The 576716-nt window shown below is 41.2% G+C and overlaps 18 protein-coding genes, 1 long non-coding RNA gene and 1 pseudogene across 59 annotated transcripts; 13 read left to right on the forward strand and 7 right to left on the reverse strand.

Moving 5' to 3' along the window:
- The first annotated feature begins 5976 nt into the window (after nucleotides 1-5976).
- On the forward strand, nucleotides 5977-53514 carry LOC119905391 (rap1 GTPase-activating protein 1-like). 19 transcript variants are annotated; one of them, XM_038722372.1, is made up of 26 exons: nucleotides 5979-6123; nucleotides 15256-15291; nucleotides 26883-26976; nucleotides 33989-34024; nucleotides 35133-35180; nucleotides 35647-35685; nucleotides 35833-36024; nucleotides 38039-38142; nucleotides 38626-38704; nucleotides 38793-38846; nucleotides 39134-39217; nucleotides 40922-41022; nucleotides 41182-41311; nucleotides 42383-42538; nucleotides 42616-42687; nucleotides 42788-42874; nucleotides 43039-43179; nucleotides 44699-44824; nucleotides 46115-46192; nucleotides 47250-47359; nucleotides 47565-47684; nucleotides 47864-47981; nucleotides 48105-48216; nucleotides 51227-51306; nucleotides 51469-51516; nucleotides 51795-53514. In XM_038722372.1, exons 1-25 carry the CDS (start codon nucleotides 6080-6082, stop codon nucleotides 51475-51477), a joined length of 2250 nt encoding a protein of 749 aa, XP_038578300.1. In that variant the 5' UTR covers nucleotides 5979-6079; the 3' UTR covers nucleotides 51478-51516; nucleotides 51795-53514. The 19 variants fall into 19 exon arrangements, with proteins under 19 accessions (XP_038578316.1, XP_038578314.1, XP_038578300.1 ...); XM_038722371.1 differs by having other exon boundaries at nucleotides 5980-6123; nucleotides 47562-47684; XM_038722370.1 differs by having other exon boundaries at nucleotides 5980-6123; nucleotides 47846-47981.
- Nucleotides 28028-31888, reverse strand: LOC119905392. Its single transcript, XR_005444813.1, has 2 exons — nucleotides 31765-31888; nucleotides 28028-30981 (listed from the first exon to the last, which is right to left on the reverse strand). It is a non-coding gene; the product is annotated as an uncharacterized LOC119905392 (long non-coding RNA).
- A 1978-nt stretch (nucleotides 53515-55492) lies between the features above and the next one.
- On the forward strand, nucleotides 55493-57364 carry aurkaip1 (aurora kinase A interacting protein 1). Of its 2 annotated transcripts, none has more exons than XM_038723745.1 (4): nucleotides 55493-55591; nucleotides 56073-56178; nucleotides 56284-56747; nucleotides 57044-57364. In XM_038723745.1, exons 2-4 carry the CDS (start codon nucleotides 56127-56129, stop codon nucleotides 57158-57160), a joined length of 633 nt encoding a protein of 210 aa, XP_038579673.1. In that variant the 5' UTR covers nucleotides 55493-55591; nucleotides 56073-56126; the 3' UTR covers nucleotides 57161-57364. The 2 variants fall into 2 exon arrangements, with proteins under 2 accessions (XP_038579673.1, XP_038579674.1); XM_038723746.1 differs by lacking the exon at nucleotides 55493-55591 and adding an exon at nucleotides 55723-55978.
- A 1761-nt stretch (nucleotides 57365-59125) lies between these two features.
- On the forward strand, nucleotides 59126-68759 carry LOC119905950 (matrix remodeling-associated protein 8-like). Its single transcript, XM_038723383.1, has 10 exons — nucleotides 59126-59277; nucleotides 63334-63360; nucleotides 63482-63787; nucleotides 63883-63984; nucleotides 64087-64548; nucleotides 66992-67150; nucleotides 67316-67346; nucleotides 67434-67513; nucleotides 67596-67649; nucleotides 67771-68759. Exons 1-10 carry the CDS (start codon nucleotides 59196-59198, stop codon nucleotides 67794-67796), a joined length of 1329 nt encoding a protein of 442 aa, XP_038579311.1. The 5' UTR covers nucleotides 59126-59195; the 3' UTR covers nucleotides 67797-68759.
- Nucleotides 68760-69377: 618 nt separating this feature from the next.
- On the forward strand, nucleotides 69378-93106 carry dvl1a (dishevelled segment polarity protein 1a). 2 transcript variants are annotated; one of them, XM_038722019.1, is made up of 15 exons: nucleotides 69378-69811; nucleotides 74605-74674; nucleotides 76804-76925; nucleotides 80942-81060; nucleotides 84710-84848; nucleotides 85457-85550; nucleotides 85849-85918; nucleotides 86022-86161; nucleotides 86589-86665; nucleotides 87343-87410; nucleotides 87522-87653; nucleotides 87746-87880; nucleotides 88389-88556; nucleotides 88659-88874; nucleotides 91024-93106. In XM_038722019.1, exons 1-15 carry the CDS (start codon nucleotides 69642-69644, stop codon nucleotides 91539-91541), a joined length of 2238 nt encoding a protein of 745 aa, XP_038577947.1. In that variant the 5' UTR covers nucleotides 69378-69641; the 3' UTR covers nucleotides 91542-93106. The 2 variants fall into 2 exon arrangements, with proteins under 2 accessions (XP_038577947.1, XP_038577948.1); XM_038722020.1 differs by having other exon boundaries at nucleotides 87522-87599.
- A 2604-nt stretch (nucleotides 93107-95710) lies between these two features.
- On the forward strand, nucleotides 95711-100161 carry LOC119905232 (tumor necrosis factor receptor superfamily member 9-like). Its single transcript, XM_038722021.1, has 8 exons — nucleotides 95711-95840; nucleotides 95994-96143; nucleotides 96903-97022; nucleotides 97137-97274; nucleotides 97374-97446; nucleotides 97556-97659; nucleotides 97756-97929; nucleotides 98017-100161. The coding sequence occupies exons 1-8, from the start codon at nucleotides 95834-95836 to the stop codon at nucleotides 98130-98132; spliced, it is 882 nt and encodes a 293-aa protein (XP_038577949.1). The 5' UTR covers nucleotides 95711-95833; the 3' UTR covers nucleotides 98133-100161.
- Nucleotides 100162-102107: 1946 nt separating this feature from the next.
- Nucleotides 102108-118843, reverse strand: ccdc187 (coiled-coil domain containing 187). Of its 3 annotated transcripts, none has more exons than XM_038722023.1 (13): nucleotides 118565-118843; nucleotides 117964-118053; nucleotides 112369-112431; nucleotides 111694-111832; nucleotides 111273-111363; nucleotides 106426-106501; nucleotides 104170-105816; nucleotides 103612-103733; nucleotides 103406-103477; nucleotides 103184-103318; nucleotides 102892-102986; nucleotides 102660-102754; nucleotides 102108-102574 (listed from the first exon to the last, which is right to left on the reverse strand). In XM_038722023.1, the coding sequence occupies exons 2-13, from the start codon at nucleotides 118010-118012 to the stop codon at nucleotides 102426-102428; spliced, it is 2733 nt and encodes a 910-aa protein (XP_038577951.1). In that variant the 5' UTR covers nucleotides 118013-118053; nucleotides 118565-118843; the 3' UTR covers nucleotides 102108-102425. The 3 variants fall into 3 exon arrangements, with proteins under 3 accessions (XP_038577951.1, XP_038577950.1, XP_038577953.1); XM_038722022.1 differs by having other exon boundaries at nucleotides 118482-118842; XM_038722025.1 differs by lacking the exon at nucleotides 104170-105816 and having other exon boundaries at nucleotides 118482-118836.
- A 2306-nt stretch (nucleotides 118844-121149) lies between these two features.
- On the forward strand, nucleotides 121150-124318 carry LOC119906072 (urotensin-2-like). The gene is made up of 4 exons (XM_038723584.1): nucleotides 121150-122702; nucleotides 123112-123237; nucleotides 123667-123710; nucleotides 123811-124318. The coding sequence occupies exons 1-4, from the start codon at nucleotides 122597-122599 to the stop codon at nucleotides 123922-123924; spliced, it is 390 nt and encodes a 129-aa protein (XP_038579512.1). The 5' UTR covers nucleotides 121150-122596; the 3' UTR covers nucleotides 123925-124318.
- A 139-nt stretch (nucleotides 124319-124457) lies between these two features.
- On the reverse strand, nucleotides 124458-408205 carry camta1a (calmodulin binding transcription activator 1a). Of its 9 annotated transcripts, none has more exons than XM_038722933.1 (24): nucleotides 408109-408205; nucleotides 404161-404262; nucleotides 394383-394486; nucleotides 278112-278179; nucleotides 242222-242357; nucleotides 185226-185297; nucleotides 163203-163356; nucleotides 158749-158889; nucleotides 155820-158137; nucleotides 153701-153827; nucleotides 152942-153076; nucleotides 138423-138616; nucleotides 137982-138178; nucleotides 137790-137868; nucleotides 137274-137622; nucleotides 136622-137097; nucleotides 135409-135587; nucleotides 134420-134663; nucleotides 133460-133531; nucleotides 133294-133314; nucleotides 132969-133168; nucleotides 132179-132253; nucleotides 131750-131780; nucleotides 124458-129689 (listed from the first exon to the last, which is right to left on the reverse strand). In XM_038722933.1, exons 1-24 carry the CDS (start codon nucleotides 408131-408133, stop codon nucleotides 129657-129659), a joined length of 5532 nt encoding a protein of 1843 aa, XP_038578861.1. In that variant the 5' UTR covers nucleotides 408134-408205; the 3' UTR covers nucleotides 124458-129656. The 9 variants fall into 9 exon arrangements, with proteins under 9 accessions (XP_038578861.1, XP_038578869.1, XP_038578867.1 ...); XM_038722941.1 differs by having other exon boundaries at nucleotides 131727-131780; XM_038722939.1 differs by lacking the exon at nucleotides 158749-158889.
- A 1628-nt stretch (nucleotides 408206-409833) lies between these two features.
- dnajc11a (DnaJ (Hsp40) homolog, subfamily C, member 11a) lies at nucleotides 409834-417835 on the forward strand. The gene is made up of 16 exons (XM_038722943.1): nucleotides 409834-409983; nucleotides 411060-411189; nucleotides 411328-411401; nucleotides 412892-412993; nucleotides 413121-413249; nucleotides 413413-413535; nucleotides 413685-413758; nucleotides 413841-414030; nucleotides 414142-414227; nucleotides 414416-414532; nucleotides 415059-415214; nucleotides 415343-415412; nucleotides 415613-415670; nucleotides 416547-416689; nucleotides 416939-417068; nucleotides 417403-417835. The coding sequence occupies exons 1-16, from the start codon at nucleotides 409912-409914 to the stop codon at nucleotides 417426-417428; spliced, it is 1680 nt and encodes a 559-aa protein (XP_038578871.1). The 5' UTR covers nucleotides 409834-409911; the 3' UTR covers nucleotides 417429-417835.
- Nucleotides 417836-421418: 3583 nt separating this feature from the next.
- LOC119905236 (F-box only protein 6-like) lies at nucleotides 421419-437646 on the forward strand. Its single transcript, XM_038722027.1, has 7 exons — nucleotides 421419-421595; nucleotides 423488-423737; nucleotides 423864-423978; nucleotides 424079-424174; nucleotides 424674-424809; nucleotides 424907-425053; nucleotides 437235-437646. The coding sequence occupies exons 1-6, from the start codon at nucleotides 421512-421514 to the stop codon at nucleotides 425051-425053; spliced, it is 828 nt and encodes a 275-aa protein (XP_038577955.1). The 5' UTR covers nucleotides 421419-421511; the 3' UTR covers nucleotides 437235-437646.
- Nucleotides 432556-437646, forward strand: LOC119905237 (F-box only protein 6-like). The gene is made up of 6 exons (XM_038722029.1): nucleotides 432556-432812; nucleotides 434279-434528; nucleotides 434655-434769; nucleotides 434871-434966; nucleotides 436855-436990; nucleotides 437088-437646. Exons 1-6 carry the CDS (start codon nucleotides 432753-432755, stop codon nucleotides 437232-437234), a joined length of 804 nt encoding a protein of 267 aa, XP_038577957.1. The 5' UTR covers nucleotides 432556-432752; the 3' UTR covers nucleotides 437235-437646.
- A 927-nt stretch (nucleotides 437647-438573) lies between these two features.
- Nucleotides 438574-444092, forward strand: LOC119905235 (F-box only protein 6-like). Its single transcript, XM_038722026.1, has 6 exons — nucleotides 438574-439258; nucleotides 441750-441999; nucleotides 442124-442238; nucleotides 442325-442420; nucleotides 442897-443032; nucleotides 443112-444092. The coding sequence occupies exons 1-6, from the start codon at nucleotides 439160-439162 to the stop codon at nucleotides 443259-443261; spliced, it is 846 nt and encodes a 281-aa protein (XP_038577954.1). The 5' UTR covers nucleotides 438574-439159; the 3' UTR covers nucleotides 443262-444092.
- Nucleotides 444093-444209: 117 nt separating this feature from the next.
- On the reverse strand, nucleotides 444210-449975 carry LOC119905238 (cell division control protein 42 homolog). Of its 3 annotated transcripts, none has more exons than XM_038722031.1 (6): nucleotides 449816-449967; nucleotides 449180-449320; nucleotides 449001-449073; nucleotides 448785-448894; nucleotides 446479-446676; nucleotides 444210-445641 (listed from the first exon to the last, which is right to left on the reverse strand). In XM_038722031.1, the coding sequence occupies exons 2-6, from the start codon at nucleotides 449282-449284 to the stop codon at nucleotides 445552-445554; spliced, it is 576 nt and encodes a 191-aa protein (XP_038577959.1). In that variant the 5' UTR covers nucleotides 449285-449320; nucleotides 449816-449967; the 3' UTR covers nucleotides 444210-445551. The 3 variants fall into 3 exon arrangements, with proteins under 3 accessions (XP_038577959.1, XP_038577960.1, XP_038577958.1); XM_038722032.1 differs by lacking the exon at nucleotides 444210-445641 and adding an exon at nucleotides 445750-446301 and having other exon boundaries at nucleotides 449831-449975; XM_038722030.1 differs by lacking the exon at nucleotides 444210-445641 and adding an exon at nucleotides 445750-446301.
- Nucleotides 449976-455440: 5465 nt separating this feature from the next.
- LOC119905242 (acidic mammalian chitinase-like) lies at nucleotides 455441-458378 on the forward strand. Its single transcript, XM_038722045.1, has 9 exons — nucleotides 455441-455637; nucleotides 455776-455832; nucleotides 455922-456087; nucleotides 456363-456487; nucleotides 456657-456780; nucleotides 456955-457140; nucleotides 457327-457446; nucleotides 457673-457814; nucleotides 457909-458378. Exons 1-9 carry the CDS (start codon nucleotides 455504-455506, stop codon nucleotides 458187-458189), a joined length of 1335 nt encoding a protein of 444 aa, XP_038577973.1. The 5' UTR covers nucleotides 455441-455503; the 3' UTR covers nucleotides 458190-458378.
- A 41-nt stretch (nucleotides 458379-458419) lies between these two features.
- Nucleotides 458420-476651, reverse strand: LOC119905240 (major facilitator superfamily domain-containing protein 4B-like). 4 transcript variants are annotated; one of them, XM_038722036.1, is made up of 12 exons: nucleotides 476572-476651; nucleotides 475824-475927; nucleotides 461612-461658; nucleotides 461298-461496; nucleotides 460571-460813; nucleotides 460276-460435; nucleotides 460020-460135; nucleotides 459709-459882; nucleotides 459442-459589; nucleotides 459281-459351; nucleotides 459014-459134; nucleotides 458420-458908 (listed from the first exon to the last, which is right to left on the reverse strand). In XM_038722036.1, the coding sequence occupies exons 2-12, from the start codon at nucleotides 475824-475826 to the stop codon at nucleotides 458823-458825; spliced, it is 1368 nt and encodes a 455-aa protein (XP_038577964.1). In that variant the 5' UTR covers nucleotides 475827-475927; nucleotides 476572-476651; the 3' UTR covers nucleotides 458420-458822. The 4 variants fall into 4 exon arrangements, with proteins under 4 accessions (XP_038577964.1, XP_038577965.1, XP_038577963.1 ...); XM_038722037.1 differs by lacking the exon at nucleotides 461612-461658; XM_038722035.1 differs by lacking the exon at nucleotides 476572-476651 and having other exon boundaries at nucleotides 461612-461661; nucleotides 475824-475887.
- On the forward strand, nucleotides 475805-481322 carry lemd1 (LEM domain containing 1). 6 transcript variants are annotated; one of them, XM_038722042.1, is made up of 10 exons: nucleotides 475805-475940; nucleotides 478159-478264; nucleotides 478405-478548; nucleotides 478634-478686; nucleotides 478979-479041; nucleotides 479154-479309; nucleotides 479527-479613; nucleotides 479752-479844; nucleotides 480366-480433; nucleotides 480624-481322. In XM_038722042.1, the coding sequence occupies exons 2-10, from the start codon at nucleotides 478183-478185 to the stop codon at nucleotides 480904-480906; spliced, it is 1029 nt and encodes a 342-aa protein (XP_038577970.1). In that variant the 5' UTR covers nucleotides 475805-475940; nucleotides 478159-478182; the 3' UTR covers nucleotides 480907-481322. The 6 variants fall into 6 exon arrangements, with proteins under 6 accessions (XP_038577970.1, XP_038577967.1, XP_038577968.1 ...); XM_038722039.1 differs by lacking the exon at nucleotides 475805-475940 and adding an exon at nucleotides 476750-476976; XM_038722040.1 differs by lacking the exons at nucleotides 475805-475940; nucleotides 479154-479309 and adding an exon at nucleotides 476750-476976.
- Nucleotides 481323-481773: 451 nt separating this feature from the next.
- LOC119905239 (N-fatty-acyl-amino acid synthase/hydrolase PM20D1.2-like) lies at nucleotides 481774-488272 on the forward strand. The gene is made up of 13 exons (XM_038722033.1): nucleotides 481774-482042; nucleotides 482144-482230; nucleotides 483117-483352; nucleotides 483466-483552; nucleotides 483630-483763; nucleotides 483964-484083; nucleotides 484236-484311; nucleotides 484859-484920; nucleotides 485002-485080; nucleotides 485167-485238; nucleotides 485328-485493; nucleotides 485588-485687; nucleotides 486483-488272. The coding sequence occupies exons 1-13, from the start codon at nucleotides 481829-481831 to the stop codon at nucleotides 486610-486612; spliced, it is 1563 nt and encodes a 520-aa protein (XP_038577961.1). The 5' UTR covers nucleotides 481774-481828; the 3' UTR covers nucleotides 486613-488272.
- A 26992-nt stretch (nucleotides 488273-515264) lies between these two features.
- Nucleotides 515265-524715, reverse strand: LOC119905095 (mucin-2-like; the record flags this gene model as incomplete). The annotated part of the gene is given in 3 exon segments (XM_038721821.1): nucleotides 515265-517559; nucleotides 517561-519052; nucleotides 524390-524715. Coding segments are annotated over 3 exon segments (3534 nt in total), but the record flags the coding sequence as incomplete, so codon positions are not given.
- An 81-nt stretch (nucleotides 524716-524796) lies between these two features.
- Nucleotides 524797-536393, reverse strand: LOC119905786 (annotated as a pseudogene).
- Between the last annotated feature and the right edge of the window lie 40323 nt (nucleotides 536394-576716).

Here is a 576716-nt window from a genome sequence, read left to right on the forward strand (position 1 = left end):
TCCTTTTTAATAATTAATTATTTTAAGGAAGTAAAATAGAATAAACATTTAATGATGTGAACATCAGCTTTTCCTTACTTTTCTTGTTATTGTAGGAGTTGATCAGCAACTGCTTAAGTTGTTAAGCAAATTATAAAACAGTTGAATTTATCCTGGAATAAATGATGTTCCTCTTGACAGTATAATATGGTTTACATCAAGTGCCCAAGAGAGGGCACTGTTACTCTGCATTTCCATGACCATCACTGACAATTCAGTAATAAATGCACACACGAAGAATTTTACACTTCAAGACACTCACACCATAAAAATACTTACTTTCTTATTGACCTTTCCAGTGCAGATGTTTCTGCAATCCACTAACAGTTAATAGTGGATTGGTCAAAGGTGCAATATTGGTTAGTGGAAATATAAGCTTTCAAATGTACTTTTCCCAATGTGAGTTGAAAGCAAAGGGATTTAGGTTTTTTGGCATTTCTCCACCAGCTAAGGGACTTAAAGTTGAGTCCGTCTCTGCTGTGGCGGGTTGTCTATTGATCACCTGGTATGAAGACAAAGTTCCTTCTCAGTTGCAGAGAACTATTCATCACGAGCTGCCTGGAACACAGCGGAGAGATAGCATGGCACTGAGGATCCATTATAACTCAAATAGATCTTTCAGAGCAAAGATCAATGAAAACATGCCCCGTAGCTGTTTCCCCATATCCTGCATCGGATCATAATTGTCTGAACAAGATGCATTGCTATGATTCATTGATTGTGAGGCCAATACTTGAAAGAAGTCCCTATTAAGTCCCTGTTATTATTAAGTGATTGGTAACCCCTTAGATAAAGATGATGCCATATGTAATTCAATATAGGCATTAGATGAAAACAAAAACATGCATAATCACTCTCTTGCCATCGACTGATTATAGCCTCTCTCTATAGTCTCTCACCAGTGGAATATAAGGAATGGGAACAATATAGGGAACTAATTATTGCATTCAAACCTCAACAGAGTGGAACGTAAAGTGGATAGGTCTCATTCATTTCAAGCACATTTCAACAACACCTCTTTTCTTCTGCCTGGTCCGCCATAATATCCTGGCCCTCTAATGAGAGGCCATGAAAGGCCACAGTGTTTGCTTGAGGATGTTTGTAGCGGGACATGTGACCTCATTGGGACGAGGATGGTTCAGTGGGCTCGCTCCCCTCCTCCCAGTCAGTCAACCCGTACTGTAACTTTTTTTCAGCTGTGTTATTTTCAGACATCTGCTGGAGGAGTCTACTCTTTAAATGTGTATCCAAAACTGATGTAGATGAACAAAGAAGAAGTGAGAAGGAGGGCTGATTTAAAGAGCAAAAATGATTACAGATGCCTTCAATTCCTTAGAAGTGACAATGAAGTGACGTTAAGTGAAAAAGTAGATCCTACTCTGTTCCATGTGACTTGATGAGGAAATTTGAACCATCCAAAACTAACAAATAGCTACAGTTTTAAATTATTACATCTGCCATGGCTTCAGCCATGCACTCTTACACTCAGTCAGCTACTGAAATTTCAAATGTGTAATGGAAATGAAATGCTCACACAGAGATAAGGCTCAGCTTATTTCCTCATGCTTCAAAGCACAATTACCCTTTGAATATTCACTCCCTTCAAATATTTGTATACCCCTTCCCCTGCAAACTCACCCTCTTCAAATATCAGAGTGTATGTGTACCTCTTGTTCAGTCAAATATCGGAAAAATATTTAGAATATATACATTGGCCATAGGGCGTGTGTTCATGACGACACAGTAAAAATATTGTGGAATGATTAACCTCGTTCTTAAAGGGGCTGTTCACTAGCTCAGCATCTACCTTTTTCGAGTAGAGGTCCTCTCCAAATAAAAATGTTGACTGCCTGGCCTTCTCACCCCGAATATTGATAATTATAAGAACCTAGGTAAAAATAATTGCAAATTTGAAAGTATGCCTTTGAAAGTTTGGGTGTTCACTTTGATAGTGGTAGGAGCCTGGAGGAACATAGAACAAAATGAGTTCAGTCAGAAACACTTACGTCAAGGAATTGACCATAAATAGCAAATGGTTATACAGTTATATTTGGTGGAAAATGTTCTGCTGTTTGAGGGAGCTCTCAGTGCTAGGAGAGCTAATCCCCAAAACAAAATTAGTGCTCCCCGCTTAATAAGTATGAGCAAGGAACTGTGATCCACCATCCCGAATCCAAGCAACAAGCATCTGCAATTTCCCTTAAATGCTAGCAAAGCCCTTTTCATCTGAAATGATGCTCACACAACATCCTGGCTAACTTCAGATGAGCATGCTGATTCAAGGGAGATATTCTTAACTAAATGTACCTAATCTATGTGAAGCAACAGCATGCTGTGATTTCCCCTGATTGCCAGTAAGTCCTTCTCATCTGTGATGTAGCTCAATAATATTGTGTACTCTTAGATGAACATGTGGCAAGATCCTAATAATATCGTGATAAAAGGGGAACATTATGCAGATCAGCCAATACTAGAGTGACTTCAGCTCTGCCTGAACTAACATTATGCTTCCTTTTATTCATGTTTTTATAATCTAATTTAAATATTCAAACAAATCAGAGCAACTCTAATTTAGTAACTAAGATTATTGTAATGTCATGTTTATCTGCCACAGTTTTTAATCATACAGAGCTCTGCTGCTAGGCTACTCACCAAAACAAAAGCATTTTTTCAATTTTACCCCAATCCTGGCTTTGTTGCCCTGGCTGTCACGCTCTGTTAGATTACAGAAAAAAGCCTCTGACAATTTTAACAAATCACCAACTGTCATCAGAGATCAAATGAAGAGATTGCAGAAATTACAGATTCACAGAAATTTCTGCCAAAACTGTTCTAATGTTGGCAGAAAACTTTGTGTTCATGTGGGACTCCTATAGTCATAGTTAAAAGGTAATTTAGAAAACAAATGTTTAGGGCCTTTAAAGTGATATTAATTACAAATATTATTTGGGGACAAATAATACCCTGTTCTCAGATCCCCTCAAGTCGACTACTTTGGATCTTATGTTTTCCAGATTCCAGGTTATAAACGAAGGATTATCACTGTTTTGATGTACTGGTTCACTAAAGTGAGCCAATGACCAGTACTTGGAAAGCACTTTGTGCACCTTCCTTAAAAGGTGCTAAATAAATAAAATTACATTATTATTATGTGCCGTGCTTTTTAACCAGATAAGGGCTAGGAGAGTATGTCATGAGAATATATTAGAGTAAGCATAGAGCACAAATATTACTTTTTTTTATTGTTTTCTATTGGAGTAATGGTTTTGTTGAGCCAGCAGAGCTGTACATTGCCTTGAACCTCATGTTGCTTTGTAGTAGAGTTGATTAATTAATGTCTGTCCAGCCTCAAACACAATAAACCCCTACCCTACATTTTATTTATCTTTAAAAAAACTGAAATGATAAATTACAATGCACCTCCTTAACAAAGGCCTTTGCACAAGCTGTCTATTTAATCAGCGTCTGCTCCTCAGTAGACCAGCACAATGCTCATTTATTCCACTGGAGCAAATTTCCTGCCCCATGAAAGCCAAGCTCAGGACGAAGGAATGATCCTCTGCTCCGTCCACTCCTAATCGTATACCACACAACAACACTGCCTCCACAGCTGCCCTACTGCAGCTGCCCTTTCCACACTGGAAATCTTGGAGTTCTTGGGACAATAACTAGTCCTACCCATTCACAGATTCAAATGTGAGGAGACATCCCACATCTGTTTACACCTGTAGCAATAATAAAATTTTAGGATTATGAATTTAATTATGGTGCTGTTTATTCTGATTGATATTGTTGTTCAGCCATACATACAACAGTTTGTTGTTTTGTGTTTTGTTGTCTGAGTTGGTGTTTTGTTAGTGTTGAGGTATCAGTATTTTCTGTGAGTTTGACGACATAGTTATCTGGGAGGGATCTCCATTACTTTTGTCCTCTTGAGAGTTTTCCTGCCCATCCACTTCCTTTAAGACAAAAGTGGAGCCAGAGCTGCTCAAAGGACTGGGCTTTGTCCCTGAGGTGATGTGATTAAAGGCCCCTGTCTGGGCTGTACCCATTCAAATGCCTCACACACGCCAAAGCTGCTTTAGTTAATTGAATTGTCAGGAAAGCAGACAGGACTGAAGGTAGAACCAAGAGTGATGCGCTGAATCAATAGAGTGTGTGGCACTTAAATGAAGCTGGGCATTGGCTGTCACAAGGCTGGATATCTGGCTGTGTGTTGGGATCAAGACTGGGGTTTCTGACTGTTTCAGCTGATTAAAAATAACTGAGAGTATGGTTTGGTTAAAGATTTGTTTTCATGTTGGATAAGATGTAAACAGTTTTGTTGTTTAAAACATGTTCACAATCATTAAAAATTTTAAATTTCACATAGCTGAAGTAAAATTCTTTATCAGCCCCCTTGTTAATGTGATTTTTTACAAGATTTTATGACCTTTTTGGCAGCGCTGTGGGGCTATACTGAGGCAAACCGTCATGGTGATCCACCCTATAGTTTCGGAGATTTTTCAGTCTGGACCCAAATAGTGGAATGACTGACAGACATACATTGAAATCCCTTGGCCAATGGCTTAAAAGTGAATTGTCAAGAATGTCAATCAAATCAATGATTGCTATAATCAATGAAGCCAAAGATCTGTCTGGTCAGATAAGTTATCTCATGGCCAAGAGACAAAGTGAGGTCCATTACCGAAAGTCAGCCAAGGACTGTGATGCTGTGGTGAAATGTTTTAAGAAAATTGCACTGTCAAAGGAAAATGGTGATGTAATTGTGAAGAGATGATGTAATTGTCTATCAGCATGATTGTGCATGTTTGTTAGGCACGTTGATTAATTAAGTGCTCGTCTGCTCAGTTTGCTATGAGTGCTTTTCAGTTAATGTGATGAAGACATCATTGGTCCTGGGGGGAGATTAAGGTCCTGGACTGGCGAGATTTGATTTATTGATAATTTAGGATGAAATTAACTTTTGTCAACTAAAAACGTTGCTTTTCCTGTCTTACACAGCTGAATCTGTCCTGCTAACACTGACCATGAAAACAGTTTTCATCCAACATGGTGCAAATGATCTGGTGAATGTCTATCACATAGCTGGCTGGTGTTGTAGACAGCAATCCTTCTTTATTCAATAATCCATGGCATTCATGCATTGTTGTCACTGCTGCCAATTTATCAGACTCAACAGCCTACTGAAGGAGATCCTCTATGTCCAGACATATACTCAGTTTAATCAATGTGGCTAATATTAATGCAGGATAACTCTGTGTTACATTTACCCTCCTTTTCTGTGCATACAAGAGGTTTGGTTTTGATTGGTTTACAAAGAAAGAATTAGGAGGGAGATGAATGAGCAGATTAGAAACTTATTTAGAGGTAATTTACCTACAGCAGGAGTGGAGCAGTTCACCCAGGGCAAGGCCCTGTGATTAAGACATTTGTGAAGAATGATGAACTCTTTGTCTGATGTCTGCAGCTTGATTGACCAGCTGTCTTCCAGTGACAAAGAGAGTGAGATCTACTGTTGCAAAACTTGTTCTCAGCAAACTTTTGCAATGCCAAGAACTCTGTGTTTTGCCTGTTGCTATTTTCTTTTAGAAATGATCAAGTAACCAATCATTTACTTTGTGATATATCAGTACTTTGTGGTTTCAGATATTACAGTACATTTTTAATTTAAAAAACACCTGCCAATGTGTTCCCTGTGATCATGATGCATGACAGAGAGGATGAAGTCTGAATGTGAGAAAGGCTGCCACCACACTCCTAGTTCCCTGGGAGACTGACATGGTCAGCAGCCCTCACTCCAGCACCCTCCCCCTTTCTCCCTCATCCTCTTGCCATTTCTTCCCCCTGTTTGTGAAGGAGGCGTGCAAGCAAAGGAAGAGGCAGGGCACGTTAGCTGAGGCTGTGGGAGTGGAACTCAGACGGCAGGCAAAGCATACAAACACACACACCCACACACATGCTCAGTCAGCGTAAGTGACACAAGTGCTAGCTCCATTCAGCATTGAGTTGACTGACTCACTGCTATCCATTAGCCGGCATGCCGCAGAGAAAGAGGAGTTTCACTTTTGGAGCCTATGGAGGGTAAGAATGAATATCCTAATAATTTGTAGCAACAACTAAACCTTTTCATAACACACAGTTCTCATTTGTGTGATGATGAGAATGTGTTTTGGTGTTTCTGTCTCCCTGTTTGATGACTGTGCAGATTCTGTGTCTGTGTTTGTGCCTGCATGTTTGTGCTATTTCCACTGCAATGCCATCATACTTATGAGAAGGTCCTTGTTGTTGTTTTTCTGGCTTTCTGTTATAAATTGGACCTGATAATACAGCTGTTGCTGCTTGATAATGAATCATTAAATGTGACCTTCTGTACAGTAATGGTGAGGTATCAGCTGTGAGGCATAAACAAGATAAGGTGACAAAATAAGCAGAGAGAAAGTATGTATGGTTCAGGTTACAGGAAAGTACTGTTGAGGCTCTGACAGAGCTGAAGATAAGATGAATGTGAATTGTATTAGACACCGTGTATTATACCTGTATGTTTTTGGAAATAGAAAAAAATGTGCTACACAGTTCAGTGTGGTATCTCCCATGTTGTCAGTAGGCACTTGTGTCCCTGGTGTTGTTATGTGTCCCACTTTACAGGATACTGAGCAGTAGACACACAGTATCCTAGCAAAGAGTTTTTATAATGGTAAAAAGGTGAACCGGTGCCCCCAATGCAACAGCTTGCTGCCCTCACTCAAGGATAAGTTTTGTGGATATCTATATTTTTGTGTGTGCATGTGTTAAAGGAAATGTACAATTAGCAACAAAAACATGGCCTGGGAATTTGTCCTTGGTCAGCCCACTCTCCTGACAGCATTTGTTGGAGGCTGTGGGTCTTTAGAGACCTTTATTCTTGCATTCTTGAGAATTTTATGCAAATACAGTACATCATGAAATGAGCCATTAAAATACATTTTCAAAATTAGAAACACATATCTATCTCTCCACAAGTAAAGTAATCACTTCAGCTGAGCCCTTGACTACAATCAATAAATTATATTGTATATACAAGCCTAGTGGCTGGCCGGATCATGCATCTGTGATTTGAATGTTAATAGATCATGATGCAATAAGATTCTGACCAATTTGCCCAACTGTTTCATTATGTTCTGATGTTAAGTATGTGATTGATTGTACCATATACTAGTTGCATAATACTTCTATGGGGGAATATTTGTGAGTGAAATAACACTTGAAGGCATCCAAAGTCACAATATATTTATATTTCCTCGTACATATATATTGATATCCTAATTTTATATACATCTGGCTTGATATCTTTACTTTTATTTACCTGTTAAGTACTTATGCTGCACAGTATTTATGACTATTAGGAGCCAATGTGACGTTTTTTCTTTCTGTATTGTGTATAGTTTTGATAAAGTCTCTAACTTAAGTTTCAGACTGACATGGCTAATCATATTACAATGGTCCGCCCCATCACCGTCTGGGCCAGTAACCACACACTGCAGGCCAGTCGATCAAGGCGCATACCAATCGATTTTCTCTATGTCTCTTTTTTTATACATTGTGGTTAATCAGCCCAATTGTCCAGGGGCCCACCGGGAAAACTCCAGACACTTCTGACGGCCAATCTGCCCTTGGCTGTGTGGCAATTTTGGCAAAGTGGCCACAGTTGATACAGTCTGAAGAATAGCTCTTTTTTTAAGTCTTCACTGACACTTGCCTTCTATTACTACTGAATTTTTTTTCCATGTTTTTTTCTTGTAAATTTACAACTTTAATCTCAGAGAATGTCCAAGTTTAGTTTGTGTAAATTCATTACTTTAATCAGAGTTTTTTCTTGGAATATTGCCCCCCTCCCTAGGCTCCCTAATTTATGTTTTTTTAAATCTACAATGACCCTAATATGCCGTTGTAGAAAAGACTAGTTGTTTTGAAAAATGTATGTCTGGTTAACCGTCCTACCTCTGTTAAAGAGCAGCACACATCTGCTTCCCTGAGCTTTTCTACATAACCTAAATGGAACTGTCTCACATGAAGTGGATGAGAATGGGGCTAGATAATTAAAACCCACCCAAAGGTCACAAAACTTAAATAATGAAAGAATATTTACTTGGGTTTCAATTCAGTTTTGTTTCAGGTAAATTCCTTGATGAAATTGTAACATATTTAATAGTTATTTATGGTATTTCCATAGTTGTATAGCTCAAATTGTAACACATGTGCCACCATGTTAGGATTGATCATCCATTGTTGTTTGAACCCGCTGCGGTAAGGACTCATTGCCCTGGTACATGGTGCGTGTGCTTTACTGGCTGCGCTAACCAACTCCCCACAGCTCAGCTTTTCTAATATAAAAAAAATACTTGCATTTCAGTTTTCTGTTTAGCAGCAGCCTTGAATGCCATTGCACTTGAGATTTTGATAGGTCAGTCTGATTTCTCACATCAGCATGTGATCTGTAATACCCTCTGCCCCTCTGTTCTCTGCAGATCGGCCTGTCTGTGACACAGCATGCTTTGTAATGTATTAATAAAGCTGCCACTTAATTTGAGTTTTTATGTGTTAGGTTTTTCTTTCACTTGTTGGTAGGTTAATAGCCATTTCCTTTTGTTATTACAGGCAGACTACGTTTTACTGGAGACTGTAATTTGGCAGCAGAAATGTCAAGTGTGAGCACAATGTGGCAACACTGAGCTTTCATATCCCTTTCTGGACATGTCTCTACGTGTACTTTTAAACTTATAATGTTTACTGGTCTTACATGCCTATTGTATGCACCATTGTCCATAGTGTGCTCAGTGGCTTAACCTTCAGGCAACAAGGACAATGATGCTGTATGTTGTAGTGTCCCATATAAAGATTGGAAGAATACATGTCAGTCCTGTTCAAAAACCAAATGGAAAAACTTGTTTGTTTTGAAATGTGAGCATGCATGAATTGCTGTTAGAATTCTCTGGTCAGCTGATTTAAAAGGTCATGTCTTTCAGTAAACAAGACTACATGCTCTTTGGGGAAAAGGTGTTTCCCAGTGTTAAATAGAGTACTTGGTTCATAGTAACACTTTGTGAATATATTCAAGATCAGCATTTACATTGACCTCACCAGTTAACCAAGTTTCAAAGTGTTTGTGTAGTTTGTGGCTTTCACAAAAAGGCACACAAGGCTGTAATATCATTTTCAAGAATTTAAGGTTTTATTTTGATGTAACCCCTTGTTAGTTTTTACACCTAATCCTGTTTGGGGGAAAAAGTCTTCTATCTCTGTTTTATTTTTGATTATCTAGTGTCTAAGGCTTACTGCATTGAATATTGTACCATGGACAACAGGAAGACAACACAGAGAGGGTCTTTTTGTTTGACTAATACAAATGTTTGCATGACAAAAGATGATTAGACCGCAAGGCAGGGCTGCTTGAGAACAGGAGGCCATTCAAGTACCTTTCCAAGGGCAGTGGCAAAACAAACAGGAAATGTAGAGCTCTTCATTGCCTACTCAGTCAGTCCACCTTGCATATTTACTTTGCCATTCACATTTACATTCATATTCACAAAGGCAAGCCATTCGCGGAGCAGAATGGGCAGGAAGAGACTTGGTGAGCGGCAGTTAATTATCTAAGGCTCATGGGGCTACCAATCGTTAACTTTTTTTCTTGCTGTGATAAGAATAAAAACAAGGGGTTTTATTATAATCTTGTACTTTGTCCCTCCGTGCCACCAATACATCCATACATTAATCTGCAATCATGTCAGACAGTATTACTGCAACTTTATGCCTCTTGACACAGCAATTCTGATTACAAAATAACACCAACAATAGAGTAAAAACTATTTGATTGTGGGAAAAATCTGCACATTGATAATATGAACCCTACAATGATAGATTATCACCAGATAGCAGTAATGGACATAAATACCATCAATCACCTGCTCTTCTTTATCTAACCAGTTCACCTGTGGTGGCATCTTTTGAAACAATTTGCCTACAATCCCTCTGTCTTCACATGTTGATATACCTAGATATAATCAGAGAAGCATTTCACCGGGAGTCATTACCCTACTTATGTCAACATTTCCTGTAGCTGCAATAAAAGCCCTCCAGTGGTTTTCTGATGAAAAGCTTTTCACGTGAATCAGCTGAACAGTTTGCTTTAACTGTTAATTAACATGTTAATGGGCTCCATTACAGCTGCAATGGCACAGCAGTGGAGAACAGATTATAAAACACAAATGTACTTGGAGAAAAGTAACAACAGGTAGAGTGAAACTCAAAAAACTCTCCCATGATGGGAGCCATGAAACTACTGAAACCTGAAGTAATATTTATTTTGATGGCAGCGACCAACATTATTATCTTAATATAGTCATTCTAATATTGTCATTACAACAACACTAGGGTTCCTGGTGTCTATATGTGAACATAAGTAAATAACATTAAATTGATGCTAAACTGATTACACTAAACTACATGAGTATGAGTTACGCATAGTTACAAAATAAACACTAATCATAAGACTGACAACAAAAAACATGTCATGTGTTCTCTTGTTGGGTAGATATGATTGAAACTGCAGTGCCTACAAGCAGTCAGCATAGCTGTTGTACCAGTGTGTGTGTGTGCGTGGGTGTGTTTTCATGTTCACTGTATCCTACTGTACTGTAGCTAAATGAGGACATTCAACCACTATACACTTATTTCTCTGTCAATGGGCCCATTCAGTCCATGCTGGGTCAAGATACAGTATACAGTCTAGATCTGATCACATTCAGGTCTTATTACCACCCCAAGTGTTATATATAAAGATATTGTTCAGCATTGCTCAAGGCCTTGTGTGTCTCTCTCTGTATCTATTTTTGACAGTGTCCAGTTCCTAACCAGAAGCATAGGCTAGGGAATAGCTAACTGCAGAGTGAGGTAGTATAATCCATGTTTACTGTATGTAGGTGTTATTGTGAGAAAGACCTAATTCAGAATAAACTGAATAGGCTCACATGCTGTATTCATTCAGGCGTCTGCCATTGTTGAACAAATGTCGGTCTGTTGGTCGGCCCACCACTTTGATCCAGACTGAAATATCTAAACAACTATTTGATGGTTTGAAATTTTGCATGAAAATGTATGGTCCTCAGAGGATGAATCGTATGACTGTAGTAATTCCCTATTGTAATCCCACCACATTTTATTGTAGCTGTTGGGAAGAGGAATACTTTCTGCGCAACATGTGTACATGTTATTATCATGTTCTCAACATTAGTTTCACTGAATCAGTTAATTCAAATTGCTCTTGTGTTATAATATGCAGAATAATGGCAATGACGTTACACTTCAGTATTATACCTTTCTTAATTAATATTAATGTTAGATGGTTATGTTCCAGCATATTTACATTCTTTTAGTGTTTTCTTCTACTGGTTAGAAATAATTCAGGACAAAAATTTAACCTAGCCTAGTGAATAGTGAAAGGCTGTATTTATCATTTAGGTATTGTCCTAGACCTTTTAAGATAATTTGGTTATAATGTGTTAGTCAGTATCTGTCAGTATTATCCTAACTTAAGAGTTCTTCTTATATTTCTGATACAGAATTAGCAGTGCAAGAACATGTTACTGCAGCAGATTGGTAGCTAAAGAGTAAACTTGTTTGCTTTAAGCTGGGTTTCCTCTGGGCTGACACCTCCAGCCCTGTCTGGTGACCTACTTGCCATGAGCAGGGTTGCTGACTTGATATACACCACAGGCCTCAGCTAATTTCTGAAGTGAAGAAAATGTACAAAAGTTTAGCAGGGATGAAATGTGGAAATCATGAGCTACGCTTAAGGTCAGATTAAAGTTGAATTAACTAACTGTCACGGCTGCTGACATGGGGATGGCTAAGGCTAGGGCTTCCAGGACCTGCCTTGAGCCTTCTTATCCCTCGCTGATGATTGTTTTCATGGGAACCAGCTCGTGGTTGATACCAAGATGAGAGCATAGAAAAAGCATGAAAAACAATTTGCCAGTATTTGGCTACCACCTCCGGAGCTGTAATTCCTATCTGGGCCATGTTGCATTCCTAAATACGCTTGTTCATCTAGTCTTTTTTAAAGAAAAACTAGGCTACACACTGTTTTCACTGTGAGATGTGAATGTGAAAATATGACTCATTGCCCACAAAAGCATTAGCACAGGCACATTTGTTATAGCCTACTTTAGTTCCCCCCTGACCATTGTTCTCACAGAGAGGGACAGAATATTCTTTGTTTTGCTGGTGAGGTTGCGAGTTTTTCGCGTCTCGCTGTTTTCAGCTGTGCTGCTTCTTTATCTGTATGCTGTCCTGCTCAGCCTAGCTTGCTTTGCTTTAGTAATGGAACGTCTCTCAGAAACATTTCTCAGGGATGAATTAAATTTCTTTTCCTTGGGAAAAGTGGTAATAGAATGATTGTTGGGTATATGGGATTTATTTATTCTTTTGAATGACTTTAAAAAATCAAGAGTAATTAAAATTATTATATAATTAATAATTTCTGTACTTCTACAACTTATGACAAGCAGCATTTCCTGTAGCTTCTACAGTATATAATTTCTTTTGTCCCCCTGTCTGAAAACAACCATATTTTATGTCATCTGACCCTTCTGTAGCTTGTGGCAAGATGTCAGAATACAATATTTGTAATTGTATGTAGGCACATGTTTTAGCAGAGCATGTTCATTTCATAATCTTAGCAAATCTTTGACAAATGTATCCCATATCCAACCCAGTGTGTTGATAGGATGTCTCAGCTCTTTGGTATCATGTTCTGTTTTGTAGCTAAGGGTACATTTTATTGCACATTTCCTGTAATGGTTTTGGTATTTCAGTTTGGAGCCGTTAATCAATAATCTCACCACACCCTGGTTGATTTCATTTAATGGGAATTCCATGAAACCTGAGAATGGGGGAGCAGCACGGGAAGAGGTTTAGAAAATGTTATTCTTAGTGATGCAGTACATATCAAAACAGCTTTATCCTCCTCACACTCAGCTTCGCAAGAGCAGAGCTGACAGCAAATAAGTATTTTGGTTCTCTCCCAGGGACCAGTATACATTCCACTGAAGGTGGAGCTCTGAATTATCTGCACACACATGTCTGTCAGGCTCAGTGAAATCAATGCTGGTGGTAGATTTGAGATAGAACAACACCATGAAATCCATCTTAGTGACAATATATGTCACATCGAGACCTGGGGTTGAAAATGATGAGCGATCTTCTGCACTGAGGGGAATCAGGCGACAACCTACTGTAACAACACAAGCCTGTTGATTTGTGACTCCACAGTACAGTGAGCAAAACAAACCCCCAGGGCCTGTTTCCTCTCACTAACACAGCTTTCTGAGAAGAAGGAAGTTTGAAGCTTTCATTTTATCTTTTGAGAATTCCTCACAACAAAAGAAGAAGTGTAAATGTTTTTGCTTTTGGTCCGAGTGTAACCTCTTTGGGGAAATTTTCGTAATCAGTGAAACTAAGAGACCTTTCTATTATGTGAATGAAAACTGAAACTCTTTCTGTAGCCTGATTTTTAGCTATGCTAGTATACTGACTATAGGAATAGCAGTATACATACATATACATATACATATATACATATATACATACATACATACATGTATGTACAGTATCTCAAAAAAGTGAGCACACCCCTCACATTTTCCCCCTTAAAAATAGCACATCACACAGCCACTAATGTTTAAACCACTGGCAACAAAAGTGAGGGGACAGCAAATGTCAGACATGGTTCCCAGGTGATGAATCCTAATGACTTGCCTCCAGTGCCACCATGAAGTTTCGAAAGAAAACAACTGTTGGATGGATTGTCAAAACATTTTGACAATGTTAACACTAAACTAAGATGGTGAACACCGTAAACATTATACCTGTTAAACATCAACATGTTATTATTTAAGTACAGCTTTGCAGGGCACATTACACATTAGACTGTGTAGACTCTTAGTTTTGTTTTTACCCTTATTTCTGATACAGTAAGAGTCACTTATTTTTCCAGAATTGGTAGTTTGATCCTTTAGGTGGTGCTGTGTCATGCAAACTAATTATGTCCGGGGAAAGATGAGTAAGAGGTCTGAGCTCTGGTGGCTCTACTGGGAGACGCAGGGTGGACAGCAAGGGGAAATAAAATCAACCTTACAGCTTCGGCATTATTTGTATTATGTGTTGCTTTTGTCCTGTCTGGTGGTGTATCATCCCAAGAATTTCTCAGTGGTCATTATACAGCACCGGTGGTAGCTGCAAGAGTCCTGAGAGACATACTAAACATTCCCTTTTCTCTGTGTCACCACCAACAGCTATCGAAAGGCATTGCAGCCATGTGTCAGAGACAATTATCACTATCAAATATCCATTTTGTTGTTGCCAGTGAAGTTAAGAGCATCCCAAGAGAAGTTTAGATGTATTGGTGTTATTTTCCGATTAGTAGCAGAGAAGAAGTATGTGGTCCTGTTTGTGTGTCAGGTTGTTAAATACCCTGCCTTAATGACTTCAATATCGGGTTAAATGACATTGTGGTTGATGAGCAGAGGGAATGCCTAGTTTGTCATGAATTTCACCTGCCAGACATGAGGTTGATATTTCTCCTACACACACAGTGCCATCTATTGGCAGAAACGCTGTTCTGCATTCTCAGCTGAGGCCCAATGCTGCATGATATGGTTATTGTTTCCAGTGACTACTGCTCCAATCTGTTTATCCAGAGTGACTTAAGGACAGAGGTTTATTCTTGACTGACAGTGAGTAATGAGCCTCATAGTGCAGATTAAAACTAGGACAAGATTCATTTTGTCTCAGGAAACACCAGGCTAGTAATCATCCTTTCATCCTTGGAAATGCTACTTCAACAGATGGCAGGAGTTATTTCAGGGTAACCCACTGCATAACTGACATCTCTCAGTTCAGTAGACATTCTGTAAGTAGAAAGGATGGTCCATTATCCCTCTGTACTTTCCACACTTAAATAAGTCCATGAAAAACTTAGATGCATGCAGAGTAGACGAGAGTGTGCAAACTATACTAGAGTAGGATGTGACATTTTAAAGTAGAACTATTGTGTCTTTTTTTGTAGGTTAGTTGTTTTTGACACAGATTAGCACCAAACAAAGACAACCGGGATGTAGGGAAAATATCTAATTAGTATTCTTTAAAATAGCTGTGCTTTTATGTTTGTTTGTTTTTCAGAGTGGACAAGACCTTCTCCAAGGCCAGAAGCATATGGTGAGTTGTTCTTATGTTTTTATTTTTGTCACTAAATCTGATAAACTATGACAGTGGAAATGTCTTATCCGATATAAATTATATTTCATTTTGATAAACAAAAAACTGCGGATTACAATTTTTAAAGCTTGTAGCTCCCTGGAGAGGTGTTCAATGTCACTGACTTGTAAGTTTTTTATGTGGGAATTAGTGCACCGAGTAGACTGTAAGTGAGATGAATGAGCCAGTGAAAGGGAGAGCAGATGGGCAGCAGTGGGGAAACAGATACCTAGTCTGTCCTGCCATGTCTGCAGTGCTGGCAAGATTGGAGAGCTGCTGTGATTAGCACATGGAGGCAGGTAGGCAGGCAGGCAGGCAGGGAGCTGAGCATGCACACCTCTTGCCACTGTAGATAGACCCCTCCATTTCAAAATGCTTTAAGTGTGGTGACACGACTATCTAGCCCTCACCCCCCTCTGTCTGACTGCAGCAGGTTAAACAGTGCCTGGGAGCAGTATGTTCGCTCCTTCCCTCTGGAATACAGATACAGGAGGATTTCTTACCGGCTAGGCCTGCATTACTCAGCAGTGGCTAGGTTTGTTTGGACAGACTGCAGTCTGGCCATCAGGATACCACCATCAGAATGTAACAGAATGACTGCAGCTCACAGTGAAAAAGAAGAGGAGCAAGATGAAGAGGAGAACCTAAAAGGATACAAACCAGCACAGGAGATGACATAATTGTGGGTGTGAATAGGAGGAAGAAAGGGAAAGGAAGTGAGTGGATGGGATGACATGACAGGAAGTGTGATGGCAGCAAAACAAAACACATTTCAAGTTCAGCAGAGTCACAGCCATGTTCCTTTCTCACTCATGCGCTTCTTCAAAGCAAGGAGGAATTCAACAAACTGCTTAATGGTTCTGGAGGATCATTCTCACTGTGTTAATAGAACTTGACTTATCATAATCGTCAGGGTTTATACCCAGCAGGACAGCTCAATTTAATACAACGAAAACTGTGGCGCTAGGATGAAGCATCAGATATTTAACAGCTGCATTTACAAAGGATTCTTCACTTCAGGACAAAAGTTAGATTAAAAAGAAAACTAATAACAAACAAAAAAAACTCTACAAGCTGGGACAAGTCAACATCTTCCTTCTTGTACTGTATGTTGGACAGGATGTGACTAGAGATTATTATTAACAGTGAGCTAAATCTTCCTACGACAAAACTGTAACAGCACAAGCCAGCAAAATGCCGTGCTCACCTTTCCGAATTGGAAAGCCAAGAAAATTCCACATGAATCCACGATCAAATGTTACATAATAATTCATAATAATTTAATTCAATTTACCTTCCTGATGCATGCCTACCTCCAAAACTGCCCTATACCAACAATCAGGAAATGACTCAAGAAACCAACTTATGTATTTCTTACAAAAGGCAGGAATTTACTACGAATTATTTCAATCAATCAATCAATCAATTGAAGTTTATTTGTATAGCACCGTTTGTAGAGGTTAGTCTCTACTTATAACTGACAAGCTGATACTAAGACAGTACAAATCTAAACAGGAAATTGCACATGAGAAATAAACACTATGAAAATGTAATAATAAAACCAGTAATAAAATAAAATAAAATAAAAGGTAGATGGATAGATGGATAGATAGATAGATAGATAGATAGATAGATAGATAGATAGATAGATAGATAGATAGATAGATAGATAGATAGAACCAATAAGAGGGAATAGAACATTTTTAAGCATGAATACAGTGAAATAAATGATATAAATAAATAAAATAATGAAGTATTCTAATCAAAAGCAAGGCTAAAGAGCTAGGTTTTAAGTTTGCGTCTGCTCCCAGATCTGCAGGCAGACTGTTGGCTCTGAGAAGAGAAATTAAAAGCTACCTCACCAAAACTTTTTGTCTTGCACTTTGAAATGCCTGACAGACCCGCGCCAAAGGACGTAAGAGGCCATCCTGGTTCATAGATTGGATACATGTCAGACAAGAAGGCTGGTGACTCTCTGAGCCTCTTAGAACCTATAACCAAAATGTTATTAACCTCACACTGCACACTGTGGCACCTAATCTGTTACATGTATTTATTTGTATGTCAGGAATTGTTCACTTTTGATCCCTCGACTCTTGTAGTAGATTAAATGTTAAATGACCATCTTTAATTTGGTCATTGTGGGTCATACACAATAAACAGATGATCCTCAAGAGCCATCTCTGTGCTCTCTTGGGGAGGCTTGTAATTGGTTCTAATCCTGTTTTGCTAAACTCCCCTGATGGGAAGAAATGGGAGAGGAGGGTTAGTGTGGATAATGGCTGTACTGGAGTGTTATATAAGAGCTTCTCTTTTTCTGTCTCTCCTACACACATGCGTACATACATTCTCTTCTCTGTGTCCCTGGAGCATGATGGATTACTATGGCAAGTTGTCCATTGTATTACTTCCTGCCTGTTCTTTAATCCAACTGACTAATCCATGCTTCAAATCTCCTGACCTTCATGCAGGACAGGTTTGCACTTTTGAACCACCCTTGGGTGCTACTTCTGCTAACAAGGAAGAATCCAGGCTCATTTTCTCTAACACATAACATTAATTTTGTTCCTTCCAAAATATACATCTTGCAGCAAAGACTTAAAGTCCCCCTCCATTCAAAAGTGTATTTTGCTCATTGTTTTTTCTCTTGGGTGTTTGTGCTTCACTGTGCAGAATCCTGTTTGTGCAGAGATTGATGGCAGAAGGCTGTGTTCACTTCCATGTCCTGAATGAGGAAAGTTTATATGTACTCACTTTAAATCTGAATTTAACACTTGCATGTACAAGATGATTTTGTAACATCGCACCTAGTTTGGAAACCAGTCATGGTCCAACATGCAACCTGCAGGAGTGTGATATGGAAACCACTGAGAAGGGTAAGGGAAGTAAGAGACATCTTGTGCCTTTGAAATAAAAAATATAAGCATATTGATAGATTTTGGATATTGCAATGATTTTTTTAACCAGGTAGTTGAACTTTTTTGTGGGAAAACAATATCACAGATGGATTATTATTCAAAGCAGAGTATTTTCATATGTTTTAGACATGTCCGGGGGCATCTAACTTGAGCAGAGCAGTACAGCAGTGTTTGATGATTGTGTTGGTTTTAGCTGCCCTGACCTCTTTCCCCAGCTGGGATAGGGTCCAGCCCCCTGCGACCCTGTACACGACCTTGTAGGATGAGCTGTAGGATGAGCGGTTGACGATGGATGGATTGATGGATGGACCTCTATCCCCTAGTGGTAAAAAGTTGAGAACATGAATTGTGCAGGTGCAGTCGTGCAGTCTGCAAGTCCTATCATTAATAATTAAAATAACTGATCCTGAAATTGGATAAACTGGCAACTTCAGAATCTCAAGAGACTTTTCCTCAAAGTGTTTTCTGTTCCTTTATTTTTTTTTTTACACGTATCAAATATCGATTGTTTTGCTCAGTAGGTAATGCAAGCCTAGCCGGTAACACAGATTATTTTAATACTGCTGAGTAACCTTGCTATTTATTCCAAATTGTGTGATGCAATTTGTCATTCTATTTTTATGATGCTTTGTAAATTCTGGGCCTATCATCCTTTGTGTCCCATTTTTGCAGACAAACAGTTAAGAGGTGTCACTGTAAACACTCCTCTGTTTGTGTTCACTGATTTCCCGGGAGATGTCATTCTACATCATCCTCTGTGTGTCTGCTCTGCACATGCGCTCACCGCTGCACTGTGAAGCCGAGTCGTGTGTCAGTTTGCTTGTGCACGCTCATCTGTGTATGTCAAGCTGAGTTGTCTGGAAGAGCGGACATAGTGGGAGAGCAAACTGTCAAGCCCAATCAGACTAGACTTTCTCTCTGTGAGTCTCCTGCTGTCGGACCAAATATAGCAACAAAGTGACAATCTCGCCCCGGGTTCTACCCCTCTCAATAATCGAAATCCTAACATGTCATCCACCATCCAGCACCAGCACAAGATGTCTTAAAAAACATAAAGCTCAGATGACAGCAGGCTGTTGAAGGTTGAGACGAGACCGGGAAACTTTGACAGGACATTTCCCTTTGACTTTATTTGATTTTTGACGCTTTTCACAGCAGCAAAGTTGTTGTGTCAGCTCTAAGTTCACTTCTTTGCCTTCAGACAGTCTCCTGCAGCTGTAAAACAGGGCCACAGGTATTGAAGAGGCAGCCATAGTTTATTCCTTGTGTTTGTGGTTGGGTATATCCCTGAGTATACATTTGGGGATGGGCATATCCCTTGTAGAACCTATTTATTGACACCTGTCATGCCATCAAGGACGGTGTGCTAAGCCACTGGGATGAAGAGGACTTTCTTTTCCCCGCTTTCCTCCTGGAAATTCTTGTAAGAAAAAAACGTGTTGCACATCTGCATGTCAAGAGCTTATATTGTTGTTGTTCTTGTCTTGATTTATAGGAGGGATATACACTTCATTGATCAAACAGTATGAATACATTAGTAGCTCTAATATCAAACACAAAAGAGCATTAAATGATTCTGCGGTGACCCTCTGTTTTTGAAAAGGCTGCATGAGTACAATTTCCCCAGGGGGCAAGTGCAAGTCCAAGGAAATCAGGACAGTGACATTATTAAAGATAAGCAAAATGGAAATTGAGAACTATTGGTAGAGTGATCATGCTTTATTCAAAAACACCTGCTGTACCTGGCCTTTTATTGCACACTAAATATGGCCAGCTGTCAGAGAAGGTGTGGGTCCAAGTGAACCCATCAGGGACTCTCTTCACACATCAGATCCTACATATTTTATTATTTATAATTCTTTGCATGTAGCATTTGTTTGTACAGCCATTTTGTATTTTTCTGTTCGTGCCATGCAAAAGAATGTGCTCATACGTTCAAGTAAACCAGTTAGTGTGTTCTAGTACATCGATAAGAACTACTGAATAGGATTTCCATATCTGACTGTTGTAGAAAATGACTTTTAGAGGTTCATTTCCCTGGAGAACAAAGTGCTTTCTCAGACTTATCTGCTTTTTGAACTTTGTCCAATATTTGCTTTTGTCTGATTGTGGCAGCGGCAACTTTAATAGCTATAGGACAAAGGGGCCGGGAATGTTTTGCATTTTCCAAAACGGATTCGGGAAAGTCATGGAGTAGGTTTTTGTTTCTTCCTTCTCACACACAGAATAAGACACCTAAATAAAGCTGACACCGAAGACCAATTAAATTGTTATGTTACATTTATAAAATTTTATTTTACATATTACATACAATATATTTATGTAAATGAACTGCCAACAAAATTATTTTTTAACAACTGTTAAAATCTCATAAAAAAAATAATAGAGATTTTGAGTGGAAATCAGATCTTTTTATCTGGAAAGACTGCCTTTGAGGCTCAAAGTGCAGTCGCATAGACACAAGACAAGTAGCTGATAAAGCACTGCTCAGAGAAATGGTTTCACACCAGAGACAATCATCCTCCCTTTTGTTTGAGTGCTTCAGGAGGTTGGGAAGGACAGCCCTGAAAACAGGGCAATTCCAAGGTCAATTTATGTGGTAATTAATAGCACATGTGCTCCTCGTATATATGGCCATTGGAGGACTGATGGTAGGCAATGGAGTAGGTGTTGCTACTTTGGACTTGAAAAAAATCTAAGAGGGAGGTCTATTCCTAATATCTAAGCTCTTTCGGTATCATCACTGGAATATATGATGACACAGTGGTAACAACACCACTGAATGTGTTGATGTCTGACCTCTGAAATTTTAACACACATTATAAACAGCTTACTGGTTAAATAACTTTTGTCAACAGTGCTAACACATGAATTGAGGTGGTTCAGTAGGTAATGCTGACAAGGAGATGAGATAATAGGCTGATATTACTCAGAGACCGTGAGGAATATACATTTAGATTTTTTTCCAATACAGAATTTAACCTTTGTTAAGCCACAATAGCATTGTGGCTCTAGGGATGGCAGTGTTCATTGGGTGGTCCAGTCTAACATGTCTACTAGATGGATTACTATATTTTTTTCAAATGGATGTATCCTTCTGACTTTGGTGATCCTTTTACATTCATGTTCCCCTCAGGATGAATAAATAACCTTGGTCATCCCATAACTTCCCACCTAGCACCACCATCAGGTCAAAATTTTATTTGTAAAATATTTTGATTTATGGTCAAATTCCTGCAAAACTAATGACATTTCTATAAGCTAGTTGTGCTTTGTGTTTAGTGCCAATAACAAAACGTTAGCATGCTAACAAGCAAAACTGAGATGCCGAAAACAATATAGCATCCTTAACATTAGCCATTGCAGCATTGTCACTGTGAGCATGTTAGCGTGCTGACAGTATCAGCCATAGCATCAGCAAGTACATCCTCATGGAGCTGCTAGCATGGCTATAAAGTCTTAATCAAATAAATTTTCCTAAACAATCAACTCTCTGAGGTATAGTTAAGACTGCAGTGGTCCCACTGTACACACACTGGTAATTTAATTTTAATTATGTTAAAAGAATCAAGAGATAAAGACTCTGGGCTGGTGTAACTAGCATGGATATTATTTACTGTTTACTTTGTGCCTCTGCAGTCACTACCCAACCAAACTGGGCTGGTGAAACAGGAGAGTATCTACTGCGAGAAAAAGAGGTCATAGTCATAAACATGCTTACCTTTCATATTTGCTTTAAGCCCCTCCTAATGTAGCCCAATTAATCAGTTCAAAACAAGATATTTTAAAAAATGCTGCATGATTATCAAACCAGTCCCAATCACAGTCGCAGTGGGGTTCAGGTGTACTGCAGAGAAATCATGGAGGGGATGTAAAGTTTCTTCAAAAGTTAGGAAGGAGTTGGCTCTCCTACTTTGCCTTGCAAACAAACTAGGGCTTGATTAACAGCCAATTTGTTTAAGAGTGACTAGAGGCGGGTTTTAAAAAATCAGCACAGAGAACCTTCAGACTTTCTACATCCAACTTTTGTCTATAGTCACAGATTACAACACTGGCCTTTTTCACTCAAAATATTTCTATTAATTTAACAGGTAGGCAATGATTTACCATGGAGCATCTTCATGATAAAAATGTAAATGGCACAGCTCATGAATTCAGTTCTGTTTTTCAGCAGACTCTTGCAGCTCAGTGCTGTTTGCAGCCCCCACCGCACCAACCCCCATCCCTCCCCAACCTCGTCCATTTATCTGCCCTGAGGTCAAGAAAGTATAGCTCATCCTTTGGGACACTGAGTGATTATGCATAAATAAACGTTCATTCGTATTTCAGAACAGCAGCCATCTTGCCTGCTGGAGACCTCTGACATGTTGCTGGTGTATAATAAAGTGTCTGTGATTGGAGTCCTAAACCTTTAACTACCATTGGAGGTCATTGGCTGGTCACACACAGCCTCCCATACACATTACATTCCTGCTTACTAGGCTTATTTTGTTCAGTTTGAATCAGAAGGAACTTTTATTTTTGTTTGTATAAATTAATGAAACTTGATGAACAATGCGGAGACAGTTGCTGACTCTTGATTTCACTCGCCCTAATCTTTTGAGAATTATAGGATCCAACTAGCTTTAGCCATTATTATGAGATTGTGTCTTGTATCATTATCTACCTCATCTTGGTTGAGAAATAGCAGCTAAAAAGCTGGAAGGCGAGAGATGCTGAGAGAGGGTGGGAGGCGGGGACTTATTAGGACAGCAGCAAATCTCAGAGGATAAGGGTTGGGGGCAGGATAGGGAGTGACCATAGGCCATTTCACCAGGCTAATGGGATGGGAATCCCTGGCAGCGGGCAACTTTTGGATTCTGCTGAGGATTTTGGTGCAGTGAGGATACGAAAAAATTAAACTATCTTCCTCCACAGGAGATAAAAATAATGCTCCACATCACTTAGGATTTTCTTCTTATTCTGTTATTATTTATTATATTGTCAGCATACAAGAGAGTCCTCAATGAGTCCTCAGTGAGGTCCCAGACTCTCATTCTAAATGCATGTGACTTTGATTTGATGGGAACCAGCTGCAATGATCCATGTTAAAACACTACTCTACGAAATCTGCCTCTTATCCGATAATGTGGTTTTTTTTATTATCTATAAGCACTATTGACAAAAGCCCTTACAGACATCAATTTAATTTTTTGACCCCACTCTGAACTCTTCCAAAAAGATTGAACCGCATTTGTGACATCTGCAGCTTTTGTGCGAGGGTTTAAAAGAGAGATTGAGAGAGATTATTCCCCCACTACAGCAGGATGCCTCAACAAATCTAGGCAATGTTAAAGTTTTGTTCAATGATTTAATACAGGGGGTTTTTGTCAGAAAGCTTTGGACAGAGAGAGGATTATTTATTTTGTTTATCACAATACACAGCTCTTAATAGTGCACAGTATGAGGACTGTGCTGTAATCCCTTGTTATCTCTTCATGTCTGACACATACAGCACACACACACAAATACATGCACAAACTTTAGTCCTAGGTAGGCCTATATACTTATTCATTGAGAAGCTGTCTAAGGAAAGGACAGTTGAGTCGACACTTGTTGTTATTTAGCAGGGATTTAGCAGGAAAAAGCACTATTGGTGACATTAGTCACTGGTCTGCTGGGAAATGATGGTAGCTTAGTGGAGGAAACACACATTTTCACTGGATTGAATGAGACCCATTACAGTAATTAAAAAGCTTTCCACACATGCTTTCTCATCCTGCACAATTAGCATTTAGGAGGCTGCAATGCCTGCTCACCTTTGGGAATTTAATGTTGGATATAATCACCTTGTTCAAGTCATATCATAATGAAAATGATTGTGCATGTGGGTGTGTTTTTTCACGTGTGGCTGATGTGGTTGCCACAGCAACAGCCCTAGCTGGCTTGTGAGGCAGTTTGGGGATTGAAGGCAACCCCCATTTCTCTAATAAACCCTGCTTTCCTTTCACTTTCTGAGCGGCAGACTTCAGTCGTCCCCTAGAAGGATGGTGGGGGTAGGGTCTCCTGTTTTGAAGGGGATTAGGGTGGTGGTGTTGGTGGTTGGGGCTGGTGTTTGTGGTATAGAATGCAGGGATTTGGACATGTACCACATCATGGTTTGTGTGAGCTTGAGAGTAGACAAAGAGGTTGGAGATGGAGGAAGTGACAACTAAAGAGCACACGTGTGTGTGAGACACTGAGTGGGAGGAGAGAGAGAGTGAGGGAGGAGAATCAGCGGCAGAGAGGACGCTCTCTGGGAGTGTGCGACAGTCTAAAGAGCTGAGAGTGAGGCCAGCAGGTGAACGGCTGATGGATAGCAGCAAGTGAGCCGACTGAAGCTGGTGAGAGAGAAGAGTAAACGGAGACAGAGAGCAGAAAACTGTGAAAGGTGGGGAGGTGGGGAGGGGGGAGTGAGATGCTTAACTAGAAGAGAAGCGTAGACAGTGAGTCATCTGGCTGAGTGCTGGGTCACTGTCCGGACTTCCCAGGGAGCGTCCAGTGTTCAGTTGCCTTTGTGTGAGTAAGTTTGCTGCTCCGCTCTATGCAGGACATCAGGTTGCCTGGCACGCTGTGACTTCTTCACACAGCTGATTTCTGTGGTGCATTGCTAACCAGCTGGTGTGTGTTATGTAATTTGTTGTGGTGTTGGGATGAAGCTGTAGCTTAGTGCTGCAAACTGAATTGCAGGAGGGCTTACGTAGTAACCGCACAGAGCAGGCAGGTGTGTGTGTGTGTGTGTGTGTGAACAGCAACATGTAATGTGTGATGCACAACATGCCTGTGATGAAGGGAGAGTTTGTAATGATCTGTCACTCTCACTCTGATGTGTGTTTTGATGCTGCCAGAGTGAGATATAGATGATATATAAAGTATTACCTCAATTATTTTTGATATAATACAATGTCTATTTACAAAGCAACTGTTAGAAATGAAAGCTTTTTCTTTCACATGAATGTATGTGTGTGTGCCCTGCATCCATCTAATGTGCATTAGTTATAATTAAGAGTTCAGAGCAGCTGATGCTCTATCGTATCCTGTTCTCCCATGGGAGAGCTGCTGCTGGGGCTCCCGCCTCGGCTCTTTCATGTTTATTGAGCCTGCTGAGAAAAGGGCCATATTCACACAATTGTTCACATTTTATTTGGGTGATGCAGGAACTTTCTTGATTGAAGATTCACTTCGTTGTGTAATAGCAGACAGAGCTGTATGTTAATGATTCACACTCTCTTTTCTTCACCTATATTTGATTCTGAGTACACTCAGAACATGAAAACAGATTTCCATCTCGGTCTCTGTCCCTCTTAAGCAGCTGTTTGTCTTATCTACATCCTCAGTGATAGACCAACACAGCTCCATATATTCACTTGTGAAAGTAAAATGGTATGAACGACACACTGATGTATTTACTGTGTACTCAGTGTACAGCTACACTATCTACTTGAAAAATATTTTGTTTTCGAGTTCAAGAGTTGTCCATTTTGTCTCATTGAGTTATTGAATGCGCTGATTAATATTTCTCTGCATGTGGAGCTTGGTAACTTTTGGCTGCTAGAGAACACAGCACCTTGTAGATACAAAGATACATGATACGTATTTATTTGTGGCTGCCACAACTTTCTTTGATCACCACAGCCAACAAGAAACATTTTCCGCTTTCACTGCTTCATTATCATTCAGATCCACTTTTTTTTTTTTTATTCAGATCCACTTTCATATTCATCGACCACTTTGTGTGTTTGAAATTGATCGAATTAATCAAACCAATTGAAAGCCTGCACAAACTGGCCAGTTGTCAGTGTCAATAAGGCACCATATTCAGCAGGGGTATTGATCAGTGATCCTGTGGGGATAAAGCCGTCCTGGTAGAGATATGGAGCAAAGGATGCGTGACAGTCGAGCTCGGTATTAGCAATGTGCTGCTCTCCTGGGCTGGAGAAGAAAGATGCTCTGTTTGAGTAAATGTGAAACTATGGGTATTTTGTCCCTAGATCCCTGAATTGTTTGTGAATAGCAGCTTATGCACTAAAAGAAAGGAAGAATGTGCAAATTATGATTTGTTTTTTTTTCCTTAATGATGGTCACAGTGAAGAAATCATTTATTGACTTATTTACTGTTAACTGTCAGACATAACTTCTATATGAAAGACAACTGACAACTGGCCAGTTTGTTCAGTCTTAAAATGAATGAGCATGAAAAAAGCACCTAAGCACCAGGTTTAACCTTGTATCACTAGGGCACTGCATATTAGAAAAAATAGCTACAGTTCCTGAACTGATTCATAGAGATCTTAATTGCAGTTTATATTCTCTGCTTTTTACAGTGTTGTAAATTAGAGGTCCTTGTTTGTGTGTCTGGACATTTTCTGTAAACCATGTCATTTCACCACTATGTGGTAATGTGCTTTATTTTCTAGAAACATAAATAAAATAGAATGGAGTGGTAACCTAGAAGATTTTTTAAACTCTAAGACCCCTAGTCTATACAAATGCACTCTGTTGCTAAATTAGACCAGCAACATTTCTTGAGGCATTACCTTTTATTGTCCTCTTGCTTGATCTCAAACTGAGTGACCTTTTCTGACTGAATGTTCTCTTGAATCTGTCTGATTGCAGGAAACAAGATGGGAGCGACCCCCGAATTTCTGCAACACTAGAGCCCCAGCTGTTCCAGCCTACACTTCCATACACCACCTCACAATTCCACAAGGTAGGAGGAGAACCCCCTCGGTTGAGTTTGCATTTTGACCCCCTGACCCTGATGTTTCTTTCTACGATATTGTGTCTCTACGCATCTTGTTTCTGCACCTGTTTCTGTCTGGACCCACTTGGCTCGGTGTTCTGTGTGTATTTAATCTGTCACGACTGTATCAGACCCAGACTTTCTGCTTGCAGTGTTACTTTGATTTTTATTCTTGTCCTCTTTTGTTTAACTTATGTAATTAGAGTGCACAGAGCTCCGTGTCTGGGATGATTATGTGCGCCTGATTCAATTAATACAAATTTATTTTTAGCAGGAAATTGTCAGTTTGATGCTGACAATTTCTCAATCCAAGCCTAACAAGTCTTATTCTATCAAAGTGAACAAAATACAGCCTGTCTGAGCAATAGTTATTTTTTTATCAAAAGACAAACTTCTTCGCCCCCACCAAAGTCAGTAATGTTTAATCAGTCTTTATGTGGGCTTCAATTGTTATCCAGTTGTTTTAATGCAATCGTATGATGATGATGAGCCAATTTTACTTCAGTAGCAGTTCAGTGTCAGTTAAAAATAATCAACACATTTTGGAGGCTTTTTAAAAGGGTAAGCTAAAATGTGCTGATTTGTGCACTTCCAAAGTGTTTTTATTAGCTTGTGATACATTTTCTGCCATATACTCTGTAAGTTCAATCTAAGAGTGAATTCAATTTGTCTCCAGCTCAGTTTTCAGGGTTTTTCCCCCCATTTCATTTCATGTATTATTCTTCCTTTCTGAGGAAATCATATGTATAAATGCCATATTTAATACCATAACAGTTCTTTAATAATGTAGATATTGTACATACCCACATTCCTTTATATTTTTCTTTATATTTTATATTTATACATTCTTTATTTTACCTACTTTCTGTCATTATTTCTATTCCTTATGCTTTGATAAGTGTGCAACTGTGACAAAAATTTCCCCTTGGGGATATATAAAGTATTTCTGATTCTGATTTCTGATAATGGGAAATTGATGTGGCTGTACATTCAAAATAAAAATGAAGGAAGAATATGATTAAGGAGAAAGCCTTTCAACGAATTTATTTAGACTGTCACAGTACCTATCAAATCCATCTTGCAGTTGGAATCTTCATGTCTACCTTTCACGTCTTATCATTATAATGAGCAACTGATGTGAAAAATCTATTTTGGGATATTTCGGGTACTTAAAAACTGAAAAAAGCTGAGGTTGGTGAAGATAAAAAGTGGATACTATCTCACTCATGTCAGATTGGTTTTATAAGATCTCACACTTTGGATGGGGCTTACACTTCCTGCAGTCTGACTTGATCTGAGTAGAGCAGAGGGAGTGGGAAGAGAAAAGGATTAAAGGAGAATTTGGAGATTGGGTAGTCACTCCTGATCCCTGCAGCACACACTGTCTGTAGGTGCCTGACTTACAAGTTACAATTAGTCAGACATGAGGAGAGGACTTGTGAAACATCTACAGAATACTGGCTGTCTTTGGCTTCTATGTCATGCAAATGCACATGTAAAGGCACAGATGAAGGTATTCCAGATTTGGTTCATAGTATTTTCCCCATTTTCTTTACATCCTGTAGGAGAAACAACAGAAAAGTGCATTACATATGGGTTTGTAATTGGACAGAACAAAACGCTACTACTCCCTAAAGGGAAATTAATAAAAATGTAAGTTATATTTAATATTTGATCTCTGTAACTCCATTTTAACCCCTTTGATTTGAAATTCAGGAAAAGGAACGTATCTTATAAGGATATTGAGGGACAGCATGGTAATGTGATGCACTGTAGTATGACAGGGGCTTAGTGGGGCAAGACTCAGAGGAGTGTATCACTTTAATCAGAGCCCTGCGAAAACCAGGTCAATCTGCAATTAACACCACCAGGTCTTATGGTCACTGCCTAATTCAAACCACACTACGATGCTGTCATAGTAACATTGTTGCACATTTCTAAGAGAGGAAACACAAAATCTATTTTCAGAGTTTGCTATAGAATACCGTTCCACACACAAATTAAAAACAAAGTATGTATCTCAAGACATTTCTGAGATGCTAATAATGTGCATAACCAAACAACACACAGATTGTTATTTTACTATTTTGGAGTTGGGGTTCCTAACACAAACATGTTTTTTTTGCATTGTTTTTAAATACAACCTGTTTTGTGATAGTAGTAAGATCCTAAACAACCTTAAATTAGCTGGAACCAAAAGGCAGAACTCAGACCTAGACATATTGTCCATCAAAGAAAAAGACAAAAATATATTCTATTCATACTATTCTTCAGTCTTGTGCTGCTGGTCAGAGTTTTAATGAGCTCTGGGAAGACGCTTAGAGTTGCACCTGAGACGTCTGGAGGAGCGAGGAGGTCTTGCACATTTAATTTGCCTCTTGTCATAATGACAATCCTATTAGCTCTTATAATGAAAGGTCTCAGCTCTGACACCTGCACTGTGTGTTAGCCTGACTCCCTGTGGATCCCACACCTCCTCCACTCTGGTCATTTCTGCCACATGTTTTTCTGCTGCAATGAAGGTTGCTGTTTGTCTCCACTTTGTTTCCACTGCAGTTTGTGTGTGTATCTAGATTCCTTTTCAGACTTTAGTCTCCTTTACTCTATCCATCTCAGTATTTTCCATCAGTGTTTATTACTGATCATCTCCTAATTTTTCAATGTCATTTGGACTGTCCATATACAAGGGATGATGTACAAGGTACATTTATTTGCCTATTACAAAAAGATTGTAAAATGAGATGCAGTTTGTAGTTCCCTTAGCTACAAAGTAAACGTTATATACATAAATTATAAAAATGATATACAGAAATAAAATATTTTTCATGGTTCAGTGCTCAGGATGAATTTAAGTCTAAAGCCTCGGGGAAGAAGCTGCTCTGTAGTCTGGTGGTGCGACAGCAGATATTTCTGGATCTCTTGCCAGATGGCGGCAGGGTGAACAGGCTGTGACTGGGGTTGGTAGCCTACTATCTTTTAGTATCCTTTGGGCTCTGTGCAGGCACCTCGCTTCACTCATATCACTGATGTTCGGAGCTGGGTACCAAAGATCTTCTGAGTGATTTTAATTATCCGCTGAAGATCCCTCCTTTCCTGGGCTGTGCACATCCCATGTCAATTGGTGAAGTTTCCAGTCAGGAAGCCTTCTATTGGTTCTCTGTAAAAGGTGACAAGAATTTGGCATGGACATTTTGCCTTCTTAAGTTTCCTTAAGAAATACAGCCATTTTTTAGCTTTCTTCACGAGCATGGAGTTGTGAGATGACCATGTCAGATTCTCTGTGATTCCCAGGAACCTAAAACTGTTCACCTGCTCCAACTCAGCTCCACTGATGTAAACAGGAGTGTGTCTTTATCTCCTTTTTCCAAAAATCATTGATCAGCTCCTTGGTTTTGCTGCTGTTGAGCAGTAGGTTGTTCTCTGCGCCACTTAGCAAGATTATCAATTTCCTTCCGAAGCCTCATTGTTGTTTGAAATCCGATGATGTTGGTGTTATACGCAAACTTCACAGTTGTCAACATGTTGGGGGTTGCAGTTGTTGGTGTACAGCGTGAACAGGAGGGGGCTGAGCACACAGCCCAGAGGGCCTCCGGTATTGAGGTGTGGCTGCCAAACTGAACTGTCTGGGGTCTGTTTGTGAAGAAGTGCAATATCCAGTTGCAGAGTGTTATACTCAAACCCAGAGTGCTGAGGCAGTTTCATGGGGGAGATTGTGTTGAATGCTGAACTGAAATCCAGAAACAGCATTCTGATGTAGGTGTTGTGTATGAGGCCTGAGTAGAGGGCAGTGGAGATGGCATATTTAGGGTCCAGGCTGGCTGGATGTTGTCCTTTATGTGCTTAAGAACCAATTTCTCAAAGCACTTCATCAGAATGCAGTGCCACAGGGAGATAGTCATTCAAACTAGACACTGCAGTCTTTTTAGGTACGGTGACAATGGTGGCTGTCTTGAAGCAGGTGGGAACATTCTCCTGTGAAGGTGATATGTAAGAAATGTCAGTAATAACACCAGCTAACTGATTGGAACAGGTTTTGGCTTTCAGTCTCACTCTGGCGGTGCCCTGTGCTTCCTTGTCACCTGACTTAAAAGCAGCTTTTTTGGCTCTGGATAAGACCCCTCACCTCTCCATTCATCCAGGCTTTCTGATTAGGTAGTGATTTTAATGTCTTAGTGATCACCACATCATCAACACATTTGTTGATGTATGATGTCACTGATGATGTATGTTCCTCAAGGTTAATGTGGCTGTCTTGGGTGGCGGCCTCTCTGAACATATGTTAGTCTGTGCACTCAAAGCAGATTTTACTGTTGGTTTGACCCTTTGAATCAGCTGAGTGTAAGTGGGCAGTAGAAGTAGAGAAATTTTGTCTGATTGACCAAAATGGGGATGAGGGAGGGCTTTGTAGCTGCCAGGAATATTTGTGTAGACAAGGTCCAGAGTATTGCTTCCCCTGGTGGGGATGTGGACATGCTGGTGGAATTTAGGTTCAGGAACAGTTCTAAGATCTGTTTGATTAAAATCACCTGCTATAATAAAAACAACAACAGGTTGTTTTGTCATGTGATGTTCAGTTTTTAAAATATGTGCATCTGGAGGAATGTAAACAACGACGACAAAAACACTAGTGAATCATCAGGGCAGATAACATGGCTGACATCTTAACAGTAAAAATTCCACATCAGGTAAACACTGTCTATTCACTTTGACTGCGTTTGAGCACCAAGTTTCATTAATGTAAACACAGAGTCTTACCGGAGTCTTGAATTTTATCAGCGCAGAACACGCTCCCCCCTCAAGAGTAAATATAGTTCCTCTGTGAACAGGAGATTGATAAAGGACGTCTATGAGAGTAGAAGAGTTGGACTCCACCTCCAGCTACCTGTCAGCCTAAGTCAAGATAGCCTTAGTGATAAAAACAGAGGTGGATGATATGTGGTTTGGATTTCGTCCTGCATTGCTACACAGAGAGATTGACAAAGAAGGATCAGCAGAGGACAAGACACCTCTAGCTGCAGTCAGAGGATTACTACTCTAAACTTCAAGCACTATCAGCTGCCTTTGCATGCAACCTGAGACATACACTTGCTGATAATCTTGTACGTTTAGAGGACGCACTGGGAGAAGCCAGCGGATCCTGTCTTCAACTTTGTATGAGCTAACACTTTGTCAGTCATGTTTGCAGTTAGCAGGGATGCAGCTTTACCTCGGTTATGGGACACAGTCAACTCTCTGTCATTTGACAAATGCACAGCAATCTGAGACTGAGTTTAATCCAAACCTGTTGAAGTCAGCCAAGACGAGGAACGTCATTTGAAGCTGCAGATCACTGCTTTAAGGAAAGTTAAAAATGGCTAAAAATCAAGACAACCACTTCAATGCTCCAAAGGTGACAAAGGCACACTGGAAAAAGCCCCGCAATGTAAGTAGCTTTACTTTAGAAACATGCTGGATGGAAAACATCACTGGATGGAAAACTAGAGAGGGAATTTGGCAGCATTTTCAGCAGAGGCTTGGAGAACTTCTTCTCCAAATTGAGATTAAAGTTGCAAATTCAAAACCTGACAGTTTATCTTGCTTGTTTGTTGAATTGATGAGCTGAAGAAAAATGTCTATTTGAAGGAGAACATTTCTAGTTCTAATATTAGGTGCTCTGTTAGTATAAAAAAACAGGTGACAAGATTTGGTCAGACTTATTCGTGCTTTTTTGGTGCTATATGTCATGGCATATGGCTTTATGGCTAATGCAGTTGTTGTTTGAATCCAAGGATAAGATGTAGCTCAACACTAAAGGTCCTCTTTTTCTAACCTCTGGTTAATGTTATTGAAGCTGGCGTTATTTACTTTCAGGGTTTGTGGCGGACTATTGTTTGCACATGGTGGAGGACTTTACTCATACTCACACTAAACAACGAGATTTGCTGTGTACACAAACTGTTTAAAGCGGAACCTTTCAGCCTTCATTTGACCACTCCAGACCGATGTTTCTATGGACTACTTTCAGCCTTTTTGCAGTAGTTAGAGTTGTCATGCTTAACTGATGCATGCAAGTTTTGAATATGAAAATTTAAAGGACACTACCCCAAAAGCTGTGGCTGGGGATCTAAAAAATTAGGTTTAACCTGGAAAAGTCATGCATGACTTTGTAATAATGTGACAAACCACATGGGAGAGATGAGAGGTCACATGCTGCAATCAGGTAAAATGTTGATTAAAATAATAGCACTTTGTAATGGGTTTCGTGAATGACAATGTTCAATATTTGACAGAAATGTAAGTAATAAACTATAACGTTCTGTGTGGAGCCATGGAGATCCTGGACTCTCTTTAACGGCTCAAAAAACACAGCTGTTTTATAACCTTGATATGTCTTGAATTTCTCGCTCCCAGCTGTAAAACCTGCTTAAATACAGTGGATTTTCATATGCTGTACAGTATATCTGATTAGTGTTGACAGTACTTTTTATGCAGCACTAACCTTCCAAAATCCCAAAAAAGTCCATTTAGATTGTGTCACCACATAGGATAACATATTGTACATTTCTATGTGTGTAATGACTTTTAAGCAAACAAAAGGAATATTTATTCATGCAACAACCCATATAGCAAATAATACACAAAATATTTCCTATTTCCTTGGTTTAATAACATTTCATTATTTTGTCATTTTTATGAAATGTGAAAGCTCAGTTTGTGCAAAGGGAAGAGTTCCCACTTCAGAACTTTTCTACACATTAGGTTTTAATAAGAAGGAGGGAAATGTAAATTTTGCACTTGTTATTATCGTTACACATACAGCAATAAGCAAGTATGATCAAAAAAACTGAGCTTTTTTTCCTCACTGGATGGAGTGTGACAAGACTCCACATAAACTGCTGAACATGGCTGAACTGTAACTGTCAGACTGCTGTAAAAATAAATTAACCTCAGCACCCAACAAATGAACTCAAAACATTTTCTCTCACTCTCCTCTCTCCAGACCACAGATTTATTTGAAATTATTGAAAGGATGCAGGTAAGATGATGAATGGATCTTTGTATTTTGGCTCGGCTTTATAAGCTGCACTTACCAAGAAACTAACCAGTCAGTGTGACTCTTCCTAATTCTGCAGCACTCTGGCCCTCTCCTCGACTACAACACTTCTGTAAATTCTATTCTTGAGAAGGAAATTGATTCTGGTGGTTACAGAGGAGAGTTGCCAGAGCAATATATGTGTGTCTCAGCGTCTCTTCTTAACATTCTTGTTGTAACACTGGCTGACAGCACTGTAAGCTTATTATCTCACCTCTGTCTCCTGGTTTCTGAAAGCTTTGGAAGGATTGTTATTTTAAACATATGATTCCATACATATATAGTACATATGTTTATGATGGGGCGTATCCAAACTCTTGATGACTGGTCTTTTATATTAAATTAATTACAATAGCTTTCAGTGACTTCAACATTTTACACGTCTGGCAGTGTGTGTTGGCTTCGATGCATTTTCAAAATATAAATATTTTTCTTTAGCAGGGTGTGTGATTCAGGACAGTGTCTTTTCCCCAACATATCGATATGATGTATCGTGTTCCTTGATGCCAGGCGCTATCACCTAGCCGTAATTTAGTATCACTGCGTCTCTTTCTCTGCATCGTTGACTTTGATTTTTTTCACACATACACACCTCAAGTCCAATGGGTGTTTCATCTTTTTAATCCCTGGGGTCTTATTACCACACATGTGTGCTGAAAGACTTTTCAGTCACTCCCAAATGCCTGCTCTTTAGCATCCTCTAACTGTCTTTCAGTGTCCTCTCTCTGTGTATGTAATTCATCTCTTTCTGTATCTTTCCATCTGTCCGTCTGTGACTTTGCTTTGTTGCCTGCTGCATATCTCTTGGGAAAATTGTGTTGTTATGTAATGATGTTGAAATTTTTCTCCCTGTTTGTTTTGTTGTTGTCATTTAGAACATGAATCTATCACTTCTTTATGTAGATTTATTTGTACATCCAATTACCTACAGGGGTTTGAATTTAATTATTTGGTTTTTTTTAATGCAAACCCAGCTGCTGTGTTGATGACTTTGTGTGACCCTTCTCTCTCTCGCTCTCTGGTTTTCTTATCTCACCCTGTCCTCGTGTAGGGCAACAGGATGGATGAGCAGAGATGCACCTTTCCTCCCCCACTGAAGGTACAACTCTCCATGTAGAGACAGTATTATTCACATGATGCGGTCATTGTCTCACAACTTCTTCACCATATCTTGCTCTGCCAGACAAGCTGATTACTTCAGCTCACGGACAGTAGCACAGTATTATGCATATTGCAATGCTCTCAAGGCTTGCCATCATTTTTATACTGACAGAGCTAGCGAGGATTCAAAATCAAATATTCTCTGATGCTATGTTCTGCAGATGGAACAGGAAATGCTGATAATGTAATACAGTGTTTTAAACCATCAGTGTGCCAAATAATGGCAATAATTACTGCTATAAACTTACTGATCAAGCATGCATTGATTCCTTTGTAGCTGCCAAACTGATTTTCATTGCATTACAGTTATGCAATAACACTGTAACAATGTCATTTGGGATTATAGAGTGTGTTTCTTTGTATTCTTTGATGAAGAAACAAAGCTTTTTTCTCTATTTTTTCAGACTGAGGAGGACTATATTCCATACCCAAGTGTCCATGAGGTAGAATGATAATGTGCTGCAGTAGTACTTTTCACAATCAGTGCTTGTGTATCACTGAGAAATCAATTAAATTAAATTCTTCTGAAAGTACTTTCACAGCTACACCGTTCCATTCTTCAACCCTTGTTATTTTGAATTTCTGGACAGGTTTTGGGTAGAAAAAGCCCCTTTCCTCTCATCCTCCTGCCCCAGTTTGGGGGTTATTGGATTGAAGGGACTAACTATGAGCTGAGTGACACAGTGGACACAAAACAGCTGCAGCCTCTGTCCCCGAACACCCGCACCAAGCTGGAATGTAACACAACAGCTACAATCTACCGGAAACACTTCCTGGGCAAGGTTAGCCACTTTGTCATACTTGATCTTTTTACTGTCATCTTGAAAAAGCAAACAATAAACTGAAAAAACAATATTTGAGACAATGTAAGCAAGCTCTAAGATGACATTTTATGAAAACACAATAAAAAAAAAAAACACAGGCATAGGGACATAAAATATAAAATTAACAGACAAACAAGGTGTGATGCCAAATATCCAATACACATTTATTTCTTAACACATACTAATCTATTTAACAAGTTCAGGCACATGTTTGTTTTTCATAGTTGATCAGTTTCCGCCATATTTTTAGGCACTTGTAATTCCCCCTTAACTGAAATGTTATTTGCTACATGGATTGAATTTTCCCAGTTACTTCTTTCCACTCGTGGATGCATGGGCATGATTTCTGAAACCATAATGTATTTATAAGTTTCAAAGCAGAAATAAAAATCATATAAAACATGATTATCAGTTAGGGCTGTCGGGGTGAAGTAATTTCCACCACGGCAATATGTTAAGACTCAGCGGTATTATCGCATCTTTCATCAATGAAGTAATTTGGTGCCATATAGCATAGTAAGAGTGTCTGACACCTCACTGCACAGCGAGCCGCTAACAGCAGCTTTATGGTCGGAGCAAGCTAGCTGCTGGGTGCAAGTCAACAACATTGCCAAGCAAAATCCTTTTTGTATTTTTACCGTGTCTTTTTCACACGTAGCTATATCATTCCCTTAAGGGCATGTATATCAAGTCAATTTATATACGCAGCAACGCGCACACACGCGCGCGCCACGGTAGGAGCGGAATGGCTGTCCGCAACTAACCACTGCGCTGTGGTAACATTATAACCAAATTTCAACATAAAGCAACATGAAAAACAGCTGCAGGCATCCGACACACAACGCTCGTTAGTAAGTGAGCTTCAAATGAGGCTTACCGTTCAGTCACTCAGGATTACAACGTTAGTCCAACATTGCCGAGCCTGCTAACGCCAAGTTAACTAACCTTTAAAATAAACAGTAAAACAACACAATACATGGCAACACTTACAGCTTCAGAGTTTGAAGTCGGGTCACATACAGCCCATGGCGATCCATCCTTGAACCCTTACAGAGCTCGTTACGGTTGTGGAACTTTTGAAGCACTCACCCTGAAGTCCACAGTATGAACATTGCGGTTGTTGCGGTGCTTGGCATCCTCAGCGGTAGGCTTGACCAATAGGCGGTATTTCAATTTTGCGATTATCGCGACAGCCCTATAATATCACTCTTACACTGAATTTTTTTTGCCATTCTTTGAAAGTAATATAAATTCTACGTCCAAAACAAGCAGCTTTCTAACATATTTTTTTTCAATTTCTGTGATTGTGTGTTGTATGTGTTGTTCTACAAATCACCCTACTTGTTGATTAGTTAACCCTATTCCTATAACTCCTTCCTGTCTTAGCTAAGCTTGTATATCTTCATCTTGTCCTTGCTTTTAATTAGAATTTTTACATTCCTGTAGGTTGTTCATAATTTTTTCCCATGTAAAATCTTTATGGTTGAGGTCATGCAATTAAAAATAATGACAGGGACCTGATCATGTTTATTTAGAAATAAAGTCAGCTCTACCCTTTTTTTCATAAAGTGTGTTCTGAAAGTGGTGTTACTGAAGTCCCATGAAGGCCCTTATTATAACAGCTTCCTTCCTCCTAAAGTGAGCCTTATTACTCTCAGAATATTTCATCACTTTCACCTCTTGCTCATTGTAGTAATGAAATGAATAAGCAATAAGCGAAACCTAGGAGTAAAACACTAAAAGTGACCAGTCTCTCTGTTTGGCACCTCATACACTGTTGCTAATGAAGATGCATTAGGCTTTGCCACCTGTTCTTACACACGCATAATATGATAAAATTTGATCTCTCTGTTGAAAAAGAGCAACAGAATAAGAAAATGTACTCCGATTGGAAAGATATGGGTAATGACTGGAGCGCATGCACATGTTTATGACAGATACTAATGGCCGTATCCTTGCACTGTGCCCTCAGGAACACTTTAATTACTATTCAGTGGACAGTGCCCTTGGACATCTGGTGTTCTCTCTAAAGTACGACGTGATTGGTGACCAGGAACATCTCCGTCTAATGCTCAGGTAATGCTTATTATGTATACATGACGCAATAAATGAAATATCACTTCATTAACAGAGAAAAACGAATCTTTAAATATGTGTTCTGCATGTCAGTGTGGAGCAGGGGTAAATTAATGTGTAGGCTTAAACAAAATGTCACCACAGTCATGATCAACAGGAAATTAATGCAGAATAATGCACTTTTTTCTGTTCCTAAAATGCCCAGTACTGACCGGATAAATCCTCCCAACATTGGTGTTATTGTAAGAGTCATAAAGCTGGAGAGAGTGTCAACAGCACTGTCAATTCTACAGCAGAGTAACAGATGGACTATTTAGGCCAGTGAGTGGGTGGGGAGGGAGGAAGAGAAGGCAAAGAGAGGCGAGGGTGGGGAAGTTTGATGATGATCCAAACCGGATCATCTCTTTCCCTTCTGATAGGTCCTGAGAAATGTTGTATCACATTATATGGCTTGAAACGCTGATTGTTTTATGTCTTCAACAGGAACAAACTGAAAACCTATCATGATGTCATCCCCATTTCCTGTTTGACAGAGTTTCCCAATGTGGTCCAAATGGCCAAGGTAAGGTGTTTTTTATTATGCAGAGATTGATCTGTTGTGACAGTGTAACCGAAGTCTAAAAAAAATGTCTCTCTTGTGTTAATCCAAGCTTGTCTGTGAAGAGGTCAACGTGGACCGTTTTTTCCCCGCCCTTTATCCAAAAGTAAGATCTGGTTTGCCTTGCACAAACATCTGATGGTTTGAAGGATGGGGTTACAATTTCTGTTTATCAAAGTCTTTCTTAAAACAAAAGTCAGGTGCCCATAGGGAATACTAACCAAGGAAACAAAAACAGAGAATTTCATACACTTCTTTTTGCACCAAATGAATATCGGGCACAGCAAGCAAAACTTGGTTCATGTGGGCACCAGATTTCTGTTTTCAGATAGACTTGAAAAACTGTAAACCTTTCCTTTAGCGTTCCTTGTCATATCTATTTTTTTTTCACAGGCTTCAAGACTTATTGTCACCTTCGATGAACATGTGCTAAGCAACAATTTCAAGTTTGGGGTAATATATCAAAAGTTTGGACAGGTGAGCTATAAACCCGGGATGTAAATTACAAGGATAAAGGCTTTTTATTTTTTGTCAGAGATAGCTCTGTAGAAGTGCATGCATCCTTCATATTCATTGTATTCAGTAACATGAACAATGACAGTGTGCTATACATTGTCATTTCGGATTACCTCAAGGAAGCTGATTATCCGCCCCAGTTTTAATTATGTCTTTCAGTCCAGCCTGGCACTGTGACTGTCTCCAACAATCTCTCAATCACAGCCCTCTTGTTTACTATATGGGGGAGCAGAAGAGCTATTTAATCCTTTGCTAAGAGCACCTTCGAATGGAGACCTCAGTGTGTAGAAACCTGCACTGGTGATCTCTTAAAGCCTGCAGAAGTTTCAATGCATTGTTAAATACATTTTAAATGAGCCAAGGATCAACTCAAGAAGGCAGTGAGAGCACCTCTGCTCATCCTTCAGGACGGGTGCTAAGTAGAGAAAAGCATGATGGTTAAGTAGCATATTGTAAAAGGGATACAAAACAGAAATACCCACTAAGCAACAGAAGCTTCTTGTCGGGTGTTTTTTCTATGTGTTTGTGTTGAGGTGGGCTTTTGTGTTCACATCACTGCACCACTTGCTGACAATAGATAATCAACAGTCCATCACAGCTGATCATTATAGCACAAGCCCATATCTAAACCTTCTATTATACCTATTGTTGTAATTGATTGATGCCACCTCTGTCAAACAAACTGATATGCTTCACATTTACAAGATGTCTATGAAGATTCTCAGTCATCCAGGTCATAGTTATCCAACGAGGGTTAAAATGAAGGGCAACTGGACTTGGTTGAAGCTACTGGAAGACGTTTCAGGGACTTCTTCAGTTCTGACTGACTGGCAGGGAAACTCAGCTATTTAACCTCAGTGGGGTCGTTGGCCCGGGTCATCGATACCGCTGGTTCGTTAGTGTTCCTTGGTGTTGTGACGACAGTCGTTACAGTCGTTGAGACTGCCTGTGGCCAAGACTGAACGACCATCGTTGGTATCTTCACCTGAGGCCAATAGGTTACGTTTGTTGAGTTTCCTGGGAAGTGATGAAAGGACAGCATTGTAAGTGGGGGATAAGTGGTGGCGTAGACCCCCTCCCCTGTTCAATGACGGCTTCTCGACCCTGGTGTAGATGCTTCCTTGACACCTCTTTCAAACCATCCATCTTCTCTGTCTAAAATGTGCACCTGGTGGTCCTCAAACGAGTGTCCTCTGTCCTTCAGATGTAAGTAGACAGCAGAGTCTTGACCTGAGGAGTTGGCCCTTCTGTGTTGAGCCATGCGTTTGTGTAGTGGTTGTTTAGTCTCCTCAATATACAGGTCTGTGCATTCCTCACTGCATTGGACCGCATACACTAGATTGCTTTTCTTGTGTTTGGGTGTACGGTCTTTGGATAAGGGGCGAAACGTCTTCCAGTAGCTTCAACCAAGTCCAGTTGCCCTTCATTTTAACCCTCGTTGGTTCACATTTACACTTTTATCCAAAATTTGAGGAACAACATACAAGCACTTCACTTTCCTGCATGCAGTTATTGACCTTAATGACCTGTTGCAGTAAAAACACACCATACATAAAATACTCAGCAGCCATTGCTGGCACTCTTGTATTCAAATATTGCCTCTGGTGATCACTTTTGATTTTGCTTTGCAAGCCTTGATTTTTCTGAGTCTTTTTTCCCCCACAGACTTCAGAGGAAGAGCTGTTTTGCAACACTAAAGAGAGCCCTGCCTTTGTAGAATTCCTGGAGTTTCTAGGTGAAAAAGTTGAGCTACACAACTTTAAAGGGTGAGGATCTAAGTGTGGTTTGAAGGCAGTAAATATGCTCTACCATACATTTCATAACATGATGCTAACTGCAATTAACATTATGGTTATGAATGATGGTTATGCTACTGCAGTGATGGTGGAGAATATCTTGTTAGACATGGTTCTGTGTGCTTGCAGTTTCCGTGGAGGGTTAGACGTGACTCACGGGCAGACTGGCACTGAATCTGTCTACTGCAACTACCGCAACAAAGAGGTCATGTTCCATGTGTCCACAAAGCTTCCTTACACGGAGGGAGACACCCAGCAGGTACTGTAATGCAATACCAGACTAACACACATGATTCAGGCAGTCAGACAAATTCCCTCTGGATATTGTAGTACCATATTTTGCATGTACCTCATTGTTGTGCTAAACAACCGCAGCACATATTTGCAAAAAATAAAAAGAGAAAACATTAAACATGAATCACTTTAAATTTATGCTTTAGTGTTTGCATATGTGAGCAGCGGTACACAGCAGTCCGCAGGGATTTAAAGCTGAGATACTGCACTGCACTGCTCACAAGACTAAGTCCTCCTCCATCTTCAGCTCACATATTTACACAAGCACTGATTAATTAGGACAGGCTCACACAACATTTGTTATTGTGGTTTGTACAATTACGTACGAGGCAATAAGTTCAGTCTCCACCAGTTCCTTTGAGCCAATCAGTGATTTCTCAGGCTATCATCGTGGGAAACAGCAACTCCCTGTGGTGTTTCACAAATTCACATGCTTTCAGTTTTAGTTAGTTATAGTTGACAGGGAGAAGGAAGAATGAAGAGTGAGCACTTCTTTGTAATTATTTATAATTTCTGTACAAATAAGGGCTAAATTGCACTATATGAAAAACATCTGTCAATTCATCTTCTTTTGTAAGGGATGATTTTCTGTATTTACAAAACCTGGGCCCTTTTTTCACAAATTTTGGGGTCGAACTGACTAGTAGAAACAAAATGTTTTGGAATCTGTGCAGTAGATGGCTTCAAAATTAACCTTTAAACACAAATATAGTATACTTACTACATTTTCATGAAGTACCCATCAGTAGTTTCACATAATGTATTGGCTGTCTTCAGTTGACAATATGCCTCATATGCTCATTGATTAAAAAAGAATTAAATACTCTTTTAGTTAGCCTGGGTTTTTCAACAATTAGTAGGAACCAAAACAAAATGATCTTTAACTTAATGTTTTTCAAATTCAATTTCATACATCCTGAAACATCATAAATGTGTTTTTCTAAAACCTACAGTACTAACATGGGGTGGTGATGGCACAATGGATTAGACACATGCCTTTTAATTTGTCATAAGTTATGTGGCTGTTGTGTTGCAGTTGCAGAGAAAAAGGCACATAGGGAACGACATTGTGGCCATCGTATTCCAAGAGGAAAACACTCCGTTTGTACCGGACATGATCGCCTCCAATTTTCTCCACGCCTACGTTGTGGTCCAAGTGGTCAACCCCTGCTCTGACAATGTTCTCTACAGGGTAACTTATATCCCTCGCTATGGGCTGACTTTGCTTCCTCTCATAAACGCTTGATTAAACGTCATCTTTATTCTTAGGTGTCAGTGACAGCACGAGACGATGTACCTTTCTTTGGCCCGGCCCTACCAAACCCTGCTGTCTTTAAAAAAGTAAGAGAAAATTGTAGACCTGAACAACAAGATCTTCTAGTCAGTCCCAATCTTTTAGTTTCCAACATGAGGCCTTGTCTCTTTGCTCCTCTCTTTTCAGGGCCCTGAATTCCATGAATTCCTTTTTACTAAGCTCATCAATGCAGAGTATGCCTGCTACAAAGCTGAGAAATTTGCCAAATTAGAGGTGAGCTGTTGAACATGTCTGTCATTTTGCATCTCTGGGGAGAGTCATACAAAATAAACTTTGCTTTCCTTTGTTTAATTTCCCTCTTTATGTGTTTGTGTTTGTGTGTGTGTGTGTGTGTGTGTGTGTGTGTGTGTGTGTGTGTGTGTGATTGCGTGTGTAAGGAACGAACACGGTCAGCCTTGTTAGAGACCCTTTATGAGGAGCTTCATGTGAACAGCCAGGCCATGATGGGTGTTGGAGGAGAGGACGACAAACTGGAAAACGGGAGTGGAGGAGGAGGCGGCTTCTTTGAGTCCTTCAAGGTAACTGGAGAGGCAGCAGCAGAGGTGGGGGCTTCAAGCTGACAGCTTCCATTGTGCAACTCTCTGCTTCAAAACCAAAAGAAAAAACAAGTGAAAGAAAGGGATTTGAGAAGATAAAACATGTTTGCGTTAACAAAGTCATATTTTTTATTTTATGCTGTCACTGAGATAGGAGCATTGTTGTGATATTTTAGGAAATACAGATATTTGCTTTCTTGCTGAGGGTTAGTTTTATGCTGTCACTGAGATAGGAGCATTGTTGTGATATTTTAGGAAATACAGATATTTGCTTTCTTGCTGAGGGTTAGAAGAGAAGATAGATACAACTCTTATTTGTGTCTGCTCAATATGAAACTGCCATCAGTTAGCTTAGCTTAGCATAAAGACTGGGAACAGGAAGAACCAGCTTGTCTGGCTTAGAGCATTTGGACAGAAGAACCCACATTAGTCCCCCTAAAACCACAAATTGTTGTTTTTACACTTTGGCTATTGTATGGATTAAACAAACGAGATGTAATGTGTTCATCAGCACGCTTTAGATGTGCCGGTAGCTGTATTTTATAACTTTCAGACAGCCAGACTAGTTCTTGCCCATTGTTTCCCATCTTTATGCTAAGCTAAGACAACCTGGCTGTAGCTTCTTATAGGGGACACATTTGAGAGTAATTTTGAGCTCCTCATCTAACTCTCGGCAAGAAAGCGAACAAGAGCATTTCACAAAATGTCTAACTATAGTGTCATTATAGACAGAGAATATAAAGACCATTGTTACTGCACAGGAACAGGCAGCTTTGTACCAGCTGTCAGATGTTTCTTCTGTGGATGTAAAAAAGGGTGTCTTCTCTCTGCCAGTTTTTCATGGTTATTCTTTTCTATATGACAAGATGTGAGCTGTAAGGGCTTTATCAATCTCCCTTAATATCAATTAATCTGACTGAAGAGAAGCTCTGCTGCTCAGTCCTGCTGGAACACACCGCTCTTGGCTTCCCAACTGTTCTTCCTCATGCTTCCTAGCTGTTTTGCGCTGCTGTGCTCTCTGCATGCTCCACTGTTCAGTCACTGGTCACTTATTTATATGATTCTGTCATCTTTGTATGTCATTAATATCAAAGGGAATGGATAGGTTTCTTTCACCATCAGATGACTGCCTCTTCACTCTGTTCCATTCCTGCGAAGAGGTGTATTGGGCTTTATATTTCTCCTGGCTGTGTTTAAACTCAGTGTGGTCCGACATCTGTGAGCCACTTGGCCCTTCTACTTCCCCTCTCTTCTCTCACCACCTATATACCCATAATGACTCATCTGAACCCCCCTTTGGGCACTAAAGCTTAGCAGTGTGCTCTGTCGCTTTCTTGTCTGTCAGGATTAGCATCATGCCAGTGCTCTCTGCCTGTAGTGGTCAGTGTTCAGGGACAGCCCCGAGGCTCCTCCCGGCCTATAACACCATACAGCGATGCTGAGGGGTCACAGGGGTCAGCGCCATCTGAATGTATCTCCTCCTCCTCGTCTCTCTCTGTAGCGGGTGATCCGCAGCAGGAGCCAGTCTATGGATGCCATGGGTCTTGCTTTCAAGAAGCCGCAAACAGTCTCAACTAGTGGCAGCTTTAACTACGACCCCGCAGAGAGCCCCAAATTCCCAGGGATAGTAAGTACAGTCCCACTCCTCCTGGTCTTGATCGAGGCAAGTCTCGCTGTCTCTGCCTCCCCCAGCAGTTCTACTAGAGTTCATGCCCCCTCCTCTCTCACTTGCCTGCTGCACTAACTTCTCACAGAGAAGGGCTGCACACTTGTTTGAGTGGAGCATTTAAGCCTGGATCTTAAACTTGGCTCTCACATTTTAATGGTTGCACATTGTCTGCCACCACAAGGTGAAGTGACTGGACACTCATAGACCTGAATGCTTCTAGGATACAAGATGAATTTCTCCCCTGGGTTAAAGCTGCCTCTGATATTTACTGTTTTTTTTTACCTGTGTTCTTTTTATTTAAATCCCTGTGCACATGCAGTGTTCATAGGTGCTCGCTTAAATTCTAAAGAATATGGGTTGAGACCTGTGTGTGTGTGTGTGTGTGTGTGTGTGGATGGGTGTGTGTGCATGCCAGCTAAAGCTTGTGGACTTTTCTTCACACAATATGTTGTTTGTGATTATGAATAAATGATCGTTTTTGTTATCAGGTGAAAACCTTGTATTTCCAACTGGCAACATATTTGTATTTTTGAGTTTATATAATTGGTTCTAAAAAACACTGCAAAAAATTTTTTTTTCAACTCATAGAAGATCTGTTTATTCTTGAGTTAAAAGTAAAACATGTAACTCAAATGATAGTTACAAGGTCTTCACTTAACAGTAACTATGTATATGGTTGTTTGTCTGATATATATTACTGGATATTTTGGGATTGTGGGTATGCTATTTTTTTTTTTTTGAAATTCTCTCTTGTATGAAAGTAAATATCATTTTAAAATGTTTTTTTTAATTTAAAATCACCTTCAAAAATAATTATTTTATTTTTATTAATCAACATGCTATGTTTTTGACTATAACTCAAGTTTTTGCCCAAAATGTCTTGATGTGAAGCCTAATGCGTAATATTCTGTATGTCCTCATCTGCTGTTTTTATCTCCTCTTCATCCTCTTTCTCACAGGCATATGGCTCACATAACTGGCCCATCACTTCTCTCTCCCATCCAGCTGCCTGTGTTGCGCACATGGCGCTGAAATGTCCCTTTTTGTATTCTACAGTTAACACGTGCTTTGTATTTTGTTTTAACAACATGACTTACTGCATGGATTATCATATATATTTGTATATATCTCACGTTTTCTCCCCCCCCACACCCTTTACCCTCCTCTCTTCCTTTTGTTGTCTGTCCTCATCACATCTCTCTCTCTCTCTCTCTCTCTCTCTGTATCTCCTCTTCCTGTGTGGTTCAGTCATTGCTTGTCCCAGGCAAAAGTCCCAGTAAATATGGACGTCGAGGCAGTGCCATAGGGATAGGAACAGTAGAAGAGGTTCATGTCTAATTCTAACTACTCTCTAACTACTTGCTTCTCCTCTTTACTCTATTTTTTGTCTGCATGGCTTCATTACATCATGGCCAAGACTTTTCTCTGTACATTTCAGCACTCAAAAAAGTATGTGTTGTGTGTTACAGACAGGATGTATTGTATAAAGAGAATGATCTCAATCTGTGATAAAACAAAAGCACATATTCAGATTCTTACTGAGTAATTAATTCCAATCGTTTGGATTTTACATAGTCTACCATCTAGAAATCATTCACATAATAAGAGATAAGCAGCTCTGTGATATGAGTGTGAAACATAGACAGTAAAAGTCATTTTTGAAGGGACCACCTTTGGCTCTCTGCTGGCTAATATTGCAGATTTTATTATTCTTTTCGTACTGTTCTATCTGCTCTACTGTAATATACCTTGGGCTTCTGTAGTCCTCAATGACTATTCCTTATTTTAATTTCACCACGCTTAAATCTCTATTTGTTTAAAAATTATGAATATTAATGATTTAATGACCCCTTTACAGAAACATTATAAAAAAGAAATCCTCCTCTTGCTCTTTGAAGCCATGTTGAATAAAAGGCTTTTTCAACTTCTTATTTTGAAAGCTTTAAAAGGGAGGTTGAATGAACAAAGCAGTCGCTGAGAAAGCATATTTAGTGCTACGCCTCGGAGCCTTTAAATCCATCTTTCATCTCCCGTCTTAGTGCGCTCTGCTCTGGCTGAAAGACTAGCACCGGGGCTTGACATTAAGCTGCTAAGTGCATATTTTAACTTAAAAAAAAAAAATCATAGTAACAACTGGAAGGGAGCAATGTTACTGTTCAGCCTGATTATTCAGGCTTGTGTTTTTTGAAAAGTATTTCTCCAAATGAATACTTACAGTATATACAAATATGAATGGTTAAGTCAAAATAACCACTAACTCCCCCCAGCAATAAGTAAGTAGATTGATAAGCGCTCAAGATTGACTTAATAGTACCCAAAGATTTTTAAGGTATTAGAAGTATTTTGACTCTTACACTGACTATCTTACCTTTCTTCCTGGCAGTCATTGATAATCCCAGGGAAAAGCCCAACCAGGAAAAAGTCTGGTCCTTTCAGCTCCAGGCGAAGCAGTGCCATTGGTATTGAAAACATTCAAGAAGTCCAGGAGAGAAGGTGAGAATTATTATTATTGTGTCTACCCATACACAATTTTGTGTTTTCTACCTCTGCTATCTTATGTATCTAAAGCCTTATAATTGCTAAGGTTCATAATTTACTACATTTTGCTTGTTATCCATGCATGCATATTTATTGATTTTGTCTATGTTGCACTCTGTTTGCTTTCTTGATATTTTGTACCACATGTCTCTTGTAGCAGTAGAGAGAACTCCCCAAATACCCAGAAGACCCCTGACAGCGGTCACGTCTCTCAAGACCCCAAATCTGACAACTCATCTAATCAGAGCTCTCCTGAGGTGCTCACAACCACCAAGAACAGGTGTGTATAATAGGCAGGTTAGAGCCATATCACATGGATATAGTGATCATACATGTGTTTGTGTAACCACTGGGCAATCCTCAGCTGTTGAATGACTGTGTCCTATACATAAGATAAAATCAGGCTTTGCTGTGCTGGAGACTGGTTAACCCAGGGTGTAGTTCTTGTCTCGGTGGCAGGGCCCCATCCATCCCTGAGGGTCATGACCTCTCCCGCTCCTCCTCCAACGCTAGCAGCTTTGCCAGTGTGGTGGAGGAGAATGAGACAGAGGCCACAGAGGACTATGACACAGGCATGGTGAGTGCTATACTCAGTATGTGTGCCTTTAAATAAACAAGACGCTTATAAGTTACTCGTTTGTGTTTAAGTCTAAAATATATACATATGTTTTGTTATGTCTCTCCTCTGTACACTCTGCAGGAGAGTCTGTCGTCTGCCGGGACGCCACACAAGCGAGACTCCCTCACCTACAGCGCCTGGCTGGAGGACAGCATCAGCAGCACCAGTACCACCAGTCGCGGTAGCTCCCCAGGTGAGAGAGGTGGGGTGCTTTGATAAGCAGGTGGAGCATACTGAGAACTTATTTAACACTTAGAAAATATAAGTTAACCACAGATGCCTACTTTAAGTAACTACAGTGTATTTACCGGAGTGTGTTTGTTTGCTCATTTGTATGTTTGTTGATTTATTAATTTACTCAGCTTTTTCAGAAAACACTTCATAATAAGAGTAGAAAACACATGATTTACAGATTCATTACTAATGCATGCAATGAATAAATGCAGGATGTGTTTATATTCCTTATGGAAGCCCTGAGAGGGAAAATTCAAATTCAAAATTCAAATTCAATTTTCTAAGTTTGATTGAAATAGTTTTCTCTCTTGTGTTTATGACTGAAGAACTGGTGAAAATACTGTTTTGCCCAATATTATATAGCTGCAGTACCGGAGTTTCAGGCAGTATTATACTGAAACGGCTCTTCTATCTGTAACAGAAGCCCTAAGGTCAGCTAAAGCTGCAGCCCAATCCTCGGTTCTTATCCTACTTGACCTATCAGCTGCCTTTGACACAGTCAACCACAGGATCCTGCTATCCGCTCTCTCAGCAATGGGCATCTCGAATAAAGCACTCCTGTGGTTCGAATCCTACCTCTCTGGGCGTTCCTACAATGTTTTGTGGCAAGGTCAGTTATCCTCCTCACGCTGCTTCTCCACAGGGGTGCCCCAAGGCTCAGTGCTAGGGCCCCTTCTCTTCTCAATTTACACCACCTCACTTGGACCGATCATTCGCTAGCACGGCTTCTCTTACCACCAGACGATACGCAACTCTACTTATCCTTCCCGCCAGGCGATCCCACCGTCTCGGCGCGGATCACGGACTGTCTATCGGACATATCTGCATTAAGGAAGGCTTGCCACCTTCAACTAAACCTCTCTAAGACTGAACTCTTGGTCATTCCAGCCAAGCAATCTATCCACCATAACATCAAACTACAAATTGACTCGGCAACCATCACTCCAACCAAGGTGGTGAGAAACTTGGGTGTCATGACTGATGACCAGCTGTCCTTTTCAGACCATGCAGCTACTGTCTCTCGGTCGTGCTGCTTTGCTCTATACAACATAAGGAAAATCAGGCCCTACCTCAAGCAGTATGCCACCCATCTTCTGGTACAGGCCATGGTTATCTCTCGCCTCGACTAGGTCTTCCAGCTTGTGTGGTGAAACCCTTACAAATGGTTCAGAACGCAGCAGCGCGTCTGGTTTTTGATCAGCCCAAAAGGACTCATGTCACTCCATTACTCAGTGACTTCCACTGGTTCCCCGTGGCCTCCAGAATCAAATTCAAGTCACTAATGCTTGCATACAGAGTGACTACTGGGTCTGCACCCATCTACCTAAGCTCCATAATACAAACTTACGTTCCTTCTCGGCCGCTACGCTCCTACAACGAACGCCGCCTGGCTCTGCCATCCCTTCACACAAAGTAATCCCAGTCCTGGCTATTCTCATCTGTGACACCATGATGGTGGAACGAGCTACCACACGCCATCAGAATGGGGGCGTCCCTCTCTAACTTCAAGAAGTTCTTGAAAACTCATCTCTTCCGAGAACACATCCTCTTATAACACCTCTAACTCCTAACCTCTAACATGCACTTCCTGTGCTCTTCTTCTTCTATCTACATCCCTACAATTATCTTGTATTGACTGGACTTTTTTGTTTTGATTACACTTTTTGTTAACTCTTACTTCCTTCCCTAGGTATCTACACCATTGATGTGAAATGTAATATGAGCTCTTACTAGTATTTATTGCTGCTCTTACTAGTATGTATTGTCAGTTTTAGATCTGTATTTGATGCTCTGTTGATGCTTGTATGTTGTTGCTCAAATGTAAGTCGCTTTGGATAAAAGCGTCTGCCAAATGAGTAAATGTAAATGTAAATGTAAAATTATGTAGCTGCAGTAAGGGAGGCTGCAGTTTCAGGACCCCTGCAATCCTGGGACAGCAGTTCTTGGACCGTACTTCTTTTACGACAGCACCATCTAGTGGATTGATGGTGGTAATGCACAGCAACATGAAGGAAGTTAACCCTGTCTGCTAGGGATAACCAGTGGACAGGCATATAATCAATAACTTAGGTTTAGGCACACACCCTGTGATGGTTAGGGTAAGGGTAATTAGTTTCGGGGGTTGTCAAGAGTAACATAGCTAGCTAGCTAGCCATCAAGCCAGCCACCCTTCTAGCTGGCAGTATCAAAGAAAACAAAGGTCCTTCAAATGCAGTTCCGGTCCTAGGATTGGGGTCCTGAAACTGCAGCCTCCGGTAATGCAGCTACATACTACTCAGGTAAGTGCTGTAATACTCATTTAGGCCACAAGTGCCTGAAGTGCACCACTACGCCATGTTATAAACAAGACTAAAAGCATTCATGTTTTCTTGAGTTTTAAATTCTCTGTGCACTCTAAACCTCAAGTTACATAAATTGTGTGTTAGCAAGTTATGTAACAATACTGCCATGTCTTTCTTTTGGCTAGAAATTTCAGGCTCTTGTGGCCGAAATTAGTATTACAACAGCAAATACTTCCTGTGATCCTGATAAAAAATAAATAAATTAAGGAGCTTACAAAGATTATCCTACAAAACATTTTAAATCAGAAATGGATGACAAGACTTTTTTTCCACACTTGCCTCCTAGGGCTTCCATAATTCCTCTTTCTCACCATTAAGAAATTATTAAGTGGATCATCAATAAATGTATGTCATCTCACATGTCCATAGCAGTCATCATGGAATGAACAGGATATTAGTAAGGCTTGCAGTCGGACAGATGAAAGAAGGACATTTTTCTGGCACACTGTAGAAAAATACAGTGATAGAATTTAACAAAATATTTTAGCAGTATTCCTGAATCACACAATCCATGGTTCCAAAAAGTTAAATATTCATTTTTCACTGTCTTATTATTTATGGATAACCTTGATTCATTTGAAAGTCAATCTGTGATGGACATCATTTCACTGGTTTAATATCCTTCAGGGCCTGGCAAACCTGAACGAGGGAAAGGGACAGACATCCGTATCAAACTGGAACGACCACACGATCATCAGTCCTCATCGGTGAGTCAACCCTGTCCTAGACTTAATCTTACTTATTAATTATCAGCTATCTTTAAATCTCCTTTTTTGCTCTTCACAGTTTGTTCTTTGTTTTTCGACTGTTGCTGATGTTTGGTTCTGCTCTGTTTGTTTTTATATTGCTGTTTGTGCATCTCTGTGTAGAACTGTTAGCTCCACCCACCTGGTTGTATCCTGGATCTCCATCTTCAGGTTAGACACATGGTCTCCCAGTCCACAGATTTAAACTATGGACCAGATATACTACATCAATAGCAAACCATATTGTGCTTATGCTTGTGTCCTGTATATGTGTTATACAGAATATTCAGGTGTTGTGTGTGTAATGCTTGTGAAGATTACTGAGGAATAAACAAACCCAAGACATAAATGGTTTTTCAAAGAGTCATTTTTAGCTATTAATTTATTTAATTACATAAATCTTAATTTGTTCTTAGAGTTTTGACCACACATCTCTTTTATTCCCAAAGCATTCCCATAAGTCACAATCCCTCGGGGAGATGAGACAAGTGCAGACGTTCGCCATGACCAATGATCAGAAGGAGGAAGATGAGAAAGAAGAGAGAAAGCAAGTGGGGCCTGTCCGGTCTGCTGCTCAGTGAGGGCCGGAGTGCAGTATATCCAGAAAGCTGAAGGACTCTGGAGAGGATGACGCACAGAGAGGGGCCAGCTTTTGCACAGTGTTGTTTCCTTCCAATATTTTCTTTACCTGTTCACACATCTGTTGCCTAGTTGTATGTTTTTTACCACACCTTTTGTTTCAGAAGAACACATTTTATCTACAAATGTAATGGTTTTACTTGTAAAAGATATAACTTTGGTTTAGTTTGTCTTGTTAAAGCCCAGTCTGCTGGCTATTCAGGGTAAAGACAGTGCCATTGTGCTCTTTGTAGAGATTGTGAGAAGGACTTTTGCTGCAACATAGAGAATATAATTGCCTGGATGGTTTAACCAAATCAACACAAGTTTTGGCTCAATATAGATCTCCAATGTATACGTAATACCAAATAGTCAGCATCAAAGATGGATATTTTCTAACAAAACATCTAATGTGATGTAGAATTGTTCTCTTGTATGCTGTATAATGTGATTATTTTCTGGGTAAAATCCAAATTGAAGGACTGTAAATCTATAGCAAAACAATTGTATTCCTTCTTGTACCACCCAAATTTCCACACGATTACATTTCAAACTTAACACCACAGGTCACAGTGAAGACAGTAATGTATATTAACATGAAATGGCCTTAAAAAATAAATGTAGAATTTCTTTGTCCCTTAGTTTTATTTTACCTCACCTTTAACTCACATGTTCTGCAGCCAATAATGGGATTGTAGTATCAGATTACTTGTAAAACTAATTTATTCAGAATCATTTTTAAGCACTCTTAAAAAAATGGTTGTACATTGCAGTTGTACTGCATCACTGTCTGTATAGTCTGCTAATGTATGGATATATCCATCGATGGCTGATTTAACTGCTGTGTCTGTCTTGTCTGTTGGTGAGGAGACCAGTCTCTACAGTATTTTCTGAGTTGTTTTTTTCTCTTTAATATATGTTTTTATTTATTGATTTTGTTGCCGTTAAAGTGACATTTATGGCATATGGTGACTACATTCAGCGTTCTGTCATATGCTTATATTGTATGTGTTGCTTTGGAGTAAATTAATCTTGTCATCTGTAAAGCTCTATTTCAAGGGTCAGATCTCTTTCCGTGCAGTAATTTGCAATGAATTATAATAAAACAGTGAATATTTATTTGCTTTTAATGTGTAAAAAATAACTCCAAATACAACTACTGATTTTGTAAATAGATATTTAGTTGGAGTTTATAATGTATAGGTCATTGATTTAAAATGGGATTAAAGGACACTTTGAAATTACTGCCAAGTTAACAATTTATTGTTTTTATTTTTTTCCCTATTATTTTGAGAGGGTTTTCTAAAAGAAATTTATTTAAAAGCCATTCAGACTGTTCTGTAAAAGGGAAATCTCAGTACATACTGATCATTTCAGTTGCCTTATCATCACAAACTGATGGTGTTAAGTATAAATAGCGAAGAAAATAGTTAATAGCCAGCAGGATTTACAATGAAATGAATGTTATGTTGTTGTTGTTTTTATTGTAAATAATTGCCCTGGGAACTTTACAGTCTATTGTACACTCATAAACTTATTCTCTGACTTTAACTTGTTTTTGTCAGTATTCTGTGTTTTCTTGGAGACAAATACACTAGCTTACAAACTGTAAATGTTCCGCTTCCCATCGTCTTGATGAAAACTAAGAGAGAAAGCCCCATGAATAAATGATTTGATGTGGCTACTCACAAGTGTGTAAAACTAGAGTGATCTAAAAGTGAAAGCTTCCCTGGTTATACAACAGTGCCACATGGAAGAAAGAAACATATTCCATTTTATTGTCTAAAGGAAATAAAACTTAATTATGACTGAAATGGACTTTCCAAAAGTTTCTGCTCACAAAACAACAATGGGACGATTGTAACAGGTTTGTAGCACTTCATAAATAGGTAACAGACATGTCACAAAAACATTGTATAAAGGGAAACAACCCACACAACATAGAAAATCAAAGTAAATAATTTATTTTCTACTCTGCATATGGGCAAAAACATTAAAAAAAGGGTCAGTCTAGCAAGTGACAGTCAGTTTTTATACATAAACAACATCAGAAGCTTCCTGCTCTGTGGGCCATGCTAGGCTTTTGTTATCCCACCAGCAAAGACATAGTCAAAAAACACGCACATATCATACATGTTACATAGTAACACACAGTAGTAAATTACAAGATATGATAAAGGCCTATCACTCTCCATATTTCTTTGCTATTTACAGCTGCAGTGATTTATGCTACACAGCATCAGTGTAAAGTCTTGTCATAGCTGTCATTTCCAAATTATATGTTGTTCTATTTTACATGTAACACACCTCCACACCCTCTTTCACTCATCTACTGTTTATACACGTCATGGGAGCCCATTATGAGGAACACCACTTGCCACAAGTATAATTTTCTGTCTCAGGGAGCCTATTTCCTCTAGGCTGCATGCATCAATGTCTATTTTCAAATGTTTTATATAAGATAAATACTACATGGATCAAACATGGAGTTGCATTCCCAATTTGTTCTCTCAAGGGTTTTCTTGCAATTATTCACCCCACATTTGTAATTCATCACTGAGCGGTAAATAAATGGCTGGTCTATTTCATGGAAACAGTTAACGGTTCATTTGCACTTAACATCAGTGGTGGACAGTAATTAAGTGCAAATTTGAGGTATTTGTACTTGTCATGCTACTTTCTACTTCTACTCCACTACATCTCAGAGGGAGATACTGTACTTTTTACTTCACTACATTAATCTGATCACTTTACAAATTAAGATATTTAACACAAAACACATGAAGACCTACTAAAATATGTTTTGTTATATGTAACGTTTTATACAGCTGATTTACATTGAAATTAACTGGAAACAACTTTGATCGTTAGAAATTTTTCATGTAAAAACATTTCAGATTAATCCCTAAGAAAAATAACGAAAAATAATCATTAGTTGCACCCAGTACAAAATAGTTAAAAGTGAGCTTCCCCCAACAATTACAACAGTAAAATGCTGCTTTTACATTAAGGAGTGAGTGATAATAATAATATCATATATCTTAGTATGACAGTCACAGGACATTTTTTTCTGCAATGAGTACTTTTACTTTTAATACTTTAATCCTAATTATGCTTGCATACTTTTACTTAAGTAACATTTTAAATGCAGGTATGTATTTTACAGTGTGGTATTACTTTTAATTAAATAAAGGATCTGAATACTCTGATCCACCACTGTCTACCATTGCTACGATTGTCAGTGCCCTCCTATGGACTCATTTAAGCATTCAATTTATCTACTGTATGTTAAATATAGGTCCACACAGTTTTATAAATTCTCAAAAAACATATGTAAAGGAAAATAGTATACAGGATAGTATAATAAATTAAAATATCAAGCTAAAAACATTTATTTATTTGTATGTTCTTCTTCTTATTATTGTTATTATTATTGTTGTTGTTGTCATCGTCGTCGTTTTTGTTGATTTTAAAAGCTAAATTGATTCTCAAACGCCTTCTCAGCAGCTCTGGCGGAACCAATGTCTCCTTTGAGAAACAGGAAACGCCTGGGATTTGTGTTGCACGGACCGGAAGTGGTCTTCCGAAGTCACATTGAAGACGAATATCCCGGTCACAGACATATTGGGTAACGTAACAATATTCGTAAAATAAATGAATTAATTATAGTCGAGTTGTCAGATAGGTGATGGCAGAAATATTATTAACTGTATTTTTGTGTGTGTGACTTTCACGTCCAAGGCGGAGCTACGTTGCTAGCTAGCATTAGCATCAACCCAAAACACTCCTGCATGCCTGGGCACCGGTTATTGAAACGTGGCTGTAACTAAGTTATTTTTCATTATCGTAGTTCTGTAGTAACAGATGTGCGCGCCAACCTTCTAGAAGTAACGCTGCAAGTTGCTTGCTTTGTCCGACCAACAACCCAAAACCCAAATACAGTCAGCTTGACATCAAGCAGAGAGAAACTTGAACCAGAGAAGGCTTGACATTTTTCTTTGATAAACTTAACCATGTAATTTTCTGTTCTATTAATCAACTAATTGTTTAATCGCTAGCTTGTTAGTTTTTTAGTGGACTAACACACAGTGTTTTGCTAATGCCCACAGGACAAGTGATCAGTCAACTCGTTCCTGATGACTTTATTTGGATGATCTTTAACAATGCTTACTTCAAAGGTCATCCCTCGTCTCAGTGTATTACGTAGAGCATCTTGTAAGTATGAACAAATATCTATGTATGTAATCTCATCTTAAGTTATTATGTCTGTGTAAGTAATGTTACTCAAGGTGATATAATTTCGTTTTCCTTAATGGCTAGGTGCACTTCAAGCCCATGGAGAAATTTTTAATGGACGTGTACATCCAGTTCTTCCTGCATACTGCTCTTTACTAAAACAGAAACTGAGAAACTATTCAACAGCGGCAGACAACACTTCTCCTCCTCGATGGGTCCAACTTGAGCCAGAGCTGGACGAGGCTCTCGTGCCGCGTAAACTGTCAGTAAGTCCTCTGGAGAGCTGGCTCTCTCTGCGCTACTCCCTTCCTCCCCTGCTGGAGTCCGCTCAGCCGCATGAGGACGCAGGGCTGCTGGAAGAGAAGGTGCTGCCACCCATCTCTGTCCCTGTTTTGGAGGATGGAGAGGGTTCAGCAGCACCCCTTAATTGTAAGAATGTTCTGGAGATCCGACGGCGGAAGATGAACAGGCATAAATACAAGAAGCTGCAGAAACGGACAAAATTTTTGAGGAGGAGGGTGCTGGAGGGCAGGGGGAAAAAGAAGCAGGTGAGAGCTTCCTCTCTTTGGAGATAAAAAAAGGAACAATCCTGTCATACTGATGATTTGTTTTTAGCCAATTTAGTATAAGTATGATTTGAGATAATTTGATTAGGAAATGAAAACTAATGGTGGCATTTAACTTTGTTAGTCAACATAGTTTACCATGATATATATATATTTTACCGGCAGCAAAGTCTTGACTAAACTTGGAAAAAAAGATGTCAAGTCTTGTGTGCCTGTTCCAAAACTAGCCGAATGGGAATTTACTTTACACATCGACTGTGTATCTTTGTCCTGTGCAGAAACGATTTGAGGAGGATCTGAAGAGGATTTGGACACGAGCTGGACTGAAGAAGGCTCCAGAGGGATGGAATGCACCTAAGATTTTCATTAAACAGCATGGAAACAAAAGGGACTGAGAGACACTGACAGTTATTTGAGTTTGCGTCAAACTCATCCCTTACACCGGACGACTCTGCACACCACACTTCACACACTGCAGTCAGCCTACTTTCTGTGCTTTGCAGCGTTATTGAAGAATGTTTCGGTGGTAAGGACATGTATACGGTTATTTTTAACAAAGTGTACATAATCTAATAAAGATATTTCTCTGTCAAGCCCAAGGCATGTTGTGCTGTTATTTTCTGTAGGAGAATTACACTGTGTAACACAAATTTTTGTTCCTGGGTAGTACATGTTGTTGCTTATGTCTCAAAAGTATAGAAAATGGCTATTATTCCCCACAAACTTCACTCAGTGATATTTAGAAATGTGTGTCTTTTTGTTCACACAAATCAGAAGAAAATCACATATGAATCCAAATTAACATCATTTATACACTGTAAAGCCAGTGTATAAATGACACCTTAGGGAAGAAGTCTTGAAGGTACATGAAGGCTGCCGACTCCTTATCCAGAGTTCTGACAAAGTATCTTATAAGGCCCAATTTGATAAGCAGCGGTGGCATCAGCACCTTCTGAGGGTCCACCAGCCTTAAAGCTGTGCTGCTCCATAATGGTAACAAACAAGTATCCGTCTCTTCCCCTGGTTCACTCAGTGCTCCTCGAAGAGGATTTCAAAAGCATCAAGACCTTGCTGGATGCCTTGAAGACTGATGAGTACAGCTGAGAGGTCAGGAAACTTCATAAAGGTGGCATACCTGATGGTTCTCCTAAGCAGTGTAAGTGTCCCTGCTATCTTTGCTTGTGGGACTGGAGGGTCACCAAGGCGCACTACCACAGGCGGGACTGGCCACAGTGGGCCAAGTTCTTTGGTGAGGAACGTCAAATGGGAGCCACTGGCTGGTGGGCCCTCGGAAGGTGCTGATGCCGCTGCTGCACATCAAATTGGGCCTTATGAAACAATTTCTAAGAGCTGTAGCTAAGGAGTCTTCATGTACCTTCAAGACTTTTTCCCTAATCAGTCTGAAGCAAAGATCAAAGCCAGTGTATAAATATATGTTAATTTGGATTCATATGTTGTTTACTTCTGACTTAATGTGAACGAAAAGAGACAAATACGCCTGTTTTCTCATTGGAAATAGGTACATTTCTAAATATCAATGTGCTGGTCACAAAAGCAGTGGGGAATAATAGCCGTTTTCTATACTTTTGAGGCATAAGTAATTAGGAAATTACACTTACTACCCTGGAACAGTAAAAAAATGTTTCTTGCTGTGACAGGAAAGCTTACATTTTTCCTGTTCTTACTGTAGATGGCAGAATTGTGCAAAGTCCGACAAAAGATGTGTTCAACCTTAAATTACCAGTGTGAGTTTATGTTATCTAGTAGTGTTTATAGCACAACTTAAACAGAAATAAAGAGCACAGAAATCTGAGTCGACTTTGTGACTATTTTAAACTAAAATTAGCTTGTACAACAAATGACTTTATAAGATCAAAAAGGGGGAAATGAGGAAGGACTTGGGTTACAGTTTTTTCAACTATCTAAATGACTGACATCTTCACATGTTGAAGAGTTTGATGTATATAAAGTATTTGCTTCTCGGGTTGAGGGACTGAAAACATGAACGTATTTAACCTTCTGTATTTATGAGCGTAGCAAATGTAAACATATGTAGGCCTATACCATAATCGCAAACTGTCTTTTGTTTAGTAGGTGTTTATTTGTGTATTGTAAGCTGTCAATTTCGTATGGATAGAAAGTTACAATCTTGTGTTTTGTGTGTTGCCGGTGGCCATGGCTGTGCTGCTGTTAATATTTGGAGGAGTGTGCCTTTAGTGTATTTTCATATTTGTCTAGTATGTTGTAGTTTTCAGCAGAACCTTTTAACTTGTATTATACTACACATGTTTTCGTGAAGACTGCAGCAGTGTTGGATTTCATCGGCTGGCAGAGGCGGAGCGTGTGTAGGCTCCAGCCTGCAGGAATACAACAGAATACAGCTGAGCTGCTGCTCGGTGAACTTGAAGCCTCCTTTTGTTTTATCAGTTGATGCGCACTCCACATCTGTCAGACTTTCCCCTCCGCTGCCAGCACTGCGAACAGATGCACCTCGATATGACTCTCCTTCAGAGTAAGTTATGCAGTTGTCTTGCTTTAAAAAGAGAAAAATAACGTGAGGAAAACTTTCTTTGTGCCATAATTGGATCCAGGTTAGAATTACCCGTCTGGAACAAAAGCTGAAAGCTACTCAGGTCTGCTCTGCTGCACTTTAAATATCTCCTTTCAAAAGGATGTTTTCACAATGTCTTTGCAATGTAAGCTGTCATATTGACGCAACAATAGCCTGCATAATTAATTCATATTTTGTAAGTCGTGGTAGCTGCGTTGTAATTTTTAAAATTATCAGTTTGTATAGATTATTATTTATGTAGGCCTTATTTATTTATTCATTGTTCACCTAACAATCCGCATAATGTATTTTTTTTATTGTCCCATATATTTTATTTTTATATCTATCTATCTATCTATCTATCTGTAATGTCATTTTAAACTAAATTTCTTGTGTAAATAATGTTATTCAAAATCACAGAGCTGTTTTTGTTTCTCTCAACTAGGCAAAACACCGACTTTATTTTGAAATAATCTCAGTTTTGAAAATAAAATGGAACGAGCATGGAGCATCATGGGCATGAAAGTGAAATAGAGCATTGCATATACAGTAACGCAGACCAGCCTCGGCCTGTTGATACAGTGTGGGATTTTTTTTATGGCTTCAGCCCAATGTGTTTCTGGTTAACTGCGGTCTGAGTAGAGGAGTCAGCACAATCCAGAAGCCAGTCATTATATGTATCAGTAACGAGTGTTTCACCATGAGTGGGCTGCTTTTGAGTCATAGAGGAGGGGGATTACCAGTCCAACCATCCCTGTGATGCCTTCTATATTAATTAACAGCCACAAACAACAGGGCATGGAAAGAATTGCTGGTTTGAAAATAAGCTTATAAACATGTAGCTACTCATTCAAGGCAAAAACAAGGTCACAATAAGTCCATATGTTTGTGTTCTGTGCAGCCCCAGTAGACAATCTACTGTGTTTTTATAGAAAAAGATGCCCATATACTGAGATGCTGCTCTCAATATATTATTACTAAGTTGCCTTTTACAGCTATGATATTTTAGCATAATCAGATAAAATATGAATTATATAGATTACCGAGGGTGGATGTAGTACTATAATCATTTACTTAAATAAAAGTAGCAGTTCTACAGTGTAGAAATACTCTACTTACTTAAATAGAAGTAAAAAAGTATTAGCGCCAAAATATAACGAGTAAGCACCAAAAGTAAAAGTACTCATTATGCAGAATGGCCATCTCAGATTCATTTACATTATATTATTTGATTATAATTTGTGATGCATTCATTCTTTCAAGATTTTAATGTGAGCTGGTAAAGGTGGAACAAATTTTAAATTACTTTCCATACTGAAGAGTAACCTAACCTATAATTATACATTATACATTATCAGTAGATTTATATTTTGTATTAATAATTTAAATCTGCGAAGTAACTAAAATCATTAAATAAATGTAGTGAATTAAAAACTCACTACAAAAAAGCATTTGCCTCCAAAATGTAGTGGATTAGAGGTTGAAATGAGCACAAATACTCAGGTAAAGTACCTCAAAATTGGATAATAAACAGCACTTGAGTCAATGTCATTAATTACATTAGATCCACTGGCCATCACCTGATTCTGCATAAGTGTGATCCCAATTAAGCTCCACCATAAACATCAAATACAAAGCAATACACATGAAAACAGTACTCACAAGGAAATGGTGTAGTTTATAATTAAGATGGCCAACACAATGGAAAGTACTTGTAATTGCACAAATTTGCATATAATGTATGCAATTGAACATGACTAATTATACTATAAAATCTCTTCATGTAAACCTGAGTGCATCCACAGCAGAGTCAGTCCAGGCACCTGAAGGTATCTTTGTATGTTTCTCTGAGTCTGCAGCTGGACAGATGTGTTTGATTTGTTCTCAACCTATGACAGGGCTGTGAGTAAACTTCACACAACCACAACATCCATGAATCACAGAAATTATGCTGACTGAACACATGCTTTGTGTTTGAGTTCATAATATTCAACATATAAAACCTTTTTTGTTTTACCTTAGGGACGACACTGTGTTAAGTGATTCTCCATTTGATTCCTGGGGTTACAAATGACAATAGTGATTTTGCAGCTCATTTGGTAAATACCTGTTATTACGGTTGGGGACTCAATAGCACATTGTTAAGTCTTTAGTGTTAAACCAGCCTTGTGAGTCATTAGCCTGTGTGTGTGTGTGTGTGTGTGTGTGTGTGTGTGTGTGTGTGTGTGTGTGTGTGTGTGTGTGTGTGTGTGTGTGTCTGGAGGAGAGATGAGAGAAAATTACAGGGGCTGGGGCACACTTTGTTTTACCTTCTGCAGGAAAGTTTATACCCTTCAATAGAAAAACCCACCGAAGTTTTCCAGCATGAGGTCGCCTCTCTGTTGCCAGTGTGTGTGCTGAAATCATTTGGCTCAGCTTGAAGAATTATTTTATACTGGTGTATACTTATGAAATCCCTGCATGCTCTGCTGGGTTTAAATCACTGCGTAATTGCACAGTAGCAGCGCTATAGTGAAGTATTGATTGGATGGGGTGAAATGATCACTTACTTCAAGTGTGTGTTGAAGTGAATCAACCATGTGCTGCCATGATGAGCAAAAGTCCTGCGTTGCACACTTAATTAAAAGTAGTATTAGCAAAATATAGTACTTATAATACAGAAAAATGTTACCTGTGAGTATTATAAATCTGTAAAATAACTATCACTGTCAAATAAATGGAGTGAAGTAAAAAGTAAAATATTCCTCTCTGAATTGTAGTGGAGTAGTGGCATATGATGGGAATACTCAAGTATAGTACAAGTACCTCACATTTGTACTTAGGTACAGTACTTGAGTAAATGTACTTCATTCCACATTATATACATTTAGAATGTATATAATGTTTTAGAGCAGTAGTCATTTAAAATACTATTATAACTTGGTATGAGGGCTCACTGCAGAAGGTTCCGTAAATTTACTTTACCTTGACTATCCAAGGAAGGTTAAATTTAGACATCATAGTACCGTAGCCTGTGCCGAGTTTTAAATCCTTTGGGATTGGGAAATCCTAGTCTTCTAGGGCCTCTATACTCTGAAACAACCTGCCCGAAGAAGTCAGATTTCCTGAGTCATTTATATCTCTTAAAACATCTTTTAAAACATACTTTTATCTCAGAGCTTATCCTGATTTTACTTGAATTGTCTTTTTGTTTCGTTTATCTTACATCACTTGAATTGGCTTTCCTCATTAAATCTAATGATCCATTGATTTTCCTTTGCTGCCATGTGTGAAGCATTTTGTTTTGAAAGTGCTAATTAAATATACCATTGTCAAATCTGTAATATTTGTGCTCTGAAAAGAATCCACTCTTTATTCATATGTTTTTTTATGTACTGAATGTATCCACAGTACATAAAACAATAACTCCACGCTGAAGGGTCTGACCCTCAGGCACAAATAGTTCACAGTACCCCTTAAAAATACACAGGTGTTTGGCTTTGACACCAGGCAGTGTGACTGAAGTGAGCTGAATAGCAGCCCGGTTCTTCATCCCCTTAGGATCACGGCCTTGCAACAGGCCAGCAGCAGCCAAAATGAATAGAAGCTCTGTATGCTTTGGCTGCATGTGTCTTTGCCGGCCCTTCAGTAAACAGACGACAAAATAGCACTGTGGGAAAAATGCATCAGAAACAGTAAATGTGCTGTAGGATAATTCTCTCTACAGTGAGAGAACACAAATAGCTAAATATATTCCCAGACAATATTGTTGAGATCTGGTATATTTTTCCTGCGGTTGTATTCCTGTATAGAAGTTTTCTGTTGTAAAATCTCCCAGGTCCTTGTTTTTTCTGTTTTCGCTGTTATTTTAAACAGTCCTCTCTCTGAACTCACATCTGCTCCAATGCTGGAATTTTTCATTGTTGGGTCAGCCCAGGTCAAACCTAAACTCTGGCGCCACTGTAATAAAGCAGCGAGTACAAATGAAGAGCGTCAGTAGGATACAGCTCTAACCACTCTTGTTTTTGTCTGTTTCAGTTCTTGCTGTGCTCTTTCTGCCAGGTGGTAAGACATTGTTCCTCATTGCCCTACCTTTATGAATGTGTAGTAGCTCAGGTTGGATGCTTCTCTTTCTGTCATTAATGTACCGATCGTCTGAGCCCATGTGTTTATTTCTTTGTGTCAGCATGGGGTCAGAGCAGTAGCAGGCTTGGCGTTGTGCTGGAGGCCAAGAACATTACCCTCCCTGCAGGGTCTATGGCTGTTCTGCCCTGCCACAGCCCCCGCATGGTGTGGACCCAGGACAGACTGAAGGACCGTCAGAGGGTGGTGCACTGGGACTTGGTCCGCAGCAGCCCAGAGTATTCTATGGAGCGAGTTCTGGACATGTCCCCTGGAGCCCACCAGAGGGTCTACAATGGCTTAAACAAGGGACGCATTTCCATTTCAGACTCTGCTTTCAATGATGGCAACTTCTCCCTTATCATCAACAGTGAGACTTCCCCATATTTTCCACTAGCACCATGAACATTGCAAATCTTCCATGTATGATTTCATGATACGGTGTTTGGATGCTTATTTTTTCAGATGTGGTCACAACTGACAAAGGAGTTTACACTTGTAATCTGCACCACCACTACTGCCAGATTCACCAGTCCATTCAAATCCAGCTCAATGTCACCAAGTCAGGTCAGGCCTCCCAATCAATCAATACACCCGTGTGTTATTCCATGAGTCATGAAGCATGAAACAGATTAAACAATTATATATTTTACACTCATATGTTTCCAGCTCGGAAAGAGAAGCGTTACTGGGATGGAGAGAAGACTGTGTTCGTGGTCTTGTTGGGCAGCTCAGTGGCATTGCCCTGTGTTAACCGACGCCCCCTGTGGAGAGAGGGCCTCCAGGAAGACCAGCAGCAGGTGGCTCACTGGGACTTTCAGCCCCCTGGAGTGCGTCCTGATAGGGCTGACCGCTTGGTGGACCTCTATGCATCTGGAGAGCGCCGGGATTATGGACCGCTCTTTTCCCAGAGCAAGATGAGTGTGGAAGAGGATGCTTTTACTTTAGGGGACTTCTCACTGTCCATTTCTGACTTGAAGCCTGTTGACAAAGGCTTGTACTCCTGCCACTTGCATCACCACTACTGTGGTCTGCACGAGAGACGCATCTTCAGGCTCTCTGTGGGACCGCCACTTCCCCCCGCCCCCACTACAGCCCCCAGAATTTTCAAGAATGATGTGCCAGAGCCAAGTAAGCCACTCAGAATTAAAAACATCAAGAGAAATTTCACTAGAACTTTGTTTTTCAAGATGCTAGTAATGGTAAATGTTTTTCCCCGTAGGGTTTCTCGGCTTGAGTTGTGCACAGAGTCCCAGTCCCTGGGTTTTTTGTTATATTTATAGGCATAGTTGGTCATTTGAATCAGATCCTGTTATTGCCAATTCTCTCCTCAGACCTCTCTGTTTTTGTGTTTGAGCTGAAGGAGGGATGAGGTAGAAGGAATGTAGGAGCTTGTTGAGTAAGAAAGAAAGAAATCTCCCAGTTAGTTGTTAGGGTTTTCGGAGTGAACTATTTGCAGCTCTGCCTTGAGAAGCTGTCTAGTGTAAATAGCTTTAAACTGGCTACAACGGAAGTGGCCTCATTTTCATTTACTGCTTTTTCGTTTACAGCTGGAGACATTTTAACTGCGCCGAGCAGAGGAGTAAACAGCCAGTAATTCTGGGAGTGGAGGATCATATCTTTTTTTCCCTCCATTTGACCCCGTTTTCCAAAAGTCCCAACCACTTGTCTAGACTGGTTTCACTGAGTTGTGTTTTTTCTTCTTTTATCCCAGTCTGCTCTGTTTCTCTGCTGATGTGTATCAGCCCCTGGTGGAGGCTTGTTTACCAGAACTTAATAGAAGTCTGATACATCTGTTCAACATCTGGACCAGCTGTGACATGAAAGAGCAAAGTAAGGGGAGGAGATGATGGTATGTGTTAGACTATAGATCCTCCTCTCCTTGAAAGAAATGACAGTCCATTTATTGGCTCCATAAGTATGTTGTGAGGAAATGCACACGTGGCTTACCTCATTTGAGTAAACCTCGTCTTGGAATTCACTTCTTCTTTTTGCACCACTGGTCTTGTCTGTTAGATTAAAACCAAGTTCTTTGCACTACTGCAGGCGCCAGTAATCATGTGAAATTACAAATGTCACAAGAGCTTTTCACTTTAGTGCTGTAATTATTTATGGCAAGAAGGATTAGAAAATGATTTGTTTGTAATCATGAAGGAGGCGTTTTGTGAGGTGACAGCAGTTCAAAATGAAGATGCTGTCCTTTCGTTCATTGACTTGCAAATGATGCATATCCCACAGGAACAAAAACACAGGGTAGTGTATGTGAAATAGCCAGTAACACATACACACTTGTCAGATCTGTCAAGAAAATGGATATGAGCCACTGCTGGGACATGACTGCAACTCTCGTTGTGGCAGTTGAGCTCTAGAGACAATGACCTTGGACATGTCTTGGCAGTTTCATGCATATTAGGCACATTAAATAATGACAGGTGATAATTGCCAACCAAGCTTCCACTTAGGGAGGTGGGTAAAGTCAGAATAAGCTTTTTTTTCATGATTGGCTGATTTTAAAAGCATGATCAGAGATGGTACATTGCCTGTTTTTCTCATTAGTCCCTCAGCGGTGCATAGTTTTACTAGTGTCCAACTTAGCTGATTTAATGAGAGACCATAGAGTAATTCTTTAATTAAGAGAAAAATTCCAGAGAAAACGATTTGATGTCTTTCATGATCCATTTTTTCTGTGATCTGGCTTCTGTGGCCAAGTTACATTTGAATTTAGGGGGAAATTGATAGAATATAATTTAAAAGATTCCCTTCAGCAGCTCTGTAAACATGTATCGAAGGGTTATTCTGCAAAAGTATCTGTGGTACAATATACTGTACTTTATCATACTGTTTGTTTGTTATATTCTTGCATCTCCATGCCAAGTATGTATTTTCTGTGCTTGTCGTTTTTTAATAATTATTGTCAGATATCTACAAAGCGTACACAAACAGTCTGGGTTGCTGTGAGGCTGGGAGCTGCCTGCAGTGTTGTCAGATATGCATGTAGACCGTAGAGTTCACTGATGAACTCTGCTGAAGGCATCACAGATGTATTTTCCATGCATGCAGAAACTACACTTCTGTTTGTGAGAAGACGTGAAAAGGCCTGAATGGGAAACTATTACAGACATGCCGACACACCACATAACAGAATTTGTCTCTGTTCTCTCCTCTCACTTCTCCTCCTCTTTTCTGGCCAGCCTGTGTTTTTCTGAAGAGAAAAAAAGTAACAGCTGCATGACATCAGGTCTGGAAGTCATTACCACCAAACAGCATTTTGACATTTAACTCCTTCTCTCCCTCCCTCATCCTGCATCTGGCTTTTGGAAGCCTCAAGGGGAATAAAAAATGTTTAGTTATGTAGACATGCATTTCAATTTGATCCTTGTTTATTGCCATTAAGTTAATTCAATGTTACAATCCAATATATCACAGTTAGAAAATGAAAATAAATCCTCTACAATACTTCCCATTGAAAATACATATGGATTATTTATTATTTCTCCTATATTCTTTGCCTATGTATGAGAGAGTTGAGTAGTTTATTATAGGAGACATTAAATTTTCTATGTTTTGCCTTTAGGGACTGAAGAGGTGGAGAGTCCACGTGTGGTGAATGTCATTGTCCCTGAGCATCGAGGTTATTTTGTGCAGCATTTGGGCTATTTCCTGACAACTTTCCTTCTTCTGGCGTTCATCGTTGTCGCTGTCATTGGGCTGACTCGACGGCGTAAAAAGAGAGGTATTGTGCGTGTGTGTGCATTTAACACATAAACTTACCCCTTGTTTTTTGCCTGTATCTGACAACAAGCTCATATTTTTTTATTTTAAAAAGCCTATTCATAGAGAGCACACTGTAGGGGTCACATTTTATAGATACAGTTATGTGTTAAAATCTTTTTTTCAGGGCTGGAGTATGAGCTGCAAAGATCTGACCGGTAAGCCATTCCTATACAAAAAAATAACATATATTTTTCTTTTGAATTGAATTAAATTGTAAGCAGAAAATACTTATTTCTGTGCAGTGGAAATGTGATCAGTGGAGGAGAAATGTCATTAGACTGCACAGAGCTGAATGCCTGTAACCAAGAACCTCTGAATTCAGGTATAGTAAACAAACATTGCCTACCTTAACAAAAAAAATAGATTTTCTTTCTCATAACCTGTATGTCTGGTACAACCCACAGCCTACAAAAACAACCTACTGAAAGAGAGAGATATGGCCAAAGACTGCAATATTGGTGAGTAGAGCGTGCAGAGTTGTATTTCTGTAAATAAGCATCCATCAGTGACATATTAAAAAAGATAAGAAACATTACAAATTAAATTAATAAAATGTCCCTCTCCCCTCTCCTCATTCAGACTTTGATGGGAAGCTGTGGAAGTGAGTGTGATATTTCTGAGAAGCTGCTGGCGGGTCCAGGGCAAACACCGAAAGAGTAAAGGACCGTGGAGAGAAGGGGGAAAAAAGAGAAAACCCAGGAGAGGACAGGAGGAATGCTCCCTCTGCTGTAACTCTAGCACATTAAGATTTTTCACTAAAAGCCACCATCATTTTTTACATGTTATGTTTTTATATAACTTGCATCAGCTGTTATAACAATATTGTTAAACATTTATTTGATCCTTATTCTTTGCATTTATTAGTTGGTTTATGTTATATAAAAATGTTGTAATATTTTTTACCCTTCATAAATGTTTTTTTTCTTTTTACAAAACTGCATGCCGTTTTTTAAAGTATGTTTTATGTGTACTTTACATACTCACAGAGCTGCAAGCTAAATGTACTGTGTGTAGACAGTTTCAGACAGTGTTTGGAAACAATGCCACCCATTTCTAGCTTTTGAAAATAATTGATTTTAAACAGATTGTGGTACTTGGTACTAAAATGTCGAGATTTTTCTGGATTAGATTCATTATAGAAATACAGACTGTCAGACTTAAATTCTGTTAAATTCATACTATGCATTAGACTCTTGGAATACTGTTCATTGATAACTTCAGGTGAAAAAAAATAAATTTGTGTGGACTAAAGGCTCAGTGTACCGAAACTCAGGAAAACAAATTATTTCAACCATTAATTTGGTTTTTAATGGGCCGTGCCGTTCTTGTTTGCATCAAGCATGTACAGTGTACCTTGGTTTGTAAAACACTGAATTGTCATTACTAAATCTGCTGTGTGGCTATTGCTTGATGAGGTTAACTGGAAGAAAAGTGTCTACTATCTCAGTAATGCAGTAAGAAGTGTAATTCTAACCCCCTTTTCCTCTTTGCCACTTGCTCACTTGCACACACCCTAATGTTGGTCTCTTCTAAGAAAATATTTCTCTTATTAAAGATTGACAACAGTGGCCACAGCCTCATCAATCACTCTTTGTTCTAGTTTTTGATGTTTGGATGAATAGGGAGCTATGATGTCAATTTATGACATTAACTGATACACTTACTAATCAGCATCAGCAGCCTCTGAAGTCTTGAGGAGTTTGAGGTAAGTAATTGTAATAGTGTTAAAAGCCCATTTGCCTATCCAATCAATAGTGCAGCTTCTTTTTTTTCTTTTTTTTTTTACCACAACTACTCAGGAATCTTCAGTTATCCAAAAATAGATCGGCATATATTTCAGGGTTTTTTTTTCATCAGAATAATAATTTTTGTCTTTGAATATATTTAATTGCATTGGATTGAAAGAATAGTGAGTTAAATTCCTACCACTTGACAGAAATATTCCAAGGTAATATCAGAGTTAGTAGTAATAATAAAATAACAGTATCCAGACTTCATAAAGCCAGTCCACTTCCTCTTTGTTCCATGCCATGCATGTACAGTACAGTATGAGTGTGTTGTATAAGCGAGGCATATAGGTCTGCGCACAGCCCAGACACGCCACTAGATGACAGCACTGTCTAACCAATTAGCTTGTGAAAAATAGCAATATTCCCAACTCCATATCGCAAGGATGTGGACTGTCCCTTCCTGTTTTAGTGCCGAGAGAGCCACCGTACCGACTCACACTAGAGCAGGAATACAGGCGCTTATAACGCGATTATGTCTGGATTTTCGCTGTGTTTGTCAAACACACGGAGCTGTATTTTCCATCGCGGGGTATACTGGTTTGTGTATTAGGGAATGCTGTTATGTTATTCTACGGGTAGCTGGTAACATAGCAGGCCTGTTTATTGCGCTGCCAACCCTTGTTCCTTTCCTGTGTCAATGATTGTCCTCCCCTCACTCTCATGGCGGAGACTAAAATAATATATCACATAGACGAGGAGGAGACTCCTTATCTGGTCAAACTGTCCGTTTCTCCAGAGAAAGTCACCTTAGCGGATTTTAAAAATGTCCTCAACAATCGGCCGGTCAATAGCTACAAATTCTTCTTCAAATCCATGGACCAGGATTTTGGGTAAGTGGCCACCGTCTGTGAATATTATTAGCCTGTTCGTCTGTCTCACTTGCTTATTATTGCGGTGTGTGTATATAACAAGCTTATTACAGGCCGTGATATGCGATGCTGCCTGCATGTGTACAAACTATAGTGCCATGTCTGTTTCCATGCTCCTGGCACCTGCTCATTATTACAGGCTACCCTGTGCGCAGTGGAGGAGACACATGAGTGTTTGAAGTGATACCAGATCCGTCCAGAGCCCTAATGACGCAGCCCTGCATCTATTCCACAGAGCCAGACCCGTGCTCCCCTTGTTAATGTCAATATATTAACCCATATTCGTGTCCCTATGTTAACCATGTGGAATATAAATGTGAGACGAATGTTGACAAAGCGTCCCCATGTTCAAGTACTCCGGTTTCATATTGTCTTGTTTTTGTTTTGATTCCCCAGTCCCTGGTTAGAGTAGCATGTGATTTTCAGTCAAGCCATGACTGAAAAATTTCATCCACTTAGCCCAGGAAGTTGTCTTTCTTTTCAGACACACAAAAACACACACACAATGGACTGCAGGTGAATCCCAAGGGAATATGGAAACCACAAACCAGGGGTTGTGACTATTAGATATGCAATCATGTAACCACCTTTTTGCATTTAATTGTCCCAGAGGAGGAGATCTGTCAAACTGCTCATATCATTTATCAGATATTGTATATTGTGTTATTACCGTAATGCTGTGCAGACTGATTATAAATTGTTTGTTTTCCGGAGAATTAGTTTGTTTTCCGGAGGAATACATGGTAGGTTAAATAATGAACAATGAAGGGGCAATACTTTGCGATTTCATCGCATTCCACAGTCCACTGGGTTTTTGGTCAGGTATTTATGCATAATAATTTACAGTATTCTCATTTACTGTCTTTAGGAGAGAGTTAATGAAATAAACAATTACACCTACTGTCATATTTTAACCCCTGATTGTTTTGTAGCATTGTCTTTGAAACAAAATATGATTTAAAGAATAAACTACACGTCATGTGAAAGGCGTTTTTTAGTAAAAAAATGTGGACTAATTTAGTAGAATTTGTTTTCACTGTAACTCATTTATTATTTTTCATGTTGTATTTTACCTCTGAAAGTCACAGGAACTACCTCCTCTTTCCACTGGATCCTGGAGTTATGGAATAATAGAAATACTTCCTCCCTCTTTGTCTTTTTCTCCTGTTACTCTATTTGTAGTCCTATCCTGATTTTCATGAGTTACACCAGGTCTATAAAGCTTTTCAGCTCTCTCGGTCAGCGAGATCTATTTGTATCAGGCGTCTGCTGAGGGTAGCATATTTGTGTCATTGCCTGTTTCTCATTCCATTCAGTACAGTCACACACGGGCCCACACACATTAATATCTAGAACGGTAATCGCATGACATGATTGTAGGAAATGCAGAGGCAGGCAGTGTCTAAACAGCCTAACGTTACACATTTCTACTGCAGCCTGACCTTGTGAGGGAAACCGGCTCTTCCTGGTGGCAGGCTAGGCTTGGTGCGCCGCTTTGTCCCCAGCCCCGGCTTCCTGCCTCTGTTGCAGTGCAGGCCGTCCTGCTCACTGGGCCTCAGGTGATCGACAAGCAGATTATGGAAACAAACAAAGCATGTTTGCCTTCTCCACATGGAGACGTGGCTCTGTGTTGCTGAACACACTACCACAGTAGGCCGACCTGCTCCTACATGTGCATCAACAAAGCATGTTAAATTATGTTGTGAATTGAAAATTGTCAAATGACTATGTTTTCACATAGAGCTGTTAGACACGGATTATAGAGGCGTCTCCATCAGCATTCCTGCCTTTGAGTTAAGGTTGAATATTCAGGCTCTGTGAGTGCCGTATGGTACTGGCACAGTATGGAAGCAAACCCAGTCAAAGGCACAGAGGATAGCAACGCTTTGCAGTAGCCATGCTGGCTGTACTGCATACACACAGACAGTATGGCTGCTGAAGAATTAGCTGGGGAGGAATAAGACTGCTGAGCAGAGAGGGAAAACATCAAATCCCTTGCAGTTATAGACAGTGTTTGAAATGTAAATGAGCAGTCAGTGCGAGGTCCTCTGTACTGGACCCCCTGCTGTGTAGGAAAAACCAGCCATTTTCTGATGGGATTGCTAAACTACATTTGTGCTGGCAATATCAGCTCTTTAAGCAACGGCCACAAGAATTTGATAAACGGTTTGCCCCCAAAACGCCTCAGCTTACTGCAGTGAACATGTAATTTCAATTCCCTTTGGAATCACGTGGAATACATGTAAACGTGGGCTGTCGCATTTCCGTTCACACAACAGAGCACAACAAATGAAACGATGGAACGTTTCTTTGTGCACATTTCAAACCTCAGTTGGGTTTTTTTCTTTGTAATATTCATTCATTCATCAATATTCATAAGACAGGAAACTAATTGAGGCTGGGTTGTTTTGAAGCAACCCACTTGGCTTTTTCAGAGACTTCAAGGTGATGATATGGCATTTTGTCATTGCCACTGGTGGTGAGTGGGTTTGAGACCTCACTATAATGCAAGTCACAGAGGCACTCTGGAGCTGAGGACGCAGCCAAGCTGAAGGTCTGAAAGAAAATGTCTTGTTTGTGCCTTACAAAATAGGGAGGGGGGGCTGGTAGAGGAATCTTTCTTCTCCTGAGGAAGTGATGCTAAGCCCCCATAGGACAAATATCTGCAGCTTTTTGCACAGACGCACCCCTTCCCTCACCTCACTTGTTTTTTACCGTTTGAGGATTTTGAAGGTTGCGCTGCATTTGTGTCTCGAAACATTAACAGCAATGCCCTGACTGTGATCGTGACTGTCCAATATTTGTCAGATAGTGACGATATGAATAGAACTAAGACTACTGTCTGATCTTTGTCATCATGATGCTGTGAAAATCACGTGGCTACAGCACTAAATGTGTCATCAACAGTATACATGCCGTTATTAACAGCTTTCTTGATGGTGAAAGTTCAGTTTAGCTGGTAACCGAGTCAGACACATATTGAAATATATTCTATTCACAATCTTATTTGACAGATATTTTGCTTCCCTGTTTATAGTATCATTAGCATCAGCCCACCAAAGTCCTTGGACTGCTGGCCAGTGTTGGCTGGCTTCTCTCACCCCTGGTTTCTGGTTTAGGCTGTAACTACCCGGCCCTCTTCTGTTCCTCAGGGTATAAACAGCTACACAAATATCCTGACAGTGGAATATTCAGTGATCACTAGGGTAAATCTTGTGTCATTATCCTGTAAAATCTGTTAAGATCTTTTTAAGCTGCCTGCTCTAAGAAGTCAGCTCTGTGACAGCAGCCCACACCGGACACATGATTCTCTAAACAGGGCTTACGTACATACATTCGTATATGTGCACCTGATATCAAATGGAAGCTGACAAGAATGTAGGTCATGAGTATTTCACCACATGTCAAAGAAGGTCATCTGAGATGAGTGGAATTGTTTCTTGGTTCTTTTGGTTTCAGTTCTTGTAACAGACAGAGATATGTTTAAGGGATTTATTTTGGCATGGCAGTTCTTTCAGAAACTGTTAAACTACTGTGACATTGGTGAACTGTGTTTGCGGAAGTGAAACAGGCAACCTTATTCCTGTCAAACATTATAAAGAAGCACTGCTGATATTTTATTTTTGTGGGCCACTCCCACATCCTCGCAAGTCACCTTACAGCTGGTCATGTAGCTTGAGAGAGAGGATGCAAACACTTCCTACCTAACACGCTGCTGGCAGAGTCAGCCCTCCCCTCCCTCCCTTTTTCCTCCCTGAGGTGGAACAGGCCACAGCAGCAGACTCTGCGGTCGTCAGTTCCAGCCACAAGGCTACGTTATCTTCGTCCACCACTCCCAGCAATACAGCTCTCACAGCAGCAGCGTGCACAAAAACATAACTAGCTTGGCTAATCATTTCAGTTGCAGTGAAGTTCTGGCAAACAAGAAGTGAAGGGATAAAAGCTGTGAAGACACTGTCAGAGACACCCCTGCATAAAATCTTCTTAGGCTTTCCTGCTGCTCTCGAGTCGTGCCTCTCCCTTTTCATGTACCATGGTCAAAGCCAAGAAGCTAATGTGAGATCTCCACAGAGTCTCAGAAATGTTTCGTTGTACCAATTCTGGAAAAAATCCTTTGCAAAAAAAACAAACAATGTGCGCACAGACATACAGGGCGTTATACCGGAAGCTGGAAAATATATCAGGGTGCTTTAGCCCATTGTGTGTGTGTCAGTGTTTATGTAAGGTGTTTGAGGACTCATCTTCTATACCCCTGTGCTAGCTCTGTGACACGAGCCTAGCAGGTGTGGTGACTGGTTGCTGCTGAACTGTGTCCCAGCAGGTCAAAGGGTAACTGGGAGGTATTTTTGTAGGGAATGTACAGCCAAAGAAGAACACACTGAGGGAGGAGCACACACAGTCTGTCTGTGTGTCTTGTGCTTACTAGTGTTACTGGACAGAAAGTCACGATGTCCATTAATTGCTGATTTGAGACAGGCTGAGATTGTCATTGCTGGTGTTTATTGAGCTTACCTTTGCTAGCAAGGGTGCAAAGATGTTTGAAAGCCATTTGAAAAATGTGACTTACAAAGCATGAATGTCTCTCTGTATGTGTCAACTGGGCAGAGAAACGAAGTGTCTGCAGGCTGCACCTATAGACTGGATAAAAAAATAACACAACCATAGACTGTATAAAAAAATGTCTGCAACCTATTGTGTTATTGAGCTGACTCTCTGTCCTCTCCTTCTTCCGTATCTGTCTGCCTGTTCCCCAGGGTTGTCAAAGAGGAGATTTCCGATGACAACGCCAAGCTGCCCTGCTTCAACGGGAGAGTAGTGTCCTGGGTAAGTGAGATGAATGCTGGCCCTCTCTCCTGGCTGTGCAGCCTCAGCTCTAACCAAAGATATGTGGAGCACTCATGGATCATGTAAATGTAGCCATGTAACGCCTCCACAGAGATTTTCAAACACTCTTCACCTTGATCTCACTATTCAGCTGTATTGTATAGGTGTGAGTGGTTCCGTCATATATTAAACTTAGCTGCTGTTACAAAATAAAATCAAGAGTTACTACCAAAACAGGAAATATCATAACATCTCATGCAACCTATCAATATGTAAGTAATGGAAGATAAACAGTGGACAGGGACAATAAAGCATTTTATATCAATATGTCATGTTAGAAGAGGATCTGCATGTTAATAATTTATATTGATTTTTATAAATATTTATGGACTCTGGAACAATCCAGCATATAAATATTATACTTTATTGATATCTGAGGGGAAATTCATTGTTTTGCTTGCCTCCCTCCACAGGGAGGTCAGAAGTCACAGTCAGTGACACAGTGGCGGCTGTAGAGCTGTTAAGGACTGTCTTGCTCAATATCACTTAAGCAGTGTCGATACTAACAACAGTGCTTGAAGCTGGTACTTGTGTTTAAATGTGGTCTCACTATACGACACTGCTACTCAACAAGCACTTAGTCCAAATATATGCATCTTCATGATTCAGTCACATTTGATTTACCAGAATTATTCCCGACACTACTCCAGTGGTTTCCAATTGTCTTTAAACCAGGGCACCACCTCAAATTTGCATTACATTTTGCAAAGTATATAACATTGTTTCATAACTTTATGTCAGCCACCTGTAATGTAATTAGCAGAAGAATACTGTTAGGTGATTCTAGGTGTATTTTGGCTGCTTCAAATAATATTAACTTCTTGATCAAAAAACCATGCAACCATTCATCATTTCTTTGACCACCATTTGCGTGACAAATCTTTACAGTGCTTGCTCTGGCAGTCATTATTTCTGACTGCTTGAAAGTTATGTCAAGTGTGAACTATTATTATACATTGTATAAGCTAGCACAGCTTTTGAAATGGTGATTTCTATCTCTTAATTCAGTATGTTTTAAAACAAAACTTGAACTTGAAATTTGATTTAAGACACACAATTAAAAAATGGAAATGAACAAATCTTGGGGTACTAGTTGATCTGCCTTAAGGCACCACTTAAATACATTACCAGCTATGATGGTTGTTAAGCTACGGATATGTTGTTAAGGCAAATGTAACTTAGGTCAGTTCTTACTGTAAACTGACTATAGAAACCAGAGAAATGTTTTTTTGTGTCTAATCCCACTGAGCTCCACACATTGTGGTATACAGAATTTAAATTTGGGAAAAAGAAAGTCCTGGTATTGGATCAGGAATCAGTATCGGGAGAGAAGGGTTAGATTATACCCCAAAAGTATGTGGTATTTTTTCTTAATAAGACTGTAGTACACAAAAAGTAAGTAGTTCAGTTTTCCATAAAACTGGAGAACCCAGGACCAGAGCGAAACCTGTGTTTTTCAGACAGAAAGCCAGTCAGCACACAGACACAGAAGGTGGTGGTAAATGCAGAAATACTTCAAGTCTCTGAAATGAAGCAAAAAAAGTAGCCCACGGGGTTTAGTTAATATACTAGCGACCCCTTGAATCCCAAAGCTCGCATTAGAATAATCACAGTCCATACAGTTGTTAGTCTTTCCACGGCTGCCTGCTTTAACTTTCATTATTCTGTCTCAGATAAAAGGGGATCTATGGGTCATTGTACAGCATCCTTTGTAGTGACACTGAACTGAGTAAAAGCACTGTGGTCTTTTAAGTTTCTGTGTTGCTTGCTGTGTTTCTCAAATTGTTATGCGTAACCACCAGTCATCTCTAGGCCTCTTTGTAGCATCTCATTTCATAGCCTTTCCTTGTGTGTACTCACAAGATGTGCCTGTCTCTGGTGCCAACATCAGTGTGTGTGTTCATATTTGAATGTCGCAGAGCCAGTTGAGGTTGCTTTTGATCTTCTCTCTCCTTGCTATGGGCCCTATATCATTCAACAAATTATTTATTATTGTTTGTGTTTCTCACAGAGCTGAATATGTCTTGTCTTTGACAAATCTTTTCTTTTATCCAACTTCTTTCTCTCAGTTGGTCCTGGCAGAGAGTGCCCATTCTGATGGAGGATCCCAGTGCACAGAGAGCCATCCAGAGCTGCCCCCTCCTCTAGAGAGAACAGGAGGCATCGGAGATTCACGGCCCCCCTCCTTCCAGTAAGTAGGCTGATTACTGCCTGTCATATATGCACAGTTACACACATACAGGCATTTTATGTAGATGTGTTCAAGCACACAATCCTTTGCACTGAGTGACCTTTTTATTTCATAGCGTGCCATATTGTACTGTGCAAAAGTTTTAGGCAGGTGTGGAAAAATGCTATAAAGTAAGCATGCTTTCAAAAATAGACATATTGATAGATTATATATACCAATGAAGAAAATGCAAAGTGAGTGAACAGGAGAAAAATCAAATCAGTATTTGGTGTGAACACCCTTTGCCTTCAAAACAGCATCAATTCTTCTAGGTACACTTGCTCAAAGTCAGGGATTTTGTAGGAATATTGTCAGTAGTATGATTAAACAAAGGAATGGAAATTAAACCTTAAGTGAGTCTTCTGGAATAAAGAGTTCAATTCTGATGTCTTTTAAGAGTTTTTTTGCAAAGGGTCAGACACATACAGAGTGCAAACAACAGTCTGCAGAATGTAAGACAAAGAGCCAGTGAAGAAACAGGTGACTTTATATTACGCAGCTGTCTTAGGGAGGAAGGGAGCAGGGACCAGCTGCTCTCAGATGAAGGCCTATCAAGGACAGTCCAAGGTAAACAGTAAACACAGTAAAATATCAAATTTCCGTCACAACAAATATACCAGGTGCTAATGATCATAAATTCAATATGCATGTTGGAACACAATCATTAACTGAAACATAAGTTTACTGACAAAAGTCATACCCATGGCAAGACAAAGCACAGCAAGACATAAGGTGTTTATACTGCATTAGCAAGGTCTCTCCCAGAAAACAATTTCATGGCAGACAGGGGTTTCCAGATAAGCTCTTTTCATAAAGCACAAAGAAACATTGAGGACAATAGATGCAGTGATCGGAAGATTCATGGAAGACTTGTAGCCAAAAGCCATACCTCCGACATTGAAACAAGGCCAAGCGACTCAAGCAGCACATACTCTAGAGTGATGAGTCAATTTTTTTAATATTTGGCTATAGCAGGTTGTTTGCCGATGGGCTGGAGAGTGGTACAAAAATGAGTGTCTGCAGGCAACAGTGAAGCATAGTGGAGGTCCCTTGCAAATTTGGGGCTGCAAACAGAGTTGGAGATTTGGTCACAATTTATGGTCTTTATGGCAGACAGATCATACCATACCATCAGGGAGGCATCTGATTGGCCCCAAATTTATTCTGCAGCATGACAACGACCTCAAAAATAGTCATTAAGAACTATGTACCGCATGAAGAAGAACAAGGAGTCCTGGAAGTGGTGGTATGGCCCCCCACAGAGCCCTGATCTCAACATCATCTAGTCTGTCTGGGATTACATGAAGAGAGAGAAGTGACTGAGTCTGCCTAAATCCACAGAAAAACTGTAGGTAGTTCTCCAAGATGTTTGGGCCAACCTACCTGCTGAGTTTTTTCAAAAATAATGTGCAAGTGTACCGAGAAGAAGTGACGCTGTTTTGAAAGCAAAGGGCGTTCACACCAAATATTGATTTGATTTAGATTTTTCTTCTGTTGTGTTTTGTTAACTGATGAATATAATCTATTAACATGTCTATTTTTGCAAGCTTTCTTACTTTACAGCATTTTTTCCACACCTGCCTAAAACCTTTGCACAGTACTATATGTGAATGTAGAAAGCTCAGAGAGATTTAGGTGGTCTATATGCCTGTGTGTGAATATGGCGTAAAGTATGTGCTAAAGCTAAAGCAAGTGTGGGAACATGCATGGGTGTGAGCATTTTTCCCACTTGTATGTATGTTCTCCCTCCCGCCCACTCAACCATATAGTAAGGCGTTAGTCCACTCATCTATGTAAACATGATGCATACTGTGCCAATGCTGCTGATTCTTGAAATAGCCTTCACAGCATAAACATCTTCAGGCAAATACTAGCACTCTGTGAGGCCCATTGTATTTAGTCACTCAGAGCATTCATCCATACTTAATAAAAGCATATGTGGACCAAGAACACATCAGTGCCTATTTCTGAAAGCTCAGAAATTTAGATTTTCTCGACAGCCTGGCGACTGCTACCTGAGGCCAGACTTTGACTTCAAACTCAGATTAGAGAATATCACTGCATGGGCCATGGAGAAGTCCTAAGTTAAATATAGCTACAAGGGTTGGGTGTGAGGGCTGTTGCCATTACAGCGCTAGAGCAATATGGCTGAGGCTCTATATTGAGAACATGCAATCTGTCATGTCTCGGTGTATCTCTTTATCCAGTGTTTGACATCTCAGCTCGCTTTTGCCCTCTATGGGCTGCTCCCTGCTGTTTGGCTGTCAGCTGTCCTGATGATTTTATTGTTCCCAGCCAGCTTTCACCAGGACTCCACCTTGTGGAGGAAAGCGACAGTGTGCCCGCCCCCTTACCAACGTCATTTTCCCCACCCCCTCCTCACTCTCTCTTTCTCTTTCCGTCTTTGAGTCAGACAAGCAGGCCTTTCTCTCAGGGAAACAGCATGGTGAATTCTCTGTTGTGAACCTCCTCTCTTTCTGAAATGAATCCAGTCTTACACCCTTTACCTCTGTCTGTAAATAGTTAGAATATTATTACCACTTCATTTTCTCTTTGTGCTTTATTCATGCATTTCATGTGTTTGTCGGCATGAATGGGTCTATTTGATGAGCACACAGAATAGGTGTTGTGGGCTGAGAATGGACACAACTGATGTGCCTCTGCCTGGTAATCCGGATTAAAGGACATTAAAAGCACCCATCTACATTTCCCAAGAGGGAGGGGGTGGTGATTGGCAGCAGAGGGCAGGGTGGATTGAAAGGGGGTGGCATTTGTTCACAGCTGCAGCTGAGTGCCTTGGATAATCTCCCCCCTAGATCAGCAGACCTGCCGCCTTGCTGGTCAGCAACCATCACCAGCCTGACAGACAGTCACAGCCACATCAATCATCACACTGCTTTCCAATCACTACCAATAGAAATGCATCCAAGCTACACATCTTCAGTGATATTTGCATGCATGCACTGCACTGGTGAAGCCTGGCCCAGGTGCACCCATTAGTACGCCGTAGCAGAAGCGTGTAAGCATGCCTCATTGAGTACTTTATCCCGCTGAGTGAACACAGCAGACACAGCATCCTGTCTGCTCTTGTGTTTTTAATTTGCATTGATCATCCACACTCTGCCATTGAGGTGTGTGAGAACATTGTTTTTAAACCATGGCAGGATGATGTTTGTGTTTCTTTGTTCTGTTTATACACTATGAATATGACACTGTTTGTATATGAGCACTGCCATGAGTGTGCATGAATGCATGAATGCACCTGCACGCAAGTGCAATTATTTATGCAGGTGTAAGGTACATGTTGCACACATGCCTAAGAGTGTATGACAGACTGAGGGGTTGAGTAGAGTTCTCACCAGCTTCAGGTTTCCTGTAAAGGTCCCTTAACCCTGGTGCCTGAGGCCACAGCATCTCCAACCCTCTGACAGAATAACAACCTGCCCTCCAGCAGCCCCAGAACCCCCAGACTCCTACTAGACCCCAAGTACACATGCCTGCTTAATGCTCAGCCCACACCTGATCTACCTCTCCTCGCTTTTTTATTCAATCTGTCATTCTCCCCTCTCTGTCTCTCTCCCAATCATGCTCCAGGCACCATCTGGGCTTTCAATAGGTCTCATTAATGCCAGTATTGTCCAGAATGGCTCCCTCTCAGGGTATCTGGTCATTAATGACACTTAGTGAAAAACACATCACATACCGCAGAACAATGAAACTGCTATTTTGGCCAGAGGGATTGAATTTGAAACAGAGTCATAATATGTGTTGCATATTCCCTTAAGGCTGAATGGCAGGGAAACAAGATATTATAACAGACGGAAGTATGTTGTAGCTGGGGATTATGTTCAGGAGTGTTGGTCACAGGCTGACTAGATAATTCATTTGAAAGACCTTTCTGTGAGAGGGACCAAGGGAGTGTGTGTTTTGTACATCATTATGAATCTGACTGAAGTTTTCCGATGTGTGTATTGCAGTGCCAATGCGGTGAGCAGTCGAGATGGCCTGGACACCGAGACGGGTACAGAGTCTCTCCTGAGCCACCGCAGAGAGCGAGAGAGAGAGCGGGCACGGAGGAGAGCGAGAGAAACTGAGCGTGAGTATTATCAGCCAGGAACAGATGGATCCTAAAAACGCAATTATCTTGTCATTTCGAAGTTATTACCTTTCACTGCCTCTCACTCAGCACTCACCCTTCTTACTCTGCATAAGTCACTCACAAAAAAAGTGGACAGACAGCAGACATGTATGGGGAAAAAAGGCCCTCAGGGATCACATGGTGTTTGTTGAACTTTAGCTATGCGAGACTAAGAAACACTTGGAGATCCAAATTCTCAGAAGAGTGAAGAAAGTAAGTGAAGTGAAGTTTCTGGAATTCACTGTCTTGCCCAATAATTGTCCTTCCTCTGTTTTCTGTGTGTGATCAGGTTTATGGTCAGAGGTTTTCCGCATAGTCACACTCCAATCTTATACGATGATTATAGCCTATAATCATGTCTACTGACTATAATATAATATATTATAGTCAGTAGACACTGGTGTTTTGTGAAATATCAGAGGAAAGTCTTTTGCAGCTATTGTTGAGAAATAAATGCAGCCATCTGCAGTCTACCTGGAAAAGAAATTGTTAGGATCCATTTTAAAAGCCCCTGACAACCGTTATCAAGTGCGAACACACCTCCTTTTATCGTTATGGCATTTGATGTCAGCAATGTCTATTAAAATCACTTTGGTATTAGAAGGGCGGCTTTCTTCCTGCTCCTTCAAAAGAGCCGCTCTCCTTTACAGGCTCAATGTTCTTAATATGAGAGCATGCCAGGCAACATCACATGTCTGCGCTTTCCTCAACAGAGAACAGGGTATACTGGTGCTGCAGGAAAACGTGTGTTCTGTTATCGACATACCTGCTATATTTTGTGGTATCCGCTTCATTCTATTCCTGCCCTTGCCACACAGACATTTTTGCAGAATTAGCATTTTAATGGCAGGAAGTGAAAAACCAGCAGCTTCTGGTGCTCACTGTCTGCTTGTGTTTTTACCCCTAGCAAATCCAGTTTTCTCTCTCTCTCAGTCTCTTCACAGCAAGCCTGGCTTTTTTGCATCCTGCGCTCCAGGCTTATTATGCAATTAGTATCACAGAATACAGCATCAGATTGAGGATGTAGGAAGAGCTGTAACTGTCTTGCATACTGGAAACAGATTTAACTGTATCCTAGCAGAATAACTGCATAATCACATCTGTTGATTTCAATGCTCTTGTGCGTCTTGCGACGGTGATTTTGACATGTTGTTGGCGCTCACCATGTCAGCTAACTGCCAACTGCACATCTGTTTGTGGGTGATGCAGCAATACCTCCAGTCTAATGAACTTTGCATCTGTTTTCCAGCCTCCTTCGTGTTTTCTGACCTCAACACAAATCAGACACGATCATACAGACGGCAGAAAGTAGAGAATTACTATTCCTCTCCCTCTGTCCAACACACACACACATGCAGTGTGTTTTTCTCTGTTTCCTTGTCTGGCATTCCCTCGCCTGCTAGTTTGTTAGCTCTAATTAAGTGAAACCGTCAGGGGAATTGGGTAGGTCGCTCTTGGTTTACCGGCAGCAATAAATCCAGCAAACAAGACCCCATATAATGTAATTCAATTTGGCTGTGTTGGCTCAGTGGTTGTTGTCACAGTCATATGGCCTGTATGTCAAGACACATGAGGGAGGAGCCAGCAGCCCCACCTGTTTCACAGCCTGCAGCATCAGCAGCAGAAGGAATTCCCCCGTCACCTTATACACACGCTTCAAGTGATTTTGTCTCAGCATGAATGCTAGATGTTTTACAGTGATCGGTTAAAGTGCTCAGCCCTAGTAAACATATCCCTCCTTTTTTTCTGCCTGTGCTGTAGCATTTGAGAATGACTGGATGAATAATGCAACATTTCAGGAGATTCTGATATTCAGATGTTACATTGTAGCACAGATCATTTAATACCCCCAAAAAATAAAATAAAAACATAGCCAATTCATTAAGCATGATGCTGTTCTATGCTGTTGGGATTTCAAGGCTGAGGTCAAATACGACATGGCTAATCCAAAGAGCTTGTATTTGTATTACCACAAAGCACAAACAGCTGTGCAAAACTGTCCTCCGTGATGAAAAGGATCTTAAAATCATGTTTAGTGACGCGATGCGGCTAAAAACATTTGGGCTTTTAACAACCTGATGGTGTTTTCACCTGAGGCAGCAATGGGAGAGAACAGCACATCATCTCAAATCTCATATTATCTCTGTTTTGGAGAATGCCATCATCTGATTTGTCAGAGAAAGATTAGCAGTCATTCTATAGTTGCGTGCTACAGGAGGGAGGGTGGGAGGGAGGGAGCAATACTTTCTCCTGACTCTCAGCTCAGTTTATCTGTGCGTCGGATGAAGGCACACTGTCAGCTGTGGTGAGAGGGATTTGCTGTGTTATGTCCGTTGATGATATTTGACATCTAAATATGTTATATGATGCGTGTGATTTAATTTTCTGCTTAGTTTAATGTAGGTATTTTTCTGATTTGTCCAATGTGATTAGGGAAAGTTAAAATGGGAGGGTATGTGTTTAGCAGTGAGGAGAGAGATTTATTGTACTTGTTGTGAGCTTTTATAGGGTGATGCAGGATTATGTAATGTTAACCCACTAGTAGAGAAATTATCAATTTAAAATGTTACGCATTCACTTTATCTGATTAATTATTTATTTATTTGTGGATCATTTAAATATTTTATTAGTTTACAATGTATGTATTACTAGTTTTAAAATGTCACAATTTTTGAAAAGGTTGTGATCACATATCTAGTCGAAAAGTGACTCACATACGTCTTGTTTTCTTACTGGACACTCTGAGTATCTTTATTCTTATTCCCTATTTTTGTCACTGCCTCTATTGTAGATAAGCTGTGAAGCCTGTCAGCAGCCAGCCGGTGGGCAGAGACCGTCTGGGGCTCAGGCAGGGTTTTAATGCGCGGCTAGCACAGACGGAGCAGAGCACAAAGACACAGATTTCAGTCTGGCTTGGTGGACCTGCACACTTGTTTTTTTGTTTTCCCTGGTGTGGCAGTCCTCTGAGCGTGGGAGGAAATATGTTTGAGTAATAACCGACAGTAGGTGTCCCTCTGCTGATTGAGTGTTTATGTGCAGTAGCTCATCTTTCACAAAAGCACCCTCTGGGTGGAGCTAGTGATGGGAACTACCACATTGCTGGAATGTTTTGCTTGCTCTCAGCGAATGCACTGGCTGCCACGCCCTCTTCGCCTTAGGAGACCTTTCCAGCCAATCCGCTGTCACCCTGAGACAGCACCACCTCACTGGCAATGTACGTATGGAGATGGGCAGGGTAGTCATACACTGCTGGGAACTTTGAGAGTCAATTTATGTAGAGGTTTGTAAAGTAAGGCACTGTAGTTGGAATACATCTCAGGTTGGTGTATTAATTTTTCATTTTTATAAAATGATTTGTTTTTTGTCATTGTATTTGTCCTCCCATTTACTCTCCTGTACTTTACTTTGTGGTCTGACTGAAATCCAAGTTCTGCTTTTCAGTTCATGTTTCCAATAATACTAAAATCTTCCAGAGATATCTGAGAGTGAAGTTCCTCTGTTGTTTCCGTCACTGTCGGATAACTATGATCTTTTTCCAGTTCCGCCATTCTTACTAACACTGATTTGACCCCACTGACTCAGTGCTGTTCTGCTCTTTCTCTCTCAGTTCCTCGCATCAACGGTCACTCAAAATCAGAGCGCACTGCAAGGGACTCAGCCATGGGTTATGACAGCGCCTCAGTAATGAGCAGCGAGCTGGAGTCCAGCTCATTTGTTGACAGTGAGGAAGATGAGGATGCTAGCAGGTACATTTACATTACATTTACTCATTTGGGTAACATAATAGCTCACTTCAAAATGTATTCTGCAGTAGCTTTTGTTTGTTTCTGAAACTTTTTCAAAGAAATTAGTTCATAAAAACCTTTAAAAAGAGTAGTAAATGCCATTTCTGTTAAGTTCATAATGTTTGTTTTTCAGTGAGGCTTTCCGAGGTGTGTGAGAGGTTTTCACATTGTTTGTGGCTAACTAATAATTCTTTTTATTATGAATTAATCATAATGAATTGATTCATCGCAAAATGTCAGAAATTAGTGACAAAGTCACAATTTCCTAGAGACCAAGATATCCATCTTGCTTGTCGCTGGTCCAACAGTCCAAAACCCAAAGATTTTCAATTTAAGATATGAAACACGTAAAAAGCCAAAAAAACTCACATTTGTAAAGCTTGAATTAGCAGATGTTTTTTGGTTGATAAATGACTTAAATGATTAAGCGACTTTAAAGTCCTCATTGTAGATGTACTAATATAAACACATGAAACACTACTCAGTTTTTTCTCTCTTATCCTAATCTCTTTGTTTCCTCTTTCTTCCTTTCCATATTATTAATTTCCCTCTCTCCTTCTGTCTTTCAGACTCAGTAGCTCCACAGAACAGAGTTCTTCTTCACAGCTAATGCGCAGACACAAACGCCGCAGACGGAGGCACAAAGTGGCCAAAATAGACCGGGTGAGCACCTCTAAGACACATCCCTACACCAGCTGAAACTCACATTGAGTATAAGAAACAGATGGGAGGACTGATTGATGCAGACTTTATGAAGAGGTCAAAACTCCAGCAACACTTGTAGTATAAAGAACTATTTCTGTCTAAATAGTTGTTCTGTAGTATAGTCTTTCAGTCTTTTTCCCTACTCCATAAACTTTGGAAATATGTGAAGATGTGCAGGAAATCTCTACTCTGATATATACTTTATGCCACTATTTCTGATGTGCTTTACTTATTTATCTTCTTCCTGCCTTTCCAGTCTTCATCCTTCAGCAGTATCACAGACTCCACTATGAGCCTGAACATCATCACTGTCACACTCAACATGGGTAAACTTCTATAACTAGTGACTTATTTTTATTTATTATTTTTAGTTTTTATTTTCAGATATAATACTGCGCTCATACTCATTCCCTGCTTTCTCCCTGACAGAGAAGTACAACTTTTTGGGTATCAGTATTGTTGGTCAGAGTAATGACCGGGGAGACGGCGGCATCTACATCGGCTCTATCATGAAAGGAGGAGCTGTGGCTGCTGACGGAAGAATAGAACCTGGAGATATGCTCCTCCAGGTGAACAAGAAGATACTGCCTTTTTGATCTTAAGAACCTCAATGTTGTATTTACTTCTGTTACTAGGCACTTTTATAAAAGTTTTAATACTGCCTCAACTTTTCCGTCCTGTTATCGCCTCTCTTGATCTCTGTGCAGCAGAGCTGTACGCCTAATATAAAACACACAATGGGTGATTATAATTTGTTGTTGCCCCAACATTTATAATATAGGTCTAATTTTGACAGTGTTTGTAGAAAGCTGCTTAGGATTTGCAGGCAACTGAAGGCCTGAGAGCACTGCAGAGGTTAATGTGCATTGTACATAAACACATTTGGGCCTGCTGCAGAGGTTCAAAATAATATTTTTGTCATGAAAAGACATTGTATATTGTGTGTTGTAATTTGATATAATGAGTTAATTTGATATTTTGTTGTCTGTCAACCAGGTTAATGACGTGAACTTTGAGAACATGAGCAATGACGATGCTGTGAGGATCCTCAGAGAGATTGTTTCCAAAACTGGGTAAGAACATATAGCTTGCTCAGACCAGCTACTGAGTATTGTGATTATTTAACTCTCTGCTGCAGAAGATTATCACATTGAGAGCCTAACCTGCTGTATGTAAGTTGTAATCTTCTGCTTAAGACTAATCATAGATCAGGGTATTCAAAGGATTTAAAGAATTAAAGCAAAGCCTATTGAGAAAAATCATGACTGTAAAAAAACAAGTATATCCCCACAGTTTATCCATTGTTGCCAAAAACAGCATGTTTGTTGCTAGATTTGGTGACTTTTCTCCTTTCAGACTCCTTTCAGACTTGTGGCTTTCTGAGCTGGAATCAGCATCTTTCCTACATTGCTTTCCTGCTTGTTATACGAGTTTAGAGAAAGCTTTTACAGTACATAGAATACATAGAATACTGTACACAACAACACTACAGTATGAATATACAGACTCTTCTTGTGGACTCATTTAGTTACTTGTGGTAACTTGGTTAAGTAGTTTCCACTGAAATGCAAGCAACAGTGGAACAGGTCAGTCAGCAATTTCTGACAGCTGTGTAAAACGTGGTCAGTAATGTGTAGTAGACAATAGTGAGTTCACTACTGTCTGTTATATTATTTCACTCAACCATACTTTGCTCTCCCATCTTTCCAAGATCTCTATTCAACTGAGTTTCTATTTGCTTCTTCTCCAGTCCTATTAGTCTTACTGTTGCCAAATGTTGGGACCCGTCTCCACGAAGCTATTTCACCATCCCTCGTGGTAAGACAGCCATTAGTGCTATATTGCAATCACATGGATACATATCCAATTTTCCTCAGCAAATACATATTTTACCAAGTCAAAGTTGCCTTATTTGTGTCTTTTGTTCAGCTGAGCCAGTGAGACCCATTGACCCTGCAGCCTGGATTTCACACACCACAGCCCTCACAGGACCTTACCCACACTATGGTAAAAACAACCAACCACCTCCTCCATCACACACTATGAAACATCCATTCTGTGGTAATTATGATAACCTTACAATATTTGAACAATTGAAAAGTTTTTTTCTTTTGCTTGTCAAGATTTTCTCATAAACTCCTCTCCCATCCCAGAGTTTGATGACTTGCCTCTATCTGCAAGTAAAACAGACATGGCAACCCTCGTCAAGGTGATGCAGTTGCCTGATTCTGGCCTAGAGATTCGAGACAGGATGTGGTTGAAGATCACCATCGCTAATGCCGTCATTGGTGAGAAAGGCTGAGCTGTGTGGGCTTGCACAAAACTCTGTTTTTACTTTACTGTATGTAATGCATGTATATTGGAGAAATACACAGATCTGTGTTGCATGTATATACTGCTCAGAACCTTGGGGCTGTCTATGAGGAATAATGCCTCTTTAACTCTTTAAAATAAACACACAAAGAAACCAATATGTTTATTTGCCTAGAATTACAAATGTGAAATTTGAAACAGGAATTCTGAAAATGATTAAGTCTTTAATCACATACTAGCTTTTCTCAATTTCATGAAGTACTTTCAGTTTATTGTTCCAACTTTATTCAAAGTTCTTGCAACCTTGCCTGCATGTAGCCGCTGTGGCCACTATGGTTGTTGTGCATATTGACAGCATTTTTAGCATCTGTTCAACACATTAGAGCAGGAGCCTACATGTCTGTGTGTGTGTGTGCGTGTGTGCGTGTGCGTGTGTGCGTGCGTGTGTGCGTGCGTGTGTGCGTGTGTGTGTTGCTGTGTCAGGTGCTGACGTGGTGGACTGGCTTTACTCCAGAGTAGAGGGATTCAAGGACCGGCGGGATGCGAGGAAGTACGCAAGCAGTCTGCTGAAACATGGCTACCTGAGACACACCGTCAACAAGATCACCTTCTCCGAGCAGTGCTACTATACCTTCGGGGACCTCTGCCAAAGTCAGCGTGTCAATAATACAACTCCATGTGTATGACTTAAGTTATGAATGGAAGGATTGTACTAAATATTTCCCTCTCCGGTTCTGTTTTTTCTCCAATAAGACATGGCATCACTCAATTTAAATGAGGGATCCAGCGGTGGAGGTTCTGAGCAGGACACCCTGGCACCACTCCCACCCACCAGCAACCCCTGGCCCCTGGGCGGGCAGCCATTCCCCTATCCTCCCTTTCCCTCAGCACCACCCAGCTTCCCACCAGGATACTCAGACCCATGCCACAGTTTCCACAGTGGGAGTGCAGGCAGCCAGCACAGCGAGGGTGAGCAATGAGAAGGAGGGGCAAGATGGGCCTTTGAGAGTTCCATAAGCCTTTCATTAATTAATGTGATCATTTGACTCAACATGCAACATGACATTATCCGTAATCTAAGCATCACTGACATATGATGTCAGTATTAACAAGTGTGTGACTCATGCTAATGTTAGCTTTACTGGCTCACTGGGCAGGAAGTTGACATTGGAGTGATTTTTTTATTAATTCAATATGTGTATTCTAAAACACATCCTGTATTGTCAAGGTCAATCATGAGCATCTTGAGTCATGCAGCGGACAGCTCTGCAGTACTGGGTGTGTACACCAAACAATATCTGTTCAACCATGTGATTCCAAATCACCAGCTTGAAATGATGAACGCCGAGTCCATCCCTCTCCATCAGTTCTCAGATGATCTTTTGTTTTTCATTTTGAATCAGAGCGTGATAGTGCTTTTTGTTGGTTCTGCATGGTTTTTGATATCTGCATTGGGGGAGAGTGGAGAACCAGGGGGTACTGGGTGGCTATGATGTGTGGTTATAGTATACATTTTAAACCAGGCAGTTAAGACAGATAATGATAAGTTACATGTTACCATCTATCAGGTTAATTTTCATTGTTTTGAGTGATTCATTCAGACATCGTCATATCTTGCTTTCAGTTGGTTGTCACTCTTTCATTTGGTTTATCTGCAACCTTTGAAACGTGGAAGGACAGAGATGACAAAGATAAGAATAGTCATGGTGATGTATTTTATATGAATCTATCAATTTGTAGCATTGTGTTTTTTGGCACTTGCAAACGAGTGTCCGTGGGTAATTGTGTGTCTGCCTGCTTGTTTGAATGAGTGCATGTGTGCATTTGTGCATCTTTGGGGCGGTTTCTCTATAACTTGAAGATTTTTTTTGTTGGATGACAAGAAAAAAAACACCACAGCCACGGTTGTAATAGTAGTTAGGAAGACAATGGGCCAGATGTACAGTAGTAGGGTACATTAGGTAGTGCGGGAAGGGCTGGGAGGTGTGTGTAATTCTGTTGTTCCCTCTGTTTCTGCTGGGCAACGGTAGACTGAAGGAGGAGGTAGTCCCAGGACACTGGGGGAACCGGTAAGCCTGCTAACCCCCTCTCCTCCTCTCTGCTCTCTTTGCTCTCCCTTTCTCACCATCATCCTCTTATTCTATCCCTCCTCTCTTTCTCAACATTCTCCACCTATCATACTGTGGCTTTAAGGTTTGGGTTTTTTTTTCCTCCACCCGTCCCATGCGTCCTTCTTCGTTCGTATGTATCCTGTGTGTGACTCTCCTGACAGTCTATTCTCCCTCTTTGCACCTCTGGGCATGCATTTGTACTGTGCTGGGAGGTGCATGATGCAGGATCATCATTCCTAGGCTTGTGCTATCATTCTCACTGATAGGAGGCGATCATGCACCACTTTACCCAGTACTGTTGGGCTCATTGCGGAAGGGGAGGGGTGGAATGTTTGATTTTGCAACAGTGTGGTACACCTCTATCAGTATGACGCCACCAGTGTGCAGCATTGAGACCTGACACTGATCTACTTTTAAAACAAAATTGACATTGTGAATATAACAACTTTCTTAAACAAATATGTTGTGTTATTCTGTATTATCTGCTTAAGCTGTATTAAGTGCTGTGTAGTAGTGTCTTTCTGATGCAGGTGTATCATATTTACATGTACAATCTGTGAATGTTTCAGTGTTTGTATAAATATCAGATGAATCCTTGGTATTGGTTGCTGCAGGTGGAACTTGGTGGGGAAACCTTTGAGATAGTCATGTTTGTCCTTGACTGTTGATTCTTGCCAGATTGCATTAGAAAATATCTTGTCACACCTTAAACAAAGTACACTGATGTATTTAATGATACATAATTATGTACTGCACAAGGTGATCTTTCACTTAGTAACATGTCATGTGATGTACAGTGTCTGTTGAAGTTCATGAAGGCTTAGTAAGCTTTAAGCTTTTTATTTTATTTTGTTTAATGTGTGACCCTCTGCCTCAATGTTAATCATTATAAGCTGGTCTAAATCCGCTGCTGCTGATGAGCTGGAGCTGCTGACTGTGCATTTATTGTTAAGTGTACTTGTACTGTAGAAGGCCAAACTAAAATGTCTGTTTTCTTTCCTTAACAGGAAGCCGAAGCAGTGGATCCAACCCCAGCGCAGGCAATGGTAGACGCTCCTCCCCGCAGGAGAAGGGTCAACGGTCAACATGCAGCGAATCAGAGCCCCGCGTCCGTGGAGGGAGGCGCGGTGATCGGTCTGCCAGCCAAATGAGTCATCACAGCCACGCTGTCTCCAGTCACAGTCACGCCCGATCAGGTCTCAGTCAGAGTCAGACACACAGAAGTCACTCTCTCTCACAGAACAGCCACCCATCCTTCACCTACAGCCACGCCCCCTTCACACAGCCAGGGCCAGGCTCATGTGCCCACAGTGAGCGAAGCCATGCCTCCTCCTATGGCCCCCCAGGCTTGCCTCCCCCTTACTGTCTGGCCCGTCTGGCCCCCAAGACCTCTGTCAGCAGCACACCCCCTGGAGCCCCTCCTGGGAGAGAGTTAGCAGCCGTTCCTCCGGAGCTCACCGCCAGTCGCCAGTCCTTCCAGCATGCTATGGGCAATCCCTGTGAGTTCTTTGTTGACATCATGTGACAGGACAGTGCCTTTAAAACTCATGGAGCACAAAACAATTCTCCCCGCACCCACTCTTTTGTCTTTCCTCTCAATCTTTTGCCTCTGACCATCTCTTAAGTTCAGAATGTAGACACTGGCCCTGCTATCTGTCTGTACCTCTGATGTCTAAGTAAAGAAATACAGGCAGGATGAGCACAACAGGAAGGAGTCCTCTCACACATGGGTCCTCTGTGGCTGAAAGCCCTCTTTTGTATTGACGTGACGTGTACAGTTTGTGAAACGTGAGTGGTATTCGGTGTGGTGATTCTTTAAAGCTGCCGCGCAGACATTTTTGGGAGTGTGTGTTCTTCTGCCTAGGATATTTTCTGTTCTGCAAGACCTTTAAGCTGGCTGGGCCTGGATCTCAATCCCCCAGACCCAGACCGACAAATACCGGCCATATTTAGGAACATTTCTCTGGGCCTAGAACGTGGAATTGATCTTCTGATTCATATCTGTGCAAACAGATAAACGCATGTTAAGCCAAACCTCTGGCCCCATTTCTTTTATACTGTGGCTTTGCCACCGGCTTATTCAAGCTCTTACCTGCCAACTACTAAAATGCTAACCTTGATCAGTTCATGACCAGTGGATTTCTTCAACTTCATAAGATAATAAGTGAGGCCCTGTAGCCAGCCATTAGTTTAACTAGGCTGCATATTGCATGACTGTCTCAACTGCTTTAAAGAAAAGAAATTTTATGAATACATTTTGTTTAAAGTATTACCATTATTGGAGGGAGGGGTTACCTCTTGCCAATGTTCTAAAGGAAGAATCCGTACACTGGATGATTTTTGTGATGTTATTTATGTGATCATGTTGCATTGAAGGTGTCATACTTTGTCTACTATGGCTGACTGACAGACAATCAGACATCACTCTTTGTGAATCAGTGGCCAGTTCCCACTGTCCTAACTTTGTCGAATGTATCATTATTCCTGTCAGTGCTTAAACCCTGACATTCCTAACACTTTAAACTTACCTTAAACCCATTTAAGTAAGCAAATCAACTTACAAACAGGATTGCAAACAGTGGACTACCACCACAGCTGTGAAAGCAAACTCAAAGGGTTGACATGAGATAAACCAGTTTGCTGAAAGCATCATGGTTGTCTCCTTAGTAGCAAGTGTGAACTTCGATAAAAGTCAGCGTGATAAAAGCCAAAGCCTCACATTGAGTGGTGGATATTTTGTAATAATGTAGACGCTGTCTATGATGTAGATCTCTTTTAGAGGTCATCGTCTGACACTTCTCATTTTACAACTTCAAAGTGACTTCAAGGGGATTCCTGGCCTTCAGATACTGATCTCCTTGCAAAACAATGGCAAACCCCGTTGGATCTACCTAAAATATAGTTACAGGAGGGAAATAACACACAGACAGTAGTTTTATGAGCACTTTTCCATTTTTGTCTCTCCCTCCCTTTAGTATGAAACACTGTTTGCAATCAAAGGCTTTTCTTTAATTTTGTTTCTTTACAAAAGAAGAATAAATTGTACATAGAAATTTATTATATATGAATAAAATATATATGTTAAAAATGTTTTCTGCTTTTCCATGATAATCACCTGTAACATTTTACCTTAATAGTCTCACCCTGAATATATATTTTTCTCTTTTTTAGCAGGACCACTAGATGGAGACATTCAGTGTGTAATTTACACGTTATTAACCCACTTATTAAATTGTAAGTTTGATATGTAAAATGCATTTTGGAAATGACTGCATGCAATAATTACCCATTTGAATTGAACTGACACAATCACATAGGTGGTCGTTTCTCAAGAGGCCTACATGAAGACCACTGGTTGGTGAGTATACCTAAAGCATAAACTATAGTTGTTATGTCACCACAAAAGCAAATGTGTCAGCCACACAGTGTGCTTTGACGCTCAGCTCACACCCCTGAGTGGAACAACTGCTGTCGTGTACTTTCCCAGTGGGCTGACTCTTAAAAGGCTAAAATGCATGCTAAACCCATAGAGACCCCCTCTCTCTCTCTTGACCCATCAGCCACAGACACTATTGTTTGAAGTTGATGCCACAAATGTGGGAGCCAAATGAGAGGATGTCAGAAGACGTTTGTCAGGAAGGAAGTGATGTCAGACCCTTGAATGAATATGCCCTCGCATGCAGAGGCAGATTAAAAAAGTACCCTACTAAAGAAGCAGTCCCCAGAAGAGAACAGTGATCTGTCATATTCACAACACACAGCAGAGCTGACACAGTTGCAGTCTGACTAATTGCGTCTTGTGTCAGCCTACATGCAAATACACACACTCACGTATTTACCAGCACATCATGAATATCATTACGACACTACTTACCGAGCGAAAGAAACACGAAAGTACTTCCCGAGTCAGTATGTTAATTTAGCCATAGGGGTTTACTGTGCTTCATAGCTGAATTTAGGGGGGAGGTTTAAAGGTAAGTGTGGGAGGTATTTCTTGGCCAAGTATGTGGAGGCTGATGAGGTCTCAGGTAACGCGCGTATTTTTTTCTTAAAGTAGGCGAACCCTGATACAAAATGTCAAAAGGCGAAAGCCTGCCAAATGCCAGCCAAGTAGCCTTACAGTCATGCGAACGATGACGCAGCAGGCAGTCTTGTGGTGACGACTAGGTGCTCTTCATATTTGCGTGTGAATTAAAGCTGAGTCATAGTATAATGATATCACTTAGTAATGTATGGGTATGACCTGTCATCTCATCATTAGTTATCAAAATGTCCCCTTTTCCAAAACTCAAAGGACTTCCAGTAAGGAAACAGAAGTTCCGTTTTAAAACGGATGGACAACAAAGGCCACTTCATAAGTAAATAACCTTCTGAAAGCCACCGTTTCAGTCACAACACAATATGTTGCACTTTCTACTTTCAGTTAAAAGGGAATTTAAAGTGTTGCTCACAGACACATGCTACTAACAGCAGGTGATTAGAGCACAGAGGGTGGGAATTTTTCCCTGCCCTTTAATCGTGACCCTGTACATAGGCTAACTAACGGTACCTGGCATGACTCACAGTCAATAAGTCAGTCTAATATTCGGCATTTTCGTGGATTTTACCATCAATTGCTCCGTGTCGAACCATATTAGTTCCAGTTTTAGGATATGTTGTAGAGCTAATTTCGGCATAAGTTTATTCATATCTTACATCTGTTTTTACAACTTGGTTTTATGGCTTATATCGCCTTTTGTGTAATATATGTAGCCTAGGCTGTATCCCGTGAGGCAGTAATAGTAGAGTACAAGCAGGAAAGTCCCCACTCAGTCGTGATGCAGTTCAAAGCTAACCATTTTAAATAACATTACACTACGATGTCTTTTGCACATCAGATAGGCTGGAAAGGCACTGCTGCCATAGTAACGTCTCGTCAGGTACAAAATCAGCTCTTCTGAAAACGTCTCAGACAGTTGACCACTGTAAAAGAGCCAATCGGCATCTCTCCAATTCCACTCACGAAATGGGGATTGTCTCTTCTTAATGTGAGAAACATGAACAACTTGAAATTGTGTTCAAAGCTAACACAAAGTCCATTTGCTCTTGGTTGGTAACTGTTGGCTACTCAGATTGTTGCGTTGCCAAAAGTAGTTTAGCATAATGCTAAATAAAAGATTTGCATTAGTAAAATGTATTATTTAGCCTAATTATTGATTTTAAAATGTACTCAAAAAGTACATGGAAAAGATACATTAATAGGCTACTTGTAATGACATTGACCCATTTATGTTTGCTCTGAAAGTTGTGGCTGGAATTGTGGTTTTGCAGATACAATAGTGAGTTTAGTAGAATTAAATCTTGCATCAGGCGCTGCTTAATGAAAGCAGTACTGGGGTAGAGAACAGAATATTGCAGCCAGATCTGTTGATAAAGCTTTTCCTTTTCTTTACCAGCTACATGATCTTTTATTTCTCTTGATATTGATAGTTCGAGTCTTGCTGTGTATTGATTTCCACCGAAAGAAATACGTTGAAATTAAATAACCCATATTATAGTTATTGTTTTTAGGGGTTCAAATTTTACATACTAGGAGGATAATCTGTCAGTATTTGTCATTCATTCAGTCCTTTACACAATCTTTCATATGATTGGCTTCAAGACTTTAGGATACGCCCTCCTGAAAAAAAAAACCCATGAGCATGAATAACACACTCAGCTGACGGGGTGAGTTATGTGTGTGAGAACGCTCTGGCACAGCACATAGATTTCTTCATATGCCATAATTAATTTTTCAACCTCATGACATTACTTTCGAGTGACTTTAGGTAGAGAAGAATGCAAAGTATGTTAATGTATTTTCACTAAAGCTATAGATTTAGAAATTCTATAAAGTTAAGTGCCTTTTTAGAATATAATAGGTACCTGGGATATTTCTTGGATTGGATTACCTCACGTCTTTGCTGAAGCGTCTGTTTCATCTGTGTCTTACCACAAGGCTGGAGAGCTGACAACAGTATGGCTGTGATCCTGTGGTTGATGGGTTTCTCACTACTGATGCAGGGATGTTTGTGCAGTCCTGAGCAGACGGGCTGCATGAAATGGACACAAAAAGAAGGGAATGTTTGCTGTGATCTCTGTCATCCCGGTAAGTAATAAAGGCGACATTGACCATTACAACTCAATGATTTCAAATCGATGAAATGTGCTGTTAGTTCAGAAGAGTATTTTTTGACAAAGGCTCTACAGGTCAATATAATGTCTGTCTCATCCCTATCCTGAGGTTGCTACTATTAAATGGGCAAACAGTTTTGAAATGAAAACACTATATACCTATATATTCATGAAGGGAATGAGAAATGCCCACTCTGCTCACTTTCACCATAAACTCAGTTGTTATACAACGACATATATCATATAGATATAATATACAAGAACTTAACATAACACGATCCTTTCTCAGACCTCAAGAGTTAGTTATCCTGGGAAGTCTCTAATAAAAGCAAAAAGGATACTGAGTTGTGTGTGCTGTTATCTGCTGAAATTAAAAGGAAAGAAATATTATATTCCAGCCTTTGAGCAGTTCCTCCATAGTGGTTGCATGTAACCAAATTTAGTTTCAGTGGTTTTTCAGCTAATACCACAACAAAGAGCAAAGGCTTGGATGGTACAACTGATAAATGAAAAAATTTGGAGCTGTGATACATACTTGTATATGTCATTACAATTGCAAAACAGTATAGTTTTGCTGTGCTGCATTTCAACTTTTAAACCTTGAAGGGGGAAAGTGATATTACCACGTATCTGAAGCCCTGTTACATTATTGAAATACATAATCTCACTGAAACTGACTAATGTTACTGAGTTTGCAATATAGCTATTCGTATCTGTGTGTGTCTGTTTGTAGGAAACCGCCTGGTCCAAGATTGTGGTCGAAACCCAAAAGATCTTTGTACTCCATGTGAGCCCAATACATTTACAGTGAAGCCTAAAGACTACAGGTGTTACAGGTGTACACAGTGTGTAGGTATGTTAAAAGATCCTACGGTCACAAAACTACAGAACTTTTTTCCCGAGTGTTGTTCTATAAGTTGACAGTTTGTAAAATTACAAGATCTTACAACTCTCTTTGTATGTGTAGGTGCTCTTGTCCTTGTGGAAGAGTGCACAGCCACAAAAGACACAAAGTGTGGCTGTAAAGAAGGACTCGTCTGTGGCAATGGCCAATGTTCCTTCTGTGTTAAGGAGTGTGGCAAAGGTCACGAACCTGCAGAGAATCGTAAGTTAAACAAAAAAAAAGCACACGACTTTGGCAAATACACACTAGATTTACTTGTAAACGTTGAGTGGCAAGTCAAATCAATGCTTGTCTGCACAGGTTTTTGCAGACCATGTCCAGATGGAACCTTCAATGACCAAATTCACCAGAAGTGTAAACCCCGGAGTACCAAGTGAGACATACCCTGCTCAAAAAAACATCATTTGCCAATACAGCCATGTTTTATTGTTGTACTGACTGACAGATTTGATGAAACTGTTTAATCCCCCCCCCCCCCAAAGGTGTCCTAACCCAGATCAAAAGATTGAGGCCTTTGGAGATGCATTCACGGACATTAAGTGTACTAATGTTTCAGTTTCCACAGTGAAAAATCCAAAGCAACCAGGTAGGACGTGATTCTACTCCTCTAATGTACCGGTACTTGTGTTTAAATTCTTATTTGTTTAAAGCTGGGCAATCATTTTTTGCTGTTTTGTATCAGATTACACAGAACAGCCATGGCCATTTGTCTTATCTGTGGTCACCAGCGTAGTCCTGATGGGCTTTAGCATCATCATCATCATCATCGTGGTCGTGAAAGTCCTACGGAAAAGAAAAGAAAAGGGGCCAAAAAAGCCACAAATCCCCAAAACCCCCATAATAAGAACCCCTACAGGTAATTACCCTTGTACTTTATACAGGCTATCTATCCAGCCAATCACAAATACAGTGAAACAGGATTTGTCCTCTTTTTCTTCTTCAGATGACCCTGCAACATTAATAGCAATTGAGTGCAGTTTCCACGAGGCGCAGCAAGAGCAGGGCAGCAGCTCAGAGTCGCTTGCCTCAAAGGACTCCTCAGAACAGCTCATTGCATGAATGGAAGCGGACTGGGCTAGACTGTCACAATGAAATATCTGCAAAGGTTTTGTTAAATTCAGTGAAAGGAAACAGGATATTCCTGAATAAGATGTGGTCCTTCTTTGTGACTCTGAGCCAAAAGTTTGGAGAATGCCTTTTCTCTTTGGATTATCTAAATGAAGGAAATGTAACAGTGTTCACCCAGCTGTCTTTTAAACACCCTCTTTTTCACTTATCAGACTAACCAAAGCTATTGCGAAATTCCTGAAGGGTCAACCTAGAAGTAACATTTGCTTTACAATTACACCAGGATACAATTGTATGAATCTTTTGATGAATCAGCAAATATTCTCACAGGGGGTGAAGGGGAATTCTGAGAGAAAAAACAAATTGGATTTACAAAGTCTATTCATCATGTAAATCATGACAGTGATGCTGTGTTTTTTCCCCTTCCAGTTAAGCTTGAAAGTCAGTAGTCCTAAAATAGCTGTGGGATGTTTCAAATTAAAGATGGATTGAATGGTAGAACATACATTAAATTCATAGCCTTTAGAAACCTATTTTTCTTTTAAACTACTTTCAAACAAACTAGATGGACTTGAGTCAGTGGACTGTGTAAGATAATACTGTTTAAATGAGTGTGAATGACTACTTAAATATTTGCATGTCTGTGCTGTATGAATGTACAGTGAAGATGGGTGTTCCGGTGTAAAAACGCCTAAGGCTGAGCCCACATATGCCTCCCGAAATAGATTATTCGTTTTACTCAGGCTCCAATGCCAAACCTAGTTACTCACTGTTTACTGCTAAATATGTACATTTATGACCATGTTTATGTTCAGGCAGCCAAACTAGAACAGTGCTGTCTCGGTCATGATTATTATATGGTGATGCGTGATTTATAATAATGTTACTTTTTGTCTGTTTTATTATGTTTATAATATAAACTCGTCTATGTGGTCTACTTTGTTTGATAAATTGTTAAGATAATAGTGCACAGAACACAATAGCTTTGTGTACTATTCTAAACAAAGCTATCAAGTTGAAAACAGCTTCTTTACCAGGAACTAAACGGACTTTCCTACTGTAGATTTTTTGGTGTCAGAAAGTCCAGTGAAGGGGATTCCCCTGTTTGTCAATAGGTAATCCTACAACACCCCTTAAGTAAAGCACCAGGGAGTCTACAGTACAGTACAGTAAATTACTGCAGTACTGTACCTTGGCCTTTTGTTATGAGGCAAAGATTTGGTTAGAACACTTCCTGAGCAAGCCAGTGCATGTCTCTTGAGCAAGAGCACAGTTGGTATCCCTAGATGGAATCTCAGAAAATGTGATTAGTCAGTCAGATCAGCCAGTGACAAGTGAGATTCCTATCAAGTGTGTAACTGTAGTATATCCTCGGGTCAAATGTGACACACACACAGCAAATACATGAGTTACAGAAGATATCAACATGAGGTGTGAGGGTTATGTGGAAACCACCACAGTCAGTCCTGTAATCATTACTTTTGCTTATCTTTATACACCATGAAGTGGGCAGTGAAATCAGACCAAGTGGAACATTTTTCAGAAACATGTCTTTTCTCAACTGTAGCGGGCGTACCTTTTTTCTGAAGTGGAACATTTGAGAAATGTGCTGTGTGGGCTTAGGGTGAAAATGTTAGCCCACACTATAGTAACGTATCAGTGCGTCATAACTCGAGTAAAGTGATGTCTGCTAGACCACAAAGTTCAGAGGTGAAGATCTACCACAGTACCATGACGTTTTCATTTCACTGTAGCACTTTACTTCAGCTGTCAACTGTTGATTAACATTATGCACTTTGTACTTTTATAACTTTTTAAACAATAAAAACTGGAATTTATTTTTATTTGTTTCACTTTCAGACAGAACAATTGCAATAATAGTGGTCCACCTAAGCAGTGGCACATTTCATTTGTAAAAAAAAAAAAACAAACCAAAAAAACAACAAAAAGTGTTTTAAACATGGTCGTAATATGAACATAAAAACAAACAGAAACTGAGACCAATAAATGTTTATGTGTGCAAACAAATGTGTTGTTTTCTGTAAAATTAATGTTAACTGTTATCAGAATTGTCTTCTGACTGATAAAAACTTACCCATCAATATATACAAAAACATGAGTTGGATATTTAACAAATATTTGAAGATTAAAAAGGTCCACTTACTCAGAAAGTCTTCACTCTGTGAATGGAGCCGATTCAGGTGCCATAATTTGGCACCTGGGCCCCGTTTCAGAAAGCGGGATTAGTGAAAATTCTGAGTATGTTAAACCTGAGATGAGGGAAACTCTGGGTTTTCCGTTTCAGAGAGCGAGATCAGTAACTCCGGCAACTCATGCTGTGAACCTCCTCGGGAGGACGTCAGGTTCATAGGATAAGTTGGAAAACCGTCAGTGTGTCTGACGCCTCGCCTCCCCTCCTGCGGAGCCTGAGGCGGCTGTCTGACACACCGTTTCATTTCCTCATTCATTCTGTCAACATCAAAGCACATATCTGAACACATTTACATCTTATAAAGTCATCTAAAACTTTAAAATCCCGGTAAGATAGGCTATTAGTTTTTTACCCAACCATGATCTTGAATATGACCGCTTTTATTATCAATCTGTCATCGACGTATGGACAGATTTCCGCACATCGTGGATTTATCCTCAGCCCAGAATAAAATCTATGTCTTTAGGTATATCGCAGCGTTATACCTCTGTGGACAGTTGCACTGAAAACACTTAGGCTACCTAACCACTGTTTACTATGTAGGCTAACCTATAAAACTGATCAGTGAACAGTAGGCCTAATCTTACATATTGTAGTCGCACTGATTGGAACGAAAATACGAAATGCGCAAGATTTTATTAATGTAAAATAGATGTCTAAAACTTTGACCTATAGACACATTTTCCACTGCAAAAAATAATTAATAGGCTAATCTGCTGGGTGTGACTGTAACTTTACAATTACAGGTTCACGAATAAACTGTTTCTTATATTTTATCTATAGCAGACCTATTTTCATAATCAGGTAGCCGATTGCCACCGGCATTTAGTCCCGTCGGGTTACAGCTTAATAAATATGGCCTTCCTATTTAATGGGCTGTAGCACTTTATCATTTATTAAGGAAATTCCAGTCTGGTAAATGATGAATAAGCAACGCTGTGTAATAGATTAATATTAACGCATTGATCCTTCCTCCACTCCTGCATTTTAGAGCCTATCTTGGCCCGCATTCAAATTTCTAGCTCCACCCGATTAAAATGGGGGCTCTGCCTTTATTTACCCGTTGCCATGGTGAATCGTTGTATCGGAGCTCCATTGATTATGGCTTTTTTTCATCCCCACGCACGCACTTCAGTCAGGCTCAACATACTCAGAGTTGATTGAACTTATTCTGATCTGCTGTTCTGGAACCGAAAATTCAGAGTTTCCCCACCTCAGGCTCAAGCAACCCAGAGCTCAGGGATCAGCTCAGAGTTTGTTAATCCTGCTTTCTGAAACAGGGTTCAGGTGTGGAAATTCAGTCACATGATAAGGAGTGTTTGTGTATGAGACAAATTGCAAACTGTCTCAGTTTAAGAATTGTCTGTAGCATAGTTAAGTGGATCTTTGAGTTTACAGTACTTTGTTACACATAGTGTCTCTAAATAATATACTTACATCTGGATATTATGAAACAACTTAACATACTTTAAATGGTAGTTGTAGTATGGATTTTCAACAAATAGAATTTCCACTTAATAAGGGTTAAAGAAGTTCATTTGATTGTCTTTGTGCTATTGTAAACATGACTGGTGTCCTGCTGAAACAAAGTTGGCAACCACTCCAAAAGTGGATGTAACTTGTCCGATAACCACGTCACTCAGGTTCAAGGGTTTTCATTGTTACTTCTTGTTTTGTCACATGACATTTTGGGTGTTCCCGGTATAGTGCTTAACTATATAAAACTAATAAAAGTTAAATTGAAAAAATAATTGAAAAAAATGTATATGGTTTAAATTAAACACTAATTAACACTGAATAATTCAAACAATAATTCAATAAACCTTTTAAAATTATAAAAGGCAAGAGTCCAAGGTGTTGGTGTTGTCATTATCCACTTAATCGAGAAATATTTTAAAATGTCACTTCTCTTAATTCTTTCTCTTTGTTCCAAAGTGCTTGTAGGAGTGGCTGGTAGAGAGAACTTAATTGTTGTAATTTTCAACCTTAAAGTACTAAGTAAGGAAAACTCTGTAGCTGAACTGAAAGTGTTATAAAATATAAATGGACTCCAAAAGCACAGTGTGTTAAAATTATTGTTGCTTGCAATTTTCCTTCTTCTCTTTGGGTTTTGTGCGTCCTGATCTTTCCGTTGGCCGTTTTGTGGGTGGAATGAAAGTAGGCTCCTCGAGGAAGTCACGTAAGCCAGAATGCGGCATGGGAAGTGACTGACAGGTTGGTTCTATATTGGAGAAAAAAAGAATTTGGAGTGTGCAGCCATTGTTTAACAGTTTCATTAGCAGTGCCTTTTATCCTGTTTACAGTACCTGTTTGTCCCACACGGAAGCTCCCTGTGTCTTGCCTCCTGGCTTGGAAGGTCGGGTCAAGCTCTTCCGCAATGTTTCTGATCTGCTGGACTTGTCTGTAAACGCAGCAGCAGTAAGTCGGCATATAAAGTAGATGAAAGACATGCCAGCTGGTGGACACTGATGAGCAGTTCTCATGGTAACAATAAAAGACATTTATCAGTTTCATGTATATTCACGCAGAGACAATTACGGTAAAGTGGAGTCGGGGCTGGGTGACTGATTGCCTGGGGAGCAGTCCTCAGTGGGGGAAGGAAGGCCCTCTGAGTCAAGTCTCTCTCGTTGGACCTAGGCAGTAGACAAAGGACAAACTCATTTCATCATCTATCATATTTAAAAAATAGTATTGGAGTTTTCATCAGCTAAGATAGATTATAGCAAGGCAAGTGGAGTGTTGAAGTGAATATTTTAAAAGACATGTATGACAATGACATGTACTGTACTTGGATGCCAAAACAGTTTTTCAATATCTACAACACATTTACCTGTCTGTCTCTTGCAGCTCGTCTGTCATGATGACTGATCATCGCTCTGTGCTCGCGCCACGATGCTGGCCCTTCTAACTCGCGTGATCGACGCTTTGACTTCATTTCCTGCTTCTGCATAAAACGTGCAATTTCCTAGTGCAAAACCACAATAATTAGATCATTCAACAGGAAAAAAATTAAGGTACATGGTACTGACGACATGTTGATTTATAATCGTACCTCATCCTGCGCCACTTGTGCTACTCTGAAGTCTCTCTCTGAATAAGCCCTACATGGAGAGTGCTGGGAGCTCTGCAAACACAAGAAGGTAAAATTAAAACAAACAGAAAAACAATAATCAAAAGAGATACTGATCTACCGTCTTTCTCGTTGACAGTATAGATTACAAGACACATTGTGATTTAGCAAACTCCTGGGTCCCTTACCCTCCTCAACAGTTTCTCCTCTTCCTCCTGCAGCTTGTGAGCCAGTTCTTCATCCTGTAGGACCTGCTGCAGCTCCACCATGTCCAGGCTTGGCTCTCCCGGCTCTGGTTCCAATGACACTCCTAAGGGTTTGAGTTTCAAGTGTCAATTGAAATTTTATGGCAAGGAGATTACGGGTGTTAAAAATAAAAGTACAAGACAAAAAGGCCAACATTTCAATCCCACATAGAGAGAAGCGGGTGCAGCATGTAAGGCATGTTGCTCAGTTTTGAAAGGGATTCCACAGAACTTGTTTCCTCACTACATCAAAACGGAAAGAATGATGAAGATGAAAGCACACACTGAAGATTATTTAAGGACAACTGGAATTACAGATATTAACAGGAAAATGTGCCACTTCAGTAAGAGACCCCAAGTCACCACTAAAAGCCCAATTTGTCCAGATAAGACGATGATTGAGGGAAGATGAGAGGAGCAGATGTACAGAGACATGGAGGGAGCACAGCTTTGGAAGCTTCCCCTCTGCAGGTTGGAGTTGGCTGCAGTTCTGGGTGTTACCTGCTGCCATGTGCCTTGACCTATCTCTGGAAGAAGTCCCGCTGCTGCTGAGGCTTTGGCTACGCCGTGGGGCTCTTCGGTGGAGCGTCTCTCCTCTCCTCTCCATCTCCGGCTCCTCCTCTGAGCTTAACCTTTCTTCTATGGTCTTGTGCCAATGCCTTTGTTTGCTTGTTGTCCTCTTGAACCTGCAATCATCTGCATTCCTCTCCCTCTCGTCATCGTTAGAGCATCTGTGCCCACTCCACCTTCTACTGCCTCGCCTTTCACAGTTAGCAAGATATGAGCCTCTACTGCTAATCTCATAAACCTCTCCATCATCCACATTAATACGGTGCCTGTCTCGGTCTTCTCTGTGATCTCTCCCACTGTTCTCTCTGTATGAATATCTCCTCCCCTCCCCGATATCTCCATGGAAACTCTTCCTGGTGGAGGCAGCTCTCTGGAAAACTCTCTGATGTGGTTGGGAGTCGCCGTAGGAGACCTCGCTCCCGTGAAGCACCTGGCTGTCTCTGCTTTGAAGCTGTATTTGCAGTGGCGCCCCATTGCTGCCAAACCTCACAGGCACACCCCTCTCTATGAGAACCTGGCCTAGCATCTCCCAGACTCCGCTTCTATCAGCCTGCTGCTTGTTAGAGCTCCTGGTGTTCTCCTGAAAACGAACATGTTTGTCAGGGTTGTCCTTATAGCTCCAAGTTCTCACTAGGTCTCTGTTGCTCTGCCTGCTGCTTTCATGAAGCCTGACAGATTCACTTCGACTATGTCGCCTTTCTCTTACTCCGACTAACCTAGAGTCTCTATCCTGATCACTGCTCCTGTGCAAACCCTCACACCCTTCTCCACTGTTGCTATCCTGATCCCAAATCCTAGGCCTCCTCTTCTCTAGGTCACCATTTTCATAATAGTCCTCATCCTGTTTTCCCCTTTCCTCCTCAAAGAGACTTCTGTAGTTTCTGACACGTTTGTCCGGGTTGCCCTTATAGCTCCAAGTTCTCACTAGGTCTCTGTTGTTCTGCCTGCTCCTGTCATGTAGCCTGACAGATTCACTGCGACTACGTTGTATTTCTCTTACCTCGACTAACCTAGAATATCTATCCTGATATCTGCTCTTGTGCAAACCCTTATACTCCTCTTGGTTGCTTTCCAGATCCGAATACCTAGGCCTCCTCTTATCTAGGTCAACATTTTCATAATAGTCCTCATCCTGCTGTCCTCTCTCCTCCTCCCAGTTTCTGAGCTTATCTGTGCGGCTGCTGCCAGAGGAAAGACTCCTGTAGTTTCTCTCTTGCGGCTGATGTAAAGATGCCCCCCGCTGAGGAGGTGCCGTGTTGAATCTTTCATTGAGTAATAAGACAGAGAGCTGTTCAGAGAAAACTGTGTCTGAGTCCTCAGAATCCTCACTCAAAGGCTCTCTCAATTCACTCTTGATTTCCCTAAAGTGTGTGTGTCCTTGATTTGACCATGAAGTTGTGTTTCTCTGAGCTGCAACCCCCCTGGGGGAGTTAGCATTAAGCTCAGTTAAGTCTGAATGGTTGAGAGAGGTAGAACATTGCCACCTGGTGGTGGTAGATGAGTACTGCTCCTCTCCTTGGTGAAGGCTGCTGAGTGTGTGGTGGTGTGGGGATGGCAGTGCTGGATCACTGGCGCTGCCTTTAGTAATACCAAACATGCAAACACAAAAGCAGGGAGGATGGGTGAGGCTGTCAGCGTGTACTATTAGACAAGTGCAGTTAATGGTGAGGTAACAATGCATTACAAATAGCATGTAATTTTAGTATTTGTTACATAACTTTTTAAAAATGTTTTAGACACAACTGAGGCATTCCAATATGTTTATAGACTGGAATACAGATATACAGTCATGCGTAAAAGACAATATAAAAAGATATGTTATATGCATGCTTGTCAAACCATAATGAATGTGTTGTGTGTACAACAACACATTATGGAGATAATATCATGCGATAGCTATGTAGAGTATTTTTGTTCATGTTGCTGTAATATATGTAGAGAATCACTTAAATATAACAATGATAAGCAGTAGAGCAATGTTTGGTTAGAGAAAAGCTTAGCAAGGCCTGGGTTTGTCCTACTTTAAGTGCAACTAATCATTCTGCAAATGGCAAACTCCTACTCCGCCAATCCATTCACCATTTTCTTTAAAGTGGTTTGGCAGTCTTTTAGGATAGCTGACTAATGTTGTCTAATAAACATACAGCCAACAAAACATAAAACTACATGACAAAACTTAGAGTGTACCTTCACAATGGCCTTCCTGCCCTCTGCTCCTCCTGATTCTCTGCTCCTCCTCTTCCTGCAGTCGTTTAGCTATTTCCTGTGGAGACACACACGTACTGATACTTGCTTGTAAAACCATAATGAGTAACTCAGTATGAATTTGGGCTAAATAAAGATTACGGAGAAATGATAATCTTTCATTTGGTTCCCTTATTTCAAAGCCAACCATTGAACTTATGTAGTTCACAGCAAAGCTTATAATGAAATAATCGGAATAAATCAAAAACAAGCTGGTTACCTTGCTGTGCAACCATGAGTTGGCATGACCGCAAGAATGTTGACATCAAGTCTACTGTGCTGTTTTCACACAGCAGATGGCAGCACAACTTGTATAATAAATGGTTGATAACTGCTTTACTCCCACTCATCACACAAAATCTTTGGAAAATATTCACACACACACACACACACACACACACACACACACACTACACATTTATTTTCTTTTGCCTGTCTGTGTAGTTTTATATGAAAGGATGATTTGTTTTAATGTAGCCTATGTGATAGTACAGTCATCTGTGACTTTTATTGCTATCTTTGTCTTCCTGGAAAGAGAATCAAAATGTATGTAGGTTTTGCTTTTATGTTATCTTTGTACAAATAAAAGTCTACTATAAATACTGCTTTGTCTGTTTACCCTCATACCACTTTTTGCCTTAAATCTACTCAGCTCCCTTCGATTTTCAAGTAAACAACACAAATGTAACATGGATCAAACTCTCAGATGTTTGAAGAGGAGAAGCTAATCCATCTACATCCGGCATGTCTACAGAGGAGGCTACAGTAAATACAGAGCCTTGTTGGGTGCCACTGTGAGGTGACCTGACATCTTAATAGTGGCTATTTAGCACAAAGCCAGTTCAAGATGGCCAAACTATTTCAGGCAGGGCTGTGGCAGACTCAATGGAAACTAGGAGACCACATGAGAGACAAGCAAACTTTTCATCTCCTTCAGCCTGAACTATTCAACAGAAGCAGGTCAACAGGACTGTTTCACATGAAGTACCACCTTGTCACTGGGGAATACATGCTCTTACCAGAGCTGGTACACTTGTCTGCTACTGTGAAGGACAACCCGACCAGTCTGTCTCTAAAAATATTTCTTACAAATCTTCAAATTCTACCGGTCAATTATATTAAATATGAAAACATGTCTCTGTAGGCTGGATTTGCAACATTAATCATAAATAAAAGCTAATGCAGCTTCTCCTGCTTCGCAATCAGAGTGTGTGTGTCAGCTACTTTGCCAGCATCAGCAGACAATTAGCAGCTTGCCATGGCAGGTTAGGTGTGGAGTGCCACAGGGATCTGGCATTTAAAACAGCTCAGCCTGGGGCCTTCTGTTCCTTAATTAAAGGCACAATCTACAGGGAGGCAAATATTTAATCAACACCTCTGATCAGCCAGTCATTAAGGAAGGTAGAGAAACAGGGGGTGTTAATAGTTAATAATTTCATCCAAACACCAACACTCATAAAAATAAATGATTACATCCACACAGAAATAGATAGATTCTCATACCATGTGCTTCATAACCTAGAATGATTTTTACCCCGTAGGTAAATGAGGCCTTACCATTCAACTGAAGTGTAAACACATTATGTTGGTTCCAACAGAGTTCAAACTAAACTCCTTTAATAATGATGAATGGACCTACAACCAATCTGACCTCACATCCTCCAAACAAGGAGCTTTTATAAGCCTCCTCTAAAGGGGAAACTGCAGGGTAAAGGAAAATATTATGCTGAAGAAGCCTTGTGACACAGACTACTCCACTGGACCAGCTGGGGAGTTTTGGGGGAGATTTGCCCCCCCTCCCTATTCTTACACAGCTCAACTCTTAATTTCTGTTGGTGGGCAGTCAAATTATTTTTTGTAAAGCAACCGATGTTAAGAAATGCACATGCATGCTGTAAAAATGCACAGACAAAGAAATTCTTTGGAAGTTTTGGAGTGGTTGGGCTTTAGTGTGAAAATTGGAACAACAAGGGAGAGGTGATTGATGGGAACCATCTGGTTGCATCATGTTTGGGTTGCAAGATTTTTTATATTCAACATTTTGGAGAGATCTAGTGCTACCTCACAAATGGGGAGTATAATAAATTGACAACATTAACATCCTAACAACTACAACAGCATTATCTAGATATTAATGTAATTTGTATTATGTCTTCAACTTAAACAAGAGTCTACAGCCATGCTAGTGGCTCTGTGAGTCTGTACCAAGGCACAGTGGTACATGCTCACAGTGTTAACATGCTGATGTTTAGCAGGTATAATATTTACTATGTTCATAACCTTACTGTATTCACGATCTTAGTTAAACATGTCAGGCCGATAACATTTGCTAATTAGCACTAAAAACAAAATACAGCTGTGGTGTCTGAAAATGATTTTGCTCATACATTGGACAAATTAGACTTTTGACCTGATGGAAAGTGATCACCAAAGTATTACAATTGTCAACCTCATGGTGGCGCTAGAGGAAAAGTCAGTGGCATTGCAATGCCAAGTGCCGCACTGCTAGTGTGGCTAAAATGTCACACTATGATAGATTTTAGTAAAATGTAACTTCATTTATTTAGACATGAGAAATGTGAACACCACCACTGCGCTTTGTGGATTTTGTCATGACGTAAAATGTGGAGACAAAAACAATGTAGGTTATGGAATTTTTCACTTGACACTTAACTAAGAAAACCCTTTAAAAACAGAATTCCAGTGACAACCCTGTTTGGAAACCCAGTAACAATGTTAAACCATTTGTGGACAATGGAAAGAATTAACCACATGAAGGCTCAGCCACTCCCTTGATTAAACACTGCACTTAGATAATGTGTGCACATCCAGTGAGACTTAATTTGCACATGTGTGTCCATTCTGTATGGACCAGGGAAACTGCATGAGCCATCATCCAGATGGGTAGCTGACAGCTTGTGTCTCTGTTCAACAGCTGACTTTGCTCATGCAGCCCTGTTACGGCACAGTGGATCCAGAGGCCCAGAGCAGCACTTTGCTGCAACTGCCATTCATTATGGACTCAGTCCTAAGAGAGGGCGAAGTGAACCATACGATATTCCCTGACCTGCTGGTAACACGCAGATAATTAAATGATACAAGTATGTCCCGAGTGCCATACAACAATGAGTCGCTGTGCTGAACTTTAAGAATAATGCTGGTGCTATTTTAAGTTTGTGCCAACTGCCAAGTTTGCCTCTCTAGATTATGCCTAGTTTAATCTGCCCACAGTACTGTAGTCGGAGATACAAATACCACACAGCTACTTTCTGCTTTGTGAACCACCAAAAATATCCTACAGGCTTCAGCATTTACTGAGTAAGATCATCCACTACAGCATTATATTAACGTAGTAGTTTGTGTCTCAAACTAGATAGTGGTTTGATACATTTTTGATTTAAAAGATACCACTAGAATTAATTCTGACATGAATTCAAGCTGACCACTTTGTAAAGAAGGAAACTACCAATCATCCAGACAACTTTGAGGATAACAGGGCATGAGCGTTTGATACTCAGTAGATACATCTGTGTATCACTTTAAATCTTACTTTGGTTTCGTCCAACTTTATGTTTTATCACTGCATTGTGCAAAGTTGAACTTGTCCATAAAGTACGGTTTCCCACTCTGCTCTGGTTGCTGGCAGTAACTTGACACCCACAATGAAGGATTTGTTCCTCTTTCAGGAGTAAATCCCTTATATTATTTCGCTTTACAAACTTTGCCGTTTGTGTCTTCTTATTTGCTGGGACAATATTGGCTTAAAACACCATAGAGGTTTCGATTTAAAAATGACAAAATGGGTAACTGGAAAAGGAACGCTGATTTTCAACCTTGTTTCCATATATCCAACATCCAAAGGGCATATTTGTTTTCAATCATATAATATAATGGATTTACTGCTTTAAAACATGCAAGTCAGGTGAAGACATGCTTTTCTGTCTCATGTGTTAACTTTTGAGATGGTCAGGCAAGTTTACCTGTCCAGGAGTTTCTCTGCGTTTAACTCGATGCATGCTGGCATAGATCCCCTCAATTAGCAGGAATTTAGTTGAATATTGATTGAATAATGTTATGAATGTTAAATGTGGCTAATGCAACTGGAAGATAGTAAGCGAAGCTATTATGGTGTATGTGTACAAAAAAAGCTAAAGTTGGATTGTTGTGCACTGTAAAAGAAGAAAATGGGTTTGTTCTATGCATTCACAGGTTGATTTGTAAGTTGAGTAATAAAAAATACCTTGTGGACAAAGAGAAGCGAGTAAAAACAATTTTATATAAAATAAAAACATCTGCATGCATCAATCAGGCTTGATTTTTGTCTAGCATGTTTATGTAAGCCTACTGTCAGCATGCCAGGTCTATCCATTTAAAGAGCTAAAGTAAATAATAGGAGCCTGCTGACTGAGAAATAATGGTTCTATGCAGACACTGATGGATGCAGATTTCCAAATTGCAAAGATGGTGAGGTGGTTAATTGACGAGCAAGTGCAGATTCATGTGACGTCAGAACCAGACCTTTAGACTCTTTATAGGGGGTTATACTTGACTGAGCATTTAAAGTTGGAAACTTCTAAGTGGTGCATGTATTCACTGTGGTACAGGCTATGAATACTAACTTCTGTCAATGCAACTGATGTAAAAGTATAGTTGTAGACCACATATCCACCAGCACAGAGTGAATGTCCACATAAGTGAAAGTGAATTCTTCTTTAAAATATTGCATGACCTTCGATGCATTAATTTGAGACATGTAAATAAGATGCAGACATAAAACGGTTTGTGCTCACCTCATCATCCTGCTCCCTCTTCTGGGCCTCCTCAGCACAACGTTGGAGCTCCTCCTGAATTATACGAGCATACTCAAAGTCTTCCTCCTCTCTACGGAACAGTCAGGGAAGAAAAGGACTTCTTACACTTGTGACTCACTGATGCAACTACCAGCACATCATGAGACAGATGTAAAGAAGAATATAAATCTGTATAGTAAATCAGAATCAGAATCCACTTTATTGCCAGGAATTTGACTCAGGATTGTACATTGCTCACGATGTGCTTACTTGTACAAAAATACCATAACACAATAATAAAATCAGACACAAACTACAGTATAGACAACTCTGCATACAGTAGAGTTAGGGTACAGGCAGTGATTTCGAAGTAGTGCAGCAGCACTGTATCAGTGTGTTTTGGGGAGCAGGGGTCACCTACAGTTGTCTGGAAGCCTGTCTGAGGAGGGCGCTCTGCTGGGCCCGCTGCTCCTCTTCCTCATCCTGAAGCATTTTGGCTACACGGATGTCATTCTGCACTAGCTGGTTCTTCTCAATGTTGGTGGTATAGTATTGCTCAACTATGAGGGCAAGGCAGAGAAAATGGAAGAGGGTGAGACAGTATTCAACGTGTTGCAATGAAGGACCATGTGTGATCTAGGTTATAGTAAATATAAATACAAATAATTACTATATTTCTTTTGGTCTGAAACTGTTCATTTTTGAATATTCATGAGTGTTGTGTTTTTGAAACATGGTTTGTGGCATGCCACACTTTTAAGGAATTCTAAAAACAGACACCAAATTACATGTCACTTTGTTTACTGTGCAAAATTGCAAAGACATACCACGATGACTGACAAAAGCTGACCAAAAAGTAGTTCAACGGCTTTGCAGCATTTTTCTTAATATTTTTTTTTTTTATTATTCTGTAATTGCAGCTCCTAAGTATAATCCTTAATTAATCCTAAATTACTTAACAGGCTAACTAAAGATGAAAGCACAATAACACAAACAGAGGTGATTACGACAAAATGGAGAGCAGCCCACATAATGTAAATTACTACAGATGTTTGTAGTGTGCAGCTGTCACATGGTAGCTTCACAGTGTACTTACTCTCCTGCTCCTGCAGGTTGTGTGCCAACGCTCCATCCTCAAGCACAGCAAAACACTGGCACACTGAAACAACAGAGGACAGCAACACTTCATTATCATACAAAAAGCGTTCAAAAAGGAAAGGAGGGGGATGTAAGTGTTAAATGAAATGAGTAGTTCTCTAAGCTTGATTATTGCTAAAACAACTGAAAAATAACAACCATCTTGAATGGTCTTGTATGGCTCATCCACAACAAGAGGTGAGGCTTTGGGTGGCCTGAAAAGAGACAATATTGGGGAGCCTTTGGTTCAGCACTCTGCGCTGTCTAAAGGGAAACAATAGGATATGAGTGCCCTGTGTTGTGATGGCTGTTGATTCAACACAGACAAAGGCAAAGGAGTGTCCCTCAAACTTTAGAAAAACAACAATCATCCACCACTCTGGCATGAATTGTTAAAGGGCTCTCATAAAATCCCCATCATAACAGGGCACCAGTGCAAGTGGCCACAATTTGTACTGTCCTCCCAAAGTTACTGGATTTAATTGCAGCAGAGCAACAGGTCCACCTAATTCTAACAAAAGCAACTATGTGACATACTCTAGTGCGAGTGTGTCAGTGTGTGTGCAAGTACATTTATTTTACAATTTATAAACACATTCTCACACACACACACACACACACACACACACACACCCCCCCGTATGAAACATATTATCTTTACGATTGTTACTGAAAGGAGCTTATGACGTAGATACGTTTTTTTCCCCTGTTACTAATATGCTCAATATGACTACCAAATGAAGATGCAAAGTTTAGGAACTAACAACTGCAACCATTTGTACCAGAAAGCCTGTGCAGAAGGTACAAATTTATGTAGAGTGAAGTCTGTGGTACTCTGTTGTAAATCCAAAGGCTTTGTTTAAGAGCTCTCTGTACACCAACTCTGTCTGGTTCTCCATATCATGACACTGCAGGGAACTGTGTCTTTCTTATCCCGTTATTCCATAGTCTGGCCACCTGCGGCTGGATATGGTCATAAAACATCTCAGTTTCATGTCATTAAAGCTCTCTAGCCTTGTCTGTTTTTGTCAAAAAGTTGACATAGATAAGGACTTCACTATAGACACAAGAACTTTAGGTGCAATTATGCAAAGAAAGTGTTACTAAACATGTGAGGCCAAACAAAGGGATAGTCAACAAGAGTGCTCTATTTCTGGATATATTTTTTAACTCCAGTCATAAGGTGGTCAATACTCACAGCTTTGCATTACTTTTTGATTTGTACATTAGTATTTATAGCTTCAGCATTTGTGGACTGTTACTTTCACCTATAAACACTCACACAAGTATTTACAGTAGTCCTTATCTGTAGTCTGTCAAACAAAACTCAAAAGTTACTCATGAGAAAATAAACACGGACAGACAGCAACACTGTGGCCCTGCTGTTTCCTTCATCTTTGCAGACACACAGTTCACTGTGACCGGACAAAACGGCTTTGCTATCTCACTGATTTTCATCCTATAACGGTGCTTTCAAATGCCAGGAGGCGGACAGACGACTGTGTTTAAGAAGAGATTTAGCTCAGTGCAGAGGGGAAAGCCTCCAGTCTGAGCCAGAGGCAAGGCTAATTAAAAAAAAACACCTGTCCTACTACTAATCTTTACATCCATACACTTAATGTTTATGATTCAATTTATGAGCAGAGGTGACAGACACATAAATGCCATATGTTGTTTAGAACAACTGGTTTAAGCTCTTGACCCAGCTATAGAAAACCTGAATACATTTTATACTGCTGTAACACAATAAGCCATTTTAAATACCTAGAACATAAATGTAAAACATGGGATATTTCTGTATTATCAGGAACACTGTGCTAAGATAACATGGTAATATAGTTGTAACATACTAACTTTATTTGTCAGCAAGTTGTTGAAGGTACATAGAAACTGTGAATCCCAATTAGGACTTTTGAGGTGCAAATATGATCCAGTATGTGGAATACTTTGCATGTTACCCAGGCTGTCACCAAGCATGGTACTAGAGATGTCAAAGCTATGACATTTATTCTTAGTTCCTTTGCTTATGGCTTCACTTGTGCTTTTTTGATCCCTTTGTCAGAAGAAGTACAAATCTAAAGCAAAGAAATATAAGAAGAGCAAAGACCCTGGGAGTGTACTTACTAGCTGAAGATTTGATGGATGACATGAATGAATGGAAGGCCTCAAGATTCATTTTGAAGTGTGACATATCGAGCCTACAGTCTACAGTACAGCTGTGACCATCTGTGTGGCTAACTGAAAACACACAAAACATCAAGTACTCGACCAATCCCAGTGTACAAAATGTTTTTTGTTCCCCACCAGCCAAAAGGCTAATGAATGTTCACATTTTACCAGCCACTCAACAGACTGCAAGCACATATATCAGCCACTTGCATATTTTACCAACATTTGTCAGGTGCCTGGTGCTAATTTTGTGCCATGTCCCTGACTATACGAAGGCTTTTCTGTGCTTGCTGTCTTGTTAAGTTTGTATTCTCAAAGACAACTTGGTATGGGTTTCTTACTCCAAACACATTCCTTGATCCAAATCTTGTCACTGTTTTCACATTCATATTCTTCTAAAAATAGTCTTCTTCACTTTCATTATTGCTGCACCATACCTTTGCTACCCAGAGCCTGCTCTAACAATGCAATGGCAAATTTCAACATTTAGAGAATTGCTTCTGAGCTGATATAACAAGTCAGATGGGAGATACCTCCTTATTTTCCAGTTCTGTAAATAGGGAAGTGAGAAAATCAGGCATTTAAAAACTTTACTGTGGTCAAATTTAGTCAAAGTCCCAAAAATTTTAAAAACATTAGTCTCTGGGTATGTTTCAGTCTACAGGGGCTCAGCAGTCAAAATTCAGCAAAATCACTCAGACAGCACTAAGCCATCAAAAGGGTCCGTTTACACCATAAATGACCATGTAAGTCTACACTGAGAGTTAACCCATACCAAGACAGACATGCATTACCACTTACACCTGTCGTGGAGCTTAAGAGACTATCCGCTAAATGGATCTCCAACCTGCCCTTATGTGTCCAGTCTGTCAGTGAGGAGGGATTAAGTGGGTTTTAATCCGGCACAACAAACTGACAGTTCAAAACACGAGTTTACTCTTAAGTCCAACTCGGAAAGCAGAACGAAAGAAAGGAGGGAAATATGGAGGAAAACAGCAGTCTTGTCTGTCAGCATGCAAGTGTGTGTGTATTTTGTGTGGGTGTGTCTGCATTGCGGGTTAACTTGTTTTTCTAAACTCCTTTAAACTATGGTTACATTACACTTTTAGGGGAGGGACAAGGAGGTTGTGTTATTATGACTGCTAAACAGGTTTTGAGGGACAGGGTGTGAGGCACACGTTCAGTGCAAGTCCAGGCTGAGTGTGTTTTCAAAATGGTCCTACTGTAAGCTTCTTAATAAGGGCACTGAAAAGACCCTGTTAGGCTCTGTCTGTTTCCAAAGAGGATAGTAAATCAAAGATCCAGGAGACAACAGAAATTGGCATTTGCACACCAGAGGCTATTATTGACAAGCAACAAGAACAAAGTAGCGATGAGTCTGCAGGATAAGGGGATATTATAAAGCAGGAAACCACGACCTGCGTGACCTCAAAACAAAGTGAATTCATTCCTATTGTAATGCTTCTCATCTTACAAATCCTTACAAATATCTTTCCTTACTGGTGTGGTTAAAAAAAAAGAAAAATACCATGTATAACAATTCTTTCCTTTTTGCTGATATAACTAAATCTCATAGGTCAATGTGTGCACTTTATCTTTTAGTAGAGCAGCTGAAAAAACTCCCACCAAAATTAGTCACCTAAAACAAAATGATGCAGATGATCTCAGGCATACAGCGCGAGTGAGCAGCCGATCAAACACCGACAGAGATATTTATATTTTATCTTCACAGCCACTTGGATAGCAGCACTACCCAAGTGCCTGCCAAACAAAGAAACTGGCGAAAGGAGAAAATGACAAGGGTTCTATTTTCAGCCAAAATCCCCCACCAACCGCCCACACGCTGTCTCCCTCTCTCTCCTACTCACTGGTCGGTTCTGTTGCTGCTTTTTGCACAAAATTTCAAAAACTGTCTTGTCCATCCCACAGCTTTCTGTGCTGTGTTATAAACTAGATGGACTGGGCACGCAAGCCCATGAACTCGACCAAGTTGTCCTAGAGAACAAAGAGAGGTGAAGGGTAGTTGGCGAGAGTGAAATTAGGAACAAGGGGGGAGGTGGGGGAATTCCTCTGGGAGCTGCATTCCCCCTGCACATCAGGCCATATCAGGAGCAGCCAGCGGAGGGACAAAACAGGAACTGATAAGGGGGGCAGTGAAAACAAAGAAAGTTGACTTGGCTGAGACTCTCGGATGGGGAGGAAAGTAGAGGATAAGGACACGGGGAACTACGTCTCTTAGGGAAACTGAATCATAAACACCCATGACGGGGCATTAGGTAAACGACCCCCAGCGCACAGAGAAAGACAGCACAGTTTAACAAATGTGTCTGGTGAAAGTTGTCGACAAGCGGAAAAAATTACACGACCAGACATCTGATTAACATGCTGCTATTGTCTCAATGAGCAGTTTATCACTGCTATTACTGGCTTTGTTTGTGCACTGGCCCCTGCCCGATAAAGCATGAAAATGCAGAGCTGCACAGTGTGCCCTTTGTCTGTGGAAACAAGAGTGGAGTGCTGAATTATCTCCCTTGATAAAAGACATGCAGACCTATTTCTATCCTATTCATTAGTGTGGACATGGCAAAGACTGAGTCAACGGTCTACACCCAGGCCACAGCATGTTCCTTACCTGCGAATGTTTTTATACTTACATGACAGCAGATGGAACTAATTTCATCCATAGGAGCTGCTTTAATACAACACTGACAAAATCTGTAGCTGTGCATGTGAATTTTTCCATAATAAAACAAAAAGCAGTTTTAGTAGTTAAACTTCCCTATAATTCTTACTCTAACTTGTTGTTTCTCAGTATCTGAATTTAAATTATCATGTTTCCCCATCAGTTTTGGGCCATATAGTCTGCATAAGTAATTATTAGTATTACAAGTCAGAATGTTTTCATTACAAAAACAACCTTCACTTTAGGTTACAGTACAAGTCTCTTCCCTTCAGAAATCACATATCACAAACAGCACTTCTTATCTGAGAGTACTGATGTCACAGAAATCAAGCATAGATACACACAAGGTCAGAAGAAAAGCTGCGGTTTGGTACCACAGCCAGTTGGTGCCAACGCAAAAAAGAGACAATGGGAGTTTTTCCATGTGTCTCATTCTCTCTTCCGCATGCTGCAAACAGGTAGGCACGTCTGTTCTTTGTATTTGTTGGTCTCAAGTTTCCATGAATCAAATACTTAAAACCCTATGGCGCCATGTCTGCAGTTCAGTAGCTGGCCCTGACCTCTGACCTCCCCATGGAGGGGATAAACAAAACATTTCTCCAGCACAGACCATGAACCATAGTACAGTCTGCGCACACTTTCCTACATGCTTACGTTTTCTATAAATGCAGTAGTTGCGTTAGTGTGGGAGCGTGTGCTTACCTTCTTGGACACGTGGAAGGTTGGACTGGTCAATTTCCAGCTCTGCCATCACTGTCTCAGTTATGTCACTGCCTCATGGTTGAGAAGACCCTGACACCAGAAAGGACATTTTGGAAGTTATTACCTGGCTAAATTAAATGGGGACCTAAAGGCAAAGTAACGTTACAAGCCAGAAGGAATGAAATCTCCCAAGCTAACGTTAACGTTACACGAAGAGACACTGGGTGGACATTACAGTTAGTTAAATAGACTACTGATTTATCACAGTGATATTCATGCAAATCAGTCAACTAATTATCAACACACTCTGAAGACTTTTGAAATCAATGACAGCAGCCAAGCTAACAGGAGCAGTGCTGTTGTTAACTTAACATCAACTACAGCCTTTTATGTAAAACAGTAACTTGCTGTTTTACTGCGGTAACGTTAGGCCACTTGTTTGTCGGGCAAAGTTAACTAGCCACCAGACAAATATTCAGTCAGCCAGTTTACCACAGAGTCACTGTTTTATAACCTACCTGTTCCCAGCAGGCTGCCCACGCAAACTCCAGCGTTGTGTGTGTAACTTACACCAAGCAGCCTATTCAACAAGTTAACGTACCAAACATGACAGCGGAGTGTCAACTTTAGAGACGTCCGCAACGTCGCACTTTCCCTCTCCCTCCCTCTGTCTCTTTTTTTCCTCCTGTGTCTCTACAAATTACCCAGAATGTCAAGAACGTGCTTGACGGTTTCTAACGCCTCAACTTTTGGCGTGAATTTTAAAGCTAAACCGACGGTTGTTATTCTTCAATGAAACAAAGCCCGGTCGACTTGTGATGGGAAGCCAGGGCGGACAAACTTAGCCTACAGTCTGTCGCTCCGGCTGCTTCTTCACAGCTCCTGTTCGGCAGCAGTGGGGGCGGTGAACGGCTGCTGCCTTCACGTGCTCTGTCGAACTCAGACTTAGTCTCTGCCAAAGTTTAATCACGATGTCGGCCAATTTCACATGACCGTGTTATTCGGCATATGAAGAGGCGAAGGCGCTTTCTTTAACTGTTTTGGAATGTATTACAAACAGAGACAACCACAGATCCTGGAAAAAGGAAGAAGAAAATGTTAACCAGTGCAAAGAGAGGCGCACGGTAGCATACTTTTACGCTCCTAGACAACAACGCAACACAACAGTAAGCTTTTAGCTCCAACTGATGAAGCTCATCCCACATAACTATGCACCTAACATTACAACACTTTTATTATACAGGCCTTCGCACCCGCTTGTGTTTGCTCACTGAGTTGCAATATTTCTAACAGCTAGTGAATGCAACACTTAACCTGCCGAAGGTTCCAATCACTCAAAAGTTTCTGGCTAAAATTGTGGAAAAGTGTTATAGTATGCATTTTGTTATTTAAATCGCAGTAATTTAATAAAAAAATTGAAAAGAGCGAAACAAATCATTTGGGAGAAACATGCTTGATACTGCAAAGTGACCGTTTTTGCAACTCTTAAAGAAAGCACAATTTGATGATGTGGTTCATGCTCCCATGTCAAAAAAAATTCTATATATAAGTCGATATAAGTTTCATATCTGAGCAGGATAATATGCTGCTTTTATGATGATGATGATAAATTATTTTGAAGACTAGGACGTTTTGTGTCAGATACATTTTGCATGCTGTCAATCTGACATTCTTTGACTGATGAGTGAGGAGCAAAAAAGACTGTAGGAAGTCACAGTTCCTTTAAAGATACGTTTCCCTTTAAGCTAATTTACTGAAAATGTGTAAACGGGGTACAGTGCATTGGTTATTGTGGTTTTTCTAGACGTAATGTTGCCCTCTGCTGGCTTTACTTATATGTCAGTCAGATATCAATGAGGTCAAATCAACAAGTCACAAAAAATTTGCCAGGTCACATAGTTAAAAATAATAGTTAATGATGATTGATTGATGATGAATCATTGTTTGTCCTGCTTGGACTATAACAGTTGTTTGGTGTGATATGTGGCTTTTGGATCCATGACTGTCAATAGATTTAGACAATAAATCAGGTATTTTCAGCCAGTCAAAATTATTGGTTGATAAATAAGACACTGTGCCACCTGCCCCGACCTTTCTGTGTGGAGTTTGCATGTTCTCTCCGTGTCTGCGTGTGTTTTCTCCAGGTGCTCCGGTTTCCCCCACCATCAAAAACATGTTAGGTAGGTTCTCCAGTCAGTGCCGTTTCACCTGGCATGGCATCTCAATCTGGAGTTGGTCTCCGGGCGCTGTACAGTGGCTGCCCACTGCTCCCTTCAAGGGATGGGTTAAACGCAGAGGATGAATTTCGCAACATGTATGTGTATGTGACAATAAAGTATGTTCTCTTCTTCTTCTTCTTCTTCTTCTGCTATGGGACTATTTTAATGGTGAAGCAAATTATAATGTATCAGCACAGTGTGTTTCTCCGTGCTTTCAGCTGCACTGCTCCCGGGCTTGGGAACTCCCTGCTCCCACACATTCGACACTCCATAACATCATTCAAATCCCATCTCAAAACTCACCTGTTCAAACTGGCCTTCACACTACAACAATCATTTTACTGTTTCCCTTATATCCTTACAGTGTTGCTGTTTTATCCCCCCACCTACATGTATCTGCCCACTGTGTCTCTTGTTTTGTTTTGTCTAAGCTGGTGTTTCGCCATATTTCACTGTTTTTATCTGCATGATTCTGGTTCTTTTTATACCTTGTTATGCAAACCTTGGGTGTCTTGATGGGTACCCACAAATAAAATGTATTGCTATTATTGTTGCTATTATTATTATTATTATTATTTATAATTAAATTAGCATAACCATAACACTGCTGTAAACATTTCAGAGGAAGATATGTCCATATTTACTGCAGTAAATTTATCTGACAACTGTAGTTGCTTACACTGAGTTTTCTTCTTTTTTTTTCTGGCAAAACAAATGATACACTCATAGAATACCTTGCATTGCTGTGTGCTAAACCACCCAGCAGGTGAGATCTACTCAGACCAAGCACCACTTTGGCCAGAAATATACAACAATAAAATTCTGCTTAAATGTTAATGGAGCAGTTCTCTGAACTCTAAAAGGGACCATTTTGCCACATTTTGCACTACTTACTTCAGTGTAGCTATTTTACTATCTTATACTAAGAAAGTAAATGTATTCATATATTTATGACTTCAGGGAAATTATTCAGTTATCATGTCCCAGGGTACTTTTTGATAAATACATGTTTTTTGTCAAGAAAACCATGTATATGTGATGAATGGTTAAGATGTTTCTATATGTAACACGTTAATTTTTTTTTATCTGTTGCAGCTGTTCCTAAACATGTTCTTTCAATTCATTTACTGTTAATATCACTCTCCTCTGTTTGCTCTGATCCACTCTATATCATATGAAGCTTGTCATCGAAACGTAGTATGTGCCTATGTTTGTTACAAAACACCAGTACCTGGTAGAAATAGATTCCTCATAATTTATAAAAAGGACCCCATATATAGCAGGACAAACTTTAAGTTTTGGGGAGACAACATTTATTTTGGAGTCTGGAATAAGCTGTAATTGGCACCGAGACCTTGACTAATACAGAATATAAATCTTAATAGCTTTCTATGATATACAGCAACACTTAATGGAGTGTCTGGCCTTCTGGCCATAAAATTAAATGTCACTGTCACTTCGTAAACCCTCATTATCATACAAGAGACTGAACACTGACGTCACGCTTCTAATAAATATACAAATAACATAAAGAGGTGCAAAATGTGACTTTGTAAACAGCTGTCTCCACCTGTCCCCCAGTCTCTGAGCTGATAGGAAAGTCTCTCTGACTCTGTCCACCTATGCTGGACATACTAATAAACAAGGGCTTTATTGCCTGACTAAAAGGACAGCACAAATATAGCATCTTACCAGAACAATGCCTCTAAATAATGTGCATGAATCAATGTGATTCAGTGACCCATGGAAAATTCTCTGCTGTCTTAAATTGACTTAAAATGTCAAACGGCTTATAGGCTATACGGCCTTAAACATTTTAGCATTTCCACTGAACCACTATCCCAGTAATTATGCAGTTTTATTAAGCATTTTCGCTGCTTTGTATGCAGCTATAATTGTGGAGTTTGTCTATGGGCTCTGAGGATTCAAATGGCCCAAGAGTTGAATTAACTGGTAGCATTAAACATTAGTTATATGGCTGCCCAGTTTCTCCACCTGCTCCCCTATTGGATGTTGTTGAGAGTGACATCTGAAACACCTGCTTCGGTCCCATTTACACAGTCAGTAAAACAGTCATTCAAGCTGAAGAGCTGGTAAAACATGACGGTGCCCTTGAAGCAAGGGCTACGGCACTTGTCTTTTTATTGAACCTATAATTCACCTGTGACTGCCTGTTGATTTATCACAGTTAGAAGGGATGGGGATATTGCTGATGGCTGTTGTGACCAACAAAAGTGTGTGTGTGTGTGTGTGTGTGTGTGTGTGTCTACTGTGTGGCATGTGGGAGGGGGGAAAGGCTACAGCTGGAAGTATATAACCCAATTGGGACCAACACAGCATGTACAAGTCGCCTTTCAACCTCAGGAGCTCCGTGCAAATCAGAGCCACTTGACCAACAACAGCCTCCTATAGTGATGAAGTGTAACCATCTCTTCTCCTGGGCCTTTCTGCTCGTGGCCTCTGGCCCACTACTGGCCCACCCCATCACAGAATCTGCTGAGATGCCCTATCCAGGACCTGGTGAGTGGAAAGTAAAATGTCAGTTATAGCTGTTTTTCAAGTGGATTCATTAATTCAGTACTTTGATTAGCATTTTTAGTAATAAAACTTAATTTGTGAAGCAGGGCCTTAAAGTAATTGCTCTAGAGCCACAGTGTTGAACAATGATTCACTGAAGTTCACACATCATAGCCCATGTTAATGCAGGAGTTCTCTGCATTGGAGAATATATTCAGTTTTCTGTTCAAATAATTAGAAATACTAAGTCATGACAAAAGTAAATCTCGCGTGTGTTTACTATTTAGCATAAACTCCTCAAATAATCCAAATAAATGTCATGTCTAGATGATGTAAATGTACATCATGTGAATGTATATTTACATATCATCTGGGTGTTACCAACTTTGTGTGGCTGTTCAATTATCCTTAGTATCAGTGGAAGACAGAGGAGTCGGCACTCTGGATGATCTGTCTCTCTCTGAGCAAATCTTCCCCCTTCAGGATGGTGCTGGACTCAGATATTCCACTCTGATATCTGGGGAGAGCAACAGAGATGGTAAGAAACACACATAGAGACAGAAACACACACACACACACCTTCAGTCATCAGTACACACTTGTATGAGCTCGTCATATAATATAGTACTTAACACTTACGCAGACACTTACTTTATCCAGGGAAAATCGCCCAGTTTCTATTTTGCAGCAGCACTGCACTGTGCTGCAAAGTTGAATTGATACACACAAAAATACTAGTTAACTATATTTTTCTGTGGAAGCACCACTGGAGAAGCAGACTGTTGGAGGTATTAATCAAGAGCGTGTAGTTTGTAGTTGTTGACAGACACCCATTCATTCATCCCACTCTTTACTTCTTTAAACTTTAGTCACCACTGCCCAAAATGCTTGACATGCACAGAAACATGGATAATGCAACAAGCTGATATCAGATATCATAATATTCTCATGTTTTATTTCCTCTCAGGGGTCAGAACAACAGGCTTGCTTCCTAGGGGGATGAAAAGAGAGGTAGGTTTTCTACAAATGTTATCCCTAAAACAACGAAGTGAGAGAAGTAAGCTACACACTGTCAGTAAAATGTTTATCACTACTTTATCCTGTCTTTCAGGTTCTATTGGAGAAACAAAGTCTCCTAAATCCTTTGAGCCGTGTGCTGGGCTTCCGGAAGCAGTTTAGGAAGAGAGCAGGGAATTCCGAGTGTTTCTGGAAGTACTGTGTCTAAAACTGTCATCGGGCATTGATGCTACACAAGAAGACAGGGCTTGCACTAAAACAAAAATCCCTTCCTTGCACTCACATAAGTACATGCAGACAAAATAAGAAACATCATGCATGCATATACTGTATGTGCGCATATGCATGCCTCGTGCATGTACTCCCACATACACACTCACATATGTAAGTCAGTATTTGTTCACAAAGAACATTGCCATAGGTATGATTGAGACTTGTTGTTTGGGGACCTTAAAATGATTTATTTCGATTACTTTTTTGTTGTGTGAAACTATATTTGTGTACACACATTAGTGAAAAGTCCATAGTTGTCTGATGTATGACCAAATGTCTTTTAAATGTGAAAGTCAAAGGTTCTACAGCACTGTATGTTTAATAGAAATTAAACACTATATTATAAATACTGTCTCTGCTAATTGTCCATCCTTGAGAAAAGGTGTTTGTAGGAAACATAGTAGCAGCAGAAACCATTATCCCTTTCTTAAAAGTGAAAGAGGAAACAAAAAGACGGAGCAAAGTGTGTTCTCGAGTTTTCTTCATTTTTTCCTTTTTTTATTATTTTACAGCAGAAAGAATATAAAGCATTCAGAAAACATCTTCCATATTTTAAGGGCAATTCAAAACGTTTTGCATGGCTTCAGCAGCTGAAATCTCTTTTTTTTTAAAACATATCCATCGAGTCAGTGACGCTTGTACATGCACAATTACAAAAATAAAACTTACAAACAAGAGAAGGGAAGGAAAAGGAGGAAAGCAAAACACATTAGGAGAACCAAGGGGAGATGAAACTTTTAAAGGCAGGGATTGGGAGCGGAGAAAAATTGGGTCACATAACAGGGAAAGACAGAGAGAAAGACAGTTATAGAGGAGAGGAAAATAGATCTAACACTAGTTCACATGCAAAGTGTCGAGGACCCATAACTTTCTATCAAAGCAGGGCCTTTTTTTTCTTCTCGGTTTGGAATTGATGAAAACGTGCAGTTCGGTAAAGGGTGCCATATAATTGCTGTCCATAAACTACTGAATGCTTGTCTTGCAATACTGGCATTTGCATAAGAGTAAGTCGACTACATGTGTCCAATCATTTTAAACTTCACTAGGTCTATAGGTCTCCACAAAATAGTTCTTTATTGCTCTGTGTCCACAAGTGGAATATGTTGTAAAACTGTTTATGTTCTGTTGTCCTGATGTGCCTACCTTTCTCCAGTTTGGGTGCTTGGGGAAAAAGAAGAGGAGGAAAGGCAGATTCCCAGGTCAATTCACAGAACTTCTTGAAATTGATAATACTGTATACTAATGAAGAGTGCCTATCAGCTAACCTGTCATCCCATTCATAAATGGCAGTAAAAACAAGATTTGAAGGTGAACTTTTCACATAACTACACTTGTATTCTTAAATACCCTCTACACTTCTCTGTCACTTAGATAAATTAAAGGCCTACAGAATTGGCCAGAATTATACTATGATTTGACAGGCTTCTATGACAGAAAGTCAAATCATTTATCTTAATGAGCTATATATAACAGGATTATATTCCAGGGCTCCACTGGTGTCTGTAATGTTCAACATTACTGAGAGAAAATGGATCATATTTCATATTCATTCATTTTAAAGACCTCAATGTCGCAGCAGTGAACCCGTCTGTCCCAGATTCTTTACCAGAAAGCACTACTGAAAGGTTTTACTATTTCAATTTCAGCTTCTTCTGCTGTGAATCACGTGTCCTGCTCTGTTTCCTCCTCCCCATTTTGGCACCCTGAGTAAAATACAGAAGGGAGGTGAACCAGTCCCTCAGCCTAGAGAAGAGCAATGCTGCCTTCACCACTCAGTGTACAAATGAAACTGACACCTTGACATGTCTGCATGTTTGCTGTGCTGTATCTTGTGCATATGTTTGTGTGTACCGTGTTTCACTTCGTTAATACTTGCTATACATACTGTCACAATGGTCTTCGACCTTGGCCATTTGTCATATTTGAAGTTAGGAGCACACTGATCAAATCTAAATTAATAAAAATAAAAAATAAAGAAAAAGTCTAAAAGGTTAGAGCTTGGTCTAAAAAACAATCCTGTCTTCATGCTGTGCCATGAAAACCTCAGTAGCTACTGAGTATTGATCATTGGCTCATTCGTAGGTTTCCCGTCTGCCCTCCAGTCACATGCCCTCTGTCTTTCTGAGTTCTGTGACACGTCAAACCAACGTTCATCGTTTTACAGAACAGTAAGTCTTTTAACAAGTCTATCTGGCTACCGATTCTAGGAAAATAAGCATGCTTTAGGTGCAGTTCTGTCACCCAGTTAACTATTTTACCCATGCAAGCATAATAAATCCTTCTCCTTTTTTCCATGACATTGCATTGGCAATGCATTCTAACCACAGACCAGAGGATGAAAGCAAGGCAACAAACCCCAGTAGTGGCATTTCTAATTGTGATTTTAACAAGCTGTACCAGTAGAAAACGGAAAAGAAGACAGAAAAAGAAAACAAAGCTCAGCATGTTGACAAGCTGGAGTGCTGTACTGATACTGGTGTGAACAGGGAATATCATACTGTGGCTTTAGTGAGCGTAAGGTGATGGTGATCATGCGTGTTCATGTAGATGATACACCACTGTCTGTGGGTGGACCTTGTTTGGGACCTCTCACATTTTCTCAACCTCAGGTACATTGTTTGCATTCTGACACTGGATTGGTGTGATCAGGATATGAATAGGCACTTTCTACATAAACACTCGGGAAATAAAATTTACATTATCAGTTGTGTGGAAAACAACAAACAACCAGTCAGTCAAGGAAATAAATCTGAGAAATACCTATTTAGCTTAATAATTATTGGACAAACATGACAATTCAATAAACAAAACTCAAGCTTTTCAGTGGCACTTGGCTGAATAATCAAATATCATTACTTGGATACAGAATACACTTTCTGGTAGTTTGGTAGGAATATATTATAGGAATTAGGCAGCAACCACTAGGTACCTCTAAGCCAGCAACTCATGTATTCTCTCTCAGATTGCTCCTACAGCTCAATCAAAACTGCTATATATGTATATATTATCCAATGTACAAGACACATCTTATGCCTCATAATTATAAATGGCACCAGTGCACTGTTTTACACATTAGTTACTACAGTCATTTTGGCTCATTGACCCTGCATCGAGGCAAGTGACAACTTTTAGTGCTGTCCTTCTGGGTAGAATCATTTTAGCACCTTTGACTGTTGGAACAGTTCATGTTACAAATGTTTCCAGCTGCTTGACAAAGAAATCCAGTCATGTACAGTATGATACACGTTTTTCAGCAAGACATCTTTTTCTTTGTTCTTTTTGACATGGAATACAATGTCTATCGAAACCCTGGCAGCCTTGATCAAGGACTTATTTTTTTATTAAGACATACTGTATTAGGATAGTCCTGTCACCAGATTTCTACATGGATCCGCCAAGAATTGATAAATCAATGCTTGCAGCAATATACTGCACATTTACAGCAAACAGGTGAATTAATTTTTTCTCAGTGACAGACAGTAATTACATAGTTTTATAGGGACACCATGGGCAAGGCTGCCAATCTTTATGATCAGATAATATACCTCAGTAACATATCGCATTCCTTTGACATATGACAACAAAAATAAAACTCAAATGTTGCTATGGCATATTCAGTGATGGTCAAATGCTTCAGTTATCTGTGGGAATGGTGGAGACATGAGAGACTTAAATACTTTCTGCTTAAATATGACTCCCTGTGCCAACTGTGTACCTTATTGTTCTAGTGATCCTCAGCCAGTTTTGATCTTATGGTCTTTAGTGCTAGTGTGTATTTCACTGTATGATTATCTGTTCTGCAAAAATTAACTTAATTCTCTTCTTAAGCTATATAGCATTCACATACCTTGGCACCATTGGCAAAAAATTCTTGGTAGCCCAAAACAAACAAACAAACAAACAAATAAAAAAGAAAATGTAAACATAACCATACTTTTTTAAAGATAATTTTGCAGACTTCTCCTAACTCTAAATACATTTTTTTTAACTTTTGTATACTGCAATAGAATCATGCTTTAGCAAATTGTTCTTCTCAAGAACAATCAAAATAAAATAAAATACTCTAATAGTGAAATAGTTTTAATTTTACAGAGCATAGCCACTACTGCTTTTGTTGTTTTTTTCCCTTTTGACTCTGTTCATACTTTTCATGCACATAGCTCATTTTTATCCCAGGTATTTACACTATTTACAAACAATACAACCATACTTCTTAGGCATTCAAACAAAACTATACAAATATTCTGTTTTTGTCTCATACCTGTTTTTGACCCATTTTTAATGAATAAAATAATATATTTCTAAAATACAATCCCCTTTGGGTAAATGTTTTTTCCTACGTACTTTCAGCCTTCTTTATATACAGAAATCGCTCAATTGTCAAAAATATGGATTTGTCAAACCCCTATTTTGGGACAAGCTTAGGGACCCCTCAAAGAATCTCTAAGACGTCAAGGCAATGTATGTGATCTTCCCCTCAAAAGCCTTCACAGGCCTTGAAGTTCGTTTAAAAATAACAGTAATAACCTGCATGACCATAACAACACAAAATAGGCAAGTTCTTCTCACTTGTTAGGTTTCAGAGGCGCAATCAACTAAATGAAGCAAAATGAAACTAAATAAAAAAGAAACAGGACAATACAGGGATAGCTTCATTACTGAGATGGTTGAACTTACGGGGGAGAACCTGCATATGTGGACCACTAAAGTGGAAACAAAAAGAAAATCCAAGGATAGGCTGAAAGACTAGATCATAAGCACACAAGCAAAGACTTTTCTTGCCAAGAAGTCATGCATTTTTTTCTTGGTAGGATTCAACAACATAGAGTCTGAAGATACAGATCACCAATACATTGGACATGATGGAACAAATAGATTGGACAATATGGAAGAAATTCAAGTAATAAAGTGACAATATACGATAAAACAGTGTTTTTTAAGAAATGGCAAAACAGAAAGATTTAATCCCCCATCTGCTTCTGCATGAGTAAACCCCCGACTACATTCATTTGTAGCTCCACCCATGTGGGCAGACTGGTGGGAGAATTTATGAACTAAATTGAATATTGAATCCTCTACAGAAGTGAATAGAAGGGGGCGTGTGGGTTACTAACATATTTGGTTAAAAAATAATCCTTCAAATGAATTGATTGGTCACTTAAAAAAATATGAAATACAATTAGAGCCCAGAGTGTTTCCGCATGGTCTCCCTATCCTCTGAGATCTCCTGCAGCAGCCTTAATTTACGTATCTTCAGGTCCTCGCGCGTGACAGGACTCCTCAAACATCTCCTGCGTTCACTTCCTTCAACATCCAAAACCTCATCACATCCAAAAAAGACAAAGCAATCCATGAAAAAGTGCAAAAAAATGCCATGAAGCAAATGTTCTGTAACCCCCATCCCGACCCTTTTAGTTTATAATCCCATAGAAGGTGCCACTCTCTGACCGAAATCAAGTCAGTGGAAAGAATAGATATGTGAAAAAATGCCGGTGTACATGTAATAATAGTCGAACCAGTTACACTGCTGTAGTAGTAATAATTGCAGTGCTTGCGCATTTATGTTTTTTTTCCATTTCTCTTGTAAAATGTCTTGGGTACAAACAAAAAAGAAAAGAGGAGTCAGGAGAGTGATGTCACATCGCAAGGGGGCTCTTCTGAGGGGTCTCATGTTCCCTGGCCCTTTTCAATTCTTTCGCCCTGGAACACAGAAAGAGACAGACACCCATGAATACAACATCCATGACATGTGTTTCTAGTAACAAGCTTATCAAGACACACACAGGCCCGAAAAGTACAAGTATGCCCACATCATCAGGAAGTATGGCTGGTCTGTGAAAGAAAACGTTGGTCAGGATTGAATTGAACAAAAGCGGATAATTAACAAACACAATTACAGAATTCTTACCATATTAATCTGTTACATTTGGGATAAAATGCACTTTAATGATTGCGTTCAAAAACAATATGGTGATAATATTTTAATTACAATTATTCTAAATTCATATTACTAATTTCAAAAGTGACATTTGGCACCATGAAGCACTTTTTTCACATGCATTTTCAAAATGCAGCATGTGATACTGGTGCCTCACAGCATGAGGTGACTACTCCTTTGATTATTACAAATAAAAATTTGAATGTAAGGTCTTTCTACATGTTTAAAACTATTTAGTCAATGATTAAAAGCATAAATTATTGCACTAAATGTTTATGGTCACGGTAGAGGTCACTTCCACATATAAAAGATTAAAAGAGCTAAGAAGTCATTCCAGACCAACTGGTCAAGGCTTAGAAGGAAGTGTGAGAGGGGAAGAAAAGGTGACTGATAATTTCAACTGCCATCGTCTGGCAGTTCAATATCACCAGAAGCTGGTGTGGGTTCATAGAAGAGACATGGGTCTCAAGTGTATGAGCAAAACGTGGTCAGCCTGCAGAGTACACAGCACTCTTTACCTGGAAAATGGATTTTAACACATCAACCACCAACATGTAATGGATTTAGCCCTGCTCTTATTCTTAGCAGAAGTTCACTACTGCAACATTTATGAATTGAAGAGAGGCGGACTACATAGATGCGTGGTTAGATAAGTGTGTGTGTACGTATTTTATCCTCTCACACTGAGCTGCAGTACTCCCTGGAGGTATGAATCCATTATAGCGCTGTGTTTTAGTTCCAATGGGTGGAGGAACCTATTGTTTGTTTCTTCGCTGTGACCTATATTCTATCACAGCTTCCTAACCTATATCACACAATAGCAGACAGGCCTACCATAAGAGGTGGTTACAACAACAATCACACCTGCTCTAAAAGCATGGTACCCTATTTTACAGAATACAGCAGATTTGGAAAAGAGTAAAAACATGTAATAGGAATGTCAACAGCGAGGACTTTAATGATGTGACAATAATCAAATGCTCAAACGTATCTCTCTCTCTCTCTCTCTCTCTCTCTCTCTCTATCTCTCTCTCTCTCTCTCTCTCTCTATCTATGGTTTTCCCCATTCAGGTGTATTTTATTTATTTGTTTTGTTTTGATGAACCAGTGGGCATAATACATTCAACAATTTGACACAGTTTTAGTAAATGGTCTCCCTCTCATTCTGTCATGTGGCTAGAAACAGAACACACAGCCAGTCAGACGGACAGAAAACTACTTGAGAAACAGCAGGCCCATAGCATGCCTAAAGGTAGAAGAGCAAGGCCCATAGTTGTCACCACTTGACATGCATAAGAATAAAACATGTTCGAAAAAAGCCTCCCGTTTTTCTCAAACTGGCTATCTGCATAACCACACACTATTGAAATAAAAAAAAAACAATCATGAACAAAAAGTAATTTTCAAGGAGAGAAAGACAGAGGTAAAGAGAGTCAGAGAAGTGCCTGTTAAGTGTTGCAGTGATACTGTCATTCGTAAGCAGTTTGTTAGTTTGAGATAGGTTCAGCTCTAAATCTGAGCTTCTCAGTCCACCTGTGGCTCCAGTCAGCAGCCTTCATGCAAGCAGGCATCAAGCAACAGTGATGGAGAAGGAGGTAGGGTGGGGTGGAGGGGGTGGGAGAGAAAGAGCAAAAGAGAAAATGAGAGTGAGGGAAGGAGGGAGAGAGTGCGAAGGCCAAGACCTCAGTAGGAGATAATTGTATTATTAAAGAGTGAGAGTGACAGACAGAGAGGGACATAAGAGGGAAAAAGAGGCATACAGAATAAACAGAGAGAGTGAGATATAGAGAGGCACGAACTGAGTTGCTGAGGCTGCACTCACCCGCTTGAACAGTCTATGGTCCATCAAGGGGCTTGGCATAAACAGCAAAACAATACCAGCTATTAGCACACAGTAGGCACTGTGAAGGAGGGGGCGAGAACAGGTGGGGGCCATATACAGTGAGGGGGAGGGGTGGAGCTTAGGTGTTGGAGACATTTCTAATCACCTAATTTGTCCAACAAAAATAAATCAAACACATAACACTGAGTAAAAAGAATAGTTAAGAGATGGACAAGATTATGAAACTAGAGGTAGTTTCTACTATGTCTTACTCATTAGCTCAATGGGATTGGATTTGATCAGGCCATGAACCAACCCTTGCAGTAAATCTGAATGTGGAGTTATATAGCCTATGTAAAGTTGTGTGTGTATGTAGCATGTATAAATGAATATATTAGTATGTGTGTGAGTCAGTGTGTCAGGGTCTACCTGTGGCGGCAGCGACGTAGGAACCTCATGATCTTCCTGGCAGCCTGATCCTGTCTCTTTGTGAGCAGACTACCTCTATAAAACACCAGAAAGAGAATAGTGTCTTACTGTTTTGTACAGTTGAAAACCGGCATACATTTCTGTTTAAATTAATTTGATTTGATTGATCTTTATTTTTTCAGTGAAAACCTAACTTGACAATTCATCAGTTTTAAAAATCCCCATGTAAATGTGTTTGTCTGGCATCAGTTATCCTTTAGCAGGATTAGTATTGTGTCCAGTTTTCTGTTTATTTGGTTGCTTGAATTTTGGACTGTTGTAACAAGCTTTGGTCTACAGTATATGAAAAGTGCTCTGAGATAACCTTATGATTTGGCGCTATATAAATAAAATGGAATTGAACTGAATTGGGGAATTGGACATCCTTTCCACTGTCTTAGAGGCTGTCTTGGCCAAACTCTGTAGACACTGGTTGACAGTGGAATGTTGTAAGCTTATTAAGCTCACCTGAGCCTTTGGGCTATATTAATTAAATGCAGGCTGTATCACTTTGTTTTGGTTTGCACCTTCAACACCACCAAAGCACATCAACCATACATTCATGCACTGTTTCCATTGCTGACATTGCTGATCTACAAACGCTATTGTTAATTTGAGTTCACCTTAGTTTTAATAAATTACTCTTGTTTGTTTAGCCTTTGTATGGACTCCCTTGTTGTCATATTCCTTTAGCCAATTTGTGACAGTATATTCCAGTATTTTGCCTACAGTATGTGGCTTTATTGTCTACCTCAGTTTGTGCTGCACCAGGGCAGCAGCAGCCCCGCGGTGATGGGGCTTCAGCTTGCCAAACTCCTTGTAGCTGCGATAGTATTGCTGAATGAGCACGGCTGCCCTCCTGCTCTGCTGGAACTTCTTCTGTTCGTGGTAGCTGCGGAATTTACTCTGGATAAGGATGGCGGCCTGCGTCATCTTCTTATAAAGTGCATACTGCCAATGCGAAGAAAAAACAACATGTCATGCTTTGCTGTGCTATACTGCAATAGTGATACAGGTTCACACTGTAGTAGAAGAATGCAACCTGAATTTAGCTGCTGGTAGTAAAAAATTTTTACCTTCAAGGCTATCCATGTAAGCTTGTAAACAGAAAAAGGGAAAGCTTGTGAATAATGAACTAACATGCTCTAATGCTCTCAGTTGAGTTAAAATATATAAATCTGCAACCTAAAAGACTCTCATATACACTAGTTACATTAAAACACATGTTTTGATTGTCCCTACCTGTTTATATTTCTTGTAACAACGTTGAATAACAGCAGCAGCTACTTCTTGTTGCTCTCGGAGCGGCCGCCCCTGTTGGAGAGTAGAGTGGGACAGGTCAGAGGTCACTGTAGAACCTGCATAATGCCACAAAGGATATTGGTGGCTCTGTCAAGTCTCCCTGAGGTCTCCTGGTGGCCGGCATGTGAATGCCACCGTGGCATGAGTCCAGCCCTGGTGAACTGGCCCCCATTTGAGCACAGGGGAGGATGAGGTAAACTGTTGAGCGACCAAAGGTCCACCTCAGTAGCTGGTAGACAGGCATAACAGGCGACTACAGCTGTAAATGACAGCGAACAGTTTGTCATATGAAAACACATTAAAAGTAGCTGTGGGGTTGGTAGCGAGGTGCGGAATGAGATCGGGCAGGGGAAAGGACTGGTGTGTGGAGAGCTCATTAAAACAGGCAGTAGCAGGCTCCATACACCCAACTAAGAGAGAGAAATACAGACAAAGAGAAAGGAGGAGAACATAAACTTAATTGTGTCTAACTGGAGCAGGGATAAAGGGGAAAGTGCAGTTGTTTCTCTAAGCAAGGCCATGCTCTGCTCAAGGCACCTTCCCATGCTGAAACCACAGGGACATATTTGGATGTATCTCTGTTTATGTTGTCATGTGTATATATGAGTAGAAGAACAGAGAATGAGACAGACAGAGATAGAAAAATGTGAATAATATATATTAAGCATGATTAGAAACAGTATATCCCCAGACGAAAGATAATAATAATAACCGTATCACAACCCTGAACTTTACTGCAAAAATCAGAGCTCCAGAGCTTGGAACCAAATAAAAGAGAACCCTTCAGCATCTCTCCAAAAGCCCAAAACAAAACCTAATAATACCAGTCCTAACAGTACAGCCCTGTCACTGCGGTCTGCAGTACACACAGCATATGGCACCTGAGCACCAGGCCTGTACCTTGTACTTGCGGAAGGCAGTTTGGACTAGGCGGGCAGCCTCATACAGCTCTCTCTGCTCTGGATCTGACAGAGTCAGCTGGGCCAGGTCTCGCTCCACCTTGCTGTTGGAGGCATTGATGAATTCACTCCAGTCAGCTGGGGATGTGAGTGTAGACCTCTCCAGGGGCCCCTCTCTCAATGGAGACCCCCCAGGACTTAGGCTGGGGTTGGACGATGGGGTCAGGGGTTCATTATATAGAGATCTAAGAAAAGAAGAAGATGACAGAAATTTTCACTTAATTTCAGCAGACCTCCTTTTTGTTTCTTCCCATGCATCAGGTAGTGAATATGCAAAACACTTATCTATATAACACTTATATATATGATCAATTTGTACAGTAAACCCCTCGCATTTTTGTAAATATTTGATTATATCTTTTCATTTGACAGCATGAACACTGTAGACTCACTACTTTACATTGCAGCAAAGTGTCATTTCGTCAGTGTTGTCATATGAAAAGATATAATCAAATATTTACACAAATGTGAAGGGTGTACTCACTTTTGTGAGATACTGTACATCTAACTTATACATACTGTTATATATACACTCTTATTACAGTAGTGGTGGAAGTTAAGGAAACTAAATTTAAATATTTACCTTTTGTGCCAATTTTCCATGCCACATAAATCAATTTAACAACTGATCATAGAAAGTGTTAATATATGACTGCCTGCAAACGTAGTGGAAAACTGTAGCAGGTATAAATTACACTTAACATAACACGGTCACAAAAAGTAAGCAATACTGACTAAAAATGCAGTTTCACTCTGACTTTAAATCTGCAATGTACAGTATGTGCTGCGTGTATAAATGTCTTCATAGTGTTCATTTTACTCCAACAAAGTAGTCTATGCAGTGGGGAGGACACACATACTGTACACACACCCACACACTGGCTATGCAATATGCATACCTGCTACTGCCTGCCCCACAGTGCTCCTTACCGCAGGTGTATGATGCTCGGCAGCTGTTCCACATCTCCAAGGTAGTTGGCCAGCCAGTTCATGGTGTTGCTGACCCCTGACGTGTCTAAGGGCATGGAGTCTGCGGCGGTGAAGTTCTCTCTTTTGATTCTCTCTGGCGTTGCTTCAATGATGTGCTCTGCCAGAGTCATCATATTTACCTGTTTTGTTGGGACAAAGAAACCGTCTTTTCAATGTTTATCACTATGTACTTGAGTGACCTATTTTAGTGACTGTATATGGTCTACATGTACAGGTTTAATTATTTGGCCCTTTGAAAATGTTGACTTTAATGCCAATGGAGAGGGTAATAATGATGAGAGTGATACAGTAGGAAGCTAAAATTCCTAATCCAGCTCTTCATCTGCTGAAGGAGTAGTAAGACTGAGATGGATTGCTGGAAGAATCCCTTGGCTATGAAAGTGGATCAATAGAGAGAGTTTATTATTCGGTGATGGTCATCGACAGAGTGCCAGGTTGGCCTGTTGTGTACCGCCTACCCAATGTAGAAGGTGGACACAAAGGAGGTGGCATGGTGCTGTAACATCCAATTTAAATCTCGTTTTGCCACAGCAAGATAGAGGATTTAAATTGGACAAAAAAAAGCTTGGCATGCATGCCACTTTCCAGAGAGGTGCCACTAAAATATCCATACTACATATTACTGGGCGGCTGTGGCTCAGGGGAAAGAGCGGGCTGTTAATCAAAAGATCGGTGGTTCAATCCCTGGTTCCTCCAGGCTTCATGTTGAAGTGTCCTTGTGCAAGATACTGAACCCCCGAATTGCCCCTGGTGGCTGTTCCACCAGTGTATGAATGTGTGTGAATGCTGGTTTCTGTTTGAGCACTTAGGCTCAGTGTGTGAATGGTGAATGCGATCTGATACTATACAATACATGTAATGAAAGAAGTATAATACAATGTGCTTCATATATAAGGCTTCTAATTTTGATTGTACCAATTTTCACATAAAAATATATTTTAAAAAGGAGTAAATCAGTTACAACATATTTCCCTCCTGATTTTTTCTTATGTGCGGCAAGAAGACACATACTTTGTTATGCCATCTCCATGATGCAGGCATTTAAATCAACAGCAAAACATTTTTAAACCTTTCATCTGTAGCTGTACTAGTACCAAATTCTACACATTTAACTGCCTAATCAATAAGTAATCAGTTGTTTTGTTATTCTCACCTGCAGGTCATCCATCTGTGTAAGACAGTCCTGGTTCTCCAGATCTTCCCGATAAGATAATAGTTCTGCATCAGCCATTTCTCTGTCTGCCATCACCAGCATGCCTAGCTGTTCCCGCTGACGTAACCGGTTGACCAGTTTCTCCTTCCCCAGGCTGCTGCTTCCACTGACCCCCAGCGTCTTCCTCCCCAAGCCGCTGCTGGCGAAACTCTCTCTGGACGTCCATCTGGTTGTCCCTGTGCTGCCTCCTGTAGACAGGCCCTTGTCTGAGCTCAGGCCCTCTGAGGACAAGCTCTTGGGGCTAGAGGACAGCTTGTGGAGCTGTTGTTGCTCCAGGCTCAGAGGAACAGACATAGCCTTGTCAGGCCGAGTTTGAAACTGTTCTGGGTTGGGTTTATGTTTTTTAGCTAATGGGAGGTCTCTTTGGCCCTCGCTGCTGTAGTAGTTAGAGGGCTCTGACCTTGGCCTTCTCAAGTCTGCAAAAAAACACAACATATAACAATAAGCTGCATAATAAACAAGACTTTGTTTGTCACAGGCTAACAGAAAATTAGGCCTCTTCCAGTCAGTGACTTATGAGAGGCCATCGGCTTAACCAGTTTTTCTCTAAGTGTACAGTAAGAGACAGAGGCAAAAAGATAACTGTACTGGCCTGGATTGAGGCCTGTGGTGCTGGATGTGGTTGTAGTGGTGGCAGGACCCCCTTTCTTGCCACTGGGTGCTACTACACTGTTGTTTGCCCAGCTGACCATCCAGCTGTCTGTGGTGGAGGTGTCGGGGGCTGGGGAGAAAGACATGCGAGTTGTGGGTGGTAGAGGGGCTGGTGACTGCTGCTCTTCCCTTTGTAGCTGCTCGAGACATTCAGCCAATTTGGTATGGCCACGAGATCGGGCAATTGAGAGGGGTAAGCGGCCCAGAGAATCTGGGATAGCTAGGGCACGTCTGTCCCATTTATACAGGACGACTGCTGCCTCCAGGTGACCCAGTGCACATGCCCACATCTGGATGGAAAACAGACAGAAAAACAGGAAAAAGAAGCAAAGAGAAACAGAGTTAGTGGGTTTCATCACACCAAACCGACTAACCGACAAACTTATCTCACCACACTAGGATTTCCTTCATTATTGCTCACACTGTTCAAAACTTAACTTAACTTCAGCTCTCTTACCAGAGGTGTGCAGGAGAAGTGATCTACATTGAGAGGGTCCACTTCCAACTCCAAATCAATACTATCAGCATGCTTGGTGCTGGATGGAAGAGAGAAAACAATTAGCTTCTCACCACTATGTAGTGTGGTGCATGCCAATTACAAGCCAAAGCACCCTTATACAGTAAAGTATGTAGAGTAATTTTTGCTCACCGCCACTTGATGAGTGTCTGGATGAGGGTGGCATAGCCTTGTCCTGCAGCCAGGTGAAGGAGTGTCATGCCTCTGAAGGTTTTGGAGTGGATTAAATGTTTGGACTTGGCCCAGCAAGCTCTGCTCATCATCTTCTCACAGACCACCACGACACGGCTCTCAAAGGAGCTACTGGCCTGCATCTGGCCAGATACACACTCACATAAACAAAAGAGGAAATCATATTTAGTCATTGTATACACCCCTTTAACAAAACAACAGAAAAATCAATAACTTTTGTTATAGGAAAGACACCCTCAAATAAAATGTATTATTGTAGTTAGTTATTCAGTACTTTTGACAGTCTATAAAGACAAAACACACATGTGCTCGCTGTGCAATGTCACATGTACAATGATTGTCTTTATGCCCAATATATGACTAGCATGGTATGGTTTTTACCTGTGACTGGCTGTTGTTACCTCCACCTCCTCCCCCTCCTCCTCCCCCTCCTCCTCCTCCTCCTCCTCCCCCCCCTGTTCCTCCCCCAGCTCCACCACTCCCTGCACTGCTCGGCTGCTGGTGGCTGGCCATCTCTGCCATCCTCCTCTCCATCTGCTCCAAGCGCTCCAGGATAGACATTCTGAACTGGTTATCTGGGCAAACAGTGGGACACAGAAGAGCACGTCAGCACACAAGTAGCATCCAGTGTGCAAAAAAAATCTTTGCTGTTACCAGCACAAACAACCCTGTGTCCTGACAAGACAAATGATCACACAGTGTGCACCAGCTGCACCAAATATGTTGCTCTGAGCAGCATTAAGACTGTCGCAGTGACTTGGGGCTGAACATCATGAGGCATACAATCAACCATTCAAGAACAAAAGTCTTTTTCTGAGATACTTTAAAGCTGACTTTCAGTTTACCAGACTTTCACAATACCATCAATCATTAACTTCATCAAAACAATCGCCTTTACTAAAATAACCTTTAAAGCTTATCAATCATCTGCTAAAGTCTGCGATAACTAAACACCTGCCGCCATCTCTCATGCACCACTCAAACACACACCCAGCAGACTAATACAGGTTGAATGATTGGCCAGTGAGTGGGGGCATGTTAAATGTGTCCACCCTTTCACAAAGGACTTCAGACATGCTCTGGGCAGAGCGCACAGCTGAAGGCCCTCTTCAGTTGATTAAGTACACCCTATTATGGCCAAAGAATCCCAGCCCACCCCTCTTCCATGAGCCTGTATTGTAGGAGGACTAAGAAGCTGACAGTGCAGAATCAAACAAACTTGCACCTGTACTGAGTAGCCTGAAAACGCAGGCTTTCCATACATCAAGGTGGATAGAGGTATATAAGATTGTGTTTACATGCTGCTTAGGAGGCAGCACTGCTTTGTACCCTGTGTCAGTCAGTGTAGTTCTATTTCATTCTTCTCGTATATACGCAGGACGAGTCAATACACCAAAAAAGTGTAAATGTAGGGCACACACCCTAGTATAAAACCCGATCGTCATCACACAATGTGTTCCTTTAATCTTCTCACATTTGAAAAAGCTAATAGCAGTTCAATTTGTCACATTGCATTTGGCCTCGTAACCTGAGGGTTGGTGCTTCATTTTCACATTCACCAGAGGCTGCGGTAGGCTGATTGACAGTGGGAATCTTGCTGTTACGGTTTGTGCTGAAAAAGTTACAGCTAGACAGGTAAGTAGGCTAACGTAACTCTCGGATATCCAATGTTAGTGTTAAAAGTTGTGTTAAAAGTCTTTGATGAGTTACATTATTCGTTGCCTTGTTAGCACTCTGCTCTCAGAGGGATACAATATCATTAATTAGGTGTAAATGACTGGGGTAGTCACTTGTTAAGTGCTGAAATGCACTGCTACTGCTGATGTTAGTAAGATTGTTTATGGCAGGCTCTGATGCAGAAGGGGTTAGCCAGCGAACAGCGGTACCAGATTTCCGTAGGGGTGGACAACACTATTGTTGTTGAGTATGAAAATAGTTTGTTAAAGAGTGGCAGTATAGCACTGGCTGTATACTAAATGTGGGTGCCACCTAGCTATCAGTGTATTTTTGTAGGGACTGATTCACTTCATGACATGTTGAGCTCATATGTCTGTAACTCCTGCATGGCGCCACTCCAAGGTTAGGTGAAAGAAAGGCAAGACAAGGAGAGAGACAAGGCCTATGATGTTTTTCTCAGGATTCTGCTGGTGGACGATTATGTGGATCAGAAGCTGGCCGGTCCACAATGAAGCAAGTAACTCAGATGGCTTTAGCACGCCTGGGGCTGGAAAAAGCGCCTGTGGCGGCAGCGCCTTCAAGTGAGGTTCTGGTCAAATCCCAAATCATTCTCCCATCACAGCAGTGATTTCAGAAACTTGGCTGCCATGCAGGAGGCAGGTGACAATGGTTTAGACCGTACGACCCCTGTCATACCTACCATTGGCCCTCAGACCCCATGCACACTGCCCCCATCCACAGTGTCGACTGACTGATGATCTCCTTGCCAGGAGTTATAACATAGCAGAACGCATGGGCCGTATTGGTAATAGCTTTTCTAACCTCATCCTGGCTCTGTCTCAGACCGTGCAGGAATTTGGTGCTCCTCTGCCCAGACTCACAGTGATGCATCCCTTCAGATCCCGCAAATCCCTGGCCCTAAGCCAGGAACTATCAGCCCTCCTAGAAAAAGATTTGGCTCAGTGTGTTCTATTCAGTGTATTTTTTTAATTCTGAAGAAGAATGGCAGGTTACGCCCAATCCTAGACCAGAGGGAAGGTTTTATTCCCCCAGTGGTGCAGAGCACTGGGTAAGCACTGCTTAGTAACATCATTCTATGTTTCCTGCAGTCGCTGCATGGCGGCAGATGTGCATCATGAGAGTGGACAACAAAAATGTGTGGTCACACTATCTGGTTAGTCAGTTCTTGAAGGGCGCACAGAGGCTTACACCATCAGGAGTCACTGTAGTACTTGAAATCAGTGTTGAGGTGCTTGGGTGGTTTTGAACCAGTTGAGGCATTTCTGCTTGCTAACACATCAGCAAAATTAGTTGGGGAACCCCACGCTCTATCAGAGAGCCAGAAGTGCATGCGTTGGTACATTACATTTATTCATTTAGCTGACGCTTTTATCCAAAGCGACTTACAATTGCACCCTTAGCAATTAGGGGTTAAGCGTCTTGATCAGGGACACATTGGGACACCTAAATGGTTCAGGGGTTACACTCCTACCAAGTCCATACTTCCTGCTGAAGAGGGGGCCTCCCTTGCATGAAAACCAAGCTATCGAGTTGGCTGCATTCAGTCCACCAGGCTCATCTAAAGGGCCAGCGGGGCTGTCACAACAGGGTTCGGGCACTAAAGTCATATGTGGAGGCCAATGCCAATGTATGCAAGTCTGATAAACATTTTGTTTGCTATGGGGGTTGTAGGAAGGGTAAAGCTCTATCAAAACAGAGACTTTCCAATTTGATTATGGGTGTGATTCTGCATGTTTATAGCTAAAGCACTGCCGTCTGCCGGTCAGGAGGAATGAAATAAAACATTTCCGAATGTAACTGCGGTTCTAATAATTCTGGATGACCACCAGAATTGTCTGTCACTCGGAATCTGTGTGAGCTGAGAGTCAAGAGTGTGGGAATATGAGCCGAGCAGGTCCAGAGCAAAATTCGGAATAGTTTACTGGGCCGGGAGTATAGGGAGAGTAGACTGGATGAGCGTTATTTTCAGTAGTGGACCTAAAACAATACGTTATGCAAAATTTGTTTTTAACTTTGATTATAGCCTACCAAATGTTCAATATACAATAGGCCTGATTTAATTTAAACATGTTCATTATGTTGTTGTTTGTTTGTTGTAGCCTACAGTTTACTGATTAACTTTAAAATGTAGGCTATTTGACTGTTTTGATCTGCAGTGGAATTAAGCAATTGTTAAATGAATAAACCCGCCACACTGCGGTGGTCATCACTCAATTTAAAGTGCTCCCACACAGCTGAGGGCTTCGACATTTAGTTTTCCCTTTATGAACTGGAGCGTTATGTTCACTGCTGTGAGCGGGGATCAGGCGTGCAAAAAACCCCTGAATATTTGAATCTCAGAACTGGAAATCGAATACCTACTCAACGCATGATTATTTGAATATTCGGGTCCAGTCCTTGTTATAACGGTAGGGTTTTATACTAGGGCATGTGCTGCACCTTATTGCATGGTTACAGGTGACTTTGTTGGTATAATGACTCGACCTACACATATATGAGATGGAGATATCCGGTGCTCAAGCACCAGAAATCATAGAACCACAGTTACACTTGTAACTTTTACGTTACAAGTGTAACAAGTGCATACTTTTAAGAGCTGTCTCTGCTCAGGTTTTCAGCCTTGCAACAAAAAAAGCTATTTTCTCTGTCTGACATATAGAACACATTGTATAATTCAATACCTGAGAGGGGAGAGCAAGTGACTTCTAAGACTTTTACATGTATTTAATTAGTGAAAAAATACAAGGTGTAACTGAAAAATAAAGCAGACCGTAACATTGATCACTACACAAAATGTATTTTAGTAACTAATATTAAAATGTCCACACAAATATAAACACTGCAATTTAAACCTGTTGCAATATGTTTGTAAGATTGTTAAACACAAATCTCACTGAGACATTTAGGAAACCCCCCACAAACATTCACCTACACACAAACAAACAACAAACACTTGTGAGTGTGAATATCCTTGCACACATGCACACACACACACACACACACACAAAGTATGCTGTGTACAGACAGAGGAATGGGATGGGCACAGAGAGCCCACTGCAGCAGGGAGTATAGAAGACTGCATTAGCATTCCCCATTTAGCCACTATGAGGCCGTTTCTGTGGCAACCTGCTGCCGAGCAGTAACTAGGCGACAGGAAGATGGCTGTGTGTATGGTCTGCCTGCGTGCTATTGGCTTATTGATGAAGGGGAGGAGAAGGACTCAGTTCTCCAGCAAAAAAATGGAGATAGAGGGGCAAACAATGAAAAGAAGTCAATAAATCTTTTTTGCTGTGCTTTTGTGTACTTGGCCTACTCTCTTTTATCAGTGTTGACGCCGTAGGTAAGGACCTAATGACTCTAAGTGGGGAGTCTTCACAGCACGACCTGGTGACATTTGCGCTTTATGCTATCTTGGCAGTCATGGCTCAGGGCTCCGTGGAGAGCTAATGTCACAGTCAGACCTCCTATAAGCCCCTGAAAAAGAGGTCAGGTAACTGCTATCATTGGACAGAAAAACATAATGTCACTGGCTTGTAAATTACTGCTCTCAGTGACAATATGCTGCACTGTGAATAATGGACTTAGAGCACAACACTGAGGTCTCTGCCGCCAATCCATGTGTGCTGTAGACTGTCTACGTGGGCCTGGTGTCAGATCAGCAGATCACTCTCTTATCATGCAAGAAAGATGCTTGGAGTGTTTGCAGTGCTTCTTCCTATGTGAGATCCAACTTCACCTATCCACATGGTGACTTGTAGAAACAGTTGAGAGCCTGTTCCAGACTGAGTGCTTATGTCAGGAGGGCAGTCAGAGGTATGGGATAGGTCACAGCACTACAACCTGCCTTGGAAAAAGGCTTTGCTCTCCCTCTCCCTTTGGCTGACAGGGGGGGAGAGATGTTGACAGAGAGATGGAGTGAGAGAGAGAAGGGATAGTTAGCAGGAGGCTGACATGTCTTTGTTCAGACCCAGTGCTGCAGTGTGCTGCAGTGCAGATGATGTCATCTCCACCTGCTGCCTGCTGCTCCAAATGCGATGCACGTCCACTGCAGAGGGAGGATGGGGGTAGAGACGAGTGGGAGGAGACAGGGAGGAGACATGGAAGGTGAGCAGCCAAACAGAACTGGAACAACATGGTTACGTCGTTAACGCCCTCCCACTCTCCGGTTTACTCCCTTGTGACGGTGTGTGGCAGCAGACGTGGTCACTCTCACACATTTAGGGCAGACTGTGACATGCTATTTTAAAAAGCAGTTGGGTGCAAAAATGAGGCAGAGCTCCAAGCATTATATTTAGAACACCTGAAATGAAGGAAAGTTGATTAGCCAACCGAAGTGTCCATTACACCTGTCATGACACAAATATGCCTATCGCTCGTGGAGATTTATTACCCATCTTCCCCTTGCTTCTAGTGATGTATTCTGCTGCAAGACTTGGACCCTTGCGAACTTTCCCCATCCAAATTGAATATGAAAACCACAAAAGGAGAGGAAGCTCTCATTAATTTTATGCTTCAATTCATCAATTCTCTCACATGTCTATTTACCTGAACTGATCTCTGTTGTGGGTTATACTGTGGCGTGTTAAGTGTTATCTAGTAAGAGTTATTTTAATGAGAACAGCTAACAGAGTTAAGAGTGAATATTTCTTTCTGTATAATCTGTTACATAACAAGTGGAGTGTGCTTTTTGCAATTACAGTCAATATGTGGCTAAATGATGACCTGACTTGTCTCCACTTAGAAGTGAGAGGAAAACCTCTCACCTTTGGGACGAGATCCTGGATAGGATGGGGAAATACAACATTTTTCTTTTAATAAGAGTGACAGTTGCCTTGGCTAAGGAGGGAACACTACACATCAAGAATGTGAAAAAAAACACCCACATAATACTCTTATTAACTTTTATGACTGGTAACCCATGTGAGTAATTTTGTCGCTTGCCTTGGACTGACACTCCTTAGAATAAATTACTAGTGTTATCAGCATGGCACCCAACAGACACCGGCCCATGACCTGTCCTGTCATTAAGAAGCTGGGCTCCATGGGGAAAGTCACATGTCTAGTGTCGGAAGTCACTTCTGCGTAAGATCCACAGCAGAAGTATTGTAACATCCTTTCTGCATTATAAAACTAGTGCCTGTTCTCCGCAGAGTTAGTGGTGTTCCTCACCCTGTGATGACAATTGTGTGTCACTGTGGCTCTTCTGTTGCTTCTCATCAGCTTCTCTCAAAGGACACTCGTGTCCTCTTAGAGAAGCAGAGAGCACAGGACCTGTAAGATGTGCATTACGTTTTAAACCACACGTCACGGCCCTGTTCATTGTGATGTGTCTCATCTCTGGGAGATTTCAGCAGCTCCTCATGAGACAGGTTGATATACAGATGGATAAGGTAAGGAAGGACAGGGCTGTTTTATTGACACTCAGTGGAGCAGTGGGAGTGAGAACAGGCTGAAGGGAGGAAGAAGACAGCAGGAGAGATTACAGGTAAAGAAAGGACAAGGGTGAAGTGAGATGAGAAGACAGTAGTTGAGTAATTTATATAGTGAACTGCCTGATAGAGTGTGGAAGGACATCTTTAATTCTTACTTCTGAACCTCTGGTTGTGTTCATGCCAATCAAATATAGTGCTGGACCTCATTATCTCTCTGCAGCCAGTCAGCTTCTCACATGTAATCTTGTAGATAGATCGGAGGGCAGCCTCCCTTTGGGTCTCTGTGTGAGCTGACTGACAGGGGCTGGTATTTGTGACCATGCAGGGGAAGGAGCCAGGCCATCTGGTAGCAGCCCTCACAGCTGGAACATATGGCTGCCTGTTGATCAAAGGCCGACTTTACTTTGACATAGTGTAATGGCCGGTTGTGGTTTTGTTCTGTCTGTTGTAATTTTTTCTTCCTTTATATTCTTGTTTGCAGAGTGATAACATAAAATTTTGTTGTTTAAAGAATAATAGTGTATGTGACAGAGACATCTTTTGTATATACAATCTGTCATTGTGGGATCAAATCTATTTGAGGATGCCATCTATCCATCCATCTGCTATATGGCCTACCCTGCTCAGGGTCGTAGGGGGTGGGGCGAGAGGTATCCACACAAGGCTAACACTCATAAACAGACAAATGCATTCACATTCACACTTTAACTCTTTGGACTTTGGACTGTTGGAAACTGGATCACCTCGAGGAAACCCCTCAGGCACAGGGTGAACATGTAGACTCCACACAGAAACAAAAGCAAATAAAATGACTGCTACAGATTCATACATGATTTGCCATTTTAATGCTCTATATCATGTTTGCTTTGTATACCCTGTCCCTCAATCCAAAATCATTCAGTCAGAAGGCAAATGCTTATAGCTTACTGGTTTTGCATACAACAACTTGCAACCTGTAAACAGCAGCAGAAATCCTTTCCACACAAGGAAATCAGCTTTGTTAAGCCAGCCAGATGCATGTATCACTGGAATGCTTCTCTTCAACAGAACTCATCAACGTGTGGAAAATACAATATTCAGAGGCATTATGTCCAGTCAGACAATTCTGTCTCACCACTGTTTCCACAGATAATTTATTCTCAACCATATACAGCAGTTTAATAACTGCAAACAAAGGTCACAATGCTTGACTGATACTCTTCTGTTCTGCCACAAAGGTGAAGCAGCTCTTAACCTACTGGCATTTGTCCAGCTATATAGGTCAATATGAGTACAGTCTAAATGCTGAATAGATACATTGTGTCATACTGAAGGTAAAATGCCAAGAGTGCACACCATGGGGATTTACTGTCATCTGCTATCACACTAATAGAGTAGTACAGTATTGGCTTTTTGTCTTAGAGAGTAGGGTAGTTTTTTTTTAATAGATGTTCAGTTGATACAGAAACACGTACATATCATTAGCTTCCTATTTGCATTAACAACTACATGCTACTTGACACATCAGCGGCAGGCAGGAGTGCGGATGAGAGATGAGTGGAGAAATAATTTCAAAGATGAATCAATCTGATATAAAACAAGGCGGCCCAAAGGAATAGGACGTCTCCAAAGCTTTCCATTAATAGTAAGACAACACAGTCAGGCTAAATGCATTCACAGGATTCTCAGCTTGTTCAGTCCCTTTTCTCTAAATCTTTTTCAACATTCTACTTAAAATCATATTTCCGTCTTTTGTCACCTACTGGAATCCGACCTACGGCATATTGTATTGTAGCAACAATTGTAATTTACAAGTGAGGACAGACAGGAGAGTGAGCAGAGAGAGAGACCTGAGACTTAAAGCCATTTGATCTTGAATCTGATATAATGTATGTTTGATTTGAGACTATTTTACAGCCTCTTTTTAAATTTGGTCTTATAACATCTCAGAGGGATAAAACTGCATAGCATGAACAGGAACTGAACTTGAATTTGCAGACTGGTCAACAAACAAAAAACAAAACTTACAACACAGCATAACAGAGGCACTTTCCCTGGATCATAGCTATTAATATACGATACAACTAGCTATGAATACAGAAAAATACATTAACAGCAGACTGGAGAACAGATGTGGACAGTATCATGCATATTCTATATCATAGCATAGACAGATTTTGACTATCCACTATATACTGGACTTAAATGGATTGTAAAGTGATGAAATATAAGGTAACTAGCAAACTGTAAGATAAAAAAAATCAAAGCAATAGTATAAGAGAAGTCCACAACTGTGAGGCCATTGTGAGAAATGACTGTTTCTCTTTAAATGTGCCTGTCTCTTTAAAACATCTTGTCTGGGGTGATCCATCACCTTTAGGTGTAAGCATTCCACGTCACTGCTGCTGTTACTAGTACTACTACTATTGCTCCTGTTATTACTACTACTGGTACAACTACAACAGCTTCCACTTTTTTGTTGATATTATTAGTAATAAATCTGCTACCATAATATAGCTAATGGTATTACTGACAGCATTTCCTAACTAGATAAACAAACAGACAGACAGATAGTGAAAGAGAGAGATAGACAGAAGACACAATCTGCTTATGTTCATGTCCCACATGAGGTACTTAATGCATACAATTGACATGATGATCATATATACACATATACATTCATGCTTGTGGATGTCTTCAAACATATGCTTACATATACATATCTAAATGCAGATATATATATATATATATATATATATATATATACACACACACACACACACATCTATAAAGTTATTTTATTTAAGGCTGATATGGAAAAGTGGATAAAACTCCTGCTAAAGTGATATAATCAATATTGATATTGCTACTCCTGCTTCTGCAACACGCAAACTACTACAAGTACTGCTATACTGCTAACACTACTGCCACTCATACAACTAATAAGTTGTTTTGTGTTTCTACTGCTATCAACTATACTATATAAGTAAACCCCTTTGCATTAAAGTGACCACAAAATAGAGTTACTTTGTATTACTATGACTACCTATGCATTAGACCTATGTAAAACAGCTCTGTGGTGATAAATCCAACTTTTTAAAAACATATTCTCCAAGACTTTGGTCTGTTGTATTGTATATCTCAGTTATTTTAAGAGGCTAAAATATGGGCTATGCATCTTGTTCTATACCTTGAATATAAGACAACTCAAAACGCAATGAGCAACAGGTAGATAAATTTACATCTGCAATTCTCTCACTTTGAATAGTCTGGAAAGCTCTCAACCAACTCAAACTTTGAAGACTAAACGGGATTAACGAGCAGTCGCTGTTCACAGATTTGTGGTGCTGAAACGCTCAGGGGCAGCACTTAAGATAGACTACTGTAGCAACGTGTGCTTTTTATTTCGCCCCATTTTAATTGTTCAATTAGTCCATGCTGTTACTGATGTGAGCCCTGGATGCAATCTGAATGATAAAACATGTACATTTCACCGACGACACGCTGGCCCCGATAACCTGAGCAGCAACAACTCTCTAATGCGCTAGATAGCAAGTAGGCTACTTTCAACAACACGTGAAACAGCACTTGCAGCTGGCAACCTAAGCCTGAAACACAGCGACCATAGAGTTCAAGCAGACTAAAACTGCAAAGAAAGAGTCATAAATACTTGAAATGTGAACGCCAGGTTTCGACGAAAATACTAGGCGCACGAGAGCTTTAAGTTAACTTCCTTTGCAAAATACCAGAAAAACTAATTGTCTCTAAAGGCGTCTTGAGGAGTCCTAAATATGCCCAAGCACTAGTCGTGAGTCAGGAGTTGGCTACTATCAACGTCAACTCTCCAGTGCTCTGCAATGAGGCAGAGTCACATGAAACACTTAAAGAAAGCATGTGGCCAAAACAGACAATTTCTTGAAAACAAACAAACAAACAAAAAACTCCGCTACAGCATAGGCACATGTCAACTACTTAACATGCGGGATGTTCGAAGAAACGTGTAATTTCAACTTCCCCTGGCATACAGGAGAAACACACAGAATATGAAAACAGCCAAAAGACAACGCAAACACAGCACAGCACTACAGCCATAGGTTGAACTTAACACTTCTAACCTTCTATTTTATTTTCCATTGGTCCACCTCAAAGCCAAAAATACTGTCTCTTTTGTCTTTTAGGAAACGCAGGTGTCATTCACTGGCATCCTGACCCCAAGAAGTCCAACCAAAGCTGCCTTTCACTCAAATTGCAGTTTTGCCCCAAGAAGTCTTGCGGTCGGGATACCGCATGGTATTAAACGGAGAAACAATTAAAATAGATATCCTTGGTGTAGACTGAATCTCAATCTCAACAGAGCACTCGTCAACAATAGAACAAAGTGAGGGAAGAGAGCGACGTGAGGAGAGCAAGGGAGAGAGAGAGAGAGAGAGAGAGAGGAAGACCGCTCACTTCTCCTCTTCCTCTAATATCCCCCTCCTCTTCACTTGTTTCACCTCACACACATACACACGTTCCTTGTGTTTCTAGTAGTCGCTGCTATTCCAGCCTGCAGTAAAATGACAAATACCGCTGCTAGGAGACGTTGTGCGCACGTGCCGCCGGTAAACAGACGCCCTAATTCCCGTTTGCCGCCTTCTCTTCGAGCCGTGGTCCTGGTCCTAAAAGCTCGCCTCTCATCGTATGGTTATTATAACTGGTTATTTTGCCTATTATAATAACAAGTAGCCTACTGTTAATCAAATAGATCTACTCTGCTCGACGCGTGTGGCTGTTAATTTGGTTCACTGTGCGCCTGCACGGATTCTCCCACACTGGAGAAAGTCGTACAACCGTTCAAAAGACGACTAGATTCGCCATCTAAACTAAATCTTGCTCTGTTTGTGGTAGTTTATCATGTTTACCCAAACACGCCCACTCCTCCGCTCCTGCATTGTGTGTACACGGTCTGCAGTTTGTCACGCCGCGGTGTAGTTAGCTCAGTCAGTCAATAAGCTCCCTTGAACACTAATAGTCAGTATGCCGCTATGCGGGGCTGTAATTTGGCAGTTCCCAGCAAACCTCTCCCGGCTCGGATTGTGAGATCTGAGCTCAGGGACTTATTTGTGCGGACGATGAGTGTTCTGCAGCTCCGACAGCTTTTCTGTCCTGCCCATGGCTCCATACCTGCAGTGCTGCAGAGAAAAGCGCCCCTTCCCCCACTCTGCATTATGACAAATCAAGGCAGGCAGGCAGCTGTGCCATTAGCACATCATAGCACAGGGAGCTTTCCATGGGAGAACAAACTCACAAACATGTATAGCACACCGCTGCGAACACAAAATGTTGCACGTATGGCACGTAGCCTAATGTCAGCAGCCTGTAGTTAATGTGACTGGCTGTAGGGGTTAAATAGCGTGAGTCTGTACAGTCTCATTTGATAACAGTGTATCGAAAGAGGGAAACTAAATGTCTCGCTATCATTCTTCCGTTAGACGTGCAGCGCTTCTTGCTTCTCCTGTTGTGCTCCTTGACTGTGGTCATTATCGATGTGATGACTACACGTGCCCAAGTGATTACACCCTGCCCTACTTCTGAACCAGTTAGACGGTCTAAATATCACGGAGGAAATTGAGTTCCTCTGTCATTACAAAGGGTAAACAAAGGCAAACACATCCAAGCATTTACTTGAAAAATATTCTGTATTCACCTACACATGGAGTTTATAGTGCGCTCTGCAGAAGAGTCGCTGTCCACAGTTCGGTGGTCCTGAAGCTGCTGGTCACACACGCTTTTGCTATAAGCAAGTGGACCCCGGAGGAGCACTCATTTATTGTAGTAACAATCGATCATGTGTGTGATTGGCACACTTCAATATTTCAATAGAAACAATCCTTCCCTTTTCTGTTTGGCTAACGCTCTCCTCTCTCACTGTCACAAACAGGTCCACACAGGAAACCACCTGGTGCCACATCACCTTGGAATAATGTTAATAATTGTAGGGACAAATGATTTTTCAGTAGCTGGGTAGCCGGATGGAACAATGATGAATTAAGCTGAAGTCTCGCCAAACTTCACAAGTGAAAATCCCAATGCAGCGATCTTTGTGGATCACTACGTGTCATTGTCATTCAATAAGAGACCATAGATTGCCACAAAACAAAAATACTTGGAGATGGCAGGCAAGGGGTTAATATAAGTAAGGTAATAGGATGGGCTGTGTTTTCCCTGAGACAGTCAGCTCCTCCTTAACTGGTTCTCTGAATGGGCCAGTGAGGCAGTAGGGTATGAATGGCGGAGGGATCCACTGGTACGGGAGCGGCCAATTCTCGATTACTCACTCCCACTCCCTCAAGGGCCGTCTGCAATGCAGCTGTCCTGTGAGCCTGTGCTTTGCCATGCCCTACTTTATCCTGTCAATGCTCAAGCACTGCAGCAATGCTTCCCCAGCAGCGCGTGCACACACACACATATATACACAAACACACAATGACTTACATACTGATTACATTCTGGTGAACATGCCTACAGTAGGTCTTCTGACTCAGACTTCATTTGAATTTAAACGGAATGGAAATTTGCCAACCCTGCAGCATCAATTGTTATGTGTAGAAGACCTCTACAATGCTGATCTGCAACAGTTTTTTACTGTAATGGGGTCACATAAAAACATAATTTTCAAATACTCATCACAACCAATGTCCAAATTTGTCATTGCATTTGCACTTCGGTATGCACAATAGCTTTCCTACTGGCTGATTTTAACAAAGACAAGATGAAAAAATGAAAGCATTCTCTCACTAGACTGACCTTAAAGTAAAGCTTCAAATATGACATGTGGTATTTTATTTGCACATCTCAGAACAACAGACTACAAAGTGAAAATGAAAATGTCTCACTCAACATATCTGAAATCAGTTTCTCTTGGGTAATACCAAAAAATCAATAATCTTAATAATAATATGTTTCTGATATTAATATACGGAGAAATATAGCAATAGTATGCATAGCCACATTTGTTAAAGTCAAATAACAACAACAAAAACAATAATAATAATAATAATAATAATAATAATAAATCTAACTGACATTCATTCAATGCAATGAATGCATTACATCAGGTACAACTCTTCATATGTGTGTAACAAACAATTAATTCAATTCAATTTTTAATGCAATTTGTGATGATTCATTAAAAGTTGAAAAATAAAATATATTGAATTATTAGGAGCCTTATTACCAACAAAAGGTACTTTCCAACAACTCTGATAACACGGTTCTGAAGATTCGTACTTACAAATTTACACATTCTCTGCACATACTGTTGTGGATTTTTCTGTGACATTTATCATGTTTGGTCAAGGACCAAAGCGCCGGCATGTTTTATGGCTAGAAGCACAATTTTAAAGTCAACTCATTATCTTCTTGGTGTCATTATAACTGTATACTCCTGTCATTCTGATATATGATACGTAACAACAGCAACAAACACACTATGTGGGTAAAAATTATTAATTTCACAATGTATCTTTTGGCAGTATTTAACAATATCCTGCTGACTTGTTGAGTTGTGACAAATTAGTTTAAAGCAAAGCTACAGAGAGGATTTGTAATGCATGATGGTCCAGCAGATCATTTATCAAAATGAACAAAATTAATAAGGGCCACAGGATTTTGAACAGCCAAAATGAATGCTTAGGAATTACATAAAGAAGTAATGAGTAAAGAAAACAGAGAGGAAAAAAATGTGTGGACTGATAAATAGTCAGGGCAAGGTACCGAGGCTAACAAAAAAAAAACTGAGGACAGACGTACCATCCAGCGAGAGCCAGTCGTGCTGAGATGATGGCAATGAAGGAAGAGCGCGGGCCTTGTACTCAAACACCACCGAGTTGGAGATGATCTGGTTGCTGACAGCCACCTGTAGCGTCACCAGCCCTGTGTCATGAGCTGGAGAGAGAGAGAGGAGAATGAGAATTCAGTACATATAATGCATTCACAAAGTCACTATTATAATTTATTTGTGTAAATACATTTTTGAATGATAGACATACAGTAGCTTTTAATACAGGACAGTGGGCAACAGGTAAACTGGTTTAGATTAGCATTGTTTTCAACCATTGTTACAAAGTTGACTAGGATTTTCAGTATTTTAATATCTAAATGTTGAGATAATTTGAACAAGCAATCGTTTGCCTTATAAATGTTATGTATAAAAATCTACTATTAATACACAAAAAACTTGCTGACCAACGTGCAGGCTATTGCTTCAAACTAATAAATGAAAGCTAATAATATTTGTGATAGATAATGTATGTTTTTACTGATAAATACAAAACTAAGCATGACAACCTTCCTTACCCCTATCTCAAAAAACAACAAAGAAAACAGAGAAAAAATGTCAAATGTATTTTTGATGGCAGAAATTGGCCCATTTCTAAAAGAAAAAAAAGTCAGAAGTTAAGTTGAATATGCTGGTAGCTCCTCTGATGGTTTATGAATAATGTGATAGTGAAACCTCCTCATAAATGTCCCTTCTCTTCTTTGATGTGTGTGAGCACTCTCCTGTTTTACCTGGGCAGTAGCAGCGCAGCACCCCTGGTTGGATGAGAGAAGCTGGGACTGAGATCTGATCAAACAAGCAGTTGTAGTTTGAGCTGACCTCTTGCCAAGGCCCAGTGATCAGCACCTTAACTCCCCCCTGAAAAACAGGACATATGGCTAAAACAAACTCATAACACACCTGCAAAGACAGGTTAAAGTACATTACTTGTTGTACCCTGCCACCTAGAGTGCAAAGACAAGAATGGCACCAAGATTACATTATTTGTTGTACCCTGCCACCTACAGTGCAAAGATAAGAAAGACACCAAGGAAAAGAAAACAACTCCCTTATACTGATCTCTGCTGCCATCATGTGGATAACATACAGACAACATGCAGTGCGTTGACTTCGTGCAGCGCTGCCAGCGCTGACTTATGTGATGCATGCTGGACTTAAAATAAGGCATGCTGGTTATAAATTGTGTCCGACCAACGTCAGCATTTCACATGACATTAAAACCTCGCGGGAGCAAGGCGGCTGCAGGCGCCGAGTCCGGCGGCCGCAGTTGCTTTTCCACGGTTGCACCAAGTTGGAACCACACTTTTGCCTGGTCTCGCGGCATTTTTCTTTAAAAATGCCGCGAGATCAGTCATTGATCTCAGCTCACTGTAAGCTCACGCTGGTAGAATGTGTCCGACTTGACGGCCGTTTTTATTCCCCGCCCCTGCAGTCACCTGCAGCTCACGTTAGACTATCAAGTCGGTGAAAGTCAGCCGCCGTCATCTCGAACGCACCTACTATCACTACACCCGCTTTCCTACAATACAACCAACACTGACATTAAAATGTTGTGCTACCCTCCAGAGGTTGGAGGAGTGTATTACTGCCGACAGCATAATTGTAATGCCAACAAAAACTGCATTACACAGAGTGGTGAAAAGTGGGGATTTGATGCACAATATATTAAGGTCTACATAATTATGGTAAAATATTTCAGTGAAATTATTTTAGATATCAAACTTGCAACCATTGTTCTTCATGCATAACGTCTCTCATATGTTTTATGTTACATTTATATTTCAAGCATTCAGCTGATGCTAAATTATCCAGATTTATCCAAAGACACACCAGCATGCCATTATGCTTAATGGCTTAAGGGCACTTCCTCCAGTAGCTCCCTCTGACTGGTGGTATATTTTTCAAATTCAAAACTCTGGCTACTAAAAGATTTGCTGACCTGCTGAGTCCTCAACATTAATGCTGTGCTCATCTGGTAATAATATACATATTATATAATCACACCACTCTGTCTTGGCTGTACTGTCACCACAACAATGGAAAGAGTCTCTCATCACAGTCATGAATACAAAAGCATTTCCATTGGTAACCTGAAAATGTATCTCTAGTTAATCTTTCACATGCATGCCCCTTTCCATTTTCTTTACTTTCCTTCTTTATTTTTTATTAAAGACGAAAGCTTCCAATTATGGCAGTTTTTATAGCAGAAGAACAGTTTATGTCTGGCTGTCAGAGATCTAGCAGTACATTACCTAAACAACCCTGTCAAAATGGTGAGGGTACCTGAACTGTCCATTAAACACAAACAATCTTGACAATCTAATGAATCTAATGGATATTCAAGGACAGTTCAGTTCAGTCGTTAATCACCTTTATTTGGAATCATTCACCTTTGTTTTATTAACATTTACTCATTTTAGCTGACGTTTTTATCCAAAGCTATATATGTCAGAGGTTGCAAACCTCTGGACCAACTAGGGGTAAAGTGTTTCGCTCAGGGAGACATTTGTGGATGTGTCGCAGTGGGAATCGATCCGCCCACCAAAGTCTTACACACTGCACCATGGCCACCCTTTATGTATACATTATTTACTAATAACTGATTATTATTTTATATTTATTATTATTATTATTAAAAATAAGTACTTTAGGTAAGTGGGCCACAGTGAACCTATTTAAAACCTTGTGGACTGCTCTAGTTCGAAATGCAGATTTGACTTGAAATGTGTCGCGTGAAGTTGTTACGACCCAATGCCTCAGCAATTAAGCTGGTACATAAAATATTACAACCAAAAAGAATGATGGCTAAAAAAAATATTTGTGAAAAAATAAAAAAGCCCTGTCACTCACCTCAGGATAGGACCACTCAGGGGAGTAGTCAGTAACCATGAAGAGCCGCCCTGTGGCCTGAAGCATCCCCAGAGCCCCCTGGGCTACAGCTGCAGAAACCACCTCCGCTACATTCATGTATGACAATGAGCCTGCCTCTCCTGTGTTTCCCCCTGCTCCAGCCCCTCCACTCAGAGACTGGGGACTGCAGCAGGGTTGAAGGCAGAGCTCTGAGGGGTTGTAGCCAGAGCCCCTGGCCCCTCCATCTTCCTGGCCTTGCTGGGGGGGGGCACCAGCTGTATTCTGACTATCAGAGTTGTGGGATGTGACTAGCTGGTGAGCATATAGGGCCCCTCCAGCTGACATGGTGGTTCCACTTCCATCCACTGAGATGAAGTCATTAATGAGATCAGAAAACTGGTTCCCAAAAGAGATGTCAAAGTGATCCAGACTGATCTCCATGCCAGTCCCTCCTGCTCCTCCATTACTGGCCGCTCCACCTAGGCCTTGGTGGGTTCCGACAGCATTGTAGAGTCCCTGGACCATGTTTGTGCCTTGGAGGAGAGGCTGTAGCTGTTGCTGCGGCTGGGAGCGGTTGCTTCCATCAACATTGTTATTTCCATTATGAATTGGTACCCCTTCTCCTGCACCTCCGGTCCCTCCTCCACCACCATCTGAGGCCTGTTGCAGGTAGTGCTCTGCGCCACCTCCCTCTCCATTTCCTGCCCCACAGGCCTGAATGTGCTCTACTGGCTTGATTAAATTCTCAGCTCCATTCTCAGTGGCTCCAGCCTGAGCTGAACTCACACTGCCTGTTTGCTCTAGGCCCACAACCTCCTCGTGCTCAGTGCCCAGCCCCGGATAGGTCCCCTGGTACTGTAGCAGCTGGAGAGAGCCTGCCTGGCCAGACCCCTCTGTGGGTGAGCCTCCATTACAGTTGGCCCTATGCTGGGTCTGGTGAGCCTGGTGGTGGTGGTGGAGATGGCCGTTGCTGCCAGGGGAGTCCGTCTTCACCACCTGCAGGCCCATGTAACCTCCAGAGTCATGGGAGTTGTGCTCCATCAAATGTGTTTTATGGCCCATGCTGGGCCTCCCCTGCTGAGCATGGCCTGTCTGAGAGGCATCTTGGAGGAAGAAGCTGGGTGAACGATTCTGATGTTGCATGTGAGGACTGGACATGGCCTGACCATAGCTCACTGTGGCAGCACTGGAGGTAAAGTCCTGCTTGGCATCAATGGCACTGAAATCCATCTGCTCCAGGGTGGTGCTGGGACTCAGACCCCCACCAGAAGGAAGCAGGGAGCCTGCAGGGGTCAGAGTAAGGCTGCCCTGGCCTGAACCAGCACCAGATGACACAGACACCCCGCTGCCACAGTTTACTACTGCCCCCACCTGATAGCCACTCTCCTTGGCCAGCTGCTGCTCAAAGGATGTATCTTCTGTCTTGATATTCTTTACCAAAGCTGAGCTGAAGGTGTAGCCATTGTCCGACATGGTGGGGGAGCGCTGCAGATTGCCGTTGGTGCTACTGCTGCCACCAGAGGAACATGAGTTTGAGGAAGAGTTGCCTTCTGTCTTCATTGCACTACCTCCATAGGTCTGGCCCTGTTTGGGATTGTTCAGGAAGCAGTCGGGGTCAAAGTTCATGTTGGTCTCTGGCATCTTGATGGTTCCAGAGTCCAGACTGCTAGAGAGCACTAGTTCTTCAGACACCCCAGCTGTAGACAGCATGGACAGACTGTCTCCTCCTGCAGTAGTCCCAGGATCCCCGACTCCGGCACTGGGGAAGGCAAATTTGTGACGATCAGAGGTCACAGACAGCACCAAGCCCTGTGAGGTCGCATCTGTACCCATCAGGTGACTGTTGGAACCCCCAGTAGGAGACATGCTGTAGACAGGGTCTCCAGTGACCTCAGACATAAAGACACTCTGGGACAGGCCAGACATGACAGAGGCCACGTGGCTCATCCCTGTCACCACAGGGCTGTCAGCCATGTCTGGATCGCTATTGAGGCCGCTGCTGATGGAGACGGGGGAGTTCTGTGTGGTGTCAGGGACCTCAACCTGGTTGGTGGACGACACCTCTGTGCTGTTCTGGTGCAGGAGGACAGGCTTGTGGACTTTGCCATTGCGTTTCTCCCTGGCACTGCCCCCTCCACCACCTCCCCCAGAGCTTTTCCCTCCGCCATGGGCACTGTGCTCTGTTTTCCCCTCTGACACATCGTTGTTTTGTACCTCAGAGTGAGAACTGCTGTAGCCCCCTGAGCGGGGGTCCACCTTGGGGGAGATGATGCGGTGTTTGGCGCTGTTGCATTTGTGGTGCACACTGCTCCCTGCACCTATATAAGAACAAACAAAGCAAAGAGGTTGGGGATTTGGATGGGTAAGGGGGTTGCAGAAAGAGGAAGAAGTAAAGACATATACATACTATTGATTTCTGTATACATTAGGACAGGGACAAGGATGGATGATTTCTTTGTTTTCGTATATTTATTTAGTTTGTGAAAGACGATGTTCTCCTTGGGATGATAAAACTTGCCTCTTTTTTTGTATATAGTGAGGGAATGGAAGTTTTGCATGGATTGTTACATTAAGTCATCCGAAATAAAAATGCATCTGAGGTTATCCAGAGTAATTTGCTTTAGAACTTTGTGCTCTACATTCTTTTTTTCTGAGTGACAGCCTATAGTGAAATTACACAGCTAAAATATATGATTGAACAGCTGGGCTATTTCAGATATGGCCCTGACACAGTTATCAGTAAACAAAAATTATAAGCCAATAACCCTGAAACTCAATTTCGCCATCAATCACCTACCAATAAAAGACCTCAACCACCGTCTCTGATCTACCACATAACAAACAGTATCTTTATGGCCTTTTTGTTTTTCTTGCTGAATTTTACAGTTCTCTCTTGAGAACAAACTCCACCCCACCCACTAGCCCTTACCCAGGGTGCCCGTGCACAGGCAGTTGTGAGTCCGGGGAGGTGGCTTAGTTTGGTGGCTGTCCAGAATCTGTTGCACTAGCTGCTCCACTGAGAAGCCAGAGCTGCTGTTCCCATTGCTGCAAGTCCACTTGATGCCATGAACTGCCGGGAGAGAGGAGGAGACAGAGATGTCAGCCAGCCCAACAGACCACCAGCCATGCCAACCCCCCGCCCCACCCTCTGCCCTCCCTGTCTATCTGCAAGTACACATCCCGCTGCTCACTGGCCACCTCTCTAAAAGTCACCAAAGCACGATAGAGAAATTACTATTTCTGTTTCTTTCTGAAGTGAAACAAACAACCCATTGACTGCCCTATGGTAAAATGGTATAATAGCTGAATTAGCGTTACCTTTAGTTCTGATCATGGTTAAGTACCATGCTCTCCATCATGCCTTCCCCATCTCTGTTTCCTTAGTCCAGAATTGAACAGTTATTTTTTTTCTAGTCTCCCTTCACTGTAATGTCAAGCCTTCTATACTGCACTTCTCATTCTCTATTGTGCCTCATTCCCTCCCATGTGTCAATGTCTGTTGCTACTCTGTGGCCTCCACTGTATGAGTGCTGATGAAGGTGACAGCAAGTCCGATACTTCCACCTTACACCCTTAGCTTCACCTATGACTTTGTTCTGCCAGGGAAAGCCTCTAGGGAGGAACATCACCTAGCTGCTGCTGCTGCTGCTGGATCTGCCTTTGCACCAAGGGAAAAAGAGAGGCTTTCTCCTGTAAAGCTCCACTCCCTGCCTCAGTCACACCTCGCTAGCAACTCCTAATACTTTTCATCGCTCCATTTGCCAACCAGCCACCACTTTTGATGAGACAGATAGTGGTTTTAGTGGCTGTAAGGTGGTAGGAGACACCACTGAGTGCTGCAGTGCTCAGGCTCTCAACCGGGAAAAAAGGTAATATTTCAGAAGTGAAGCATATTTAGACTGTCAAACAAAATCAAGCCTGCTTTAATTCAAGTTCCCTACACTTAAGTATATCCTTTGGTTAGATATGCAAGAGAGAGAGATACTGTATATAAAGAGAGAGTAAGGTTTAGAGCATGTATGAAAAACAGTGAGAATTTGCTCAGTATGTCTGTTTGCATATGAGATATAAGGAGATGGAAATAGAGTAAGAGGGAGAGGGTAATGCAGATTAAAGACAGAGCTAGTTAAAGCGAAGTAAAAAAAATCTGAGAAACATGATTGGGTGACTGTGATAAGAATCTAACTTGAAAGCTTTAAGATCCTTTGGCAGATTACAGGCTGGTCACCAGCAGATGTCAGTAGAACTGCTGTGATCACGCTAGATCATACACTCCACAGACAATTCACTGTGGCAGGTTATTGAAACGTAAACAGGATTCATTTTGATCTATTATGAAGTCAGATTTATTCTGCCATTAATCCTGAGTGACTTGAGCAGAAAAAAAGAGTGGACACCAAAGGTGACAGGAAAGTTTCATCTAATGTCATTATAATTACTGCACAAATAATTGTGTCTGTCTGGAGAGCCCATTAGACAGTGTGGCTTGACTCGCCATTCACCTCCTGACAGTGTGTAATGCAAACAGTACAAATGAGCTGATGCTAATATTACTGACAGGGAGATAATAGGGCCATAGGCATACTAAAAATGCTGTCATGAATCCCCTACTGTGACAAAGCCAGCAGGGGTCTGCAGGACAGGACAGCATCCGTTCGGCTGATCTGACTCAAAGAGGGCGACAGAGCAAGAGTGAGAGCCTAATACAACAGCTTACATCCACCATGTAGTGCCATCCCTATTTGTCCAAACAATCTTGTCTCCCCTCTGCCCTGATCCCTCATGCCAGAATTGCCACAGCCCTATTCATCTAGACGGGCATCACCCCCGGAGGCTCTGGGTTGTTGACGTACAGTTACCACCGTGTCTGCCTGTCTGCTCTTCTCTCTGAGGGTTATGTTCCAAAGCAGACATGACAGGAGCAGTGCCACTAGGTTTAATCCCAGTGGCAGCGACAGCAGAGGCACCAAACAGCAACCCAGTCGCATCATCCTGATGACTGCATCCTGTCATGAGTAGCATCACACAGCCCTAATGACGAACACAGTTGATCTGTAGGACACACGCACATCCCATCTGGTAGCCTCTGCACCATTGGGCACTATATGGGACAGTGGATTACAATAGTTTACATGATGGCCAGCTCTGTCTGTCTTGCCCCGGTCTGTTCTTCTCTGCCCCTGTCTGTCTAGCCTGGAGACAGGCCTTCTGTCTGTCTGAGTGTCTGTTAAAGCAGCTCATGCGCTGTCTGTCAGCAGGCCAGGGGCAAAGCTAGAAAGAGTGCTGCGTGTTTATAGCATTAGGCCAAAAGAGTGGATCAAGCTGGCTGCCTTGTCTATGGAACTCTACCGTGACTGAGTAGTGATGCTGCCACTCTCTCAACCGCCCCCCGCCCTTATCCCCTTTCATCTTCTCCTTCTCATCAAAAACCGCAGGGTTATAAGGAGGAAGAGGTCAGACAAGGCCATGTTTCACAGGGCTTATATTTGAACTGCTGTGTGTGAGCATCCATGCATGTGAAAGTTTTTGTGACTGAGAGCACAACTGTGTGTGTGTGTGTTTTTGTCGTGGGGAGACAGAATAAGCTCAACTGATCCATGAAATCCACACTTTTACTTTGTTGTTTTTTTGTATCATTAGAGGTGTCAAATGGTTTGCGCTGAAATATCGTGAAGAGAATAACAAAAGGGAAGAGCAAGACGGAAGAGGGCAATTATATTGCAAAAGTTGACAATGTTCTGGAAAAATAACTATTTGATTTTAAACTAAGGGGTTAGTGTGCTGACAAAAATCAGCTTGTGAAATAGGAACCATCATCATTATACAAGAATAATTTCCTAACATATAGACACACATACCATATATGACCCAGAGTCATACATACTGTACACTCCTGCAATCACCCTGCTATACATAGTGCTGCCTGCATATTATAACATTCCTTTTCAATGCTAAATAACATACTTTATCTACTACTAGATGCAAGTTGCATTTTTGAAAAAATAGGTCGGTCTGGGAAAAATGTACTGTATGTTAAGTGCTAATGTATAATTAAAGATTAAATAATGGATAATCCAGCACGACTTCATTGCATGTCTTTGCTCCCTACACTGAGATAGGGGTTTGCTGTCTCACAGGACCACTAGATGGCAATGTTGCTTCATCACTGAGCTTGTGTTGAGATGCTGGCTGGTCCAGGAGAAAGAGAGAGGGATAGATATGAGAAGAAAGATAGAAAGCAAAGAAAGCAAGCAGGAGAGGGATATTTGCTCTTTATGAAGCCCCCTCATGTAGCCTGGCAGCTAGAAGGCATTTCACACTCACCCTCTTTGGCCCAGCAACTCCCAAAGTTAATGACTTTACGCATTACTGCAAATGGTGCTTGGTTTTTACATTAAGCCACAGACATAATGAATACAGTAGACCGTTGTTGTTCAGTGGCTGTCCTGAGGTAAAGCTTTATGTTAAAATATGTCCTAAAACTGACAGCAAGCAGAGCAGTGAGGAGGATAACAATAGAGCCAAGACCTCAGTGATGTTGGTCCAGACTGTCTTGTCAGTATGCAGCCAGCATGCGTGTGTGCTTGTAAAGCTGCTGACACATTCCTCTTTACCTGGCCACATCACCAATAATTGGCCATCGGAATATCAGTCACAGCCGTGCTGGCCCCTGCCAGACACACCCTAATCACAGTCTGGTTGTTAAAGGTATCTTAACAGCTCCCTGAAAGATTTTCAATGCCCCACAAGGTCCCCATTTAGCTATAATCATCATCAGACAAACCCTGACTTTTTCCAAAACATTGCCTCAATCTTGGGCAGATCTAAAAACACACAGTGCATCTCACAGAGCATTAGTAAAGCTGATAACAACAGCGATCAGTCCATTGAGGGAGGAGAGAGACAGAGACGGCCGGCGAAGAGGTGGAGGTGGGGATTTCTGGTGAGTCAGACATTCTTGCTCCCACGCACTTACATGAATCAATAACCAGCTTGCTGCCCTCCCCTGACTTGACTTCCTTCTTGGGCTAGAGAGGAGGAGCACTCTCAGCCTGGCCAGAGTGGTGCCAGAGGTCTAGAGGAGCTGAACTTTGACCCATATCTAGCAGACGGCTCCAGCTAGGAACACTGGCTGAAGATGCTCTCTGACTGAGGTGCTGAGGGCACTTAGTGTACCAGCTATCAGCAAATAGGACTAGACACCACATCCTCGGACAAAAACAACCCCCACAATGTTTAGTCCATGTAAGCAGACATGTAAAGACTATTAAGGCCTTTTTAGAGGAGACAACTGTTTATATTAAAGGCTATGAATACAAGTTGAGACTGGGGTGACAAGAATTGATGAATGCATAGTCTCAATGGGATAATTCAAATACTCACACATGGGCTTGAGCTGGCCAATCAGCTCCTCCTTGGTCCACTTGGCCCACTCCTTCTTGTCTGTATTGATGGAGCACAGGATCGGACCACATGGTTTCCCACAATCCTCAATGGCTGGAACATTCAAATAGTGGACAAGCACAATATCGGGGTTCTGTGGGGAACACAGAGGGAGGGGGAGGTTAGATGAAATGACATTATGGATAGTCTGTCTAAGAGCATGGTTTGTTGAGGGTACAACAGCAATGAGTGGTAGTGACACATAGATACAGTGGCTCAGCTGGGAGGAAAGGTAAGGTAACCCTTACACACACACACACACACACACACACACACACACACACACACACACACACACACACACACACACACACACACACACAACATGGCCCAAGAACAAGAGTAAATGCACAACCCAAAAGACAGCCAGGGAGCAGAACAGATCTGGGATCAGAAATCTGCAATAATCTCACTCATTATCTGTATATCTGCATCTCCAAACGTGTGTGTGTGTGTGTGTGTGTGTGTGCTCATTTATGTGTATATTTGTATGTGCATATGTGTGGTAATTACAATGTGTATTCATGTAACACACTTATGGCATTTTGTCAAGTCCTCCCACATGGTGAGTTGATGCCCTCAATTAACTCTGCCTGTATTTACCAAGTCAAAACTCAACAATTTGCCGCCTGCAAATTGTTACTGGGTTACCTCTGCAAATTCCCTAAATTGACAGCTTATGAATAATAGGTAGCGTTTAAAGGAATGTTGTGCTGGTGTGAGTAACATCAATTTGCTTCTGTAATCATGAAAAGCTTTGATTACTGAGCATGGCAAAGACTCACACAAGGAATGTTCCCCTTTCAGTGCTTATCGCTTCCAATTTATTATAAACATCTGACTGCCACTAAGCCCACACAAACTTAACACACAAATATAGTAAGATATCCCAACACTGACACTTACAAATACATACAAATACAAATAGAAGCTGCACTGATTATAAGTGACCCACAGACATATTAAGCCAGTATACAGTATACAGAAGAATAATTGTCATCAGATGTATGAATAAACAAAGGTAAAAACATGCACAAAATCACACTACATGACTGCATGCACTTGCAGCTAAACAAGATGCAAGAATTGACAAACCAAATCCCTTGATAGAGAAAAATGCTGTGACAACATGTGTGTGACTGCAGTTTGAAGCTTCATCAGTACTAAGTGGCAAATAAATCAAGCGCTGCTACTGTAGGTCTGTGCTCCCTCTCAGCGTGTGCCATTAATCTACGACTACATCCCCCCTCTCCCTCTCTCCTTCTCAGACAGGGGTGTGGTTGGGGGCACACAGATCCAAAGAAACAATTGCTTATTTGAAAAAACATCCCAAACGAACCAACAGCTACCACCATCTCAATGTGTCTGGGCAACCACTGCTCCAGTGGTGGAACAGCAACAAGTTGTATGTAAAGTAGTTTTAGGAGGACAGATGACCGCGCTCTACCACTTCCACCAGGAGCTGGAGCTGGACATTGCAGTGTGTTATCTCACAGCTTTCCTTGTCCCCTGTCATTGGTATGGACACTAGACGATGACTGCTGCCCTGTTTGGATGGAGATGGCACAGGGCGGTGTGTAATGCCCCCAGATGGCATCACCAGCTGTGTCAATAGCTAAGAGATGCCCTCAATCTTTTCTTGGAATGAGAGCGCCAAATGTAGACAGCTTCATTCAGTTATGAGCGTACATAAATGTATGTGGATGTATGAGTGCAGGTGGGAGTGAATATGCATAGACACACAGCTCAAACATTAGTTTGCACCCACACCCACACACACACACACACACACACACACACACACACACACAAACAGACTGAGCAAGGACAAATTCATTAGCATACTGACACACAACAGACACATGTACTCCTAAGACACACAAGAGTTAGCTGTGCACAATCATACACATGGATACGCACAATCTCCTCCTTCCAACACCCACACACCCAGCTGTTTCCTACCTTTTCACACATAGCTACACAAATACGCACGCACACACATACACACTAACCACAAAGGAAGAGACCATGTGGCAGCCTTACAGCTCATCCAAACACAAGTAATATGTGTCGCTGTGCTTTACTATTAGGATTCTGCAATCTGTCTGTCTGGATCTTTCACACTCTTTTTCCCTCAAATCATGTTTTGCTTCTTTCTCTCTTTTTACTTTACAACAAATTTTACAGTTCTCTCCCAACTTAGGCCCACCTCCTCTCTAAGAGGAAAACAACACAATGAAAATGTAAAGCGTCACATAAATCTATCAGGATGGTAATTTAATTTAATTTCCTGCTGGCTGCTTTCTTTTTCCACAGTGTAATATCAGGAGTTGGTTCTCCAGTAGTAGGGGGGAAAAGGATGAGGGGGAACTTTTTTTCTTGGATACTATTTTCCAGAGAAAATGAGATCTCATTAACTTAGTGATTAATTGTGTAATGTAGTCTTTTGGTTGTTTTTTCACTTGTTTCCCAGGCGGGTCTCAGGGCAACATTCCAGCCTCACTTCCGCAGTGGAAGGGAAGACTGGGATACAGTTGCAGGAACCTGTGGTGTGCATGAAGGTGAGGATGTGAAGCTGTTTGTATCTCTATGTATATGTTTGTTTACTATGTGTGTATGTGTGCTTGAGCCCATAAATACATATGTGTCAACATGTTGGCAATACCTGTAAGCATGTGTTTCAACCATTTTCATGTTAAGGCCTCTTAAAGCATGAACATATCATGTAAAATGTAGCATGTCTCCAGCCAGCATTTTGATGTTGCTGTGTTGTCTTAATGGTTACTGTGCCTCCCTAGAACAGATGGATAGATGTTGAGCTAATTACTAGCAGAGTCTTGGGGAGTCAGCCATGGGGGCGGAAGGCCTGCTGAGTGGGTGGTGGAGCGCCTTCCTGCCCCTCCTTCCACCACTCTTTCTCTCACACAAATATACATAAACACATCAGAAAACAAAGAAATGCATTCACACAAAGAAAAGAAAACACCGCCATGCACACCCACACATTCACACAGTGCACAAAACACACATGAAAAAGTTGGTGTGCCAACACTTACACACACATTAGCACACACATGCATATGTGATATGCAGGACATCGCCATCGCAACCAGAGGATAAAGGTGCTGTTGTAGCCAGGCAACAGGTTTCTTTTGCACCCACGCACTTAGAGGCAGCTAGTGCTCCTACGATCTCTTAGTGACTGCCTACCTTGTCCTGAAGTCATACACCCTGTTCTACTCCAAAAGACAAGGAGGGAGAGAAGGAAAGAGAGTTTCGCTAATGGAGCTGAAGACACACACGAAGTTAGATGTCAGTGGAGACAGATACAATGACCTTCTACTTTATGCTGAATGTGTGGTAGTGAAAGTAAATGTTGAGCTGCAGCTGAGATTTAACGAACTGAGGCTCGAGTACAGAGCACATCTTTTGGCGGAATCTGGTATGAGTGGTCAAGTATTGTGTCCACTGTCTTGTTGAGTCTCTGTGATCCTGCCACAAATCAGCCACTCTCTTGGAACACCTCCATGTAGCCGCTACTCCAGCAGCCCACCATAGCTCATTAAGAGACAGAGTTCCAGATAGAGACACGTGGAAAGACAGAGAGACAAAGACAGAAAGAAGAATGAGAGTAACAGCTCTTATATTGTCAAGCTGGCAGCTCTGCTCCATGGCTGTACTCTACCATAGCAGGCCTTGCTTTCACAACCCGTGCACAGGAGCGATAAGAACACCATTAACATGAAAGGATCTTAATTGAGAGGGGATGCTTCATGCAACGTGGATGAGCCTGGGAGAGCAGGGGGAAACCACTCTGAAAAAATAACCCACACTGAGGAATGGGGGGCTTCAAAGCCTGTCATACTGAAGGAAAGAGAAGAGCAGACAGGGGCTCAGGTATGGGAAAAGCCCCCCTTTTCCACTTTTACTCTGAGGAAGTAATGGGGAAAATAAGCAAAGGAGGAAAGGAATAAGACAGTTCTTCAAGGGAAAATTGAACTAGCAGGCTACAGGGATATCCATTTCAATACAAAATATCATGAAAGTAGGAGCAGTCAATTGTTTTGTCACAAACATTCAGCATCAAGGCATAAATACAAAGAGGAGGTGCATGTGTTGGTGTATTTGTGTATGTGGATGTATCTGTGCCTTTATGTATTTGCGTCTGCCTACATTAAATTATAAATAGCGTGTGAATGAGTGTCTAGAGGCAGATTTCTGTATGTTGGTTGGCATACGCACATCAGTATGCATGCAGGATAAGCGCAATGAGCTGTGAGTGCATCTGCTATTTTGACTGCATATTCATGCTGTCTGTGCTTGCAATGCATATTAGAAGTTGTGGTGTGCATCTTTGCATATGTCTGTGCAGTTTTGTGTGCATATGGAACACCTGTGTACTATATTGTATGCATGTGTCTGATGATGTTGTGTGCTGTGGTCATGCGGTGGCTGTGGTGAATGTATATGGGGGGTTATTAAGGCCTTGCTCTCTCAGCTGTGCGTGGGCAGTTGCCCTGGCAGTGGCATAGTGATGGATGGCATGGGGTGCCAGTCATTAGGCAGCCTCCTGGCCTCTGGCACTGAGGTTGCACTCTTAAACACCGACCTCCCCCGCCTGTCCCCAAACACCACTGCTCATTTCACTGCCTCTGTGGTGCTGCAAGTTCACCTCCACAAGGCACAAGACTTCTTCCTTTTGTTTGGAACCTTTATCGCTCACTGCCAACGGGTGTGTTTTGGAATGTGGGGGTGGCTGGCTTGTGCCTTGCCTCGTGCAGACACACAGAAGCACAGACACACAAATGCACAACATGAACACACACAGATACAAACACACACACACACACACACACACACACACACACACACACACACACACACACGAGGTAAACAAAACCCCACGTCAAACCCTCCCAAAAAGGCAGCAAACAGCCTCAAGCTCCTGTCTAGGTAGCAGAGCAATCCCCTATCTGAACCTGCTTCCCCCTCTCTCTCCAGATCCTCTATGACAAACTCTTTGTTTAAATGTTCCCAGTTTAGAATACAGACACCCTAATTGGGGTGTCTGGAGTCAATGCTCAACTTAACTGCTACAGTTCACCCTCTACTGCACCCGGCTCTCCACCAACTACAACCCTGCCTGAGTGCCAAGCTAAAATGATGCCCAGGGTGGGTACCAATCCAGGGGTAAGAGCCAGTTTACAGAGGGTTTCTTAATGTGAATTGCCTCGATTGCCTCCGTCCAAGGTCTGTGAGAGGGATGGGGAGCAAGAGGCACAGCAGGAGATCCTGATTTAGGGAAGATTTATACTCCACCTCTTTACCTCCACTACCTAGTGTACTGGCTGGGAGATATGAAAGGCATAACTTGGAACTTTTGAGGAACAGGAAGAGGCCAGCATGTTTGAGCGTGTTCCAAAGGAAGCCAGGGGCTGAGGCCTGTGATGTTTAATTCAGTAGCACATAATCACTCCGATGGAGTTGAGAGCGGGGCTTTAAATAACTCAGCTTAGAGGGGCAGAACTACTTCACTCTGGGTGGGGGAATGCAAGTCTGTGTGTATGTGTGTCTGCATATGTGCACGTGTTTATGCACTTGTGTGTGTAATTGTGCAGATATATGAGTGCATTTCGCATTTCTACATGTCTGTGAGTGAGTGTGCAAGAGAGTGCTCCTCTATTTTTGTGTGTGGCTCCTCCCTGCTTTGAAATATTTTATTTGTGCAGTGCAGCACAGTAAAAGGTGGAGCGTGTTTGTTGCTGTGCCAAGCATCTGCATGCATTACAATAAAAGTGCAAAAGGCCAGTATTCAGAGCCTGAATATGGAGGAGCATTCTGGATGCCAAGCAGGCAGGCAGTAAGTCAGGCGGTAAGCCGGGCAGTGAGGCATTGAAGCCCCTTTAGCTACCACAACTCAACTCACAGTTTACAGCCTACTTATTCTTCCTAAGGCCCTTGCAGAGCACACTACCCTCTCCATTAGTTGTGGTGGTCCCAAGTGAGAGGCCATGCTGCCCAGGGGCAAGCTGAAAAAAGGCCATCAGGAGCCCATCCGGCTGCCATAATGGCCTTGGCTGAGTCCCTGGCACTGATCCTAATATTCAGTGGCCATCCAGGTGACACTGAGTCACACTGGAATAAAAAGCGGGACAAGAAGTTATTGAGCTCTCTCAGACACAGGGAGGATTTAACCATGTGCTCTCTCTTCATGGTTCTTTTCTTTTGTTTCTGCCTCAAAATAACCTCTCAACCTCTGGCTTTCTCTGAGTCTTTTCCACTTGCTTGCTCTCTCATTTTCATCTCTTCCTCCTAGGGCATAGTGCAATTCATTTGGAGGAGGAAAACACAGCTAATGCCATCTCTCTCTACTCCCTCTCATCTGCTCTCGATCCCTTTCATATCAGCGCTGAGTCTGATTTGTTTGTGTGCGTCGTCTTTCTCCCCGTGCCAGTCGACAAGGCGTGCTATTTATGTGCCTCTGCCCGTGTCTGTGAGCGAATCAGGACTTCACAGGAGCAGCCAGGGGAGAGAGATGTGCTGGTGCATTTCTAAACAGGGAGTAACAGGGAGGACTGATGTGTGTCCAGCAGCAAGACAGTCCAACCTGGCCACTATCAGCTTCTGCAATGGCCCACTGAACAACAATAGATAACACCGGTTGTCAACTACAACTGTTGAGGTTGTAACAGAAAACAGACCCAGTCAAGCACAAACTAGTAGATCATAAATGCACATATATGTAGATATATGCTCACACTACACATGCATCAGGAGACTTACACACAATGACAACAGCAATGGCCACAGGACTGCTGAGCCTGTGTGCTCTGTCAAGCATGGTGAGGGGCTCATTATTATTACTGAGCTGGATACTGGAGCAGCCCCAGAGCTCAGCTTGGCAAGACCTCTCTCTGGAGACATACACACTGGCCTCTACACATACATACACACACACATGCACTTACACACAAACACACACACACACACACACACCATACAAATGGGTAATCAAACGTCTGCCCCTGGGGGGAAAAAAATGCTCAAATGGTTTCCTAGCAACCAATGGTGTGTATTGGGTCCACATGAAAAATGAAAAATAAAGACCGTGTGTGGCTGTGTGTGAGACAGAATAAAAAGGCGAGGTTGAGATTAACAGTGCATATTAAAGAGAGACAGAGGGGTTTATGGGGTGAAGTACGGAGTGGTCAGAGATAAGAAGTTGTGAATGGGATATGAAAAGGTAATGAAGAGAGAGAAAGAGAATGTGCACCATCGGAAGCCTGCCAATCTGATTGACAAACACAAGCATTTCCCCAGCCTCTCTACAGGGGCAGTGTTGACTGCGAGTTGATCCATAGAGCAGGTCCACAGACAGTTAAGGTCATAGGAATGTGTTATCAAATCAGAGCTCAGAGAGAGATCATCATGGGAATAAATCAGTCTCTTACACACTGTTACAAATATGTAACAGCACTGCAGGGGAGGGGATTATGCAACAACCAAAGCATAGGCTTTAGAAAACGGCCTAAAACGCAGTGCTGCGTATCACACCAGGTTCAAATGCAAAACACAGGGGGTTGTGCTATACCAAAGGCACACAATCAGGTGAGAGTAGTGGTTTGTAAAATTGCTGCAGAGCACTGTACAAAGAGGCGTAGCTGAATCTCTGGGGCTCTAAAGAGTTTTTTGATCATTGCTGAACATTGTAACTTAAACACAGCAAGTCCCCGTTAAAAATGATCCAACAAAAAGACAGAGTTTATTTGTTGTATTTGTTTATCTGTGTGCAAGTGCATGAAAGGAGCAAAGCAGCATGTAATAGTGTGTGTGTGGGTTTCCATAAGATACTAGTTTGTGTGCATGTTTGGTACATCTGTCTGTAAAATTGTGTGTGTTGTGTGTGTGTGTGTGTGTGTGTGTGTGTGTGTGTGTGTGTGAGGTAGTGAGAAGCTTACTATCTCCATCCAGCAGCTGCCACAAAAAGGCTTCCCAAAACAAGCGCAGGGCCATGACAGAGACAGAGCGACCGCAGCCTTCTGGTGGTGTAATAGGAAATTAATTGAGACCATCAATATGGTATTAATCATTAAAGCACAGGTGCTGAGGTGGCACTTTGCTGACTGCTCTACTGTCGGCAGTACTCAAATACACACACAGTAAAAGTTTGACCTGCAGTTTTATAAAAATGTAGGTGCGGACAAAAAGACAGAACTAAAGACAAAGGAAAATGAGAAAAAGTAAAGTCTGTATCCTTTATTTAAACATAGTGGGGCAGATTTTATACATAGCAATACAAGGTCATTCTTGCTTTGCCTCGAAAATGTCTTTGCTCCGATAGCCACTAAATAGCAAGACATAAATTGAATAGGAGTAGGTATTCTGAAAGACGCTCAAGTCAGAAAATGTCAGGTAAATTTGGGGAAATATTCATCAACTCCCTTGGAAGCCATGTTTCTTATAACACCTAATCCTTCGTGAGGCAAAGCACAGTGAGGACTGGAGTGCCGGTGTTAATCAGCCAGAGGAGAGCCAAATTGCAGCAACTACATTAAGCCGTTAAGCACACCACGTCTCCAAATTGTTGAAGGTGTCTCACTGAGATGAATGTTTCTTCTTATGAATAATACATCACACACATACACACAGACCAAACCAGACACATACTTTATATATGTGTGCATAGACACACACACAAACAAACACATGCAACACTGTGTGTCTCTTGCTGAGACAGTGCGACAGCTGTGCAGGACGGGGGTTTGTAGTGTGCGGCAGGGTTCGACAGGGTGATGTTCCCAGCGCTTCCTTCGAACTCACTCAAGTCCAGCATCAACAAGCCTCCACAGGCACTTTACACCAAACCCTCACCACCCCCCATGTCTGTCAGTGTCAAGGTTGAGCCTATGAAATCTTTATGATTCCGGAGCTGTAGATAAGATGGAGATTGATCTGGATTGAAAGGCAAATAAGACTGCCAAAGCCCAGAGTCAGCTGAAAAGCAGGAAGAAGGCGCAGAGGGGGGAGTAAGAGGAGAAAATGCATTAACACAGGTCCGGCCCTGAGAGAACACAGAGAAATGAGTACTTCCTCTACACACACTAAATACTGGGGAGAGAATATGGACACATGACCAGCTGATTGATGCTGTGTGTGTGTGTGTGTGTGTGTGTGTGTGTGTGTGTGTGTGTTTTAGCCATTTACCTGATTACTGCCTTACCTGAGACTTGCAGGTCTTGACTACTGACACTATCTTTGTTCTGTCATGTGTTTGAAGGGCTGGCCACACCTAATGATGCTATCAAAAGCAGCAGGTACATTCAGGTTTGCTGGCCAAGATTTCAAATTTATAGGTTTGACTACAAGCATTTTTTGATAGGTCTGTGTCAGGAGACAAGGGAAGGTAATATGTATGAAGTTTTAATGTGAAATCATGTTAAAGAAAATGCCCTATGGACACAGGTAACTACTAGCCACGAGGATTGCTCACACAATCAAAATAGTACTTCATGGGACAGTAGGAGGCCCTGGCTCTCTAACACCCTGGCAATAACATATCAGCTATGATTTACAATGTCTAACAGTGGAACAAAAGGGGAAATGATGCCATCAAATAGTGCGTTTTTCAAAGGCCAGAGGAATGTGTGTGCATGCATTAATATGTGCATTTGTGGGTGTGCATATGGGACGGATGGAAGGATAAGATCCTTTGATGTATCTCCCAACGGCCCTGGCCAGCTTGCAGGAGAGGAACAGAGCAGAGGCCACCAGAGAGTTGGGGCCCAAGCCCTAGGGCCTGTTCTTTCCCTCCCCCTCTCAGCCTGCCTTTCCCTCCCTCCTCTGATCAATATTGGGTCCTAATCACTGAGGACAGTATGGTAGTCCTCTCTTTCTCTCATCTCCTCTCTCACTTTATCTTCTCTGGGTTTTACAACCTTTGCCTCTACAACCCTATTGCCAGCTTGCATAAATTACATGCACTTGTTTGTTCTCTGTGTGTGTATGTGTCCATATGTGTCCACACCTTTGCACGTGTGAGCCACACACATTCTGCCGGTGTTGCTATGCATATTTGTTAAATGGAGTCAGTCTCTGTAAATACGTGAACAGGCTTATATGAGGCTGTTAAAATGTGTGCATGTGTCTGTGTACAACAAGATAAGACAATATCCTTGAAAAAGCAACACCAACATAAACCCCAGTGAATTATGAGCAGCATGCATAAACTTGAATAATAACACATCCCCTCATTTTGGTGGCTTTATCCCAGTTATCTAATTGCCTGTGTCTTTTTTTCTTTCTTTAATAAACTAATGACTGTGGCTGAGTTGAGGCCTGGAATCATATAGGCACCAATAAGTAGCACTGCTTTAAACCCCAAACTGCATCAGAACAGCTGAATAATTTGTAGGAGAAATAATTACGGGGCAGAAGAGCAGGCATCAATCCTGGAACACCGACAGTGCCCTCGCTGGAAACCACCTCACCCATAAGCCAAGGCTCCATTAGGTATTGTCTGGGGCCCACAGGCTAATTTGTTTGCATCAATAATACATTCAAAGGATTTATCTAACTTGCAAATGAGTGTTCATTTACTGGTCCAAGAGGCAGGGAGGAGAGCAGGCAGCAGGAGAGAAGGTGTGAAAGGCTGAAACAGCTGGTTGGGCTATCTGGAACAAAGTTAACCCTTTGCTGACCAGTTAGTTTGTGGTATTCAGAAATGCCCAGTTCTGACAGGCTTGGATAACAGCCAGTCTTTATGTAGGGCAGAGACAGGCCAAGGTGCTGGTGACCAACCCTTGGAAAGACATCAAAAATAAAGCTGTGAGCCCCCTAACAGCCACAACTTCTTACCTGCTACACCAAATATTCTCTGATCATACGCCAGATGACTAAATGACAAAGAGGAGTGTATGCGTGTACACTGGTGGGATGTCCTTGAGGGACACTGGGATCCCCAATGCTCTTTGATCTCTGTGCTATGCTGTTACCCACAGGTGATACTAGGACCGGGGGTGGGGGGTGGGGGTGGGGTGGGGTGGGGGTTATCAAGAATGAGCTAGTGAAAGAGAGAGATACAGAGGAGATGAGAGAGAGAGAAACATGGGAGACGAGTAAGGAAGTGGGCCATGAACATATGCTGCCTCTCCGTGCCAAGCCTCACTGGCTCAGGCAACCCACGCATACGCTGCACTGCTGCTGCTGCTGCCACTCCAGCCCTCTCCAACACCAACACCATGGCACTACTTAGTCAAACAAAGCTGGAGAGATGAATCTGGAAAGAGACGGGGTCTCCCTAGTCTCAGCACTGCCAGGGTAGGGCTGCTTTGCTTGGATAACACTGTCTGATTATACACACACACACACACGCGCGCGCACACACACATACACACATACACACACACACACACACACACACACACAGAGTAGTGTTTCGCTACCCACCCCCTAAATATGTGACACCATACAACACTGTATAATGAAATTTTCAAAATGTCTTTATGAGCGAATCACCTTCACTTTGAATTATTATTGGTAGAAGCTACAATTAATTAATTTGTTCATGCCCGGCTATACAGTGGGATATAACAATCAATTTTTTATCAGTTAGTTTTAATAAAATTAAGGACACAGTGAAATAACTTTTCAATCTTTGTAGGGATATCAGTTGTCGACAAAACCAGATGAAGCAAACATTTTAAAAGCTGGCACACTTAAACTATATATAATGATGCATAGGATTGCCATCAACTCACACACAGGACGCACATTTAATTGCTCAGTCAACTCACTGAGACATTACAAATGATATACTTTGTCAGAAGTCCCTTAGCCCCGTTGGGCATGAAAAAAGAAAAGGGGACTGAAGAATCTGAATGAGAAGAATATAGTTGATACTGATTGCATCACATTTTTGCTGTTAAAGACTTAACACAAAGTCTAATGGTTTAGAGAAGTTTTGTGAATGCATGTGAGAGGGAGTGTGTGTGTGTGTGTGTGTGTGTGTGTGTGTGTGTGTGTGTGTGTGTGTGTGTGTGTGTGTGTGTGAGAGACAGAGAATGTGTATGCGTCAGACAGGGACTCGAAAACTGTAGTTCTGTAGTTACTGTGATGTTTGATATACTTCACACCTAAAAGTATTGTTAACACTGACAGTCAAGAATGTTCAATACAGTTTTCATTGTTTAAACATTTTATAAGCCCCAGAATTAAAATTCACAAGGTCACACATCAATTTTCTTCATACAATAATTTATAAGTTGTATTATTTATGTATAAAATATTTTGTGTAATGAGGCGCTTATATTAACTGCTGCAGTGGGCTAAGGGGTTCCACAAAAATGTTTCAAATAATGACTGACCATGTATTAGATTTTGCCATGTTGTCAGAGAAAAGGAGGGCGGGAGGAAGGGCAGGGAGTGGGATGTGAACGGCTTTAGAACAGTGCTGAGCATGGCTTCCCACTGGGATTAAAACCAAGGGCAAAAAAAGGGGGGGGGGAATGCAGGCAAACATCAACAGCACAGATCCAGATTGCTTGCTAACACAACATTGTGCACACATGCATCCACACACACTCAGAAATCCACACAAGCCCCACATGTAATAGATCCATACAAGGATGCAGACATACAAACACCCTCAGACACCCAGATATATAATAACAAATGCTTGTATAACACAGAAATCAAATTTAGAGTTCATCTTGCAATCTGAGCCTCGCAAACTCAATTCCACTCTGATGTCTAGCCGCCTCACGTTCCACGCCTTTTCCATGTGAACGAATGGGGTCAGTATCGTCACATAAACATCATCCTCTCGGCTCTCTCCCCCCTCTCCCCTTTCTCAGTGAATGGATGCTGAGCACTGGTGCATATCTACGCAGGGATGGCAAGGGCACCGAGGAGAGAAAATCAATACTATATCTCACCACTAAGCACAATCCCAACCAAAAGCAGCTGGAGTTTGCAGGTTGCTCCATAAACTGGACGGCTTCATCTGGCTGGCCGCTGTGTCGGTGGATTGCTACAGTAATGCACTACAGCACAATGGCCTAGGCCAGAGCCTGCCAGACACAGTGGTACACACACACAAAAACACACATACACAGAGACAAACAGCACACTCCCAGGGGCTGGGGAATAGCAACAGCAATGAGAAAAACTCTCATGAGGCAGGAACAGGGTTGACAAACACACTCTCTCCTCCATTTCAAGCAAGGAAAAGCACCTCTGGACAATTTAGCCCACCCTTACCGTGGCCTCACACACTTGCATGTACACACACACCCACACACATATGTACATTTACACGCACACACGTAGGCATACACAGACAGGGCCCTTAAAATACCTGTTCTAAAAATAGCAGAAGGGAAGCGGGAAACAGGATTGAGGCTATTATTATTGCGCACACGTCCTGCCTGGTCCCACCAAGGAAAGGGAAGAGACTAATGATTTTCCTGGTGCAAGCAATTAAAAAACTATTTGTCACCTGCCAGGCTGCATATGACGTTAGGGGCCTTGGCAGAGGACCACAGAGTAACTCCACATATACACACTGTACACACACAAAGTGGGTTGCAACATAGCAAGCAGTCCAGAGGCAGAAATGGTGCATGAGACATAGGTGAAGCTGGAGGGTTACAGAAAAAAAATGGAAGTCATGGGAAAATGAGGTTAGAACGGAGGAAATGGTTCTTTGGACAGAGGAACAGAGTTGGGTAAACGGCTGATTTATCCGGACAGGTTAATACCAGGCCAGACAGCGCCTCAGACAGCACACTGCCATCAGGAAGTCATGTAATATTTAGAATCCAGCCAATGAAAGTCACTCTCCTGCTGCTGGGCTTCTGGCTAAAATAGAAATGTATATTTCCCCCTCTGCCCCACCCTCCCTCAACCCCTAACAGCACAAGAAGAGAGAGACTCCAACTCTCTGCCATCCTTTTCCCTGAGTCTGTTTCTCTTCCCCTCTCTCTTAGGCTGCCTCCCCCAGAGAACAGTTTGAAACATGCAGGTTTATACACACGTTCATTTTAACTCAATTGTTGTAATCCCTGCTGGATTTGTCTGAATGGTTTAAGGAATTTTAGCATACCAAGAAAGTTCATTGAAAATAAATGTTTCATTATAATTAAATAACTCCCTATTCCTGCTTTGCTACAGTTTCTGTATTAGAAGGTAAACATTGTAAACACTACAGGGAGATGAGGAACAGCCTGTCACATTTCAAATCTGTTGGGATACGAGAGAGTGGAGTCTGTTGCAGAACGCATGAGAGATAGGATGAGCCACACAGCGGGCACTCAGGCTGTCTAAAACCTGCCAATACTTGTAAGGAAGCTTGCTCTGATGCTACCTATATAAACTGGGATGGAGCAGTAAATAATATAAAGACAAGCGTTATGCCTCCTTTGCACAATGCAGCCCTATCCAGATCCAGCTTCAAGCATACACTCAGCGGCAGTAAATTACGAGGCAGCTCGTTAACGTCAGGTGATTTGCACTGCTCGTTTGCTCCTGCTCATCTCTACCGAATGATATCATCTTCTACCTCTAATCTTCTAACTCTAATCCCCCATTCTCAAAGCACCTCCACCGCTTCCCAACTCTTGTTTCCTTCCCTCCTTCCATTCCTCTTCTCCTACCCTTCCATATTTTCCTTTCTCTCGCCTCCTCCTCCCCCCTCCTCCTCCTCTCAACCTCTGTGTCTTCTTAGGTTTGCGTGGGTGAGTTTTGAGATGGGGGAGCAGATAGGAGCAGAGCCATCCCACTGAACGCTGTGTGCGCATGTGTGTTCAATATGACATCTATCCAGATCAAAAAAGACTAAAAGAAGTCTGGTTTGACTCTGAAGGCTTTTTGTGCCCTTGTAGTTACTTTTCCACTGCCCCCTACTGAGAGAGAATGAGAGCAAGCCAAAAGAAGGAGAGAGATTTTCTCTCAAAACTTGCAGAGGGGAGAAAGATCAGCAATCCTGGGGAGACACAGTGGCACAGAGAAATAAAGACAGATAGAACCATGGGATGAGGAAAAGAAAACAAGGGGAAATAAGGGAAGACACAGATGAAAACAATGTTCATAACAGAGATTGTTATTGACAATTAGGGAAACAAATGGCATTGTTTTTATACAAGATATAATACCTTTGGGGCTCTCAGAAATTCACTATTCACTTCAACCAGTAAATTGATTCAACCACATTTGCCCAGTACTTTATCTTTATCTTATATGTTTTCCACAAACAGTCCTTAGTCTCTTTATTCCTAACCCACAGAGAAATCAGCATGTCTCAGACCAGATGCAGCTAACACCCTCAGATGGACAGATTTTCACAATGAAAATTGCCAGTTATAGAAATTACAATCAGAGCTGTTGGCTTGTATGTTGATGAGTGGTAGCAGGTTAAAGGAGAATTGAGATCGATATCTGCCTGAAAGCAAAGTGAATGACTCTGGCCCTATATTAATAGGGCTTTCATACAGACTCCCCTTAGTTCGTCTCCTCTGTCTTTAACACACACTTTCCCTGTCTTCCCCTTTACCTCTATCCTTTCTATCCCTGTCTCATCATTCCCTCTATGACACGTCCAAGTGATCGTGTCGGGATGTCAGCCTTCATCCACGGCTAATTGGGGCTCAGAGGAGTAATCAGGGCAGGACAAATCGGACAGTTCTGGTCATTAGCTGTGACCAGTGTTCTCTGGGAAGCTGGGAGATGTGTACACACTTCTGCCATCAACCTGAGCCTGCATAGTGACACAGGCAGATCTGTAGCGTGACATGAGTGGGAATACAGAGACTGGCACAGCACAGAACACACTTAGTGTGGAGCCACTGATCTCTTCTGCTTTCAAAGACACATGGGCAGGAACACAAATAAGCCTTGTTGGTGACACTATGCACAGGGGCTCTCTTATTGTCTTAAATGGGAGAGGGAGCAAAAAGGCTGCCGAAGAGACAGCTCATGAAGTACAACACAGAGGGTAAATGGTTTGTTGCAATAGTCTTGAACAAGCTTACATGCTCACATTATCAGCAAAGGACTCAGACATGTGTTTCCTGCTCTGGCTAGTCATCCAGCTCTATTTGCTCCTTTGAGCTGGTCAGTGGAAAGACAGCAGGAAAAGTGGAATAACATGTAAAATATTGGTGTCAATAACAATCTTGGAAGTCACAAAATGTAAACATGTCGATGGCTGTTCCTTCTGAAAACGGGGTGCATAACTCTGGAGCAAGATGAATGTCAATTCGCCTTGCAGGCAGAGCCTTAACCTTTCAAGATAACTGAATTATTTAAGCACCACATACCTGTTGTGGGCCTCTGTTTCTCTGTCTGGGCTCAGGATGGTTAGGAGGCTGTATGAGTCTATGGCCACGCATGCCTCTTTGGCCGCAGAGTGAAAATGGCAAGACAAATGCGGTGGGGGATTTGTGATAATTGGCCGTGCTGGTGGGCTAGGCGACGGGCCTAGAGAAAAGGTCGCAGGCACTGAGGAACAGATCAGTCTGCCAGGAGGAGAGGAGGCTCTGTGTGCCTCTGGGGTTTAGCTCAACTTCTGTCTTTCTCTGTGTGGGGAGAGTGTGCTCCAGCAGGGGCCATTAATTAAGCACCAGAGCAACCTTCAATTTGTTTAGAGGTCAGAAGCCCCAGTGTCACTGTTTTGGGCAGAGACCAACTTAGAACAAACTCTATATTTTCTCTCTGAGTGGAAACAGAGGGTAGCAGAAGTGTTCAGAAGACTAGAAGAAAAGTGTTTTGCATGTTGAATGTTTATAAGTAGAGAGGATAGAGAATTAATGTCAGACGCACTGTGTCTATGTGACTGCACAAGGAGGAGGAGACGTGAAGGAGATGAGGGGAGCCACGGGGACATGGCTCACACCCCGACATGCTTGTGAAGCAGCTGTTCTCCTCATGGCAGAGAGAGTGGGGGCCTGCCAGCAGCAGCATGCTGCTGAGAGAACCATGGTCTCCCACCATAGTGCAGAAACAGAGCAGCAAAGCCTGCACACACACTGAAAGATATACAGACACACTCACATTGCATATATTGTACTGTCACCGTCTCCTGCCAGTCCAGTGTTGAGGTTTTGAGTTGAACAGTCAGGTGGTGGAGTCAAATTCATATGCTATAAATTTGATCTCATACTCTGTAGAGGTGCATTTCCATTTGATACAAACAACAGTCTGCATAGCTAAAGGCAATTATATTTCTACTGCCTCCATTTGCCCTGAGGTTGTAGACAGCCAGTCAAAAACTCCCCAGGTTTTCCTGCTTCTCTACCCTCTCAGTGAAATCAACAGAACGGTGCCTAGACTCATCCATGATTTATCTCAGTGAAATATTCATTATGTAGCCTTGCATAGTCTGGACGTATCTGATGTGAATCTGGACCTGACAGCTCTGCTCTGTCATCACACATCACCTGAACCACTCTGAATCCGGCACCTGTCTCCCAGTGCTCAACACAGAGGTAACTAAACTGATCTGAATGAATAGAGGACTATGGTAGTTATAAAGAATCCATCTGTCTGTTTTTAGCCTGCAGGCATGTCCGCTCTGGGTCTGTAGCTACTGTATCCTACTTGCACACCAGCCTATAACGGATCACCGCAGCAAAGGAGCTACTCAACTTTTCCCATTGAATTAGCTAGAGAAAGAGAGAGAGAGAGAGAGGCCTCTGCCTTGACTGGAGATGTGGTGGATTGAGGCATGATGAGTACATGTGTTGAACCCTGCACACAAACTGCTAACAGTATTGGCCAGGTGTATTGATCTTTGCTGGGTGATTTCTGATAAATCAACACAGCCACAAATAAGTGCTCAGATATGGTAAACAGTTAGAAAGGTTAGAACGGAGTCCATAGGTTTCAGCACCATGGACAGCATCACATAGCCTACACTGCTCAAGGTTCTCTTTAATCACTTTGATAACTGTGATAACAGGCAGAGTTATCGCTCTGCCTGTCCAATTAAGTAACCTTTGAATTATTCCATAAATTAATATTGCTGAAATACTGTCTAATAGTGCTGGAATGATCACAGGGACAACAGTGACAACTCATTTTCCTACATAACACTTATTCAAGTGGTTCCAGAGAGTCATTATACTCTGAAGGACTAATGTAATAAGAAAAATGTAACTGCAGTGAATGGTGATATTAATAATGTATTCATGTGAGACAGAGACTAGAGCACAGTGGCCTAAGCTGAGGAAGGTAAGAGGGAGAAAGTGATAGCTGTGAAGAAACAAGGTCGTCAGCATTCCCTCCTGCCTTACTAGTCATTTCATTATCTCATCCCACTCTCCTCCTCTTTAAAGTAGGAAAAGCGAGAGAGGCTATTGACCCCGTTCTGTGTTCGTGGCAGGCAGCGGGACAAATGAAGTTTCCCCTCAAACCCCCTCCGTATTAATATCATAATTATCCCCACCTCTGTGCCCCCGCTGGCCAGCGCAAACTCCACCGTCTGATTTGATGGAGAGGTGCAAGCAGGGAATTACATTCGATTAGCACTAAACAAGAGAATGGGACACGGAGCGATAGAATCAATCAGTGCCACCAGGACAGGCGAGATCCTCTGTGTCAATGAGTGTGTGTCTGACTGCATGTGTGTGTCATGACCGCTTGTGGCTAGAAAGATTGCATAGTCCTAAACTCATTGAGCAGTGCCTTTAAGTATCCAATTGTGCACACTGCAGCTGTAACTGACAGCATTTAAATAGTGGATACATACTGTTATGATGTTTATGATGACTTGGGGAGTTGGTGGTTTTGGTTGGCAGCCTTTAAAATATACCATAGTAGGTACACAGAGCCCCATTTGTTTTTACCAAATCCACTAAAATGGGGACCCTTTTTGAGTGACAAACCACACAGTCCGCTGTGGGCAGCTCTCTGTCTCAGCAGCAATTTGGATTCATTGTTTGCAACCCCAGATAACTGCGGTGGTACTTTTCTTCAGTCTCAGCCATTTGAGGGGATGGGCCAGACATTTTAAAGTGGTCTAATGCCATAGAGAGGTGGAGGTAGTGTGGCGGGGATGAGCAGATCGAGAGTGAGAGGTGAAAAGAACAAAAGAAAATGAATGGGGTGAGAGAGGACCCCCCTCACAGGTCTTCATTCCTGTCCCCTGTCTCATTACCCAGGCTTTGACTCAATAAAGAGTGGATAAAGAGTGGATAAAGAGGCACACACCCACTACCTAAAACACCTTTCACCACCCTCACTTGGTCTGTCTTTCTCTCTTCTCGCTTTCTGGCACTGCCACACACATATCAAAAAATGCACACATATACACACTATCCCCTTTCACCCTATTCTGCTGTATGTTTTTTTGCTTCAAATCTTTAAATATATCTTTCTATCTAGCTCTTCCTTCAATTTTCTTTTTAGCCTAACTTTTTAAAAGTTGTGTCCATCTCACTTGCTCTCTCATTCACAGTCTGTCTCTACCCTCTCTGTCCTCTGTGTTCCCTCCCTGTCGGTGCTGTGTAATAGGAGTTATTTTCATCCCTGTCTCCGTGACTGTGGCCGCTGGATGGCTGAATATTTACATTTTTCACTCACTGGTGACCTTTCCCTGTTGCCGCTCTGGGAGTTCCAGTCTCCTTGCAGCTCTGCTGTTGACAGACTACTGCCTGCAAATCTCATATGGACACAGAAAATTGTACACAGGGAGTCAGGGACAGAGGGTTCAGAGACTGGAGAAAGGTGGAAAAGAGAGAGAGAGAATGAGAGAAAGACTGTAACCAGGGCTGACTGTCAGTTGTCTGACTAAAATGGCTAGAAGAGACAGAGCTGCTGTATGTCTATCTGCATCTGTAGAGATATGGACTGAAGTGGTATAATCTTTTACCTCTGGTGTCATCTTGACTGTGGTTTCCTGTCAGCACAGATGGTCTGCAATAAACTGCCTGAAAAGAGATGTAAATCTGGAGCTCTAGGAATGCTCAGTGCCAAAGAAAATACTTGTAAATAAATGTTTTTTGTTGGTGGCAGAAGGTACTTTTTGTTTTTTGAATGAGTGGATATGTGGATGTCATATCAAGGAGATCTGCTGAGCAGTGTAAGAGAAAGAGATTGTCCGCTTGTTCTTAGCTGATGCTCAGTGGTAACAAAAAAGTTGAGTCAGTGAACTCCTGGAAGTTTGATAAGTGTTGATGTGCATGTATCCAGAAACTGGCAGAGAGAGAGGGTGAAAATGAAGGCTGGAGATTTCAAAAGTGAGTGACTCCTTGTGACCCCAGCTCTCTGTGTTACTTGCTCTCTATGCATGTGTACACATGTTTCTGAATGTCTGCATGTGTGCTTGTATTATTGTGTATGTGTCAAGCCTAGCTTTGGCCTAACTCTCCTTGGAGCTGTGGTTTCATGTGCCAGTTATGCTCCTTTAAATCTGAGTCTTGACTTAAATGACTTTTAACTCTGCAGTAATGCATTTACTGTACTGTAGATTTGTCCACCATCATTTACACTGAACAGTGTGGACAATAGGAATGATTACAGCAGCCAGTAATTTTTTCAACGTATATATGAAATGTCAGTATTGTATTAAGATACACCCGAAAAAATGTGAACCTATCTTTTAAAGGAGCTCCCAATACCAACACAAAATGACAGAAAGATATCCCTGACAGCTTTGCAATTGGAAGCAGATTAAAGATAATATGCAGCATCACCAAAAAGTACAAGAGTTTCCTCTGATCATTGCCTGAACAAGTCTGAACATATACCACTGTCTACTGTATTTACAGAATCAGGGTGATATATTCCACTTACCATTATTTCATTGTTTTTCTTGCTTGAATTACTTAGACTTTTTAATAATATACTGTACCTCTAATCATTTGGAAAAATGTATTTAAGTGAAAATAACCTGAGTGGCTTTGCTGACTGAATTCAGAATAGACGGGAAGAGACATGCTTTTTGTCTTGTGGTGTTGTTATTACTGCCTGTGACACACACAGAGCCAGTAGACAGAGCGAGAGCAATAAATTGTTGTTGTTTGAAAGCTTTTGTTTGCTGTGGGAACACTCTAATTATTTTGATTAGTATTTAAGCATTGTTGAGGACAGTTTTTCCCTTTTGTCTATTCCCAACTGGTATGCTCTCCTCTTTTGCTAACAGACACTGTTAAGGGGATTGGTTAGACTACAGATGAATGTGTCTTGTGGGTCTATTCAGTACAGCAGGGATGCTGTGACTTGACAATACTTGTCTTCAGAAAATACAACTTAAGACAAATTTAAGTAGCAGCATAGTATTTATCCCAAAGATACTTTTTCTCCACATGTTTTATACTAGAATATATGTAAGAAATAGAACTGCAGTCAAATAGATACATAGATAGACAGTAAGATAAAAATAGCAACAGCTCCACACACCCCTATTCTATGTGTGTATGCTTTATGCTCCCTTAAAATTGGGTGTGTGAATGGTTGTACGTATCAGGCACCTTCCAGCAATAATGGCTGCCATGCTAAACGAGAATGATGAGATGTATTGGGGAGGTGATCAAAGGACCACTATTTACAACCACTCTCAACCTGCGGACTTGACGACCCACTGTAAGCACACTATACTGTACAGGGAATGTCTTCCATCATGCTTTTACTGCCCATCACTGCAGCTGTTAGACAGGGGAGATGGCAAAGCTTTTAGCAGACTGAGATACCGTCCTCGTGCTGGACGGCGTGTATGGGCAATGCCATCAGAAAAGAGAATGACTGGGAAAGATAAGGGAAATGGAGGCTGTGGAGGGAAAAGAGAAGAGAGAGAGGGAGGCGGCAGGGCGATAGGTTGATGGCTGCCTGCCGGCTGTCAAAGGAAAATGCTTCGGTTAAATGGAAACTGATATCATGCAACTCATTCAAGTTCTTGTGGATAGGCTGGGAGAGTGTGAGAATGAAACTAAAGTGTGGTGAACTGTAGAGGACAAGAAGAGGCGATCTTACCTGGAGCAGCCAGTAGCACCTACGGTGGAAGGTGGGGATGATGGAGGAGTGTACGTAGCAGCCATACAAACACTGGAGACAGTAGAGAAACAGAGAAAGAGGACAGAAAGAAAAAAGGACATTACACTACAGTAATAAAGCACAGGATAGGCTGACCTTTCTGCTGACCATGACAGCTGAGACCTTTGAACCCCTGACCTCTCCCCTCCTTACAGTAACTCCCACGTGGACCCGCTAGCAGATGTTCAAGCTATTGTTCATAGAAACAAAGCTGGAAGGAGAAAGTGGATGGGGTAAACCGGGGACAACTTAGCACTGTCACCATGTGACTCCTTCCTTCCTTACCTCCCCATCTTCTACTCTTATCCTGTCCTGCTTGGAGAGCCCCTGACAGAATGATTCAGGTGCTCCTTACTCCACCCCCCCTCCATCACCCCACAGGGCACCCCAGCACATAACTAAAGCACAGTGTTATTAATATCCTTATCGTAAACAGATAATACTGTGCCTGGGGGCTCGTTACCGTGGAGAGAGCTAGGCAGGCCGATAACGCCTCCTGGTATCTGGCAGAGGGGCCAGGAGACATTTTTCACCAAACAGGAACAGAGGCTAACGCAGCGAAGTGCCATGCAACGAAGAACAGGAGCAAGGCAACACTTATCCTCCTCCCGTCCTCGCTCCTCCTCTATCCTTCTCTGGGAGACTCACGGCCCCGGCTCCCAGGTGACCCAGAGGGATGGCTAGCCTGCTTTTGCTTGTTTACAGGAACAACAAGAGTCTTCAGCACTCTCTCCCCAAACCCTCACCAGCTAGGAAATATGCTGCAATACAACATTTTATTAAAGGTGAGGGTAGGGTGGAATGCTCTTCAGACAGGAAGCTCGGCTCTTCTAGGAATAAAGTAAAACAAGGAGGTCGGGAGGTATGCGCTTCACTCCAACCCACTTTGTTATTACTATCAAGTAAATCTGGAGAAGCTGGGGCGATGCATACACTGTCTGTCAGAGTGCACACAGCTTTATTATTCAGCTGTCATGTGTTCAATAAGTTAGTGGTTAGGGGTACATTGCTTGGAGGACCATGTGATAAATAGGTACCTCTTGAAGTGTTTCATGTTCTCGTCTTATTTAACTAAAACCCAGTTAAAAAGAGCAGGGTCTGCAGAGGAAGTCAGTCTGTATAAACACTCATTTGCCAACATCAAACCGTCTGATTAATTATACCAGAGTACCACTGCACAGCTACACAGACTGGGCACATGGTGAGAGAAACATTACATAGCTAAAAACAAACACATCACACAGATGCACAAACACGTGTGTGTGGCTGTGTGTGTCTAACAAATTCACACATACAGACATCCGATGACCACTTCACAAACAGCAAAAGTCACATCAGCCTCGGGTGTTTCTCCAGGTGTTCCATTGTTCCAGTCACATCTATTGTGAACTGATTTCAATAATACCAAACTCTGTGTGTGAGTTTGAGATACTGAAGGCATGCAGACTTCCTCCTGTTCTTATTTTTTTTGCTGCACTCTCATCCATTACAGCTGTCTGAAATAGGATGTATTCCTCCTCCTACTCCCATAGCTCTGCAATCCATTACTCCACGCTGGCAACAGACAGACACTTCCTCCCACTCCCACAGTGCATTGAACATCACATTACTACAGTCAACCACAACTGCTAGCAGCTCACACATTTCTCCTTTGCAGTTTGTAAGTATTTATGTCATAAACTGTAAAAAAGAGCACTTTTCAGGGATTAGGCATTTGTGATGCAATACAGCACATTGGTCTATGAGACATTAAACTGTTTGTGCATTTCACTACAGTCAGGTGTTGCAATACTTTTCTGAAAGGTGCTTACAGAGATGCTACCATTCTGTCTATTCAATATTTGACTTTACATTTCAACACCAACACCAGTACAACCGAAATTCTGCATTCATTTTCACTGCACACAGAAAAAAAATGCTGCTTCTGTGCTAAATAAACTTGCTGTCTTGTTAATTCTGATTACGGAGAGTTTATTGACATATCATGGTTAATACTGCTCTTGCCTAAAGCACTTGGCCCACTGAGAGGGGGCTGTTGTGCGGCTGTGTGCAGTTGGATGAGGCTATGACTTGCTCCTCAGGATTGACAGGTGGGCCAGTGCAACAGGCCTCTGTGACTAGGGTGACTGGGGAGTGAATAAATTAGCCCCCAGGCTGCTTTCCTCTCCCTCTGTTTACTCCATTTCTCAACCACACAAAGCAGCGTGCCAGACAAACAAGCGGCTTATAGCATAACACAACTGTTGCACCTGTCAGTGCCGATATACAGTAGGCATCAAACACATATGCACACACACGTAAGCTTATGCTTCCTCAACCTCCCACCACCACACACACACACACACACACACACAAACGCACAAACACACACACACACACACACAAACACACACACACACACACACAGAATAAGACAATGAGTTCTTAAGCACAAAACTACACCCACTCATAAACACAGAAATATTCACAGAAGCACAGACACATACCGTTACACACTGACACATACTCTAACGCACTGACACACACTCATACACAAGCAGAATAGACCAAAATATAAAGGCCAGCCAAGATACTTTTGAGAGCACGAGCATGCCCACATACACAAAGCTCATCATACTTGAGTGCGTATCAGTAATTCAAGACGTATATCAGTTACTGGTGTTTCTGCTGCTCTCTGCATGCTGAGCGTCTGGGTGACAAAGTGACAGCAGCAGAACCATTATTTGCTGTCTTTGGGCTGTGACAGATGACAGCACATCACAGGGCAAGCAATTAAACCATAATTATATACACACACACACACACACACACACACACACACACACACAGATCCTCTCATAAAAAGTGCACTTTCCCAGTGTGTAATTTTAAAGAGCTTTTGTGCACTGACACAAAAACAGTGAAACAAATACATAGGTGTGCATATGAGGACACACACATTCACACACGTGAATGCATTAATGGTTTACTGTTGTGTTAGGGTAGCAAATGAGACAATAGAACAGTGATACAAAATAGTTTATAGACGTGTTCACAAGCAGCATGCCCATAATATATTCAAGCGCTGTCACCGCAGACAGCAGGAAAAAAAGAGTTACAGCGACATGTGTCCTCCAAAGTCAGACACTGATGCAGCAAATTCATTTGGTGTTGTCACTCAAGCAAGCGGCCAAGGCAATGAAACTCCTTGCCTTGGCCCAGTGAGAGGTTATTATTACCTGGCCTGAACACGCCCCCATCTTGGGGTGTTAAAGCGGTCCTGAGTGGAGCAGGATTGCAGCTCACACAGGGCAAGCAGGCCAGACAGCCCATTGATAAACAGTTCGGCCTAAATAAAGCCTTCAGATATAAAGGCAGGGCCGCAACCGGTTACCTGTACGGCCTCTAGAGGCCACTGCTGCCCCTGGCCTGCCTGTTGCCCTGGCGACACCTCACTTACATTCATCCATCATGGCTGACAGGTGTCAGGCACAGCTAGAGATGGGTAAGTACAATGCAAAGTCTGTGGAGGCAAAACTGGCAAGCAGACATGCAGATATAGTGAGACTGTGAGAGAGTGCAAACTCTCTCATTAGCACATAATGATGTGTGAAGACAGTCCTAATCAGAGTGTGGCACCTTATTTATGTTGGAAAATTTGCCGTTTTCCTGCCATGACACAACTGTCTTTCAGTCAGAGGCTGACACACACTTCCTGTCTTCCTGTTGGATTGTCAGTCCAACTGGGATGACCACACTAACATACATTGCCTTTATCCAGCACCGACTTTTCATCCATGATCCAGCCAACTCATGGAAGGATAGTTTTCCCATTAACTCATGTATGACTCCCATGTCTTCTCATGTTTCCTTAGCCAACATTTGTTCACACATAGCATCACCCTGGATATGAATAATCTACAGTCTGATCCTAAAATACATTTTTCAACTCTCACTGTATTGAATGACTTGCTTCACACTATTATACAGCTGTTGACATGGACATCCACCTGGTAAAGTCACTTCTGGCTCACCGCTTCATTAGAGGGAATGTATCATTTTGTGTGTGTGTACTTCTGTGTGTGTGCATGTTTGCATATGTCTGTTCACATGGATGCCTGGGGCAGGTGATTCAGCCTGGGGCACAGCAGCATAAATAGAGCTCACACAGCGGCCAATCAAGCAGTACTATCAAACCCCATCCGTGGAGGGAACGCAAAATCCATACTCAGTAGAGATTCATGAACCATGCAAGATTCAAGCTACCCTGGCCATTGACAGCATTCATGATGACTATTGATCAACTAGCAATTTCTGGCTCTATACAGACGTGATTAGATGACTTACGGCTGAAAAGTGCCACTTCCAGTTTGGAGGATGAGCTCATTTTCGACTGATACCTAATGCTCTTCATTTCACCTGCTGTCTTTACAGTCGGCCACTCTACTCTGCTCTCTCCCAATCGTTCAGTGGGAATCAAATTATTTGTAGTGTCTGGTAGGGTGGCACTATGCCCAGAAGGCCCATAATGCACAGTATCTCTCTTGCATTTTGGATTCAGATAGAAACGCACAGTTCCTGTATGTTACTGGCACAATGACTGTGGTTTTTATCCCATGCTATTGCTTTCTCTATTAAGATTCTTCTCCTTCTTCATACCCCCTTAAATAAGCCGCTACTTGTAAAATTGTAACAGTATAATTCTTCAATGCATCTGAAGAGTTAAGCAACGGTTGATGAGACATTATACATAATAAATCAAAAGAGGCTTAGATTTATCTCCCCGGTTTTCTCCATTGGACCAGCTGCACCCTCTAAATCAGTCAAAACTGAACGGGCTACAAAATGAATTGGCAGGCTGCACCCAAGCTGAAGAAAAAAAATGAAAAACAAACCAAAATTCCTCAACAAAGCAAAACAAATGATGCTCTGGAAAAATGCATGTGTTATGGAAATGACCAGCCCTAAAAATAGCATACTCATTGTAAAATAAACACAAACAGTTGATAAACAGGCCCTGAAGAGGAGAATTAATTAGCCACGCTGGACGAGTAAACATAGCTATACATCAAATTCAGGAGGAAAACAATAACAGGGCTGAGGCATTTTGAGACAAACCAATGACCACCTGCTATACCAAAAGCCCTGACTCTCTCTGGCCTTATTGCTGAAGTGAAGGAAGACAGGAACAAATTCAAGACAAAAGAAAGGAGAGACATTTTATGGAAGAGAATTGTGGTGATGAAGCAAGTGGGGTATAGGAGTTACATATTGGGTAGGACAGAGAAGAAAAATAGGGACAGAAAGATAGACGAGGGGATGTGGGGTTTACAGCCGTGCTTTTGCACGTGCCAGAGAAAGCTCATGCACTTGCCCATGCACGTCTGTCTCCCTGACTGAAGACACAGTGTCTGTTGATGCTAATGCTAGCCAGCTGGGCTCACGGCCAAAGGCATTAAGTGGAATCGAATTCCACCAAACTAGCTTTAATCAGCAGGTTTTTAAGGTTAGAATTACTCTCCCTCTCCTCCAGCCCGCTGGCCAAGGTTAAAGCAGACACAGGCAGGGGCTGGGCTCAGCTAATGGGATGGATGGGTGGCATGGGGCCTACGGCATGCCACCATACACTTACACACAAAAGTGCAAACAAACGTAGGCCTAAACACAGCTACACGCTGCCAAGTCACACTTGCAAATCACAATAACGCACAAACACCTACAGACATAGAAATACAGCATAGTGACTGGATGTGCACAAGACAAAGACAAGCACACAAATATACTTAATGCACCTAACCATACAGACATACAGTGACACAAGCTGCATAACAATTCTCAGCAGACTAATGCATCCATACTTGCGTTTGTATCACATTAATTAATTACGTTCATTGATTCCTTGACATCACAAGCTATAAATGCCTGGCCTAGGTAACTATACACCAGTTTTACTACCATTACTGTAGCTACATATATTCTGAATGTAGCACTGCATTAAAGCCTATTCACTTAAAGTAAGCCTAACAAGAATGTTGAAAACCTTAACACAAAAGAGAGAGGTGAAACAGTTGGACGAGTGAATATATCAGGCTGTTTTTTATGCTTCACAAAGAGCCAGTAGAGGCCTTGCCTTGACCTCAGCCTACAACAGCAGTCAACACATTGATGCCTGTCCACAAAGGAAAGCTCAGTAAACCTGCGAGCACTTTTGACAGCTTCTCAAAAGTCAAACTGTGTTTCTGTAGGACCCACACTATAAGCAAAAGCCTAAACAGCAGTGGTAACAAACATTCTCTTTCCACTTTCCCTCACTCAGGCTTAAATGAGCTCAAGTTGTTTTTGAAATACTAACATGCTGTCTTTGAACTAGCTGCATCTTGCTAAAGCAAAATAGCTTTAGTTAAAAGTATAGGTGAGGAGAGCAACAAATTATTCTAATGTGAGGGATGACAGGTTACAAATGGATGTTAAGTATATGTGTAAAAGGCAAAACGGCAAATGGAAACAAGTCATTATCTCAAGACACTGCTTCCTTATCACCCACCCTTAACTTGACCTCTAGATTGCCTGTCTAGAATAGACATGTAAAAAATGTCTTGCAGCAAAAACAGTAATGGGCATCTGTTTGCATTACGAGCCTGGGGCTATCACCCACGACAGGCACTTCATTCCATTAAAAGATGGAGTAACGGATACACCAATCAGCTTATAGTGCCACAGTTTAAAGACACAAGGTCAGAGGTCAGGTTTTAGCTGTCATTTTTGGTGGGTGGGAAACAGCTGAGTCTAAGAAGACTTTCCCGTACCGCTTAGTCAAACCCAAATGCATGTGCTGGAGAACGGCCAAAGGGATATAAAAAGGAACATGGATATGAATTCACTTGGATAGAAAACAAGGATGGAGAGTTACAGGTACAGATGTAGCTGCAGTATGGTACTAGGAGGGCAGTAAAAGAATTCTTCAAGGAAAAAATACATATTCTGGCTTTAGTTTTTTTCCCTCTGTCACTGTCCTCAAAAGCTGGACTCCTATTCGAACCTCGTGAAATGTCCCGTATTTAAAATCGAATAATGAATTTAATAAAGGCAGAGAGACTCCTGCTGCTTAATAAACATAGTTGGCATTGTTTGAGTCTGTATGACCGCCCATTAACCTTCCCTTGTGTTAGCTGAGGTAAGGATAAAAGTGCCACTGTGTGGAGAAGGGGAGCACGTCCTCTGCATTAATGAGAGCTACCACACAACCCACTGGATCCCCCTAAAACACACACACACACACATGCACGGCAGAGACCTGCTGAAGATGACATCACAGGCTCAGCCTCCCTGCTGTGGGTTATGCCAGTCAGACATGCTGCCTAATTGTAAGAGAGAGCTCAGATTTGTAATGCTCCACACTTCTGTTAGGGCTGATTAGCAGAGGCTCACGGCTTCTCCCCCCGCCATGATCTATAGGCACTCCAAATTTCCAATATCTCCAGTGTGAGCAAGGAAGAGCTAAGAGAGACTGTAAATCATGACATGTCCTACTGAGCGGAGGAAAGAAAAAAGGCTGGATGGATGGAAAGGGAGAGAGAGAGTGAGCGACAGAGAGATATTCAGCTTGTAGGGAAGCATGAAGGGTGAGAGGAATGGAAAAAATTATTGGGGAAACGAGGTGACGGGAGAGGGAGTAGTGCACATATAGAGGAGAGAGGAGCACACATCAGGGAGACATGAGAGTTAGGAAGGAACGAAGAGAGTAGAGGAGAGGAGAGGAGATATGATTACCAAGGAAACAACAAGAAAAAAATTCCCGCCGGGGAGAAAGAGACAGAGAGTGTGGAGCAGACAAAGAGGAGAAAGAGCATGGGGGGAAGAAAGGGAGTGGGAGGACAGAGAGACACAGAGAGAGAGACAGAGAGAGGAGAGGATAGAATGAATGCTAACAGGGAGCCCAAACCCAGTACTGAGGCTTTATCCTTCACAGGCGGAGGAGCAACAATCGCAAACACATTTTCTCTCGCCCTGGCCCTAAGAGAGATAAAAAAGCAATTTGTATTCTATTCCTATTCAGCGTCGCTTGGCCTGTTTCTCTGCCTGCATATTTGTAAACACAGCTTTGTCAGAGCAGCTTAATCTTCCCAACACAAACACAGACTACAGGAAGGAGGGGCGAGAAAGGGTGAGGAGGGGTGAGGGAAGAACGGTTATGAGGGGAGAGGAGGGTAAAGGACGAGTGAGAAGGAGAGAAGAGGGGTGAGGAAGGGTCAGAGGGTGTGGAAGGGAGGGGAGGTTTGTGGTGCAACAGAGGGCCAAACAAGAAGCAGTGCAGGGCAGCAAGGTTCAGAACTCGTTTCCGTCTCTGCTGCCACAGGATGCCCCCATGTCAAACTCTGAACGTCCCACTGTGTGACGTACAAACACACACACACACACACACACACCAGCATTGGCTGACCCATTCCCCCCATCATCGTCTCTACCCACAGGCCTAAAGTCCAACAGGCTGGATTACTGACAGAAGCAAAAGAGCAAAGGCTCCTCATCATATGGCCAGGATGTGACAGATGGAAGAGGCGGGCCCTTCTGCTTCCTTAACTGTCACCATGCCTCTCTTTAGTGCTTGTCCTGCACATTTAGCCTGTCATGGAGCTTACAGGTATGCACTTACAGGTCTCTGGGGAACCAAAGTCCACGTTGCTGCACAGGCCAAATCACACAGTCAATGCGGAAGGACAAACACATCTCTGCGAGTGACTATACATTAAAGTAGAGTGACTGAAATAAGGAGAGGGAGAGGGAGGGGACTTGGAAGTGGCGATCGTCTGGGTGCACATTCGCTCACAGAGGCGTGAAATTAGCCAGAGCGACACCTGCCAATACGCACTGCATAAAAGCAGACTAGGTTCACCCCACTCTTTGGCCTACCATATCGCTCTGTATCTTTCTCTCATTCTCCCTCATTTTATTTCTCCATACTCTGAGATCTCTTTATTATGGCCCAGAGTGCCCAATTAAAGACTGATAGCTGCCCCGTCCACTCCCAAGACTGCTAGGAGGAAGATGGTGCTCCACTTCAGAGCATGGCAACAGCCTTCATCAGCTTCTGTGCACTTTGCTTCTATCCCCACTGTCCTCATCCCTCCTCAGCACCCAGCACACCCAATTTGGACAGCCAGGCTCAGCGGCAGGATTAGTACAATTGAGAACAATGACAGTAATGACATCAATCATGGAGGTACTATGGAAACAGCAGCAAGCTCACCCAGACTGTTTACTTTGCCTCCTATCTCATTCCCCCGTACAGAGCTGCAACTTCAACCAACTGAATTAAAAAATAATAATAATAAGCCTGGCTATAGAGCCATTTCTCTGCAAACACACATACCCTTGAGTCTGGGCCTATCAGGGCTTATAAAAGGTCAACAGCATCACACTGAAAACAAAAGCGTGTTCTGGAGCTGTCAGCTACATAGATAAACAGACTGACTTTGTGAGGCACATACAGTATTGACAAAATGTTGCTGGAGCGCCAAGCTAACTTTATTCCTTGCTCGGTGCTGCCATAGGTTTCAACAAGTGGTGACCCACGACAACATGGCCTTTGTGCAATATTAATGTCAGTATTCCACTGTAGATGAGCATATAGCCAAAAAACTTTGACTTTACCAATGCCCACACTTCTGACTGTATGTGTGTGGGGAGACAGAGAGCCCTGCAGACAGACACAGAGCCAAACGCACAAAAGACAGATTTGGAGAGACGGGGATTGCCACAAACAGACAGAGAGACAAGCAAAGAAAGACAGGGAGAGCGGCAGGCACACAGCAGGCAGATGGAGGAGCCTAAGAGCCCCTGGGCAGCCCTGTGATGAAGACAGTGGGGAACGCAACTGAAGGAGTCCATGTTATGTTCAGATTGTGGTGAGGAGAAGGAAGGGGGGAGGGGGAGGTGGCTGGTTATGAGGGTGGGGTAGGCAGACAAGAGAGAGGGAGTAAGAGAGAAAGAGATGGGGGGGGGGGGCTCAGCCAGTGAGCCAAAAAGAGGGAAAGGAAAGCAAATGAAAAGTGACACTTTAATTCAGAGGGCTTCTTCTGCCTGAGTTATTATGAGATGTTTGTAAGCTGGCTTGTTCATGCATCTCCCTGGCCTCGTGCCTGGCTCGCTCTCACTGAGGAGACCTGTGGCGCTAACCTGTCTTTATCTGAGCTGCACAGCAGGGGACAGCACTCTGCCACCATCCTCTGCTTTGATCCTCCCACTTCCACCATGGCTGCCTCACTGCCTCCCCGCCCCCCCCTCCCATATTCCCTCTTCCACCATCGCTCATATGCAAAATGTCTCTCTGTGTCCTGTTGCTGCTTTGATATGGCCAAAGTCCTTCATACTCCCTCCACTCTTAATTAATTGCGATTACTCTAATCTGGAAGACGAAGGTTAGCTTTGGCTTCACAGAAACACTTCTGCACTCAGCAGTGCACTAGTGCTATATATGAAGATAACCACTGAGGACAGACAAACAGAGAAAATACATTAAATAGAGTGAATGTAAGTGTATGAGAAAGAGATATGCACAGAAATATGAAGAGAAATGAAGGGCAAACAAACAAACATAAAGAGAAAGACAAATGGGACTAGAATTGAAATGATTTGACATTCTGGCTGGGCAAAGCTTGGTGTTTGAAGATGGGAGCCTGACCAGGGTATGTGATTTCCACTGTAGGAGAAGGAAGGCCATGAGGGCTGTTTTGGGTTGGGGCAGCAGTCAGGGAGCAGACAGATAAAGGAGACAGACAGATAAAGGAGGCAGACAAATAGAGGAAGGGAATTATAGGGGCACACAGATACATGGGCTAAAACGTACCTCGAGTACCAGACAGGTACAATCTGGACAGACAAGGATGGAGGAGGGGGGCCTGAGTGTAGCAAATTCAATCAGGCAGAGAGATGTGGACACATACATACAAATGCAAGTATAGCCAGACAGACAAGAACATGGATAGATGCACTGTATGAATACACAAAGGCGGTGTGATGAGAAATGTAACAGTAAAGCAGAAAGGGAAAAGGACCCAGAGCAAAGTCAAAGTGAGAATGAGAGAGAAAGAGAGAGGGACAGCGATGGACACAGGGATGTGGTGGGGGTGTAGTAGGAGTTGGAGTGCTGACAGGTCTCCAGAGGTTGTAATATATAGCATCGTTTCAATCTCTCAACAGCAACTACAGCCCTCCTTTTTCATATCCTTCTACAATCTGAGGACAGAGAGATACTTCTGTCCTTCGGAGCCAAATCGGCATTCAAGATGATATAAAGTGCTCATTTTTTGACATTATATCCCCAAATCTGGATGGTTATTTGTGGCTGGATGAGCTCTCCGTCCTCATTCTCTCTTGAAATCTCAAGGTTACTAATGGTAAAGGATGGATATAAAATGCCAACGTCAAACGCGTTTCTATGTTTGTCTTGTAAAGTCCCCTCTCCCAGCGAGGTTCGAGACCAATGGTTGATTTATCTGCTGCGTGCGCCATTAATCCTGCGCCCATGCATGTCTCTGCTGAATAATTGATCTCTGTGCTACTGTAACTAAATCCGTCAAAACAATGACACCCCATCTCTTTCTCTATCCCTTTATCTCTCTCCCCACCACCACCGTGACTTACCTTTGTAATAGTCAAGTTGTTCTAAACAAATAAATCTAGTACAGTGTTTTCCGTTTTCTGCCAAGCAGAATTGGGGAAGAGAAGGGTTAGGGTTAGTTGGAGCAGTGTTTTATCACCACAGTTAGGTGTGTGACACTGGTGTTCTACCACCAGAGGGAGTTTCCCCCTGACTGTGTATGTAAGGATCCTGTGAGGAGGCCCGGCCACTTGCCCAAATACACAAAACAAAATATAAAGATGTAGTTGACAGGGTAATCTGCCAACACCTCCACTCTAGAGTCCTGGCAGCCAAGTGAGTGGGGGCTGAGAGCAGCAGTGACCTCCTAAGGTGATCAGCTCTCAGCTCTCTGTCTAGACCTCAACAAACAGCTGCTCGGTCTGGAGCAGAAGGGGAACAATGACCCTTAATTTATGTCCACACTCCCTCCTTGTGCCTGTCTCTTTGACTTGTTTTTGCATACTGCATTTAAAGTAATAAGTACAGTATCTCCTTGAATGCCACAGAGCTATAAATCAGAGCAAAATGGACCTGTCATCTTAGTAAACAATGCATGGGACCAGTTATCATTAAAAACAAAAGAGTTCTAGAGGAGGCCTAGCCATGCATACGGATGAGGATGGGACCAATCTACCAATCTCCTTGGCTCGCCCTACACTTCTGGCGTACACTGGAAGTACAGATACACATATGCACATGCACAAACACACACCTGAGCAGACAGAAGGAGGGCATACAAAACTGCTTAATTTTCTCATTTTAAGGTGTCTAATGTTATCTTTGTCACTCATATACAGCAATTACAGAGGCTATTTCGGATGATGTTTTTGCACAAAACTGAATGTAGAGGTGTGTTTACTGATGTCCGTATGTCAAAAAGGTTATTAAAAGAAATTGCAAAAGAGCTGTTGTAACATACAATCTACACCACAGAATACATTCTCTTTTGAAAGGCAAAAAAGCATTGTGTCTTTGACTGTTCTCAGCAAAATACAGTGTGCAAGCATGCTGAGGAATTGGATCTTGAAGACACTGAAAGATGTTGATTTCCTCAGACCTCAACGCACGGGTAACAGCTTCACAAATAACAGTTTGATTATGATATTTACGCTGTATAATGACTTCTTATGACAAATAGCGTACGATCACGGAGTCATTCAATCATAACATGTTGGTCGAAGTGACATTAGTAAGATTTAGGTCAGCGCTTGGAAAATGAGCTCCAGATTCGATTGCAGAGACGACATTGTTCAATGTCACGACAGTACCATGAAAATTTAGCATCATTTGTTATGTTGTGCCATCAATGTTTATGACAGCCAATCCATCGTCAAGTAAGCTGTATGTCAACCTTTATGTCAGCTTTATGACACATGGATTGCATGAAATGTCAGGGAATGTCATCTCTATGTACCCAGGCGTGCCAGAGTACATGTGATGGATACAACACTCTGGAAAAAAATCAGTCTTTAACACATGTTTGCAGAGCAGAGTTCAAATACCCTTCATGTTAATCAGACGCCAGTGTTTCTGTGCCCCTGTGTAACGAGGTGGCAGGCGGATGGCTCCAGGCAGCGATTTGCATGCAAAGCTGCATATCCTCCTTCCATAGCAGGGGCCCCTCAGGTGTAACCGAGTGGAGGTTCCTGGTGGCACTCTGCCCTCTCCCTGCCTAAATGAGATTGGGCTGGTGTCCCCCTCATCTCTGTGTGCACACCTCCCCTTGCTTTTCCAAACGGAGCACCGACACAGACACTGGAGAGATATAGAGGTCAGCAAGACAGAGACTGAAAAAGAGAGGTAGAGAGATAGAGAGTCTGGTCTTTAGTCAAGAGACGTGGACTAACATTTACACAGCTGCTGATTTCATGACCATGATGAATACTATAGCCAGAGTTTTAGATGATTTCTCTTCTGATGATGACAGTAATGGAGTCAGTCTCCTCCTAGAGCTAGAAGTTACTCTAAAGATGCAACAGTTTGAGAGCAATTGCTACAACCCATTAGCTAAAACAAGGTGTATCCCTAAGTGATACTTGATGAGAATAAAGATGGCCATACATCTGTGTATACAGTACCTACACACAGGCCTCCAGCACTAGTTGTGCTGTGCAGTAATAGGCTTCGGTGAGGCCTGTAAAGTGCTGCAACTGCATTTTTAGAGTGGGTAGAATTGCAGTGCTACAGAGTTCGTAAAGGGGAATCTGGGAGAAGATGGGGGGGGGGGGGGCTGTGCAAACTAGATCCTCTGTCTCAAGTCTTCTTTAAGTCTAATGCAGGTTGTTATCTGTCAGGGAGAGCTGAGAGATGCTCTCTTATCAAGACGCACACACTATAGGCACACACAGACTTAATTAAAGTCCCTTTTCCATCTGATGAACATGGTTGAGCTATGTTGTCTGTCTCTGCCTTGTGATAAATTCATTCTGCCTGCCAGATATTAGCCAGTTGAGCTGTGCATGTAGGAACTCTGTCTGCAGCTGCCACCCTTCAGATACACTTGGTGACAGAGGGATCCAGCACGTCCTCTGTGGGCCACATGAGGACCGATATGTTCTAATGGCTCCTCCCATCACCAACCCCCCTCTTCCTCAAGAAGCCCCAATGCTCTTGCCCTGTCTCATTATGTGGGCGAGATGTTTGGGGTCTCTCTGTGCCATCCTGTCTCACTGTCAGCAAGCATAATGCCTCTCAGTGGGTGCGCCAGCTACTGCAGTACACAGCTTCTGTGTGTGTGTGTCTGTCAGTGTGTGGATGATCTTCTCATCCACAGAATTTCTTTCCTCTCCTGCTGGATTCTTTTTACATACTGTAGCTCAAAAACAAGGGAGGGAAGGGGATGGCTATTGCAGTCCAGAGGGTGTCCACACTAACGCATGTCTCAAATGTTATTCAATTTTTAACTGACCAGTGTAAATACAATACCTAGACTTGTCTGTGTGTCTTTTCAATTTGTTTAAATGTAATTTAGGCAGGAGATTTACACAACCAGATGACAGTGGGGCACTGGGGAGCACTAGTGAGAGTTGCATTCCAGCCTGCAGATTAATAAAAGCCTGCGTCAAGATCTGCAGGATAACAAACAGCGAGAAGCAGACGGCACAAAACAAAAGCAAAACAATCAACTTCTTGAAAAGGCTTAAATGACATTTAATATATTTACTGGCAAACATAAACATAAATTGACACCGGGAGGCTGAGGCGAGTGAATACAATATATGTGATTGCTATTACTGGCATAAGCAATGACAGTGTGCACTAGATTGGTATGGTATATTGGATTTCATGTTCTTTGAAATGGAGTCTGAAATGTGAGATTTGTCTTTTGTCTCCGAATAGCTCCCCCCCCCCACCTATTCTCTCTCATTTGGAGACTGGCACATTCAGTTAACTAATGTGCAGTATATGGCAATGCTACACTATTACCCCATTCGCTCAACTGCCTGTCGAAAGGATGGAACATCAGATGCGATTTGGAGATGCTTTCCTTTTGTTTCCGTTTCACATCAGAAACATACCTGCTGGGAAGATTTTCTCTCTATAAATTTCCCCTATCTGCAGCTGAAATGCTATTCATCTCATTACGGTTGATTGGGATCCTCATTACCTTAGAAAGTGCGCACAGACACATGCATGTGTGTTTTCATGCATGTAAATAAAGACAAGAGATAATGAGCATAGAGAAAGGGAGCAAGTGAGAGAGATAGAGAGGGAGAGCGGAAAAGAGAATCAGGGAGGGAGGAGAGTGTTAATGAGTGTGAGATGTGCTGAGGTCGCTGTGTTTGTTCTGTAATAGTGTGTTGCCGCAGAGCGCTGCCACCTCAGGTGGGTGATTAGCAGTAATTATATAATTACACAAAATGTGATAATAAACAGCACAGAGGGAATCAGCTCCATCATCTACTTTGCTACACCTCATATATACACATATACTCATTTTCTCATGTACAAACAAGTAAATAGAAAAATAAAGTTCTCGCTTTTAACAAATACACACACTCGTTATTCATGCACAATCCTGCACCAACACAAAGAGACGGACAAACACGTTCACACCAAGATAATTCAAACCTGATACAAAAAGTAATGGAACACTCGCACTTGTCCTCCACTCGCACCTGTGAGTAAAAACCGATTTGCTCCCTGACACACAGTAACGGCCAATAAAACAAGTGCTGACTCGCTCCTAAAAGCAGCCGAGGGGAGCAGGGGGACAAATGAACACAAACTGGGAGTAAAAAGCTGCTCCCTGGAGGATTTTGCCTTTTCTGTAGTCCTCATGTTCCTTCCTGCTTGAGTGAGAAACACTATCTAAAAGAGCCCACAATTGTCCTTCTCATCTCTGGGCCCGCTGCAAAAAAAAAACAGGGGTGATTGTCTGATGCATCCCTCAGTGCTACTGGAGAGCAGCTTAAGTGGCTTATTCATTCATAGGTCCACTACAAGTAAGAGCAAAATGTGTATATGTGTGTGCATGAATGCAAGTGTGAATTTAAGTGTCTGTGTGCAGGTCAGTGTGACCTTCAGCAGGAATATGTGGGTTTACATGTGGCCAATGGCCAAAAAGTTACAGAAACAGGAGACTTACGAGCATGATGAGCCACGAGCTCTCCAGACAATTTAGGGCTGGAATGAAACTCCCAGTGAGAGTTTGAGTGGAGAACCAAAGACAAAAATGGGGGAAGAATGAAGAGGATGGAGGAAGGAGAGGGCAAGAAAAATAGAGGATAGGGAGTGAGAGAACAGCATGGGGTGAAAGCAGGGGATAATTACTGCTAATAAAGCCTAATGGAATTCAGGCCTCACGTCAGGTGCAAGATGATCTGATTACTGCTGGGCGGCTGGGGGAAATTGGGAACTGATCCGTTAATCCTGCCATCCCCTTTTGTCTCTCATTCGGTGTGGGAATGTGTGTATCTGTATGTGTGTGTTCACAATACCGGAGAAGTATGCAAAGTTAGTCTAACTCAGTCTTGTAAAACTGACGCATGCAGCAAGCAGAGTAATTTCACATTCATAGTTTCAGTGTGTATATTTCAATATAGAACTACAGAACTCTATAGTGTAGATTTCATATTCGATTTTGTCTTATTATTAGTGTGTGTGTGTGTGTGTGTGTGTGCTGTGCACTTATCAGGAGTGAGAGACACAGGGTGTGTTCTTTGACAGTCACTTGCTGTGACCCGTGGTGTCCCTGATTCAGAGCACAGCCCATTATCCTCCCTGTTATGGTTTGCGTATGTAGTGCATGTGCATGTACTGTACATCTGTGTGTGTTTATGTGCATGATGTTTGAACTTTTCAACTGCCTCTCCCTCCCCAGGCCTCCTGCTGATGATTGCTGACCTTGGCTGAATATCACAGTCTGGCGACACAGAGGTCAATGGAAAATGCTGCCTTTCCCCAGTACAGCGTGGTACAGTGTGTATGTTGTGATTCCATTAGTGTCTGAGTAAAGGGAGAGAATGAGAAAGATAAAAACAGATAGAAAAAAAGCATTTCTTCAGTGGGAGTGATACTATATGCAGTGTGATATAATTGTGCCATATATATAGCACCCCTGCAGGGGTAAGGTGTGTCTGTGTGACAGGACAGGAGCCTGGGTTGGCGTCTCTGAAAGTTGATGAGTTGGGAGATATGAGTGTTTTCAGAGCGCATACACACAAGTGCATGCAGATCAGTATGTGTATACGTATGCGGATGTGAGGACGAGCATCTTGTTTGGTGAGTGCACACACTCGAATCAATCTCTTCCTCATCTGCAGGAGACCATCTCCAGTCTCCCTCGACTTCTGTGATGTTTCCTGCTCTCATCTGGCTTCAGCCTAGCTGCTGCAGAGAAACAGTTTCAGCGTAGTGAGCTGAGAAAGGAGCAGGCGTCATTAGCGTGGTTGGAGATGCCTTTCTCAGCCATCCTCTATCTCTCTATAGCACCTGCTCCGTCTCTAGATGAGATCAGGAAGGTGGGGCAGTGGAGGGCAGAGGAAGGGTGCAGCACAGGCGCGCTCAAAGCAGGAAGAGAGGCAGATGAGGGTGTAGAAGGGAGATGGGAAAGAGGAGGGCTGTGCACAGAAGATATCAGCCCATGCCTTAAACCAGACTAGAGGCACTCGTTATCATGGTTTGATTTCTTGCTATGCCGCTCCGCATACTCAGCTCATTGTAATGGCTGTTGGGTGTGAACATGGACGTGGCAGCGGCAAGTCAAAGGGATTAGCCATTTAAAGACGAAAAGATGTTTATTTTCAAGTGCTATGTTTTTAGCATATTTATCAACATCCAAGGCAACATGGAAATAATATCAATCTAATCCTTGAGGAAAAATACACATCTCAAATTTAAAAAAGATGCCCTCACTGAAGTCAAGTTGAAAGAAACATTAACATGATGCATGTAAAGTCATGGCCTTCCCAATGTGAAATGCCACGATCAGTAAATCACATTTTAAACACTGACAATAATAGAAGACATGCTACAAGGCCTTTTCCTTAACTAAATATGGTCACCTTTCACCATTTACAGAACTGAGAGCATTTTTCACCACCAGAAAGACGAAAGGCCTTTATGAATCCTTATGTTTAACATAATAGCATATTGACCTTGTGTTGAAGGAGAAAAAAATGCACTTCACACCAAAGAGCATACATGAGAATAGTCTTGTCACTGTTGTTTTCTTTATTTTAGTCTGCACACAAGAATATGATGCCCTTTCGCATGACCTATATCATTGAAAGCAGGATGATAATACAATTTGGCAGTAGCACACTAAAGCTTACTTAAATCTCTTTTAAATTGCAACACCCTCACATTTCAGAAAGGTTTTTCCACCTTACCAGTAACACCTAATGCCCCTAAACAACTGGTCAGAGTCTGTTTGCCCGTGCCATGCAAGGCCTTTACAGGTCCACATAGTGTGTAAAAAGAATTTTATTGCGGGCCAATCTGAGGGCTTGTTGTGTTTTTACAGAGTATCATCTCTGCTTGTTGTGTGAGGGTAGGGGTAACATATTGGATGTTTATTAGACCTGGAGTCAATGCCCAGGGTTGAGCACTGCTATAAAACTGTTCTCTATAGCTAGTCAGTAGAGGCAGTCAACTGGGCTGCTACCCTGCTCAGGCCAGATGCCACTGGGCTGCTAGAAGCACTTCTGTCCCCTAATCCCAATCACCATCAGATCAGCCTGGAAAGGTCTTAAAGTCATGCACACAGAGATGTCTGCTTTGTTTACTGTAAAATGTAACCTCTTCCAGTACATAGTGGCAGCTCAATGAATGCTTATAGCCCATAATATATAAACATATGTGCATTAGTCAGCACATAGAAGAATAATGACTATTTTCCAAATCCAAATTCAGCAGTACCATACTGCAACAATCCCCATAGACAGAGCTGTGTAGGGCTGACTTCTGGGATCCTCTTTCCTATTTATTCTGGGCTTCCTCAATTTTTAAAGAGGAAGCAACGTTCTGGCCAGAGGCACTTTAGAGACCTCTGCAGCAACATCAGAAATGGACCTAGCTGAAACACCCAAAAAAGCAATTGTGCATGCACGTCACGTCAAGAACTGGGCATTGAGGTGAATTTCTAGGTGCTTAAGATCTAACGGACACAGCCAGTCCACCTTCTCATCGATTTAGCACCTCTGCTACTCTGGGGGGGGGGGCATGGCCACAGCTGGGTCTGCGTGTCCTAAAGCGCCACCATGGCACACATGGCAGCAGGATCATGACAGACAAAATTTAAGTCTGCATTTGGGCAGCGTCTCAGGCACTTTCAGGGAATAGTGGCAGTGTTATGGAGCCGGGGGGAACAAGCCCCATCTTTATTGCTCTTTAATCAGAGCAGTGCAGGCTGGGTAAAGATCAATGATCTCTGAGTGTTAGCATTGACTGGGGCCTACAGCTCCCAATCAAGGGCCCCTCTCCCACCTAATGTTACATTTAATGAGCCAATTAGTCCACAATGGCGTGGCCGGCATCTTAAACTGTTGTTTACTCTGCATTCATTATTAATATCTCATAGTTAGGTATGAATAAAATTAAAAGGAGCAGAGAGACCATTAGCTCCCCATGGTGGATGCTTATTAAGATAGGATGCTTTGTTATCTGAGCAAGGGGTTGGGTGGTAATTGTTTGTGGTGGGCAGGATATGCTGGTTCAGTAGCAAGAGTGGTTTGATTTATACAACCTTGGAGATGTTGATGCATGCATGTATGAGAGATGAAGTGGTGTGGTTTGCTCTAATGCCTGTGAGAGGAGAACAACAGCCTGCATCCAGTGGCGTCAGATGCTGCTTTAGCTCCCTCGTAAACACTCTCTGCTCTCTTCCTCCACTCCTAACCCTCTTCTCTCCCGTCTTCCCTCCCTCCTTGCCTCTCACTTTAACGGACACCTCTGGTAGGGGGTATGAAAATGTGTTTTATCTCCCCTTTCTGTCATTCGCTCTATCCTGTTTATTGTTTTGTTTCTTTGTGTTGTTCTGTTTTTCTTGCCAATTCTACTTTTCAATTTCATGCAGAATGGGAGATAAAAAGCTACTAAGTGGTCAGAATAGGTCTATTTTCAGAAAAACTGCCGTAACATAGGGGGAAACCATTAATCATTGAGTAAAACTGAAAGTGAGTCAGGATGAAACACTATCATTGTTGGCACTCTTGTTCTGCACCCTTGTTCTGGCATGGCCGGATGTGGATACATGGGGACCAGTACCATTGCCTGCGTGGTGCGGGGTGGGCGTGGGGGTGTTGAATGTTTGTCTGTTCATCATGACGAAGATAGAGTGAGAGTGTGTATATGGAGGCTGGAGCAGAAAAAAATAAATCAAAAAATCAATAAAACATTAAAATCGCTTCAGTCAACAGAGCAAGACCCAGCTGCATCCAGCAGCTCTTTCGCCCAGAAAGATTCTCTGCTGCCTCTGTTGATGGGACTGACTCCAAATATTCAGCAGGCAAAGCTGGGTACACACCTCAGAGGAAAGCCTGCAGAAGAGACAATATTCAATATGAACAGAATGATACATGTTACAGACCTTTTTTGGATATGATATAGAGGATACTGGCCTGAGGCATGGTACTTATGACCAATCAGAGCAATTCTTTTTAAGAATTCATGAAATTAAATGATCACTGAACCAATTGCCTCTTATTGTCCCCAAGGCAATTGGCTTGACAGATACTGGCTGAAAGAAATAGTCATTAAATTATAACAGAAATCTGCTAAAGGCAATAGTACAAAGACTAACAAATGACAACATTTGTTAAAGTTACATTCCCTCATTCTTCTATTCATCTATGGACTCCAGTCAGGAAGCAACAGGGTAAGCCTTTTCGGTTCCACTGCTCCCCGCCACTGAAGCAGTGCATAATAACTCATAGCCAACATCGTGCTGGAACGCGGCAGAAATTGCTTTCAAGCTCCCACTTAAAATAGTCCCGGTGACAAGCCTGCTGCTTTAAATAAGCGCCTCAGCCTGTCTGGAGAGGCTCCTTAATCCCAGTGGTGAGAGACACTCCAACAGGAAGACACTGGGGTGAAAAAACACTCCTGCACCAGAGAGACTGGAACAATTTACAGCAGGTGACTGTGGGAAGCAGGATTCACCAGCAGGGCAAGATAGAGGGAGCGACAGAGAGCGCGTGGGGGGTGCGCAGAAGTGGAAAGGGAATATACATGGAATGGAAATGAGACAGCTTACCTACAAATATCTCAGTGCCCGCACCTACACCCCCTAAAATACATCCTTTAGGGGCACTCCAGCATACATTTTTTGTTTTGAGCAGCTCTATTATTAAAATTGTAAAAGGCTGAAAATACCAGCACAGAGAAATAAAACTATACATGTCCAGGGGGCAGCGACAACATCCAAATATCTACAGTCAGTGCTTTCTACCACTGCTCAGTTTCTGTTTCTGGACACTTCTTGTGTTCTCTGGCCTCTGTGTCTCTGTGATGCTGTGGTGTGAGCCACGCTCAGTCCCAGCTAGGTGATGTAATCTTGGGCTAGAGAGGGAGACAAGGGGGCTATGACGTCACCCACGACCTCACTAACATTTCTCCCACCACACACACAAAAGCTCTCCTCTGAGAACAGTCTGTCCAGTACACAGAGAGAACATTTTGGCTTGTCCTCCCTCACTCACAATTTTTTTTCTTTACCTCCCTCATTGCCTCTCTTGTCCCACCCTCTCATTCTTTTCCACTCTGAGCCTTTGTCCCCTTTCTCCCCCACTTTTCTCCCTCTCTCTCTGCCACCCTATCACTTCCATTCTCCTTCCTTCCCCTCCTCACGCTCCCACCCTCACTCCCTCTATACCTGAGGCTCTTGTTCTTTTATAGCAAATTGAACCTTTCACTCTGAAAGAAATAATTACTCTCTGGAGAGAAAAGGGACTGCCGTGGAATGCTGATATGACACACAATGTCACCTTGCCACTCAGGAGCTGCCTGCACACCCAGCTCAGAAAGAGAGAGGGGGGAGGATGGGGAGAGAGCGGGTCAGGGAGCGGGAAGGGTAAGGAGGGTTATAGAATAGAAGTAGCAGAAAAGTAACAGTAAAGAGAAAGAGAAAACACGTGGGTGAGGGAAAGGGAAACTATGCCTGCATTGGTAAAAGAAAACAGGAGATGGAGGGAGTGAAACCACCAAGAGGACAGGGAAAGTACAGTGAGTAATAAGCCACAAGAAATGAGCAAAGGAATGACAGAAAAAGAATAATAGGTATGAAAATGTGTGAGAGGACACCGACTGGTAGGACTGACACCGGTATATGGAACTGTGAAGAAAAAGTGAGAGAAGAGGACAAGAGAGGATACATGATAAGAAGGAGATAAGTAAGGTTACAGGGCGACGTGGGAGAGAGAGCAAGGTAGTGTCTTGGGGTCAGAATGAGAGAACAAGAATGAGAGATAAAGACAGGGACAGACAGGGTGTGACAGCAAGAGCCCTTACTGGGGTCAAACCAGGGATGGATCCATCTTCATCCACTGGCATTTGTGAGCTGGGGGAGCAGGAGCAGCGAGAGCCGTGAGCCGGATCACTGCCATTTCCACTTATTACCCATCATGCCTTTCAGCAGAGCAGCCATGCAGTCATGCCTTGGCCCCTGGGAAGCTAAACGGCCCTCTGTGGGCTGAAAGGCAGAGGGGACAGAGTCAGAGGATGGGAGGAAAGAATAGGGGAAACCATAAGGGTTTTGGACCCTGTAATACTGCCAGAGGCTCTCAGACTCATCTCAGGGATGGATCCAGACTTATTGTGGCTAAGTCCAAGCTGGATCAAGCCTACTGCCAGAAGTTTCTGCCAGTGTTAATTTCGTCAGCAAGAACTAAAAAACCCACAGTGTGTCCACAATGGAAATACAATAACCAAATAAAATGTCCCTTTTTAAACAATAACTATGACAAATTGAAGTGCAATTGTTTTCAATACATTTTAACTAAACAATACTATGAAAAATGGATGAATGAATAGCCATCAAACAAAACCAGCACATTATCTAATTTCTTCACTGATGACAATAACAAGTGTAATCACAGTGACTGTACACCACAAAGACAGTGACTTAAGTCACCTTAGAAAGTGTGAGAGTGAACTAAAACAATTAAACTGTGGCTGGGCATCTAAACAATGAGCTATAAATCTATGCAAAGAGGGGAGCTGCCGATTCAAATGATAATTCTCGGTAGGTTCATCTCTACTTTTCACATTGTCACATTGTCTTCACATTAGCATTACATGTAATCACAATGGTTTGACTTGTCATGTACCCTCATGTACCCACCCCCTAGAAAATCATTCAATCATACCTAAAAATGTTTGGGTGATTTTCTTCAATGTAGCGGTGTGAATTAAATACCGTAGAGATTTTACATAACAGCACGATTTTACAAAAATTATTTTATGTGGCATTACGGCAATTTTACACATAAAGAATAGGTAAAGCCTCCAAAAACATGTGTACAGTAAATGTCTGTGTTTATGTGGATTTAAAGTCTGAGAAAATAACCCTGATGATGTCATCAGTTTATAGGCTTAAGACTTAAAAGTTTAACTATAACTATATGGAAGTGCAAAAGTAAACCACTAAAATACCCCTTTAATTAATTACATTTCAACTGGGTATATGACACCTGGGTATATAAAATATTAATTGACTTTAGTTTTTCATCAACTAAACCTAGACTAAACCTTGCAAAATGAAATGGCTTAAATGTCACTCAAACTAAAATTGTCTTGTATAATGACTTTAACTTAACAAAGTCAGATGCCAATATAAGCCGTGGTTCCTGAAGTGATTTCATATGGTAGAACTCCCCATCAAGCCAGAGCAACATCAGATAGTGAGACTGTATATGACTATAAAGTTAAAAGTACATGTTAACATGGTTGATGCTGAATAGGGAAATAAACCTGCTAGGTTTGTTACTGGATAAATGGGAACACCAATCTTGGCTGACACCAAGCTGTACATAATACAAAAATATTTTATACTGCTATTGTGGTTACTGTATAATTGAACCAGACGTTCGGGTTTACTGAGTCGGAATACAATTAATCCCTTGTATCTTTATCTTGACACATGACCACTGGAAATTTACAAAATACAAAGAAGAAGGAAAGAACAAACCATATGTAAATGCATACTGTATACACCTACATGCACCTCTGATAACAGTCAACCTCCACCACCTCTTCCACTGTGGCTGGTGAAATGAGGGCTATTTTTAATATCTGCTCTGGTGCTTTCTGAATAATGGGCAAATATTACTCAAGGTCACAACTCATTTGTCAGGCTGTGAGTTGAAGGAATGGCCCAGTGCACTAAGGCTAACATTCAGCTTTTATTCCGCTGATAAAACCCACAGCAGCTTTACGAGTACAAGCAGTTAAAAATGGAAGAATAACAGGCATTGGTAAGACAGAGGTTTGTGGCAGAGAGTGGTGGACAGCACAGCATGCAAGAGAATAATTCGCAGGGAAGGAAGGAAGGAACAGGAACAGGGCTTAGGCTAGGACCAAATTGGAGAAAATCCATCAGCTTATTGCCTCGTGATGTTATAACGGAATGCCAAAGGTGGCAGGAAGGAGTGGCTCTGAGGATAAATCATGTTGCCTCTGCCTCCATGACAACTTTAGTCACAGTGACGTCTACAAAGTGGCTGTGGTGATCAAACAGGAGCTGTGATGACTTCATCCAAATGTCACACACACAGTACTACAAATATCCCGTGTCTCCCTGGGCAAGCATTATTTGATCCTGGGAGACAGGCTCCTGACAGGCCATAACATGACAACTAGTCTCATATCTAAGACAGTGAATGACAAGACACAGTTCGCCAAGTCTATCTATAATACATAGAATAATAAAACAGATATAGAGGACACCACTACCATGTCATGCCTTACAGCTATATTATTAATCATAGGGGTTTGCAGTTTACTGTCATACAACTGTAAACTATTTCTTTGCTCTGTGAGCCTCACACTGTGTCAACCACTGTGTGCTTCCCGCCCCGCAACCCCTAGTCTTAGGTTATTAAATCCTACAGCCCCCAGCATGCATTTCCAGCTAAGATGCTTCCAACCCTGGCCAAAGACTTTTATCTTCCTCCCCAGCACAGGCATGGCACCTCCGTGATGCTTTCAATTTTCTGCTCTGTGCTTCTGTGTTTTATGGGCCTGTGCAAAGGTTCCAGACTGACTGGCTAGGCTGACCTGGACTCCCAGCCTCTTGGTGTGTGCGCCGTGGTTGGGGTGACATCAAGGCCACTGGCCAACCATAGACAGGGCTACGTGGCATCATCAGCCAACCACAGAACACCCAGACACCCCATCTGGAAATACACAGGAAGACATCATGTTCTCACATGCTGACAACACACGCAGTGCTCTCACATACAGAGAGTAATCATAACACACAGCACCAGGCTGGGATGTCAGTTGCTTTAGTCCAGAATACTACAGTTCTTTATGAGGCCCATCCTTTGCTCTGAACAAAAAGGAGATATTCATTGGCACAGTCTAGGAGTCAGTCTTTGCTTTTGTAATTACCTGTACACACAGATGAGTGGAATAAGTAAACTATAGCTATTGCACATTCAAAGCATCTAGGCACAGGGAGGAGCTTGCATTAATTAAGTTTCATCTTAGCATTAGCTCTAAATGGCTATTTATTGCATCAGTGTCTTATCAATGGTGTATGCGAGAGTGGTTAGTGCTTTCTGTGTGGCCACTGAAGAGACCTCATTCAATAACAGCCAGGTCTGACAATCAAAACTACAGTGTATTTCATAGTAAAACTATGGACAACAGCTTCAGCCTATATAGCCTAACCCACATAAGATTTATTATCTCATCTGAGCACATGAAGTCTCTTTGCAAAAAAAACTATGTTAGTAAATGTTGTTGGTTGGATTGAAAATATGGACTGTGGATGGGATGACCAAATAAATAACAGGTGCTTCCTCCTGTGAGCATCCATCATCCAATGAGCACACAATTTCCCACGACCCTCCCTCTCCCATGACTGCAGTCTCAGTTGTTTTTGCTGTCTCTTGGCACACCATGGATCCAAATCGAATCATTACTTGGATTGAAACTTGGCTTTTTTCAGGTGTAAATACAAGGTTGATGGGAAGGTAACTCAATAAGGAGGATTTAAAGCCACCGTTAGATGATGGCCTGATGACCCAGCTCCATTCTGAAGAGCAGCTGTCCTCCAGGACCTCTAGGTGTCTCTCTCCCTGGTGTATGATTTGGTTCAGCTCCTCTTCATGCATTTGTACCTGTTCAGAGCAGGCTGAAGGGGCAGGGTTCAGGACCCTGTCAAATCCCCCTTCACACCCTCGGCTTCTTACTCAATTAAATCTAAATTCCATGTAGGGTATGAGGCAAGGATGGAAGAACCTAGCTCCCCTGAAAAGGCTTGAATAGAGAGCAGAGGTTTTTCCTGTGCAGGGAATATGGTATGATGCATTACATCTCAACCCAGCACCCATAGCCCACCGCTTAGCTGATCTTTGAAAGATATTGCTTATAAAAGAGATGACTCCAGGCGACGGCCAAGTTCTGTAGTTTTATTACACCTTGGGGCTACAGCAGCCTGTCTTTGGAGAGATAAGGTTGTACCCTTTTCATTTTGTATCCTCCGGCCGATATTTTAAGCTGGCTTGTTAAGGGCAGGCGAGCTGAGTGCTGGAACAGAGTTTGATGCATGGCTTTACAACAGGAGCCGGGCCCATAACGCTCAAAGGCCGATCATTACTGACCTTAATAGCCCAGTCTGCATCTGGGCTTGATTGATCGTGCCTAGCAGGTTGTGAAATGCGCCATCTGGAAGGAAGGAAGGTGAGATGGGCAAGCGGAGACGAGGGAGAAGGCAGGCAACACCAGCCGAGCACGGAAGAAGGGAGGAGAAGAAGAGAGCGGGAGGAGATGGGGGAGAAAAAACACAAACCTAGACGATCTTGTACTGAAATTGATGGCCATAGTGGGATGCTGTAGAAACTTAACTGCACTAAGAGGCCCACCAAGCACCATAAACACTGTCCCTGACATAAACAACAACACTTAGCCAGACTAGGTGTATACAATATTCATCTGAGGAGCTGCTGCTTGGTAACTCTCGTTTACTTGCTCTGTGCGCTTGGATAAAATCAGCACTGCTTAGGTGAGGCAGCGGGATGGTATAGTAAGTATGATATGAGTTATGTAAATAAATGTGATTTTGAATGTGTGTATGTCCATAAGGGCTGTGTAAGGAACAAAGGATGGTTTGGTCCGCAGAGTGTCCTACCACAGTGCTTTATCTCCTATAGTCTGCATAATGTATGATCCTCAACCACTACATTGGTTCCAGGGATTATCATAAGGCACTCAATATTCTGCACAACGGAAGCCAAAATATTGTTGGGTAACCACTTTGCATAAACCCACCCTATAAAACAAAAAAAAAGTTTTTGAATATCACTAGATTAACAGTAATATCATATCACTTAGAGGCACCTTTTATTCCAGTTTTAAATCTACAGAAGCCTGTCATCTAGGAAATAGCACATGATGTCTGTACTCCATACAAAGTTCATGCATAGTAACTGTATCACTCAAGCCGTTCATGCCCAATGCAATTTCCCTGCTGCAAGTATTCAAGTTGGCAGAACACCACTGAGCAGCCCTTTCGTGTCAGCTGAAGCTCCCGAGAGACCATCAAGCTTGTGTTCTCCATTACCATACTCTCCTCTCAGTCAGTCAGTAATGGTAGCTACAGTAGGGTGAACTAATGTGTATCTGGTACAGAAAAAGGATTCTGACAGACTCCTTTTTGCACTTCATTAGACCAATTATTTGGCTTGCTGAGTCATTTGACCCAGTCAAATCAAGTGAGTTATGATAAATGCAGAGAGGGTTATACTGCACTGTGAGTTTTGATATCAAAATGTTCATATATCTGCATTCTGCAAAGACACCAGCACAATGCATAGCATGCAACACACCATAACTTGGGTGTAAGAAAGTGTTTAACAGCAAATTTACGTATGCGGTAATCAGCACCATAGAATGTCTTTTGGGCCAACTTTATGTAGGGGAAGATGAAACATCTGGTATCAGGTAGGTTAGGAAAAAGAACAAGGGAGTGAGAAAAGGAGAGGGTAAGATAGCATGCAGTATGTGTGTGTGTGTGTGTGTGTTTTATGCTTACAATCGCTGCACACCTTTGCATTGTGTGTGTGTGTGTTGCCTGTGCGCAATCTTGTACGCGCATGCGAAAGAGATCAAGACACACAGACAGCCTGGACAGTGGGTTCGTGCATTTTGAGAGAGAGAGAGTGTGTGTGTGTGTGTGTGTGTGTGTGTGTGCGAAAGGGAAAAGGGATGACAGAGGGCCAGGTGGAACGGAGACTTCTGTCGCTGACTCAACACCTTTCTCATTTTATTACCAAATCATCCATGACAAACAGCTCTGGCGTTTGGCAAAGGTGAGGCAGGCAGGATAAAAACTGCGATGAGAGCAGAGGAGGTCACCTCAATGCTGCAAACATTGCATTGGTAATGTAACATGTCTGTGTCACTTCAAATGTCACCTTTACAGATGTAGTCATCCATGTGTCATTTTTAGATACACTGGGGTGACAGTGATGGCCCTCACTTCCTATAGACTCCCACCACTACAACACAAAAGGCTGGCGACGGAGAAATGTAATCACCTGAGTGACTAGCAAAAGAAAATGCTTAGTGACAACACAATCAATACAGCCTATAAAATATGAAGAAATCGTTCTTTGAGAACATTCAAAAGCAAGTCAACCATAATAGTAAAAAAAATATTTTGAACTACGCTAAAATGGAAGTGCTGTGTGTAAGATCTGTTTTACTGAACAATGATAACATATTAGTTACTGTTTATAAAACACAGCAACCAAAAAAAAAAAATTGCGGAAATCATATCTGGGCTTTTTACCTCATCCTCTAGTTTTGCTACATCTATATGCTTGTGAATCCCTGCTCTTGAAACAGCAGCACGATTGTTTCTGACCCTTATTTGGGGCCGGTGTTACACTGAGCAGATGTTGTTTCGGACAACTCGGTGCTGGGGAATACGGTTAGAGGGTACGCCTGCCATTGTTGGATGTCAATGAGAAATGCCAAAGCCTTTTGTGGATACGTGAGAGAGAGCAGATTAGCCTGATCGACGGCTATAAGTTGCTAAGGATGGAGCTTGGAGCGTGGTAAGCCAGGGCGTTGGAGTGGAATGGAGTTCATTCATGAGTTACGAGTCTGTTTCAATGATGTAGTAAAAGATGAATAAATCCTCCCAACAGCCTGCGGAAAAAAAACAACAACCTCAGGCTTGTGACGGAGACTCATACAAGACAACAGGCAGAAGACAGAGACTCTGGCGGCTGACAAACATACAGTATGCCAAAAAATCAAACCACAAATCAACACTAGATACAGTAAACAGCAGAAAACACACATCAAACTGCCATGCCACTACAAACTACTTTTTTTTTTACACAGACTTTTATATTTTACCCACAGTCAAGACAGCGCTGGAAACAGGCAGAGTAGCCCTGAGGACTGTCACACTCTCCTTTGTCAAGTTTATTTTTCAAGGAGATATTCCCTTCTTAAGAGGCTGAGGGAGCCCATGTAAAGTCCTGGACAGACAAGGAGCACGCTGATATAAATACCAACACAGCTAAGAGCTCTTCTCTGCCTCACAAGGACCCAGACCTGCAAGGACAAATGACCGTCCCTGATGCTGTCCCCGAGTCCCTGTGCTAAAAGAGGCCGGTTTAAGGTTAAGAGGACCTCAGCCCACCAACCACCAACAAGTTGCATTTACAAAGTCAAACTTCTCCTCTCATGAGAAACCTAAGCAGGGATGTGTTTTTAGCTTGAGATAACCTACTTTACATACATCTTTATCATGCAGGCAGAAAATATGACAAGAAATAAAATGGCTTTGATAGAGGGTTTTGGGTGCACATTAGAATGGAGTAGCCATAAATCTAATTAGTTTTCAGGTGTCAGTAAAGAATGTTCCTTGACTTCCTGTTTATTATCAGACTGACTAGTGTAGAAGCTCCCCATGGAGACCAAGTGTTAGGGATTAACATGTCATCACAGAAGGGGGAACACAGACATTTTGACAGTTACACTTGTGAGCCGAGGCTTTATCTAACACCTGCCTCGCACCTCCTGTCCAGAGGCGCACCTGTTCTGACACAGTGTGAGGCTCAGATCCATTCCTGGAGCAGTGTTTACACCTGTCCTAGCCTCCCAGCAACACACTCCGACAGGGAAGAATGAGAAGATCAGGAAAACTGGGAAAAGAGGAAGATGCAAAAACAAGAAATTGATGGAAATTTCCTGTGGAGATGCTGGGGTGGAGTAATGGCAACGCCTGAGCACGCTCAGCAGCGCTGTGGTGTCGAGGTAACATTGATGCATGGTGTGACCTTACTTGTAATGCCAGCCTTAATCTACGCAAGTGGAATAAATGAAGTGGGGCCGCTGCGGACGTGTCACCCAGACTTATAAAGACAAATCCACCACTGCTGTGAGCTGTGTACATGTATTCATAAAAGTCAGAGAGACGTCTCGACAGAGTGGAGTGCCCTGCATTGCCGGCTGGCTGGCGACGAACACATCCTTGCTCATGGTTGTCATGGCTGCTTGGAGCTGTCCATCATTAGGTGTGTAACACACAGAGAGGGTATGTGAGAAAAATAGATGGCAAGAAAAAAAAGTCAGCTGAAGAAAACTGAAAAAAAAAAGCTAAAGATTTTGCTTTAGCTTCTTTTTAAAAACTCTGAATTGTGTTTTTGTCAGACACAGAATGGGAAATTGTTAAAAAGATAAAAAGAGTCAAACAATCTATGCAATTTGGCCTTTTTGTTATGAGGTCATGGATCGCCCTCTGCGTATAAATCTGCTTCTGGCCTTTACCTAAAAATGATCAGGTAGGTATCTTTAGAGGAGTACTTAAGCTTGTGTGAGTATTTGAAAATGATTTGCGAGGACAGTACTTGAACCTCACACTGATCTGAGACTAACTGCTTTATTGCAAAGCCCAGTGTGCTGACACTAACACAACTTGTCATGACCACTCATTACAGTTTAACGATGGATGTCCTGACAAACAACGTTTTCTGCCGTATAGCCGACTGGCTGTCAAGTTAGTGGCAGTCAATTCATACTTGGCTGGCTTTATCGGCACGTACTTCAAGTAAAGGGCCGTCATTGATCACCGTGCGTTTAGTCAGTTTGTTTCAGAGCAGTGGGAGCTCGCCGGATTGACAACAGTCCTACCCTTGATAGATGCTGGGCTGACAGTGGACATATGGATGTTGAGCACTGACACACGCAAGGGGCATTGGGATAGGGGTGTGTCTAACATGCCAACAATCTTATGTCCACTATGAGGTCTGCTCCCCCTCCCACTCTCCCCCTGCCTCCTGTCCGGTCCTCTGACATAGCCGTGATTAATACCCTTGGCCAAGATGATGATAATAATGATCATAATTAATCAAGGGTTCTTCCTGCACCTCCAGGAGCCCACAGTGACCTGGAAAAGACACCCGGACCTCTTTTCCCCCTTCCTCTCTCTCTCTTTCTCCCTCTCCTCCTCCCTTCTTCCTCGTCTCACTGACAGGCCTGAACCTCGGCCCGGCAGAAAGGGCCATGCATTATCCTGCCATCACCACTTCTATTTATATCACACCGTCTATCACTATCACTTACTCTGCTCCACCCGCTTTTCCTCCGCCTGCCTCTCCAAAGTGGAGTTTTCTTAAAGCTGCCCCATATTTCCTGGTGGAATAACGCTGCCTATGCAAATGGCTAGGAGTCAAAGAAGCAGCCTTGGTGACAGTGAGAAACTAACATCATCATTTTTTAGACGTACACAGAAACAACGTCCAAAACAAAAGCTACCACCTCTTGCTGCCTGGGGCCTGGTAGGAGTCTCCCTCTCTCTCCTCTCTGTAGTGTATTCCTGAAAGTTTGACATGCTATGTTTATGTGTGCATGTCTGTGTGTGAGAGAGAGCATTTCCGTGAGAAGAGTGTGTGTCTCTTCTAGAGATCTAGAATATATGCAGCAGCAGAATGATATTTTAAATTCCTTGGCGGCTGCCAGGTAACAGTAGCCTGGAGCAATGGAAATTTTTTTTTGTCTCACCTTCTCTTTATTTCCCCCGGTGAGGAGGATACAAAGCTCTTTTGCTCGGCTGAGTCGTACGTGCCAAGCATGTGTTCAAAACACCCCACTCCTCCCCAAGCTACTCAAATGCACATTGCATACAGCATTTCATTTTTTTTTAATTCTACTGTCTCTTAATACACTCTGTCCAACAGTACTAAGAACATAAAGGCAGGTGCTAACAGTGCTTATATGTCACACAACGTATTAACCCCACACTTAAAAGTACAAGGTAGTGTCACCCAGTGTAATTCTGATTTAAAAACTATAAACTCCACAATGGTATTTTACTACCATATTTGTATTTATCTTCTTCCCTATAAGTTTTTCTATATCTGGATTTTTGTCACTTTGTGCTCTGACACATTGCTTATCTCTGTATTGAGGGCTTTGCTGGATCTCAGTGAAATCGCGGCACTTACCAAATCCCCCTGTATCTCTGTGCCAGGCCCAGCCGCCCACAGTGGATCCTGCTATAGAAACAACTGCACATGACATCATCAGAGCTCGACCCACACACAGCAGGAACAAAGGAAGACCTACATTTACCCCTATACCAACCAGGTGGCCTACATTCCCCAACTGCATAAGATCTTTTCTTGTTCTTCACTCACATGGTGTTTCTCATGCATTTCAAAATGTCTCACCAGACACTTATGCCAAATTGAGTTCTTAAAACAAACAGATGAATACATGGTACATTGCCTGTTATTATCATCATCATCACTGACGCTCAGCCCAACCACTAAACACATATGTACTAAAAATGCACAATAGATCTGACTGCATCTGAGCCAGAAGTGCACTCTGCCGGTTTACAGCGGTGTTCCTCTCTGTATAAGTGCCATAATGCTTTATGGTCTGATTCCGATTCTATGTTGTCACCATGAAATTAAACTGTTACATCTCACCAATGTTAAAACACAAACCACATTTGTTCCATAGGCCTACAGTTTAAATGCCTTCAGATAGCTCGGTACCAGTGTCCACCCTCCATGATAGCAGCAAACTGTGGCAGAAACAGAGCTTTTTAAAAAAAAAAGTATTAGTAATGATTGTGAAAAGCAAAGAAATCACATTAACTAAAGATGTACAATACACACCCATGCTAATGACAAGTTTGACAATGACCGATAAGATCAGATCGTATGCATACTCAAGGTCATAAAAGTCATATTAACTGATGGCCATTGAATTGTCAAGGTTGCAGAAAATGAAAGCACAGAGGTACTTTCTGTTCTTTGATAATAGTGTGGCGTGATGTGCTCAGTCTGACCAGCACTGCTTTCAATCTGTTGTGGTCAGAGTTTGAGGGGTCAGCCCTCCCACATCTCCAACCTACCCAGCAGAGACCTTGAGCAGACTGCAAAGCAACAAATGATGTTGGGACTGATGTATGGACACAAGAAAATAAGTAGAAAAGGATGATGGGAGGGAGAAAACGGGAGAGGGAAATCTCTGGAGTCAGGGGAACAGGTAAGGCAGCCGTTGCTGGCAGCAGAGCAGTCATCTTCAGTCACTGGGGCCAAAGTGAAGAGCCTAGAGGCAAAACTGCTCTGCCAAGTCTGTGTCTAAAAAGAAATAAAGGCTTTTTATCACAAAAAAACACAGTATGTCTCCAATGAACACAAAGATGCTGTTGATAACCTTGCACTGGTGCTGAACATCATCTCTCCCCAGGAAGCTGAAAGCAGGGAGGAAATATTGACAGAAATATTTTCAGATTATATTCTCATGACTAAATCAATACACAGATGGGCCATCTCTTCAGAGTGGAGTTAGAATGGAGTCATCGTGAAGGTCAAGCAGTTAGCCTATTAAAGAGGGAGCTAGGCGCACGATTTGGCAGCACATCTCTACCTCCTCCTGCATGGCACGGAGGTAGCAACTTTCAGGAGTTGATTAGCAGTAGAGACGGCTCCCACGACACAGGAGACCCCCGCCTCATAAAATCCCAAGCTCGATAGCAGAACAAGGGAGCCTGGGAGAGGGGAACTGGAGGGAATTCAAGGCAGAAGAACTGCCTGCCTGCCTCATCTTTTACAGGACAAATTAAAACCACAGCGGAACAAGTCATAAAACAGGAAATAATGAATTCAATTATACTTTTTAGTGTTTAGGGGCTGCTGGTGAGATGTGCTGAGTGGGCAACGCGAGACGCGTGCACAGCAACGGGCACAGACTGATGACTATGTTGGTGGCGCTGAGCTTTGCTGAGGGCTGCGTGTATGCTGACTGCATGTCTGCATGCCCCGAGGAGCAGTTTAGACCTCAACAGGGCCTTCATTAGCAAATGAATGACTCTTAATTGGCCTGGCAAATACACAGGATGCTTGTTGATTATAGGGAGGTTTTTTTTTCTTCATCCAGTACTCGTACGAAACAGATGCACAAATACACGAAGTCTATACACAGCAAGATACAGCTAAACTAGCAGAGAGGCATGCTTTAACGCAGGCAATACTGACAATAACTGTCATGTCATCAGAATGACAGACAATTCAAGGCTTTGCAGTGCCAGGTTCAAAAGCAGGGCTTCAGCTGTCAACAAAGGATTCTGACAAAAAATCCTAGGACATATTCTCTTTCTTCAGCCTATCTATACTTCTCTCTATATCCCTCTACCTACCACCACCTATTTTTTGCTCTTTTTCAATCCGCTCTAGCTTGTCCCCTGGCATTACTAACACCTCAGCAGGAGGGAGAATCACAGACAAGAGTCCTGGTGTCCTAGATTCAGCAACACTGGCAGGAGCACGGCACATACTGGCCTGTCGTACGAGCTGCCATATAGGACTGAAAAATCAGCCACACGAGGCAGCCTAGTTCAAACACAATACAGAAGAGCTCACAGGGCCCCCTGTCACTGTTCACATACACACACACGCTTATGGCTGATGATAAAGAGAATGCAATGTGTTACGGTTAGGATTGTTCCTGTGGTATTCCCTGTGGTTAGGTTTGTTATATCAGTAATGCCATCAGCACACTCTTTTAATCTGTGTGTAACAGTGTGCTTGAGTGTTTCTGTAATTTAACAGATAGTACAAAGATATAAAATGAAAACAGAGTATAAGGATAAACATGTTGATGTATGAATTCATATTTGTGGACCTATGAGTAAATAGGAAGGAAAAATGGAGAGGCACAAATGGTATATCGGGAAAGTCAGTGTCGCCTCTATGCGCCAGCCCTTGGTGCCACTCACCCACTGCCAGCCTGCCAATTAAGGCCCTGATTAAAACCGACAAAGTGTCTCCAAATGAAGAAAGAGCTGTTGGAGGTCTTAACTGCTGAAGCCTGTCAATTACACTGCCAGAGGAAAGCGGTGAGGGAAGAGCAAGAGGGTATAGCAATGACACGCAAAGCAGGGGGCATAGATGAAAATAAGATCTCTCATTCAACGACTATGACTGTATGACTCCTCCAGAAAAAATGGATAATGTGTGAGAAGGAATTTATCAGAGAGCTGACTTTTAGGTTGTTATTTTGTTTATTCAACCCCAACCCTTCATTTCGTCTGTTCTTTTGTTTGAGATTTTATTTGCAAAATTGTGTGTGTGTGTGTGTGTGTGTGTGTGTGTGGTTTGGCGAGGGGGGGGGGGGGTACATTTGCATACAAATGGTCATATTTGTAGGGGAAAAATGTGTCATGTGGTAGACTTGTAAGAGATATCTTGGACCCATGCCACAGTGTCCTTTTTTGTTACCTCTTGTTGTATGTTGCCACTGTAAGTCATAGAAGCCCCACAGTGATGGGCTCAACAGCAAAGCCCTCAATCCCAGATAAACCACCCACTGTGTACATCAGCTGCTAAAATATGATGGTATTCGTGAGGTCATAAATCTTGTTTTAGTGAGATGGGAAGAAAGAAGAAGCCCTAGTCTCCCCTGCATCGTTACAGCAGCATCCCTGCGGCCCATTCCACCTCCATTTAAGCTAAATGTCAACTTTTCAGCTCTCTTTTTTTTTGCTTCCTGCAGTTGCCATTTGTTTTAACACAGGGGGAGGAAAGTAAGAAAATAAGTCAACAGGAAGAAAACTACAAAGGGTTTGTTGTCAGCAGCTTTCAGGGCTGAGTGGATCCCCGAATGTTCTATAGTTTACGAAGAAGAAAGAATCCAGTGAAGGGTAAATTTGGAGATAAAATGGATTCCCGATCTGTCTGAAACTCTAACCAAGGAGCCAATGATATGAGTAATGAGGGTTGCTATTTATTATAACAATGTCCTGTACCTGAACTGAAAGAATAATTTCACATCCAACTAGAATTCTAATACCCTAATACTTCATAAATGTTATTATTATTTAGACATTAATCATCATTAAGAACCCTAATGATATTCTTTCAGTTTAATTAAATTGGAATGGGGTTTTTTTGTACTCTGTGGTGCCAAGTGAACGTACTGTAAGACGCTCCGGAAAGCCGCTCAATCATCTCCAGCCAGATGGCTGTGAATTAAGAAATAACTGCTGTGCAAATTCACGTGGGTTGGATGGAAACGGGAAAGCACCTATGCTATGTTATTGCCACTGTTAGACTTCCCATACATGGCATAACACAATGCAGAAAAGATTGATATGCTACAACATTTCTATGTCCTTTAGACCGATATGTTAGCTTTGAGGGCTATGTTCGAAGTGAAACAGGGTCCAAAATCCACCATTACAAAGAGATATCAAAGCATATAATTAATTAATTCATGCTTTCTGCTGTTGTTGTTGTTTGATATAGTCAACTTGTAAAGGGTGGTCTGCTGTTCTGCCATGGGAGGGAAAGATTGTGGCGGCGTTAGGTGAAAAACAAGTAACAGATGAGAAAGCGCCTGCATGCCTCATAAAACAGAGATCGCCATAGCACAACCATTTCCTCTCAGCACATGGAACAACACAGCTAGAGGACAGACAACAGGCTGAGGCGGAGGAGCCAACGCACTGGCCATCTGATAACATTAAGCCCACTGAATCCCACCACTCACCATCTCTCTCTTCTTTCGTGCTCTCTCCTACAATCTATCTTGTGGTCTGTCTTTCTCTCTCCTTCTAGCATGAGAGAAAACTTGAAATTTTGAGAAAATGACATTAGGGCCAAAAAATGAAAAACCCAGACTGAAAGAAAGACAAAGAAAGAAAGAAGGTAAAAGAGGGAAGATAAGAGCTAGAAAAGAGGCCCTATTTTTGAGAATAAGGGGTATGCATTAAACACTGTGTGAGGCAAACCTCACCTTTTACTACTCTATTGGCTTATTCAGAGGGGAGGCAGCCACTGTTAATATTTCATGGGCCAACAACAGTATAAGGCGGTGTAAGCTCACAGGAGATTCCAATGCCCCCCTCGCTTTCTTGCCTTCCTCTGGCTGTCAGACTTCAAATGTGATCTGTCGAATAAGTATTGTGTGTTTGTCAAAGGATGATGTGTTGTACATGTATCAGCACATGCGCATGTGAACCTACTCTTCTGTGGATGTATCTTTCGCTCTTTGCCTGACAATGCAGAGTAAATGCAGTGAAGAGCAATGCTGAGTGGTCAATGCACTCATTCAGTGGATTAGTGATGGTATCCTTGAACTGAGGAGGTGTAGTTCTACAGAGAACGCTTATTTATCCCAGCAGTGTGACCTATCTGTCCACCACTAAACCAAATAACATCATACAGCTGCCTTAAAGTCCATCATGTTAGGGTACCACATTTTCATCTATATAAAACATTTTTCTATTATCAAGTTAGACAACAAATAGGCAGACATCACTATTAACTGGAGATCATAACATCTGAAAAGCCTTGATGCCACTGGCCCGAGTTGGTCATTTTGCCCAAGACTCCTTTGTCCACTGCGCCAAAATGAGACAACAGCCTCTTTTCTATAAAGCCAATCATGAGCCTTTAATAGGCAATTGTAAGATGCTGTGTCAGACATCCACAAATGGGTGCCATCCTTCATTGGCACCTCTCAAGCGAGCAAGAAAAAAAAAGCAGGGCAGAACCGCTAAGAGCACAAAAGACACACAATGAATCCAGTGCTCTGGTCTTGGCTGTAAGAGGCACTTTGCTGACTGCGTCCCATGAGTGCCAGAGCAGGAGGACAGTCCTTTGTGTTGCAGAAGTCTTGGGCCACTGAATTCCCTGTTTCAGCGATTCTTTAGCAGGGACAGATCCCGAGAGGTGCTGCCTCTCCCTGGGCTCCCCCACTGTGACTGACGTCTACCTTCTGTTCGCATGTAAAGGGGCAAATATAGGCCACTATCTGACCCATTTAATTGGCTCACTCCACTACTTGAACACAACTGTCCTTAAAAGCCTAAAGTGATGATAGGAGAGGTCACCTATAACCACTTGGAAAAAGGGAACACGAGTATGAGCACAAGACGGTCCAAGAAAGAGTTGCACAAAATAAGTGTTTTTTAGGACCAGAGCAACATCACAAAAGCTTTTTTAAAAATGTATGATTTCCATAAGCTTACAATGGCACTGATTTATTTTATTTTTCAAACATCTTGTGTTAATGGGCCAGTCTCCTGAGCAGTACCTTAATCTCTACTCAGCTTTACACTTGTTCATCATACTGTTCTTCGTATGCGAGTGCGACAAAATTTTCAGAACGAGAATGGCATACGTTGCGACTAGTTTACAGGCTAGGCTCAGGCAGAACGTGGTGATGGAGAAAGTTACTGTACAGACCTGTCCCTCTGAAACCGTTACAGCCCGTCTGGATGGAAATGTTTTCATAAGCCTATCCAATTCATCAAGGGACTGTTTTATGGGGTCATAAAACAAGGTGTGATAAATACAGTGCCTCTGGTCAAAGAGTTGTTAAGTTCTGATACTCGTGGTGCGGCCAGGGACCAGCCTAAGTCAGAGCATAACACTCAAAATACAGGTGGGAATTAAAGGAGGCACCCTAATATTTGAATCTTCCACACAGTCACAGAGGACAACATCAACAAACTGTTTAGGGTGACAGGAACAATAGGAGAGAGAAACAGCTGATTGAGATGGTATCTTAGTAAACAAATACTCTCAAAGACACACTTGCAGACTTTTATGGTGTACAGAAAAGAAGCTTGTTTTAGATAAAACAAAGTAAAAGCATTGCTCATACTGTGGTTCTAAACTCACTTTTATAGTGCAGTGGAAGGGGTCAGATGGAGAGGCAGAAGAAGGGGGGGGGAGTTAGAGAGACACTGAGCAGCAAATGAATGCAGGAGCCGTGGAACACCTTGACAGGCAGATATCTTGCTATGCACGAGATCTACCTCAGGGGACGTCTGGCTAATTTCCTGTGAAAACAGCAGACTACAGAGGCAAGAGGCAGCGGGTGGAGGTATAAAACAGAACAGCAAGGAGGTAAACTATTTTCAGTTCCTAGAAAATTCTCGTCAGAGTTTGTTCTGCTGGCAGTACTGACACGTGACAGGTGGACGGGGGAGAGAGGTGGGGGATGGAGGGGTAGGAAAGACTGTGGTGGGGTTGTGTCTGGGCTGAAACAGCTGTTATGGAGACCCTCCCTGTCTGTGGAAGAGCGGTGATGGTACATGATTATTCAGCATGGCTCCTCATCTGCATCTAGTTTGGGCTGGCGTGGCCCCATCATACTCTGTCTGCAGGCCCCAGATCCTAGCGACAAACATTCTCAACATAAAATACATGAACACTTACTTCCGCTCTGTCTCTCTCTCACTTTTACACTCACACACACACACAAACAGAGCCTCAGTTTCCATACCAAATGGCACAAGCGAGAGGTACGGATAGAATGGCAAATTCTAAATTCTGTTCCATATTCTCTATAAGGGAAATATAGCTCACAGTTCTCATGACACATTTGATATACAGCCATTGCAAATTAGCCATGAGGCTGCAAGTGTGGAATGAATTGATATTCCAATCATCTGCATGATATAACTGCACACAGAACAACGGCAAAGTCATCTGCGTCGCCTTGATTAGTGAAGTACACAAGCACAAGAACACAATTGTCTGTCTACACCAGAAGCATACTTGTTTCCTAGCAAAGGCCTGTGTCTAATAGAGGCAGCCTCCAATAAATTTGTACAAATATTCCAACAGAATCGGGAAGGCCGCTTCATCAGTGGGATGTGTTGATAAACAATGGCGGTCTCTATTTGCAGACGCTGCTGTCAAGGACGTGTATGTCAGCCCCACCGTTCAGAGAGAGGAGAGAGAACAGAGAGAGAGACTGGAAGAAAGAAAAGGAAAAAAGAAAGAAAGAAAGGGAAAGGAAAAAAAGGAAGAACAAAAAAAAAGAGGTGAAAGAGTGAAAACTGGGGTTGTTCTCAGAAAGGTCAGCCTGATTGTCTCTGCCCAAATATGCTGGCCTTTTCAAAATTAACTTGGCAAAGGCGATATTTTCCACAAAGCCAGCATCATGAATCAAAGAAGTGTCTATAGTTCATCCCTGAAAGCATAGCAACTTCCCTCCCTGTGTGCTCCACTCTTTCCACTGACAATCCACTCTCCCGCATAGAGCTGACACCTTCAGTAATTATGTAATTAACACCATGGCAAGCCTAATTTCAGACATAGTACATTATAATTGCATTCAGTCGTTCATTAGTTAGGCCAAACATTTGATACACTGTGCGCAGGTGCGGCAGGGGGCCAAAGGCTACTTGTTGTTTGAAACGGAATTGCAGTGTCAATGACTTGATTGGTTTCTGCTTGATATCGCTGACAGGACAGGTTTTTGTAATTTCCCAATAATTACCCTAACTCTCCAATACAATAAAAAAAGTCACTGGTCTCTGCTAAGATAAACCACTTGAAGTGCCTTGCTTCGGCTCCCTGCCTCATGGTCTGCTTGTCTGGTGTGAATAATGTCCAACAGGCTTGTGTTATAATAAATTAAATATTACAAAGGGATGAAAAAAATACAGAAAAAAAGTCACAAAAGAACAGGACATTTTGTCTTCCTCATTCGTGTGTAATAATGTATTAAATAATAGTAAAACGGTAATTACCTGCATGATAAAGGCATGTTAGGAACACCAGCAACACGTGCTGTTCAACATGATGTATTATATTAGTCAAAGCAACAGTACGTCTTTGCGAGTTGTTTTTAACAGCTTTTTTAAACAACAGTGGGAGCCAGTTATCTACATGAACGATCATAAAGTAGTGGCTTCTGACTGTACAAAATACAGTGGTAGGTTTAGACTTTTAATGGGGTAAGACTGGCAACAGGGGAAATAAAAATTCTACCAGCATTATCCTTTAACTTATGACTGAATTGAAGCAATTCACACTGGGTGCAACATAATTAAAAGGAATCTGGTCCTGGTCTGGTATCGTGTAATGAAACACTTTTCTTGTGATTAGTGGATGGATAGGATCACACTATTACGATGTTACAGTCTGGCTGGGCAGACAGACAATTTGGTCCCAGTAACACCAGATCTGTCCCAGTCCCTGTGATGATTTCTTCAATTAAGCCTTCCTGGCAGAGGAGGCCAAATGCTTAACTAGGCAGAATTGGAGCTGCCACTAGCTAGAGGTAGCAATGGGCTCCACTTCAACAGCTCATTCATCAGCCCCAGCGCTACCACTAAGCCACCTGTTCTGACACCACGCAGGGATGGAGTCATTTGCATTCTGCTCCGACCGTCCTCTTTCCCTCTCCTCACTTTCTCCCCTCCTTCTCTTTCTCTGCCTATACAACTTTAAAGTTCCTCAGTGGCAGCCCTGGCAGATAATTGAATACCAGGGTTTGATTTAGTTTGAAATCAATTTGGGAAGGGGCTTTTCATTCATTATGCTCCTTGGCTTTGGTACTACGTCTAAAATCCCTCAAACTTTGGCAGGGTCTCGAACATCGTCAATTCAAAGTGAAATTAAGCTGCCTTGAGTTGGATTGACAGGCAAGCAGAACATGACGGGGACAGAGAAGGTCTGTTGTCTAGGGAATGGGTGGACTCCTCTCCTCTCATCCCCTGTCCTCTCCTCTCCTTTCCTCAGGAGTCTCTCTACTCTGTGCTCTCTGTCACCACCAGGTGCTGCTGTGAAATAAGGAGAGAGGCGTCGACAGGAGCCAGCCATGCACATAGCTTGACATTTTAGCCAGCTCCCAGCAGACACATTTGGCAAGTGTGTGGGTGGATGTGTGTATGCCCTTATGTGTTACAGTTTGCTTCCGTGAGCATGCATGCATGTGAGTGTTTGCATGCTTGTATTTTTTGTTTAGATATATGAGTCCATGTTTGTATATATTTGATTGTGTTCATCTAAATGTTCCCTTTGCCTAAGACTTATCCTCTCTCTGACGGTTTTATCACCTTCTTTGTGGCAGCGCCCACTTGACACTAAAGCTGACACATTGACCATAGTCAGTTTCAAACAAATGTATACAATATTACACTACTCAATGGAGCATTATACTTTGCTGTATTTGAAAACAACTTGGTGCTATTGTGAAGAAATATGGAAGTGCCTGAGCGTAGCACATTCACCAAGCACTTTGCTGGGTGTAAAAGGACTCTTTAACAAAGAGTGTAGGGTTGAATACCAGCTTTCAATAAAGAAAAGGGATAACACTGTCGAGTGAACAACTGCAAGAGCGACTTAACAGAGAGGGATGCACAAATGGACACTTGGCATCACAGCCACTGTTGGGGACATCAGCGACAGAGATCACTGCAGGTTTTCTCCACTTTAAAAGCAATTTCTTCCTTTGGAGCCAACCCCCCCCCAATCCTCAAACTCCCTTATCTTCTTGTGTGCTCCACTCAATTGTCATCCGACTGACTTGAGGCTGTGTTAAATTGTTAAAGCCCCCGGATATGGTAATCTGTGGGCCGCTCTGACCTTGGGAGAGTGTGTTTGCAGGGTGTCAGACCCCTTAATTCATCAGAGACAGGCCATTAGCTAGCTATCCAGCCACACAAACATACAATGGAACAGGAAGGAAAGTTCTCAGGGAAACAGCAGCAGCCCTCGTTCCTGAGATATCATTAGTTACTGCCTTTCAAAACTGCTGAATTGGGACACTTACCTGACTTGCCCCATTTTTTGCACCACAAGAGCCAAGATGTTGATGAATGGTTGTAAGAAACTGTCACTACCAGAAAATGGAGAGAATAGGGTTAAGGACATATCCTAGCCAATCTCTTCAACATTAGGGACCACTGCAGGAACACAGATGATAACAAATCGAACTTTTACTATGGTAAATGAATACACGCACTAAATTAAAACCACAGAACGTGCAATATCTAAGCAAAATTACATTTTCTGTCTCTCTTTCGAAGGATTAGTGAATGAAGGACAGGATATGTAAACTGAGCATTTTCAAACAATTTCAAAGATGGTGAAAGGCTGCCACGTGAGGTCATTGGTTGTGAACAGCCTCATATATCTAGATGCCAAGTGAGATGGAATAGTAATTACTCCCGTGCATCTGTGTTCAGACACAGCCTCTATGTTGTAAGCGGCAATGATTGACAGCCTCAATAAGAGACTCGAGTCGCGCCCCCTGCCCTCCGCCTACACACTCCTGTGATGACTGGTCAAACCCATCGTCTGGTGACCCCCAGGCGGGGCATGGGTGACACCCCCCTCTGATAATCCTGCCCATCACATCCATCATGCCACCCTGCTCACCCCATGAGAGGGCACAACCGAGGGAATCTAATCAGGCAGTCTAATTGAGGAGCAGGGCTAGCCAATACCCGAGCTGGGAGGCTGGCTCTGCCTGGGCAGGCTCAGGGGACGTCAATAACACTCAGTGGGTGTCGATTCATCAGACCTCCTTAATGTCATTAGCTCTGAGAGGCTCGCTTCACCCCTATCTCCTTTCTCGCTCCCCCTTCCATCTATCCATCTCATTCTCTCATGCCTCAAACTTTCTCTCACTCACTTTCTGTTGCCTCTTCTCTTTCCCGTGTCTCTAAATCTATCCATCTCCCACTCTCATTACCCTCTCCCTCAGTAATCTTTCCACAGGCAATAATATGTTAACCTTGCATAACAAGTTCAGGACTTGCCTAGAGAACGTTATATCTGTGTGTCTGTGTTTGGGAAATTAGCATGTGTACACTCTTTTCAGCCCTCCTCCTACCTTATTTCGCAATCTCCAGCCCTCCCCTTCCGCCCCAATATGTTCTTCCTCTTGCTCTCCAACAACATGTGGCGCATATTCCAGCTGTTTATTAAACAATGCCAGAGCTTCCTAGGAGCAGGTGATGCAGTCAATTACTCCACAATTACCTGGGTAATTATGCAAAGGAGGAGAGAGAAGAGCAGTAGCGGAGGGATGAAGAGGACCTTGGCAGAGGTGGATCGGCTGCGTTGGCAATGGTTGGGGCCCAGAATGGCAAGCGATTGAGACTTTGAATTGACAGTGCCAGAAAGAGTGCACCTATAAAGGACGATGTGCCCTGTCACCTGCCAAAAACATACACTCACACACATAAACAACCACAAACACAGCTTCCAACACTCAGCTTCTGCCCCACTACACTGATATCCTGCTGCCTGTGTGTATGTGGCTTTTCTAAGTGCTCAAGCCTGCTGTTTTTGTTTTGGACAATAACTATACAGTGTTTCTGTGTTTTTCACTAGGCAGTTTGTCTCTACTCCTGTGACAATTAGGTGTCTTATATCTGAGAGGCAAAAAAGAAAGGAGGGGAGAAGATAGGAGAACATTGTAGAGAGTGGTAAGGACAGAAGGGAAGAAACCAATAGAAAATAGGGAGAAAAGGTGGAATAAGTGCGGACAAGGAAATCTGTGGGGAGTTGCACGTAGTCAGTCTTCACACTAATACTGATTAAATAAATGGAGCAGCTTGTTTCCTTGCAGCTTTCAACAACATTTGAGTGAATATTAAAAACAGACATATTTCGTAACATGCACGTTTCTTTTTTCTCACTCACTACCACTAACAACCAGTGCTGCTCTGCAATCACCCATGTGGACTGTTTTACGCATTGACAACGGAGCTCATGTCAAGCGGGTCTGACAAGCATGTCTTGGGGTAAATTGAACCACACAGTGGCTATTCTGAAACAAAAAAGTGTCAGATGGAAGAAGAGGGCTTGGGGTATTGCCTGCCAGGGGAGCTTTATGCACTTGGATTGAAAATATTTTCACTGGCAGGGTGAATAGTAAATTGCTTAGTGTCAGCTCATCACTTAAGGAGGATTGTTGGTGGGTATAATACTTCCCAGCACATGGCTTCTCCAAATAGTCTGAAGCCCGCCAACCCCTCTTAACTCTCTCCAAGCATCCTGACGTGTTGCTGTGGCCGGAGTCCTGTCTATGGACACTAAGCTTCAGTTATGACTCTCCAAACTCGTCACTTTGGCTCATATTCATCTCTGTGTTGCAGATTAATTTATAAATCCCCCATCAAGAGGGAGGTTGACTGACCAGCCAAAGTAAACATGACCACATTTTACTGAGGCACAGCTGAAGGGAAAGTATGGAGTAACTGGTTTTACAGCAGATGAGATGGTGAGCATTCTGTGATCCTGAGAAAAAGCACAAGACTTTTTTCTGAGAAATTGTTTTTAAAAAGCAAACACATTTGTCCTTGGCAAAGTTATGTTCTTTTTATTGTCCATTTGTCCGTCTGTGTCTAGCAAAGGGGCAGAATTAGGTGGTCACATGACCATTCTGTGTTAGTGAAGATGGGCATGAGGGAATTACCTCACAGCTCCGTATCTCAAATCTGTGGGATTAAGCTCCATTAAACATGGAGCGCCACTGAGCTTTATCTCGGGATTTCACTCTGAGACAGAGCAGAGCACACGAGGAGGAGGGAGTCGTGAGGGAGAAATAGCGATGAAACGTCCTTCACCTTTATCGACCAAATTATATAAAATAGGAGGGATGAGAAAAATTGCCTGCCTGTTCCACAGTACAATGGTGGTGGCCATCTTACACTTGTGTAGCATGCAACCAACCCCGGCCACTAACTTGGTAGCTGCTCCTGGCACACACACACATATTCTATAGAAACAAGCCTTTCCTCTAGGCACACTGGTCACATAATGAGAAATGACCACTGCTGAGCCTTTGCACTCCCCCTGCACTACACAAAAACACACCCTTTTCACACATACACACAAGCAACTAATTTTGCACATGCAAACAAATCAAACAAGCTCTGTGGCTTCAAGAGTAAAACGAGATGAATTAATCGTTTAGTGCTCTCTGTTCAGCTGATAAAACTGCACACTCAAAACTTGAATATAATATTTTGAAATGCACTTTAAGAGTGTCTCATTAGATTAAGTGTAGTTCAACGCTTTGCTAAAGTGAAATGAGCGCCAGAGGATCCTTACATTTCTCTGCAAATGACAACCACAAATAGCCTGCACATGAATGCATTTGAATAATCAATAAGTAGTACTTACACATTAGCACATTCTCTGTATACACCTATGTTTCAATTTTCAACAAGAAAATTAACCAACACTTCGCTCAATACATTAACTGTATAGCCTAAGAAAGTAAGCATGCTGGGAGTCAGGGTGGTCCAGTGATGAACACCTCCTGTGTCCTCCCTTCATCCTCTTTTTCTCTTTCTCACTCTTCTCCCTCCTCTGGGCTATTATTGATCTGATCTCCTCCTCTCTCAACTGGAGCCATGATTCATGTTGTTCCGACTGGCCCTCACTCACCACACACAGACACAGCTCAGTCATGCCCTCCCCTATCTATCTGTCCATCTGTCTCTGCCTGCTCTCCCTCTCTCTGCCCTCAGGCAAGTCAACCTGCTGTCCACACAGGGCCACCATGGCCCGGTTTTCTCCTGTGTGTGGTTATTATTATTATCATCATTATTGTTATTATTATTATTATTGTTGTTGTTGTTGTTGTTGTTGTTATTGTTGTTGTTGGTCCATTGTGTGAAAATCTTGTTTTGCTTTCTGTAAAGAAAGTTTTATAATTTGAATCAATATTCAAAGTTGAATGTCTTGATGTTCTTGTTTTCTATCAGCTTTACATGTAATGCATGATGGAAATTACTGAAGAACTATATACAGGAACACAACAAGCTGAATGCATAATTGCAGTTTTAAATCATATTTCAGTGTTTGCATGAAGCTCTACATGGCTGCCTTGGATAATACTGATTAGGTTAAAAGGCATTTCTTGTCCTACTAGGGAATGAAATTGTTTATGTGTGCGCTATTTTTACAATATATTATATTTCCTTGTTTATTCAGGCTTCATCTCTCAAAGTCTTCCAGTTCATTTTCTGAAGATAAAAAAAGCCAGAGACAAAAAGAGAGAGGAGAGAGAGATGTGTATAGGCCTTGCAGCAGCAGGAGCACATAAAAGCCCAGCTTCAGCCAAGGCCCCTGCTCCAATGTGTAGAAATTAATTGAGTGAAAAAAATCTGCTGTTTAAGGTTGAAGTGGGTTATGGGAGGCAGTGTAACAATTGTTTTCTGTTTGCCAGGGGCTATATATCGTTCATTCCGGCTTTCTCTCTCCTCTCCGCTCAACACTCGCCTCTCCCTCCCTCACCATCCATCCACCTTCTAAGCCTCTCTTGCAGGGACCTCTCCTTTTCATCATTCTTTTATTTTCCACAGTGTAGAGTCTTTTTGATTCATTTTTATCTCTCCCATTTTCATCTATCACATAGGAGATTTTTTTTTGGTATTGTTAAACGTAATTTTCTAGCAACAACAGGCTACATTTATTAAATGAGGTTTCTGCTGCTTATGTGTGCTCTCTATGTGGAAACTCACATACATATACAATAACAAGATTCTTTTCCCTTGAGATTCTGTGAGTGAAACTAAACAAATGGGGGGGTATGCATGAGTGTTAGTGCATCTGTCTACATGCATGCATCATTATTTAGTGACAGTGACATTAACAGGGGACCAGTGTCGACACACAATGCAGAACAAGCTTAGCACCCCCTTGGGCTTAAACAAATGACTCCTTCTCTCTCCACATTTAAATGTGCAAAATGAATCCACAAAGGTCTGTTCCGCCTATCCTTTCTGCACTATCAACAAAAAGTACAAAAATCAGAAAAAACTCGAACAGAAACTTTGAAAATCAACAGAAACTGAAGAAAAAACGAGGGACACAGATGCATGAGATGCACAGGACACAGAAGCGAACATCTATTCAGATTACTGTGAAAAAGAACAAGGTTAACACTGACGTATCAGCCAGGAAAGGGATGAGAGAGATGTAGAGTGCAATACAAGAAGAGATGATGGGAAGAAGAGAAATAGAAGGCAGGAAGACAAAAAGTTATGACTAACAAAACATACAAGACAATACCCTTAATGAGGGGCTTTTATCTGCATTAGTATTTCCTCTGTTGCCCAAAGGAGAAGGGTTAAACGTGTTTCCTGTGTTAAACTCCTCTTTAGCACCCTTTCATGTAAAATATCAAACCTTTCAATATCACTCTGAGGAAAGCACAGTTGCTCACCCTGTGTAATTCTATACAAACACTTAACCATTCTCTTTGAACTTTGCAGCTCCACTCATTATACATCCTTTGAAGAGTGAATGTTGGACCATTGCTACATTTTGATTTTGCTATTTATTAAATGTTACACAGCAGCAAATTACATCTAAACCTCTGTGTTGCTGGTTAATAATACATAGACCATGTGCAGTAGCCAGCAGAATAAATAACCAAGCAAAAAGAAAGATAAAGGTAGCCAATGAATGAGACACTTGAGTATAACAAATTCATCTCACTGCAAACGTCAATACACAAATATTTTTGCAGATGAGGCAGAAAAGCTCCTGTGGAGGTAATGTCACTGAATGATTCCTCCTCAAAGCACTTGCCCTTCCGTGTATAGTAGTATCCTAAATACCAGTGCTGCGCTCCCTATCTGAAGGATATTAAAAGGACCAAGTGTTCCAGAACCAGCAGGGGAAAGAAGAAATGGTTCTGCCAAGGCCTTACAGCATATGAAGACAACTTCTGCTCTTGACATAGGGTTCTGCCTTCACTACAGGAATGGCCTCATGTTAACGGAGACCATTGGAGTAAACTGCATTTTCAAAGGAGAAAAGCACATGGGGGTGAGAAAGAGAGAGAGAGGAATTGGAATAAGACAAAGACAGATGGGGAGAAAGGGAAATTCACAGATTCAAGTACAAGGCATATCCTGAAGAGATATCCAAGGCTTTTCAAGCAATCTATATAAAGCATTTTACAGGTTTTCAAGAATAGAAAACCACCCTTTGATTCTACTCAATACTCAAGACCTCGGCTGACCCCTTGGTCCTGGTCTGTAGACAGAAATGCCCCAGAAATGTGTGGATCAGCCAAAAGCTGGTTGTAGATCATTAAACTGAGATTTTGCAAAGAACGTACCCCCTGAAATAAAAGTGTAAGACTTATGCTGAAACCGCTTGCTTTCCTTTGAACTCCTACCTTTAAATTCAAGCGAATCAACTGAATCCAGCAGTGGTTTGGGGTCTAGACCAGAGTGGGCCTTTCAGTACATAAAACTGCACACTGTATCACTTGGTGGTGGTGTTTTCTGAGCAGAATGAATCTCTAAAGAGTATTCTGGCCTGGATCTGAGAAAGGGTAGCAGGCAGAAGCCTTGGAGAAAGTTGCTCATTAACATAAAACCCAGGCCCTGTGCTGCCCAGGGATCAGTGTTTTGCTCACGAGACTAAACAAAAGGAGAATTCATACACTAAGAGCATACCACAGAGTCATGCAAAGCCTGCTCACTGCCTACAGTGCCCTGTTTTCCTCACCCTTTCTACAAACCTCTTGCCCCTACTTTGCATTTATGGTGGTTCTGCTCCACTAGTCCCATGGTTTTTATTATATCAAAAGCTGGCAAACTCACTTGATTTGGTGCACCAACAGTATTAATAAGTATAATGAGTGACATGCGAAGCACTGTGAGTGTCCCCAAATAACAAAAACAGTCATATGGCTTCAAGTCATCTCTACTCCCTCATTTTACTGTGCTCAATTATTCTTCTTAATTGGTTTTTACAACAGGAGCAATAAAGAAGGTGTGTGTAGCTGCTGGACAGTTTTCCCTCCTTTTTTTTACTAGAGCCCAGAAGGAAAGTGAGGAGCTGCAGTGGGGAGCCTAAAAAAAGCCAGCCTTTAAATGGAAGTCAAAGTCCTCAAGTTTTGCAACAAATTAAAGTATTTCTGAGGTTGTTTACTTGGGGACATTTCCTCCTTCCCCTTCACAATAAAGAAGGGACCCCTGTGGAGAAGCCTCAGCATGACAATACTGCAACATGTGGTAAATGAAATTACAGAAGCTGTCGATAATGTGCAGCTTTTTGACAGGCCAGTTATACTTTCCCTCCCTACAGCAACATTTCCAAATTCAGCCCCTGAAATCCAGCCGCTGGATTGAAATGGTGATAGCGGGGTCAGCATGAATGGCAGACTGAGGGCTTAACCGCTGCTGAGTGATTAGGCAATTGTAAGAAGTAGGTGATGAAAACTAATTACTGTGGACCACGGGTAAAGTGGACGCTCCCAATGCTGGGGGTACGGTGTTCATCTGGGAAGGCTTTGATTCAGTCTCTAATAACAACATTACAACCCCCATTAAGCAATTATGCTTGGGAGATGATCACTACTTTAATCTACTGTGCTAGATAAAAATAAAAACAGCTAATATGGATATATGGCTCCATCACCTACTGCCGGTTCATGGCAATATGTAAAGCTAAATGCTGCAATTTCTAATAAAGGCCTTAGTAATACTTTTATTTGTGTCCACTGTGATTTATTCATTATTATACCATTAAGCTTTTTCTATACTCTCTTCCCAAGTTTATTTTTACCATTCATTTGCATGAAGAACTGAGAAAACCCGTAGTAACTAAACCAAATACTTCCTGTGCCTATGCAGCCAATCACTGACAATTACTCTGGTGTCTGTGAGTGAAGGTTAGGAGTTATAACCATGGTAACTGTTCTTTAAAATATCACACACAGATTGGCCTTAACTCCTCCACAATCAGGTAATTCAAAAAGGAAGAGCAAGCTGTGAGCTCCAAGGCAAGGAAAAAATTGTGAATAACAAAGCAGGCACCAGGAGAAGAGAGTAGACAATAGAAACAGTAATCGATTTACTGTCTTTACAGAGGAGATAGCTGACTGTTGTCTAAAAGACAGCCTATAAGTTTGAATAAAAATGGAAAATACAAACTTTTTTTGCTTTGGGCATTGCCTGTATCAGTAATCTGATCTTAATTTCACAGTTGAATTGGAGCAGGGGCAGGAGGGGAAGCATGCACAGTGTCACCTTCTCTCAGAAACAGGGGTTTGTGTAGTGCCCTCTCACATCTGGCCTCACAATCTGGTGATATCAGCCAGTGAATCTGTAAATCAGTACTACCGCTGCTACTGAAAGCACATACAAACACCCAGAGCAACTCTATTTCACAGATCTGCAGCTAGTTTGATTATAACTTACCAATGCAACCCACCCAGGGGAAAAGTTTTGTTTTTCATACCATGTTTTAACAAGCAGGCCAAAGGGTACAGAGCTGGTCCTCAAGAGTCATTTACATTCAGGTTTAAATGTGTATTATTGTGGATGGACAAAAAACTTAATGTTTGATTTGCTGCAAAAAGAAGAACTAGACTACTAATAAAAAGAGGAGTTAAATGTTGAAGGTCATGTGATATTGAAAGCCAATGCAGTGTAGCATCCAGCATGCATTCAATAGCATCCACTCCATTACAACATTAGCAACTAATGTTTTGACATTTGTCTTCATTATTATCAATGAACAGAGGCGATTGAGCCACCAGCATGCTCCATTACCTTCCTTCATTGCACAGTTGCACAGTTGAAATCACACATTAGGGTGGATCCAACATGAAATGACAAGTTACGGGAGCTAAGGACGCACCAGCTGATTATTTAGGTGGTGGAGGGTTAGAGGGTTGGGTGGAAGGATGGTGGGGTGAAGCAGACGCATGAATGGGAGTTAGGGAATTGGCAGAGAACTGTATTGGCATTAAAGCCTGAGGAGCATAGGGGCGCAGAGCAGCACAGCACACCTTAAGAAGAGAAGCTCATTTCAATCGGTATAATTAGCCTGTGGTAATGAAATAAGTCAGAGGCACTGCCACCTTCACTTAAGAGAAAATCGATCTGCGTTTGAGGGAGTTTATTAAAGCTTAGGAATAATGGGAAGAAAAGATAGAAGGGGTGGAGGAGATGGGGGCTTGAGCCGGCGTTAACAGCTAAACAGATAAGAAGAGGTGGTGGCATTGGGGTAGATATTTGACAAGAAGCAGAACGGAGATCAGTTGGAGTTTGTCAATGCAGATGTGTTTGAGGTCTTTGCTATTTCACAGCGAGAAGGCAGGGGATGCTAGAGCTATGCACACTATATGACCTACAGCCTGAATTAGGATGACATCACTCTGTGGGAGAATAAAGCCAATCAAAACCTAGTGTAACTGAGGATCCTGACTGATAGACAGCCACTGGACATCCTCAGAGTGGTTGCGAGGATCCCCATGGAAGTTTGGCCATGGCTAGGAGCTGGTGAACAACTTGAGCAGGGTGTGGTGAGATAATCACTGATGGACATCTCTCCTCAGGTGCCCCAAATGCATGCTGGTTGCTGGGGGTGCTGCTTGCTCATTTATCCAGCCGTCTGGCCAGCTCACCTGGAGTGATGGGGGAGACGTCAGGAAGGCAGGCTGCTATTTCACGGCCTGTTAAGCGCTAATGCCGCAACATGCCCTGCGCTCCAATTTTAGGGAACAGGGAGCATTACCGCCCAACTCAAGGTTCTGTCCGTCTGGACTGTGGACTTGGAGGGTGGTGGGGGGAGGAGAAAAAGTGCAGTAAGGAGAAAGAGAGGTGGGAGTAGAGCAAGACAATGAAAAATCTAGTTGAAGAATTAAAAGACTAAGAGATGAAAGACACAGCGAAAGAGGGTGGAAAACAGAAAGACAACACAAAGAGAGTAAAAGGTAGAGCCAGAGAGAGGGAGGGAAAAAGAGAGAAGAGCCTTGGTTTACACGGGCTGCTGAGCCAGCACTGCGGAGCAGACAGGACAGCAGCAGCACACACTGACATCTACTCCTGCCACGCTAGGCTGCCTCTCGCAGGCCCCAGAAGGCCTCTCACTCCCGGACTCACAGCCTCTCCCTCGCTGAAGCCACTGAACATCACTAGCCTGAACCACCCCACAACACTTGTCCTCTCTGTGCACTAAACCTGGCCCATGTAATAACCACAGAACCTCTATTAAGCACTGGATGGGGAATCAGAGCAGCTACAGCACAGCATGAGTGACGTAAAGACTCTCCTGTAAAACCAGAGGGGTTATGCTCAAGTTATGTCAACTCTTTGTGTTCTGCCTTGTGAAAGCATGATATGAATTATGTATTTAAATGGATCTCTCTTTTCTCCTTCTAAATTGTGTAGTAAGCAGAAACAGATAGCTCTTTATCTTCTCCGAGGTCTCATGCTTTCACCATACAGAAGGCAAAGGTCAAGACATGTGTATGTGCTTATGGTAAACATGTCTGTGTATGATGGGCCATCATAAGCTAGTTACAGCAGTGATTGATCGCTTCTATCTGTCAGTCTTGTGAGGTGTGGTGTTTAAGGATACAACTCAGGTCTGAAGGATATAAGGATGTAAGTTGTGAATGTGGACACAAAAACACACAACACAGTCTCAGCAGCGTAACTCAGCACAGACAATGCGCACACTCACTGTATTTTTATGTACAGTACGTGAAATTGCATTTATGGTCCAATTTCTATGAGCTCCCATGTGGTTTTGCAGCCCTGAGTCAGTTTCTCCCTGTGTTCTCTCTCTCTCTCTCTCTCTCTCTCTCTCTCTCTCTCCAGACTAAGCTCACCTTCGCACCTTACTATGGCTCTGCTGCTCACACAGCAATTAGCTCTGGTAAATTAGACTGGTTTCAACATATAGGAGCTCACAAGGCAAAATTACAGGATGGAGAGGTTACACTTTGTTTCAAGTTAGTGCCGACAGCTCACAGAGCAGCCATCAGTCGTATGTGTGTGACTCATGATGATTTCTTTTTAGTACACCCTTTATCTTATGTTGTTGCACACTGTACACTACACACTTCAGGTTTAGTGATTCAATAAGTGCATCTCAGCCTCTGACTGCTTATTGCTACTGATGGACATAAAATACTATAATAGTCACCAGAGCATTACTCAATGTTTATGTCAAGAGTCGACTGCAATGTAAAGAAAAGCTCCTTCTTCATACAACCAAGGGTTATATAATAAAGAACTCTGCCCTCTGTCTGCTTCCTGCATGTGTTGCTTTTGTTCACTCTGACTAAAATTCGAACTACAACGCCACCCTGGTGTTGCAATGCATGATGTGATCATTTTACACCCGTACCACACATTTGATGTCCCTAGCACACGTCGGACACGCAGTGGCAAGTCATCAGGACTACACAGCATATACAACAGACAATGTAGCATATAAAGTGAATCTGGAATGCTTCCCTGAATTCAAGTGTCTTTGGTGTTTTATTTCATGTGATTCCTCACCTCAACATCCAACCTGTTCAGCTATGGCTTGCCAGGAAATGTTTTTTTTAATAGTATTTTTATAAAGCTGGGACTGTTGGTCACAGAGGTCTGGGTATTTTTATACTGTAACAATGTGTTTCTCATCGTCTATTGTGACAGGTACAAGACCCCAGAAGAACACGCACTATCACTGGACAAGAGAAGCACCGAAGATACAGTAGCTGTGATGTGCCAGTTGAGAGAGTGGCTCTAAAGAAAAACGGCTGCTTTTCTGGAGCACTGACCAGCATTGATGCTGGAAAATAGGACAGTGGCTTACAGTACAGTATTCTTTTGGGGCACAGTGCTTCCGCGTGAGCGGAAGTGGACCTCAGTGACAGACAGCAGAAGTAAGGTAAATGAGGGGTAAATGTCTAGTAAATGTCCTGCTTCAGACGTACAGTATGTTTATTCATATTATTTATGCATACTTTAGGACTGGCTTGGCATAACAGCTGGCTCTTGTAATAACTGTATAATCCATGTTTACCAGAGTAGAGCCAGCTGATACTAACATATCATATATCATACCCAAATGTCCCAGGCTTCTTCTTGAAGGGACACTCTGAGGACAGAACTAAGAGATGAGTCATGGCATCTTCCTTTATTACTTGAAGCAGGACATCCACAAATGTGCAGTGGTGATGGAACCTGTGTGGAGCTGAGCTGGTCAAAGGGTCACCGATATAGCAGTGACCCGTCAATAAAGATAAACTCAAACACAAGTGAAATTGGAAAGTATGACCCTATCCTCCTACAAAAACATAATTTGTACTCCTATCAACTGAGTTTAGAACTGCATCTTTTGTACTTCTGTGTTGTTGGTAACATACAACGCAGGCGATCGCCACTTGGATCCAAAAGACTCTGTGCATTTGCCAGTGAAAAAAAATTTGAGTGAGAAATGTTACTCCTGCCCTTTCTGTAACAAACCAGATCACTTCCCAAACTCTGTCTTTACAGGATTATGTGTATTCTGTTGGGAATTGACACAATCAGAGTTTACACACTAAAGATTACTATACATCATCTCTATTCACATGTTATATGATATAACCATATCAATTCAAGTTGGCTGACTTAACTGTAAAGCCAGGACTGTCAAAAATTGGAAAAATATTTAACAGTCCAAAAGGATGGATGTGTGTAGTCCCAACAGGTTATCAGACCATTGCAGAACCAGAGATGACACTGAGCTGGCTAGGCAGAGGAAGAGGCCATTTTCTTGGAGTGACAAATATCTGAAGGAGTACAAACAGAGAGCAGAGCCCCTGTTGGGAGAATGCCTGAGCTTTGTCTTTGTCACACTGTGTAACACAGACTCAAAGCACCACTCCCTGATGTGTGTGGTTATGTGTACATGTGCGTGAATTGTGTGCATGTGCGCACACATGTATGGGAGACCAAAATCTCCCAGCTTCTCAACTCTACCTCTACTCTATCTCAACTCCTGTGCTAGTGGCATCTGTGCTTGCAGCTAAATGGATGAAAGAGACCAGAACCCAAACTTCGGCACTACTGAAGGCAAAGGAAGTGAAGGACTCTGGGGCTGGGACTGGCCTGGTTGCATATATGGGACTGCTGATAAATCAGCCAGGGTGCCAACACTGCATTGCCACCTCAGGTCAAGGAAGATTGAGCCTGGGTGAGCCAAGGACAGATACAACTGGGCCTTTTATGGCAGCAGCTTGTATGGGGAGTGACTTGGAGAGAGGTGAGGGAACGCTAGCTCCACAGTACTGCTTTGAGCCAGCAAGATTAATGTAGGCTCTCTGGAGCAAAGGCAACATCCAGAGCCTTAATAAGGTACAAACAATCGGTTCCACTCCACTGGCTTCCCAGGGAAAACTATTGTTGTGCCGTATTGTTTCTTGATAAGGCTCCTTGGAGACACGGTCCGACTGCAGCATGTGACTGTCTCCATTACAGCCAGGGGAGAGCTCACTGTAGACCTGTGTTTGTCTGTGTCACGGTGAAGGTTGGCTCTCGCCCGCCCCATACCCACCCCCAACCCGCCTCTTTCCACATCCACTCCCTCTAAATCTAAACTGAGTTACAAGATGTAAGCACACTCACCTCAACTCCCTGTACTTTCAACTTCATGTGATCCTCCCGTGTGGTCTTTCCGTCTTTCCTCTTCTTCCAGCAGTACCCATCCTTTCTGTACTTCACCTTCTTCCTATTGTACAATATCATCGACCCATTCTGCGGCCTGGATCCGTGGAGATAGGACAGAGAGAGGGAGAGCAAAAGAGAGAAAGATGAGATGAGAAGAATTTTTAGGCAATGCTACAGCACAGCTCGGGGACTCATTTTAGAGATGTACAAAGAGGCCCGACACGAGTCTGAGCTAGGCAGAAAATGCACCAGTGACTTAGATGACAAGACTTCTTTATGGTGTTTTTCAGCATTGGTATGCACAGTTTGACAATGAACAAAGCACCCTTCAGCATACATTTCTCCCAATGAGAAGTGTGTGCGTTGCAAGCCGCTAAAGTGACACTCCTCACGGAGTAAATTACATGAAGGCCAGTGTGTAAGGCAAGCAGCATGGGGGTGGGGGGTGGCTTCCTTCCTTATCTCTCATTCATCCAACTTAAATGAGTTGTGGTGTTGGAAGTCCCTAGGGGGAAGGGAAGATCCTCCCTTACACTCCATTCATAATTCATTCTCCCTCCACCAGACCACAGCCTGTAGGCTCATAATGATATAATGTAACTATTTGATGATAATCTGCCTTTCCACTTCGATTTGTAATAGAGGCATTTGGAGCTCAGTGTTAAACATTAACAGAAAGTGTAGCGTAAAACATTTATGACTTACTCAACAATTAGTGAGCAGTTGAACATAGTTTTGTGTGTGTGTATATTTGTGTGGATTGTGGAGTGGCTATGTATCATCAGTATGAATCCATACATATGCCACACTGCACATCAGTTTCCTACGCACTTTTGCACTCCTCCAAAACACACCTACACACACACACACACACACACACACACACACACACACACACACACACACACACACACACACACACACTACTCACAGCTGCTATGATTTGGAGCTCTCCCAAATGAGAACAGGTTTGCCTCAGTGTTTGGTGGCTCACAGTGAATGAGTGGGAAAGCCGCCTGCCCAAGCTGCTGAGGAGGCAGTGCAACTGTTGAGGGGAGCTTAACATCCAGTCAGCTGGTGAGCCTTGTTAGACTTGTGCTCACTGCTCACATGCAGACACACACACAGACACACACACATACACGCATACAACTAGAAACACAAATAACATGAAAAAGTCTCATCAAAGCAAAGAAAAAAAGCTGAGTTGATTTGTGTCTTCTGTAACCATATTCAAAATATGAAAACCCAACAGTTATTTTGCATTGTTTTGTTGTTTATTGTCAAAAAAAAAACAATTCACAAGGTTTATTTATAACGCTGCATGCATCATTTTGCATGGCTGCCTTTGGGGGCCAGGGCGTGTGTTTATCTTGGTATCACTCATCAATCATTTTCCCGGCCGGATCTCAGGGGCTAGTGGAGAGGGAGGAGAAGGGGGAGGTGGGGTCCCTGTAGTCCCCCCTCTGTGGCCCCTGACAGCACCTTCTAATGAGAGACGCCACTCACACACTGACATGCTCACTCCTTGCTGATCTCCCTTCTTCCCTTTCCTCCTCCTTTCCTCTCTCCACAGCCCTCTCTTCTTGCCGTCAGTCAACTCAAGCTGTGCACCAGGGAACGTCTTTGTCTCCTCCCTTGCTCCATCTCCTCTTCTGCTTTCTCTCTCCCTCTTGTTTCATCTGTCTCAGGATCCCTCACCTCCACTCTCTCATACCGCCCTCTCTTCTGCTGTCTTCTCTTTACTCACTGCCCTCCCTTGTTTAGTACTCAGCATACTTTGCAGAAAACAACTATTAAACAGACATTTTTATTGGTCAGTTTGAAAAGAGGAACTGCTCAATGGCTGTATAGGATATACAAGAAGTATAAATTGTGTTCTAGTTTACAGCATCTGTAATGTCACTCATCATGGAGGCGTGATCATAAATGGCCCTCATGAACTAAGAACTTTTGCAGATTGATGCAATCTCAACATGTACTTCGACAGATTTGCATCCCAAATGTCCTTTGAAGGACACTTATTTGACATGCCTACATCAGCACTTGGTATCAATCAAACACCAGAGAGGCCCTCTCTAACAGTGTGATCCTATTATTTGTTTCGATATCATTCTGGGTATTGTCCTTCAAAAGATACAAGGAGTGTGTGCTTCTTAAAATGTAGTTCCGCTTGAGACAAAAAGATGGGCGCGGATGAGATAAGGCAGAAAATCAAATGACACAGGGCTATCTGATCTCCTCCAGAGCACTGGAAATTGGGGTGAGGCTTCGGTGTCAGAGGCTCCACGCCGTATTTATCGGCTCTGCGCAAAAACGTATTCGCTCAGCTATTTTTGAGGGACTGTTAGGTAGATGCTATTTTCAATTCAAGGCACTTTGGACCCAGAGGAGTGAGCCTAGCTACCCACTCTGGAGTAGGTCTGAGGCAGAGGCCAGTCTAAAATGCATGCTTTGGCATCATAATGTGTTTCCTCTCCCTCCTGCTGTCGTTCCTCCTCTCTCTTTCAGTCATCTCCTACCTCTGTATGCTTAGGCACTTCAATTAATCTTATCAGAATTATACATATTTATACACGAGGGGAAAAAGGTAACTGCTCTGTTATCAAAGAAGCATGACAGGAGGACCTCTGTCTTAGATACCTAAATGTGGTAGATTAATATGGAAATACAGGCCTCTGACAAAGTGCATACTAGGTCCGCAGCCACCTCTCTCTTCTTTGGAATTTGCAGCGATAATAAGCTTTACCCTCTGGGTGGTGTTAGGCCTTGTCCAGTCCTTTAGGAATCATTCATTTACCCAGGTAATGGCATTCGCTCAATCAGATTTGTTCATTTGAAAAAGTCAGGGGATGGTGGGGGGTTTATGAGGTTGGTGACGTGTTCAGCATGGATAACAAAGCCAAAGCAGAGGAGCTCTGGCCCACCGGCAGGCTAAACACCGCTCACAGGCTCAGTTTTACTGTCTAAAGGCCTATAGGCGCAAACAGAGAAAGGAGGAAGAAGATAAAATGGACAGGCATAGAATGGCAAATCTGAGTGTGTGTGAGAGATTCTCCTGTTCCAACAGGGATCAGTGGGGAGTTTTCACAGCTGTGGTGAATCATTCTAAAATTCTAAAATGTGAAAGCGCAGTGAAGGAACTTTTAAATGTTCTGTTGGAATAAACATTGTATTTATGCAGAACACAAACAGGCTTATTGCGTAAGTGAATACACACTTTTTGGTAGATATTTGCTATTCATAGAATAGCAAAACAAAAGATCACAGTATGTCCTCAATTTATTACATTTAGTACATGAAAGAAGGTTTACTGTATTATCTGACTCAAAACTACTAAACTGTAGTGTACAGGCACACAGCATTTTAATTATTGGCATTTCAGCTTAAAATAGTAATAATTCTGTGCTGTTGGATGTATTCTTGTCAAAAGGGTTACAGAGAATGAAATATTTTGGTCTTGGTGACTCGGTGTAGCAGTAATAGCTGGACTCTAGCTTCCCTCCCGCCCTCCTTCCTCTGCCCTATTCCCCATGAAGCCCTGGATTTGATTAATACCATATATGATATTTTTCTCCCCAGCAAGCGATGACTGGCTATGCAGCTGGGAGTAGAGTAGAGTAGGGGAGTGGAGAGGAGAGAGGAGAGAGGAGAGAGGAGAGAGGAGAGGAGAAGAGGAGAGCTGGGCCTGAGAGGCTTTGAAGATCGGAGGGTGAGCTGGTTGGGGCCTGAAGTGGCTCAGGAGGGAGGCAACACCTGCTGTTCTCAATTACCCATCAGAGCCTTCAGCCATCACAGCCTTTACCCCACTGTGTCAACAACCACACTCACACCTACTACTCAACCAAACACATCTCACACACACCTACATTTGGTGTCACACACACACCATCCCTATTAAGTATAAATATGAGGTCCAAATATGCCCCTGAGCACTCACACACATGCATCACACACGTATATATACACAGGTTCTCTGGTAACCCTGTTGCTCCATCAATGGATAACATTAACAGCATGAAAAGTGACAGAACATCAATAACACACTGATACTGGTCATTACCGGCTACGTCAATCACATGTGTTAAAACACGCACACATCTGGACCTGTCGACACTGAGCAGAGGTTTTTTCACGTGTAATGTAATTATACTTCAATCAAAGGCGCTTTATAAGATGGCACATCATCTCTGAGCTGGATGTGTGAGTAGAAAGGTGCTGGCGCCGCATTGGGAGCTCCTATCTGGACGCATCACGTGCAATTGATGACTCGCAGATAAGCCGCTCCCTTCAGCCCTGCCAAAGAATGCATCAGGAAGTGGGGCGTTTGCTAAAACTACTTTAAATGTAAATCTGCCACAGCCTCTGGATTGAGATTCATTGTCTGCACTGCTCTGAAGCCCTCCAACTCCCCCGCTAGTGTTCGTATGTCGAGACGCCGCAGGTTGCGTACCTCTTTGACTGCCAATGAGGCTTCAGCACCTGGTCACTGTGATGCCCACAGTTCGTACCGCTCTAGTCCTTGGCCTTAGCCCTCAAACATGAATGCTTAATCTTATTTGATAATTAAGGGAGTAAGGGGCATTTTGGTGGATCAGTCAGCTAGTACAAGTTATTCCACATCTTTGAAATCATATGACATCATCCCTTTTATTTTTACCCGCAACATGTTAATCTTTTACTCTCTACTCTGGAATGTCTGGTAAATGGTCATGGTCATCTTTTAAAAGCATTAAAGATAATGAAGAGAGAAGACGATCACAGTAACAGAGTCATAAAGTTAGGTTTGATGTTGCCTTTCTCCAAGGCTGTACATATGGAGGACAATGTTTGTTTACCCAATGTGTTCAACTAAATACAAACAGTAATCATGAGAGGGTGGCTGGGCCCCTGGAGTTGTAATTCAGAATAGGGCGACAGATCGTGTGCCTCCCCTCTTTCTCTTCATCTATACTGGCGGAGACTGCCACAGAACTCAGGCCCCGGCCCACTGCCCTCCAGCACAAAACAGATGTTCCTCCCGCACTTATCTCAATGAAAAAATCACAGACAATTTACAAAGAATATAAATTACGGTTGTAGCTACACATCAATGTCTCTGTCCCTATAAGACCTTGTAAAGAGGATGAGGGTGAATTGGTGCGGGAGGGTGGGTGGATTGTTGGGAGACAACATAAGGCGGATGGAAGCAGTAGGGGAGGAGGGTGGTGTTGCTCTTATCTGGTCCACAGCAGCCCGGCAGAATGAGAGGGAGGCTGGTGACTGGCGGTGATGCTGCGCTGATAGCACTAAGCCGGTTTCATGCACATTTCAGGGAGGCTGCCATCACTACTCAGACTTAAAGCTCTCAGCTCCTGCCAGTGGATGAGGTTGGGATGTTATTTACAAATAGCCATGTCATACACTGGTTACACTGCTCCATTCTCTGCGTCAACACACACGCACATAGCAGTAAGGGCTAATGTGCAGCTTTGATGTACAGCTTAGGTGACAAAGAATTTGAATTTCAGTGCTTGTAAGGTTTTGGCTGTGAAGACATTTCTTATTCGCTTGAAATGCACACTGTTGCTATATGTGTGTGTGTGAGTGCATATAATATGTTTAACTGGGTTGAAATGTTGATGACTTTCAACTGCTTGCTCAAAAGGCTTCCACATCATATTTGTGGAGAATGTTATTTTCAGCCTTTAGTCAGTATGCATATGCTTACTTGGAAATAGTGACTACAGAGACGATGATTCACACCTCACATCCTCTCCGCTAATCTTCACAAATCATCCGTGGTGTGTCTCTGAACATTGTAAATAAAGGTGCTATCAGAATGAAGCTTCTCTATAGCCCGGCTCCTGCTGACAACTACATGCTGTGTGCATCGTGCATGTGTAGACTTAAGTCCTGTAGCGCTGCCTTATTATGACAATTTGTTAAGAGGATGCTTTTGCACTTTCAATAATGCATGGGCAGCAGGGAATTGTATACAGCCTTTTTATTTCATGGAGTACAGTTGCTGTTTTAGCAGGTTATGTTCTCCCATGGTAAGAAAATTCTAATGCAATTAAATTTAAGTTGAAGTAGACTGCAGCAAGAAAAGGTCAGGTTTTCATTATTACAACAGCCTTGCTTTCTATTAAAACGAGATGCATGAGAATTCAGCCACCAAGTTAATGATGTGGTCATGTAAGAGCCCAGGAGATCAGAAAAGTGAAAGACAGAGGAATCGAAACCTAGATTATAAAGCTGAACGATAAATGTTTAAACCTTGAAACCATGGGCCTATCTGTAGTAGCAAAGGTTTATATGAATGTGAAAATTATTATTATTATTCATCTTTACAAAACACATTGTACTGTAAAGTAAATATTTCACACTAAAAAGTGAGGCACCATCCTATATGATATGAGGATGATAAGAGGACCTTGAAGTCCACCTAAGGTGAGGGCAGTTGTCTGTCTCTCCAGAGAGAGCAGGACAAAGACAGGAAGCGACAAGGACATGCTCTCCTCCCATCATGCCTCATGCCAGACCGAGCTTATGGATCACCTGGACATGGCCCGCCTTGTCTCTCCTCCAGAGCAGTCACCACAGTGCCACTGACCTTCCCCTATTGATCCCCGAGTGACGGAGCACAGCTAAGGCCAGCTATTGAACCACTTATGATTAATTCACAAATCCTGCCTTGTCCACAAAAAGGCAAAAGAACAAAGCACAAGCAGTAGGAACAAGTGAAAAGAGAGATGGATAAAGAGCCAGTGAGGTCAGAAAAACTCCACTTTTTAAAGTGAGATCGAGCTACAGAGTTAGAAGTGCTGCTTTATAAGCCGACCAAGCTATAAAGCACATCTTAGAAGTCTTTTCTGTCACAAAAAACATCAGTGCAGTGAAGGAGGGGTGTGGGGTCAGAATGAAAAGAGGAGGTGATAAAAAAGGGAGTGAGACGAGGGAGAGAGACAGACAGGAAAATCGTGAGAAGGACAAGAAGAAGCTATTCTTCCTCTCACTTCTCCTGTTCCTTGGTCCTATTTTAGTCACGAGGATATACCAGTCAGGGCGAGAGTTTGAAATTGAGCTGTAACGCTATCTGTGTGCTGGAGCGAATCAGAAAGTCTATCCCACCTTTCACCTGGGAATCACAGCTCTCTCTGTGCCCTGTCTGGTCACCATACCAACCACAGCCAGGCATCATGGGATTAATTGGAGCCCAGGGCTCAGCGGCAGCTCAGGCACAGATAGAGAGTGAGGGGGGAGGAGGACGGACATCAGCCATAGTCAAGCGATGGTGGCCATGCAGATCAAATCGAATTTCAGGCATTGCTTGCATTGCAGAGCTGATATGGTCTTGAGGTAGCACTAAACATCTTGGAGTCCAAGGCACCTCCGCAGTAATGCTTGGATTGGATTCCAGGATGAAGTTCACAGTGTAGCGTTCGTTTTCTTCTCTGATCCCTGTGTGCGGTTTGGGGATTTTACAAAAACCCTGACACACTGTGATTCGCCTCCGTAAACACAACCTGTGCCAGAATGTTGAGTATACAGAACGTCAACAGAGGGGAGCCTACCGTGTAGTGTATGGTCTTGATATGAGCAAAAAGGGGAAATGACATGTTCAGATGAGTATATACAGCTACTGCTGATAAATGAGCACTGTCCACATAAAAAACAACATAAAAATCATTAGAAGCTATTTGCCTGAAAAAAAGTGTCATAAAAGCATGAAAGGCTGAGTAGTGGTGAACTGTATGTCAATGAGAATGTTATGGCAGTATGATGGCATTTGTTTTCCGCAACAGCTAAATCAAGTGATAAGACATACTGGTTACTCCTGTTGAGTTGTTGACAATTAAAAGTAATGGTTAGAGGGAATATATTCATAAATGCAGCGGATGCTCTACAATCAGCTAATTTATTGATCATCAAATTGAGTATAAACTAGCCTTTACACTGCTGCAACAGAGCAGTGTGCAGGACAATTTGTATGCTCCAACTTTCATACAAAAAAAACAGATTAGAGCTGCTCAGCTAGTCGACAGACCAGACTGTGGTTTTATTGGGAAAATTTTAGCTGTGAATGTGTGGTGCAGGGTATTCATAGAAAAGAGCATTCCTGCTCAGAGAATCTACTGTACCCCAGTTAAATAAAGTGAAGAAAAATTTTTCAAAGCCTGGAAACATAATGGTGAGCCCTGTTAACAGCAGACATTGCTGTTTCTGACAGTTAATAAGTTGACCACTGACCCTTAAGCAGTACTGTAAGCAGATCTATTGCAGTTACTTTGGCGATGGACAGAGGTCCATCCAGGCATGGCCTAATACACAGACAATCCTCATGGAACAGACATGCAAGTTGAGGGAATCTTAAATAGTTTGATCATATCTGTAAGTCAAAACAAACTGAACATAAAAACAAAATGTAAATTACTTAAAAACTGTGAGGTTTAAAAGATCGTAGCATATCTGAACTGTTGGTCTTTTCTTAATGAACCCTGGCATCGCTACTGCTATTGTTATACTGTAGACTGTTTGCAGAGTATTTCTGGGGCTCATCATGCATGCTGTGACACCAGCTACTTTCACAAATTTTATTATTCCTGACATGTTTTGTTGATGTTATTCTGAGTGTGAATAATCTGTTTCCAATGGCAGAATGGAGGCAAATAGGAGGGGACAAAAATAAATCTATGAGGAGATTGACTGAAAGAAGAGATGAGACTGAGAAGGTGTAGGTAGTATATGTTATGGGTGAGAGTGTTAGTCAAGTGGTCCCACAGGCCCCAATGCTCTCTTGCACTCAATTTCTCTGGGTATGTTTGTATATGATGACCCTTGACCTTGGCCCCTGGCACATGTCTGAGATCACTCCGCTCCGTCTCTGATGCATCGACCTTACACACATACAAACACACATGGCAAGACTGAGCGAAGCAGAGAATAAGTCAACCAGTTTCTCCTGGTTATACACACCAACAAGATGATAGACTGTGTGTGCCCCGCTATGTTTATCTACCCCCGTCCAGCTACAGACTCGCACAGCCATCTACATGCGCATATACACACACATTTTCCAAGTTCAGTGGCCCATTGAGCTCCCACACACTAAATCACATCAACACCCTCTCCTCCATAAATGATCTACACACACGCTCTCTTTCCTTTCTTCCCTTCCTCCTTTTGTTTCTTAAAAAAACATACTCATACACACAGCACATACACACACACACACATAAATATACAGACAGAAGACACACTCAAGCAGGGCTGGCATGATAGTAGGCATAGCAGTAAATCCCACACAGCTTGGGGTGGACTAAACACAGATGCAATGAGCATCTAGCCATGCCTTCCAGAGACGGAAGAGGTGTAACCCTCCTTATTCCAAAACCATAAAATGTTTATCCTCAGTCTGGCAGAGTGCATGACTTTTACACACTTCCTGCAGCAGCATTTCCAAACTATAGCAGCACACAGGCCTGCCACACCGGCCTAGCTGATTGACTATTTCCCCGGTATTTGACACACCAGTGAGTCTACTCATCAGTCACCTCGGCAAGTAGGCTGGGGGTGGGGGGGTAGAGCCAAGGCAACAGCCACAGCATGGCAAAGACTTTGCTTCTGGCTCTGTGCCGTCTATAGGGCCTGGCAAAAGGAGACAAAATCAAATCTTTCATTTATCAAAGTGGTACGTACAATGGTATATGCATCTTTGAAACTTATCAGTTGCTTATATTCCTTTCTAATATCTTATTCTGCAGGGTTTCTTTGATCAAACAATGTGTAAGGGGAAAGGGAGCTGAGGGAGATCCACTACTGTCACCTTGAGAGCATGTTGAATGTGTAAATACAAACATGCGACACATCAGTATTTCTAAGTCTCTGAGTCTGGTCCATATTCTCCCTTTGTTAGTATGTGACAGGCAGGGTCCAAAATTACTTATTGGCTCATCTTCATCTTTAAGGTAAACTGAGAAAAGTCCTACCAAAAATATTTTTACTGTCCATAATTGGCCACCACTGCATCACACATTATTTGACTAAAATTAATTACTTTAAGTTTTAAGTATGCAAACTCATCTTTAGCACCACTTTAAAGAGATAATTAGGAACTGATAACATTGGATTTACAACTTTTATTCTGAACTTTAATTACTATTAATTTTGAATTATTATTAACTTTAATTAATTACATTGTTGTATTTTAACTCATACTGTTCCTGCACCTCATCATCAGACATTTCTCTGTTCTCAAAACCCTGAACACTACGATCTACGATCACTATGAAGTGTGTGACGCGGGAGGTAATGAGACACTGACCACTGACAGACTGACCACTGCGCAGTGCAACAGCATTGAGTTCGTAGTCAGAGCTAACCAGCCATGAGCAGCTGCTGTCAGACTCTGTGTCCTTGCTGGAAACAAAAGAGAGGCCGCTGCTTTGATTTGATTTGCTGATGCCACAGTATGTAGGGTGAGAGTCACATTAGTCTCAACCAATAAAAACAAACTGCAATGTAAACCTGGGCAAACCCTAGGCACGGATTACAAACTATTTACTAGCCACCTGGCTGGTGACCCCAATTTATTTTACCACCAAAGCTCAAATGTACCCGTATTTGGCGCTTGGCAGGTGTCAATTTTGGACCCTGGCGACAGGCTTGGATTTAGCCAGAGCTAATCTCAGCTGGAACCTGTGATGAACAATACAGACAGTAAAGGGAAATATCTATGTATATTACTGAATTTTTTTCCTGCGTGAATTTATATTATATATTTCTCAGGAAACTGGGTCAGCCCTGATAAAACCACAGGGTTGACAGTGGGTTTAATATATTTAGAGGACCTCCTCATCCGCGCCCACACACACACACGCACACACACAAACATGCTCTGCTGCTCCTGCTGGAGCCCCACTGTCCTGCTCGGCAAAATTCTTGGAGGACAATGAGACACTAGCTCTGGCCAGCGTTGGCACTGTGATGAACTACTTCTGGAAGCAATCATGTGAATTTACATCAACCCTTGACATTTAGCCTTACACTCCACACACTATCAGTGTGGGGTGTCTTGTCTGTGTTGGGTTTTTGAGTGTGCCTGTATGCATGTGTGTCTGCACATGAAATTAAAAATATCTTTCCTTGATATTTAGCCTTGCTGTTCACATGGCACTCTGTAGGAAGATGCAATGTGAGAATGCCAGTCTTAAATTCTGCAACATATTATTTTTTTGTGTGTGTGTATCTATCTATGTGTGTCTACTTTTGTGCAACTATGTCAGAATTCGAATACACAATTATTAAGGGGGGAGGCCTGCCACTCATGTGTCTCCAGAGGGTGAGGAGACCAGACACCATATAGGAGGGAAGCAGAAGGGGAAAAGCAGACTGAGGGAGAAGAGAGAAGCACAACTAATGAAGGAGAGGAAGGGAGTGGTGAAAGTGTCAAGGCACCCATTGTATTGCTGGGCAGCAGCAGTAAAGACAAGCTAGTGGCCTCTGCAACTTTAAGATTGCCATTAAACTCTCGCCTTACTCGTGTTTATAGTTGGCTTTGTGTGTCAGAGGAAAGGGAGATCGTAAAGCGGGGCTTTGTCTGTCTGCCATTGATTTATTTCCTTCGTTAGGGTGATGACACTGCCTGCTTATGATGTCCTCGCACAGACTGTAATTACAGAGCACTTCTGTCTTTATTGATGTCACTTTGTTAGTTTAATTATGCTATATTGGGTTTTAGAGTCGTGGCAAGAGCAAAGCTATGATGTAGGGCAAAAATCATCAATGGAACATCCTCTTTTGAAGATGTCGGGGGCAGAGAGTTGGGAGATAATTATTTCATAGACAGACATATAAAATAGACCCTGTGCATCTCAACATCTACAAAGGCAAAGAGAAGGTAATCTGAAATTTAATGACTATTCCGTCTGTGTTATGACCAAAGTCAGAGGGAGGAGGCTGTGAATGTGATGAGGGCCTTAATGGAAATGAAACACCTGGGTTCAACCTTGAGAGCGACTGTTTACGCACCCAGTCCCCAGGTGCTGGAGTTGACTGAGAGTCGCGCAGTATGAGAACCACTGGTGTGTGTGTGTGTGTGTGTGTGTGTGTGTGTGTGTCTGTGTGTGAGCACAAGTGTGTGTGCATACGGTGTATATATGATGGGATGGGACCCAGGGGGAAGCAGTGCCATGTGAAGGTGACTCTTAAGGGGAAGAGGAGGGAGAGGCCACCTGCTTTCTGGCGGTGGCGAAATGAGGGTGACAGCCATCCACCTGTCTGAGAACACTCATTCCAGACCCCATCTGCCCACCCCCTTCGGGATATCTCCTCCCCAGGGGACCCTGTGACCCTCACTGTCTTCCACTTGACCAGGCCTCCTGTACCACTGTCCCTACGGCCAGCTAAAACTGCAACGGCTCACCTCCGACCAGAGGCCATTCTGGGGCACTATTATAAAGTACAATACAGTGGGGGCTCTGCAGCAGACGTTGGTGGTTTTACTCTGGTTTTCCTTTTCTAGTTTTAAAGTGATACAGGCCCCTAGCCCTTATATGCCAGACTGTGCTACAAGTCTCACGACTTGCCTAAGTCATCACAGGTAGCCAACAGGGAAGACCTTTATTTGCTCCCTTTTTCTTTCCCTCCAATGTTCTCCAAACTGAAAACTCATCATGGTGTTCTGTAGCACAGATAATCGCTGGCCAACAACAGAGCAATTTGGCAACTCAAACAATGGTCACATATAGTGCACTGTGTATTTGTCACTTCACTCTTTCTCTCTCTCTCCCTCCCTCCCTCTGTGCATGCAGCTGCCTGTGTTTCTTGCCATTGTAGAATGGGATACACACAGAATAACATTCTCTCACCAACCAATCCACCCTGTGGATATAGCTCTTTATTCAGGGCTGTCTGTCTGACTGCAGTCAGAACCATCCCCGTTACCCATGGCTTCAGACCTGTAGCCTGAACCTAGGACTATGTTTGCACTTTGACTATGGGCTTCAACCACATAACTGAGTGCGGTCTGTGTGGAAAAGACCCACCAGACCTCTGACGTCTTCTGATCTCTAACAGTCCTCCAGGGCTGACAGGCCTACTGTACTAGGAAATGTTGCTCTGCCACAGAAGAGTGGCAAAATAAACTGACTGAGACAGAGACAGAAAGTATGATGGAAAAATGGGTGGAAAGAACAAAAACATTTGCTCTTTCCATTCATTTGATTTGAGAGGTGGAGGGAAAGGGGCAGCAGAGAGGCAGAATACATTTAAATTAATCAATTAAATTAAAAATAAATAAAGAGAAACATCAGTTCTTTACTCTTGCAGAAAGTGTCTCACAAGAAAAATCCCTATTTGCCAGAAAATAGCGTGCCCATAGAAAGCCAAATTTAATTTAGCTGGCAAAGGTTTGTAATTAAGGCAAGTTGGGGCTCAGCATAGCATCTAGGAGGTGGATATTTCGCCTCTCAGGTTATCAGAGCTCTGTGCATGTTCTGCATGACTGCCTGTTGATTCACAGTGTATTGGTGTTACCCTGGCTGCCTCCCTGGAAAAAGACACAATGATATCTCAACCTATTCATGGCAGACATCACGAGGAGAACCTGAATAACCGTTGCTGCTGCTGCTCCTCCAGCTCGGTGGGGGTGGGGTCCTTTCTTGCAAAGCTTTTTTTCAATTGTTAACAGTTGAGAAAGACATGAGAGGGCCTCCAGAGATATAGCCAAGATGCTAAGATGAGCCAGAGAAAGCGCAGGTGCCATAATGGTAAGATATCAAAAAGGAGACATTGAATAATTGGATAACAAGGGCAAATAAATGATTAAAAAGACAGAGGACAAGATGAGGTAATATGCAAGAGCGAAAAGTGTATTGCTTATACTTTTTAAGTTAGTATTGCTTAAGTAAAGATTGCAGTGGTTCTAAAACTGGGGGGCGTGGATGACTAGGGGAAAAACATGGAGTGAAACTCAGTTGAATGAACTTGACTTATGTAGGGAAATTTACAGCAAGAAGGTCGTGGGTTCAAACCCCGGTTGCCCCGTCCTTTCTGTGTGGAGTTTGCATGTTCTCCCCTTGTCCGCGTAGGTTCTCTCTGGGTGCTCCGGCTTCCTCCCACCATCCAAAGACATGCAGGCTAGGTCAATTGGTGTGAATGTGAGTGTGAGTGGTTGTCTGCCTATGTGTGGCCCTGCAATGGACTGGCGACCTGTCCAGGGTATACCCTGCCTTTCGCCCAATGTCAGCTGGGATAGGCTCCAGCCCCCCCGCGACCCTGTACATGGGATAAGCGGTTGACGATGGATGGATGGATGATTTCAACTGGGTTCCTTTTTTATTTGTTGCTCCCCCAATATTGTTTTTCACTGATAACTTTAACACTAAGTGTAGTGGAGGGGGGTGGGGGCATGAACTTTTTTCAGCTTTTGAAAGGGGGCCATGACAGAAAAATTTTGAGAACCACTGCATTATTGGATATGGCAGGCAGTTGAGTGTATGAGGAATGTAGAGTGGTAAGGTGCTTGAGAGGGTGTAGGAAGCAGCAGAGAGCAGGAGAAATAGACAACCGGACTTAACCAACCACCATTCTAGGCTGTACTTTGATGCCTTAAGAGTAAACGCATCAGTGGTGCTGCTTCTGGCCATTAGCATGCTTCTGGCCATTAGACATGCCAAGGGGCAGACCTCATTATTGACTGATAAACACACTTAGATTTTCGCAGATGCACCAGCATGTACACACTACAGTGGATGCGTACAAGACCAGATCTGTGTGTTCCAGCAACTCAAAACCCAATTGGTCCAAGACACATTTATGGGGATTCCTACGACTACCATTGTTATCTGGCATCCTCTACTCTGTGAGACACCAGTATGGGAAATGAAATAGTCTTTGCCATCCTAGCAGTTATTACATGGCCTAAATACTCCTTTATGTCAAAGATGATTGTTGCTTTAGACAGGAATGAGAGCTCTGACCAATTCTAGCTTCATTAGGAAAACTGGAGCAGCAGAGCACTGAGGAATCTGCAACAGATGCCCATATTGTGTTGAGTTTTTGTTGCAGCTCAATCCATCTATTACCATGCAGCTGCAGATCTACACTCATGATTAAAAAAGATAAACAAACTACTCATAAATCTTTGCTTATCACAAAAAGCTAAACTGTCTCCCACAACAACAGCATTAGTGTGCGCTTTGGCCAAAGGCAACAGACAGTAAGATATAATAGATAGTAATAGGGTTTACTGTAGGAAGGCAGGCAGCGCAGGAAGGGAAAAGCAAACTGATTGACAGAACAAGGGAGCAAATAAAGAGCAGTGGGAGATGGAGAAAAATGGTTAGGAGAGAAAAATGGAGTTTGAAAAAGAGAAAAGGAAGGTAAGGGGTGTTGAGAGAGTGAAAAGAGGAGGGTGACGGAGGAGTGGGAAGGTTGGTCTCATTACTATTAGACCTTCTCTGTCCCTGCGGGCTCAGGTGACCCTAGCTCTCTAGCCCTCTGCCTTGCATACCACTAATCATTTGGTTTTAATCACCGGGATATTCTCCCCCTTTGCCCCTCCTCCACCTCTCCTCCTCTCTCTTCATGCCCTACTGTGCGCCCTAGCCTTCGCCAAGGTCCAGCTAATTTTATTCTAATTGGCCATAGCCTGGGCTGGGACCGATCTGCCTCATTGTCCTCATCCATCCATCCATCCTGTCTCTCAACTCCCCATCCTCTCTGTTCTTCCTCTATCTCTCTCCCCCCTCTCTCTCTCTCTCTGCCGTCACAACTTCACACCTGTGCTTGTTTCTTCATCTCCTCACTGCCTCCTCTCTCCGCCTCATCTCTCTTTCACCTCTAATTTTTCTTTTTACCCATATGCTGCTGTGGCGGCTCCCTGCCTCTGTCGGTCTTTCACTGACATCACAGTGCTTTCCAATTTCTGTTCTTCCTCTCCTGTTGACCTTACATTCTACCAGACAAAACAAATAGCCTTGATGTTGTCTGGCAACAAAAGCTTTGTGTGACTGCCTTGATCTGCACACAATGGCATGAAAGAGAAATGCGAAGCTGTTGAATTAGGAAAACCTGATGGCTGAAGCCTGACGTTCTCCCCCTTTTTAAGTAGGAGTGAGAGGCACAGACTGTGTCAACTGACAATGAAAAAAATGAGTGTGCTGTATGAAGAACAAAGGGTGATAAGATGCCCGCAGGCCAAAAAGCATACACAATCAGAATGAAATAGACAGTCCAGGGAACTAGTTGTGTTCCTTATAGGCTTGGGTGAGCACAATAGCAAAACAATAAATGACAGAAAAGAAAACATGACCTGAAATTTTATGTATGCTATTTTGCTTAATGTGATAATGTCTGTTGTATGTGAATGTAAGTATGACTGTATGAGACAGCAGAGGGGGCACACAAATTTGGTGCATTAATGACCGGGAGTTGAGTTTAGTCATGTTCATTTAGCTCGTAAATTGCCTTAAAGTTAAATCATTTGAAGACATGAATTCAAAATATTCTAAAAGGGAAGTCTTCCTATTAAGTATCCACACATACAGTATTTATAGCTGCTAGCTAATTGGCCTGTTGACAAAGCTCAGAACATTGAAGCCAACCCTCACAATACTGGTCATTATGGCTAACTTTACCTGTCGCTGCAAGCAAAAAAGGAGCGTGGAAGATGGAAATCCTGCATTACAATCACACGCTACAAATCCTCTACTTTTCTTTTCTCCTCCGGATCAACAGCTCCAATAAATTTTCATTACACCTGTGTGAAGCGCTTCAAATAGAGCCACAGAAGCAGAAACTAATTACTTTCTAATTTATTGACTAATGGCCACAGCCCTGGGAGACAGCTGCAATTGTTCTAACAGTCCTGCTGCTCCGACTGCACTCAGGTCCACTTTAGATTCATAACCAAAATAATTTATCATTACAAGCACATTAAATTGAACTGTATAGACCATAACAGTGGTAATTTATATCATTTTGTTGTTAGGGATGCTTTTCCCTCCCCTGTCTTGAAAGCATGCAATCTCTGCGACGGGATTCGTCTCCAGCCAGTCGTTGTATGTGGCAGGTTCACTTTGTTCTTCAAAGAACTCTTTGTTTTGTGCCTCATTCACCATTTGTTGGAGCTTAAAGTAGAAAAGAGACAGAAAAGAATGTGTGGCCATAAAAAGGTCTGGGAGGAAGATTCTGTGTTACACATAACATGGGCATAATCGAAACATCAACATGAAAAGCAGAAAAGCTGACTGTACTGACTAGAAGTAAACATTCTGATTTAGGTTCCAGCATGCCTTCATCAGTCAGGCAATGCTGATATACTAATTTTCAGCATTTGCCTTTATCTCATAATACATCTCTTTCTTGATGGGAACAATGCCTTCCAGGAAGTCAACGTCCCTATCAACAAGACACAAATGGTCACCCATTGATTTGAACAGCATGATAAAAACATTAGCCATGTGTCAAGGCTTTCTTAATCACCACCAAGGACCCCATTTGTGCATCGATGGGATATTCTGAAGCAAAGTATGAGATGGCATTTTTCACTGGTGCCATTAAGATGGAAGGCCCATATGATCATGCAAATCCATTATGTAAACAGTGATTAGCGTTGACCTTGCCCCGTATGAGGTGGTCTGACACACAGCCAGATAAACACCCCATGTCTACAGAGCCAATATGTTGCCATTATATAGAACAGAATAGAATATGTGTAATAAACACTAGAGCACAAATAATATCATTCTCGTTTCAGAGAATTTGGCAGTACGTCCAGCAGGCCTCACAACAGCAGACCACGTGTAACCACACCAGCCCAGGACCTCCACATCCAGCATCTTCAACTCCAAGATCGTCTGAGACCAGCCGCCGGGACAGCTGCTGCAACAATCGGTTTGCATTACCAATGAATTTCTGCACAAATTGTCAGGAACCGTCTCATCTGCATGCTCGTCGTCCTCATCGAGGTCTCGGCCTGACTGCAGTTCATCGTCATAACTGACTTCAGTGGGCACATGCGCACATTTGATGGCGTCTGGCACTTTGGAGAGGTGTTCTCTTCACAGATGAATCCCGGTTTTCACTGTACAGGGTAGATGGCAGACAGCGTGTATTGCGTTGTGTAGGTGAGCGGTTTGCTGATGTCCACGTTGTAGATCGAGTGGCCCATAGTGGCGGTGGGGTTATGGTATGGGCAGGCGTGTGTTATAGACAATGAACGCTGGTTTCCGGTCCCCCCCGGACCCATCCCATACAGTGAAATTGTGCATTTTCAAGTGGCCTTTTATTGTGGCCAGCCTAAGGCACACCTGTGAAAATACCCTTGCTGTCTGATCAGCATCTTGATATGCCACACCTGTGAGGTGGATGGATTATCTTGGCAAAGGAGAAGTGCTCGCAGATCTTGACAGATTTGTGAACAATATTTGAGAGAAAAGGCCTTTTGTGTACATAAAGTCTTAGATCTTTGAGTTCAGCTCATGATGAATGGGGGCATCAACAAAAGTGTTGCGTTTATAATTGTGTTCAGTGTACATTCACGATGTGCTTACTTATACAGTAACACAATAATAAAATCAGACACAGGGTACAGTATAGAGAACACACATATACACACTATAAACAAAAACAAAAACAAAAACAATATAGATAGATACATTATTAGATAATATAGACAATATCATTATTATTATCAATATTATTGTTATGTACATGTCAGAGATGGATGAGATATACAGGTACACATACACATACATGCATACATGTACACATATGTACATGTATGCATGTAAGTTAAATAGGCTACAGCTTTGTAGCGCGCAGAATCTGTTGCCATGGTTACTATCCATAGAGGGGCTGCTGTTTACTTGTGGAGTGCTTGTCTCCCTGTCTGTTCACCTAAGGAGCGCAGAGCAACACCGCCGAGCTAATTTTTTATTCGATTAGTTGACTAGCCACTATTTTGTCACCCCCTAACCCTAATTAAACCATTTACCTAATTAAATATCTTTTGAGTGATGTCCAAAACACAGCCTAACTAGCTAACGTTACTATTAAGTGAACAAGGTTTACTATTCAGAATGTACACTAGTATCAACGCCAGGGGGAAAAATAGGGAAGAAGACAAGACAGTAGGCTACTCCAATAATTTACTGACTTACTATTGCACTTAACATGTTTGGTAACAAAACTTAAAGAGCATTCTCTTAGCCAGCATCATCACACAATCACAATCTGATTTATTGCCAAGTAGGTTTTAACTTTAAAACCTTTAACTTTTTAACAAAGATTTTTGCTTTGGAGTTATATAAAATAAAAGCAAATTTAAAGCAAGTACTATAACCACAACTGTACACTAACATTGTAATGTCTATTTGGAATAATGAAGCAACAGTCCCCTTTCATACTACTTCTGTAGTTTATTTTTAATTTAGTGTTTCTAAGTTTCACAAGCCAAGAATATTCTCCATATCTCAAGCCAGATATTTCTTGATTTACTTTAAAATGTTAAACCTTTACTCAGATTGTCACAACCGAATAACAGCGGTATGAATATTACCCTCTGTTGCTCTGTTGTTGCTGGTGCAGTAGTCTATGTAACTGGGCCCAGAAGGCTCTGTGGGCGTGACTGGCCGGCCGGCACCGCTAACCTCATGGACGCTTTCTCAATCCCGAAAACGTTCAAGCACATTTTCGATTTGCTATCAACTTTCGTAAAACTGCCAATATTCAAGTTCTACACAGTTGATTTCATGCCTTAAAACCTCTAAAAAGTGTATTTAGTGATGAAATAGCGTACAAAACCTGTATAAACAAAAGGCTGTTACAGCTGTCTTCTCACGTCGATTAATTTTTATAATCGACGTCATCGATTACATCGACTAATCGTTGCAGCCCTACTTTGCATCTTTGCATCTGTTTGCTTGTCTTGCTTTTGTTTATCTACTTCTCCCACACATTGCAGTCTGTCTGCTAAAGCCTCCCTCCACTGCTTGTTTGGGTGGGTGATTTGCAGGCTGATCAACATCCCACCCCTCCTGTGTCCCATGGTTTGACTGTACAGAGCCAGTGAGCAACTGACTTTCAAAATAACAAAAATAATAATAATAATTAAAACTGCATTAACATGCGAAAATAATTGTCGGCATTAATTAATGCATTGTGTGTTGCCAACATGGGCGTTGCAGGGTGCCCTCTCGTGGGAAAACTATACAATGACAACAGGATCAATCTTTAGTCTCTTTGTTTCTTTTGTAATTGTCATTTATCGGCTATTACAAACACCGATACCGATTGATCTGAAAATAGCTTATATCGGCTGACAATATTGGCACGCCAATTTATCAGTTGGGCTCTACTAAATACTGCATCCCATACACATTTCTCTTTAAAGTCATTGTGGTGAAGTCTTATCGAGTCATCACAACACACCCAGACAACACAATTTCTAGCTTTTTCATGCTGTATTTTTTTGTTTTTGTAGTGAAAGAAAAAATATCCTCAAGGTTTAGGAGTTTAGCCAGATTTCAGCAAAAAGACCATTGGATCTATGGGAGGAATTCCAACCTCCCACGGCAACATCAACCGAGCCAACCATGTTGATAGTACCAACATTGTATTGTATTGTGTTACTAGAAGCTTAGTTGACAGTGGTGCGGCCCTGAGGGAGAGTCTGAACAGTAGCAGTCTGTCTCTGTGGGAGGCAACCTCCATTCACACCTCCCTGTGCATGGACATGCCAACTGCTCAAATTTACACTTCTACCAGTTTTTCAATCTTTAAAAAACACACACAGCAAAATTGCTGTTGAATTATAAAATTCAACTGTTGTTTGCCATCTCTAACAACAATGCCGTAGGTGACCTATTGCCTGCAGTTTCACCTGCAGTTTCTTAACTTTGTTACAACCTGATAGTTGACCTGGAAAGTTTATGAAATAGCTTTTAACATGACATGGCCTGGCAGTAATTCATAATTCACATCTTCTGTATAAAGAGCAACACATAGAGACAGCTCATACAAGCTTAAGTCTCCATAGCAACAATATTAGTGAATCACCAATGAAACTAATAAATGCAAGATTTAAACTTCGTACCTCAAAGGGACGTGGAGCCAGCTACTTATTTCTATTTTCATTTTATCACAAATCACACTAACAAACATACACACACATAAATTGAAAAACCCATACTGGCACACAAATGCCACTCTCCACCCTTCCTTTCTCATACTCTCTCTCTCTCTGTGTCCTTCTCTTCAGACATTCAAGCTTTCACAGGCTGATCAATAGAATCCAGCAGGCTACAAATACAGAAAAGAGTGTGTGTGTGTGTGTGTGTGTGTGTGTGTGTGTTGGGGGAGTGTGTGTGGGGGTCCCAAGGGAGAGACAATAAGGACATTGAGAATAAAACAGAGACACACAAATAGAGACATGCACAAACACACACACAACCCGTCCTATATTCCCTAGCCAAGCAGTAACGTCAGCCTCCTGTTTAAGACACAGCCCACCTAATGGAGCATAGCCAAGGCACGATACATGTGTTTGTGCGTGTAAGTACGTGTATGTGTGAAATAATGTTTTACCCGCAACAGCAGAGGCATGCGAAGGACACACCACTACAGTGGAACACACACAAAGTCAAGCACAATAGCCATTAAATCAAAAGCAATCTCTCTGCTCCTGGCAATTCATACTCAGAGTGCTCTCACATATGCATGTACCTGTGCACACACACACACAAACTGACAAATACCACTATCCAATACACTGCATTACTATTAGGTTACTTTAAAAGTGTGGAAAGAAATGTGGGCGAAAATGAATGACATTCCAACAGTACATCCTTTCCAAACCTGAACAAAATGTGTCAGCAGTGGGAGTATAAAATCTCTGAATGAGAGTTTTTTGGCATTGGAGATATGGAGAGAAATCAATTTCAGGGCCAAGTATGGTGCCAAGGACATCCAGAAGGGCATAGCTCTGTTGATCTGTTCATATCAATTTGCTCCCTACTGCAGACGCAGAATGCCACAGTGTGCAGCGCTGCATCTTTAAGGAATATCGCTCCGATAACGGGGCCATAAAACACATCATTTTACAGTCAAACCATCTATGTCTCAAATGCACTTGGAGCGGAAGCCATTTTCAAGCAACATAAAGTTTAACATGGCGCTACATATGCCGAGCCGCTAGCTTCCACGCTACATGGGACTGGGCCATTTAATTAGGGAACATGGGATTGTGTTGTGGGGTACTGCAATGAGCCCCACCCTCCCCATCTTGACCTGATCCCTCCTGAACCTGCGGTCATATCTGGAAGTGTAGAGTGTGAATACTGAATCAGTATCAAACATGTATCAAATATGCACCCTGACAATAGTTGAAAGGTTTGTAACAACTATCATCAAACACTGTGATAAGTCATACTATTGTTGCACAAAGCCCTCGCATGGCTGTGATTATACAGATAGTTTGTATTAGCTTTCCAATTTCTATTTCTAAATAGTACAAAATATTATGATTTATAACATTTTACCCTCCATGATTATGTGACAATGTTAAATATCATGAATATTTTAAATATAGATATTCTCATGGCCCATAATGATATTGTTATTATGACAGTGTATTGCTGCTGGATGCAAAATATATTAATATTGAGGTATTTGTGATCATCCAACTGTCATGTCTATGTAGAATACAGCATTTCATCCATCATAAATAGACCTTTTCTACATGAATACATATTGAAAATAAACCCATTCAAAGGCTAGAGCAATTTCACAGAAAAGCATAGCAAAATAGTAGAGATTTAGATGAGCTGCTTTGATAGTCATTAGTCGACTGAGACTGACTTTGCCCCAACTGAGATAACTTTTTGAACGATAATGTCTCCCTTGAAAAGTCATAAAGAAAATCTCTTTTAAAGTTTCCCCTGATTTCTAATGGAGTCTCCCTCCACTGAGCATTTCAACCACCTGAGTGAGAGGCAACCGATCACTAATGCATCCTAAATCAGACAGTATAGATTACAGCTTGTCAAGAGCAAAAGTTTGATTTTGGCCTTGACCATCTGAAAGCAGGCTCCCAATATAAATTTAATGGACCAATGGTGATGGAGGGCTGAGAATTGTGAGGGACCTTACCATGTTCTATTTCCAATTACCGTGCACAACTGGGATCATTGTGCTCTGTGGACCCTTACTAAGTGTCTGATGATCTAGGCACAGCTTAAAAAGAAAACGTGTCAGGTGTTTAGACTAGTGCAAACACTGCTTCATAATAAAGCCACAGATGCAGAGTCACTTGTTACCGCAAAAGCAAGCACTGTGATATAATCTTGCCTTTGTTTAGGTGCTCCATAGGAGAGTGTGGGCCACAACAAAGTTCCCTAATGGCAATCCAGATAAACAGGTAACTTGTGGGGTTGTGGGTGAGAGGGGATTGGCCAGATGGAGACACAAAGGCAAAAGTTCAATTAAAAATGTTGAGTGAATCAATTTGTTTGCCTTAATTACTTTGTTAATTTGTTAAAGCATTTACTTAGAAAAATCCTGTCACATTTTCTGCTGTGATAATGGAGCTACAGGGAGGGAGGGGCTGTTGGATGGGTTGAGTGCCTTTTAAATGGCTCACCCTCTGGTTCTAAACACAACGCTCAGTATGCCTGCTCGCCCGTCCCCGAGTCTCTCTTGCGGGGTGTGTAGGTAATGAGGCCCTCCTGTAGTGCTACGCTCCACTCCTCTGTTGGTGCAGAAAAGCGCACCCCCGCCACGTCCTGACATTCTGACAGATAGGAGCCGCAGAAAGCATATGGCCGACGTGGCAATGCCTCCGACGCCCTCCAAACTGTCGTAGGGCTCAGGCATAATGAGCAGTAGAGAGATGAGCCCGAGTCCTACATATAAGAGACATTAGTCATCACATTTCCCTCATCTGCCACAGATCAGCTAGAAAAACGAAGAAAAAATCTCTTACCGTGTATAAGAGTCAAGAGATCCCATGAATTTGTGACTTTACAGAAGAAAGCCATGTAGTTTAGCAAGGCAGAGCCAGACAGGAAGTCTCTGTGAGAGTGCATATCTAGAATGAGTGCCACAAATTGTTTTTTACGGAACAATGTGAGTCCTTGCAGATACATAGAATAATTAAAATTTGCTGCTTGACTGATTTAGTGGTTTGTTGCATTTTACATGTGTCACCACATGGAGTCAAGTGGCAGACATTCAAGGTAGAAACAGAGGGGGATGTCACTGTTTGAGGCAGGAGTGAGTGATGGTGTGCTGGGCCAGGAAGTGGCCGCTCTCCCTGTCAACTGTCAATGCCGTTAGTGTCCAGAATAAGAAGTCTACAGGAACTAGACGTGATTTTAGATAAGGTGCCCATTCAGCCATACTCTCGACATGGCCTCCCTCTTGCCCAGGCACCTCTGCCGGTCTCCTTCCCCCTCTCTGTCTGGCCTGTTATCCCTGACCGTCTAGACGTCTCCTAGCACGCAATCCGTCACCCCAGCTAACCCGAGCTGTTCTTAGCTCTTCTGCTTTCTCTCTGCTCAACACTACGTCACAACACTGGCTGGCTGGAGGGCTGTGAAGGGCTAGTGAAAAGGACGGAACAATGCCAGGCAGTTCTCTCGCTCACTCTCACTCAAGTCATTCACTAGAAGGTTTAGAAAATGCTACTCAGCATTGCATTTCAATCCTCTTGTGAGAAATGATCCCAATCCAAGACTTAGCTAAAACTTATCAGACAGTCTCAAGGGTCGACTGTAAGTGTGAACAATTGTAATGAGGCAGCCTGCACCAATCATTCAATGATGTAGACACATCTCTGAAAAACAAAAATAACAATTGAAAGTACTTCAGCCACTTATTGTATGCGGGGAGGCAAATGAATGAGAACAATGAGCAAGCCAAGAAGCAATTACAGAGCGGATGGCTACGGATACAGACAGATCTGCTGGTGGCAGTGAAACCACCTGAGTGCCTGAGCGTTGAAGCTCAGGCTGTCAGTTAAAAACATTTGTGCATGTGAGAGAAGCTACAGTGTCTAAATTTCCTGAAACCCTTCATTCAGTCTCTTTACTTTATGTGTGGACACCATGCATTCATACTAGCCCTAATGCAAATCCCTTATAACCATGACCTGCAGCAGTACAAGGCAGGGGTTGCAATGCATCAACGTCACTTCACTATGCACAAAGCAAAAGCCTCACATCCACATCTGATCTCTATTAAATTACATGGATTAAATCAGAGATCCTTAATTAGGCCCCTATAAAAGCGTCATGTGGCTTTTGAAACCTCTGAGCATGCCATGATTGGATAAAAATATGAAAACATACTAAATGAAATTGGTTTACCGCTGAGTGTGCGCCCCATGACTCTTGCATGGAGCAGCAAAGCAGGGGGAAATAAAGTGAGGAGAAATAAGTGAGAGAGAAGAGAGACACAGATGCAGAGAAAGAGCGAGGGGGGAGTCTCAGGGCGAGTCACACCTCTTTGCCTCAGAAAAGCTCTTAAATTCCACGTGTGACCTAAGGGAGAGAGCTCTAAAGAATCAGCCTAAGATGCCATGATACAGAATTTGTCTGTTGTGGAGCAGTGAGCTAATACAGTCTGCCACAAGCCATACTAAGGAGTGCTACAGGCATGACACAAGACTCTCGGAGGCAAGCCAGTCATTCCATGCTTATATATGTGCATACAGAACACAAACCTACACATACACACTCCAGCTCACACATCTGGGACTTACTTACTCTCTATAAAAACTGGAGAGTGTTGCCTCCCTGCTCCTCTGGACCCTCGCATCTCCTGGTGTCAGGATGGCCAAAAGCTTTTAAGTGCTTTAAACTCATAATAACCCTAATGCTTAGTGCCCCCTGTGAGCTCTGTCTGTAAGAAAATGAAATGCAATTGAAATAGATGCAAAGATGGGATATGTTCAGACATTTTGGGGGATGCTGGAGATTTGGTGCCTGTGAAGGCATTAGGAAGGGAACAGAGAGTAAACAGGCTCCCAGGGCATGTTAGGCAGTGGCAGGAAAAGTTAAGAGAGTACCAACGCACAAAACTGTGAACACACACAGGAATACAGCACACATTGGTCTCTTTATGTTGCCCTCTTCTTCTCTTGTACATTAGCTTGTTATGTTGTTTGTGATGTTGCTATTTTTGAAAACACGGGGATTGAAAAAAAAAATCACATATCTACAATGCATTGCAGGGAATAGTACGCACACAAACAAAAAACAGCCCCGAACCACCTTCCCACTCGCCACTAATCCTCTCATGCCCTAATTGTGGGTGCAGTCACCCCAGATTCACTTCTTTGGGGGAGAGAGAGAGAGAGAAAGAGAGCTAAGGCTCTGGTTGAGAACAGACCACCATGTCTTCCCCTAAAAATTATTCCCTCTGCCAGAAGACACCAGAACAGTAGGTGGTACTCTCTCTCTATTACATTTCACTTTTATCTCACTTCCTCTCCATCCCTCTCCATCTTCCTGTCATTTCTAGCTCTCTTTTCTCTCTCTCTCATCTTTCTACTGTAAACCGCCTAAGGTGATTATGGATTGTGATGGTGGTGGGTGGGGAAGGCAAATCCCTGTTTTTGTTTCCTTAAAATAGGTTTAATATATTATTACACAACACAGTTGCGAACCTCTGTGTGATTATTGCGGTGATTCGGGGTCCAAAAAACCTCGACCAGCACTGAGGTAAATATTGTGGTCTCCATTTAAGACAGAGAAAGTGGGCAGGTAGCTTGGTACCTACTGCAGGGCTATGCTCATTGACAGGTTTGCGTATCAGCAGGACATGCAAGAAATCTCACATACTCACTGGAGACACATTAAAACAGGCTGTTAAAACTATTTGGCATTTGATTTCCTTTAATCAAAGAGGCTATCAGTCACCTGAGCAGAACCCCACACCACAGGCCTTAGAAGATGATTCTAGAAAGGAGCCATCGACTGGCGGCTGGCCATGGTTTGTCTGAACAGTGTTGCAACTGTTGGGAAGGCTGTAATGGAGCAAAGCCATGCCAACCTTTACAGCAGCCCTCTATTTTCCTGTCTGGTTTTCTGCCCCTCTCTCTCTCTCCCTGCATTTCTGTCTGTCTCATATCCTCTCTCTTTCAGGCACAAAACCAAGGCGCACATTAGGTGCTGGTGCTGCACATTTTGATGCTTGGCTGTCACTGTATCATTGTCTGGTGACATAAAGCGCAGTAAAGCACTGAGCAGTGATGAAGTGGAGAGGTTTTAAACCTGCGCTCACTGGCACATTTCTTGCCTTTCAACCAATGTCATCTGGAGAGTGTCATCATCCCACTGTGAAAGTAGCCCGCCCCCCTCTCCCCACCCAAAACACTAAAGAGAAAGAAAGTAAGGAAGCGAGAGAGAGAGAGAGAAAGAGAGAGAGCATTCTCCTTGGCAGTACTTGCTCCATTATTCCACTGGAGGCTTGATTAGACAGAGAGGGTAATTTACGAGCCACTTCATTGCCAATCCAACGGGCATATCACCTGTAAATAATTGAAACCCTTCATGTCCATTCCGACATAATCATATCGCTATCATGTTAATGTATCCAGCAGTGCTTTCCTTTGGGTCAGGTACAGGACTACTTTAAATCTTGGTTGTCTCCATAATTCTTCCAAGCACCACCCTCTAGCAAACAGAAAAAAAATAAAGATGAAGGACTGCTTCGAGAAATTGAAAAATTGAAAATACAGTAAACAAATACATGCTCTTCTCAGCAAGGCGGCGAAGGGTTGCAGGCAGAGGGCACACATTTTGCACTGGCTTGTTAATTATCTTTGCTTATGATGTGGATAAGGGATATTTATCATCTTCTTATTTATTTATCTCTTCCAGAGTTCTATCAGTCAAGTAGTGAAAGAAGGCTGCAAGATCTGGATGGTAGTAGCTATTACAATGAGTTAAGGGAGACAAGGAGGACAACAGAAATCAAACCCGTTGCTTTTAATTGTAGGGAATTGTACCATCATGGAAATTGTGTCTGTCAAACACTCTTAATTATTCCGGTGTTTAAAAAAACTTAATACTGAATTGATAGATTTTTCTTACTTAATTTTATTATTAAGTCATTAATATTAATTATCCAATCCGAAATGGTTCTCACCTTCCCGTCTGCGCACTCCTCTCAAATGCGACAAAAAAAAAGATTTGAATAATTTATCAATTGACTTATATTTGAATTGATTAATCCACTGATGCAAAATTAATACATGGCTATCCTCTACATTCCACTCACTCCGTCCTCTCCCATCTTTAATGAAGCAGTTAAAGTAGTAAGGGTCATGCCTGGGGTAAAGTACTGACTGAAGAAGTGGGCAGGTGTGTGGAGCGCTGGAGTATCTAATACAAATCTACAGTGATGAAGATGTCTCATCAGAATTGACAGGCAAACTATTTTCCACACTAAGACAGGTAAGAAAGTATTTCATGCTCATTGAGCCAGTGGTCTTTAGCTCCCTAAAGCTTTCTGTGTGGCTAGGTAACAACAATATCAATCAATAGGCAAGAAAGACATAAAGGGAAAGATGAAAACAAACTGCAAGTCAACCAGATGGGTGATGGACAAAGGACAAGAAAATAAGGGGGCTACAAACCTGCATGATCTCTGTATTAGTGTGTGATCCACAAAGCAGGCCTTAGTGTACAAATCAGACAGCAAACCAGGAGGCTACTCTTTCTTGATTGCTAAATGATGAGGAGGTACAAGAAGTCATTCCTGCTATTTACCGTTTTTACACACTGAATGGTGCCACGTAGCATCCGCTGTACTTCCTGTACTGTGAAGCTCAGCTGGGGCGAAGAAATGGGACAGAATGTGTGCCAGTGTGCGTGTGAGTGTGTGTGTGTGTATGTGTGTGTGTGCACCCATGTCGTGCCTGTTCTTTGCTGGTGATTCACCCAGCTCTCTGGCAGCCATCCAGGACCTATTTTCTCCTTCTCTTTACATAACAGCAAACGGTATCACCGAAGCCTCCTGTCCTGTCCTTTCTCTTCCTTTGCCACTTCCTGTTCTTCCTTCCCCCATGCTCCACCTTGCTGTACGTGCGGGAGCTTTTAAGACGTAACTTTGCATCGCTCCCTGTTGTTACTGTACCACCGATGGGATCATGAAGTGACCAGTCCGGAAAAGATGTTCTCGGACCACACCCAAAGCACAGAGTGGTAAACCAGATTCCAGGGTGTGGCATAGGGAGATGCGTGGGAAGAGAGTATGTTGAGAGTCTGACTGAAATGCCCCCTAGAGATTACTAAAGGTCCAGGATCCGGGATTCGCTACACCATATGCCTACAGGACAGCACCCAACTGGGCACCAGGGCGTGACGGGCTGAAAATAGGGACTTGCAGTCACAGTCCACACGGTACTGGCCAACACACGGCCACACTGCACAACAGAGCTGAGTGATGAGGTGGAAAAGGATGGTACAAGAGGGGGTGGAGAGCAGAGGGGGGTTGAAAATAGAAAATCAAGGAGGTGAAGGGAGAGGAGCTGAGGAGAGTTTAGTTTGTAGGGAGAGATGAGGGTGAGGAATGAGGCAGCGTATTTGTGTGTTGAGAGTGTCCATGTGTGTGTAGGAGAGATGTGTAGGCAGGGTTTAGTGTCTGGACTGTTCAGTGACTCAGGTGTGAATAACACGTTGAGTCTACTTTGTGTATGTGTGTGTGTAAGAGAGAGAGCCAGGTGACATAGAGCATAGTGAAGTGCTGGGTCGGTGTAATGTTGGTCTCGGTGGCTGAGGGTGTGTTCTGCTGTGTCTATGGCCCGCTTCATGACAGCCAACCTGCACGCTGCTCACCGGAGCAGAAGCGCTAATTGAATTAAGTCTTTATTATCAGGCTGCAGAGGCAGCACTTCTCCCCATCTCGGCCCGCTTGGCTGACACTTTCTCCTTGAACACCTGCTTGACATCAACTTCCTCCTCTATTTATTTATCCTCACTCTCCTGTGGCCAGCCACTGGCTGCACTACTTCCTCCCCTCCACCTCCTCCTCCATATTGGCATACCAAGCAAGACTATGCCTGCTTGGTGTTCATGCTGCTTCATCTATCTGTGCTGAACAACACTCCTTAGCTTGGATAAACTTAGCATCAAGTATCTTTTCTTCAGTGCTTTTTTAAAAAAAAGATACACTGCCACACAGATAAAAACATTCCCTACACTTCAATGTCTATTACCATACAAAAACGGACACATAATAAAAAGGATTAATTCCCGGAACTGATCCTGCCCTTTCTGGCCTTCAGCAGCAGTCCTGGTGAGTGTAGAGGGAATAAAGGCGATAAAGCTAGATGATGTTCTATGTTCTATTGAATAGTCTCCGGTGGGCAAGCTGGCCAGGGTAATATACAGCAGCTGGGATGAGAACTAACATATATCTAGTCCCCTGTCCATTTCCACTAGCCTCAGGCTCAGGCTGCTTCCCTGGGCTCGGCTTGGGCATTACTTTAGAGGACAGACAAACAAGAGGCACTATTAAGTTGGCTAGGAGTCTGAAGCTCAGGCACTCGGCCCAGCACCAGCTGTAATCTATTGACCGTTTGCATTCCCCCCCCCCCTCATGCCCCAAAACCACTGGACTTTTCTCTATCTGTCAGTTGAATCCATTGCTCACCTCCCTCAATGTCTATCTGCTGTTTACCCACTCAATTTTTCTCTTTTTTCTCTCTCTCACCCTATGTTAGCTCAATCCCCCTCTATTCCATCTTTCTCCTGCTATTGCGTCTCTTTGCGTAAATCCTCTCCCCCCTCTCTCCCTCTCCTACTCACCCCATCTATCACTATTCCTCCCATCTCCATCTCGTCTGTTCGCTTCTCTTATCGACATGTTTCCATTTTCTAAACTGCTCTCGCTCCATCATATTCACTCTTCCTTCGATGGCCATTTTTCATTTTCTCTCTTTCATTCACTCTTACCTCATGCTCTCTGGGTTCACCTCACTCCTGTCCTCTCTACTTTCCCTGGTGGGCTTTATTTCACCCAGCCCGCAAAGCCCCAGGTGGGCATAGCTGTCCTTGTCAGGGCTGTTGACTGGGTGGAAGCACCGTGGGACAGTGTCCTCCAGGCGCCGACAGAATGGGGCAGCCAGGAGTGAAGTGTCACTATGCAGCAAACCAAACTTTTACTCATGATAAGTTGGGATAAAAACAACAGAAAAGAAGAAGGACAAGCAGAGGAAAGAGATGAAAGAGATCACACTAGTTCACCTCACCAAACAGTCTCTTCGCATTTACTTGACATGTTGGCTTTTTTCATCACTCTGGCTTGATTCAGTACCATATGTCCTACTGTTTTTGTTTCAATGTGATCTTATCTAATACCTCTTTATCATATATGCCTTTGTGTCTGTATGTGTCCCTCTTTCTTTGTGCTTTCCCCTCGCTCTCTCTCTCTCTCTCTCTCCTGCTGCTCCTGTCCTTTCTCACTCTCCTCTGAAACTCTGCCAGCCAACGAGTGCCACAAAGCATTAGGACCAAACACTATCCGACGCCCTTCTCAGGCACATCCTACACATCAGCCCCCACCCCCACATATATACACACACACACACACATACAGAAAGCCCAGCACTTCCTCACACCATGTGCCAGACTAGGTGACAGAAGCAGAGTTTACACATAGGCCTAGGGAGGTCTTATTCACAGTGGCAGACTCACCCAGATCCTACCTCTCTTATAAAAAAGACACACACATAGTAGGCTATACACCAGCATTCTATTTTTAATTCAAAACACATCCACACAGTTTCACTGGCAATTACGCACACACATGCCATCTCAACACATTCATAAATGCCTGCATATGTTCATCCACAATGCGTTTTTCCAATGCGTAGTCACGCTCTCTCAAGTCCGCACAAATACTGTGTGCATACGCAAGAGTACATTTACGTATGTATGAACATGCATAAACACAATCCCTTCTATCTATTTCTCTCTCACTCACACACGGTCTTACACACACACACACACACATACACAGATCTGCACACATTCACTGGCTCCAGACACAATAGCAAACACCATACACAATAGCAAACAAACAGTCATTAGTAGATTTCAGGCTGCCTCTCAGTTCTGCTCTACTCTGTTGTTGGTGTGCCCGCGCCTCTGGGGTGGCGCTGCTGCTGTAGGTTTTAATAAAAGCATTGTCTTTGGAAGCTGTCTAAAGGGACTTGGTTTCATTTTGGAGTGCTGCTGCTGCTGTTGCTGTGGATGTGGGAGGAGAGAGGGCTATTGCGCTGGGACGTGGGGGCGGCTAGGTTCAGTGTCATTGTGGGGCCCTCCCAGGACTGGCGCTTATTGTTTGATAGTTTCAATATACAATGTGTGTGTGTGTTCTGCGGTCATGTAAGCACATGTGTAAATCTGTGTGTTCCAAACTTGCATGAACTGAAACAAATGGCTGACATAGCCCGCCACCTCAACATTCCTACAGCTAGATATGTTTGTATTTATGCAAATTACACAAATAAACACACACATACAGATCTCTACAGATCTGGATGACAGGCATAGAAGCACTCTCTCTGTTGTGTTTTGAGATGGGTTGATGTTAGCCAGTCCTATAAAACAAACACTGGAGAAGAGAAACACTAATGTGCAACTGCTCCACTCATGAAACCATGTGCCATTTAGGGGATGCTCAGGATAACGAGCTATCTCTATACGACACACAGGTGTCCATTAGCTCTTTGGGCTGACCAATCTGTGACACCCTCTAGTCAATAGTTTCTCCATCTGTCAGCATACAAACACCTCTGAAAAAGCCCCTCAAGGAGACATTTGTGTCATTTTTGATGTACAATGAATGCCTGCTCTCAACAGGAGCACAATGTAACGCCCATGATGAGGTCAAATCAAATGTTATTGTCTAGATTTGGAACCACAGTGTTTCTAAGCCTTCTCTCTGTTTTCACTCTGCTCCCACAGGCACCTTCACACCCCATCAGCTGAAGCAACATGGACACATCCTTAAAAAGGCAAAAGGAAAGAATGAGTACGGCTATCTGTGAGGATGTAGGAGAGGAAAATCCTAATTGTCCCTTTAAGTGTGTTCCCTCCTGTGGAGTGAAGGTAACTGGGTAACGGCCATCTTAAATCACAGCCTGGCCGCGGCCTTCATTAAAGCCATAATGCCAGGCTCTCCCTTTAATGGAAATGGAAGCCAGCGAGGCTGTGGGTGTAAATTAAAGTGTAAGGCCCAAGCAGGGAAAGATTTCCCCAGCTCTGACAGGTGCAGCCTGAATTAGCTGTAGTGCTGTTCAAGCAGTCAGTGGGAGAACACTGGTATTGATTTTAAGCACTGTTGCACTTCCTATCTGAAAGGGAATGTGCATTACTAGAGCTAGCCACATCAATCACTCAGCATTCCACCACTTTCCCCTGGCACGCTTCAGATTTTGAAATGATAAACAAACAGAAACAGACCCAAACAAAAGACAGCAGTGACTGTACCGTTACTGTATGAGCCTGGCTGATGTGCACGAGCATTAGCTTAGTAAAATACATCAGTGAGTGCATGTAATTCATCCACTTCATCTCATCTTCCTGGTGTTGACAGGATGCCATCTCTATTCGGGGCATGTCCTGTATCGCGTGTCACCTTGGTCAAACAGCTAGCGTCAGCTCCTTGAGCTCTGGCTGTGGCCCACTCTCATGTTTACGACCTGCATGTGTCAGAGTTGTTACACGCATGCGGTGCAGGCATGCAGCACGGTGCCTCTCCGTGTATGACCCTGCTGCTTATCTCTGCCTCCCATCATGCCCTGCTGACCCTGTCTACAGGCGTTGGCAGGGGGAGAATTAGCCTACTTAGCCTATTTCCCACAGGGGTCAACCCACACACAGACATGCAGACAGCACACACACTTACCCACAAGCACCTGAAAAGGCGTGATGACAAATGATAAGGCAGCACTTAACCACATGTGTCCCAAGTTTGACCTTTCACCCATGACCTTGACAAGACAGATTTTCATATAGAGGCCAGCCGTCAATCAGCTTCCATCAATCACACATATATGCCGCACCCTTTCATTACACCCAACCTTTTCTGGCCCTGACATCCATCACTATGCTTTACCCTTTCACTGACATCTGGGAAAACACAAACTCTCTCCCTGCCTCTCTTGTCCAGAAACAGAGGTATAGTAAACACACATCTTGTCCTGCGGTGATGGCTCCTCTAACACATGGAATGTCTTGTCAGGTGATCCGCAGGTGTACACTAGGGGCTGCTCCCTGGTGACATGTTTGCTGAGATATCAGCACCTGCACTGAGACATGACATGGGGTTGAAATCCCTGAGCACACTGGCAGCTGAGACCACTGCATAACAGACAGTCAGTGGTGACAGACTGTGGCCATGAGCATCTTGAGGACCATTTTGGCCACTGGATCAAAAGTCTTTCACATCTCACACAAGTGTCATTTTTAGGCTGTCTTGTGCAGGAGGATGCCAGCGCTCTGACATTTGTAATGCTCTGGCACCCTTCACACTCTCTTTTTTTAATTTTATCCCTTATATATATAATATATATATATAAATATTTGTTTCTTAATGTCATTTACCATACGACAACAAGATAGCAGCACCTGCATGTTCTGGAGAGAGTAATAAAGGTGAGTCTAATCTCAACTATTCAGGCCACATCTCATGATCGAAATACACCTGACAGTGGGTTTCATTTTTGGTGAGTTGGAAAGTAGAGACTTGGGGAGGAGGGGGGCATTCTTGATTAAAAAAAAACAGGTGAGCTCAGTGCTCTTTTGGCCCATGCTCCGTAATTACACCAGAGAATGTATTCTAATTGGCAGTGTCTTTATGCAGAACTATTATCAATGTCCCTCCGAGGCAGTGGAAGAGAGGAGGGGTGTGGAGAGGGACGTGAGGAATGGGTTCTATGTCAGCGAGCCCAGGGTCCATTTACACATGGATGAGGATTGCTAATAATGCCAGCATAGTCCAGCTCGCAGAAAAGGAGAGAGAAAGGTTTTAACATATTGAGCTGATTCCAAATGCATGAAAATGTAAACTTTAGTGAAGGGGACATCGTGTTAACAGGCTGTATTTGCTGTAGCAGTGAAATGATTGTATGGTCTGAATCCCGGAGCTGAAGAGATTAGCCAAAGCTACTCAAACAAAAAGCTGTCCACTACTGTCAAATGTAGAGGAAAGCTATTACAAAGTCACCTGTATTATTAATTATTACACTACATTTATTATATAATTACCTCACAGCTGCCACAACACACACATTAGTTTGCTGACATTCAATTTCTTGTTCTTGGTAAAGTTAGCTGAAAAGCTGAGGAGAACTTGTTCTTCATTTGCAAAGTGGCCCTATATATATATGCATACATAAACAAAAATAAATTAACAGCAAAGCTGGCACCACTATCCTATTTCAAATATTACAGTAGCTCTTAGCATTTTGTTACACATGTGGGTGTAATGTCTGACCCAGACAAACACCCCCAGCTTCAACTGTGTTATTACTGGAATGGTGAATGTGCAGACAGATAGGAACACATTAACATACCATTCAAAGCAGATGCTGCACCACTGCATGTTATTTTAATTGGCTTGCTAAAAGGCAATTATTAGTCAATATTAATATTCTATCATTTATCAGAAATCTGTTTTTCTGAACAGCCATCAGCAGCCTGTAATATTAAACATCCTATATTGAACTTGAAGGAGGTTGCAAGCTGTTCATAAGGGAAATGATCTTGAAGGGAAAAAATATGTAAGACTAAAACTTTTGGCTCCCTGAATGAAATACTTTCAGGGCTATGAGTGTTAATTTTCTTACCTTGTTTTAGGGGACGTCGTTAGCCATTCTTCATGCTTTTCAAATGTTATCAAGTAAGCTGCGATCTCCTGTGAAAAAGAGAAAAGAGGAGAGGGGAAGGGAGTGAGGCTTAGATATGTCATCTTTAATCACTGTTCTCTTGTGTTTGTAATACATCGGTGAGACTGCTTCATTGATATTCAGACAGTCTAACCAGCAGCACAAACATAGGAAAGACGGAAACAGGGGCAGTGCCAGGAAGCTCAGGCAGGTAAACGGAGACTGGTGAAAGTAAAGTGAAAGACAGAAGTGGAATGCAGCTGAGGTCAGATCATCTTCTGAGACCATCTTTGTTACGAAAGCTTTGATCAAGTTCTCCTCTGAGGACATCAAGGTGCTCCCAGAAAGATTGACATCTCTGTGTTTGAGAGTGAGCAGCTTTTAACATTTTTGGTCCGATCCTCCCCAAAATCCCTTTGATCTGCCCTTGACACTCTTCTATGGATCAATCCACTCTTTAACCTTTGAATAATAATTACACGCCAGTCTCACAATATTGACATGCTTGTGGACTGCTACTTCAGAAAAGGTTGTTGATCTTTTGGAGTCAGTTGTGTACAAAGAGACGCTATAGACACTTAAGAGGGAAAAAAGAAAAGCCCAAACTGCCATGGGTATAAATAGAGATACTTCAAACACTTTCATGTTTCCCATGCTTGCCCTGCCTACTGCATCAGTCTGAGTGTAAGGGGCAACACGCTAGACCATACCCGGCCATTTTCTCACCAAACTAATGGGCAGAAATGAAAGCACTTTGGATGCTGGTAGACAACCTAATGATTACCAGCGACAGCCAGCAATTCACTCTTCAGCAAGAACATTTGTCAGCTTCTCAGACTGTTAGAGGGAGCTAGACACAAGGACAGACCAGCTGCCATCTTCTACAAAATGTTTTTTTTTTGTTTGTTTCTAAGGATGTGCATCTCTCTTCATGTTGGAGTGTCAACAAATCTTTAAGAGTGAATATGTTGTTCAGATATTGTCTTGTTTGGTCTGTGAGGTTTGAGTTTGAAAATAAGCCTCCTCTGGGGCTTTATGTTGATACTTCACCTGTCCACATAGGGCAATAATGTCTCCAAAAACACCAGCTTTCCGTGCAGCAGAAAACAGAAAAATATGAGGCATGTGTGGAAACAGAGTGATCACAAAAACAGAGCCAGTTGTTTTTTTCTCCTTAAGACTCTTTCCTTCTTTTCTCCTTGCATCTAAAGTATGCCCCACTGTAAGGTGGCCGCCATTGGCTCATCAAGGCTGTTTCACAAGTGTGACACACAGCGCCTTGGCTATAGGCAATAGGGACGCTGCAGGGCACTGTAGTGTGAGGGGTTTCCAGGCTGGCAGGGGTCCCAACAGAGAGGGGCGGTAGCATGACTGGCACCCTTGCCTCCAGGTGCAGGCTGGGAGATAATACTGCGTTGATTAACTTCCTGTTCTCCTGCCATAATGACCGGAGGCAGTGAAGCCATGACAAGATGGCGTCTTGAATTAAGAAAAAGATAGCAGGGGGATGAGGTTGTCAAGAGGAGCTCAGGGCTGCTCCTCTCATTTATAACTTCTGCTATACAATAGAATAAAGTTACTTTTCTGCATACATCTTCAAGTAAATTAGACTAACCAGCCGTGATTAGATTAATCCATGCTATTCCGGGTTCATTTTGGGAGGGATAAACGGCAGCAGGAAGCTCCTTTAGTGACCTCTGTGCCTGTTAGCACATAGCCCCTTCCATCACTCTTGTCTTGAAAAGCCAGCCACAGCCCCAGCGTCAGCGGCAGTGGGTGAAATAGGGGGCCACATGGTCTCGTATTAAAAGAAAAACAGAAAAAAACGAAGTGAGCCTCTACCTCTGGCTCTTTGCGCACCCCTCCCTGTCTGAACAGATGCCAGGGATTATTCCAACCCCCCGACCAACCATAAAGGTGCAATAATCTTATGGTGAGGAAACAAACAAAAACAGACGTGCGGCCATTAAACAGCTGCAAAGAGACAAAGTTTGCATGGGCGGCATAATGAGAGGCTAGCGCGCGTTCAGGTTGAGCAAACATGCTTGCGGGTTTGTGCAAGAGGGGTGGAGGGGGAAGCAGACGAGCAGTGAGCTGAACACTGATGGTGCATCAAAGTCAAACCAGCAGCTGTCAATGGGCTCTGGACTCTATCTGCTGACCTCAGTGCCTCTGGCCTGGTCTCTGTCAGTGGGGAATATTCAGAGGAGGCTCTCTTTACACACAGCTACTACCTTACTCTACCTGTTAGGTCAGAATCCAGCTCGTGTAAGGCTGTTTGTACATCCTTGCTTTATGCTTCATCATTTTATCATCAGGTGGGGCTGAAGTTGAAGGGGCTGTATTCAGCACAGCTTACATTGAGGAAAAGTCCCTTCCAAGCCTGATCTAAATAAATAACAACTGGCAGTGAACCAGAGAGTGAGTATGAGCAATACCTCCTCTAATTGACACAGTGGTTACAAAAAGGGGGCCCTTCATTTTATAGGGGAAAGAACAACCCGGAGCTGTTTGTTGTAACCCAGCCATCTCATTTGTTTCTTTTGTCTCTGTAAAAGCTGCAACGCACTGTTAGCAAAGGGGGCCGCCCCAGAACATGACGGAGCAGTCTAGCAGTTTCACGGCTGATGGAGATGGAGAGCCGAGAGTGTTTGTGTGTGTTTCTGTCTACCGTGTTACAATCAGAGGGTCTGATTACTGGTTACCTGTCTGGGCCTGGCACGCTATTAACATGCTCTTCAGGAGGTGTCACTTCTGCACTCATCAGTGTTTCTCCCCTCTAGATTTCTCTTCTCATAGCCTCCACATACTTTCTCCAATCTCTCACTCACTCACATTTTTTCCCCCTTTCCCATAACCGCTGAGGTGAAAAGGAAAGCCACCATAAGAAAATTTTCATTTTGAGATGACTGGCTTTTACTGTCTTGCCTTTCAAATGATATTTTCACTCTAGAGGTACAACATTTTCTCCAAAGAGAATCAGCTTTTGAAATGTCTACCTATTTGAAATTGGAGATGACACTAACATATTCATCCCATTTCTCTTCTTTGCACCAAGGAAGGGCGATGTGGGAGCAAGAGCAGTAAACTCTTAGAAAATAAACACTATATGACCACATTTTGATGGTCTCAAGATTAGTTGTAATGACAATTTGAGGAGCAACTGTAAACCTCATCAGATGGATTTCATTAGAATTTTACCCTTTCTTATTGCACAAAAGTCAGTCAAAGATGATGCTTCCATGGTAGATTCACTGTCCTGGGATGCCCTGAGGTTAGATTGTTTTGCGGTTCGGTCTGATCCACTCTCTTACTAGCAACTTTGATTTATGGGAGAAAAGACACGCGTTGAAAGGACCAACACTCCAGCATTTGGATGACAGACCTGATCACTTGAAACAACTGTCGCTGTTCCATTAGAAGGAGAGATAGGAGTCTTTTGGCATTATCTCAGGACGCATCAGACACCTGTCTCTAAACACTATCCATAATGTCTCTCCTCTCCTTCTACATCCACAGTGCATTTGAGCTGAGAGAAAATGAGAGGTGGAAACTGCACAGAGCTGGGAGGACAAAACTCTGAGGCATTCTCTTCTGTGCCACCCCTAGATTAAAATACCAACACTTACTCATTGTCTGTAAATTTAATCTTTGTTTTTAAAACCCACAATTTACTAGAGACATTTTGTAAAAACATAGAGTAATGACTCATTCTTTGTGAGCTCAGCCATTTAAAACCAGTCTTCATCACCCCAAAAAAGGATGCAACAATTACAGTATATGTTTGTCCATTACAGTATTATTCCAGTTATGCTGGTGCTCTAGTGACACTAATGAAAAGGCACTTAATGAATAGCTGTATTAACTAACTTTAGCAACATTATTGATTGCAGTAAAAGCTTGAGCTGATGAAATGAATATGTGAGGGCCGGAAGATGCTAAGGAAAAGATGGAGTAAGCTCTGGTTAGAGGGAAGAGTACAGCGCCTACAGCCTGCCTCGTGGTGAAGTCTGGGGAATGCATCCTCAAAGCTTTGACCTTGCCCTGCACTTGAAAGCAGGAAGTGGATGAGAGGGGGCCAAGTGAGGGATACGGTGAGAGGAGCCCTCCCTGATGACCTGGGTTTTGCTGTGGAGTGCCAGGTCATCTGATATTTCCTCCAGGGCAGCCCAGGAAACCAACCTGCCCAGGGCTGGGCACAAATGGAAGAATGGGGAGGGGTGGGGGGGTGGGGTTGCTGAAGCTCACAGCTATCACGAGATTACACAAGAAAAAATTCAATGCAATTAGACACAGAAGAGATTGACTGGCACTAAAGAAAGGGATGGAGAAGGGGGTGAGAGAGTAACTGAAAAGAGAGAGGATAATCAAAAAGGAGAGAGGAGGAAGAAGTTTAAACTTTTTTCCCCCTGACAATGATAAATGCATTTAAAACAGGAGAAGCGTGAAGGTATGGTGATTAAAAAAGAGCGCTTCGGTTCGATTCTGCAAGCAAAAGCGCCTTTGCTGAATCATTTTGGGTTTTTTGTTTATACTTCATGAATTCTTAATGCACAAGCAATAATGTATCACACACTGTATCTATGTAATCTCATATGGCCATATTACTCTTTTAAGCTGGGGAAAGTAGTGAGGTAGAGTGAATCTATTTTAGCAAGTTGTAACCTCCAGCTAGCCTTTAAGATTGTTTGAGCATGGCTCATAAAAGGATGCAGTGGATCTGCTATCAAGACAAATGGTCAGGACAGACGGAAAAGAGAAGGGCGAGACAGAAACATAGGAGAGTGAGAGAGCTGAGAAAGTGAAAGTACCCAACAATAGGGTATGGAGCTGTTGACAGCTGCACTTGACATCTGTTGAAGAGGAGCAAGGCTGTTCTATGACTCCCAGTGTTAAAAAGATGCCCTCTCCAACATACTGCTCATTAGGACATGCATGGGGCATCTCAGGGATACCCACAAGAAAAGGGAGGGATGGAAGTCACTCTGTATCCACTCTGTTGCCACAGAGTTGTTCTGCTGTACCTTAACCACAAACCATCCTGTGTTTTGGCAACTGATGATCCACATCGATTTAAAAACAGAAAGTGCATCATCATGGCTGAACAACATAGTTGCTCAGCACACATGTACACCTTCACCACAAGGCCTTACCATATGTTTAAAACAAACCTCAGGCAATTTTGTTCTGTTTCTCCATCTAGCTCACTATGTAACTCCTCAGCTCCTGCAGTTTGGCTCTCTCTTGCCATACAGGAGGTGAGACACGCCATCCACTGCCCTACATTATACATAGTTCTGGGATCAATTTGGCATTGATCCTGGATAGCTTAGATGTTTTCCAGTAGTTGGTCAATGCCTCTCTTCACATTTCTGCTTGGCATGCTGGTCATAAGACTGCTCTGAAAAAGGAGGCATTCTCCTGGGGAGCCTCCTCACGCTCCTCAGTGCTGCACGCCTCCCTGCTCCCACAATCAATGTTACCCACAGCAGCTGCTCCGCCAGCACTCTCCTTTTTGTTTACAATATCACTTCTATACACTATGTACTTACACACGAGCATAAGACTTTGCAGTAAGAAAGAACAGTGGCAGGGGAGCTGTCTGGCTCTGGGGTGGGGTGTGGGGTTGGCTACAATGGGCTATGCTCCTAACAGCCTAACTTTAATTTATTAATGCAACAAAAAATGAAAAATGATTGTTGTGCATACAACAGAGCTCTTGTGCAAGCTCACACACACACACATACGACACCTTGGTTTCTATATAGGTGTACCAAATCAAAGGTAAAACCCGAATAAATGAGAAGAAACATGACATATTCAAATGTGTCCATACAAGCCAGAAGGGTTCACTGAATGGTTTAATGAATATTAAAATTATTTTAACCATATGTTGCGGCCTTCATAGTCACCAGGTCTCAATCCAACTGGAGATTTTAGAGGGCGCTCTCCACCCCAATCTCTGAAACACCATATTTTTTGGAGAATGCAGTTTCAGCCCTTCAGTGGAGTTTCACAGACTTGTAGAATCTATGCCAAGGTGCTTTGGCTCAACATCGTAGTAAGAAACTTCCTGTCTGCTTTTTGTTTAGTTTGTCACCCATCTATGTATTGTAAAGATAGAAGAAGAGTTCAGCAACCAATCAAGCAACCAGCTTCAACGATTCTCAAAGTTTATCAGCTTTAAGAAACCGTCAATTGCAAAAACAACTAAATACAGAACCAGGTTCATTAATACAAGCTCCAATTAGACAAAGACAGCAGCACTACAGCATAAGAAAAGTTACTTAACTAGGATCGCCTACAGTAGCTTTATCAATTAACTGATTAACCACTAGATAAAAGAAAAGTCATGTTTTTTGAGGGGTAGTGGGTGAGTTTGACAAGAGACAGATTATTATTAAATATTCCTAAATGCAACATGATTTCACAAAAGGTATTATTTACAAAATAAACACAATTAAAAAGTAACTAATATCTTAATCACACAAAAGATATTACATTCCCTCTTCCTTCCCAGTTTTGATTCCCACTGCTCTGCTGGCCCCTCTAGGGCCCCACTAATGGATATAATAAAGACTTCAAAGTAACAGATTGATGTCAGAAATTAATTATGGTAAAAAATGTACATTACTTGTGATCTTGTGTTTTTATTTGTGTAAAACCAAATCTAGGTACATTATATTTTCTAGTGTACTCACTGCTCCATGACACAATGTGTGAGGGTGCAGAATACTCTGTCTCTCTTTCCACCTCCTCTGCCTCAGAATGAGAAGCTGCAGCCATATGCTGAAGGGAAAACAGGACAGAGAGAGAGACCAGGGAGAGGGAGCTGGCATGGGGCAGGATTGTTTTGGCTTTGGTGCCATAGCTGCTGTCTCGGATGTTCGTTGAGGGGATGTAATTATTTGGCCTTGAAGGACTACAATGGTCAGCCACCAACTCCCACACTGTAACAACACACCTGTGCATGCACGTCTTGTATTTCTATGGATATGTATAGTGGTATACATGTGTATATGAACAAAACAGGAGCAACAGCAGAGAAGCAGCAGCAAAAGATGAGAGAAGCGAGGAGACTAGCATACAACTGAGCACAAGAAAAACCTGGAGGAGTCACCAGAAGGGTTTATGTGGGAATGAATCTATAGCATGTGGTGTGTTAGGGACACACTGGATGAAAATTGGACATAAAGTTGACTGAGATGAAATACATCCATCTTTGTCAGGCATAATTAGGCAGCACTGTGACCCTGTGGTTGTTGCTATGGATGTGTGTGTGTCTGCTGATGTAATGTCCATATGGGACCTCCTACTGCTGTACCCTTGAGAGATGTGTCTTGTGTAATGATTCTATCACACCTCTCTGTTCTTCTATCTCTCCCTCCCTCTCTTCCCCTCAGGCTCTAACTTCTGGCAAGACTTTACGACGTGTTAGAAGATATAGAGCATTACATTAGTAAACAGGGCAAAATAATGTGTATGTGTGTACTGCAGGGCACGGCGGGAAGCGTCCAGGTTCACTTCCTGGCGCCCCGTGGCTGTCTGACCTCTGACGTCCACGCTGCACGTCCTCTTCATCATCTATGCAGCAGGATGTCTGTTCCCCCCTGCTGACAGCCCAACCAAGGAGAACGGAGAGTGGCGGAGCCTCCATGATGCTGACCTTACCCGAGCTCCACTACCAAGACTCCAGGCTGTTACCCCACTCTGCTGCTGAACTTTTTCTCCCCTCAAACCCAACTTCTGTCCATTAAAACAGGGGAAAAAAGTGGTAGGAGCAGTCAAACTTACTAGAGGAGGTGGTTTTCTCTGTGTGTATTCTTTACTGTATGTCTTCTATTTGACAGATGCTCTTGTTTTGGAAGACAGCAGATATTGAAAGTGCCGTGTCAGATTGTACAGCCAGCAGCCGGCAGGTCTGTTTGACTCCTAATGTAATTTTACAATTTGATATAGAGTGCAGACATAAATGCTACATTTGTTGCTTTCTTATGCTTTGTGTGAGAAAGATATTGCAGTGAAAATCCACTGAGAGGGCATTAAATGTCATCTAAATATAATTGAGGCGTGATTTGTCTCTGTGGAGACATCGTAAGAATCTAAGCGCCATATCCTCAAATATCACCCAAATTTTCCCAAAAGTCAAGGAGCGATGGTATCGTGCATAAATGAAGTGACAGTGGAATCTAGAAGGTCACCACTCACTTCATATCAATCAACTGATGTCAGCTTTCATTTTAAGGCTCCTGCAGGACATCCAAAGAGGGGAGGGGAGAGAGGGGATACTCCTCCATATTCCTCGAAAGGCACAAATGAGCAGAGTTCTGTCTCATGTGAGCCTGAAAGCCTATTTATTTCAGGCTCCAGAATCAATTAATGCTTGCATTATCCTCTGAATTCCACTATTCAGTGCAGCTAAATGACTGGGGCACCCTTGCATGAAACCAATTTCTAACTTTCAATCCGAGACACACCCCAGAACCACCTACAGGTCTTCCTTCAAAATTGCAGCTATCTTTGACCATGGAGTCATGCACATGTGCCTATGAGCATGTGGTGAAAAATATATGTGTGTGCGTTTGCATAAGTAGCATGCTGTGCTGAGAATATGTGGGGTTATGTAAAGTGTTCAGTTCAACCTGTTCTCAATACGCAGCTATAGTGAAAGAGTTCTTAAATACAGAAATGCAGAATGTTCTGACAGGAGAACAAATTGTGACACACAAACTAAAGCCTGCTCACCATGTTAATGGCAGGAAGAGAGGAGGTGAAAGGAGAGGAAGGAGGAGGCGGTGGAGGAGGAGAGAAAGAGGCAAAGAAACAGACTGAAGAAGAGGCAGATTATGTGTTGAAGGGCAAAATGTTATGTCGTTAATCGACGGTATACTGCATGTTGTGAAGAGAAAGATGAAATATTGAGCCCACATTGTCCATCCACAAAGAGTGGCACACTCCGTTCTAGAGACAGAGAGAAAAGACATGAAGACAAGACAAGTCTGAAAATTCACCAAAGGGATGGTCAGATCTCCAGCTCAGGCCAATTAGCCAGCAGAAACTCTTTTTTCCCAAACCTTCGTCAGCATGAAAGGATCACCCTTTGTCTGTCAGACTCATGCCTTTATCCTCTATTGCTACCTCACCACACACACATACACACCCTTTTAATTCTTACATGAACAAGTTACATTCCTGCAACTCCCTTTTCTGTTCCTGTCATCTCTCTGTACGCCTGTCAGCACACACATGTCCAGACAGAACACACACACGAGCAAATGCAGGCACACAAACAGTAACAGTCAAATCCTCACATGAACTGCTCTCATTTTATCTCCTCTCCTGCCATCTCGCTGACTGATGTGATTGTTAGTTCTGGAGGAGGGCTCTCTTTAATTGTGTGTGAGTGCGTGTGCGTGCATGTAACTATCTGTCCAGAGCATCGCCTGGCCATGGCTGGTACTGTGTGGCCTATCAGACAAGCTGTCAAGTGCGCGCTCTCTCTCTCTCTCTTTCTCTCTCTCTCTCTCTCTGTTCATGTTACAATAACGGGAATGTGGGACTGTGAAGGTCACAGACGCCTGGAGTCAAACCAGCTTGCCGGCATGCATGTTTTGTCTCCCAACAGCAGAGCCCAACACCAGACATCTATGTAACACTAACCATCCACATGAGCTACAGTCAATTAACAACTCAACACCAATAATCATCATGTTCAAGGTCATTTTCACCAAACTGAAGCTACCAAATACTGAAGTGCATCTCTGCAGCTGTATAGGTTTCACTTGCTCACTTCTTTTTTTCCACTGAGCTAACTTTTCCTCAACTTTTCTGCCTCTATCTGCATACTCCCATCTGCCTTGTGTGCATTATCTGTCTCACATCTCTCCCCTCTAAAAGTTTGGCCCGTTGAGAGGGGAGGCGCAGGCTGCTCTTTGTGAAGGCTGCTCTCTGCAGACGGTAGGGAATCGATCAGCCAGACGCTCCAATGGCCTGCTCCTTTGTGAGCCCAGTCTGGCTCTGTGCAGCTCTCCTCTGTTTATCTCTCGCACGTCGCTCGCTGGCTACATGCTCTTAATTAAACATGCCGCACGGCTATTAATTGTCAACCAGATTCAATTTGTTCCCCAGGCATGCTGTGAATGGGCCTCTCCTCCCAGAACAAAGGTGTCCGAACAGCCATGTCAGAGTTGAACAAAAGGCCCAAGGCATCACTTCTATCTCCCACAGCCTGAGCTGCTACAGCTCGCAGGCAGCCATTGAATGAGGTGTTATCCTGGGCAGGTTTCCAGGCAGGCGTTCAAGAGATGTTCAGAGAAAGCCATCTTGCACTTTACCACACCATATTTTTTTCACCAAATGATGTTTGGGCAGAAACACTCCAGCACTCCATCAGAATTCAGCCACTACACCTTTGCAAACTGTCATAAAGCTTTTACCTGCACAAACGCCCATTCGGTAAAATACTCGGCCTCATTTTTAAATCTTGTTAGGCTGTTTTTTTATTTTATATGGAAACTCTTTTGACAAATTGTGGAAACAAATAAATAAATAAATAACCCAATGGCTGCTAAGATGAATCTGGGAGTAAGCAGCTGCCAAGCCATAATATAATTCATGGCCATGCATCAATGTTACTGGAGACTACTCCAGCACCTAGCCAGAACCCACAGAGCCGGGTGCCAATACATCCATCCCCTTGCAATTCCCTCATCCGTCCCACCTCTCAGTCACTCTAGCCATCACCCCAATCAATGCTCACTTCCCAAAAACCTAAAGCTCTGGGCCCCATCTGGTGCCAAGAAGGCCTGGCTGGTGCTATTGTGTCACTGCCTGAACCCCTCTACAATACAACGATAAACCTGCCCCCTCAGTGCCTTCTAAGTCACACACAGAACATATGCCAAGCCAAGAGCTATCCATATACACTAGATAGTAGTGTCTTAAGCACAGGGGTTCCAAAGAACTGACATACAATACAGCATGTAATGTGAATCCAGTTCTAAAGCCTAGAATGTACATACCTATACACTAAGACAAAAAAAAAGTATACAAATATTTACAAGTTAATCATGTCGATAAACAAAAGCAGTATTGTAGTATAGAATATACTATTGTGTAGAATGCCTTGTTCAAACACTGTGTTGTGGAATTTTTAATGAGTTGGGCGAAAGGTGCAGTAGCATATAGACAGAGGAGATCTTTTCCCCAGTGTGCTTCTGTGCCTGCCTTTTCAGCAATCCCAATATTTTGCTGCTGGTGAACTCACTGAGCAGTTGAGGAATTACTTATTTAAAAGATAAGGTTTCCTCTGTTGTCAGCAAAAACCGCTTCTTGTCCATAACGAGAGAAAACCAATGCAGTGTGAAATCAAAGGTCACCCAGAGACAAATAGCACTAACAGGCGAGAGCAGGGGTGACAAACGCTCCCTCTCTGTGCTCACAAAATTAATTAAGAGTGGAGATTCAACATGGCATCTCCAACACAAAGGAGAACAAGCAGCCTTGTTGTTGTTTCAGCAAGACTTTTAAGAGAACAAACAAACTGTTGTAATCAAAGCATGTTTACCTGCGTCTCTCAAATGGCTTTTTCATTGAATGTTTTATATGGCAGCTTTGAGAAGTCATTGATCTCAATCTAGGCCCTGCCTACGTTGAGCTTACGTCAGCCTCACAACTCAGCCTGCCTTCAGCCCAGGATCCTCAGGGTACTGCATAAAACGCCTTACTCGCAGCCTGCTAATCCACGGCATTCACAGGTGTCTCTGTCTGGCCGTGACCACAAGATAAGCCCAAGCCTGGAGGAGACAGCAGCGAGCAATAGACACAAAGTGCACATTCGAGTGTGGCTTTGCATCCAGTGCACAGTCAGTCACCCAGTTGAGGAGATGGGTTGAAAACAGGAGGTCTGAGACCAAACCTGGATAATGACACCTCATCTGGGAACAGCTAGCGAAAAACATCTGCATCCCCTTATCTCTGCAATGACTGAAATGTCGAAACGACACGCCGATCATTTACTGGATTACCCTACAGTAAGCTGCTGCCTGATGTTCTTTCACAGATCAGTGTAGTGGAAATGTTTATACAGAGCAAGCTGGGACGACAAAGTTGTCTCAATGTCTTACATAAGCATGAAAAGCCAGCAAGCAAGTCTCAAGCACAGATCCTAACACACTCACCTAGCATTGATCCCAGTATCCCAGTCAACCAACTGTGGACCAGAGTGTTTAATTACTCCAGAAAGTAATGATGAGAAGTTTTAATGTTGACTGGGAACACTGTACTCATTCAAGTATTCAGTATTAAAGTAGTTGCACGGCACTCTACAAACTCTCTGAATACAGTCAAGGGCCAGGAGGATGAATATAATTTTGTGAAATGTTGAATGCTATCATTTTGGGCTAAATAATTCCCTGAGACAGATGATTCCAGATAGAAACCTTGCGAGAAATAAAAGTTTGGCTAATTAGATTTACTATCAAGGGCAGTTAGTACTTCGTAATATCATACAAATATATTGCATTTATACATTTTTTTTATTTATATTGTAATAACAATGAGGGGTCTATGCCCTTGATGTTAATAAATATAGAATGGGAATCATAGCACTATATCAGAATGTACCAGTCACATGTAAGGTCATGTTCAGATGTAGTTTTTGGCCTTTTAATGGTCATTTATTGCTCATCAAGTGTGTGTGTGTGTGTGTGTGTGTGTGTGTGTGTGTGTGTGTGTGTGTCTGTGAATGCTTGCAGGGGTCTATGTGTGTGTCTTATGTGTTCTCTCCCCCTGCGGGGGGCAGTACCACCCTGGCCTCACTGCCTCCACCCACTCATCCATCCCACGTCTTGTCTAATTAAACATCGTTAACATTCATCCCAAGGTCTTATGCAGATGAGCACAGAGGGAATGTGGTGCACTGCGCAATAAGAAAACAACTTGCGGGGTGGCAGAGAGGTGAGCACAGGGATGAGATGGGGTTGTATCCGAATTGAGACGTGCATGGATATCTCCGATTTGACCTCATTCATCAATTAATTACCACCATTAGTAGGAGGTGATGTGGAACCAAAGCTGAAATCACTGCACCGTGGCGTCCACCAGTTTGTTGATAGTGTGCATGCGGGCACATGTGTATGACAGACAAGCGCCCATTAAGCACTGCACCAGGTACGTTTATTAGTTGTGTCTATGTGTAACTACAGTATGACCAGAAAGGCAGACAGACAAACTGATGGGTATCCAGCCAAGCAATGCCATTGGTGTTTCCTCAACAGAGCTGTGATCACAGTGCAGTCCTGTCATGTGTCACTCTATCACTCACAGTCTCACACACGCTACATCATCACACCATACCATGGTGTGGTCCCGTCTTCAAAGACACTTTTTGTTGGTTTCTAGTTTTCAGGGCACATGAAGTGTAATTTGAAAAGCAGACAATTACCCTTTTGCATATACCAAATGCCCCAAATTAGCAAAAGGGACAATATCAGTCAGGTAACCTGATGTGCATGGAAAACAAGACAACAATAGGTAAACCATTTTCAGTGGACTCTGTTTGAGACATCATCAGAATATCAACAGGTGATAGAGGTTATGAGTGTAAGTGTAGGGCTGAAATGATTCATCGATTAAATCCATTAATTCCATTACTAAAATGCATCGACGCAAATTCTTTGCATCAAGGCTTGGTTTAATCCATATAACTATGTAGCACACTGTTTCGCACGGTCATTTATTACTGTTGCACATCGCGCTTACGCTGTGTGAATGCGACGTGATTATGATGGCAAAGATCTCAACAGGGGTATACAATGTGTGAGCAGGTGTATCTGTCAAAAGCAGAGACAGGCTTTGTGCACTAGCCTGGGCATGAATGGCACCTTACAGTATTTAATCTAGGAGACTAAATCGGGTTTAAGAGGCTGTGGTAGCTGTTATGGTCTGAGGGAGTGCCTGCCAGGGCACTGGGGCCGGTGTGGCGGTAAGGCTGTGAGTTATGCGCGTCGCACATGGTCTCATATTTTTGAGGCCAGGCTGACGGTTGGCCATGCACGGCAGCACAGCACTTCCTAAGATCCTGTTTGTAACTGTCTGTGGAACAAGAGCCCGAGGGAGGAGCCTGCTTAAACTCACTCACCTTCACCGCCGGCCTCAGATCCATCTTTGTGCACGGCATGTGTCCTAAATGCACTTATGCACACATGCACTAACATCTAAGTACATGCACAACAAAACAGAATACTATCACAAACACACGAGTCACACAAGCTGTGGGTCAGCACACCACATGTGGGCCTTTGCAAAAATAAATAGTCCTCCTCAAAGGACCAGTGTCAAATAGGCATGCATGAAAAAGCACACAATTTACTTTGCCCTGCATACATATCTGATCACAACAGGCAAGGTCAGTCCAAATCCTCTCCCTATTGGCGGCCACTTGAATCACCTTCAAGGATCACAACTTTCATATGGTGCTTTGCACGTCTCTTCTCTAAACATGTTATGCTACTTCAGTACCAGTTTGTCTAACTGAGTGATAAGCTCATTGTAGGCTAATCAACAGTGCCGTAGCTAAAACTAGAAGAAGGGGGCGCTGTGTGGACAGTCAAGTATAGGCAGTGAGGTTGAGCAGGCGGGCTCAGGAAACGATGATGAAGTGCAGCATTAGTGCAGTGATTAACTCCTTCTCAGGCTCTTCCTCCTCTTGTTCATTCCCATTTCCTCCCACTGCTGGCCAGGGGGGCAGCCTCTGATTGGTGTGTGTGAGATTTCCTTGACACACCGTCCATCTGTATGTGTGAGGCAGCAAGCCGGCAGACGGTCTTCACCAACATCCTGTAGGGATCCCTCCTCAGTGTCTCTCCATTACAAACCTTTCCTCTCAGGCTCTCCAAACAGTGCTGAAACTTTGATGAGCTCAATTTGGCATGACATGATGTTAACATGCTATGGAGGGTAAGTGTATAAAACAACAACTTGGGTCTATGTGCCATACAAATGCGATGAAATAAATTTTACATGGGATTGGAGGCAATCTTGCCACCTCTGAATCACATCTTAAACGCTCTCTTTTCGCACTGTGGTCTATAATGTACAACCCGTGAAATATTGTGATGCATAGTAGAATGTCAAGCAATATCTGTACAGGCTAGTGTATGCTTGAAAGAAGTCAGTCATTTAAAGACAGTATATTTGCATTATCTTTGAAAACTACAATTGTAACCCCAGTATATAAATATTGTGACAAAAAGAAGTAAGCATCTATAGACCCATCAGCATACTACCTGTTGTTTCTAAAGTAGTTGAAAAGGTAGTTTAGGCTTAGAATACCTTCAAGGGTAGTCGTGTAGTGTAGTCTGTCCCATTTTGTCACAGTGATCTCGATTTACATGTCTCCAGATCTATGGCTTTATTTAAGCATGCATGACAGTTAAAAAAGGAATGTTAAATACATAGATACAAAGTGCTAATATACTTAACTATGAGTTGAGAGGTCTTATGTCAGCCATGACAAAACAGGAGATTACAGAGCCCCCCTCATGGCCTCCACACCCAGAACCTTGCCGTCCGAAAAAGTCCATTGAAAAGAGTTGGATTGGATTTCTTCTGCCTCTGAGTTAAAACGTAATTTTGAGAAACTGTATTTGAAAAATTAGTTTGGAACATCAAAATCTAAATAATACTCACAAGCAATACGAGTTAAATTGAATTCCAATCCATTACTAGGAAGGCAATTTAACATTTAGACATATTAGGAACTTGTTAACAATAGAAGCATCAAAAACATTCATGCATTCTATATTTTTTTATATATTTATTTATATCTTCATTATTGTACATCCTGCTGGTCCCAGGCCAGTAAGTATGTACTTAAACCAGCTGAGATTCTTTTTAAACAAGCTTTAAAGGTTTTTGATAGAAAATCATTAAAACACAACCATCATGTTGTCATAACAATCTTTGAAATTCTTTCAGATGTTCAAATGGCATTTAAGAAAATTTACAATGCATTTTCTCCACCACCTGCGATGGACTGGCGACCAGTCCAGGGTGTACCCCGCCTGATGTCAGCTGGGATTGGCTCCAGCCCCCCGCAACCCTGTACGCAGGATAAGCGGTTGACGATGGATGGATTTTCTCCACCATTGTAGAGCATCTTTCAGCTCCGCCTTGAGTAAATGAGTAGAACCTCCAAATTTACTCTATACTCAGACATAAACGTTCTTAAACTGCCTTTGAACAATCTGCTTTTTCATTTACATTTATTGGAATATGCTTCCAGATGAGCTTAAAACTTGCACAGACTTTCATTCTTTTTCTCATGGTGCAAAAAATAGATCTTGAGATACCAGTCATGTCAAAATTATTTTGACTGTGATTCAGATTGTAATGCATTAAAGTAATTTAGTAGTAATATGGTACTGGATAAATGTGCTGGTATTTATATTTTGATGTGTGCTTGTAGATTTGTCTGTATAATTGTTAGTGTGATAGAGACTATGTAATGGTGTTGCATCTAAATTAATGTTTTTAGTGTCTGATGGTTGTTCTGTGTGTACCTGCCGGGGGACTGCAGATGGAAATTAGCTAATAGCTAAATCTGGCATAAATCATCTCCTCTTATTCTGAGATTAATGTTTTGCATAGTCCTTGTTTAATAAAGACTAATAATAATAACCTCCCTGAAGAAACTCTATGATTCTTCACAGTACAATGTCACCAAGCTGGACTGAAAAATAGTCGCCTACATTTCAAAAATATTTAGCCATCCGTTGTTGCATCGCTCTCCCTCATTTGCTGTCATCTCTCAACAATAGACATCTAATAGAGTAATGGAATAATATCAATATATTATATATAAATCTGTCAAGTTTGTATAGCCTTGTTCAATACTCGGTCGAGGCTTCTAAAAAAAAGGACTAACAAGTATTTTACATTATAAATATTTAAAGGGGCTATATGTAGTTTTTTAATGAAATTAATCACTTTTTTTATTGCGTTTTTGTAAACAGGTTGTATCCTCACGTGAAAAAATGAACCATTTGCCTGTTTTCACGGTTGCCTGGAACAGCCACTTTGCAGCTTCCTATGTAAAGAAATCAGTTCGTTTTGGGAATGAAAACCGACACAGAGTTGGCTTTTCTCCTATTGGACAGGTAAGCATTACTACAGATCATGTGAAATATATTTTGATTTTGTGCTTTACATGGCTCAAGTTAGATAACGTTAGATTGCTGGCCAATGCAGACCAGTTTCTAACATTATCCAGTGTTTTCCATAAATTGATTTATTTGTGGCAGCCTGCCACACTATCAATGCTGATCACCACATTTTGATTTTCAATGTTTTTTACTATTTAAAATGGGTAAAATATAAGTCACTGTTGAACTGCGTGCAGCACATAGATCCTCGCTCGCTCCCTCTCTCACTGGTAGGGGGGGTCCGATTTGATACGCCTCCGAGCTGGGAACGTTGGTAGTAACAGAGATGGAACGATGTCTGTGTAAAAAGCCAGAGCCAACATGAAAGTGTTGTGTCAACTTTACACATACAGGGTTTAAAGTAAGAATATTTTCTGTGCCTGAAATGCATTCGGGGGTTACAACAAAGATGAAGGGCAAGGGGCAAGAGTGTTACTCTGTGTTGAAAACTGATGGGACATAGTGGCTCAGATTAGGGGTGTGACGATACACTTAGCTCACGTGACATGAGGAATTACGATACTGGGTTCGCAAGAACAAGATGAGAAAATGATTTACACCGTGATGAGGAAACATTCAATCTGGCGGTCCTCCTCCTGAAAAAATTGAGCATTACACACTTAATTTCCTGCATTCTGGTAAAACTTTTCTGCCACCACCTATAATCCATGCTTGAAGTGGGAAAAGGGCTAGGCAATATGGCCAGAAATGTTATCACACTAAAAAATTTCATCATTGGATAATTATCACAATAAATGTCAATCGTTGTTTCTTTCAGGATTAATGGCTGATTTTTGCTCCTGAGTTAAAGTTGGAGAAACCTCACAGTTAATTGTGCCACTTAGTGCTAAACAGTGGACACTTCACAAACCTAAGCACAAAACATTCAAAACTATTTCGACAAATATGCATGAGTAACATTAGGTAAAATCTGTTTTCAGTCCCTTTCCTAAACAAAAAAAATAGAAAAATAAGTGCTGATTTGTCTATGATTCAAATGAATTAAATTAAACATTTATTCAATATTTGTTATATTGTTATTGAGGACAATTATATTATAACTATTATTGTTTTATTGCCCAACCCTGCTGGTACTCCCCATTTACATGTTGCCTTGCTTATCGACCGGTATTAGGGCTAATGTTAGTGTATTCATTATAATTTCAGATAATACTATATATCTTACCACTAGTATAATATTAGTTCTAGTTGGAAAGCCGTTTCATTTGTGTGGGTTGTTTCCATTCATTAAATTTGTGTAAGAAAAATGATCTACATGGTGGTCAGTTTCTAATTAGTTAATGCTAAGAACTACTCGTCAACATTTCAACATTTCTAAAGTTTGCTGTAGCGCATCAAACTTTTTTTAGTGTCCCGTCGCCTCCAGGCTGTGATTAGATGGTTCACGAAAAGCTACGCTGATGAGCAACTTTACGCACACGACCGCATGAAAGGCACCCGAGCTTCTTTCTCCTCTGTTTCTACCGAGAGATTAGAGAGCGGGAACAAGTGAGTGTCACATAGTGCCCAGAGAACCTGATATGGAGAGGACACCGGTACCCAAGAAAAGTCCCACTACGCCAAAGAGTAAAATGTAGAAGTAGGTGACCAACTTTAAGCACTGCTAATAATCAAAATTGACGCCACTTACCAGAAATGCTGTAGCCTATGGATGGATTATATTCTGACAAAACTGGCCATATTATGTTGGCAAAGGTACAGACGATCCTACAGTTAGCATGCAATCAAAAAAGCCGGTACACCTTTGACCTTTTGAGTAACACCTTAATTGACCCAATAGAAAATTTTTTGCACTTTTGTGCATACACCAACAGAGATTGTGCTGAGGACTTGCACTTCACACACCTATCACGTAAAAAATAATACGCAAGAATATTTTTCACGTACACCGTTCTCATCTCAGGGCGTCATGTACCGACGATTTGAGAAAGAGTGACAAAGCGTAGGTGACAAAGCTAACTCTACAGTTAGCCGGTAGCTAACTGTAGAGTTAGCTTACAGGTAGGGTTAGCCTCCCTTGTGTTGCTGCAATGTAGGAAACGGGGGCGTTTCATATGGATGCTGAAGGGTACCTTTAGCGTAAAATCCTTGCGCTTTGTCACGCTGTCTGAAAGCATCAGTTATTACGCATTGAGATGAGAATGTGTTGATAATTATATATTTGCCGGAATTCGGGCACAGTGCCGGAGAACTTTAAGCCCTGCACATAGCTTCTTCTGCACAGTCTAAATCAAAACATGATCATGCGGTGGAGAAAGGATTATTGCCGTCTTTTCCCTGCAGAGATGATTCTTGAATCAATCTGTAGTTGAGTGGTTAGTATCATGAATACTGCTACACAACTTTACTGTCAGAAACATTATTGTAACATTGCAGTAGAGTTTTTAGCAATTTGTGTGAGGACGTCTCTTGTTATGTCATTCTCTGCTTTGGCCAATGCTGAGTACTCGCTCACTGCTAGAGGCCACCATAAACTACACATGGCACCTTTAAATCTGAAAATCTAAAACCAAGTTGCTTGTTAAGATGGACTTTGCAGAGGTACATAGAATGGCAGAAGGGGAGAAACCAGTCCAGCTTCTATAACCCTTTCCAAGCAGCGATCAGAGGGCCAGGTGGCTGTGGCAAATGACCTGCACTCAATGGTGCAGTAATAGCTTCACCTCTTCACCAGAGAGGCTATTCTGTGATCACATAGTCCCCACTCATATCAGATCGCATCACCAGCCGCCAAGCAGGGAAGTCCTTTTTTTCTCACAGGTGCACAGAAAAAAAAACATGCCCAGTGGAAACCCAGCAAGCTAAAAACACAGAATGAGTCAGACTCCTGTTATTACCAAGTCTGCAGAAGCTGACTCCTCCAGATGACAATAACTGGGGCTTATCATATTCTGCCGTGTGAAACAATTTCACCCTCATTACCCATAATGCTGTTGTTAGTAAACTTGTTGTTCCTTTGTGCAGACCCAGATGTATCTATTTTTATATTTATTAGAAAAACAAGCTATCACTCACAGTTATTACATTTTGTGGCAGATACAGCACTCTTATGTACCTCAAACAATCTCATAGCTTTCAGCCCTCTCCGCAGGTAATGGGAGTGTCTATGAACACATGACTGGGGCCAAAGCTTCACTCAGACATGGCCTTCTGAGAAGAGGGTGTGTAGTATTGTCTCCTAGACAGACACTACTCAGACATCCTTCTCATATGCAGTTTGAGATTAATGCCCCATGGACTGCACACAATGTGCATTTCTTGTTAAGCATTAAATAACATTCTGATGCAATTTGCTGCCAAAGTAAACTTCTTCTCTGTCATTCCAACATAATACAAAACTTCTTATCATTTCAGGACTGCTGCTGCTGTTTGCTGCAAAGAGAATAAAACCCATGGAAGAGAGGCACTCCCTTACAGAGACTGGCAGTCAACCTTTATAACAGCAGCATTTACAGTGTTTTGAAGGTTTTGTAGACTTTCACCTGTTATAACCATCAGTATTAAGTGTCTTTCAGTAAAGGTGATTCTCACAGTGGGATGTGTATCTCCTCTTGTCTCTATTTATCTCCTGTGCCCTTATAAATTCTCAACAATTACATGCCAAGGCTTCTTTTTTTTTTTCCAAGAGTAGAAATTACAGCTGTCTCCTATCCTCTCTCTCATCCTGGCATCGCTCATCTATTATTCAGATTTTAATTTGGCTATTTGAGGTTTGTTCCCTCGTTTGGCGACAAGTAAGCCTCTGCTAAACAGGCACCTTATCCATTACACTAAATCTAGCACACAGCAGACAGCATTCTGGAATTGACCATTAGAGGGGTTATTGATATAACCACCATTCCCTCTCGTCATTATCCCTCTAATTTATCCGTAATTGTATAGCAGCTTTTTGGAGTTATTCTCACCTTGGATGCAAAGAGAAAGCATCTTCACTTTTTGAAATATATCCAGGTTTGGGTGGTTTACACAAAAACCTATCCATTAAATTATAGAGGGGCAGTATTCAGTCTAGGCAAAGCCAAGTCTCCATTGTGACCATTTTGTTCAAGAGCTTTTGTATTTATGACAAAAGTTTCCAAATTGCTGTCAGCTTTTACTCAGGGTACCATCACACTTCTGGTCATCGTTACAGAGGGATAGGCCTCTCTGACCGATCTTCAGACTCCTATAATCATATGCAATTGTGGTAAAGTGAAAAGAAAGACATGGCTCTTTACTGGGATCTATGGCTCATTGTATCTTATGTGTCACATGAGCCAAGGATCAATAGCACTCAATAGTCTATTAATAGGCAAGTCATGGCTCTGTTCAGACAACAGCATCAGCCTGTCCACTAGACCGGGCCATGAAAAGAAGAGGGTGCAATAGAAACCGATCCTCGCTTTTCTGTTAACAGTGAAAGCCTCTTAATCATCTCAGTTTCCCATTGACTTACCCCTCCGTGCTTCTCTCTCTCTCACCGAATCTTGTAGGGGATAGTTAACCGACCCCCACCTCCCCTCCTTGCCACAGAGAAGATGACTCTGTCAATTGAGGAGTTTGCAAGTGAGGTCAAGGAGGTTTTTGTCAGTAGCACTGCAACATAATTCCCGTCTGGACTGGCACATTTGGGTAATAGCTCAAAATATCTGATGTACAGTTGCACTGAGCACCACATTATCTTAAATCATTAAAATTAAAATGTAGGGAGTTTTTTTTATAACCAAGACCCCTATCCATATTCAACTCTGATGATAATAAGCTGCCCTGAAACAGGAGTGATTACTGACAGGCACGAGAAATACAAGAGCATCTTCATCTAAAGTGTAAGGGATCTGCCAAACAGACCATAGTATGTAGTTATCTGATAGAGACAGTCACCAAAATCAGACTCTAGTCCCTCACTCATGCAGACAATCAAGAGACACCTGAGTAATATAAAACAAATATTGCTATTGATCTGCAGTCTTTAATTTCCTCCCACCTCTAATAATGCTGAAAACCAAATAGAGCTTCGGGACTTCAACTATTTACCATCCTGCACAGATGACAGCATCAATTCTGGTCGAAGAAGATCTATTGATGAATTCCTTTGTGTTTCTTTAAGCCTGTTATTTTGTCAAGTGCCTTTATTAACTGCTCTCAGTTTAATGAAGTGTTTGTTATAACCCATCATTTACTTCACAGAAAATAAATAGAATGTATAGTTTGATGGAAAAAAATATGAGATAGTCACTCAATAGGATGATCTGATATTCTTGTGTCTCCTCTTTTCTCTCTCTGGTTCTTTCACTACCTTGGGCTCAGCTAGTAGGGGATGTAACTAGGAAGGGGAGGTGGTCAGCATCACATGATCTCCCCTCAGTAGCTGAGCACCGCCCCCCTTTTGCGGGACGGGGGCTGTCACATTCGTCTTTGTCATGGCGCGGCGTGCCACCCATTCATCAGGCCTGCCAGCAATGGCATCCCTTTCCTCTGTATGCCCGGAGACTGGGCACGTCTGGGCCTGACTGCATCCCAGATACACACAGAGAGCAACACACAGACACTCTGATGGATTCATTTATTAGGCCTTTCATTACCCAGGGGGCCAATGGTGAATCGCAATGCACTGAATGCCACAGCAATGCACAGCAATGCTGTTGCCCTCTAGGCCTACTGCTATCATGGACAGGCTTCCAGAGGACAGAATAATCTTCCGGACAGTGTCTAATTAGACACTGGTCACCATTTGGATAACCAAATTAAATTAGTAATTTACCATATAAAACATAGAAGGTAATTTGCTCATGTTTCTCTATATCTGCAATGCAACAGACCCTAAATAATATAATTCTACCAACCCTCCTTGCCTCAGCAGGAACATGATTCTGCTCACATTTTATCTGTCTACATGTTAGGCAGGTGAACACTCCTTTTGTTTTACTATGTGGTCCATTCTGCACAATTCCCATGGCTTTATGAACCTTGTTTTAAAAAGTCAATTCAGAATCAGCTCTTTTGTGCGTGACAGCCTGTAGATTCCAAAGCAATTGGAGAGAAACCAACCACAGAGTAGATGTGTGAGGATAGAGTTCAATACTGCCTGCAAAACTTAGTATTATTGATTGCCCAGGATGGTAAATTCAATATAGTCTAAAGAAGTTAGAATTGTGGATCTACAAGGCAAGCAATTCAATAGTGTTCATCCCATGCAATGGTGAGGATCTGGCACTGTCTGATTCAATCCTAGAAGCCGTGGAGAAGGCTAGAAGGGATGGAAGAGCCAACAAATGCAATACGCTGCAGCTTCAGAGAGGATCTTTGGAGTCAACAAATTTAATAGAGCCACTTTATCCCCTCATATGTTCGTGCAACTAGATTTAGAGTGTGGAGGTTTCCCCTCTGAAGCTCGTGGAGCCGGGGAGTTTATCCTAAATAAACTGTCGTCTTTATTGCATCTTTCTCCAAGTCCAAGCCAAGCCCTGGTTTAATTATAACAAATCCACCGCATGTGTTCACCATGTCTGCCAGTAATGAAGGCTGCTAAAAGAAAATTGCTCAAAGCAACTTCTGTCAACAACAATGGCAGAGGGGAGACATCTCTGCCTCCTGTAAAATATTTAGGTTTTACTCTGGGTGTAAACACTAAACTCCTTGTCTCTGATTCCACTCGGAGGGAAAGCAGGCAGATGGGTACAACTGTCACAACGATAAAGAGGTTTTCATCCTATGAGAGAGATGCTCATTTGAGAACCGCAGTTGAAAATCAAACTCATCTAATCCTGTGAGACCATGTACAACTATGGCACAGGAACAATAGAGACAAGACTCTCATCTCACCCCGGACATTTACAATCAAGGCCAAATTAAGTGTGGCATGAATTAGCCACAGATAACATAAACTAGCGCACAGGGGATGGAGGAGGGATATGATTTACACCACTCAAGAGGATACGATACATTTCTTTTCAATTAAGAATTTGAACAACGTCAAAGCCTAGTTTTAATATTGCCCATAATAAAAGAACTCATTTGAATATCTGCTTCATTCTCTCAAGATATTAGGATGAGGAATCACCCGTTAAAAATGAGGAGAAGAAAGGGAACAAGATAAGGATTTCTAATTGCTACCATGTTTGTTTCCTAATATGTGACCCGCAACACTAAAATTAAGTAGTTTGAAAACAAAAAGGAAACTGGAAAGGCATTAAAGTGTGTGCTAGGAGGGGCAGGCGCGTGCTAGGAATGCTCAAATATAAATTTAGCTGTGAGGAACCCTGAATAACACAGGCACTGGTTGTAATCCCAACACTATGCTGCACTGTCAAGCAGCTAATAAAAATAGGCTGGTGGCAGATCAAGTCTGTGATTCAAATACATTCAAAGCCTTTCTTAACTGAACTGCAAAAATCCCATTCTGGCTCATTTTCAGACTATTTCTTCCCTTCTTTTTCACTCTCCCTTCCTGCCTTTTCATTGTTCTCTAGGTCTCTCTCTCCTCTCTCACTCCTGCTCCCTATCTCCCTTCTCACAGTATCATTGCTAAATCTATTTGGAGCTGCCGCTGGGAGCAATTGAGCAGAAATGGGTTTGTGCACATCTTGAAAACTGTGTCTGTCATAAAAACACAAAGGTTCAGCACAAAGAACTGGTTAAATATCCATGTGTCTGGCCACTGGTAGCCGGCAGGAGTCCTCAGCTAGGGCAACTGTTGACTTGGAACAACATCAGAGCAGCACACCCACAGTACTGTAGCTTTAGCAATGTGTGTACTGCAAAAATCAATTCTCTGTCTATCTGGGACTGCTATGTGTGCTACACAGGCTATTACACAACTTGGCCATACTGAAGGCGAGCTAGGATGACCAGCATGTACTAATGTACTGATATCACAATAACAATGCCCCAGAACCAACAGCATTACAACTGTGCCTAGAGAGACATCACAACCTCTCCTTTTGATGAATCAAGTCGTGGGGATGGCACCATGTGACAGCGCTGCTTCCATTTGTTGGAGTGAGATAATATGACTTCAGCTAAAGCCCTCTGAACCTCAAAGAGCACGTTCATCTCCATGACTTTGAATTCATTACCTATCAAAGATAAGTCTCCTTTTCACACGCAGAGCTCTATTTGTCAGTGTCACCACACAAAGGAGAGGGGCAACTTATTCATGCCAAACATGCCTCCAGTTTCAACTTTTGGTCGCCCCTTTGAGCACTGTTTTTTAATTAAAAGAGGTTCCCTTTCTTCTCTTTTTTTATTTTTTTTTTTAGCAGGAATGTCTCTTTGATACCACTTTCCTCAGCTTGAAATAGTCACGATAACATATCTTTCAATTACAGTTTTATTGTGACTATCATCCGGTTGCCATTCAACCCTTCTCTCCTCCTCAAGCCACCACATACCTGCAAAGCGGAAAATTGACACATGGGTCTGCATAGAAACAGCTCAGATTTTCTCCCATCACACACTGGCAGGAGCAGGGGGACCAATGGCTTTTATCTAAAAGCTGAAGGAACACGCACTGCCTGGAGAGAAGCTGTGGGGTGGCGGTGGATAGGGGAGGGAACGTTGATGAGTGGAACAGGGCGCAATGTGAGGGGACGGAGCTGACCCAACTCCCTTCATCCCATACCTCGGCTGCTTCCCTCTTCACATTGACAGGCGGGTAGATTGAGGGCTAAGATTAGCAGCCACTTTCTCACAGAAGGCCAGGGAGATACAGTATTGAGAATGAATGGCCACGTCATGTTGTCAATGTTGTAACCTTGGCAACAGACAGAGTACTATTTTAGTCCCCCCACTGGCCACCAGAATGGTTGGCAGGATGAACTGAATCTTCTCAGGCTTTTGGCCTGTATTGTTCACACACACACACACACACACACACAAGTACATACAAAAAGGTATACCTAAGAGCCTTGTCACACATATTCAATTATCAAGCCTCTCAATCAATACTCTAAACCTATATTTACATCTCAAGCATGTCAGCAGATATGTGCAGACAGAAGTACAATGACAGACAATGGCAATCCAGGTCTAAAGTGGACACAAAGTGAAAGCCATTTGTGAACACCTCATTCATATAGTTGCCGCCCAACATCATGTCTACAAATGCAGCAGGCTCTGTGTTAGTTGCAGAAAAAGAAAGAGTTTGAAAATCACAGCTTTAAGCCATGGTGACAAATGGTAACTTCAGCAACCAAACCACTATAGGCAAAAGACAAACCAAATCCAGTAAACATAAACTTTGCAAAGCTTAGAATATCAAAATCAAAAGTACACATTGGGTGAAGGTTGTCAATCTGTTCTCCATATCACTGTCAAATGATTAAAATGCTCACATCACTTTGGACAGAGATGTTTGCATCAGATTGTTGTGTTGTTTAAGTCCAAAGTCCCAAAACAGTGCCAAATAAATCAGGAAAGCATGCTGGGACACACAAGCCTTTGATGTCATAGCAATTTGGCAATCAGCTTAGGGCTACATTTGCTAAATTACTCTGAATTATTCACTCACCTCCCACTATAACATAGACCTGAGCAACCTAAACATGCCCAGGTTCTGCAGGCTCTCCTCATCAAGGGCAAACTGGCATAATCATTTTGTGTTGTATGAAATAATTCCTAATTTACTTTTTTCCCTGTGATTATTTTGCAAGCAGACTGAAGTCAAAGCGCTGTATTAAAATCTAATCTTCAAACACCAACCTGGCTTCTACTGATCAGCCACGGGCTATTCATCACTGCCATTACCTCACCACACATTTTTATCCTCCTCCTCCTCCACTGCTGCTGGCCAGCTCTCTTCCCTCTCTTTCTCCAACTGACTGACCTCACCTCTCTCCCTCCATCCTGACTCCCTCCTTTGATTTACAGCCTCCCGTTCAGCCTATTCCTCGCACCTTTCCTCAATTCATTCATTATTTCCTTCCACCCAGTCCTTATTTTTTTCATCTCCCTCTGTGAATGCATTCATCCTGCTCTCGTCTTTTTTCCATTAACTCTTCGCCATTATAATTCGGCTTCATGCACATGGGCCTAACAATTGTCTTCTGTGTTGTTACAGCAGCCTTAAGGCTTCTCATTTACAGTCTTTGGGAGGCTGACATGATACCTAGCAGAACAGCATGTTTGGGGTTAAAGGGGTCACATGGTATTGATTCACACTGGATTTATGATTTACACAGAATTATTATAACTGCAGGAAAGTATGTTTACTATTTTCAGTCTGCGTTAAACAGGTCAGCGAGATCACAAAGTTAACACTGCTATAACAGAAACTGTATGCTACATAAATATTAGTAATTTATACACTAATATTAAAATCACTATTGAAGGGAAGCTCTACTATAGTTTACTACTCCTGTTTGAAACATAGCAACAAAAATATATTTGATTTTTCACAATCGGGACCTGGTAAGATAATGCAGCCACTGAAACTGCAGGTAAGTGCTCACAGTGTGTTTTGCCAGTCCAACACTTGAAATCTATGTTTTGGCAGAGCTTAACAGTAGATAATTGCAACATGTCCAACTCTGGGTATTGTTGACAGTACAACAAAACTAAACGCCATATTTCCCAAGTATTACCAAGTAGAAACACGAACATACTGATAAAATACTGGACCTTGTACAGAACCTTGAGGCACAAGTAAACTGTTCTCTCCAGCTAAAATCACAAATCTATTTAAACAGAGTTAGCACTGTGGTTTGGGTTATCGATCTCAGAAAGTGGAATATGATTTTGTTGCAGTGGAAACTTTTCAGAGTTATGTAATCTTCCCCAGATATCATCCATTACAGTCTACCTACAGACCAAATGTTGGCTCCACTGGAAACCGTCACATACTGTTTGCAAAAAAAGGTTTACTGGCTGTTTAGATTACATATACACAACATATGGCTATACGTAGGCAGTTTTGTATCTCTTGTCTAGATGGCTCTATTAGAATACATCTCTCTTCCTACTCTTTCATGCTTTGTTCTCCTAACTTTGCCCGGTCCTTGTGCATACTCCCAGCAGGAGGTCCCACTTTTTGCCTTCCTGAAAAAGTAAAAATAGCACCACTTCAGGGCAGTTTAGCCGCAAGTGTTTTTCCTTTCCTTTTTTTGTCGGCAACTGGAAATGCTTAGAGACAGACTGACTGCTGAAGCTAGAGGATTAGGGAGACGGCTCTTTGATCAAGGCTGGGTGAGCTCTGAGATCTCTTTCACTCTCTCTCTCTTTCCCCCACATTCCTCCATGTTTCCCCTGTCCGTCTCTCTCTCCCTCTCTTTACTTCCCTCTCTCTTTTTCTGTCAATCCTACTCCTCCCTCTTTCATTTTCTTCCTCCCACGTTCCTTGTAAGCTGCCCCGCACTTTAGCCATGCCTGCTGGCACCCCAGGGCTCCCAGACAGGAGGTGGCAGTGTTACACAGTCGAGACAAATGGGTGACCTGAGAATGGCATCACAAGAGAGTAAGCACTGGTGAGAGGGAAGCAGGGGATAAGGCCAGCACATGAACTACACACTTCTGTACAGATGACATGGGGAATAAGTAATCCCTGGCCCCTTCTGGTCTGACTCTGCAGTCGTTTCTCTGTCTCCCCCACCGAAGATAAGTCTAATGGAATTGCAGTATTAGAAGTGCCGCATCGCCACGGCTGGGTAAAACTCACAATACGCCTCTTTCTGTTATGACACAGATTTGTTTGCTGTTTCTGCCTACCGAGGGGCATGTGTTGTAGGCAGCTGCCCTTCTTTACATACACTTTCACAAAGTGTGGGAGGGGTTCTGAGCATAGCAGACGTGGCTGTTGGGACAAGGTGGGTGCAGCAATTCCTTTATCAAACCTGTTTTTGATTTTTCTAGTGGATGAGGTGTGGGGATACTATCCACTGCTACTTAATGGCAGAAAGCTGAGGAGCCATGAGCAGATACACAGACAGCAGCACATCTGTGTGCCGATGAAATATTCAGCAGTAAGACAGCTCTCTGGAGGAGAGCAAGCTACAACTCCTCCACACCTTCTCCACCAACGTTAATGATTTATCAATAACTCTACCCTCCCGCAGACTGCTTGGGATGGTGGGCGCACCTCATTAAAAACACCTGCCCGACATGGGGAGGAACCCGACATCAAAAATAGATCTATCCAAAATATAGGAGTGGGCGGGGAGGGGCCGAAGCAGCAGCTTTACGGCCGGAGATAGAGAGGTTTAGCAGCCCCCACCCCCCAGCAGCTAACCGCCCACTACCCCATCCCAACCACAAACACAGCCTAAAGTGGTGTAGGAGTTGAAGCCACAGTACACAGTATAGCGCACTCCATATAATTCTTAGAGTCTGCTTTGAGTATGCCTACTCAGAAAAGGCCAGAGAAATGGTGAGCCTTGGTAAGGTACAGCGGAGCTCTCACATTCTCACGTCAAATAACTCCTCTGGCAAAGTTGTTTCACCATGAAAAGGGGTTGTTCAAATAAACTGTGTTGGCAGCTGCCTATAGAAACATTTACTTTCGAGGTTTCATTCCCAGAGAATGTGTAATTACTTGCTCAACTGGACCATGGCACAGTGATTACACCAACATCTCAGGTAATGGTCCAAAAATCTCACCCAAAAAAAGTTCCATTACAAAGCTAAGCTGCAAACATATGGTAATATTAGTAACTCCCTCACAATTGACAGGATCATCTCTCTACAGAAGGGGTTGGTTTGGGGGAAAAGGTGTCCGAAGGGGACGGTGGAAACGAGGAGGCAGGTGGTTTACTGTGTGTGGATGTTGAAACTATAAAAGCAGCGGGTCGATTCGTAGGGAGAACAAAGGGAGGGACAGGCACAAAAAGTTCATAACCATACAGGAAGCCTATTAACCTTGGTTGGTACTTTAAATGTCATTATTTTTAGCTGACACAACAAAAAGGCCTGCGAGAGCTGTTCTCGTAGCGATGCGCCATGTAAATCACTTTCGCAAAAAGGAAATTACTTCCCGGGGCCCAATGTTATTAATCTAAATTCTCTGGTTAGTCAAATTGTTGCACATAATAAATATGGAGCAGCTCGTGATGCTTATCTGCTGTGACATCCCATTCTCGCCAAAACATTTTTTTTCCTCATTTTCTCTTTATTCATGTCTCGATGGCGTTCTTGAAAGAGACAGCTCTACTAAACAGCACTAACACTGGAGGAGTAGAACGGGTGGGGGGCTTGTCGAAGAGGAGGGGACATGACTGGGAACATTCTCTCTTTCCCTCTCTCTCTCTCTCTCGTTCATAGCCATCTTCCCATCTCTTGCTTCTATGATGCATGTCTTGGCTGGCTTCTCTCTCTTGCATGTCTTCATCTATTCTCTGTCTCGGACTGTCTAGCTTGATGACACAGACACACGCACACACACACACACAAACATTTGAGCTCCCCTACTCTCTAGCTGGCAGCTGCAGATCTGGTTGCCAATATAGAGCGGACCAGATAACTCACTACGCTGTCATATTAGAATAAGCAGCCTTGACAGAGAGATCATTTGCATGCACCACATCACCAAATACCAAGTCGTCTCCTGTTTTGCACAGAGGCCATACCGTCAGACTGGAGACAGTGAGACACAGGGACACAGAGGGAGGCAAAGAAAAGGGGAAAAAGGTGAGAGAGAGAGAGAGTGAAGAAAAGCAAGACAGGGAGAGAATCACATACAAAAACAAAACAGAAAATTCCTATACACAAACACAGAACACTGCTGTGATTATTAGGCTGGAAAATAAAAATCATCTCTACAAAACAATGTAGCCACCCCTTGTGGTAATCTGCATGGTAAGACTCTTACTGCTCCACGGTGATTCATTGGGACTGGTGGGAATGTGGCTGGGACTGGGGATTCTTTGGGCTGTCTCAATGATGTGTATGTGTGTGCACACACACGTGTGTGTGTGTGTGTGTGTGTATGCATGTCCTGATTATGCAGGTATAATTGTAGGGAGGTGGAGGAAGTGGAGCCTCAAGGTCAGGGTGGTGTGGCTCATCAGCTCTAGCCTCTATCACTTTAATTAACTCCTCCGAGGGGCTTAGGAAAAGGCCCTTGTTAAAAATTCACCACAATGGAGCCGACAACCATTGTACGAGAGGGAAGGGCAACATGCAGGTTGCTAAAAATAACTCTTCTAAGCAAAGCACATGACTACTAAGACGAGCCATTATGTAATTTCATTGGCTGGGAAACTAGACCAAGTCCAGTCCATGTTAACTTTTGTTACTTCTGCCCACATATACTAGCAAAAAACCCTCTAAACTCTAAATTGTGCTTGATTCCTGTAGCTCTATATAAAATAAGTATAGCACTGTGCTATATTCTTCAGATTCTTTTGAGATGCAGGAGTAGACACTAGTGTTGTGTCATTCAATTAACATTTGTTCACAAGACCTAATCGTGTGTATGACTCAGGAGGAACGGGTAGTCTCAGTGAGTAATTTGTTAATTTTCACGCATGCGTGAAGGATATTGGACTCTTACGTTCACTCGTCACACGGCAGCTGCATGGGCTCCATCAGCACAGGAAACAGAATTGGTTAGTTCACGACTCTCAACTGTGGGTCTGTTTGAGTCGTTCATTTGTCACGTGACAGCTCGGCTACAGGGCTGTGGTAAGCAGGCAGCACAGGAAACAGAACTGATTAGTTCACGACTCATAGCAACTGTGGGTCTCTAGGTTTGAGTCGTTCATTTGTCACGTGACAGCTCCTACTGTGGAGCAGGAATGAACTACTCGTTCACCGCTCACATGGGTCCTCCTCAGTCTTTCGTTCATTCGAGTGACTGCCAGTGCCGGAGAATGAGAGGTAGGCTGGCTGTCAGGTAACAGTCACTGGACTGACATTATATAGCTATTTTGTTAATTATGTGACATTTAATAAAGCATACCATTATTACAGCGCAATGATGTTGTGTTAAGTTATAGTTTTAACACAGCTGTACCATAACTTTAGTCCTGCTAGTGTTTACAGCTAAAAGCTGATGAGACTTGTTCTGGGTCCGCTCCACTTCAGAGCCCTGACAGGGTTCTACCGGGAGCCGAATTACCTCCGAGGTAGTCTCCTCTCCAAAACAAACCGACCCGGTCATTAAAACATTAAAACACAGCCACATAGCAACATTAATGTTAGCCCTGTGGTGTGTTACAGCTAACAGCTGATCCAGGTCCGCCAGAGAACGCAACGTAACTTTTACTTTTTATTTATCAACAGAGCTGTGCTGTTGTTTCACAGCTCGTGACTGGTGAACAACCTGCAGTGTTTAAGAGCGATGTGCTCATGTTTGTTTCTCTGTCTGCAGAATCAGGACCTGATGTGGTCCATTCTGCGTCCAGACCTGCCAAACTGCTGCATTTATATAATGTGTTAATATTTCTTTGGTGCTCTCTCTGTGCTGGACTTCTTTAAGAACTTGGAGGCTTGATCCAGATTATTATTAAATTGGTTGAATTTTAATAAGAGTGTGTTTATTCATATAGTGTATCAAGCTTATTACTTCTATATGTGCAAATTTGATATTAATATTTTACTCATAGATAGGGACGTTAGGCTACTGTATGAATGAGCACTTTAGAGATAATGATAGTAATTATATACATAAGCCTTTATATGGCTGGTCTGGTTGTATACTCAGGAAAGATTGCATATAGACAACATATTTCTGTGGTTTTAACATGGTTTGAATTTGGTTGTGGGCCCAAGGGGGTGTATATAATGATAGAGAGTGATCAAGAGGTGAATTTGTGCATTATACTTTGTCAATTAAAGCAAGCTAGGCAGCTTTCCGCGTTTGAGAACGGCGCTGTTTTTTAATCGCCCACTAGAGGGCTGCAGCGCCACAATAACCAGCCTAGTTCAAATGAACAAAATGAACGAAATGACTCAAAAAAAGATTAGTTCATTTTAACGAACGAGATTTGAAGATTCGAGTCTGTCAAAAGAGTCAAACTTGCCATCACTAGTTGACACAGGCTACACCATTGTAAGCCCACCAATGTGTGGAGGACTTTCAGACCTAGTAGTGTGACATGAAGCTGTGTTAAAGGTCCTGAAAGCACATTTTAAAGAAGCTTCTTATTAGAAGTAAAGCCCTTAAATGAAACCACAATGAAACCTGCAATGGTTACATTGATACTGGTTATTACACAAGGCAAGATTTCTGTAATTTAATTTTTTTCTCAGTGGTTTCAGGTGTGGCGGCGCAGTGGTGCAGTGGTTAGCACTGTCACCTCACAGCAAGAAGGTCATGGGTTCGAACCTTGGTCGTTCCAGGCCTTTCTGTGTGGAGTCTGCATGTTCTCCCCGGGTTCTCTCCGAGTGCTTCGGCTTCCTCACACCGTCCAAAGACATGCAGGCTAGGTTGGTTGGTGACCCTAAATTGTCCTTAAGTGTGAGTTTGAGTGTGACTGGTTGTCTGTCTATGTGTGGCCCTGCGATGGACTAGCAAACCTGTCCAGGGTGTACACTGCCTTTCGCCCAGTGTCAGCTGGGATTGGCTTCAGCCCCCCACGACCCTGTACGTAGGATAAGCAGTTGACGATGGATGGATGGATGGATGGTTATCTGTCTATGTGTGGCCCTGTGATGGTCTGTATAAATGTAAATTATTATTATGTAGTTTCGGAAATGGGAAAAGTCAAATATCTCCCTTCATTAATCACAATTGAGTAATATTAGAATCTAATGACAAGTTTGTTCAGCTAATGTTTCCAGGGAAAATCACATGTGTGCACACAAACACAGATAAACAAATATTGTACCAATTTTGGCTGTTACCATCACCATAATCAAAAATAAGGCAATCAAATGGATGGCAGCATAGATGTGAGGATACAACCACTGTTGTTTTATGAGGCCATTATGGGGCAGTTTCCGCAATGAGACGTGTTGCTGAGGGTGGTAAAGGACAGATCTGTATCACGTTGTTTGTGGATCAATTTGGGAACTTTAATTAGCCAGGAGGTCAGACCAGCCATTACAGCAGGCCCAGGTAAAGCTCATCAGTGAGGGGGCTTACAGGTGCCTTCGGCCCTAATCTCTCCACCCATCTCACTGAAATTAAAGCAGCAAATGGGAAATTGATTTCTAGCCCCCTGTCCATGGCAATATCTCCTTTTGTCTTTAGGACATCAGGTAGGCTTGCACTTTCCTAAGCTGTTGTTTAAAATGTTCATTATTGATACAAAGGGCTTGGTTGGCAGAAAGCCAAGGCAACCATGAAGAGGATGAAGAGAAGAAGAGCTCTCTGAGCTGCTTGCTTTTTTGTGGCAACAGGTTCTTCATGCAACGATCCTCAAAACAAGCTGAGTGGAGAGAACGACTTTGACCTACTCTCCTCCTCCACCTACTCTAACTCCAACCTGAGCTGCTGCTGACATGGCACCAACTGCATGATTGAGGAGATTAGACCACTCTGAGAGAGCTGAGCTCAACTCTTCAAATAGAACCTCTCAATATCATCCAGCAGATCAGTTATATCAAATATGTTAGTTCTAAGCTAAAGGAAAAATCCCCACGGGCATGCCAACTTGACGGAACACAAGCTCCTCAACTCCAACACATGGAAAGAACAGAACGACTAAGAAAAAACAGGAGTGAGTCAGCAGAATCTTCAAAGCGACAGGATGGTGAAGTCGTGGCTACTGATATCACATAGAATCAAATGGAGTCTAATTCATTTCCCTCCCTGCATGTCACTTCCCTCAGATCGCAGTTTCTGTTGTGCCGTGTTGATGTTTTCCACTTTATGGCAGGATGCTATTTGTCATTCTAATGAACTTCTCTGTGGGAAAAAAAGATCCCAGGGAACATTTCTCAAGATGTCAGGGAGCAGAGAATGTAAAGTGTGCAACACAGTTAATTCAAGTGGGCCTGCCCTGCAGGCAAGAGGCCTGCCTGTGTATCAGTCCTTAACAGGGACAATTCATGCCAAATTAAAGCAGGGAATAGAAAATTTAGGAACAAGTCCAGAAAACTGTGTTGGAGAGCCTGTTATCTTCATTTGGGAAAATCTGACAGACAGCACTGACAGTACAGGCGGTTGTCATTAACCAGCCTTGGTTTATCTGGGGAACCTACCAAAAAAAGTTATGGCCAAGTATACAATGTGTACCTTTATATATTATGTAGCATGGAGCAGTATCATAGTCCTGCTGCCCCATTATTCAAAAGCCAAAGACACCTAAAGTGCCCATGGCTAATGTTGCTGTGAGAGCGGTAGACTGTGTTCAGCACCATAGAGGGGAAGAAGGAGCTAGCTGGTCTGTTGTGTGCATGTGATAAATCTGCTGGTATGCCAGGGCTCTTTTCTCATTTGTTAGGCAGCCATGTGTGAAAATGTTAATGAAGGCCCATATAATCTAGGAAATTCTCACCATTAGAATTTCCTTCACGTAGCCGGGCTTTCTGCTTACACACTGACTATTGTGTGCATCAATCCTTCCACTGTCGTACTAATAATAGACCTAATTGCCTCAGTCAGCCCACTAGCTTTCTCTGCCCCTCTATGCATCTCAAAAAGGAGTAGAGGACTGTCTTATGACAAGCCCATGGCATAGAACAAGGAGTAAATCAGGCTATATATAACAAGCAGACATAAATACCAGTGGCCCTCTGCGTGGTGTCCATCATCTACCTAGCCTCCATCATCTTATCATGAAATATTAAGCATCCAGATGCCAAAATATTTGCCAGGGCTCAGCCAGGCTGTGCAACACTTTCCCCCCTCTATCTCATCCATTATAAATAGGATGAAATAAAACTAAAACTCGTGACATGATGTTTCCCCCTGACCTCAAAGACCTAACCTATTTGCAGTGGGTGTTTTGTTGGGGCATTTGTAAGAGCTAAACAATATCTTGCTTAACAATATTTGACTATTATTTTACTTCATCCTGTCCTTGTACACATAATGTGAAAATATGTAGATCCATTTTTCCTGCTTGAATTAGCATTCAATGAATCTGAGTGCCTTTTTCCCCCTTCGCTCTAGAGAGAATTGCGTAATTACTCTAAAAGGAGAGGGAGAGGTGAAGGTTTGGCAGTCTTAATCTCTCAGAGTAGAGCCTCTTTAAGGGAGTGGTGACTGCTGGGCCAAAAAAACCTGCAGGGAACAGCTAACGCATCAGAGCATGTTGGTCCTGCACTAAAGCACGGAGGCCAACATAGGCAAAAACAATAAATGCATCCAGTGTTTCCAAAGCCTGGGTCTAAGTGGAAAATCAAGACAATTACTTCTGCAGTCATCTGCAGGAGATTAACGTTTAAAAGATGTCCTGCACTCTAAAAGTCTTGAGGGACAGGTACATATGAAAAGCCACTCTCAAGGCAAAGGATAAGAACAGAAACAGTCCTGAACATTTTACAAAGCTAAAGATAAGCTCCTAGGTCACTTAATTAGTAAGCGGCAATAACTGACAATCAAAGTATTCAAAATAAATCATAGTATAATAAGGGATAAATCTCTTCCAAATCTGCATTAACCAAATAGTCTTCAAGGTTTTTGTTTTTTTCTGTGTAGCATGTGGAGTCTTTGAATAAAAAATAACAAGATCACATGATAATATATGCCACTGTTTATTAAAATTTATATAAACATTTTAGAGTTCTATGAAAAATAAAAAATAAGTCACTGCAAATGCCTAATCTTTTTTGTATTGGTCATTAGTAGATCCAGGGCTTACTCAAAAGCCTCTTATATCCATTGCTTGTTACAGTGGCAAATTGGCTCTAAAATGGTAAACCCATTTAAGAGATAAAGGATCAAAGCTGTCACAAACAAAGTTTTTCTTACAGCATGTGTTTCTTTTTGAAAAGTAGTGGTAGTCATCATCCTGTCATTGACCATCACCCACATGTCCAGGAACTGGACCTTCCCTTTCCACTCTGAATTTCAAGTTGCTGTCAAAATTATTTAAAGGAGGAAAGGAGTAAACATGTAACTCATCAACATTACCCCTGAAGAAAATAGGCTTACTCTAAAATTAGATAATATTAGTAACATATAGATTCATAGGAAAAGTAGAGTTTCATCCCAGGTGGTAATGTAGTGACTAAACCACCATCATTACAGATTTTGGTGTATGCAAGAAATATCAAGGTTTTTTATTATGTTATTCACCATGAAAATGTTCCTAATAGTTTGGACAAATGGTTTCATGACAACACACAAATTAAAATAAATTATTTTTGAACATGATAACCAGGATGAGTCTTAGATTTTTATATTTCTATATTATATATATTTCACTTTTTTAAAGGTTGATGAGAAAGTGGTTCTCATCATAGATTTATTTTGGATAATGTGTATTATCCTACAAATGCAGCTACATAATATCATGAGATTTAAATGTTGCTGCTTACTAATCAAGTGACCTCTGGTATGTAAGGAGAAGCTAATCATTTGGTGTGTAGACTTGAGGAAAATACCTGTGAGATTGAAATGTTGTCTTTTTGCTCATAAAATGTTCTAGTTGCGAGCTTCAGACTGTGTGCAGGACCTTTTCTTATCTTTTGATCCTCAGCCAAACACAGCAATCTCACCCAAATTGGTTGTACTGCGTTGGATGTTGAGAATGTGCGTGTGTACATACACACACACACTAGGCTTCTCCCTCCCTCCCTCTCTCTCTCTCTCTCTCTCTCTCTGCGCTCGTTTTGGATTTTTGGAAAAGACTCCCACTGCAGCCACAGATAGTGGAGCAGGTGTGCTAACCCCAGGGTCCGGAAGCCTTCCAATTAAGACACATAGAACCAAAAAACATTCCTCCACACTGACCTCGCCGGCAAACATGAGTTACATTCACTTGGATGGAAACACACAGACTGCCTGTTTCTCTGAGCCACCCCTCCTGCTGCTCCACCCAGCCTAGTTTTAAATCTATTTATGCGCTGTGTAATAGCCCAACTTCATTTGGGTCCAGCTGTTTAGTGACAAAGATGTAGAGTTTTGTTAGCAAATTCCACTATGCGGAGAGTGTGTACAATGAATGAGTGTCTGTCTCTTTGCATGTCCTGATTTGTACCTCTATGTTTGCACATGTACTTCAAATGTTATTCTCACTATCCCACTCAAAGACTGTGTTTACTGTTTCACTTTACGGCCCCCAGGATAATGCTGCCTTCTTAAAAAAGGAGGTGAAAGTTGAGTACCTGCTGAGCTAAGATACCATTTGCTGCTTTACTGGTGCTGAGCCAAGTTCATGCCTCACTGAACACATCCCATGCAACCAAAATTATTAGCTATCATCGACATAATTCTGATATTTGCCACTGCAAATAATAAGATTTCCAACTATGTAAAAAAAAAGGAGCATAAAAAGACACGAGGAGCTACTTCGAGCTGTGTTGATTGCTAAGGAATGATTTTTGCAGGACACTGCTAAAAGGGAAGTGAACTTTAGTCTGATTTTTGCAGGTTGCCCATTAACACCAACCTTATCAAAGTCATTTGTCTCAGGACTTGTTGAACATCTCCAAAATGCTCTTTTGTCTGTGCTTGAGTGACACTGTTTTCTGAAAGGTTAATTGCTTCTCGTAGTAATAAAAGGCCAGATTCAAGGCTGTGATTGACATAAATAGAGGTGCTCTCCCTCCACACAGAGGTTTTCCACTACGTCCATCCTTGCTGCCAGGTCAGTTTCAGACAATTGTGATTTATTATTAATGACATTCAGTGCACTTCCTGTGACATTCCTTTTATTGGGTCTTGTGCCTTTATGTGGCCCATCTAAGAGAGACGCTTGTCCGCCCATGGCCAGCTTTATGGTCTAAGAGGGAATAAATTGTCCAATGTCACAGCCACAGCCAACAACGACTTATTTGATGCTAAAGATCGAATGATTCATTCTGCAATTGTGCACGAGAATTTACTTTTAAGCAACAACAATACAAACATCAGCACAATAAATCTTTTGCCTCCATGCGGTGATTACTCTTTGCTGCATAGTACTGGTCTTTACACACAGTCACTGACAGAAAGTTGACATAGCCATTTGCTTATGTAGCCTGTTGTGGGGAGAAGAGAAAGCAGACGATACATATTGGGCAGATGAAAGTTTAAAAAACAAGAACAAAAAAGAAGAACAAAAACGGCTCGGGAGAACTTTACCAGTGGCTAAGGCCAAATAGTGATGCCTCATTTGTATTCACTCCTCAGTCTACAAATTCTCCCAAACCCAAAGCTGTTTGGGGTTGGGAGATTTTGAAAGTTTAGGAGAAGGATGCGCATTAGATAGTGCTGCAGAGGTGTGTACAGGATGTGTACAGGGAAGCTGAACCTCCAATGGCTCAGCAGGTTTTTTTGTAGACACCCTTGGAAGCGTGTGCCAGGCCTGAAGGTCAGCCTGCCTCCTCATCAGCCCTTTTGTGGGGGCCGCACAGCGCACAAAGCAGCTGGAGGCTGGAGGCCTGGGGTGTGGGGTGGCCCGTCATTGACCACCACTCCCTGCCTAATTACCTCCCTGCCCTAGCCCTGTGTTCATCCAGCCCTCTCCGGTAAGTAAGGCTGGGCTGCTGAGATGGCTGGGAGCCTAGCCTCATTAGATCCTACAGAGTCACTCTGACTGAAGCAACATGCACACGCTACTAGACACCATCATACACTAATGGGCTAGGAGGAAGGCAGAAACAGAAAATAACACGCATAAGGAAATATATCATATAAGCCCTCATCTAAGTGTTTGCCAAAAAGACATATTTGTCTTTTGAAACCATATTTAGGGTTGGTGCGCAATATGGAAATTAACACTTTCTTTTACCCAAGTGTCATGGTAGTGATTCATCCACACTGCATTTAGGTGGTTAGTTCTCTAATGGGTCCACTAAGCACAGACACACACACACTCATATACACACTAACACTATGCCCCCTCCTGTAACTAGCTTTGATTCTCACCCATGTCAGCAGTGTTTCCCTGTCAGCGTCCCCCCCCCCCCCCGCAACTGTGATGGAAAAAGCTACTTTACTTAAGGGTTTTATTTGTTTGCATGTTTGTTTCTCTCTGTTCGCTTTCATCTTTATCTTTTATGACTGCCCCCTTCTCCCTTCCAAACTCCCCAGAATGAGAGAGAGAAAGAGAGAGGCATGGGGTGGGGGGGAGGGAGGGAGGGGTGTCAGAAAAAGACAGAGGGGGTCTTTTTTTGAAGGAGAATGAGGAGAATTGAAAATGGCCGGTGTTGTGAACGAGGCAAGATGAAGCAAGCCAATCTGCCTGTGAGGGCAGAGGAGCAGGAGAACGAGAGAGAAGGAAGTGGAATACAGAGAGAGGGGGAAATTCTGTTAGCGCCTCTCCGTCTACGAAGGAGGGAAATTAAGAGTAACGGCGTAAAGTACTGTGTGAAGTATGACTTTGATAGAATAATCCTTACCCAGGGAACCATCTCCACCATGCTCAGACTGCCAGACTGTTGGTAAAGGCAGAGGCCACTGGGAGGTGCTGTGACAGAGTGGGCTTTGACAATAAAACTACCTCTCACAAGCAGCACTGGTCATCAAGCAGTGTGCCGCTCCAGCTGTTTTCTCACAGAGATAGAACCGTAACGATACAAGTAGGTCCTATAAAAACTTTCTGCTCACGTTACAAGAATGGATGGCGGTAGAAGTTTCAAACAGGCCTTGTTTTATCACCCTTTTTTCTTGATATTCCTACCTAAGGCTGTTAGGATCTAACTATCCTCGTGCAGATTTGTAATTAAGATTCCCTTTTCTCATCAAGCTTCTTTGTTTTTCCATTCACAGTTCTTCGATGGTCTCTTGTTTGCAAATCCTCCAGACTGCGATTGTCATAATTGCACTGCACGAATGGAATCAAAAGGAGGGAGTCAAGTGAAAAAAGAAGAAGAGGGGGGACTATGCAGCACAAATCTTTTGATGTAAACTAAATGAGGAACTATCTAATCTTCACATTTGCACCTTCATCTTTTTTACCACTGATGAGTGTCATTTATTTATTTGCTGGTTAATTTATTTAGCTGCTATACTCATGGGGCACCCCATGTTATAATAAAGAATGAGATGATTTGTTTTCTCTCTCTCTTTCATCACTGTGCCGCATATGCTGTCCCTGATGGTTTGGTCCATACAGCGACTGTAGAATGGGAGTCAGTATATTAATCAAGATGTTGACAAAGTGAGGCATCCCACATACTGCTAAGTCCCACTGGTCTGCATCACGACCTATCGAAAAATCCACTGTTACTGGGGTCATCCTTTCCTAAGAAAATGCAGAGTGCAGGCTCCTTTCTATCTCCATGACAGCTCAAACTGCTTACAGGGGACAGTCACATGAACTCAGTTCCCAAATCATGTCCTTGACTTTGACCTTCATGCAGCTACTGTACTTACTGCAGTTGCCATGGGCTTTACTTGTCAGGCCTGGCCTACAAAATGAATTGGCAAAACTGACCCTCAACACGCCTTATGGGCTGTTCTGGCCCCCTGCTGAACTGAGATCAGTCCCTAAATGACCACTGTGTGTGTCTCTGGAGAAATCTGAACCCCCTCAGATCTCTGCTGTGCAGTAAAACGCGGTTTCCCAAACCACCAAAAGTGAATCAAACTCCTACTTACTTAGCTATTCTCTTAAACCTTTGCTCTTCTCTTTCCACTGTTTCTTGCTCTCTGTAGTTCACTGCATCCATCTGTTCCTTTATTATACCTTCCTCCTTTGTCTTTTTTGACTGTGACCCTTTTCACTGTTTGCTGCACAACATTTTTCTTTTCCTCACTCTCTCTTTCAACCTGCTTTTCGTTCAAGGCCTTTTCAGATGGCCTTATCCACCCCCCCTCCGACGTTTACAAATGAAATGAATGAAAACCACTGGTACATGACTCTACAGGGAGACGCTCCATTATATCTTGGTTTACTCAAACAGAAGCCTCCCTGTGATTGGCTATAAGCAGGGATGCCAGACTGAGAAGGGTTACCCCAGATAACGGTGAATGCAAGCAAGTGGAATAATGGCAGGCTTAGAGAGAGAGTCTTGCCCAGTGTCTTTTAGCTATTTGAAAATTGATTTATTCTTACCGATCCAACAAACCCCATGTATTCTCAACCAATGGATGAAGGATGAAAGGTATCATTTGTCAGAAACCCACTGGTCCACTCATGAGTACAAAAATTGTTTGTGAACATGGATAAAAGTCCGCCACAGTTATGTGTCATCCAGGTTGCCTTTTCACTTCAACACTGCAGCCACTACACTGAGAAATGGGGTAAACTTTTAGGGGCAAGGAATATGTTTTTTTTTTGTTTTTTTTTTGTCCCCCTCGATATTCTTTAAATTGGATTTCAGCCTGTCCCCCAAATAGACTACTATATTAACCTGTGAAATGTTGTGACAGTATAGCATAATGGAGTGCCTTTACAAAGAATGTGTTCAACCTTTTCAATGTTGTGAAAAAGGAAGAACATCTCTATTTTCTTTCATCCGGTATCCCAGAATGGCTGTTATGTTTTCCTTTCCCCTGAGGAGGAGTTAACAACCTTGAAGCTTTGTAAACATCAACGGTACGTGGAATAAAAAGTAGATTATCAAAGGGATATTTCCTATGAAAGCAAACATCTGCTATGATAAGTTATCGTCATCTTTTATCTCTTGATCAATTCATACAGCAGTTTTTCTTTGTGACTACACCCATTTTCCTTTTTTTTATTGTACTGTTATCTTGATAAACAGTGATGTTTATTACATTCTGGCAATTGTTTTGATGTTATTCATGATTTTCAGCTCTTTAAATGACATGAGAAAGGGAGGAAGCGTTAACAAGCTTGTATTGTTAATATTAGTGGAGAGACCAGGGAAGCCAAATTAACGGAAAATAAAACAAGACGCTTTTGTGGTATAGAAGCCTAAGCAGATGCCAATCAAACAGCCTGAAAGACAGCTCTGAGTCCTGGGAGGGATGTAATGGAGTTCAATGTGAAGGCAAGGACGCTCTCCTCAGTAGACGACAAAACAGTAATACACAGAGCAGTGTGCTAAAATAAAACACAATCAATTCAAACAACACCACCACTGTGCTGGGACCCCCCCATCCAGGGGCTCCCTTTCAAGAATCCTGCACTGAAAGCTCGCCCCCATGCCTCCAATTGCCTCCCTTCTCTCCCCGCTTACATCCAGCCTCACTTCCTCCCATCATAAATCTGGATAAATCCACAAACCACTGTCTGGCATGCTCCATCTGTCTCCCTCACTCATGTACTGCTAGAGAAAACCTCTCTGCATCCCTGCCTGCCAGCAGGCTGTCCTCCAGGCTCACTTAAAAAAGAATGAAAAAATACCCTGACTTTACACGAGGAAGACAAGATGAAGACCCACCTCTACATTATATCACTAGTGTTACTGTGTAAAATAAACTTTACAATAGGATTACGAAAACCCAAATTTATATTTACTCACCCATGACGTGATTTGGTAGATATGGGCAGACATTCAGAACTATACAAAAATATTATTTTTGGTGTGAAGATTTTTTCAAAATGTGTCCTGCTGATGTTCAAATAAAAGCAAACAGAAAACAAAATGATGCAAGCCTTTACAACTCTCATCATTTTGTATTTTTTTTCTGGATTGCTTTGTTATTTTGTTTACTTGAATATGACATTATGTGCATTTAAAAATAGGACAGGCTAATTTATTCAGCAATAGGCAAAATGTCAGTTTCAATATTTTTTATATTTTTTTGAGCCTTAAATTTAATTGAGAATGTGTTGCAGACAGGTAGAGTCACACTACAACAGGCCTTTGATATTCACCAATAGGGAACACAGAAGGAGGGCACCATGCATCCATTGTGGCATACTAAAACACACATACACACACACAAAACCTACTCCAATAGACCACGGCCCAGCAGTACAGACTGGGCTCATTACATCCCACCTGCTCCTTCCCACCACTACCACCAGGGTCCTGACCACACAGTGGGTCGACGTGAGCGGAGGGGGGGCGGCATGTGTTAGCATTCAGCAGAATGAGAAACAACAACACCAGTGAGCTCATATCATCATCCACCTCACAGCTCCCAGGGCCTGACATCTCCTCACCGTGCTATTGTTTCGCCTGGGCGCTGCTCTCTTGCCCTTTTCTCTCCACTACAGCGCTCAGGAAAGGGCTGCACAGTCAGGGGGTGGGGGCTTGTTTAGACAGCAGGGGACCCCACCCGCACTCAGGCACTCAGAGGCAAACATCAAATATGACTGGTCAAGGGAGGCAAAGGGGAGTTTGACAGGAAAATAATCTGATCATTCCAGGTGCCCGGAGTGTTTTATCATCTGTGAATAATACTAGATATATCAGAGTAGAGAAAAAAGACTGTGTTTACCTGTTGATGACAGCAATGGCCCAGGAGGATCCATAGACATGAAAAAAAAGAGGGAAACCATTAGTTTGTTTGCTTTATGTACTACTCTTTGATGAGGTAACATGTGCCATGCATGCATATGAGCAAACACAATGAAGAACCAACATAAATTGAATATTTCAAAAGGGATTAAAAAAGAAACATTTAGACTTAAGCAGGCATATGAAAGCTTTGTTCTTTGAAGCACATCTAGAGTATTAGCTTTTGTTTTCTATTTTTTAGCTACTGCAAGAGGAGATGAGTGAGAGAGCGTTCCCTTGAAAACAGCCAGTTACAACATGTCACTTTTGGCAAAGTTGGATACCTTAGAGAATGGCAGGTCATGGGTTTGTGGACTTCCCCTAAGGCTGTAATTCTACATTCACTGATTAGATGCCTTCATGCTGTTTATGTAAAATATCTCATAATAAAGTAACTTCTGTGTTGACCTTGGTTTTACCTACCCAAGGACACTGTCAAGACCACAGTGAGGCAGGCTGGATCAAGCAACTCAATTTACTGTATGAGACTGCTGGTACATATTGATATATGCATGCACTTCCCACGTCTACACTCTTAGTCACATACAGAGTATAAATCAGAAGGGCAGCACGGCACTTTTCTCGAGCAAAGGAGTGAAAAATTTACTGCAAATAAAATCAAATTTAAATCAAATTTACTTCGCCCACATTCCCAAAACTTTCATTTACTTTTAGACTAAACATTTATGGGTCTACCTGCTAAATGACAGAATATCTCTATAATATCCTTACAGAGACACAAAGACCTGAATCCAATGGCCTGAGGGTGATGATTGGCTTGTGGTCTCTGGCTAATACCGTCCATTCTGGTCTAGTCTGATTACAATAATCACCAGGGAAGCCACTGATGAGCGAGCTGTCCCAAATGACTTTCCTAGTGGAGGGTGAAAAAAAAAGCTCATATACTGTATAAGTTATAGCACCTTCTGATTTATTCATGTCATACTCCTACCAGTACACCACCTATCCCTACCTGAGACCCTCTATAGTTGCTTGCAATCTACTGCTATATTCACATTACAACAGCCAAGACTTTTACATTCTGTGTGAAATGGGCCTGCAGAGGCAATACCACCTGTCATCAACACAAACAGCCTGCTATCAACACAAACAAACTAAAAACTGTGTCACACCATTAATGTAGGCTACTGATGCAAAACCACTTGTCTCACCATGATCATGTTTGTGCTCCGCTGTAATATTGCTTTCTTTGGTTCCTCCTTTTCTTATTTGTATGAGATGGAAACAATTTATTTCTTCTTTACAAATAATACAAAGAGTGATGATGAAACTAGCAAGGGCATTTGGTGTGCTGTCTCTTAGAAGACAGGAGACCCATTGAATTTCATGAATAAATGAATGAATTAAAATTCATCTAATCATACTTCAGGAATCCCACCTCCCCATACAAGCACACCCTTGCTGCAGGACTGCCAAGGAACCTCCGTCATCAGTCCCACTTGCAAACAAACACATATAATCTCTGAGTACACAAAGAGGGGGGGTTCACTATAGCAACAGCACGAATCACCTTTTGCAATATGTCTCTGTGCATGCGTCCTAATTAGGATTCATGGATCCTCAATGAAAACAATTATTTGTCTCTCATTTGGCACTGTGTGAATGACTGTTTGCACACCAATAGGAGGAACATAATATAGACCCGTCATATTTAGACTAAATAGATTTTTGTTTAACTACTTGTACCAAGGCTGTAATATATGTGACCAGTGAAAAACTGCAAAGCACAGTTCAAACATTGTTTCATGTTCACTGTATTGTAGTCTTGCATTAAACATGCAGTCCTTGACACTAAAATTTAACTGTATCTTAGACCCATGAAAACTACACTTCACACATTAGCAGATATATCAACACACATACACATAAGCAGCAAGTACAACAAAATTACTTGCTAGCAAGGAGGTAATAACTGTAGAATAGATTGCGATTTTATGCTGATAATTATCTCTATCATATACTGCTTTACTTTTGGTTTGATTAACTGATAAAATAAAGGTTTATACATACTGTTGTATACTGTACAGTATATATACTGTGTGGTGAGTGAGGCCAAAGCCAAGCAACTGATTACCACGATAACTCTTAATGTTGAAGCAGATGTATGCAAAATATATTTAAAAAATAACATTTAAGCGAGGAGAGCCAAGCTTTACATTTGTACACTTATTCCTTCTTGACAGCGCTACAGGAGCAAGCTGTTTCAAAATTAGTCTGGAGACCACAACATGCTCTAATTGATATGACCTTTAATTGCTCATTCAGTGCAGAGGAAAGAAGAGGAAGACATCAAGCCAGTCCACTGTGGCTCGGGCTAAAGAGGCGCTGTGTAGATTGGCCTACACTCCCAGGCCCCGTGGACATAATTAAACCTGAATAACAAACACTTACACAAGTGCTAGACTCTCCTGAACAGGATTCTGAAAACATCCGGGACACTAGCTCACTGCTCTTTTAGTTGGTCCCTCAATCAGAGTGGATTTGTTCTTGTGTTGAGAATATAATTGGAGCCTGTACAATTATGGCCAACATAAATAAGGCCCCGCTATCCATGGCCAAAATGTGGTTAGTTGTGACTAAGCTGGGTCTGCAGTTCATCTGAACTATTTAGGATAGTTTGCTCTTTTTAACACCACTGCTGTAAAACCCATGGAAGATAACATCTTCATATATAAAATATAATATATAAATCATGGTTATTTGCCACTTTTTGTTCAATATCTTTCTGTTTTAGTAACAGGTACCATAAATACACAAAGAATGAATCTCTTACTAAATATTCCCATATCCAGATGGAATAGAAGAAAAAGTCAAGGTATCACATGAACCCACTCTAGTTGTAGGCGCATCCCAAATTCTCCGCAGGCACAACAGCTGCACAAACTCTAAATAGAACATCTGCATTGTGCTCTTTAACATTTATAAAAAGCCTATCTGCATTTTTCACAACAGGAGTCCACAGGGAGCTGGAAACTGTCCACATATGCTTTGCACAGAGAGCTGAACAACTGGACCTTTCCATGGAATTAAACATCATTAATTAATTTACAATGAAGTCCACAAGCCTTTCTTTTGAGTGAGTGCTCAGCTTCAGGTTAGTTATGGGTTCAAGTTGTCCGCCGGGGCTGTGGCAACAGTGTGTTTGACAACTATGTATTCAGACCAGCAAACTGCTGGTCACCAGATGATCCCCCTGGTGAGGCTCACTGCTGGCCCTTTGAAGACCTCCATCATCTTCTCCTGCTGTCTGCCTACACCCCGGAGAGCTCCCGCTAGAAGAGCTATGAATGCAGGTGCTGGACGTCTAGACGAAGGGCTCATTAGCTTTCCTGCGGCTCACCAACTAGTGATTGCAGAGGCCTAAGCTACCTTGCCTGGAGGGAGGGGACAGGTCCTCATTGAGAGCGTGCTTTATTACAGGGGCTTAGGTGGGGGCTTCAGGATTAACACATAAGTCTTCCACCTTCATGGGTGCGAAGAGGACTTGTTGTGCTCTGTACAGCTGGAGGGAGTGCAGCCTGGGAAGTGAAACAGCTTTTCTCACTTTGCATTGATAGACTGACCAGAGGCTTAACACACACGTCCTGGAGGTCTGGATGGATTTGTGTTACTTACGGCAGTCAACCTAAATCTCTAAAGGGCACAGAGAAGTTTTTTAAATGTTAATTCAAGTTAATTCATTTTAATAACTTTGGCTTCACAGTGTAAGGCTGTGTGTTTATGTGTGTCTAACATTTTCAGACATCACTATGTGATAGACCTCACTGTGGTCTGTAATTGTTTCAGCTCTGTTTTTCACCGCAGGGGAGAGTTGGTCAAAAGAGCGACAGCCTGTGCCCTTTCCTCTCACGGGTCCCTTTTAAGTGGGCAGACCATAAGCCAAGCTGCCCTTCAATGTGATGCCTGCATGAGCTACAGGTGTGTGGCATTGCTCCAGCTGTATGTAATGTTTTATAAATCGGAGTTTGTTGCTGAATTCAGCAATCAGTCCTTTTCTTGAAGCACATTTAACATATTACTGAAGTTTAAATATGCAGCTAACAATTCTAGTAATGTCTACATACATAAGTTATAGAGTATTTCAAAATTCTAGGTTCACACATTTCAAAACAGAGGCTGTTTTTAGTAAAAAAAAATTATTTGAATTGCAAAATTGTGATTCATTTGCATGCCTCCAAATTCAGTACATACAGACGTATTTCTAATCTAACTTTCAGATTGCTTTCAAGCCTAATGTTTATAGTCAACAGAAGCTTGCACCTCTCTATATATTACCACAACCACTTTCCTCAGATGATTAAGCGATAAGAAAGAAAGTCAAAACAATAGTGGAACAAACAACTTTTCTCTGCTGAGCCTTTTGCATAATTATGATGCCTGAGGGCCAACTGATTCACTGAAATCTGTTCTCTGTAGGGGGAGGGAAACCTAAAATAGCAGCCTCTGATTGTCACACAATTGGCTTAGACTGCACTGTGCAGCTGTGCTCTGAGCCTGTCTGTCTGTCATTTAACTGATTGCTGCATGGCTGCCAACCTATCAGGTGCATCATCACTGGAATGTGGGCTGCTAAGCACATCACAAAATTCATCCCCAACTTCTACCAGTAACACAGGGTCAAAAACTGTTTATATATAGAGCACAGTGTGCTGCTGCATTAAATAGCTCTTCAAAATGCATTCCATTTTTGATTACTATAACGCCACAGTGGCAGAGTTCAAAGCTTGGATTGTACAGCTGCAGATATGAACAGAGACAACCCCCACCCTACCCTTCCATTTTAGAAGATAAGGAAAAGCAGAGACGGAGAGAGACATGAGAACAGACAGTGAATTTCAGGACAGTCCTAGTTAATTACTGGGGTACAAGTGTGATAAAACACCCATCCACCTCAGAACTCATAAGAATATGCAGAAGCATAACTCCTGGATGCGACAAACTGATTTAAAGTGCTTACAATTTATATGCAAAGGTTATTGAAGGTTAATGCCCAATATGGTAGAAGTTAGTGAGGGCTGAGCACCCACCTCCGTTTTCATTCACAAGCTTTGTCATCAATACGAGAATTCAGCGTGTATACTGAATGGAACAAAAATTAATTAGCACAAAAAATATGTATTTTATCACCTTTTGAATTGGGACAATTTTTCAACATTGAAAAGATGTATTGATCATCATCTTGAAAATAATTACCCCATCGCAGTTTCAGTAAGTAGATAATGACTACCGCAAAATACAATATATAGAACAAAAGTAATAACCAAAACCAACAGCACTAAATAACCAAACATCTTCACTAAGGTCTGAGACATTGTGCACTTTGTGTCAACTCCATGTCATTTTTTAACAGTGCCAACTGCATGGTAGTATCTACAAATATTAATTAGCCTTGTCTTTGTATCTGATTACTGACATGCCTGAAGTGAGGGCGATAAAAATGCTGTGTAGTTTATCTGCTTCCTTCTCATTGAAAAGAAGGTACAGATAAAACTGGTATCATGAGGTTCATGCATGGTGAATCATGTCCACAGTATTTTTTCTCTCTTCCGAAGTCAATAGGCCTGTAACGTGAGCACAGCACTGGGCTGTCCCTAGACAGGCTGACTGATCCCGCTAATGAAAACAGAGGAAGGGAAGGGAGAGAAAACGAAACAGAGTTCTGTGTGTCTGAACAAACACAGGACCAAATACCTTCAAGGTCACCGTCAGGGGGAAAAAAAGGAAAGGAGGAAAGAGTGATTAAGAAACAGAGGGTGAGGCGATGAAGAGACCGGTGAAGTGATGATGAGACCAGGAATTTGGGCTCAAACAGAAATTAAAAACAGAAAACTTCTCTACTCTGTGTTCTGGGCCATTGCTGCACTATAAAACATTGCGGCCAGCGACATTGAATTACGCTATAATACTACCTAAATAATTTTTTATTTTCACAGTTCACTTATCTTTTTAAGTGCGTAGGATTACATGGGCTTTACAACAATAAAACAATGTAGCAAGAGAGTAAAAAAGGCAGGCACTGTATCCTACTGGGCAAACACAAAAATGGGCTTTGCTTCATTTTTACGACCATTTTAACATCACTTTATCAATAACAAATCAGACATCTTTTGAAAGCTCAGCACTCAAAAGCAACAGAGCAATCCATGGAGCATGCTAAAAGTGTTGAAGTAAAATGGGCTGTGGCTGCACAGCCATGTAACGGCACAAGAAATGGGAAGAGGCCTGTCATAAGGACGTCAAAAGCTGGACTGTTCCAGAAATGCCCAAGTGTGGACATACACTCAGGCGTGACGTTACAGCAAACCTATTATCTACTATTCTGTCACTTTGGCTTTTCCGCTACAAACTTGGGGCCAGATTAAATCTCAGCACCAGACATGTCTGCTTCTCTGACCATCACACAAGCCTTTCTCTCTCACCCTTGCTGAGTGGGTGTGTCCCCTCAGGGAGAATATGGTGCTTTTTACAGCACTTCTCCCAAAACACTTAGCACCAGTTCCAGAGTTGATATTTGTCCACTATTAAAGGTGTCAGTGCTGCCACTAATCAAAAACTGGCCTGCATAAAGAAATGCAACGTTCGCAGAGTATCCAACTGACAAAAAAGATAGCTGTCCAAATGTAAACTTCTCAGGAGGGATCCAGTCATTCAGCTCTCAGGGATTTGTGTAGGGGAGTGTGTGATATGGGTATGAGCTGTTTGTGGTGTACCGCATTCAAGATAACAATTCAGTCTTAGTGAGCTTATCATTAAAATTCCATCAAAGATATGGTGCAGGGAAAGAGACAGAAGAAATGCCCAAGATCTAAGGACAGGAGGCCTTACTTCAGAGAGATAGTGATGCTACCTCAAGCCTTTGCTTTTGATCTCATCGTTTACCTGGATGAGACCTGCTTGAAAAACACACCAAAAAACGGACCTGACAGCTATAGAAAGAAAACTTTGATGTGACGGCTGGGCAGTCTGACTGTCTGTGTCTACCTATGCCTTAGCACCCCCTAACCATATTTAAACAGGCCACTACATGCCACGCAGTGAATCAAAGAAAGGCTGTTAAGATGTGAATCTTTTAGTTTCTCAGACATTGATGCACCAATTAAACATCTATGCTCACAAACGCAGCACATTGGCATAAAGCATATACATTTCCAAACATAAGCAATTATAAAAACAACCCCTTGTAAATCTTCCATTCGTATAGTGTCATTTGAGGCGAGGGTCAGTCAGAGCCGAGATGGCAATCTCAACTAAATCCACGACATTTCAAATACTTGAGCCTTTCCATCTGTCTCAGCTGTCCTTTGTTTCCAGGTATTGTTGTTTTTCACCTCTTTCCTTTTGGGTAGTTCAACATTCCACTCGATCGGGCTTTTGTCAAGTGGGATCTGCCTGTTCAGTATTAAACCCACAGAGGAGAATTAAGGAAAGGATGTTACACAGATCAAACCAGAGGACTCCTGGGCCCCTTACTCTCTTCAATCAATAGGCAGGATAACACCAGGCAGCATCAAGAGGCAAATGAACAAATAAACATAGACATTACAACTGTGGCAGAACACTACTCATATACTGCTAAACAGCTAAGGTTGACTTAGAAATCTTATGGTTGGTTAGTTGGGAATATACCACATAATTATGCTCAGCTGTGTACTGTATGTATGCACGAACAGATCAATGCTTACTCTGTTTGCATGCTTAATATACAGCCATGCCTTATTTAAAATGGACACAACAGTTTGCACTCAACTTGCATCTGCATCGATGCATGGGTGCCGTCAGTTTCAAAGGTAGCCACTTTAGGTAATGCAAGTGTCCCTCTAGACTATGCACAGTCATAACCTGACTCAATAAAGGTCTGTTTCTGGGTTTCTCAGCTGGTGTGGCCAATTAGTGTGAAATTTGGTGACAGAACTGTGGAGGAGCTAGTTCAGCCCTTGTGTAATTATTGATCTAAGTTTACTTGCCTGCTTGGCTACATGTGGGGAGGAGAGGACACAGTACAGGGCTGTTCTCATACAGCGCCTAATTAATAGTGACATAATCTGATACTATAGCTTAAAGTTGTTGAGGATTTCTGATCCCCCCGCTGGTTTGTGGACTTAGAGTGCTGCTCGTTGCACCGTAATTGCAAAGCTTTGGCTTGGTGTCACAATTAGAGTGGAAACCAGCCTTATTATATCCACTGTTATAATCTCTGCCAGACCCTATTTACCACTGCTCTAGTTTTTTTTTTTTTTTTTCTTTTGACACTGTTCCAATCTGTAAAGATACAGACAGTAATTCTTGTGACTGCATGTTTTTGATAGTGGGCTGATTCAGGGCCATGCACTGCCATACGGTCTTGAGTTTTGAAGGACAGGTGTAATAAATGTGGAGAAGGATATCTATTAAAAGAAGATTTGCAACATCAATGTCAGGCATCATATTGCAAGGAGCATGTAACTGTTTAATTGGACTAATAAACATTGTCCAAGTTTATTGAACTACACCGTATTTGCAAATTGTCATAAGGTGATTCTTACAGTAGTTTCTAGGGGGAGCTGTTCCCTTTTTCCACAGACAGACGCCTCTTTCTATCTTCATACATTTAGTTTGTCTGAATGCCAACCCACTTCTTGACTTGATTATTTTGCAGGCCAGAGGAGGACACAGGTGGAACAGCAGAGCAAAGTCATTTGTGCAGCAGCTTGAAGGAACCTCCTCTAGTGTCTTATTAGACCCTATGGGTCAGACAAAGAGACACTGTGGAAAAAGCACACAACGCATGCTGAAATAGCATCTGACTTCAGTTCACGATTCCGCGCCGCATCTCTGAAGAAATGCTAACCAGCATCTTTCCTTTTTCGACCTCTCTCTGGGATTACTTCTAACCAGTCACTCTCTGAAGGCTCCTCTACAGCGCTTCAGCCAGAAAGACACATAATATTTATCAGAAGAACAGAGGAGCTGCACAGAAAAAAGGGAGAGACAATTTAAGTGGTGTCTTTGATAAAGCAGTGTTTTTGAAGCACAGCCCGTTTAGCTTCAACAGGACAAGAGGAAATAAGGATGGGAAAGTGTGTCTCGCGACGGTGCTCCACATCAATACACACCGCAGATACCTGGATGCCTCCCAAACAGAGGAGAGACTCTAAAACCGCACCTCCTCCCTTTAAACTTACGCTCTTTGATCTTCTCTCTCATGAATGTAAAGACTGTTACTGCCTGCACCACAGAGAGTTCAAGCACCCCACAACCTCCACCACACTCACCCACCTCAATATCTACACTATGTGCTTCCTCACTCTTAGAAAACTTTAGAAAGAGGGCAGAGGAACTTTTTCCTCAGTAACAGATAGTCATCTTTACTTATGCTGCAAGATGGAAGGTGGTTGTGCTGTTGTGAGCTGGTAAATTAGTTGGTCAGTGGTTTGATTGCACCATTTACTGGCCAAATGATCAGTTTTCTGCCGTTTATCTGCTTCTATTTCTCTGTATTGATCTAAGTTTTTGTCTTGGTCTATCAAAGGCAGAGGCAACACAGTTTGTTTTTAACTTGATTTCTTTGGCCAAGCCAATTAACAGGGCAGCAGCAGTATCAGTCAAGGGCTAAATGAGACCCAGGGTACCAGTGATATCCAGCAAGAGCCTTCACTGACAGATTCAATCTCCCCTCCTCTCCACTGTTGCTGTATGTATTTTAAATCTCTCCAGCTGACTTTTTTTTTTTTTCATTTTGATGCGTTTATTACACAAGAACTTGGATTTGCGGAATGGTTTGTGAGTTCTGTCATTCATATTTAGCTGAATTTAGGTGCTTGAAAATTTTCTTTTTGTAATATCTACATTTAGAGCATTTGTCATGACTGTGACTTAAAACGTGTTTGATGTCTATTGAACTTTTTTATACATACCGATATTCTATTTCAACTAAATGTCCGTGGTGTTACTTTGTTGGTGTAAACAAAACAGAAGCACAAATGCTGATGTGATGCATAACTATCTGACAAGCTGGCTAATGTATAACTGCTCTGCAATTTGTTTTGAGCTGTTTAATCATTATAGCTTACTGGGTGTTTTCTGGTAAGACTTGAATCATTAAGACAATAAAAGTCTTGAGGTTTTCAGTTGCAGTAAAGTGGATGATACTCTGCTTTCAAGAATTAAAAAAATCAAAGATTCGATGCTTCGATGGGCGGAGCCTGATTCGAGTGTCAATCTCACAGTCCAAGCATCGCAGTGAAACAAGAATCATGCCATTTTGGCTATATGGGGGTGCTCAGCGTCTGATTTTACATAGAACTACCAGTTTTCTCCCAAAAAGTTAATATACAGCCTATTACAATACACCTTTCAACGTTTAATGCTGTAAATAAATATGTAAAAAGAATAAAACTTTCAATAAATGTTTTTGAAGTGCGTGAATAAATCCAAAATTGGAACCCTAACCCTGGGTCGTCAGTGCGCATGTGTAAGCGTAGCGTGTATGTGTGCAGTGGCAGTGGATGAACGCTTGCTGAAGAGACAGAGCCCCAGCTTCACTGGTTTTGTGCCGAGTTGTTCGCACCTCACGGGACTTTCAGATAATTTATCACCGTTGATGAACCACATAAAGAATATTTAATCATTTTTAAATAGCCGGCTACTTGAAATAGACCCGCGGGGAACCGCGACGTGCATGTAGTTGTCGGCAGCAGTAATGCACGTAAAACTCTGCACAAGACCGGTGAATGACAGGCGAGAGAGAGAGAGAGAAAAGGGTCTTCAAAAAGCCTCAGTTCAGCTGGAAATTTACAGTGTAAGTTGAATGAAAAGAGACTGCAGCTCTGCAGCTACCGTGTGTAACACCCCCCCCATTTAATAGAACCAAATTAACTAAATTGGTCAGGTTCGTTGTCTCACCATATCATGATTTTTTTACATGATGAAATTCAAGGCAAACTAGTTAATGTTGACTCTATATATTGATAATGTTGACTCTATATATTGATTGTTATTGTGTTTTCCATCTTTCACTTATTAATATACACTGCTACCGTTTTTGTGAAACGTTGATGGCTTTTCCTTCCCTCAGATTTGCAAGTTGTTTCATAAAAGCTCTTCGCTTGTCTTTCATGGATAGTTTGGTTCTATTAAATGTTCAGCAGCAGAAAAGACAATTCCTGGCAGTGTCGTCTAACCACCAATATAAAATAGACACAGTGGAGTGGTTTCACCGGTCTCAGCCAACTGGAGGTGGGCGACAGTTAGGGCTCTCCCATCCCATGAGAACAGAAACTGTTAACACAGCAATGGCTCCAGCATTGCTGAGTGGCACTAACAGGAGGAGGGGTTGTGTAGTGAGAGGACTCACCTCTCTCTACCCTCCAGTTTCCCTCATCGAGCAAAAAAGCTTTCTCTTGTCTCTTGGTCTGGTGTAATGTGCGTCGGTATCTCTGGAATTCAATTACCGTTCCCTTTTAGCCACGCCTGTAATCTTCCTGTTCCAGTCATATGCTCTGGGTGCCAGCCAGTGTCAGACACTTTTCCCAAAATGATTTCTTTTATGACCAGCCAGCGAGAGCACAAACTGTATGCAGTTATAGAACAGACCTGGATCCATTCAGCCCACCATTTCGCCTCAACCTAATTACATTACATTTGGGGGAATGTCACTATAAACTGTGGGGGTATAACAGTGTAGTCTCTAACGAGTGTTCAATTAAACAGAGAGCACCCACAAGGCAAACTGGGGCCAATAAAGCCAACGAAATGCTTTTCAATTGACCCTTCACTAAGCCACACCTCCCTTAGTTACTGTTGCTAAGTCCGACAAACTGTCAGACCTGTCGGACTTTTATCATGGCACTGCCACTGTCTATTACTGCACTCCCTAGAGAAATACTGTCTGTGTTCAAAACGGGCTAAACTGCTGTCTCAGAAGGTGTCTAACAGAGAGGCATCGAGTGCCGTTCGAAACGGCTGGAACGATCACTTCCTGTCTCCTGAGATGCCTTCAAGCTGCCCCAGTAACGGCCAGTTTTGAAGGCAGCATCAATGATGACTTGATGCTGACTATTACCCATAAAGCAGCACAGCTGCGGCTGCCGGAGCTTTCAAAAACTGGTCAAGATGGCGGACAAACAAGCTAAATTTGTACACAAATATACGTTTTTTAGTTTATTTTTAGTATATTTACGTTTTCAGCCATTGTCTCATTTTTGGAAAAGGCGATCTCAGAAAGAAACAGACAGTTTTGAAGTTGCATTGTGCATTTGAAGGTTTTATTCAGACTGTCAAACTGACGTGAAAAACAGTTACCGATCACAGAGTAAAAGTGAACCACCGTATTACCTGACTATTGAGAAAGAGGACAACGATATTAAGGATCAACACTGTTCCTTTACAGCTGGGTAACCTTGTGTTTCTATTCATTTTTACAATCATTAAAAACAGACCAGTAGGGCTTTAAAACGTAACATTCAGTAGTAAGTTAGCTAACTAAAATTATACACTAGGAAAAATCCACAGCCTTCATTTTTCTGGATTTGTTTTAGGTTTTAGAAAGAGAATAAATCGTACTTCTTTCAACCTCTCTGGGTAGTGACTATAACTATTACAAGTCTCCCAGGAACAGTGTTTGACCATATCTTGGAAAAATACGGCAAAAGAAAACTAGAAAACGACGCCTCTTGCATTAGAGTCAATAGAGCGCAGCCATGAAAGCATCGGACCTCAGTTAGAGCGAGTCCTATACTGCACTGTGATCGGCCAGCTGCGTATTCGGGGCGTGGCTTAGCAAAGGGTCAGTTGACGCAGTCTCTTCTTGAAGTCTAACTGAAGTTTTGACAGTAACTCACAGTAACTACTTTTGAGACTGTCCTCCCCAGTAACTTTGGCAAATACGCTTAATTACCTTTCTACCTAGAATAAGATGAGAAGATTGATACCACTTTCATGTCTGTGTGGTAAATACTATGCTACCACCAGCAGCTAGTTAGCTTAGCACAAAAACTAGAAACAGAGGAGAAACAGCCAGATTAGCACCGTCAAAAATTAACACAAAAGTAACAGGGGACTATTTCTTGGTCATGCACTAACTAGCAGAAAGCTACCCAGCTGCTGGTGGTAGCTTAATATTTATCGCACAGACATGAGAGTGGTATCATGTAACAATCGGCCAAAAAGCGAATGAATGCATTTCTCAATATGTCAGACTATTCCTCTAAAACAACCTATGTTACCGGTAAATTTAAGTTTACCTGACCCACAGCCTTTTGTGGCTGTGCAAAAAATGAAGCAAAGGCGGACATAGAGTGACAATGTTATAATGCCAGGCTGGTTGTGCAAAGCACCCAACTTTGACATCAGAAACCGTTATTTGCATCCCAATCCAACCGTCAGCTTTGTCCATGATCTTTACCTAAGCTTAACCAAGTAGTTTCAGCTGCTAAAACCCAAACAAAAAATGCTCAAATGGGTCTTTTTGGAAGCCAGTGACAAGTGACATATTTTGTCGTTAAGGTCAGAGGAACTCAGGCTAAATTTTTGTTTCATAAAAAGTTTGAAGAACTGAGTGTGAAAAGGAGAGGGAGGGTCTATGGGCACTGTCATCACCTCTGACAAACATGTGGTTGTGTTTAATTATCGTGTGTTTACTCTTCTGCCCTGCACGTCAATCTCATGGACCCCCAAAAATCTGACACACACTGTGGCCCCACGCTATTAACTAGAGTCAACAGAGCAATGATCTGTGCCTGGTGTTCCTGTCTTGTGATAGGTGGATATGCACCCCCACCCCTCCACTCCACCTGCCTCTCCTGTCTGCCGGAGTTAATTTATCTGGGTGATAAGCAGGTGGACGAGGGGAGGAGAGGCCCTCAGACTGAGCTGCACTGTCAGACCTGGCAGACTGAGTGACAATGCTAATAGCCAGGTCCCATTAACCTCACCACACGCTTCACCTTTATCTACCACACAGAAGACTGTTTGTTTGCTTGTTGGATGATAATATTTACCTCGTGATTTGGCGGCCCCAGACATGACAAATATATTTGTGCATTTTGAGAAGGCACTGTGATTCAGGTAAAGAGGGGGGCAACTGGAAGGAGACAGCGCTCTCAGCAGCTCCAGTCTGTGATAAGGGGTAATGTTCTTAGCCTAATCTGTAACTTTAAAAAAAATATTCTTGTTTCCCTTTTCTTACTTTTAAACGAACAATGTCCTTGCCTCCCATTATTCTGCCATGCTCTTGGCTTACCACTATACAATACAGTTCAGCTTCATAAAACACAATGTATCTGCACGTTACATTAGTGCATTTAAGCAGTTTATTCCTATCTTGGGGCCCACGGTCCTGTTATAAAGAGGTTTGGTGTTTGTATACCGATGAGTCCTGTGGTGAGCTCAGTGCTCTGGTGGAAGGCAAAAGACTGAGAGATATTGCTTTAATTGGAGAGTTACTGATCCTGCAAGGCATTTGGGTGCCAGACGTTAGCATCAATGCTTCTTGCTGTATTCTGCTGCGCAATCACAAAAATGATATTGGGGGGACAGCAGGTGATCCATAAAAGCTGTGTTTTAAAGCCTTGTTAATTATTCCTTCAGAAGTCTAATGAACAATGGGGATAAAACCTTGTGCAGGGCAAATCTATTTGTGGGAGAGGAGGAGCCAACTCAAATCAGATGCAGTACTTCAGAGCCTTTACCCCATCTTATCTGTCAACATGAGTCTATCATTATTAAAGCTCACACACACAAGCTTTGTGCTTTGATCATGCCCCCGAATATAGCTAGTACAATATTTAACAGTCGTGTACACTTACAGGGATATGGTGTTTGGAGGCAATGTGTTCTCAAAATGGTGTCTTCCATGCATAATGAAGCAGATGCCGAAGATTATATAGTTTGGCACAAAATTTGAATATGCATAGATTATCCCCAATGTGATTTAGCAGCTGATGTCTGGGTGCGGATATGTACAGTACATCACTTATGAATACTGGGACCTCTGCATTCTTAAATTTCGTTTCAGTGTAGTTTATCATATTTCCCTGTGTGGAACAGACATCGTATTCTGTCTTTGGCTGGAGAGGGCTTAATACACGGCAGGCTTGCCAGCTCTTTCGCTCCGTAAGAGATATGAGAAGAAGGAGATTAGCTCAGCTACTCATCCATGACCTTGATATTACGATGAAGACGGATAAGAGCTTTCTTTCCCCACCTGCCCAAAGCCTGCAAGGATGTTTAAACAGCAGGCCCGGCAGTCATTATCCATTCAAAACAAATGTCTTCTACCAGGGTTCAATTTTTCAGATATAAAAGTAGTCAATTAATGATGTCATCTGCCAGCAGAATAAAACAAATGCTTGCCATGTACCTGAGCCTCCAAAGGTAATTATGGAGAGCTGGGAACTTTAGGATAGTGGCTGTGCAGCAGTACTCTTTTTGAGTCTTTTTGAATGAAACTTCATTTTCACAAAGTTAAACTATCTTTAAAGCACCACATGATAGGAGCGTACTAAAAAATGTTCCACTGTTTACTAAAGGGTTTTTACTATTTACTCTCTCTGTGACAAACAAATTGTTAATTCCATGCTAACAATGTCAAGAGATTACTAGTGCATGCTTTACAGAAAGCACATTATCTGAACCCCCAAAAAAGACCTTAAAGCAACTGATGGAAATAATGAGCAGGGCAGATGTGATCCGTACTTTATCCTCACCTAACAAAGAGATTAAAAATGCAATGTGGAGCTCAAGCATACCGCAATCGCTGACTGTACTAAAAGAGGCTGGTTAAGTTAAGGGACAAACTTTATCTTTTTTTCTTAGACCACATCCAAATTAAGGTGTACATTTACTTACATTTCCTTACATGTTTCTAGAATTTATTCCAATTTACAGTAACAATAAACAATAGTCTGAGTTAGCAGTTTGTGTTCATAATGAGAAATAAAATGACCATTGATAATAAATTACAGTAAAATGATAATCTTGTATTGTTTAGTGTTTTCTCAAGTACATAAAAAAGGCTCTGTGCTGTCATTGAAAGTCTAAATAAATATATTATTGTTTATGTTCTTACCTAACATTATGCAAAACATATGCAATCCCTACTGTACCTACTACTACTACACATTTAGTGGCCTAGTCTGACTGACTAGCTTCATGTAATAATGCTTAAAATAGTGCTACATGTTTCCATCACCATGGCACTACTTGTCATTTAGTACTCATTCATTATTCAGCATAGATTGAATGTCTACAGTTTGCTCATTACTAGTATCACTAAAAGCACCTGCAATTGTCAACTGTGGGCTAGCATGTCATGGAGAAAGTGCTGAGAGGGCATACCTTTCTTTTACCAGAATGCAGTATTAAGTAGCAGTATTTAGAGATGGCATTAGGACATAATGAGTTAAAAAATGTCTCTCTTAGACCGGGCCAAGAAGCTGATGGGATTTTCATGCTAGACTGAATCTCAGATGCATTCGGCAGACAGCAACCGCTCAGGACATATTTGTTTGTTACTGATGTAGTAGTTAACAGCTGTTGCTGTATTCTGAAAAACAGAAAATGCCATGAATTCGGACAGTTGTTTGTTTTTTTTTTAGTTTACCTGGTGCCAAGAAGCATGTTAGATAGACAAAATGTGAAATTCTGGTTTGACACAAGAAAACATTTTAATATTTGCTTGAAAATTAGAAACAAATTACAGAAACCACAGCGCATGACGGTTCATTTAAGGAAACAACTTGTCATCTGAATCTAATCTGTTTCAAAGTCAAACATGTTAAATTTGATTTTTTTTTGTTTATGTGTTCAAATTCCACTACAAACAATTTAGATTCTAATGATTATGGTGGGCATTTTAATTATGTTTGTATAACACACATTAAGAGTTAATTTGAGTTCAAAGGGAGAGGGAATTTCTAGATACAAATAAAATCCCTTCAGACAAGTGTAATAAGTAATTTAAAAGAGAAGACCATGCTGTGTCCCTTACAAGACCTACTTATTTAAGTCCCTGGATTTGGCTAATAAAGCTGAAAATGCCCTTTGACCATTAAGTGAACTGATCTTATTTTCAGAGAAAGACTGATGATTCATACAGTATGCAGTCTCAAATGCACTAGAGGCTAAAAAGGGGGAAAAAGAAAGAAATGTAGAAAGGGAAAAGGGAAAGATAAGAGAAGAAGAAAGAGAGGGCAAAAAAGGAAGCGTTAACAAAGTGGAAACAGTGGAGAAGTATAGATGGAAAGCAGGATGTGATGAAGGTGGTGGTGTGCCAAAGTTATCCACTGATCCATGCCGAAACAGATGCATCTGATCACAGCAAATCTCGGGCTTAGAGCATAAATACATAATAAACAAAAATTAATAGAGGCAAGCGGCATGCATGTGTTTCATCGGTCTGTGAGTTACCACTACAGTGACTGGAGCTGGGCAGAGGCATCCATATGGATGCTGCTTACAGAACAGACTTGTTAACATATCTCCTTCACTGCTCCTAGCAAAGCGTTACAGAGATGGAATACATATCAGCCACATTTAATAACAACAATACGAGTCTATGTGGGAGGGCTTTAAAAAAACAAAATATGATACAGCAAAACATTTCCTGCCAAGCATGATGTTCATGCCAAATTGGATCAATATCTCTGGGCAACTGTTACTATGTAGTGCAAAGCACTTATTGTAATGTGCTGTACAGACTATATACAGTAAGTACTCAATACCTCGTAATGAAACAGTGATATAGAGGGAAATAGCTCAAGATATTGTAAACACAAACAATTTAACAATCTGGCAGATGTCAAAGGTCTCATATTATCCAGTAACAACTGATCACAACTAATTCTGCAAGTGTTCTGAACAGAGATGTGGTGAAGCAATGAGCAGAACTCAGACCTTACATCTGAGTTCTATGGCTTGCAATTAGAACAACCATTTTTCCCACTAGTGCAGCAGAAAACACGAAGAAGTCAAGGATGATGAATTAGTCTAATGATTCCACAGTAATATCGCTCAGAGACAGAGCTGGAGGAAATTGCTGTTCCCAAGCGAAAGGCCTAAAATTACCCCTTAAGATACGGTTGAACTTTTGCCATTGCACTCTGTTGCTATCATTATTCAGTGAACCCTCTTGTTTGTGTTGGTATCAATTGGTCGTATCGCTGCCTCCTATGGCCATCATGGCAACGTTCTCTAATTCTCTCTTTCACCTTCTCTCTCTTTTGTCCTCTCCTGTCTATGTGATCTTATGTTATAACAAGCACACAAATCCCAGTGGGATGCTAATGCTTGCTGCTGCCTCCACCCCCCTCTATCTCCCTCTCTTTTCCCTCTGTCTGCTTGTCACATATGACTGCCCCATCTGAGTCAAGTCTGGGGCATGACAGAGTACGTATGTATTGCATAGGCAGTCTCAGATGGCTGGCCTCTGCAGTGGAAGAGAAAGGGCAGCGGCAAACATGATAGAAAACACAACACACACATGCGTAATGCCATGAGGCCTCCGGGGTGAAGGGCACAAGGGTCAATCCAGCAGTTCAGTGGTGAACGCTAATTAGTGCACAGCTCTGACCTTGACAAGCCATCCTTTCTCTTCCGTCAAGTGGCAGTTGTTGCCACAATGCAACACAAAGTGAAAGAAAAGCCTCAGCTGAATGAGATCTATTGATGGCATGGTGAGCAGTGAAGAGGCAAGGAGACAGGAATAAAAACATCCCCAAAACGCTTGACGTACTCCCTCAGCAACTTGCTGTGACTTTGGCTTGTTTCACCCTCATTTGAATGCATTACACAATCTCAGAATACAAAAACACAAACCTCAATAAATAAGGCCTGTGTGTGTGCCAGTCTGGGCCGATCTGGGCCTTTCAGCCCACTCTGCATGATTAACAGAGGTAGCAACATTTTGCTTGAATAAATTAGAAACTCCACTGCCTATCTACTTTTAAGGGTGAGGGAGAGGGAGATACACAACTGATATGTCTTTGCTTGCAGAATATCCAAAGGCCCTGGTAATTGAATTTTCACAAAAATTCCATGTTTACGCCACAACAAAAGAAATTAGATAAAGCACGAGAAAGCGGCAGAAATGAAATGTGGCTGTCACAAAAATAACTCGATGCAAAGCCCTTCAAAGTTAATATATTAGAAACTGCCTTTCTCTCACCTGATGCACAGTCAGCAAAACAGAAATCCAAAAGTGAAAAAAAACATACTGTCTCTTACTTTAAATTCTGATCAGAGAATGTCTCAATATTCAAAACAAATATTGTTTCTGTCTCTATCAGTTTATTATGTGTTGAAAAAGAATTACCTAGTAGAATCAAACACACCCACACCCAAGACCTGAGAAAACATTCAGTACCGGGCAAGACAGTCTGCTCCCTTTATCATGTCAAAAAGCACTTACTCGGCTGAAATCTCATTTTACTGTTATACCTATCAATATTACAATTATGTCTTACTACACAGGACGGTGAGTTTCAAACAGAGCTGAAGAAAGAGGGAGGACCACAGACCAAACTGATGTACCATATTTACACCATGTTCAGACCAAAAATAGAATAAAAATGTGTTAGTGTGGTCGCATTAGTACAGGTATTGATGAAAAATTAACCAGTCCATTTTAAAGGTTTATTAAAAGCCAAAAAACTGCACAGTGGTTTATACTGCTATGAGACAACTCTGGAAACGTATCACGGCAGCAACAATTTTGTCCTCCGTCTCAATGCTTGTGTGGTCAATTGCGTAATTAGCACAGTGCTACAAGGTATTCTAGATAGAATGTATGCTTGTGTGGCCAGATGCTGATGCAAAGGTTGATCCAGATCAACAGACAATGCTGCACTTTCTGCCAGGAACCTCAACTGAATGGGGAGGCTGCCTTTTTTTGACAACGTGGTACTGGCTGGACTCGCAACTGACATTTTTGTTTTTTAAAAGTATAAAAAATTGATGCAGCAGAAACAGAGATATGCTCTTTTTTTCTCCACACATTCTTCTTGCTTGTTCTTTCTTGTGTCCACATACATTGCTATTCTAAAAACAGACCAGAAATGTTGTTTTTATTAAGGATACTTTATAGCTCAGCCTATTGCTATGTAACATTTTATTGTGAGCAATGGCTGCAACTATAGTACAGTACATTATAACATAACATTGTAGACACTAATAGTAACTACAGGATAAACACAGAGCTCCTGGTGGTACAGTAGCATTTCTAAATAGTGTGCCTTTTTCCTAGTTACATTCTTGCATTTGACTTTTTCATTAGGTGTTTCATGTATAATGGAAGCCAGAGGGAATAGGGAAGAATGTAAATTAAGAGTCAAGCTTGTTAGTAGGCCAGTTTGACTGTTTACATGATCAACGTAACAATTCATGGTGGAAGTTTCTCTATCTTTCTGCCAGTATTTGGCACGGGGTGTTCAGCTCGTCTCGGTGCACTCACTCAACCCCCTTTTAGGCTGTCTGTTCCTGTTGTCCTCTTCATCTCCTCCTCCCCCTCCTATATCTGCCTTCAATTGGAGACCTGTGGGTCAAGGTCCCTGTGCCACAGATGTGGAACACTGAGTTTTCAGGCCAAAGCTTCCTAAGCATCAGAGCAAGTGGCCTAACAAGGAAGACTCTGAAGAACAACTGGCATTACATTTTATTCATTTAGCTGACGCTTTTATCCAAAGCGATACATGTCAGAGGTCACACGCAACTAGGGGTTAAGTGTCTTGCTCAGGGACACAATGGTGGATCTCCCACACTAAAGTCAAGCATCTTATCTATGCGCCATTACCACCCATTTATATAAAGAACATGTATGCAACCTCAATGTTGCTATATTTAAAAGTATCATCATTCTACTGCAACGTCTCCTGCCGCTGTCTGCACCATATGACCCCTGGTACCATTGGAAAGCTCTCTCTCTGCTGCACAATGCTGTCGGATACAAATATGGTCATTTCCTTTGTACCAGCAACCAACCGTAAAAGTACAGAGACAGATTTAAGCTTAGCGTGAAATCTGATTGTCCAGCGTTTTTTCTGACAACGTGATTGGTTTAGGTGCGTAACGTGACATTTCTTGGTTTAGCTTTCCATGGGTGGCTCTGTCTGTTCTGTTCTGTTGACAGTATTTTTTGATTTATGAAATAATAAAAAGAGATATCCAAAGTCCCCTCTGTAAAAACAGAGTAGAATGTGTCAACAAAATAAAACAATAATTTTGAACCTGACTTAATCCGGTGTTCAGATTTTAGTTCTTGAAATATACGCAAATTAGCGCATTAGACACTAATTTGCATATTTAAACATAATATTTCAGAAAACCTGTAATACAAAAAATTAATGTCTTAATGTAAGTAATCAACTAGGAAAGTTTCATTATGATATAAATTAGTTACAGTTAGCCTTAGATAACTATTAAGCGCACTACTTTATGAGCTCCTCAAGCACAAAACTTCATGAGCTTAAGTGCTGCATGATAAATAACTTAAGAGACTTAAAATCAACAGAGATAACCAATGTCCTTGGCACCTCTTAGGTATGTGGGTGGAGTACAAGAGTGTTGCGTGAAGTGTGTTGTGTGAGTAGGTATCCATAAGGGAACTGAGCCATGTCTGTGTGCTCAGCAGAGTACATCAGGACTGAAAGGGACATCAAAGAGTGACGACAAAGGATTATGATAAGCGTGAGGTGTGTTCGTGTAGTTATGTGTAGGTGTTGGAGTAACTCTCCAGTCACAGGGTTAATGACTACTGTAATGGGGGAGGACTTCTCACTTTCCTGCTGGCCATTCATAGTGTGACATTTCCCTGTCAGTAGAGCAGAGTCTGGGAAGGGGGGTGTTCAATCCAACGGATAATGGGTATGAACACAGGAATAAAATTTATCATGCATATTAAACCACAAAGATGGCCTCTGAATATACAGAGTGCATAAAAGGATGCACAGAATGTGGTGGGAAAACAAAAAGAGGGGAAGAAACCATAAAGAGAGGAAAGCCCGGGCCTGAGCCAGCCCTCCCCCAGCTGGGCGATAAAGATGACTGATATCTGCTCCACTTTCAGCCCAATCTCTTAAATGCTAAGAGGAGCCAAGGATAGGAGCTAAGAGAAAGGAGAGGGAAATGGGCAGAAGGTACTGCAACTCTTTCTCCCTTGACTGTTTAAATGCAGACATTGCACTATCTTCATCACTTTACCCCGCCTTGCCTCCCTGTCTCCTCCTATATCTCTGACTAACACACTCATGTTTGTGGTGGCAGACAAACACCAACATCAGGTCCCTGGGCAGATGTGCTTCCCAGTGTTCTCCACAGAAAACGGATTGTTCAAATGCTGAATAATTACCATGATAATCATCTCCATCCCACAAGAGTCTGAAAATGCATACCTGACATCTGACATTTGGTACCCATGGCTCCTCTCTCAATCTGCATAATCACATCCCAACCTAATTTCCATGCATATGTTTGGGGAAAAAACAGAGGTTGAATTTTTTGCTTTGTGGTGTGGGCACGGAAGGCATAAGATACCACAATACAGTGTATGCACATAAGAGCCAAAACAATTACTCAGTTATCTGCAACTGGTTTAATTATCTGTTAATCGTCAAGCAAAAATAGTGAAATAGAAGTACTTAAACAGTAATAACATAGTTGGCTTTTGGACTTGTGATTGAACAAAACAAGACATCACCTTGGACTCCGAGAAACTGTGATGCGTATGTTTGATGTTTCATGCATATGATTTTGCAATAGACTGAATCAGCTGCAAAAATACAAACAAAAAAATTATTAAAAAAAAAAAATTTTTTTTTAAATTAAATGTATCATAAGCTACAGCCCTAATGCACATTACTGCAACCGACAGTGGTGATACTTCCTTTGTACTTTACTGTACCACCAAAAGGTATCAAACATTGTGTTGAGGCTTTGGACAATACTCTACTTGTCACCTTTGATATATAAAGCCTCTATGTATTAGAGGGATGGTACAAGAAAACAATTATTTTCTTTTTGATAAGATCTTCATGTACTACAATCAGGTACAGCGATGGGCAAAAATATAGCAGCTCCTTTATGAGACTTTCTGAAAGGACAAACATTTTCAATACTATGGATCATTTTCTGGCCATTATTATTGTAAGTTGCACAAATGCATTTACATCTCAGTGCAGTCCAAAGGCATTGGAACATTTATTTTTTTCAGTGTTTCAGTTCTGTACTGAAACACAGTGAACTTGAAATGAAACAATGACTTTGATGTTACAGTGCTGTTTTACAGTATTCACATTCATTTTGGCTTAACAATGTTGGACCATTTTTGTTTTAATTATAGGACAACAACAACAATAATAATAATAATAATAATAATAATAAGGACAAATACAGCAGGACAAAGATCCTAGTAATCCTAGGTATTCAATGACCTGAACATCTTCATAGCAAATGCAACATGACTGAAATAACATGACTACATTTTCTGATTTAGATTCAGAATTTGATAACATTTTTGCATGTTAGTAAATTACATAACTGCTGTATCATAATATATTTTTACAACACAAATTGAACTGGGTACCGTATCATTTATACATTGATGGCAATGACAATTAAATGGCAATGATGATAATGATAACAACTTGGCAAGTGACAATTAGGAATCCACGCTAATGCCTGTTTAGATGGAGTTCAAAAAGTATACTTGTATGCCTCTTGTTTCTTTTAAATGAAGGCAGTCTGAGTCGAAGAGCTCCACCTCAACCGAGCCCCACTCCAATGCAGTGGGGTTTTTTATCAACATTATCGCTACACTCTGACTTGGGTATTGTGGAACTGTGCCAGTGCATCAAGAGCAGTTTGTTTTCAATGTTCAAGTATGCACTGAAATATAATATCTAATAAAAACATGCTAAAAAACTATTTAGAAGGAGATTTTATATGAATGTGTATCTCTGGGTTTCATAGAACATCTTTGCTGTCCCGAAACAGCTTGCATGGGATCTGCAACACTGAGACAGCACAGTATATCAATTACCTCAGTAGTGCTTATGCTACTGCAATGCACACTAAGCTATTTTTCACACATTTAAGACATTTATAAGACATTAGGAGATAACAAGTTGGAAATGGTGAGAAGTGATTAGGCAGAGCACTTGACAGATATGAGAAATGTAGTTAGTCCCTGTTTAGCACTTGTACAGTATGTCTTAGTCTGAAGGTAAAGCAAGCGGGGGCTTCTTCTCCCCCTTCTCCACTATCCTCAACACAACACATGGCCCACTCACATATTCACAGCTCTGCAGAGCAGCTTGGCTTCAGCGTGAGCTCCAATCCCTCTCACTCGGAATCACGCTGTGATGGGACAGCAGTCCAGCCTCTCATATTTCCTCAAAAGGACAGTCACTGATACAAAGCTTGACTGGCAGCCAGATCCATCTCTGTAGCTTTTTGTTGCCTCCACCTGAGAGAAAAGCCCTTAAACTGTGATGGCCACTCACTCCCCTGAAAGCGTATTGTGGGCTTTATTACAGAGTGGCTCAAGTGAAGTGTCGCCCCACAGAGGATCATCTGATGTGGCCCACCATGGGGTGCCTGTGTTTCATGTGTTACACATTGCAGACCCAACAATGCAGGCCCTCCCCATGTCTCTCCCTCTCTTTGTTTCTCATTATTGAGCTAAATGGAATTAAGAGCTTTTCTATTGGGATCCTTTTTTCTGCACTCGCCCTTTTGAACAACCTGAGGGGGATTTTAACATGCTATTACCCTTTGACACAGTGCCGGTATTGGAAGTAGGAGAGTTGTGAGGTATTTAGCCAGGGCTCCAGACAGTAAAATGGAAGGCAGGAAAAGACCTGCTCTCTCCTGCGAGAAGAGATGAAGAGGGCGCCTGGGGGCAGCAGGGGTGGAAGGCCCCAGCCTGGGCCCTGTCCACTGCAACCTGCCAGACACAGCCTGAATCCCATTTATTCCTGGTGACCTTAAATAAAATGCTGGCTACCCCTGTGGGCCCCATGTGAGGCCAAAACCAAATGGGCTGTGTTCTGTACTATTTCTACCCCACTGCTAGAGAAAATGAGCTTTATCTGTGGGGGAACTTGGGGCCATGTGACTAAATGCCCCCTTCCCTGCATGAGTTTCCCCACTAACTCCATTCCGTTGTTAATCTGCGAAACTGTCGCCTTTTAATTACAGGCTTTTGGTATTGGAATGCTGCAACGTAGAAACCTTTTGATTAATTTTGCAAAGTCTCAGCTTTTAAATCAATAGGGCAGCTGGACAGTTTGCAAGTTGAGACATATTAAACTCCCTTATGATGAAAATGTACACATACACTCTTCACACACGTTCCCCAAAGTGACAAGGCAGCTATCTGACAAATATGTCACTTAATTACAGCAAAGGAACCAATAAAATAAATATGTAATCCTAGTTAAGTAATCCTTAATTAAGTTAGGTTGTCAAGCACTGAGCGGTGACATGTTTTAGAGAGGTGAGAAATTGTTAGATGGAGCTCAGTGTGTGTCTTTCTATATCTGTCAAGGACTCACAACGAATAATACTATGTATCACAAATTCATATCAAGTGCTTTGATATTTGAAACCAGTTAAAACTGGTAACTCTAATGTTTCAGTTAATAAATCATTAATTTCAAGACAGAGCCTGTGGACTGGAAGCGACGATTTCACACCACGTTTGTATTTTCATGCACTGAAATCAAGCATAAGCTCAGTTGTATCACACTTCACTAGCTGCCACATTTGCCATGCTTTGCATTGGTTGATTCGCATAAACAGCAGGCGTCCACAAGAGCTGCACCACATTGCTTTAGACAGCTTGCCACTGCCAACAATGGGAATACATTTATATATTTAGCCTTTAATTCATTAACCTAATTTATAAGTTGCTTGGTTTATTTGTTGATTCATTTCTTTGTGCTGTCTTAACCTTATTTCTTTCCCCACCTATTTGCCTGGGACTTACAAATTATATGAAATTTCCAGTCTAAACTAAGAAAGTTGCCTATCCATCAAGGGCACCTCTTTGTCAAATGAACCCACGCAGGGTACTGGCAGTTTTCAAGTGCCCACCACACGTCCATGCAGAGCCAAAGTCTGCGAGCAACTCTAATTAAAGTGGAGTTAATCACAAATAGCTGGATAGGGCCACAATTGAGGCATATGTTAAGAATGAATTACTAATTAGAGCGGCAAGCAGTGAGACAAGTCCCAGACTGCTTGAGAAGTCTCGGCACGTTACTAATATATGAAAAGGTATAAACAAACAGCAATCTGGTTGTTTAGCTCCTCCACCCCACTTACAAGGATCCAATTATGGCAGATCCCTGGAGCCGCCAATACAATCAGGCAAGAGTGAGTCGGCGTTATGATTAACTGAGAAGGCCACATACTCTCTGGCTGCTCCAGCCAGCCAGCAGGCCTCCTTTGACAGGGGCGGTTATGTGGCTCAGTGAGCCCCAGGGCTCCACTCCCAAAACAGGCCATTGGAGAGCCCAACACAACAACAAAACACAGCCCAAGCCTCAGTTACGGCATTCAGGCAGCGTTGTAATATGTACAAGCTAATTCACTGGATGGCTTGCTTTTATAGGGCGCCCCACAGGGTGTGGTATAACACACAATTAACACTGTAAATTCATTGAACAATGCTTATGGTACTGATGTGTTGTGGGAACACACCTGTTCCTTGTTCAGCACCTTATGACCAAAAACCCTTATATTTGACAACTGAGCATTTTTTCTTTTACACCAGAAAGACAAAAATGCAGCTGAAGCTTCCTATCAGCTCACAATCACAAGATCACAGAATCTGCTAATCTTTGATGACAGCGTTTTGTCCGATCAGCTGGTAGGTTTTGGGACTTGAACCTCCACCTGTGCACACCACAAGCAAAAGTACCTTCTAAGCAGAACAGCTGTTGAACAGGATAATTCTATATCAAATCCTTTCCAGTGTCAGCCCGCATCCATACATCCAACTGTGCTTTTCACCACACTTTCAGCAGGAATATCAGTGTGCAGCCGAGAGGTAAGCTGGGCAATGGATGAAATGTGCTTTTTTTGACATTTATCATTCAGTGCTGGAGGTCGTGTACAGTTAGCCATCTGGATCCTAGGGAACTGTAAAAAAAAATAAAATAAAACAAAACCTCTCCCTGATAACACACTGTAAAGAGCAATTGAGTCAGAGACAGAAGGAAAAATGTCGTGTTCCTGTGCACATCTAGCTTTACCACAGAGGTAATGAATAAAATAACGAGAATAAGAGAATAAATTGTTTTCATGTATTCTGTGTAACAGGTTATGTGTTTAACAGCTGTAAATGGAGTGTATGTGCAATAATGGTAAAGTTAGGCACGTACTAGCATGTTTAAATATTACATGTTGCTGTTTCTCTTCTTCTCCCCACAGGCAGTATGTTGTACACTTTTGTAAACTCAAAGTAGAGACAGGATCACTCAGATCATCACCAGCCATCCGGCGCTAACAAGAAAGACACCTACAGACACGCCACTGGAGGTGAACAGCATGATATAGTCAGTCCTGTACACACACACAGATACACACACACAATAACAGGGCACTCAGCAGGTGGGAAGCAGCGTGATCCAGCCTTAACTTTAACTTGTGTGGTGCTGCCTATGAGGCTGTCAATGACACAGCCCACTTCTGCTGCTTTGTTTACTTTACTCTGAGCCAATGGGCTTAATGGGAAAAAAGGCTTTCCACTCCACTTCAATTAGAGATGTGGATTGGTACCCGTCCTTATTCCATAAGGAAGCCACTGAACCTTCAAAAGTCCAAATTCTCATTCCTTAATCTGATCTGGATCTTCCTCCCGCCCCGCTTCTCGTTTGTTCTCAGTTAAAATGTGGCAGATATGAATGTGTCTATATGTGTGTGTGCACTTGTGTGTTTTAAAGTGCTCATGTTAGTACAGAAGCACTGGCTGGCCAAGTCCTTGCTCCCTTCCCCTATGATTAATATGCGGGCTTATGGTGGAGCTGCAGGGACAAGGAGGAGGTCGAGACTGGAGATTTTTCTGTGGTTTAATTAGTGCATTCCTGGCAAATTCTCCATCCGTAATTACGGCCTGGGTTCTTTCTGACCTTTTCGGTATTTTCTGCATGTTTGGCTTTTATCTGATCATGTTTTATTCAGGATCTTTGTTGTGTACATTCTGTTCAGCCTGTCTCCGATGCTGCTGCTGCTGCAAAAAAAAACAAAAACAAAAAAACACTTGCCAAATGGCACTATCTATCCTTTATGATTTCCCTTTGATTCTTTTTCTCTCCCCACTCTCTGAAATTACAAGGTTCCACCATGAAGTGATGGGGCCAATGTGGCACTGGCTGAGAAGCTTGTCCAGAAGGCAGACATCCATATTTATAAACATGTCATTCTGTGTGCTTTCATAAAATTCTATTTTGCACAGATGAGGAAAAAGAAACATTCAAACAACATGTGAATAGCTTGCCGATGTCCCCATCACCCACCCAAATGGATAAAAAAGAAACTGTATTTATCCTCTGAGGTGTTTTTTTGACATCAGGGAGGAGGTGAGAGGCAGAGTGAGTAAATGTATATTTCAGCTGGAAAAGAATAAAAAAAGTGTACGGGGGGAAATCAAACTGTTGAGTTGAGAGCTTGCCCATCAGCATTCTTAATAACAAGTGTAATACTAGCTTGCTAGGAGATTAATTATGTGAAAGCAGGATGTTGATTTTGTATGTTGGAAAACTTTCCACATACATAAGGTGCATGTCTTCATTCTCAGTTATCAAAATGCATAGCCAAGAAAAAATAAACAACTCAAGGTGGAAATGTGGCGCACAAATCTGTCACGCTCTATTCTTCATAAGCCGTGTTGCGCTGCAGACAATCACAGATGTAGCCAGCACAAACTATAGACATGATAAAGAGTCACAAGATGAGTGTCTATGCATGCACATAGGCACACACGCACACACACAAACACTGCCCATATAAGAGCAGAGGCAGCGCTGGGGGGATTTGGACTGCCAGGGCCCCTGTGGGGAAGCGATGGCTTCCTGTTTGCAAGCCTTTCTTTAGTGAAAATGCCTAAAATGGGCCAAACGAGAGCAGTGCTTATCCAGCAAAATTGCTGCTAGATGGAGCAGAAAGTGCACAAATTTTCTATGACACCCCAGTAATGAGGTTTTATATTGACCCAGGCACAGTGAGTGGAAGGGATCGCTGCTCCTCTTCTCCTAAACTCAGTCAGCTCTCCTCACCCTCTATTTGGGGCCCCACTACAACAACCAGTGTGAGCTCAGACAGGTAGCAGAGTAAAAACACACACAGCTAAATGAGTGGCACTCATCAAGTATTCATAAACCTCCATTATACTGCTGTTTTTTCCTTAAACTGTGAAGAAACAAAAAAAATCCTGCACAGAAGGAACATATTTTCTTCCTCATAACATCAGAGCTATTTTGGCATGAAACTGTGCTTGCTTCTCACCAAGCCTTATTGCGCACGCAGCCTCAGACAGCAAGCACAGACAGCAACTTTCCTGGCATTATATCATGTCAATTCTTTCATGTTGAGCCTTGATATAAAATTTTTATTTAGTATAGATTTAGATGCTCATCAAAATAAAACTTTTAATCACATTAAGGCAGAGTCAGTACAGGGTGTGGGATGTGATGCAACTTTGTGCACTACCCAATTAATTTAGAGCTGGATCGGTTAGTCAATTAAATTATTAGTCAGTTGAAAGAGAATTATTCGCCAACTACTTTGATAATTAAAAGTAATTTTAACAAAACTGCCAAACATTGTCAACATTGCTTCCACAATTTGAGGTTGTGCTTTTCTCTGTTTCATATCGATTATATATACACACACACACACACACACACACACACACACACACACACACACACACACACACACACACACACACACACACACACACACACACACGTATATTAACATCTTTTGGTATTGGACTTTTGGTCAGACAAAACAGGACATAAGAAGATGTCACCTTGAGCTCTGGAAAATTGTTACAGACATTTTGCACTATTTTATCACACTTCACAGAGCAAACAATTAATTCATCAATCAACACAATAATTGGCTGATCAACAGATAATGAAAGTAAATAGATAATGAAGGAAAACACAGCCTACTGTGCTTCTTTACACACGCTTTTTTTCATTTTCCATCTGTAAACAGTGAAACAGTTATATTGTAAAAGTATATTTGGCTTCTCCAAAAACAATTCAATAAAACAGTATTCTATTGAACTATTTGTACACATTATAATCCTCCAAAATAACATTAACTCATTGGCAAGAGCTTTAATTTTATCATGTAAACTGACTGTAAACTGTGACTGTGACTTTGTCTGCCCTAGAAAGCATGTTCGGGGTTCTATCACATTTGTACTTTGCTATATAGACTCTGCACCTACACAGCAGGACAGTTTCTCCTCAGAGACGCCAGGCTGGATGGTTCTCCCTGCCCATTAAACTGTCTGCTGATTTTAATGGAGATGAGAGAAGCTGATTGGCCATTACTGAAGCCTGCACCAGCTCCACCTGCTAAAAATGTATTCTTCTACAACCTGCTAATATGTATTGTATTAATGTTCTTGTTCAGGATAATCCTTTTTTACAGTTTGCACTGCGCCACTGTTGCCTCTGGTAAATGGTAAAAATTTGTTGATCACACCTACATATTATTGTGCCCACTCTTAGAGGCATACGTTATCCTGCAATTGTTTTAAATAGGTTCTAAGCATATTTTACAAATATTTCTTTACCTGGTCCAATATGTGTAACTTTTATTGGTCACTGACAAAAGTACTTTTACACTAAATAAAGATTGTGTGACTGAATTGACTATAATTGTTGGCTTTTAAACAAAACTGTACAAACAGAAGTGCAGATGCTTTGATAGCTGTGCATGCTTTCTGTTTGATCAGAATCTCCCTGAAGACATCTCCCTCCCAGAATCCTAAGCGCCTGAGGCAGTGGCCCATGATGCACGGCTCTATATCCTGGAGCTGGAGCAAGTAAAGGTCAGCTCTGGATGTTTGTGAAAACCAGGGGAGCTGCTGATCTCTGAACAGTTATTGTATTCATACAGTAGCATACGTGTACTATCTAGCACTGCAGCCTAACACTGACATTCAGAACGGAAAGAAAGAAAGACTAAAAACACTATCTATCTATCTCCGGTGCCTGAGATAAAAGTAAGGATGAATACTGGTGTACTGTCAGCAAAGGCATAGCTCAAGACAGGCCTGGCACTCTCATTAGCAATATTTTTGTATGTCAGGATAGCATACATCAAGCTATTTAAAGCAAATGCATCACCAGTGAGTTTTTGCAAAGTCTGCAGTCTTCTGATGAATTAAAAATGAATGCTTGGATGGTAATAATTTTGGTATACATCATAATTATTACCTTAAAGGGAACCTCATATCATTTCAAGAGAAGAGGGTTATTTGTAAGAATTACCTTTCTAAAGGATTGTAATAGCTCAATAAGAGTGGTATCTGCCTTGCTGCAAACGTCTAACCGTCGCATCTTAGGCCACTTAGCCATGTTTTCTGTATAATCTGTCTGAGGTGCCAAGATTCAGTCTGTGCTTTCTGACAACCATAAGCCTCAAAGGCCACTCACAGTGCATTAAGAATGTTTTCTTTTTGACAGACATCAAAATGTGACCTTTAAATGATTCTTGTTATCAAGGAAGCTGAACAAGAAAATCGATAGAATGCCGCTGGAGAGGAGGGATTAATGCAGGGCAAATTGATCATTCCATTTCATTTTCATCTTGATTTGATGTGCCCGCCACACACACCTAATCTGACCACAAACTGCTTGTAACACTTCACAGGAGAATCTCAGAAAAACACAACAAGCTTCTCAGTTACAAAAACGATAGGGCAGGAGCATGAGCCATTACTTATAGTTAACCTTAATATTAAAGAGCCAGGTTTCTCCTTTGCTTTTCATCACTTCTCTGTGCTTTTTACAGTGTGCCTCAGTGCTGTTGCTTCCATTCACCACAGGGAATCCACAATGGCAAAGCTCATTGCCTATTTCACACAGTTTATGGGTCCATCAAACTGCAAAAACAAATACATTAATCATCAGAACACATAGATAGATCATTAATTATTGTACCTCACTGTTGATGTCACACATTGTTGAATCCTTTCATGGATAATCAGAGCACTTTGACGGAACTTTATTAAACAAACTGTTAATTTTAAAAGCCATGTCTGGACGCGCAGGCAATGAGACAGAGAGCTAAAAGAAAATATTTTCTTTTAAAGACTCTTTCAATAAGCATTAAAAGGAATATCAGCCATAGAAGAACTGCATTATTTTTCCCGTGCCGCTTCCCATACACAGCTGAGATTGGGAGCGTATTACCGCTGAAATGCCAGAGCTCGACAGATAACTGCGATAACAAAGATAGCAAATCTGGGAAATGAAAAATGGCACTTCTCTTCTACAAGGAGATACATCAGTGTTTATTAAATCAATGCCAGACAGAGGAATCTGAAGGTAAAATAATGAACCACTTATAAATGATCTTTGCTTCGCTGGGCTTTACCTGATCAGGGTGTTCAGGGACCACCAATGCGAGGCATATTAAGAGAGGTCTATTAATCCTAGTGCTTCTCATAGCTGACTATAAAATGTGAGTCCTCTGTGACTTACTAGGCACATCCTTTTTAATTTTTCAATGTAAAAAAAAAAAGTCAGCCACATAGCTCTCATTGATTGGGTGTGAAAGTTTGGGTTGTCTGTGTATTTCTGCTTTAACAGTGTGGATATTTCATTATGGTGCTCTGGGACAGACATTACACAGCTCTGCTACCTTTCTCACGGCATCCATGGCAACTAGGGAGGCCGCTCTCCCCGCAGAAATGTGCTTTTAATTGAGTGACATCTAATCAGGCTTTGAAATACAGCAGTAGAGTTAACAAAACAGGTCAACAGGGGACAAGGACTACCAGCTGCAATCGCCGTCACAGCACAGCACTTCGTTGTGGCATTGACCAATCCATATTAGTCTGGTTTTAATGAACAAAATTACAGGGTTGGAGGTATTCTTAACAAGATCCATGGGTGAATGTATGATTGGATGTGATGAGCCCTTCTTAAGACTACATCAGCTTGGGGAGGAGGCATGTCTTTGATGTGTTGAAATTACTGGAGCTGAGAGGTCTCACAAGCTACGCCTTAACACATATTAAATAGGCTCGAAAGGAAATTTTTCACCGTCATCTGTTTTTTTTTTCCCCCTGTCCTTAGCTTGTTGCATGGTAAGTCAGGCTTGGCTGTCTGCTATTTTCTTCCTCAAACATGGCTTGTGGTTTTAACCGAAATAGCATTTTTTCCTCATTATCAGATGTTGAATCAGTGCACAGAGGGACACCATCAACTCCCCTCGACCTAAAATCATCTGCACTGACAACATTTTGTAGTGACATACGTAGATAGAGGGGGTAAAGGCATAGTCTCAGTAAATCGTCTGCCTGCACTTTGGGGAATCATTGCAATTCATGATCTTTTCTCAGTATGCTAACAATAATCTGCCGCCTGCTCTGTCTCGCACATCACCAGGCATAGCAAACACTTGTCTTCACTGAGTCTCAGGAAGAATCAGCTTCTCCTAACCATGCAAATTTCAGGGCCGTGTTGCTCTTTGTATCACAACAATGTTTTCAACCTTTTCCAGTCACTACCTTTCATAAAGCTGGATGATGAATCCAGTGCTCATGAGTGGCAAGCTTCACACGTAATTTCATTCTCATAGAGGAGTTTAAGTTGATACACCCTTGAACTAAAAACAACTGGAAAATTGACATTTGCCCCCCTTTCTATAGATGACAAGACACATTTTTAGGCTCTCTAAATGTCTCTACTAAAGAAATGCCCCACTCCAGGAGCAACTCTGCCCTTAGTGCAAGAAAAAGTACACGATGCTTTTGTTAAGCTGGGTATAACAAATGTTTCTGCAGTAAAATCTGCTGGATAAATAAAATGCAACCCAAGTGAAATTTGTCTGTGTTCATATATTCCACTATGCACTATGCAGACCTGCAAAGAGAGCTCGTAATTGGAAGCAGCTTAGATGGATGCTACTAAGGGTGGAGCTTCAGCATTTAGTTTGCGCTTTACTAACAACTGAACTATTGTCATATAAATTTGATCTGATCACAGCAGTGAACTTATTTCAAGAAAGGTGTTCTTCTTGTTACTGCTGCTGGTGGTTTGTTCCATGCATCTTTGACTTGCCAGCTCATCTCTTGTTTTAATAATGAAACAGCACCTTTGTTAGATGGGAGGTTTCAGCATATGCTCTACATATTGATGCCATTTATTTTTTGTATTTTATTATGTTTTATGCATCTTATCGTATGTTTCAGTCTGTGTGTATTTTAAGACCAATGTCCTTTTGGGCACAATAAAGTTAAAGTTGGAGCTGAAGTTAACATTAGGACAACAGATGGTTCTGGTGTAGTATATTTGCTCCACACCACTAAAAGAGGTGCTGAATATGTTATAAGTACTAGTGAGGACAAATAAAGATATAACCATATGCTCAGGTCCATAAATAAATTACTGACTTTTTAATTGCTTTTCATCATTCTGTTTCATTTCACACATGCAAAACATTAACCACATTTACATGTGAACAAAAGACTTTTACAAAGACCTGTTTTGGGTGAAACATTGGTAGTAAACATACAAATATACTGTGCTATTTATACTGTATCTTCATATTTCTTCATTAACATTAGGACAATAATTTGGTGACTAGTTTGTGATTGCAATCACATCTTAAAATGTTTCTAAAGCACTGCGTCTTATCATACTCATGGCATTATAGAACCAATTCATCTGCCTCACCTCCAGCGTGAAGCTTTGATGGTGTCAAGTGGGAGACGACAACCAATTAAAAGAAAATCAGTCAAACAACTGGGGGTCAGATCTCAAGATGCTCCCAATCACTCATAATTTCCTGTTGTTATGCTGCACTTCCACTGCTCCTGATTGGAGTCTGATAAGTCAGTGTGCACAATGGTCATGTATGAGACTGTATTTCATTAAAAATAAAACCCAATGACGCCTAATACACCAACAAAACACTCGACTTATCCATCTTGTTTTTGAATAAAGGCATGTGGCCCTTAGAACTTGACCATGTTACTTTAAACAAACCAGGGCATAGGTAAGTAGAGGCGCAGCACCTTTAATAATACCTGTGCTCACAGAATTGCACAGGGTGGTAGCTCTCTGCTTGTTTTTAGGAATGCAAAGGCTAGGGGATGATAGGAACGGTATGCGTGGGGTCTGGCAGGACAAGGCAGTAGCCCTGATAGTGTTTCTGTGCACGTCCTCCTCTGTTAGTCATTACTGTGTGCAGACGAGGGGTGATGTTGGCTCTGCTGAGACAAGCAAGTCTACTGCTTTGGGTTGCAACCTTGTGACTTCCTTCTCCCTCCTGCTGCCAGCTCTCCTAACGTCTAGCCCTGGCCCTGCCACTCCATGAGCTCACTGGCCTATTGCTGCTGCTAAATGCCCACCAGCTACCAGGACCAAGTTTTTGGAATAAATCTGGCTGGATGATGCATTTCTGTGTGTACTGTCTGCTTGGTGGGTGTAAGGTTGATATTTCAGGAAATAATAGCATAATTCACACAAGGGATGTAATACTGCAATACATTGCTGTGCCATCTTTTCTCCCTCTGTCTTTAGTTTCCTTGTGTTGTCACTTTCAAACATTACCTCCGCCCACACACATACGAGAAAAAGAGAGCGAAAGAAAAAGATGACAAAGACTTACTGCAGTACACAATGTATGAAATAGGGAGTTGTAATCCTTGGTAATAGATAGAAGATGACAGAAGATGAAAAAACAATGCTTGGATGGTTTATCACATAAAGATGATGAAAAGAGAATATAAGAAAAAAATTAAAGATGTTAGTAAACACAATTGACAATTTAATTGTGTAACGCTGTAATTGCTCAAGGACAGTGGAAGTAACCGAGCACAGAGACAGACAAAAGTGAAATAAAATGGGACACAAAAAATTAAGCGAATGCAACAGTTATAATTTTACAAACAGAAACAAGCAAGGAGACACAAGAAAGTTGAACAAAACAGTTGTGATAGATAATGGCAATGATTATGATAGATAATGGCAAAAGGGTCAAATCAATCATAATGCACCAAATAAAAAATGAAATGATTACCAAGCGTATGCAGGAGGTCAGGGGTCAGAGGTCAAGTTCAATATAAACACGGAAACCATTATGGCGTCTGCATGGATGTCTCTGGAAGAAATAAACAAGGAGTTGATGTAAGTACACTTCACTGTAAGTGCTGTTTTTAAGTCCTACATCTACTTGACAATATGTAGTGCTCAAACATTAATGTGACACAATGCTGTAGTAAGCACTGATTCACAGCAGTGCACAAACCGTAGAAGCTCAGTTTCCTTAAGTGGCGGTGGGCTATTTCAGGGTTTAGTGAATCACAGACACACTTATTCCAGGCCTTTAAAACAATAGAAGGCATCTTTTTATCATCCTATTACAGCGTCAAGACCATAAATGAAGTGTTAGCTCATTTCAAAACCTCTCAGCAAAATTAGGCATACTAAGCAAGACACCAATGCAATGCTAAAACATCCCTCATACTTTATGTTTTATGCTTTCATGCCCGCCCCTACTCCTATGCTTATACACAAAGCAAATTCTAAGCTTACACACAGTGTAGACCCTAGTAAGACAAAGAGTGTGTTTGATTTTTTGTTAAACCAAAAAAAAAGAATCCTAAAGTAGCCTAGAAAACAGTCTGTGAGGCTCCAGCACACTGAAGACAACAACAGCATTACTCTTTGCCAAATAAAGAAAAACTATACAAATGGCTATGCAGTCGAAGCAGAAAGTATTCATCTATTTAAACTTCACACAAATGCTTCACTTTTATTTATTTGATATTGTTTGTGTGAAGTGGATAAGAAACACACAAAACAAAAAATATCATTCCAAATATTATTCAAATGTACTTGTGCTGGGTGTTTTCAACATATTGAGCTTGAACAAAATATTTTGTCTTGAAAAGTATCCCTGCAGTTTTCCTCTAAAAAACAATGTCCATATGATCCATGAGCTATCAGTGACCAGTAGCCTATGTTTTTCACTAGAGGATACAAAGACAATCCAGGTCCTGACATTTTGAAAGAAAGATATCGTCCTTGCCCAGTTAAAAGCCAGCATGCAAAAGATGTAATAACACAGACCAGCAAATTTTACAGTGGAGCGCACTAAAACACCCACTAAAACACTAAAACACATCTCATCTTCAGTATAATAGGCTGATGACTCATTTTTTTAATTGAAGCCCAAGAAACTGTACATCTCAACTATTAAAACCTAAACCTGAGATTCCACTAAGGCACATCTAAGGGGCCAGATGTCACAATTATCAGCAAAAAAGGCACAATATGAATGGTTTCACAAAGAAAAAAACATGGCCCTTGACCCAGCCTGAGCATGAAATCCAAACATTAGACGTAAGACAACACTTGGTACACATTAGGCCCTTAGGCAACATATCGGCATTGAAACAAGAAGGGAAGTACCTTTCAAAAACAACCCTGGGTTTTATTAGTGTCGAGCAGTTCGAGGAGATCATGCACAAACTTTCAAATAAATGCATTTTGAGATCCTTCTGTAGTGCTATAAAGTATAAGAAAAAAAGCCCAAGGGTTGGGGAGACACTTCGGAAGGTTTCTGCATCTGTGTGCGATTAGTTCCACTACCTAAGATAAAGAATGCAGAGCAAATGTAACCTCATCATAATCTATGTGTCATGAAGGCATGGAAACACTCAACCAGAAAACAACAACAACTGCTGTACGGTATAGCCTACCACGGTGACAGCGCCTAGCGTAAACCATAGTCCTGCCAGTGTTCTCCACCCATCATTAATTGTCTGATCATTGTGGAACAGAAAACAGTACAGATTTGAACAGACGGGAGATCTCACAGGTATTAGCTGCTAATTGCCGTCAACCAAACAAGCAGCACTTTCTGGAGAAAACAATCTATATTAATTCTTCCTATTCTCCCCTGCAGAATGTATACTTCTTGGGCTCACAAGATAAATGCTTACACCGTAATTACAACTAATTGTGCAAATAATTGCAAAGTTCTTGTGCCACCTATACTCACAATAAAACAAAAGCAATCTATGTGGCTCTTGGCTGTGAAATTGAAACAGTCCTATTTCCCTAGACTCTGTCTTCTACTCATTCATTATCTAGCATTTGTATCTGATCTGTGGTAAAAGCCAGATTTTGCAAAAAGTGAGGGGAAGGGAGATGCAAGGAGGCTGATGGCAGGGATTCATGGATGCTCTGAATGCAGACATGCTGTTCCAGCGTCTCGCCTCTCACAACAAAACATTTGAAAAGCTCCAAAGCCCAAAGCTTTATGCTTTGGAATATGTCTTTTGATTATATCCAAGTCTGCTCATTTTAAAGGATGAAAAAAAGAAACAAACAAAACATCACCTGTAAATCGAGATAGCCTTTTGGAGAAGGTTTTTGCACCTAATCCCTTTCATTTCAGGTCAGTAAAATATTAGTGCTTTCTCACTGCTCTGATGGTCAAAGCGCATTTCAAAGACTCTGTGTGCCTCTCCAGCAGAGGGAAGAAGAGAGAGAGAGAGAGAGAGAGGGCAGTGGGGAGCTCAGGCAATCCCCCATCTATTACAGGAAAACCAATCATCAAAGACAAATTACAGTACACTTCACTGGGATATGCTAATTCCAAATTAGATGCAAGTCATCAAAAGATCAGCATTGCAATATTTTGCATCTACAAATTGAAAATGTCTGCTTTCAGAAGAGATTTTAATACCTATATAGGATGAAAAAAAAACATGAACCCCTCCAGGCCAACAGCATGCATGTATATTAAGACCAAATTACATACAATAAAATTGAATGGTTTTTTGCATAGATTGTGACATTGTAGATGAAAGTAGATGTAGTGATCCAGGATGTGTTTTTAGTGAAAGACCAGCAGTCAATCATCGTCAATACAAAATAAAAACAACATGTGTAAAGGTCCAGTCAAATGTCTCTTAAGTGCATAGGCTGAATTGTGCCCCCCAAACCACCTTATTTTACCTCTATTTTGTGATTAGTTGGTGTCAACATTCACAGTCAAACTGACACATTTATTTAAGATTAGTTGTAACCAGTAGAGAAAAAGAAATATTGTAGATTGTAGAGACGCTTTCTATAACATCTTTCAATGTCATCACTTCACTTATGTATAATGCTATATGGTCTTAATCCCTTTTTTGTGTTTTTTATAAGGCCAGGTAGGTGTAAATGTTTCTCCTTTTGCCTGTTTGTGTGGGTTTTCTCAGCATGCATAGCTGTGGCTATATTTCTACTTTGAACCTCAGTTTTACAGGAGGCTAAAAAGAGCTGCATTAGAATGTCCTTTCGTTTCTCCTGTTAAATGTAGTCATACACAAGTTAAAGTGGTTTATTTCCCATGGACATTTAAGCTTGGGTAAATAAAACTGTGAATTTGCACTGAGGTCTCTTGTGTCTACCTTGCTTGGTCCCCAACAATGTTCCAGTTAAATTTAGATTATAATTAGATTGTTGTGGTGGGATTGATTGTTGTGCAAAAGGTATAGCTGCAACCATTATAGTTAGAAATACCTATTTATATGATTATAATCTGTTAACGCAGGGAGTTGGTTTTTTAAGATCACTGTCATAGTCAACATGACTCATTTTGTTTACTTTCTGTAATCTATTCTTGGATTAGTTTGTCATGAAAACAGTTTTTGTGATGACTATTTTTCTATACTCTATTTGCACATGCTCACCCACTCGAGAATAAACAAATCATAAGAACATCTAAATTTAGTCACTCTGCAAAACAGCATCTCCTGGTTCCTTTTGTTCTGTAAAATGTTGATTACATATGAACAAACGTTTCTCTGTTTTGCAAAGCATCTAACGCTAGATATTATAGTGCCTATTTTTTATGTAATTTCCATTGAGATCATAAACACATTGAATCATTTTATGTTTTGTTGTATATGCTGGCCTAGTGATCTTTATTAATTTTAACCAATGAATTATCAATGTGCTGTGGATTTGTAGTATAGTGCTTTCAATAAGCAACATTAATTGCATCCTTAGCACATCAATTGCAACATCAGCAGCAGCACAATAAAATAAACACATACAGAGAAAGTTTCCCTCTCTCATAGACAAATAACAGTTTGAGGCAGCAAGGAACCTAAAGTTGCTCTGCACAGCGTTCTCACATAATGTCCTCAGCTCGGCATCCTCAGTCACTGACACTGGCCAAGAAGTTGCCCCACAAATAGCCCCACGGAAAACCATAAATTGTCACTTATGCTCTACGGATTTTGTACGGATCAAACAAAAGATATATAACATGTTAATTAGTGAGCTGTAGAGGGGCTGGTACGCAAACGTTGTTACATGCAGCCAGAGCCAGGTTAGCTGTTCCCCCCATTTCCAGCCTTTACACTAAGTCAACCGTCTCCAGGCTGTAGCTTTATATTTAGTGTATGGATATGAAAGAAAGCTACTAAGCATATTTCCCAAATGTCATATTCTTTCATAGCTATTTTTGATAGACAATCCAAATGTAGAAAATTCCTAATATTCGTTCTGCTTAAATTCTAATGTCTCAAGAGCAACATAATTTAGATCTTCAGAATGTACAATGTTAAATGAAAATATATTGATTTATGAAGCTACCTCCTCTGATTGGTATGAATCATTGCTCTGCCTGAGGTTTCCATCTTTGATTTGAGGAGGAAGACCGCCAAAATGCAGTTAGTTTAAACAATAGAAACACAGACAGACAATTACCCAGTCCGGAGGGAGTCAGACTAAAGAGCTGGTCAATATTTCTGTGCAACATATGCATCAAAATGGCTGGGTCAGCTCCAACATCTTGCTGCTCACTCTGTTCACTCCCTCTCTGCCTCTTCTCCCAATCTATGTCCAAGGGGAGTACAATTGCCACATCACTGAGGTGTGAATACGCTGATGAATTTACCCTTTGTTTGACACTTGATATGTAAAAGCACGGCTTACGTTCAGAAGCAATGAGCGGTGCTCTGACAGTGTCAATATTTCTCTCCAACACGCAGAGTAGGCATATAGACTAATGAAAGACCAACCATATCAGCAAATGAGTGCACAACAGGAACAGAGGACTGGGGGGAATTAATAGCTCCTGCAACAAATGGCCTGACAGGACAATTGCAAACACACAGACGGACGAAAGGCTTGAAAACATACACACACATACACACACACACACAAAGGTACCAGTACACATTCACATACACACACTCTCATACAAAAAAACAAAGGGCAATGTTTCCTTAAAAAAAAAAAAAAAATAGCAGATGTTGAGATATACCCACAGCATAAATGTTACCTGCATGTCACCAGTGGTAACACGTAAAAGTGAAAGAAAAATAACATTCCAAAGTATGCATGTTTTAAAGGCTCCTCCATTAAAAGCATCTTGTTGTGGAATAGAAACCAAACTCCTCTGCAACTTTCACCCATGGCGGCCTACTTTATTTAAGGCATTTGTGGTCAGGTAAACAGATTTTTATTTCTTCAGTTCTTCAATAGAAAAATCCCTTACTTACACCTCATTTGATCAAACGCCCCCCCCTCCCCTCAGTTCTCATACTCCCACACCACCCATCTCCCAGCATAAGGCTTATCATGAAAGCACAAGGATATATTGTCAAGAATTCTTTTAGGTAGTCCTGATTGAAGAGGCTGACTTTTATTCTCTCAAGTACACCCTTCCTCTTTTCCCTCTGTCATGGTACACAAGGGTACCATTATGGTGGCTGTGGACTTTTCACCATTCATCATTCTTCTCACCTATGAAGCGAAACACACATATATCAACTACAGCTGCCCTCCCTCTTCCCTAAATCACGCTTTGTTCTGCCGTGTGTAAAGAAAACTGCCTCAGCTTTGGACATCAACAACCAGTGAGCTAAAGGAGATATATTTTAAAATATATTTTTTAAACAGAAAACACACATTTTATATTGTGATATTTAGATATTTCTTTACTGAAAGCGCTGTGTTGCTCAGGGCCAGTTAGGACATTTCAAAAGCAAGCAATGCAATCCAACTGATTTTGTCGTGGACGCTTGCTCACGTTGGTCCATGGTATAAAATGAGTTGGAGAAAAGGTCAATTTTATTTTATATTTGATGAGTATTTGCGCAAAATTTGATAAAATATAATGTCATATGAAAGCTGCAAGCAGCGTTGGGCGGGCCCTCGCACGAGTAGCACGTCGAGGTGTGAGCCGGCCGCGTTGCAGATTCTGAAGCTCCGCCCATGCGGCTGCGAATTTGCTGTTATACGTCACTTCCTGTGTCCCCTTCGTGGCGCTGCATAGCACTTGGTGCTATGATTATAACTGAAAATTTTCATGCAGATGTGTTTAGGCCGGTACTCATTGATTTTGGAAGAGTTTGTTAAAGTACGGCGTGTGTACAAAATCCATCAAATGTGTAAAATTTTGTACAGATTTGATCATGTACAGTGAAGTTACAACAACTTCCTGTGTCATAGCATTAACTGCAAACTCATGAGTTTTACAACATGGCTTCATCAATGTGTTAAGGGTTTTCTGGCTGAAACCCATAAAATATGAAATTATTTGCTGCATCTGAAAAATAGAGGTTACTTTGCAGAAAAAAGAAAAATAATCCCTTCTGTTTCAATAGGGACCTCGTTAGGGCTCGAGCACGAACCGTGCAAGGTCCCTATTGAAACTGCACGGTTTGTGCTCGGGCCCTAATAACAAAAAATAATAATGCCTCATTAGGAAAGGAAGCAATTCCCTCAATCCAGGTGGTCAGTGATTGTGTATAATTTGGATATTAACATATGTGAGCCTATGCAAACAGTTTGCAGCTGGTTAAAGCTCTGTTGTGTCCTCCGCAGCTTTTCATTTACATTTTTTCATTTAGCTGATGCTTTGATCCAAAGCGACTTACAATTGCTGTACATGTCAGAGGTTGCACGCCTCTGGAGCAACGATGGGTTAAGATTCTAGCTCAGGGACACTATAGTGGATAGGTCACAGTGAGAACTGAACCCGGGTCTCTCACACCAAAGGCGTGTCTTATCCATTGCACCATCACCACCCCACACATGGTTTTAGCCCTAAGTCTGCTTGTGCTTTACAGTTCATAAGCAATATCAGCATTCATTATAATAAATGTAGGATATTAAAAGTCATAGGCCACACACAATGTCTAAAAGACAGAGATAATAAATATCACTATCCTCTGAGCAGTATGCCACACACATACATTTCTTTCAATGGTCTATTATTGGTAGTTGCCAACTATGGAGAGTAAGTCTGCAAGCTAGGAATGCCAGTGGTGAGCCAAGGTGCTTACCAATCCAGTAGTTTCTTAAGATATGTACTTAATAGCACAGAAATTCTAATGCCAAGTACCCTGCTAGCCTCTAATATATCTTCGGTGAGTTACTTAGGGTTTGGGGAGAATGCTGAATTTCTGTTGTACGAGTCACAGTGATTACATTTACAAAAACCAACATTCAAAGAAAGAAAAATATTTGGCAATAGGGTATTTCTAGGTTTACAACCAATTTAGCATTAAATTATTCAATTATTTTTTACTCATACAATACCTCCAAGGTTGGTTTGAAACCTAATAACTCAACAAATATGATGCCTCCTATTAAAACAGCATAGCGTAGCAAAAAGACATGTTCAATTCATCTGAAACTGCTTATTAATTTTGCATCAATACAAGGCTACTTTGGATTTACCTCAGCTGGACACCTTATCCTAGTAGATAGAGCATGACTGGTTTGCATACTGTATGTAGAAGAGTTAATTGTGGTGGGATTATTTGCCATTTATTCATTACACAAGCAATTTCTCTTGCATTATTCATCTTCCAACAGGATTCGGGGCATGTTTTAATCATACTGAATGTAGATTGACAATGCTGTGTCACCACTACTTTTAACTGAAAAGCAGAAAGCCAGCCCATCATTGTTCAGTGTCGCAAATGTTAAAACTTGAACAGATTAAAAAACTGTCCATGTCCAAATATCACTGGCATTTTAATGAAAAGAAGATGTTTACATGTTTTTTTTTTCCTTTTTGTAATGGGGTTGCAAAATACCAACAAAGTGGGAAACTGAGCTTCTGAGGCATGTTAGAATGCTGTAAATGTAGCTGTGGTACGGTACGGTCTACAACACAGTAGGGGGACTTTGTCCTTTTAATCTCTAATACTTCCCTCTCCGAGGAGAAGGAGAGGCTGAAGATCAGAATGTAGAGAGAAGGTATCCTCTTCCAGACACAGACGCATGGCACTCCTCCTGTCCAGTACTGAAGCTGTCACTATTGCTGTCTGGGGCCATGAGGCAAGCCATGAGGCGGGCAATTTTAGCGTTGTGGTGTGAATCGATACCCAATCACATCACGTTCGCAGGCAGCATATCAACCTGAAGAGGCCATAGCGCAATTTACAGCATATTGTTTTTGGCCCTGGGAGCAAACAGGCACTAGGAGCAATAGAAGCATCATGGCAGAGCAAGACAAGGCCTTGTCATGGACCAAAACGGTCTTATCTCTGGTCACAGAAGCCCTCATATTAAACACTAGAGCCAAGGAGGGCTCAGAAACACAGCAAGCAACTGCAATTTACTTTCAGCTGTGGAATCCAGTATGGTAGCATGCATTACTTAAATGCAGGAATTCTCATCCTAACAAAGACTACTTGGTGTACATCGATCTACCAGTAGGCCAATGTCTAATACTATATTTCTACTGTTGTACTGTTTTTCTTTTGTCTATCCATTTGAGAAAAGATTTTAAATGGTTGTATAATGCAAACTATGCCACAAAAAATGGGCCACGTCACAAATATATTTAAACAAGATTAAACATTGATCCATACATACGCGTATAAGATATTAACATCTGTTTATCGAGTGATGTCTGAATAGAAAACCAGGAATGAGAGTGTGGCAGTTATGTGAAATCATCAGTGTAGGTGGTATTTGAAGAATCAAACCCCACGGGGTATGAAAGACACATCATTCAGAATAAACAAATATGTTGTTTGTCCGCACATTGCATCTTTTAATGCCAACAAGTGGTTTCCATTGACCGCTGCAATCATTACCTTAACATAGCAGGGTGGCCACATTGGAAAGTGGTACCTTGCATGGATTAGAGCAGAAAGCCATAAGGTCTCCTCTAGCAATACAAAAGCTAAATGGGCATAGCTATATCTAACCACCAAAAAATATACTTTATGTCCTACATTAAGTGTATACTGTGTGGCGGCAAAATGCAATCTTCAAATGTAAACAGCCAGTTTGAAAGTGACAATGACAAGACTAAAAGCACTGAATAGCAATTGCAATCAAGCTTAAAAATCAAAGGCAGGTAATTGCACATGCTACAGCAAACATAGTTGTCCTTTTTTAATCAAATAGAAAGAACGATATACTGTCTGTATATAGAATACTATTTACATTCATTGCACAATATACAGTACAGGTCTGGTGTACCTGTACTGTACAAGCATGTTTCTTTACGGTTCACCTTACTCAGGTGTTGAGGTGACTTTTATCAGTGTAGGTACTTGAGTAGCTTACGTGGTGGTGGTCCACTGTTCTTTAGTGTTCAATCACTAATCTCATCTGGAAGGCACAACAGGAAACAGGGCCATTATAGGTAAAAATGAAAGACATATCACTACTGTTTGATTGATGTGGCTATTCCTCGGGGAGAATAAGCCACTACTTCACTTTCAACAACTGCGGCTGACACGATACGCTGTACCTGAGATGGTTGTTATGGCTACGTAATTCTCTTAAAATGATGCTTTTATTCAGTGTAAAACCAACTGAAGCAAGTCAAGGGCAAAACTGCTAAAGCATTTACCTGCACAGCTCAGACAAATACCTTTAAACGTGTTCTCTGGCTTGAAAATGCATTTGTGACGGAGGTGTATTAATGTTTGGTGTGAGATTTTTTATTTTGCATGAATTCGTTAGTGCTAGGAAATTAGGCAGACATTAAAAACTTTTACTCCCATTAAAGTAGATTTTTTGTTATTTATCTATTTTACCTCGAGCTGCGCTTATTATTATTTGCAGCTGCCAATTAAGTTTTCAATTAATCGATTAAAATGTCAGAAAATACTGAAAAATGCACATCACAACTTCCTAAAGTCCACGGTGACATCTTCCAATTGCTTGTTTTGTCTGACCAACAGTCTAAACCCTAAATATATTAAATATATTATCACATTGCAGGATTCATAAAAAAAAGGCCTCTTTCCTGACGCTTCATTATGTCATACAATTAGAGAATCAGAATATAAGATTTAAGACACCATCAAAAATCATGACTAGAAAAATGGCACCAGAAAAGCAATGAATGCTACAATTTTTCTACTGTGAACAAATAGGCTATGTTTACAATCATATAACATTATGTTTTGAGCTCAAATTCAAAAACAAAGCAAGTTGACGGAAATAACTTCTCTGCTTTCATTAAATTGTATTTTCATTATTTTTGTTTTATTATTATTATTATTTCATTTTTAAGTCCATCAAGTCTCAAGTCTATAAAATCGCACAGCACCTACATGTTATCAGTACAATATGTATGGTTGTCTTTACCATGTTAGTCCATAACAAAGTCTACCGGGTAATCTTTCGTGAATGTGAGCACATTCTAACATTTCCATTCATAGATAACAATACCTAACACCTTTACACTGATTAGAAGCTGTCAGTCCTTTATTTGAATAACTATGAATATATTTTGTGCACTAGTGCACAGTGTACAAGAACAAAATGCTAGTAAATGCAACTAGTATTTCAGGATTTACACCCCCCCCCCCCCCCCCCCCCCCCCCCCCGCCCCCCCCGACCATATCACAGAACATCCCTCATTTACCATTACGGATGTTCTTCACACAGAGATCAGTGTTCATATAAGGCATATAAATGTTAATTTCCATCATATCCTCACGCAGAGCATATTAATCAGCAGTGCATCCCCTGCCAACCAGACCTCATCCATATTCCTGCAGGCTTATTGCAAGGGGAGCCGGTGGTGATAAAGCAGGATCGATATGCAGAGCTGGTAAAAACACGGCAAGTACAACAGTATGGCACAAAAGCAAAGACTACAGAGGACAGGAGAGTGAGAAAAAGATGCCTGGTAAGCTGAGTTTAAAAATCATCATCCACAGCATATTAACAAGAGAAGAGGAAGTGAGGCTTCCTCATCTTCTGTTACATTTAAAGGAAGCATGTGATACACTGTAGGCTAAGGCAAGGTACAGATTCCATTCTATTCATAGTGTAGCATGTTTGCTCAACTTCTTTGCCAGCTTTTTTGGACGTACAAATATTAATTTTCATGGAAGCTATAAAAAGTAACTACCCTACCCTGCAACATTAAATACCAGAAGGTGTTTTGAAAAATACAGCAAAAGCGAGTTAACTCTTGAGGTACTGTATATTTCTTTTTATATCAACAAAGAGCAAAAACCGTTGTGCAGTTCATAGGTGCAAAGAATTTTTGACTGCAACAGTCTAGCCTTACTATAACTTGGGACACACTACCTTCAAACCTTTTTGACAGGTAAACCTGGGAAGGCATCAAAGATTTTCTCTCTTTGGCATATCTCACAACTGCCACAGAGAATTGAGTGACAACTTTATTTCTCATCTGTTACATAAATCAAGGAAATACTGTGAACGTCAGCTCTACAAACTAAGAAATTCCCTGTGCTTTCTAAGCTTCGAAGGATTTCTTTAACAAAGTTTCACACAGGAGCGAGAGAAAAAGTAATTTCTTTGACAGCCAGACATTATGTGATAGAGGAGACTTTTCACTGCATTAAAGAATGGGGCTCCAAACAACAAAGAGAAGGTAGCTGTTTAAAAGGCCAATTTTCCAGTCCACATTGTCATTGTCACACTCTTAACTCCAAAGGCAGACATGCACTCTGGCATCAAAGGCCATTGATTTTCTAATCAAGAGCAAATGATGATTAAGGCATATCTGCCCCCTTATCTTTCCTTTTAAAATCCTCCTTTCTGGATTCAATTTGACTTTGGCTGTTTTGCTGCTGAGGGGAATCAGAACAGTCAAAGACAGAGACACCTTGTAGAGACAACGGGCTGTGTCATGAATGATTAAGGCTAGTGGAACAGAAAATGATCACCCATCCTGCCTCTCTCTAGGTCAGTGAAGGCTTGCATTGTTACCATGCCTTTTTATCAATAGACATGGAAGCTGATAATGTTGATCAATAAGCTTCTCATTCGAAGTGAAAGTTTATTGCAATTGATCGGCTAACGTAGTGCCGGTGGCATGAGGCACAGCTATTCCTCCTTCCTGACTGAAGCAGCTTTACAAAAAATGTAAACATGGCGCTAAGCTAGTTCACCCACCAGTGCTGTATACCCTCCCACCTCAAAGCTCTCTTAAATTCCCAAGCTGGGTAGCAATAAACAATGTTAAAAAGGTTGGGCAATGAAACCCCCATCTCTTTTACCTTGATAACATTAAGAAGTAATACCACAAAGCAGAGCTGACTCACCCTAAGGGTGCACATGCTCATTTCTTAGCAGACTTCAATTATGCCAACTTTCTCCAGCGGTCGGTCTTCCTATGTATATGTTTAGCCTTTGTAATTTACCTGCCTGAGGATGAGGGATTAACTTCCACCCTTCTCTCTAAGCTTGGTTTGGACTTGAGGTTTAACTGTCCTTCAGGACCAGCCTGGAGCTCAGCTTAACAATGATGCCCAAACCCCTCATCTATCTTGCAGTCTCTCTTTCAGTCACCCTCTATTTCCTCATTCCAGCTCAGGCCATAAACATTTCGCTGGGGGGGATAAGAATCAAAGACAGATGGACATCATCCATCTATGACCTTCAGGCAATGCCAATTCAACATGAAATGCAATGTATAGTATAGACAGACAGACAGAAAGATACACATTAGAAAACATTCAGGTCCCAATATCTTTGATGAATAGGGGTCATTGTGTTACAGCTGTTTATGCTAATTACTCCAGTTTAATGAGTTATTACTCCAGGTGTAATTCTCTCACACAGCCAAATAAGAAGAAGCAAGGGCACTAATTTCCAGATTCATCATTTCCATCTAACAACTTCCAAGTGTTCATGAGAGCCACCAGCACAACCTTATTGTAACTGGAGGGTCATTCATGGTGCATTTCATTCTCTCATGTATTCATCCAGTCTACTATATCAGTCTCCTACTCTGTGATGTCACTTTCTTTGAAGTGATTGTGAGTAGGGCATCATGACAGAGATGAGAGAATTGTGGGACATCTTTTGTTGCACAGCAAGGGCTGACTTGTGAAAGAGGAACTAGCAGGCCTCTGTTGGGTGCACAAAATCTTCTGCAGACAGATGGGACAACAGAGAGAACTAGTTTTGTTCGCTACGTATTTTCTTCTCTTATTGATGCCAACATATGCTCACTGAGTTTTCCCCTCAAAAGAGCCTAGACACAGGAAGATCTCACTGAGATTTTGTGTTCCATATTTTAATGTTGAGACCATTAACTGGCAGGAAGACACAGGATGTACATCCTTTCCAAGCCTGTGGATTAATATGAATACACAAATCACTAATTTTACAAGTATTCCACAACTTATCAACTATCAGCAAAGCTAACTCATGACTTTTAAGTTCTGTCAAACAAGTCAAGCTTGAATTTAGCTCAGTGAAATGATTGCAAAAGTACGGTCAGGCTGCTCATTTTGGTTTTTAGCTGGAGAAAGGCAGCAAGAGATACTGTATGTAGCTCTGCCTTTTCCATCATCAGATTGCTGAACTATTACCAGTCCCCCATGATTACCTCTAGCTCTCCTTATCAGCTGAACACAACGTACCCATGTAACCTGCTATTCGCTGTGGCTAAATTTGTGTTTTCTTATGTAGAGGTTTCTGTAGATTTTAACCTTAATCCTATCAGCTAATGTGAAGGCACTGATCCGCGTCTGTCTTGAAGGTTATCTGTGTATGTTTCACACCCACAGGCATTCATTATTTACATAGCTGCTCCCCCGAGGCACCAGCCACCACAGGAGGTGTAGATGGGAAATCTACCTCCCAATCTGCCAGCGACACATCCATATCTATACTGCATGGCTCACTGACTTAGGAGGATGCAGTGTCAGGATTATCATCCGTTCCCTGGAAACTTCATCATCATCGGCACAAGCAGCTGTGGCTGTGGCATCAGGCAGGCGTGTTTGTCTTTTAAATCAAGGGTTCCCCAACACTGGGGCCTTAAGGGAGCAATTTTTGGGGAACAACTAGGAAACAAATCAGAATGTAACAATGCCAACACTAATAGGACTCATTAAGGGCAGTCTAGAGGATTGCTACCTATAGAAAGGGGGCTGTCCTCACAAGGAAAACAAGAGAATCACTCATTTCAGCAAATCCCCAAAAACTACATATAAGTGACAAAGCCATCTAGCAGCCATAGGAATTATTCTTGTCAGTCAAAAGCAAAGAAGGAAGTAGTAGGAGACATTGTCCTAGAGCCACTAAGTCCGCAGAAGGAGGAGGTCTTGGGTGGCTGTATGGGACAACAAAAGTTGGACTGTAACCTGGGCTGTTCATTACCCATTTCCTACCACCAGTCAGCATTAGTTTCTTTTCACCTTCCCTCAGTTCCCTAACATTAACCAAATGATTATTATTGTAACCATGATGACGAAGATAACAAAGTATTAATTTTAATGCAAACCATGATATTTCCGTAAACCTGACACAGATCATAAATCTGACACATTTTTCTAACAGTGATTTGTAACTTTTTTGGAAGGCTCTGAAAAATTATGTTGGTGACAGTGGCATCAGTTCATAAATGTGCCGTGTTTTATGTGTCATTCTAGAGGGCATGGAAAAAGAAGGACTTGTCGATAGTAAAAAAAAGCAAGACTTCATTAATAGTAATAAATAATTAAAAAAAATAAAGAATGTTGCTTAAGCTCTAAATTTAACTCAGATTTGGGGATGTCTTGGATGTCAAACGGCTATTTAACTCCAGGAGAGAGATACAGACAGAAGTGCAATATATGCTAATAATGCTTGTTTGGTTAATGTCTAAATCAGTCATTCATCTTGCATCCACACAGCCATGTGGAGTATGATAAATGTAACAGCGGTCGGATGCAGCAATTTCACAGCCTTATCCCATAACCCCCTGGATAATTAATTCTAATGATACTTTTTATCTGCGACACCCATCACGATAAACATCAATGCACAAACCTACTCATATGAATGTGCTATTGAGCATAACACTGACCTTTCCAGACTCCCTGGACCTCTGAAGACGTGTGTGAAAAACACCCTGTACACTCACGCCAGCCCTTTAGTGTGCAGGGCTGATTTGATATAAGCGCGACAGGGGTATTTATAGAGCAGCAAAGAGCCTCGCTCTCTACTCCTTTCTACACCGTGAGGCCATTCCAGCCCAGACACTATTGGCAGCCCTGCTCACTCACTGGAAAAGCCATCATGTCAGCACACTAGCAGCAGATAGCATGTTGTGCTAACAAGTTTGGAAGTCAACTAGCAGAATGTAGTTCATTATGCAGTGACAATATACATCCCTTCTTTGATGCCTTAGTGCACAGCACCAAGACAATCTGTATTAAAATGTCAGTGTTTTTTTTAATAAAGACATTAGCTTTTGCCACAGTCTGATATCTTAAGCTTCCATCAGCATACTTGTGATTATTGGCTTATACATGGTGATGCAATCTTGAAAAACACTGAAGAAGTGGTGCAGAAATGTTAATTTGTATGCAGATTTAAATCACATAATTTCAGACGTATCTGTGAAGGCATTATGATATGAACTGTGCAAACATGTATTATGGAACTCGAACTAACCTAGTTGGACTGGCTAAATGGTTAGAACCTTGGTATAACATAACAGTGTGGAATATTTCACTGTGGCTCTCCAAAGAAAGGTGATGTTGGTAGGGTCATTTATTACATTACTTTTTAAAACATCATAAAATATCTAGCAAGCCTAAAGGAAAAAGAGAAAGTACTAAATAAATAAATGCAAATTATTAAATTAATCTTGATAATAATTCAGTAAACAATTAATTAGTTTTTAGTCAGAAGGTAATCTAGGGCCATTTGAGCATTCTAGACCATTAGTAATGCGGCCACACCTATCCAAATGCACCATGTTTTTTGTAACGAGCATTGGTTCAAAAAGCCAAGGACACCAGGAAACCAGTCTTCCTATCCATGGATCTGGCCATTAATATCAGCACATCATCAACCACACAAGCAGGGAAAGTGAAATAAATCAAATAAATAAGTTAGAACACGCCTGAGCAGATGTTTACATAAACATTATGTACAAATACATAATGTATTGCCCAGTGCCCTCACAGCTACAACAGAATTCTCCATTAGGTTTCCAGGTGTTCCTTTATAGTACAGCGATAGACTGCTTTGATCAGCCTATCAGAACAATTCCCTCTTTCATCCTGGGGAATATGATTTGGTTAAAGGGAGATTTTGGATCAAGGTTCAGCTGCAGCCTGGGCACGTCCCTTCCAGTTGTTTAGTATTCATGCTGAGTATGGTAATCTGGTGTTGCTGTACTAAAAGTCATCAGCAACCTCAATTTCTTATTAATACAGAGTGCAAATATCCAAGAAGAGGGAGTTTAGCCTGAGCAAAACATAAGAGTGAAGTGTACAGAAAAAGAGGCAAAGAAATAATACAGGGAGATGCTGAAAAAGTTCAACTTGATGTTGTCCTCTAATTTACAATTTAGAATTCAAGGTATTGATTTATTATTATTTAAGAATTTGATGCTTTTCTCCCCTTTGTTGAAGGCATGTCTAATGATATTTCACAAAATCTGAGAGAGGTTTGACAAATGAACGACTGCAGGGATAACCTCAAACATTACTCCTACCTTCAAAATATATTCAGCATTTCTAAAAACTGTCAGACACTAAAATAGAATATAATGTTGTTTTATTTATTATTCAAATACTCGGATTTGAGATCTAAAGCGTGTTATACCTGCCACTGAGAGTCTTAGCAAAAATCTATAGTTTGCTGTTGTAAAAAGGAAAACAATTTTCCTCTGCCTACAACAGTAGTTCATGCTCTTGTGTTGATTCAAGAGGTTCTGACTGGAGGCCCTGTGGCAATACAATTGTAAAGAACGAGGCAGGACAAACATAAATGTACAGTTTAGAAAATCAGTCTAATATAGGACAAACTGCTGTCTGAGAGGGCTTCCTTATCTTCAAGCAGAGTGGGATATATTGTGTCTGTCTAAGAGGAGGAAGTTTGGTTCGGAGATAAGAAAGGACAATCAGAAGCCACGAGATGAAAGGTTTGATTCTGGGTACAAGCTGGTTCAGGTTTTCCAGCCAGTAACTGCACAGGTGTTATATTATCTGTAACGCCTGTATGGCAGAGTCAAACTACAAACATGCCCAGGGAGTGACCTTGCAGTTTAACCTTTAAACTTTTAATAACCTTTAATAAAATGGGGCCTGTGTGTTCATGCTGTTTTTTGTGTTTGTCGTGTGTGTTTAGATGTGAAAAGTTTTACTACTTGATAGGGTTAATAAAGTTATATTTCCCTCTATTCTTTTCTTTCTGTGGGACACATCAATTTAACTTGGCGGGCCGAACTTGGTCTGGGTGCCACTGAGTAACTATTGTCTAAGCTCAAAACCTAAATTATTTAGCCAGCAAGTCCAGTTGATAAATGTTGGCAGTGCAGGTCAATACATTACAGGGATGTGTGGACCAACTCTTTGGTGGGATTTTTTATGCATTGGGGGAGATAAAGGCCATTGATTGTCTCCAATAAGGTCACAATAAGGTCTCTTTCTCCACTGAGAGGGGTCTATCTCTTGTGGCAACAACTTTAGGCTACCATTTGGCAGTACCACGCAATAATGTTAATCAAATCTGTTGGAAGAAACTATGAACTGTCTTACGTCTACCAAGGATACAGAGTGATAATGGGCTGTATTTATATGAAGAGATATCTAACTCTTACATTATTCATGGGGCTGTGGAAAATGCGATGGCAGTGCTAATATAATATTGACCTAACCCCAACACTACAAGAATGGCAATAGAGGCACAACTTAACACACGCACACATATGCACACATTGTGGAAGGTCTTACTGGAACATATCATTTCCTCGTATGATCAATTCACATACTATACATGATACTTGGAAACTCAATACAGTAGATAGTCTTCTTAAAGGTCACAGGAGTGACTGGGCACAGAGAGAAACAGAGTTGTGTCCACAAAACACCCTTTACCAGCAGACAGAGCCGTAGGATGAGATTGTTTTGGTCAAGAAATACTCAGGAGTGAGTTTTCTCTCATTATTTACAGTACCGTGAGGGCGGACAAGAATAAATGGAAATAAAACAGTACTTGAATGGATTAATGATTTATCAACCTTCATTTAATGAAGATGTGTGTGTAGCTGAATTTATTGTAAAGCCCAATCATCTCTCAAAGATAGCAACAAAGTACAGACTTAAAACAGGATCAGATTTGCATTTGAAGATATTTTTCAGTCTGGAGATATGTATAAAGCATCAGAAAAACTGTCACAAGGAATTACAAACATAAACATCAATCACTCCTCAGTAGACAAGCAGAGAAAACTGCCTTCCAATTTGAACGGGACCAATTTGTGGTTAAGGAAAAACGTCTTTCACTAAAATATTGAAGTGATGAAAATGTGTTTGCATTTAAAACAAATGTATTCAGTATAACAGACAAGTGAAAATATTCAGGCAATGCCCGCAAGCTGTGCGTCCATCCATTCAGCCCAAAATCATCCCTGCAACTTTTTTTGCTTCATTTCTGCCCTTAATCATGGGAATCATACTGCAAAACAGATACTAACATTCTGCATACGAGACAAGGTTGCTCAAATATATCTTAGCCTACTTCACCATTCTAAATTTACAATTAGTCTGTTTGGTGTCGGTGTGTCACGCATTATTAGTTACATATGATATAAACCAAGAGTCCCCATGTGAAATGCAGAGAAAACAGTTGTCCTATTGAGAAAGTGAACAAGTCATGGGAAAAACACAGCCCAGCTGAAGCATTCATGCCTCCAGTGCTGAGGATGTTTCTAAGCATTTTTATTGTTAGATACCATCAAAGCACTTTCACTCCTTTCTACTTATAGTATATAAACATGACTTTGAAAAATATCCTGCAGTGGGAGAACAGCAGAGCTGTGGGTCCATGTTGCCTCATCAACAGAGATTTCAAAAGGCAGTGCAGAATTTCAATGGTGCTTCAAGGTTCTGTTAAAGGACAGGCTAGGGGAGTGGGGGGAAAGAAAGGGAGGGGAGGAGGACAGGTATTTATGGACTCTCAAAAGACACTGTGTTGACACCTTAACCTTTTAGGCTCAAGCTGGAGAGCAAATGCTGCTGTCTTCCACCAAAAATCAACACCAACCCGCATGAAGGGGTCAAGCAACAATCTTCCATATCTCTGTATGTATGTAAAGTTACACCTATTCTGATCCACAAACCGTCTCCATAAATGGAGGCAGGACATTCAATTATGTCAAAGGGAATTCTACAGTATAAAGAGTAAAGATAAAAGGTGGAAAAAGACAGCTCAAAGCAATGTCATTGGTCAGAGAAGGTACTTAAAGCCACAGCTAAGCGAATCAGAGTGCTGTGTCAGACACATTGGCTATCTGTAATGTACATTCATTCAAATACATTTCAGGTTCAGTGCTTTACAAGCTCTGAAATATAGGGGATTAAACAAGCTGCATATCTTGAAGTACTACACTGGAAATACTTCATGTACAAATCATGACAATGTATTTCATTTTAATTACAAGGTTTATATAATCTTTTTAATGTTGTTTCTAATCATTTCCCATTTTGCTCTCAATGTAACACTAGTAGCAGGAGAAACTATATACTACAAGTTGTACTATTGCTTCCCTTTGTAGTACCTGCTACTGAGGCGTTCACAATCAACTCCCCTGCAGCAATTCCATAAACTTCACCTGCAAGTATTTTTCAAAAAAGCTGCACAGATCACTCACAGAAGATAGAAAAATGTATTAGCACAGAATATATTCACAGAATAGAGCTGGGCAATAACATAACCACCTCAATCTGCTGTCACTCATCATTTCAGTGTCCACTTCCTTCAAAGTTTAGTATAATTCATTCTGCAAAACTGTTTCATGCTCAACTTTTATTGGATTTATGCTTATTCTGGAAATAATTTCTTTGTAGGATTTGAGAGAAGGCTGCTAACAAGTGAACTTTTAGACATTCAGGTGACTAGAGTGAAACGGAAGAAGAGCACAACATGAGTTCTGACATTTTTGTTCTATGTACGACCTCAGAGAAGAATCATTGAAAAATAACAAAATAAATCACCTATCACTTTAAACCGTTAGAAGACAAACCTACTGAGAGCTCCCTTAGTCAGCAACTTCATCCATGCTAAAAGGTATTCTAAGAACTTGCTCAGTCCTGGATCCAGGACCTGTGGGATGGATCATTAAGTTCATGTCAGCTTTATTTTTCAAATTCAGCCAGTTTTATTGATGTGTAAACATCTCGAAGAGAAAAGGGACTTCACATACTGCCGAGATGAACAAAGGGTCCAAGGACATCCAGTCAAAAGGACATCCGAATCCTGCTGGACCAGGATCTAGGAGCTGCCTGAATGGGCAGCTTTCATAAGCAAAAACAAAGAACTCATGGAGAACAACCTTTGATGCTTTAAGGCACTGAAACACAAATATACTGTATATTACCCAAAAGGTCAGGGCAACCTATGCTGGAGTAATGTTACAAAGTAAGATATATTTTTTACCATACTATTGATAAAAAAGGCAAACTCTTATATTCCCCAGGTTCAAATAAAATGTTGTATTTGTAGGTCTGCAGGTGCAGACAAATATATTATAAAGATACTGTTTTAAAATCTTAAGGTTATTGATTTTGTATTTCACGGCAATATACAACAATTTAAACAGCACTTTAAAACAGCAGGAACCAAAGCTGTTGGCTAATCTCTATAAATCTATAGATGTATCTCAATACAGAATCCGTAGGCAAGGGACAAGATTTTGGAAGTATGCCCTACCCACTTGTATTCCTCCAACACAGTAGGGGTGGAAATCTCTGGGCACCTCACGATTCAATTTGATTACGATTCAGAGGCCTGCGATGCGATTATAAAAAGATTATCGATGCATCTTGATGCATGTTTTTTTCTATGTGATATCTGGATTACTAAGCATTTCATTTGCACATTAAAATCTAAAAGAAACATCTCCTCCTTAGCTTAAAGGGACTAGCTTGATTCCCCAATTTAATTTACTAACTACTACCCCTCCTGGTCACCACCTTCTTTTCTTTAACAACCACTTTTTAGACTCTTCTGAAAACTAAAACACAATTGAACTAGTATCAGGATGTAGAGTATGTGTACAAGACTGAGCTGTATACCAGTTCAACTTGTACCTGATGTTCTCAACCCTGGACAAGTAAGTAGTAATGCCAAACAGCTAACATTAACGTTTGTTAAAAGTACTTTACGTGCTGTACAGGGGAGGTGTTAGATAGCATTAACAGTCTTCACTTTCCAGCTAGTGGGGAAACAACACACTTTTATTAACGGTCGCACTTTGACCTACACTGGACATTTACTGCCAGACTCACTTACTGCTAATATCTCTAATAACTCCGCCATCTTTCACCGTTAGTTTCTGTCTCTTGCACGCTCTCATTTGCTCGCCCACTCATTTGCTACGCACACACAGGACACACACGGAGCCAGCCAAGCGATAAGTGTAGCCGTGCTCACACAGTGACAGTGAAAATCATTAGTTGTGCATTGATATTAATGATCATGTTAAATTTTAGTAGGATGGTAGTAGGTTATTCATTCTGCAGCGGTGGTCTGCCGAACACAGTGGAACACCACAGACTGTCCGGGCGCTGCACTTATGCACTTCAGAGAGTTGCGCCTTTTGCGTTCCATCAACATTTCCTTATTAATTAACATTTAAATAATCGATTTTTGACATTTGTTAATCTATTCAGAATCTTTCACGTCTGCATCGCAATGCATTTAAGAATCAATTTTTTTCTTCCACTCCTATTACACAGCTGTTTATGTTTCAGCTAATGATTTCTGGCTGTGTTTCTAGCTACATATTTAATTGGTGATTATTAGCACCGGTTTGTCTCGCATCCCCTCCTCTAAGAGGAAGGGATGTGAGACAGATTCCTACTTTTGTAATTCAAGACTGGGCTCATAAGCATCTCTGATTTTATGTGAACACCTTGTTAGTTAGTCACCCTTGCATCTTGATGAAATAGCCAGGTTTTACATGAGACAAAATGACAGCCCAGTCAGCTGTGTATCCACAGTTGAGTCAACCTGCCAAATGTTCAGGTTCCTCATCTGCAAATCTTATAAATGCTTAATACATGCAGTACAAGAGCTAAAAATACAAAAATATAAGAGGGACAGTGTGTGGCTCCATTAAACACACAAACCAAAAACTGCAACTATCAGCTAAACAGCCTGTTTGGTTTAGCAAAAAATGGTTATTAAAGACCTTAAAGGATGGATAAATACAAGAAAATGCTTGCATTATAGGGCCATCCCTGCTGCTTACAAACAAGGTCAATGATAGCCCTAGTTCTAGTTCCCCGCCTTTGACAATGAGAGAGGGTTTAATCAGATGAAGGCCTAATGCAGCAGGGCTATAGAGGCACTGCCATGCCTGGAGCTGTCCATCAGATAGAAAAGGGCATCTTGGGCTGGGATCCAAACAGGCCCACAGAGAATCCCAGCCTGCTGTTGTTGCTGGCTCCTCATTCTCAAGGACCTTTAGAGATCAAAGACCAACTCGCAACAAGAGAGACAGCAAGAGAGAGACGGAGATAGAGAGAGATGGAAAATGAGTAGAGTAAGCAGGAAGGATGCCATGAATCAGAAGAACCCATGTGGCCTTGCAGTGATTACCCAAACGCCAAGACTCCTACTGGGTCCAAAGAACAGTCAAAGGGATTTCCTGGAGAACGTCTATGAAACATCCACTCTGAGTCAGAGCAGCCTCTTCCATCCGGTGCCAGATGAATTATCTTCCGACCTCAACTCCATGCTAACATGTCATATTTTGTAGTGTGGAAATGATGTGTTCCTTTGATACGCCAAAAAAAGATCCTCTTTCCTCTACGGAATAGTTGAAGTAGCTCTCTCCGTGCTTTCACTCTCTTAACAAAAATAAAAAGATACATGGTGTTCTTCTGCCGGCCAATGCTGTTGTTTAACCTTGGTGAAATACAAAATGGGACAAGCAGTAGAGCTGAACAAATACTGGGCAACATGAAGCGTTATGAAACAACTTAGAACATCTAAAAATGGACAACAAAAATCTAACTGAAAGGGCAGGCCTCCCAAATATGAACTCAGCCCAGTAAAGGCACAGTTTGTATTGGCGATTTCCACAAGGAGTTCAACAGAGATGTTGTTTGTTCAGATGGATGTACTCTATCAGAACTATACTGTAGAGGAGATGTAGTGTGCTTTAAATCATAAAATCCAATCTGGTCAGTAACCACAGAGAATGGACTAAATACAAGGGACATCATTCAATACAGCAGAATACAGTCAAAAGTATGCATTCAAATCTTACAATATTCAAAATGTTTTACTACAATTAGAGCTAACTAAGGGTAGTCTGACAATCATTTTACATTACTGTTCTACACAATAGTCTCTCTCAGGAGCTAATCATGTTTTTGAACTGATTTTTAAAATTCAGTGACATCAAGCATTAAGGCTAGCATTTGAGTTTGATCACTCAATCAATAATTAATGCATTAGCCTACATGAAATCCAAAGCATTTCTTTTCTTAACATATACATATGGTTAATAATTAGCTAGTTCTGCCATAAGCTTAGATAAATATTTTATGAGTAAGAAGTTATGCAGAGAGCTTGCTTTTATATATGTGGCAAACAAAAAGATTATGCTATTATTATATTTTATAATGTATTATTATACATTGTTGTGGAAAACTTAACAGCTGCCTGGATTATATTCAGAGGGAATATTTTCTTGAGTGAATGATGCGCTACATTTATCACACCTGGGTCACATGTGGCCGGGATGGAAAGTTGGTGTACCGAGGGCAGGTCTTTGACACTAGGAACACTTTAACAGCTCAGACAACATACAGTACTTAACATTGTTTTATCCCCTTATTGACTTCCATTTATTTTATGAGAATTCCTTATAAACCGTGCTTTGAACTGATAGTCTTCAGAAGTCTCAATGTAACATAAAACACATATTTTGTCCATGAATTTGCACATTTCCTTTTTTGGTGTATGACAGTGCCCATGGTCATGTTCATACTCTGTCACCTTCATCAAATGTTCAAGCCCAGTTTGTTGCAAAAGGAAGGGTCACCACTTCAATACCTGGTTCAGACAATGGTTAAGTGATTAGTAGATGAGTCAGGAGATATACTGTAAATAGAGTCACTTTTCTGGATATTTCTATTGTAAAAACACTACAATTCCCACTAATCTATTGTGTCTATGGCACTTTACATTATTTATATTGTTGCCTCCATATACTGTAGTCTGGTGTAGGGGTATGAAACTTTTATCCCTACAAAGGCTACTTTACCTGAGATACACTGGAGAACATGAAACTGTCAGCCTGAAAAACTTGATTGTACAGGCAGCAGTCCCAAAGCATTAAGCACACTCACTGAACAATATAGCACTGATCATGAACAATACGTTATCTGAAGTAATATGCATAATTCAGAATAGAGTAATTTTATAGCTTACCAGTTGCAGCGGCCTTCTTGTAAGCTGCAATCTCCTGACACCCTTTCCTTTTTTTGTATTCCACAGGGTACAACCGACAAGAGTGAAGCTGGCATTAATTTTGTTTGCAATCTCTTTCCATGCATCTTTTTTGTCTACTCTTGTCAATGTGGTACTAAATTTCCCTTTTATTATATGTTTTCTCTGATGTACCTCCACATTGAGCATGGGAATTTCCTCCAAGCTCCAATTTGGTTTTCTTTTTGTTTCCACTTTGGCCAATTTCCTAAAATGTCTTCGCTGTTTAAATGATTATAGCTTGTTGTTAATTTCATATCTCTTAATTGCTGCTGGAGATAAAAAAAATAATATATTATATAATATAGGCTTTTTCAGAATATCATATTATCTGAGGAATTTAGGGAACTTTTAATAATGAACAAAGTTGTTAGTGCAGCAGAGGTAGGCTAAATAGCTCTCCTAAATCCTAAGGGAATGTAAGATACTTCAACTCAGTATCACACCAACTGAGAAACATTTCAGTTGCAACATGAACATGGAATAACTAACGTTACATGACATTACAATCCAACTACATAGTTTTTTTTACCAGGGGAGTAAAATGTGAAGTTTAGCTGTCTGATCTGAGCTTCTGTGCTGTAAGTTACATTACCATTTTAACACGGGGTGGTGATGGCGCTGTGAATAAGACATATGACTTTGGTGTGAGAGACCTGGGTTCAACTCCCCACTGTTACACGTCCACCAATGTGTCCCTGAGAAAGACACTTAACCCCTTGTTGCTCCAGAGGCGTGTGACCTTTGACGTAAATCACTGTGGATAAAAGCGTCAGCTAAATGTAATGTAAATGTTATTGCCAATTAATCAGCTGATTGTCTCACGAACGTAACCGACACATTTATGTCAACAGCAAAGCCAAAACACACACTGGAGAATAATGTTAATGAAATTACAATCCAATTATATATTTCAAAACATTGACAGGGAAAACACGTCACTTCTATGGTGATTATGACCAGCTTCTAACTACAGCTATCAAACAACAGTTTGCATTTGCATCGCTAAAGTTACGCTAACTTAATTACCTGTCCAGCAGAAAACAGGAAACTTCAGCGCCACTTTGAAAACGTTTGTCCCACATCAGAGCCTTCCATCTGGGAAAATCCACAATGATTATATCCTTTATTTCTGCTGTCATTTGTCTGTATCTGTCCCGACATGTCTGGCTTCATCATGTTATTGCTTCTTTGACGACGAAGATCCACACTCTGTCGGCTCGTGCTAAATAATAGGTGTAGTCCTCCATTTGTCCAAATTTCACTTCTGTTCTTACGTCTAATATACCAGGTGACTACTCAGATACTGTATATTATTATTATTATTTCCTCTTCTTCTTCTTCGTACGCCTTCAATATAGTGAGGAGCATCTACACTGCCAGAATTATACAAGCAGAAAAAGAACAACCTAGTGATGAAACACGCTGTGTGGAGCTGTTTGTCCGTTTTCAGCTACTGTAGAAACATGGCAACGAAACAGGCACTGAAAACTTCAGTGGTGTAGTTTGGTGCATTTTTGTCAGAAATATTACACACTGAAGTTTTAAAGACAAAATGTGTGTCAAAATACTACTTTTAATTAAATATTGTTGCACTGTACAGATATCCTGGGCTACACATAAATATTCTACAGGCTTAAGAAAACATATTTGTTTCATACCAAATCCTCTCAAAAAAAAGTTTCAAAAAACACATGATTTAAACTTTCCAGGAGTCTACTTGGATTACAGAGTAGATCATGGAATTAAAATGCGCACTTCTGCTATTCAATCCCACTGATGGCAGGCAAAACAGAGATACACTCATATGATCATCTGCTGTATATGTTGTATATGGAACAATATAACAGTTTATTGAAGCATAGGCGCACACATCAAATGCAGCACTCATTTTCCTTTATCTAGTAAATAAAGTTAAACTCCATTACAAAATGGTTCCGCACAGAAAAATCCTGACCCAGCAATTCAGGAAAAAAAAGTAGAAATCTTTCCGTCAGTACCTGAATAGCTTTGCAGCTCAGTGAACACATGAGGGAAAAGGGGAAGAGACAGAAGATAACAGCAAAGGAGGGAAACCAGAGGAAGAGAGAGTTGGAAAGAAATCGAAGACACAAGCTGGGTTCAATTTAGAGGCTTCCCACAGGAGGTGGAGTGACCTGTATCTGCTACAATAGAGGTCATGCAATTTTTAGTGGATACCCCTGTCTTCAGAGGATACTGAGGACCCCTGCCTTGATGTGCACATCCAGAGGAAAAAGCAAAGGGTCCCTGTAGCAAGCAGAACCCCCTGAATGACCTGACTGGTGGCTTCCTATTACAACTGCCTCACTACACCGTAGCCTCACAATTGACACTTCACAGTAAGCTACAACACTAGCAATCAGCAAAGCTATCAAGCTCACAGGAAGTTAGTATGAAGTCAGCCATCCAAAGAAACTCTCCCAATTCCTTTTCTTCCTGTCTTCTACTTTCACCAGCCAAATGATGAAAAAAGCACCATGAAATGTATCTAGTAAACTGTAATTGAGTGGAAACTACAGTAAGATTAAAGTATATGATCACTTCACACAGACTCAACACATGGTCATAAATTAGCCTGGGTGCTCCTTTAAAAACATAGTGAAAAGTTGTCACCCCAATACTGTGGCTGAATAACTGTGCTCTCTGAGCAGCAAGAATAAATTGTGCAGGCATTACGCCATCTAAACCTCAACTATGTAGTTCAATGAGAAGGGTTTTTCCTGCATAGAGAATTACGAGGCAGTCTCTGTCAAATTTCGTCCGGCCTCCAGCTCTCAACAGATCTCTGACGGGTGGTATAGTAAACACTATTTTCTAACAAGCGTTGCACTTTGTGGATTTCTGTCATTTGTAAATGCAATTGCGGCAATACGATGATGTGGTGACACTGTGTCGTAGGCAGCACAGTGCACTGGGAGAGAGGAAGAAAAAAGCCGTCTGTTTGGCTGGACCACAGCACGGGGGCGCAACAGTGTTTCCGCTGGTTACATCTATGCCACACAGCAGAAGAAAAGAAAAGAAAACTGCTTTTGCCTGCCGTTCACTGTTTTAATAGAGTTTCATATCACCAGCAGAAATTTAAAATTGCTGTTGCAAATGGCAGTCAGCGTTTGTGAACACTGCCCTTTGCGCCTTTGCATGTGTGACTGAATGCCATCCTGTACGTCCTGTGTTCCTGATTAGGAAAGAATATAAATAAAATCTGAATCTTGGTTAAAATAATTCCCCACAGGACGCCCTGTACCTATTCTAATCTAATCATCAATTGTGTGAATCTAACCCAGAATATAAAAAAAGTAATTCAACAACAACAAAGAAACAAGCAAACAGATAAACAAACAAACAAACAAACAGACAGACACACAGACAGATGGACAAACATGACCTTTCATTTCCACTGATTGCCCCAGAGAAGATAATGAACATTTCTGTAAACATTTGCAATTGGTGGAAGTCATTTTAATTACTCTCCACAGAGAAAGCCATGCATGGCAAGGAGCTCAATTGAAGACAAACATTTAATCAAGCATGACCTTGGGTTCGATTAGGTAAATTCACTGAGCACTGACATCCATGACAGTTCAGGTTAGGCAGCATAATGACAAGAATGTATCAGAATAGGCAATGAAAAGTAAAATACCTGTAATTTGACCAGGGTAGCCAGATATATACCAGTCATACTAATCGATAGGAGAAAGCTTTAATCCAGCCAGTGTTGCTTCACAGTGTTGTGAATAAATGCAGGCAGTCACTACAACTTGAGGACTATCTATTTAATAACACACATATCAAATGGAAGAGATTGCACCGGGTTTCCTGTAGTGTTTTTGTAGTGCTGGTGCTCCCTGCCTCACATAAAATAAAGAGCACCTCGTCTAATCAGCTAATAAGAGAAGAATTTGTTTTAGTTTTATAAAATATAATATTAGCAGCAAAGGCCATGTATTTAATGAGTGAGGCAACTGTTAAACTGTCATCTAGTAACTACATTAATAACAGGATTAGCTGCATCATAATCAGTCTAATTCAGCTCAGCATTGTACATTCAATTTGCAGTGTTTCATCAGAGCAGAACTTTGCTGTTTAGCTTAAAGTTCTTACTGACCAGCAGGATTTTTATCATCATTCGGTCTGGTCAGAAAGAGGGGGGGGCAGTGCTTACCACTTCCAATAACCGCTAATTTCTTGGGTGAAACTCTGTTGCAAGTCAGTTTGAGAAGATATGCTCAGAGGAGAACAAGAAGTGAACTGGAAACACAACATTTTGGACCATTTCGAAGGTGACGCTGTAATAGGTCATGAACAATGCACAAAAACAAATGTGACGCTTTGGACTGGTAACAAACATGTCACATTACATTTTATTTAGTTTTGGAGTATAGTGCTGGACTGGAATTCAAATAGACAACAGATGTCATGGGAAATTCAATTAATAGTCAAGAATGACCCTTTCATTGGGAAAGATCTGTGTTACATACACGGGATATGCAGAGCTGTTTTTGTGTTACGCTTTTATACTAAAACAAAATACTCAAAAAGAGTCATTACTATTTTCAAAGAACAGTTATTCATTTACTCCTATTAAATGACCTCCTATTCTTTTCCTCCTATGTATAGTTGTGTTAAATCATAACAGCAGGATAATACAGTGGCACGGACTGGGTTAACACAAATTATGTTTTAGTCAGTGATAAGGAGTAAATGATTACACCACACTGCATCCAATTGTGCCTGTCATTATAGCACCTATCTTATAGTGTTACTGATCTGGTCTTATCCGATCTCCTTTAATTTTATTTGTTGAGGCTTTTGATCGCTGCTTCCCTGCCTATTACACACATGGTGAGTCCACTAAGTGTTCCTACTGGTGCTCCTGCTCTGTCCTGAAAGGCGGCATATTGCATGTAGGTGCCATGCTGTGCCGCTGCTGGCGGTGGCGTGAGGCAGAGAGGATTATTCCTGACGACAGGGGCATTAAATGTGTAGCAGGCCGGTGGAGGCCTGAGCTGATGCTCTCTTGTCTGTTTTGGTTCAGCACCAGTTCAGAAGCAGTCCCTTCTAAGCTGAGTGGGAGCTCACAGTACTCAGAGCGTTGTGCCGTTCATTAAAGGCTGAGGGTGTCACACCAGCTTAGGCCCAGTGTCCTCCCTCAACCAAGGCTTCATGCTGTACTCCTCTGCCTCTGCTTTTTAAGACTGAGTGACTAGGAATATAGTCACTTGTCCAAATTTTCTTTGTTTGTCGATCCTTTGTGTCACACATTTGAGCCACTTGTTAAGTCAGCAAGGTTTATGTCGACAAGGAGGCTAACACCGAGGTGTCTAATCCAGCATGTTGGAAAAATTGCTCACTCTTGTCCTCAGGACTCAAGTTGCAAGTTATAAATGAGTCATTCAAACTCTATGTCCATAATAGCTGCTACAGAACATAGTTAAGGTGCAATGAAAACCAGAATAATAATAATATCAGCTCCTTTCTTTGACTGGTAGTTTCCCAATGGATGATATACTTGCTTTGAATCCTACAATAATACACAGCCTGAATCAGAGCTCTAAAGTGAACCAAAGTGCAAGAAGTCCATCTTGAAAATAGCACTGGTAAAATTGCAATTCTCCAGCACATCTCAAGTCCTGCAACCTTCATGCCAGCGTAACCAAACATCAGGCTGACTCTGTTTGATCTTGAAAGGGATATAAGCCTAAAGCCGTTCCTGCGTGAGATGTCCTTCTTTAAAAAGATTCTAATCTCAACCGAAATGTCTAGCAAGATAGAGGTCATCGTGCCAGAGCACAGAGCAGACAATAGCACTTGGCTACAGACCTGAGAGGAATTCTGTGAGGATTTGTTCCTACGTGTCTCACCTGACAGACATGGGGACATCAATGGCTGAAAGGGCAGTTGCACAAACAAGGTAAATATAGACTATGTGAAAGTATTTATATTTTGCTGTGTACACTTACCCACTATAAAGGTGGCTATCATCTTGTCTCATTTTAATAGATGAGAAATCACAAAAATGTCACTGATTATTTCCACAAAAAATGCTTTCTTCCAATCATCGCCTCCTTTTGTGTCATTTTTTAATAATAACTTGTTTTTTCTCTGTAAATTCTCAGGCACTGCCAGGTACTTCTCCCCCATTGATAATTTGAAGGCTGATAGCATATCCGTACCTTGCACGCTGCTCATGATTCAATGGCAAGAGCACCATTCCACCTTCTAAACTCCCATCCCCTCCCTTGAATTTTGATTCGATTGGTTTATCTAATTTTCCAGTAAATGCTTGAAATGTATTCCTGCACACCTTCTTCTCATGAAACTACACAAGGGAATCATGAGAATGAGATAGAAATGAATAGTGCTGCATTAGCTTCCCTTCACCTTACCGGCAATACTCATTCTATTTCCAGATTAAAGTTTCCAAGTCGCAAGTTGTATCCACAATCATTTCAGTCAAAAGTAAAATGAAGTGTGTACCTCTTCATGAATGAAACTGCTACAGAATCATCCCAGATTTGAACAAGGTGCAAATAATGTTCAACTGCAAAACATGAGCAGCATGGGAAAGGAACCATGGACACTTTATGAATATTCCTTCATACAGCGATTTTCCCGAATGCAAAGAATGCCTACTTGGACCTCCACTAGATATGTGAATGGACACATATAAAGAATAGATATATAGTAACCTCACAATAATGAAGAGAGATAGTTGTGTTAAAGAGGTGGTATTATGCTCATTTTCAGGTTCAAAATCCTATTCAGGGAACAGGTTTACATGGTTTAATTTTCAAAAAACACCATATTTTTTGTCATACTGCACATTGCAGCTCCTCTTTTCACCCTGTGTTGAAGGCTTTGTTTTAGCTATGGAGTGATACATCTTGTCTCTAAATGATCTTTGTTGCACATGCGCAGTTCCTAATTAAGGACTACTAGCCAATCAGAAGCAGAGAAAGACGGGTCAGCAAAAAGACGGTGAACAGCTTCGATCCAGCTGTAGGCTACATGTTGCCGACCAGGTTGGCAATTCGGACAGGAGAGTGGTGAGTTATTAATCTGTAAAAAAAGTATCTTTCATCCATAAAGTTTTAACTGAACTCTGTCTCTACATCACAGTAACAACTTTATGTCCATTGACTGCTTAGAGGGTAACTAGTGTTTGGAAGGGAGAGGAGAGGTGTGCTGCAGCTCAGTGTTTTTCCACCGGTGTTTTGAGGGCGTGTCGGACTAGTCGCTCAGCAAGCATTATGACACGTATTTTCATTGTGACATCACAAGAAAGGGAAGTAAAGGCTGGACTACAAACGAGCTGTTTTCAGGCAGTTCAGAGCAGAGTTTTCTGTGGGAGATGGGAACTCCCTTTGGGGACCTTGGGCTTTTTCACTTTGCAAACCTATTACATGCACAAAAAAGATATATAACTCAACAAAGGAGAGGGAAAAAGCCAAAAACCATAATACCACCTCTTTAAGTTAAGTTGTGTTATTATAAATCAATCAGTTCCCAGGAAAATAAACAGGCATTATATTGATTATTTCGTGATCAATCATTTGGTCTATAAAACACTGCAAATGCCAACCACAATTACGAAGAGCCCAACTTGACTTCATCAGATGTCTTGTTTTGTCAGACCAACAGTCCAGAACCCAGATATATCCAGTTTACTATAATGTAAGACTTAAAAAAGCAGCAAATCCTCACACTTGAGAAGCTGGAACCAGAGAACATTTAGAATATCTGCTTGAAAATCACTTATCAAAGTAGTAGCAGATCAATTTTCTGTTGTTCAACTAATAGATTCATCAACAAATCGTTGCGGCTCTTACTATCCCCCCACAGTTGAAATGAACCAAATGAACCACAGCTAATAAGACCTGTGGACGTCTGATATGTCCCGCTGAATCTGAAAGCCCTCCATACAAACAACAACAGTTCTCGAACATAAAGTACCCAAACAGCATGATATATATATCATGCATGATATATATATCACGCTGTTTAAGTATATCAAATGCACATTAGCAACTCTTAGCTACCAGAATACTGAGATTCAGTAAATCTAAAAATTGGTATAAGCATGCTGAGCTAGTGCCAGAAATATGCACAAAATGATGAGGTGTCACTTTCACTAAGAGCATCTCTGATCCCTCCCTTCCTGCCTGTCCGCCACCAATGAGGTACAAATACTCTGATTTGCATGGTCTGCACAAAAAAAGGACGTCCTTGATTTTAGGAAAGGTTGCCTTGCTCTCTTCAACCCTGGTAAACACCATTGGCATGCATACTACAACACCACTGGAACCGTCTCTTTTGCTAATTTTTCCCCCACCAAATATCCACAAATCTGCAGCCCAGTAAAAAAAAAAGAAAAAAGAATAAGAAAAAACATGGTGATTTTTGCTGAAATATGTCTCTCATTATTAAATTTGGTGATAAATGACAAGACACGCTAACAACTGTAGCCGACAGCATTTATCCCCACCAAATGCTTAGACTTACATTTTGAGATCAATTTCAAAGCCATGTTAATTAATTTAGACTGCTAGCAGCACAATGCAGGTCAGCCAGGGCAAACAAGTTACAACATCAGCCAATTAGAAACACACAAGCATTACAGAAAAATGTCATAACTAGGGCAGGGCTAGTGAGCAAACATATGACAGATGGAGACTTGGATCGAGACTCCAAGTGATGTACAGTATAAGAAGCTGTGTGTATTTCTTGCTGTATTAATCACCAATAAAGTAATTTTGTCTACTTCTAGAGATCCATGTTTTTAGCACAGAAATATACATTCCTTCATCTATTTTCTCAAATATATTGACTAGAAGTGTATATAAAATAATATTCAACAGTATGTCAATGACAGATTGCCTTTTTGAATATCGTGTTCCTTAGAAATGAGCCTGTCTGGTGCCTTATCATCTGGTTGTTTTTCAGTCAATTAACTTTCATCACTGCAGATGACTATATTTATATGGTCACATTGTGTTAATCAAAAACATGGATGGCTGACTTTTGCATATTGGTTTTAAGATTTGTCATGGTGTGTATTTAGGTCTAATTACTACCAATTATTCTCAGAAAAGAAGAACCAGTTTTTCATCTATCAATAGTGGAAATGAAAGTGATACATTCATCAACCAGTTCCCCTGAGAAAAAAACAGAGCAGGTTGGCAAATGAGTTCTGAGCCAAATGAAGCAACATACAGTGAGTCCCTGTCAGGGAAATACAGAATAACATGTTAAACTTCTGCATGCTTTGGTCCACTCAATAACTGAATCCAAGTTCAAACACTACGCATATATATGGATCATGAAGATTGTTGAAAATGATATCTGTAAATAAATTGTTTCCAAAAATAAAAAATAAAATACCAGATCAAACATACTTACTCCACAAACATGAAACAAGACAACATTTCACATTTCTTCAAGTGTCTAAAAAATTATTTAATATGTCTGGTCTTTAGGAAATAAAAAAGGAAACCCATATCAAAGGGCATCTGTGACATCTTCTTACAAAAGCAGAGCATTTTGGGATTTTATTTTCAAGAGAGAAAATGTAAAGTGGCGTGCTATCTTCCCTAATGTGATGCAAATATGAAATGCAAGACACCTTGAGCTTTCATGGCACCAATGTTAAACGCTGTTTACGTTTACATGGAGAGGCCCTCATAATGCCTGCTATGCACAGCAGCAGTGAAGTTTTTTAAATAAGACTCAACATGCAAAACAGAGTTTCCTTGCCAAATGAGCTTTGGAAAATCCATAGTAAACACAAACTACAAAGATGAAATAGACCTTTTTCATCTGTCTCAGGTTAAACGTGAAGATACAGGAAGACAATGTTTTGTTAATTTGTCGTTTATTCTCATACTCGACCACAAGAGCCAGAACTGTATCACAATTAAAGGTCAGGCTATGCATGCAAAGCCCAGTGGCAATGAATTCTCTACATCAAGGAAAGATTTTGTGATGCAGCTGAAAGAAATATCAGAGGAAGCTTTGGGTTGATATTAAGCCAATCAATTTTAAAATCATTTCACTTAAATTATTGCAAAGGTGCTCAGAAATGTTTCTGACAGTACACATGTAATAAATAATAAATGTAAAACATAATTGTAAATCCTCTGAAACCTTTTGTACAGTTAAAACAATTGTCAAATTGCTGTAATCTCAAGGGAGAACAATGTATCTAAATACACGGAATATGCCACAAGGTTACAGGTTCATGTGACACATTTAAACATGTTACCTACGCAAGCGGTTAGGACAATAGTGATATTTTAGAGGATGGGGAACCAATTGGAAAGGTATTATTTTGTTTTGAAGGTCTTACATGGTTTACAAACCTTTCTAAAAAAGGCCTGGAAGAAAAACGTATCTAATGGATGGTACCTTTGGAAAGAGAAGGACTGAGTAGAAAGTGGTATGATAAGGAGCGGTGGCCTTACCTCATTAGTGTTCCACCGGTGTCTCTCCTTTGGCAGCGAGGTGCATTTTGGTAGACATTCAAGCAGCTTCTTCGGCAGGTATATTTTCAAATGTCCATGTTCATCTACAACAAGAGCAAGACAAAACAGAATATTTAGCACAGGCTTCATACCTTATTGACTTGTTCGTCTCCCTTTTTATCAGTCTATCAGTCTCTCTGCAGCAAAACGCTGACTGTAAAATAACTATCCCCAACTGAATTAGGAAATTAATTTAAAGAATAGAGTGTTGCATACATTTTATTTTGTGCTCAGCTAAATTATTTTACTGTGAAACGCTTTCTATCAGGGGAGTTCACCGGAAATCTTTCACTGTCAACTTGTAAAGACTGTCTATTCATTATTTAGACACAATAAACACCCTTGAGTGATTTTATAGTGTATGGGGATTTAGTATGGGAATCTGTGCGCCGCACGCCAGAATGTGGTATATTATTCAAGGAAATAATTACAATTACTAGGCACAATGCTTACATCATAATGTATGTCGTTCAATCTAGAATTTACATTTCACAACCAGTTCACAGGCATTATAAAACAGTAAGGTTTAAAGATGCCCTCATGCATGGATGCATTCTAATGTTCATCTCATTCCATTGTCTTTTCTTTCTACTCAAATATGCAGATGGCTTAAGTATGAACAAATTATATTTGACAAAAACGTGCTGAATTTTTAATATCATGAAAAATCCTATTACAGTCTTGTGTTTTGTTTTTATAAGAACAAGATGAAATGTAGGCTTCTGTGGCAATAATTTCATAATTTACATACAAAATTAAGATATTCTAAACAAGGATCTTCTCATTAACAATGAATTTAATTGCGAAAAAGCAGAGACTGTCAATCATAGTGAAATGATTGTTTTAAAGCTGGTGACAATGCTACAGTTGTAGTCAAAAATAAAGTAATTTAAGGTGCATCTAAAGGCCTGTGTTTTTCTGTCCGCTATTCACACAGACTGTGAGAATCTAATCTTTTGTATATACCACACTTCTAATTCATTTACAAACTGTAACACTGCAAATGTTGGATGTAGAGTTAGTTAATCCAGGCAATCTTCCAGTATGTGCAAATGAATCTATTATTCATTTTTAATGTGTGTGGATTGAATGTAAATAAATTCACTAAAGGTAAAGCAAAACAGTGCATTTATTTTCAATGCAATTTAGCTGGAATTACAAATAGAAAACAACATTCTTTCACATTTATATAACTGCAGGTTTGGATACTAAGGAATAAATAGGCAAGTAAAGGGAGAGACAGAAAAAAGCCTGGCTATTGAATGCTGACTATTGATCCCTGGGGTAGCTGATATCAGTGGTTGACTAGGGGAAAAAGGAGAAAAAGTTCAACCAAAGCAAAATACCACTTTAAAAGCAATACAAATAAGCCAGAGGTGCACTTGATTACGAGGATATAACAAGAGTGTGTATGTAGCTTGCTGTACATCACAGCAAGAAAAGAGTGCTACTGCCCAGAAACCTCCATATGGAAAATTCAATGGGAATGAACACAGTAGGTCTACAGAGATGGAGCTGGCTTGAAGCCTCTGAGTGTAATGTTTAGGGTGGAACATCATTGGTCCCAAAGGAACGCAGGAGAAGATCTGTAGTATTTGCCATTTCCATCTGTACCTATAATTCTGCATGTAGACTCTGTTTTATATGAGCTGCACAGATATCTGTAACCATTCGCTTCACCCAATTAAGAATCACATACAGCATATGCTCCTAGGTACCACCAGAGCGGTTTCACTGTCAGAACTGGAAAACACGCTACAACTGAATGATCAGAGAGGTACCAAAGAAAAAAGAAGTGTTTTTATGTGTGGACATTTTACAGCATCAACTTAAAATAAGCAAGAAGCTCAAGTATAGCTTTAATGCACGCCAAATATGTGTTGTCTTTCACTGAAAATGTCAAGAAGAGCAAGGGCTTCAATATTGAAGCCCACTGCAACCGACAGACAGCAGTAGCAGAAGATACATATGGCAAATCTGTCTCGGCACAGAATATTCAGGATTCAATGTTGCCCTCTGGCACACCCTCCTATGACACCATAGAGACAGAGCTGAATTGGAATATGTCTCAAGTATGTTGAGGATTTTCTCACTGAGAGAGTCGAGACAGAAATCTACCGTAGGAGGATATGTCTGCTCAATCTAAGCAGGCTAAAATTCTTAGGATGAGAATACATCTTGAGGAAAAAAATAAAATCTCTCGCTTGGTTTTAATCATTTCACAAACTTATAATTACACTGGTCATCGCACCAAATGTTTTTGTGCAACATATTGTTGGCTCTACAACTCTCTCTGGACCCTAAGTATGCAAAACACATCTCAGTTCAGTGTGCTGTGTGTAAATGCAAAGGTGACACAACTGCAACATCCATTTTACTTTGAGATGCCAGTCTTGTATTTGCTAGCTGAGAAAACCCCCAAAGCAACAGAGCAACCTATGTAAACCCTGCAGAACTAACAAGGTGTTAACTGGGTTTCTCTTAATCTCTTAACCTTACATGGGTGCTTCTGAAATCAGGTTAAGGCCGAAACTGGGGATTGATCAGATTAGACTACTTATGTGCATATACATAAACATACTGAGTTTAAAAAACACAACTCTGAAGTAAAGCCATGACAAAAGACATGAGAGCCCAATATACAGACGTTATTTTTACAGCAGACAGTAGTAACACAAAATAATAATTTCCATTAGTCACGTTCTGGACAATGTTGTGCAGTAAACATGTTTTTAAAAATAAATAAGTAAAAAATATTAATATTAAATATATACATTTTAATAAACTCTTTTTCAAGCTTTTTAAGCTATTGTTAGCAAGACATTAAAAACAGGAGCATCTCCTCTTCACAGCTCATCTTGCTGTAATGTTAACAAAATAGTTTATTGAAAATCAACACATTTAGGCAAATTGGCACTAAAAGTATGCCAAATTAGCTATTAGTGGTTCCTACTTGCAATGTATCCATGAGTGTACAAACAACTATCATTGGATCACTTTAATACTGAAGAAAACATTTATTTGACGGATGGTAACACTGATAATAATGTAAACATTATGTGTAATACAGCTGTGTGTTCACAATTAACAGATTAGAGTAAACTTTTTTTACGCTAACCATGGCAATCTGAGATGCTAACCTTGGGTCTTGAAATAGCTTCAATCATAGCCTCTGTGAGCTGTGTGCCTCATCCACAGCTGCAGCTCCAACTGCTGACCGGCACAAATCAACGGGCCAAGCAACTACAGTAACTACAGCCCTGTTGTTTTCAGAATACCAACATGCACCTTGTGCCTTTCACCTCATGCAACTTTTGCCTCATGTCTCTCCCTCCGCCCCCCACAACTTTTCTCACAGCTTGAACATCCCCTGCCTAACACACATTTATTAAAAATAACAAATACAATTCATCTCAAATGTATATACATAGAGTGCAGCTACACTACTTTCTCCAGCCCCTAGGATTTGATATTAAACAAAAACTATGGGCTTATAGTGCTGACTTTCAGTTTTTATGGTGTTCATATTAGTGTGGAATGCGTCTTTTGTACCCATAGTCTTACTTTTAAAATACACTGCAGCAGGAAAATTATCCTATGCATACAGACATATATACCAATCTGCGTCACTTTACCTCAATCCAACTGAGCATGTGTTTCACTCGCTGAAGGCAAAAAGGCCCCAAAACAAGCAAGAAATGAATATGGCTACAGAACAGGCCTGGCAGAGCAACACCAGGGAACATGCCAAGTGTCTGTTGATGTCTGTGGATCATAGATTTCAGACAGTCACTCAGTGCAAAGGATTTGCAACCAAATATTTAATATAATGACACATATATCTACTGGTCTAAGCTAATAATAAAATACATATAAATACATAAAACATAATCATTATTTATTCAAGACAAGCTGGTGTTGATGTTAATTTACTAAAATAGGGGGAAAGGAAAGATGGCAAACCAGGAAGCTGTCCAGCCTGTCAACTTGTTCACATGGCCCATATACAGTAGAGGCCTTTTACCAGCCTTTAGTACATTTACATCAGATTATACAGAGGGACACTGTGTTCAAGGTTTATCTATGACTGTACTTCTTTGAAGAACAGGCTAACTACTGTCATGTTTTAAACAGAGCACTATGCTTTGTGCTCTTAAATAAACCAGGCAGTTCAGATGTGGCTCTTATTTTTCAGATGTTCAGTACCAGGCTTCTCTAATCTGGTAGTCTAACTTGAGAGTACCCTTTTTTTCGAGGCTCTCAAAGCACACAAAGGTGAACTCAACATAACTGTTTTTTGAGTGCTGAGGTTTCTTTTCCACAGAATAACACTCTCGTAACTCTAACTTGTTTCATTCTTTCAGCTGCTATTTATATATACTAATAATATTTCAGTTGCTGTATGTCTACTGTTCCTTCCACCGGGCATTTCCACAGATGTGAAGGAGGAACTGTGTGTGTTCCAACAAAGTATTGCTTACTAATTAAAGATCTGTCCACTGTGGCATGGAAATCCACATTTATTGTACTTTGTGCATCAGCTGAAAACAACCCACGGGGGAATAGCTTGTATGCCAGATTTGGAATAGGTTTACAGAATATAGACAAGCTCTTCCTAATCAAATTGTCTAATTTGATCACTGCATAAACAACAAATTATCCACATAAATTTGGCTTTGAAAATGTTAATGTAGCTTTTTTTTTGTTGTTTTCTTAACCAGAAGCCTGAAACGAACGGCACTTCTTTGCATTTTCTGTGGACTTCCCTGTAAGGTTTAATATTTATTTTGGAGTCTAAACAGCAGGCTTAATGACTGCTTGTGCATTAGCCAAGAAAGGGATACACAGAAAACTACTATTTGGTTGTAAAACACTAAAGTGCAAGACAGGCTGATACCAGAGCTTGTTACATGAGAGGATGTGCTGAGCTGAGCTGGCACGCTGGAGCCAATTACATTCTAGGTCTTGATGAGCGAGCTCACATACAAAAGGCTAAACAGAGAGAGGAGATGTGTTCAACACACAGGCTACAGGTCTGCAGCTTTCATGTTGCCATCACTCGCCATTTGTGTACTGAACAGAGGCAGCCTGTGTTTCATAATTCACACCACTCTCTGTCGAATGGTTATATAGATATATATATATATGTGCTGATGTTTGGATTATCACTGATCCTGGCTTCTAAGCAAACACTTGGGCCGAATTTAAGGGTATCTGTCATGCTAGCTTGCTCCAGCCCCACCCTAGAGACGAGAGCGAGGGTCATGAGACTGGAAAGGCTGACAAAAACAAATCTTTAATCAATATCCGAGCCCTGGACGCAAAACCCTCTCTCTTCCGTCTCTGTCTCAGAGCGCTCTGGGAGTGACAGTTTTTCTTTTTAATCTGTGCCCACATTGTGGAGAAATTGCAAGCTAATGTTTTGGCTATAGATCATTCAACAAATCGCTGCTGGCGGTGCATATCCAAAGTAACTGTTTGAATGCAAACATTTTCCACTACAGTTCAATGGCTAATATAGCTTAAGGATGTGAAGAACAGTGCAACAGTATCTGTTCTTTTATAGCTATACCTGAAACATGAGGGAGGGGAATCACAGAAGAACAAACAGTTCTGTGGATAAACATTTGGCTCTCATCTCTGTCCAGTAAGAAGCACTGTGAAACTGTATTAGGCCTATGGCAATGTCTGTTATCATTAGGCTGGATGACAGCCATCCACTGGGTGTGTTTAGGTCCAAAATTAGCCCTGTTAGCTAAATGAGCTTAGCTCAGACATATTTCTTCAACTGGGGTGAGAGATTTCAAGCTACCAGAAATGGAAACATACTCCTTCATCTGCTGCACATAAACTGTAGCCCAGCAAAAAGTTAACAATGGTAGTGAATGATAATATCTAACAAACATGAAATAGCAAACCTTTCAACATATACAAAGGAGGGTGAGAGTCTTGCATCACAATTTTACCCTAATGATGGTCACAGGTGTCTTTAACATTACTTTAACATCATGAAGTAATGTCCTGTTTTGCATATTTCCCAACATGATATCTATATTTCAACTGAGGTGAACTCAGCTTATTTAACAACACTGAGTCCTTTTAAAGAGATAAATATTCCAAATTGTTTCACCTGGTGAGGCCTCCTCATCTGTAAAAAATAAAATAAAATAAATCCCACCCCCTCCCTTCAGGCCCCCCTCCAAAGTGAGTGCACAGGCAGAGTGCATGCAGGCAGGTAGATATGTAGGTAGGTAGGTAGGCTAGCCAATCATTTCATTCGGAACAAATGAAATGATTGTCTTATTACAGGCCTGCGAAAGCCACAGATACTGGATTTTATTCATTTTCTTTTCTGAGGATTTGATTTATTGATTGCTACTGGGATGTAAAGAGCATTTCAACAAATATAACAAAAAATGCTTCTGAAATACATTAGCTACTCTAACTTTAATCCCTGCATTATATAGACAGACTAACACTCATATACTTGTGCAGTCACAGTGAGAGGGACATAAACTGTACAACATCACTTATTATTTAAATCATTGTTCTTGCATCACTAGCAGGGGATTTGAAAGAAACAGTTTCTACAGCAGCAGAGCAGCAGCAGTTTCCTTAAAAGGCATGTGAAAATATAGTTAGGGAAATGCATGGACATGACCAGAAATATAACAAGTTTCTAAAATTCAAACAGCTCACAACTGGAGTGTGTGTGTGTGTGTTGTGTGTATGGGATGTGACATGCACTAAGTGTAATGACCAGAGCTACAGGAAGCAAAATGTCAAACCAGTCCATTGGCAGAGTGGACTTAAAGCTCAGACCAAAGGCAAACGTGCAGTGACAGGTTAACACGGTGAAAGCTGTTAAAAGATGTTGGCAGATGAACAAAACAAGTCTAGACAAAAAAATAAGAAAAAGAATGTGGTCAAAAGTGAAGCAGAGATGAACTCAGACAGCCAATGTGCAGTGGTCAGCTGACGACATGCTGTCAATTAAAAGCAATCACTGTGGTTGTGAGGCGTGAAAGAAGAAGGAGTAAAGGTGAAGAGGGGGTTTAACCTGCAGGAATCTGTTGCAGTGGTATTTACAGTAATGAGATGTTGCACCTGTAGCCTTCAGATTAGGACTTATTACAGCTATTCAGCCGAATTATTGCTAATGTCAATAATCATTTGATGCCAAACGACATTGACTCATTTAAAAATGTTAACGAAAAATATGCAGAATATGTAATTAACTTAATAAAGTTTTAAACATATGAAAAATCCCTTTTGCTCTTTTAAAAATGTTACATTTTGTCATTTTTCTATATCTATATCATTCCATGATAGTACAAAATCACTTATTTCAAGATGTTTCAAATGTCACATAATACTATTGCTTTTGCACAGGCGTTAAATATATATATTATTGATTTTATATTGCAGAAGACTGGTTGTTCTTGGCCACTAGTGAACAGAGCACTTGATTAGACCAAAGTGTATAGCCTGCTACTTGTGGGAGATCCTGAGTTGAGCTTTACTACAACACAGGACATTATAAGCAGTGTCAAATTTCCCTGGCAGTAATAACAATGATTGGCCGATAGTCCAGGGGCCGGTCTCCCCACAGGCTGATGGGGACATGGAGACGAGGATGTAGACTTAAAATAGCCACGTGTTGGTGTAGGACTGGGAAACCAATTATCTTTATCATTTGGCCTATAGTCTGTTCGATAACACTCTTACATACAGTGAAATTACTAACCGCCCACAAGCAAAAGAAAGTCTTACTGAACTTCACTATGGCGTTGCTATGTTACAAGAAAACTACAACAAAGAAAACATTACATGGCTTTTAGCGATAGCATCTAGGATGATTTTCCTCCCAGTGGAACAGATAAAAAAAAAGAATCTGAATGCCAGTAAGAGATCTGAATTACACTAAATATCGCTGGACATAATTTCTAATGCAGTTGCGTTATGACCACTCAATATGCAGCGTGTGCAGGGTGGCAGAATTCATTGTTTACATTCCCTCAATGGCTACACCCTGGATGCACTATGGCTCCATGTGGCTATAATAGTTTAGTGTAATAAAGCATAATATGGGAAGACTGTCAAAAAGTCAAACAGCTGAAGAAAAAAAGCCTGGGCCTATTACTGGAAGTTCAACAAACATGCACACACGGTTAACTGCCTGCAACAAACTGAAAATGACTCTTTATGTGTTCTCAGCCCACACCAAGCTCACCCATCCATAAAAATCCCATCTCAAGGAGAGCAGAGGTGAGGTCTCTCTCTCACTCCCTCTCTCCTGCTCTCGTTCTCTTTCACTCTCTCTCTTTTGCTTACAGATGCACACAAAGAAAGACCTTCCTTCTGTGTCATAACTACTCCCACAATTACTCAGACGATTACTCAGATCAATGGTTTACCTGCCTGTTTGAGCTGCTGTATTCTGCTACAGAGTGTCCTGGTGAGGCAGAAAAGCCTCCAGGCTGAACGCATTAAACAGGGTGTCTGACATGGGTACAGGATACTGTAATACCACGCAATAACATGAGGGAAAATACCAAGACTGGCAAAATGTATTGTCAGTCATAGCTGTCACACATGAGGGGGTAATGCAAAAGTCTATCAACACTGTCCCTTTTATGGCTCCTGTTTCACAGATCTGCACAAGCAGTCCCCTGCCATTAAATCTCTCCAAAACATTCTCTTTTTAAAAAATACCAAAAAGATTTGGTGCAGCAGAACTCTCCCCGTGACAGCTATCGAGTGAGGAGTCTAACAATGGGTTGGGGGTGATTTCAGAGTCTCTATTTAAAAATGACAATACATGAGCACACTTAATTACCCAGTCTCTAGTCTAGATCAACAGAGTATTCCAGCAGTGGAGAGACTGGTGTATTTATTAACAATGAAGGGGCTCCTTTCTGCTGAGAAACAATCTGCTTTACAGAAGACAGTTTTTTCAATGGCTAAGACAGAGGCTAAAATTCAGACACATTTTCTAAAGAGGAATGAAGGGAAAATCACCCACAAATAAAATCAAGAGTTCTTACAAATTTTGGGGGGTGTGGGAGTGTGACAGAAAATAGCGCTTGTACACAGACTTGTAAGTGCACTGAAGCAATTCCCACAGAAGCTGGTTTTTACAAGACATTAAAACCTCAGCCATGATGTTGTGTTGTCTTTGTTCTTTGCCCCTAGTCTACAGCCCTCATAGAGAATGTAATAGGAGGGAGGCAAAGGCAAAGATTAATCCATTTGAAGGAAAAATATATCACAGGATACCATTTTTTGCAATGCATAAATATTTTTGTCACACACCATTTAATTTTGCAAGATTTCAAAGTCATATTGTTAACACCCCCATCAAACGCTGCTTTCAGAAAAGCAGAGAAAAGGCAAGTACAAGGCCGTAATTGATGGCTCAAAATGTAAGCGTTCTCTCTGAGGGTCTGCTCGGGTCCTGATCCCCTGGCCTCAACCTGAAACAATCACTCTTAGTTAACGACAACACTTCAGCTATTGACAGCATGATCCCGTAAAGCAGACACTTCAATCAACAGAGCAGCCGGAGGAGGTGTTGTGTTTGAGGAGAATAAAAGAAGGAGGGGGCATGGGGACGGATGAAATCAAGAAGTAAATAAATGAATCAATGGATGAATAATAGATTGGCCAGCTAGTGGCCTCTTGGAGCGGCAATGCAGTATTAATAACTGACTCTTACTGTTCGTCTCTGTGTCATCACTGATACTCTTAGGTGGACCGTGGCCAGCATAACACACTGCTGATCTGTACATTCGATCCGGATTACGAACTTTCTTCAGTCCTTCAGGAGGCAAAGAGAAAAGTAGAGAAAATCGAGGAAAAGAAGCATTCTTCCAGCCTGTGATAACTCCCCATGCAAGCAACATCAACCCAAATAGACAGCATATTGAAATACATTCAAACAAACAAGAGCTGTTGGAAGAATATGATGCTTATAATAATAATAATAATGATGATAACAAATTATAGTGAATTTGTCTATTGTCATTTAAAGCAGTTCTCCATTTTCTGAATATTTTTGAACCTATAAGAAAAACGGCCAACAATAAGGGTCACTGTAGCTCTGGCCTGGTTTGATGCGGGTCAGTAACACTCCCTATTGCATCAGTGGTCAACTGGATGAATCGATACAATCAATCAATGGAGGCCGTGCAAAGCAGTCAGTAAAGGTCTATTACAGGCAGGCATTAGGAATGATACATCTCAGCAACCACAGACCGGATCTGGGTCCCATCCATCCACACCTCACGGATTCAATTAAAAGGCTGGGGCGGTGGGGGAAATGTAGCGCCTGATTCGACACAAAACTGGGAGAGCAAGCGGTCCGAAATCACGGAGAGGTTAAATTCATCCTTCTTTACAAAACAGCAGAGAAATATTTATACCATTGCTGCACAAGCACTTTTGTAAGTTAATGGCTGACTGCATGCTTACTTGATGTTTTGCCGCCGCCTCACCCTGAACTTTGAGTGAAATGATAACATCATGAAACTTTTTTTAAACTGCACTTGAAAAGAAAAGAGTAATATTCCTTCCCGCGCAGCTGAGGTTACTGGCTTTAATTGACTGCATTTTAGAAAGCAACCTTTGATTGTTTCTGGAGCCTCCAAAGTTCAAACAGCATTAACATTAGATTTATGTTGTTTATTTAACACACCTGTGTGGGTTTTACGTGTCGGTAAACTATCCCTTCATCACTGGCATTGCTTTTTTATCTAATTTCAAATGAATGTAAATTTGATACACTGTTGTGCTTGGTTTAAAAAAAACAAGACAGCATCAAGATTCGACTTAGTGGTTAAAAGCATTGAGATTTAACTTTCACACAGTGTTTTCTTTTCCGGTGAATCCCAACATCACAAAAGTGTTAGTACTGTAGCCAGTGTTTACAAAAGTGCTTGTTATATTTCTCAAATTTGGCTATTGTACAGCAATATTTTTACGACTATCTGCTCTGGTAGATTCATAAGACCACTGGCTGTAGTTTTATCCAGCGCAGTCTCAGTGTAAGACTTATCAAGCCTGTCTTTTCAGTGCCCTCCAGGCCTTGTACTTAAAGTAACGGACCACAGTGCTTTTTATGAGTGTGAAGGGAAGAAATACCCCCAAGGGCCCTGACAATCAGTTAGGCTAGAAAGAAATACCCCAGGATTTGAACATTACACCACTGAGTGAGACTGGGTCATGGCCCCTGGGTTTAACACAAGATGTAACCCTCAGTTATTATGGGTCATCATAAGACCTGCCAAACAACTAAGAGAGATCAGCACTGCCCACATACCACAAGGACAAAAGGTTAAGGAAACACTGTTCAGCTCTTTCAGTGGCTACCTGACATCCAGGGATATGTCATGTGAAAACCCTCATAGTGATGTTCATCGAAAATCCATGTTCTACATTAATGAACCGCGAAAACTAAGAACAACTGGATGCAGGAGTAAAGATTCAGCATGACAGCTCTATGTTAAAGCTTTAAGGGCCAGGTTTGCATAAGACGAAATCGCAAGGTATGAAGTGCTCTCTCTCTCTCTCAGTGCTCCCCTTGCTCCTCCTCCTCCTTTTTCCACTGACCGGCCTCACAGGAACACTGAAAATAACTTAACCTGCTCAGCAATGGGACTTTCAAGTCAGGGTTTTCAGCGAGAGCTCACGGTGTTGGAGAGGCATCGAGATTAACAACTGGAGCCTATTTGTTAAGTTCAGCTATGTAGATGAACACATTAGGACTACACACTACAGTGAAGTCATTACTATCACAAAACCAGATGTCTTCATTTTTTGTCATAGCCACAGACAGATCCCTCATAGAGTAAGTGTGCTTCTGTAGCTCAATACCACCCCCTGGCGGGACTCTGTTTTGTGGTTGGCACACTGACATCCAAACAACTGAATTCAGTCTATTATCTTTCCCCCTCACATGGACATCTGTTTACATTCATTTGAAACATTACTGTAATTCTACATCAAAAAGAATTCACATTTGAGGTTACTGACACCAAACTCTGACAGAGGTCTATTCAATTTCGAAGCCTGCAACAATACGTTGTGACAGCTCAGAAACAGCAGGACCTAACGATTTATGAAGAAACCTTTTTTCTCTCGCTAAGTCTAGACTGATGCTTTTGCTCCACTCTATTGGTCGACATAAATGAATAAATATTGAAAAGTACCACAAAGTTTAAGGGGGGGAAGCATAAACATACTGTTTTAATGGCCAATCGCTATACTCAAATATAATCCTGCTTATCAAAGAGAAGAAAATTAAAGTCAAACATTTAAAAGTACGACATAACTGACACACTAACAAGCACACTGATATAAACAGGACATTTTAAGTAAACATGCACATAAGGTTAAAAAGCATTTTCTCTGAGATTCTATAAAGTACATGTTTAAGTTGCTTCATGATTTGATCATCTGAGAATGTTATCCTTGTCAAACATGATACAGAAATTGTAAATACGTAACTCATTCCTGTCTGGTTCAAATACTCTTAACAGTAAAAAGCTGCTATTGGGATAAAGAAAAGAAATCCTGTAGAATTGATGTACTACATCTTATCAATATTTTCATACAGGCGTTGTTTAATTGCTCACCCAAAAATTCCAATGGGCCTATCTGAATGAGAACAGATCTCTTATGCACATGTTTTGCAGTAAAATATCCCACTTAACAGGAAATAAGTAAGTCTAGTGCGTTTCATTTTAAGTTAGTGAGCCGTATGAAATAAGCTGAGGGGGAGAAAGTCATCATTTTGTCATATGTGTAAAGTAGTGTAATGGGCAGGCGGCTGGAAATCCTACTCTCCATCCTCCCTGTTTCCTCTCGTGTGATGGCATTTCATTTCAAGTGCATAGGGCATTGCAAGCGGAGCGGGCATTACAACGTTTTGATGCCCGTGTTTAAAACCAAATATGGGCCAAGTGGTTTAATTGGCATTCGGAAAACAAAATATTCGCTCATTAAAAAAGAAGAAAAAAAACCATCACTTCTGACTCGCAAACACTATTCGCTGAATGCCAATGCACATCCTCGCGCTTCAAGCGGAGGGGAGGGGGGTGAACGACCCTCTCCAAGACGGATAAAATAAAATAAAAACTCGACTAATACATTTTAAAACAGATGTCAATATTACCATTACAGTGCCTCGGAAAAAAATGCAAATAGCGGTGGCGGAAGAGAGCCGTGTTGACAGATAAACTAACACAACCACGCCGCTTTTTAAAGCTGGATAATAACGCAAGAAGTTAGTCGATGCCAATGACATGTTGTCATTAACTTAGCCGTGTTGTTAACAACTTGAATTGCTCGTCGTCTGACAAGAATCGTGAGCAAAATAAACGGTAAACGCGGCACTTTAACCACACTGACTGTTTGTCCCCGTGGCGAGCTTTAAATGTGGGCTACGATGGGAATAGTAGCTGGCTAGAATGCAAGCTAATATTAGCTGGCTAGGTGATGTCTCCACGTTTTAGCTGCCTATTCGGAGGAAAACAGCGGAGTACGTTTTCCACCGAAAATTTCTCCACTTGTCCTCGCGCGTGTGTTGTCTCCGCACAGAGTTGCAACTGTTCTAAAATCACACCGCGGTCATACTAGTAAATTAATCCCATTATATTTCTCTTACCTTCCGGCTTGTTTTCGGCAGCCATTTCCCCTTCACGCGCAACATCCTCCTCCTCCTCACGACCGTGGGTACCACGCGCGTGCACGGTGAGGACAGCACGAGGAGGGACTGGAGGAGCAAGCGGCGAGTCGGTCCGACCGAGGCGAACTTACCATTGGCTGTGAGGCGGTGACTGACAGAGAGGCTCCGGGATGAAAAACACATCTCCCCTCACCTTGACACCACCAGCCGTGTTTTTTTTTTTGTTACAGTAAATTTAAAACAGATCAGAGGCGTTTCAGCTCTGGGATGACGCTTTTGTTAAAAGATGGTGACGCGTTATTACATTAAAAAGAAAGAACTTTACAGCTCAGTGAGCGAGGCTACATCTTTTATCCTTAATTTAAACGAATTAGCCTACATTGTGAATATTAAATGTTTGGCTTTGAGCCGCCCCACTAAAGTTGTTCAACACTGAGTAGCCTAAACAATGTCGTTCCTGAGTGACAAAAACATTATCCTCAATCATGGATTTGTGATCGTTAGACTAAATTAAGAAGGAACCTTTTAACTGTTTCATTCATTTTGAACATATCTTCGGAGATAAATCTGCCAATCTACACCGGTGAAATTAGTTTCATTTTAAGGTTAATTTTTCTAGGCTATATTTAATCCACTCAGTATGTGTGGCTTCCAGTGAGTCCTGGTTACATGGGCTACAGCCTATTAAAAACAATGAGACATATCAAACACAGTCTGCACAGTCGATCAATCAGGTGTCCAAATGTCAGTTTACATTTGAAAGCCTGTGGACTAGTTTTTTTACACAGATGTGTCTAACTGATTTCAGATAGTTGCACCATGATACTGAAAGCTCTGGGGGATTTTTAGGAGGTCATCTTGTGCACCCATTAAGGGCTGGTATTGAGTCCATCTAAACCGTTCTGTCAAGTAATGGTGGGTCAGATTTGAACCCGCTGCCAACACAGATATTTTAATTCTATCCACTATGCTGTCGAGGCTTTCAACTTCCATCCTTATGGCGCAGCTACATAGGCTTGACAATAGTATGGCTGTGCTGAATGACTACAGGCAATCTAATTACTGCTCGTTGTGCTTAATAGGCTTGCTTTTGGCACTCGCGTCAAGTGTAGCACTTAAGGACAGCCTTCATGCTATACTAACAGGATCGTGGCCGTCGGTGCTGAAATGCTGTGTATAGTTTGAGATGGTGGTGCTGAAAGGACAGTTCCTCTGCTGACTGCTGCTCGTGAGCTTGTTGTTATTGCAAAGAAAGTAATAATGAACTAATGAAAGGCCCAATGTAGTGAAGCGATTTTCCTTGCCTCAATTGTTCCTAGTTGGATAGGATGTACAAAATATCCCTTTAGAATTGGGTATATGTGTACCCACATTCAATATTCACTTTATTGCAACAAAAATGTAACACTATATTCAAATGAGCGTTGTTTTTGATGGAAAATTAGATGACTTAGCTATAATGTCATAATAATAAAACTAATAATAATAATAATAAAAATAATAAATTAAACATTTTATGAATTTAATTCATTTAATTTGGCTGCAGCAGAAAAAGGACCCTCTACCTTTTAAGATCGCATACCAGTAGCGTATCTCCGCACCATTCCTCATAACATCGCAAATAACGACAAATGATTGTACATTTTAAACTTTAAAATGGAAAGCTACACATAAAAAGACGTGAACGCCGTTGCTGCGTTGTCATTCATCCCCAACACAACGGGGCGACAGAGGGCGCAGGGAAGTCTTTGAGCCACGAAGAAGAGATGACCGGGTGTAAACATGGCGTCTGCCTTGGACGATGATGAGATCCTTAATGATGATTATTATTCCCTGCTAAATGTCAGAAGAGAGGTACAACATGCAGTTGTGATCTGAATAGGTGTTTGTCCGGGTGCATGTAGCAGTCATTCTATAAACTTTCCCTGGCTGATATTTAACGGTTACTCTTATAATCACGTGTAACGTTAGCTAAGTGAAGTAGCTAGCTTGTGACCCTCGACATTGATTTGTGACTCGTCGGCTGGATACTTGACAACATGTTGTGGGGTTACGACTTTACCTACAGGAGTTGTCAGTTGATGAAGTAAGATAGACAATACTGTGTTACTGCGGTGGTCTGGGAGCTGACAAGAAACTTACAGTTATTTTCAGTTTCATAATGATCTCATGGACTGTGCGCTAACTAGCTAACGTTAATGCTACAACTTTTCTTCAGGGCTTCATCACGAAACAGTTAATAGTTTATTAAATTAGAGTAATGACTGGTGATCGGATGCTTGCTGTCTTGATACTTGTTTTTGTAAATCAGTGGATATTGTGTTGATGTGCAAATATCAAACATTCAACATTTTACAAAACAACATGAACTTGTTGCACAGGGACATGCTGTTCCAGAACGACTAAATATGGTACAATTTTAATGTTCATAGCATATGGTTATTTTCAAGTGGGTGAATAAAGAGGAAAAACTTTCATTCTAGAATAGATTTGGAAAAGATTCTTTGTTGTCATTGCACAGCATACTGAGACAACAATATGCAGTTTAGCACCGAACAGAAGTGCTCAAAGCTGTAAAGTACTGGAAAATGTACATATTTATAGGTAATACATGAAAAAAATCAAATATATAAAACTTGTTGAGTTAACAATAGGCTAGATTACATTAATGTGAATTCTCTTAACCATGATGAATCTAACTGAAGCAACAGCAGCAAGTTTCTGTTCAAACTGTTTTCTCACAAGTCATCTAAACCCTGTAAGGCATTTTAAGGTTGGAAAACTTTATGGAGTTCAAAAAAGTGTTGGTCGGTCAGTAATTTACGTTTTAGCTGTAGCTACATCATGCCGTGTGTTTTGCATGTTGCTGATAACATTTTCACGCAAGTCTTTGTATTTCACATTTTTTGTATTTCAATGTTGTGCTTCAGGCAACACAGGAGGAGCTGAAGGCGGCATATAGGCGATTATGCATGCTATATCACCCAGACAAACACCGGGACCCTGAACTGAAGACCCAAGCAGAACAGCTTTTTAACCTCGTACATGAAGCTTATGAAGGTAAGAAAATCTTTGATGACAGAATATCCCCTTTTTCAGCTACACATGAAGCTGATATTAACTTGAATATGTCTACATTACAGTATTTAGAAACATAAACAAACGTAACATTACTGGTGTTTGTTCATGTCTTTCTAGTGCTTAGTGACCCGCAGGCACGAGCTATCTATGATATCTATGGTAAGCGAGGACTCGATGTTGAAGGATGGGAGGTAAGTCCATTGGTGGCTCTTGTGACCAGTAATACCTAAATAAGCCTCGATATGCAGTTAGAAACAATGGACAATGTGTCGATTGACAGTCCACTAGTTACTATGCCCAAAACATACAATGACGTACCTCTGACGCTCAATCCAGGCGGGAGAGTTGAAGCCTCATTGGATCAGCTCACTGGAGTTCTAAATTTCCCAACCACAATTGTCAGGCTTACCTCGTACATTTTTAAAACTACTATATTTTAAATTCACTATTAATGTCATATGTTTATTGCTAGTCCAGTGCAAACAAAGCCAAATGTTATGCAACAAAGACAAATTTCCATTTCCGCTTTATTTGATAGAGAGAGTAGAGAGAGACAGGAAAGGCTAGGGACAGAGAGGGAATGACATTTAGCACAGGGCCCGGGCCGGACTCGAGCCCGGGCCACTGCGGTAAGGACTCGAGGTGAGCTACCGGGGCGCCTGGATAAAAACAAATGTATTTGAAAAATTCTTTTTGCATTAGCAATTTCTGACTTTCAGAATGCTCACACAGCCAGATGCAGACCAGTGTGAGCTTCAGTGCAAGTCTATCAAAATTAAAATACGTTGCACTATCGGCTTCTTTTCAGTAGAACCAACATTTACAAATAAAAGGATATGCTTTCTTAGATCTCTTTGGAACGCATTCAATCCAGGTATAGTTTGGATGGAATGTTTGTTTCGGTTTACCAAGCAAATCAGTATATTGTTTACATTAACATTTATTCATTTAGCTGACGCTTTTATCCAAAGCGACTTACAATTGTTATTTATGTCAGAGGTCGCACGCCTCTGGAGCAACAAGGGGTTAAGTGTCTTGCTCAGGGACACAAGGGTGGATGTGTCACAGTGGGGAACTGTACCCAGGTCTCTCAAACCAAAAGCAGGCATCTTATCCACTGCTCCATCACCACCCCCTTAATCAATTAAATTAGACACATATAGGAAGTTTGGTGTGCTTTAGACAGAAAAAAAATGTCGGCTTTCAGCTAAATTTTTGACCATGTGACTTGCACTATTTGACCATTCCCACTGATTGTAGGCTAGCTGATACAAACTTTATATTCATTCAGAAATGCCTACCCATTGTGGTTAAGAAATTGCATCTGTAGTGGGCCGATTGAAACACCAAGACAAGAGCATCAAAACAACTGACATGCATAATATTGTTCACCTTTTAGGGTCTTGACTTGAGAATAACCTATTGCTAGAAGAATACACAGTTCATCAAGTATCGACCATACTGTAGTAGTACAACAGTACAAATAGTTCTGCTTCATCTGTATTTACTAAAACCATCAACACTTGACTGCAAAATATGACACAATTATTAAATTAATTTAGCAGGAAGAAGATATGGGAGCATGAAATTCTGGTGAAATTTCTTCACTGTAACTCTTTATTTGCAACCTGTGAAGCAGTCAATCCACCTTTTGCTTTGCATTCAAATCTTCTTTCTCCAGGTGGTGGAAAGAAAAAGAACCCCTGCTGAGATTCGAGAAGAGTATGAGCGCCTTCAGAAAGAGCGAGAGGAGCGAAGGCTTCAGCAAAGGACCAACCCAAAAGTGTGTTCAGGAGAAGATAACAAGCCTCACATTGAACTGACTGCAACATATAGAGTCATTAAGCAACTTGTGCATATTTTATACATAATTTAAACACAGTATTAATTCCAGAACCTGTTACTTGCAGGGAACGATTAGTGTGGGTGTTGACGCCACGGACCTCTTTGACCGGTATGAGGAGGACTATGAGGATGTGGTTGGAGGGGGGGTCCCACATTTGGAAATCAATAAGATGCACATATCACAATCCATAGAGGTAACGGGTTGCTCTAGATTGCTATATCTGTTTTTCAGTGGCGTTTACTATGATATGTGTTGGATTGCAACATTTGTAGCCACCGTCAAATTTGTAATAGTTGTTATGGCAGATTTTTGAGCTAATTCTTATCAAAGTACTCATTCTTTGTGTCCTACTGTAGGCGCCTCTTACCACAAAAGACACAGCCATTTTGTCTGGCTCCTTGTCAACCCACAATGGAAATGGAGGTGGCACCATTAACTTGGCCTTGAGAAGAGTCACCTCAGCCAAGGGGTGGGGAGAGGTATATTGCATTCTCGCTTGGCACCGCACACACTCATTTGTTAGGTATTCTATAAATGGCACACCTCTGCCTGTCTGCCTGTGTGTGGTACAACATGCAGTGACATTCTAAGATGTGAAACATTATCTGTTGTCTGTGTGTGTGCACAGGTGGAGCTTGGTGCTGGAGACACCCATGGACCTCTCTTTGGAATGAAGATATTCCGAAACTTGACGCCTCGATTGTATGTGTTGAAATCAGTTGTTTTTTGTTTGTTTTTTACTACATGAACAATTTAGTGATTTTTTTTTTCTCTTTTGCCTCAGCTTTGTTACAGCCCAATGTGGGCTCCAGTTTTCATCTCGAGGAGTGCGTCCTGGGGTTACAACAGTGCTGGCCCGTCACCTAGACAAGAACACTATGGGCTATCTGCAGTGGCGTTGGGGGATCCAGTCTTCTATGAACACCAGCATAGTCAGGGACACCAAGAGCAGCCATTTCACATTCGCAATGCAGGTTAGCAGCCAGCAGTTATATTTAAATTTAATGTTAGCCAAGACACCATTAAATCAACAGTTGCTTGTCAGGGTTGTGGCCAAAATGATTACTTACTTTTTGTCTTTGCAGCTTGGCATTCCTCACACTTTTGCAATGATGAGCTACCAGTACAAGTTCCAGGATGAGGACCAGACGAAGATAAAGGGCTCAGTAAAGTATGTTCAATATGTGTTATTTGTATAACGTAATTATAAATTCATATTGAAACCCCTGATGTAGGTCATAATTAGATTTGTTTAGTTTCAGTCTGTTCTCTCAGATTTCCATCCATTCAAGTATACAAGGTCTACATTCAGGTCAGCTCTGCATGCAGACAGGTAGTGACTTTGTCTTTATATTACAGATCAGGTTTCTTTGGGACTGTGGTAGAGTACGGTGCTGAGAGGAAGATCAGTCGACACAGTGTCCTTGGGGCCACTGTCAGCGTGGGAGTGCCCCAAGGTGTCTCCCTCAAGATCAAGTAAGTGCAGCTCTTTGCTCCAGTTTCCTGATTAGTCTAGGTTCCAGAGGGTTTTCCTCACAGTGCTGTTGCCATGGCACCCACAGGAATTAAGACGTGACATCATGTCAGCCAGTCAAATTAATGTTCTACAACTAGTGTCTGCGCTGGGGGGAGTGTATCTTTCAGGATGTAGAAACAGGATTGGACCCATTGAGATGTGAGTTAGTCCTGGGATGCGAGTCTAAAAGCCTGGGTATTTATAGTATAGTCAGAGGAACATCACACGCATTCTCTAACATCTGTGAACAATCGGCACACAATTCACTGTCCTGTCTAACCTAGGGTATGGCACATGTGTGCCATGTATTTATCTTTAGGCTGATAGCTGTGTGTAGCTGAGAGAATACTTAGAACTTAAATTATTTTTTATTAGAAATCAAAAATTCCCACAAATGCTACATGGAGGAACCAATTTAGCAGCAAGTGACCATTCAGATATAAATCATGAAACCAACTCTCTCTCTCTCTCTCTCTCTCTCTGCAGACTAAACAGAGCCAGCCAGACGTATTTCTTCCCTATTCACCTGACTGACCAACTCCTGCCAAGTGCTGTATTTTATGCCACAGTTGGACCACTGGTTTTCTACCTCGCTATCCAGCAGCTTATTATTCGGCCCTACGTGCGGGCCCAAAAGGAAGAGTAAGAAACCCTCATTTTAAGTTGGTTTTTTCATGCAAGAAATGTTATTGGAAGAAGCACCACATGTATTATTATGGCCGGAGTTTATGAGCTCATTTTATTTCTCCATTTATCTTTTGACTCAACAGAGACTTGGAGAAGCAGCGGGAGAGCTCGGCCTCTAATATAGCCAAGAAGAAACAGGAGGCAGAGGCTGCTGTGAGTATTTTACAGGCTTACATGTAGCTGTGGTACCTATCCAACATTTTGGAAATATTACAAGTCCCACACCAGTCAAACGAAGGGGCTGAGATGGGCTTTGATAAGCTGCAAAGTCTTAATGAAATTCATTAGTATAATCCATATGAAATGAAATCTCATTGTTTGTGTCTGTCTCTTTCCCTTTTTCATCTCTGAAGGTCTTGCTCATGCAGGAGTCTGTGCGCAGGATTATTGAAGCTGAGGAGTCCAGAATGGGTAAGATCAGTAATACTTTAGGGATGAGCTTATCCTGGGAATAATGTTTTTTAAGCAGGTGCTGAAACATTCTGAACTTTTTCTCATGCATTTTAGGTGAAATGTGCTAATGACCTGGCCAAAGGCAAGACTAGTGTTTGAGCCTTTCTGTTGTAGTATTTAGACTTACTTTGTGGAAATGTGGGTACAAGGTTAAAATTGTTAATAACGGAAATAGAGTTCAGTAGATTTTGTAATGACCCTCCAGCTTCTGTTTTGACTAGTGATAATTGGTGCTTTTTAGTTTGCTTTTGATAATTACACCAACAAAAAGCTCTCAGCAGACAGTATAATTTTCACCTGGGGGAGTCTGGCAAGTGATAATTGGCTTGTGACACCTGCCACTGTCGAGGTTGCTTTGAGTTTGGTATCATCAGAGGTCTCCTAGACTTTGCACTTGTAAAGTAACAGTTAATAGCAGCATGTATGTGTGATCACAGACACACAGCTGCTCTTCTTTATTCAATGGGCTACGCTGTTTGAAATGGTTACAGTATTGTTTATGCAGCTTGCAATTAAAATTAATTGGGCTGTCTTTTTGTTGTATACTTGCAAAATGATTTTAACAAACAAGTCTCACAAATTACACTGGTTCTGTTATTAAAAATGTGTCTAAAATTGCTGAGTTGAAAGATTTAAACTCTTGCAAGTGGGGATTTGTGTTTGACATCCAAAAAGTTGTCTATTCTGTTGGTGTGTCTGTCATCCTGAGATTTCTGAAATCTACTTTTAAATCAAACTAAGTAGGCCATTTTGTGTTAAAATAACATTAACACATTAAATACATTGAATTTTCAATTGATTCACACCAGCCTTGATGCTGCTTCGTTAAACTAGGTCTCATCATCCTCAATGCCTGGTACGGCAAGTTTGTGACAGACAACAGTAGAAGACACGAGAGGGCAAAGGTCATTGATGTGACTGTGCCACTACAGTGTCTGGTGAAAGACTCTAAACTCATCCTCACTGAGGCCATAAAGGTAAGTACAGTAATCCAGTGCAAAATGTCCAAACCCACAGAATTGATCAGAAACCTACACTATAAAGTAGATTTTTCAGCTGTAATATTATTACATCCATTGATACAGTATAGAGTATTTTCCTGGTAGGTAAAGCATTTATATATAGTACACATACTGGTTTAAAATGTATCACAGTGCGACTGTCCGCTACTTGCAGTATCACAATTCAGCCTGCTGCCTGTGCGTGACTTTATGTTGTCTTTCCAGTCAGGGCTCCCTGGCTTCTACGACCCATGTGTGGGGGAGGAGAAGAGCCTGAAGGTGCTGTATCAGTTCCGCGGAGTCATGCATCAAGTCCTGTCAGGAGACACAGAACCACTCAGGATACCAAAGCAATGTAAGTCCTATGTTGTATACAACACAGTGACTTTCGCTTATGGAGATTGTGTCACAGTTTTGCCCCCATTACTGTAGCATTAAGCAACTTGAATGCAGGGTTTAATGATGTGGTAGATCAAATATTCTCTTAAACTGTCTAACTTACCACTGTTTCAGATGCTACTGAAAGTGAGGGCAGTTTACTTGAACCCTAGCCTTTGTAGATGTATTTGATGCAATGTATTTTAGAATATTTTATCTTTAGTCAGAGAATGTCTGCTAAAATCTGCTGAGCTATATTACCTGCCAGCAGTGCTATTTCTAACTTCTTTGTTCTTGTTTCCGCTACACAGCTCACAGGATTGACGCTGACACATAGGAGCTCCTCCACTGACCAAAAAGACTCATCTCTCATCTGTTTGACAGAAGATGGATAAACCTGTTTTAGATACAACATGGATTGAAGTCCTTGTTACTCGTGCATTTACCTTTTGTCTTTATATTCATTTAAATATGCAGAGCGGAGTAAAAGCATCACAGGCTGGATTGATCATAATTCAGTATCCATGGACAGAGGTGTGGCCTGCTGGAAATTGTAATGGCTACCATCTTATTTCCCAGGTCCTCTAGCCTCCTTGGTATCCATTTATTTTTGGTATGGCTTGTAATTTATGATCAAGTTCTATGTACTGTATTGTACACAAACTGCAGTGCCTATGTGATTGAAGACATGAATGCAACTCTGTTTATTTGCCATGTTATTAAAATCACTCTCTCTCTCTCTCATGTTGCTTAACTGTTTTAGCATTGTTTAAAGAAAACATTTTTTCCTCTAATGATTATAAGATGAAATGGTTTTGGTTTAACCCAAGCAATTAACTTTGAATATGCTTTATTGTGACTGTTGGTGAGACATTCCTGATTTCTCGGTTTCCTCAGGAAAAGAGAACTACTGGAATGTGTGAATTTAAATGACAATGTGCTGCTAAAACACAGAGGAGGTAAAGGGGACCAGTGAAACAGCAAAACTTCAAATTTAGTTAAGCATATGAAAACTGTATATGGAAACTGTTGTGATTGGATGCCGTTTAAAAGAGAGTTTATCACTGTCATTTAAAATGGATTCTTCATTGCAGTCATTTTCAGTTGATGCTTGCATGCAACTTTTACACTTATTTTACACTTAGGTCCTTTTCTTGATCTTAGATGTTAATGAATCTCCCTTTCCTTCACTTGTTTGCCAGTTACTGTAGTGTGCTATAAATAGAAACTAGACTAACTCAAAGCACAACAAGACTAAATATTGTTTTACTCCCTGTAAGAAAGGCCTTGCTGCTTTTTCAAGAATCATAAGGACAAATTAGAACAAATTAAGTTTGACAATTTCTTCATCAGGCACATCTATTTGTATTAGCATTTTTCTTAGGATAACCAAATAATGTGGTTTAATCAATCATCAAACCAGATGATCAATAGAATAAATAAAAAATCTTGCTTGTAAAAGGGGATATGGATCAGGGGTACAATTTGCCTCGCTGGAAGACTTAATGTGCCTTATATAAAGTGTAACCAACATGATGACAGTATTGTAATAATAACTCTCTGCCTCTCTCTGGATGACATCAACTGTAAGCATGCATTTCCTAAACTGGAGTACTAATTAGAGTCTGTCTAATTTGTTAACTTTTGACAGAGGCACTACTGTTTCTATCTCACTTTAGCGCTGAAGTTACTCAACCAAAGGGGTCTTTAAACTATTGTAGCAATAGGGTGTCTTCTAGACTCATAAAAAGCACACATTACTTAAGTAGATGAATATTGGCCTTCTGAATAGCAAAAGCAACTTTACAGTCACATTGAGTTGGCTGCTTTTGTTAATGATGCCATTAAACAGCTCCAAACCTCCACACACATATTATTGCTATATTCTTACTTTCCATGCCATGCTTATGAAATTGCAGTTTCAGGAGCAGACTTAAACACCAACATGGGCTAACATGTGGAAGCACACAGGTGAACTAACACTATGTGCACAGAGTAACAGATGTTAAAGGAGACTCAAGCCCGTAGTGTTCAATGAACAAATTATACAGTTACATCAGGCTTCATGATCAAATGATTTTGACGTTTTTGTTTGTTGTTACCAGTTATATTTAACAATCTAAATCTATAGGCTAACAAAATCATACATCCTCTTGTACTAATGGCCTAAATGTGTAGGACAGTGACAGTTAATTGCAGTTATCTCCTACTCTAGCTGTAGGTGGCTGGATTGAACTGTCTGGGTCTGACCATGTGCCCTGACGTCTCTGGTTATATAACGTTTAATTATTTAAAACTCTCGCTCTTATTGTGGAGTACGTGGTCAGACCACTGTATATGGGTCCGACGCTACTTTCTTTTAACGTTAATAAATAAGTGAACTTTAAGTTATTGCATCGTATTTATCCCGCCAAAGAAGTGATGCAAAATTTAAACTTAACATTGATTAATACTGTGATTTTTTTGCAATTTAGAGAGAGAAACTATGCTATCTCTCTTTTTTTTTTACCACTGTGAACATACAAATGTAGGGGAGACCGGGTATGGTTGTAACACTTTTAGTTTCAATAACTATAACACACAGAATTTTTTAGTTAGAGTTCTCAAATTTTTATACAAAGTACCCACATTTGTTCACTACAAATGGCACCAATTCAATCCTCTACAAGAAAATCAAAGAGTTGATGTCAAATGCAACGTGTTCCCTTGTTACTGGGGTAGGTTGTAACACATGCTGGTATAAGTTGTAACAATCACACAAAATAATCAAATACAAATGCCACACTATATGATAAGCTTCCAAAACAGGTAGTTATATAAAATAACAATGTTTCTCTCTTGCTGTAACAGACTTTGTCTGATGACTCACGCGTATGTACAGTATGTGTATGTAAATTTATCTATAGAATAAACTTCTCTGTGCATAGGTCTAACTACAAAGTGGTGTGTGTGTGTCAATGTGTGTATATTCGTATTCAGAGTCACAGTCAGTGCTTGAAGTGGGCCGGTATTCACCGGTACATATACCAGAACTTCTACATTTTACTCTGGCGTACTGGGACTTTTTCTTGCACACAGGCGTTTCTCACAAGCTGCCCATACACTTTTCTACCCTCTCCACCGTCGGAGACCGAGAATGGAAAAGGTCCAGTGACTATACACACACCAACATGTGTACAACATGTGAATGGGGAGTACTTGTCACAGTGCTGACAAATTAATGCTGGTAATCCTGGAGTGCGGGTTTGGTGGACCCAGACTGCAAAGGGCAATCTGGAAAATATTAAATTCAAGAAAGTACCTAGTTTTATGTATTGTGGATGATTGTAACACTTAGTGTTAAAACCCACCCCACCCCTGTCAGCCAATGTTTTGCAAGCTGTATTACCATATTGGTTTGAAATTAGAAAGGAAAAAATGCATCACATGTTGCCTAAAAAAACACATTTCAATCTATTATAAGTCAATCTTTTCTATCTGCAATAGTATAGAAACTAAACAAAATATAGTCTTTGTCAAAAGCTTTACTTTCTTACCTACCTACTTTCTTAGGAAGTAGGTAAACACTGAAATGATCACCTAACTCCTATCTTATCTTTATTTGGTGGAATTGGTGTTGTTACAACTCTCCCCATTTTACAACCATACCCAGTCTCCCCTATTCTGGAAAGATTTGGAACATTTTATTAACAGAAAAACAGTTAAGAGTATACTAATTAATGTGATGTCATGTTATATTTTCTACTTCAAGGTCCAGACAATATTAATTAAACTGTGCAGCTCCTCATCATACTTGGAAAATTCCACATCCACAAATCAAATTGGACTGGATCCAAACCCTGCTTCAATCGATTTACAGTTGAACTGAAACACTACTGCAATAGAACTCTTAAAAAATAAAAAATTAATACTTCTAGAAGAACTGAATTTAATTAGAGCTTCTGGCAATGTAAAATGTAATTGATTATCTGTGTGTTTTGCATTTTTGTTACTGTAATGAAAAAAGACAAAAAAACTAACCCCCCCTCTTTAAACAGTTAATTCCGCCTACGCCTCTTACGTCCAGCCCGGGGCGCCACCGAGTGAGTAGCGTGCGTATCTTTGAAGTAGAAGTAGAATCGTCCTGTTTAAAAGGAAAGTAACTTGTGCTCTAACGTTATGATTGTGCTGCTATTTCTATATTTCCCACTCTTCAACTTCCAGTGAGAAGAAAAATCGCTGGCAATTCGTTTTTAATTCACTTTATATAACATTTGTTTCTCTAACGTTAACCCGAGCTGCACTTCCGAGGGCGTGTATCGTTCGCGGTCATAAATAGTAAGCAAGCAAATTTTATTTTGACTATATATCGTTAAGTTACGACACATAGTAGGCTAGTCGATTGCAAGAGTATATCGTCCGGCAGTGTCCCATAGCCTACATGAAGAGAAAAGCGATGGACGGACGCCGGGGCCCGAAAGAGAAAGCGCGATGTGCAACAGCGTCGTCAAACACGTTTTCAGCAGTAGGTAGTGAAGTGTTCCAGTCTTAACACAACAAATGTTACGGACTGTGTGAAAGGATTGTAGCTGTGTATGTGTGTGGATTAACGTTACAACCATCTATTGTAGCCTAGCAGTTGGTGAAATCTAAATATTAAAGAATTCAGAGGTTTTATTTCTCACACACACTGACTCCTGTGTATCAAAAGTCTTTCGACTTGCTGTCAACTAGGGGGAAACCCACAGAAGAGAAGTGTGCATGGTTTGCTGTCACAACAGGTCAGCAGCAGTAAATCTGTTTTCTGTGGTTGTTGAGCAAGCTTTTTTGCACTATTTCATTGATTTTTATGTTTAGGATTTTGCTCGGACTTTATGTCAGGCTACAATAAAAAAAAAAAAAAAAAAAACTTAAAATAGATTTTTTTTTTTTTTTTTTTTTTAATCATGTAGGGTACTAAGAATAAAAAAACGAGAAAGTTGGCCATATGTCTGCACGTTTTTGAAAGGTACTTTTTGTCACATACATGTTGCGAAATTCATCCTGCCACTGAGGGGGGCAGAGCACCTGGAAAAAACCCACACAGATACTGGGAGAACATGCAAGCTCCACACACAAAGGCTGGGACAACGGGGGTTCAAACCCAGGACCTTCTTGCTTTGAGGCCACAGTGCTATCCACTAGGCCACCATTTATGCTATTAATTTTGTCGCAGCTTCCTTTGTTTTTCACTTCTTCTACAACATCTAAGCAGCAGCTGAGTGACAATGGACACTGACAGAGTTAAAAGTTAAGTGTGTAGTCAGAAATGCAATATAAGATCCATAATTGGTTTCAGTGGTGTATGAAGACCTTACATAATGGATAGTTATGTTTTTACTACCTTAGAATGAGCTATTTCTATCTACATACATCTTGGATCCCCCTTACACGGAAGTCACAATGTGGTGTCTACAGCAGCCTAAAACGTTTTGTCACTTTTTCTTGTAGAATTCCTGGCAGTGTAGACAGACGCTCATCAAAACATTGAATATGTACGTTCATGCTGGTTGAGTTACTCTCTAATTTTTTAATGTTAAGTGGTAACTCGTCAATCATCGTAACACTCATGCATGCAGAACAATCCGTTCATCATTTGAAAGTTTGCTGTAGCAAGTCACAATAACATTGTATAAAAAATACAATTGTGAACATAATATTTGTCACAGGGTTTCACTAGCTGCCACTAGTTAGAAAATAATCTTTTGAAGTCTCTGAGCTGGATTTGTTGCTGAAAAGGAATTTGCCTTTTTTTTTTTTTTTTACAACATAGAGAGACTATGAAAAAGCTCATATTTGGGTTTCCTTTGAATGCAACCTCACTGCACATTGTGTTAGATCATACAGTATAATATGGAATGTTATGGTCCAGACATACAAATACTGTGCACCGTTTGCAACTTGTCAGTCACTAAACTCAGAGAACATAAAGTTTGCCCAATTTCTCTAGTTTGATTCTCTGTTGGCTGTTTGATCATGACCTGTTTAGTCATGAAATATTTGACTTAATATTTGGCAACAGTGACCATCTGGATGCACCAATTAGACTATAAAGCACAAATCTAAATCCCACTTTCATTTTCAACCAAAAAAATAATCTATTTTAATAATAACTCTGTACACACCACAGAACAATAAAATCAGCTCTGAAATTATTGTCCCAGGCTATAACATTTCTATAACTTTTAAAAATGTTTCTGTTATTCCCGCCCTTTGTGTTGGTGTTAAGTGTTTGTGTGTTCAATGGTAGTGGTAGTGTTAACATGGTGTTAGGGTGGTTTAGATTCTATTATTATGTAAGCACTAGGGGGCATTGCTTCAAACTAAAGTGATTATCCAGAGTTTGAGCTTATCAAGTGTTCTTTTTGTTTTTGTCAGTTCTTCCCTTTTCCTCTGGAGATCCTGGAGGAGATCTTCCTGAATCTTCCTCCTGATCAGGTGGTTTGTATTTGTCAGTTAGTGTGCCGTCAATGGAAAGAAGTGGTTGACAGTGAGACTCTGTGGAGAGAGAGATGTAGAAGAGAAGGATATCACCTCCGCAATGCTTCCAAAATACCCAGAGACTGGAGGTTGTTTTACTTCTTGTGCAAGAAGAGGAGAAATCTTCTCAAGAATCCAAGAGGAGAACGTAAGAAGCCACAAAACTAACTTTACTCAACAGTTAGTGACGTTAACACCATTACAACATGATTTCTCTCACAACCTTTGTTGTGGAATTTATCATTTAAGTGAGTCTTCCTCTTTGTTCTTACAGAAGACCTGAATGGCTGGCAGATTTTGGAAAATGGTGGTGACAGATGGGAAGTACATGGCATTAGAGTGCCCCATCCAGATGAGTCGGTCCAGAAAAACTTTGTGACCTCTTACTTGTGAGTATTCACCAGGAGGGATGCAGAAAACATAGGGCATCCATTTTATATAGTACATTCATATTAAGAAGTAGCTAAAACATGTTTTTTTGTTGTTCAGCATGTGCAGGAAGTCGCAGCTGATTGATTTGGAGAAAGAAGGTTATAACCCATCATTTATGGATCACTTCCAGCCAGACATCAAAATATCTGATTGGTAAGAAAAATAATTTGTGTTGATTAAAAGGATTGTTGAACTTAGTTTTGTAGTTATGGCCAACATTTCTGTCAAGTATAAAAAGTATAAAAATGTTGAACCAACGAAGTTAATTGCTGAGATTTGAAGAACCGGGTTATCTTAACTGATAGAAATAGTTATCAAAACAACAAAATAATAAATAATAAAGCAGAAATACCCTATAAAATACGCACGCTCCCTGTACTTTTTAGTGTGCTGTGTTTACTGTACAATTGTTAGACATAAGCACAATGTTTGCTATTCTTCCATACATTCAACACTAATCTCTTTTATACTTAAGAAAAACCTAAAATAAGTTAAACTTCAACGAGAAATTTTCAAAATGATGTCTCAAAATAGAATTAAAAACATGAATCCAATTGCACATTCAACACTGTATGTCTAAATGAAATCACTGACTTAAGCATCAGTGTGGACGACGGTACGTGATTGTGTGTCTCTGTGTGTCTTATACTAGGTATTCACAGAGAACAGATTGTGGCAGTCAATACGAGATCCGTGTAGAGTTGCTGAATCAAAGAAAGAGACCTGTCCAGACATTTGCCCCTGAGACTGTTTACTTAAAGCAGTGGGATGAGGAGAAATGGATCCAGGTATGAACAGAGCTCCGGTCATTTATCATTATGTTCATGTTTACAGGAGGTACAAAGCCCAAGGACAACTCTAGACTTACTGATATATATTTTTCAGATGACCCATGTATTCCAGAACTATGGACCAGGAGTGAGATACATCCGTTTTACCCACGGAGGCAAGGACACACAGTTCTGGGCAGGATGGTATGGAATTCGTATTACTGACAGCTGTGTTGAAATATGTCCAGCAATGGACCTGTAACTCTTTGGAATTCATGTAATGTCAGCTTCCTGCCTTTGCTTGTTTTTTTTCCAAGTTTTTTTCCTTATATAATCTGCACTTATTCAATTGTAAAAGAACTACCATACTCTGCAAAACTAATATGTTCTTTTTAAAATGTTACATTGAACAAATTGCCACATCCACACCTTGAGACAACATACATTTACAGGAGCAGTCACACACATATTTGGTGGCACAAGAGTCATGAGTTGTAGCAGTATAGGTTGTATGCCCTTTAGTGTTGCTGCATGACAACTGGTTGTGAAAATTGTTAGGACAGTATGCCTCATGCAGTATTAAAGGGATAGTTAAGGATTTTTGATGTGGGTCAGTATGAGGTACTTATCCATAGTCAGTGTATGACCTGCAGTAGATGGCAGTCAGCATGCCAGCTATTTGGAGAAACAGATTTGTACCAGCATGGAAGCTATGCAATGTACTGAGTGGACAGGGTTGGCTGGATAATGTATTTTAGCCACCTAAAAGAAGGCCCACCGTGTGTGGTAAAGAGCTATTTTCAGCTCTTTACCACACTACTACTACAACGATTTCCTTTGGGACTACAACTACAACTTCAGTATTCATTCTGATAAGCAGCTTAGCTGTGCACTGTATAAAGGAAATGGATGTCTGATGGCAAGGTAAGGCACTGAAAATATTTTGAATTGTACACCTGAACTGATGTAGATTTGTTTTTTCGGTGGGCCTTCTTTTAGTTGGCTAAAATAGATTTTGTACCTGACCCTGTCCACAACAGTGCATTGGTTAGCTTTCATGCCAGTAGAACTTTCTGTTTCTCCAAACTGGGGACAGACCGACCGCCATCTACTGCAAATAATATACTGACTATGGGTAAGGAACTCATATAGCCCCACTTCACAAATCTCAAACTATCCATTTAAGGCAGCTTTGCAGAACAGGCTCTCTGAAAAGCTTTTCTGATGCTTGTTTGCCTCAGTCTTCTTCACTGAAAGGCTGAGTGATGATAACCGGTGGTGGAACATTTACATTTACTCATTTCGCAGACGCTTTTATCCAAAGCGACTTACCATTGAGGAACAACATACAAGCATCAACAAAGCATCAAATACAGCACGAGATCTACAACTGTCAATATGTACTAGTAAGAGAAGCAAATAAATACTAATAGCACATATCACATCAATGGGGTATATAGCTAGGGAAAGTAGGAGTTAACAAAAAAGTGCTATCAATACAAGACAATTGTAAGGGGATAGGAGAGCACAGGAAGCGCATGTTAGAGGTTAGGAGATAGAGATGTTATAAGTGAAAGTGTTCTCAGAAGAGCTTCTAGAAGTTAGAGAGGGACGCCCCTGCTCTGATGGCATGTGGTAGCTCGTTCCACCATCGTGGTGTCACAGATGAGAACAGCCGGGACTGAGATTGCTTTGTGTGTAGGGATGGCAGAGCCAGGCGGCGTTCGTTGGAAGAGCGTAGTGGCCGAGAAGGAACAAACTTCTATTATGGAGTTTAGGTAGAATGGTGCTGACCCAGTATTCACTCTGTGTGCAAGCATTAGTGACTTGAATCTGATTTGGGAGGCCACGGGTGGCCAGTGGAGGTCGCTGAGTAATGTAGTGACATGAGGCCTTTTGGGTTGATCAAAAACCAGACGCGCTGCTGCGTTCTGACCCATTTGTACGGGATTCACTGCACAAGCTGCAAGACCCACTAGGAAAGCATTGCAATAGTCGAGGCGAGAGATAACCATGGCCTGTACCGGGGCTGGGTGGGATACTGAGTGAGGTAGGGCCTGATTTTTTTTGATGTTGTATAGAGCAAAGCGGCACGACAGAGAGACAGCAGCAACATCGCCTGAAAAGGACAGCTGGTCATCAATCATGACACCCAAGTTTTTCACCTCCCTGTTGGTGATGGAAGAAGTATTCAGATCCTTTATTTAAAGAAAAGTACTAATACCACACTGTGAAAATTCAAAAATTCTAGTGAAATATGTATGTTTTAATTGTTTAATGAGCTTAGGAAGTAGGAGGATTTTCTCAATAAAATCAATATCTATATACTAAATTTGGAGATTCATGGTTTTCACTGAATATGAATATGAAAAAATATGAATTATATTAATGTGAAAAGTAACTTAACTAAAGCTGTCAGACAAATCTAGTGGAGTATAAAGTGCAATATTTGACTCTGAATTGTGGTGGGGTAGAAGTATAAAGTTGCAACGTGGAAATACTCAATTAAAGTATAAGCACCTTGAATATGTACTTAAATACAGCACTTGTGCAAATGTACTCCGTTACATCACTAAGACATTTTCATATGAAGGCATTAGTGGAACGATGAAGAGCAGTAACCTGACCTCCATTAGGAATAAAATCCATCTCAGTATTACTGACCTATTTATGTTGTCAACATCAAAACATTTCTTAACTATTTAGAAAGGGATTCACTTTGTGAAAGCTTAACAGTGTTGCATTATTAGCATCAATGGAAATTGTCTTTTCACTGCTGCTTTGCACTGCTCAATAAGGTTTAATGCAGAAAAATTGCTGGTTGTTATCAAATAATCTGTTTGATTTGAAATCATTTTATCTTTTGAATTTTATCAGTCCTGTGTCTGCTCTGTTTTTTTTCTTAAATATTTTATAAACTTTGTTCATGTGACCAAGTCAGTCACCACCACTGTATTTAAAATTAGGGTTATAGGATTATTGAGATCTATATGTTTTATACAGTGCATATTTGATGTCCCACTGAATAAAAGAAGACTCCAAAATAACTTGATCTCTCATTTGATTTCAGCTTCACCTCAGTCTTTCTAAATCTCAGTATCATTAATAATCTACACATTTTAATCAGTCATGTAATTATTATTATTTTTTTTACTATATCTACAAATCACATTCAAACCCACCAACTAGGTGTGGACAACGAAATCCAAATGGTACTTATTCTTGTGTTCAAATGTCTTCTGACTGACAAACATGTTGTTTCTTGAATTTACAGTAACTAGCCATATTTGTTGAAATGGCTGAACTTGCCTGTTCTTTTGCCCATGAACCAGAAGTTCTCTTTAAGGAAGAATATAGGAGGATTTGTTGTTAATGATACCCGCTATATACCGAAATCAGCACAGGCAGGCGGAGTCAGAAGCAAAACTGACGTTCTTTAGCTGAATAACAAGCGCATCCTCGCTCAACTGATAAGAATAATAAACGTCTTGTGGGAAGTATGACAATTGACACAGAGGTCCAGAAAGTGACTGGCCTTTTAGAGCAATTGGTGTTCATTCGTTAAATTTAGAGTTAAAGATAATGTGTCTTTGCCACGCAATTGTTTTTCCTGCCAGAGTTTCGACAAGTCCCACCCTCCTGTGCTCTGATTAGCTAGTACTCATCACTTATGATTGGATGCTAGCTGTTAGGGCTGTCTTTGGTGATTGGATGTTAGCTCTACAACAGGCCGCTAACCGTGCTGGGTACGATTGTAGCCGCAGACAGTGTTGTGCAGTAACACGTTACTGTAAGAATATTACTTTTCCCAGTACCTAGTAGTGTAACGGATTACTTTTACAAAACAGTAATATTATTACAATTACTAATCCAAGTAATGCTGCATTACTGTGTTACTGAATGCACCATCCTTGAGATGAATGCACGACTGCGCTGCAGGTCAGCTGTCAGCCAAAAAGCTAAGAGAAGAATGGAGAATGAGATATATAGGCATTCTTTTCACAGATTTAAGTGTCCCCATTATTGTGTCACAGTCTAAGATGTAAAGAACATTGTCGTCCATTGTAAACTCTGCAAAAACCAGCAAAATGCTTTCAATCGTGAACAATTCTACATTTATTTAAAGAAGCATCTGCTGAAGCAGCACAGCAACATGAAACTTACAGAACAAAACTACCGGTGATGCTTGGACTCGCTGAGAGAGAGTCGCGTTAAGCAACGTAACGTTTTGTAAAGATACTGAATACTGCCTTTATAAATATGTGTGCAGAAAAACAGTAGTTCAAAAGTTGGCATTTACTTGCTTTATTTTTTTATTTCAGCTGGTGGCGCTAAGAAACGTATGTTTTGTGAAAACTGTAGCTCATTGCTGCTGTTAGGAATATGAAATTAGTTAAAGATGGGAGAGACTGCTGTTTTTTTGGGGGGGGGGTAGTGAAAGTTATATAGTTACGTAACGAGTAACGTAACTTACTTTTATCACCCACTAATAATAAGTAAAGTAATATAATTACTTTTTAGAGGAGTAATACGTTACTGCTAAAACTAGTAACTTAATACAATTTCTGAGTAACTTGCCCAACACTGGCCGCAGGGCCAACCTCTGTCGCCCACTGAAAGGTGAGGCTTGGGGGTAGGCATCGAATCACTGTTGGGAAGCTAGAAACATGAACCCTCGCTACAACACAATCACATGTTGGAAGTGGATTTCCCCCATTAAATTAGAAGATTTAGGGACATTAACAGTTAACAAATTAACAAACAAATTATGATACTGGCAATGGATAAAGTTAGCAGCACACAATATAAACAGGGGCAGCATATTGATTCATTTTAAAATAGGTATTTTTGGGGAGTTGTATTTAATTGTATTTCAATATATTAATCGTGCGAGTATGAATAAAAGATTTAAAAACCTTATTTATTTATTTTTGTGAGGGGTTGGGGATTTACCCCTAACATTAAAAGTAATATACTATCATATAAAAACAATCTTCATAGTAAACATTAATTATATTAGAGAAGTAGACTCGTGGTGGAGGAACAGTGATGCTAAAGAGTACTGAGTGGAATAAAATGGAATGTAAATGCCTATTATAATATACCATTTAAAAGAAATCATCCCTAAAATGTTCCCTTTCCCTTCTCTCAGTGTCTGCATCCCTTCTTTCTTCCCTTCTTAGCTTATGAGCTTATTTTCCACACAACAATTCAGGTTTATTTACCCACATTAATACATCATAGTGACTGAATGCACCATATTGGTGAACTCTCAATTCTCACTGGATATGTTTACACTAGTTACATAATTACTTTGTACAAATTCATAGAACATAGTTCCTGTGTGTGAGAAGTGTTTGAAAAAATAAAAACATTCACTAACTAACAAACTATCTAGTAACTGATGCCAACATCAGCAACAAAAGCTGTTAATGAAGATCCAAAACTTAACAATGCATAACTGTCTCCATCAAACCTGTAGCTGTTTACAAGAAAAGTTGAATTAAGGGCAACTGGACTTCTTCTGAAACTACAACATAGTCCAGTTGCTCAAATTCAACTTTTCTTGGATAACCATGACCTGGATGAATCTTTACAGATGTGTAGGTTTGTCTAACACTTTCTCTCTCTTGTTCTCCCTCTCTCAGCACAAGAATCACAGGGGGGTTCAGTGGAGCCTGAATATTATCTGCAGTGATGTTTTTAATAAACCAAACATTAAGCCAGTGATGTGTTCTTTCTTTGTGGAAAAAGTAACTCACATATTTTTTGTTGTTAGCCTCTTTCGTGATTGAAAGTTTGCTCCTGTTGACCTGATTCAACCATTTTGTCCTCCTCTCCATTCATACTCCTTTTTCTGACCAATGCAGCAGCATCTCCACACAGCACAATAAACCGTGCTGTAAGACAGTACACAGGCACAAACTACTTAACATGCTGATTTCTGAGTTTATTGGAGATTTATTAAATACATGACAATCATTGATAATCACCTGTCTGTTCTATCTGAAGTCATAATTACATTACATTAGTCATTAAAATCAATTAACCCTGGTACCATGGGATTACTAAAAGGAATGTTAGAAAGATAAATCTGATCTGAATTTTAAACGTGTTTTCAAGAGGAACACATTGTCCAATGTAAGGTTAGCCAAAAAATGTCAACAAGGTAGGTGATTGTAGCTGTTACTGTCAAATATATATGTCCTCCTTTTTAAAAAATAGTAATGTAACTATATACACATGTGCTATACAAATATTATAAACCAACGTTTTTATTGTATAAATTACCAAAATTTGCTTAAAATCGCCATTTTGTTGTTTCTCTCATTCATTTTTTGATTTTTGATTTTTTTTATTGGTATAGTCAGAATTCACAAAAATATCAGTGCTAACAGGAAACAGAGCACGTAAGATGACAAAAACAACTTTAGGGAGAAGAAAATAAAGTAAAATAATGATAATAAGAAATGATAATAGGTAATAAATAAAATAGCAAAGGATAAAGAAACAGTAAGAAAAACAGATGATCTGTGGTCTCTGTCCTCATCACAGAATATACAGTTAGTTGGATCAAAGTTAAATCTACGTGAGAGGAGTTCTCTTGAAGGATATATGTCATTAAATACTTTGAAGTGAAGCTCTTTATCTTTTGGTGATAAAGGTAACTTTAAGAAATCTGTAGTTTCTTCAGAGAAGAATGATTGAAAATAAGAGAAGCAGCATTTCGGCTGTGTAGCATTGGGTATAAAGTCAGAGTAAAGAGATCACAGAACACTTTGTTTGACAAAGACTTAATGCAGAACTGGTGACCAGCAATCATCAATGAAGGAAGAAGAGGGGGGGTTAAACATATGAGGTAGTGCATTTTTTGACATTAAAAGGAAGGCAGATGGGACACTTTGGATAACCATACATCACAATGTTTACGATTGCACTGGAAATTAAATTTTGTACCAAAATCTTCAAAGATAAAACATTTCCATAGTTGTCCAGTAAATGTGTGACAGACAAAATGTTGTTTTCCATACATTCATTAAAATACAGGGACCAGGTGGGTACATCATGGGGAGTAAAATTGTGTTCGTACAGTAGTTTCCAATATAACAGAACTTGTGAATTAAATGCAGACAGTTTCATAGAAAGTTTTGGAACATCAAAATCACAGCGTAAAAGTAAATACCTTAAACACTTCCCTGGAGACACAATACCAGAAGCTTCTACTGTTTGCTCTGTTTGCTAAGCATCTTAACCATTTAGTCTTTAAGGTTCCATTTATACAATCAAAGTCTATGGCTTGTAGCCCACCATCTCCATAGTCTTTCACTATGGTCGCTTTTTTCAGATAATGGCGTTTTCTTTTCCAGATGTTATCAAAGTTTAATGTATTGATGGTTTTGGCAGCTTTGTTGGGGATAAACAGAGAAAAGTAAATGCATCTTGAAGGCTTTCCATTTTGGTTACATAAATGCGACCAAACAGAGAAAGATCTCTATTTAACCATCTGTCTAATCTTGATTCTCTCACTCATTTTCAGTTGCCCGACTAGGACTTACGGGAACTATCTGCGGTCTCCATGAACCACGTGACGATGAAGCATTTTGGACTTTTGGACCCACTGACGCGACTCTCTCTTTGAAGGGCTCTGGGAAAGACCTATTTCACGGCCCTGACCTATGGGAAAGTCTCATAGCTAGCATCCAATCACAAGGAGGAATGGAAGTGACGACTACTAGCCAATCAGAGCACAGGAGCGCTTGTCGTTTCCTTAAATCTCACTTCCGTGTTGTGTGAGGTCGGAAATAAAGAATTGTGGCCGTATACACATGGTGGCTATATAAGGCATTATATGTTAGTGTATCCATGTTAATGTAGAGGAGACAATTATGTTATTTGGCTGTCCTGCTTGTAAAAACGTCGCTAGTCTGGGTCTGTCCCAGGCATGAAGAGGAAAGCTGAAGATGGGTGCAACTCACAGCTCAAGACACAGTGTGTCGTCAACGTCGCTGTCACAGGAAGATGTAAGTGCTTTAAGTTACGTGACATCCCAACACAAAGTATATGCAATGCTGACGGAGCTTCACATAACTGCAGCCAGTAGAAAATTTAAGTGGATTACAACCAACTATCACTTGGTGCAAGTTTCATTTTAACACTTTTAAGATCATGCAGTCTAAATTCTTTCGACATGTGCATGGGGAACTATGTTAAAGCCTATATGTCAACCAAATTGAAATGTCACAACCTGTTAAATCGTCTGTTATTGTGGACTTCATTTCTAATTATCCGGCTGCTTGAAACTTTTAAATATTTGATAATGGCTGATCTCTTTGATTTCTGTAAGGCTAGACTGTTTTATTTTGGTGAGGCGCACGTTCAGTCTGAAGGACCCACTTTCACTTTAGAAGAGGAAACCCTATTTTATACAGTCTATGGGAAAAACAAACAAAACAGAAATCATAAAAAAAAGAAAATATACACAACCAAGGAACAAAAGTTTTGTTAAATTGTTTTAACTGTATAATGCTGAGACAACATGCAGATGTTTTTTTTTCCTCTTCAACAAATTAATTATGACGCGAATGTTTCACATGCTCACTAAAAAGCATGTGCTGTAGTGTGTGCGTTCTGGTGTTTGATCTGCATCCTTCAACATATGGAAGCTTATATTCATTTCCCCAGTATCTTCAGGCAGAGGACATTTAGGGCACTTGCGTTTTCTGACTGCTTTTTCAGAGGTTCAAGCAGACAATTTCTACTGTCATTCAAGATTTCTTTCAAGGTAAAAACTCTTACTTCAACTTAAAATAAAGCATTGCTGCAAAAAACAAAAACGTCCACACAATTGTATTTTGTTGTCAAAACCACAAAAGAGGAAGTGATTATGTGAGTAAATGTTGCCACCATGACTGAGATCTATTTTAGCACTGCTATCAAAGTATTTATTTATGGGTTTTTTTGCTGCTATCAGAGCACTATAATCTGGCCGCGGGTCAGATTTTATTGCTGACTGGCAGTTTTGGCAATAGGCCATAATCCCCGAGAGAAGTAACATGTTTCCCTTGTCATTGTTGTAAAATATGTAACATTAGTTGGATTGTAACTTCATGTAATGTTATTCTCCCACACTGTATTTTGCTAAATTTGCTAATTTAACAAAGTGAGAGAATACTTGATCCTCATCTGGCTCTTTGCCTTTGTAAACTAAATCTATTATGTGGTTTATAATGGACTGTGGAGTAAGTATGTACACACCACAGAAAAATAAAATCAGATCCGAAAAATAATTGTCCCAGGCTGTAACATTTCTATAGCTTTTAAAAATTATTGTATTATTCCTACCGTTTGTGTGTGTTTAATGGTATCGGTAACACTGGTATTAGGTGGTTTAGATTCTATTATTATGTAAGCACTAGGGGGCATTGCTTCAAACTAAAGTGATTATCCAGAGTTTGAGCTTATCAAGTGTTCTTTTTGTTTTTGTCAGTTCTTCCCTTTTCCTCTGGAGATCCTGGAGGAGATCTTCCTGAATCTTCCTCCTGATCAGGTGGTTTGTATTTGTCAGTTAGTGTGCCGTCAATGGAAAGAAGTGGTTGACAGTGAGACTCTGTGGAGAGAGAGATGTAGAAGAGAAGGATATCACCTCCGCAATGCTTCCAAAATACCCAGAGACTGGAGGTTGTTTTACTTCTTGTGCAAGAAGAGGAGAAATCTTCTCAAGAATCCAAGAGGAGAACGTAAGAAGCCACAAAACTAACTTTACTCAACAGTTAGTGACATTAACACCATTACAACATGATTTCTCTCACAACCTTTGTTGTGGAATTTATCATTTAAGTGAGTCTTCCTCTTTGTTCTTACAGAAGACCTGAATGGCTGGCAGATTTTGGAAAATGGTGGTGACAGATGGGAAGTACATGGCATTAGAGTGCCCCATCCAGATGAGTCAGTCCAGAAAAACTTTGTGACCTCTTACTTGTGAGTATTCACCAGGAGGGATGCAGAAAACATAGGGCATCCATTTTATATAGTACATTCATATTAAGAAGTAGCTAAAACATGTTTTTTTTGTTGTTCAGCATGTGCAGGAAGTCGCAGCTGATTGATTTGGAGAAAGAAGGTTATAACCCATCATTTATGGATCACTTCCAGCCAGACATCAAAATATCTGATTGGTAAGAAAAATACATATCAAGTACTGTGACTGATTTGTGTTGATTTTAAAAGGACTATTGAACTTATTTTTGTAGTTATGGCCAACATTTCTGTCAAGTATAAAAATGTTGAACCAACGAAGTTAATTGCTGAGATTTGAAGAACCGGGTTATCTTAACTGATGAACAAAATAATAAAGCAGAAATACCCTATAAAATATGCACACTCCCTGTATTTTTTAGTGTGCTGTGTTTACTGTACAGTCGTTAGACATAATATCCTTCCTTCTTACATTCAACACAAATCTCTGTTGTACTTAAGAAAAACCTAAAATAACTTAAACTTCTATGAGAACTGTTTTCATAATGTGTCAAAATAGAATCAAAAACATGAATCCAATTGCACATTCAACACTCTGTTGTTGTAATAGTAATAATTTTATTTGTAGAGGAAACCAAGTTACAAAGTAAAACAAACATATGTAAAAATATAAATTCATTAAAATAAATAAAAAGAGGCCACTGAGTTTGCCTGCCTGAGATCTGGCTAGGAGTTCCACAACTGAGGGTCCTGAACAGAAAAGGCTCAGACATCTTTAGTGACAAGACGAGACTTTGGAACCATTAGTAGAGCCTTGCAAGAGGATCTCAGGCAACGGTCTGGCTTGTAGGGCGTTAACAAATGTACACAGATGTAGGCAGGAGCCTGACCATTCAGGGCCTTAAAAACAAGTAGTAAAATCTTAAAATCAATTCTAAAACTCACAGGTAACCAGTGAAGGGCAGCTAGGATTGGTGTGATGTGGTCACTCCTCTTAGTGCAAGTTAAAAGCCTGGCTGCAGCATTTTTAATGAGCTGTAATCTATGAATATTTCCCTTACTAATTCCAGAATACAGAGCATTGCAGTAGTCGAGTCTTGAAGAAATAAAGGCATGGATTACCTTCTCTAAGTCAGCAGAGGAAAGGAATGGTCTAATCTTAGTTAGCTTTCTCAGCTGGACAAAACAGGACTGCACTACTTTTGTCACCTGAGCATCAAAAGACAGCTCTGATTCAAAAATGACACCAAGGTTGCGAGCTTCTTTCTGAATGTTATCCGAGAAGACAGTGGTGAAGGTGGTGAAGTTTTTGAGGTAGCTAGTGCTGGTTCCGATGGGGGTACAAACAATGATTTCTGATTTTGTGTTGTTTAACTGAAGGACGTTATTAGACATCCAGGCTTTTATCTCAGCGAGTCAAGAGGGAATACCAGAGACATCGAAAGAACCAGGCCTTAACGGGACATACAACTGGGTGTCATCTGCATAAAAATGGAAATCAATATTATGAGTGTGAGTGATATTCCCCAGGGGTAACATGGATATGGTAACAGTGGCCCCAAGATCAACCCCTGGGGGACCCCACAAAATAGAGGAGCATGAGAGGAGGAGGCTTCTCCAAGGATCATGGAAAATTACCTATTAGACAGATAGGAGACAAACCAATCCAGGGCCACATTACTGATGCCAACATAGTTTTTCACACGGCTAATTAAAACATCATGGTCCACAGTGTCAAAAGCTGACCTTAGGTTGAGAAGAATTAAAACAGAGCACATGCCTGAATCAGCTGCAAGCAGCAAGTCATTGGTGCCCTTGATCAGAGCGGTCTCAGTACTGCGTAGATAGCGGAAACCTGATTTGAAAATTTTCAAAAATGTCATTATTGTTCAAAAAGGAGATTAACTGAGTTGAAACGATTATTTTCTAAAATCTTAGATAAAAACGGCAGCTTGGAAATAGGTCTAAAATTACTTAAAACAGTATGTCTAAAAAAAAAAAAAAACTGTATGCCTAAAAGAAATCAGTGACTAAGCATCAGTGTGGACGACGGGACGTGATTGTGTGTCTCTGTGTGTCTTATTCTAGGTATTCACAGAGAACAGACTGTGGCAGTCAATACGAGATCCGTGTAGAGTTGTTGAATCAAAGAAAGAGACCTGTCCAGACATTTGCCCCTGAGACTGTTTACTTAAAGCAGTGGGATGAGGAGAAATGGATCCAGGTATGAACAGAGCTCCGGTCATTTATCATTATGTTGATGTTTACAGGAGGTACAAAGCCCAAGGACAACTCTAGACTTACTGATATATATTTTTCAGATGACCCATGTATTCCAGAACTATGGACCAGGAGTGAGATACATCCGTTTTATCCACGGAGGCAAGGACACACAGTTCTGGGCAGGATGGTATGGAATTCGTATTACTGACAGCTGTGTTGAAATATGTCCAGCAATGGACCTGTAACTCTTTGGGATTCATGTAATGTCAGCTTTGCACCTTTTCAAGTCTCATTTTCTCTATATAATCTGCAGTCATGTATGTACTCAGTTACGTCACCAATAAGACATTTTCAAAAGACTGCATTAGTGGAACGATGAAGAGCAGCAACCTGACCTCATTAGGAATAAAAGCCATCTCCTCAGTATTACTCACCTGTAGAAGTTGTCAACATCAATTACATTTCTTAGTCTGTTTAGAAAGGGATTTTCTTTGTGAAAGCTTAACAGTGTTGCATTATCAGCACCAATGGAAATTTTCTTTGCACTGCTCAGTAATGTGTAATGTTTAATGTAGAAAAATTGTTTTAATAATATTTGTGTTTTATACTATGCAAATTTGATGTCTGAACTGAATAAAAAAAAAGACTTCAACATAACTTGATCTCTCATTTGATTTCAGCTTCACCTCAGTCTTCTCAGTATCATTAATCTACACATTTTAATCACTCATGTAATTATTTATTAAATTTTAAACTATACCTGCAACCCTGTATGCAGGATAAGCGATGGATGGATGGATTTTAAACTATATTTTCAAATCACATTCAAACCCACCAAATAGGTGTGGACAACGAAATCCAAATAGTACTTATTCTTGTGTTCAAAAGTGTTATGACTGACAAACATCTAGTTTCTTGAATTTACAGTAATTACATTTGTGATATGCTACTTTCAATGGAGTGACAATTAAAAACACATTTACTGTAACACAATTTTCAGGTGATTCACACCATCTTTGCTTCAAACTTAAATTTAAAGGAATGCCTGTGCAGAGAGCAGCTGCACACACGCATTCATAGATCGGGTTATTGGTTGCAAGGTTGCGGTGACAGATATTGTATTTTGTGTGTAGATTATGTGCGTCTAGATTGTGTTTCATAGACGATCTGGCAGCTGGCAACAAACATCCAAAAGTTCGTGTATGACGATTATATCCATAATAAAGTTTGAGGACCATGCAAATGACAGGACTTTCCTGAAAGAAACAACAAAACGGGAGGGCAGGTATTGTCAACACCTCGTTTGGCAAGTTTGACAGATCTCAGCAGAAGGGCGAAGGTCACTGATTGTGCCTCTGCAATCACTAGAGTTAGGGTGAAAATGTTGGTTAAATCATACTATAATAGTTTAAATCCATGCATGTGAAACAGTAGGTCTAAGCCTAAAGTATTTCTTATCTATACTATTAAAAGAATCCATATATTTTTTGTCTTTAGTTGATGTACAGCTTTCATAGAGGTCCGACTGGCTTAACGAAATTCTTATTTGCTCATGACACATACCGGAAGTTTTCTTTAAGGAAGCATCTAGGAGGGTTCGTTGTTAATGTCACCCGGCCTGTACAGATATCTGCCCGGGCGGGGTAAAATCGACGTTCTTTAGCTTCCCGGTTATTAATATGGTGGAGTGCGTGAATCGCCGCTGTCGAGTACTACGGTCGGGTACATGGCAAGCTACCGGGTTCGGTAGGTTTTTTAACGGTTTGTATTCAGCGGCTAACTCCGCCTACGCCTTTTCCGTCCAGCTCGAGTCCTGAGGTGAATAACGAGCGCAACCTCGCTCAACTGACTGATAGGAACGTCTTGTGAGAAGTACGACTGTTTACACCGATGTACAGAAAGTGACTGGCATTTTAGAGCAATCGGTGGTCATTTGTTAAATTTAGAGTTAAAGGTAACGTAGCTACTTTTACCTCAGTTTACATATCAAGTGTCTTTTCCTTAAATGTCACTTCCGTATTGTGTGAGATCGGAGAACTGTGGCCATATAGACATTGTTGCTTTATAAAAGCACGCCAGTGTTACATTATCTAGACGTCGAGAGGAGACTATAGCGATATTTGGCTGTCCTGCTTGTAAAAAACATCGCTAGTCCGGGTCTGTCCCAGGCATGAAGAGGAAAGCTAAAGCTATGGGTGCAACTCACAGCTCTGATTCTGAATCTGCCTCAAGACACAGTGTGTCGTCAACGTCGCTGTCACAGGAAGATGTAAGTGCTTTAAGTTACGTGACGTCCCAACACAAAGTAGGCTAATTGCAATGCTTACTGAGCTTCACATAACTGGAGCCAGTAGAAATTTTATGTGGATTACAACCAGCTGTCTCTTGTTGCAAATTTCATTTTAACACTTCAGATCATGCAGTCTAAATTATTCTGACATGCAGGTAGGGGGAACTATTTTGAAGTGTGATCCACCAAATTGAAAAGTCACAGCCTGTAAAATCTGGTATCCTGGACTTTTTTGAATTTTCCGGCTGTGGTTCTAAACTTTATTAAATATTTGGCTTCATGAGTTGATGATGGCTGGTCTCTTTTGGTTTCTGTTAGGCTACACAGTTTTATTTTGTAGAGCAGCCGCATGTTCAGCCTGAAGGACCCACTTTCATTTTAGAAGGGGAAAACCCTTTGTTTTATACAAAGGCATTTCTTATTTCTCCGTTTGTGCCTCCTCGCTTCCTCGACTCCTTGCATGAATCTTACTGTCAGCCTGTTGGAGATTTAAACAATCAATGATGGTATGCTGCTGTGGCTCAAATGTGCACAGCGTCTCTCTTAAGGGGTGAAGAGGCTTCACCCTATTTCACCCAGCCGCTATTCATAGTGTTCATTTGTATGACCCTGCCTTTCCATCCACACATCTAGGGGAGACCGGGTATGGTTATAACATGAGGAGAGTTGTAACAACACCAATTCCACCAAATAGAGAAAAGATAGGAGTTAGGTGATCATTTCAGTATTTACCTACTTCCTCCTGGATCAGGCCTGGTGGTTATCAAGTCTGGAAGGAGGTGCATTCAGAATAGAGAAAAAAATGATTTTGAGGTAAGAAAGTAAAGTTTTTGACCAAGACGATTTTTTGTTTAGTATCTATACTATTGCAGATAGAATTGTTTGACTTATATTAGATTGAAATATAGTTTCTCAGGCAACATGTGATGCATTGTTTACTTTCTAATTTCAAACCACTATGGAAACACAGCTAGCTAAACATTGGCTGACAGGGGTGGGGTGGGTTGTAACACTTCCTTAAAATGTGTTACAACCATCCATGATACATAAAACTAGGTACTTTCTTGATTTTAATATTTTCCAGATTGCCCTTTGCAGTCTGGGTCCACCAAACCTGCACCCAGGGTTACCAGCATTAATTTGTCAGCACTGTGACCAGTACTCCCAATTCACATGTTGGTGTGTGTACCGTCACTGGACCTTTTCCATACTCGGTCTCCGCCGGTGGAGAGGGTAGAAAAGTGTATGGGCAGTCCTGGTACGCCAATGAGTAAAATACTGAAGTGCTGGTATACGTACTGGTGAACACCGGCCCTCTTCAAGCACTGACTGTGACTCTGAATAAGAATATACACACATTGACACACACACACCTCTTTTTAGTTAGACCTAAGGATGTACAGAGATGTTCTTTAATTAATTACATTTTAGCAGTATTTATTAAGTATACTTAAGTAAGTTAATTCTGTAGATAAATTTACATACACATACTGTACATGCACGTGAGTCATCCGATAAAGTCTGTTACAGCAAGAGAGAAACATTGTTCTTTTATATAAATACCTGTTTTTGAAGCATATCATATAGTGTGGCATCTATTTTTGCTTCTTTTGTATTATTGTTACAACCTACCCCAGTGTAACAAGGGAACAAATTGCATTTGACATCAACTCACGAGGTCTGTGATATTCTTGTAGAGGATTGAATTGGTGCCATTTGTAGTGAACAAATGTGGGTACTTTGTTTAAATATTTGAGAACTCTAGCTAAAAATTTCAGTGAGTTATAGTTACTGAAACAAAAAATGTTTCAACCATACCCGGTCTCCCTTACTTCAACAATAAACATCAATAGGCCCAATATCAAAGTGAAATTTCATTAAGGAATGCGGTTAGAACAGCGCCTTTCGAGGCGCTACATAAACATTGAAAGGCAGAGTTTGATCACGCATTTTATCATCTTAAATAACAAATACAATTTATGAATACAAAAAGTAAACTGTAGAGTCCTGCTCCTGCCATGGGTTGTATTTCCCTGCTGCGTGTCACGCCTCTCTTAAACGTCACGGCTGCTATCAAGACTTCTCGCTTATATCTCGACTGATGAGGCTCCTCGAGGTGCATTTTAGGAATTGAGATGTCCTTCAAGATGGCTCGCTGAGATTGATATCGGAGTCACAGGCAGGAGAGACGATGGATAGAAGAGTCAAAAAATAGGCAAATCAGAAAGGCCCACAAAATAAACAAAATATACACAACCAAGCAACAATATCAGCTTAGAAACTAGGTATTTTTAACACTTTTTTAAAAACGGTTTTAACAGTGAGTGTAATACTGAGCCAACATGCTGATGTCTTAGTTTATATGCTGGGATTGTGTGAGCATTGGGGGACAGTGGTCCAAATCAGTGCTTGGAAACTAAACAGATTAACCAGAGTTTGAGCTTATCTGTGTCCTGTTTTCTCTTTTCAGTTCTTCCCTTTTCCTCTGGAGATCCTGGAGGAGATCTTTCTGAATCTTCCTCCTCATCAGGTGGTTTGTATTTGTCGGTTAGTGTGCCTTCAATGGAAAGAAGTGGCTGACAGTGAGTCTCTGTGGAAAGAGAGATGTAGAAGAGAAGGATATCGCCTTCGCGATGCTTCCAAAATACCCAGTGACTGGAGGTTGTTTTACTTTTTGTGCCAGAAGAGGAGAAATCTTCTCAAGAATCCAAGAGGAGAACGTAAGAAGCTGCATAACTCCTTTTACTCAACATTTGGTGGTGTTAAGGCCATTATTTTCCTGCTGAATACCAAATTAGTTCTAAAAAGTAATTTCTCTCACATTCCTCATCATTGTTTTTATAGATGAAATGAAGAATTGGAAGATATTGGAGAATGGTGGCCACTGTTGGAAAGTAGAGGAAGTTATGGTGCCACATCCAAATGAGGCAGTTCAGAAAAACTTTGTGACCTCTTTTACGTGAGTATTCAGGTCCAGAATATACACTGCAATGATAGTGGTACATTTCTATTATGTAGTAGCTAAATCCTTTCTGATTCCGACAGAATGTGCAAGAAGTCGCAGCTGATTGATTTGGACATGGAAGGTTACAACCCATCATTTATGGATCAGTTCCAGCCAGACATCAAAATATCTGATTGGTGAGAAGAATACACACAAAATACTCTCACAGCAAGTAATCCCTAAATTGGCAAACTGAATCAGTCACAAACATAACTCAGATTTTACAGTCAGTTATTTTGCTGTGTTAAAAAACATGTTAGTAAATATAGAGCTTTCATCATGGGTCCATCTATTTTTGTTGGAGAGTCAGAGTTGGCCCACAGGCCGCTATTTGCCTACCACTGCACTATGTGCTCATTTAGTTTTAGAGACTTTATTTAGGCATAGGCAATATTAAATGTGGAACTGGTTAAATGTTTATATGTCATTTTGATAATTCTTTTTGGAACCATTTTGGAACTGTATAAGGCACAATAATGAATATTGGAATTTGTTTCTGCCACAGCTGTAATTTGACCGCCACAATGAATAATGCTGAAAAAAGTGGTCCGTGGTTTAACCTTACTGCTGACCCGATCTGTGTGCACATGCTTGTGCTTCTGTGTTATATTAGGTATGCCCCACGGTGGGATTGTGGCAGTGAATATGAGATCTGTGTAGAGTTGCTGGATCGAAAGAAGCAACCCATCGAGACATTTGCCCCTGAGACTATTTGCTTTCAGCAGTGGAACGATCAGAAATGGAATGAGGTATGTAAAAAGCATGATGCATTCGTTGGAGGTACACAGCCCAAGGAGAACTCCAGATTTACTGATATGCATTTTTCAGATGACCCATGTATTCCAGGACTACGGACCAGGGGTGAGATACATCCGTTTTACCCATGGAGGCAAGGACACACAGTTCTGGGCAGGATGGTACGGCATTCGAGTTACTGACAGCTGTGTTGAGATATGTCCAGCAATGATGTCACCTTAATCATCAGATGGATTCATCTAATGCCTGCTTCCTGCCTTTGCCTGAATTTGCTTAATTGTACCACATATTACTTGCCTTATATAATCTGCAGTCATTTAACATGTTAAAGGGGCATTTCTTAGGGTAAAAGGATATAAATATTGTATCACTTTTGTTATGAAAGGCTTTCAGAACACCCCCTATGCTGCCCCTTGAGAAGACATACATGTAGATTTACAGTAGCATAGCACACTCATAAGCTAAAATAATACTAGTAACATATTTTCCATAACACATGTGGAAATGTTTTTTTAAATTAAGTTAAGATACCATTTGAAATATCAGAAAATAGAAATATTAATATAACATGTGTTTTACTTTCTTAATTACCTAGAATATAGGTGAAAATTTTGAAAATTAGGTTCATGGGCCCACTTTTCCCAAAGAGCAACATACATGTATCTTTGCAGTAAGGTTAATTGTTTGAGTACCAAAGCGCCAAATCACATCACAGTCACTTTCAGGTTCACAAAGCAGGAAATCAGTTCAACATTCTATAATTTTAATAAAAATGTACACTTGAGGCAGAATTAAAGTTTTCTCTGATGTTTGTTTCTCAGCCATATTCATTGATTGGTGATAATACATTAAGCTAAATCAAGCCGTCAGTGGATGTGCTGATCCACGATAAGGCCAGAATTAATGCTACATGATTGATCTCTCAGATGACAAGGGATTGTCTATAAATGCCAGTTTAACACTGCTGCTGCTATTTGACAAATGAATGGAAATATTTTTTGCACCGCTCTGTAATGTGTGTAAGCTGTGATGCTGAAGAATTGTGATGAAGAATTTTTGTTGTTGCATAATCCTTAATTCTTTTTCTACTTACTAGCCCTTAAGTTGTTTGTGTAAAATGCATACAAGTTTATAAACTTTATTTATGTACCCATTAAGTCAGACAACATGTAATATTTGAAGTTAGGTTTATTCATAATACTGGTTTATTGTGATGCAAGATACAGAACAGCCTTGATGTCAAATTGATTAGAAGTCCAAGAAACTCATTCAACATTTTTCTGGTAAATTTGACATCAGTGTCATCTCAGCTTTTCTAAAATCTCAGAATGAGTAATGAACACATTCTATTAAGTCAATAACTTATGTTATTCCCACTATATTTACAAATCAAATTCAAGCCCACCATCCAGGCACAGGTATAGGAAAAGACAAATGCAAATAGTACTAGTTCAGTCACTCAAATCTTCACAGGGTTTCAAACAATTTATAGCATTTTGTAAGAACTCTCACAATGTGTAAGTCTGACTTAATGATGCTGCAGTGTAACAGCAAGTATGTTCAGTTTACAAAATCATTCATTAGCCTGGGGTTATACCCAGGTACAAAGTTCATCTATTGTAAGTTTTGATAAGTATCCAGGACATCCAACACCTTCTTGTTAACTCACTTCTCACAGAACGTAAACAACTGGGAAATTGTGGGGGAAAATAACTTCAAACAGAGTGTTGACATTGTTTCCCTACCATTCCCACTTGTCAGCTTCTGTTGATGACAAGTGTCAATCAAGTTTTGTTTTGGCAAACTAGAACTACGATAAAGCATAGCCTAGAAATGTCATTACGTCAAATACTTCTAAGATCCACCCGGAGGCTATGTTGACATTAAACATGAAATTATGTAAATAATAATAATAATGAGACTTCTGTTAACCATTTGAGAAATGTATTTTTCTTTAAAAAAAAATGTTTGGAAAACAAAAACACTTTAGTTCTATGACTCCACTGATGATGAAAGAATGATGCCATGTCAAATCAATGCAATCTTGTGCACCAGAGTTGGACATCCAGTATAAATGATGCACTAAGGGAAATACTTAAGACAGATGTTGGACATACTGAACACCTCACTTAACCCATCATTATCAGCCTTTGTGTTTTACAGAGCAGTCTGTACAACAGTAGTTCTATTAAATACCATTTCATAGTCAGTTCTTTTGGAATATCACTTCTGCAAAATGAAATGTTATTTAATAATGTAGCCTATGGTTTGTTGATACACTTCAAGTATTCAGTCCTCACATCATGTAAGACTGATGAATTTCAATGCCATCAAGTCATCACAAACAGCATCAAATCTTACTCAATCATTGAATATGTATTTCAGTCAAGTCAGTCAGAAGGCAAATATTTTATGAAACCTCAACTCATGTTGGAATGTGCTTGTGTAGCAAACCTCTTCAGTACTGTTAATCTAGATTTGGAAAATTGCGTGGAGAAGGCTGTGACGAAACTTAGAGCAGAACACATTTACGTCTTTTCTTAGGTTCAGGAGGCTCCAGGGCAGCCAGTATTGCCTCATCAAACACATTCTTTAATCCTTTCTGTGGAAATAAAATATTAATATTCAAAACAGGGCTGTGTTTTAAATACAAATTAAAATCTTCAGGGAACTAATTGCAAAAGAAGGCTGAGTAGAAATGGAGCAGGGCGATCTTTTTTTTTTACTTTATTCAAACAACATTATACAAGACTTTCCCTCATGATCAAGTTGTCTGAGTGAAGACAAAAGCCCATGGAAAATGGTGATGCTGCAGTAGAAAACATGTTATTACTGCCTAAGACAGATAATGCTTTGTAGTGTTAAACTTGTAGTGTCTGAAGAGCTCAATTTAACCAAAACAAACTCAGTCATGTACAGTTACACAGACTTGCACACAAGGTGCTGACAACAGAAAGAAAAACTGGCTCTTGTCTGAATTGGCACTCTTGTCATATCAGGCAGCATGGATAATTGTGATTAGGCCAAGTTGAAAAGACAGCACACATGAACAGAAGGAAAAAAGTTAATGGGCACAAAGTTTAAAAGAGTGTTTCGGTTATTGGTGACAGACATCTCTTTACAATGAGTAAGCAGCAGGCGATCGAGAGGCAAAGCAAGATGCAAGAAGACATCAGAACAAACAGCATTTTCTCTTTCTTTGAGTTTCAGGGGGCTCTAAAGCGGCTAAGATAGCCTCATCAAATACGTTCTTCAGTCCCCGCTACAGAAAGAGGAAAACAAGGGAGAAAGACAGGCATGACACACAGTTAGATTGAGATTTTAGCCAAATGCTGTTAGCGAAAGACAAGGCAAAGTATTTCCACCCTTGTTTGGAAACTGACATTTAAACACATGCTTGCTACAGCAGCTTTAAGTGTAGTTTAATGAGAGATCTTACCTGTGTTAGGGCTGAGCACTCAACATATTTGACTGCCTTCAGGTCACGGGCAAGCTTTTCCGCTGTCTCAGGGGTGATTGGCTTCTGTTTGTTCTTGGCTAGCTTCTCCACTGTGGAGGGGTCATCACGCAGGTCGATCTGAGTTCCTACCAACAGGAACGGGGTCTTGGGACAGTGGTGAGTTATTTCAGGAACCCACTGGGGGGGGCGGGGGGGGGGGGGGGGGAGACAAAAGTAAATATGATAGTATGTATCAACATGCTATGTTGTCAATTTTGATGACAAAATAATTGTTCTAAAAAGTTCAGATTGTTGCAGATTCAGGGGAAAGACATGGCAGGAAGGTGACAGTAAGAAGGGTGGGTTACAGGTTTTTGGATTGAGAAACGAAGGAAGGAGGACTTTGTGCAGGGTTTTTCCTGCGTAGAGGAATTTTTGGGCACCCCCCAAAGATGTTTGAGCCAGCACCAAAGGAAAATCAACAGCGCCAAAATGATAAGAAAAAACTGCATTTCAAATATTCTCCGAATGTGGTTTAATAGCCATTTATCAAACAACTGTTGAGCAAGCAGAACATAAAACTTAAATACGACGACTTTGACTTCCAGCAGTTACCTCTCCCACCATCCACAGCCGCTGTATTTTACACATAAAGCTGGGCTGGATTTATAAATGTGTTGGTTTGACCGCGCCTGAACACTCTGCTACAAAGCTAGTGCTAAAGGGAGACATGACTTCCTGCGATTTCTCACAATATAAAAGCCATTTGTGCTTTTATATTGCTCTTTGGAGTATATTTTATATTGCTCATTGGCATAGTGGGACTTTTTCTTGTGAACAAGCACTTCTCACAAGCTGACGGTTGTCTCGCCTACCTGCTAATCTCTGTCAGCAAAGACAGAGCAAGAAAAACCTCGGGTTCTGCCTTTCATGCAGAGTCAGTCACTTTTTCGTTAAACAACCAATCGAAGCCTGGAGTAGGCAGGACATTAAAAAATGTTGACGTGCTACAGCAAAGTTTTGAAATGTTTAACTTATTGTTCTGTATCCGTGGTTTTTATTATGATAAGTTAGTTAGTTGCATAAACAAATGAGACCAACCACCACGTAGAGCATTTGTCTTGCACAATAATTTACTAGTTGGACTAATAACTACTGCTGACATTCCTGGCTCAGAGGCGAATCAAATCGGGGCCCCCTTTCCGGGCTCCATACCTTTCATACTGCACAGTGAGCCGGCATATTGGCGAAATACTCGAGGAAAATAATGCAGTGTGAAAGCGGCTTGCGTTAGGAGCTATGAAAATTGTGCATGGTGTTTTTAGCATTTAGCTAGCTACCACTGTAATGTGGTGACATTTACCAGGTGTAGTAACCAAACCAACAGAACGAAATAATGCTAATGAAAAGGAGTTTTATGGTCCTGCTGTCCTCTCCAGAGATCAAGGAGGACCCATAAAGTTGTGATGCTGCGGCACCAGGACTCAGAACCAGGAGGCCTGACTTCCTGGACAATGCAAAGAGGGTAATTGTAGAAGGTGACCATTCTAATGAGTTGAATGAAGTTGAATGATAAAGCATGATTAAGAGTGAGCACTTTAGAGAGATTTAGGTTGAATGATTAATAAGCATTTATTACAACAGTACATTTAATAGCAATAATATAATTTTGCTTCAATTTCACTCTGGCCTCTTCTTTAAGTTTGTATTTGACATAATACCTTATTATCTCAAATAAAAAAAAGGACTGAAACAAATGTGTGTGAGACACAAAAGACAATTTATTGTTTTAGCCTGTAAAAAATGTTTGACCGGTGGATTTTTTCCTTCTACCAGTCCCATTGGCAGGTGAGCCAAAAAGTTAATTTACACCCCTGCACACACATTATTCGTTGTATATATATATACACAAATACATGTAAGTGTACATGTCAGCACTTGTATGTATGTTCATGTAAATTAAGTATTATTTTATTGTTATTTATTCACTTACTTTTTCATAGGCAATGTAATTTGGTCACAAAAAAAATATATTAAAACAGTTTCTAACCACCATGAACACAACTTATGAGTGATTTTTTTATGATTAGAGCGCCATTAACAAAAGAGCTGGATATTTCTGAAATGCCTCAGGAAATATATTATGAAAGATTGCATATCAGCAATCGCACATCATACAGAGTAGAGGACAATTATTTGGAGTATGTCATGAATGCAGTTTGCGTTGAGATATTTGAAAGAAGATGAAGAGCTATTAGATTTGAAGGTGGGCAACTCACCTGCTTTTAGATAAACACTGTACTCACCTTTTCTTTAACATTCTCAAATGAGGAAGGTGAAACAACTGAGAAACAGACTAAGAAGACATCTGTCTGTGGGTAACTTAGTGGTCGTAACCGGTCATAATCCTCCTGACCTACAGAGAGACCATGCCACAAATTAACTTACCATGTGGCAGACTAATAACTGCTTTTCTTCAATAAGGGGTGCGATTAAATTGAAAGAGTAAAACATAATCTTACCTGCTGTATCAAATAAGCCAAGGGTGTAGGGTTCACCCCCAATCATTACAGTTACTGCATAGTTGTCAAAAACCTGTGATAAAAGAAAGAATGGCATGTTATAGTCCATTTAACAGTATTTTTTACTTTCTTAACCAAAATACGGTACGCATCTGACTGTGAAACACACAAGTACTTACTGTTGGTACATATTCAGAGGGGAATTTGTTGGTGGTGTACGAAATCAATAGGCAGGTTTTTCCCACTGCTCCATCACCCACGACCACACATTTGATAGTCTGCATCTCTGTACTTTTTGATTCTACTGGCAATAACGCTGGCTGCCGGGAGAGGAAGAAGCTCATTAGGCCATTTAATATTTTAGACTTGTATTAACATTGGCCCCATAATAATAATTTTATTCTAAGTGTTATCTAGCGGTAAATGTCGCACCCCATTACCAAAACTGTCGAACATGCTAACGTTAGCTAATGACGTTACTCAATTGCCTGGCTAACTTTAGTATGTGTAATGCAATGGATCAATCACACAATGTGGCGCTATCTAAGTAACTTAAACAAACGCGTAACGGTAATAACGGCAACAGAAATTTGTTTGAGTATCGGTTAGCGAGCTAAGCTAACGCAGTGCTAGCAACAATGACAATGTTAGCAAGATTAGCAACCGGCCGGCTAACGTCAGCTTGTGAACTACCGCTAGCTTGGTCGCTGTATCTGAGTTCAAGCTAAAAAGACGAAGCATATAACCGATATGGCGAACTTTTATATGTAATCTAACTGCACAGTGGGATGTCAGAAATCATTTGAGTTACCTACCAATACCCACTGTACCTCCGCTATTTAACGTTAGCTATCTTTTTCGCCGGGCGTTGGCACCAGCAAACAGCAACTTGGTCCAGTCAGGGAGAAGCTGAGCGTCCAAGTCCCGACTTCCACTACGACTGTCAAGCAAGGCAAACTAATACCGGATATCACCACCAAGTACAACATTTAGTATGTGTTGCAAAATCTTACGCGACGTATAATACAAGATATGTCCCAAAGGAGATATAAATATGTCAAGATTAAATCTACAGTTGTTAATCTGAGGTATTGTTTTTTCACTATATGTCATTGCTCTATAAGTTATTCATAGGAGTCTTCACTTGTTTTCCACTTGTGCTTTTACTTTGAAAGCTAGTTTTCTCTGGTAATGGTTCTGTCTTGACACGACTTCATGCGAGGTGGTTCATGCAGCAGAAGTGGTGACGTAACCTGCTAAATCCCGCACACCTTGCATCCTCACCTGAGTCTGAGATCTTCTATACCTCCTCCACAGTATAACAGGTAGAAGGCCATTCTTTATCTTAACAAGAATAGATCAATGATAGATCTGACGGAAATAGATAGACTAAAAGAAATTGATTTGGGTATCAAACATATGAAAACATGTAGAAAAGGCATAGATCTGAAATGAATACAATATTACTAAAATGCTCTTTTGTTGTACAATAATACAATTAATGATGGCTGAATTCCATTTAGCTGCTTGAGTTTTAGGGTTCTATTGTGCTTGCTGGTTCAGTCACACTGTCATGGCATACTGGGACACTTGATTACAATGGACCCATCACTAAAGTTATTAGTAACACTAACACTGCTTTTCCTACTATGACAACACAAAATGTCTGCTGTGAAAAATACCTTGAAGGTGTCTCTAATGTTGTCCGTCCTCATGTACTGTATATACAAGAGGATGACAGAATAACAAACACAAACAATTATGGAATCCAGTACAGCACCACCACAGACTAAATAATTTGATACCTCTCTGACACACATAAACTGAACATTACATGCTTCACAAAAATCCGATTTAATGGGTTATAGCATTGGATTCTGTAGGTACGGCTAATACACAATAAAAAAACAGACACAATTGTCCAACTACAAACAGCAGGTTAATGAAATTTACACAAGTTACAAATCACAGCTGCTTCTTTTACAGAATATAATATCATATACTGGGAACATTGGAATATAATTTAGCTTTTGGAAGTCACCAGTTTGTAAAGATTGAGAGAAACACTCCATCTCAGCTGTAGGTGTCAGCTATGGGACTTTCAAAGAAAGATTGTGTGTGTGTGTGTGTGTGTGTGTGTGTGTGTGTGTGTGTGTGTGTGTTGTGAAGAAACTATACCTCTGTGATCCTTAATTAAATTAACAAAAAATAGAGCAGTGCATTCAACCTTATAATTTGTTCATATTTGTCTTTTAAAAGCAGGATTTCACAAGAGTTACTCCTTCATTTATGCATGAAGGGATTTATCATTCTGCATGGCATTCAGATCTTTGGAGTACAACACTGACCTAGAAACAGGTGCTTAAATGCTAAATGAATACCAACCTCTATGGCCATCCATATACGATCTGCAAATAACTTAAATGAAAGCCAAGAGCCTCAGTTCCCCGGAGGTTCTAATTTGAAGCTGATTGGGTATTCAAACGTTGGGCCCAAAGTTATCTGAGGCCCTGGTGCGGAAATTAATGAGGTTTTAATCATTTAAATACTAAGGAAAAAGAGCCTGAAAGCCACTTTTTCACTTGGTTTATTTTTCACTTTAATTCACACACTGAATGAGTGTCCAGTGGAGGAATGATTTCGTACCCTCAGTATGAACATGTTTATAATTCACCCATGATTCAAAATGGTGGTCTTGCAGAGCTCACTAATAAATGTTTGAGTTTTGATGTTGAAACTGTCGTTGGGGCCATCTTTTCCTTGAAGTCTTTATCCTCCATACAATGATATGTGTTGATACCAAACAACACAACATTAAAATAAAAAGGATCCAACGTAGAGTTGCCCACCAACTAGGTAAAACAAACACAAAACTAGGATTAGAGATATAGTATATTATATATATCACAGTATATACTCACAGTATTTCATCTTGTGGGGATGAATTGGCTGGTGTGGTTGTTATCACTGTAGAAACGCAAGACATATACTGACTGTGGTCTCCTAATTATTACCTTTATACACTTTTCATTTTTGCCATCATATGGGGCCAATATTTCTTGATTAATAACATGTTTTCCTGCTAAATGACTTTTGGCTTCACCACATAATATTAAAGCAACACAATGCAATTCATTAAGGACAGACAGCAACAACATAGAAATGTAGGCTACCTGTGTGGGAGACGCGCAGTCTGACACCAGTGTAGACGTTCCTTCCAGGTGTGGCGATGACACACCAGTACATATCCTGATCACTTTCTCTGACAGATGTCATTGTTACAGTGATAACTCCTGCCTCCTTATCATCTGCAATGGAGCTTCTGTCACTATGTCGGTTCTTGGGTGTTTTCACCACTATGGTACACAGCTCATATATCCGTCCTTTGCACCAGTACTTTGTGTATTCTCTGAACTGATGGTCATACTGACAAGAGACTGTCACAGATCCTCCGTATGCGGCTGTTACCACCCCTGGAGCTGACAGCTGGGCTGAGTCCACAGCATGTTTTGTTAGCCAGAACAGACAGAGAAGTGGTGCTGCAAAATGCCAAAACCATTTCACGTGATATAAGTTAGTTGTTTTTCCAAGTTACTCAGCCATTGTACAGTTAAGTACTTTAAACAGCTGCTCTTACCAATGAAGAAGATCCCTGAGGTTTTCTTGACGGGAATGGAAAAAAACTACGTAAAGCAGAAGCAAAGTGTGTAACATTTAGAGGCTTCCTCGTATTTCTCACATGTGGCAATGTTGTGCAATCTGTGTAAAACTGTAAGTTGATTTACTTAAACAGCAGGTGGCACTATCTATCTATCTATCTATCTATCTATCGTTATTATCTACAGTATGTGGCACAGCATCATCAGACTTTGTCAAATGTTGTGAAAATCTAATTTGGAGATATCATTTGCTATGGGAGAAACAATATTATCTTTTGCCTCGCTGCTTCACATCCCTTGAATTTATCTGAGTATTTCCTCAGGCTTTCATTCATTTAATTTGATTCTTTGACATTTTGCGCACTGTACATTTTGAATAACTTAATAATGATTTAACTGATGCCATGTATTATCATAAAAGATTATGCTTTCAGATTTCTTTTCATGTGCTTAGGTGTTTCATGTGCACATCACATTCACAGCTTCTGACTTGGCTGTTTTCTGGGGTACAGTTTAGTCCTGCAGACATGAGTTGACTTTGTATGGTTGATAACCGCTAACAAATTGCTTTGTTGTAGCATCCAAAAGAAAAACCAACAAATATTTTAAATGGTTTCACTCCAAATCGAATAGACATTTCCAAAAACCTGTGAAATAGACAAACAGATTTAAAGAATTTTTTAAAGAAAATCATTTCAAAAAGAAATACCACAAGGTGAAAAATATTGTAGTTGTGTAATCTGAGCTGATTATGTCAGAGAGCCGTCACTTACTGACAGTTAGGTAGACTGACATGTCTTTACCAAGAAGGATCACTCTGAACTTCATGTACCATATTTTAAAACATAACTTTTTCTTACAATATGTAAACTTTACAGTATATTTATCCATTGTTAATCATTTATATTAATAATAATATAGATTTTCTGAGTTTAGGAGGAAGCTGGAATGACATTAATGTGTTTGAGGTCAACCAATGTAGGAAAAAACAGAACTATGTTGATGACAAATGCCCTGGTGGTGTGTAAGTAAGCAGCACAAGGGTTACAATACCCACAGGCACAAATTTATTTTTGAAAACCTCCTTTATAACAAGGGCTTATTTAACATCTTAAACTTACTCATAGTATAGTTAGATCTGATAATTCTGACATAGAAACAAGACAGAATAGTTTATGAACCTCATTTTAAGTTTGTGAATATGCAGACTACTATTAAATGAGGTCACAGTGTTAGCATTCTTTACTTTAAACTGAGCAGATGTATAATGTAAGTACATGTATGATATGTGAAAGATTAGCCTTTTGTAGGAGGTTTTTTACCTCTGGGAAAGAATTCTCAAGTACTAAATTAACTTTCCCGAGATGATGAAATGACCTTGGTGAAAATTTAAATAGGATACTTTTTCACTTTTAACTAAGACAATGATTGGGTAAATGAAACATCCCACTATCAGTCCCCTTGACACTTGTTTGACGTCTTTTCAAATTTTTGAGACATGCCTTGAAAAGCAGATTTGTTGGTTTGTTTTGGAAAAGCAAATGACATTACTTTTGCTACGCTTTGGCTCAGCCAAGGTGTTTTCCGCTGACACCAGCATATCTTTCTTCAAATATTGCACACACCGTTAAAGATAAAGAAGGCTGCATTATAATGGAAGCTAAATGATTAGATAAGTTCTCCATTTACCATGTGAATGCTTTTGATTTCAATGCAAATCCATTTTCATGACATATCACGATCCCCTCATTTCAGTATGATTAGAGTTGTCAAACATATTTATCATCACATATCTGCAGTCTAAGTAGTTTCTTAAAGGCAATTTTATTTGCCTATTGTTTATGTGACTTGACTTCTAATGTTTTATGTCACTGCCAAACAGAGGCAGTTAATTTACTGCATGACACAAAAGGCATATTTGATATCATAGATTGTTATTGTTCTCCTGTGCTTCCATGCATAGATATGCCACTTTATACATAGGATTCTTTCTGATATGCATTAAGAATATTTATTACAATTTTGGGCAGATCAGAGATAATTGGTATAATATCATTTATCTACATCCATAACAAACATTTGTGACAAATTCTTTAATGTTTTTTTGGTGTTTTGTGTAACATTTTAAACAAACCCTGTGCATATTTTCTGCATTGGTTTTTTTTGCTTGGGATTATGCTTGGTTTGTATTTATGAGTCCTTCATGCAAGGAGAAAGTGTGCCTGTGGAGAGTATGTCTGGAAGCGAGATAAGTAATCACTTATTACTCCTTAAGTGAGCACATTTGATTTTCATTGAAATAATCTTTTGCAAATAAACACCTTTTTGGCAGATGCCCTTAGTCTTTGTTAGGTCTGAGCAAACTGGCTGTGTATAAAAGCACCTGATAGATGACCTCCTTGTACAAGGTAGTCATGGGCAAAGTACTGTTTGTGACGGGTAAGTCAGTGCTGCTGTATTTTGAAAAATGTCTCTCTTCTATGTAGAGCAGATGGTCTACTGCTAATTTCTATTTCCAGGATTTGAATATACAGTATATTGCATCTATTTTAGGGTGCAGTTTTAAGCACTTATTCCATTATATTTACTTTTGCTCAAAGATAAACATGTGACTTTCTATTTTACAGCTCTGGCCCTGCTGCTGCATGCGCAGCTTGGTAAGCAATCTATGAATATGGGACACAATGTACATGTTTATTTCTCTTTTTATGGTCACAAATTGCATTGTATCATGTGGTTGGTGTGTAAATAATTAGGGGTTTCTTTTGAATCAAAGGCTCATCCTTCATACTGTCATGCTACTTCACAAACTGGGCACAGTACAGACCACCTCCAACCATTTTTATGCCCAATGACATCGACCCATGCCTGTGTACCCATCTTCTGTATGCCTTTGCCACCATAAAGAACAACCAACTGGCCACCTATGAGTGGAATGATGTGGAGCTTTACAGTCAGTTTAATGCCCTTAAGAACAAGTGAGTCACTAAAAAATGTGTTTTGTATAAATAACCCAATAAAGAATAAAAAAATGTTTCACTAATAGAGCACAGTTAGGAAAGGATTGTTTTTACTTGTCACTGCAGTGTACTGTAAATTGTCTGATTCTATGGCAGGAATGGCAACCTGAAGACTCTTCTGTCTGTTGGAGGATGGAACTTTGGCTCTACAGGGTGAGATAATCCACTGATATCTGCAGACTCAGCACTCTAAACAGTGGAGAGCTTCCGTTTAAATTAATTTATTTCTGTTCCCACATTAGGTTTTCACAAATGGTGCTGAGTGCTGCCAACCGTCAGACCTTCATCAACTCAGTCATTTCATTCCTGAGGAAGTATGAGTTTGATGGACTTGACATTGACTGGGAGTATCCAGCCAACAGAGGAGGCTCTCCTGAGGATAAGCAATACTTCTCTGTTTTCCTGGAGGTTAGTTTGCTATGTCTGGTTTTCTGCTCAGTGTCCAGTTTATTTTATTTCTGTTAAAATCATTTCTTACCTGATAGCATAACTGTTCAAGCTTTCTCCCACATTTTTGTGGCCACAATAAATCCCTTGGGGTTTTCACAGTGCCTTGTTGAATAAAAGAATAAAAGATGTATAAGTGCAAAACAGCTCACAAACTGACCATGTTACAAATCATGGATTATGAAACCAGGAGTTCAGTTAACACTAAATATTTTATATCTGTTGACATTCAACAGGAGATGAGAGCTGCATTTGAGAATGAGGCCAAGCAAAGCAACAAGGCTCGTCTTCTGATGTCTGCTGCTGTGGCGGCTGGAAAGAGCAACATTGATTCAGCTTATCAAGTTCCCAAGCTTGGCCAGTAAGCATCTAAAGCAATATTTGTGGTGTGTCCTATCTTATCCACAGCAACATAGACTGTCACATTTGAACAGAACAACTCTGAATGTCATTCCTTTACTCTAAAAGATCAATGTAAGCTTGTTAATCATGTTGTGGTAACCTCTCCTTTTCTTGTTTTCCACACCCAGGGCCCTGGATATGATCAATGTCATGACGTATGACTTCCATGGCTCTTGGGACCCAATGACTGGTGAGTGCAGTCCCCTGTTCAGAGGCCCAGAGGACCAGGGTGGCTACATCTATTTCAATGTGGTGAGTGCTTGAACATCCACATTAACATTTTCGTATACCAAAATTGGGCTAGTCTAAAAAATACACCTACAGTTTCTCTGTAAGTTTAGTAAGCTTCATCTGCAACTACATTAAAACACCCACAGAAGCTATCTAGTTCCAGAGCCATGTATATTTCCAATTCCTTTGTTCCAGGACTATGCCATGAGCTACTGGAAGAGCCTGGGAGCCCCAGCTGAGAAGCTGCTTGTTGGTTTCCCAACGTATGGTAACACATTCACTCTTAGGAACCCTGCTGACCATGGTGTTGGAGCACCTATTGCTGGTGCTGGAACACCAGGAAAGTACACACAAGAGGCTGGGGAACTTGCTTACTTTGAGGTATGCTTTCTTATTTAAGAATAAGCTTGAATGCTGATGGTGTTAGTTAATGTTCAGTGTTAGTTAATGTTCTTCTGTATGCTCGATAACAGATCAGGCTGGTTTATCATAGAATTACAGACCCCAGATGAACAAGTGAATGTGTTCCTAGGCTGTCATTTATGCATCACTTTGCAAAAATTACAGATCTGCGGCTTTTTGAAAGATGGAGCAACTGAGGTTTGGAATCAGGCCCAGGATGTGCCGTATGCTTACAAAGGAAACCAGTGGGTGGGGTATGACAACATCAAGAGCTTCCAGATCAAGGTAACAGAATACTTGTTTTACCATTTGACAGGCCACTCTGTTGGCTGCTGCAAATAACATCTATGCTAAAAATGTTTGAAACTCTCCATAACCTGTTGACTTTTCATGTATTATAAAATGTGAATATTTTGCTTCTGTGCTATAGCAGAATGTGACAGAGGGAAAAGTATTGTGTGTTTTTGACCTCAAAATGCTTTCTACAACATCCCCTTCTGGCTGCCTGTAGGCTGACTGGCTGACAAAGAGTAACTATGGAGGTGCCATGGTGTGGACCCTTGACATGGATGACTACTTGGGCACTTTCTGTAACCAGGGAAAATACCCACTGATTAATGTTCTCAAAAAGGGCCTTAATCTGGAACAAGCATGTAAGACGTTTAATTTTATTATTGATGGTCAATGTGAAATCCACAGTGTTCTCAGAAAAAGTATGTTATTAAGTAATTTTCTGATGTTTTTCAGCCTGTGCCCCGCCTGCCACTCCACTTCCTCCAATCGCAGGAGTGAGTGCGACTACTGGAGGCAGCTCTGGAGGCAGCTCCAGTGGAGGCAGCTCCTCAGGTGGGGACTCGGGCACCAGCGGCATGGACAGCGGTTTCTGTGCTGGAAAGGCCAGTGGCATGTACCCCGACCCAACAAACAAGAACCAATTTTACAACTGCAACAACGGCAAGACCTACTTTGAGAACTGTGCTGCTGGTCTGGTCTTTGACAGTTCCTGCTCTTGTTGCAACTGGTCCTAAAGCTCAAGTTTTAGATTGACTGGTTAACTGTAGGCTGAATGACTCTGTTTTACAATTGTTCTTAGTTCTCAGGAGCCATCTTCTCTGAGTACAAAGTCCTTCTTTCCACATTGGATGTATAACAATGTAAAACTAATGCTGTTCTCTAGAGTAATTTTCAAAGCAAAGAAAATAAACATTTGAATTGTTGCTGGTGTGTTGTATCTATCCACATTCGTTTGCCATGTCATTGACCATATTAGACTAATTGTTTTAATACACATATTATACAGTTCATATATGTCCATGTACATATGCCAAAAGATATGCAAAAACACATGGAACAAAAGATTACATTTAAAAACAAAGAGTCAAGTATTTTAAAGAGAAATCATAATCATAAACCTTGTATGGTGAATGTCAAACCATGATGAAATATAAAACATAACACCAATCCACAATATGTCCATGATTTAACATGTCAACACTGTTTGTGATTTACAAAACAGAGAAACAATCTAAGAGTTTGACCTACAACATCCAACAGTAGCACACTATTTACTTTAGCTTTAGTAAAACAGTCTTAGATGATAGATTGTTGTAATACTTCCCCTACAGTGGCCAGTAAAGGACAAAACACAGCTGCTGCCTCTCTCAGCTGCTCTCTTTCTCCTCCTTCTGTTCTGTTTTGCTCTCCTTGGTTGCTGGTTCCTGCACCATGGCTGACGTTTTTGCTGTTCCTGTTGGGATGCAGAGGGAGTTGGAATGGGGGATGATGATGATTGTGAAATTAATGAAAATGAACCTTCAGTAGTAGTGTATGAGGGTGCTGGTTGATACCATACCTGTGAGGTAATTTCTGTGCATTTGATGAAACAGCAGGAGACCAATGAAGAGGATAAAACCAGCGCAGGCGATTATCATTCCACACAGCAGGAAGCTGTAGCTCCCTTTTGTCTGGATAATCTGGGGTTGAGTTAGCAACATTAAACTATTGAACATTAATCTAAAACTTCAAAATCCACTGGGCTTGTTTTTGCAATTATAAGCCAAGTTCTCTACTTCTACGCACTTTATTTTTCTGTGATAATGAAGATACTTATCAGACTTACTGAGCCAACCAGGACCTGCATTACCATCTCTCCCATCCCTGCACTTGTCACCAGGACTGTAGTTGCACATCCTGCAAAAAGAAATGTATGGTTTATGTCCTCTCCTTGCATTGATTCCATTACTGTGTTATTAGTATTGTGGTATAAACACTTCATTATACCCCGATAATCAAGGATGTCTTCCGTATAGGCAAGCATACAGGGGAATATGCTGCTGAGGAAAAGCCCACATAAACAGGTCCCGACAAACAGAAAGATGCTGCTTGTGTAGAAAATAAGGAGCATCAACACAGTAACTATAGCACCTGCCTGTAAAAACAAAGAGAGCATTATTAATTTAGTGTTGATCAGAGTGTTTGACCTTTGGGTTTCATTGTGTATGTCCTATCTATAATATGATGACACACTAAATGATTTATTGGCCTTACCAGGTTGAACATAAGCAGTCTCACAGGCTGGAAATGGTATGAGAGAAGAATGGACAACAGACGACCAGCAGTGATCGCTGCCCAAAAGATACTAGCTAGGTAACCTGCTGTCTTATGAGGCAGTGACATAGGTGGAGCCACACCATAGGTGTATACAAAGCCGGCATATGCGCCCTGGAAGGAAAAGACAGGTTCCTTCATGTACTTTACCTTCTGTGTTTTATGTGAAACAGATTTTGTATGAAATTCGTAAAGTTTTATGTGGAATGTGTAAATGCACATCATATTATTTATCTGCACCCCTCACTCACCACAATACCATCGGTCATGAAGAGCACCATCCCACCAAGGATATGAATCATAAAGAAGGATACTGGCAGCCCACGCAGGTTATCATTCTGACAGCAGCTAAAGATATCCCCATGACCTGTAACAGAGCGAAGAGTCACAAATGACAGATTGTAGAATTTATTGTGATTTTTCTTTTTCATCTAAATCCAGGAAAATATGAATTATTCATCATAAAATAGGGGTCCTGTATAAAAATCACTTCTTCCATGTCTTTACCTCCAGCTTCATGTTCATGCTCCACGTCCGGGCCCTCGGCCCCCTGCTGGTTCTCCATTGCTAATTCATCTTTGTCCAGGAGACGAGGAGTGGTGCTGGGGCAACATGGGATCAGCTGCTCCCGATACATCAGGAACAGGACTGCAATGGGCACGGGAAGCTGAGGGTACACAAATACTATTCATTTTTTTCAATTTGTAATTTTAACAGTTAACTGAAATATCAGATTAAGAAGCTATGAAAAAGCAACCGCTCTCCTGCACATCCACTACTGTACATCTGTTCAGTGTCTTACATTGATAAGCGCCATGATCCAGAAGGCATAGTGCACACTGGACTCCTCTTCCCCTCCCTCATGGGGAAGGTGGCTCTGAGTTATGTTGTGCTCTGCAATCGGACTGTTTCTCAGCATGTTCCTGAAATGATGCATGGTCTCAGTCCCATTCCCTGTGTGATTCCCACAGCCCGTCTCTGAAAGGAAAGGATCTGCAATCAATGGGCTCACCAGGGCTCCGAACCCAATGAAGAAATGAAGAGCCTGCAAATATGTAGAAGACAAAGGCCAGAGACATGACTTACTGTGTTTTTTAATTATCTAATTGGCTTAATTTAACAAAATACACCTACAGAACATACTGTGTGGAAAATTCTTGATAACTTGTTTGTGGAGAAATACAAACAAAACATTCCCTATGCTCTCTAAAGCTGATGATTCACGGGGCAACTTTTTGAGCAATGTTGCTGGGCAATCTTGCTAGTGGCAAGTCCGACTATGTTTTGAACGGATAGCGGCGGTGCGGGGCGGGTGGCGGAGTGGTGGGGGAAAGGGATTACAGTAGTAATCTTTACTCATTACCACTGACGGCAACGTTGCCCTTCACGATTGCTCTAAAAGTTGCTCTGTGTATCATCAGCTTAAGTTATAATTTATAATACATCTGACTATTAATTATTCATAAGATGTGAATGCTATCATGCCAGTATTTCAACAGATGATGAACAGATTCTTAGGACTTTTTCACCTGTAAGAAAACAGCGGAGTCTTTCTGATAGATGGTTACCAGCTGAATATTAGCGATGGTGTCAATAATGCCCATTGCCAACCCAGACACAGCCATGGCGACGGCAAGCAGGAGAACATTATTGCACAGAGGGATGATGGCAAATATTACAGAGATGATGAGAGTAGAGACAAATAAGGCAGCTAGAGCACTGAACAACCTTTAAGAAAGAAAAAATACAAATTCAGTTATAATGATTGTTAATCGTTTACAGATTATTTATGCACATTAAATACCTGCACAGCAGAGTCTATGGGATAACACATGATACTTACGTCCTTTTGAAGACACCACCAACAGAGCTACCAATCAACAAGCAGAACTGCTGGGAAAAGAACACCCAGGTAATCTGATTAAGTGTTGAGTTTGTTTGACATTGCAAGTCCAAAATTGTAGGTCCAAGGAAAGCAATACAGAGTCCAAAGCTGAAGAAAACACTCCAATAGGTCAGTGTGTGATGGGCATTCCTTTTAAATAAAGTTAAGATCCGCTCATCCACAAACATCTTGGCCATCTGAATATGTGACAGCAGCTCTGTGAAGTTTTGTCGAAGTCTATAATAGCGTAATTAATTTTTTGATCTCTTTTAAAGCTTTAAGCTCCCTCCTCTTTGGATTGCCTAACTGAAAAAGGATGTCCTCTTGAGTTAATGGGTGAAGTGGAGATTCTTCCAACAATGATATGACCATATGAATTGTGTCAATGATTAGCAATGAAAAAGAGTGTGTGGAAATGCTACTAGAAAGTGTGAATTTATACGGCATAGCACTGCACTAACACAATCAATGAAAAATGTATAATTCAGGAAGCAATGACGCATAGGCTTCTCATAGACATAAAACACAGCGGCACTTATAATACAAGAACTTGGACACTAAAAATTACATAATGCTGGTGTGTTGTTAAAATATAGATATAGAAAATTTATTTTATTTAAACTCTATGAAAAGTTAGGTGTTCAGCTGTGAATGCAACATCATATAATCATTTAAAGAATGTTTTCTTGTGGAATTTATGCTTTTTTATTTGATAGACACAGTCAAAAGAGATAGGAAAGGCTGGGGAGAGAGGGGGGATGACATGTAGCAAAAGGCAAGAGTTGGACTCGAACCCTTGATACATGGTGCGCTCTCTACCAGGAGAGATACTGGGGTGCCCCCGTTAAATAATTTATTGTTATAAAATCTTTCCAATTTTTAAAAGATCATAACTGATTCTTTCCTCTGTGTAGGCTACTGTACATTACTTTATATTAAATAGGCCTATTGCACATAATGGGCTTGTTTTTTATCAGCAAAAAATCTAGCAACACCATGATATTGAGTCAAATGTCTCAACAACTACTGGATAAACTACCATGGAATTTGGAACAGACAATTCATGTCACCCACAGGATGTTACAGACGTGAGTTTTGTCACATAATGTACTTATTTCAACCCAAACCAAACTGTGACCATAAACTAAGATGGTGAACATGGTAAACATTGCAATTGCTATTTATCAGAGGTTGCACGCCTCTGGAGTAACTAGGGGTTAAGTGTTTTGCTCAGGGACACAATGGTGGATGTGTCACAATGGGGATTTGAACCCCCATTGGCATATGTCCAAAGGCATATGTCTTATCCACTGCGCCATCTCAATAACTGTTATGAAATTTTCTCTATTTTTTTCTCTGAAATTTCTTTTCTTGCAAGAATGTGTGTGTGGGTCAGTGTGAAGGTTCAGGAAGAACACTAAGGATGGACAATATTTGCAATATGAATATGAATACCTTTGAAAATTGATGTCAACCGGCCAAGAAACTGGCAGATGATGTGCATCTCACAGCTACTGCAGGATATAGATATTTAGAATTCTTGCATTTAACTGTTAAAAATGTGTATTCTATAATGAATAACGTTGAGTAATATGTTGTATTACTTGTCCCTCAGATGTATGAATAAAAGAAATAACTTAATACCTAATCCACTTAATGATTGTATGGGAGAAGCAAAGCTCTACTGGTTGTGGCCAAATATGAGCTTCCGGCAAGGTTGAAACAGGAGAAACTAAAGAAATCACAATGCAGATGTGTAACTGATTTGCCAACATGCCCTGCAAGGTGGGGATGCTGGCCAGGTACTAAGCCCTAAGAAATATATGTGTTTATACAAAAGGCATTCATTAACATTCACTTCCTCTTCTCAAGATGGGTTCTCCAGGTAATTGTCAACTAACGTGATCTTAGAGGTGTGTAAGGGGGTGTTAAACATCAACAGCAACTTCTAGTTACAGAAGTAGGACATCCGTTTTTGAATGAATTTAGTGTTTACACAGGTTAGATTAGGAAGAGGTACTGTGTGTGTAAGTAAATGTAACCCACCAACATTTTCTTTGTATTTCCCTGTATTTTTGTTGAGCAATTTCACTCACTGTTTAGCGATACAATACCTAAAACAGCACAAAACAACAGTCTACATTTACCTTGTCAAACATTCTTAAAATCACATCCACTCCATCTGTCTCATTGAAAAACTATTATTTTTAATATTTATTGCTGTACTCTCCTATTTCACTGAAAGGTCTATTATCAGTATATATGTATATTGGAGGCTTCGGGTTTCCACATAACACTTCTGTAAGTTGCATATTCGACTAGGATTGGCTTCCAAACTAGTTGCAATGTCACAAAATTGAGCTCTTTGTGATTTAAGGTGAGTACAGATGAATGAGAATAAAACAGTCTTCTAACTCATTCATCATTCTGTACAGTGAAGCTAAATCAAGTGAAATAACAAAGTAACAAAATACATTCATGAGAAGAGGTGCCTTTTAAAAATTTTCTACACAGTTTCAGCACTAGATGGTGTAAAAGCATCACATTTGTCCACGATTCAATGCAAAAATCAATCAGGTTTGCCTCTATAGGAATATAATACGTTTGTGGCTCTGAACAAGGAATAACTAACATATATTAATGTAGGAAACAACACATTCATAGAGTATTAATTTTAATACAAAATGATCACTGTTGTTAAATATGTGACAAGCATATTTTTCATCTCTCCCACTCTCAAACACACAGAGAACCCAGCATCTCTTTTTAAGTCTGATGGTTTGCTGATGGCAGCCACATAAAGAAACAACACATCAGTAACATGGTTTAAAGTGGGCAAAAACAGCATTGCCTTGCTCCTCTCTGTCTCATCTCCATAGGCTGACATTTAGCCAACTTTCACTCAGAGGCCTGAGACTGTGCCAGGACAATGTGACAGGAATCATAATCATAATGCTCTATTTTTTTCTCTCTGCTCTTCTCCCACTTTTACTATTTGTTACATCTACATACTGCGTCTCCTAAGGGTCCAGTGAGCCTGCACAGAAAAGCACATGCTGCCATACATGATAAAATAAGAGTAAATGACATGGACTACATGCTAATGTCTCTAAAGTCTGATGTATTTCTTCATAAGCCTGTGGATGTGTATATTTAATCATGAGTGAGAAAGATAAACATTTCAATGCCTATACGAAGGAGGAAGTCACAATGTTTGTGTATTATCGCATGTCAAGTCAGGAAGGCATACACGATTCACATTCATGCACAAGTGAGAGGATTAGCTGAAGTAGACAGTGCAGTAAGAAATTTATCTGTCGCCTATCCGCATTTCTCTAGTTAGTCCCTGTAGCCCTGGATGGAAATGCCCTGCAGTGCACCCCTACACATCTCCTCAAGCCCAAAATAGAGCCATGGATATGTGGTATGCAAACAGACATGTCTGCAGGGCAAAACAGTGCTTTTCTATGAGGCTGTGTGCTTTCAAACTAGCTGCTGGTGATGCAGTTAAGATATAAAGCACTTGTGAAAGTTAGTATATGAGTAGATCAAAAGTTTATCTGAGAATATTTATTCAGAGAAGTTCAAGAGACACAATGAAGTGTCACCTTCATGTGAAATCATTTCTATAAAAGGGAGCATTTTCTTGGCTAACTCTTACCAAAACTATGGTTTAGTTTACATGTCAGAAAGGAAATTTGTCCTGTCAAGTGTGTTTTCGAGTCACAGTTGACCATGATCTTCCCATAAATTTAAAGAATAGCTTCACATTTTGTCTTAAAACAGTAGTCAGGTGCCCATATGTACACTGACACAGTTTTGTCTTCATTCATTCTGTTCCTACCGGCAACTAAGAGATCCCTTATTAACCTGCTTCCAATGTAGGTGATCCCCTTTTCTCATTTTATGCAAAAATACATACCAAAGTTTATCTGGTGCTACTATGAGGCCTCAGCAGTCTGTGTTAGTGAAATCAGCTGCATCTCTTCCAAAGTTACAACTTTTTGGAACAAAAGTCCCTCTTTGTGTTTCCCTGGACAGTTTTTCTGTGTTGAGTTACAGTGAAGTGATGCACAAAGAGGGAATTTTGTACTAAAAGGACTGTAACTGAAAAATAACCAGAATGTATTTTTGCAAATAGTGAAGACTGTGGATTTTGTCTCCTGACATTGAAAGCCCACTAGAAACTGATCTTGCACTAGCAATTATGAACAGGAGTGATTACAGCAAGCAAAACTTGTTTTCAATAACAGTTGTTTTAAAACTTGTAAACTTAAAACGTACAAGTGGATATTGTCTTTCAAGAGAAAATATTGCTACGGAAAATTAATAAAATACATTATCAGTGAACATTTAGAAGATACGTTCAGTATTAACATTTTTACTTTGAATATACCAAAGTTTCTTAATTATGTTGATAAAAAAGGCATTGTTCTGACAAAACTTATTTGCTTTTGCACATTGGCATTATATATGATCCTAATTTCTAGAAGGTAGGGTTGGACATCAGGAGACTCCAGAGTTATCATGAATCTTTAAAAAAAAGTTCTTGTATTCGGATGTTTGCACATTTCACTGCAATCCTGATATCCTTATTCTCCAACAGCCTGGGTTTAATATGATGTGCGTAGAAGTTTAAGTTCAGTGGAGCGTTGATGCTTATCCAAAGACTTAAATCAGGAATTCCCACCCAGGATTCCAGCCAATCACATCTGGAGCCCTCTGAAGATAATGGCTTCTGTCAGCCAGTCCCCACTCTGGATGAATAGAGCGATGCTGTATCTGCTGATCCCTGTTACAGTGGCTAACTACACTCCAATGCTCAATGCTATTAGTAATGGTTATAATTGGTCTTATCATGAATTGTTTATTATCCCAAATCATCTTTGTTGCCGTATCTACACTGTCTTGCACCATGACCTGTGTCTTTATGATTGTCTAAAATTGTCTTAAACTTCCACAAAATATATGAAAACATTTACAATTGATATTAATCTGCAGTACATCATTTCTAAAGGCTCAGCATTTCACACCAAATGATACTCATCTTCAGATTTTGGTTAGAAAACTGCACTAATTTGTTCTTTTGATACAGTAAAGCTGATGTTAAATCCTCTCAGTGGGATTTTAAGGGCTCTACTTTAAAATGTTACTACAAATTCTGGCATTACTCATCAGGTGCCACTCAAGTTCAGTTCACAAAGTTTATTCAGGTAATAGTAGGGGTGGAACTGATGATGATTTTAATTATTAGTTAATTTGTTTATTATTTTCTGGATTAATAGTTTGGTCAAAAAAATGTCTAAAAATAGTGGGGGGGAAGGCCCCTCAAAATTTCCAAGTTAACACAATCATATTGCTTGCTTTCTATGAACAGTCAACTCAACATATTCATTTTAATATCATAGAAAATTAAGAAAACTATTTGAATATTCACATTAGAAATTGGAACTAGTTAATTGATTATAAAAATTGTTGCTTAATTTTATGTTGATTGATAAAATATAAATGTAAATAAGTCTTCTGTGAAAACACAAATGGAAGTGAGAACAAATGGAGTACTATTCAGTTTCCAATTTACTTTCTCTGATTATGTTATGCAGGAATAAAAAGAGGAAATATATCTACTGAATTTGAAAATCCTCACAGAGAAGATTAATTTGTTGTTTGTAACCTTGGGAAAGAGAAAGCTGTTGATAGATACAACAAACAAACTGAATAAATAGATTAAACACTCTCTTTTGAATGTTATTATGCTGCTAGAAATGTTTTATCTTTATAGGTCTTCTAATGTTCATGCTCATTTTCACAAGTCTGAAGAGCAGTTCAAGGCGAATAACAGTCACAAAGCTTTTGCAATTGATATCATATACTGTCAGAGCCTAGCTCCTCCAAACAGATTTGTAAAATTTTATGTTGAGGTTAACATAGTTTCACCTCTCTAATGATTTTACTGTAATTCTAGGAATCATTGTAATCCACTGAGATTAAAAGTAGCATAACAAAGGATTATTGTTATAGCAAAGTCAGGTTTTTCTGAAATGAATGTGACAGAGAGTTCTAGACTACAGCAGGCTTAGACTGAGCCAACACAGGAATAGAAATCAAGCATTGTGCCCATTTTCATGGATGAAATGCTTTGTCAGTATATCAGCACAGATAATAATTTGAGTGTACGACCTCAGTGGATTTAATAAAAGGCGAGTGATGAATTCAAAACACAACAAAGGAAAACTGATTTCTGTATTGAGGACTCTGCAGCTTTGTTCCCCAGAAGATTTTTCTGTCAGAGGTGGAAGAGAGAACAACTCATGCATGCAGCTGTCTGGTAATATATGTTTGTACACACATCCGGACACAGAAAGCACAATGGTGATGTATTCTTTTCTATCATAAGATGTCTCTTGCTTTTCCCTTCTTCTTCCTTCTCCCTGTCCTCCTCTCCCCCGCCTCTCCTGACATAGTTGTAGGGAGCAGAGCAATGATGCGTGACTTAGTGAAACCTGGTGAATAGTAATGAACCGAGTCTGTGTGCTTGTTTGAGGGAAAGCAAGAGGAAGACAGCAAGAGGGTAGGGAAGGGTTTGTGGGGAATGAGGAGGAGGGGGGTACACAGTGAGTGAAAACTGGGCTTCTCTTGCGGCACTGATGCAGCACAAGCAGCGGTGAGAAGCACAGTGGTGACTGACGAGATGCAGCTGCATTAATCCTTTACACTTTTTACACGATCGCTTTCGCTCTGTGTCACACAGCTCATCAGCCACTGTGATCTGGACGATGGGACGTCACTCATTAAAACCTTCAATAAAATGTATTTTTTTCTGTGTGTGTGTTTCTTGTGCTTCATTATACAGTAGCTTATTCTCCCTGTCTAACCCCCCTCCTAACATAGACAGGGGGAGGAGGGTGTTTTAGTAGAGGAAATGGATAGAGGGGGAGAAAGCTGTGAGTGAATGTGGCTCAGAGAGGGGCAACAGCACCTGCTGTCTTCATCCCAGATTCACCAGGCAAAACATTATTCTCCCTCTACTAGTGATGGACTGTTAGGAAGACAAAGAAGGGAGAAAAGAGGCCCAAACAAAGACCAAGAGACTGTAAAAATACCCGGATCTTCAGATCAGTGTTCACTGGCTAAGCCACTGCTCATTTGCTAAATATTTTGGTCAAGGGTTTCTACCTTAAACCTTACACCCAAACTGTCAATAATGTATGTGCACAATGACAAAAAATGTTTGAGTCATCCTTGGATAATAACATATGCATCAATCCAGATGAAAATTAATAAAAATGTGAGCTTCTATTTACAACTGAGAAATAAGTGACTGGAATATTCAGCAACTGGCTGCAAAGATCAACTCGAGTGCCAGGACTGAAGGGAACAAGCACAATAGACAGCCCCCCTACCTCAGCCCCTCTTTTATCCTTTTCCATCCAGGACTCATGGGCACTCTGCCAACTTGGAATCTTAAGAACTCATTCAAAGAAAGCCAAAGAAAGGGACTTGTTTAAAACCAGGACCCATTCTCTCACAGTCTCTTGTTTTTCCTTACATTTCCCACGTGAAGAGGGATTTCTGGTTGCTGTTTTCTCTGACATCGCAACTGAGGAAGGGGGGGTGTCTCAAGAATTGCCATTCATGTAACGTTTCGTCAGATTCATGGTTTGAGAGTATTGTGAGCTAGTGATCTCCCGTCCGAGCCCTCTTTCTCCCTCTCACTCTCTCTCTCAGTTTTCATTCTGCTTTTAGTCCCTCTGTCTCCCCACTTTCGCTCCTGCTCACATAGTAACTCCTCCCCCCACTACCCATTGTCTCTCCATACAGTATTAGACTGAGGGGATGCCATACTCCTTCCAGCGAGGGACGCAGGAGAGGGAGAAGGAGGTAAGAGTCAGATTTACAGCATAAGAATGCATCCGGCACTAATTGCACATCACCATTACTTTAAGAAGTGTAAAGTGTGTTGATCAAAATAGCGGTTTGTTTTCATCAAGAATGACAGAGGCGCTGCTGCACTGATGCACTGGGGCTTTCATGTGTTGTATGCAGTGTTTCAATGTGTTTTGGTTGTCTTGTCTGCCAGTGGAGTGTGCTAAGGGGTGTTTTCAATAAATGAAACAGGACCACTGCATCGGATAAGAAATAAGGTGCCATGCATTTATCTTCATCTTTATATTCAAAACCTGTGTCTAAATGTCAAACTGTGAGTTATTAAGTCATTTGTTTTATTTTTATATCTTTCTACATAGAATTTCTTAGAGAATTTCTCAGACTCTTTTATCAAAACAACATAGGAAAATATTAAACATGGCCATAATCTAAAGCCATTAAAAACATCTGGCTACTGATGATTCTCTGAATTGGCTCCCAGCAGAGAGGGGCAATGTACGATGTTTAGGGATTAAAGCTAATCCTCCCTGTGGCTGAGATTCACCTTCTTGTCTGGACAGAGTTGGACACAGGGGCTTTACTAATTTATGCTGAGACATGCATGAGCACAGGTTCCCTGGAGCTTAGTGGCAGTGGTCTGTTTTTGAACCTGGAAAAGGCTGATTGAGTACACTTTCCCTTAATGTTCTTTGTCAAAGGTCATGTGAATGTCCAGTATATGTAAAGCCAATGAAAGATTAATCTCATTGTGGAAACAGTTTGATGAGGCTGATAATCTCAATATCATTTGTTGTGTTTCTATCTCTTTAGAATAAAGTTAGAACTTCTGATGATGGAAGTTAGGACATCTTGGAACTATGTGACTGAATAAAAAAGCTAAGCTAAATGTAGCAAAGGTATAAGAAAAGATATGAAACTATCTATCAAAGAGTTTACTCTCTTGCACTGCCAGAACAACTTGAAACAGGTGCATAAAAAGACGACTAGAAGTGGTTCTCTCAGTACTGGACAGTTGCAGCCTAGTACAGGAAGCTTTGTGTGCTTGTTCAGAGAAAAAAAAAGGAGGCTGTCTCAATGGGGCTTTTGTTGTTTGAGTTGGAGACAGCAAAAGCACAAGAAACACTGACTGACAAATACCTGGCCCCTCTGTGCCTCAAATACCTCAGCGCTGCACTTGATACAATGTCAACAAATGCCCCTTCTGTCTTCTATAGTAGCTCGTTTCCTCTCTGTCCACAAGATTTTTTCATGTTTTTATAAAGGCTACTGTTTTCTGAGCAGACATCTGGGTGAGTAGATTTGGCCTGCATAGCTCGAGTGCTGAGCCTCAGACTGAGGGGTTGAAAATGGTCCAGAGCGCTTCCAACAGTTTAGTGTTTAAAATTGTAGTAAATGTCTTATTTCAGTTCTATGTATAGAAAATATTCAGAATAAATAATAAAGTTACACTTTATTTGACGGCTTTAAAGTTAAAGAACATGGATGAACTTCAAGCAGATCAAGCACACTAGTTGTGTTTCCGTCCATTAATTATGCTTGACTCAACAGCATGATGACCTTAAATAAAGATGAACAGGGGCTACTGCATGGAAATGTTGACTTTAGTAAATCTGCAAAACTATTTTAGCTTTCTGTGCCAAGTGGCTGAATTAAAATGCTGAGGTAATGATCTCCTTTGTGCTTAAGGAAGTCAAGCAGGGGGTTGCTACAGAATATAGAAAGTTACGTAAGTTACTTTACGTAATCTGTTTTGAATTCACAAAGAAAATCCTTTTAACATTGCACCTTTTCCCTTTAGACATTGATTTAAAACTGCATTTTTAATCAAAGGTTATTCTCTAACCCCCTGAGGAACTGAATTGCTTGCAGAATATTGCAGTAAGATTCAAGCATCGGGAAGGGAGCACTTTATTTGAGCTATTTGTGGTGTGAAAAATATAATTCCTTCTGTCTAAAGACTCTCAAGACAGTTTCATTTTACTCCCTCAGGCCTCAGATGACTACTCAGAGTTTCTCTGCTTAATTATTCATGTGGATGTGAGTTTGAAATCCTGAATGCTGTCTGCAACTAGCCCCTGTTTTTTTCCCTCTTTGTTTTCAAGCTTTCAGCTCTAACAGCATGAGCTCTAAAACTGCATCTGAAACTGATTTTGTATCATTTTCTTTCAAATCAAACCACAACTGTGTCTTATGGCTTTCTATTCCTATGTGAGTTCTTTCTAACATGTCATGTAGGGTTCAAAGCCATTGGATACACAGTGGACAGTCAACTTAAGAACTCTGTTTTATGGTGTTTTGACTTAATATTTAACATGAGAAACAAAGTCACCGAAAATAGGAATCCAAAAATATAGTGTAATAATCATTTTTGTTTTAGCTTGGGTGGCATTTTGTCCAGCCCAGCTATTTGTAGTATCTAAAATCTTATGCAATGGCATCAACAAAGCTGTAGCCTACAGCATCCACATTATGCATCTTGACTTGCATAAAACCTTTGGAGTAGTGGGGCAAATACAGATATTTTGAGTTGGGGCAAACATTAGTTATTTTCCTGAAGATGTTTTAGGAAATGACTGTTTTCATACAAGTTGTGACATAGCGGATGGTCAAGGTAATGAAGTTATTTTCCTGTTGCTGTCAGCTGTTACTTGTTACTGTTACTTACAAATGTGAAACTTACTGTGAAAGTAACAACTCAGTGCATTCAGAGATGTGTTTAAGAGATTCCACGCCACCTGTTATTTTAAAGTGGAAGTTCAAGATTTTTTTTCTTTAAAAAGATAAAGCTCTAAAAATCACTTAAAAAAAAAAAGATTAGGTGAAAAATTAGAGAAAATTATTTTACAGTGATGACATGATAGTGACATGTGAAGACTAGGAACATGAAAAGCATTTTATGCCACAGTTGTGATATCTATATAAAAATAAAATGTTCATACTCAGGAGGTGAAAAAAGATGATTTACATCATCATTAATTAATTAATTCCTTCCTAGGGATAAACTTTCTTTGCCTGTAGCCAGTCCAACCAAGAACACTTTATAACTATAAACATAAATATGTGGATCCAGTTATTGGCCTCTCTTTTGGAATCAGGTTATAACTTGAAAAAGAAGTAAAGTTTTTATTAATTTTGTTTACTTTGTTCATTTGTCTAATTTCTAGTGACCAGAAAGAAAAAAGTCATTCAGTATGCATCATGGTTGTCATTAAATGAAAGTGAAGTGGGATCAAAATTTAGGCAAATATTATGTGCTGACCTGCAGCAGTGCTATAACTATAACTATATAATATCAGTCAGCATTTGTTTAATGAATAATTTACATTCATGAATGACCAATCTTTTGTACTTTAGTGTTTTTCGCTTTATTTAGTGCTAGAACTGACCATTCAAAGGTAAATATTATTTTTAATATTATCATTGATCTATTGTGAAGGAGGCCAAAAGCCTTGCCTACCATGCAACAAGATTAAACATTTAAACTGTATCATCACGGACACATGGTGTGCACCTAAGCCAGCTGGGCCATTGTAAAAACCCCTTCAAATGTGGCCTCTTATGGTTCTTGCCACCTCCCTGTTGAGTAGATTTTTCAAAAGGATTCTGTGAGCATTCAGCCTTCTGAATGCATTAACTCTATTGAATAATCTCCTGACTTTAAATTCTGAAGCAAATATGAGCAAGTCTAGGCTTAGACCACTGTTATGATTTTGATATGAAACTTTTATATTATCTGTAAGCTCTTTTCGTATTTCTTTTCGAATAAAATCTATGACTGTGTCTTAATGTTTAATGTTACAATCCTAAAATTAAATCTACTGTATTTTTACTTTGATGTTCAACACCGTAACAGTAAAACAACAAGACCAACAAATATATATATATATTAACACACAACACAATATAAACACCATATTTCACTAATTTTAACAGTAATGTTCTGATTGGAGGGCGGCATGGTGATACATGGTTAGCAGTGTCGCCTCACAGCAAGAAGGTCGTGGGTTCAAACCCCGGTTGCATGTTCTCCCCGTGTTCGTGTGGGTTCTCTCTGGGTGCTCCGGCTTCCTACCACCATCCAAAGACATGCAGGCTAGGTGAAGTGGTGTCTCTAAATTGTCCTTAGGTGTGAATGTGAGTGTGAGTGGTTGTCTGACTATTTGTGGCCCTGCGATGGACTGGCGACCTGTCCAGGGTGTACACAGGATAAGCGGTTGATGACGGATGTTCTGGTTGGGTGAGTTTAAAGGTCCCCTGTGGAGTTTATTTTGTAAACAAACAAAAGTGATGTTCACGTTCATAATACTCAGAGATCAATGATACAAGTATACATATAAGTATACATATACAATGTGATTTGCTAACATATGTGTTAAATGCATTTCCTTAATCATAAAATATTTGGAGAGTATTGATATCCAGCATTGTTTATATCCATTTACAAGTACAACACTGTGGATCAATATTAAAAAGTGCCCTGTTTAATCAGGGAGATTCTGCACAAGAAAATATGATCTGCTGGCCAGTGAGTAGCTCCACTGTAGCGTTTGGGGTTAAGGGCCTTGCCCAAGGGCACCTCAGGGAGTAAGGGGATTGAATCAACAACCTCCTGCTCACAAGCTTGCTTCTCTAACCTTTAAGCTACCATTGTCCTTCATAATGAAGTGGAAAAATATATTAACATTCAAACTGGACATTTAAAATAATCAAATTAAACACTAAAACTGATAAATCAGTGTGAATGTGATCAGGGCCTTCCTGCAAATGAGAGGTTGCTCTCAGTGAAACCCTGAATAAATAAAAGTTTAAAAAAAAGAAGAATCCCAACCAAACCATTTAAATCCCCTCGCCCCTATAAAATCCTCACAGAAAATAAATGTTGTTTTCTCACAATCACAATGTATTGATCCAATCTAAAAATAGTACAATCTAACAGTAAACAGCATAGTGGTAAGCAAGTGGTAGCAAGAGCAGGCTGTTTGAAGATGAGTAAAAATAAATGCCTTAAAGAAATGAAAGGAGGTGATAGATCTAAGTGAACTGGCAGGTTGATTCAATCAATCAGATGGAGCTTTACATTTAAAGGCACGTCTATCAATTTCTTTAGAAATTCTAGGAACGCAGAAAAAGAGTACTAGTATACTTGTATGCCATAGACTATTTGATGTCCTATATGGAATTAAAAATTGTTTTAAGTAAGAAGAAAAGATAAATACATTTGATAATAAATTGCAGCCAGTGAAAAGCAAAAACAGGAAGGGACCATTTGCTAATGCCAACTGCCAGCTCTAGTCACTTATGCCGCCTTTGAGACCGGTTGGAACTGATATATTTTCCAGTTGAAACTTCCGACTTCCGACCTCAATGCGTTCCAGGTGCATGGTGGTGCATGACACCGAAAGTGAACGAAAACCATGGCTGACCATGACAAAGTGTACACACAGTTGCACCCTCAGTAGTGTTTTAGGTGTTAATGAAAAGGATGGCAGTTTAACTGCAACAACTGACATAAATAGTCTATACGTTACTAGTTCTGTGTACACCCCTAGCTACATCAGTTGGTAACCCTCAAGGTCGTTAGTCAATCAATGTTGACTTCCTAATGTTTTGGCATTTTTAACAATAACTTTTATGCAGAGATGACTTTATGAGATTCTTTACTGTAGCCAACTACCTAACAGGCCTAATATATTTCTACATCAGTGTACATGCAGAACAGGTTTTACTATATGACCGTATGTATTATTTTAATTTAAATACATGCAAATATACTTTTTGTTGCTTTTTAGTTTATGGTTTACCATTTACAATGTGTGCTTCCATGGGCGCTGACATTGTTTTGTGATGTAATTCAGCTGCTACTCGTGAACTCGGGGTATATATTTTTTCTCCGAGTTCACAAGTAGGAAATCCGACTTCAGGTGGCGGTCCAGGGTAGTTTTTCTAGTTGGAGGTCGGAAATTTCCCAGTTCTGAGTTGCCTGGAACGCAGCATTAGCTCTAGTACCAGCTATTCAGGGGCCAGCGGTTGTTGAGTTGATAAAATCTTTGAAAGTGCCAGAGTCCTGTTCCAAGAATCAGGTTTACTGATTTGTTTTCTTGACCACTGAATGCTGATTTTCACAGTAAGTTTTTCAGATAATGAACATGCTTGATCGAAGAGATGCCTGCTGTAGGTGTTTGGTTGGAAGCAGTCCTTGTGGCACATTTGGCACCCCCTTTACAAACAACTAAACAAGTGTTTTTTTTATCTGTTAACAGGTGTTACAAAAGGAACTACTCACCATTTCTGCATGCACTAGGTGGATGCATAACTTGAGTAAATATGCATCAGCAGCGTGCAACAGAGACACCACGAAACCAACGACAACCAAAGCCTGGGACAAACCTGGAGGTCAAAGGTATACAATTTTTAGACAGGAAGAATTTGCACTTAAAACTCCACTGTATAACTCCACTGTAACTAACAGGTCTTTTCACAGAGGGCATTTTGCCATGTGGCAGTAGGAAAAGCCCAAGTGTAAATAATAATAATGATGGCTGAATTCCATTTAGCTGCTTCGGTTTTAGAGTCCTGGCATTGTTCTTTCTGGTTTACTGTCACACTCTCATGGCTTACTGGGATACCTGAATACAACAGAGACATTGTTACTGTGCATTTCCCTCTATAAAAAGTAAAAACGTCCACTGTAAAAAAAAGAAGCCTATTAAAATCAGACAATTTAATTTAACCGGATTTAATTTGATTAAATTATTTATTTTAACATCGGCAGCTCTTAACTTCCATATCCATAACCAGGGTTGAAAACGGTTACTTTAGCTACGACAATAAATGCATTCAGGTAATTTAGCTAATGTTAATTAACTAGGTTAATATTACAAGCCAAAAACCAATAAGCCACACATGCCTTTTCAGTTCTTCATTTTAAAGATAATCTTCATTTAATAAAAAGTTCTTAGGTTTCATTTAAAATGTAATGAACTTCCAAGCTAGCTAAGCTTGTGGCGCTGTGCTGTATGTTTACTACTCACTAGTGGTATGTTAAGCTAGCTGCCGGGTGTCAATCAAGTCGTCAGTTGCAGCTGTTCTCAGTTAAGTTAGTGCGATTTTTAGACCACATGCGGACGGTTTCTCCGAGCTGCTCTGTTGGGTACATCTGACTTCAGAGACGTTTTTATACCAATATACAAAGCAACTAAGCACTGAAGTTGGACTATTTTTCATTTTCGTGTCCTTGTGATATGCCGCTTTTTAAGGAGGACCCAGCTCATCTCTCTAAATCTAGACTGAAGTCAGATTTAGTTTCTCATAATGTCGTGCTGCCACCTGCCAAGAGCACAAAGGACGTTTACGTCGAACTGCACTTAAAACACGTTGATCAGAAAAACGCAGCGGATTTTTCTAGCGATGAGGAGGATCGAGTACAAGTTGTGGCAGTGAGTTGATCAAAGTTCTTGTGTTTTGCGCCAGAATACTTTTTATGATTGGCTTTTGCGGAATTAAGCGCTCTGCCCTCAATAACAACTTGCTGTAACTTAATATATCAGCCTACTGAGTGCAATCACTGCGTGATCAGTCTAATTTGAAATAGCAGATGTGACAAAACTACTTGTCTACTTAACTTTACTTGACATATTTGAGAAATTGCCCCCAGAATGTAATTTGACATCTTTACTAATATGTTGCCTGGTAAAATACTTGTCAACAATGCTGCCTTCAAGGACATAAACAATTTTATTTGATAGTGAAGGGTCGTTTGCATAATATTGATTGGCCTGGGCTGAATTAAACCGATGCTGTGCAAGGTTAGCAGCTGTGGAGGGGAGGAGGGGTAGATTTGGGTCACTGGCTACCAAATAGTCCTCTCAGTTTGCTGTAACATATATGGTCCGTCACCAGCTGTAGATAGCTGGTATAGATTTACATGAGACGTTTCTGTAGTTAGGTCGCCATTATATTTGTGTGCATGTGCTTGCCACACCTGTCCCACTCACTTACCATATGTGTGCCAGGAAGAGCACTGGAAGTTGTTTCTGTGCTGTTTCATGGGGAAGGAGGACTGTTTGGACAGACTGTGTTAAAGATTTTCACTCTAGACCCAATACTAATATATGAATGATTATTTAATTAGTCAAGGATATTAACAACTGATTTTGATATTCGTTTAAAGGTTTTTCTCAATTTATCATGCAAAACTTTTGCTGGTTCCAGCCTGTCAATTATAATTTCCTGAATATAATGATCAGAAATAATGTTTAGTTGCAGAGTTTTTCAGAGGATCAAAGTTTTGAGGAGTGACAGAGATAAGCAGAGTGCTTTACAGTTGAACAATAAACCTGTTGTAGTTATCTGCCAGTTGATATCTTATAAGCCAGTATGAACTGATAACACGGGCTCTACAATAAACCTTTTACTTGTTTTTACCTATTCTTCTGTGCTTTTTCAGAACAGGTAAATGTAAAAATTAGAAAATTCATCTAACTAAATTAGATGAATTTTGAACAGATTTGTGAACTGCAGCCTCCAGCTGTTTATGCTCTATATCCCACACCTGGCAACTACTGCCATTCAAGCTGCAGCCTTTGTCTAAATTCAGCAAATGTTGTTTGTTTTGTTAGGATGAGGATCCAGAGGATTCAGACATGCCCGACCCGAGTGGTTTGACTGATGATGAACTCAAGGCTGCACTTCTCACACACGGAGTTAAAGCTGGGCCCATAGTGGGTGAGGATGCACTTAACAATGTCTTGAAACTGGTTTCCATTGTAGAAATGGGATTCCTGTTGTGTTTTAATGAATGTGAAGACCCATCACTCTATTTTTAGGCCTGTCTTAATTACTAAAGGATTGTTTGTCTATGCCAGCCTCCACCAGGGCCTTGTATGAGAAGAAGCTCAGGAAACTACTTCAGTCTGATGGACACAGCTGTCTGAATGGAGCAGAGAAAAGTATATTGTACTCTGACAGTGATGAAGAGGAGGAAAATGGTGAAGGGCATGAAGAGTCAGGTATTTACAAAAATGCTGCTGATTTTATTTTTATTTTGTTAGGTATCAGATGATATGCTTTTGTATTTTTCTGTGACTTGTACAGGTTCTGAAGAAAGAGTTGAACAGTCAGACCAGGCCCAACAAGAGGGTAGCCAGGTGAGAAAATTGTAGGAAGTTCTTGATTTCTTTAGTTAAATGAATAGTAGCTCTTGAATTAGGGAGCTTGCACTGCCTATTTAATGTTGCTGGTTGCTTTATATTGTCCTTTATGTTTTTGCCACTACTAGCTGTATTGAAATATATATTCCCTACAGTGCCACTTAGTGGTTACAGATTGCAAGTGTAAAATTTGTTTCTAAATGGAAGCCTTCACTCTTTGCATAATAACTTTGAATAAGCTCTTGCATTTTGAGTGAGGTGGGGTTTTTTTGTTTGTTTTTTTTCACAGGAAGAGTTGTATTGTCAGAATGGTTTTGTTTACCCGCAGTGCTTTTTACTCTCGTCAAGGCTGGTAAATACTACAGATATTCACATCGTTTTTACAAAATCCTGTGAATTGATTTTTCATGGGATACTGATGTGTTTCGTTTTTTTCTGTTTTTGATTGGGTTGGTCTTTTGTAGCGTGCTCATACTTCTAGAAACAGGGAACCTAGTCCCAAGTGGAATTCAGGGAATGTGGTAAAAACATCAGAGCGGAGTCGGCCTCACAGCTCACAGATTCCCATAGGAATTAGTAGAGCATCCTCTGTAGATCAACGATCAGGATTAGGATCAGGGGTAGGCTGGTCTTATTTCACTTCTCTTGTGGATTTTAAATTCTCTGCATTCCTTACTTAGACTGTCTAACTCTATTGTGTGTCCTTCTAAAGCCACTAATGGGATATTTTTTTTGTTTTTTTTCAGTGATGGGAATTGGTATCTCACTGGTGTTTAGACTGTGTGACGAATGATGTTTGTATTGATGTTAACATGCCAATAATACCAATCCATGCAGGTTGCATCAGGATCACAATCAGTTATACCCAGTGCTTGCTCATCATTTTCCTCTCAGGCCTTCAGCATCACTCAAATGGTTGAGCAGGAAAGTTAATCCCACATGTTTTTAAACCCGCAATTCACATCTTTACAAATGACCCTGTCATTTCTTTTTATATTGTGTTGTGAGAAATCCCTGCCAGAGTGCTCACTCAGTAACGTACATTGTCGCTCTAAACAACAGATGGACAGTCGTGGGTCACTCTCTACTAGCGCACACACTGAGAGAGAGTTGAATGGGAGCAATGTGCAGCAGCATTGGTCGCGGTCCAACACGGTCAGTAGTGCTCGGGTTGTTGAGCCACATTCTGAGCTTATATTTTGGTCGTTACAGTGTTTGAGAGGTTTAACTGGAGGTAAGTCAAGTGTATCGTAATTGGTTATGTCTCCTTTTCTTTAGCTGGACGTGCCAATTATGGACACCATGAATAATCAGTCTCTGTACTACTCCCAAGGCATACTAAATGCGGCATGAAGGCACATACCTCTTCTTGCTGGCTTTTAATTTTTCTGTTTTGTTCCATATCACTTCATAGGGTGGTATGTGCCTCGTCCACAAGAACACATTTTGTAACTTTAATGTCAGTTACTGTGTTACCCCAACTGGAAATTATATGCTAACCATAACAGTTACACTATTTTAATATTTTTGTGTGTGTGTGTCAGATTTCTGGTCATTACATTAACAATCACCAAATTTCCTTAATTTCTTCCTGACTGTCTCTGTGGGATCCTGCTGTCTGAGATATATTTATCTGGTCCACCTCGTTTAGTAATTTCTTACTTTTGTTTTTTTAGCTTTCTCCGGAGCCCGATATTTTCAAGGACATGTTTCCAGACACTGAGGCCACACCAATAGGGATCTAGTAAGTGCCATACAACACTTGCAGTACGGAAATTACAAACTTGGATTTAGATTTCAACAAAGTACAAGAAATTTATTGGAATTTGAATCGTGATGGGTGACACATGGACAACTTGCTTAGTAGCACATACCAACCCATTGTAGGTGTTTTGTGATTCGATAATTGGCACATAAAACCCGTTGTATTTCAGTGTCACTCGTCGGAGACCCATCAAGGGTGCAGCAGGAAGACCTATCCAGTATGCATACCCAGACACTCCTGCCAGTCCCATGACCCTGGAGAGACGAGAGGTAGAGCGCTGCCTTGTGCCCATCCATATACAGATTTTGGTCTTCCTCATTGGGGCGTGTCTCCTGTACATCATTTATGTTTGTGTTGAGGACAACTCATTCAGTCAGATTGTGGCTTTACTGGATGGTCAAAACCAGGAGTTGGATGGTGAGGAGGGGCTTTTGCTTCAAGCTGAGACATAAGAAGACACACCAGTGCTTTCTGGACAGGAGTAACTATGGGTTTTTTAATCCTGTACATTGACATGAATGTGTCAGGGTTGTATTTTTGTTGATACAAGCAATTACGATATTGTCCTGGGATATCTTCAGGCAGCATATTACTTTAAACACTTTATTTTGTTGTTTACTGTTTGTGTCTGTATGGGAGCAAACCTCAAAGTCCAGTTTCACATTTTGTATGTTTTGCTTATGGATATGTTACCACACTACAGAGCTTCAGTTAAGATTTTAAAGGGATATAGATGTTCTCAAATTTAAATATAATGCGAATGCTGTAATTTTAACCTAAATTCTTATATTGTCTTTTCAAAGAATCATTGACACTGTACTTGTTTGTTTTTATATAAACTATTTTTCAATAAAGGATGTTTTGCTGTTTTTTGTGCAACTGAATAGTATCTGACAAATCAGTAGGATCTTTAATATAGTAAAATCCACTTTTACTAAATGTCATGAAGAAGGTGCTTTCAGATGCTATAAATATAGAGAATTGAACAAAAAAATTCTAGTGCAATGCATCACAGCATTTACTGCCGATTTCCAATGCCCATCCCCGGAAGGGCTTTTAAAATTACAAATGTAAAACACACAAAACATACACTAAGTAAAACATTCGAGCATATACGTGTACTTCTTCCCTCAACCCTTCACCACACACATGATGATCTGCTAAAAATTTCTTGAGTAAAATTTAAAAATGCTGATTTTGTTCCATTTTGAACGTACAGTAGATCAAACTTCTCGATAACATTAATTTATTCATTCGTACAGTATGTGTGACTGTTTGCTTACAGGCCAGCAGGTGGCCCACTTTTCACAGTCTCGAGCTAATCTAATTCAGTCTGCTCACAGTGAACAAGTTCCGCTGTCACAACAAGCAACAATGACAGACTCAGGGCCAAAGTTCAAAATATTCAAGTTTTTAAAAATAATGTTTAGTAGCTTCGTTATTACAGTCCTGCTGTTATTTACTATAGCATCTATAAGGACTCTTTCACTGGATGTAAATCATCAACTCGCCCATTGGGAAAAGACGAATAACATCTCGCTTGTCATAGACCGCCATCAGAGAGAGGAGCTTCTTACACATTTTAAAGGTAATTTTCGCTTGGTAGTGGTTAAACTGAAATTAGCTGAAATAATTGTGGAGAAGTCACCAATGATTTACAGACTGTTTGTTAACTATTAATTCATCGAGAGGCTATCCGGATCCCTACGGTGTCATTCTCGGAGACGGAGAGCAACCTGACGGCGCTGCTTGAATTTGACACGCTCCTCCGAAAAGGTAAAGCTGGTTAAAGATATGGTACACTGATATATGTTATAACGTTATATAAGCTAACGTTACCTAACGTTAGTCACGAGTTTGTTTACCATGTAGTTTACTGTACAATGGCCCCAGAATGTGACACGGCATGAATTCGCCGAGCAGTTCAAGCTAACTATCCCTAAGTTAACGTTTAACAGTGTATGTTAACGTAACATTTATTTCAGATGCTAATTGTGTATAGAGTGCTAACGTTACGCAGATGTGACAGGTGTCGTGCCAAAGGATTTACCCCTGATCGGAAGTGTACCCCCGGCCGCGGGAGCGCGCATGCGTTCAGTCGTCTTTAGTTGCAGTCTATGATGTGGACTCGATTTCACCAAAGATATGGTCGACTTGAAACACTTCAGGGGTCACTAACTTACCTTATCACGACACCGGGCCGTGCCATCATATTTTTAAAAGAAGTTTTGTACAATTTACAATCAAAGTTGTATTTCTCTACAGGTGTCAGCAGACGTCTTAAACGTTAATACAGGTTTCTGTATAAACCTGACATGTTTGTTATATATTCCAAACCAAGTGATATATTTAATAAGCAGTGCGCCAAAGCACAAATATATGCATTGGTGCAATATATGCAATATGGCATAAGAGTTATTTTCTTTATCTATGACTCTGCCACTTATTTTGTCGATCAATATATTGTTCACTTTGTCTGTTCTCTAAAGAAGAATTAAAGGGGGCAATTTAGTATTGTTTTTTTATAATGTCTTAGGGACCCACAGGAGACAGATTAACACACAGGCTGACACAGGCTTTGTGGTAAAGAAAACTGATGCTAGAGAGAATGTGTAAAATTGGCAGGTCCCCCTTTAAACTTGTACTCTTCTTCCTGTGTCAGCCTTCCCAACAGTTTTCTCTTCGAGCTTGGTTCATCATGAATTGGTGGCCAACTACAGCCACCTGTTTTGGGTGCAAGGATCACAGCCTGACCTGGTGCCATACCTGCTGCTGGCCCACATCGATGTAGTACCTGCCTCAGAGTCCGATGGCTGGGAGGCCCCACCATTTTCTGCCAAAGAGATAGATGGCTTCATCTATGGTAGAGGGACCATAGATGACAAGAGCCCTGTAATGGTGAGAGAACAAGCGATATTTTGTGTGATCTTGCTGTTAAACAGAGTTGAGTTATTTACTTATTTACCTTTCATGTGCCAACCAGGCTAAATGATATGCTTTATTTCTTCCAGGGAATACTTCAGGCACTGGAGTACTTGCTGATAAAAGGTTATGCTCCACGCAGAGGATTTTACGTTAGTCTTGGTCATGATGAAGAGGTACTTTAGCTTATACTTTTTAAAAAATAATACGATGTAAAATATCATATTTGAATGTCCACTATTTATTTTTAAAGGTCGGTGGTTACAATGGGGCAGTGAGCATTGTGCGTGTACTGAAGCAGCGTGGTGTGCAGCTATCATTTGTCCTGGACGAGGGCCTGGCTGTACTTGATGGAGTCATCAGTGGTCTTGAAGGACCTGCTGCTCTGTGAGTACCTGCCATGTTCTAGTTTATAGTTCAGCATTTTTAGTTTGCAGCTATAGCATGGTAAAAAGTAAATAGTTTGGTCATCACATGACAGAACTCACAAGCATAGCATAAAAATGCATGTCTCCGTTAAATTATGTAAAAAAATACACGTGATTGATCGAAATTTGTTGTAAATTCTGTGTGTGTGTTTTTTGTAGAATTGGGATAAGTGAAAAGGGTTCTGCCACGGTAAAGCTTAGTGTATCTATGGTCCCTGGTCATTCCTCAATGCCTCCCAGTGAGACCACCATTGGGATATTGGCTGCAGCAGTCAAAAGGTGAGGAACATTTTTCTCAAATTTAGATTTTTAGCTTGTTTAATTTCCCTATGATAAATTCTGGTAGTGTCTGTGTTCATGTTGTACTATATGTTTAACTACATTCTACATTTTTATCAACAAAAAGCCAAATTTGACTCTGATTTCCTCAGACTAGAGGAGAACCCCATGCCGAGATTATTTGGTCATGGGCCTGAACGTGGAATCTTTGAGCACCTGGCCCATAAGGTAAGAGGAACCAACTACTTGTCCAGTACTCATTACTAAGCCCATTGCAATTATTACATAATCTCCTGACTGTGATTATTTGAACTGACCTCGACCATTTTGCATAATCGCCAACAATCAAGGAAATTTTAAATCAAAGTTAGAAATGTTGCAACAAATAAAATGCCAATTTGGTGTGCTTCCATCAACTGGGTTGAGGCGAGTAAACTGTCCACCTGAGTACAACGTTCCACTGTTAGTAAAAACATGGCTGTCAAGACCTTATGGCTGTTGGGCAGTTTCTTCAGGTGAGTTAGTCTCCCCTGTTAAATTTTGTTACTGCATTATGCTTTTAAAGTTTAACACTTCCTGTATCTGTTTCAAATTAGAAGCCCTCTAGCATTTCACTGGACAGAATCCCTTCATTCCCTTTTATTATGGAACATTTACAGGACTGTGTTGTGAAAAATTCAGTGACTTGCATGGCTCCCACATCCCTACTCACCACAACTAGTCCCATGTTAGATCTCTCCTTGTTTTTACTCAATTACCCATTCTTTGACTTCAGTTCAGGCTCCCAATGAGGTTCATAATGTCGAATTTGTGGCTGTTCTCCTCACTCCTTGGCAGGTAATTATATCCTAAAATTAATTTGGCATGTTTTCTTCTGATCGTGTCGATTACAAAAAATAACTATGTTTTATGTTGCAGGATACTTGAAAGAAAACCAGATACTAATGCTTTTGTAAGGACAACTACAGCAGTCACCATGTTTAATGCAGGAGTGAAGGTAGAGTTGCTAATTATGAAAACAAAGGTAATTCACAGGAAATTAGATTTCATTAGAAAAATCTTAAATTCTTTCCCTCCCTGTAGGTCAATGTCATCCCTTCCCTCGCTGAAGCTTACGTAAATCTACGAATCCACTCAGCACAGTCATTACAAGAGGTAGAGCCAGACATTTGTTTCTCCTTTCTGAGAATTCCTGACATCTCCTCATTAATATTCTGACTTGAATAAGATGTGTGCTTTCCTAGGTCTTGGAACTCATCCAGTCTACAGTAGGGGACCAACGTGTGAAGATAGAGCTTCTTAATGGATTTGACCCTCTGCCTGTCAGCTCTGCTGATGAAAAGTCCTTTGGCTTCCAGGTCATTAAGAAAAGTGTGTTGGAAATCTTTCCAACAGTTACGGTTGCTCCAGGTAGAATCCATATGGATTTAACTGTATTGTAAAAATGTGGTTATTAAAGTCAAAATTTTCCGCAAGTGTGTTGAAATAACATTTGAATGTGCAGGTATCTGTATTGGGAACACAGACAGTCGACACTTCAGAGACCTAACCAATGATATTTATCGCTTTGCCCCTGTGTGGTTTAAACCAGGTGATGCTCAGAGGTAAGTCTATCTATGTTTAACACTGAATAAAAATAGTAATCATCATTCTAATAAACTGCTTGTACACAGTAATATCTGGTTAGAACGAGAGAGCAACTTCTTGAACAAAAGAGAGCTTTCTGTTATTGGTCACGCCTTTCAAAACTTCTGATCCCAGTGTGACCTAGTTACGTATTGTTCAAACTTAAAGCTCTTCTTGAACAAATATAGTAAGAAGAGTTTTATGTATTCATAGTTTTCAGTCACGTGACATTCGCTGTACCTGGAGGGCAAAACAACAGACAAACACAACAGCAAAAGCAGTTACATTTATTTGGATCACCTCTCAACTTAAGAAAAAGAAAGATATGAACACAAACTGTGTTGGGCACTTTGCATCCATGTTACAGCATCCGCTGCCGCATTTCTATCGTTAAAAAGCAGCAGGTCCCTGCCGCCGCTCAACTGCGGTAATGTTTATGTTTACCTTGTGGGGAATCCCTCACCTGACACAACTCAGGCTTGTCTCTTCCTCGATTTGTGCATCAGAAAGTACAAGTAGGCTACCATCCAGCATTTTGGCAACGCAAAAGTAAAAAAACTCATAGTAACAGTGTATCACTTGCTTCCTGGTTGGCGGGCAGCAGAAAATAACATCTTTTTTGCCCTCCAAGGGAACGTTTTCCATGGAATGTGACAATAGAATCAACCTTTTGCCCAAATTGCATTATGCTGCAAAAACAGTAAGAGGGAATCTAAGGAAGGAAACAATGTCTTCTTAGATACCACAAAGTAAACATTTTTTTTCTTTCCTAGATTCCATGGCATCAATGAAAGGATTTCCAAAAAGAACTACGAGGAACTTGTTGTCTTTTACTTCACTCTGATTCAAAACAGTGACATTCAGAAGCTCCCTGAGCCTCACAGTCCTGTCCACGAACTCTAAGGAATAGACAGTATGGGTTCAAAGTCAATCAAACATAATTTAAAGGCCTGTGCTATTGTTAGTCTGAATAATTTCAACAGCACCCAATAGGACATTGACTTGTTGTATAGTCTCTTAATTTAAACAAATTTTCCATTGCCATGTAAAATTAGGTTAATAGTAAACAACTCTCTATTCTCTGTCTTCACTGTTGTTTGATGACATGCAGTGTTGACCTTGTAATGACAAAATGATTGGTGTATAACTATGTGGAGCTCCTTTGCATTTGCAAATAGGATTTTGTGGCAGACTGCTGTGATTATTTCTGATTTTAAAATCATGATGGTATAATATTGATATTGCATTGCGCTCTCTCTACTTCTCTCTCTCTCTGTCTCTCTCTCAACCAAGTTCTCTGTGATGCTGATTCCCAGGAACCTTAAACTATTCACCAACTCCACCACAGGTCCACTAAGGTAGACAGGGGCTGCCTCCTTTTTCAGCTCCTTGGTTTTGTAGATGTTTAGCAGTAGGCTGTTTTCTATGCGCTACTCTGCAAGATTGATGGTTTCCTTCTAAGAACTTTCCATGTCAGGGGTTGCAGTTATGGGTGTACAGCATGAACAGGAGGGAGCTGAGCATACAGCCCTGGGGGGCTCCAGTGTTGTTTAGCACGAGAGTAGATGAGGTTTGACCACCAAACAGAACTGTCTGGGGTCTGTTTGTGAGGAAGTCCAATTTGCACTTGTAGAGTGTTGTACTCAAGCCCAGAGTACTAAGATTGCCAGTCATGGGGTGGGATTGTGTTGAATGCTGAACTGAAATCAACCTGTAGAGCTCATCTGTCCATGCTTTAACTGTTTTTGTTTATGGTTTGACAGTTTTTATCAGCTGGGTGTAAATTGAAAGTGAATGTTGGGACAGCATAAGAGAAAGTTAGTATGCTTGTGTAATAATTTTTCCTATCACAAGTTAGGAACGGTTAATCTCTAATGGCCTTTTTCCTAAATCAGCCAGAAGCTGAGTTTATAACTATGTGCCAGATTTTAATTTATGTGGCAAACAAAGCTACACAAATAATTAGTTATTAGTCGAGCTAGCACTGTTTGTGTAAACCACAGCTGCAGTGAATGAGAGACTGGGCAGATAAAAATATTGCTTCCTACATGTTTATGCTTATTAAATTGGTGAATTGATAGAAGTATTGGCTTTATACTCAAGAAGGTTTTATTGCATGTAGTTACAATAACGAGCATAGTTGTCGTCAACTTGAGTAATCTTCACTGATCTGATGGCTGACTTCGCTCTCTCTGTGTGTGCGTGTGCGTGTGTGTGCTTGGAGTGGAGGCCCTCTGCAGAGACACAAGAGGGGAGGACAGGCTGCAGGTCAGGCAGTCCTTATTGTTGATGGCAGTGTGCCATTTAGAACAAGTAGTTTACTAATTGTAGACCACTGGAAGATATCGTTCCTCGATATCAATGTTCTTTCTCTCCGGTTCTAGAAAGTTGCATGGATACAGGAACATGATAGTTCAGAGGTATTTATAATCAAATGGCTATAAGTAGTATTGATAAATGTAATTGTAATAAATTAAAAGGTCCAGTGTGTAATATTGACAGAAATGCAATATAAGATCCATAACTATGTTTTCAGTGGTGTATAAACCCCTTACATAATGAACTGTTGTGTTTTTATTACCTTAGAATGAGACATTTATATCTACATAACCGCGGGCACCCCCTGCTGTGGAGGTTGCTGTATTTTGTCGTCATGTTTCTACCGTAGCCATCTGTAGGTACCATATCCGTGAAAGATGGCAGCGGCTCTTGACAGCTTCACTCGTAGCTGAAGAATTTTTTTTGATTGTCACACCTGTTAACAGTACTTTGCTTATCTCCTGACCACAAACAGTAATGTAATACTGCGTAAAAACTGAAAATACAAGAGCCACTGTTTTTTTATTTATGGCCGGAGATACTTTTGGCTAACGCTATTTTGGACTAGCTAGCTAGCTTGCCTAGTATTTGTTTTCACGGATGCAAAGGAGAACACGACAATGTCTGAAAAAAGAGGAAGAAACTTGGGAAAGGACAAAACAAACTATCCCTTTTGGTCCGGAAATGGAAGTAACCACTGTAGATATGCATTTTTATGCATCCCAAGAAAGTCCTGAACATGTGCCGATTCCTGACTCTCCGAGTTCTCCTGCTCCTAAGAAAGGTAAATCTGAGCCAACACTTGCCGAAATGCAAGACAACATCGTAAGGCTGCTGGTGGAAAAAATAAATGAAAGAGCTGACGGTCTAGAAAAGAAAGCGGATGATCTGGAAAAGTTGATCAGACAAAATTCAGAAAGTATTAACACCTTGAAATAAAATTTGGAGTTTCTATTCAAAGAGCTCCAAGATATGAAAGCAGATGTCACAACAGTGAAGACGAGGATCGCCGGGCTTGAAGCCAAGGTGAATCAGGCTGAGCGCTATCAGAGAAGATGGAACCTGAGGCTCTATGGATTACAGGAACAGGAAGGTGAAGATGACAATCAGCGTATGATCGATATCTGTCGTGCCATCGTTCCAGAGATTGGTGACAGTCTTTGCTTCCATGTTGATGTCAGCAAGAGTGGGTTAGAGGAAGCAAGAGTTGGAAGAAAGAACGGTGACAAAATTCGACCAGTGATAACAAGATTCATCTCCAGATCAAAGAACTGGTATGGAAAAATGCAAAGGGATCCCTGTCTCTCCTGTCCAGGAATTTGCAGTTTGGTGAAGATCTGACGACAAAAGACAAAGAATCTCGCAACAGGTTGTGGCCCCAAATTGAGGCGGCACGCAAAGAAGGAAAAAAAGCTTTCTTTATCGGAGCCAAAGCGATAATTGATGGGAAAGAGCTGCGGTCTTAAAGATGTCGCAGAACAATATTGCAACCTCATAAAGCTGAACATTGAATACTAAACCATCACTTATGAGCAGCGTGAATATGGACAGGTATAGTTATGGACACTTTGTTGACACGTGTTGACAATGTTCTCCGCTTTCTATTTACTGTTGAGAGTAAGAATTATCTTTACCAGTAGATATTTCTTTATCAATATGTTCATTCAATGTGCGGGGTATCAGACTTGTTGAAAAGAAAGGCTGTTTTTTTTATTTTGTAAGAAATTTAAAGCTGATTTTCATTTTTTTACAAGAAACACATGCTTCAAATTCTGATTATAATTTCTGGAAGAACCAATGGGGTGATAATATTTGGATGTCTTATGGTAGCAATAGGTCTGCAAGTGTTGCCATAATGATAGGAAACTTTAAGGGTAGAATCCTGAAGAGTAAAGCTCTTCTTTTTGGCAGATGGTTATTGTTAGTTGTAGAGCTCAATGACATTATTTTCATTTTAGGTAATATTTATGCCACAAATATTAGCTCTAGGAATAGAAGTCTTTTCCAAGAGTTTGAAGAGGAAATTTCAACATTCCTAAGATCCTTTCCTAAGGCAAAATTAACTATGGGAGGAGACTGGAACTCCATTGAAGACATAAAAAATTATATACCAAAGGGAGTGATAATAATGATACGTCTTTCTTCTCTTCCATAAGGGATAGTGCAAAATCAATAGACGAGGAATCCAATAAGATGTGTGACCAGAATATAACTTTAGAAGAAATAAAAAGTAATATAGTTAAGTTAAAAGATAATAAATCCTCTGGAAATGACGGACTAACAAGTGAGTTCTATAAAGTGTTTCAAGATAACCTTGCAGAATTTATTTTAATTGTATTTAAGGAAGCAATTGAGGTTGGGAAGCTACCTCCAACCTTGTCTCAAGGGCTAATTTCCTTAATACCTATGCCAGATAAAGACTTATTGATGATTGAAAATTGGAGGCCTATAACCTTAATAAACAATGATGCCAAATTATTTGCTCTAATATTTGCTCAGAGATTGTGTTTATGCCTCAATACAATCATTGATGATTCAATCTGGTTTTATGTGTGGAAGGCATATAAGTAATAATATTCGTCTAATTTTAGACTTAGTTGATTACAACCAGTTTATACAACAATTTTTTTACAGAATGAAGAATGTATTCTCTTTGGTATCAGGTCTAACTTTAAATATAAAAAAATGTGAGCTTTTTGCCTTAAAAAATAAAGGACATTATTTGGTTGACATGTGGTATCCCTATAAAAGATATTGTATCATATCTGGGTATTAAAATATGCAAAAATCAAGAAAGACGGGTGCATTTGAATTTCAATCCATTGATTGAAAAAGTAAAAAACAAATTTGATAGTCAATTGGATATCTGTCATTAAATGGATGTGTATTGTTATCTAAAAGTGAAGGACTATCAAGGCTGGTCTATACAGCAATGGTCCTAGATGTCCCACCAGTACTAGTCAAACAGATTGACACGTTGCTTTTCAATTTTGTCTGGAGAAATAAACCCTATTATTTAAAAAAGAAGGTTTTATGCAACACATATTGCGAAGGGGGTCTAAATGTATTCGGTTTTCATACATCCAACACTATATTCAAGGTCAAGTTGTTGTGGTGCTACAGAATCTCCCCACTACCTTGTGTTCTTTTGTTCCCCCCTTACCTGTGTTTTCTGTCTGTGTCTGTCTGGGCGTGGCTACACTCCCTGGCTCCAGCAGCGCACCTGGCTCTCATTCCACTAATCAAGCTTCTGTAGTATGTCAACCCAGTCCTCCTCACATTCTTCGCCAGATTGTCAGTTAACTACATGTGGTACATGCGTCAAGGCCAACTATCTGCTCCTGTAAGATTCCCTGTAATTTCTGTCTCTCCCTGGACTAACCTGTTTTTCTCTGTGCCCAGGATCACACTACCTCCGGGAATCCTGCTGAACGCCACACCCTGTTCTGCACCTATCTTGCCTGGACTAACTCCCCTCCTCCGTGTTCTCCATTCTGCCCTGTTGGACCTATCAATAAAACCCTTTTGTTACCCCTTCGAACTGTTCCCGAGTCTGCCTTTGAGTCCTCAAGTTTTTGCATTATGACACAGTGGATTAAACATTACATCCAAGGAAAGGATAAACTATGGTACATTATTCCAGAATTTATTTTTGAAAAACTAGGTGGTATTGAATTCCTCCTGCAATGCAATTTTGACATAAGATTCCTGTTCCAGTTATCATAAACAAGCATTATTATCCAGGTTAATTATTTATAAACATAACTTTTCACCCCATAAATGTTTAATTTGGAATAATAAAGTATATCAGATAAAAAAATATCAGATTTAAAAATAAAACTTTATTTTTTAATAGCTGGGTTAAAAATGATATAATGTTAGTGACAGATAGAAATTAAACATTACATTAATATTTGGTTTAAAGAATGAAAAAGCAGTCAAAACAGTTAAAATATGTAAAGATTTAAATATTTTTCTATAATACATTTGTTCTTTAGTTATGTCATGTTATATTTTGTCATTTTATACATTTTTGTCTTGCTTTTAAAGTGTGTTAGAGATGAAATAAAGATAATAAATAAATAAAAAAAGGAAGAGGTGCACGTAAGGCGACGGCATAGCCCCGTAGCCTACGCCAACTCGTTTTACTATCAGAATGTGATCCACTTGGTCGATAACATTTGAAACGGCTATACCAGCTGCACATATACAATTTTACCCTCATTCCCATTAGTAGAGGGTAGCATTGTGTCGTTCATAAGACCTAATTGTGTGTATGACTTGGGAGGAACGGGTAGTCTCAGTGAGTAATTTGTTAATTTTCACGCATGCGTGAAGAATCTTTGACTCTTACGTTCACTCGTCACACAGCAGCTGCATGGGCTCTGTCAGCACAGGAAACAGAATTGATTAGTTCACGACTGTGGGTCTGTTTGAGTCGTTCATTTGTCACGTGACAGCTCGGCTACAGGGCTGTGGTAAGCAGGCAGCACAGGAAACAGAACTGATCAGTTCACGACTCATAGCAACTGTGGGTCTCTAGGTTTGAGTCGTTCATTTGTCACGTGACAGCTCCTACTGTGGAGCAGGTGATGTTGTGCTAAGTTATAGTTATAACAGCCGCAGTAACTTTAGTCCTGCTAGTGTTTACAGCTAACAGCTGATGAGAGTTGTTCTGGGTCCACTTCAGAGCCCTGACAGAGTTCTACCGGGAGCCGAATTACTTCCAAGGTCGTCTCCTATCCAAAACAAATGGACCCGGTCATTAAAACATTAAAACACAGTCAGATAGCAGCGTTAGCGTTAGCCCTGTAAACAGCTAACAGCTGATCCAGGTCCGCCAGAGAACGCAACGTAACTTTTCCTTTTTATTTACCAACAGAGCCGTGCTGTTGTTTCACAGCTCGTGAACTGGTGAACAACCTGCAGTGTTTAAGAGCGATGTGCTCATGTGTGTTTCTCTGTCTGCAGAATCAGGACCTGATGTGGTCCATTCTGCGTCCAGACCTGCCAAACTGATGCATTTATATAATGTGTTAATATTTCTTTGGTGCTCTCTCTGTGCTGGACTTCTTTAAGAACTTGGTGGCTTGATCCAGATTATTATTAAATTGGTTGAATTTTAATAAGAGTGTGTTTATTCATATAGTGTATCAAGCTTATTACTTCTATATACGCAAATCTGATTAATATTTTACTCATGGATAGGGACGTTAGGCTACTGTATGAATGAGCACTTTAGAGATAATGATAGTAATTTTATACATAAGCCTTTATATGGCTGGTCTGGTTGTATATTCAGGAAAGATTGTGAAAATGGAAGGATTTAGCCGGAGTAGTGAATTGCATATAGACAACATATTTCTGTGGTTTTAACATGGTTTGAATTTGGTTGTGGGCCCAAGGGGGTGTATATAATGATGATAGAGAGTGATCAAGAGGTGAATTTGTGCATTATACTTCATACATACATTCATACATTATACTGTCAATTAAAGCAAGCCAGGCAGCCTTCCGTGTTTGAGAACGCCGGTGTTTTTTAATCGCCCACTAGAGGGCTGCAGAGCCACAATAACCAGCCTAGTTCAAATGAACGAAATGACTCAAAAAAGGATTAGTTCATTTGAATGAACGAGATTTGAAGATTCGAGTCTTTCAAAAGAGTCGAACTTGCCATCACTAGTGGAGGGCTAAACCGGACGTTAGCCTGCTCACCCGGCAAAAATCAACACAGTGGACGCTGTAGCGTTACTGCCGACTAGCGTTTGTGGGTGTAATTGCAGTATAAATGCATGGCTACGTGCGTAGCCTTTTGCATATAAATGGACCTTAATGCCTCAACCTAACAGCCAATCAGAGGCAGCATAGGGCAGGCCCTTTTTCTAGTCCGCTATACAGTCTATGGCTACACTGCGGAGACAATAAAAGAATACCGAACCAGAGCCTAAATAAAAAGGGCTTCTGAAAGCAAAGTGGTGAAGGTCCAGGCTGGCTGGGATGTTGTTCTTTATGTGCTGAAGAACTCTAAGCACTTCATCAGAATGTGGGTGAGAGTAGGGCTGGACAGTGTGACCAAAACTGTTATCGCGATAAAAAGCTTTGTATCTTTCGATATTGATAATTATCACAAAAAGAATCAAACCATTCTTTCTTTCTTTCGAGTTTAAAGGCTGATTTTTGCTCCTGAGTGAAAGTTGAAGAAAGCTGATGGTTTATTATGGTTTAAACACTTCTTTACGATCAGAACAAACACTTGATGCCAAACAGTGGATCACTTCTCAAATCTGAGGTAGAACATTCAAAACAATTATGATAGAATCTTTGTCAACAAATATGCATCAGTAAAATTAAGTAAAAGATTTTTTCAGTTCTTTTTCCTAAACAAATATAAACATCTTAATAAAAAAGAAGAAGTCCTAATTCATGTTTGATTCAAGTGAATAAGATCTAACATTTATTGAATATTTATTGAACATTTGTTTTATTGTTATTGAAAAAAATAATATTGCAATAATTATTGTTATTGTTTTATTGTCCAGCCCTAGGTGAGAGCCACAGGGCGTAGTTGGTGAGTCAGACAGTTTCTCCAGCCCCATCACCTGTTAGATTGTTAATCCCAGCCGCTCTCTGTTACCATCAATTAAGCATCTCCCTTGTAGCATTGGTGGACACTGGAGCAGATGCTAGCTTTCTTGATTAAGAGCTTGCCTCCTGCATTGGTATCCCACTTCAGCCCCCTAAGTCCCTGTTAAAGGCCAATGCTTTAGATGGCAGACCCCTGCACTTTTTATTCACTGTTCTGCTCCAATACATATTATACTGTCAGGGAATCATAGAGAGACCATCCAGTTCAATATCATCACCTCCCCTGACATCCCTCTTGTTTTGGGCTATACTTGGCTAAAATTACATAATCCCCAGATTGACTGGTCTGCTGGTAAAGTTACTGGCTGGAGGCCTCTTGCCACTCCACCTGTATGCATTCTGCATTGTCACCAGCAGAGGGCACTAGTGTTCCATCTAAGCCTCCTCCACCAGCTCTTTCATCCATTCCCCAGGAAGACCATTATTTAGTAAGGACTTAGCTCTTTCTCTGCCCCTTCACATGCCCTACAAATGTGATATAGATCTGCTCCCTGGTGCTTCTCTTCTTACTAGCCGTCTGTACAGTCTGTCAAGTCCTGAAAGACAGGGGCCTTGGAGAAGTACATTGCTGATTCTTTGGCTACTTGCCTCATTCGTCATTCCTCTTCTCCCTTGGGTGCCGGCGTTTTTTTTGTTGATAACAAGGATGGTTCTCTTCGCCTTTGCATTGATTACCAGGTACTTATTGACATCACCATTAAGAATAAATATCCCCTACCGCTGTTAAACTTTGCAATTTGAGTTCCTACAGGATGCCGTCATTTCCCCTAAACTGGATACCAGAAACTCATCAGGATCAAGGAAGGAGATGAATGGAAGACGGCTTTCATCACCCCTCTTGAACACTATAAATATCTGGTAATGCCTTTTGGACTTACCGATGCCCCCGCTGTATTCCAGGCTCTGGTAAACTATGTCCTCCGTAACTTCATTAATCGAGTTGCTTTTGTTTACTTAAGACGATATTCTCATCTTCTCCCAGAACCTCTCCGAGCATGTCTCTCATGTGCGCCAGGTCCTCCAGAGGTTGCTGGAAAACAAGCTCTACGTTAAAGCTGAGAAATGTGAGTTTCATGCTGAAACCATGAGTTTCCTGGGATTCATCATGTTAATGTATTATTATCGCGTTAACACATTCATTAATTAACGCCGACAATTATTTTATCGTACATTAATGCAGTTTTAAAAAAAATATTGGGTGTTACAGACTTGATTAAACTGTAAATTGGACACAAGAAGTTAATCTATTAATGATGTATTCAGCGTTTTGATATATTTTATGGTTTGTTCACGGTCGCTGTCAAAGTTTTATGGTTTTTTTAGCTCTTTTCTGGGTTTATAATGGGTATGTATTGCGTAAGTTAGAGTGGAGGAATCCTGTGGAGGAGTCCAACCAGTTCTGGGAGAAATGGAACAACCTAAACAAAACCCAGCAGGATGAATTGGCAATCCAAGATGCAAATACTTGTACAGTAATGTAAAAAACAAATGATGATCAGTACAAGATATTCACAAAATGGAATTCAAAGATTCAAAGAAAATTTCCCGAAGCAAAGGTCCGGAACATGATATCGACTAACTTGCGTTATCATTCAGGAAATCGGAAATCGTCCCCTAAATTCTTGTGTTTCCAAAACGTCTCTGGTGAATCTCGCGGACTCAACTCGCAAGCATCGGAATGCACAGATTTGATCGGCTGAGCAGTGTCACATGACACGATTGCAGAACACGAATTAATAGAAGTCATCTAGTCCCTGAAAGGAAAGAAGGCTTGTGGTATTGACGGAATCCTCAACGAAATGATCAAATACTCCGACCATAAAATCAGATTGGCTATACTAAAACTATTCAAGTATACTATTCTAGCAATTGGAACTTTTCCAGACATCTGGAACAAACATTTAATAACCCCAATTCATAAATCTGGAGATAAATATGAACCAAATAACTTCAGAGGAATATGTGTATCCAGTAACCTGGGAAAAATATTCTGCAACATCATTAATTAACTACTTGTCAACTTTCTTGATGACAACAATATTAAATATAAACATATTGGCATAAATGCCAAATTGTTTTTTTTTTTTACCAAATTGCCACACAACGGACCATATATTTACCCTCCAGACTATAATTGATCAAGAATTAAACATTAAGAAAAGACAGGTATATGCCTGTTTTGTTGACTTTCAAAAAGCCTTTGATTCCATCTGGCACGAGGGCCTTTTCTATAGGCTACTTGAAAGTGGCATTGGAGGAAAAACATGATTTGATTAAGAACATGTATACAAAAAGTGAATGTGCAATAAAGATTGGAAACAAACAAACAGAGTTCTTCTCCCAGGGCTGGGGAGTGAGGCAGGGATGCAATCTCAGTCCAGTTTTCTTCAATCTATCAATGAAATAGCAAACCAATAAGAGCGTTCCACAGCACCTGGCCTCATTCTGAACGACACAGAGATCAGAGTTCCCCTTCGAGGGAACTCGAACTGCGTCGGTTACGACACTATGGGAACGCCTCTAGGCGAAGCAGGTCTGAACGTGAATGAAATCACTCCAATCCTATTGGCTTGTTGCTAGAACGGTAAGGTGTGACGGAATAACCGGAGGAGTATAAAGCACACCTGTACACACTCATCATTAGCTTTTTTTTATTCAGCAGGCGCTCTGTATGTTGTTTGAAGAAAACTCCAGTCCTACAAGCAGTGTGTCTTACCTGAAGAAGAAGTCTACCAGCATGTCCGGCAACCAGATGTACAGAAGGTGTGTTTTTTTCTTGCCCTCGGGACATCACGGATGGAGATTCTCATGAGATGTGTGTCTCATGTTTGGGGATGGAGCACGCACGGGCAGCTCTCGAGGGGACTGCCTGCGCCCGTTGCGAAGCCCTTTCCGTGCGGGTACTGAGGTACAGCATGGCTCTCTTTCCGAGGATGGCCGGATGTATTTTCCCCGTGGTGTGGGCCCTGCGGCCGCTGAGGCGGCCCGGCGGCTTCACTCATGGGTTCACAGCGTGATCTGTCGGAGGATTTCGGGACGGCTGGCTCCGACGCTTCCTTTCCTCGTTCGGGAGCCCGTTCTCGGCTTCTCCCGCTCGCGGTTTGGATCCGGAGACGCTGCAGCAATCCGACTCCGAGGAGGCGGACGTGCTCAGCGCAGTGGACGATGACTTCCGGGTGTCGGGGCAGCGTCATCTGGCCGCGCCCGACTATGACGTGCTGCTGAGGTGGTGACTAGAGCCGTGGCTAAGCTCAACATCAACTGGCCACAGGAGGAGCAGACACCACAGGCTAGTGGTAGCTTGATGAAAGGTTTCTTAAGCACCACACGCCACCTCCACGCCGGTCTCTGCCATTCTTTCCTGAAAAGAAAGTACATGATGAACTGAGTAAATCATGGGGCAGACCCTTCTCTACATGGCTTTCCACACCCCGATCACTGAACTACAGTAATGTGATAGGGGTTAGGGACCGTGGTTATGGGAGGATGCCTCGGGTAGAGGATGAGCTTGCGAGCTATCTCTCCCCTCGACTTGCGTCCTCCCTGGAGAAGCCGGCGTTACCATCCAAACGATGTCGCACCACATCCACGCTCGTGGGGAAGGCGTACATGGCAGCGGGCCAGGCAGGTGCGAGCTTGCACACCACGGTGCTTCAAGCCTACCAAGCCAACCTGCTACAGGAGATGGTTCAGAGGGGGGGTCCCTCCGAGGAAGATCTGGCGGAGCTTCGCAGAACCACGAAGCGTTAGACGCAGTGCGAAGCGGTTCCGCCAGTACCTCCCTCGCCGGTCTGGACCCAAGGCAGCTGAGGCTGCCAGGCGTAGGTCCCTTCCCTCTACGAGCTCCTACGGAGAGGAGAGGAAGCAGAGTGTCGCTTCTCGGGGGCCCCCCGAGGAGCTGGGGCAGCGAGACGGCGCTCTCACCCTCAGCCGTCTGAGAGACGCGATCTGAGGACCGTCATCCAGTCCCGACGGAGCTCAGGGAAGACCGGGGTGGGGGAGTCTTTCTCCCCTCCCGCACCCCCCCCCCGGAGGCCGACCGAGGTCCCCTCCGCCGTGGCGACAGGTGATGTTATCCCGCCGTTTACACATTCAGGACGCACCTGCCACCATCGAGTCCGCGCCGTACTGCCAGCCCCGAGGGTCTGCAGGCGGACGGCATCCCGACTCACTCACCATGGATCTTCGGCGGCTCCCCCCTGCCGTTCTGGGGCTTCAGGGGTCCACCAGAAGATCACACGAGACACCAACCACCAGCCCCGAGGGGCTGGTTCCGTTGGCAGACTTTGCAGACGCTTGGTGGAGCCTGACGAACATTTCTCCGCGGGTCCTGCGCACTGCCATAGATGGGTATCGACTACAGTTCAAAACCCGCCCTCCAAATTCAACAGAAGAGAGGGGGTGGTTTGGACTGTGGTCCGCCCGGAGCAAGGTCCGGTGTTGGGACAGGAAGTTTGTACTCTGCTGAGGAAAGGGGCCGTGGAACGTGTCTCCCCCCCAGACAGAGACGCCGGTTCTACAGCCGGTACTTCATAGTCCCCAAGAAGGACGGAGGGCTGCGTGCCCTATTTTGGATTTGCGGGTTCTAACCGGTCTCTGAGGAGATTCAGGTTAAAGATGCTCATCATCCCCGCCACCGTGACGCACATCCAATCTGAGGATTGGTTCGTCACGATAGATCTAAAGGACGCCTATTTCCAGGTCTCCATCCGTCCTTCTCACAGGAAGTTCCTGAGGTTTGCCTTCGGGGTGTGGCTTACCAGTATCGGGTTCTTCCATTCGGCCTGGCACTTCCCCTAGCACATTCACCAAGTGTATGGATGCAGCACTGGCCCCGCTGAGGCTCTGGGGCATCCGGATTTCAACTTCATCGACGACTGGCTCATCCTAGCCCAGTCTCGAGAGTTGGCGGTTCGGCATCGAGATGTCGTTCTGGCTCATCTGCGGCGTTTAGGGCTGAGGCTCAACGCAAAGAAGAGCGTGCTGGCGCCCACCCAACGAACTACGTTCCTAGGGGTTGTATGGGATTCGGCAACGATGCGGGCACAATTGTCTCCAGCACGTGTCGACACCATATTGGCTGCCGTGAAAGGGGTGAAAGGCCATCACTATGAAACACTTTAAACGAGTGTTGGGTCTCCTGGCGGCTGCGTCCAGCGTAATACCATCTGGACTGCTGCACATGAGACCCCTGCAGTGGTGGCTAAGGAACAAGGGTTTTTCCCCGAGGGGAATCCTCTCCGTCTGGTTTGGGTTACGCGCAAGTGTCTTCGTTCCCTATCAGTTTGGAAGGAAACTTGGTTCCTGTCCCAGGGGCCCGTGCTGGGAGGGTCTTGTCGCCGGCTGGTTATTTCGACAGACGCCTCCCTCACGGGCTGGGGCGCGGTCATGGACGGCCGCTTTGGAAGGGGATCCTGGCAGGTGCATCGATCCGAGTGGCATATCAACTGTCTCGAGATGTTGGCGGTGTTCCAGGCTCTAAGGAGTTTCCTGCCCGATCTCCAAGGCCACCACGTCCTGGTTCGTTCCGAGGAGAACAACACAGCGGTGGTGGCCTATCTGAATCACCAGGGCGGTCTGCGCTCGCGCCCTCTGGACAGACTGGCGCGTCAGATCCTCCTGTGGTCCCAACAGAGGTTACTATCGCTCAGGGCGATGTATCTCCTGGGGACGCAGAATCAGGGAGCAGACCTGCTGTTGAGGCAGGGGCTGAGGCCCGGGGAATGAAGACTTCACCCCGAAGTGGTGGAGCTCTTGTGCGAAGAGTGCGGCCCCATAGACGTGGATCTGTTTGCGTCTCAAGAGACTACGCACTGCCCGCTATGGTTTCTCTCGTTCCTCCAGCCCCGTTGGGTCTGGACGCCATGGTACATTCGTGGCCGAGGCTACGTCTGTACGCTTTTCCGGAGCGGGTCGGCCAGGACTATGTCGGCCTACTGCTCGTAGCCCCGTTCTGGCCAACCCGGGTGTGGTTCTCGGACATCATGTCGCTCCTGAACGGCCCGCCGTGGCGGGTCCCTCTGAGGAGAGACCTGCTGTCCCAGGCGCAGGGCCGGGTTCTTCACCCTTGCCCCGCCATATGGCGACTGTGGGTCTGGCCCCTGAGGGAGCACAGTACCTAGAGGCGGGTCTAACAGCCGGAGCAGTCGAGACCCTCCTGAGCTCCAGGGCCCCGTCCACACGGAGGATGTACGGCCTGAAGTGGAGTGTTTTCTCCACTTGGTGTAGGGAGCAGTCGGTGGACCCTGTTACCTGCCCGGTGGGTCAGGTACTTGAGTTCCTTCAGGACCGGTTCTCTGCTGGTCTTTCCCCTTCCACCCTCAAGGCGTACGTGGCAGCTATTTCATCTTTCCACACCCCTCTGAGGGAGGGGTTCTTGGGGAAACTTCCCTTGGTTGTACGTTTCCTCCGTGGTGCCCGGAGGATGAGACCTGCGACTCGGTCCAAGGTTCCCACTTGGGATCTGGCAGTGGTTCTTGGGGCGTTGGCTGAGGCCCCCTTCAAACCCCTGGAGTCAGCTGAGGCTAAGCACTTGACCCTCAAGATGGCCTTTCTCCTTGCTATCACCTCTCTGAGGAGGGTGGGGGAGCTCCAAGCGCTTTCGGTTTCCCCGCAAGCCTGGAGTTTGCCCCGGGGAATATTAGGGCTATCCTGCACCCTCGTTCAGGATACATCCCTAAAGTGCCTTCTTGTGCGGCAGGGTCCACAGTGCTGCAGGCATTTCATCATCCACCTCATGTGACGGCGGAGGACGGGAGACTTCATCTGCTCTGCCCTGTCAGAGCACTGAGTATTTACACTCTGAGGTCCTCCCGTTGGAGGAAGGCTGACCAGCTGCTAGTGTGTTTTGGGTCTCCCAGGGCCGGGCTCCCTGCATCCAAACATACTATTAGCAACTGGATTGTTCAGACTATTTCCCTGGCCTATCAGGTGCGCGGTTTGCCTTCACCTGTGGCTGTGAGGGCTCATTCTACCAGAGGCAAGGCGGCCTCTCGAGCCCTCCTTTCCGGGGCCTCTTGCAGGATGTTGTTTAGCGGCTGGCTGGGCCACTCCGCACACATTCATTCGGTTTTACAGTCTTGACCTTCCTTCGGCACCTGGCACTCGTGCGCTCTCCTCTTAGTCGTGCCACTTTATTGCACACAGGGGTTTTCGGCACGGTTTAGTGGGTATCTCGTTCCCATAGTGTAGTAACCGACGCAGTTCGAGTTCCCTCGAAGGGGAACGTCTCGGGTTACGTATGTAACCCTGGTTCCCCGAGAAGGGGAACGAGAGACTGCGTCGGCCCGCCGTACCTCTCTCCCCGCCTGAAGCGCCTGCTTCATAGTTTAAGCTAATGATGAGTGTGTACAGGTGTGCTTTATACTCCTCCGGTTATTCCGTCACACCTTACCGTTCTAGCAACAAGCCAATAGGATTGGAGTGATTTCATTCACGTTCAGACCTGCTTCGCCTAGAGGCGTTCCCATAGTGTCGTAACCGACGCAGTCTCTCGTTCCCCTTCTCGGGGAACCAGGGTTACATACGTAACCCGAGACGTTCTGCTATATGCAGATGACTTAGTGTTGCTTTCAGCTACTGAAGAAGGTTTGCAGCAGCACCTTAACTTCCTGCAGAGATTCTGTCAGACCTGGGCCCTGACAGTAAATACAGCAAAGACTAAGATAATGATCTTTCAGAAACAATACAGAAATCAGGTTAGACACAATTTCTATTTAGACACCACTAAATTACAACAGACAAAAAACTACACTTACCTTGGCCTTAACATTACATACACAGGAAACCTCAACATGGCTGTGATAGATCTGAGGGACAAAGCAAGGATAGCTTTCTATGCAATAAAAAAATACATTAAAATCTATATTCCAATTGAAATCTGGCATAAAAATTTTGGGGCCAAAACTAAATAATGAATTTGACAAATGGGACAAAACAATCATAGAATCTTTCCATACCGAGTTCTGTAAGAGCATCCTGCAGTTGCAGAGAAAAACAGCAAATAACCTTTGCAGAGCAGATCTCGGCCAATACCCCCTCTTACTAAAAATACAGAAAAGATCAATTAAATTTTACAATCACTTAAAAATCTGTTAACCCCCAGACATACCATCATAAAGCCCTAACATACCAGGAGCTGAAACCAGAGAAGAGTCCCCTCACTCAGCTGGTCCTGAGGCTCTCTGCAGTAACAAGTCCCAACAGCGTCAGGACATCAACACCAACTCAAGCAGACCAAACAAAATTATCAACAAGCAAAAAGAAAAATATATTGAATACTGGAAAGAAACGACCAAAACACAAAGTAAATTCCAATGTTATCTGACCCTAAAAAGAGAATTCATACTGGCAAATTATCTGAGCACAATAAAATGTCCTAAACTAAGAAAAATGTTGACAACATACAGACTGAGTGAACACAGCCTGGCCATAGAAAATGTTCGAGCTGGCTACCACAAGACGAGAGACTCTGCTCCCAGTATAACACAGGACAGGTAGAAAAGAGCTGCACTTTCTAACCTCATGCCCTAAATATAAAACACTAAGACAAAAACACTTTGCAAACATTTCCCAAATATACCCCAAATTCACACAGAAACTCCCAAAATGCCAAAATGTCAAATAATTGCTGCAAAATATGTCTCTTCATGCCATGAAGTGAGGACAACCAGTGGAAACTCAGACTGATAAATAATTGTACAATTTTTAAAATTATTATTATTTTGATTGCTTGATATTTTAGTAATTGATTTGTTTTTACATTTGATACTGATTTCTTTCTTCTTTTTAAAAAAATTATTATTATTATTTTTTAATCAATGAACTATTCTTATTTCCATACTGTATAGACACATTATTTTGAAAACCGAGCATTGTCATGTGTGTCCTCGCGCTAAAGTCATCCAGTCTGACCCAATTTGATAATGTTAAATGTGGTTCTCGTATCGCATAACATGAAGACTTCACAGCCTCTCTTCAGGTGGTAACACTTCAACACTTGTCTTTGTAAAGAGAGAAACTGACAGGAAAAAGTCACTAACCTGCCTGTCAACTCGCACTGGGCCGTTACAGTGGATTTAGCATTAAGGTGTTGATACATGTGCACTCCAAATATAGGCACGGCTAGCTTAATCGCCGTTTCACAAATGAGTGACAGAAACAGGCCGTAAACGTTACCGTTGTTAACGTTACCTTAAAAGAAAAGTGGTTGTCCCGATGCCAGAGCGTGCGAGCAGCGCCCACAAATCACATTCATTTTGAGACAATGGCGGAGCAAATTAGACTATGGTGGGCCACCATGGTCTCGTTAATTAATGGGAAACACTGGGTCACATGGTCAGTCTCCCACCTGTAGGCGGACTCATCCTCACCAAACTTTTGTTTGACGGACTTGCGACTGGAGCTGCAGCTGTTGGTGAAGAGGGAGAAGAGCAGAAGGGAAAGAATACAGCCTTGAAGGGAACCGGTGCGGATGGTCCTGGAGTCATGTAGGTATGTCCATCTTCACATGCTGCTTCATGTCCGTCAGGAAGTCTGGGATCCACCTGCAGGTGGAGTCAGGCACGCTCAGCTGGGAGAGCTTGTCCTGCAGCAGGGACAGGATGATAGTGTTGAAAGCAGAGCTAACTACAGATGGGTCTGTAGTTGTTTAGTCCAGTGGTCCTTGGTTTTTTGGGGACAGGGATGATGGTGGAAGATTTGAAGCAAGCTGGCACATGGCATGTCTCCATTGAGGTGTTAAGAAAATATCTGTGAACACCTGAGACAGATGATTGGCACAGTACCTCAGTGTGGATTGTGTCGTGTAAAAATTCAAGACTTGGGCCAGATAAGAAAGCTTGAACTTTTACCAACATTTTTATTATCAACAAAAACAGACACCAATTAAAATACAAAAGTTCCACCGGAGTGTGTCAGAGGCCCATTCTGTTACCAGAACAGAGACCCGAGTCGACATGAAAACCATGTAACAACTAACTTTCACCTCCTTTTTGGACCTCCTTTTATAACTCTGTTTCTTGGCATCACATCATCTCTTGTCTCTCTTTCCTACTGCACCCGGGTCTGGGAAAGTCTCAGATTTTCATGTGCCTCAGCATTTTGTGGGGAAGTCCCTGACTGCGCTGCTCCTCCTTTCTGTGTCCTTTGCATGCCCTCCGCTGATCATACTATTTCATCCATAACCTGACTTTGTGGAATAAACTGGTGTTGTTTGTGCTCTGTGCTAGAGACAGGACATTCTTACTGTGATGGAATATATTGACGTATGTTTTGTTACACAATTTTCACAAAATCTATCTAAAATTCTATATTTTCCTTTGCAAGTGTTTTTGATGCTGCCTTGCAATCTTACTGTGCTCCCTCACTCTGCTCCCAAAGCACACGTGCTTGCTCACACACACACACACGTGCTACTGCTAAGCCTGTCCAGCTAGAAATGCTACGTTCCCAGAATGTTCTGAGAACGTCCCCGCTGGTGTCGTTGCCAGAACGTTCCCAGACAGTCATGATGTGGAGTTCTTTAGAGGGTTTGTGAACGTTATTTGGAGGACCTTCAAGGAAAATTCGGGATGTTCTGGGAACATTAAGAGGACACTTTTTTTGGAAATTAAATGTTCTCAGAACGTCCCGCTGGTGTCAAGAACGTCGCCTGGTAATGTTCCCACATCGTTCCCAGACAGCCATGATGTGGAGTTCTTTAAAGTGTTTGGGGATGTTATTTGGAGGACCTTCAGGGATCATTTAGGACGTTCTGGGAATGTTTAGGGGACAATTAATATAGGACGTTCCCTCTAGGACTCCACTACACTACACTACATTCCCCTAACATTTACAGAACCTTTAAAAGACCAACCTAGAATGTAATTTTTTGGTGCCATTTAGGTCCTTCAATTATTTTTACTTAATGTTTTCAGAACCTTTAATAATATTAAAGGAACCTTTGAGGGACCAAACTAGAATGTTATTTTTTGGTTCTTGCATCACCTTCCCAGAATGCTTTTTTCATGACTGTAAATTTCACAGCTGATAGCTGTTTAAGTAACTGTTTGTTAACGGTAAATAACTATAGAATAAGCAAACATCTTAGCTATAATATAAACCTGTTTACAGTCTACCTCAGTTATAAACAAAGAACAACTCTTTTATATATTACGGCATTTATTAAGTTCAACTTAATACTATCTTAATGGCAGGAGTGGTTGCCAGAATTTCATTGCAAAAAATTAAGCTACAATACATCAGGTCATAAAGTTGGTGGCTACAGATTTTACAGTCAACCACTTAAATTAACGTAAATTGCAAAGGACATAACAAATAAAGCCCACTGCAAACCAATGTACAGACTCTCATTAATAAACTTAATAAACATCAACTTCAGGAAACTTGAACTTCAAAGTGTACTGTCACCACTCACATGTACTGACATGATCCTCCCTGCTGCAAAAAACAGAAACAAAGCAAAAGTTAGATTGATGCAGTAGTTAAGGATGATGCCTACACAGAGAAACTTAACCTGTTGGAAATCTCCAGCTATTTGCAGGAAAAACGACTAAAATAACTTACCCAAAACTGAATCAGTAATAACTCCTCAACCATTTGGCCTAGATGCATAATTCTGGTCTCCTTTGAAAGGTCAGCAGGTAAGGAATATTAAAATTAACAATTAACATATTTATTTGACCATTACAGACTACATGGAGATGCAATAAAGAAAAACATGATATTTTCATCCTCACCTGGTAAAAAATACAATAAACCATCAAAACCATCATCCAACTCATTATAATGCAACTGAATACAACCATGTTGAAAATAACTTAACATTGAAATATTGATAAAAACAATGAATATTCATCAACATTCATGTCACCAAAAGCACTCCCATGCTTTACAGGCGTGTAACTTGAGAACGGAACATCACACAGTGATGGGGGGTTATCAATTGATCTGGATTGAGCAGACATTCATTTGATACCCTGTATGTCTATGTAGCTACTACGAGTCGGCTACCGGACCGCCAGAAAAAGACCGTGTGTTCCAAAGCAGCACTTCTCTCTGCAGAAAAAGGTGAGAGAAGGTAGACAGCTCCCAGGTATTGCGCAATAATCAAGATGTCGCTCTGTGATATTTTTAGCAACAAATCAGCTGATTTTTGGACTGGAAATGGCAAAAACGGCAAAAGTAGTTGTCATGGCGCATCGTTTTGAAAGGGGGGGTGACTGGGATCAGGAGGAGCAAATTATACAAGGCTCTTCAGCGTAACCGAGCACACACAGCCTGGATGACAGCTCATTTCGGGTTAATGAAACAAAATACAGATCACATACTGGTTAAGTTATGAATTGAAAATGTAGCAAAATTAAGAGTAGATTACTAGCCCAAAGAAAATATCGGATTAAAGAGTAAAAATATAAATAATAAAGGAATGTGAAAAGGCAATGACTTATTTTTATTTATTTATTTTGCAAATTTGCGTTTCTTCTAACAAGTTACTACCCACCCTGCTGCAGGTGCCCTCACTGTCTTCAGGTAGGCTGTAAATAACAGCAGCACAGAAGAAAAGTCTGTAATATTGAGGCACTTAGCTGAACCTGCCGCCAGCAAATTTTTATTATTATTATATTTATTCTTCTGTAACTTTTCAGCATCTCCTTTGCGTTGTGTCGGATGTTTTCTATAGGCCTAACTTACAAGATTTTTGTCCACGTTTCAACCGTTTAATTATGTCTGATGTGGAGTGATTGATTGACCAACTACAAAATCGCTGGAGAAAAGTGGGGGGACAAAACATAGATTTTGAAATATGAGGGGCATAATGGCTCCTATCCGTATATAAGTTATAATGTTACAATTTCATCTGCCCGTTATACTTTACCGTTCGTTACGGACACCGTTAAATTACATCTATGTTGTACTTAACGGTTTTACCACTCAATGTCACTGTGAGACTAGCTGTAGATTAAGGTTTCATAGTTATCACCTAATCATAATTATTTGTCCTTGTATAGGTACCTTTTTGGTGGTGTTTTGTAGCTATTTTTAGCCTCTTCAGTATTGCAAACGTTGAAAGAGAGAGAGACAAACAGATGACAAAACCGTAATAAACTCTGTTAAGAATTGTGCTGTTCACTGATTGGCCATGGAATGTGTAAACGTCATTTTCTGCGACACTGTTTTGATGACTATGGACTTTACGCCAGAGTAATGGATGAAAAAATAAAACAAAATTTAGGTAAGGTTTGCTGGAGAGGGGGTTGTAGCCAATTCTGTGGTCTAGTCGCTGCTACACCGACCACTGGTCTCTGTCACACCGACCAATGGTCGCTACCACTAGGGGCGCTAAAGATACTGGTCGCTGCCACACCGACCAGTAGCTCTGTTTCTTGGCTTCACATCATCTCTTCGCTCTCTTTCCTACTGCACCTGAATCTGGGAAATTCCCTGACTGCCTGCTTCTCTGTGTGTCCTTAGCATGCACTCCACTTGATCCTGCCATTTCATCCATAACCTGACTTTTCTGGAATAAACTGGTGTTGTTTGTGCTCTGTGCTGGAAACAGGACATTCTTACTGTGATGGAATATATTGATGTATGTTTTGTAATACAATTTTTTTCCCAAAAAAATCTGCTTCTATATTTTCCTTTGCAAGTGTTTTTGATGCTGCCTCACTGTGCTCCCTCCCTTTTCTCCCAAAGCACACGGGCTTGCTCACACACACACTGCTACTACTGCTACTGCTGAGCCTGGGCAGTTAGATACAGAAAGGAGCACATACACTCAGAGCTATAGAGTTTTAACACTGTGATCCTAACTTTAAACTTTTATAAAATAACACTTTAAATGATGACATTGTAAACCACCATTGCTCTAGTAATTAATGATAACAATTTAGGCTATAATGCTCCAAAATAATTTACAACATACATAGCCTGTTGATAGAGATAGATTGATCATATCTAGTATAGAAGTGCTGACTAAGGGTAAAACATCTTTAAGCAACCTAGTCGGGATAGGGGTCTAAGAGGCAGGTTGATGGTTTAGATGAAAAAATTATTGACGTTAGTTGGTAAAGATTGAGGGAAGCAAAGCAGTCTAAACATATATCTGGTTTTACAGCTGTTTCTAAGGTTCCTGAGTTTAGAGATAAATTGGTGCCAGTTAGGGGCAGGTCTTGGTGAATTTTGTTTCTAATAGATAGCTAGTTAGATAGATAGTTAGAATTTTATCATTAAAGAAGCTCAAGAAGTCGTAACTACTGAGAGCTATGGGAATACTCTCTGTCAGCCTGGCTACAGTGCTGAAAAGAAACCTGGGGTTGTTTCTATTTTCCTCTATTAATGACAAGTAGTACGCTGCTCTGGCATTACGGAGGGCCTTCCTATAAGTTTTAAGACTATCTTGCCAAATTAAACGAGAATTTTCCAGTTTGGTGGAAGACCAATTCCTCTCAAGTTTCCGCGATATTTGCTTTAATTTGCGAGTTTCAGTATTATACCATGGAGCTAACCGTCTTTGTTTTATTATTTTCTTTTTTACAGGGGCTACAGAGTTGAGTGTCATTCGCAGCGAGCCTGCAGCACTATCAACAAGATGATCAATTTGGGAGGGACTGAAATTGGCATAGGAGTCCTCTGTTACTTTAGAGCTGATGGAATCGCATCCTTAAATTTAGCTACAGCACTATCAGACAGACATCTTGTATAGAAATTTTTGCCCAATGGCGTGTAGTTCAGCAATACAACCTCAAAAGTTATCAAACAGTGGTCGGACAAAGAGGGATTCTTTGGGAACACTATTAAATGTTCAATTTCAATACCATACACCAAAACAAGGTCGAGGGTGTGGTTAAAACAGTGAGTCGGTTCGTGAACACTCTGAGAGAAGCCAATGGAATCTAACAGAGAGATAAACGCAGTACTAAAGCTGTCATTCTCAACGTCCACATGAATATTAAAATCCCCTACAATAATAACTTTGTCCGTTTTAAGGACTAAAGTTGACAAAAACGCTGTAAATTCAGATAAGAATTTAGAGTACGGACCGGGTGCTCGGTATACTATAACGAAAAGAATTGGTTGCAGTGATTTCCAACTTGGGTGCGAAAGACCAAGAACAAGGCTTTCAAATGAGTTATAGTTTAGTTTAGGTTTAGAGCTGATTAGTAGGGTAGAGTCGAAGATAGCTGCAACTCCACCTCCTCGGCCTGTGACTCGAGGAATGTGAGTATTAATATGACTGGGAGGGGTGGATTCATTTAGGCTAACATATTCTCCATCACCCAGCCAGGTTTCAGTAAGACAAAATAAATCAATATCATAATCTGATATTAGTTAATTTACTAGTACACCTTTAGAAGAGAGAGATCTGATGTTTAATTTCCCTATTAGTTTGCACTATTGCTCTTGTGGTTTTAATTTTTATGAGGTTTTTATGTACAGCTCCTCATCTGTTTACCTTTTTAAATAATTTTGATGGTCAGGGGACAGACACCATCACTTTAAGATTTTCACTAAATAAATCCTGAAATGGAGAAGCAGAGAAGTGTGTTAGACTGCGACTCTGCCTCCTGGTCTCAACTCTGGGTTGTCATGGATTTGATTCACTAATAAACTTGGCCAGATTTCTAGAAATGAGAGCTGCTCCTTCCCAAGTGGGATGGATGCCATCTCTCCGAATCAGACCAGGTCTTCCCCAGAAGGTCTGCCAATGATCTACAAAGCCCACATCGTTTGCTGGACACCACCTCGACAACCAGCGGCAGAATGACGACATGCGGCTATACATGTCATCGCTAGTCAGATTTGGCAGGGGTCCAGATAAAACTACGGTGTCCGACATTGTTTTTGCATATGTACACACCGACTCAACATTAATCTTAGTGACCTCCGATTGGCGTAACCGGGAGTCATTACCGCCGACGTGAATAACAATCTTACTGTATTTACGTTTATCCTTAGCCAGCAGTTTCAAATAAGACTCAACGTCGCCTAGTGCTTGCTCTTGGTGGGAATTGTTGGGCTTCTGTAAATAACATCATAGAGTATGGTCTAGACCCGCTCTTTTATGAAAAGCGCTGTGAGATAACTGTTGTTGTGATTTGGCGCTATATAAATAAAATTGAATTGAAAACAACAAAACCAGACTCAGACCAGTACTGTTCATAAAACCAATGCTGATGTGTTTATTAAAATAAAAAAAACAATGAACAAAACAACTTAATTAAAAGACCTAAAATGATAAAAAGAGTTCTCAGTCATTTATAATAAAACTTGTAATAAAAATCACTGGGCAAGCCTTAATCTGTCCGGTTCTCAGTTAGTTATATACAGTCTATTTTCCCAGTCCAGTGAGGCCCACCAGAGTCTAATCTATTCCGCCACAGTTTCCTCATGAAGCATAAACTTTCTCAAACCTCTCACTATAATATGAAATGTCGTTGTTTTTCGCCATTGATTTGGTAAAGTATCTGTCAAACCAACTAAAATTGAAAGCACTATACGGCTTTGTTGCCTTATCAAATCAAAAAAGACTGCAATTTAATTTAAAGTATAGTTAAGTATAACAAATGAGATATTAAATCAGTATGAGTAAGTTATTTTAGGAGGTTAAAAAAGTTACTTTTACCAGTAATTTTACTTGCACTTAAGTAAAAGTTGAAAGTAATCATACTTTTACTTAAGTAGAATATTTTTGTACTGTACTGTATTTTTGCACCTTAAGCTGTTGTAACTTGACTGTACATGCTCAAATCTGTACCAAACTATACGTGCGTGATAACTGTCCCGCCCCGAACACATCTAAATGCCAAAATTCAGTTATAGTCATAGTGGCAAGTGCACTGTAGTAACACAAAGGGGACACAGGAAGTGACTTTAACACCGTTGTGCAGCATCTGAGGCGCATGGCAAATTCACAGGCGCATCGGCAGAGCTTCAGAATGTGCAACGCAGCCGCTACTGATGTGCGATACCACTTAATTCCAATACGATCCTATACCAAGTAATACCAGGGCTGGTATTGCCAATACCAAAACTTTTTGCATATTTTAATTCTAGTTTAATGTGACCTCCCTCCTCCTGTTTCTGTATTTATGAGAGAAATAAGGAGTAGTTCAATTAGTAATTCAAAATAATAGCTGCATAATGACAAGACATCAAACTACTGTCATATTCTTTAATTAATAATAAAAATATCCTGCTCAGAACTGCCGCTTCATAACATCATCCTATTATTTTAACTTAATCTCAGATGTTTAGTGAAGTTTGCAGTGTTGCCAAAGTATTTCACTGTCTTTGCACACACATCACACAGAGCAACATTATTACCTTCGCAGCTAAAATACAGCCAGACATGACTGTTTTTACATAGTCAGTATTCAATCGCGGGAAATGTAAAGGGCTGCAGCAGCTCGCTTCAAAGAAGCTCCATCACAGAGCCGTAGCGCAAGCATGACTATGACAGACGGAAGGAAAAGTAGTTCCTATCAACCCAGTAGCCTATAATTAGACCATCCTGGTGACAGTAAGATACTGATGATAAAACACACACTCCAAATTACTGAGTTTAGATATTGATTCATTTATATGAGTATCGATCCTAGAGCAGGAAACGTTGGTATCAGAAATAGATACTTTAGGATTGATCCGTACATCACTAGCAGCCACCTCACACCTCAACGTGCTACACGTGTGCGCTACACGTGCTTTCACAAGAGCAAAGACAATCAAACACATCAGACCAATAACAAGATACACAAATCTTGTTATTGGAAAAAGACACTTAAGAAATTTAAATACAGCTAATAGAAAAATAAATAAATAAAACTAATATCAGGGAAGGCTTTGTCACAGTGTGTGTCTGTTTGCTCTGTTTAGTTTAGTTCTCTGCCAGTTTTGTTATTTTGTCAGTTCTGTATCTGTCATTAAGGTCTGTTGTGTTTTGGTGTTCAGTCCTGTCTTGTGTTCAGTCTGCCCAGCATTAGTTTATTTACTGTTGCCTGTCTTTTAGTTTTGATCTGTGTTCTTGTTTAGGTTTTGTCTGTTATGATCTCTGTGTTATAGTTGGTCAGTGTTTGTCTGTTAACATGGGTTTCTGTTAATCTCTGTGGTTAGATTCTTGTCTGGTATTTTGTAACGTGTTCTGTTTGTTCCCCCTGTAATCTGCCTGCCTTCCAGTCTCTGTTTTGCCCTGATGTGTCTCTGCCTGCCTGTCTCAGTTTTCCCTGCTGTCTACCTGCCTGCCTCATTAGCCTTGATCCCTGCCACCTGTATTGCTCCCGCCCTGCTCGTTAGTCCCTGTTGTTAAATGTTTGTTGTTTCTTTTCAGTCTCTGTCTAGTCATGTGTAGTGTAATGTGTGTTCTGCCTGTTCTTGGAACTACCTGCTCAATTGTTTTGGATTTCTCGGCAACCTGTAAGCTTTATTGCTTGTTTCGGTTTGGATTAAAATCCCTGACCACACAACATCATTGTTCCACATCTTACCATAAACCACTACAAAAATCACTATATTTAACTAAATTTTACATAAAAATTGGCCAAACAATTTGAACGTTTGCTCAGTAGCTTTCACATCAGGTGTAACATTAGCATTATAGTTATTAGTGTTAGCCAGCCTTTACGACAACTCCGCACTTTAAAAGTCTGTGAAGTTACATTGCCGTGTTTATTTTAAATATAATTTACAACCAATAAAGCATACTTACAGGTTGTAATTGTGAATTTCCAGGCCCAGACAGAGTCGGAGTTGCATCGTCTTTTAGGACTAAATGTCGAACTGTTGCCGGTGTTCTGACGATCTATGCTGCCTTTCCGAAAAATGCTACCATAGCGCAAATCGATAGACTCGACTCTACTTGGCCCTGCTCTGTATTCCATTGCAGATAGTACCCAGAGATTGTATGTAGCTTGTCATTATAGCTACGCCACACACAACTGCTGCGACTTAATGTTCAATGCTACACACACACCAGCGATCCATTCAGCTTTCTCTTCAAGTTAAAACGTTTCAACATTCCTCAGAATGTAAAGACAGATAAGCGGTATAAAAACCTTCCAGCTGTGTTTTCCTCTGGCGTTGTTGCTACAGCGGTCTGTGTGACGGCGGGAGCAGAGGGCTCTGTGAGCGGGCGCCTGGCCGGCATCACACGCTCACATGCTCCAAAAATATTCAAGCACATTTTTGTTCCGCCATCTCTTCTCGTAAAACTGTCAATATTCAAAATCTACACAGCTGATTTCTCACCTCAAAACTTCTCAGAAGTGGATTTAGTGATAAAATTCCATACGAAAACTGTAAAATATAAAACTTTCTGTTGGTGGCCTCTGTCTGGTGCACGCAATGATGATGCAGTCAATAGTGATGATTCTCTCTGACCAATCAGAAGTCTGTCGTGTTTTCAATTACATTATGTTATCCCTCAGCTCGCTTGGAACTTGTACCTGGAAGCAGGCGGAGCTGTAAGATATGTGATTGGGCCGGCACAGTGTCAGTATAGAAATTTAACCAATGGGCCGCTGTCCATGGTTTATGGGCCAATCGTTTTAAAAAACAGTTATATAAATACATAATTTACGTTACACCGGTCCCAAAGGGGCGTCAGTTTGTCTGGTATGCCAGATAAGTCCAGCCCTGTTTAAAAGGGATTTAAATAAGTTCACTGACTCAGTGCCTTTATTTCCTCAGGCAGGCTGTTCCAGAGCCTCAGGGCCCTGACTGGAAACGCTTTGTCCCCTTTAGTATTCAGTCGAGACCCTGGAATAGAAAAAAGACCTCTGTACAAGCTGGTGCATATCCATGGATAACTATGACCTGGATGACTGAGAATCTTCACAGACATGCTGATGCATATGTGACTAAAAGGTCAGAGATATAGCAGGGAGAGAGGCCACGAAGAGCTTTCAATAATCAATAGAATTATAAAGTCTATTCTAAAACATACTTGTAGCTAGTGTAATGAAGCTAAAACAGGAGTACTGGAAGCTGAGCTCTGGACAGTCTGGAGTTGATCAATAGATGTTTGGGTCAAGCAAGTAAAAAGGCGTTTGCAGTCAAGGGCGTCACTTTGTGTTGAAAAGTGGTGGGGACATAACAGCTCAGATTAGGGGGGTGATGATACATTTGGGTCACGAGATGTGACAATGCATGAGAACAAGATGACAAGATTTTTAACACTATTTTGAAGAAATAATAAATACCAAAGAAATGAGCAATCTTTTTGTTTACTTGTCTCAAGTAGTACATAGTCATCATAGGGGATAGTTAGCATAATTGTTTTGGCTAGCTTAGCCAAAAATAGCTGGCTTATTATTATTTTCTTTTAATTGTGTGTAATGTCATTCTTGAATGTGCATTGTTCATTTTTGTTCACAGTCTTTAACACTTTAAAATTCCAATAGGTTCCTTTTTGAGCAGTAGATCTTACAATGCAGTTTGATGGCTCTTGTGTCTTTTAATTCCTCCATTTAAAAGGTTTTTCCATGAGTACTGAGCACCTTGTTTCCAGAGTATTTTGTGTCTTTTATCTTACAAAGCCTTGATAGACAAAGATCAATCAATAGAAAAGAACTAAACATAGAACAAAATAAATGTGCCAAGATTTTAGTGGGAAATTTATTAATTAAGTAATATTACACTATATGACATACATTCAATAATTCTTTGTTATAGGCAACTGCTGCATCATTATGCAAGACAAATCCAAACATGCAATGGTTTAAATACACCAACAAATATCAAAACAGCAACAGCTTAAAATCTGTGATTAGATAGTAAAAAAAAAAAGGATTATTTATTTGTAAATAATGTAATATTTTATATTGAATAGATGCATGGGAGTGGCAATACTCCCCCATGCCCTCATTTGCAAGTTAATGAAAGTAAATGTCACCAAATGCAGAAAAAATTTGTTGCTAACTCAAAAGATGAGGAAATAGAAGATAGTTAAACATTTTTCCATTGTTTTGTCATTTCATTGGGAGGTTGTGGAAATCCATCTGAAAATGTGCCCACTTATGAATAGTGAAGTTATGATTTACAGGATAGGCGCAGCATTTGCAGCTTGGCTTAAAGATCACACATGGCTTGCTAAAATGGACGTGGGGTATCTAACCAGCACAGTTGCAAATGTAATTTGGGATTACAGGGTTAGTTGAATACTCCATAATTCATTACAGGGATTTCTTTGTAGTGGTAGCTTTAGTGGTCGTGGTAGTGGGTTTTGGAGTTGTGGTAGCAGTTTTGGTGGTGGGAGTTGGGGTTGTAGTAGAGGCAGTTTTTGTGGTAGTGGTAGCAGCCGTTTTTGTCGTAGTGGGAAGAGATTTTGTGGTTGTAGTAGATGCAGTTGTTTTGGTGGTGGTAGCAGCTGTTTTTGTTGTAGTACTGGTAGTTTTGATTGTAGTAGTGGCCTGTTTTGTTGTAGTGGTGGGAGTTTTGGTTGTGGTTTTGGTAGGGGGGATTGTGGTTGTAGTAGAGGTTTTTGTCGTGGTGGGAGTTTTTCTGGTGGTGGTAGTGGTGGGAGATTTGGTTGTGGTTTTTGTGGTTATAGCAGGGGAAGTTGTTCGGGTTGTTTTGGTGGTGAGGGTTGTAGTGGTTTTTGTAGTAGTGGTGGGAGGTTTTGTGGCTGTAGTTGAGGATGTTTTTGTGGTGGTGGGCGTTTTTGTTGGAGTGGTGGGAGATGTTGTGGTAGTGGGCATTTTTGTTGTAGTAGGGGTAGTTGTGGTTGTGGTAGTGGGTGGGGTAGTTGTGGGAGTTGTGGTGAGGGGAGTTGACGTAGTAAGAGGAACTGTTGTGGTAAGAGGAGTTGTGGTGAGGGGAGTTGACGTAGTAAGAGGAACTGTTGTGGTAAGGGGAGTTGTGGTGAAGGGAGTTGATGTAGTAGGGGCAGATGTGGTGAGGGGAGTTGTAGTAGGAGGAATTGTTGTGGTGAGGGCAGTTGTAGTAGGAGGAATTGTTGTGGTGAGGGGAGTTGTAGTAGTGGGAGTTGTATAGGGAGGGGAGTTGGGGTCCCCTCTCTGTTCTCCGCTTGTTGTATTAGGAATTGTTGTAGTAGGTGTAGTTGTAGTGGTAGGTGTAGTTGTTGTAGGGGGCGTTGTTGTGGTAGGTGTTGTTGTAGGGAGTGTTGTAGGTGCAGTTGTTTCAGGGAGAGTTGTTGTGGTAGGTGGAGTTGTGGTAGGGGGAGTTGTTGTAGGGGGCGTTGTTGTGGTAGTTGGAGTTGTAGGGGGTGTTGTGGTAGGTGGAGTTGTTGCAGGGGGCGTTGTCGAAGAGGGAGTTGTTGCAGGGGTCGTTGTGGTAGGTGGAGTTGTTGTTGTGGTAGGTGGAGTTGTAGGGGGCGTTGTTGTGGTAGCTGGAGTGGTTGTGGTAGGGGGCGTTGTTGTAGTGGGCGTTGTGGTAGGTGGAGTTGTGGTAGGGGGCGTTGTGGTAGGGAAAGTTGTTGTGGTAGGTGGAGTTGTTGCAGGGGGTGTTGTCGTAGAGGGAGTCGTTGCAGGGGTCGTTGTGGTAGGTGGAGTTGTAGTGGTAGGTGGAGTTGTTGTTGTGATAGGTGGAGTTGTTGTAGGTGGCGTGGTTGTGGTAGGTGGAGTTGTGGTAGGGAGAGTTGTTGTGGTAGGGGGCGTGGTTGTGGTTGTTTCAGGGAGAGTTGTTGTGGTAGGAAGAGTTGTGGTAGGAGGCGTTGTAGTGGTAGGTGGAGTTGTTGTTGTGGTAGGTGGAGTCGTTGTAGGGGGCGTTGTTGTGGTAGGTGTTGTTGTAGGGAGTGTTGTAGGTGCAGTTGTTTCAGGGAGAGTTGTTGTGGTAGGGGGAGTTGTCGTAGTGGGCGTTGTGGTAGGTGGAGTTGTAGGGAGAGTTGTTGTGGTAGGTGGTGTTGTGGTAGGGGGCGTGGTTGTGGTTGTTTCGGGAGAGTTGTTGTGGTAGGGGAGTTGTGGTAGGGGGCGTTGTTGTTGTTGTGGTAGGTGGAGTTGTTGTAGGGGGCGTTGTAGGGAGTGTTGTAGGTGCAATTGTTTCAGGGAGAGTTGTTGTGGTAGGGGGAGTTGTCGTAGGGGGCGTGGTTGTGGTTGTTTCAGGGAGAGTTGTTGTGGTAGGAAGAGTTGTGGTAGGGGGAGTTGTCGTAGGGGGCGTTGTTGTGGTAGGTGTTGTTGTAGGGAGTGTTGTAGGTGCAGTTGTTTCAGGGAGAGTTGTTGTGGTAGGCGGAGTTGTCGTAGGGGGCGTTGTTGTGGTAGGTGGAGTTGTTGTAGTAGCTGGAGTTGTTGTAGGGGGAGTTGTTGTGGTAGGTGGTGTTGTTGTCGGGGGAGTTGTGGTCAGTGGAGTTGTAGGTGGAGTTGTTGTGGTAGGTGGTATTGTGGTAGGGGGCGTGGTTGTGGTTGTTTCAGGGAGAGTTGTTGTGGTAGGAAGAGTTGTGGTAGGGGGAGTTGTCATAGGGGGCGTTGTTGTTGTTGTGGTAGGTGGAGTTGTTGTAGTGGGCGTTGTTGTGGTAGGTGTTGTTGTGGTAGGGAGAGTTGTTGTGGTAGGGGACGTGGTTGTGGTTGTTTCAGGGAGAGTTGTTGTGGTAGGTGGAGTTGTGGTAGGGGGAGTTGTGGTAGGAGGCGTTGTAGTGGTAGGTGGAGTTGTTGTTGTGGTAGGTGGAGTCGTTGTAGGGGGCGTTGTTGTGGTAGGTGTTGTTGTAGGGAGAGTTGTTGTGGTAGGTGGTGTTGTGGTAGGGGGCGTGGTTGTGGTTGTTTCAGGGAGAGTTGTTGTGGTAGGAAAAGTTGTGGTAGGGGGAGTTGTCGTAGGGGGCGTTGTTGTTGTTGTTGTGGTAGGTGGAGTTGTTATAGGGGGCGTTGTTGTGGTAGGTGTTGGTGTAGGGAGTGTTGTAGGTGCAATTGTTTCAGGGAGAGTTGTTGTGGTAGGGGGAGATGTCGTAGGGGGCGTGGTTGTGGTTGTTTCGGGGAGAGTTGTTGTGGTAGGAAGAGTTGTGGTAGGGGGAGTTGTCGTAGGGGGCGTTGTTGTGGTAGGTGTTGTTGTAGGGAGTGTTGTAGGTGCAATTGTTTCAAGGAGAGTTGTTGTGGTAGGGGGAGTTGTCGTAGGGGGCGTTGTTGTGGTAGGTGGAGTTGTTGTTGTAGGGGGAGTTGTTGTGGTAGATGGTGTTGTTGTCGTGGGCGTTGTGGTAGGTGGAGTTGTAGGGAGAGTTGTTGTGGTAGGTGGTGTTGTGGTAGGGGGCGTGGTTGTGGTTGTTTCAGGGAGAGTTGTTGTGGTAGGAAGAGTTGTGGTAGGGGGAGTTGTGGTAGGGGGCGTAGTAGTGGTAGGTGGAGTTGTGGTGGTAGGTGGAGTCGTTGTAGGGGGCGTTGTTGTGGTAGGTGGAGTCGTTGTAGGGGGCGTTGTTGTGGTTGTTTCAGGGAGAGTTGTTGTGGTAGGTGTTGTTGTAGGGAGTGTTGTAGGTGCAGTTGTTTCAGGGAGAGTTGTTGTGGTAGGGGGAGTTGTCGTAGGGGTGTGGTTGTGGTTGTTTCAGGGAGAGTTGTTGTGGTAGGAAGAGTTGTGGTAGGGGGAGTTGTCGTAGGGGGCGTTGTTGTGGTTGTTTCAGGAGAGTTGCTGTGGTAGGGGAGTTGTCGTAGGGGGCGTGGTTGTTTCAGGGAGAGTTGTTGTGGTAGGAAGAGTTGTGGTAGGGGAGTTGTCGTAGGGGGCGTTGTTGTGGTAGGTGTTGTTGTAGGGAGAGTTGTTGTGGTAGGTGGTGTTGTGGTAGGGGGCGTGGTTGTGGTTGTTTCAGGGAGAGTTGTTGTGGTAGGAAGAGTTGTGGTAGGGGAGTTGTGGTAGGGGCGTTGTTGTTGTTGTGGTAGGTGGAGTTGTTGTTGTGGTAGGTGGAGTCGTTGTAGGGGGCGTTGTTGTGGTTGTTTCAGGGAGAGTTGTTGTGGTAGGAAGAGTTGTGGTAGGGGAGTTGTCGTAGGGGCGTTGTTGTTGTTGTGGTAGGTGGAGTTGTTGTAGGGGGCGTTGTTGTGGTAGGTGTTGTTGTAGGGAGTGTTGTAGGTGAAGTTGTTTCAGGGAGAGTTGTTGTGGTAGGTGTTGTTGTCGTAGGGGGTGTGGTTGTGGTTGTTTCAGGGAGAGTTGTTGTGGTAGGAAGAGTTGTGGTAGGGGAGTTGTCGTAGGGGGCGTTGTTGTGGTAGGTGTTGTTGTAGGGAGTGTTGTAGGTGCAGTTGTTTCAGGGAGAGTTGTTGTGGTAGGGGGAGTTGTCGTAGGGGGTGTGGTTGTGGTTGTTTCAGGAGAGTTGTTGTGGTAGGAAGAGTTGTGGTAGGGGAGTTGTCGTAGGGGGCGTTGTTGTGGTTGTGGTAGGTGGAGTTGTTGTTGTGGTAGGTGGAGTCGTTGTAGGGGGCGTTGTTGTGGTTGTTTCAGGGAGAGTTGTTGTGGTAGGAAGAGTTGTGGTAGGGGGAGTTGTCGTAGGGGGCGTTGTTGTTGTTGTGGTAGGTGGAGTTGTTGTAGGGGGCGTTGTTGTGGTAGGTGTTGTTGTAGGGAGTGTTGTAGGTGAAGTTGTTTCAGGGAGAGTTGTTGTGGTAGGTGTTGTTGTCGTAGGGGGTGTGGTTGTGGTTGTTTCAGGGAGAGTTGTTGTGGTAGGAAGAGTTGTGGTAGGGGGAGTTGTCGTAGGGGGCGTTGTTGTGGTAGGTGTTGTTGTAGGGAGTGTTGTAGGTGCAGTTGTTTCAGGGAGAGTTGTTGTGGTAGGGGATGTTGTCGTAGGGGGTGTGGTTGTGGTTGTTTCAGGGAGAGTTGTTGTGGTAGGAAGAGTTGTGGTAGGGGGAGTTGTCGTAGGGGGCGTTGTTGTGGTTGTTTCAGGGAGAGTTGCTGTGGTAGGGGGAGTTGTCGTATGGGGCGTAGTTGTGGTTGTTTCAGGGAGAGTTGTTGTGGTAGGAAGAGTTGTGGTAGGGGGAGTTGTCGTAGGGGGCGTTGTTGTGGTAGGTGTTGTTGTAGGGAGAGTTGTTGTGGTAGGTGGTGTTGTGGTAGGGGGCGTTGTTGTGGTTGTTTCAGGGAGAGTTGTTGTGGTAGGAAGAGTTGTGGTAGGGGGAGTTGTGGTAGGGGGCGTTGTTGTTGTTGTGGTAGGTGGAGTTGTTGTTGTGGTAGGTGGAGTCGTTGTAGGGGGCGTTGTTGTGGTTGTTTCAGGGAGAGTTGTTGTGGTAGGTGTTGTTGTAGGGAGTGTTGTAGGTGCAGTTGTTTCAGGGAGAGTTGTTGTGGTAGGGGGAGTTGTCGTAGGGGGTGTGGTTGTGGTTGTTTCAGGGAGAGTTGTTGTGGTAGGAAGAGTTGTGGTAGGGGGAGTTGTCGTAGGGGGCGTTGTTGTGGTTGTTTCAGGGAGAGTTGCTGTGGTAGGGGGAGTTGTCGTAGGGGGCGTGGTTGTGGTTGTTTCAGGGAGAGTTGTTGTGGTAGGAAGAGTTGTTGTTGTGGTAGGTGGAGTCGTTGTAGGGGGCGTTGTTGTGGTTGTTTCAGGGAGAGTTGTTGTGGTAGGAAGAGTTGTGGTAGGGGGAGTTGTCGTAGGGGGCGTTGTTGTTGTTGTGGTAGGTGGAGTTGTTGTAGGGGGCGTTGTTGTGGTAGGTGTTGTTGTAGGGAGTGTTGTAGGTGAAGTTGTTTCAGGGAGAGTTGTTGTGGTAGGTGTTGTTGTCGTAGGGGGTGTGGTTGTGGTTGTTTCAGGGAGAGTTGTTGTGGTAGGAAGAGTTATGGTAGGGGAGTTGTCGTAGGGGGCGTTGTTGTGGTAGGTGTTGTTGTAGGGAGTGTTGTAGGTGCAGTTGTTTCAGGGAGAGTTGTTGTGGTAGGGGGAGTTGTCGTAGGGGTGTGGTTGTGGTTGTTTCAGGGAGAGTTGTTGTGGTAGGAAGAGTTGTGGTAGGGGGAGTTGTCGTAGGGGGCGTTGTTGTGGTTGTTTCAGGGAGAGTTGCTGTGGTAGGGAGAGTTGTCGTAGGGGGCGTGGTTGTGGTTGTTTCAGGGAGAGTTGTTGTGGTAGGTGGTGTTGTGGTAGGGGGCGTGGTTGTGGTTGTTTCAGGGAGAGTTGTTGTGGTAGGAAGAGTTGTGGTAGGGGGAGTTGTGGTAGGGGGCGTTGTTGTTGTTGTGGTAGGTGGAGTTATTGTTGTGGTAGGTGGAGTCGTTGTAGGGGGCGTTGTTGTGGTTGTTTCAGGGAGAGTTGTTGTGGTAGGTGTTGTTGTAGGGAGTGTTGTAGGTGCAGTTGTTTCAGGGAGAGTTGTTGTGGTAGGGGGAGTTGTCGTAGGGGGTGTGGTTGTGGTTGTTTCAGGGAGAGTTGTTGTGGTAGGAAGAGTTGTGGTAGGGGGAGTTGTCGTAGGGGGCGTTGTTGTGGTTGTTTCAGGGAGAGTTGCTGTGGTAGGGGGAGTTGTCGTAGGGGGCGTGGTTGTGGTTGTTTCAGGGAGAGTTGTTGTGGTAGGAAGAGTTGTGGTAGGGGGAGTTGTCGTAGGGGCGTTGTTGTGGTAGGTGTTGTTGTAGGGAGAGTTGTTGTGGTAGGTGGTGTTGTGGTAGGGGGCGTTGTTGTGGTTGTTTCAGGGAGAGTTGTTGTGGTAGGAAGAGTTGTGGTAGGGGGAGTTGTGGTAGGGGGCGTTGTTGTTGTTGTGGTAGGTGGAGTTGTTGTTGTGGTAGGTGGAGTCGTTGTAGGGGGCGTTGTTGTGGTTGTTTCAGGGAGAGTTGTTGTGGTAGGAAGAGTTGTGGTAGGGGGAGTTGTTGTAGGGGGCGTTGTTGTTGTTGTGGTAGGTGGAGTTGTTGTAGGGGGCGTTGTTGTGGTAGGTGTTGTTGTAGGTGAAGTTGATTCAGGGAGAGTTGTTGTGGTAGGTGTTGTTGTCGTAGGGGGTGTGGTTGTGGTTGTTTCAGGGAGAGTTGTTGTGGTAGGAAGAGTTGTGGTAGGGGGAGTTGTCGTAGGGGGCGTTGTTGTGGTAGGTGTTGTTGTAGGGAGTGTTGTAGGTGCAGTTGTTTCAGGGAGAGTTGTTGTGGTAGGGGGAGTTGTCATAGGGGGTGTGGTTGTGGTTGTTTCAGGGAGAGTTGTTGTGGTAGGTGGTGTTGTGGTAGGGGGCGTGGTTGTGGTTGTTTCAGGGAGAGTTGTTGTGGTAGGAAGAGTTGTGGTAGGGGGCGTTGTTGTGGTAGGAGGCGTTGTTGTTGTTGTGGTAGGTGGAGTTATTGTTGTGGTAGGTGGAGTCGTTGTAGGGGGCGTTGTTGTGGTTGTTTCAGGGAGAGTTGTTGTGGTAGGTGTTGTTGTAGGGAGTGTTGTAGGTGCAGTTGTTTCAGGGAGAGTTGTTGTGGTAGGGGGAGTTGTCGTAGGGGGTGTGGTTGTGGTTGTTTCAGGGAGAGTTGTTGTGGTAGGAAGAGTTGTGGTAGGGGGAGTTGTCGTAGGGGGCGTTGTTGTGGTTGTTTCAGGGAGAGTTGCTGTGGTAGGGGAGTTGTCGTAGGGGCGTGGTTGTGGTTGTTTCAGGGAGAGTTGTTGTGGTAGGAAGAGTTGTGGTAGGGGGAGTTGTCGTAGGGGGCGTTGTTGTGGTAGGTGTTGTTGTAGGGAGAGTTGTAGGTGCAGTTGTTTCAGGGAGAGTTGTTGTGGTAGGGGGAGTTGTGGTGGTAGGGGCATTGTTGTGGTAGGTGGAGTTGTAGGGGGCGTTGTTGTGGTAGGTGTTGTTGTAGGGAGTGTTGTAGGTGCAGTTGTTTCAGGGAGAGTTGTTGTGGTAGGGGGAGTTGTCGTAGGGGGCGTTGTTGTTGTTGTGGTAGGTGGAGTTGTTGTTGTGGTAGGTGGAGTCGTTGTAGGGGGCGTTGTTGTGGTTGTTTCAGGGAGAGTTGTTGTGGTAGGAAGAGTTGTGGTAGGGGGAGTTGTTGTAGGGGGCGTTGTTGTTGTTGTGGTAGGTGGAGTTGTTGTAGGGGGCGTTGTTGTGGTAGGTGTTGTTGTAGGTGAAGTTGATTCAGGGAGAGTTGTTGTGGTAGGTTGTTGTCGTAGGGGGTGTGGTTGTGGTTGTTTCAGGGAGAGTTGTTGTGGTAGGAAGAGTTGTGGTAGGGGGAGTTGTCGTAGGGGTGTTGTTGTGGTAGGTGTTGTTGTAGGGAGTGTTGTAGGTGCAGTTGTTTCAGGGAGAGTTGTTGTGGTAGGGGGAGTTGTCATAGGGGGTGTGGTTGTGGTTGTTTCAGGGAGAGTTGTTGTGGTAGGTGGTGTTGTGGTAGGGGGCGTGGTTGTGGTTGTTTCAGGGAGAGTTGTTGTGGTAGGAAGAGTTGTGGTAGGGGGCGTTGTTGTGGTAGGGGGCGTTGTTGTTGTTGTGGTAGGTGGAGTTATTGTTGTGGTAGGTGGAGTCGTTGTAGGGGGCGTTGTTGTGGTTGTTTCAGGGAGAGTTGTTGTGGTAGGTGTTGTTGTAGGGAGTGTTGTAGGTGCAGTTGTTTCAGGGAGAGTTGTTGTGGTAGGGGGAGTTGTCGTAGGGGGTGTGGTTGTGGTTGTTTCAGGGAGAGTTGTTGTGGTAGGAAGAGTTGTGGTAGGGGGAGTTGTCGTAGGGGGCGTTGTTGTGGTTGTTTCAGGGAGAGTTGCTGTGGTAGGGGGAGTTGTCGTAGGGGGCGTGGTTGTGGTTGTTTCAGGGAGAGTTGTTGTGGTAGGAAGAGTTGTGGTAGGGGGAGTTGTCGTAGGGGGCGTTGTTGTGGTAGGTGTTGTTGTAGGGAGAGTTGTAGGTGCAGTTGTTTCAGGGAGAGTTGTTGTGGTAGGGGGAGTTGTGGTGGTAGGGGCATTGTTGTGGTAGGTGGAGTTGTAGGGGGCGTTGTTGTGGTAGGTGTTGTTGTAGGGAGTGTTGTAGGTGCAGTTGTTTCAGGGAGAGTTGTTGTGGTAGGGGGAGTTGTCGTAGGGGGCGTGGTTGTGGTTGTTTCAGGGAGAGTTGTTGTGGTAGGAAGAGTTGTGGCAGGGGGAGTTGTGGTAGGGGGCGTTGTTGTGGTAGGTGTTGTTGTAGGGAGTGTTGTAGGTGCAATTGTTTCAGGGAGAGTTGTTGTGGTAGGGGGAGTTGTCGTAGTGGGCGTTGTGGTAGGTGGAGTTGTAGGGAGAGTTGTTGTGGTAGGTGGTGTTGTGGTAGGGGGCGTGGTTGTGGTTGTTTCAGGGAGAGTTGTTGTGGTAGGAAGAGTTGTGGTAGGGGGAGTTGTGGTAGGGGGCGTTGTTGTTGTTGTGGTAGGTGGAGTTGTTGTTGTGGTAGGTGGAGTCGTTGTAGGGGGCGTTGTTGTGGTTGTTTCAGGGAGAGTTGTTGTGGTAGGAAGAGTTGTGGTAGGGGGAGTTGTCGTAGGGGGCGTTGTTGTTGTTGTGGTAGGTGGAGTTGTTGTGGTAGGTGTTGTAGGGAGTGTTGTAGGTGAAGTTGTTTCAGGGAGAGTTGTTGTGGTAGGGGGAGTTGTCGTAGGGGGTGTGGTTGTGGTTGTTTCAGGGAGAGTTGTGGTAGGAAGAGTTGTGGTAGGGGGAGTTGTCGTAGGGGGCGTTGTTGTGGTAGGTGTTGTTGTAGGGAGTGTTGTAGGTGCAGTTGTTTCAGGGAGAGTTGTTGTGGTAGGGGGAGTTGTGGTGGTAGGGGGCATTGTTGTGGTAGGTGGAGTTGTTGTGGTAGGTGTAGTTGTAGGGGGCGTTGTTGTGGTAGGGGGAGTTGTCGTAGTGGGCGTTGTAGTAGGTGGAGTTGTAGGGGGAGTTGTTGTGGTAGGTGGTGTTGTGGTAGGGGGCGTGGTGTTGGTTGTTTCAGGGAGAGTTGTTGTGGTAGGTGTAGTTGTAGGGGGAGTTGTTGTGGTAGGTGTAGTTGTGGTGGTAGGTGGTGATGTGGTGGTAGGTGTAGTTGTAGGGGGAGTTGTTGTGGTAGGTGTAGTTGTAGGGGGCGTTGTTGTGGTAGGTGGAGTTGTTGTAGGGGGCGTTGTTGTGGTAGGTGGAGTGGTTGTCGGGGTTGGAGTGGTCGTAGGGGGAGTTGTTGTAGGTGGAGTGGTTGTGGTAGGCGGAGTTGTGGTGGTAGGTGGTGTTGTGGTGGTATGGGGAGTTGTGGTGGTAGGTGGTGTTGTGGTGGTAGGTGGTGATGTGGTGGTAGGGGTTGTTGTGGTAGTAGGTGGTGTTGTGGTGGTAGGTGGTGATGTGGTAGTAGGGGGAGTTGTGGTGGTATGTGGTGTTGTGGTAGGGGGAGTTGTCGTAGGTGGAGTTGTAGGGGGCATTGTTGTGGTAGGTAGAGTTGTTGTGGTAGGTGGAGTTGTTGTAGGGGGTGTTGTTGTGGTAGGTGGAGTGGTTGTAGGGGTTGGAGTTGTAGGTGGAGTGGTTGTAGGGGGAGTTGTAGGTGCAATTCTTTCAGGGAGAGTTGTTGTGGTAGGTGGAGTTGTTGTAGTAGCTGGAGTTGTTGTAGGGGGAGTTGTTGTGGTAGGTGGTGTTGTTGTCGGGGGAATTGTGGTCGGTGGAGTTGCAGGTAGAGTTGTTGTGGCAGGTGGAGTTGTAGGCGGAGTTGTGGTGGTAGGCGGAGTTGTGGTGGTAGGGGGAGTTGTGGTGGTAGGGGGCGTTGTTGTGGTAGGTGGAGTGGTTGTGGTAGGTGGAGTTGTAGGGGGCGTTGTTGTGGTAGGTGTAGTTGTAGGGGGCGTTGTTGTGGTAGGTGGAGTTGTTGTAGGGGGCGTTGTTGTGGTAGGTGGAGTGGTTGTCAGGGTTGGAGTGGTCGTAGGGGAGTTGTTGTAGGTGGAGTGGTTGTGGTAGGCGGAGTTGTGGTGGTAGGTGGTGTTGTGGTGGTATGGGGAGTTGTGGTGGTAGGTGGTGTTGTGGTGGTAGGTGGTGATGTGGTGGTAGGGGGTGTTGTGGTAGTAGGTGGTGTTGTGGTGGTAGGTGGTGATGTGGTAGTAGGGGGAGTTGTGGTGGTAGGTGGTGTTGTGGTAGGGGGAGTTGTGGTAGGTGGAGTTGTAGGGGGCATTGTTGTGGTAGGTAGAGTTGTTGTGGTAGGTGGAGTTGTTGTAGGGGGTGTTGTTGTAGTAGGTGAAGTCGTTGTAGTAGGTGGAGTGGTTGTGGTAGGTGGAGTGGTTGTAGGTAGAATTGTTGTTGGTGGAGTTGTGTCAGGTGGAGTTGTTGTAGGGGGCATTGTTGTTGTAGGTGGAGTCGTTGTGGTAGGGGGCGTTGTTGTAGGGGGCGTGGTTGTGGTAGGTGGAGTTGTGGTAGGTGGTGTTGTCGTAGGGGCAGTTGTGGTGAGGGGAATTGTGGTGAGGGGAGGTGTTGTAATTGGAATTGTTGTGGTAAGGGGAGGTGTTGTAATTGGAATTGTTGTGGTGAGGGGAGGTGTTGTAATTGGAATTGTTGTGGTGAGGGGAGGTGTTGTAATTGGAATTGTTGTGGTGAGGGGAGGTGTTGTAATTGGAATTGTTGTGGTGAGGGGAGGTGTTGTCGTGAGGGGAATTGATGTAGTTGGAGGACTTGTAGTCAGGGGAGGTGTTGAAATGGGAGTTGTAGTGTGGGGAGTTGTTTTAGTTGTTGCAGTCGGAGTTTTAGTTGTGGTTGTGCTTCTGGTTGTTAGTTTGGTTGTTGAACGTGCTGTAGTGGGGCGAGTTGTTGTGGTTGTAGTTCTGGGAGTGGTTTTGGTTGTTGTACGTGGAGTTGTTTTGGTTGTTGTACGTGGAGTTGTTTTGGTTGTTGTACGTGGAGTTGTTTTGGTAGTTCTACGTGGAGTTGTTTTGGTTGTTGTACGTGGAGTTGTTTTGGTTGTTGTACGTGGAGTTGTTTTGGTTGTTGTAGGCGAAGTTGTTTTAGTTGTAGTGCGGGGAGTTGTTGTGGTAGATGAAGGTTTTGTAGCAATAGCTCTCTTAAATCTCTTTCCTTCATGTTGGTTTTCAGTAGACACTTCATATCTGGTATTGGCAGGTGTAGTGGTTTTGGTTTTTGTCGCAGTGGATGTCAGATTGCGTGTGGTAGGATGGGTAGTAGTTGTAGTGGTAATGCCAGGAAAACCTAAAATTGGCAAGAGTTAGATTTTGCTTGATTATCACATCATATGAGCATAATTGCTGAAATTTCAAATAGAAAGAATTTACTTCGGCACACTGCATAGGAAAATGGATTAAAGTAAATAAAATGTAACTACATTAATTATGATTTTATTATTTCAAACAGCCCATAAAATCCACCACCCCATAAAGGGATAGAATAGACACTTTTTGCATATGTTTACCTGGAACCAGGAGAGTATGCAGGTGGCTGATAATAGGGTAATTACCCTGTTTACAGAATTGTCCACTAAAGTCATCCAGGTCCAGTGACCAGACAAAGGCTCCTCCAAAGTTGTTAGTTTTTAGGTAATTGACCTGAGAGGTTGAGGAAGAAAACACTTCATCTGAAGTAATGTGGACAAAACCAGATTTGCACACAACCAGTCATATACAAAAATGTTACTGAGCAATAGCTTAAATTAAAAAGATGATTACCTTAGTATCAAGGCTGTTTTTGTTGTCAAATCCAACCCACTGATTATTTTTAGTGGCATATGGAACTTTCTGATCAGTTATCAAGTGGATTTTAACATCTTCAACATAAAGACAAGTCTGAAAAGAAACTTCAAATGTCATATTTAGGTCTAATGTGTTAATAGCAACAGATATGTGTTACACTAAACAATACAGTCAAAGCAGTTATCTTATTATAAGGCTATAGATATTAATTGCAGTGTTACCTCATAAGAGGCCCAGAATCCGTCTTCACCGGTGTAGTAGCCTGCCACCCCAGCACCACTGACTGGTGCTCCAACATCAGTGGAAGCAGAGGAGAGGCTAAAGACTCGCCCATAGGCAGCTATACCCAGGTTTAGCTTTTGAGTGAGTGCTCCCTGGTCCCGCCAATATTGCATGGCAGAGTCCTAAAATGTAGTGAATTAAAAACAATTAGCATGAGATATAAATAAATTTTTTTTATTGTGGGTAAAATATGAATCCCTGTACTTGCAGTGTTAGAGTAGAGTTTGTCTGCAGTGTCATGGGATCCTCTGTATAAGGGGCTGTGATGTCCTGTGACATTTTCCCAGGGGCCATGAAAGTCAAATGTCAGTACATTAATGAAATCCAGGTACCTGAGAAAATGCAGATGAGATCACATTTATCAACAGATGATAAAAGCTAATGACTGCTATAATGTCAAGAATTACATTAAATAAGTTTTACGTGGCAATCTGTGCAACTTCATAACAGGCACGGATGGTTGCTTTCTCCGCAGAGACACTAGCAGTGATGATTAATCTGTCACGGTTAGCTTTTGTTGCCTCTTCCTCAAAGGCATCTTTGAGATCCTATACAACACATGATTCAGTGCCTGTTAAGTATGCAATCTAATATTTTCATGCATTGCATAAACAGTATGGCATACAATATTTCTGACAGTGTCTGTCCCAGGAAAAACAAATTCAATCTCTGACCTTGCATAGCAGTGTGAACCTCCTCTTGTCCTGTTTTTGGCATCTAGCTCCTCTAGGGAGTCTCCAGTCAAGGTTTAGCCCATCAAACCCATTTTCTCTCAGTAGTGTGATAGCAGACTGGATGAACGTTGCTCTGTTTCGTGCTGACACCCTTGTACGAAATCTGGCAAACATTTCAACAAAACAGTCCTCTCAAAAGGACACTCCACATACTGCAATTAGGGCTATGATTTAGTACTAGAAACACAAAGACCAGAGTAAAGAACAAAGTCACGTGTACAAAAACAAATATACGCCTTAGCCAAATGTTCTGGTTACTATTGTTTTCACTCATAATTATCATGAAAATGATCCAGACAATTATCGATGTGCAGCTACTTATTAGACATCAATACATTTTGTACAAATGTTAGTAAAAAGGGAAGAAAAAGACAAAATGCATGTTAAAATGTTTTGGTATTGGCCTCTAGTGATTCATTTGGTTCCACTGAGTTTGCATTAGTTTTAATACAAACATCCAACACATTTTATTTTTGGTTGAAAAAACAAAATAAAAAAACAAACAAAATAAAAAAAATAATTGTGCTTAAATATTTGAATGCAAACCGTATTTTTACTTGCTGTATTATGTTTAAGTATGTATTTACATATTTTGTTTATGTCTGTTGATGAATCAGGCAATTAAATTATTTACGGACATTCTCAAATTTGTTGGGACCCCTATAGCTCAGTGAAAGCCCTGATTACACGTGTCTTTGCACTTGCACAAAAGGCCTAAATGTTCATGTAAGTAACTTACTTTTGTGTGTCAAAGGTCAGGCCACCAACCGCTAACAGGGTTTTGAGCAGTGGATTTCTGTGGGAGCATAAAAGTTTAGTAAAGATTACTTAACAAAACAGTTCAGCATAATTTTTCCAAGGTCATAGCACTGACTTTGTTTTGAGTTCAGTAAAGGACTGATAGCGTTGTATGTCAGTTTCACTGCTGGGGACCAATTGATGTTGATTGTTAATGACTGAAAAGCCATAGATCAGATGGGTACACTGGTTCGGATCAATATCTGACACCGTCAATCTCCCGTTTCCCGTTCTGCTTTCTGCCAAGCTGTTATAGTAACACACCAGCCTGGAGGAAGAGGCTGAGACAAGGAAGAAAATCATGATGGTTTAATTAGATTTCAGAGATATCAGTGATATAAAAAGCCTTGTTTACCAAGAATTGTTGACTTAGGTACATTATTTATCTACTAACAAGACTGGTGATTATGATTGCAAATTATAAACTTACCCAAGCTGGCGATGATTAACCAGAGACCTTTAAAGCGACAGACATGGCAGTATTAGGTCAAAAACTAAGCTTAACAGGTCAGGTCACTCAAATTACAAAATTATTGGTGGTCTCTAGCCTTACAAATAGGTTTATGAGCTAAAACTGAGATTTCTGCAGCGTTCCAGTAAATTTGACACCAGATTTACTGCCACGCTGCTTCCCTCTTCTGGTCTCTTTGTTGGTGTTTCACACACCCACACACACACAGTTATATTAAAGAGAGTCAGAGTGCTAACAAAAGCTCATCACTTAAACAACTTCAACATTTTTAATATTTCTTAATGCATGTTATAATTAAATATTATAAATATTTCTATAGTATTTTAATAGCTTACTGGTGCAATACATTTATTCTGAATTGAAAGCATGGAATTTGGGAAAAAATAAATGCATTCTGGAAAAAATTTAAATGACGTGTGTGTAAGTGTAAGCCTTGTATTAAATAAACACATTTAGACTTTGTTCAGTCCAGTCATGAATGACAATAATAATAATAGATTAAGTGTTTATATCTTGGATACTCAAAGCTCCTCAAAGTGAACATGTTATAAGTATCATGTTTAAATCCCAATCAACTTGAAATGTGGCACATGTGAGCCTGCTCCATGTATGACCCTTGGTCAGTGAAACGTCCCTCGTTAATATTAATATGTACTGACAGCGTGAAGAAAAGAACGGCAAATTTGTGCAGAAAAGCTAAAATTAGAAATTTAACCCAGTCTGACACTGACGTTGTTTTTGGTGAGGTTGAAGTCAGAAATATTACGTTGTTTGATGGGTAAAACCCGCACACACACACAATGCTTGTGCACTGGACTAAACTTCACTGATAATCGATCTGTAGGTAGGCGCATCCTTCCTGAGTGGTGACAGTGGTGGAGGGGGACACATAAAGATGTATGATATGACCCAGGTACATAATTTGGATTCCCTCGTTACAAAAAAAAGTTAACCAAATGCATTCTACTTGTGTTTAAACATTTATTTAGGCTACACAAACCCTCCACTCACTTAATGAGGCTGCTGATGAGTTAAAAGAAATTTGACTTGTTTTATGTGACATAAGTAGTACATTGAAATATTTACTAAATAAATAGCATTATAGTTTTCCATACTGTGTTTTTACTAGCAATGCATCATATCCAAACACTGCAGTACAGCATTTGACTCAAATGTCATAAGGCAATGAACATATCACATCAAATTGCGCTCGTATTCTCTCAACTGAGGGATCGAAAACAGCATAAATTTAAATGTAATTTGTCTTACTGTTCACCTTATTTATGAGAGTATATTACACTGCATGCACGTGATAATTAATATTACCAATGAAACTGTTCAACATATTTTAAGTATTCTTTTTCAAAAACAGACATCTTTGTTTTATCCTAAATCATGATTCTTTTTGTGTGCGCTGCAAATTATCTGAAATTCTTTTCTTTATTGTTTGTTTATTCAGAAAGACTCATCTGTTTTGAAAATGAACTCATACTCGTACCGATACTACTGAATAACATCTGCAATGGTGTGTTAACTGTTCACTGTTGCTTTAACTGGTCCTTGCTTGTAAAATATCCACCGTGTCCATGCCTTGTAACGTAATCCCATAAAACATCTCTCTGTGTTCTCAGTGCTAAAAAAATGGGTAAAAAAAAATTATCTCTGGAAGCCTTTTATATAGCTACGTGGGCTGCCATCCAAGCAAAGGGGAAACACTGCTGTAGGATTACTAGATGGCCTCATGGAGAAACCAGTGCAATGAAGCTCAGTATTTAAACTTAAATTGTGTACTTTTCTACACATAATTGGAAACTTGGAATAGCAAGCCCATCTTTAGTGTGTAGAGTTATGTGTGGGTTTATGATGAATGATGATGAATTTTTTGATTGACAATTCATAACTTTTTAATTATTCCACTGCAATGCCATATAATTTTCATTCACTGTCATTAATGGCAATGATGAGGGCAGCTGAGAATGTTATTTTGAAAAGCAAACCAGAATTGAGTTTAATTTTATTTATTTTATTAATTTATCTTTTCATTGATTTATTTATTTATCTATTTATTAATCTATGTAGTTACATTTAGTCTGTTTTCATGATATATTGTTTTATTCTATTTTGTTATCCTTTTCTTTTTTATTTCTATTATTTTAGTTTTGATAGTTCATTTTTATCACAATTTTATCAATATTTATTTTTATCTTCATTTTACTTTTACTTTAATACCTTACTCTGCCTCTAGTGTTTCCTTATTACAATTTTGAGTTTCATTGTAGTGGCCATTTATTCTTGCATTTACTCCTCTCATGTTTTGATTGTCTTTTACTTAGCATAGATTTTCAGTATAATGAAAATATTTGTGTCAGACTTGATGTGGATGGTTTAAATGTAATATATCATCAACCAATACTCTGTATTTTTATTCCATTTAATCGTTTTGTCGCTAGTGTAAAAAGGCCTAAATGGGGACATTTTTATTGGAAACAATTGCCAAGAAATTTTCTTAATGCATGTCATAAGCACCACAAAGCCAATGCATTAACTTTCACTGTATTCTCATTGTAATCTGAGAGACAAAAACAAGGGTAAACAAAACATTTGTATGACTAGGTACCAATGTGATTTGGGTGAAACAACCCTTTACTGAAACATTTACTTGACCAGTGTGCCTTACCTGCAGTTAGAGTTAGCTTGCACATGTTGTTGCTACATTAATAAGCAGAAATATAAGAAATACAAAAAGTTGTTTAATATGCAGCAATAAAAATTAAAACAATATCAGGGGTATCAGGGGAATTGAAACTCCAGGATAACAGACAGAGTAATCAAAACGATTGGCAAGCAGAGACACATATTTCATAATTTATCAAAATCAGGGAATTTAATAAATTGCTTATATTTAATATTAGATTATCATAGTGTTTTCTTGCCAGTTTTGCTCGCTGCTGCACCAACACCAGCTTATGGAGCTCTGTCTGAAAAGTGAGCAGCACTTCACAACACTTCTGCCTCCTGTGTGTGAGGAATGACAAGTTGTGGAGCACGAGTGAGAGCAGCACATGCAGCAGCATTGACTGGGTTCTTGTCTACCTATACCTACCCACCTACCTACCTACCTACACCTACCTATACCTACCTACCCACCCACGATGGACCAGAAAATTTAGGAAAAATAGGCACCAGTACTCTGCATTCAGGTGTTGTTTTAATCCATTATATTATTGCGCAAGAAAAATGCTCTACATAGTGTTTAGTCTCTGATTTGTTAATGCTAAGTACTAATATGTCAATAATCATAACCATTTATGCTGAATAACAAGTTCAACATTTTACGTTTGCAAAACAGACAATACGTTTCTCATCGTCCCCTATGATAGCTAGACGCCAACATGTGGCTTTTCTTGCATGTCAATTAGCATTGTCTTTGAAAAGTAGGTTGTGTTATAAAGAGCTTTTGTGTTTTGGCACAGGCCACAGACATTGATGTGGTCAGCACCCAAACAAAAATTTTAAAGATATGTTCCAAGAATACTGACCTAGACAAACACACCACAAATGTGATTGCAAGATCTGCATACCTCAAATTTGGGCAGATGAATTGTGTTGTAAAAAAATCATTAATAGATGATCAGTAATCAAAATGTGTCTGGAATCATTAAACAACATATCAGATTTTTTATTACAACACATTAACAAAATTTCAAATTTGATTAATTTTGAAGTTTAAAAAAGATGGCAAAGTGATCAAATAAAACTATCCAATTTCAAAAGTGTAGGGAGTGGAAAGGACGTGTTGCTCAGCAGTCACCCACACATACAGAATCATTCTTATCACTTATGTATAAATGTATGTATGAATCTGAAGACACAGAAGAAGAACTAGTTTGCCAACATTTCCAGACATGTGAGTCAACTTGGTCACAGTTCTGCATTGTCAGTAAAGCTATTGTTTTGTTATCAGATTTAGCAACCCTATGCAGTTAGTTACCGGTTAGTTTACTTCCTCTTTCGACTTTGATATATGACAGTGGAATTTTATCCAACTTTCTGTGTAGAAGTGTGGACTGAACAACCAATAAATTAATTTGTATGCGCTACAAGACCTAGCTACAATCTCCTGGCAATTAGTTGGCAACATTATAGCAGTTGGATTTTAAAACCACTTATTTACATAAAGAACATCTGCTCAATAAAACTAAATTTTACACTATGGTATTTGGTACAAGACAGACTCTTAAAACAAAATCTAATAATCTAATTATAACATGTAATGACAGTACTTTTCTGCATGAGGTTGATAAAGTTAAATACTTGGGTTTATGGCTCGATTCTGAACTTAAATTCAAACCTCACATTGATCACTGTGTTTTATTTCGATCCAGAAAAAAAAATTGCCACACAACTGATATTGCCATTTCTTGACTATGCCGATGTTGTTTATCAAAATGCATCTAAAAGCCTTCTACCCCTTAATCCAGCATACAATAATCTCTGTAGATTTTCTCTTGGATGTTCCTATAATACTCAATACTGTGTAATGTATAATTCACTTAAATGACCTTCACTCAATATAAGAAGAAACATACATTAGCTGCAACTCATAATTAAATGTGTACACTTTAACTATCCTCAGTATCTACAACAGTATCTGGTACCCTATTCCTCAATACACAACCTGAGGTATTCTACACAACTTCTTTTTCATTCTTATAGTCAAAAAAGCAAGAGGAAAGAGAGCGTTTATGTTTAAGGCTCCTTCAGACTGGAATAACTTATCTTCAAACACATGATCTTTAACTTAATTTCACATATTTAAATAGTTTTAATATTAATAATATTATATCAATATTAATAATTTTGAGCTAAATTGTTCATGTTTCAGATGATGCTATATCTATACACAATTTACACTATTCTTTATTCTATGTTATGTTTTTGCATTTTGTTTACGGCCTCTGTGTGGCTATCAAGTGGTTGTATTCACCTAAATATTCATATATTTTTTTTGTGTGTGGTTGTTGTTGTTGTCGTCTTTGTTGTAGTGTGTTGATTGTGGTATTGTATGTCTTATTATTGTTATGTGTTTGATTTGTCCCTTGTTCTGTATTGTACTATATATTAGGACCCCCTCGAAAACGAGATGGTTCACCTCAAGGGGTTTATCCTATTGAATAAACTTATACTACATCTAGCTATCTGTTCTCAAATATGATCTAAGAAAGTCCAAGAAGTCTGTAAATTTGAGTCTGGAAAAGTATGGAATTTTGAAATGGAAAATGTTGCCAATTACTCATATTTTATTGTGTGCTTTAATCCTATAGAAGATCTGATCAGATCAAGTCTGGTCTCACTGAACAGGCTGGTTACTGTATCTTCTTAACCAATTGCGTTTGATCAATGCATTTCCTGTGCAATGCAACAACACTACATTAAAATTATCACAACATGTACATAATTGGTGCAACATACAATAATTATTACATTATGTACAACAAAATTAAAACATAAAAAGTCTGTATTGTGCCTGCTAGTTCAACTTCACCGACCTAAAATGTGTTCATTAGCTGACGAGTTAGTTAGACAGATGGAGTGGGTATAGCAATATACAGGTGCATATCAACATTTTTTGAAAATCATGGAAAAGATTATTTGAGCTTCACTTAACTTGACTTAGAGATGAAGGGAAACCATTGCAGGTGTTTTGAGTTAATTACCTGATAAAAACTCTCAAGTCAACATTTCTGTATTATAAATGATTTATTCTAAAATACTATAATTTCGTTAAATACTGGATTTTTGATTTCCATGGGCTTTAAGCCACAATCATCAAGATTAAAACTTTAAACTTAAAAATGCTTGAAATATTTCACTTTTTGTATTGTGTCTGAAAGGTATTATAGTTTCACTTTTTCAGTTAATTACAAGGAAAAAAAGAACTTCACACACATTTTTTTGAGATGCACCTGTCCATAGCAACAACTAAGAAAACTAAAAGAGTAAAAGGAATACTTACATATGTAGTAGAAGCATATACTGTCTCTCCACTGTGACTGAAGGGTGGCTGATGGCTGTGTGGCCATGCACTTTATAGCAAATGAGATAAACAGCTGACAGGGTGTGGCAAATACCTGGGGGATGTTTAAGGCAATGTTGCAATTCATTCCAAAGGAGTAACAACCTTTTTACTTTGGATTGAAAATATATTCACTAAACCAGCATGATAGCACCATGACTGACTTGACTAATTATTTTCCAGGTATTGGTCAGTCCCCAATATTAAACAAGAAGAGTGTGCTTCACAGATACAATCCAGACCAAACTAGGCACTTGAGCCAAGATCCATATGCAATGATTCCGATAATAAAGCACACCCTTTTATGTAGTATTGCTTAAATCACCGTAATATACAACCCAAAAGACAATCTATCAAGTATTTCCAATATTCATTAATTCCTTGATCGCATTCATCTTCCAAAATTATCCAACACACAGGCTATCATTATTCAACCAACTTATAACCTCAAAAAAAAGCCCTCTTCACCACACTCAACAATAAAACGCCATGTTCTGATACTGACAATTTTGGCAACTCAATATCTCCAAACTACTTTTCTGGTAAAACAAAAAAGTACAGACTGGTAAATCAAATCAAATCAGGAACCATACACACATCAATACAGCTCTCACTTTGATTTTTGCTCGGAGGCGGACTGGGGAAAAGAAATTGCCTGGGAATTTGTCCCTAGTCAGCCCACTCTCCTGACAAAGCATTTGTCAGGGGCGGTCGGCCTTTAGACCTTTTATCCAAGTACAGTACATCTAAAAATGAGCCATAACTAAAAACACCTACACAGCTCTTCTCAAGTTAAGTTATCACCTCAGCTGAGCCATTGAGTACAATAAATAGATTAAATGTTAGAAGCGGTCTAAGGCTAGGGGCTGGTTACACAAAAAACCTTAGGTTCTTTTCTTAAGTAGACATTCCTAAATTTCTTAATTTCTCCTTAGCTAAGGACTTTACTTAAGGGAGTTGCACAGTTTCCCTTGAATGGTTTCCTTAGGTAAGGAAAAGCATTAAGATGTTTGCTACATTGATAGAGAATTTACAGCAATAAAATTCTACTGTTACCATGGAGACTGTTTGCACCAGCACTTGACCTGTTATCACTGTAGCCTACAAAGTTGGAAAGAAATGAAGAAAGAAATGGAAGAAAAGAAGACAAGAAAACCAAATTGGTCAGAGGAGGAAATAAATTGTACTGCTGGAGGAATTTAATAAAAGAAAGCACGTAATAAAAAGTAAATTTGATCCGCAAATAATGGCAAACAAAAAACAACAGATGTGGGAAGAAATTGTGTTAAAAATAAATTAAAGAAGTCTTAAGAGGTCCATCCAGGAGATCCAAAAGAACTTGTCTGTTCTCGCCAAAAAGGAGATTACCAACTACAGGAGGGAGTCCAATAAAACTGGTAAGAATAATTTTGTTTTGGCTATAAACTAAACTGTGTCGTTTTGACAGCCTTCTCGTTTAGACGGGAACTTTACAGTGGTGTTCAGCAGACGGGTAAGGGCGTTTGATACTCTGTGAATGAGGCGGCACACCTTGACTTGTGTACATGAAACACGGAAAACTGAAAAGAGATAAGACGCATAAACGCATAGAACAATTGTTAATTGCAAAGGAGCTGGAAGAGCACAGCTGTGGAAAGTAGAGTGATCCAACTCTAGATGGTTGGATAAGTCATGAATTGACAGCCGGTCAAATTAATAATGTAAAAACAATTGCTCATCATTTAGCGTATCCATTGGATTCTCCCGGTCACGGGATATGTTCATTTTCTTCATTTAAAAAGCCATAAACTCAGCCATGTTGCAGTTAAGAGAAAGCCAGAGGTACCTTAAATTATTTTCCTTAGTTTGTTTGCTACAGTCTTTTGTGCAACGGTTTAACACGCTTAAGGGATTCCTTAAGCATAAGACCAAGATAAGAAGAAAACCTTAAATACTTAAGTGAACATTTTAAGGAAAACCTTAAGGAGAAGATATAAGGGTGTTTTGTGCAACCAAATGTATTTTAAGGAAATTTTAAGGAAAATCTTAACTTAAAGCTTTTTGTGCAACCGGCCCCGGGCTTTCAGCCTTCTGAAAAAATCCACATTAGACTAATAACATACCTTCATTAATATTAGTGGTCTTAGTCAGGGGGTGACTGTACCATTATCTACCTGTCGGAAGCTCCGTCTTAAACCTGACTCTTATCAAGTTTTAATCCACACATTTTCGTTACATTTTTTATATCCTTTTTATTTAACTTAAGTTTTTAACTTGGGTTAAGGATTTTAGTCATCCGACATGGATTTTAAGCTAGATGATGGTAAAAACGCTATCAACGCTACTGATCACAACAAAGCTTCGGCGACTAACGTTATGCTAGCCGAGATAACTCTGCCCCATGAGGACTGCACACTCCTTAAGAAAGCGAACAAAAAGGTTGCTGACCTTATGGGAGACATCGGACGACTTTCAGAGGAACTCAAAGAGAAAGATTCCCTGCTGACTGGCTTTAGGGATGTGGCTTCAGTACAAGCCATACAGATTGTTTCTCTTAGCGCAACCGCTAACATCCAGGACACTGTGCTATGGGACCTTTCTACCCTTCCAAGGTTTTCCTCCTGCTCGACTCCGAAGCATCAGTCAACCTGGGCTGAAGTGGTGGTCTGTGGCTGCAAGAGAGGCTCGGACAGGGCTGCCTCTCCTCCGCACATCGGCCTCTCCAACCGCTATACAGCCCTGTCTGACGACACTCCAGTCCATCCAGCGGATGCACCTGCGGCTTCGAGTCTCCCTGATACGGATCCCTTTTGGCGGATAGTGCCTGCCGACACTGTTGCATCTCCTCCACCGGCTACATCGCCTGCACTGGCGGCAAACAGTGATCGGCTGGGCTGCCGCTGGGCCTGATCGGTGGCCGTCATCCCGGTCAAAAACCTCTGCTTCCCGACGTAGGATCCTGAAGGAGGCTGTGCTCAGACGCTCTGGAGGCCGTCTCTACCCTGCACCGTCGGGTAGTCCTTCTCTCTGGTCTGTTACTGCTACTCGAACGCAACACTCAGCAGCACACACACTCCAATCCTCAGTCCGCATGCAGTGTGGAAGTAGATTCTGCTCAATCCTGCTCTGGAACCCTAAAACCGGCATCTCCTCGTCCTCTTTTCTCCCAAACCACACTAATAACTGGTGACTCCATAACCAGAAACATCCGTTTCTTTAACGCCACCACTCACTGCTTCCCTGGTGCCACCACAGCTGACATTTAAAAAAAAAAAAATGCAAGACCTAATGCCATCGATCCCGTCCTCCATCACAAGAGTGATAGTCCATGTGGGAACAAATGACACAGCTCTTCAGCAGTCTGAACTGACAAAATCAGATTTTAACTGTATTTTTAACTTTTTAAAGCAGTGTGGAAAGTCTGTTTTTATCTCTGGTCCCATTCCCACAGTTGGTCGCAGTGCTGGCCGCTTCAGTAGACTCCTTGGCCTCCACGACTGGCTCCAGTCCACCTGCAGGGCTCACCGTGTGTGTTATGTCAACAACTTTAATATTTTCTGGCAAAGAATGTCTCTTTTTAAGACAGACGGACTTCACCCAAACAAATGGGGCTCAGAAATGTTAGCTGCTCACATACAGCATGTGGTGCGGTCATCCACACATGACTTACCTGAATGACTAATCATTCATGCAGCACACCTGGACACACCACCGCTCACTGAACAGATCTCTGCCTCACTGTAAATCCGTCTGCTCCCAGCGCTGTTCCAAAGACTTCTATTCCTATCATCATCACGCATAGACCAGTAAACCGAAATGTGCACACCCCACACAGCAATCATAGTAATCTTATAAGGATTAGGGCAACTGCACCAACTCCAGCACCCAAAACAAACTCATTTAAAATGGCTCTCTTCAATGTGAGATCTCTGTCAAGTAAGACTTTATCTTAAATGATTTTATCTTGTCTGCAAATCTAGATTTTATGTTTTTAACTGAATCATGGTTGCAAATGAATGACTATAGCCAGATAGCTGAACTGTGTCCGCCTCAATATGATTGTTTTAGTCAACCGAGGGTCAGTGGTCGTGGTGGTGGGCTAGTGAGTGTGTGTATAGGAAAAATTTAAATGTCAAGTACGCTGTGATGAATTTAACTCCTTTGAAGTTCTCACTGTTAAAGTTGGAGGGCTGCAACCTATCATATTTGTTATAATTTATCGCCCCCCAAAACCCCGTGGAGGATTTTTATCAGAATTGTTCTTTGTGGCGATTTTAATATGCATGTTGATGACCCCACCAATGTTAATGCAACTGCCTTTTTAAATATGGCCACTTCTTTTAACTTCAAACAACATGTCAAAGGGCAAACACATAACGGTGGTCATACACTGGACTTGATTTTTACCCTGGGTGTCAGCATTTCCTCTGTGGAATTAGTGGACATGACCATATCTGACCACAGATATATTGTTTTTAGCTGCGATTTGCCTGTTACTAATGTTGCCTCACCAAGTTCCGTGTGTTCTCTCATCTTTAATGAACAAAGTGTTTCAAAGTTTTGCACATTCTTTCAGAGCCAAAGCCAACACCTGTCTGATTCAAACACCAACAATCTGGTCGATCACTTCGATTTTATCTGTTTGTTGTCAATAAATATTACTGCTCCTCTAAAGGTTAGGCCTACGTCTAAAGCTAGTAAGCAACCATGGATAAATGACAGCATTCTCAGCCAAAAAAGGGAATGCAGGAAAGCAGAGCGCAGATGGAAAATATCCAGTCTCCAAGTCCATTACCTCAGTCTGAAGGATTTATTAATTAACTACAATAACATGGCTAAAGATGCGAGAACACACTGTTTTTCTGAACTCATTACTACACATAAACACAATCCCAGGTTTCTGTTTAAGACTGTGGATCAGCTGGTAAACCCAACCCTTCCTTGTGCCTCAGCTGGAAGTAATGATGACTGTGAATTGTTTTTATCTTATTTTACCAATAAGGTGGTCTCAATCAAAGCCTCTATTACCCCGCGACCTCTTACTCAGAGGTCCCTCACCAGCAACAAGAGAGTTTTAACCAGTTTTATCCCATCGACTTGTCTGAGCTTTTGAAAACAGTAACACAAATGAGAGTGTCCTCCAGCCCACTTGATGTAATACCTTTCAAAATTTTTTACTGAAAGTAATAGATTCTGTTGGGCCCCATTTGATCTCTGTTTTTAACAGCTCCATATCTACTGGTTGTGTCCCTGATTATTTTAAAACGGCTTGCGTGAACCCACTGTTAACTTCCCACAAAATTTTATACCAGTTTCAAAACTTTAAAAATTGTGTCCAAACAGCTGCTCACTGGACTGGAAAATAACAAATTATTTGAAAAATTTCAATCTGGTTTCAGGAAGTACCACAGAGACTGCCCAGCTTAAAGTCACCAATGACCTTTTAGTGTCTGCTGATGAAGGCATGTGCTCAGTCCTGGTACTCCTGGACCTTAGTGCTGCTTTTGACACCATTGATCACAACATCATGTTAGACAGACTGAGGCACTGGGTGGGGATCTCTGGTACGGCCCTAGAATGGTTTTCATCCTACCTTTCAAATAGGAAGTTTTGCGTGTCTGTAAACAACTATGTCTCTTCGTTCTGTCCAGTTAAATATGGTGTGCCTCAGGGGTCGGTCTTTGGATCCATTTTGTTTTCCTTGTATCTGCTTCCCCTTGGACATATTATCCATAAACATGGCATTTCTTTTCATATTTATGCTGATGACACACAAATATACTTGCCCGTCAGATCCACAGATCCTGGAATGCTGAGTTCACTTACTGACTGCCTTTGTGAAGTTAAAAAATGGATCTCAAATAATTTCCTCCAGCTGAACTCAGACAAAACAGAAATCCTGGTCATCGGGTCCCAGCAGATGGCAAAACAAATGATGCCATCCGCTAGTTTGATAGTAATTAAAATTTTGAGCAGAACACCACAAAGCTTGTTCAATCATGTTTTTATCAAGTTAGAAATATAGCAAAATTCGATCTATGTTAACTTTTAAGGACACCAAGACCATTTTACACGCCTTCATCTCATCACGCCTGGATTATTGCAACAGCCTTTTCACTTGTTTAACCCAAAAATCTACTGATCGACTCCAGACTGTCCAGAACTCAGCTGCCAGGCTTTTAACCAGAACAAAGAAATATGACCACATCACCCCTATTTTAGCTTCATTACACTGGCTCCCAGTATAGTTTTAGAATTGACTTTTAAAGCTCGTCATGGCCTCTCACCTTGTTATATTTCTGACCTTTTAGTCCCATACGCACCAGCACGTACCTTGAGATCCTCGGGCAGAGGTCTGTTGTCTGTTCCAGAGTCTCGACTGAAAACTAAAGGGGACAGAGCGTTTGCTGTCAGGGCCCCGAGGCTCTGGAGCAGCCTGCCCGAGGAAATCAGGTCGGCTGAGTCAGTGTCCCTTCTTAAAACATACTTTTATAGGAGAGCCTTTCCTCTTATTCTAGATCTTATTTGACTTTATTTTATCCCTTTTATTTTATTCTATTTTACTTATTTTATATTTATATTAAACATGTATTTTAGTCTTTTCAATGTTTTCTTGCTTTTATCTTGTATTGTTTTTGTAGTATTGTCTTTTGGGTATTATTGTCTTTACACTTGTTAAAGCACTTTGTAACTTGTTTTTGAAAAGTGCTCTACAAATAAAGATGATTATAATTATTATTATTATTATTCATCCCCGTAGGAGAAATTTGTGTTGGCACAGCAGCACAGAGGAATGTAAAGAACAAGATACAACAAAAGCAGAATAGTTAGCATTTCTTACGTAGATGTATTAAAATAAACATACTGTAAACACACTATATTCATCAATTTATAAGTAAGATACTAAGTAAGCGTAAAAAATATATAGACACTGTATGAACACAATCAATATACATACACTAAGAATAACCAATAAAAATAGAACAATAAGTATAATATATCAATTATGTACAAACTAATACAATCATAATAGAGATAAAAATAGTCAGTTGGGTGCTGTGGTGTAGTGGAGCATGATGGCTGTTGGCACAAATGAGCCATCAAAATGTTATCTGGCTTTCCTCATCCTCCTCTCAATTTACACTGTTCAGTTCCATCCCCACCACCGAGCTGGCCTTCCTCGCCAGTTTGCCTAGTTTGTTGGCGCCACAAGACCTGATGACACCTCCCTAGAACATTGCAGCAAAGAAGATGACACTGTCCTGATGACAGAATGATAGCCTTAGTACTGCATTTATCTCATTATTAAATTCAGTTGGCCTTTCTTCATAAAACGACTCACTGGAAAAACCACACCCTCACCCTTGTTCTGTTATATGGTATTGAAATTGAACATTTAATAGTGTTCCCACAGAATCCCTTTTTATCTGACCACTTTTGTTTAACCTTTGAGTTCCTCTTGCTGGACTACACTCCATTTGACAAACAATTCTACACAAGATGTATATCTGATAATGCTGTAGCAAAATATAAGGAAGTGAATCTTTTTATCAACTAACTTCAATAATTTCTTCATCTAAATCATCGGCCTGTCTCAGACCTCAATCAAACTAGGCTGCTTAAAGAAATTTTACATTTATTCATTTAGCTGACGCTTTTATCCAAAGCAACTTAAAATTGCTATACATGTCAGAGGTTGCACGCCTCTGGAGCAACAAGGGGTTAAGTGTCTTGTTCAGGGACACAATGGTGGATGGGTCACAGTAGGGAATTGAACCCAGGTCTCTCAAACCAAAGGCATGAGTCTTATCCATTGCGCCATCACAACCCTTTTTACCCTGAGTATTTCTTTACAATATATGATCAATCTGTCTTTATTAACAGGTTATGTACCACAGCCCTTTAAAGTAGCAGTAATTAAACCTTTACTTAAAAAGCCCACTCTTAATCCAAGGGTTTTTTGTCAACTATAGACCTATATCTTACCTTCCCTTTCTTTCTAATATCCTTGAGAAAGCAGTTGCCAAACAATTGTGACTTTCTCTTTAGCAATAATCTATTTGATGATTTTCAGTCAGGATTTATCATCAGTGCTGTCTCTGTGCATCATAGCGCAGAGACAGCACTGGTAAAAATTACTAATTACCTCCTAATTGTATCAGAAAAAGGACTTGCGTCCGTGCTGGTTTTATTAAATCTTAGTCCTGCATTTGATACCACTGACCATCATATACTATTGCAAAGTAATCCATTATTTGAAGATATAGTTATTCTGGCTTCCAGCACCACTGTGAGGAATCTTAGAGTTATCTTTGATCAGGACATGTCCTTTAATTCTCACATTAGACAATCTTCAAGGACCGCCTTTTTTCATCTACATAATATTGCAAAAATCAGGAACATCCTGTTTCAAAATGATGTAGAAAAACTAGTCCATGCATTTGTTACATCTAGGCTTATTGAATAAGTCCATTAAGACTCTTCAGCTGATCCAGAATGCTGCAGCACGTGTTCTGACAAGAACCAGAAAAACGGATCATATTTCTCCTGTTTTAGCTTCTCTGCATTGGCTTCCTGTAAAATCCAGAATAGAAACTGAAATCCTTCTGCTGACCTACAAGGCTCTTAATGGTCAGGCACCATCTTATCTCAAAGAGCTCATAGTACCTTATTACCCCACCAGAGCACTGCGCTCCCAGAATGCAGGGTTACTTGTGGTTCCTGGAGTCTCCAAAAGTAGACTGGGAGCCAGAGCCATCAGCCATCAAGCTCCTCTCCTGTGGAACCAGGTTCCAGTTTTAGATCAGGAGGCAGACACCATCTTCACATTTAAGAGTAGGCTTAAGACTTTCCTCTTTGATGAAGCATATAGTTAGGGCTGGCTTAGGTGAGTCCTGAACCATCCCTTAGTTATGCTGCTATAGACTGCCGGGGGACTTCCCTTGATGCACTGAGCTCCTATCTCCTCCTCTTTTTCTCCATTTGGATGCAACCTCATCCCGTTAATACATGTTACTTACTCCACTTTCCCATAGTCTTGCGCTTTCTAGTCCCTCTCCTCTCTCTGGAGTGTGGTTCAAGAAAATTGCTCTACATGGTGGTTAGTCTCTGATTTGTTAATCCTGATGAAAACTACCTCATGCAATTCTAATTTTGTCTCAGATTGCCATAGCATACATCTTCACATCTGATAACCATTGCATGGGAAGTGAATTGGTAATGGGCAAACAACAAAATTTCTAAGTGGAAATATGTCTACCTTAACAAACTGCACTTCAGGCATATGACTCTGACTAGAGTGCAAAGAGGATGAGCTAGTTTATTTTAGAGCTACATATTGTTACTGTTACTGTGAATTGGAACTCCCATGCACTCCTTAAAGAGTTGGTATTATGCTCATTTTCAGGTTCAAAATCTTAATTAGGGGTTGTACCAGAACAGGTTTACATGGTTTAATTTTCAAAAAACACCATATTGTTCTCATACTGCACATTGCTGCAGCTCCTCTTTTCACCCTATGTGTTGTACGCTCCGCTCTTGAGCTACAGAGTGATGCATCTTACTTGTACAAAATCTTTGTTGGGAGTTGCACATGTGCAGTTCCCAGGTAAGGACTACTAGCAGAAGCAGAGAAGGGTGGGTCGTAAAAAACAAGGTAGTGTATTCCAAATCAAAGCTGCTTCAGACTGCGACCGAAACCTAGCAGATGGTATAACTTACTCACAAGTCCACAACCACACAACATCATTGTTCCACATCTTACCATTAGGACTAAACGCTGAACTGTTGCCAGTGTTCTGACGATCTATGCTGCCTTGCCGAAAAATGCTACCATAGCACAAATCGATAGACTCAACTCTCGATATACTCAGCCCTACTCCGTTTTCCATTGCAGATAGTACCCAGAGATAGTATGGAGCAGGTCGTCATAGCGATGCCACACACAACTGCCACGACGTAATGTTCAATGCGACACACACACACCAGCGAAAATATATACAGTCCACGGTTAAAACGTTTCAACATTCCTTTGAATGTAAAGACAGATAAGTGGTATGAAAACCTACAGCTGTGGTTTCCTCTGCCGTTGTTGCTGCAGCGTTCTGTGTGACGGCGGGAGCAGAGGGCTCTGTGAGCGTTCGGTTGGCTGGCCTCACGCTCCTCCCACAGGTTGGCACAGGCATCCCCCGTAGCCACTTGCGGAGCTCCTCAACTCCGAAAATATTCAAGCACATTTTTGTTTCGCCATCACTTCTCGTAAAACTGTCAATATTCGAAATCTACACAGCTGATTTCTCACCTCAAAACTTCTCAGAAGTGGATTTAGTGAGTAAAATATAAGATTTTCTGTCTGGGGCACGCAATGATGATTCAGTGGATAGTGAATATTCTCTCTGACCAATCAGCAGTCTGTCATGTTTTCACGTTACATTTTAGTATCCCTCAGCTTGCTTGGAACCTCAAGGGAGGTGAGGTGATACAAAAAAAAGTACCTGGAAGCAGGTACAGGTACAACATTTCTACAATGGAAACCCAAACAAAGGCGAGTCGAGCCAAAGGGCCTCCGCTCAGACTAGCTTGGTTTGAGGGCGTGCCTGACCCACGCAAGCTGCTTGGCAAGCTTTATGATGCGTTTTCATTGTGACGTCACAAGTAAAGGAAGTGAAGGGCTGGACTAGAAATGAGCTGTTTTCAAGTGGTTCAGAGCAGTGCTTTCTGTGGGAGATGGGAACTCCCTTTGAGCAAGACTTTGGGCTTTTTCACTTTGCAAACCTGTTACAAGGAGAGGGAAAAAGCCAAAAACCATAATACCACCTCTTTAATATCTATAGCCCTTCTTCTTACACATTAAACACATTTACCTCAACATGAATGAACTTTAATCAAACCACAATGATTGATTACAATAATATAACACAATGTTTATTACATAACCATGTCTTGATGACTCAAAACAGTAAACAAAAATAATGAACACCGTTTTATTATATTCAGTTTTCTGTTCTGATAGTACCATGTATATTGGATTGTTGTTCAACTCATTTAACCCTTTGCAAACAATAGTGTCTGTAATGTTACTCACAGTTCCCTGGGAAGTTGGTACTACGGTCTCTCAAACCCTCTGTTCAGCTCCGAGCTGAGTGACGAAGGGGTCCATAGTAGGGTTGCATGATTTGGAGAAAAAAATCATTTTGCGATCATAGTGAAAAAAAATTACAATTGTGATATAATGGAACTAATGGTACCATGAGTCTACTTTCTTGATTATCAAGGAAAATGCGCAAAATACTGACCTTTTGAAATGTGTATTTCTCAACACAAGCACCAGTCCAAAAATATTGATTTTGCCACATTGTAAACAGCTTTTTAAAACACTCATCACAGAAACCTCTACTGTGATTGGTACATTGCTGCTTGCGGCATGTGGAACTTGTAGTTTTTGAACCAGGGACATACAGCACCCACGGCACAATTTTTGTAAACAAGATTACTTTAGTAAAACAGAACAAGGAGAACATGTTGCTCTCAGGAGGAAAAGCAGCACATGACATAATGACCTCCTGCCTTTGGATAAATCTGCATCTGTCCACTCACTGCAGAGGCTCTAGAGTATTATAATAATATTATACCTTTAATAAAATAATAGTATACTGTTAGTATAATTTTAATGTCTAAATTACTATATTCATTATAATTTGATATAATACTATACTATTTAACCACTATAAAATCCAGTTATGCTGTTTAACTTGTGTGGGTGGTTTAAGCAATAGCTCACGATAGGCCGTGGTATTCGCTTATTATATCACAGTTAAGGGGCGTGGTGCAACCCCCTTAACTGTTACCAAGTATGGCAAAAAGAAAGTAGGCTAACAGACACACTACAATTTGGCTTGATTTCATCAACAGACATTTCTTTATGAATACAAAAAGTAGTTCCACCAGGCTGCCAGTAGGCTATATAGCATGACGGTTGCTAAGCAACTCATTATATCACTACTATGGACCAAACAGATTGCTTGATTTGAGCTACCCGTTTTATAATTTTATTCATTAAATCCTTGTGCAAGAAAAAGGCTTTACATTGGTCTCTAATTTGTTAATGCTAAATACTAGTTCAATATTTGAAAGTTTGCAGTTGTAGACTACGTTAAACTTTCTTAATGTTCTGCTCCATCCAGGCTGTGATAGTTCTGTTGACGAAAAGTGACAGTGACAAACACATCAGGTTTATGAAAAGTTGAACTTGTTGAACAACAAAAGGCGCTGATACAGCTAACATTAAATGGTCAGCTAGCCAAAACCCAAACCTTATCTTCTCCCTGTTTTCTTCTGTCTTACAGCTTAAGTTGCCTATGACGTATATCTGTCTCACAGTGTCACAGAGCAACCTCCCCTCCGCCATTTCTCTCGGTGCTCTGGTTATAGGAGGTTATCTTTAACGTTACTTGCACACTGCTCATAAATACAATTTCTGGTTCGCACGTATATGATTTTAGAGGCAAATGTGAGAGCCCGGTGTGGACGTGGAAAATAAGCAGACTAATTCACCATTCTTTTTCTATTACCTATCAAGACATGATTTGAGAAGGCTACCAGCACACCTGGAAAGAGTCATGAGTGCCATTTTCCTTGTAGCCTGGACCCAGCACATATAGAGCTTCCAGTGGTGGAAGTGGACTGTGAGGGGGGTTTAGGGTAGAGAAAATGGGAGTAGAGCGATGGGAAGGGGCGGGGGTGGAGTTTGGTCCCAGCACTAACCAGCTCTTTCATGCGGTCAGTGAACTCCAACAGGGTGGAGGAAGGAGAAAGGGTGTATGGAGATGAGGGTGACCTGGATGGGGACTGGGGGACCGAAGATGGTGAATCCTCACAGGTGGTTGTTAATGAGTGGGATGGAGACTCTTCCTCTTGGCTCCGATGTCTCCCATGGTCAGAGCTCTCTTCCTGTGGGAGCTGTGGTGGCTAAAATATTCAGTGAAATGCACTGAATGGACAGTCCATGCCGTTGACAGCTGCATGTTTTAAATTTGCTAAATCTCTCAGCTCCTCTTTGGATTGGTGGTAGAGGGTCACTGATAAACACCTCAGCATTCAGAGAGCTGACTGTGTTCAACAGATTATTAAAGTCCTCTTTCAACACTCCAAACTGTTGCTTCACAACGTCAGTGGACCCTATGTGCAGTATGATGTTTTTCACAGTACGATGTTCAGCCACAATATGCAGGATTCTTTCTGCCAAGTCACACACCGTATCCTTTGGAAAGCAGAGTATTTTGGTGTTCTTACTGCACATGCTTCTTACATCTTTTAAAGCAGAGTCATCCACAATCAGAGTTGGAGGCCCAGTCGTTAGCATTCCCTGTAGCCTTTTACTTTCTGATTTACTCTCAGTCCTTACCCTTCTGTGTGAGGATGGGGTGTTATCCAGGTCATCAGACGGAGATCCAGGGTCCTGCAATAGTGGTGAAATCTGTTCTGCTGTTGCACACTCGGTTGTTGGGAAGGTTTGTTGCTGATACTCCCTTTCGCAGCTGTCCACAGCTGTGTCCTACTAAGAACAGGGGTTGAAGAGGCGCTCTACCCAGTCGCATCACAAATCTCAGGGCGCTGGGTTCTCCCTGTTACTCGTCCTCCCATTTCCCAAGGAAATGATATACTCTCAGGCTTTGCACCAAGCAAGTTCCAGGGAGGACTATCACTTATAGATTTATTACCCAGTACACAGGCCTCCTGCTTCTTGGTAGTCTTGTTGGTGTTAATTAGCCGTGTGTTAGCATGCTCTTTTCCACTGTTTTGGGTCCATTGCAAAGTAGTGTCATTCCCACATAGTCCATTCACTTCTAACCTGTGGAACTTGGTTTCCAGCACTGCAATTTACTGTTTAAGTTTTCTGAAGTCGTCCATGGAGATGGGTGGCATCTTGTTGCTAATTAGCATTAGCTACAACTCCAGTCACTGCAGTACAGGCTAGTGCTATTGATAGGCCATACACGTGTAGCACTTGGATTATATGGCAATAGCCTACTTTATCTGACAGTCCCAATGATTTAAAAGTATCCAAGAGCCGCTGCTCATAGTGTCTAGCAGAATAAAAACCAGGGTAGCACTTTATAATAACTACACACTATAAAGCATTAGTTAAGTATTAGTAAATACTTATTTATAAAGCATTGTTCATACATTAATACACATTAGTAAGTCATTCATAAACACAGTTATAAATGTTGTATTCTTTATTATCTACACACTATGAAGCAGTTAAGTATTAGTACATTTTAATTCATCATTTATAAACCATTGTTCTTTCATTAATACACATTAGTAAATAATTTATAAACATAGTTTTACATGTTGTATTCTTAATTAAGAAGCTCATCTATAATGTGCTTAATAATTGTATTTTCATTCTTTATGCATGATTGGTTCACTATTTAGAAATGAAGTATTATTTTAATGACAAACCATTTATATATGAGTCATTAATGGTTCATAAGATCATTTGTAAAGTGTAGGAAAATTATTACATAACTGCCCAGTTTTTGATACTTTTCCGAGAAAGAATAGAAACAATCTCATCATAACTCATAAATCTACCAGTGGCAAAGCCCAAAGGATGCTACTAAGACTACCCAAAAGATGCCCCAGCTAACTTTACTGGATAAAAGTCTCACTGTTACAGGCCTGGTACCATTTCTCTGAACTCCTCATCAAAACTCCAAGATATGCGCTTCCAGAGATCTGCTGTAATGGGACCAGCAAAGGGTTGCTCTGTTGAAGGACACCAATCTTACTCACCCCCCAGTGCTTTGATCAGCTGCTAACTTGACATGACATGTAATTATTTAGAAATGGTCTAATACTGCGTTGTGTTGTGCTGTGTTCATAAATGTTTTATGACACTTAATAATACTGCAATTCATGATTAATTCTGGTAGTTACTAATGGTTAGTAAAGTATTTTGCGTGAGCTCATCTAAAGTGAGGACTGTCTATGCCTCATTAACCATTTACAAATTAAATTTAAAGGCAATAGATCTTCTCTAAACATTTGTTAATAAAGTATTTCATGATTAATTCAGATAGTTGCAAAGCATTTACTAGTTGTTAATAAGTACTTTGTGTGAGCTCATCTAAAGTGAGGGCTATCTATGCCTTACAAAGCATTTACAAATTATATTGTAACACACAAGAATCAGTTATCTTCTGAACAGAAAAAGGAAACGGACACAACACAATGTGATACAGAACATATTATTCATTACAGAATGCCTTTCAGCCATTCGTTCATAAAAAAAACACATCAACAACATGAGAGACTATTGCTGCATAAACTGTACAGGACAGGTGTAGAATATTTAACACCAGTGTAGCACTTTAGCTAACTTACCAACTTAGGTTTCTGAGAAGCAGTGTAGGGGTAAGAAATAGACAGTGTGTGTGATTAAAGAACAGTGGGCAGGTTTATTACAGTGCCTTTAACACTTCCATAGTGCACCAACCATGTTTGAAACAATCCCCAGAATAAGAAGATATTTTTAAAAAAGTGTCCAGTGTCTTTCAGTTATCTCTACCCAGGCGGGATAATGAATATGTGGTGGATCTTTCTTATCTGCCAGTGTCCTGTAATCTGATGTGTCAGTCCTGTTGAATGGGAGCCAAAGCAGCAGCCACACCGCGGTCCGATCTCATCATACTGATCCGCATCATCTCTGAGACTGGCTCACCATCTGCATCCAGTGAAGTGTTGACCTCTAAGCTGCAATCCAGGGTCTCAAAAACATATAGTGCAGAATAAATCAGGTAAATCATCAAAGTAAGTGTTCTTCAAATAAGATATCATCCTGTTTGTCAAAACTCAATATCATCACCCTGTTGTCTAGAGTCTCTTCTTAAGTTTTAAATTGTTATAACTTTACCAGGTAGCATTTAACACTAGAACCGCCAGGGTTCTTTGTATACCTATAAAAATGCAGTTATTTTGTGATTATTTCTGCTACATGTTGCTCCAACACACTTTGGGAAACAATCAGCACCTTGGCTGTGCATTTCCTATAAACACCATCCCCATATTTCAGGCATTTACAGAATGTTTATTCTATTCTAATCATTGTCTTCACCGTGCAGGTCGATCACTTGTGCTTCGGCTCTTTTGATGTCATCCACTCGCCGCTGTTATAGATGTTAGCAGCACGCTCTCTTGAAGGGACCGCGGAACACACCTATCCCAGCGAAAAACTAGGCTACTGCAGCATTAGTTTTGATGATCATGTATCCTACACAAAAGCTATAAGCAGCAGCTTTTATACATGTTTACTTGCAAGTGGATCGCTGTCAGATAATGACCCGTCAGATGCAGAATCAACCTAGGACACATTGCTCAGCCCACACCATCAGACTCTCCTTCACTCACTGCGCTGAGCAAGTGTAATGGAAAAGGCGTTGCCAATAGCAACATGTTTATCTAAATGCGCAAAATGAACAGCGCTAATATGACTGTATTCTCTACAGGGGTAAATTTTACCTCCTGGTGCTCATAGGTATAAATGGCCATTTTTTAAATCTAGCTTTATCTTGACTTTTTTTAACAATAGGGGGTGCTACATTACACACTTTTAGGAAAAGTCAAAGACTGGGGGACTTGAATTTTGAGACAGTTCACAACATCCTCCAACTGCTTTACCTAACTTACAGTAGATGGTTTTAACCCACCCATTTAAGCTAGCATCACGCTGCACTTTTAGCTCTCTCTTTCCTCACCGGAGTTTCCAAGAAAAAAAAATGGCGGCATTCAAAAATCCCAAGTGATGGTGTTTTTACACTTAAACTCTGGGCTCGTGTGATCTTGTTTTTCCAACTGCGTCTTAGCCAAGCGGGTAGCTTCCGGTCTACAATATCAAGCCAATGCGGAAGTCCCTGAAACCTGCATTCTATTGAAAATCCAGCAGGGGGGCGACTCTTCTGGTTGCAAAAAGAAGTCCGGCTCCATTAGAAATAATGGGAAAATGACTGTACTTCTCAGCTGAATAATTACCCCAGTAAACACTTTCCTGATGTGTTTATGGTCTCAGTCGCTAGTTTCAAGTCTTCTTCAACACAAAATGATGTTCATTTAGAAAATTATGGTCCCATTTATTTTAAAATAGACCACAAAGCAGAGTATGTTTCAGGGCGGGATTATCTATGATTGACAAGTCGTTACCATGGTGACCTGTCAATCAGGCTAGAGCCGACTCGTACCCTCGGCACTGTGTAAATTTAACCAGCGCCGCTGAAAAAGCTTATTAGGATTCGGCTGTTCACTTTCTCTGGTGAGTACATTTAGTTTTAAGACTGTTGTTCGCTAGACAAAGTTATCAGCCCTGTTAAAATGACAGTTAACGTGAGTTACAGATGCACTTAGTTAAGCAAGTTAGCTAGCTCTGCACACGGCCATTAGCTCTGCCGTAACATCACTTCCGGGCACTTCCTGGTTGCAAAAACTCGACATGGCGCTATAGTGAGCGCACACCGCAGAGAGATTACTGGATGCGCCGAGGGTCAAAATAGTGCTGCTTAAAGGCCCGTATTTTTAAATGTGGGCTACAGTCTATGGGAAGGAGCAGACATGGTTGAGATGGGTGACTTGACCAGAACACAAAGTCAATATTGAGTTTTTTTATTCGTTCCGTTTCAAAACATTATTCACTAGTTTTTTTTTGAAAGCTTAACCAGACATTGTGTATTTATTGTTGTTAACTTGACCGCCGAGACATCCAAAAACGACACAAAAGGGGTGTTAACCTAGGCCATAAAAAAGCTGAGACACCTCTGTAAGCTTTACAAGATATTTATTTAATTTTTTTTCTTTGCCTCTGTCTAAATTATACTTTGTTTTTGATAACCCCTTAACCTCCCTAGCTTATTTGTGATTTGTCCATAGATTTTATTGATGTACAGAAGATATTGTTTGCCTGCTGTATGTCCTAATTTTGAATAAAGTTTTGAGGCCGCCCACCCTGAGCCACTGTTCTGCTTGAGGTTTCTGCCTCTTAAAAGAAAGTATCGTGTTGTTGTGAATTGGTGCTATATAAAAACAATTTCATTGAAATTGAATTGAATCAGGCAACTGTATTCAGACAGCAGAACCAAATTAACTAAAGGTTTTTCACCAGGACTGGATCGGATTTAAGGTACAGTTAGAAATCCTTAGAGTTTCAATTTGGTTCTTCTCTAAGCAGGTCAGAAACCATCTTTGCAGCCTTTTTTGTAAAATGTTAAAATAGGTTCTGTATTTGTCAAAGACACAGGGAAATTATTTAAGTACTGGTATAACCTGTTCAGCTTTGCGTGTATGACTAAGTGCTCTGGCTGGTGTGTGTAGTAGCTGAACCTGTTTGAGAGTAACGCATGAGTTTCTCACAATCAGCTGTATGAATCCATAACCCTTAGATGTTTTGTCAAGTACAGCTATCCTTTATTATGTAAATAGTTTCAGTTTGCCGGGATCCTGATAAGAGATTCTTGCTTGTGACTGGTTTGTGGAGATGGATAGGTAACTAAGTAATTGGGATAACAGGCTAATATGCCACTGAAGGATAGCTTAACTAACACAAAGTGATTATATAAACAAACTCAACAGTTTGAATTCTTAACCTCTGATGTTCTCTTAAGCGATATACAATCCAATTATCCCTCCATTCATTATATTCTGCTTATCTGGGGTTGGATTGCTGTGGCAGCAGGCTAAGCAGGGTTTTCTAGACATCCTTCTCCCCAACATTTTCCAGCTCCTCCTGGTGGATCCCAAGTGACACACAACTGTCGCTGTGCACAGACTGGATGTGGCTACATACAGTATATCTGGTTTTACAGCTGTTTCTAAGGTTCCTGAGTTTAGAGATAAGTCGGTGCCAGTTAAATGCAGGTCTTCGTGAATTTTGTTTCTAATAGTTAGAATTTTATCATTAAAGAAGCTCAAGAAGTCGTAACTACTGAGAGCTATGGGAATACTTGGCTCAATAGAGCTGTGACTCTCTGTCAGCCTGGCTACAGTGCTGAAAAGAAACCTGGGGTTGTTCCTATTTTCCTCTATTAATGACGAGTAGTACGCTGCTCTGGCATTATGGAGGGCCTTCCTATAAGTTTTAAGACTATCTTGCCAAATTAAATGAGAATTTTCTGGTTTGGTGGAAGACCAATTCCTCTCAAGTTTCCGCGATATTTGCTTTAATTTGCGAGTTTCAGTATTATACCATGGAGCTAACCGTTTTTGTTTTATTATCTTCTTTTTTAGAGGATGCAAAAGAGTCGAGTTAGGAGTCCTCCGTTACTTTGTGACTTGATAATGAATTTAGAGCTGATGGAATCACATCCTTAAATTTAGCTACAGCACTATCAGACAGACATCTTGTATAGAAATTTTTGCCTAATGGCGTGTAGTTCAGCAATACAAACTCAAAAGTTATCAAATAGTGATCAGATAAAAAGGGATTCTGTTCAATTTCAGTACCATATACCAGAACAAGGTTGAGGGTGTGGTTAAAATAGTGAGTTGGTTTATGAACACTTTGAGAGAAGCCAAATGAATCTAATAGTAGAGTAGAATAGAGTACTAAGGCTATCATTCTCAACGTCCACATGAATATTAAAATCCCCTACAATAATAACTTTGTCTGTTTAAAGGACTAAAATTCTGGTTGCAGTGATTTCCAACTTGGTTGTGAAAGACTAAGAACAAGGCTTTCAAATGAGTTATAATTTAGTTTAGGTTTAGAGCCGATTAGTAGGGTAGAGTCGAAGATAGCCGCAACTCCACCTCCTCGGCCTGTGCCTCGAGGAATGTGAGTATTAATATGACTGGGGGGTGGATTCAATTAGGCTAACTCATACATATTCTCCATCACCCAGCCAGGTTTCAGTAAGATGAAATAAATCAATATTATAATTTGATATTAATTAATTTACTAGTACACCTTTAGAGGAGAGAGATCTGATGTTTAAGATTCCATATTAAATTCTCCTATTCTTTTGCACTATTGCACTTGTGGTTTTAATTACGCGGTTTTTATGCACAGCTCCTCTTCTGTTTACCTTTGATTTAAATAATTTCAATGGTCGGGGCAGACACCTTCACTGTAGGGTTTTGACTAGGTAACTCCTAAGATGGAGGAGCAGAGAAGTGTGTTAGACTGTGACTCTTCGTAGGGCTTTGGGTGGGGTAACTGCTGAAATAGAAGGGCAGAGAAGTGTGTTTGACTGTGACTCTGCCTCCTGGTCTCAACTCTGGATTGTCATGGATTTGGTCCACCAATAATCTTTCTAGAAATGAGAGCTGTTCCTTCCCAAGTGGGATGGATGCCGCTCTGGCCCCAGGTATGCACTTAACTATGGCTGCTGGCTTCGCTAACTTCACGTTTCTCAAAATGGAGATGCCAATAATCAGAGTTGGTGTCTCAGCAGGTTTGTCGCTGAGTGGAGAAAATCTTGGTGGTGACCCGTGGACTTTGAATGCTTACGACTATTCCTGCTTCGGATAGTCACCCAGCCACCCTTTCCTGGCTGCTCAGGAGATGCCGGGGGACGGCTACCACAGGCTAACTCAGGTCGGTCCCCACAGATTACCGGGGACTGGCTAGCTACAGTAGCTAAAGACTGATCTACCAAGGTGCAGACCCGGACTTCTAAATCACTGAGACTCGCCTCCATGTCTACAAATAAACTACACATGATACACGTACCATTACCGCTAAAGGAGGCAGAGGAGTAACAGAACATCTGACACACCGAGCAGTAGAAGTAGGAGAGTGAGAGGGAGAAATCATCGCTAACAGCTAAGCTAAAGTACGATAGCGTTAGCTACCAACCTTTGAAAACAATTAAGAGCTGGGTGCTTAGACAAAACTACTGTAAGAATAAGTGTTTAGGGGACAGTTGGCCGCTGTAATGACAAATCTAACAAATTTCACTGGTATTTAGCGAGAGCAGCAGAACACGCTACCAACACACAAGCACGGAAATGAGTCAATACGCTTACCGCAGCACGTCAGCCACCGCAGCACTGCATCCAAAACCATGGATGACCATGCAATGTTTCAAGTCTCTCAGTCATTTCAGGAAGTCAGGTCAGTCTGTAACAAATTCAACACATCCCTACTTGCTACTAGCAAATTTGACCATTCAACTTTTCCACAAATTTGACCTGTCTTCACCGCTTACTGACAAACACTTTCCCACCACAAAACATATGAGGAGAATAGCAGAAATGCACGGAGGACATCAGATGAGACAAATCACTGTGACACAGGCTGTTGCATCCCGGTCACTTGTGAGCGCTGAAAGAATCAAGGTAAACTGGTTTAAAAATGCATTGTAAGGTTTAGGGTTAGGCCCGCAAAATCCTTGAGGGACTGTTTAATGATTCAGTTTCAAAAATCACACTTACCTTTGCAGTTTTCACTCATTTCCACAATTTCATCACAAAACACTGAAACTTTCAACTCAGTGTTTTAGAAAAGCTGCCACAAAATCAGGCATTTTAGACCACAACAATCACTAAAAGCCCAGCAAAATCTTTGAGTGTATGAAAAAGGGACACTGCTATGAGAGTGGAAGCGAATGAGGAACCACCTGTGCCCTGATATGTAAATCGTAATGACATTAAGTTTATTATTGATTCAGGGGCAGCCCATACCTCTTTTAGGGGTACTATATGTGAAGATTGCAATTGGAGGTCAGAGGGCTGAGGCCAGATTAGTGATAGCTAAGGGAATTTGGCCCGTCTTTTGGGGGTCTTTCAAGACTGGCTTCGAAAAATCTGTGTAAACTGGTATTAAATTAAATATGCACACATAACTGAGGAAATTCTGCAGTGCTACAGTGATTTTTAGGGATGAGCTTGACACACTGAAAAGGGTGTCAGTCAAACTCCATGTGGACCCCAAAGCTGCATCACATTTCTTTAAGCCTTATGCTATGAAGAGCAGTTGAGGACTAGCTGGAATGGTTACAGGGGCTAGCTCCCATCTACCCAGTTCTGCAATCCTGATAGAACAGCAAGGATATGTGAGGACTATAAGCTCACTGTAAACCAGGTCGCTAAACTGGAGGATTACCCGTTGCTGGGTGGTAGGTCCGTGTTTTAACCGTTTCATCATGTTCTGTGGAATGTGTAATTAACTGACAAAGCCAATCATATTTCTCCACACCCCTCTGTGGGCCATTAACTACATACTTTGGACCAGTCAATCAAAGCACATATCAATTAACTTTCAACTGCATTTTTTTGTCTCTATTTTGATACTATGTGGATTATCAGCACATTTGTAGAGCAGCCCACTGGGAAAACTCCTGTACTCCCGATGTCCAGTCCACGCTTGGTTTTGCTCAAACCTCACCTCAGACCTATTAGCCTGATTAATTGTGACCTAAAATAATTAGTAAAGCACTAGCCATTAGATTAGAATTATTAATATCCACCCAGAACAAACAAGTTTTATAAAGAGCAGATATTCATCACACCAACATGCACTGTCTGTTTTAACCTCATCAATTTAACCCTGAGAAGCCACCTCAACACTGTAATTACATCAATGGATGCAGAAAAGCAATTTGATTTGACAAATCTTTTCATTTTCCTTGAGAAATTTAGTGGATCAAAACACTCCAACTCACAGTCTGCACCGGTTACATGCAATAATAACAACTCTCTACACTTCACAGTGTAGTGGGCTACAAGACAAGAATGTCCAGTCACTCTATTGTTGTTTGCCATCTTCATTAAACCTCTGGCAGCTGCCATTCAACAAAATTTTTGCATTACAATTTTACTAACAAGACATTTTCACCACAAACTGTGTTTTTATGCAGATGGCATACCTCAATGAACCCCTCAATAACTCTTCCAGAAGTCTTTGATTGCATATCTAAGTTCTCAAACATTTCTGATTACGCTATAAATACTTAAATTCTACCACTCTACGAAGACGACTGGCATGTTGTGACTAAAAATCTCCCTGTGACAATAATAACGGGCAACATTGAATACCTTGGTCATCTTAACAATTAAAAAAATGTATGGTGTTGGAATGATAGAGATAACCTTTCACCATCACAGTGAAACCTTCTATTTTCTGAGTACATTTAAAATAAAGATAGATAGCATTTAAAGCATGGGTCTTGTTTGTCAATACGTTGTGCCTACCCATGTCACACAAACTGAAGGTGCTGAGTTAGAAAGGCTTTCACCTGTACCTTCATTTTTTGGTTGGCAAGGTGCTTACACCATGGTACTCTCTCCTGTCTGTTAGTGATTCTTGCTTGATCTGTGGAGTTGTATGGCTAACTAAATATTTTGGCTAATGGACTAGCATTCCACTGAAGGATAGGTAAACTACCAGAATATAAGTATACAGACATGTTATTAGATACCAAACATAACAGTGTGTTACTTCCCTCAAAATATTACGTGTTCTATGAGAATAAAAAAGAATCTGAGACATGAGGCAAGGCAAGTAAATTGTATTTCTATTAAACATTAAAAAAGTTAATTCACTGTGCTTTATATTAAAATGCACACAGCATCATATAATGTAAAGCAGAATATAAAAATACAAGTAAATGCAATGCTCACAAAATGAAAGAAAAAGAAAACCACTTATCCACCAAAATACGTTTTGAACCCCTCATCTAACCAACATACACAAACACTGAAATTACATATCTCAGGTCATCGGTCAACTTTTCAGACAGCAGAACCAAATTCGATTAGGTTCTTGTCTAAGAAGGTCAGAAACCATATTTATAGCCTTTTTAGTAAAATTTCAAAATAGATTCTGTATTTCACTATGAGACAAGGAAGTTATTTAAGTTCTGGTATAACCTGTTCAGTTTTGCATGGAGGACTCTGGCTGCTGCGTAGTAGTTGACCTGAACCTGTTTGACAGCAATGCATGAGTTTCTCACAATCATCTGTATGAATCCTTGACCTCTAATGTTTTGACAAGTACAGCTGTCCTTATTTTGTAAATAGTTTCAGTTTGCCAGGTTCATGTTAAGTGATTATGAGAGCTTGTGACTGGTCTGGAGTTTGATAGGTAACTAAATAATTGGGCTAACAGGCTAATATGCCACTTAGGAATACTTAACTGACATTAAGTGATTATATCAATTTAGTGATAGATAGTGACAAAAATAATTTGAGTAACAAGGTGTTATTCCTGTCCGTGTTTCTAAAAAAGTCAGAGTCAGATGGTGACAAAATGTAATCTGAAGCCTTGTGGGGTAGTTAAGAGTAATTTAATTACAGTTGGTACACAATATCTTAATCATATTTTTAAACCTGTAACTAGTGATCATGTTCTTATTGAAAATCCATGTGTTTTTAGAAATCGCATTGGCCTGGCTTTTTTGGGCTCTTTAAAATCAGATCAGATTTCCCAGTCATACACAGACATACTGATTTTATCTGAAACATGGTTATCCAAGAAAATTCATGATACAAACATAGTGCTAGATGGATACATGGTTCAGTAAAGGTGGTGGCTTAGTGATTTATACAAAAAGTCACTTCTCAGTTTCTATGTTAAAGTCTATCTCTGTCCCCAAACAATTTTAATTGTTATCCCTAAGACTTACATTACATTTACTCATTTAGCTGAATCTTTTATCCAAAGTGACAAATTTGCAAAGTATGTCAGAGGTTGCATGCCTCTGGAGCAAGCATGTGTCACAGTGGGGAATTGAACCTGGGTCTTTCACACCAAAGGCATGTGTCTGTTTATCAAAACTGTCTTGCCTGGCTAACATTCTGGAGTCTCTAGTAAATACACAGCTTTGTTCTTTTTTGACTGAATATGCTTACTGAACAAATACCGGTAGACCAGGTCAGGCCACAGTACTATTAAAACAAACAAACAAAATAGGGAAATAATGGTCCTCATTTTCTTTCCCAGTCTAATGTTAATGAGGTGTAGAATTTGGGGATCCTATATGGATTTTGAAATCAACAGTCAAATGAACCTTTACAGTAACCTTCATAAAACTGAACCAAACGCTACCGGGCTTAAGACTTATTATCCTTATAATCCCTATAATACTTATTATATTACGATATGTAAAGAATATATATTTTGATAGAGATCTCTGTGACGCAATGCATCCAAATACATATTGATATCAAATAATGAAAAGGATAAAACGTCAATCAGTTTTATATTTACTATGGTAAGAGAAAACTTCAGAGAAAATCAAAATAAATAATGGTCATACAAAACAACATCCAGCCAGCCTAGACCCTCACCAGTTTGCTTTCAGAACCAACAGATCCACAGAGGATGCCATCTCCACTGCCCTCCACTCAGCCCTCATACACCTTGAGAAAAACAACACCTACATCAGAATGCTGTTTGTGGATTTTAGCTCAGCATTCAACAAATTCTCCCCCATGAAACTGATCAACAAACTCAGCACTCTGGGTTTAAATTCAACACTCTGCAACTAAACATTGGACTTCCTCACAAACAGACCCCAGTCATTTCAGATGGGTGGACTCACCTCCACTCTAGTGCTCAACACGAGAGCCCCCCCAGGACTGTGTGCTCTATTTTTCAGTTCTGTTCACACTGTAGACACACGACTGCAACCCCCGACATCGAGACAGTGCTGTTGTGAAATTTGCAGATGACACCACCATCATCGGCCAGATTTCAAACAACGATGAGAATTCATATCGGGAGGAAATTCATAATCTTGCAGAGTGGTGCTCAGAGAATAACCTACTGCTCAACGTCAGCAAAACCAAGGAGCTGATTATTGATTTTAGGAAGAAGGAGATAAAGACACACACTCCTGTCTACATCAGTGGTGCTAAGGTGGAGCAGGTGAATCAAGTTCCTGGGAATCAGCATCACAGAGAACCTGACATGGTCATGTCACATCTCCACACTAGTGAAGAAAGCTCAGAAACAATTGTATTTCTTGAGGAAGCTTAAGATGGGCAAATTCCCACGGCAAGTTCTTGTCAGCTTTTACAGAGGAGCAATAGAAGGCATCCTGACTGGAAACATCCCAAACTGGCATGGGATGTGCATGGCCCAGGACCGGAGGGCTCTGTAGCGGGTGATTAAAACTGCTCAGAAGATCATTGGTACCCATCTCAAGAGCATCAGTGATATCTGTGAGGTGAGGTGCCTAAGCAGAGCCCAAAGGATACTAAAGGACAGTACCCACCCCAGCCACAGCCTGTTCACCCTGCTGCCTTCTCGGAAGAGAAATAGAAGTTTCTGCTGCTACACCACCAGACTGCAGAGCAGCTTTCCCCCCCAAGCTATCAGGCTCTTAAACTCTAATTCCTCCTCAGCACTGCTCCATTGTTGATAGTTTATTTGTGTTTATTTTTCATAATGTATTCTGTATTAATGTATATTGTCTGCAATGTAGCAGAAAGGCAATAAACCTACCTAACTACCTACCTACCTACACATACCACTCAGGACAATGTAGTCCCATCAATAGATACAAATATTAGAATTATTTATTAGAAGGGTTTATGATCCTTATAATTTCTTTATTTAAGCAAGGATAATCTAAAGCAACTACTTTAAAAATCATTTAGGCATCAATTAGGTTTCCCTCTAGAGCAGTTCTTTTAGACGGTCACCCGCATTTGTTGGAAAATGTATTCCTTCTGTTGAACACAGATTATTTCCAGTAGTTTAACTGATATAGTGCTGAAGACCATTGAAAACAATGTAGTGTTGCTGGTTTTTAAATTTAAGCTAGTACTTTATTTATCCTGAGGGAAATTGTTATGTAGCAGTTGCAGTACAAAGTGGGGAAGAGTGCAAACATAAACAAACAAAATGTGAGAATAAAGATGATCAGTAAGGTGCAAAAACCTTTCCCACATTGCAGAGTTGTTCAGTTATATTTCAGTTCAGTTAGAATGTAGTATGTGGCTCTGATGTCAAAAGTTTGACAAACAAGTTTTGCTCCTGTGTATTCTTTTCATTCATGGCTATTCATCCGTCTGTCTCAAAAGACAAAGGATCATTGTGCCATAGTTCAGTCCTTTGATGCAGCAAAACTTTCCATGAGTGGGAGTAAGGCAGCTTGTTTCCACAGTATATTGTATCTTTTATCTCATAATACCAGTTAGACAAATAACAACTATATATAGAATGCTCCGTACTTGTATAGCGCCTTTCTAGTCTTTTCGACCACTCAAAGCGCTTTTACACTACATCTGCATTCACCAGTCACACACATTCATACACTGAGCCTAAGTGCTCAAACGGAAACTAACATTCACACTCACTCATACACTGGCGGAACAGCCACAACACAACATACCAAAAGGTTCCAAGAAATGTAATGGCTAAATATAAAACAACTACAACACCCCCATCCAATCGATTTAGATACATCGACAATGACATTTGCAGTATATGACAAGCATATTATTATGTAGGGTATGTCAATTTAAATGATGGCGGTGAAAAAAAAAAGTTGTTTGAATATTTTTTGATGGATAAAATAATATGAATTATTTTATAAATTGTCAGACATGGATGGGAGGACATTGCCACTCTAACATGTACGCTTTGTTGCAAATTGATTTAAGTATATGTCTATGAAGATTCTCAGTCATCCAGGTCATAGTTATCCAACGAAGGTTAAAATCAAGAGCAACTGGACTTGGTTGAAGATACTGGAAGACGTTTCGTCCCTCATCCAAAGGACTTCTTCAATTCTGCCTGACTGGCAGGGAAACTCAGCTATATAACCTCAGTGGGGTCGTTATCCCGGGTCATCGATACCGCTGGTTCGTTAGTGTTCCTTGTTGCTGTGACGACAGTCATTACAGTCGTTAAGACTACCTGTGGCCAAGACTGAACGACCATCGCTGGTATCTTCACCTGAGGCCAATAGGTTACGTTTGTTGAGTTTCCTGGGAAGTGATGAAAGGACAGCATTGTAAGTGGGGGATAAGTGGTGGCGTAGACCCCCTCCCCTGTTCAATGACGGCTTCTCAACCCTGGTGTAGATGCTTCCTTGACACCTCTTTCAAACCATCCATCTTCTCTGTCTAAAATGTGCACCTGGTGGTCCTCAAACGAGTGTCCTCTGTCCTTCAGATGTAAGTAGACTGCAGAGTCTTGACCTGAGGAGTTGGCCCTTCTGTGTTGAGCCATGCGTTTGTGTAGTGGTTGTTTAGTCTCCCCAATATACAGGTCTGTGCATTCCTCACTGCATTGGACCACATACACTAGATTGCTTTTCTTGTGTTTGGGTGTGCGGTCTTTGGGGTGTACCAGCATCTGTCTTAGTGTGTTCTTGGGTTTAAAAAACACAGGGATGTTATGTTTGTTGAAAATCCTCCTGAGTTTCTCTGATACTCCAGACACGTATGGAATCACAATGTTGTTGCGTTTGACCTTCTTTTCCTCCTCCCCTGTAGTTTTTTTCTTCTTGGATCTTGTGGCTGTCTTCACAAAGGTCCATTTAGAGTATCCACAGGCTGTAAGTGCCCCCTTCAGGTGGTTCTGTTCCTTCTCTCTGGCTTGGGCGCTTGTTGGTATGTTTTCCACTCTGTGGTGCAGTGTTCTCATGACCCCTAGCTTGTGCTCCAGTGGGTGGTGTGAATCGAAGAGTAGGTATTGGTCTGTGTGTGTGGGTTTTCTGTAAACACCAATCTGCAGGTTCCTGTCCTCTTCAATGTGTACCGCGCAGCCCAGGAAGGCCAAATTGTTGTTGTGAACATCTTCTCGTGTGAACTTGATGTTACTGTCCACAGAGTTGATGTGTTCTGTGAAGGCTTGCACTTCCTGGCTTTTAATTTTGACCCAGGTGTCGTCCACATATCTGTACCAGTGGCTCGGTGCTATTCCTCTGAAGGAGTTGAGGGCTTTATTCTCCACTTCTTCCATGTAGATGTTTGCTACAATCGGGGGTACCGGTGAGCCCATGGCCTTTGTCAGCAGGTAGGATAGTGATGTTTTGATCCTTGCTCAGAGATGTCACAGCCTTCCTTTCTTGGATGGTGAGGTTGGAAGGGGGGGCCTTTGCATTAGAAAGGGCTGCAGATACCTTTAGTCTGAGCTGTTCCGCTTCTGTTTCTGTTCATTTGTTTTCCCTAATGGCCGATTCTGTGGCTGTGATGAGGTCTACTATAGGTAGTTGCTGTGGTGTAATGGCGAAGTTTAATCCTTTGGCCAGAACGTCTTTCTCTGGTTGGGTGAGTTCCCTATCTGACAAGTTTTTCACCCATCTGTTGTCTGTTTCAAGTGTTGTGGGGTTGTTGTCCTTTCTCCTCCAAGACAATTCTCCTGTTCTGTTAGTGCAGCTGGCTCTGGACTGTAGGTTTTGGAATTTCCTTTCTTTGCTCTTGTTGTGCTGGGATAGCTGTGCTTTCTTGATGAAGTCCATGACCTTTCCCAGTGCTGTACTGGGCAGATATGTTTCTAGTTTGTGGTGTATGTTGTCCATTTCTTTGTTCAGGGCTTCAATTGTGAAGTGTATCTGTCTCACTCTCTCGTTCAGTAGCTGGTGTTGTGAGGAATGCACAAACCTGTATATTGGGGAGACTAAACAACCACTACACAAACGCATGGCTCAACACAGAATGGCCAACTCCTCAGGTCAAGACTCTGCAGTCTACTTACATCTGAAGGACAGAGGACACTCGTTTGAGGACCACCAGGTGCACATTTTAGACAGAGAAGATGGATGGTTTGAAAGAGGTGTCAAGGAAGCCATCTACACCAGGGTTGAGAAGCCGTCATTGAACAGGGGAGGGGGTCTACGCCACCACTTATCCCCCACTTACAATGCTGTCCTTTCATCACTTCCCAGGAAACTCAACAAACGTAACCTATTGGCCTCAGGTGAAGATACCAGCGATGGTCGTTCAGTCTTGGCCACAGGTAGTCTTAACGACTGTAACGACTGTCGTCACAGCAACAAGGAACACTAACGAACCAGCGGTATCGATGACCCGGGCCAACGACCCCACTGAGGTTATATAGCAGAGTTTCCCTGCCAGTCAGTCAGAACTGAAGAAGTCCTTTGGATGAGGGACGAAACGTCTTCCAGTATCTTCAACCAAGTCCAGTTGCCCTTGATTTTAACCTTCGTTGGATGATTTAAGTATATGTAACTAAATGCTGAAAGATTTGGTGTCATAACCTTAGTGCAGTTTTCTTGTTTGTGAACTGAAAACAGGAGGAAATAAAAGACAATAACAATTTCTCATGGAAATCAATCTGAAAATGTTTGTACTGATACTTGATGTGTAAATTGAGTTATCCACCTGAATGTAGATCAGTGAGGCCGACAAAGAAGCAAACGTGACCATTATAAAGTATTTTACATATAACCCAAAATTGAAGAATCTGAAAAAATTACATATATGACAGCTTTTGACACTACACCCATTTGGTTGATACCTTGCACATGTTATTACTATGTTGATAAGCCGAAATAGAGCAAATAGAAAAAAAACACAATGTTGTAAAAAAAAATATTTTGCTGCTGGAAAACAAAAAAGTTGAACAATTCCTCACTCTGAGATTTTATTATTAAACTTTGCCACACAAAATGCATGCAGTCAGGAAACGGTACATTTTTAATTGATTCTAGTTCAGTACCCAAAGTATTTACAATCTCAGGTCAAACCCTTATAAAGCATTAATACTTAATAATATCAACATGCAAAGTAACATCAGGTTAAATATGGGACACAAAGCGGTATTTAGAAAGAATATTTGGTAGTCCTGTGATTGTAAAATATACATTTTACAGGCACAGTTTATGATTAATAACTATGGCAAAGGCAAACTTGCTGCTTTTTTTGAGTGTCAGTAAGCATCATCTTCATGTCAGTTTCAAATTCTGTCACAGTGTGGTGTTTTCCAAGAGCATAGATAAACACTAGGAATGCGGAAGGCTACAAGTTATATTTGTGGCCTTTCCCATGACACAAGTTTGGCACATGATTTGAGGAATTCCGGAAGCGAGAGAAAAATCACAGCAAATCCAAATTAAAATAATTATTTTAGTTTTTGCTTAATGATGTTGTTTTGACCAACAATAGTGCATTGATTATTGACAAATGCAGATTGACAATTATCTTTTGTCCACTCTGTAGGGCAAGAGAGAAAAATCAGGAAAAAAATTCAGTAAAAAATGTACAATATGTTTCAGCGTTGTGAAGATAATGTGATAATGTTGAAAAGTGCTGTCTCATTCCTGTTTAAAGCATTTTGAGCCCTACAGCCTCTTGCTTAGTCAGTTACGTCTGTGAGGGTTCAGGGTTTATGGGAGAAATTGGGTAAAAGTGAAAGTACTGAGTGAGAAATTTATCCGTCTCCATCCTGTTGTTTCTTCCCTTATAGAATGTTACCACACATCGAGCCACCATGTTACACAAGCTTTGAATTCACCTCTGAAATAATCCAGATTTCTAAAAAATATAACTTGTATCTAAATAATTGACTAAATTAACATCAGGGTAAATCGGGAACACAAAGCAGTGTTTAGAAACACTGGTATTGGTAGTCCTGTGATGGTAAGATTTACATTTTACAGCCACAGTTTATGATTACTAATACACAACGGTGTCAAAGACAAGCTTGCTGCTTTTTTGAGTGTCAATAAACATTGTCAGTTTCATTTTCTGTCACAATGTTGTGTTGTTAGATAAAGAGTATAGATAAACACTCGGAATGAGGAAGACTACAATTTAAAACTGTAGAGGGCTATTGTTGTGAAGAAAATGATGCAAACAGGGTGGTTATTTCTGGGGAAATTCACATTGTTACAGCAAATCCAGTAACAACACAACAGATAAGAAAATAAATATTAAATGCAAAATAAAATAAAAAAATACCAAATAGCAAAGAAATAGAAAGATAAGAGTAAGAGTTAGATGAATACAATATATACACCTTGTATTTACAGATGTGATTGATGTGGAACATTGCACATGGCGCAGGTCACTGCAGGAGGTAGTTGCACGGTGTACACTGCCTACACAATTATTAGGCGGATTGTATTTCTCAGGATTCATTTTATTGTTGAACAAACACAATACCCTTAGTCAATCCAAAATATAATTGAAGCTCAAACCTGAATGTTTAAAGGGGCTCTATGTAAAAATATACTAAACTAAAACTAAAGGGGACAGAGTCTTTGCAGTCATGGCTCTGAGGCTCTGGAACAGCCTGCCTGAGAAAATCAGGGCACCAGAGTCAGTGAACTCCCTCCACATACTTTTATAGAAGAGCCTTTCCTGATTTTAGTTGATTTTAATTATCTATTTTTCTTTTAACTGTATTTTTAATTTCATAACTCCTACTCCCGCTCACTCCCTTCTACTCCTGCTACTTCCTGGTCAGGAAGAAGACGGCACACACTCCTCTCCTCCATCGACCTGAAGAACGTGTACTTTCATGTGGCGCCCAATACAACTGCCTGCCCTTTGGTTACTCCCTGGCCCCGCGCATTTTTTCGAAGTGTGTCGAGACGGCCCTGGAGCCACTGCAGCGGTCGAGCATCAGGGTTCTGTTTTATCTGGACAACCTGCTGCTGCCGTCCCAGGGCGAATCATTGGGGCAGACGGCCCAGCTAGTAGCACACCTGTCTTACCTGGGCTTCATGGTGAACTGGAAGAAGAGTGCTCCTCTCCTCTCCCAGAGACTCACCTACCTTGGTGTGGTACTGGACTTCTGTCTCTGGAGAGTGCGGCTCTCTCAGGAGAGGGTGGATGCTCTGGTGGAGCTGCTCCGCCGTGTTGTTGGTAATGAGGCTTCTGGGCCCGACAGTGGGATTTGGCGCTGGTTTTACGCGCCTTAACCCAAGCCCCGTTTGAGCCTTTGGAGACGGCGGACCTGAGATTCCTTTCGGCTAAGGTTGCCTTGCTCCTGGCTCTGACATTGGCCAAAGGGGTCAGCAATCTGGCTGCCCTCTCTGTGGCTCTGTCATGTCTCAAGAGTCAGGACGACGGCAGCTCGGCTGTTCTGCGCCCTAACCCGGTGTTCATGCCTAAAAGCATTATGAGCTCCTTTCGGTCGCCAAAAACCTCTGTCCGCCAAATCCCACCTCTCTGCCCAGTGCGAGTGCTGTCCTGTTATGTGGCGCGCAGGGCCGCCTGGCGCCATTTGCAGCGTATGTTTGTGCACTACAGGGAGTGGTCCAAGGGAACTTCCCCTGTCGGCGCAGCGCCTGTCTCACTGGCTGTGCAATGCCATTTGCCAGGCTTCCGTGTCTGACGGTGAGTCTCCCCCGGATGGCATGAGAGCGCACTCTATGAGAGGCGTCTCCTCCTCAGTGGCATTGCACGGTGGGATGACAGCGGACGACATCTGCACGGTGGCCTCCTGGTCGTGCCCATACTCTTTTGTCCGTTTCTACCTGCAGGTGTCTCCCTTTTCTCTCTGACTCACTCAGTACTGAGTCTGCAGTGTGCCCTCTCCCACAGGACGGTGTGGGTGGGCAGCCGCTGCTTACGTAGCCCTGCCTTGTGCGCAGCTGATGTAGTTTCCCGACTTACGTATGGGTCTGCCCTCGGCTTCCCATCCCGCACCATCGGTGCTCGCGTGCACGCTGACACCAATGCCGCGGTCAGCGGGCAACTGGGTGGCTCATTATGTCATTATGTCTCTGGGAAGGTGAGTTGTGCTTGGTGGTACCGTATGGGCCAGTGTGGCGTTGACTCATCCTGCTTCGCCTCTAACCCAATAGCGATAGCCTTAGAGGGCTAAGCCTATACGAAATAGAACAAGGGTTACCTACTGTAACCTGGATTCTATGAGTATAGGTGCAGCCCTCTAAGTTGAAGGCCTCCTTGGTTCTCAGTGCTGAAGAAAAGGTATTTGGGAGCCGAAGGCTGGGTCTCACCGTTGTGTGTGTATATATACACAAGGTGTGGACGTAGGAGAGGCCCACGCTGTTGGTGGGCGTAGACTAAAATTCTCAGTGCCGTGCAGGCGTGCTGAAGGGGTAAACCCAATAGCGATAGCCTCAGAGGGCTGCGCCTGTACTCATAGAATCCTGTTATCTGGCGGACCTGGATCAGCTGTTAGCTGTAAACACACCACAGGATTAACGCTGATGTTGCTATGTGGCCTTTAATGTTTTAAGAACCGGGTCCGTTTGTTTTGCAGAGGAGACTACCTCTGAGGTAATTCGGCTCCCAGTAGAACCTTGTCACGCACTGAAATGGAGCGGACCCAGAACAACTGTCATGAGCTGTTAGCTGTAAACACTAGCAGGACTAAAGTCACGGTACGGCTGTGGTAAAACTATAGCACACCATCACTGCACTGTAATAATGTTATGCTTTATTAACTGTCATATAATTAACAAAATAGATAATGTCAGTCCAGTGACTGTTACCAGACAACCGAATTGCCTGTCATTCTCTGGCGCTGGCAGTAACTCAGGCTGCCAAATGAACTTAAGGCTGAGGAGGACCCATGTGAATGGTGAATGATTAGTTCATTCCTGCTCCACAGTAGCCAAGCTGTCATATGACAAATGAACGATTCAAATCTAGAGTCCCACAGTAATGATTCGTGAGCTGCCTGCTTACCACAGCCTGTAGCCCAGCTGTCAAGTGACAAATGAACGACTCAAACCCAGAGACCCACATCGGAGAGTCGTGAACTAATCAATACTGTTTCCTGTGCTGACGGAGCCCATGCAGCTGCCAAGTGACAAGTGAACGTAAGAGTCCAAGACTATTCACGCATGCATGAAAATGAACAAATTACTCCATCAGACTACTCGTTCCTCCTGTCATTTACAAGATTAGGTCAAATGATTGAAACGTTCTTTGAATGACGCAACACTAATGAAGTCCACTAACACCATAAAAAAACAGGCTCCCAGCACAACACAGACTCCAACATAAATTCCACGTAAGGAAAGGAAACAACAATAAAGGTTTACATGATGAAGCCTGTCAGGCCAAACAAGATTCAGAGGATGTCAGTGAAAACAATGAACTTCACAAGGTTGGTGTCACAGAGAGAGAGTCATGTTAGCTCGCTGGCTAACACCAAGCAATTGCTAACGCTAGCCGGTGCAATATATAATATGTAACCTTATGGCTTTCCACATTACTTTACCAGCTAAAGTGATTCATATTACTATCCTGTGTACCACAAAGGTTTTGCCAAAGTGTTTACTTTAGAATGCAAGAAAGGATGTAACACTACAAAGCAAATTTATGCAAGGCAGGAGCAGCCAGTTACTTTTGCTTTCTAACATTCAATTTAGATTTATTGTTGTTTTATTGATACTCAGGTACACAGCTTCTCCACCGTCTCAGTCGGTCTAACTAACGTGACCCACACAATATACAATAATGCAACATAATGGCACAGAACAACAACACAGTGGAAGAGCCATTCACTGCAGTAAAGTTACATACTGCAGTCTAACTGTTATAAAGTGTGACAACAATGTCATTATAATATTGAGTCCAGCTCACTAACTGTTTTGTTATGATCCACTACATTTAGCTGTGCTCACATTGCTGAGCCTCCAGTGAAAGATATACAAATAGTTATGTTAGTTACTGAAAAGCAGACAGGTGAGCTAACGCTGATGTATCACATCGGCTAAATGCAGTAAATGTAATGTTATCATGTAATGAGCATGGATTACTTGCTGTTAAAATGCTGATAAAAATATTATTTATTATTTAATATTGCAGTGGGAGTTTACCTGAGATTCCAGAATATTGTGTGAAGCTGTCTCCCTGTCTGTCTATATCCGCTTTCACACTGCCTTTTATCCCAAGAGTATTGTGCCAATAACTAGCTCCACTGTATGAGCCAGGAACGTTGAAGTAACAGAGCCGGAACATGGCTGTGTGAAAAGCCACAGCCAGCATGCCGGTGTTTCCACGTTAATTTTGGGATCTCTTTATGAAAGCAGTTGTGTTTTGGATTATGCTCACTCATGAGTTCAAGCAAGCATGCATACAAGCACACACCTGGTTGCAATCTTAAAACCAACACAAAATGAGAATTACATAACATTTTTGGCCTTTCAAAAATATTTACTGACCAATATAGCCACCTTTCTTTTCAATAACTGCCATGAACCTTCCATCAATGGAGTCTGTCAGTTTCTTGATCTGTTCAGATCAACTTTTGCTGAAGCAGCAACCACAGCCTCCCAAATGCTGTTCAAAGAAGTGTATTGTCTTCCCTAACTGTAAAAAGAGACATTTTAAGAGCCTGTAAATAAGATATAGTAAATATAATAAATAAGATATTTGGCTTTGATGCACCCTTACTTGCTGCCACAGACACTTCATAACCAGTATGCACCTTGCGTGAAATGGAATTAAAATATCATCAAAGCGCTTTGAGCTTAAGCTAACGTTACCATCAACGAGCTACGCATAGAGCTAGTACAGCTAATCAGGTTGCAAAATGTATTGTCACATTTTATGTAATGTTTAGTTTTACTTTAAGAATGTTAATTCCACAAGGATATTCTGTTATGAACCACAGAGGGAGTTTATTATATTCTTTAATGACATTAAGAGGCTCTGTAATACACTGTGGACATTCCAGTGTTGCCAGCAGGGGGCAGTGTGACGTTTTGCTTCCCGCATGGACTCTCTTTGCTAGCGGACTTGTTGCTTTCTCAGTATTCTGAGCGGAGCTGCAATGGGATCAAGCAACTGTCGCCTGTCTCACTCTTTCTCCTGTTTTATAGGTTGGTAAAGTTTTAAAACAATGTATAACTACATGTGCATGTTGCTGACATTTAAAGGAAGTGTTACAACGCTGTGTGGAAGGTATTTTGTTCATTTTCATGGTTTTGTAGAGGAAGGGAGAAAACATGTGTCGGGTTAGAGTTAAAATGGTGCCGGCAAAATGCGGGATGCTGAGATTAAAGTAAGACTCAAGCGTGCTTTAGTTCATGGCTCCAGTACATTCCATTTTGGGGTTAAATATCATTTTCTTTGGTGTTCTAGTTGGTGTAATGTGTGTAATGTGTATAGTGTAACATGTATATGTTTGACTTTGTAAGCTCTAAGCTCGGTCATGTGTACCAAACTGTCATAAGTAACAATATGCTAGTTTTCTTTCTGTTTGAAAAAAACAAAACAGTCACGAGTGGAAATGTTAGTTGTCTGCTATTTACCCTGTGAGTAATGTCGGGTAAGTGGATAGTTAAGAACCGGGAACATTCTACAACCCACATCATTGTTTCTTTTCCATAATTGTAAACAAAATGGAAATGTGGACTCAGTTAACAGACAGAATGAGGATTTAGTGATGTAGTAGTATACTGATTGTATTCCTTTTATTGGTGAGTGGAAAAAGGAGAATGTGTGTTTAAAGAAGAATTGTAACAGCAGAGATATTTTGGTTATATTGGTACAGTGAATGTTTGTACTGATAACCATTTTGATACAGAAACGAAATACTGAAAATAAGGGATATTTTGTATATCAGTGAATAAAGTCTTCTGAGCGGAGCTGCAACGGGATCAAGCAACTGTCGCCTGTTCACTTTTTCTCCTGTTTTACAGGAAAACCATATCTGTTTATGGGTTCTCCATCTGAGACCTGTAACACTAGCGGACTGAGGCAAAGCACTATTTTGGAGAGTGCAAGTTATAAACATTGCCGTTGCGGGGGACAATTGTTGCACGCATGCATAGCCTATATGAAACGGAGAAAGCAGTCAAACTGAAACTCCTACTTAAAGCAGTGCTGTCTCATTGGTTTCAATTGATTCAAAAATAATGTAGCAATGGAGTATTTTGTTTGTTATGCACTTTTTGCTGTAGAATTTTTGAAAGCAAGCTTAAGGAAGACTATATTTCATTTACATTCATTGTTTTACCTCAGACTCGTTGCACATCTTTTGATTTGAAATAATCAAATAAATCTAAAGGTCAGGTTAAAAAACTAACTTTCTTTGCATTAATGTGATTTCCAATCAAGATACACTGGCAAGAATTGTTATAATTGCTAATACAAACTTATTATTATTATTATTATTATTATATTATTATTATTATTATATAAATAATAATAATAATAATAACAATTCGAATTTTAATCATATGATAAAATTAATTGCGATTAACTATTCAAATTCAGCGATTAATCGCAATTAAGTAAAAATGTATCGTTTGACAGCCCTGCTTTTATTATGTTGTAGCTAGGTGAAGGCAGTTCCTATGGGAAAGTAGCTCATTAGAGGATTTCTCATCTGACTATCCTTGATAGGCCTTCATGTCAGGACAGTTGATTCCTACTCCCTTCCTCCCTAAGAAAGCTGTGTAATACCCTTAAGAGTATAAAGTCACCTGTTTCTTAGAGTCCCTAGGTAAAAGACTTGAACAAGCAAAAAAGGATAGTGTGGGACATGGGTCAGAAGAGTAAAATAAGCAAAGTTGAGAGATTGTATTTTCCTCACCTATCATACAATACATGCAAAAGAAATGTGGCAAGAAAGAAGAAAAAAAGAGAGATTAAAAGGGGATGTACTGGAGTAAACTGTTGAGTGAGTGGGGAACAGCTCATAAAATTGTTCCACCAGTTGTAAAATATATGACGGTAAAAAGATAAAACATCTATGGGACAATTTGAAAAGTGGGTTGAAATGTGTTTCCTACAAAATGTAAGTTTTAGTTCAAAATATTTAGACCAGCTAAAGACATTGAAGAGAAAGACAAGGAGAGATGCAGAAGAGCATACAGCAGTCACTAATTGGCGGACCGCGGACCATCTCCGGACCCAGCCGCCGTCCTCTCCGGACCTGGACCTACAGCCGATTTATTATTGAGATTTACCATCTCGTGATGGAGCATTTCTACTCACAGACTCACAGACCAATTGCATGTGTTCCAATCGTCTCATGTGATGCTGCTCGGCTAATCAAATCTTTGCACTCCGATAAGCATTGCGAATTGAGTCCGCAAGTGAGAAATGCACAGGCAGAGAGGAGACGAAAAAGAGAAAAGAGATTTCACATGGCTTTTAACCAAGAATGTACAGCTTCTTACATGTACTTTCATCCCACGGGCAATTCAAAACCAGAATATCTCATATATCTCCAATCCTAGCTGACAGGACAAACTAGAGGTCACGTTTTTCACTGAACAAGAGAAAGTGGTGAAGTGGTATACAAGAGGGAATGAAAGAGAAGAGGAGGTATTAAAGCTGTTCAATTGTTAAGATGTGTTGAGTGTTCGTTATAAAATTGGTTACACTTTGTATGTTATTTTCTCTGAAATTAAGCACTTTTTTTAAGATGCACATCTGAAAAAACTAAAAGCAGCCTTTAGTTTACTTAAATTCTGAATTTATTATTAGAGTAGTTATTATTTATTATCCCTCATGTTTGATGTGAAAACTGACAGTAAATATTTTTGAAATATTAGACTATTTGATTTGACAGGCAGTTGTTGACTAAAAACACATGTTGATACAACTATATGTTATAGCACTGAGTGATAATGCAATTTAGTTGTTATGATGTTCCGGACCTTTGCTTCGGGAAATTTTCTCTAACTGGACCTCTTTGAATTTTAATTCAATACCACCAGCATACAGCCTCGTCCAGAAAGAGGGAAAAAAAGAGAGAGATGAAACCTAACATTTAGGGCAGATTGCTATATCAACTACAATTGAGGAAAAGGAAAGATAACAGAAACAGAACATTTGACTAGATAAAATAACGATAAGAAGGAAACTGTTAAAAAGACATCATAAGAACAAACTAACACATTATATCTTCTTTAACTGAGGTACACATATCATGGAATCCATTCCGGCTGATCCATACTGGACTCCACTCCTCCTCCTCTGATATGCTCCAGTCCGAGAACCAGCCCGACTATCCTGAGGTTAAGATAAGATAAAACTTATATAACTTAATCCCCTGTAGGGGAAGTTTCGGTTGACATAGCAGTACAAAGGTATATAAAAGAACAGATGCAGTATTGTAGAAATATAAAAGAACAGATGCAGTATTGTAGAAGCTTCTGCTGAAACATGACACCGTAGCCATAGAGAGATGATGAACTAATCCAACATTAAAGACCTACAGAAGCACTGTTCTGGTCCGGTAATTCAACAAACTGCATTGCCCAGTTATGGAAATGCCAATAATAAAAAGAAAATTTGTTATTTGGAACATTGTTGAAGCAATGCAATTGGAGCAGTTTGGATAGTTTATCAAAGGATGCCACAATGACTGAACAAAGACAGCTGAGGAGCAAACCAGCTCAAACAACACCTCCACTTAGACACCTGCAGGACTTCCACAATATCAACAATATACTTGATTCCAGCTTTACAAGAAAGTAGGCTGGAGAAC

This window comes from Micropterus salmoides, unplaced genomic scaffold (genome assembly GCF_014851395.1).
Source record: "Micropterus salmoides isolate LMB-PRFRI ecotype aquatic unplaced genomic scaffold, ASM1485139v1 Ms_hic_scaffold_16, whole genome shotgun sequence".
Classification (NCBI taxonomy): Eukaryota; Metazoa; Chordata; class Actinopteri; order Centrarchiformes; family Centrarchidae; genus Micropterus; species Micropterus salmoides.

Bases quoted from the DNA above. Each gene is read 5' to 3' on its own strand.
- LOC119905391 (XM_038722369.1), top strand. From the start codon at position 6,080: ATGCCGCAGAGAAAGAGGAGTTTCACTTTTGGAGCCTATGGAGG. The intron at 6,124-15,255 runs GTAAGAATGAAT...TTTGTTTTTCAG, and splicing joins ACTTTTGGAGCCTATGGAGG to AGTGGACAAGACCTTCTCCA. The intron at 47,360-47,561 runs GTGAGAATTATT...TGTCTCTTGTAG, and splicing joins CAAGAAGTCCAGGAGAGAAG to CAGTAGAGAGAACTCCCCAA.
- LOC119905242 (XM_038722045.1), top strand. From the start codon at position 455,504: ATGCCCAATGACATCGACCCATGCCTGTGTACCCATCTTCTGTATGCC. The intron at 456,781-456,954 runs GTGAGTGCTTGA...CCTTTGTTCCAG, and splicing joins GCTACATCTATTTCAATGTG to GACTATGCCATGAGCTACTG. The intron at 457,447-457,672 runs GTAACAGAATAC...GGCTGCCTGTAG, and splicing joins TCAAGAGCTTCCAGATCAAG to GCTGACTGGCTGACAAAGAG.
- LOC119906072 (XM_038723584.1), top strand. From the start codon at position 122,597: ATGAAGTGTAACCATCTCTTCTCCTGGGCCTTTCTGCTCGTGGCCTCT. The intron at 123,238-123,666 runs GTAAGAAACACA...ATTTCCTCTCAG, and splicing joins TGGGGAGAGCAACAGAGATG to GGGTCAGAACAACAGGCTTG. The intron at 123,711-123,810 runs GTAGGTTTTCTA...CCTGTCTTTCAG, and splicing joins CTAGGGGGATGAAAAGAGAG to GTTCTATTGGAGAAACAAAG.
- ccdc187 (XM_038722023.1), bottom strand. From the start codon at position 118,012: ATGGCAGAGCTGGAAATTGACCAGTCCAACCTTCCACGTGTCCAAGAA. The intron at 103,734-104,169 runs GTAACACCCAGA...TCAAACCCTTAG, and splicing joins GTCAAGGCACATGGCAGCAG to GAGTGTCATTGGAACCAGAG. The intron at 102,755-102,891 runs GTAATTGTCTCT...CTGCGTTTACAG, and splicing joins AGCCCCGACTCCACTTTACC to ACAAGTCCAGCAGATCAGAA.
- LOC119905236 (XM_038722027.1), top strand. From the start codon at position 421,512: ATGAAGAGAAAAGCGATGGACGGACGCCGGGGCCCGAAAGAGAAAGCG. The intron at 421,596-423,487 runs GTAGGTAGTGAA...TGTTTTTGTCAG, and splicing joins CGTCAAACACGTTTTCAGCA to TTCTTCCCTTTTCCTCTGGA. The intron at 424,810-424,906 runs GTATGAACAGAG...TATATTTTTCAG, and splicing joins ATGAGGAGAAATGGATCCAG to ATGACCCATGTATTCCAGAA.
- camta1a (XM_038722941.1), bottom strand. From the start codon at position 408,133: ATGGCTGCCGAAAACAAGCCGGAAG. The intron at 242,358-278,111 runs GTAAGAAAATTA...CCACGGATCCAG, and splicing joins ACGACGTCCCCTAAAACAAG to GCCGCAGAATGGGTCGATGA. The intron at 158,138-158,748 runs GTAAGGGCTAGT...GTTCTTATATAG, and splicing joins CCTGTGCACGGGCACCCTGG to GTGCAGGGAGCAGTGTGCAC.
- LOC119905240 (XM_038722034.1), bottom strand. From the start codon at position 461,850: ATGGCCAAGATGTTTGTGGATGAGCGGATCTTAACTTTATTTAAAAGG. The intron at 460,814-461,297 runs GTGAAAAAGTCC...ACATATTTGCAG, and splicing joins ACTCCGCTGTTTTCTTACAG to GCTCTTCATTTCTTCATTGG. The intron at 459,590-459,708 runs GTAAGGCCAATA...TTGTTTTTACAG, and splicing joins GACTGCTTATGTTCAACCTG to GCAGGTGCTATAGTTACTGT.
- LOC119905237 (XM_038722029.1), top strand. From the start codon at position 432,753: ATGGGTGCAACTCACAGCTCAAGACACAGTGTGTCGTCAACGTCGCTG. The intron at 432,813-434,278 runs GTAAGTGCTTTA...TGTTTTTGTCAG, and splicing joins CGTCGCTGTCACAGGAAGAT to TTCTTCCCTTTTCCTCTGGA. The intron at 434,770-434,870 runs GTGAGTATTCAC...TTTGTTGTTCAG, and splicing joins AACTTTGTGACCTCTTACTT to CATGTGCAGGAAGTCGCAGC.
- LOC119905238 (XM_038722031.1), bottom strand. From the start codon at position 449,284: ATGCAGACTATCAAATGTGTGGTCGTGGGTGATGGAGCAGTGGGAAAA. The intron at 449,074-449,179 runs GTAAGTACTTGT...CTTTTATCACAG, and splicing joins CCTCTGAATATGTACCAACA to GTTTTTGACAACTATGCAGT. The intron at 448,895-449,000 runs GTAAGATTATGT...GTCTCTCTGTAG, and splicing joins TGGCTTATTTGATACAGCAG to GTCAGGAGGATTATGACCGG.
- dvl1a (XM_038722019.1), top strand. From the start codon at position 69,642: ATGGCGGAGACTAAAATAATATATCACATAGACGAGGAGGAGACTCCT. The intron at 69,812-74,604 runs GTAAGTGGCCAC...CCTGTTCCCCAG, and splicing joins TCCATGGACCAGGATTTTGG to GGTTGTCAAAGAGGAGATTT. The intron at 87,881-88,388 runs GTGAGAAAGGCT...TTGCTGTGTCAG, and splicing joins CATCGCTAATGCCGTCATTG to GTGCTGACGTGGTGGACTGG.
- lemd1 (XM_038722039.1), top strand. From the start codon at position 476,782: ATGCCGCTTTTTAAGGAGGACCCAGCTCATCTCTCTAAATCTAGACTG. The intron at 478,265-478,404 runs GTGAGGATGCAC...TGTCTATGCCAG, and splicing joins TAAAGCTGGGCCCATAGTGG to CCTCCACCAGGGCCTTGTAT. The intron at 479,310-479,526 runs GTAGGCTGGTCT...CAATCCATGCAG, and splicing joins GATCAGGATTAGGATCAGGG to GTTGCATCAGGATCACAATC.
- LOC119905232 (XM_038722021.1), top strand. The intron at 96,144-96,902 runs GTAAGTAATAAA...GTCTGTTTGTAG, and splicing joins CTGTGATCTCTGTCATCCCG to GAAACCGCCTGGTCCAAGAT. The intron at 97,023-97,136 runs GTATGTTAAAAG...TTGTATGTGTAG, and splicing joins CAGGTGTACACAGTGTGTAG to GTGCTCTTGTCCTTGTGGAA.
- LOC119905950 (XM_038723383.1), top strand. From the start codon at position 59,196: ATGCGCACTCCACATCTGTCAGACTTTCCCCTCCGCTGCCAGCACTGC. The intron at 59,278-63,333 runs GTAAGTTATGCA...TGTCTGTTTCAG, and splicing joins CGATATGACTCTCCTTCAGA to TTCTTGCTGTGCTCTTTCTG. The intron at 63,788-63,882 runs GTGAGACTTCCC...TTATTTTTTCAG, and splicing joins CTTCTCCCTTATCATCAACA to ATGTGGTCACAACTGACAAA.
- aurkaip1 (XM_038723745.1), top strand. From the start codon at position 56,127: ATGCTTACTTCAAAGGTCATCCCTCGTCTCAGTGTATTACGTAGAGCA. The intron at 56,179-56,283 runs GTAAGTATGAAC...CTTAATGGCTAG, and splicing joins TGTATTACGTAGAGCATCTT to GTGCACTTCAAGCCCATGGA. The intron at 56,748-57,043 runs GTGAGAGCTTCC...TGTCCTGTGCAG, and splicing joins GCAGGGGGAAAAAGAAGCAG to AAACGATTTGAGGAGGATCT.
- dnajc11a (XM_038722943.1), top strand. From the start codon at position 409,912: ATGGCGTCTGCCTTGGACGATGATGAGATCCTTAATGATGATTATTAT. The intron at 409,984-411,059 runs GTACAACATGCA...GTTGTGCTTCAG, and splicing joins TGCTAAATGTCAGAAGAGAG to GCAACACAGGAGGAGCTGAA. The intron at 413,250-413,412 runs GTAACGGGTTGC...GTCCTACTGTAG, and splicing joins ACATATCACAATCCATAGAG to GCGCCTCTTACCACAAAAGA.
- LOC119905235 (XM_038722026.1), top strand. From the start codon at position 439,160: ATGAAGAGGAAAGCTAAAGCTATGGGTGCAACTCACAGCTCTGATTCT. The intron at 442,000-442,123 runs GTAAGAAGCTGC...TTGTTTTTATAG, and splicing joins CAAGAATCCAAGAGGAGAAC to ATGAAATGAAGAATTGGAAG. The intron at 443,033-443,111 runs GTATGTAAAAAG...TGCATTTTTCAG, and splicing joins ACGATCAGAAATGGAATGAG to ATGACCCATGTATTCCAGGA.
- LOC119905239 (XM_038722033.1), top strand. From the start codon at position 481,829: ATGACAGACTCAGGGCCAAAGTTCAAAATATTCAAGTTTTTAAAAATA. The intron at 483,553-483,629 runs GTACTTTAGCTT...TTATTTTTAAAG, and splicing joins GTCTTGGTCATGATGAAGAG to GTCGGTGGTTACAATGGGGC. The intron at 485,239-485,327 runs GTAGAGCCAGAC...GTGCTTTCCTAG, and splicing joins CAGCACAGTCATTACAAGAG to GTCTTGGAACTCATCCAGTC.